Raw genomic sequence first — 470,350 nt, 5'->3', positions numbered from 1 at the left:
CAAAATCACACATCTGACCAATGTGATAGCTCTGTTCCATAGGACTGGGAAACTACTCAGCGGCTTGTCATTGCAAAGGAAAAAGAAATACCTATGTGTTTTCAAGGATGCTGAGATTTGTATATTTGCCTCCAATCTGACCAATCTCATTGCAGCAGACTGAGTGTTTTTTTTTGTTGTGTATTTTTTTTAATGATATAACTAATTTTACAGGCAAATGTTAGACACTAGTTAGGTACATCAGTTAAGGTGGCCATACACGGGCCGACTATAGCTGCCGATATCGGTCCCTTGGACCGATTCGGCAGCTAATCGGCCCGTGTATGGGGAGAGCAGATCGGCCTGGCCGACCGATATCTGGCCTGAAATTGGCCAGATCTCGATCGGCCAGGTTAGAAAATCTGGTCGGATCGGGGACCGCATCGGCTCGTTGATGCGGTCCCCGATCCGACTGCCCCATTGCCGCCCACATAATCCGATCGTCTGGCCCCAGGGCCAAACGATCGGATTATTATTTTTTTTACCTAAATGGTCCCCGATATCGCCCACCCGTAGGTGGGGATATCGGGGGAAGATCCGCTCGCTTGGCGACATCGCCAAGCGAGCGGATCTGCTCGTGTATGGCCACTTTTAGAAACAATGAGAAAACCATAAAATCATTGTGCAATTACACATTGAAATTCTGCCAATATACTTTGCTAGGCAACTGCATAAAACAATCATTTTTCTTCAAATGATAAACCAGCAGATTGGCATGTTCTCCATACACCTCCCCTGCTCATACCATTTTATCCTATTAATGCTCTAATTTCTTAGTTGTAACACCAACACATTCTCCCTTTACTACCTACATGTGAGAAACAGGCTGACTCCCCTCTGACTAATCCAAAAAATTGTAAATGGGCTGCAAAACTGTCAAACACTGTGACACGCAATGATTTCACCACCTAATGCATTGAATGCTAAGGGCCGTGACACACGGGGGGATTAATCTCCATTGTTGCGGGCGACTAATCTCCCCGCAATGCCATCCCAACAGCACAAATATGGCAGCCCTCTCATATAGAAACATGGGAAATAGGTAGTGTAAAAGCATCAGAAAATACTTTGCATGCTATTTTTAATTTTGCCATAAAAGTATCTCTTCAAGCTATCGGGCAGCCTCCCTGCAAGAACTTACAATGTAAAAGGTTTGGAGAATAACTAAAACATAAAATTGTTTTTTGGTGAAGCGTTTTTCATAATGGAATATTTTCTTTGTCAAACTGGCATCTTTGTACAGATGGGTTTTTAGGGAGCACTTAAGCCTCAAAAGACTTTAAGACTTAAAAGAGAATCGCCTATTGAGCCTGAGTTTTGGGGGTTTTTGAAATTAAAGGAGAAAGAAAGGCTAATAAAGAGTTAATCTCAAGCTGCAGGTATACCTTCAGTTCCCTCAATAGTGCCCTTAAGTCTCCCCATATTTCACCTGTTCAGAAGATCAGAAGCCTCATAGGAAAAAAAACGCTGATCTGTGTAAAGAAAGTTCCCATAATGCCTCACTCCTGCACAGACACCCAGACCAGTGTACATGCTCAGTTTGTAAGACTATGAGGAAGATTCCTGCTGATTGGCTCAGATCCACATTACTAAGGGGGGGGGGGGGAGCAGGAGAGGGGAGAGAGCTGCATGTCTCTGGCACAGGAAAACAGACACAAGAAATCTTTTGACAGAGAAGTCAGTGCAGCCTTTCTGTGAGTGCTTATGGCTGTATTTACATAGACCTTTCTGATAAAGCTTACTTAGTTTTACCTTTCCTTCTCCTTTTAATAAGTATCTGACATTAGAGTTCTTGAAATCAAATATTGTGAGTTTTACAGCTAAGCAACTTGAAAAAAAAATCAAATTTGAATGTTGATAAATCACCTCCATAATTGTGCGCCTCTCCTTCTCTCCTGCACTATTTCCACATGTGGAGTCAAAGGAGGAAGAACATGGCTGATCCTCCCCTTTTATAGCAATGATGTCCCATAATTCCACTAGGCCAGTAGAATACATCCCTTACAGGATATTGTTTATTGAATATAGTGATATGTACAGATAAATGTAGGAGCAGGTTGCTTGTGCTTTTCTAAGCGATTGCGCCCCCCGTCTTTTTGTGGCGCCACTCCGAACCCCCCAAGTCTTACAGCTTTGAAGCTACACCCCCCAAACTTGAATAACATAATCATGGGGTCACCCCAAATGAAGCAGCAACATTTGTTGGATGACCCTAAAGTGGGAGGGGCCAACAACAGCCAATCAAATTTTAATCATTGACTTTAATGGGGAAATTGAAACTGCTGCCAATCTTACAGCTTTGAGGCTACACTCCCCAAACTTAAATCACATAGTCATGGGCTCAGCCTGAATGAAAATAGGATGATTATTGGATGCCCAAAAGTGGGCGGAGCTGTGAACCGCCAATCGGATTTTACCTATTGATTTGGCGGAAATTCAACCTCCTGCCATTCTCTAACGTCGGGTCCCCAAACTTTTTACACTTGGTCACTAGGTGACTACACATTCAGGTTTTTTTGTTTTTTTTTTAAAAAAACCTGCAAAGTGGGAGGGGCCAACAACAGCCAATCATATTGTACCCAATGACTTTTATGGGGAAATTGAAACTGCTGCCAATCTTGCAGCTTTGAGGCTACACTCCCCAAACTTGAATCACACAGTCATGGGCTCAGCCTGAATGAAAATATGATGATTGTTGGATGCCCAAAAGTGGGCGGAGATGTGAACAGCCAATAAGATCTTACCTATTGACTTGGCAGAAATCCAACCTGCTGCCATTCTCACAGTAATAACACCGGGGTCCCCAAACTTTGCATGGTTAGGCACCAGGTAACTGTGGTTCAAGGTAAGGAAAAGTGGGCGGAGTCACCAACAGCCAATCAGAGTTTACCTATTGACTTTCAATGGGGAAATCCAACCTGCTGCCATTCTCACAGAATTAACACCGGGGTCCCCAAACTTTTCACAGTTGGTCACTAGGGGACTGCAATTTTAGTTTTGAAAAGTGGGTGGAGCCACCAACAACCAATCAGATTTCACCTATTGATTTTTATTGGTTTGTTGCCAGGCCCAAACTTTGCATAGTCAGTCACTGCAAGACATACTGAAGGTTAGAAAAAGTGGGTGGGGCTGCCAAAAGCCAATCAGATTTCACTTATTGAATTTTATTGGTTTGATGCCAGAGTTCACAAACTTTGCACAGTCAGTCACTGCAAGACGTACTAAAGGTTAGAAAAAGTGGGCGGAGCCGCCAAAAGCCAATCACATTTCTTTAATTGTTTTCAGTGGGAAAATTTTAACTGCTGCCATTCTCACATGTTTAATGTCAGGGTCCCCAAACTTTGCACAGTTTGTCACTAGGTGACTATGTTCCAAGTTTAGAAAAGTGGGTGGGGCCAACAACAACCAATCAGATTTCACCTATATACTTCATATGTTTAAATTTTAACTGCGGCCATGCTTTAACTATTAATACTAAGGTCTCCAAACTTTGTAGAGCTAGTCACCTGGTAACTGCAGTTCAGAGTTAGAAAAAGTGGGTGGAGCCAAAAACAGCCAACATCAGATTTTACCTATTGATTTTCATTGGGGAATTCAACCTGCAGCCATTCTCACAGTATTAACACCAGGGTCACTAGGGAACTGCATTTTTAGGTTTTAAAAAGTGGGTGGAGCCACCAACAGCCAATTAGACTTCACCTATTGATTGTTTTTGGTTTATATTTAAAATGTTGCTTTGCTCACACTATTTATGTCAGGGTTCCCAAACAAGTGGGAGGAGCCACCTACAGCCAATCCATTTCCACCCATTAGATTTCATTGGTTTATATTTAAACTGATGCCATTATTTAAATATTAATTCCAGGGTTGTTAAAGTTTCCAGAGTTAGTCACTGGGTATTTGCCATTCAAAGTTAGAAAAAAGTGGGCAGAGCCACCAACAGCCAATCACATTTCACCTATTTACTTTCAATGGTGAAGTGTAAAATACTGTCAGTCTCACAATGTTTATGCCTGAGTCCCCAAAATTTGCAAAGTTGGTCACTGGGGGACTGCAGTTCAAAAATAGGAAAAGTAGGTTGGGCCACTAACAGCCAATCAGATTTCATCCATTGAATTTTATTGGTTTAAATTTAAAATGCTGTCATTCCCAAACTATTTATGCCAGGGTGCCCACTGTTCGACTCAAGGTTAGAAAAAGTGGGCGGAGCCACCAATCACAATTCACCTATTGACTTTTATTGGTTTAAATTTTAATTGCTGCCGTTCTTTAACTATTAATCCTAGGGTCCCTAAACTTCACAGAGTTAGTCACTGGGTAACTGCAGTTCCAGGTTAGAAAAAGGGGGTGGAGCCACCAACCGCCAATCAGATATCGTTGACTTTCAGTGGGGAAATTTAAGTTCCTGCAATTCAGACACTATTAAAACCAGGGTCCCCAAACTTTGCACAGTGGTTTTTACTGTATAACTGTGGTCCAAGGTTAGAGAAAGTGGGCAGAGCCCATTCAGTGACTTCATGTTTTTCAACCCAACGTGAAGTTTGTTCTCAAATTTAGCCTGTTATCTGTTTCTGAAATGCTGTCTTCTGGGTGAATTCTTTCCCTTGGCAGCCTCCTGGGTTCCATTAGTGTTACAGCTACTGAATTGTAAGCTCTGTCGGGCATAAACCTCCTTCCTCCTGTATTTCTTAGCACATGGCTCTTTTTAGTTTTCAAAATAAAATTGTAAAAAAGATTTAAATAATAACACTGGTATAGCATCTGTTGTCTGAAACACTTGTGGCATGGGGTTTTCCATAATCTGGATGCCCATACCTTAAGTCTGATAAACTTATTTAAACATTAAATAAACCCAATTAGATTGTTTTGCCACCAATATGGATTCCTACACCTGTACTTACAGAATGTAGGAAGATTAATATGGTGGCTACACCCCCCACTAACATACTTCTTGTGTTCTCTCAAAGCTATACACTTGGTTGTAACTTGAAGTACAGATAAATCACGCTGCAGCATTGTGAATCAATGAAAAGGTTTTATTTGTGCCAGAGATCACTTTTTTTTTTTTTTTTTTTAAATAATCAAAATCAAACCCTATTGTATGACATTAAAACCCTCTTCATTACCACCTATGGCTAATTAGTAATAGGTGTTATTTTAAATGGATAGCTAGCTACAATGTAATTGTCTCTTTTGTCTCACAGTGGAAAATGGACATCATAAGGACAAGGCCCTAATGCAGGCTTCACCTCCTGATACTCCCTAACTTGTATGGCTAAATAATGTGCAAGTTAGGGAGCAGGTGGGGGGCTACATGCTTCTACCAGCTGCCTGCCTTGGCTGTCAGGACACCAGAAAAAAACACAGTAATTCCCAAACATCATGGACCAGGCTGACCTATACCCAATTCCTGTCTGCCCCCACTACAGTCCCTCCCCTGACTGTGGCAAAAGAAAGTATAAGGTGTGAATTGGGTGTAAGGGGCTGGTGGTAGGTTTGCAGGTGGGCCTCCCACTCCAGTGTCGATTGTGCCTAGGGAGTCAGTTCCCACTGCCTTAGGCTGTATCGATGTATGTGTGATGCCAGGACCCATTGCTTTTCACTGTTAAGGTCCAATAGTATCTGCTGATATCGTCCCATGCAGCTAATCGGCCCGTGTATGGGCACTTCCGACAGGCCTGCCTGACCGATATCTGGCCTGAAATCGCCCACATCGCCAAGCAAGCGGATCTGCCAGTGTATGGGGAGCTTTAATAAGGTGCCTTGTGTGTCAGACATTTTAAGGTAGGAGGGGACATTTAAAGTGGGCATGACTTGATATTTTAGCAGGCCACATATCACCTTTCCCAAGGCCCCTATACCAAACACCAAGTGCTGCCTATGGCTCCTGATAGGATGGTGCAACAAGGGAAATTGGTGGTACTCATAGCATTACAGTGGCAGAACTCCCTGCAGAAATAGTAACACACCAAGTTTAGACTAAACCTCTCTATCAACAACACCAGTTTTACCCCTGTAGCATTTTGATCACCTCCCAGAAGTATACATAACCCCCATTACACAATTGTTTAGCCACCAGGCAGGCATTGGAGCCCATTCCCCTTTCAATATTCCGTACACAGAAACAGAAAAACACAGAGACATGGTTATGGCTAAATCTGTTGGAATCACAGGATTTATTAAAATAAATAGCTATAAATTAAAGAGGGTTGTACATTCTCTTATGCCAGCTGCGACTCCCAAACATGGCTCAACCAAAGGGCAGGGATTGGGTAGTGCGCCCACGGGAAACCTACCTTCTCCCTCTCCCTGCCCTTTAGTGTGCAAATATGGCTCTAGCCCCGCCCTAGGGGTGAACCGATACCTTCTGGCTAGGCCTGCACGATGGAAGGAGCTGAACTGATGCCGGGAGCAGCAGCTGGCTGGAATGCACAGGGCCCTAAACAAACAATGATCCAGAGAAAGGCAAAAAACCATCCACTGCGGGGCCAATCTGCAGTAAATGGGAAAAATTCCTTTCTGACTCCAAATGGCAATCGGTTTTACACCCTGGATCATTGGTATGTGTAGCAAAGAAACACAAAGAAATATAAAAACACAAGCAATAATTGGGGGTGGGAGACAGGGTGAGGGATCAGGGAGGAGGGTCAGGGAGGAGGGTTAGGGAGGCAGAGGGTTTTAGACATGGGGAAATAAACCTGTAATGGCTCTTCTGGTGGAACGCTGAAAATAAAAGAAAAAACTGGTTTAAATATTTAAAAAGAGAATTACAGACATGCATTTATTTTTTTAGGATATTAAAAGCTTAGTCTGGGTCTACAGCTCCTTCCTAGAGGATGGGGCAATGGCACTAAAACTCAGCCCACTTTATAATCCTGTCATTTATTATGGGTGGTAGCACATAATGATATTACTGAGATATTGAAGGAAAACTAATATTTTAGAAAATCCATTTCAAAATTTAGATATCCAATTCACAGAGCTGCTAAAAAGCTAAAGCAGCCCTGTCAGAGTTAATATACCTCTCCCCAAACTGAGCAATTACATCTATAATCTCAGTTTGGGCAGAACTCTGTTCTAAGCCAGCAACCTCATACAACCTTATGCCAGCAAGCAGCAAGCCAATGTCAGCAAGTAGTGTGCCTAGTGCCAAACTTCTTTCCTGGTGCCTGCCCTGTTATGTCACAGGAGCGTCAAACTTAGCGCCTTTTATTACATAAGGGGGTTAGTCTTCATGATTATTCAATCCTGAGGGGATCACTTGGTATAATTAAGGTTGTCTAAAAGGTAATATCTTTAAATAGATCCTTTACCCAAATCCTGTTGAAATTCTTGGCTATGGCTTTCATAAGCCTCCTCCTGGTGCTGAGCCTGGGCACCTCCACCACAGGGGGTTCTTCTGTTTCCTCTTCTTTGATTCTGATAAAAAATCAGCAAGTGTTTTATTCTGTTTCAAAAGGTTTCATAATAAAAACATTATTAATGATGGCATTATATAATTTTAGCCATTCAGCACGATACTACTATTATACCTGCAACAAAACTGTGTCCACTGTGCAAAGGTGGGTAACTACTGAGCTGAATTTGCTATAAGTTACAAGCTCTGCTGTAGGGAAATTTTAAAACTCCAGTTACAGGGTTGTTCTATTACTGCCTACTTCAGAATTCTGGCCACAAAGATGACAATTTTATTGCAATACAGGTGGTTAGCAAAAAGCAGGACTAAGTAAATGTCACATGTATAATACTTACTTAGCAGCTTCTTCCAGCTCCTTCTGCCTTGCCACGATGCTATTGTGCAAGGCTTCGAGCTTTGGTCCCAAAACCTGTAAGCAGGAAAAAAAAGGGGGAAAGAAAAATACAGCATTACATAATGCATGCATACTGTATGTGGTGAGGTTCCTGCATTACCTTGCAATGAACAGTATTGGGGAAATTGGTATACAGTATATGCCTACATTATAATTTACCTTTTGAAAATTTTTGGCAGGCTGAGGGCCAAAAAACACCCCAGGTACTTGATGCCCATCAGCTTTGATAACATTAAGTACCAGGTACCGTCTTATTGGTCCATAAGTTATAAGCTTTCTGGATAACAGGTATCAGATAACTGAACCCATACCAGTATGCAAAACTGGACTGGAATGGAGTGTTTGTCCATAATATGTAATTAGCAGTTTGTTATGGCACTACCCTTATCTACAATATTCCCCTGCGTAGAAGTACAAAATGCCCATTTTTTAACACAAAATACTACACAGTGGTCCCTATAGCCTGAGTGTGCCCTGCAGAGTTCAGCAACAATCACCTAGGAAAATCTTTTGGGACAGTAACAGTGATTAAGGAACTTACTCTTCGAGCTTGCTGCGTCTTCTCGTATTGGAAGAGGATATGGTCCACCTCGTGCTCCTCCTGTGGCAGAAGAGACTCTATATTAAACAAGGGCCTGAATTGTACCAATTTCATTAATGTGCCCCTGTGGGCAAAACTGCTAACAAGAGACATGTAATTTAGAGACCCATATATAATGGCAGTTGTTTGGGATATGGTGAGTAATAGATCTCCAAAATAATAATAATAAGGGAAAAGGTGATACAGTATATAATAACCTCACTAATAATAGTATAGATAACAATAAAAACACTTACTTCCGATAAAGCCAGGACTTTGTGGATGCTGTATAGGGTAGTCTCCAGTTCTTCAAGTTGTTTCTGTAACATAAAGGAATGTGCCAATGTAAGAAAAGAATCTAATAATCAGAGATTATCACACAGACCCATGTAGTTTATAGATCCTGACTGGTTGGCCAGAGGAAAAGGAAAGTTGCAGTAGCAGGAATATGACACAATGCCACTCTGAAATTTCTATTCTGCTTCACTTATTTGCAGATTTTATTTGTAGGGGGCCTTCTGCACTTTATTGCTATTCCAGGGCACAGAAGCCAAAACTCATGTATGTTCCCCTTTTATTGGTTTCTGCCTACACATATTAGCTTTACATACACTGACACATGGGTCTAGTTAACCGCATTATTATTTAAACTGGATAATGGGAACAGTTTTAGTTGTATTCAGTGCAGCTCTGGGTGTACTTATCTAATACAATTTCTTAAGCCTTTTGCCATTTCATCATATGGACAAAGATGCACATTTACAGGTGCCAGAGCTGGCAATCTGAAATGCTTTTCTCTATTCCTTACCCGATAGGCATCCATAACAATGAAGTGGGCCATGTTCCGCAGATGCTCCACATCGTTGTCAATATAGTATTGACTGATGAAGTCTTCCCTAAAAAGTAAAATCCCAATGAAGCATTAATGGCACTTACTATCCACTATATTTCTACTGTACAATATGGGCAAGCATAAAATGTCCCACAAAGCATTGGGGGGGCGGTTCTGGAGCAAAATATTATATTTGGCTCCCTGTTTGGGTGTTGATTATTGTTTTTAATCCACACTCACCAGCACACCCTGGCCACAATAGTTAGAGAGGTGTAACCCTGAAATGTTATACAGTTTGCAACTAATAAAATAGCAGGGTTTATTCTGCTTAGATAAGCCCTGTTGTGCCAATATTTTTGCGCATTTTGAATTATTGTTTTTAACCAGGTTTGAATAATCCAAATATAAATCATCTAAGAAGAATTCATTTTTTTAGAAAATAATATTTTTATAAGTAGCTAAAGAAGGAATATTCGGCTAGAATAGGACAATTTGCTTGTGCTGAGCTTCCCAAACTTCTTACAATCTAATGAGGGAAATTGATAAGATGATTTTCATGATACTTACATTTCGTCGGTGGCTTCTCGTTTCCAGATGTAGTGATGTTCTGCAAGGAAAATACATTGCCATTAAACAATAAGCAAACAGAGGGAAACTATTCACATATAATTTTCTCTAAAGAAAAATGCCCCAAAGACAACAGATCACAAGTATATAGCAGTTAGTATCACTTCCAGACATAATCCATCAGTACTAAGACATCATTTACTTCTGCTTTAATTCTGTTATCCAATAAAAAACATAGCAGCATTCTGTAGATAAAGAGCCCCCCTCCATCCTCTGGTAATTACACCATTATATCCCCTGCCCCAGCCATCCCGCCATTTGCCTGAAAGTTCTGAACAGCATAAAGCTCATTGAAATGTTTGTGGGGTTAATACACTTCATGGGTGTGGCTAGGTGCAATGGAGTGTTACTAGAAGCCAAATTATTTACCATAGTAGTTGAGAATGGCCTCGTCGAACGTTGTCTCCTTAACGTAGTCCTCCAGGACAGCGAATAGCACCTGTAAGTGAATGGAAAGAGCATTAAGGACTGAATTCTAGGCACATCTGAATGCTGCCGGGCAGAGACTGTACCTGTGGGTTAGTGTGTATAGTATAGCATAAGGGTGTTACGGAAGGGGCTGAATCTGTGGCATAATGTGCATTATAAATGAATGATTGCATGAGGAAAAGCAGTGTAACCCAAAACCTGGAGTAGTGTTAGTACTGTATGTACATAAACACAATCAGTGCCTGCAATGAACTCATGGTTGTATTGTATGGGAATAACAAGGATTATGCTGTACTGGGTATTGAGGGAAATACTGGCAGATGAAGTAAATTGTTTGACAAATTTAAAGACAAACTTCTTTAAAGCAGCTTGAAAATGGTGCAGTTTGTCTACCTGAAATGGTTTCTGTGAGGTACAGAGTATCACAAGGCAAGATGGTGTCAGGCAAATGGGTTGTAACTGTGGCATAATAAGTCAAAATGCTATAAAGGAGAGAGTTGTGCATAATAAGGTATGATGGCTAGGGGTAGTTAACTGTGGAACAGTGGGTATAATAAGGCAAGTTGATGCCAGGGGAAGGGACTGCACCAAGTATAGAATAAATCATCAGGTAAAATTTGTCAGGGAAAAAAGATGCATCATTAGTATAGTTTGTATAATAAGCAATGATGTTCTTAAAGGAAGGTTTACCTGTGGCATAGGGTGTAAAGTAAGGCAAGAGAGTTTGGGATGAGGTGTCTGTACTGAGATAGAAAGTAAGGCAAGTGTGGTAAAGTGTTTAAAGTAAGGCAAGAAAATGTCAGGGGAAGGAAAGTAGGATGGTGTGTATAGTAAGAAGAAAGTGATTCCTTACCTTAACGTCTAGCATTCTGCTGTCGCTAAGTACAGCCACCTAAAGGCAAGAGATACAAAGGGGCATTATATTGGCAGAACAGACACAGGTAGACTCAACAATACAATGTGTGTGTTTATAGCTTTCTATTCTCAGTCACATTTTGCATCTTTTTTCTTATGTATGTAAGTATATTTTTATTGATTATGTGCTACCTATGTATGCAGCACTTTACAGCAGAATACAATATCAATTAATATATATAATAATAGAGTAACAGAACAAACAGGGGTCAATACAATTATAAATACTAATAAATACTAGGTACAGTTACATAACAAGTGCTAACTGTAAGGAGGCAAGAGAAAGGAGATCCCTGCCTCATAGTGCTTACAGTATATCAACATACCAGCAGCACTGTTGCACCCAGAGATATATGCCCCTTATTCTTGAAGGACCATGAAATGTAAGATTACTCAGAGGTACCAATATACTCGGCACCCCAGGTAACTGTAATCTTTAGCCTTCTACCCCAGGCTATCAGCAGAGCTGGAGGAACTGGGCCCAATTTGCAAGCCTCCCCTTTTGAATGTGGGGTAGATTTGATAATAAAAGCCCCCATAATATCAGGAAGATTACCTCTTAAAAGAAGTGAGCTAGACGGTGCTGTTGGAACCAGAAGTGCCAGATGGTAAATTCTTCTGGTTCGGGTATTGAGGGGTTCCTCACACTTGAGGGCCGGCACAAGGCCGGGGAACCCAAGGGAGACCCTCAGTAGATAGTGGCTTTCCCCAAGCTCAGATCAGAATGGAAAAGATTGAACTTAAGGGGAAGCCAGAAAATCGCTCACAAATCGCTTGTAAAAGCACTCAGTAGCACAGACCGCAATAGGTTCAGCAGGAACAGCACTATAGCAATCTGTAAATAGAGACAAAAGAATATAAGGGGAAAGAAAACTTCAGAGACAGTGCATTTAGTACATAAATATATAGAATACTGAGTAGAGACCTGGCTATTTTCCCTTATTGAATTGTATGAGGCCTATTAAATATAAGAAACAAGAATACTAAAAGTTTTAATTTACTTAAAGGTCACAGGTTAAAGCATCCCCCCTTTGTGAGGTGCAGTTCAGAGCCCCAACTATAACAGGCTTACTGATATATTCATTACATCAAAGCTTGAGCCATTCTGGGCCTGGATTTATAAACATAGGTGCTAAATTAAACGGATGGATCAGAGCTGGGCAGCAATTTGGGGGTACAGGGAGTCCAACCCTAAGGGGCCCATCATTTCTAAAAACAATTAAAACAGTCTAGTATACTATATATAAATATATATATTTAGCATATTTTGTATTTTATGGAGAAAAAAGTGTGTTTTTGATGGCAGCCCTGCCTAACTGCCAAATACCTGTGTCTCTCAGTCAGTGCCAGCATTAAAGTCATCTCCAAAGCCTATTTTTAGAAAAAAATGCCCTAATAAACTAAAAGCCAGTTCCTGCTAGTCTTAGGGGTACAGCAGTATCACAATTTCCCCCATTTTTTAAATAAAATAAGGATTACAATGCCAACCAACTGTGTAGTAAGTGTAGTAAGTTGGAGACAGGCAAAAAAGGGGAAAATACACTCTGGGCCTGGATTTATAAACATAGGTGCTAAATTAAACGATCACAGTTACCTATAGCAATCAATTAGATCTTTGCTTTTATTTTATTGTATTGCTGTGTAACCATAAGGAGAAGCAGTATTTTCTGTCACTTCAACAATTTTATTCAGTACAGCTCCCAACATGCACGCTACAGCCCCCCCCCCCCCCCCCCCACTGCGCCCAAGGCAATTTTGTACAATATTAATAAACAGGGCTATGGCTAAATAAGTGTAATTCTGTTGGAAATAATATCCAATTTAGATTACTGCCTTAATATTACTTTGCTTTAGGAAACCATTAATGGATCAGAGCTGGGCAGCCATTTGGGGGTACAGGGAGTCCAACCCTAATGGGCCCATCATTTGTAAAAACAATAATTAAATACAGTCTAGTATACTATATATAAATATATATATATTTAGCATATTTTGTATTTTACGGAGAAAAAAGTGTGTTTTCAGTTGCAGCCCTGCCTAACTGCCAAATACCTGTGTCTCTCAGTCAGAGCCAGTATTAAAGTCATCTTCAAGGCACATTTTTAGAAAAAAATGCCCTAAAGAACTAAAAGCCAGTTCCTGCTAGTCTTAGGGGTACAGCAGTATCACAATTCCCCCCATGTTTTAAATAAAATAAGGATTACAATGCCAACCAACTGTGTAGTAAGTGTAGTAAGTTGGAGAGAGGCAAAAAAGGAGAAAATACACTCTGAGCCTGGATTTATAAACTAAATTGGTCAGTTTTCTTCTAGCAAGGGTGCCGGTGGGGGTAGGAACAGTGCAGCTCATTGATTATTCTGACCAGGCCGCTTCATAGTTGGTCATTAAACTACTCAGAAAGTATAAACTATTGCATCTTGGGAAACAGGAAGTGTTTCTGCATCCAGAGAGATGTGTCAGTAACATAATATGTCACACATTTTACAGAACTCCATAAAAAATATAATACCTTTGACACACACACGTATATAAATAGCAAAGGAACTGCCCATTGGGCACTCAATGGATTTTGTCAGTTTTAATTTATAAATAACCTGTGTGGATCAATGATTGCCCTGGGGACACTACCTGGGGATAACTACTGCTAGTATGTATTGTACTGTATGTTTATGCACACTAATCTATAAAATAATATATATATATATATATATATATATATATATATATATATATATATATATATATATATATATATATACTGTATATATAAAGCAGGGCACTCACAGGATTTAAAAGTGTGGTGAAAAAGAAATTTGTTACAAATAAAGTTTTTTTTTTCCACCATACTTTTGAGTCCTGTGGTTGCCCTGCTTTATATGACGTAGTAAATGCAGCTATTTTTTTGCATTTGTGCAATAACATTTTTAAATAAAATAAGGATTACAATGCCAACCAACTGTGTAGTAAGTGTAGTAAGTTGAAGAGAGGCAAAAAAGGAGAAAATACACTCTGGACCTGGATTTATAAACATAGGTGCTAAATTAAACGATCACAGTTACCTATAGCAATCAATTAGATTTGCTTTGCTTTCATCTTATTGTATTGCTGTGTAACCATAAGGAGAAGCAGTTTTTTCTGTCACTTCAACAATTGTATTCAGTACAGCTCCCAACATGTACGCTACAGCCCCCCCCCCCCCCCCCCCCCCACTGCACCCAAGGCAATTTTGTACAATATTTTAATGTAATATAATAACAGTGTATTAAACAGGGCTATGGCTAAATAAGTGTAATTCATAATAAATATATAATAAATAATATACAATTTAGATTACTGCCTTAATATTACTTTGCTTTAGAAACCGTCATCACAGTTACCTATAGCAATCAATTTGATCTTTGCTTTCATCTTATTGTACTTTTGTTACTAAATGATTGCTTTTCCCAACTGCCCTTGTAAAATTTAGCACCTATACTTTTAATCAACCCTTTCAGCATCAGAAAAGGGGGTAAAGAAACAGCCACAAACCCCAAATCTAATTAATTTTAGGAGAAAATATGTGGGTAGTTGATGGCAGCCCTGCCCAACTGTCAAAGATCTGTGTCTCTCAGATGAGGCCAGCATTAAAGTCATCTCCAAAGCCCATTTTAGCAGAAAATTGCCTCACTGAGCTAAAAACCAGTTCCTGCTAGTCTCAGGGGTACAGCACTATCACTATAGCCTCTCTTTTTTTAATAAAATAAGTTTTATTTGGCAAATAATCTCTCTGAAGGGAAGATCACTTACCTCTCACCACAATGCTCACCAACTGAATAACTGTCACAGCGCTTTGGCAGTTATTCAGTTGGTGAGCAGTGATGTCAGAGAGTGAAATGTACCCTGTTCATGAGTGAGGTTTATATGCCATTAGTTTGCCCTTATATGTGCAGAACCTACACAGCTTATTGTATGCACAGAACATTGGAACAATACTTTGTATGTGTGACCGTTTGAGTCACTACATTTACTGTTCTGTTGGAAGGATCCATTAATTCATCAGCCATGGGTTATCTACCTGCTGCTGCTAAATCTGGTGTAACCAGGGCTCCTTAGCATGAATAGTGGGCAAAGATGGGGGTTATACTCAGGAGTAGAAAGGGGTTTGGCCTCAGATAATGAAATCTTATATACAAGTTATGTATGGGGGGGTCAGTTTTCTTCTAGCAAGGGTGCCGGTGGGGGTAGGAACAGTGCAGCTCATTGATTATTCTGACCAGGCCGCTTCATAGTTGGTCATTAAACTACTCAGAAAGTATAAACTATTGCATCTTGGGAAACAGGAAGTGTTTCTGCATCCAGAGAGATGTGTCAGTAACATAATATGTCACACATTTTACAGAGCTCCATAAAAAATATAATACCTTTGACACACACACGTATATAAATAGCAAAGGAACTGCCCATTGGGCACTCAATGGATTTTGTCAGTTTTAATTTATAAATAACCTGTGTGGATCAATGATTGTCCTGGGGACACTACCTGGGGACAACTACTGCTAGTATGTATTGTACTGTATGTTTATGCACACTAATCTATAAAATAATATATATATATATATATATATATATATATATATAAATAAATATATATATATATATATATATATATATATATATATATATACTGTATATATAAAGCAGGGCACTCACAGGATTTAAAAGTGTGGTGAAAAAGAAATTTGTTAACAAATAAAGTTTTTTTTTTCCACCATACTTTTGAGTCCTGTGGTTGCCCTGCTTTATATGACAGTCTATATTTATTCTCTCTAATAAGTAAATGCAGCTATTTTTTTGCATTTGTGCAATAACATTTTTAAATAAAATAAGGATTACAATGCCAACCAACTGTGTAGTAAGTGTAGTAAGTTGGAGAGAGGCAAAAAAGGAGAAAATACACTCTGGACCTGGATTTATAAACATAGGTGCTAAATTAAACGATCACAGTTACCTATAGCAATCAATTAGATTTGCTTTGCTTTCATCTTATTGTTTTGCTGTGTAACCATAAGGAGAAGCAGTTTTTTCTGTCACTTCAACAATTGTATTCAGTACAGCTCCCAACATGTACGCTACAGCCCCCCCCCACTGCACCCAAGGCAATTTTGTACAATATTTTAATGTAATATAATAACAGTGTATTAAACAGGGCTATGGCTAAATAAGTGTAATTCATAATAAATATATAATAAATAATATCCAATTTAGATTACTGCCTTAATATTACTTTGCTTTAGGAAACCGTTAATGGATCAGAGCTGGGCAGCCATTTGGGGGTACAGGGAGTCCAAGCCTAATGGGCCCATCATTTCTAAAAACAATAATTAAATACAGTCTAGTATACTATATATAAATATATATATATATATATATAGTAGACCAAAAAATGGATCGCATCACTCAGGACTTATGATAAAAATATTTAGTGATTTATTGGGTGTAAAATACAAGAACTGACGTTTCGGCCACAACAGTAGCCTTTCTCAAATATATATATAATATATTTAGCATATTTTGTATTTTACGGAGAAAAAAGTGTGTTTTCGATGGCAGCCCTGTCTAACTGCCAAATACCTGTGTCTCTCAGTCAGAGCCAGTCATCTCCAAAGCACATTTTTAGAAAAAAAATTATTTTCATAATACAATATCTACAGAAGATTCGATTCCTATATATTATGAGGCCAGGCCTATGGCAGGGTTTTGTACAAACTGAACAAGGGCTTACTCCAGGGAACAACACCACCTTTCCAATTACAGAAAGTTGAAGGTTCTAGTTCATCTACATTATCCAGATTCACTGCACACCCCACTATTCATATCTAGAGCTCCCCTGTTTGTCTTAAATAAGCCCTGCTATGTATAATTGCATTTTCCTGCATCTGCTAGGTGTCTGTGTATTTGTACTATGCATATTGTTATGTTGGGTTGAAAACCCCAACATACTGTTCTTCGACTTTGGCTTCTTCTTCCACTTCTTCTTCTTCTTAGCGCCCCCCCATTTTCTAAACGCTACTCCTCCTACAGTTTTATGGGTACAACACCCAAACACTTCTTCGCCCTATAGCGGACCAGGTTGCTTGTGCTTTTCTAAGCGATCCCGCCCCCCGTCTTTTTGTGGCGCCGCTCCGAACCCCCCAATTTTTCCATTGACTTTGACAGGGAAGATTTTCAAACTGCTGCCGCACGTGCAGCTTTCAAACTACACCCCCCAAACTTGAATAACATAATAATGGGGTCACCCCGAATGAAATAGCAACATTTGTTGGATGGCCAACTACAGCCAATCAAATTTCACCCATTGACTTTTATAGGGAAATTGAAACTGCTGCCAATCTTACAGCTATGAGGCCACACCCCCCAAACTTGAATCACATAGTTATGGGGTCAGCCTGAATGAAAATATGATGATTGTTGGATGCCCAAAAGTGGGCGGAGCTGTGAACAGCCAATCAGTTTTTTCCTATTGATTTGACGGAAATCCAACCTGCTGCCATTCTCACAGAATTAACACCAGGGTCCCCAAACTTTTTACACTTGGTCACTAGGGGACTGCAGTTTTAGTTTTGAAAAGTGGGCGGAGCCACCAACAGCCAGTCAAATTTCACCTATTGCTTTTTATTGGTTTGATGCCAGGGTTTCCAAACTTTGCATAGTCAGTCACTGGGTGACTACACATTCAAGTTTTTTTTTAAAAAAACCACAAAGTGGGAGGGGCCAACAACAGTCAATCAAATTTTACCCAATGACTTTCATGGGAAAATTGGATCTGCTGCTAATCTTGCAGCTTTGAGGCTACACCCCCCAAACTTGAATCACACAGTCATGAGCTCAGCCTGAATGAAAATATGATGATTGTTGGATGCCTAAAAGTGGGCGGAGCTGTGAACAGCCAATAAGATCTTACCTATTGACTTGGTGGAAATCCAACCTGCTGCCATTCTCACAGTAATAATGCCGGGGTCCCCAAACTTTGCATGGTTAGGCACCAGGTAACTGTGGTACAAGGTAAGAAAAAGTGGGTGGAGCCACCAACAGCCAATCAGAGTTTACCTATTGACTTTCAATGGGGAAATTCAATCAGCTGCCATTCTGAAAGTATTAACACCGGGGTCCCCAAACTTTTCACAGTTGGTCACTAGGGGACTGCAGCTTTAGTTTTGAAAAGTGGGCGGAGCCACCAACAACCAATCATATTTTGCCTATTGACTCTAAATGGGGAAATTCAACCTGCTGCCATTCTCACAGTATTAACACTAGGGTCCCCAAACTTTTCACAGTTGGTCACTAGGGAACTGCAGTTTTAGTTTTGAAAAAGTGGGCGGGGCCACCAACAGCCAATCAGATTTCACCTATTGAATTTTATTGGTTTGATGCTAGGGTTCGCAAAATTTCCACAGTCACTGCGTGACTTCGTACTCAAGGTTAGAAAAAGTGGGCAGGGCCGCCAAAAGCCAATCACATTTCTTTAATTGTTATCAGTGGGGAAATTTTAACTGCTGCCATTCTCACATGTTTAATGTCAGGGTCCCCAAACTTTGCACAGTTTGTCACTGGGTGACTATGTTTCAAGTTTAGAAAAGTGGGCAGGGCCAACAACAACCAATCAGATTTCACCTATATACTTCATATGTTTAAATTTAAACTGCTGCCATTCTTTAAATATTAATACTAAGGTCTCCAAACTTTGCAGAGCTAGTCACCAGGTAACTGCAGTTCAGAATAAGAAAAAGTGAGTGGAGCCACCAACAGCCAATCAGATTTTAACTATTGATTTTCAATGGGGAAATTCAACCTGCTGCCATTCTCACAGTATTAACACCAGGGTCACTAGGGAACTGCATTTTTAGGTTTTAAAAAGTGGGTGGAGCCACCAACAGCTAATCAATAGAATTGACACATGATCCTCAATCTTAATACTGAATTTTGTAATTTGGTTTATGGTATCTATTAAATCAGTCCAGTACTGACGTAATGCTGAGCATGTAAGCCAAATATGTGTATGGGTTCCTTCGAGATTGTTGCATCTCCAGCATTTATTGGAACTGTTCTGTCCCATGCTTTGTCAGATATACTGGTATTAAGTTCTCATTCCCATGCTAAGCAAAATGATCTAGGTTGGTGCTGTTCAACTTCTGTGGTAGCGACCAGACTTTTTCTGGCCTAAATGGAGGAGGGCACAATAAGACCTATGGAACCAAAAAGGACCAAATATATGGGGTCAAATTTGAACACATTAGGCCTGCTTATTGGCTGCTCTGAGATACTAGACAAATCGCAAATAAAGTTTAGACAGTTTATTGCATTCAATAAATTCAAGCCTTCAAAATGACTGAGGGTTATGAAAAAAGGAGAGAGGCACCCTAACAGAACTCAGCCATATGAATTATTTATTTATAGAATGTTTTTCCATTCGACAGACAGAGGAGAAACTCAATAATGTTTTCAGTCACGTTTGTAAATTTGTTACCAGAAAAAGTTGCCCACTAAGGAATACAGTTTCTCCACATATGGTTAAGGAGCAGCATTTGAATTTCCCTACCTGCCTGTCACATACAGGAACCTTGGAGTGCAGAGATAAGCAGTGTGTGTGGTACTGTCCTATTTATGTATGGGTGATACTTTTGTTCCATCTGATACAAAAAAATCATATCAGATCGCACATACATTAACTGTTATACAAGAAATGGCGTGTGATTACGTGTGTAAAGTACAATGCTCAATATGTAGGACAGAACTCAAGGAAATTAAGGTATAAATCCGTGAACATATATCAGATAGCAATATACATTAGGAAACTAGTGTTCTAGACACTTTCATTCATGTGCATTAGGGAACCTTAAATATTTCACAGAGCAGGGTATTGAGAGAGTCACAAAACATCTCTAACATTAGGTCTATCCCCCCTTGCCTTTTTTAAATGCTTCATGTAGAATTTTAGAGACGAACTGCTCCATAGCAGCACAGCGAAAAGGCAACTGGTGCTTGAATTCCTGTGTGCACTGACCCGGAAGTTGTCTCCGTGTTGGAGGACCTTCGGAACATAAGCTTTTTATTAGCATATGCAGTTTAAATTTATGTTTCTATTTCTTCAGAAGTTTGGGGGGTAATGTTGCGATCATAAATTTAAACTACATAAGCTGATAAAAAGCATTTTTTGCTGTTCGTGTTTAATACATTACCCCAATAGGTTTAACAGGTATGAAGCTATATCTTAGAGATATGCTGCTAGTCCAAATGAACCACTTACAGCACTCTGTCCATACTGAGCTTGCCGAGATGCTGCAACTCGTCTTTTAGTCTTCCCCCACCCAGGTACTCCATTACAAAGAAGGCATGCTGCTGGTTAGACAGATATATAAACTTAAAGGAGAATGCAAGTCAAACTTTAAAAAGCATACTGCCCAATAGTCCTCCTATTGTTTAGTAAAAACGCCACACTTTTGGCTCACCTAATCAAATATTTACTCAGTCACACTAACTTCACATTTTCTAGAACAGGCAGCCATCTCTAAAAAGGTATTCTCCCTTCCTTTCCCTCCTTGCTTCATACTGCACATGTGTTTCATTCCCTCCCCCCCTCCCCTCTGCCAGATCCGCTTCTGATTGGCTGGTGGGCATGTGTAGCTCAGAACAGCAGACAGGATCAAGTTACACACATGCTCAGAGAATAGGAAGGCTGCCGCTGGCAGCTACAGGGAGGGGACAGAGATTTCAGTGATGTCACTGTAGGCTTCACACTGCTGTAGGCTGCCAGCACCATATCTTAGAGAAGCAAGCAGGGATCTGGGAATTTAGATATGCAGTAAGTACTTAAAAAGAATGCCTTTAGACTTACTTTTAATTTATATTAACCTTTCATTGTCCTTTAATGAGCATTTTATCAATCACAGTATTATTAATATTATTATTATTATTATTAACATTTATTTATAAAGCGCCAACATATTCCGCAGCGCTGTACAATAAGTGGGTTTCATACATTGAACATACAGAGTAACATATAAAGCAATCAATAACCGATACAAGAGGTAAAGAGAGCCCGGCCCAAAAGAGCTTACTATCTACAAAGATGGTGCAAAAATACATAAAATCAAATAGAGAAAGGAATTCTCTATCTATGTCAGGAATACCTACTGCTGTAAGTGTTGCACAAAAAGAATAACATATATAATGTGAATATATGCCATCAGCTCATTAATATTGTTGGCAGTTCATGGTTCATGCATATTATTAATCCATGCAGGTAGAATGCAGTACTGGGTACAGTATATGAATCTAGGGAGTACAATGCAAGTAGGCCTTATATATATATATATATATATATATATATATATATATATATATAGTGGATAATGTAGCCCCTACTGTAATTTAAAGAGATACTAGAAATCACTGAGCAGTTATGTGATCAAATAAAAGAAAAAGGATGCAGGAATAGTGCTTTTATACAGCTCATGTGATGCTGATATAATTCATAATATCTTTAAGTCCTAGTATGGGGTACATTATTAATTATAATCTACAGCCAAACTTAGTTAAATGTCTCTCTTTCCCAAAACTCCACTCTCCTATCTGTACCTCTTCCTTCCCCACAACTGTTCACCTCAGTTCTGGTCCCTCCCACCCATCTATCATTTTCTATTCTGCTCCCTCCTTCCATCCATTTTCCTCTTCTATCTCCCTGCTTTTCCTGTCTACTTTATCCTTTATAGAAACTCTTCTTGTTTCCTGTCATTTTGCCCACCCATAGCTGCTATAGCAGATCAGAAAATGATAGGCAATGATAGAGAGCAACTTTAGGTAAGGGTGTTCAGTGGGAGACAAGAGAGGATGGAGACAGTGGCAAACAGTTGTGCTAGGGGGATTGCCGTGGGAAGATAGGTGGGTAGGCTCACTCTCACAACAATTTGGTATACACAATGATAAATGTTATAGGTGATATGTAGCCCTATGGTGACATTATGGATTAATTAATATTGATGGGAAATATCCTTGAGGCTGTGAAACACTGGGCAATCCTCTGGTACTTTGGCAGGTTGGTCCAACACTGCATCTATGGGACTAAATGGCAATACTGAGCCAAAATTATACCTGAGTTTGAAAATCGGCAGTGCCTTGCCAAAGGGATGGGCACCTAATGGAGAACCTCAGCACTTGTGCCTCGGTGTTAATGTGCTCGTAGCTGGTCTTCCGAGTTTTCTTAATAGATTTTATCGCCACAAATAGCACTGTGCCTCCAAGTTTGGTGAGCATTACCTGAGAAAGGCAAGAAAAGAGTCAATATATATTATTATGGAGCAGATTTATTAGAGTTTAGAGCTTAATACATAAAAACTCACACATTCTATTAATTTCTATAAGATTTTTAGAAGCATATTTATCAAATAGTGAACTCTAACTTTCACCATTGATAAATACACTTCTAAAAATCCCACAGGAATGAACAGAACATGAGTGAGTTTTTGTTTTAAACTCTAAAGTCACATTTTGCTAAAACTGCCCCTATGTGTTTAGAGCACTATGATGGAAAACACATTGATATATAGTTGGAAATTCAGATTTGGATTGCGTTTCTTTTGCATAGTTAGGATTTAAACCCTACACAAACAGCTGCACCTAATGGGAAACAATCACTTACTTTGCCAAATCCTCCTTTTCCCAGCACAGAAAAGATGGAGTAATTGGAGATGCTGAGTGGGTCAGGCCTTGAAGATTGAGCTGCTGGTCTCTCCGTATCAGCTTCTCATAGTGGGGAAAACAGATTTTATTTATAGTTTATGCAATAATAATAGTTGATTTAGAATTCTTTAGACACAGCTTGTAACATTATACTGTATATTATATTTGCTTCTGCTATATACTGCACTTCAAATACCTAAAACAAATGTATCCACCCTTTAACATAATTATATAAGAGAACCTCAGCATTATAGGCATTTCCACGGCAGTACAGAACAAAAGCAAACAACCAATTGGTTGTTCGGAGTTACTGCATCTGGGCAACATTAGTTGTGCTTATTATATATGTGGGGATAAGCTGACATACACTGAGAGAGTTCCCTTACAGTTGGTATAAGTTTGTGCCTATGCAGGGTCCGGATTTGTAATCCGGGTGCCCCGAGGCCGACCCCTGTCCTTCGCCCCTGCGCGCACATGCGTGATTGCAAATGCTGGGGAGCTTTACACTCTTGGCTTTCAGTTGATGTACACTGTTCCATGTTGCTTGCTAATTGGTTGCTTTTGATTTTTTGGTGCAATTTAGCACCTTTGTTGGTGCAATTTAGCACCTTTGTTGGGAACAGAGCCAAATACAGTGATTGCACCAGTAAATTAGTGGCAGTTGAGAATAATGCTGCTCCTTTTTGCATTTTAGTAAAATATGTAGTCTATACAGGAAGGTTCCCTAAATGTAACAGGGAGGAGAGAAAGCAGAGACTCCTTATGGCTTGGGGGTTTATATATAAACATATAGGGGCACATTCATTAAAGTACAATTGGGTCCGATTACAAAAAAAAGGCACTGGCACTCACAGCTGCAAATGGGAAATCTTTATTGCGGAGGTGCTTGATCAAGCATGGGGTCACTTTGCCCTGAAACGTTGCATCTCCGCAAAAAAGTTTTCTAAAGGGCTTTTTTTAGCGTCAAATTTTAAGGGTGTGTGAGGAAGATACCATTGCAGCACAGAGCCAGGTACATATCTCAACCTGGGCACATACTGGCCATACTCTGCCTGCCCTACCCTGTCTGTGTGTGCCATACTCTGCCTGCCCTACCTTGTCTGTGTGTGCCATACTCTGCCTGCCCTACCTTGTCTGTGTGTGCCATACTCTGCCTGCCCTACCTTGTCTGTGTGTGCCATACTCTGCCTGCCCTACCCTGTCTGTGTGTGCCATACTCTGCCTGCCCTACCTTGTCTGTGTGTGCCATACTCTGCCTGCCCTACCTTGTCTGTGTGTGCCATACTCTGCCTGCCCTACCTTGTCTGTGTGTGCCATACTCTGCCTGCCCTACCTTGTCTGTGTGTGCCATACTCTGCCTGCCCTACCCTGTCTGTGTGTGCCATACTCTGCCTGCCCTACCTTGTCTGTGTGTGCCATACTCTGCCTGCCCTACCTTGTCTGTGTGTGCCATACATGTTTAAACAATAAAAGGGTTTACAGCGTGAAATTGAGATGTGAAGCATGCAGGGGGCCAGTTAATCTCAGTACTGATACCATTTAAAGCTTACACAAAGGTAAGCAGTCACAGCAGCCAGACAGGTGGAAGGCCACGCAGAGGGGGGCAGCACTGATCTAGGTGATGGGGACAGCACTGATCTAGGTGATGGAGGTATTGCACTTAACAAGAGTTTATATGCTTTGGAGAGTGGTTTGTCTATCTTTCACAATCCCGTCATTATTCGCTCCCACGGATTTAATGGTCTATTGCTTAGATTTGTTGGCTAATAATTCAGATTTTGAAAAATAATGTCCTATTTCTTTGTAATAATAAAACAGTACCTTATACTTGATCCCTGCTAAGATATAATAGGGTTGATTCACGAAAGTGCAATAAGCGGTATCTACCGGTATCTACTTGGGGCAGGCAGAAAATTGTGGTTCGTTAGCTTTTGGCAACACAATATGGACTTTGCAGTGGGATTTTTTCAAGTATGTGTTGGCCTAGAGTGATGTAGCCTCCAGTTTGCAGGGAAATAGTCATTTGCAGAAAAGTAGTTTTTTACGAAAGTAATGATTACATGTGTTAAATCACACGCAACTATAGCAATCGGCGAAATAAATTGCGCGCAGCGGGAATTAACGCGTTCGTGAAAAACAACGCAAGAAAAACGCTCATCGCCACTTAAATAACGCAAGCAACATCGCTTATTAATTAACACAAGTATCCTATAGTGAATCATGTGTTAAGTCGCAAAAAATAAGAAACGATAAAATTTTTACCGCATGCTATCAATAGCGCTCGTTTTAACGCACTTTAGTGAATCAACCCTAATGAATCATTATTGGGGGCAAACAATCCTACTGGGTTTATTTAATGGTTAAAAGAATTTTTTTAGTGGACTGAAGGCATGGTGAACAGCTCCCAGAAAACCCCCAGATCCCAAACATTCTGAATAACAGGTTCCATGGCTGTTTAACCAAGAATCTCATTTTATAGTAATTATATTTTTTTAAAAAAAAGTATTTCTAAATAATTGGAAATCTTTTATTAATGTATTTGGCTTAGAATTGCATTTACTTTTGATATGCAAAAAAGGACTAATCCCCCCTCACCCTTACAACATGAGTAAGGGGGAAATTGCAGTGATGCTATTTGTTCAGCTATGCTGTATGCTAATTAAGAAATCTGCATTACTGCTCGTTGTGTTTTTATCTGCGTTGGGAAGACTGTTCTGCTTTACTCCTCCGTCAGAAAGCAATAACTGTAATAAATAGGTCCCTTGAAATTTGGTAACTAATCCATTAGCTTTCTGAGGTCTGCTCACTTACATAACACCCCCGAGGCCTGTTTGTATGTTGCTCTCTGTTAATAATGAAATTGTGGAATGGAACATATTCCTCATATGAAGTCAATGAATATTCATAGAGTGCACGGCCAGATCCACTACAAGCAGGGCTTACATTAATTAAGGGATGTTACTAGACCCCCATTAAGTAAAAAACATAGAGCACTGAAACTGTCAGACATTGCATGAGATACTACCCACATGGGATCAACTAGTTCCATCAGTGGATTCTTCCTTAGTTTGGCAGTATGCAATGGAACGCCTACTGATCTATTAACATTCATTGTGTGTATCTTGCCAGAACATACCTATTCTGAGAGACTGAACATATAGACTGAGAGACTGAATATATATATATATAGACATGAGAGACTGAATATATATATATATATACAGTATATTTTTTATTTTTGCTTGATTCAACCATTTTATTTTTTCAAACAAAATTCTTTTGTATTCACTAGACATATAATTATTTTCCCCACAATTCTAGGTAATTGCGGCCTTGAGGGAGCAATGTGCCTGATGCATTAAAATTTGCGTACTTGCTTCAGTGCATATTGGACACAATTGCACTGAAGATTTTCAGAATGATGTGTGTGCCTGAGTTAAAGGGGTTCTTTACCTTTGAGTAAACTTTTAGGGCTCTGACACACGGGGAGATTAGTCACCCGCGACAAATCTCCCGTGTCTCGGGCGACTAATCTCCCCAAATGCCATCCCACCGGCGAAAATGTAAATCGCCGGTGGGATGGTAAACACGGCGCAATTTAACTGAAATTGCGCCGACGCGTATGCCATCCCACCAGCGATTTACATTTTCGCCGCGAGATTAGTCGCCCGCGAACAGGAAGTTTTGTCGCGGGGGACTAATCTCCCCGCGTGCCAGAGCCCTTAGTATAACAGAGCAACATTCTAAGACAATTTGCAACTGTCTTCATTTTTTATTATTTGTGTTCTTTTTAATTTATTAATTTATTTCACTTTTTCTATACCAACTCTCCAGTTTGGAATGTCAGCAGCTCTCTGCTTGCTAGGGTCCAAATTGCCTTATCAGCCAGGGAGTCATTAGGAGAGGATGTAAATAGAAAGTAAGTAATAAAAAGTAACAATTACAATAAAATTGCAGCCTCACAGAGCAATAGTTTTTATGGCTGCTGGGGTCAGTGACCCCCATTTGAAAATTGTAGAGCTTCAGAAGAAGAAGGTACATAATTTAAAAACTATAAAAAATAAATAATGAAGACCAAATGAAAAGTTACTTAGAAAACTATAAAAAATAAATAATGAAGACCAATTGAAAAGTTACTTAGAAGGGAATATTCTATATAACATATTAAAAGTTAACTTAAAGGTTATTTACCCCTTTTATTGACGCAACCGATTTCGGAACCCTGGAGCTACTTCGGATGTAAGAACCTTCAGTGAATAGAAGTTTTCACACAAATATTGCAGCAAACTTTTATTGCTTTTGCCCCTTTAGGACAGGGATACACACGGAGATTAGTCGCGCCGCAGATGACCAATCTCCCCGCAATGCCATCCCACCGGCTAGAATGCAAATCGCCAAAGTTTCCTCTCAAGGCAACTTCGGTGACTTTGGCAAAACGCGGCGCCACTTATGCCATCCCACTGGCGATTTACATTCTAGCCGGTGGGATGGCATTGCGGGGAGATTAGTTGCCCGCGGCAACAGAGATTTGTCACGGTGCAACTAATCTCCCCATGTACCCCTGCCCTTAAAGGACATGTAAAATCTATTTCACTGGAAGGTGCCAAAATGTTAGGCACCCCCCCATCCCCCAGTGAAATAGTGAATAGCCCCTGCGTGTTTATTCAAAATATAGCAGCAACATTGCAAAACTATGAAAAAAAAGTGAATCTATTTCACTGGGGGGTGCCTAATATTTTGCCACTCCCCAGTGAAGTGCATTTTACATGTCCACTAAAGGTATCTTACAATAGTCACAGTACTCTTTCTCACACCCATATAGCCTAGTAATTCCAGGATTAGGGTCCATCAGTAATATTGTGTACATTTAAATACTACTTTCACTTGCTTCAGTGCATGTTCCTCTATATTTGTGCCTTGTGCCAAAATGCTGGTTTGTAGAACAAAGGGCAGGTTGCAAAATACAGGGATGCAGGGGGTCCTGGCATTAATACCTTGTTACTTGAGCTCCCTCTCTATTTTGTACCTACACATGCAACTGAATTACATGCAGTTCCTGGCGATGGGTATTGGTGTGCCAGAAATACATAGTAACATAGTAAGTTGGGTTGAAAAAAGACATACGTCCATCACGTTTAACCATAATGCCTATATATAACCTGCATTATTTCTATTTGATCCAGAGGAAGGCAAAAAAAAACCCATCTGAAGCCTCTCTAATTTGCTGCAGAGGGGAAAAAATTCCTTCCTGGCTCCAAGATGGCAATCGGACCAGTCCCTGGATCAACTTGTACTAAGAGCTATCTCCCATAACCCTGTATTCCCTCACTTGTACTAAGAGCTATCTCCCATAACCCTGTATTCCCTCACTTGCTAAGAAGCCTTCCAGCCCCTTCTTAAAGCTATATAATGTATCAGCCAGCACGACTGATTCGGGAAGGGAATTCCACAACTTCACAGTTAATTAGCATGCCCATTAGAAAATGGCATGTTGCAGCATTTGCTATTTTGTGTGTACCCATTATTGCACTAGAATTCTGGGGAAAAAACTGTGTTCTGGAAAAATAAATGGCAATTTCAATTGGATTAGTAAATGAGTCCTGGAAAGGGAAAATATACTCTCTCTTTCTCGTTTGCTTGTGTATTCCTGTGGGAGCTGTGTATGTCCAGACTCATCATCTGACCTAGCTGCAAATGTGAGATAAGGTTGCACTATTCAGCAACTTTGGCCCAGTCTAATCAGTTATGTGAGAAACTGTGTGCCCATTGATTTAAATAGAGTCTCAAAGAAATCACAGAGCAAAAACTTGTGAACAAAGCCAGTTCCATGCTTGTAAGTATTACTTGATAGGAAAAGATTATTTTAATAAGAAAGTTTCCCCATGGAGTGGCAAATATGACTGGCTGCAAATGGGCAGATCTGAGGTTTGGAGACTTCAAGAATATTACTGATTAGAATAGTTTTCAACTTTTATCTATTTCATATAAGTCTGTATTAAAATATATTACATAAAACTGACCATATTTAAACCATTGTTTCCTATAATTAGCACATTTCCATGAAAAAATATATTTTCACTGATAGTGATATGTACCACTTAATAATTTTGGCATTTTAATTCTGAACCTCTACCTCATATGTGGCTCTGTGCTGTCACACAAACCAGAATCATACAGTACATATATACTAGGCTACATCAGCCAATAAATGGAAATAGCTAAGTCATGCACTCATTCACTTGTAAAAACTGCAGATTTGTCCTGTCATGTTATCAGTGGCATACTGAGACACAAAGACAATTACAAAATGGTGGCACCTGGTAAAAGGGAAATATTTATTAATATGCATTTGTCAGCTTGTATGAGTCAAGCTGAGGTGTAATATTTAGAGATCATCATCATTTGGGTGTTATTCTTAAGGCACAAGTGTGCTGCACGTATAGACACAACCTCTGCTGGGGAACATGGAATTACTGTTGCACAATGGCACTTGGTGAAAATATGCACCTGCAAGAAGCATGCTTAGGCACAAGTACCTTTAATAAATAGCCTTAATACATATATATATATATAATATATTATTTTTTCTTTTTCTTTTTTAAACTCTTTTATACACAGTGCTAGGTATCTTCTCAGTCAGTCTGACATTGGGGTTCTTACAGCAGTACAGTCACACAGCTTTTTAGTTCAGGAGCAGCTTGAGAATCACATGTACGTTCCCGATTTAAAACATTTTTATCCTCAGATTTGGGAACCAGGTTTACGCAGTTTTATCTTCCCCCATTAATATTCCAACACACATGGTGCAATTGGCCTAATTTCAGGAAACTTACCTCTGTTTTATAATGCAATGGTGTTTCAGTAGCCCAATGAATCATTGGCACAATTTTTTTGTATTCGGACCTATCATACTTTGATGAATGTGCCCCCTAGATTTACTCTACATTATGCCTGCACCTGAATGAATGGAATACGCTCGGGTGCAGGCACGTGTAGCAGATATCCGCCAAAAAACGTATCTTTGGCAGATATCGGCTACATGTGCCTGCACCCGAGCGTATTTCATTCATTCGGGTGCAGGCAGAATAATGTACAGTGCAACCTATGACACAATTTTAAGAAATTTCATAAAACCCACAAAGTTAAGCAAAGCTTCCCAGTTTGGTAGTTTGGAGTAGAAAGATAAATGTACTCAACTTGAATTCATGTGTACTTTCCAAAAAAATATGGTGTTCTGGGGTTAAATGACCAAGTCAGTGTGTTGTTCTTGTATTTATGGCAATTATGAAAATTCTTAGGCACTAATTTTTTTTGGGGGGGGTTCTCTACATGCAAGCAGTGCGCTTGATTTGCAACAGGCAGTGAGTGTCAGAGAAAATGTGTAGGGACTGCCTTCATTTTAGGACCTCTACATATAGAGTTACCACCAGGGACAAATTTATATATAGGCAGTTGAGTGCCTGTGCCTAGGGCAACAGCTTTAAGAAAGTTGCCCTCAGGTGACTACCTAATAGATTAAACAAAAATAAAAAAAAACTCCCCAGCTGCCACCAGACACTATCTGCATAAATCTGATGGTGGAGCTGGGAGGGGGGTGAGGGGTTGGGGAGTGAGGGGTCCACGGGTAATCTTTGGCGGATATGACATCATCGTTGTGGAAATGACATCACACACAGGCATACTGGTGAAGTCACTTTCGCAGTCTGAGGGGCACAGTCAGTCCTGGTGCTTAGGGTGGCATCAGACCTAAATACAGCTCTGGTTGGCACCTTTTTTGGAAAAAAATACCAACATCACTGCATCAAGCACCATTTTTACTGGCCAATCTGGTAACATACTGGCCAGGTGGCACCCCTAGTTACTTACTACATATGAATATAAGACATCAAATTGCTCAGAAGTCATATGGTATATACAGTATAAGCATAGCAGTTTAGAAGAAAGGCATATTTATCCAATATGTGAACTTTCCAAAAATACCACACAGTACATGATTTTCTGGGGTCAGCTTTGCTTTAGTAGCATTTTGGCCTTGCAAGCTAAAGTAGCTGTATGACTTGTATTTTCTTATATATTTCCTTCTCTACACATCATTCATATTTGTTGTTACAGGAATTACACGTTTGGGTAGCCCAAAAAATATTATGTAGTTTCACTATTTAAAGTATGACATATAAAACACTATTTTGGAGGAGCTGAACCTTAGGTAAATTTTGGGGTTGTTAGAATTTGACAGCCCGCCAGTCAGCTTCTCCTCCTGTCACACACAGAGCGGGGGGGGGGGGGGGGGGGGGAGAGGGGCGGGTATCGCGATGCTTCTAAGCGCACAGCTCAGATACACAGAGAGGGAGAGAGAGCAGAGGCAGCCCGGAGCAGCCACACAGCCACACAGAGCATCATTGGGACGAGCTGCCACTGCATGAAGAGCTGCAAAGGGGGAGGTGGTTGAAAGGAAGGGGAAATGCAGATCTCACCACAGTCGGTTTAAGCTGAACCCTATCAGCAGATGGTTGTGTGTGTAGGAGCAGAGATCTGGATGTGCTGGCTTGTCACTCGGGCACACACACAGGCAGCTGCACTCGGAACCCCAGCCTACCCCTAGTAGCACCCAGGTGTCCTGTGCAGGAAAGACCCTTATTCAATGAAAGGTGCTGGTTGCACAGTGCGATCTGTTGTTTTGCTGCTGCAGCAGAGAGACTGCTCCTTCCAGCTGAGGATCTGTCTATTCTGTGTGAGGCTGGGTCACTGATATCTGTGGGCAAGGGGATTACCTGCCCTACATCTGACCGGCAGCAGGTCCCTTACTGACACCTCACTGGGATCTCTTACACCCCTGTGGAACTTTTGGGGTGCACTCTTGAAGCCAGAAGTCAACATAAATGGGTGAGTTAACTGGGACACTGTTAGGCACCCACATTTTCTTGCTATTAAAATTGTTGTTTATATTTATCACCTAGTGACTGGCGGGGAAATATCACAGCAATACAGCGAAGCCTCAATTACACAAACCCTGATTTTAAACTTTCCTTTATTTTACACCATTTTTTGGGGGCCCCCAATATATAATACATAATTAATTTCCCCAATTTTACATTTTGCCCGATTTTACACCATTTTTCTGGTCTTCTGTAAAATGTGGGTTTTATATATATATATATATATATATATATATATATATACACACACATATATATATTTAACTGAAACTTCTAGTTGCTTTTAGTGCCCTGCAGCTGTTGTTCACACCACACTTTGGCTGTTGGGGATGCTCATATTCTATTGGAGTTGAACAAAAGCTTGTAGGGCCTCAGGTTGGATGTACTCTGAGTATTTATTTTGATACAGTCACACTAGCTGCAGTGTGATGGTACTGCTGCCTCACTCAGGTTTTCTATTGTTTGTTGTCTGCACCACGACGGAATGCAATATATGTCTGTAGGCACCACTCCATTACAGGGCTTCAATTGGTCTTTCAGATTGCAAGCTTCTTGTGCCAGCCTGTTCATTACAGAGTTGCATTTGTCTTCAAACCTTATGTTTCAATCCCCTCTCCTTTTAGATTGTAAGCTCTTTTAGGCAGGGCCCCATTTACCTCTTGTATCAGTTATTGGTTGCTTTGTATGTAATTCTGTATGTTCAGTGTATACACCCATTTATTGTACAGCACTGCAGAATATGTTGGTACTTCACAAAAACATGTTGTTAATAATAATAATAATAATAACTGAATAGACTGTTATATTGTATTATACTAATTATCCACTGGTGACATATATACTGGCAGTGAATGTATGTGATGCTAAGGGTCTGTCAACTGGCCATTACATTGCAGGGCACTGCATTTCTATGGCACACCAAAGGTTAAAGCCCCTCCCTTCAGTGAGAGGGTTAATATATAATCTAGTTGTACATTAAGTCTATTAATAAAGCATGGAACAGTATTGCTGTGATGCTCTCATTGTTTGTGTCATCATGGGCACAGCAGCATTACAACATGGTTCCTGGAATGTGCTTGAATGAGGGCAGCTAGCAGAATATGAATCTAGCAGCTAAATCATGGTGCCAAGCCACAGCTGCCTCTCTGTGTTAAATGTTGAGTAAAACATGCAGTTTGCCTACTGCCTATGTTAATGCCTGAACTGTATTTGTCTTCTGGTGTTTGTGTCATGCTCTCCTTGCCAAGCAGTGAATTTATAGGAAACTGTAATGTCAACACAACATGCTCAGCTGCAAATGGGGAAAATAAATCGACTAAAGTTATAGTAAAAACCTGTACAGGTATGATATTTGTTTGGGACCTTGGGTTTTCCAGATAAAGGATCACCCCATAATATGGAGTACCATGCCTTTAAAACATTTATAAGATTTGTTTTCCATGTATGGATTTAGATTGTACGCTCCACTGTGCAGGGACTTATGTGAAAGATGTATAATGTCAAAAAACCCTGCAAAATATGTTGGCACTGTATAAATAGAGAATAATAATAATAATAATGGATGCTTAGTTATATCATGCAAGGTAGCCTGATTTTATATTAAAAAATGAAGAATCACCCATTTCAGAAGGACACTATGTGAAATGGATAGATACTTTTTGGAACAATCTGGATACTGGGTCTCTAGATAATACACCCTATACCGGTATATGATTAGTTTAGATGGCATAACTAGTGGCCACCGTGTTAAATGGGTAGTATAAGAATAAAAAAAGAGAAAGGTTGACTGATCAATGCCACTTGTGCAATAATGCTATACAGGTATAGGATCTATTATCTGGAACCCAGTATCCAGAAAGCTCTTAATTATTAGAAGGCCCTCTTAAATAGACTCCATTTTTATCAAATAATTAAATTTTTTTAAATTGATCCTTTTTCTCTGTAACAGTAATTGATCCCAATTAATTTGTAGATTGTAATCTCTTTTGGGCAGGGCTCTCTTGATTGCTTTATATGTTACTCTGTATGTCCAATGTATGAAACCCACTTATTGAACAGCGCTGCGGAATATGTTGGCGCTTTATAAATAAATGTTAATAAATAATAATATATATATATGTATATCTTTATTTATTAAACGCTACTTATGTACGCAGCGCTGTACAGTAATAATAATAATAATAATAAGATATAATTAATTCTTATTGGTGGCACAAAAATCCTATTGGGTTTAATTAAAGGAGAAGGAAAGGCTAAACCACTTGGGGTGCCAAAATGTTAGGCATGCCCAAGTGACTTTAATGGCTTACCTTTTACCCAGCGCTGGTGCCCCTGTTAGGAGATAACCGCACCAGCCTGGGGTTGCTGTGAGCGTCTCCTCTTCCTTCTTCTGTCTTTGCGCGCTTGCGCAGTAGAGTGAAAAGCCGAAATGTAACAAAAAAGTCAGCTTTTTAACTCTTCTGCGCATGTGCTGGCCCTGGGATTCCGAAGACAGAAGAAATAAGGAAGAGGAAACACCCACTGCAGCTACCCCGGGATACAAGGTAAGCAGTTAAAGTCACTTGGGGGTGCCCCCAAGTGACTTAGCCTTTCCTTCTCCTTTAACGTTTGAATTATTTTTTAGCTGACTTAAGGTATGGAGATTCTAATTACGGAAAGACCCCTTATCTGAAAAACCCTGAGCATTCTGCATAACAATTCCAATACCTTTAATACATTGGAATCCCCAGATGCACACATCTTTATGAAATGTGGCTATCTGAAAATATGTCTGTGAAAAATACAGCTTTTATGATCACTAATGTTTGTTTCTTTTTTTCTTGTATATTTTTTAATGAGATACATTTGGAAAAGGCAGTGGGGTTTCTAATGAAACACCGGATATGCTAATATAGGAAACATTATGCCTGCCTCAGCAGTTTCCTACACTAATCAGTAAGGATATTTTTTATATGCTGTAAAGCTGTAAATTAGGCTATTCACATGTAATTTTCCATTGCCATCTTTAGGGAGATTAGCTAAAATTCTGATGGGGAATAAATTAACATATTCCTGTCACAGCCTAGTTTGAGAGTATTTAAACTATGCAGATTGTCTTTTTGTGCTCCCTTCTTCTGGTTCTGAGCATGACCTAGGTAAGGCATCAGGAAATGAAATGGGGTCATAGACAAGTACTTCCTGCACATTTCTGTCCAGCGTTGTTAAGTTGTTTTATATCAGTATACATATAGGTATGGGACCTGTCATCCAGAATGCTTGGGACATTGGTTTACCATAAGAGGATCTTTCTGTTCTTTGGATCACCATACCTTAAATCTGCTAAAAAATAATTTAACAACATCAAATAAACCTAATAGGATTGTTTTGCCTCCAATAAGGATTAATTATATCTTAGTCAGGATCAAGTATAAGGTTCTGTTTTATTACAGAGACAATGGAAATCATTTTAAAAGATTTTAATTATTTGATTAAAATGAAGTCTATCGCCTTCCCTTAATTCATAACTTCTGGATAACAGATCCTGTACGTATGTAAATCTTTGTCTGTTGCAGCTCTAGTGAAGAGCAGTTGTGATAATATTGTACCCTTATGAACAGGGTTGAACTGGGCCCTGCATTCCCCAAGGTGCCCCTTCCGGCCGCATCACCCGCACCCACCGCAGGGCCCCTGCCGCCCCCCCCCACCCTCTGCAGGGGACCCCACCCGTCCGACATCCTCCCCTGAGCGTGCGCAAGTGAAATGTCGGGGAAGCAGCAACAGGGATCGGGTCTGGACCACCGGGGCCCACTGTGTTTTTTCCCACTTTTTTCTCCACTTTTTTCCATTTGGGCCTTGGCCCCATATACTGACACGACATGAAGGATTGTGCCTAGGCTTCAGCTGACATAAGTGAGGGCTGCCATGTATTATCTCCTTCAGTGCTTCAGTGTATGGGGATACAAATACAAGACAAACAGTTCACCATAACTGCACAGGTACAACTGCATATTGTTAGGATACAGTAAGGCGAGGGCCCTGCTCAGAGAGTTTACAATCCAGTATAACAGAGGTATAAACCTATGTAAGCAGCAAAGACAGGTAGTGGGTTTTATAACTTCTCTAAAAACTTAACTTCATAACTCCACTAAAAGCTATTTTTGCATAATGAAATTAATTATATTTCTAAGCAACTTTCCAGTATACATTAATTACTGTTATTTGTAAATTGAACTGAAAGTGTTATTTATTTATTCCTTTCTGTTCTGTAGTCCTGTGGTTACCTAGCTGCTATGTCAATTAAGGAGTCATAACCAGAATCGGAGAGAATATGGATAGCCAGACAGGTGCTGCTTTCAATAGCAATTCATTTGTAAATACCTCTAAAACCTCTGAAAAATGGATAATTCCTGTATTTGGCAAAGGTGCTTAGGATGACATTAAAAAACCCAAACTATCTTCAGTCAGGAAGACTTTGGCTTGTTGCCTTCTCCATCATTCTGACCACTGTGTGTTTCAGTAATTTATGATGAAGGCAAATGTTTATGTAGGGTGCTGCATTGGTACAAATATTATAATATTATAATATATACATGTTACTATGGGCTCATTTATAAACAGTGGCCAAATTTGCACCTAGGCAGTAACTCATAGCAACCAGTCAGCGAATATTTTTTTTTTAGCCAGCTGCAGGTTGAACACTGAAAGCAATCATCTGACTGGTTTCCACTGGTTACTGCCCAGGTGCAAATTTGGGCAGTGTTTATAAATGACCTCTGACGTGTCTTTTTGTGACGGTGTACTACCCCTTTATATCACATTTAGTTAGAACAGAGAGTCCTGCTAGCTGTGACCACCCATGGGTCATGCTTCCTGCTTAATCTGGTCTCATGGCTGTGAATTGGCCAATTGCCTAGGTGCGGTCTAACTGTTCAGTGACCAAAATGATCAGATATCTCTGGAAACTGGGCTATGAGTAAGCAAGTGTATTTAAGTAACAAAAAAGTATCAGTTTAATCAATGTAACACTGGCCTAAGAAGTGGAATGTAGACCCAACGACTGTGGGGGAGACCTGGGAGGAGAGGGGGTGACTCGGCATAGGGGTCATGGGTGTGCACATGGGGGTGCAGGGTTGCTACTTGTGCCAAGTTCATGCTGTGGGTGGAGGAGGGCCTAACATTTTTCATTTTGCTGAAGGGGCCAGAGCCAGGAAGTTAAGTTCAGGAATTTAGGTCCTAAATTTAGATGACCAGGATCGTTCATACCTCGTTCTTGGTTTGCAGGCCTGAAGAAAACTATTGAAGGGGCCTCCCATAGAACTTTGTAGAGCTGGTTAAAGGCTTTATAATAGGCCAAATGTGCTGGTCCGCATATTGCAGCAGTAACAATAATAATAATTAACATAGTGGCAGTCAAATACGAGAGGTAATAGGCTTTTGCTTCTCAACTCTTCTCTCCCACAAACTAACTGCTCGTCACCTATTCACAGTATAATCTCCTAATTATAATTTTCTCTAGGTGACTTATATAACACGTGTTTAAATAAAGCTACCAAGGATCAAATCCTTTGCTACCAAGGATTGATCCACCTGCAATTTGTAAATCCGTTTCACTCATTTTTACTGGTGCCTCTTAAGGCTATAATTGCATCTTCTTATAATGTTTTGCCATAGTGTTTGCCTAACAGTCTGAGGGTTGGAATGTCACAATGATTGATAGTTTGTGCTAGTGTGTGACCTGTTGTGGGGGACATACAGGAGCCCATTCAGACAGTCTGCAGCTTATCTGCCTGTGAATGGTGCTCTGATTGGCCTGCCTGACTAATATCTGGGTAAAAATTGGCCATATATCGATTGGGCAGTTTTAAAATATTGTCTGGGTGTGCTGCACATCGGCTCATTGATACAGTCCTTGCTCTGACAGCCTGCATTCCAGTGGCTTTAATCCAATTGTTTGGTCTGACATTGCCCTCCACAAGGTGTCTATATTGAGGAAAGGCGTGAGGCGTGGTGCCATTTCACAATAGATAAATGAAAAAATAATATGTATGAACTTGCACTTCAGCCTGTTATCTATACTTACTGGCTTGCAGGCAGACTGATTGGATCTGAGCAGTTGAGCTATTTAATGTATGACCAGATTTTACAAACATCCAACCAATCTACCTAGACGACTGACTGATAAAACCAAAAGTGAACCCAAGTGTAGATATTTCTACAGCAGATGAAAGGATAAAGCATAAGGAATGTAAAGGCTTTGTGTAGGCTTCCTCTAAAATCCCTGTTTATTATCCAATGAAACAGACACGCTTTACTTGCAGAATGGTCACAAGTTTTTAATCTTTATTTAACATTTTAACAGGTTATAAAAAAACTTGCAACAAATATATATTAATGTAACACTGACGTCAGAAAGCAGAAGTGGAAAGAGAAAGAGAGAGGGGAAGAAAAAGGGGACAAGAGAGGAGAGGAATGAAAGCACAGTGACAGAGCCGTTGGGCTGTAATGTGGTTTCCTTTCCATATCTCAGTCATGCTTCACAGCTACAAAATGACTTGTGAAAAATAGTGTGTCTGAGCTAACAGCAGGCAGGGCTTCCAGGTCTGTGGGCTTCTCGAGGGGCCTCCTGACTCAATTGTCATATGCATTCCTGCATGCCTCCCATTGTATGAACCTGTACAATAAAACCAATTTTTATGTTGTTTGCTCTGTGCATTTAATGTTTTCTTTTTAAATTATATTGCTCTGTGCCATGAGTTTCCAGCCTTTCATGGTAGATATTAAAGGTAAAAACTAAGTAAGGTCTATGTAAATACAACCATAGGCACTCACAGAAATGCTGCACTGACTTCTCTGTCAAAAGATTAGTTGTGTCTGTAATTCCTGTGCCAGAGACACGCAGCTTTCTGCTCTCTCCTGCTCCCCCCGCCCTCAAGAATGATAAGAACTCATTCCCCCCCCTTAGGAATGTGGATCTGAGCCAATCAGCAGGAAGCTGACGCATAGGGGCTGATTTACTAACCCACGAATCCGACCCGAATTGGAAAAGTTCCGACTTGAAAACGAACATTTTGCGACTTTTTCGTATGTTTTGCGATTTTTTCGGATTCTGTACGAATTTTTCGTTACCAATACGATTTTTGCGTAAAAACGCGAGTTTTTCGTATCCATTACGAAAGTTGCGTAAAAAGATGCGCATTTTTCGTAGCGTTAAAACTTACGCGAAAAATGCGCAACTTTTCGCGTAAGTTTTAACGCTACGAAAAATGCGCAACTTTTTACGCAACTTTCGTAATGGATAGGAAAACTCGCGTTTTTACGCAAAAATCGTATTGGTAACGAAAAATTCGTAAAGAATCCGAAAAATCGCAAAACATACGAAAAAATCGCAAAATACCGATCATTACGAAAAAAACGCAATCGGACTCCATTCGACCCGTTCGTGGGTAAGTAAATCAGCCCCATAGTCTTACACACTGAGCATGTACACTTGGTCTGGGTGTCGCGCAGGAGTGAGGCATTATGGGGACTTTCTTTACACAGCTCAGCATTTTTTCTTCCTGTTTGTTTCTGATTATTTGAACAGATCAAATATGGGGAGACTGAAAGAACTGAAGGTATGCCTGCAGCTTGAGATTAACTCTTTATTAGCCTTTCTTTCTCCTTTAATGTAATGGTAACACCAAATTTTTTTTTATCCCATTTTAGTAAGGTATTTAAAAGGTATTAACACTTAGAGGCCCATTTATCAACATTCTCATTTTTGTAGTTTTAAAGCCCATTTTCACAACAATCATGAATGCCAAGTGATCTAATTAAACAGCCTTTAAAAAAAGGACAGAAAAAACACGGAAAAGTTAAAAAAAACCATACATTTTCTGCATTTTTTTCAACTAACGGAGCATCTGTAAAATCCCCAAACCTTCTAATACAACAAAGCAAAGAAAGATATTTCAGTTGGAATCAAGGACCTGGCCTAATTGAAGGTTCCCTGCCGCACTGCCACTTGCTGTGTTAAATTTTTCCCAGCTGTTATAAAGGTATTTTGGGATAATTTCACTTAATATGGGTTGAATAAAATGATATTAACATTGTAGCAACTTGTTCAATGAGTCACACATAGCATAGAGTTAGCACTTTGCCCACTGTTTTTCACTCTATATTAAAATAACTTTACCTTGAAATGCATTTTACTTCTTTTGTTAAGTGTAAGATTCAGAGAACAATTTAATGAGCTTTTGTTATGGAATAATTAACACAAATTTGTGTTTTTATTTCCTTGTAGCAAGCACAACAGCATCATTGTGTCTGTCCTTGGCTTTTAGGAGACTGAAGTGGCTTTTTGCACTGACAAATTATTATTTATTATAGACATTATGTGCCTGCCCTTATCAGAAAGAGCTAAAAATTTGTTATCACAAAGACAGACATTCTTTGTGTTTGGCAGAGAATGCTGGATAGAATGGGGTTGCTGTTCCTGCATATATGAACATGTTTTTCACCCCACAGATCTGCATTTTCCTGACTATTGCATTTGTACTTGCAGAGCTGTCCTTTATGCTGGCTGGGTTCAGTGCTATGTGGAGCCCCATTAATCATGGTAATGTAACTTGCAGCCTTACAGCTGGTGTTAAACTACCACTCCCATCATTCGCCAACAGATCTAGCATTGTAACAATTAATTAGAAGATTATATAAGAATATTTATAATTACCCACGCATGATTATTCCTGATGGTAAGTAATGAGGCATGGTGTCATTAATTGGACTGTACCCTCCTATTTTGTTTAAATGTAATTATAACAATTAGTCGCCATATTGATTGACCATGATACCCCTAGACAACAATGACAGCGTAATCTATATGTGACATCTAGGGGTGAATACGGTAAATACCAAAACGGCTTTGCTTTAAAGTGGTTGAAACCAGAGTGTTGGTAAGAATGGCTTATTATAATAGTGGGAGTGGCCTATAATGTAAGATGGAGCTTACTTTTGGCACACTGTGCTACGTGCAGGGCACATAACATCCCACCTCTTTTCTCAACCCAATTCAAGCAGTGAGAAGGAGGGTTGGTCAAGGTGCATGCATATTAAGGTGGGGAGTGGAGGCTTCACAAGGCATTATATACTGTGGCCCTGGATAGAGTGGTGCAAAAGTGCTCCCCTTAGTGCTCATTCAAAGAAGATTTCCGCCAGCCCAAAACCTTGGTTTGAGCCGACACTTGCACAGTATTGATGGGTTCATTCAGATTGGGCTCTTCCTTCTGCCCTCCCCACCTGTGACCTGCCTCTGGTAGCCTCTATTTATAGGTGCTCTTTGGTCAGATTGGGCTCGGATTGGGAACGGGCTAGTTTGGGTGGGGTGCAGGTCGACATTTTGTCAACCTGCACATCACTACTGGGCTGTATATGTATGTTAAGACGGGGTGTGTTTCTTCTCCAACTTGCAGTAGAATAAAGGCAATTTATAGCTTGCATATATATATATATATATAAGTTCCAAAAGATTTCAGCACTCCCACAAATCCTCAATCAAATAACCCGGGTGCTACCCACTAAGCATAGACAAAATCCCACATAGGCAGGTGCACACCGGGAACGTTTACAAAAAAATTACTTTTATTGTACCATAAAACTAGGTCGACGTTTTGGTCTTTTTCTAAGACCTTTTTCAAGACCAGAATACTAGCAATACAAACACTTCTATATATAAATCACTAACCCAAATCAGACCCAATGAGTTGTAACAATAGAACCATGTGAGTGAATCGTGATAAACCCCAACCATGCATCAATCAGAGAATATAATATCTCAAAATTACATAGCATAAAATATATTATACAAACATTTGCAAATATACCCAAATTAGTGAAAGTGAAGTCAACAAGTATAGTAATATACTGATGCAATAAAACTTTTTTTTATCAGGTATGAGAGCATAGAATATACTATATACACATTTAGCAATATACCCAAACTAGTGAAGGTGAAGTCAACCAGTGTAATACTATACCAGTGTAATAAAAACTTTTTTTGTCAGGCATAAAACCCAACACATGTTGCAATAAAAACATGAAACATATGTATAAAATATATATATCCAAGGCAGTGGACTGAGGTAACACCAAAAATCTAGCGTTGGTTTTATGCTTCCTTAACTAACGCTAGATTTTTGGTGTTACCTCAGATTTTTGGTGTTACCCTGTGTGCACCTGCCTATGTGGGATTTTATATATATATATATATATATATATATATATATGCAATTACTTATTATTATAAAATATGTTTAAAAATGTTGGGTGTCTCCACTGGCTGAAATACATTGGCAGAAAAATATTACATTTGCCATCAGCATTTTATAGCCAGGTAGGCTGTTTGGGTCAGCTCAGACTTATTGCAGCTTGCTTTCTGTAGAACAATTTATTAACCCTGTAAGTGCCAGTAAGCCTGCAGGGTATTGCTGATAAGACTCTGTACCAGGTTATGTCTGTTGTGCTGAAAAAATGTCAATTTAGGCTAATGGCACACAGGGAGTTTATACAGGGTACACTACCTTGCATCAGAATTTAAAATGAGGTTTTATGATTTCCGTTACCTTGGATATTCCTAATCCTTATAGCTACCTTCTTCAATGAACTTCCTACATATTTTAGCAACTATCTTCAATGAATTTACAAAAGTTCAGCAGCGGTAACGAATGCGGAATCCACTGAGCCTCCTGCTGGCACAAAAAGCTATTAATTGAGCTGTTTATTGCTAGGCCAGTGAATTGTTTTGTCCTGGCAGATTAGCAGACAATGTGGAAAGTACCCTGCGTAGGTTGTAACCTTTGACAGATTGAAACGTCCATGCTGAGATCATGAATCCATTACTTAGCAGTAAGCATTGGTCTGGCCTGTCATTTTTATATAAAACCTGTTATCCTGGCAGCTTGTTATTTTTCAGAGTAACATTTTGACTGGCAGAGAATGGAGCTCAATCTAATTACATTGTCATTTCCATCACAATTCCGCAGTTCCGAGTTTTTGGTCTTATGTATTCATATCCAGGCAATAAACATCTTAAATGCATAAATATAAATTGGAACCGCATCTGACCGCAGATTTTCATTTGCATGATATTTCACTGTCTTCTTCTTGAGGAAACAGGCCAAACAGCACAGTCAGGCTAAAGCACTTTCAGTTTAGTTGCCCATTGTGGCCCTATTTGTTCCTGTTTAAATAGCAATTAGACTAAAGCTAAACAAACAATTAAATAAATTCACCAAAGGAGCAGATCTTTCCCCCATATACCCATCTTGAAGAGGGTGATGGTAAATGCAGGGCGCGCATTGACAGTTGCACCAACTAGCTTATCCTATGAGGATTTTTTTTAAATCTGCTGGATCAATATCTGGCCTATATTTGGTCAGATGACAATTGGGCAGGCCCATAAGAGGACCCATACATGGACCAATAAGGTGCTGTCCGTATAGTACTGTATATTCATTAAACATTGAGTCCCTAGACACAGCCCTCTGCCTGGATTGTTCCTCATGCACCCTGCTGGTCAGTCTGTGTCTAGCTGCAGGTTGGAGGGGCATTTTTTTTAAAGTGTTTTTTTTTTCTATTTAGCTGCCACACTAAAGTTGTTGCCCAAGGCACAGGCCTTTGGGTACCTATGTTGAAAATATGGTCCTGCCAATCACCTGCAGTAACAGCCCAGCCCAGCCCAGTCTCCCACTCTCTGTGACTTGCACATAAATTTACTTTAACCACCGCTTCGAAAGCAGGGAATAGCAGCGCTGAACAGAGCAGGGAGCACAGTTGGGGTGTGTGGCCAGAGGTGTAACGTATGTTACTAGGAGGGTATTGATCATGGTCTGATTATGGTAAAGATGAGTAAAGTATAAATTATCTAGGTTGGCATATCTGACTTGACTCAATCACTGTGGTTGCTTGTGTGTAAGTAGTATCATTTCATAGTTTGGCTTTTTTACTCTACTGCATATGTGCTAAGTCCGAAGGAGGAAGAGGAGCACTTGCTTGTGCACACCACATCTGGTGCAGTTTTCTCCTAACAGGAGAACTGGCTGGGGTTTCAGGTAAGTGATTGGGGGGTACCTAACATTTTTGCACCCCCAGTGATTGTAACTTTCCTTCACCTTTAAGACCATTCCTGGAAACATAACTTTTATTTAGATTGTATTCTTTGCCCCCCCTGCCCATTTCACACCAGGGTTGTATTCGGGTACCCCTGCTACCTGGCTGTGGCACTGAGAATAATGTTTAGACAGTGCTTCAGTCTGTCTGCTGTATGAGTTGCCCGAGAGCCTGGCTGTGATTACTTTAAGATGAACATTGCCAGGAATGTTTTTTAAAGTGATATTGAAATGTATTCATGTGACTAATTTTATAAGGGTAAATGTTTCAAGGATTTAAGAGGTTGCCAGTCAGGAATATTATTGCCAATAAAGTTGCTACACAGGGACAGTATGTTTTATGAAGGATTATTTGTATATATTTGATTAGCTTCTATGAGTTGGTAAGTAGCAAAACTCAGGGTGCTCATACTTAAGCTTTAATGTACAGCACTTCCTGTGCAAGCAGCACCCATATATAAATAAATGTACATACAATCACAGAGCTAATAATTGTGTTCTGCAACCAAATGGATGCTTATAAGTAGGGCATTAATCTAACTAAAAAAACAAGTATTGCAAACAATTAAAGAGAGAAGGGAAGAGTGAGAAAGAAAAGACAAGGAAAAGAACTAAAGTGAGGCAAGTGCACTTTGTATATTTAGGCAGAAGGATTTCCATACACTCAAGTATTCTGTATGTTCAACCATGCCCCATAGAGTGTCAAATTTTTCTGGACAGCCTCTCGCAAAATATTTACGTATATATCGACTTGGGAGTGAGTCATCTACTAGTTTTCAGCAAAATTGTATCAAGGGGGATCAAGAGATTTCCAGTGCTTCAAAATAGCCTTTTTGACATAATATAGCAACTGTAGCTAGCGTATCCTAGGACTGGAGCTGTAGTCATCGCTCCAGAATCTTTGAATTTTAAGGCAAGACCAAAAAACATGAAACAAGGTCCCTATATCTTCCCTACAATTAGGACACTGGTCTGAAACCCCTTCATATATTTTTGCTAGACGATGAGGAGTTAGATATGCCCTATTTAAAAATTTTATTTTTACATATCTGTCTCTCATAAATATGGACAGTTCTGGAACTAATTTAAGAGCATCAGACCACATTTCTTCATCCAGTTCATGGATATCTCTTTGTCATTTGTTCCTGGTCTTCTCTAGGGGTGTATAGTGTATAACCAAGATAAAGGTTTAGTCAAGTCTTGTCTGCGTAAGTAGACCTCTAGGGTTGTTTCAGTTAAAGCGATTGGCCTGGTGGGAAATTGCACCTCAAAGGCATGTTGCAGCTGCAGATACCTAAACATCATAACTGATGAGGGGTGCACCATTTGCCTTATTATGTCATAGCTTTTACATTCCCCGCCAGAGACTATATCACCTAAAGTTTCAACTCCCAGCAGTAATGCATAGCAACCAATCAAAAGGTAGCATTCACTGGTCACCTGTTTATAAGCAAACATGGTTGTTATGGGTTACTGCTCCTGGGCAAACTTAGTGCCTTTTATTAAATATGGGGGTTAGTTTATTATTAATACAGCTCTTACTATCACTCAGCTTATTGGGTTGGTTTTTTCCCCACTCAAGAAAATTAAAGTGATAAATAATATTTGAGAGCCAAATATAGGTGTGGCAAGAAAATCCAAAAGAATTTAAAATTTTGAAGGACAAAAAAAAGTTAATTTGCTGGTGGTGGACAGTATGTTAAGCTTCTTTTTAAGGTTCTTTTTGGAAAAAATTTATTGGTACAAGGAAAAACAAAAGTTTTACACATATACAGGTATGGAATCTGTTATACAGAAACCCGTAATCCAGAAAGCTCAGAATTACGGAAAGCCTGTCCCCATAGAATCCATTGTAATCAAATAATTCAGATTTTTTAAATCGATTTTCTTTTTCTACATAATAATGAAAACAGTACCTTGTATTTGATCCCAACTAAGATAATTAATCCTTAATGGATGCAAAACAATTCTATTTGGTTTATTAATGTTTTACTGATTTTCTAGTAGACTTAATGTATGGAGATCTCCCTTATCCGATATACCTTTGGTCCTGAACATTCTGAACCACCATTGAAAAGCAGGGAATAGCAGCGCTGAACAGAGCAGGGAGCACGATTGGGGTGTGTGACCAGAGGTGTCACGTATGTTACTAGGAGGGTATTGATCATGGTCTGATTGTGGTAAAGATGAGTAAAGTATAAATTATCTAGGTTGGCATATCTGCCTTGGCTCAATCACTGTGGTTGCTTGTGTGTAAGTAGTATCATTTCATAGTTTGGCTTTTTTACTCAACCGCGAATGTGCTAAGTCCAAAGAGGAAGAGGAATGCCTGGCTGTGGCACTGAGGATAATGCGTAGACAGTGCTTGTTGCCCCAGAGCCTGGCTGTGATTACTTTAAGATGAACATTGCCAGGAATGTTTTTTAAAGTGATATTGAAATATATTCATGTGACTTCAATTTTATTAGGGTAAATGTTTCTAAGATTTAAGAGGTTGCTGGTCATTAATATTATTGCCAATGAAGTTATTACACAGGGACAGTATGTTTTATGAAGGATTACTTGTTACTTATTTGATTAGGTAAGTAGTAAAACTCAGGGTGCTCATACTTAACCTTTAATGTACAGCACTTCCTGTGCAAGTAGTGTCCATATATAAATAAATGTACATACAGTCATAGCACTAAAAAGTTTGTTCTGCAAACAAATGGATGCTTATAAGTAGGGCATTAATCTGGCTATAAAAAAAAATGTGCATTATATTTGATGTTTGTGAAATTACGAAAAAAAAAATACAAAACATTCGGTACAATACTTTCTGAAAAAATACTATTCAAATTACACCATATTTTAATAGACTGAGATTAAAATGCTATGGTGGTCCTTTTTGGAAAAAAATGCATCGATTGTGGAAAAAAAACTTGCAATTAAGCATGATTAAGTTTTTTCATGATCTCAAATTTTCTTCATTACCAGCTTAGAAAATTATATATATATATATATACATATATATATATGTAGGCAAACGAAACGATTGCTGTATTGCTCTGGCACCCAGGTAGTATCCCTAACTTTTGGTGTGCAGCTTAAGAACTGTTTGTACTTATATATATGTAGATATACATATAGACAGTCGGTAAGCAGCTCACCATCAGGAATTTGTACACAAAGTAATAAGGTGAAAATAAAAAATTGAGGTTTATTCAGTCCAACGTTTCAATTCCTATTTGGAACTTTTATCAGGAAATGAAACGTTGGATTTTCACCTTATTACTTTGTGTGCAAATTCCTGTGAGTGCTGTCACAATTAACAAAGGGACTAAAATGTCTTACCTGCAACTTACTTGCTTTCAAGGTTAAAATAGTTGCCCTTTTATGGCTCCTCTGGGATCACCTGACTGTAGCTGGGAAGGGCGGGAACTACAACATGGAGCTGCCCACTGCTCCTGTATAAACTATAGTGATGAAGGGAAAGTTGTGCTCACGAAAGGTACAGAATCACTCAACTGAGATCAAACATATGAGGCTTATTCAATGCAGTCTCTGGGCATCTGAACAGTTATCCATGAAGACAGTGACTCACTAAATGCATGTGCTTACAATCTTTGGCTTGTATTGAGCAATATAATGTTATGCAGTTCACAGATTTACTGCCTGAAGCACAGAGCAGTGTTATTGTTTGAGATCATAATGAATTTGCCCTGTCATGGAAAAGGTCCATGCATGAACAAACCTGTATTTGCTGCCTACTGTACCTTTGCTGACCAAGTCATTAGCTTATGGTCATAGTTTGTGGGTAGACCAGCTGTCTGCCTTAGTGATATCTCACCAAGGATTGGCCAGATGTTAACCGTTGCAGCTTAAAAAGGACCACATTGCTCCGACAGTCCAGCATTGACCGTAATATGATGAGCCCCATTTGGTTGGTTAGCCAAATTTGGCAAAGATCAGCTCATTTTAGTGATTTTGCTGTTTTCTCTGCCAAAATGTAAAGTATGTGGTTGCATAAAACATTTCTATATATATTTAGATAAACCTTTAAAAGTGAAAGAGAGAGATAAAGTAATGCTATGTAAATATTGTTTTTCTTTTAGGCATCCCTCACTTAAAGGAGAAATATACCCCCGGCCTTTAAAAGCCCCTTTAACTAGCACTGCCTTGACCCCCTCACTTCTCCCTTATTGCATAGTTTCTAACTTTTTAAACTGTCCCTATCACTAACCCCAACCTTAAAGAGGAGAGTAGCACAGCTGTGTACGTGGACGACGTCTTCCCTGCAAGCGAACAGTGAGTCTTTCTGTCGATGCAGACCCTGCTTGTGCATGCACAGTTGGTGGTAGCAGGAAATCTGGGGGGATAAATGTTTGCAATTTCCTTATTGTGTGACCAAGAGTTATATAATTTTAAGGATTTGGTTCAGCCAGGCACTTAAATTTGGCTGAATTCTGCTGAAAAAGGAATCCAGGATTTGGTGCATCACTGCTTTTTGTATTTGGGTGTTGTATATTGGGTGTAGCTGACTGCTACCCAAGAAAGGCAAACATGCAACTTGCAGGGCACAAAGGGAGCAGGCTTACAGAGGAGTGGACAGAGTTTGGTTGGATTGTGGGCAGGGGTTTGTCATACTGGACGTGATTGGGTCAGTTTAGCGCAGTGACCAGTAAGCTAATAATTGGGACCCCCCTTTAGGAAGAAGGCCCTTTTATTGTAGTAGATGACATATAATTGGCTAAAATAAGAATATGATATGTTGGACAAATTGAGGTGAACACTGGTAAACTTAGACAAGAGAAAAATGCACACTTTAGTAAATATACCTCAATATGTTTGACCAAGGAACATGCAGATGATTTTACACATTCCTGACAGTCAAGAAAGTGTTAATAAATAAGGAAAATTTCAAACTGCTGGGAAACCCTCAGGAGTTCCCAATTCAGTATTTCATATATCTTCATATATTTCATATATCTTCCCCCCCTGTACATTTTCAGCTCTCTAGGGATGCTTGGTTCCCTTTAATATCCTCAGCAGAAAAGATGGAGTTCAAGCTCATAAATCACCACACATACACACAGTGCTGACACATGAAATTGTAGATTAAGCACCAGACTGATTTTTCTGAGGTCAGGTTATTTCATTGTTAAATTGCCCCTTTGATTTTATAATGATCTCAGTATTGTTAGTTCTCTGCTGCTTTTCTGCTTTTTAGGGGATACAGTAAAAGAGATACGAAACATCTGGGAGACCAAATCTGTTTGCACTAATTCTGTTTAATGCTAAATAAAACAAGATTATTAAAAAAGGAAACAGTACCAATTTATGACACAGACAGGCACTTATATTTTGTGATCTTATTTAGAACAATTATATATATAACAATTCATTTATTTTTGAGATACTTGTATTTAGAAACCATGATATGCCTTGCAAAATATATATTTTTTAAATGCATGATGTCATCACTTTAAATTGGTGCTGTGAAGTCACATCGCATTACTCTTAGAAATGCGAATGTTATAAGAAATAATATCCCCTTATTTTAGTGGCACACCTTATGCATTTTGCCCCCACAGGGGTTAGTAGCTCCATTGGCAGAATTGGCTAATATACCCTTAACCTTACTATTAAAGATAAGACTATTATAAATAAAACTGGCCATACATTAAAAGACGTCAACGAACAAGCAGATCTGTCCTTGATATACCCACCTTGAGGTGAACGATATCAGCCCTAGGGCCAAATGATTGGATCAATATGACGAGGATACAGGCCATCAGACCGAATCAGTGAGCTTAGACGATGATCTCTCTCCGATGAGATTTTTAAACCTGTTATGTGTTACTGTTATATGTTATATGTCTCAAATACAGGTATAGGACCCGTTATCCAAAATGCTCGGGACCAAGGGTATTCCGGATAAGGGGTCTTTCCGTAATTTGGATCTCCATACATTAAGTCTACTAAAAAATTAATAAAACAGTAATTAAACCCAATAAGATTGTTTTGCTTCCAATAAGGATTAATTATATCTTAGTTGGGATCAATTACAAGGTACTGTTTTTATACTGCAGAGTAAAGGAAATCAGTTTTAATATTCTGAATTATTTGAGTAAAATGGAGTCTATGGGAGACAGGCTTTCCGTAATTCGGAGCTTTCTGGATAACAGGTTTCCGGATAAGGGATCCCATACCTGTATATCCCAAACCTGTACATATTTTTTGTTGTTTTGCAGGTGGGGTGAATTATTCCTTATTTACTCGCTTCCATTACCATTTTAATGCACAACTGTACAGGTACTAGAATACTGTAGAAATTGTTAATGTTATTGCAGCCAGCATGTTAATTCTGTTTGGGTTTAGAGTGCTTTTCCTCTTTGCAGAATTAATGGTTGTGCATAGCTCTTCACTTGGTTGACGGTGGGAATAAGGGTGGAAGGGAGTGAAAGGCTTAGTTTGTACCAAAAATAAGCCTGATTTAGGTGTTTTGTTTCAGTTTAACAGATCTGGCACAGGCTACCTTGTCACTTTCCATAATAAAATGTTCATCTGTAATAAATACAGCACAAGAATTGCTTGTAGCCGACCCCAGTGGCTTCAGTGTGTGCTATAGGGAAGTCTATACTTCTGTACATTGGTATATTGACATATTTGTTACCATATAACTGCATGTGTTGTTTAGCCCTATATTTGCATGTGGTACAGTTTCCTGTGAATCTCAATTTCCGAGGAGGAAGTTATGGTTCTTTATTCTATTTTGCTGTGTAACTGCGAGCTGTGTGTTACCATCCTCCATGGACACTGCAAAAACCTATCTGTGCATTTTGTGTATTGCAAACAGCATGTCAGTTTGTAGAGAGGTTATGAGAGATTTTCCGTCTCTCCTGTGATAAATGGAAATAACGCAAAGAAATAGAGCAGTCTGTGTTTGCTCAAAAAATGGATAAACAAAGATATTTTGCATAATAGATAGCCTATTGAACAGGCACTGGCTGAATTTGAAAAGATTAGCTTAGCCCCTGTCTTAAAGGAGAATGCAAGTCAAAATTTAAAAAGCATACTGCCCAATAGTCCTCCTATTGTTTAGTAAAAACGCCACATTTTTGGCTCACCTAATCAAATATTTACTCAGTCTCACTTACTTCACATTTTCTAGAACAGGCAGCCATCTCTAAAAAGGTATTCTCCCTTCCTTTCCCTCCTTGCTTCATACTGCACATGTGTTTCATTCCCTCCCCCTCCCCTCTGCCAGATCCGCTTCTGATTGGCTGGTGGGCATGTATAGCTCAGAACAGCAGACAGGATCAAGTTACACACATGCTCAGAGAATAGGAAGGCTGCCGCTGGCACCTACAGGAAGGGGAGAGAGATTTCAGTGATGCCACTGTAGTCTTCACACTGCTGTAGGCTGCCAGCACCATATCTCAGAGAAGCAAGCAGGGATCTGGGAATTTAGATATGCAGTAAGTACTTAAAAAGAATGTCTTTAGACTTACTTTTGATTTATATTAACCTTTCATTGTCCTTTAAAGGAGGAGGAAAGGCTAAGTTACTTGGGGGTGCCTAATATTTTGGCACCCCCAAGTGACTTAGCCTTTCCTTCTCCTTTAATGTACCATAATATATAATATCCATAATATATGGAATATTACATCTCCATTCCAAAGGCTAAGTCACATGTGGAGATTTGAAGCTTCTGTTTGTAGTTAACAGCTCATTATAAGGTTCATCCAAAGTTTTTTTTAAAAAATTCTAATATAAAAAACTTGAAAATCAATTAAATAAAAAGTATCAAAATATATTTAAATTAAAATTATCAAATTAAACCGCGAAAACAATTTGAATGCATCAAATTCTTATTCTATCTATCATTTTTACTTGGTCTAGAAACTGAAAAAAATTTAGAAAACTTGAATGTTAACACTGCATACATTTTGCCTAGAACAACTCCCATTGACTTATACTTGTACTTGCAAGCTTTTAGATGCTGACATTTTAAATTTATGGGTTTTTTTTTGCACTTAATAAAAATCAAACATTTGTGTTTTGGAAACGATAATTTGAATTTGGGAGTTTTTGCACAAAAAAAATCCAATTCTGGAAAAAAAACTGAATGTAAACATTAATAAATCCCCCCCTTAGTGAAGTTGTAAATTCAGCTTTTGAACTTTAACTTGTAGTATGTTATAGAATGTTTAATTCTTAGCAACCTTCCAAATGGTCATGATTTTTATTTTTAAATGATTTTGCCTTTCTCTTTTGGGTTTTTTAAAGCATTAAAATGGGGGACCAAAAACCTGGGAGTTACTTACCTTTGTATTACTTACCTTTGTATCTTTCTGTTTAAGTCCTGTTGTATTCATATTTCAGACTGGTTAAAATCAACTGCATGGTAAACTGGACCCCTTGTAAACCGCTAACTGGAGAAAAAGCTAAATAATAAAAAAAAAACATAGGGATTAAGTGAATCTGGCATTTGGTTTGGGATTCAGCCAAATCCAAGTGCCTAGCTGAACTGGACGCTAATTTGCTGATAAGGATTTGGTGCATCCTTAAAAAACACAAAAAATAAAATTTGAAGCCCAGCTATGAAATGTCTCAGACTGTTACTGTCTACATCATACTAAAAGTTAATTTAAAGATGAACTACCCCTTTTGGTATTACACTGCCAATTGTAATTAAATATTCATTGCATTACAGCGGGGTTGCTGTGATCTTTTGTTTGCCATGTCAAAATTTTCTGAGCTGTCCTACAAGAAAATCAATACACAGCACATTCATTTAATATTTACAGTATCAAGCATTCTTTTTAATTTTTAATGCACAACAAACTATTCTAAGTGGTGCACACGCTCTTATCCTTGGTATGGCAGTACCAATCCCAGCATTCCTTCTGGACAGACCCACAGATATAAAAAAATGGGGAACACGGGAAACACATACAGGACTGAAGCTGTGCAACAACCACAGCACTCATTTAGAACAGTGCATTTAGAAATCCATTGGAACTCATTAATCGACACTGGGCAAATGTGCACCATGGCAGTAACCCATAGCAACCAATTAAACGCTAGCTTTTATTGCCCTACCTAAAGCTGGCCCACTCTGAAATAATTATCGCCAAATTGGAGCGCAGAGACCAACAACAACTCGTAAAAAGCAGAAGGCAGTCTTAAAAGTGTGAAAAATTAGTTGATTTGAACTTTTGTTTGAACTTTGCATATTGCGTTCTGTTACTTACATGTATCCTACTGTCACATTATTACTTGAAAGTGACACTTAGGGAGAGGGCAGATGAAGCGTTATTCCGCTTCTCTCAGCCCTGCGCTTTTCTGCCTGGCTAAGAGAAGCGGATCCGCTTCGGTATGCCGGGGGGGGGGGGGGGGGGGCTGTTTGTAAGACCCCATCCTGTTATCTCTTTGTCACTTAACTCTGTGGAATAGTTAATGCAACTGTTCTTTTTATTAAATGGGTTGTTCACCTTTAAATTAACGTTTGTATGATGCTGAGAAAATTTGCAATTGGTCTTCGTTTTTTATTATGATTTAAAAGCTGTCAGAAGAAAAATAATTCAAAAATAAATTCACGTAAAAAATGTAAACCTATTGGAAAGTTGCCAAGAATTATCCAACATGAAACTTAACTTGAAAGTGAACTGCCCCTTGGATTTGTTTTCATTATTACCGGTAGGTTTTGTATTCAATTATCTATTATTGTAATGAAAATTGCTTATTTATTTATTGTTCTGCTGTACAGTGCTGTGTAGACTATATAAATGAAAATATACATACATACATACTTGAAATGTCAGGGCCCATTTTGAATCCCAGTCCCCAGATTAAGCATTTGTAGAGCCGCAGTGAAGTACATTCACAGCCAAGTCTCTCGTTGTGTGGGTATGGCCTGGTGCCATCAGTATAAGATTATAATGAACAGCAGTGACCAGTAGGGGGTGTATTTATTAAAATTGGAGACAAACATCACTGGTGATGTTGCACATAGAAACCAATCAGATTTTTCCGTTTGTATTAATCTTCAGAGAAGGTGGCAACCCTAGCAATATACCTTCTAAGCTTTGTTATTGTGGGTACAATAAATGGTGTGAGAATGTTGTATGATTACCTAATTTTTTTGCGCTTATGGGCAAAATAGTAAGAAAGAACACTGACGGTGGGTATCATGTTTCCAGTTTATGGGGAGCTATAATGAACACCTGGCACTACAGGGGTTCCCTGCCTCTTTTTCATTGGGTCTCTGTGGTTTTGCGTACCAGCACGGGGCCAGTAAGGCTGTAAGCAAGCTTGCCAGTCAATAGGATCATTTGAAATGCCCCTCCATGTGAGACAGGTTGATTAAACTTGTTAGCAATGAGATTCAGAAATCTAAAAATATGCTATGGCTATTGCTAAGGCTGAATGAGTCTCTAAAGCAACAGGGCTCAGATTAATTGGCCAGTCAAGAGAAGATAAATTAACCTCTGTATTGTGCTTTGTACAGACAGCTTCATTGCTCCTCTTTCAGCACTGCTGCCAGACACTATGTAACACCCACAGACCAATGAAAATATCTTTCAGGCTCCTCATTATTCTCCTTCTAAAGGAAAAGCAGCGGATGAGGAATAGTAAGTGTACGTAGGATTTAGTGTCTCATAGCCGCAGTACATCAAGCTAGCACTGCATTCATAAACATTTTATTTCAAGACCATTAATGGCATGCACTCTTTCTTTGTATGAAATATCTCTGTGTAATTAATTGGAAAAAATATATAAAAAGCTTTGCCTGAGCATAAAAACTACCTGTATCTTGAACTCAAATTAAAAATATTCATCTACTACAACCAGTGGCATAACATCCATACATCGGGGCCAGACCATAGTTTCCCCCCAAGGCCCTTCCGCTGGATTATCTTTGCCACCCGCTGTGAATGATCAAGCAGGTGGGTGGCCAAGTGGGCAATGGGGGTGAGGAGGGGCTGCACGAAGATTTTATTGCAAGGGGCTCTGCCTTTTGAAGTCAGGCCACTAACTACAGGTATAGGAAGGAAAACTATACCCCCAGAATGAATACTTACCAACCCAAACTGGAATATACTGTATATATATCAGTAAATGTTGCCCTTTTACATCCTTTCCCGTGATCCACTGTTGACCAGAAAAAAGACAGAACTCTGTCCATTAATTGGCTGATGTGGCCTAGCATGTATGTGTGCGTTGGCTTGTTTGTGTGCACTGTGAATCCTATGATCCCAGAAGGCAGCCCTTAATTCTTAAAATGGCAATTTTCTATTTAGGATTACCCAAATAGCACATACTACTAAAAAAGTATATTTTTATGAAAATGGTGTATTTTATTTAGGTTTTACATATGAGCTTGTTTATGTAAAATATTTTTATAGAGACTTACATTGTTTGGGGGTATAGTTTTTCTTTAAACATTAAATAAACCGAATAGGATTGTTTTCCTTCAATAAGGATTAATTATATCTTTGTTAGAATCAATTACTTCTAAAAATGGGAATTATATTATTATAGTGGCATCTGTGCTTTCTGAATAAAGGGTTTCTGGATAACAAATCCTCTACCTGTACAACAATACCTGTGCCTATCTGCTTACATTTATACAGTAGCTTGGCTGAAAATAACAATTACTCACATACCAAAAGCATGTATGTCTTGGGTGCAAATGGCCAGTCCCTACAGGTGGGCTGTGACCTGGTCATTTTGTTCAGAACTATTTGGATCATTTCAAACAAAACATTTATTGACACAAGTGCAAGAGCACTAAAGGGCACAACCCCCCCCCCCCCCCAAAAAAAAGCAATTGTGGGTAAAAACCATGATGCGGCTCACAATTTTCAGATACAAATTGCTGCAGGACTGTCAGGAGATAAAGAAGGCACTGTTTAGTAGAGATTATCAACTAAAAGGAGAAGGGGTTATGAGAAACAAGGTACAAGAGAACAAGTGAGATATTAAAAATGTATAAATGCTGTAATTTACACTTTATAGAACTCTATAAACTCTACAGACAGGAGTTCAAGTTGCGTTCTACCTGTGTGTTTCCCAGCAGTGCAGTGACTACATACCCATCAGAAAAATGGACTGCGTTAAGAGCCACCGCAGGGGAACATAGAAGAGCTAATTGTCTTTTTAGCATGAAAATTTGTATACAGTACACCCGAAGGGGGCTGAGGAACATAGGGCCTGGACTGGTGAGGGGTCTGCTGTATGGTGATCTATTTCCAGCCCCTTCCCCCACCTGAATGCTGTGAGCAAAACATGTATGTTACAACAATCTCTTTTTATGCCAGAATTTACACTTGACTTGAAAACAATCAGTGGCATAACTAGAGGTCACTGGACCCCACAATAAAGTCATTTTAGGGACCCCCCTAAACTTTGAGAATAAGAAATTTTTCATAAACATCTATTAAAACAGCCAGTTTTCCACTGGACCCCCTATACCTCCTGGACCCCCAAAACAGTAGCTCTGTTTGTATCCTCTGTAGTTATGGCCGTGCATACAATCATTACACAGCTTTAGAAACACTACCTGTAATTGGTGCAATTCAGCACTGTTTTATAAATAGGTTTATAAATTTGTCTCTCATCATGGACCTGTCACTGCACTGCTAGGCAACTGAATACCACACTGGTTTTAATGGAGACATAGGATAAACAAAAAAAAAATTATTGCAGACAATTATGAATAATATATGGTGCTGGTTTTACTTTTAAAAAATTAATCCTATCTGTAAAAATGGCCCCTTTATTGGAGCTCCCTAGGGATCCTCTCAGGTTCCTGTCTGTGTTTCAAATGAGGGGTGGGTGAGTCCTAATGGTCCCTGGCAGAAGTACATTAGGAGGGGGGATAGCCAATCACAGACCTGCAGTCACACAAGCAAAGACTGGTTTCAGTTCCCTATCAGGTCAGCCTAACTGCTGATTGGTTCCTACCCTACAGTGCAGTGTACTGAGTGCTGCTGCCTCCCCTGCACAGCCTGGGAAAGGAGGCAGCAGGAAGTGAAACAGATGGGCGGGACTGGGGTATTTGGAGATGTTTTCAATAAATCAACCCAAAACACTACTTTTTAAAGTACATTCCTTCTGTATATAGAGGTGTACAATTCATTGGCACAATATTGTTTTCCACACAATATGTCCCCTTTAATGTTGCTTTCAAATCAGGGCTTTGTATTTAGATCATTTTGCAGAGATTTAGCCAGATCCTCCAAAATATTACAAAGTTGGTGCATGTGCAGCGCTGCCTATACAGCAGTGCCATATAAATAACATATATATAACATATATACAAACTTCCCGATATTTGGTGGCAGAGATTGTTCAGTTTTAGCATGAGATTGAGTACCTTTGTAATCAGCAAGTCCCGTGCCAAATTCTGCAGATTTGTTTAGCAAAGAGAAGCTGAAGTTTTAGTAGTCTAGCCGACTTGCTGTGGAGTTGGCAGCCACAACAGGCAATAGCTTAGTGTCTGGAGCTTCTTATTAAATCTGGGTTCATTGCCAGACAGAGAGAGAGAACTCCTTGGAGCAGCTGCTCAGCTGAAGCATTTACAATGGATTTAGAGTATGCAGGGTTGGAGCTGTGCACAGCTTGTTTTCAAGTATGGCTTCTTTTCTTATTAGTGATAAAACTAATATTGTTTGGATGAGTATTATAGTACATGATAAGTACATTATACTGAACATGGTCTGTACAAAAGATAATATTTACACCTATAAAGGCAAGTGTAGAGACTCTCCAGGTCTCCTCTCCATATAGTGTAGCAGTTCCAATACAATAATTACCAGCAAAGGGGCTATCTCATTTGTGCTTTCCTTTTACTATGTCTTTTTTCTTGTAATTCCTTGCCATGTTTCTCACCTTTTTAAAGGACATGTAAACCCCACACACAAAAATGTAATCAGTGAACAGCCTCTTTGGAATCTTTCAATACCTGCCACACTGGTTGTCCAGAGGTTAATAGTAAGGCTGCAACATCTCCTAAATGACTAGATTTCCTTCTCCTCCTTAAACCCACTCGGCCCCCTCCCTCAGGAATTTGCTTTGACTTCTGGCTTGTGGGCATGCTCAGTTGTTCTAAGCTCAGATTACTAAACACGCCCCCAGTCTAGCAGCCAATGAAGAGATGACATTGCTGGTTCCCACAGAAACTCAGCTCTAACTGTCTGCTTCAATTTTTTTCTCCTGTGCTCAACTTAACCATCAAACAAAGCAGAACTTTTATCAAAGACAGTTGTGCCTGTGTGAGCCTGTATTCTTGATGAAATGTATGCTGAATAAGGGTCTGTGTGTGTATGCTGTTTGCAGATTTAAATGTATCTGATTATGTGTCAGAGGAAAAATGGCCACTGGGTCAAAGCGGAGGGGATATATGCAGTACAAACGGTGCCATTTGGGTGGGGGAGACGTGCCCAACTGATATACACTGTAGGCAAATGTAGGCTTTACATGTCCTTTAAGGCAATTGGCTTGGCATTAACAGAAAATCATTGCTTAGTAAAGACTCATATATGATGTACAGTGGCTTAACCAGAGCTGCTGCATGGGGGATTCTGATATCACTTTACAATAAACTAAGTCTGGAATTGGGAAAAGATAAACTACTAGCCCTATGCATTCTTTTTGGCATAGGATATAATATACAGAATGTTTGGGACTTGGAGTTTTTGGACTAAACTCCATGGAAAATTTTGTAGGATCGTGTCAGATCGACCAAATGGATCCTACAAGTCGGATGTAGTGGCATGGGTCAAAATATAATGGAACTGATGGAAAAATCTGATGTGTAAACTACATTAAGGGCTCTGGCACACGGGGAGATTAGTCGCCCGCGACAATTCTCCCTGTTCGAGGGCGACTAATCTCCCCGAAATGCCATCCCACCAGCGAAAATGTAAATCGCCGGTGGGATGGCATACGCAGTGGCACGATTTCCCTGAAATCGCAGATGTTGCCTCGAGAGGAAAGAGATTTCGGGGGCGACTAATCTCCCCGTGTGCCAGAGCCCTAAAGGATTGCTATCCAACACAACACGCCTGTCGGAAGGGAACACTGCATGCTGGGTTTGCATCCAGCGAGATTAAATTTGATGGTGTCTGATGGACTTTTTTTTCTAATTGAAATACATTGACTGTCAGATGTAGATCATACAACGAGATCAGATTTGTAGGATCCTACAAAATCTTGTGCTGTTGCATGGTGTTGCGTGCTGTTGCATGACAAGATCAGATAAAATCTGACCCACAAAATCTGATCAAGATCTCCCTTGGAGTTTAACCCTCTGTGGATATGGGATATTCCAGTTATTCACCTTATATCTGCTTAAATATTAAAATATGAAATATTAAGTAAACCCAACAGGATTGTTTTGTCTCTAATAAGGATTCATGCAGGATTTATTTATAATGTATATGAATCCATGCCAAGTATAAAGCTGGGACCCCTTAAGCCATCCACTGATCCATCGACCGCACCATATTACAGTTAGTCTATAACACAGTCTGCTCCTAAACCAGCCCACTCTTATGTGTTCCACATCCTTTTAGGTCAGTGGGAGATATGTGTGTGCCGGCGCGGTGTTTACTTGGATAAGGAAAATCAGATAATTTGTATGCAGTTCTAACTTTTTCAACATGTTTTGTATGCATTGACATGGATTGGGTATAGCAGTTTCCCTGATAACCAGAATGTGAAAGTAGTGATGAAACTGTGCAGAGAGGTTGTTTTGAGGTTGACCACCAGAATGGTTCAGGTTGTGCTCTAAAAAGAACATAATGGTATGTTCTAAATTCATGATAACAAATACAAATAATTAAATCCAAAAATATATAACTGGGGAAATGTAATAAAAGACACCAAGTTTGTACCAGGTCAGGACTTTGAGGAAACGTTGACCTTCTTATTACATGACCCTCCCGGGTGTTGTCATAATAGTGTGTTTTAATTATTAGTATATCTCATATAAAGGCATTTAAAGATATAGCTTAGGCGGGTTATGTCACATAGGACAACTAAGGCACTTTGGCCACTTTATTTTAAGAAACCCAAAATACCAAAGTGCCCCTAAAGCACTTGACTTCTGTATGAAATGCCCATAGGCACTTGTGCAACTGCTTGTCAGGCTATTGTTGCCTGCCAAGCTTTTACAGAGGTGCTTGCATGTGATTCAGATAAAGGCAAGTAGTTGGGGCTTGGGGCATTTTGGTGCCCTGTGTTTGGGCCACTTAAACATGTATAATTCAAAGGGGGTTATGTAATAAATGGGACTATATGTACCCAGGAACAGTACCCCATAGCAGCCAATCAGCAGGTAGCATTTACTGGTCACCAATCAACATCTTATTGGTTGCTATGAGTTACTGCACCTTGGTATACTTAGTGCCTTTTATTACATGGGAAAGTGTCCAAAACTACCCAGTGTGCCATAGACGTGACAGAATAGTTGATGATTTCTCTAAGGCTTCATTATACATCCCCAAAATCCAGCGAGATGTTGCTTTGTACAATGCATCTGTATCAATTTCCTTTTGTCCCGTGTGTTTTGCCCTCTTTTGTTGCTATTGAAAGGTAAAAAAATGATGACAATACATTTTAAATTTAAAATTCCATATTATTAATAGGACTTATTCAAAATGATATTTACTATAACAAACTAGATTGGTTTACTGAAAAAACCCCAAACATTTACTTTCTTATTGCCCACAAAGCTTCATTAAATAAACATGAGATGTAGTCTTTTTTGTTTGCCTGTTGTTATTGTTCTGTTGTAATGCAATCTGCTTTTACCTTGGAAAGAGACATTATGGATGAAGTGCTTTGGCTTTCAATAATGCACTCGTAATAGTAGTTGACTGCATGCTTTCTAATGAAAATCAATGCGCCTACTTTATGTCACTGGGTATCATGTGTGGCTGAACTCAGGTGAACCCTCAGTGAAAGTATATAACAGGTATGGGACCTGTTATCCAGAATGCTGGGGACCTGGCGTTTTCCAGATAAGGGGTCTTTCTATTTAGATTCCCATACCTATGATTTTAACATTAAATAACCCCAAAAAGTGTGTTTTGCCTCCAATCAGTATTAATTATATCTTAGTTGTATTTAAGTACAAGGTACTGTTTTATTATTACAGACAAACAGGAAATCATTTTTAAAATTTTGAATTATTTAATTTAAAAAAGTCTATGGGAGAAGGCCTTCCTGTTATAAGGAGCTTGGCAAATAACAGGTTTCTGGATAACACACCAGTATGAAATGTGCCTTCCTGATGTGCCTTGATGCAACTGTAGGTATGGGAAAGCTCCAAATTACAGGAAGGCCATCTCCTATAGATTTTTTCTTAATCAAATAATTAAAAAATTTAAAGGAGAAGGAAAGTCATTTTGGCATTTTACTGCCAATAGATTTGCCACTTTAGTGCCGCCTAGAATGCTGTATTTATTCTGCAGAAAGCTTTATCATACCTGAGTAAAGAGCCCTAGAAGCTCTTGTTTAAGATCGCAGCTGCCATTTTAGCTTGGTCTTCATAGCTTCCTGCTTGCGTCTTAGACATTATACTGTAGCTCAGATTACTCCTAATTATTCCTAAGGGTGGGGGTTTTATCAGTTCTTATGGGAGGGGGAGCAGGAGAGAGGAGAGAACTGTGCAGACTTCTTTTGATAGAGGGCTCAGTGCAGCGTTACTGTAAGTGCTTATGGCTGCATTTACATGGACCTTTCTGATAAAGCTTACTTCGTTTTTACCTTTCCTTCTCCTTTAAAATCATTTCCTTTTAATCTGTAATAATAAAACACTACCTTGTAATTGATCCCAACTGAGATATAATTAATTGGAGGCAAAACAATTTTAGTCAAATAACTACAATTTTTAAAAATAATTTCCTTTTTCTCTGTAATAATAAAACTTGATCCCAACTAAGATATAATTAATCCTTATTGGAGGCAAAACATTTAGCATTTACGTTATTTTTTTAGGATACTTAAAGCATGGAGATCCAAATAATGGAAAGAAAACCCCAGGCCCAGAGCATTCTGGATAACAGATCCTGTACCTGCACTTTATACAATATTATGGGAAAAAGCGTGGCATGGCAGTTTGTGCCCTTTTTTCACTTTGCAACCTGCCCTGAACTGTGTAATTGTAATGTATATACTGTGTTTGCATTTACGAAGAAACACTTCACTACAGACACATCTTTTAGAATTTAAAGCAAAACAGTAGAGCCTGGCAATACATTTCAGGATAAAAGAATGATAAGTAAATAATACAATATAGAATAATGTAATAAAAAGCATAGACACATTTTTGCAAATCCAAATGATGTGATATTTTGTGAACAAAGCCTCTGGGCATGAGCTATTTGATTTACTGTTGCAGGATTCCTTTACCCACCCACATATCTATGTAGGTACATAAAGCTGAGATGAAAGAAGGGAAAGTAAAAATACTCTGGGTCATAACATTGATTTGTTTGCTAGTCAAAGACTTATTGATCTGCCTGCATGCTTTTATCTGTCTGGCACAAGCTAGCTGTGGGAGAGTTGCTTGCTTAATGCATGTTTTTGTTACTTCTTCCTTCGTATTGCTCATTAGATATTTGTGCATCTAGATTTCTAAATAAGGGCGAAACATCAGTTCAGGGATAAGGGGATGGAGGAGCTGGGAAATAACTGAGATTTGTACTATTTAAAGGTATCATAGACCCTATGGACACTTTGAGAATCACATATCTCCTTTAGATCTTTAAATAATGTAGAACAGTAATCTCTAACCTCTGGCTATCCAGCTGTTGTTGTACTAGAACTCCCAGCCTAGAGAAGAACATTGCTGCAGGCCCCTGTGTTAGGGGGCTATCTGAGCTAGGCATCTCTCAGAATTGCATTTTTAACTTCCTTTTTTGGTCCCTTGATCTGATGTCTACACAGTAACATACTCATTGGAAGCTATTCTCAACTTGATGATGTGCTTGGTCTGCAATCGTAGCCAAAAAAAACACGAAATTGGGTATGACACAGCCAAACATGGCAGGTGGTAACCCCAATGTGCAGCTCTGCTTTTGTTTTGGAAATCCTTTAGAAATATGAAGATCCATTAAACATTCTGGATAACAGGTACCAGTGCCCTGTGCCTATACTGTATGCCAGCTGTGTCTGGTTTGCAGAATAGGCTGCTAGGCTCAGCATAACATGGTGCAAGAGTGCCCTGCACTTTACATCTGTCCTGAGAAGGCACTAATTCCAGAGTGCCCTTTGCTCCAATTGTTGCACCTAATGACATGCAATCATTGACTGGCAACATAGGCGTTGATAGGTATGCCTCCACTGGTGAGAAAAAGGCCATCAAGTAAAACGCCTGGTGATCCATGAATGTTAGTACTGTTCCTGCATAAAAAAAAGATTTGACAGCGGCAGCCCTGTTTTATGTGAATATTTTTCTTCTTCCGCTAGAAATGCCCTTATTTATATTAATAGTATTGGAACTTTAAGCAATTCAAGTATGTTTGAATTTAATATATACAATGTTCTTTCTATTTAGTGTTTGTTGCTCTATAAATATTTCCACAAATAACTGGTTTTAATTTGCTCTGAATTTCTACAGACTAAGGAGACAACACAGCACTAAAATAAGCACGGCTCATTTACCAATTGAATTGCTGATTTACAGAGACAAGGGATATAGTTCAGTCTCAATCTTTATTGCTCTCTGAGCACCATTCAGCGTTCTGAACAATGGAATTGCCATTATACTCGGCAGTTGTGGCTTCTGAATGCATAGCCTAATTTGTGTGACTTTTCAGGCTGAGCAAAACAAAGGTATATATCCATGTTTTGTGTAGTTTATTGACTGGCAAGCAAGCATTGTGCCATTTTCTGGCCACAAAGGGTGGTATTATTAGCTATAATATTGGCATGACAAAATGCCAGACTGAATCCCCTATTTCCCATACAGGTATGGGATCAGTTATCCAGAAATCCATTATCCAGGATGCTCAGAATACATGATGGCAATCTACCATAGACTCCATTTTAATCAAATAATTAAAATGTTTTAAAATTATCTCCCTTTTCTCTGTAATAACAATAAAACAGTACATTTCACTTGATCCCAACTAAGATAAAATCAATCCTTATTGGAGGAAAAACAATCCCGTTGGGTTAAATGAATGTTTAAATTATTTTTGGTCCCGAGCATTCTGGATAATAGGTCCCATACCTGTATATATACAGCACAATGTATTCCCTTCATTTTTAACACAGGTTTCATACCCACAAAGAATCCCTCTTTTTTAATGTCTTTATGTTGGAAATATAACAATCAAGGAAATCTGCAAAAGTATATATAATAGCTCTAGTAGAAGCACATTGGTTTGAAACTTACATGTTCCAGATAGTTCCAAATTATTATTTTTTTATATATAATTTTTTGCAGAAGAACAAACCAATTCAGCTATCTGTCTAATTTAACATGACAGAATGAGCACAAATATCCATACTATAAATAGTGATACAGGAAGGTAGATCACTAAAATAATTCTTCATGTGGGATTCAAGCTGTTAAACATAACTCGTAAAGCTAATATTAAGCTCCTGGAGGCTGAGGTGTAAATAAACAGGATATTCTTTGCTAAGCCTTCCATTGACTAGTACCCAACACCTTTATTTCTTTGGGATGAAATAACATTGAAAACATTATGCTTTCCCTCATCTTACTAAAACTTTAAAAGTAAAGTCACATTCTACTTCCTGTTTGTAGGAACACAAACAAAACAAATCAGTAGCCACAAAAAGTCCTCTGTATAATGAGCTGCTCCTTATCTAAAAAGCCTAATGAAGACTTCAGCTTAAAGGTGGTCATACACCAGTTATCGCCAACCATTGGCTCGTTAGCAACATGTTGCTCACCAACTCCTGGAGACAAACGATATCCAATGCGTTTGTGATGCTGGTTGCCTCGTCAATCCACCATACACGCAACAAATATTAGGGTTGATTCACTAAAGGTTGATAAGTCTTATCTCACGTTTTTTTGAGTTAAAATTGACGCGAAAAAAACGTGCGATTTGCTAAAGTATTAACGCATGCGTTAAGTTGCATATCACGTGCGTTAAATTTTGTGCAACCGCATACGTTAATTTGCGCGCTGAAATAATACTAACGCATGATTCACAAACACTTAGATGCGCTAAATATCGCATTTGTCTGTGCGAAAATGAACACCTACTTGAGGCAGGCAGTAATTATAGAAAAGTACAGTTAATGAGCTTTTGGCAATAAAATATGGACTTTGCAGTGGGATTTATTCAAGTCTGTGTTGGCCCTAGAGTGATGCAGCCTCCAGTTTGCAGGGAAATAGTCATTTTCATAAAAGTAGTTTTACGAAAGTAATGGCATGCATGGCTAATATGGCGTGCGTTTTTCGCATGTCGCGACTATTTGTGCGCGACGCATTGATTAGCGTGCGTTCCGTCAAATACCTCATGAAAATAGTCTTTGCAACTTAAATAACGCATGCAGCATCACGTCTAAATTAATGCTTTTAGTGAATCGTGTGTTTGCAAATAACATTGCATGCTATAAATAGCACACGTTTTAAGCGCACTTTAGTGAATCAACCCTCTTGTTTCTTGTGATAATATTGGTGCGTATATGGCCAGCTTAAGGAAGGGATGGGTTTGTTAACACAGAAGATTTCTCAATGGATTGCTGATTTATTTTGCTTGTGCTTGTTTATGCACAAACTCTCTGACCAGGGTTGATCTCCCTGTCTTTCTTTTTCTATGTCATTTGTACTCTACATATCAAGTTAAAGTGCAAAAATTAAAAAAAGAGTTTCTCAGTGGTTTTAAAGCTATTAATAAGTGTAAAAAAATGAAGTTCTGGGAATTCTTCAGATTTCCCCAGCCCAAATGGTAGTAAATTTTGAGAAGTTTTTCGAATGAAGCTGTAATTTATATGTATATCTTTTTCACTCAGATGTTTGTTGCCTTAAATTTCTTTGAACAATGAACTTACATTGTAACACATTTGCCCCCAGTAATGTGTGAATTGTGCTTTAGCAACTTATACAGCATCAATGCAACTGAGGTTGTGTGGAACACACTATTAAACACTAACTTGCAGCAAAGCCCTGCATTGTCAGGTGCCCTCCATTATCTTATATGATGTATGTATGTATGTATATCTTTATTTATAAAGCGCTACTTATGTACGCAGCGCTGTACAGTAGAATGATGTCTACATTTAATATATAATTAGTGCTACAGCAGGAGCACAGGAGTGATACCCTGCCTGAAGGAGGTAGCTGAACTGGAATACTGGATTTGGAAGGATTTTGATATCAACGCAACTGAATTAATATGGTTCTGTACTAGAAAAGTGTTAATATTTTAGGAATATTTCCCAGCTGTTTGTAGCGATGTTCAAGGAGATTATTGAAGAACTTCCAGGCCAAATTGTTCCCTTGGATGCAGAAAAACTATCCTTCCACCAGATTGAAGCTAAATTGAATGATTTTAAGGGAGAAGTGCAATTTACCCAGAATACATTTTAACAAATCAAGTTATTTTCATCTAAACCAAGACCAGGCAGACCTAAAGTGAACCTATCTGTGTATGTGGGTTTACGTGCTTTGTGGGCACGGGCATGGTCAAAGGCAAATCATCATTGCTTACACCCATGTTGTTGCACCACAGCAATGCAGAGGGTTTATAAGCGTGACATTTGTCTGGTGTTTAATTATTATTATTATCCTGTATTTATAAAGCACCAACATATTCCACATTGCTGTACAATATTTTAGGCTTGTTTTTTCATAATATGAGTCTCCATTTCTTCCTTTTAATTGCTGTTGCTCTACAATTTGTAATATATTTCTCTTACTGTTCTTGGGCCAATGGCACATATGGTGTTTTAATCATCACAGAACTCTCAGAAGAGTAGTGGGCACGGGCCAACCCGAAAACCCGCTGGTTGCATTGCCTCTCCGGTGACAACAGAGGTTGGGTGGATTGGATGTGGGTATATAAGTAATTGTGAGGCGTTGGACTGGGTGAAGCTTGGGTTGGGAGAGGGTGGCTTATAGTTGGCGCTGGTTGACCCATTGTCTTGTATATTATAACAGTGCCACCAAAGGCTACTATGAAAGGTGACACCCAACTTCTAGTTGTTCCTTGAATAATAACCAGCATGGCAGCATTTAAAGAAAACTTTATTTAAGTGTTTGATGAGCTACGATGCTGAAGTAGATCTCTTTCTCATGTTTCTTAGGTGTGAGAATACAGTAACAGTGTTATCGCAACTGGAAATCCTTGTGTAGATGATCAGATTTCAGTTATTGGAAAATGTTGAACATATTAGTCATAATAAATATTCAAACATAGGGAAGTGTTGGATCCAAGGGTAGACGACACAGTGAATTTCCTCCATGTATTTTTGCCAGGCTAGGGACATACTAATCAAAATGGAGCATTGCACATCATGCCAAAAGTTTCTGCCACCATTTCAATAAACTGACATGGCTAGTGGTACTGGCTAGTGATACATGTTATCATTCCCCACCCCCCAGGGCTATAAGATGACAAACCCAGGTGTCCCTAGTGGCAATGTTGGGGGCTTCTGTGTTTTTGCATATATTTTTTTTCTCACTGTGTGCTTCTGGTGCAACTTATTATTATTGCTAAGGAATTGCTTTGTAACAGCTACTTATAGTGTAATGTGTCATATAATTTTAAATGTATTTGAAAGCAACTACTGTACATATCAGATTGTCCTCCCTAGTATTTTTGATTACTCTTTGGTATTCTTTTAAACAACATTAACAGCTACTTAACTAAATATAAAAATGAACTACCTTTGATCTAAAGCTCAGTTCCCTTTAATTTCATCACTGACACAATATTTTAAGAGCAAGTTTTTGTTGTTGATTCTTGTTTCTCTCTCTCTTTTGCGCCTAGTGGATGCGATAGTGGAGTTTGACTACAAAGCTCAACATGAGGACGAGCTGACTATAACAGCTGGTGACATCATCACCAAAATCAAGAAGGAAGATGGCGGTTGGTGGGAAGGGGAGCTGAAGGGAAGAAGAGGTCTGTTTCCTGACAACTTTGTAAGAGTGAGTACAATCTGTCATTTTGTGTTAATCTATATATAACAGCAGTGTCTTCTGTATCGACTAGCAGAGACCTTCTTCTTCAAGCATCATTAAAATATATTTTGATCTGAAGAAAAAATAAAGTGGTTTTGAATCTTCCTTTTATGATTATAAATTCTACTTGAGACAACGAATGTATGGGCCTACAGTACTTTACTGCATGAAAGGACTTTTTAGTGAGAAGATATAAAAGGGTTCTGTTACCATATATAATTTTAGGCGGTGCTACCTTTATGCTGTCTCATTTGGGTACATTTAGTGGGATCTTAAAAAGGAGCTATGACCAAAGCAATACTTTAGAAACCCAACTTACCAGTGAGAGGGCTTAACAGAGTTAAAAAGTACATGTAAGGGTGAAGACACAGAACTACGTGTAGCAGCTACTTGTCACAGCTACAAAACTGGATAGTGCTGATCATTTACTATGTATGTTTTAACAGAGGCAGTTCTCAGTACTGTCTATAGCAGGGTATTTTCTGGTGTTTAGTAGCTGTGACAAGTAGCTCTATGTGTCTTCACCCTTACAGCTAAAATGTTTTTCATTGGACACAGCACATTAAAAATTACCAGGTTGTTCAGATACTCCCAGCTGTGTCATACCATGCACAATTTACCTTGCTTTAACCCATCAGGCCACCTCTATGTGAAGTTACAGGACCCCCAACAAGGTCAAATAACCTACAGGGTGTACAGGGCATTGGGGGACCTGTCCCTAGTGACATTCAAAAGTGCCTATAATAATGGTTGTCCATTCTACCTGCAGGGGCGGAGCATTGGGAAGAAGTTATTGACTCCTGTGATGATTGCCTAAAATCTCTTTCAAATGTAGTTTAAATTCACTAATAAAATATGCAGGACAGGAATCCTTATGTGGAATCAAGGAAATTCTTTCCTACATAGACTGGTCAAATACCAGCCGAGTGGCAACCCTAGATCTGGATCTGTCCACAAATTACTGGAATGGGGTAGTTAATTATCTGTTGCCTTTTATTCGCCTGCTCCCCCGAAGTATACCTCCTGGGGTGGGTCAACAACATTTTACTACTGAACAAGATCAAGTTGCTCATTAGGTCACTCTATGGCATATAGTTGGTTGTAATCAGGTGGATGGGACAGATGACTTCTAACATTCCAGCATGGAAAGCCCTAATTAAATGAACATATACAGACCATGGCTGAGCAAACAAGTTTGCTAAAATATGGGGCCCTTGTGTTGATATCTCCTCAGCTGCTGAGCTGGGAACTAGCAAATGTGGGTTACAATTTAAGATCCTGGCCTACTCATCTTCATCATTTTGTACCATGTGCTTTTGCTTTACTCCCAGTGTTAAATGTATGAGAGACACAAACTTTCCCTAGCAGCTGCACGTAAATGCTAGATTTTGTTAAACATGGAATGAACAATATATATTATATAATATTTATATATATATTGAGCATTTTAAAGAAGTTAAAGGGCAAAATGCCTCATTAATTTATGTATTGCTCCATTAATATTAACAACATCTCTAAAGCAGAGACATGAAACTATTTCTAAGACCTTGAGAGCATTAAAATGCAGTGGGGCTATAATACCCTAGTTTCAGTTCTGTGTTCCACGAGCTGTCAGTTTTCTGGAATCAGTGCTCGCATTGTTTACTTCTTTTTCTTCCATTAATATTTCTGAAACTGATTTTAAAGATATTTACATTTTTGCAGTGGTTTAATTTAGGAAGTCAAGGGGGGTAATGTACTTACCACTGGGTTTGCTGGTCTCAGCAGTGGGAGCCAGATCAAAAATCCAGTGCTCGGTGCTTAGAGCAGATTCAGGAGGCACAGCTAGCCCCATACTTACTGTTTCTTTGGGCAGGCAGAAAGGCCAGGGCCCGGATGCAGGCTATCCCACATAACACTCTCCTGCACATCTGTACGTTAGGGGGCAGGTGGGGCAAGCCTATGTATCTAATGCAGGCATCACTTGATTCAAGGCACCTTTGCCCATTATTCACATGCCCGACAGTGCAAAAGTGCAAAAAATGGCTGATTGCAGCCTCTAAACTGCAATTTAAAATATTAATGGATTTACCCTGGACCCCAACGGAAAAATTCAGACTACTTATTAAACTATGTTTACTACCTGTATCTCATCATAATGCTTTGGTACACTATGATATTGTAACTATGCTTGTATATACGGTGATATTTGGAAAGTAGCCTGTATGTCTTTTGCTTTTTCAAATAAAAAATATATTGAAATAAAATATTAATGGATTTAATGTTTTTTAAAGGGGTAGTTTAATTTAAGGTAACTTTAATACATTTTATAAAATGTCTTATTTTTTGCAACTTTTTATTTCATCTTAATTTTTTTTGTAGTATTTTAATTATTTGCCTTTTCCTCTTTTGATTTCTCCAGCTTTCAGATAGGGGAACTGCCCCTGACAGCCAAAGCTATAGCTATGTGAGGCTATGATTTTATTGTTACTTTTTATGCCTTATCTTTTAATTGCAGCCCTTTCCTATTCGTCTTCCAGCCTCTTATTCAAGCCACTGCCTGTTTGCTTGGTTATATTGCACCCTGTAACCATATAGCTGCTAAAATTCTACTAAATAGCTGCTGAACAAAATGCTAAATAACAAAACAAAAAAATGGGGCAAAATATTCAAAAAGCTTGTTTTTCCCCATGTGAAGCAGTAGATGCCTTATGATTTATATACATGACTTTTATAAAAAAAGGTATGTCGTGTTGGTGTGCTGCAGTTTCTGTGCGTGTTAGTTACACAAGCAGTACTCTCAGCAAGCCTTACTGAGTTTGAGGTTTTACACTTGGCTTGCTCTATGCCATGCCAGAAGCAAGAACAATAAACGATTAGCTATTAAATGAGGTTAGTGATGTCATTTCAGTCACATGACTCACTGGAACTTGTGTACTACAATAAATAATGCACCTCTTAATATAAAATATTAGTATATTAGAAGTTGCCTTGGAGTTTCATCACCTCTATAAAAGCCCTTGGCTGTGCTAACTTATAACAGCCTCATATTTTACAATAGAGGTACATTATTCACTATATAATATGCCTGTTAATTATATCCTTATATATATTATGAGAATAAAGTACAAGTGATGGCACTCACAGGATTTTTCAACTTTTGGCTTTTGGTGAAGTTTGGTCTTTCGCAAGGACCTTTTGTCAGATCAATAAACCTTTGGTTTTTTTTTTTTGCTTTACCAAATTGGGTTGAAAAATCCTGTGAGTGCTGTCACGTGTACATTATTTTGTATGGTTTCCTGCTCGGGCTTCCAGGTTACAGGTTACAGGAATGCAGCCTACACGAACTACTACTATATACTATATATATATATATATATATAAAAGCTAAAAAAGTAACCCCTGTTAACAATATGAGGATATTAGAAGTTACCTTAGAGTTCCATGATCTGTGTAATAGGTGTATGGTCATGGAACATGGAACATTTACCATAAAACATAAAGTAAAAAATAACAAACATGCAACAAAGTTCAGAAATAAGTCTATTTTAGCATATTACCAATGTTATACTATTATGGTGCCAGTGATAGTCTGTATATATAGCCAACAGGCTATGAAGGAAGATTGGGCTGTGGATGTTAGCTTAGAGAGACTCTGGATTGTATCCCACAGTTAAGTCCTTTCCTGCACGTTTAGCTTAATGTCCCACCATACTTGGTGCACCCACTGTGACTGCCTGGATTTCTCTAAGAGTATGTTAAGCCATAACAATCCATAACAAGGAGAAAAACATTGTATAAATATTTCTATACCTTATCATTAGCACTACAAAGGTAACTTACCTTATTTTGTCAACTGATTTAAGCAGAATTGAGTCATGTGATTTGAAATTGACTTTCAAATAGGAAGATGGTCTAGTAAACCATATAACACTTTATATTGTTTTCCTTTTTTTTGTAAAGTCATCGATCTGATTCTGATGTCGGAAAATGTATTTTTTTCTTAAAAACAGTAAGCACAATTTTTATACAGTGTAGTTATTGGAAAAGAAACTTAAACTGCCAAATGATTGTCACTTTTGGTGCTTGTGTGGATTTCTAATATAGTTAAGAATTGCAGGATAATTGAAAAAAACAACCCCCAAATCTCAATTTATGTTTGTCGCTACATGAGCAATTAATGCTGGCCAATGCTTTGGCCCCGGTACCAATGACCAAATCATATTTGGGACCTATGGAGACCCATCAGGAGATGTATGTACTGCCTGGCCTATGCTGTCTGTGTATAGGCACCCACAGGCAGAGAGGACAGGCAGAGTATGGCACACATAGGCAGCATAGGACAGGCAGAGTGCTGCCTGCGTGTGCCACATTCTGCCTACCCTATGCTGCCTGTGGGAGGTGAACCTGGCAGGGGTTTGTTCTGGGAGTTTGTTAGCAGTTGGAAATAGCCATTAAATGGTCCCTAAGGTATAATTATATGCTGGGGGTTGCTGTGCTATCCACAGGGAAGGAGGAGGAGGCATATGGATTTAAGGGTGTGTCTTGATATGACATAATATAATTCTTTCACATATGAATGATGGTTAATATCCCTGAAGCGACCATTGTGATAAAATGGGTGTGGTTTAAAATGAGGGAGTGGCCAAAACTGGCTTCCATTAGTGGCCCTCCACCATGTATGCGAGAGAAATTCCAGCCCTCGGCACCGCATGTTCTCAAATGAATGGAGATGTGGGTAACTGGTTGCACAGCTGGGGTGGTGTGAATTGGTTGCACTGTCAGTGTCAGGCTAACAGCGGGGGGCTCTGTCATGCAGGAGAGTGAGTGACAGGCTCCACTGGGTTACTTACTGTGTTTTACATTTTTTAATTCTGCTGTAAAAGCAAAACTGAGGGCATTGCTCATATCAGGTTGTGAAAAGCTTCTGCTCAAAACAGAAAGAACCAAAACAGATAATTTTATGTTCCCAGAGGACAGTATTAGAATGCAGCAAGTTAAATGAATGTTATTTGTTTACAATTTTAGGGGGTTTAAATTAAAGGTCAGCCTTCCAAACTTCTAAAAATGAGCATAAACTAATGACAGGAGTGACTGCTCTTTGGCTCATAAGATGTGCTAATATTTTTTCTGGTGTTTGTGTAGCTAGACTATGGGGGTTGAGGCAGGGTGCAGAAGTGCTGGTGCAATGGCGGCCAGTGAGGGCAGGGCTTACCCACACCCACCAACTCAGGGCTCTGCATCTCGTGCCAAGTTTTCTGAAATAGTTAGCGTTAGAGTTCAGCACTGATTGCTAACACCCTAGCTTTGGGAAAGTTATTATTTTACAGAATGTGCACTGCTGCATTGCTATGAACTCGAAGTACCCCTAAAAATGATTGTAAATCAGTCCAATAACATTGATACAGTGTACAACCCATTTGATCATTTCTTTTTTACAGTTCTTATGTTTCCCTAAAACAGTGGCTTTTGGGAAATGTGGATTTTTCCAGAAAAACTCTCTCCCCAAAACATCATATGTCCATTTATATTGCCTAAACTGCTAGTTCTGACTTCTGAAAACAATGCATCATAGCTTCTGCTACACTATATTAGTAGACAGAGCTAGCATATCAGGCAGTATAAATAGATAGATGCTGCTTTCAGTAACAATTATTTACAAATAATTTAAAACCATTGAAAATTGGTAATACATGTACAGTATATTGTAAAATTGCTTAGAATTATATTTTCATTAAACAAAAATAGTTTTTGACCTTTCCCTTTAAGCATAAATATAGAAATAGCCTCTTTCCAAACTCTTTTCCACATTGGAACGATTCAGCCATTTGCTGTTTACTGGAACATAACTGGATTAGCGTGGTTCAGCCATGTCAGTAACTAATATATGCAGTCAGTCAATGCAGAAGGTTTATATACTGTATAAAGAACAGGATATATCAGGATAACAACTATAAATTAAATATTTATGAGGAGCAATAAGCAATTTCAGACTCCCACTGAGATACTTGTTTTTCCTGAGGAAAGTTTACCTTAAAGTATACAAACATATTCAGAACTCCAAGAACACTCAGTAAATAGAAATCTGGCCTGAATGATTATGTTGATCTTAAAGGGATTCTGTCATGATTTGTAGTGTAGATTTAATTACTAAATTAAACTGTGTACATTGCAAATAATTCACTCTACCATTTAAAATTGTGTACTTGAACCAATAAATGTATTTTTTTTTTAGTTGTAGTAACGGTGTGTCTCAGTGCATTATGCCTGATCCTGAGCTTTCAGAAAGAGCCAGCACTTTACAATGCAACTGCTTTCAGATAACCTATTGTTTCTCCTACTCAATGTCATGGCCAGACTTAGATTTTTACTATTGAGTGCTATATTCATATCTACCACTATGGAGCATTTTTAGCAATGCAAGTGTCAGGGAGCTGTTATCTTTTACCCATAGGAGTCATTTGCATGTCCCCTTGGAATAAGGGCAGGAGCAGTAAGGGACACAAGTGGATGCCGCTTAGTGCTAATCTGTGGAGAACTTGTGCCCAGGGGTGTGCTGCTCTTTGCACACATCAAATATCTGCGTAAGGAGCAGCGTTTTTTTTAAACTTTGCACACTGTGTGGAGCATTGCGAATGGGCAGACTATCTTTTTATTTCTCTTTTCTCTCTCCTGCCAGACTGTCTCTTCTGCTAAGAGACAGGTGCAGACTCAGACCCAATATAGGCCCCAATATAGATATTGCTCTTCTTTTACCCTTTTATAAATTATCCCATATAAATGAACAGAGAGCTGGAGAACTCTATCATTAGTTTTGGATATATATGCCCCAGTCTCTCTTTTTCTGTCCCTTCATCAGACAAGCAATGCTGTACAAATAGGGTTGCGTGAGAGTTGTTGTAAAAAGTTGCTGGAGGGCCCATGTTGGGATAGGGAACCAATTCATTGGCTGTTGCTATTATACAGTCATATAAATGCAATGATCGTTTGTATTTGTGCATTCATTCTCTTGGCAACTTTCAGTCTAGTTTTTTAGCTACTAACTGACAGTAAGTGCAATGGCAACACAGTATGGATTTTTTCTCTCTGCTACAAAGAGAAGTTAAGCTGTGGCAGGAAACACTTCTTTGTCACAGGAAGGCAGTTGGGCAAACCGTGCAGTGTGGTACGTTGCAGGCAACATAGTCTGCAGTTAAACAATTAAGACAGATTTGTTATCAGGAATGCTACCCACCTAGGGTTTTTTGCACAAAGGGCCATTCTCTAATGTGAGGTGCTTATGTAAACATTAAAAAACCCAATAGAATTGCTTTGGCTTCAACATGGATTTATGCTAGCATAGGGATTTACTACATTATTTTTATTACATTATATTAGCAGCTTTCCCTATCTATGAAAATAAATACCATCTACTCTTATTACAGTAACACAAAACGTTTTATTGCCCTGTATATTTGGTTGCGTACTGCAAAACCCAAACATGCTTTAGGGCAGATGGGCATTTGAAATCATTGATTTATGCTGGAATTGGCATTTTAAACCTTCACAAATCACTAATGGGGTTAGAGTATGTAATAAAAGGCACTGATGACATGAGCAGCAGCAGGCTGACATTGTGACGTCACAACATCGTGAAACACATTCAAAATTAAACAAGTTTCAAGGACCCGGGTCCACTTCCAAACTGTAGTTCCTGAGCATGCTGTTATTCTACAATTCTATTGAATTGCTGACCCTCCAGCCTCTAGACTTTCTTGATCACTACCTCACATTCTATTTGAATTGTGTTTCTGCCTCTTCTTCAGTGTCAACACCCTTTTTTAACTGTAAAGGCTGATTTTCTGAAAAAAAAAACCACAGTTGCAAAAAAAGAAAGAAAAAACTACTAAAACACGTGTACAACTTTTTTCTGTAGTTGTGTATTTTTCCCTTGATTGTTAACACATATAAGGAAATACATATACTGGTAAAATGTTATCTGCCACATACTGTAGTTTTGCCAGGTGCAGCTACCCACACCAACCAAGCAGATAGGTTTTGATGGGTTACTGAACCAGGGCAGATTGAGTACATTTCTTACACAGCAGCCAAAGAGGTTTCCAAAACAATATTTTGATTGGTTACTGTGGCTTATTAGTCCTGGTGCAAACTTTACATTTTTATCACAGTGACCCCTTTTGCAGCTTGGCTGAGTTGTTTGCATTAGGATTACTAAAAAAGCAAATGATGATCAGTGACCATCTAGCTAAACATTTATGGTTTACATTGATACCATTTTGATCTGCCCAGGGTACACCACACTCCCCACACCACCACAAGCCATTCTTACTTTTTACCATGTCAGCAATTCATCCAGCATGTGGTAATGGCACACATATTGCTTTGTTGCCTGCTGCCTTCGGTGTCAGTTTCCCTTGTTTATGCCAGGTTGCCACATGTAAATGGTTTTACATTCAGTGATCCCCATTCTCCATGTAGAGGTATTTTCTGGTATGGCAGTGTGTGCCATTGCCCTTATAGTGGGCCAAACTAACTTATGTACGCAATGACCTTGTGAGTGACTCATAGATCTACTCTGTGATATTAAACCATGTAGCTGGCAGTGGATTAACCACAAGATCTTAAAAAAGAAAAGCAAAACATATTAAAAATGCCTAAGTCATGACTGCATAGGTTTTCATGCACTTTTTAAGAGATTATTAATTCCCGTATCTAGGTAACCCTAATGAGTGGTTATTGGGTCATGATAGACTGATCATGTTCTGGGAAGACCTTGGCACGCTGATTCACTGTTGTGTGACTCTTTTGACTTTTGTACTCCTAGTTAATGTTATTTACCAGTGTACCAGTTGATGGTAATTTATCATGCTATTCACACCTTAGCTACCATTGTGGCACATCAGTAAGCTGAGGAGTCTGTATCTCTAAGGCACGTGTTGAACCCAGCCCCAATAGTTTTTCCTTTCTAAAAGCAGAGAGTTAACTAGAGTGGATGTAGGCTGGTAACTTCCCATGGCCAAGGCCCAATCCCACATGTAGGCGGTTAGGGACAATGGGTGGTTAGAGGAGGTTAAGAAAATTGGACAGTAAGGAATATACTTATCATGCTGTGTAAAAAATGGAGTAAAACATTACTGGTGATGTTGTTTATAGTAACAAATCACAGATGCTTTGCTTTGATTTTCTAACTGTTGATTCTAATTGCTGATTAGTTGCCCTGGGCAATGCTTTACATCACTTTTTACACAGCATGATAAATATACCCCTTAGAATATGATTTTTGTTGTTGCACCACTGCCACAAGATCGGCCTCTAGCCTGGCTCCCCTAAACTGGCAAGAAAATGCCTGGGTACCACCACAACAAAATGTAATTGCTATACTGTTTAATTGCTAAACAGAAGCCAGCACTCAAAGCACTTAGATATGCTACAAAAAGGAACACTGTGTTGTTAACACTATTATAACACTAATGTTTGTTTCATGACAGCATTCATACATTCCGAGAGCCTGCATATATTTGGTTTTACAGAAATAGAAAAGTTCCCCATTTAAAGTAGCTTATTCACAGTAGGTCAGCAAATTGTGTGATGCTATGTTTAGTTAGTACTTCCGTGTTTTGTTTTTTTTCCCTTGGTCATTTTGCTCTGAAGTCTAAAATGTTTCTTGTGGAAGAAATAATGTTCCCTGTTCTATAAATGTTGTGTGTTTGAAATGCCCAAATACAGCAGTGCAACAAAGTTTTAAGGAGCACATAATAATCTTCTTTGCTTTGGTTTTGAATGACACATAAAGGCTCATTTATGATCCCAGTACAGTGTGCAAAGCAGGCCTGTGGAGTCAGTACATAAATCCTTCGACTCTTCAGTTCATGGTACCTCCAACTCTGACTTTGACTCCCACTCCACTGTATTTAATACACTAATACATTAACACAACATACAAGCCATTTCATAACTGCCAAAGCTCAGCAATTTTATGGCTATATGAGGATGATGTCTTCTTTTGGGAACAAACCATTACTGGCTAGGAAGCTGACACACTACCCTATTGTCCATCCAAGGTTGTATTGCCAACATGAATCCTAATTTATATCGGCAGTGACAGACTTGGGTGGCCAATAGGATACTGTTCAAGTTTAGGTCTAAATCTATAACTAAGCCTATGTCATTGTGGATTTTTTTTTTATTAAAGGACAGTGAAAGGTTATTATAAATTAAACGTAAGTATGATCCTGATCCATGATCCTGTCTCCTGTTCTGAGCTACACATGCCTACCAGCCAATCAGAAGCGGATCTGGCAGGGGGGGGGGAGGGAATGAAACGCATGTGCAGTATGAAGCAAGGAGGGAAAGGAAGGGAGAATACCTTTTTTAGAGATGGCTGCCTGTTCTAGAAAATGTGAAGTAAGTGTGACTGAGTAAATATTTGATTAGGTGAGCCAAAAGTGTGGCGTTTTTACTAAACAATAGGAGGACTATTGGGCAGTATGCTTTTTAAATTTTGAAAAAAGATATTCTCCCTTCCTTTCCCTCCTTGCTTCATACTGCACAAGTGTTTCATTCCCTCCCCCCCTCCCCTCTGCCAGATCCGCTTCTGATTGGCTGGTGGGCATGTGTAGCTCAGAACAGGAGACAGGATCAAGTTACACACATGCTCAGAGAATAGGAAGGCTGCCGCTGGCACCTACAGGAAGGGAAGAGAGATTTCAGTGATGTCACTGTAGTCTTCACACTGCTGTAGGCTGCCAGCACCATATCTCAGAGAAGCAAGCAGGGATCTGGGAATTTAGATATGCAGTAAGTACTTAAAAAGAATGCCTTTAGACTTACTTTTAATTTATATTAACGTTTCATTGTCCTTTAACTTTACAGAGATCCCTGATGCCAAAAATTTTGCAAAAAAAAGGCAAGTCAAATGAGACTGCAGTGTGTCAGTATAACACAGAAATAGAGGAAGAGGCAAAATGGCATGTCAGTCAAAATATGTGATAAAAACGTGAAATTAAAGGGAAGTAAAGACTCCCTGACTCTACCGTATATACTCGAGTATAAGCCGAGTTTTTTAGCACTGAAAACGTGCTGAAAAAGGAACCCTCGGCTTATACTCGAGTAATCCGGCATTCGTCTCGCAACCCCCCCCCCCCCCCGTGCATGAGCACATACGTCTAGCATCCCCCCCCCCCCGTGCATATACACGGACACATATGCGCACGTACGGGAATTCACACATGCGGTGTGGTGGATGCTGGATTCGCTGCATGATGTGTGTGCGCCGGATGCGCTGCTGCTATTGACTCGGGGCCTCATTCTACTCGGGTAATTACGACCGCACTGTCGTGGATTCCGGATGCGCTGCCGGATGTGCGGTGCTGATGCGCTGCTGCTACTGCTAGTGCGCACGTACGGGAACTGATTCGCTGCCTGATGTCAGTGTGCGGGTGCCGGATGTGCTGCTGCTATTGCCTGGCTTGGGGGCTCTGTCTAACTAACTGACATGGCCCCCGCCCTGTTGCTGGGTCATAAGTGAATGGGGTGAGTAGTTGATGGCCACCTTAACACAGGGCTTTAGTTATAGCCAAATTTCTTTGTTTATCATTTAATGTGCATAAAAAATCAAAGATGATTCGTTGCTTCTGTCCTACAGACTGCCTTGCTGCCATAAACATTAAACAAATCCCTGGATAATGGATAATGAAACAAAACCCATCCCATACCTCTGGTAAAAGGATTACATTGCAAGGAAACACAAACCTTCACACAGCCACAATCTCATGTTCATATTGTCACAAGCGAGTACTGCGTATGGCTTATGTCACAAAACCGTATTTGCGAGGGAAATTTACTTATTGTCTGGTCAATGCAGGGCCACCCTTTGCCAGAGCATGTTGCACCCTGATGTTTGTTGCTGGTGTATAAGGGTATATATACGGTATCCTTCAGTTTATTCTTATCAGTTCTCAAGCAATATCGTGTTACCAGTGACTTTCGAGTATATGGTAACAACTGGGTCATCTCCATTTAAGTGTGGACTTTGTTAAAACTCGGGTATATAGGCAGCAGCAATAGGTTAATGTCAGTATGCTTTCTGCTGAGAATGGGGGGATCTATGTCAGTTCTATTATCAGTTCTCAAGCAATATCGTGTAACAAGATTATCCTGCTGTACTTCTTGTGCTTCGTGTGCTGGCTTGCTCGCACCAGCCCTACTGGTGACACCCTAGGCTTATACTTGAGTCAATAGTTTTTTCCAGTTTTCTTAGGTAAAATGAGGTACCTCGGCTTATATTCGGATCGGCTTATACTCGAGTATATACAGTATTTATAGTTTAGCACCATTACACTAGCTTTCATTCCCCCTCCTTAACCCACCGACAAATGCAATTAGTACTCCAGCCTGTTAAAGGATTGTGCCATAGTGATGTGCAATTATATTCATTATCTGCAGGTTGGGCTCAGGTCACAAAGTGGGTTTGTGTTTTCAGGTTCAGACAGGTCCGGCTTTAGGAATTGCCAGACCAGCCACCTTGAGCCTAAGTGCTTAACCTCCCAGTGAGGCCTCCCTGTTGGTGATGTCAGAGGCTGGCACCTTCCCCTCCATGATGTCATTGATTAGCTTAAGTTCAGTTTAACATAAGATTCGGACAGGTGCAGTTTTCCTAGGGGCGGGATTAGGGGCCAGGGTTACCATCAGAAACTTACAGATAATTTATATACCACTATGGCTGCATAAATTAAAAGTGCCTAACAAGTTCATGGTAATATTGTTAATTTGAAAAATGAAATTTTTAGGAACTTTATCTTGACTAATTTCTTGGGGTGGAATCAGGACATTTAAGAGGACATAGCAATGCCACGCCGTGCATGCCACTAGCCTAATTAGCACACAGCATCGGTTTCCTTACTTTTTCCCCTCTTTAGTTTCATGTTGCAGTTCCCTGGTTACTAGAGCATGCAGTGCACAAAATCATGGGCGTCCACAGAAAATTTTCCAAGGGGGGGCAAGTAAGCTAGTATCATCCTGCAACAGACAAATATATATATATATATAAATATATATATTTTTTTTGCAGGATGATACTAGGGGAGGCTAAAGATGGCCCATACACAGACTGACCTACAGCTAATGTGACACTTAGTGGATTCGCTGCTGGCGTAAAAAGTTAACCTCCCAACTACCTCTTGCCGTTCCCACTGACTCCCAGGGATACTGTACAAAAGTGCGGGGGGGGGCTTTTTTTTTTTTACCCTAAAATGTTTAGTATGTTAAAGTATTTATACGCGCATTTCTGTGAGGGGATCTGCAAACATTTGTGTTTGTGATCAGGGCTAGTTCGCATTCAAATTCACTTTTATTTTTAATGGTTTTTCAGTTATTTAGCTTTTTGTTCAGCAGCTCTCCATTTGGTATTTCAGCAGCTATCTGGTTGCTAGGGTCTTATTTACCCTAGCAACCAGGTAGTGGTTTAAACAAGAGATGGGAATATGAATAGTTAAGGGGCCTACTTGGAAAAATAAGTAATACAAAATTATAATAATAATAAAATTGTAGCCTCACAGAGCAATATTTTTGGCCCCCATTTGAAATCTGTATAGAGGCAGAACAGAGGCCTGTGTATAGTACCTGTGTATAGTGCCTGTGTATAGTACCTGTTTATAGTGCCTGTGTATAGTACCTGGGTATAGTACCTGTGTATAGTGCCTGTGTATAGTACCTGGGTATAGTACCTGTTTATAGTGCCTGCGTATAGTGCCTGGGTATAGTGCCTGGGTATAGTACCTGTGTATAGTACCTGGGTATAGTACCTGGGTATAGTACCTGTGTATAGTACCTGGGTATAGTGCCTGGGTATAGTGCCTGCGTATAGTGCCTGGGTATAGTGCCTGCGTATAGTGCCTGGGTATAGTGCCTGCGTATAGTGCCTGCGTATAGTGCCTGCGTATAGTGCCTGGGTATAGTGCCTGGGTATAGTGCCTGGGTATAGTGCCTGGGTATAGTACCTGGGTATAGTACCTGGGTATAGTACCTGTGTATAGTGCCTGTGTATAGTACCTGGGTATAGTGCCTGGGTATAGTGCCTGGGTATAGTACCTGCGTATAGTACCTGCGTATAGTGCCTGGGTATAGTGCCTGGGTATAGTGCCTGGGTATAGTGCCTGCGTATAGTGCCTGGGTATAGTGCCTGGGTATAGTGCCTGCGTATAGTGCCTGCGTATAGTGCCTGGGTATAGTGCCTGGGTATAGTGCCTGGGTATAGTGCCTGGGTATAGTACCTGGGTATAGTACCTGTGTATAGTGCCTGTGTATAGTGCCTGTGTATAGTACCTGTGTATAGTGCCTGTGTATAGTGCCTGTGTATAGTACCTGTGGGATGAAATCTGCAGCAAAAGTTGAGAGTTGGTTCTCAGGTAAAGTTACAGCTGCAGATTCTTCTTTTCAGTCTTCATTTGTTTCCAGTTTGCAAAATCTCCCGATCCCTGTGTGCATCTGTGCTCTGATTGGTCAATTTTACTGTCTGTCAAGGAAGCTGTGCTCTGATTGGAGAATCCACAAGAAGAAAGATCCAATCGGAGCACAGCAAAAACGGGCTTGAGGAGACAGTGCAGAAAGTAAGGTTTTTTTTGCTACTTTTCCAGGGGGGGGCAAGTGCCCCCTCTTGCCCCCTTCTGTGGACGCCCATGCACAAAATGTAAGTGTTCTTGCAGAGCCTGTTCCTTAGCTATTATCTCTAAATAACTCCAAATACTATAATATGTCTGTCAAAGAAATAAAGGGAAATTGTTGAAATTGGCATAGTGTAAATCTCTCTCTTTTACGAGCTGAAACATTACAACCCGGTCATTTTCTTTCTAAGATTTTCCAGTATTTTATGTAAATATTGCCAAGGGGAATAGGAAAATACAGCTGTTAAACATGTCACGGGATTTGACTCCACATACAGAAGGCAGAGGTTACCTGGCACAGATACAGCTGCACAAAAAAAGAGGGGAAAGTATCATTTCCAAGCATTAGTAACCAACTCTCATTGGAATAGAAATGCCACATGCGAGAACTGTATTGTGTGAAATATTATCTCTATTTATCTGGCATTTTACATCTCTATAGACTGATTTCAAGGCACAGCAACCTTTTTTTCAAGTTATCTTTCCTTTGTATTTGGACTAATGACTTTATTAATTATATTTTTCTGGTCCAGGGAACTATAATATTTATGGTAGTTTTATTGCAATGTTTTAGAGTGAAGGCACACACACTTTTAAAAAAGTCGCAGCAACTAATCTGTGCAGCAAATCCGCGTGGGTGATTAGTCATCTCTTTATGTATGTAGAGGGTAACTTGCGGTTTTCCCCTTGCACCTTAAACCACTTTCATTAAAGGTGCTGGTGTAATGTGAAATAACGCTCTATTTCTACTTGATCCCCACCACCCCTTTAAGGTTGTGTTAAAGGAAATAGATAAATCATTTTAATAAAGTTCAGCCTTAAGGTTAATGCCACATGGAGCGGATTATGGTGCAGAATGCAGGCTTGGACTGGGATTCAAAATAGGCCCTGGCATTTCAAGTACACAGAGGCCCAAACAGCCCCCACCAGCCCAATAAAGAGTGACTGTCTGTGGCATCTTACAGCAGCCCCACTGGCATTTGACAGAATCCATATATTGCCAGTCTGGGCCTGGCCCTGGCGGAATGCATACTTGTGCATTTCTGCTCTGAAATCCTCTCTATGTGCCTGTACCCTAGCGTATGCCAGCGTAGGGGCTGATCCTTGGCCTGTGTTTATCCTCAGGCCACCAATATGCCCCATGTGGAATTAGCCTAAATATTTGGAGCAACTATACTGTATAAAGATGGTCTAAAAGGAGACAGAAAACACTCAAACTGGAATGGAACATCTGGTTTAATAATTTGCATTGCTTATGCAGTGATTGTTCATTGTGGCAGGGGCCCACTGCAGGATGTGGCAGGTACTGAAAAACGGCTTTAGATTCCAATAATTATATTATCCTATACTTATTGGAAGAATAAACAGACAACAGTTCAACATAAGCCACACTCATTGGATATTCTTGCTGATATAAATTTTGTTTTGCTCCCAGATGGAAGAATTCTAATGCCATAATTCATTATATGAGTCCGCAGACACCACTATGCATCTGTGCTTTTGGAATGCTCCCTACTGCCTCCTCTTCTTTCTAAAGATTCCGGTTTTCTTTTCCAGAGTAATGTCTTTCTCAGGCTTCTGTATCCTGCAGCGGCTAGATAGATGCATGCTGTGATCAAGAAATGACGCAGAGTTTATCATACAAATCAACACAAGGGACTTGTGAGCCTCAAACACTTGCTAGCAGCTGGCTCGTCAGCGGTGTGTTGGAAAAATGGCAAAAGTCCATGTTTGTGCAATTTCAAAAAACAGCCTTTTTAAAGTTTAGAAAAGAAGAAGTCTCATGGGAGAATGTAAAAAGGCCATTAATAGAAAAAACAAGCACAATGCAAACAATTTCTTCTCTGTGCATGAGTTTTGCAAATCCTTAGTCCCTCATCTGCTCTATGCATACTAACATATACTAACATTTGCTATATATCCCCCACCTTGTGTCTCATACTTTCTGCCCTTTTAGATTGCACAAGCTCTCTTTCCCTCTTGTTTCAATCAGTTTTTTGTATATAAGTTGTATGTTTGATATATAAGCTGGCCAACTATGTCAAAGTCATGCCCTCTGGCCAGTCCTACACTCACTTTTATCTGTTTAATTAAGAATTCTACTGCTTTGTTATATGTATTTTTTTCCAGGGGATTGAATATTACCTACAACTTTATTGCCTTCAAGGTTACAACTCACAAATGGTTGCACTTTTATTGGCTCCACTAGGATCACCTGACTCTAGCTGGGAAGGATGAAAGCTACAGTATGGAGCCGGCCATTGCTCCTGTATAAACTATAGCAAAAAAATATTGTATAGTGCTGCAAAATATTTTTGTGTGTCATTAATTATTTAAACCTGTTCTTAAGAAAGATAAATAATAAGAAGCAACAATAATAAAATATTGTACGCTCACAGAGCAATAGTGTTTTAGCTATCTGGGTCAGGGATCCCCATTTGAAAGCTTCTCAACGGACTGCTGATTTGTTTTAAATGTGCTTGTACCATTGAATGCCCTGTTAAGTGCAAGTCACCCCATTATAAACATGTAATGTAGTATTGTGAAGCATGCCTTATAATTTGTCAGAGGCGTCTTCTTCCTGATATGGAAGAATCCAAACAGACCTCACCCACACAAAGGCCTGTGATGCAGGACTCTCCTGGGGGATTCTGGACCACTGGGAGGCTTGCTAATAAAGGAACTTATCTGTACGAATAGTACAGTTTTATTATATGAAATTCAGGCTATTGTAAAGTGCAGTTAAGGATGGTGATTGATCCAGATAATAACGCTAGCACACGTTCAGGTCAGTGAATATGTCAGACACAGATGAAGTCACAATGTGCAGGTTATAATATCCGACACCCCCAAGGACAAATCCTTTCATTATGAGACTGTTGTATTGGGTCTGTGTAAGCCTCGAGTTTTTTAGTAGACAGAATGAAAAAGCATTCTGGTCTGAATTATGGCTGATATAACATTAGTACATTTGGCTGCTTTCCACCAAGCTCATCTTAGCATATGGTATATTGTCAGGGAACATTTTTCATAAAAGCAAAAGGGAAATGTACAGCATTGTATGCACTTAGGGCTGAATTGGGAAGGAGTAGATGATTAAACATGGTGCTAAAAAGCAGGGAAATACAATGTAAGACTGACTGTAGGCTCTTTTAAGCAAATCACACTTGAGTATTCTGTAGTGACATATGCAAACTACGCCATTGTTCAGTAACCCATATCAACCTGGTAGCATTGGTCAGTCTGATACTGGTTGGATCGATAAATGCAAAAGTCTTTTTGGTTGTTTTTGCTTTCTGGCCTTTGGAAAATTCTGACCATGTCTATTATATATCCACACTGTCAACTAAACTTTACTAAAGCAGTATATGTATAGGGCCTGTTATCCAGAATACTCAGAACCTGAGGTTTTATGATAAGTGGTCTTTCTGTAATTTCGATCTCCATAACTTAATTCTACTAAAAAAATCATTTAAACACAAATTAAACTCAAAAGAGTTGTTTTGCCTCCAATAAGGGTTATTTATAGCTTAGTTAGGATTAAATACAAAGTTCTGTTTTATTATTACAGAGAAAGAGGAAATTGTATTTTACATTTTTAATTATTTGATTAAAATGGAGTCTATGGGGTCTTCCTGTATTTCTGAGTTTTCTGGATAACAGGTTTCTGGATAACAGATCCTATAAACCTGTACAGTTTGTACTGACAGCCTTATTCAGTTATCCATTGTTACAAAATTACATAGTTAAAGGAAAAGGAAAGGTACAAACTAAGTAAGCGTTATCAGAAAGGTCTATATTAATACAGCCATAAGCACTCACACAAATGCTGCACTGAGATTTGTTGTGTCTGTTTTCCTCTGCCAGAGACATGTAGCTCTCTCCTTTCTCCCCTCTCCTGCTCACCCCTCCCTCAAGAATGCTAAGAACGCCCTCCCCCCCTTAGGAATGTGGATCTGAGCCAATCAGCAAGAAGCTGACTCATAGTCTTACAAACTGAGCATGTTCACTTGGTCTGGGTGTCTGTGCAGGAGTGAGGCATTATGGGAACTTTCTTTACACAGCTCAGCGTTTTTTTCTTTGGCTTCTGATCATCTGAACAGATGAAATATGTGGAGACTTAAGGGCACTATTGAGACAACTGAAGGTATGCCTCTAGCTTGAGATTAACTCTTTATTAGCCTTTCCTTCTCCTTTAATTTGGGTTTAAAAAAGACAAAAGCCCTTTGTGCATCTTAGTGCACAATACACATACAGACCTATCTATACACTCACATATATAACTATATATTCCCATACTTATACTAACTGTAGACCTTAATATCACAATAGCCTTGGGTATTCTGATTGTTCTGATTGCGGTAAGTAATCACCGAAGTCCCTCTGCCATCAAAATATCACCTGGCAGGGATTTTCCACGACCTCACTGCCCTCAATGTGAAGAAGAACCACCTACGCTGCTTTAAATGAAAATTCTGTTACTGAAATCTAAAAGAAGGTGGCCTCTCCTGTGTTAATCTTTTCTATGGGAAAAAATATCCCCCGCTATATGTCTATAACGTCCTCTTACACGTAAAGAGTAGTCTTGTCCCCGCAACTGCAGCACGATAGTCTTTCCTCATAGTTTACATCTTCCACCCCTTTTACCAGTTTAGCTGCACATCATAATGTTAATGTTCGGCTGTACAGCACTGCGTACGCAAATAGTGCTTTATAAATTACAATATTCATACATACATATTTTTTGTCCTCTGAAAGAGGCAGCACATCAAACTGCAGCATATGTCGCAGTCAGCAAAATGGAAAGCTAGGGCTGGAAGGGCACTATTTTCCCTGAGGTTCTCCCTGTGAGGAACATGACAATTAAAACACCAAGGACATATTAATAAAGAAAAAGTTGTAAAATATATAGCATATTTAGAAAGCCATGGATTTTGATAAGAGAAATAATCCATTACAAAGAAATAATTGACTTATGAGGGTTTTTTTTTTTTACACTAAACTTAATGATACCATTATTGTATAACTAGAAAAAATGTGGTGTGAAAAGTGGTTAAATGTATTGTATGTAACAAGCCAGTTTTTACTCAGCTTCTTTTAAGCAAACAACTCTTTTTATTCCACAATTTGCCCTTGGCTACATGAAGTTGTTTGGTTTTTTTACATACCTTTATCAATATGGCCCTAAAGCTGATGCCAGACGTGGCGTAGGGCTGATATTTTCGGCAAGAGGAAAAACGCTTGGCAAAAATACAGCCCTACGCCTGCTACTTCTGCCTGCACCCGAATGAATGAGATACGCTCGGGTGCAGGCACATGTAGCCGATATACGCATGAAAACGCAAGCCCTACGCCACGTCTGGCATCAGCCTTAGTGTGCTCACTTACATAGCACTTGCGGCCCAGGGGTTGCTGCCCTTCCCCTACCCAAAGCCGCAAGTCTCTGTTCTCTAAAATGAGCACATAGGCCTGTGGCGATTTCCAAAAAAATAAAATAAAATAATGTAACATAGTAACATAGTCACATAGTAAGTTGGGTTGAAAAAAGACATACGTCCATCATGTTCAACCATAATGCCTATATATAACCTGCCTAACTTCTAGTTGATCCAGAGGAAGGCAAAAAAACCCCATCTGAAGCCTCTCTAATTTGCCGCAGAGGGGAAAAAATTCCTTCCTGACTCCAAGATGGCAATCGGACCAGTCCCTGGATCAACTTGTACTTAGAGCTATCTCCCATAACCCTGTATTCCCTCACTTGTACTGAGAGCTATCTCCCATAACCCTGTATTCCCTCACTTGTACTAAGAGCTATCTCCCATAACCCTGTATTCCCTCACTTGTACTAAGAGCTATCTCCCATACCCCTGTATTCCTTCACTTGGTAAATAGCCATCCAGCCCCTTCTTAAAGCTATATAATGTATCAGCCAGCACGACTGATTCGGGGAGGGAATTCCACAACTTCACAGCTCTCACAGTAAAAAAATCCTTTCCGAATATTTAAATGGAACCTCCCTTCTTCTAAACGGAGTGGGTGCCCTCGTGTCCGTTGGAAGGACCTACTGGTAAATAAAGCATTAGAGAGGTTAATAAATGATCCCCTTATATACTTATACATAGTTCTTCTCCAGTGTAAACAGACCCAACTTGGCCAGTCTTTCCCCATAACTGAGACTTTCCATACCCTTTACCAGCTTAGTTGCCCTTCTCTGGACCCTCTTACTTACCTCATCAATGTGACCATTGGAGGGCTGTATTCTTTTCAGTTTATATTCAGGTATAAAATATGCTATCCAAAAACGCATTTTTCAGAAAACTCCAAATTACAGCAAGTCCATCTCCTTCAAAAATGATTTCTTTTTTCTCTGTAATAAAAAAGTAACGCCTTGTATTTGATGGTAACTAAGCTTCATGAATCCATATTGGGTTTATTTAATGATTAAATGATCTTTAGTAGATGTACAAAGATCCAAAGAAAGATCTTTTATCTGTCTGGAAAACCCATGTCCCAAACCTGGATAACAGGTCATATACCTGTATATGGTTACTTCTTCAGAAGACTCATAGCTTATTTGACTATGATGAAGAGCACATGAAGTAAATGTGTGAATTCCCCTGGGACCTGTGGCTTTCCCCCTTAGGTCAGGTGGGTTAGGGTTGAAATTTGGGTGACCATTGTAAGTTCGGGTTGGGTGCAGGTCAGACTAGGAAGGTACACTCTTCCTCTGCTCCCGAAGTTTCCCTGTCTTGGACCCTAAGCCGTGCACATTAGTAGTGTACAGAGTGGGTGCAACAGATTTGGTGCAAAGGTTGGGTGTGGTTCTACAATGGCAGCATTTTGCGGGTTAGGGCTGGGTGGAGGTTAAGGGTTAAGGTTTTGTGCGTTAGGGCCAGGTGCAGGTTAAGGTTTTGCGGGTTAGGGCCGGGTGCGGGTTCAGGTTTTGCGGGTTAGGGCCGGGTGCAGGTTAAGGTTTTGCTGGTTAGGGTTAAGTGTGGGTTAAGGTTTTGCGGGTTAGGGTTGGGTGTGAGTTTTTCCTGACCCGCACATCATTGCCGTACAGATAAATTTGCCTCCCTGTGTTGAATAACATCTGAAAATATTGTTTCTGAACATTGATAGGATGATTGGAAATTAGAATCCAACTTATTAGCAGGAGGAATTATCAGAAACACAAGTTACTGAGGCTGCAGTAGTATGGTGGGGACAGAGGAGGGTCTGAATGGCAGTGGAAGTGTGACAGGCAATTAAAGGAACAGTAACACCAAAAAATGAAAGAGCTTTAAAGTAATAAAAATATAATGGACTGTTGCCCTGCACTGGTAAAACTGGTGTATTTGCTACAGTAACACTCCTATAATTTATATAATAAGCTGCTGTGTAGCCACGGGGGCAGCCATTCAAGCTGGAAAAAAGGAGAAAAGGCACAGGTTACATAGCAGATAACAGATAAGTTCTGTAGAATACAATAGTGTTTTATCTGTTATCTGCTATGTGCCTGTGCCTTTTCTCCTTTGAATGGCTGCCCCCATGGCTACATAGCAGCTTATTTATATAAATTATAGTAGACTTTCTGAAGTAAACACACAACTTTTACCAGTGCAGGGCAGCAGCACATTATATTTTAGTTACTTGTATACACTTTCATTTTTTGGTGTTACTGTTCCTTTAATATGGGATAAAATATGGATACCTAACTGGAGGACCCTGAGGTCTCAGAAATATCTCCAAAATGTCTTCAAATATCTTTGAATATGTTTTCACAATTGCTAGATCATTTTCTGAATGCACTTTTGTGTAGTTTTGGACAAATCCAGAGCACAGGATATTTATTAATAAATGAGTTTCATTTTTCATTTTCTTTGCAGCATGCTAGTCTGTATCCTTGGGCTTTCTTATGGCTCTCTAGAGTCAGATGAGGTATATTATATCAGGGGCATTCAGCCTTTGGCCAGTAGTGGTTATTAAACTACACCTTCTTGTACCCCTGGGCTTGGCTGCATACATTGTTAGTTACAACTGGAAAACTTCTGGATAGATATCATTTTTTACACTGCTATATGTTCAACTGTGGATATAAATTCCATTTAATACATGTTTAACACCTAGGTTTGACTTTGTCAGAAGAAGATAGGGGTTATACTTTAGCAACACCTGGCACTTGGACACAGGGTAAGACTGGGCCACCGGGGAAAAACCCGGTGAGCCCCGGCAGCCCAGACCTGACCACTGTCGGCGCTCCCCTGACGCGTTTCATTTACACGCAATCAGGGGAGGATATCGGGCAGTGGCCCCTCTTTGGGCGGGTTAGGGGGCGCGGCGGGGGATGCTGCTGGCGGGGGAACATTGGGGGGTGCGGGGCCCCTTGAGTGGTAGCCCCTGTAGACCCTTCACCCCCCAGTCCGACCCTGCTCGGACACCCTGTTTGTATACCAGTGTACATTTCTAAGTATATTAATACTCATTATACATAAATTATATTATAACTCTGTTTAAGGCTAAAGATGCAGGGATTTATAATTCAGCAACACCTGATAGACTGCTGGTTAAGCATTCCCTGTCATCTTATAAATTACAGTTGTGGCACTGTTTACTTGTACAGATATAGGAAATATTATCCAAAATGCTTGGGACCTTGATAGGGGATCCTTCTGTAATTTGGATCTCCATACTGTAAAGGGCAAGGAAAGGCTAAGTCACTTGGGGGTGCCAAAATGTTAGGCACCCCCAAGTGACTTTAATCGCTTACCTTGTACCCCGGGCTGGTGTCCCTGTTAGGAGAAAACAGCACCAGCCCGGGGTACCTGGGGCAATGCGCTTCCTCCTTCCTGCTTTGTTTCGCTGTGACTGCACGATAGGCGCATGCGCAGTAGAGTGAAAAGCCAACTTCTCTGTTAAAGGTTCACTATTCACTCTACTGCGCATGCACGCGCTCGTGAAGACGGAAGAAGGAAGCGCTGCAGGTACCCTGGGCTGGTGCTGTTCTCTCCTAACAGGGGCACCAGCCCGGGGGAAAAGGTAGGCGATTCAAGTCACTTGGGGGTGCCTAACAATTTGGAACCCCCAAGTGACTTTGCCTTTCTTTCTCCTTTAAGTCTGCCAAAAATCATTTAAACATGAAAAAACCCAATATGAATTTTTACCACCAATATGGATTCATTCCTCTCTCTTCTAAGCTCTTTTGGGCAGGCTCAAGCTTTTCCTCTTGCATCAGCTATTGGTCTTAGGGCAAGTCATTATTGTTGTTCCTTTACTGTTGGGGCCCCACATCTTTGGAAATGCTCAGAACATGAAATGATTTTTGGCAATGTAATTTTGGACCAGTTCATATTTCTTGCAACATCCAAAATCAAATATGTCCTACTTGCACTGGTAATTGGGTGCTGGGAGACAGGAAAAATATTGCAGCAGGCAGGCAGTGACTCAGAAACAGTTATGGGGATTTATCCAAATCTGTGAGGAGGAAACATGCTGTGATGATGAAGATTTACCCATTAGCACAGTCAGGTACAACAAAGTGAAGGGAATGAGAGTCGCATGACTGATATTTTCTCATATCTCATATCTTACAGATTAACAGTATTGCCAGTGCTTTTACAGAAAAGTACTATAGCCAGAAAGCAATGATTTTTAATGTCAAAAATAACATTGGAGTCAAAGCCTGAAACATAGAGTTTCAGAAGAGGTAAAATACAGGTATTGGTATACAGGTTGTAGGATATATTTTGGTATCTTTATACAATTAAAGGTCAAGTAAAGCCCCAAGAAAATAGTTTATTTTATTAATATTAGGACATAAAATTAGAGTGCATTTCCCTTAGTCTGCATCACTATACATTTTAAATTATAGCCTCAAACCAACCATTCCATTATTATTGTTATTATTATCATGTGTTTATAAATCACCAACATATTGTAGTGCTGTACACACACTTCATCTAACACCCCTTCTCCTTTTAGATTTTAACCTCTTTTGAGCAGGTCTGTAATTCAAAAGGCTTAGGGTTGCCGCTAAGGTAAAAATGGCGCATGAGGCCAATGATATTAATAGAGAAAAAAGGCAAAAATAGTGATATGCTGTTATTTTTTCCAGCATTGAAGCACTATGCCTTTGTTTAAGCTGATATTAACAAGGTACTTTAATTGCTTACTGTTACTATATGGAGCATTGGCACCTCACAGGAAGTCAGAATGCATAACTGGGGCAGTATACCCTCTTTATCAACATCAATATATTTAGTTTAATGAATAGGGCTTGTGCCAAATATACTTGTTGCCTATTGTTTTATGTAAGACACATGAGGGTTAATTTTAACGCATGCGTTAATTTGCATGCAGAAATGAATACTAACGCATGATTCACAAACACTTAGACGCGCTAAATATTGCATTAGTCTATGCAAAAATTAACACCTACTTGAGGCAGGCGGTAATTATAGAAAAGTACAGTTAATGAGCTTTTGGCAACACAATATGGACTTTGCAGTAGGATTTATTCAAGTCTGTGTTGGCCCTAGAGTGATGCAGCTGCCAGTTTGCAGGGAAATGGTCATTTTCAGTACAGTAATTTTCCGAAAGTATTGGCATGTATGGCTAACATGGCGTGCGTTTTTTCGCACACGGCAACTGTTTATACGCGGTGTGTTGATTAGTGCTTGTTCTGTCAAATACCGCATGAAAATAGTCTTCGTGACTAAAATAACGCAAGCAGTATCGCACGTAAATGAACACAAATATCCTTTTAGTGATTCATGCATTAAGACGCGAAAAATTAGACGCGATAAAAATTTTAACGCATGCTATAAATAACGCACGTTTTAACGCACTTTAGTGAATCAGCCCTAGATTTTTTTTGTTATTTCTTGCACCAAACAGGGCAAAATCTAAAAATTGAAAGGAAAGCAAAGTATTCTAAATTTGGTTATACACGTAACAATTTTTCCTACTGTAAAGACAGATTTCAGTGCGATCTGACACAGCCGTCAAATTATCGCAAGGTTAGTGGGCACCGAACGATCCTACATCAAGTGATATTTCATCCAATATAGGTCAGAAAACGGATCAGCAGGTTTATACATTTTTGTCGTTAACAATAAAATTTGCCCTTTGTCCAATTGTTTGCAGGACCAAACAGGTAGTTTTCCTAGCTTCAACTTGATTACTTCGCTTGAAATGGTCGTATTCGGCAAAAGGATAGGTTTCAGGATAACGTATGACCAGCTTTAGACTAAAATTACATGTCATTCCAAACTGTCTCTTCAAGTAATGTCTCGCAAGAACTGCTTGTGTGAGCATTGGGTTTTCATGGGTAATCAGAGGCAAACAAACCTAACACCACCATGCACAATGGCAGGCATTGGCTAGAGTGGTGTGAATGTTACACCATCACGTTCCTTAGAGTGATGCCTGGCATATCACAATCAGTCTCTGGCAATCAGTCTATCACACACAGTCTCTGGCAGTTTGGGTTTGACAGATGCCAGACTGTCTGAAGGCATATTCCAGACTGGAGAAGGGATAATTGGACAATAAACCTCCTTGCACAAAACAAGGTCTATACAGAACGTACTTGGTTAGAATTTAACTGACCCGCGCGGAACCATGACCTTAAGGGCTGTGACACACTGGGGAAATCTTCCTTGTCGTGGGGGAATAATCTCCCCGAAATGCCATCCCACCGGTGAGAATGTAAATCGCCGGTGGGATGGCATACGCAGAGCGGCAATTTGCCAAGATTGCCTTGAGAGGAAACTTCGGCGATTTCAGCTCTGCGTATGCCATCCCACAATGTCGATTTACATTCTCTCGGGTGGGATGGCATTTCGGGGAGATTAGTTGCCCGCAACAAAGGAGATTTGTCGCAAGGCGACTAATCTTCCCGTCTGTCACAGCCCTAAAGGAGAAGGAAAGTCATTTTGGCATTTTACTGCCAGTAGATTTGCCACATTAGTGCCATCTAGAAAGCTATATTTATTCTACAGAAAGCTTTACTATACCAGAGTAAAGAGCCATAGAAGCTCCCTCTGATAGCAGCTGCCATTGTAGCTTGGCCTTGGTAGCTTTCTGCTGCAGTTATAGCCATTGGAAGCTCAGATCACACATTCCTAAGGGTGGGGGAAGTGAGTTCTTATGCATTCTTATGGGTGGGGGGAGCAGGAGAAGTGAGGGTGGAGAGGCAGAGAGGAGAGAACTGAGCAGACTTGTGCCCCAAACCTGAAGGAGCCCTAAAAGAGAGGAAGTCTGATACATGAACATGTTCCCAAAAAAAGAGACGAGAAATCCTGTGTTTCTTTTGATAGAGGACTCAGTGCAGCTTTTCTGTGAGTGCTTATGGCTGTATTTACATAGACCTTTCTGATAAAGCTTACTTCGTTTTTACCTTTCCTTCTCCTTTAACCCAACTGAACATCTTTTGGATGAATTGGAATGCCAACTGTGAGCAAGGCTTCATTTCCAGCATCAGTTGCAAAATTTAAACAAATCCTATTCCACAGAAGCTGTATAACAACAAAGGGAGGACCAACTTCATATTGCTACCCCTGGTTTAGGAATGAGGTGTCGGAAAGGCAGGTGTACTGATACTTTTGTCCATATTGCACTTTAACTGCAAGTAAAGATAAATAAAGAGTCTACTGTTTATAGTATGATGCTGTAATAAAAATGGGGCGAAACCATTTTATGTTAATATTGTTATCTGTCTTGCCGTCACTGCTTTTGTCCCCAAACTCCCATGGGCATATCTCCCAGCTGTATGCGGTGTTATCCATGGGCTTATTAGGTACAGGGGCTTTGCCTTTACATTGACAATAAAATGGTTGTAGGCTCACACTAGTGCCAGGGATTTTGGCAATCATGGCAGCACTATATGAGCCCAAAAATGCTGTTATGGTGCTTAAGTAAATGAGCACCACTGCATCTCATTATATGATAACAAATTACCAAGCAGAGGAATACAGCCATGCCTATTAGCTAATGATAGAACTTCTGATTCACTACTCAGTTTTAATGGGTTTCTCGTTTGTGAGCCCAGGAGCAAGATGAAAAGAACATCTTTTTTTTTAAACTTCATTTCTGAGATCATAATAAAGACTCCTTTTATATCTATAATTTATACTGATCGCCTGTCTTACATTGGAGTTGTAAATGGTCTTTTCCATTACACTATTATTGAATAACTGACTGGATTAAGTGTTTAAGATTTGAGTAAAAAAACTGAAATAGAGTTTTTATTCAATAGATAATTAAGTTGATCAGTTATGGAAATTGGGAAAACTGCATGTTTTGGAGAAATTTATTTTTTCATAAAAGAAAGGTTCCTCGTGGATTCTGATGCTTTGTTCCAATGAATCCCAAGCAGCATTATACCATAATCTCTTTCCCTGTCTGCAGTTGTTTCCCATTTATATACCGTATATATTCGAGTATAAGCCGGGTTTTCCAGCTCACCAAATGTGCTTAAAAAGGAACCCTCGGCTTATACTCGAGTCAAGTAGGGAAGGCAGCGACATGACGCGCTTGCGTACGCGACAAATGCCCGGTACGTGCCCGATGGCTGTAGAGAGGTAATACGGGCTGCCTTTGCATGGGGGGGGGGTGGTGCGCGACGGATAATACAACAGGTACCTCTAAATGATTTTTAATAAAGCCAGCATAATGCAATCATTACTAATAATCTAATTGATTGGCAAAATATAGCACAGCATCATGCCACTGATCCTATTATGAGAGACAGGACATCATATAAATTTGATAACAACTTGTAGGTATCCAGGTAATACGGCGTTGCATTCATGAAAGGATTCAGTATTTTTAGTGGTATTTTATCTCTGTATTTAAAGGGGTGTTACAAATAAGGAAGACTTTTATAAAGTCTTAACATGAATAAGTAAAGTATTAGTAATCCGGCAGTCTTTACATGAATAAGTAAAGTATAAGTAATCCGGCAGTTTCTTTTAACTGAATAATAAGGGTTCAGCCCCATCAGGTTTTTCAAAATTAAAATGATAACATTTAGATGGTTGGCCGATTGGACAAGTAATCCAGGGCTGCCCTTACTACATTGCCCTTACTACTCGGACACAAGCTAGTGTGCAGGTGTGTTAAAAGAAATGGATGCCTAGGCTTATATTTGAGTCAATAAGTTTTTCCAGTTTTCTTAGGTAAAATTAGGTAACTCGGCTTATATTCGGATCGACTTATACTTGAGTATATACAGTAAATAGAGTTAACTCAAGAACATTCACTTCAGCACCTGCAGGACTTCTGTAGGCAGAGCATTTGCCATGCTTTTGATTAGAAGTGATTGCTTGCATGAAAGGGTCTTTCGACCCCTGTGGTTCTCCCCCATGTTTTGTGCCTCTACCAGCTTCACTGGTGACAGATCAGTCCTTATGGCCAGACTTTGCTGGAGCTTCGTCCTCATTTCTTCTATTTTCGAGAAAATGGCCAGCCTTGGATAGCTCCTAGTACTGGTTTTGGCGATGTCCCTTGCAAGCTGAGGTGCCAAAGTGGAAGGAGTGGTCGACTAGGGGGACCACGGAGAGAATGGCAAATGGTGGTTATTACTCACTGCTCTCCTGCTCTCTTTATATAGTGGGAGCTTTATCTACACTCACTAATGACGAAAGCCTGCAAAAGGTATTTTATGAAGAATTTACTCCTGCAATTTCCTCATTCTATTTTACAATGAAGCTGTAATTAGCATTTCTGATTAAAGACTTACACAGAATTATTATATTGCACCTGAGAAATTAAATAAATAACCATAAAAGACACCAGAGATTGTAGCATGCCTTTGGGCTAAGATTTTTTTTGTGTTAATACATCCTTACATTTCTAGGAGAAGGATGAGCAGAATATCAATGAGATATAAAATAAAAGTGCTCTTGAATAAAATAATCGCTTATGAGTCACATTCTGATGTAGCAGAATGTGCTTTAAAGTTGCAATTGAGCTTTCACCTTTTTGTGTAGCTCTTTTTTGCTTCATTGAATGCTCTTCCATTAATGCACATGATGGTAATAGGCCTTGGCCTATTACTAATTACAGATGTCCTTCTTGTTGCTCTGTCTCCTTAAATTTCACAACAGCTTTTGGAACAAGAGCATTCATAGTCGACTGTCCTTGTTGTTACACTGAGCTTTTTACAGGCTTTCTGAGGTTTTTATGTTCGTTGTTAGACTTACGTGGGGCTTGGAATTTTCCAGACATGCCAAGCTTACTACATTAGATTTCACTCCTTCAGGCCACTGAGAGCAACAAATTCTTCTGGGTGTATAGGTTTCTGCTTCTTCATTGTCCACTTGAGGAAAACCTCTACATCAGACTGAGTACTGTCTGTCTTTGTTCAGTTGTCAGGTTCTTCATCAGGATGTTTGGCCAAAGGACTGAGGGGGAATTTCGGTTGTCCATAATTTAATATTGTCAGCCGACATGTCTGTCTGAGTTATGTCAATTATATTTCCTTTTCAATAAAAACCCTACAAGGTTCCCATAGGTTCTCTGAGTATATCCTGTAATGTGAATTACAGCAGGACTATAATATGCTAGATCTGTGAGGGAGAAACCCATGTGCTTCTTCTCAGGAGCAGCAGTAGAAATATCTAAAGAGCCAGTAGTTTTAAAGATCCAGACAGAAACCACCAACCTGGATACCAAAGAGTTGGTGCACCGAAGGCTCTCATATGACCCACAGTTTTATATTTACTTTTCTAAATATGAAGTTTTAATATTCAGACATTATTGAAGCTATAATTACAGACTTAAGCTTTTAAAGGGGACCTGTCACCCCGACATAAAAATATAATAAGTCCCTTGAAACCCCAATTCTATTTTTTAATCCTATTTTTTATTAAACCAAACATACCTGTAAAAAAAACGTATTAAAAATCTAGGCTGACAATAATACATATATATATGATATAACCGACGTTTCGGTTATACATGCAATACACTTGAGATTGTTTTGAACTAAAATACCCTTGGTGCTGGCTGCGTTTTATTTTGTATTTTGTATTCCGTGCACATGGGTGGCTATTTATTAGCATTTTGGAGTGAGGTGCTGTTGTGAGGATATATACAGTGGCTTGCAAAAGTATTCGGCCCCCTTGAACTTTTCCACATTTTGTCCCATTACAGCCACACACATGAATCAATTTTATTGGAATTCCACGTGAAAGACCAATACAAAGTGGTGTACACGTGAGAAGTGGAATGAAAATCATACATGATTCCAAACATTTTTTACAAATAAATAACTGCAAAGTGGGGTGTGCGTAAATATTTAGCCCCCTGAGTCAATACTTTGTAGAACCACCTTTTGCTGCAATTCCAGCTGCCAGGCTTTTAGGGTATGTCTCTACCAGCTTTGCACATCTACAGACTGAAATCCTTGCCCATTCTTCTTTGCAAAACAGCTCCAGCTCAGTCAGATTAGATGGACAGCGTTTGTGAACAGCAGTTTTCAGATCTTGCCACAGATTCTCCATTGGATTTAGATCTGGACTTTGACTGGGCCATTCTAACACATGGATATGCTTTGTTTTAAACCATTCCATTGTTGCCCTGGCTTTATGTTTAGGGTCGTTGTCCTGCTGGAAGGTGAACCTCCGCCCCAGTCTCAAGTCTTTTGCAGACTCCAAAAGGTTTTCTTCCAAGATTGCCCTGTATTTGGCTCCATCCATCTTCCCATCAACTCTGAGCAGCTTCCCTGTCCCTGCTGAAGAGAAGCACCCCCAGAGCATGATGCTGCCACCACCATATTTGACAGTGGGGATGGTGTGTTCAGAGTGATGTGCAGTGTTAGTTTTCCGCCACACATAGCGTTTTGCATTTTGGCCAAAAAGTTCCATTTTGGTCTCATCTGACCAGAGCACCTTCTTCCACATGTTTGCTGTGTCCCCCACATGGCTTGTGGCAAACTGCAAATGGGACTTCTTATGGTTTTCTGTTAACAATGGCTTTCTTCTTGCCACTCTTCCATAAAGGCCAACTTTGTGCAGTGCACGACTAATAGTTGTCCTATGGACAGATTCCCCCACCTGAGCTGTAGATCTCTGCAGCTCGTCCAGAGTCACCATGGGCCTCTTGGCTGCATTTCTGATCAGCGCTCTCCTTGTTCGGCCTGTGAGTTTAGGTGGACGGCCTTGTCTTGGTAGGTTTACAGTTGTGCCATACTCCTTCCATTTCTGAATGATCGCTTGAACAGTGCTCCGTGGGATGTTCAAGGCTTTGGAAATCTTTTTGTAGCCTAAGCCTGCTTTAAATTTCTCAATAACTTTATCCCTGACCTGTCTGGTGTGTTCTTTGGACTTCATGGTGTTGTTGCTCCCAATATTCTCTTAGACAACCTCTGAGGCCGTCACAGAGCAGCTGTATTTGTACTGACATTAGATTACACACAGGTGCACTCTATTTAGTCATTAGCACTCATCAGGCAATGTCTATGGGCAACTGACTGCACTCAGACCAAAGGGGGCTGAATAATTACGCACACCCCACTTTGCAGTTATTTATTTGTAAAAAATGTTTGGAATCATGTATGATTTTCGTTCCACTTTGTATTGGTCTTTCACGTGGAATTCCAATTCATGTTTGTGGCTGTAATGTGAGAAAATGTGGAAAAGTTCAAGGGGGCCGAATACTTTTGCAAGCCACTGTATATATATTGCCTGCCCCCCCCCCATGCCCAAGTCATAGAGGTGGGGCAGGCAATACAGATTTTTAATTACAATTACTTTCAATTCTATTCAACACTTCGTAGATGTCACCTAAATGATACATACACAAGATGTTGGGGTAATGCACAACTTGCCTTGTGCCCACAAAATGGCACCTGCCTGCTTACTGTGCTTGTGAATTCCAAGACTGAAGGCAACAGAATTTAAATAATTTATATTGTGTAAGAAAAGTTTATTTTGCTCAACTAACAGGATAGATAAGGGTTTGGAATAATTTCTGCATGACAGGTTCCCTTTAAGAACAGAATAGTTCTGGAAAAGTCTGGAAAAACCGTTGCTTATAAATGGTTGGAGAATGTGTGTGCGGATAATCAATAATGCTTTCTGTATGCAGTGCGTTCAGTGAGAGCTCTGAGGGTCATGAATTTCATCTTTAGTTTTTATAACAGTAATTCAGTAATTGATGGCTGGTTCATTTACTATTTAGTTGTTTATCAATGACAGATTCTGTTTGTTTTATAGCGCCATTTATTGTTTTCACTTATATGTATATTATATAGCTACTACAGTAGTAACTTTTATATATGGTTTGAGATACACAGTGGCACTGATTATAGGATTGTTAGTGGTATCAGTGCACGCATTTCTTCATATATTAAGTGCACCTAGGGCGTGACCATGTAGGGTTTATGGAGATGTTTTATGTTTTAATGTAGCTTTGAATAAAGTCTTTTTTACTTTTAAACTTTGTGACCAGTGTCGAGATTCCTGAGTGCCTATATGCCCATAGTGGTTGCTGCTTTTGCTTTATGCACCCCGTGTTTAGGGTCTAGGGCTGGTGCACCTGGACTACCCCTTCTACTTGGTGATTGACTTTTTACTATTGGTCATTTTGTGCCTTCAGTTTTGGTTAAAGGGGGTGGACACTTGCAGAAAAAAACTGGAATTGGCTATTCATATCCAATTAACAATTGAAAAAACATCTTCATAAACCATATTTTGTTACTTACATGGACTTCTATCGCTTTTTTGCGATAATTAGCGCGCTATTCACCATTGTATTATCGCATGCGTTAAGTCGCCATATCGCATGCATTATTTTTCGCGCGACCGCATGCGCTAGTTTTAACGCACTGAAAAGAATACGATCACATGATTCACAATCACTTAGGCGCGCTAAATATCACATTAGGCTATGCGAAAATTACCACCTATTTCAGGCAGGCGATAATTATAGAAAAGTACAGTAAATGAGCTTTTGGCAATAAAATATGGACTTTGCAGTGCTATTTATTCAAGTATGTGTTTCCCCTAGAGTGACGCAGGCGCCAGTTTGCAGGGAAATGGTCATTTTTAATACAGTAATTTTCCGCAAGTATTGGCGTGTATGGCTAACATGGCGTGCGTTTATTCGCATGACTATTTATATGCGGCTGCTGCAAATTTTTGTGGATTTGCTGCAAATTTTTGGATGTGTGACGAATTTTTCCACAGCTAATTTTTTCATGCGTTTTGTAAAACAATCTACCAATGGCAAAACGCATGAAAAAATTCGCCACGCAAAAATTCACCGCATGTCCGAAAATTGATACAGGCGTCAAAAAATAATAGTCGCGGGCAAAAATTTTTTTGCCCGCACAACATTTTTGCCGTTTCGTGGATCTTTCGAAAGATTTGCAAATTTTTCACCAAAGATACCTAGAACACATTTGCTCATCACTAGTGGCTACTATTTATAAACATCTACTATTTATATGCTACCATTTATATGCTACTATTTATATGCTACCATTTATATGCGGCGACAATTTATATACACTATTTATAAGCTACTATTCATATGCGGCGACTATTCGCGTGCGTTATTTAGCGCATGTACCGTCAAATACCGCTTGAAAATAGTCAGTTAAATAACTCATGCAATATCGTGCGTAAAATAGTGCAAGTATGCTTATAGTGAATCGTGCGAAAAGTTGCGAAAATTAAGACGCTATAAATAGCGCACGTTTTATCGCACTTTAGTGAATCAGCCCCCTGGTATCTTACATGTCCCTTCATCTATATTCTAATAATACTGGCCAGCCAACTTTTTGAACAACCATGTCTTCATAAGTGCAGCTCTCAATTTCTCTACACCAGTGATCCCCAACCAGTGGCTTGGGAGCAACAAGTTGCTCACCATCCCCTTAATTTTACCCCAGTGGCCTAAAAGTTGGTGCCCATTTTTATATTTCTGGCTTGGAGGCAAGTTTTGGAAGCACAAAGACACAACTGTACTCCAAGCAGAGCCACCTGCAGGCCAGCCGTCTTTATGGGTCTAACAAATAGCCCATTACAGCCCTTATTTGGCACCCCCAATGAACTTTTTTCATGCTTGTGTTGCTCACCAACACTTTTAATGGTGTTAAGTGTGGCTCACGAGTAAAAAAGTTTGAGGGTCCATGCTCTACACCCTTGCTTTTGCTATATGGTCTGTGTATGCCACCAACACTACCAGACATGTGATGGGACCATGTTGGGGGTAGGAATAAAGTGAAACCCTTGCTTTAGGTGCCAAAGCTACTTGGCCATACTCTGCAAATAGAAGGCTCCATCTAGCACATCTAGGCAAGTTATCTTAAGAATTCAGAATATGAGTCCTTTCCTTCATATAATGAATGTAACTAATGTGATCAAATGACAGCTGCTATTCTCCTGGGTCACAGTGCTATGTATAATTTGTGGTTGGTTCGTGACACCATTTCTGGGTTTTCTTACCATCTTTTCGCTAGGCAGAATGAGGCATAGGCAATGGTGCCGCTAGGGACATTTCCTTAAAACAGCTGTTCCCAATACAACTTACACAAAGATGCAGGTGCCGCATTTGCTATTTAAAGAGTGTTTTTTGTCCTCTTGGGAGGAAAATGCTTTTTGCAAATGCTAATGCCTGTAAATTACCTGAAAGGTAAAGGATTCAGATATGTTCCAACGCAATGTAGGCTCAGTGCAAATGAAAAGTTGTTTCATTAACAAACATGAGGATAAGAAGTGGAAGTGTAATTTAGCCCCTTGCGAAGATTCAAATGATGGGAATATAGTAACTGGTAGCCACAAACAGGTTACCCAGTGTATATTTTATATCTTACTGCAAGAAACCTGTGTTATCACTTCTGCTTAATTTCTGTTTCCAGTTTGCCTTCCCTTACACTAATCATTCCTATTCATACCAATACTCTCTTCTGTGTTTCTTACTGTTCTGGAACCACAGAGGCATGTGATAAGTTAATGGCGTATATTTATGCATAAAGACACAAACCTGACTGGTTTTCCCAAACAGATTCAAATGTGCGCACAGTAGGAGTAGTTGTTAATTTGAGCTTAGCTTTACCTTTTTATTCAAGATTGAAAATGCTGCCTATCAGCACTATGCCATTCATCATGCTGTTAAATTAAAACCAGTGTTCAGTTTTGGAACGCAAATATTACACTGCAGTAGAGTAATGACGAGTAAAGCTGTTTTGATGTTCAGTGCTAAAAAACATATGTTTTAGGCTCCTTGCCTTTTATTTTAAGCCACAGTTTGACTTGTGAAATAAACCCTCCCTTTGTCAGGAATAATTACACACAATATTGGTGACAACTTTATGAGCACAAACCCCTCCCCTTAATTTAGATGAAGGCTTCTCAGTGTGATCAGGTGACAGCAGGCCTGGATCTGTAGATTCTGGCAAGTGGCAAAGAGACGGCTGTTTAAAGCCATAGACAGTCACTTTTTAATGGACTGATGGAGGGCTGTTCTGGCCACTGTGTACTTAAAATGCTAGCTGTGACAGAGCTGGGGGATGAGGGGGGTAGGGGGTTGTGGACTTGACGGGGGACTTGACGCGGACTTGGGGGAAGTGAAGTCACTCGCATGATGTAGGGGCGTATTTAGGTTCGGTGCCTAGGGCAGCACTGGACCTAAATATGCCCCTGGACCTAGGTGAAAGACCTAGTTTTTTTAAAGTGAAAAAGTCTCTTAAAGTCCATATCTGTGTGAACTACAAATCCCATGTTGCTTTGTGAACCAGGATTAGAATATTACTTCCAAAGTTCTTTAACCATTACATTTTTCCCTTCCATAGTGAATCTTTGGTATTGTTTACATAGTACATTTGAATCTATTGAAACAGGGTAAGGGCTACATTTACCAAAATCACCCAACACAACAAAGGATAGTTGAATAAAAAGGTTATAAGTAAAAACAACTTCAACAAATATCTTTACCTAACACATGTCAGAAATGAAACATCCCTTTTATTCTATTTATTTTTGTTTTCCAACAATGCAATATATGTAAGAAACAAATAATATTAAAAGAAGCATTTGAGACTCCAATAGGAATAGATAACAAGAAGGTTCTGTTGCAAAAAGAAGCAACTGGATCTTGTGTTTAGATTCTAAACTGCCAAATAGTCTCAACTTCAATGAGATTTGGAGTTTCAACTGCTCACTGTATTAGTTGTTTCTTACAGATATTGAGTTGTAAAACAGAAAAAAAATAAAGTAAAGGCTTAAGAAAAACAGAGAAAAATGTAGCTGAAATGTAATATATTCCCAACTAATTAAGTTCCATATTTCATTTTTGGCTTGCGTTAGGTGAAGATATATGTTGAAGTTGCTTTTATTTATCTTTGTCTTGTCTCCTTGGGAATATCTGGGTAATGCTAATTTGTTAAAAATAGTGAATTAGATGTGTTAAAGATCCGGTTACATTAATGTGTGATTAAAGGAGAACTAAAGCCCAAAAAAGATTCTAGCTATAGATGCTGCATTTTATATGCGGATCTTACTGTACCATTAGAGGTTCAGCCGCCTATAAAAGAATGACCCATGCCTTCAAAATTGTCCACAGCAAGTCTTACATTTTTTGATCATGTGAGGCTATCCTTTGAGAATCAGATAGACAGGACACATGCTCAGTGTGCTCTGGGCTGCTCTTACAATTATCAAGCCATATGCAGAAAATGAGGTTATGTCTAATGATACAGGGCTGATTGTTAATCATCTCCAGTGCATAACTGATTCTATGCTGCCATGTAATCTGAATCCTAATTACTAATCAGCTTTCTATCAAGAATTGTATATTGTATTTATACAGTAAGTCAGCCCTAACCTAAGGTAACGGCCAGCAGCCCAGAGCATGGGTATATATATAGTTTATATATGTGAGTGTTATAGATAGTCAGTATAAATCTATACAAGTGCACTGGGCTTCGCTTGGAAGGATTGAACTTGATGGACTTTGGTCTTTTTTTTCAAGCCAACTAAATTATGTACTATGTGCAGTGAATCAGTAGAAAAGAAGATGGGAACTTACTGGGGGCATGATCAGATGCACAGATCTTAACTGATACAGGGCTATGTGGAATTTGAGTTGGAACAGAAGCACAAAATAATAAGAGGTAAGCTTTGGTTGTCCTTTAATAATTAAATCGATGTACTGTTCAGATGGTGTAGGGAGAAACACTGACACATTATTGTTGCTTTTGTTTTAACACTGACTTTAAGTTGCTGCTTTGTGCACACAAATATTCATTGGAATCCACACTTACTTGGTGCAATGCAAACTGCTAATTAACAATCATTTGTGGTGATTGCCTTTTATTGAGCTACAACCATAATCATTCTTTGTTTATAATGAATGGAGACATATCAGCTCCCTTGTATTTTTCAGGAGTCTCACAAATCTAGGCTCCTCTCCTGCGGTCTGCCACAATAACTGGTCCATCTCATGATCTCAGTATTTTCCCCTAAAACCTAACTTACCCTTTCCATTGAAATGTCCTCCTATATCGTCCAAAGTAGTGCTGCAGGGAGCACGGGAGGTGGGACAGGGGCAGAACAGGGGCACCACAGGACCAAAACTTAAGTAGGGCCAGGGATATTACAGGCACATCCAAGATGCCCCTGTATTGCTTCAGATCAGGCTGCCATCTATGCAAAACATTTTCTACAGGCAAGCAGGAAACAACTACAAACTACAAAAAAATACTGCAAGATAACCTATTTCATTCAACTAAAAAAATAAACTAACTTGCCCTTGATGTCCAGATGAGAACCTTTGGCACTAGTTGAGGTTTACTAATTGAAGTGCACAAGCTCAGTTGGACTAAACTAGACAGTGGTCCTAGTTAAGGTTGGACAGTCCCAAAAAGCAGACCCCAAAAGAGATTGGTCTTTATGGAAAGTGGAAGAAGGCGGTATTGATCAATACACATTCTCTGGCCCCACGTTTTATTAGTAATTCACTATTGTGCACGTGCATACATTTTCAAACACAGGGGTTTTTAGTTACAAGTTTATGATTATGAATCTGCTTAACTAGGTTTGTTGCACTTCTATTATACTTTGATTAGCCTTAGATTTTTCCCACATCCCTTGTGTACTGTAGCATGGACAAACTTTCCTGTGGTTGCATGTGGGTATTGGTCTTCGATATTGCTCCCTTATAAAAGCTACGGCAGGCGAGAATCCATCTGTGGGGCCAATGCTTTGGTTAAAAGACACTTTTACTAAGAAACAGAACCATGAAGCCATGAAACCCCCCTGCACCCAACATTCTATTAGGCTTCTAGAGACTTTAGATTAGAATTAATCTAATCATTATTCCTTTTTCATAATAATTTGACCATTACAAGGAAGATATTTCATGTACCTTGTCCATGTAAGTTGTAATAACCCTCTCCCACTCAAATGTATAAATGGTATTTGACGCAACGCGCGCTAATTAATTGGTGTTAATTTTTACACAGACTAATGCGATATTTAGCGCGTCTAAGTGTTTGTGAATCATGTGTTAGTATTATATCTGCGCCGAGAATTAACGCAATGCATTAAAATTAACGGCTTGCGATCATGCGTTATTTAGCGCATGCGATATATGACTTAAGGCACGCAATAATACGTTAGCGAATCGCACGTTTTTTCGCGTCAATTTTAACGCAAAAAAGCATAACTCTTATCGCACTTTAGTGAATCAACCCTTTTGAGTTTTACTGAGGGGCTAAGGACTTCTGGACAAAGCAGTTGTATCCTGATGGAGAGAAATATATAGAGACGGTGACTGTTACAGGATAAATAATTATTTTATATGCTTGATGCTTGCATGTTGTAAGGGCAAGCTTTAAGATTACTTTTATTAGTGCCGATATTATTTATGATGGAGTGTGCTTTTTTGTGCTTACTATTTTCCAAATATTCCGTAAGCCTGTTCTATAGGTATTTCCAGCACAATTGCACTGGAAAATGGGAATGATATAGAGGCCCTTTAATGCATATAAATTCTGCCCCCAATACCAGTAGTACGGCATGAAATAAAATGATTTCATTTAATTGAATCAGTTAAATATTTTCCTTGAAGGGAATTAATTGAGCAAATACACACTATGTATTCATTTTCTGTGCTATTTAGCAATGTAGTGTTAGAGAAACCATTATTTTCCTAGCAGAAGAGGTGGCACCAGAGAATACACAGTACTGTAAGGGCTGCATTAATGGCACAAAAAGAAAGCTTGTTAAAATGAAGTGTGGGAGGCAGCCCAGGTAGGACTTGGGAGCAGAACGAGGCAGGAAGCAGAACAGTCACTTTCCAAGCACAGTAGAATTGAATAATTCTGTTAAAATAGATTCTGGGGAACTTCCGTAAACAATTTCAGCTCATTTGGAAGGGATGCTGAATGTAAGGTGATTTAGGCATGGTCTGGACTGAATATGATTCTTCTATTAATGTATAAATGCCTTTTAAAGGGATAGAAAAATATTAAGGTTCCTGTATGCCATATGCATTTATATATCTATGTACAATGACATCTGCAATGTTTTAAGAAAAGATTTGATCTTGAGAAGCTTCACACCCAAGATTTTCCTCTGAAAATGCAGTTTGTTCAGGTGGCAGTTACAGACCATTGGTAATTGGTGAACTCACTGTGGTCAACAGGACCAGATATGAGGCAGTCTTATTTATTTCCTGTTATTTATATAGTACCGACACATTTCCGCAGCTGCTAACAGAAATTGAACATCATTTACCTTGTCTTCCGCCATTCTGATCATGGCACTCAAAATGCCATAGTCCTACAGAGTTATGGATGTTACAATTTTAGAGATCATAGGAGTAGATGGAAAGGTGAACTAATTTGTTTTTAAAATCTACATATTGAAGAAAAGGTAAAACATGAAAAATGAGAGGCAAGTGAAAAAGGAACTATTTGTGGTAATTTGATAGTTGAACTGCCCCTTGAATCTAGTCTTAAAACCAATGTTGTGTTATCCTGAAGAACAAAGTACCTAATCAATATACAGTATTAAGTGTTATCCCTCTGGTTTCCTCCCACACCCCCAAAACATGCAGGCAAGCAGTTGTGTAACTAGAATGTAGTGGGCCCCAGAGTAAATTCAATGTAGGGCCCCAAGATATTGGTAAATTGACTTTTTTCTATGATATTTTGAAATTGCTAATTAATTAGGGCCTCACTGGGCTCTCTACACTTATGGATCTCCCTTCAACCACAGGGTCTGCTTCCTTTGCTTACACCCTTGCAGGCAAGTTAGTTGGTTCCTGATAAAACTTGCAATAGAATGTGATAGGGACATTAGATTCTAATGTTCAGTAGGCAGTGGCTGATGTGAATGATTTAAAATTAGGTATAATTTAGTAAAGGGCTACAGAATATGTCAGCGCTTTATAATAGAAGAATAAAATCTCACAGAAATACTATGAAAACCCAACTAATACAATACAGATATGAGATCTGTTATCTAGAAACCAGTTATAGGGGAAAGCTCCAAATTACGGGAAGACTATCTCCCATAGCCTCCATTTTAAATTTGAAATGCATTTCAGTAGACTTAAGCCATGGTGATCCAAATTACAGGAAGCCCCCTTTTGTATATATGTATGTATAAAATTTTTTTTTTTTTTTTTTTTTAAATCGCTACAAGGATACGCAGTGATGTACAGACTTACAGTATACACAATTACACACAGGGAGGACAAGTGTTATAATAAATACAATAAATACATATAAATACACATTTCAATACAGATTTGGTGCCATGTGGTATGAGACACAGGAAGGCGATCCCTGCCCGTAGAGCTTACAATCTAAGTGGTTGGGTAACATACAGGCACAAATTGGAAGGAAAAAGTGCACAAGGTATGGGCATTGGCTCTTAAAGGCTGGACTAAATAAAATAATGTTTTAGTGCTCCAGAAGGTAGCATCTGAGTTTTTTTTCATAAAAAGAATGAATGAGTGTTCCCTATGGAGGAATTCATTGATAGAGTTTGAGAGGTAAGGAGCAGCGAAAAGACGAGAGAGAGCAGTGGGTGTAGATGGTGTAAAAAGCCGAACAGAAACGTGCAGGGAGACCAGTGAAGAAATGTAGTGAGGAACAGAGGAGCTTTGATGTTAGCAGGAGTGTATACGCTATCCTTTGCTTAACTGGCAGCCATGCTAGAGAGATTACTTGGGGCTCCTCACTTAGGAGAGAGCAGGAGGATCCTGGCAGCAGAGTTCAAGACTGATTGCAGGGGAGAGAGGTGGGAGTCTGGGAGGTCGGTTAATAGGATATTGGGATAATGTAAGCGGGAAAGGATAAGGGCATGGATTATTGTTTCATCAGTAACATGTGAAAGAAAGGGGTTATCTTGGCAATATTGCGGAGAAAAAAACGGCAGGTTTTGGCAGTGTTATTAATATGGTTAGAGAGGGACTGGTCAAATATAACCCCAAGGCAGCGTGGAGAATTAACAGGGTTGATGGTCATGCCATCAATAGTAATGGTGAAAGGAGGTTTGAGCAGGAAGACCATGAGCTCTGTTTTAGCTAGGTTAAAGGAACAGTAACACTAAAAAATAAAAATGTTTTAAAATAATTAAAATATAATGTACTGTTGCCCTGCACTGGTAAAAGCTGTGTGTTTGCTTCAGAAAGACTACTGTAGTTAATAGAAATAGCTGTTGTGTAGCCATGGGGGCAGCCATTTAAATTGAAAAAAGTAGAAAAGGCACAGGTTACATAAGAAGATAACAGATAACTGTGTAGAATACAATGGGAATCTGCTACTTATCTGTTATCTGCTTAGTAACCTGTGCCTTTTCTCCTTTTTTCAATTTAAATGGCTGCCCCCATGGCTACACAACAGGGTATTTATATAAACTGCAGTAGTGTCTATGAAGCAAACACACAACTTTTACCAGTGCAGGGCAATAGTACATAGTATATTAATTATTTTTATACACTTTAATTTTTTGGTGTTACTGTTCCTTTAAGTTTGAGGTGGCGTTGGTTCATTCAGGAGGGGATAGCCAGGAGGCAGTGAGCAATCTGGGTTTGAACATCAGTGATTAGTGAAGGGGTGTCTAAATAAGTGATATTTAAGACCAAACAGAGAGATAAGGTCGCCTAAAGAGAGAGTGCACAGGGAGAACAGCAAAGGACCAAGTACCCTGAGGTACTCCCACACTAAGCTGGAAATTCCTGAGCATTCTGGAGCTGTACAAAGATATATCTCTTGTCCATGTATTAAAGAAAAAGTGCAGTCACAGGTCTTATCTTGGTTAAAAAGATGATATTAATGTAAAAACCCACATTTCTGCTGTTTCACCAGCATTTCTCAAGATGCAGTGCTTCTGATACACTTTTTATACACATTTGTGTATTAAAAATCTTTGTGTATTAGTTAGGGTTTCTTTTGTATTTGAGCAGTGATCCCCAACCAGGGGCTCATGAGTAACATGTTGCTCCCCACCCCTTTGACTTTGCTCCCAGTGGCCTCAGAGCAAGTTACCATTTTTACATTTCTGGCTTGGGGGCAAGTTTGGAAGCACAGAGACACAGTTTTACTCCAAGCAGAGCCTCCTGCAGGCCAGCAGTCACCATGGGGCTACCCAATAGCTATGCACAGCCCTTATTTGGCATCCCTAAAGAACTTTTCTCAGGCTGTGTTGCTTGCTAACACTTTTTACATCTCACAATTAAAAATCGGTTGGGGATCACTGCAATAGAGCAAAAATGGCTCAGCAGAAATATTAGTGCTTTAGTACTTTTCCCTGGTCACATTTAATACTGGGACCCATTATCCGGAAACCCATTATCCAGAAAGTTCCGAATTACGGGAAGTCCATCTCCCATAGACTCCATTATAATGAAATAATTCACATTTTTAAAAACGGTTTCCTTTTTCTCTCTAATAAACAGTACCTTGTTCTTAATCACAACTTAGATATACTTGATCTTTGTTGGAAGCAAAACAATCATATTGGGTTTATTTAATGTTTAAATTATTTTTTACTAGATTTAAACTATAAAGTTCCAAATTATGGAAATATCCCTTATCCAGGAAACCCCAGGTCCCAAGCATTTCGGATAATAGGTCCCATACTTATATTGAAAACCTAAAAAGTTAATTTTAAGTGATTTCTTTCTTTTTTCCAAGGTACCAGTATATCTTTCCTTTCTTCTAGATTCTTTGAAACCGCCCCCTGATATTGCTTCTCTTTCATGTGAGTCATTCTCAGAAAGAAAAAGAAAAGTAAAATATTGTATGTAGGAGGTGTAAATTAGATCTTTCTTTTGTATCAGGAGAAATATTATATAAAAAGTGATTGGGTTAAATCAAGAGAACCATAGCAGGGCACTGCTGGCTTAGTCAGTGCTGAGTCATAATGTGTCTTACTTCTTTTCTGATGATTCCTCTAAAGCTGGGCAGACACGTTCAGATTTTAGCCTTCTTCTGATGAATGTCCGGGTATTGATCGTACGTATAAAGGCAACAATCTAAAACTAACATTCAGATTAAAACTGTAGGATAAAATCCTAAAAAAAAAAAACAAATCGGAGGAACATAACAGTTCTGAACATAAAATAATTGTCAACCAAAAATGCATTGTAGGTCCCCCATGGATATCATCAGATACACAAAACATGCATACATTTTATTGTTATCCAAACAAAATTGTTAACCTGACTGATTGCCATGGTTCGAAAAATTATAATTCAGAGCCTGCATGCAGTCCGAAACTGGTACGAACTACATTTTGTACAATTATTATATTGGTACGTGCATGGCCAGCTTAACTTTAGGCTTTAGGTCAGCCAAACAGATATGTGATATGGATGGAAAGCAGCTATGGTATCTAAAAAATATATATGTATATAAATTGGCAAAGGTGTCTGCACTCTATCCAAGTTCTTATTCAGGTTCACAGTCAATAATATGTATAGTTTTGCAAATAGGAATAGCACTCTCATGCCACATACCATTTGTGGATACAAATTTTATGTAAATAATTAAATTTTTTTTAAACAGAAGGGAACCTTATGGTTTGGCACCGCCCATTGAATTATGTAGCCTTTACTTCTCTGCTCTCAAACTTTTGTATGAAATAGGTTGTCAGAATGTCTTACATCAAATACTATAATATTTTTTAACACTATAGGGCAGGGGTCCCCAACCTTTCTTACTCGTTTGCCGCAGTCAAATGTAAAAAGACTTGAAGAGCAACACAAGCAGCATAAAAGTTCATGGAGGTGCCAAATAAGGGCTAAGATTGGCTATGCAGTAGCCTCTATGCACACATCAGCTTACAGGAGGCTTTATTTGGTAGTAAACCTTGTTTTTATTCAAACAGAATTTACCACCAGGTCAGGAGTTCAAAAATACTTGGTTTGGGGGCACTGAGATCAACATCCGAAGGGTTGGCTGAGCCACTGGTTGGGGATCACTGCTATAGGGTAATGCAATACCAGGTGTAAAGTTTACTCCTGTTCTACTAACCTATGGCAAAAAATAAGACGGTAGCATTGGCTGTTATGCTGTGTGATCTGGTTAGTTACCTGGTCCGCACTGGCAATCTGTGTATTCTGGCCAATGCCAGAGGGGCTGCTGTAAGATGCTATAGACAGCCACTATTTAGTGGTCTGCTGGGGGGACTGCTTGGTCCTTTGTTTACTTGAAATGCCAGGGCCAATTTTAAATCCCAGTCTGGGTCTTTGGGTTACTATGAGTTATTTGACCTGGAGCAAAACATTGCACCCGTTGTTACAATAAATGGGGTAATTTAGGTTTCCATAGACAGCACAAGACCACTAAGGGGTGCTTATTCAGACAAAATTTCTACCCAGGGCAATAAGTGTGGTGGATGTTGCACCAGATAAAAATCTGTCACAAGGTGCACAGGCTAGCCCTTGCCTCCTCTTGCCATTAAGCAGGTGACATGGACAGGGCCCCATTGCCCCTATGGTCTCTGCCACTCTTTAAAGGAGAACGAAACAGCCTAAGAAAAAAAAAAGACAGCAATAATTTTGCACAATCAATATGTCAAGAGAATTTATAAAATTAGCAATGGAATAAGGATGAGGTAGCTGAATTACTGTACGAATTTATTACTGAATCACCCTGTGATTTGTTAGAAACATGACGCATTATTTAAAAGTGCAGCCTTTTCAACATGAATTATTTTCATCAACTGTTTATGGGGAAATGTTCATTGGGAAATGTCATTTGAAATACAATTATACAGACATGCGATGACCAAATTGTCTTAGTAATGGTTTGTAATTCCTACTTCTGAATTACTTAGCATAATGAAGAGCACTTGACATTCGATTCTGCCATTTATTATAATCGAGTCACCTTTGGTTCGCTCCTGTGCCTGAATGTCTGCCTCATTACATTGTTTCAAATTAAAGAGGAATATTAATGTGTCTGATGTGAGATCCATATTACTCTCTGAAAGACATGTCCATCTAGTACAATCCTTGCAAACTGTTTTTTTAATTGATCCAGTGTAAGGAAAATAAAAAAAACCCAGGAGATGGCAATTTAAGTTACAGTCACACTTGAGTGAGTCACCCAAACTCTTCTGTTGGTTGTCTGTGTACATTCTCTGCACTCCAGGCTCTGATTCCTGAATCAGTGTAGCAGAAGCCAGCTGATTAACAGACCTAGGGCAAGAGCTGACTCCTGTTTCATTGTTTTGGCTAAAGCTCATGCCACACCATGCGTATGGCATATATTTTCGGCAAGCCAAAAAACGCTTGCCAAAAATACGCACTATACTCTCCTACCTGTGCCTGCACCTGAATGAATTGAATACGGTCAGGTGCAGGCACATGTAGCCGATATCCGCATAAAAACAAGAGAAAATGCGACGTCTCACGTTTTTATGGGGATTTGGGCTACATGTGCCTGCACCCGACCATATTCCATTCATTCGGGTGCAGGCACAGGTAGGAGTATATGGCACGTATTCTCTGCAATCGTTTTTCTGCGGTGGAGGCAGGAGAAAGCCACTACAGGGGAGTGCAGATAAAAATGGTCATCAGTAGGAGCCCTTAGTCTTCTCCTAACAGGCGAAAACATGAAGCATTTGTCTGCAACACGGTACTAAATACTTGTCCCTCTGCTTTACTATTTAAGAACTGTGTTTGAAGGTCAAAAAGTTTTCCCAGTGTTAAAAAAAAAAAAAAAAACTGACAAAAATGTGGAAGGAATTAAATACTCATCAGTATTTCAATTACTGCCAGGGAGATTTGGAAAGCCTTGCAGCTGTGCCTCCAAATGAAGGAATTATTCCTTAATTAATTGCGCTTTTCTGCTCATTCAGCAAACAGAAGATTTACATTCTTGTGGGAAAAGTTTAACTTACTGCAGATCTAGTATCTCTACCATGTAAGAATAGTGGGGTGATACTCATATGATACATACTTATGTTTGTACTTCCATGGTTGTGTTCATGTGTACATATATATATATATATATTTAGTATGTGTTGGGTGTGTACACATACATATAAATATATTTATTAAACCCACTTGGTACTTACCAAACCTTTATACAATTCTCCCTTTGTGTGTTATCCATCCATGTAGATTGTAAACTGTACAGGGCAGAGTCCTCCTTCCTTCTTTGTCTTTTAGCACGTGGCACTTAATCTCTGTATATTTGTACTTTTTCTGTCCACCAAGAGACTGTCTACTTCCTGCTACAACTGCCACATCTAAGTTCCAGTTTGGCATGTACATTTGTGGCATCCATTCATGGGCACTAATGGCATCACTAGCATTACAAAGCCTCTTGCAGTTACTTTGGTCATGATCATGGTCATATTCTGTAAAGAAAAGCATAAAACATGTTAGTGTGTTATTGTGGCCTTGGGTTTGGAATCATTGCCCTGCTACAAGATCGCCTTTCTCCAAAGATTCAGGTTTGTAACAGACTGTATTTTTTCTTCTCTTTTGATAAGATGCCCAGACCGTGCTAATGAAAAGCCATATGTATGATGCGCCATCAGGCCAAGCTGGCATTCTTTAGATTCTGGCAGATGACAGAGGGACTGCTGTAGGAAGCCATAGACTGCCATTATTTATTAAGCTTATGGGGGGTCTGTGTTGGCCTCTGTGTACTTTAAACACCAGGGTTTAATTTTATTTTTAATTCATACATGTGCTCCACCACTGTACTTTACAGGGTCAGTCATATGAGGAGCTCTGCAATGGTGATGTGCGGGTCAGGAAAAACTCAACCCGCACCCAACCCTAACCCGAAGAATGTGTTTGGAGCAACATACAACCCTTACTTGCGTCTTTTTACTCTGTACACAATCTTTAGGAGCTCTATGACCTGCACCCAACCTGGGCCCCCAGTGGTCACCCAAATTTCAACTTTAACCCACCTAACTAAAGAGTAAACCCCTGGTTTAACCCGAACATCACTCTGCATATCTGTAGACTGTATGGGAAGGTGGCACAAAAGAAGCCACTACTGAGAAAGCAACAAATGAAATAAACCCTGAAGTTTGCAAAAAAAACTGTGTTACCCAGTTGCATTATGAAACAAGGTTTTGTGGTCAGATAAGACCAAAAGAAAGTTTTATGTCTAGAATTTTAAAGAATATATTTGACAAAGACCTAACACTGCTGACACCTCATACTTACAGTGAAGTATGGTGGTATGTCAGTACAAAAAAGCTATTCCGGGAATATATTGTCTTTCCCCTCTTGTTTCACAATATTTATTTTCGTTCATCGTGTAACTCCGAATTACTGTCAAAGTGCTATTTGTACTTGAGAGATTTGTCTACTGTTAATCAAGTACAGATGCTTTATAGTGTGACAGTATTGAAAATTGGATAACTTTTATGAAGCACAATGCCCAGTATTTTATGCACTTTTTAACTATAAAAGCGTGTGTATTTTTGTTTTGTAGGTTTAAAGAGGTTGTTTACCTTAAGGGCTATGCTACACTGGGCTGATTATTGACAAGTGGAAAAATACTTGCCGAGTTTTTTTCTGCTTGTTGATAATCAGCCCAGTGTGGCATAGTTTTTGAATCAACTTTTAGTATGATGTACACCTTCATATTCTATGACAATCTATATGGGACGGTAACTTACAGACACAAATAGGCAAATGCAGTATAAGTGCTGTAGGTCACAGTGGGTGACACTACAATATAAGTGCTGATTCCCAGATCAGGTGCTGTGTAAGTGCTCCAAAAGGTAGTCTTTAAGTTTAGTTTTAAAAAGACTGGGGGAGGATTCTCTCCGGAGGAAATCAGGGAGGGCATTCCAAATGTATGGGGCAGCAAGGCAGAAAGGTTTAAGGCGGGAAACCGCAGTAGTAGTGGGGGGCGCAACCAAACGATTGCTCTGCGAGGAACGAAGGAGTCGACCAGGAACGTACAGAGACACAAGGGAAGAGATGTAGTGAGGAGCAGAGGAATGGAGGGCTTTGAAGGTTAAGAAAAGGACACAAAGTTAACCTAAATGCAAACAACCCCTTTAATACGGAGCGTATTGTTTTGTCAGCCTCTTCACTTTAAAATCGTGTTCTGATGGTTATAATTGTACTTTGGATCGAGTCCATACAGACAGCTGCATCCCCAGCAGGCTACCCCTTTGAGCTCAGAAAATACTATAGTTCGTTTACAGAAAAGAAAACGGATTTTTTATTATTTGGAGAAAGATTCAACTGAATACTATTTTTTTTAAATTTATTGGTTATTTGCTATATGGAACAGTGTAAATGTCTGCATTCATTTTACATTTCCTCCTACCACTGGGATTCTTAGAGGAAAACTATACCCCCAAACAATGTAGGTCTCTATAAAAATATATTGCATAAACAAGCTCATATGTAAAACCCTGATTTATCTAAATAAACAATTTTCATAACAATATACTATTTAAGTAGTATGTGCTATTGGTTAATCCAAAATAGAAAACTGCAATTTTAAGCATTATGGTAAGGTCCCATGGAGCGGTCCAGTCTCCCCCGATAGATCTCTGCTATTGTGGGCAACTGACTGCCCACTGGCGACTCCTTTTGTTGCCCTTTGCATCACTTCAGTTATCCAAAGTCGCATGAAGTTACCTCCTGCAAGCAACTTTACGTGACTTTGGAAAGAGATGCAAAGGGCTTTCCAGTCACCAGAGCTCTATCACGGGTGACTGAACCGCTCTGTGGGTTCTTACCCTGAAGACACACCGAGTTACTAGTAGCAGCTACTTGTCACCGCTACAAAAAATGGACAAAGCTGATCTTTCATTCATAATTGCCTCTACATGTGTTTTAGCAGAGGACACTCTCAGTATTGTTTAAGGCAGGGTATTTTCTGGCGTTTAGTAGCCGCAGAGGTGTCAACCCTAAAATTTCGGGAGTATGCCGATTTCCCACCGACCCCTCTCAGGTCTCCCCCAATTGGGCACTACATGTGTGCAGCTAACACTAGTGACATCATTTGGTGGAAAAAATCTCCCGGGGTTTACAACTTTGTAGCCATGTTAGCTGCTACTAAGTAGCTCCAAGTGTGTTCACCCTAATACCTGGTTCTTTTCAACAAGTGTTTGGTGCTTAGCATTCTACATTTGTCCCTACAGGAACTGAAAAAGGATACCAAAAAGGAGCAAAACAGTAAACCTCCAGACAGGCCTACCCAGGGAATATCCAACGGGAATGCACTGCTCTCGAGTGAAGCTGTTATCCGGAGTGCTGGCAGAGGTAATATGTGTTTCAGTGCCTTTTTCTTCCCACCCCCACCTACCATTAAAATTGAAATTGCAATTTACCTGTTGTTACTGATTTACCTGTAGAATGTAATGCTTTTAGGCTGTCTTACTGTCAGTTTCCTGACTTGAAAATTGGTAGAGTTTACCAGAAAGCTAATGGGGGTGGGGGGGTTGGCTGCTGGATTAGGGGGGTTAGCTGGGTTTATATAAATTGTACCCTCAAGCAGTTTATTAGTCTCTAATGCCTATCTTTTACATTGTAATATCCATGTTCAGCAAAACTCAGCACAAAGGTGCAGTGCTTAGCCCTGGTGTTTTGCAGCACTGGGGTCCAGGCACTACCTGAAAGGAGATTATATGTTCCTCCATGCTTGTCTGGGGACTCTGGTTTACTCATCCACTACAAAAATATATGGTCAGGTTAGTTTGCTCCTGATAAATTTGACCCTATGTGTGTGAATATGATAGAACCCTTAGTTTATAGGCTCCAGTGGGCAAGGGCAGATGTGAATGAACCTGTAAAGATCTGCAAAATATGATGGCGTTATATAAATAGAGAATAATAAAATAAATGCAATGTTTGCCCTTTATTGCTGCATTTAATGCAATTTTCAATTTTTACTCAAGGTCTATTAGCCCTTGGCAACAAAGAATATATTTTATTTTAAACATGGGACCAATAACAATTGATTGGTTGCCATCAGTTACCAAACCTGATGCCAAGTTCCCCACTAAATCTTTGTTAAAGGCCCTACTACAGTCCTTTGGCCTTAGCCATAGCTGCAGCCATTTCAGATCACAACTCTGGTTTACTTGGAGCAGATAGCAATCCATCCTGATTCTACATCTTCCTACAAATGGAAGTTGTGGCTGTTCTGTGCTAAGTTGGACAGCTGGCAAGCATACCCCATCTACCCTTCCCCTTTAGCTTAACCCTTTCACTGCCAGCCAATTTGGTCACTTGAGGAGCTTTTATTGCCAGACAGTTTTTGAACATTTTGAGCTCTTTCACTTTAGGGGCCTTTCCTTGAGGGGACTTTTAGTTTACCCAGGAAAACAATATATAGTTTATACACAGGACAACCTAAGCTTTCAAAATATCCTAGAATTTTTGTGTAATTTCACTTCTGTAACAAGATATAGGCTTCTAAATGCCTCCTGAATGCGCCAATGCCAAATAGATACAGTTTTATGGAGATTTCTCACTTGTATAGGTCATGAATGCCCAGCAGTACACTACCAAATTTCCAAAGCACTGCTCCAGAAAGCTGCAGAAAGCTGCATACTTTAGATTTCAAGGCCAAAAATACCTTAGAAAACGATACCTTAAAATCTATACATTTTTGGAAAGAACAGACTATCCAGAACAGGTAAAACTGCCTGTCTACCCCAAAATGCCAAGTTGCAATGCTTTCCTAAAATTATCTGTTTTTACAAAAATGTGTGAAATTGTAGAAAAATAGCTTCAGCCCTTCCAGTCTACAGCATCTTATCTAACCAGATAAATACCCTAAAAACAGTTTGATGCCCAATATGTATAGGTTTAGCTAAGTATGTGGCATATAGGGGCCCCAATGGGAACATACCCCCATATGATGTATCATTTCAGCTCCTGCAAAATCACACATTTACATAATTTTATGTGGGGTAAACAGGGCTGCCATCAGAAATTACGGTGCCCGTACAACAAAATGATTAGTGCCCCCTGGAGGTGTAATGGTTAAAAAACAAACTATGCATTGATGACCCTAATGATCTCAGGCTTTGTATTAAAAAAGAAACCTGTTTCCAATATACATTAAAAAACCCCTACCATTTTAATGCTTTTGCTTGACTGCAATTCCCCCCTTTGCTCCTTTGATTACTGGTCACATAAACCCTAAGGCGGCTGATATGAAATTTTCAATAAATGTTTATTGAGGTGTTTTGGGATTTTATTGGTAAATCCTCATGGGGATTGGATAGGCTGCTCTAGCCTATCCAATCCCTATGCGGAGAGGCATTAGGTGAGCCAGCAACTGGAGGTTCAGAAATGTGAAAATCACATTTGGGCATTTGGGGTTAGGTAAGGTAAAGCATTTGGGGTTAGTTAAAGCAGCCCTACAAATTAAGAAAGTTTCTTAATGGTCTTTAGTCCATTAAAAGGGAAAAGCTATACTACTTTTTAAAACGTTTCTTGCTTCTATTTCTCCTGAAAGTGTATTTATATATAATATTATGAGAACAGAACACTCCTTTATGGGAGGTTACTTCAGGTTCACATGAGAAAAACCACAACAAGGTTAATATATTAATAATAAGAATTTTTAAAGGAGAAGGAAAGGTAAAAAACTAAGAAAGCTTTATCTGAAAGGTGTATGTAAATACAGCCATAAGCACTCACAGAAACGCTGAGAAATCACTGAGTTCTCTATCAAAAGAAACACAGGATTTCTTGTCTCCTTTTTTGTAAACATGTCTATCCTGGGGCCAGAGTCTGCACAGCTCCCTCCACTCTCCTTTCTCCTGCTCCCCCCTCCCATAAGAATTCATAAAACTCACTTCCCCCACCCTTAGGAATGTGTAATCTGAGCTACCAACTGCTAGAGCTGCAGCAGGAAGCTAGGAAGACCAAGCTAAAATGGCAGCTGCAATCTTAAATGAACAGAGGGAGCTTCTAGGGCTCTTTACTCAGATATGATAAAGCTTTCTGCAGAATAAAAATAGCATTTTATGTGGCACTTATGTGGCTAATCTATTGGCAATAAAATGCCAACATAACTTTCCTTCTACTTTAATTAAATATGCTGAACTAAACACTGAAATTGCTGTTTTAATCCAGATTTTCTCCATTTTACTAATTTTCCTTCACTTCTGCTCCATTAAATAAACTGTGACATAATAATGCCACATCATGGTACCATACCTCAACCAGTGCACAAGGAATGCACACATTAACCATAAATCTAGAGTAGTAATGACTTCTTATGCCGCTGTCTTACTTACCATTATTTTCAATACAGCTATAAAATCTTTAGTTAACTTTCAGTTGTTATTGCTTTAATTAATATTTTCAATAAATTGAGTTTTAAAGAATTAAACTCACAAATATTTGCAGGTGTGTTTTTTCATCACAGTTTTTCTTCTCTCTGAAAAAAATCCCACTAACAACCAATGGCAGTAGTATATATATTTTAGATACATTTCATGCAGACTTCATCGGCCCGGATGTTTATTAACATTTGTCAGACTGTATGGATGCATAAATGACTTGGCCTTGTTGCCACATGATGGGGAGTATATTGTCTTTGCTCACGCCAGAGCATTTAGTTTGCATTAAAGGGCAGTTAGATTCAAACTGAGCTCTGGCTTGCATTATGGCAACATATTGATATATAATGACATTTACATGCTAGGGCTGCAGGCTACATTGCTTATGTGTCAGGGTAAAGCAGAGAGTGTAAAATTTATTGGCGCATTCCACCGTGACCCTACAAACCAATGGCATTTCTGTGTGATCAGCAGCAAATATGTAGCACTGTTCTAATTAGTAGCGAGCGTGTCTTCTGTGACTTTTCTTTATCCAGTGAGTGGGTAGCTGGAGTGTGATTCTATTGCTGGGTAAAAACATAGATGGTAAATTTAAATTATAATGCCATTTATCTAATTAATCGTTTTATATTGTTCCAATTAAATGGCCACAACAGAAATGAATGATGTAAGGCTTTAATTTGAAATTTGCTAATTAGTATTGCCACCTCTGCCGGCTTCTTTCTCCGGGCGGGGGGGTTGTGACTTCACAGGGGGTGGGAAGGGGTGGTTAGTGATGTCATGGGAATGGGTGAAATTTTTTATGTATTATGAAAGCCCTAAATAAACAATAAAAAAAACCAATATGTTGACACTAGTCTTACTGGAAAATATATGTTCTAAAAGAAATTCTGAATTGGTTCTTCAAATTATGAAAAAATTAACTACTACAAAGATTTGGGAAACTGAGCAATTTTTATAAATGTTTGCTGTTCACAACATCTTAGGGATGATTTACATATGGTCGCCTATCTTGAGTCCTAAAGACATAGGAGAGCCACAGGTGAGTATAGAGGGCCCATGTGAAAAACCAGGTGAAAAGTTACCAGCACCCAAGGCAAGGGCATCTGATGATCTGCTCATTTCCCCTGCTCACCAACACCCCACGCAATACTGCATTACATGCTGTGTGCTGAGGGCCAGAGTAATAGAAGAGGCATATGCCTAGGACACTATCATCCCCTACATTCGCCATTTGCGCCCTAGGCACTTGCCTCTTCTGCCTACCCCTAGTTCTGGCCTTGTCACCATGTAAACCAATATGGTGGGGCAATGATGGTTGGGTGGATTCACATACAAGAACAACAGCAGACACATGTCTATTGTATTCAGGGCCGGAACTAGGGGTAGGCAGAAGAGGCAGCTGCCTAGGGCGCAACGATTGTCATTGCCTCCGCCACTTGTCATTAGCGGTGGAGGCAATGACCGATCTAATTGCACCGCCCCCCCCCTGCACCGCCGCTTTGCTGCGCGTGCGCCGTTCGGGGGGGCGGGGAGGTGGGCGGAGTTGGCCGACCGGGTTGCCTAGGGCGCCCGGTAGGCTTGGCCCGCCCCTGATTGTATTGGACCCATAAAGTGATCACACCCTAGCGTTCTGTGCAGGGAAATGCGTGGGGAGAAGAGGAAGTCTTTAAAAGACTTAACTCCCCAACCTGACCTGTACAGCAAAATTCTACCATTTGTGGAAGTTAAGAAGTTAAAACCCAGCAAAAATGATTTTAGTACACAATCAGTATCAGCTAGCAGACCCATTCCTAAAGCTTTTTAATACCTAGACTAGTACATATTAGGATATCTGAAGGTGTACGGCAAATACAATAAAATCAATACAAAGCAATTCAAAAACAGTACTCTCTCTAGCATGAAGTGCAAGCCATCAGTGGGATCTACAGTGTAACAAGACACAAAACAAACTCAACCAAGTGTGTTTATTTACATAATATGTAAAACAAAGCACAGCATCCACTCACAGCAGTAATGAGAGCTTGGCGTGTTACTGTCACATAAGCACATTAGACTGATTGCACACGGGTAGTATACATGTAACAGTACTATTACAGGTGCTGTACAGAACAAATTACTCATAGAGTATTTTCAGGCCATAAAATGACAGTACAAGATAAATAATTACTCAGTGCACAGCTTTTTGAAGTCAAAGAAACAAATAGTATGTTAATATATAATGCTCTTTATATAGCAGGTATAGATATAGAAGATATAGAGGAAAAACAAGAGTATACACACCAATATACCCTTGACAAAGGACCTGTTTTTGAAACTTAAGGGTGTTCTTATTCCACACGTGCCTGTTTTCTCTATATCTGCTTTGTTGTGTCAAGATTTAATTGCTGGTATTTATACTATGCACTGAATTGTAAAACTCTTGTTTGTTAATTCTTTTTTTTTTTAACCATTGAGGTTGTTTGTTAATTCTTACCTGCTATATAAAGAGCATTATATGTTAACATACCATTCGTTTCCTTGACTTCTTGCTTCCAATAGGTGTGCACTGAGTAATTATTTATCTTTTATCTATATTCTGTGTGCCCCTATTTGGGCTGTGGAAAACAGATTCTCATTTGCACCCATTTCTTTTAAATGATATTACCTTGTGTCTGTATGTGGTGTGCCCTCTGAAAATATATTGTTCAAAATGCCAGTACCACTGGTGTTAAATGTTTAGGAGCTTTTTTGGGGTGATGTATGCTGGCGGAGAGTAGTATTATGTGCCGTAACCCTTAGCTGGTTGGCCCAAACTTTACTTCTTACTACATCTTATATCCCATACTTTGATTAAAGTTCTCTTTACTAACAGCTAGCAGGGGGTGTAACTGTGGTCCAATAGGTGTGGTCTGGAACTAGTTCATATATTACTGGAGTTCAACAGGCTAGACAGAACAGGCTTTCAGAAGGTCATATGACACATTTAGTACATATACCTAACATTTTTAAAAGATTTTTTAGGGGCAGAATTATCAGTGCTCAAATTTGCATTTTTACTGTGATTTTTTTGGAATTGTATTTACTTAAACTCATCAACTCTAATTATAGTTTCCAAAACTCAAATGTTTGAGCTTTATTATGTGCAAATGTGAAAATTCCACTGGAGAGTTCACATATAAGTCAATGGGAGTTGTCCCAACCAAAAGAGATTCTTTTCATTTGAGCTTTTTGGAAAGTTGGTTGACTAATTGAAAATGATAAGTAGAATGCGATTTCACTGCATTCAAGTTTCATTTTCATGTTTTTAATCGATAGAGTTTTTGGGATTCAAGTTTTTTAATAAATACATACACATTTGATTCTGATAAGTTTTTAAGCTTTTTCAAATAAAAAAAAAAATTCATATTTCATCAAGCAATGTGTTTATTAAAGGGCACAATACATTTTAGACAAGCTGGTTCCTGGTTGGCTTTCTAATTGTAACAGGCAAGCAGGCAGCATTTTTAATGTCAGGTGGAATAGGATGGCAAAAAAATAACTCTAGTGTTGCTCAGAAGATGTTCATCTACCACATTCTGTTATTTTAAAGGGGAACCTGTACCTGAACCTGTAACATTGTTCCTATAGCTCAGATCACACATTTTTAAGGGAGGGAGTTCTTAGCATTCTTGTGGTAGGGGTAGCAGGAGACAGGAGAGAACTCTGCAGACTCTGGACCTGGGAATGAAGTATTTTTCTCAGAGAAGAAGTGAGATACCCAAAGAACATGTTTACAAAAAAGGAGACAAGCAATCTTGTGTTTCTTTGGAGCACTCACAGCATTTCTGTGAGTGCTTATGGCTGTATTTACATCCTTCTGATAAAGCTTAGTTTTTACCTTTTCTTCTCCTTTAAAGGAGAAGGAAAGGCAAAGTCACTTGGGGGTGCCAAAATGTTAGGTACCCCGGGCTGGGGTATTCTATCATACCCTGCATTTTTGCAAACTCAATAAGCACCATTAGCACTGAGATAACAAGTATAACAATGGTCATATATTTTACTGCACAGGAACACTGTAAGATTTGCAGTTTGGGTGATTTAGAAGCCCTTTAAAGGAGAAAGAAAGACAAAGTCACTCGGGGGTGCCAAAATGTTAGGTACCCCCAAGTGACTTAAATCGCCTACGTTTTACCCAGGGAAAAATGCAGGGTATGATAGAATAAAGGGCACAGGTGGAAACATAGACAGCCCGAAAACAGTAAGAATAAAATGAATCTCTACTTGACCTTATTCTCTTTTGTACCCTTAAGTAAATGTATCGCTGGTCTGTAGATCACAGGAGCTTAAAATGTTCTGCTTCTTCAGAACACCTGGGAACTGAGTAGGCAGCCATCGAGGGGACAGATGGTACAGCTGCAGGAGGCCCCTTCATTGTTATGGCCCTGAAAAGCTATATTTTTATGGTTTTTATGTGAGAGGAGGCTGAAAATGTTACACCTGGTCTCTGGATTAAAAAGTGGGATTCTGGTGACAAGTGAGTAGATTTTAAAAAAGACAAAAAAATGCAATGGTTAGTGATACGATAATAGAATATGCCTTCCAGTAGCTGTAATTCATACATATCTCATATCAATGGTGGATGTAGGATTTCCTTACTATTTGGTTCAATGCAAAATTGAAATTGCCCATAAGCTGATGGGAAATGTAGGTTTATTTAAAGGGACAGTATACCCCCTTGTTCAACATGAGTACAGTGAATAGGGCTTGTGCTAAACATACTTTTTGCTTATTGTTTTAATTAAGATGTATATTTGGGTTTATAATTTCTTGCCAGGCAAACTGTAAAAATCAAACAGAAGCCATGTTCTACTTCCTGGTCCCAATGAGCAAAGTCAAACAAACTTGCAGCCCCCTGAAAAGCCTTTGCATAAGGACCTGCACTTTATCTAAAGGCTGTAGCTGGGGAAAGGAGGGGTTTATATATACAGAGGCTTCTCAGTGGGCGCTGATCTGTTTAACTTTGCTCATTGGGTCCAGGAAGTAGAATGTGACTTTACTTTCATTTTCAAATTTTGCCCTGTTTAGTGCAATAAGATAACAAAATAGATATTTCGAAATTAAAACAACAAGCAAAAAGGTATGTTCAGTCCTATCTATTAAATCAGAGTTGAAAAGGGAGGTCCCTTTAAGCTTGAGAGGTCTAAAATAGTTGTGATATTTATTAGCAAGGTAACCTGATTAGGAAAGATGCTGTTCTTCAGAACTATATTTATAATACTTAAGCTGCCGCCCCCAGTTGCAACTTATTGATCAGCCACAGCAAAAATCATTTGCAATGAAACATAATAAATGCACAAGTCAGATTCAGCCTTTCCTTTCAGTGCTGGATTTCTGCTGTCTGCCACAGATAATAATGTCAGTCTTTTTATTTGAATCCTGATCTCTCAGCAGGCAATAACAGGAATTTTCTCTCTGGGGATATCATTCACAAATCCTTCATTGTCACTAAAATATTAATATTTGACTTGTCTCTAGACCAGAACAGGTATCAGATATTAGATTTGTGTTCTATTAAAGTTTTTAGACATGGTGGATATTGAAATCCATCTGCGGTTATGGGGTAATGTAGTAACAAAAGGAAAGCTTGCTCTAGTTCTAGTAGCCCATAGCAACCAATCAGAGAATGTGTAAATACTACTGGTTAATTGGTTATTAGAACTGAATGATGCTCAAAGTCTTTGCAGCAATGCCATATTCCAAGTGTTTTAGCAGATGTTTTTGCTTCTGTTGGCTTTCACTGCTTGCACCACCTTGTAGCAAAATGTGTAATACATGAATGATTTTAAAGTTACGAGTTGCATTCAAACAGTATAAAGAAACATATCATATCTGTCAAAAATTCCTAAAACCGATAATATCCCATTAAGTAATCTCCTCTTAATCTCATGTTAGAGAGCCCTGGTTTGGTTCCTTTTTGAAACGTTACCACCCTGAATGGTATCCATTATCCGGAAACCCTTTATCCAGAAGGCTCCAGATTACAAAAAAGCCCGTCTCCAATAGACTTCATTTTAATCAAATAATTTAGATTGATTGATTACCTTTTTATCTGTAGTAATAAAACAGTACAGGTATGGCACCTGTTATCCAGAATGTTCGGGACCTGGGGTTTTCCAAATAAGGGATCTTTCTGTAATTTAGATCTCTATAACTTAAGTCTGCTAAAAATCATTAAAACATTAAATAAACCCAATAGGCTTGTTTGCCACCAATAAGGATTAATTATATCTTAGTTGGAATCAAGTACAAGGTACTGTTTTATTATTACAGAGAAAAAGGAAATTATTTTTAAAAATTAGCATTATTTGCTTATAATGGAGTCTATGAGAGATGGCCTTTTCGTAATTCGGAACTTTCTGTCTAATGAGTTTCCAGATAAGGGGTCCGAACCTGTACCTTGTATTTGATCTCAACTAAGATATAATTAATCCTTATTGCAGGCAAAACAATTCTGTTGGGTTTAATTAATGTTTTTTGTTAGACTTAAGGTATGGAGATCCAAACCTGGATAATGGGTCCTATACCTGTACAGGTATAATGGAAAATAGTAATTTTATAAAGATGATACTTATGTGTAACATGTTACAAAGGTTGTTGAACAGCAGAAACCCTACAAACACTTAATTAGTGAGAAATAGTTTGAGAGAACATAGATAGCACAAGAGGGAGGTCAATTCTGACACACAGCAGTAAACAGCACATACTTTATTAATAGCTTCATAGGATTATACTAACATATATATTTTTAAATAGCTCAAATAAATAATTTTCTTTAAGGAGAAGGAAAGGCTAATAAAGAGTTAATCTCAAGCTGCAGGCATACCTTCAGTTCTCTCAATAGTGCCCTTAAGTCTCCCCATATTTCTCCCGTTCAGATGATCAGAAGCCTCATAGCGAAAAAAAACGCAGAGCTCTGTAAAGAAAGATCCCAAAATGCCTCACTCCTGCACCAAGACCAAGACCCATGTACATGCTCAGTTTGTAAGACTATGAGGAAGCTTCCTGCTGATTGGCTCAGATCCACATTCCTAAGGGGGGGAGGGAGTTCTTAGCATTTTTGAGGGAGGGGGGAGCAGGAGAGGGGAGAGAGCTGTGTGTCTCAGACACAGGAAAACAAACAGACAAGATATCCTGTATCTTTTGATAGAGAAGCCAGTGCAGTGTTTCTGTGAGTGCTTATGGCTGTATTTACATAGACCTTTCTGATAAAGCTTACTTAGTTTTTACCTTTCCTTCTCCTTTAAATAATCCTTAATAGTAATATACAAATATATATGTCTTAAATAGTTCAATGATGCATATTTCCAATAGATTTATTGTATAAAAGCTGTCATTTGTGGGGGTGGCAGTAAAAAAAAATCCAATTAAAAGTATTGAAGCTTATTTATATAAACTTAGCATGATATCATATCACTCCCACGCAGGACATTAGGGCTTGTATGTTGCATAATTAATGGCAGAAGTTGGGGGTGTCCATCTTTTATATCTCCATTGATCGCTGAACAGAAAGATTAATTCTTGTTTAGCAACTGCTGAAGGCTGCAGTCATCAGAATAAAATAGGACTGGAAAATTATAGTGTAATAATAATAGGGTGCCATTATCATGAGGTAGGCACCAGACACAAAGGACCTCTTTATTTAGACTTTATTTCCGACTGCTTGTTGCACCTATAGATGTTGTACTTACTGGGTGTCCGAATTCTTGGCCTTACTTGGTAGATGCAACTTCTTTGCACAAGTGACTTATTTTCTGTGAATGTGTCTAGCTTTATGGCTGGGATTCTAAAAGCAAGTGATTCGTAAAAACACAGGACATTTAGGACTCTTGTACGTTTTCCAGTTTGTCAGATCTGTCAATATATGGGGCTCTCTAGCAAGTGATTGGAGCATCCACCACCCAACTGCAGGCCTCAGACACACTGTCAGGTGATGTTATGACCTAGGGAAGTGCTGTCCAACTGGCGGCCTGCGACCCCCCCTCTGTGTGGCCCCCCACCTGTCTGGCTGCTTTGATGGTTTACCTTTGTGTAAGATTTAAATGGTATCAGTACTGAGATTAATTGGCCCCCTGTATTGCTTAAACATGTAATCCCCTGTGTTTTTCACACCTTTTAGTTTCTGCATTGTTCACCCCTTGCAGTGTTCACCTCAGGCTCAGGCTGTAATCACCCATATTGTTCACCTGTTCACACCTCAGACATTGTATGTACTGCCTGGACTATGCCGCCTGTGTATATGGCACACACAGACAGCATAGGGTAGGCATAGTATGGCACATAGGCAGCATAGGGCAGGGAGGGTATGGAACACACAGGCAGCATAGGGCAGGGAGGGTATGGAACACACAGGCAGCATAGGGTAGGCAGAGTATGGCACACACAGGCAGCTAAGGGCAGGCAGAGTATAGCACACACAGGCAGCTAAGGGCAGGCAGAGTATGGCACACACAGGTAGGGCAGGCAGAGTATGGCACACACAGGCAGCATAGGGCAGGCAGAGTATGGCACACATAGGCAGCTAAGGGCAGGCAGAGTATGGCACACACAGGTAGGGCAGGCAGAGTATGGCACACACAGGCAGCATAGGGCAGGCAGAGTATGGCACACACAGGCAGCATAGGGAAGGCAGAGTATGGCACACACAGGCAGCATAGGGAAGGCAGAGTATGGCACACACAGGCAGCATAGGGCAGGCAGAGTATGGCACACACAGGCAGCATAGGGAAGGCAGAGTATGGCACACACAGGCAGCATAGGGAAGGCAGAGTATGGCACACACAGGCAGCATAGGGCAGGCAGAGTATGGCACACAGACAGCATAGGGCAGGCAGAGTATGGCACACACAGGCAGCATAGGGCAGGCAGAGTATGGCACACACAGGCAGCATAAGGGAGGCAGTGAGAGGTGAACCTGGCAGGGGTTTGTTGTGGGAGTTTGTTAGCAGTTGGAAATAGCCATTAAATGGTCCCTAAGGTGTGTAATTATATGCTGGGGGTTGCTGTGCTATCCACAGGGGAGAAGGAGGCATATGGATTTAAGGGTGTGTCTTAATATGACATAATATAATTCTTTCATATATGAATAACTGTTGATATCCCCACAGTGAGGACCAAGCATTTGGGTTTTTGCTGCACTACCATCATTGTGATAAAATGGGTGTGGTTAAAAAAGGGGGAGTGGTCAAAACTAGCTTCTATTAGTGGCCCTCCACCATGTATGCTAGAGAAATTCCGGCCCTCGGCACCGCAGAAGTTGGACAGCACTGACCTAGGGCACTTCTGGACCTATACTTCCATGCTTACTCCCAGTGCATGAACCAGGACGAAGCAGGAATGGATCAGCAGTGCAGACAGCATTAATATGCTCTATTCACTAACAAAATATTTTTTTCAATTAAAAAGAGAAATTGGTTGCCCTTGGCAGAAATGGAACGGGTTATGATGGCATAGAAACGGAAAGGCGCAGCACTTCCCTTCACAGGTCCTGTGAAATGTGATGATTTAGGCTGTGGGTTGGTTTCATTTCACACCCAGACAGCTGTCTCATATTGGAATTGATCTGTACCTGCCTATTCTTACAAGCCTCCTTTTCTCTATTTCTGCCCTTGTGTCTGATTTTATTCTGATTTTTATCTATGCATTTATTTTATCCAGCATTTATCTATGCTAACTCTTATACACGTGTTCTAGGAAGTTGTAGCAGTTAAAGTGCATATAATAAATATAATAATAAATAATATAATAATAAATATAAATAAATATAAATGCGTGCATGGTGCTGCGGGGAATTTAGATTTAGGGCAGGGGGTAGAAACTGCTTTGGGAGGCGGAATATAATCCATGAAGTTCTGTGCAGTATGTTGGTTCTAAATCAGTTAAAGATTAACTATAAATTATGTGAAAATACATGAAGCCTTTCTTGAGCTACATCTACCCAAGTGCTTTTTGTGTTTTTTATGAACCATTAAAAATGTCAAAGGCCTCCTACAATGTGTGCGCTCTTTATGAATTCGGCACTGCTCTCAAGTACTTCCCCAGACAGTATTGCAGCTGCGCTATAGCTTTACATAATGAGGCACAGGACGAGTGAAAAGGCTGACTGCGTGGTTACAGGATCCTTTTCAGCTGTCTTGGAAATGCTACAAATACATAAGAATTGACTAATGCAAATCCCTGATTTCCGCCCCCATATTCCATACAAAGGATATCATAGGTGAATTGTTGAGTGCAGCAGAGCAGAGGTCTGAATATTTATACAGACTGAAGGGAATTCACCAAACTAGAATCAGTTCTACATTGGAGAAGAAATGCGTAGCAACCAATGAAAAATTTAATTTGATTCGTTTTTGTGCAGTTTGCTGACCAGAGCTGTCTGATGACTGTGGTTATATGGATTGTAGTTTATACAGTGTTTAATTTGTAATTATCCTGGCCTTAAAGCCACAAGCAGTTCTTCCCTTTACATTTTTTTTCACAATATATGTTTATTACTTCCCTCCAAACCTCCCCCCATTTTTCTCATTACTCCTAAATACAGCTTTCCTCCAGTACCATCTATATACAATGCCCAGGCACATTATGAAGGAACAAGAACATGCTACCTGTCTCGTGCCACAGTGCCATGCCTGTAGCTTATATATATGTTCCAAATTCTTACTTTTCTTTATCATCATTCAACATTACCCTAGCGGTTTTCAGACTGTTCGCGTTCAAGCCCCACATTTTGTCTGGCACTTCTAAGTTCATAACAGGGACACAAGTAAAAAAAAAATATTTTTGTAGCAGTCATCCAACTATTGTGTCAGGGATATTAGTAACTAACCATGAATCTCACACATATCCCTAACTAGCCATACGTTGAGTGTCTCCCCTTGTGATTTGCTATTTATGTATGGACCTGTCCCTGTAGACTCATCTTTATACAGATGGTGAAGTCATGTATCTCACAACATTGTTCAGCTATAAATTTGGGCAATATTTCATTACATATGTCAAAGCATTTTTGGACAATGGCCATACCTCAGATCAACTTGAATTTATGGTATTAGCCACTACTGTATATCCCCTCTGAAAGAGGAGGAGATAGGGAATTAAAACTTGAAAGAAGTGAGGTATGGTGGATTAATAAACTTAAATCATTGCAGTGTCTGGGTCTGAACAAAGGATATTCTTATTTATTTAATATTTTTTGCTATGTTTTGTGTATTATTGTAAGATCTTTGTTTATTAATCAGTATGGGTTATCTTTATGCTAATTGTGTTAGGTCACTTCCTGCATACTTCTTTCAATCCAATGTGTGTATTACTGTGTTGCATATGGCTTGATAGGCACACAGCTTGTGCAAAACACCACTTATTATGTGTGCTCCTTCATTCTTTGATTTGTGTATATATACCTGTATATACACATGCTCATAACAGAGTTACACCTAATGTTTCTTTGTACCTATCTATTTTTTCTGTTTTTAATTTGATCTTTGTTCCTACCCACCAGTGTTTTGTTTCTAGAATTAAACTTTCATTTCAGTGTCAGTACAAATGCAGCAAGGGAGAAATTTACAAATGGCCATTCTTGGTACATTGACATCATTAATATAAAACTCAGTTTGCTACATCCTGGAATGTTTTTTTTCTTACTTATAAATAGAATGCCAGGTAAAGAATCCCTTGATTTGCCTTGTGCTTGTTGTTAAAACACATTTGGCACGGTACCTCAGTCATATAACATGAATGATTTCTTATCGACAGGAAGGAAGTAGATAAAATCACCTGACTCCCATGAATTTAGATTCTGCATTTAGGCCGAATCAATCACAGGAAGTGAAGAGAGATATAATCATAAACCTTTATTGTTCACTTTGTGCCACTGACAATATCGACCCCATAAAAGTCCATAATAAAAAGAATGGCTATAAACAAAGCAACGGGACATATCTTATCTCTAGTAAAACTCATATAACTTCCTGACATCATCAAACCCTTGCAAGTTACACATTAAAGCTGCATTTAAGGAAGCAGTCCCAGTATGATGTAACAATGCAACTGCTAGAATTTTCTATAAGCTTAGAATACAGTTTATATAAAGGAGGAAATCACAACTCCTGATTTATACAATGCACAGTAATAGTATTCAGTTCATATTTTCCTGTTTAAAAGGCAGCAATGTAGTACGTTTCATTATCCACCCAAAAAGAAAAATCAAGACATGTATCATGGATCATTCTGCTTTTCAGCATATGTCAATAAATGGCAGATAACCAACCTTATCTTTGAAATATTCACACAATATCACTCATTCACTCATTCATTCTTTTCTCAAGGACATTTACGTTATAAGAATAAAGCAGACCATACACGTTAAGATTTCTCTCTCCCTAATGACCAATCTCTGTGCGACCTGACAAATCTGTCAAATTACCATGATATTAGTGGTCTCCGAACTATTGTACATCTTGTGATGTTTCATCTGACATTGGCCAGAAAATCGATCAGGAGGTTTAAAAATGTTGTTGTTAACATTGACATTTATCCATTATCCAATTGTTTGCAGATAGCTACCCACGGTTTTTCTAGCTTCAACTAGAAGATATCACTTGAAATGGTTGTTTTCGATGGGCAAAACATACTTTTAAACAACCGTTTCAGGATAAGCTTGGTCCTACGATAACAAAAAAATCTTGTGTATGGCTTTATTCCCTGACAGGCTGACAGCTTTTATTGGCATTACTGGTGATATTTCTATCCTTCAGCTGCACGTCATGATCTTTATTGGGAGCCTTTGGCAGTTTACAGGTCTACCATCATTCTAGTAGGTTACCGAGAATTATGGGGCTTTACCCTTGCCTACCTACTACACAATTCTATCATAGGTTTTGGATACTAATACAATAGAAGGCCAGAAGTCTACAATCATGCCAGGGTGACCAAAGATAATGGGGGATTCACCATCTTCAACAAACCTGTCCACTAAGCCAGTTGTATGTTCGGGGGATCAACACAAGAGCACATGGTGCATACCTTCCAATTATCCCTATTTATAAATGATTTCCCGATGCTGGGGTCTAGAACAAGTCTAAGCTTTACATAAAATCATTTAGGTTTAGGGTGGATCAGGGCTGTGGTTGGACAGAACTCGGCTCAGCTGAGCAGTTTTGGTCATCAAGACCTGTGTGCTTTACTTCCAGTTATTAACCACTAATTTCTTTCTCATAAGTGCTAAAAATAAAGCATTTTATTTCTTTGTTGCAAAGCAACAACTTATTTCCCTTAATTAAGTGGATATTGAAACTGTGTTTAAAAACAAAAACAGCACTAGACTTATTCATTCGAGTGTGAAAAACATGTTAATTATTTGCACATTTCCTCTGAAATAAATAGTAGTTTTCTGGTTTATTGTGCTGTTGTTTTTTAATATATTGCCCAATAAGGCAATGAATAAAGGGTTGGTTAACTGAAAGCAGGTTTGAATTTAAGATTGAGAGGGATTGTACTTCACATAAATTATTACACATTTTTTAAATATTTTTTATTTAAGTTATTAAAACTCTGGAGTTTTAATAAAACCAAATGTAGAATGTGGCAACATAAAATTCTCATGGGAGAATGGGGATTTTTAAATGAAAAAAAAAAAAACTTTGCGTAAATGAGAAAAAAATGTTCTTTATTTATAACTAAAATTGTAAAACTTTCAAAATTTGAAATGTTTTATTAGACTGCTTTTGCATTGCTTATAATAATAAGCACACCACATTTGTTCAGATTTGCTAAAATGGGGCTTAAATGTTGGTTTGCAATTAAAAATAACAAATATATATATATATAGAAAATAATTATCTGTGGCCAGCACACCCTTCAATGTTTCATCAAAAACATTTTTATTGTAGATATATTGTTAAAACCAACGTCAATTTTTGACCACGTCAATTTTTGTGACCACACCCCCCCTAAATACCAGTCCCATTTTACAAAATTTGGCAGGTTATTCAAAGTTTAAACACAATTCTAGGGGTTTGGGGCTTTTATGTGTTATTACAGTTTTGCTAAAAAGGTGCAAATCTCAGTTCCCCCTAGAGACCTGTTAAGCTTATTAGTCACAATTGTATCTAAGTGCAGGTGTAGCTTTTTGAGTTTCTGGTAGCCAAAAGCTACTTTTTAAATTAAGTTTGTGAACCATTGTATCTTTTTTTTAGCACAAGCTCAAAGGGAAATTAGGGACTTTTTTAGTAAGAATCCAGGACTGCAGTCTGAGCTGTGAAAATCTGAACTGTCAAGCAAAAATCAGGACAGTTAGGAGGTATGTGTTGCTGGAGAGCCTGGAGCATAAGGCCCCAGTGAAGATGAGTGCCCTAAGGAAACCAACCCCTTAGAGAAAGTCAGCGAAAAAAGAGGCCAAGTAAGTGAATAGGCAAAGGCTATTGTGATAAGGTAAAGGTATAAGGAATCGTCATAGTGCATAAACTATATTAAATAAATAATGATTGTACGTCTGAAAAATGTTCCATTTTGCTTTTAGTGCCCCTTTAAAGCAGCAGTTATATATTTATACTCTACCTTAGGAGCATTAAGTCAACAAAGAATCCCTGTAGCTCTTCAATTCACTCATTGGACCCAAGAGATTCACTAACATTTTAAACACAGACCTTTATTGTTTAAGGTCACTAACTGGGCTTGTAAAATCTTTGCAATGTAAGGAATGACCTATCTTTTGAGTTTCAAAAATAAAAGGCATACACAATATTTTCTTAAGTAAACCTATGTGCTCCATATATACATAGTGAACAAACAAATGGGAACTAAACAGATCTTATGATAGAATAATCAATCAACAAAGTATTCAGTGAAATAAACAACCATTTAATTGACTCAAAATTGAACAAACAATTTAAAAAAAACCAAACATACTATAACCTCCTCTGATAAAGCACCCAATCCTGTCAGGAGAGTGGGTACCATGAGGCACTGGGATGCACCTATCCATTGTTTGGTATTGTATGTTTGCTTTTTTTTTTTTAATTGTTTGTTTAATTTTGAGCCAATAAATGGTTGTTTATTTCACTGAATACTTTGTTGATTGATTATATATTCAGGACCTATCAGTGGGATATAACTTACAGATTCTCTTTCTTAATCTATCATTAATATTAATTGTACTTATGATAGGATATCCCATCTGTGTTTTGATCCAGAGAGACAGTATGTGCTTTCTGAGTTACAAGGAAGACCCCTCCTGCTCTTTTTTTACTGCATTTAGTATTAGTGACCCTTTTGAGTTTGTCATCTATTTGAGCAAATACTGATTCTGGATTGATAATTAATAATCAGATCTCATGCCCTGTAATATACACAATTCATAATCCAGCAAAGCTGTAGGTTTAAAGTGAAAAACCATAAACAACCCTCAGTGCTAAATTCACTCTTACCTTCCAATTTGTGCCTGTACGTTACCCAACCACTTAGATTGTAAGCTCTATGGGGCAGGGACCTCTTTCCTACTGTGTCTCATACCACATGGCAGTTACTCCCTGTGTATTTATACATATATATATATATATATATATATATATATATATATATATATTGTATTTATTTATTATAACACTTGTCCTCCCTGTGTGTAATTTTGTAAGATTGTACACCGCTGCGTACCCTTGTGGCGCTTTATAAATAAAGTTATATATATATATATATATACATTTCCAAAGGACCCACACTCCAATTTGCAGTTAAACAAATAATTTTTATTTAGTGCAGTGATGCATAAGCTCAGTTAATTCGCAGCAGCAATAGCACACTGAACTTGCAATATCCCTGGGCAATAAAGAAAGATGGGATGCAACTGGGGAGACATTTGAAGGCAAGATGATAAGTTATTGCTTTCATTTAAAGGACAACTAAAGCCTAAAAGTACTATGGCTTTAAAATAATAGGGGTCACTTTTTTTTTATTGTTTTGTTGCATGTAAAATACTGTACTTTCAAATCAACTTTAACTATGACAGTGTTGACAGTAGGGCACAATGGTTATACAGAATGTACTGTATGTATGACTATATCTAGAATTACAATGTAAGATAATAGTTGAGCACATTATTGCTTGTTTAGGAAGTGCTGACCCTTCCTGTCTACTGTTAACAGTAAACATAATTAGCAAATAAACTTCCTATTTTTTACTTGTGAAATTATTGTTCACCATTGGTACTCTTCTTGCCGTGGGATGGGGGGGTTGTTAAGGGGACAGGGAAGGGAAAAGGGGGGGGGGGTTCAATGTCTGGGGTGTCAGTGTCAGAAGAGTTTAGCTTCAGGAAGGTGCTCTTGAAGCTGGGGGGACCATACAATTTTCTAGGCAGCCTCTTTGCAGATATGTTTGTCTGTACACGGGGACATTACAATTAACTGTGTTTTTCCACTGATGGTGATTGGGGGTAAGTCTTATTTCCATGCCATAGCAATAGTAATACCAGTAGAGCTTGCTCTGCTTTAAGGGACCATCAGGGAATATGGTGATGATAACAATAAGGGTAATTTCTAAAGACTCATTCAAACGATTATTCATGAAGCACCAGTGTCCAGAGTCTTTCTGTACTCCGCATTTTTGAGATTAATTATCAAGCACAATATGTAGAGCACAGCATTGGGGGGCAAAAGGCAGTCCTGATGTTTCCTGCAACATGCTAGCACTTACTAATTTGTGAATCACTTGTGAATGCAGGCAAACTTGAGAAATACACGTCCTTGGGCTCCATTTTGAAGCCTTTGGCCACTCACTGCTGGACATGGTGCAAAAAAGACGGTGCTTTGCAACTATTTAGCATTTTGCAAACATCCCTATGGGTAGTAAATTAGCCCTACTATGATTTATATACTGACCTCAATGTCCTAGCCCATAGGCTCAGCAACTTTATAATAGTAATGATTCATACCCTCAAAGCTGTCCACAGCAGCTTCCCATTTCCCAATCTCGTTAGGCCATCGTTTGGGTGCCACTGACACTGCACATGAGAGCTGTGGACAACTGTTGAAACCTAAAGAAGTATGGTCATGTTTGTCGCAAAAGCTGGTTTCTATGCTGCTATATAATGTGAATCTGAATACAGCCATATATTGTCAATGTTAATATACTGGGCATGACAACATTTGTGTTGTGGATTAAGTTATAATTATATATGAATATATAGTTGGTGGACTTTTGGTAAGAATAAACATCCCTTTATTGGCATTACAGCAGCCCCTCTGGCATTTGTCAGAATCCACAGATTGCCAGTTTGGGCATGGGTTCTACTGCTATCTTGGTCTATAGGGTCTCATTTTTATTGCCTCTTATTTCAGTAAAGGAACTGCAACTGAGATATCTAAATATGATAAATCTAATAACATATTCCATCCATCACCGGCCACCCACTATACAATTCTTCCAAAGCAGGGAGTACTGTATTCAGAGCAAGGCTCAACTGTAAAACAGGCAGCTTTGCATGTTGCCCCTGATTTTGTAAGTGAGGCCTTAGCTAGCTAAGAACAACATCTGATCTGGGGAATGTAAAATTTATCAAAGGCCTTTAGTCTATTCTTTAAATATTTATAAGTATTTTTCCCCTTGATTTCATATGACAAGTGAAATAGCATAGTCATTTCATTTTGCTGAAATACTTTTATAAATCCACTTTACAAATAAAAAAAAAAAAGTTTTTCCCAACATCATCCTAATTCTGCGGCAATAAGTGCTAGAGCTATTTTATGCTTTACACGTCATTTATCTGAGCTGTTTTTCCTCACTTTAACAGTGAACTGAAATATATTTCTCTTAGCGTAAATCTTTCTAATGCCGTAGCCATCTATAAGTAATGAGGCTGAAGTGGATATTGTGATCATGTAAATGCTACAGAGCTGAATGAAACTAAGCATTATGCTTGTAAGAGCCTGAATATTCTAAAATTACTGATGATCTATAAAATGTTAATGGGAAAAGGCCTATGTGTATCCACAGTCCACAATAAATTCCTGTCCTGTGGTTTATTGGCATTTCAGGTGAAAGGACGAGGCGGCGGAGATGTCAGGTCGCCTTTAGTTACCTGCCCCAGAATGAGGATGAACTTGAACTTAAAGTTGGAGAAATCATTGAAGTTCTTGGTGAAGTAAGTATCTTCTTAAAGGAACAGTATAACATTCTTTTGCCTGTGGGAAAAATTGGGTCTTATCTTATGGTTCATCTTATTAAAATGAAATATGTAAAAGTTTTGCAGTGGCACTTTAATTATCTACTTCATTGCTATCTGACTTTAATAATTTTAAAGGTGTTCACTCAACAGGCAGTCAATGCTGAAGGCCTCCAGTTGACAGCACTGAGCTACAAAGCACTGGTTCATTTTAAGGGAGAAACTTCTTAAGTTTTTATACAACCAGTGGTCTGTGAGGGCTGGGTTTAGTATGGGTAGAACAGTGTGTGGTCTGGGTAAAAATATTGCCCAGATTTATATTAAATGAGGTTTATATTTCTGCAGCAGCAGCTGTAGAAGTATGTTCACCCTCTAAGGAGGGGAAAAACACAAGGGCTTATTTAAAATGCCCCACACATGGTATAAAGTACAAAAGGCACAATTTTTTTGTTGCAGATTGCCCACTGCTTGGTGCATCGTGTGAATAGCGTTAGGCTGCAATAGATTCAGGGAGGTGGGGAGAGGCCCTACTGCCCCCCCCTACATTGCATGTCAATCTGAGGGCAAGGAAGTATGCACAGCCTGCACGCGCATCCTGATGTAGCACACTTCAGTAGGTGCTGGGGTGCTCTTACACCCCTTAGTGCACTTGCACTCGTGACCCTATAAGCTGCATTCTCCCAGTTTGGCCCAAAGCCCACCTATATCCTTTTTCTTCTAATGAGGATTGTCCTGCCTAAATAGGGTCAATTGTGAGCCATGCCATACAGGGGGTTAGATGCACGAACAGAAATCAATATTTCCTTGGAAGCAGCTGCATAGTCCATGTGCTTGTTCCCTAAAACAATACAGTCTGTTTTACCATACTAGTAGTATAATCTAAGACAGCCTGATAATACAGTGATGGAACGTTCTGCTCACTGCAGCCTCCTGTCTTAAAGAACTTGTCTACTGGTGTCAGCTTCTTTTTTTCTCTGACAAATAAACAGCATAGAATCCATCTTATTTACAGCACAAAGCCAGTGGCACAAAATAATTTAATGTTAAGATTATGTGAAAAAACACAACCGTATTTTATCCTGTAATATACACTGGATAAGTTGCAATTTCATTATGTTTGTAGTTAATATTTTGACAGCAATTTGGCACTAATTGCAAAACTTGGCTTGCAACTTTGCAGCAGTCTCAGAAGTTTCTGCTATTATTTAGTTTTGTAATGATAATTATGCACAGTGGGAGTACACAACTCTCAGGGTGAAACAATTTCTATTTTTAATGCTGAAGTAACATTGGTGTAGGAGATCACACAGCGTTACTGTGTTGAGTGGGCTTCCTATCACTCACGCAGAGACCTTTAATGCCCAGGATTATTTTTTGCCAAATGACTTGCATTCTGAACTTATGCAATAATATGACACATAAACAGAGCAAGGCGTTTCTGTCCCATTATACTCCCTCACACTGCATTTATCCCTAAATGACTCAATTTTCAATTACCCCTGATGTAAAGACCTACCAGTGGTTTAAAACACAACCACGCCAATAGCATAAAACCAGTCTCACCTTTATTTTGACTCCAGCACATTGGAAGTGGTTCCACAAGAAGCCATTATGATTGAGGGGGGCCCTCGCCTCATATGTGTGTAAAACAACGAAAATCACAATAGGGAAATTACCGTAAGTTTAATTTCAGAGATCTCCATTTACATGAAATATTCTGTAGGCCAAATCTCACCCCAAAAACCAATAGGGAGGGCTTCAGCCTAAAGGGTATTCTATGAAAATGAAGAAAGTCATTCTTTCCAAGGATTCTTGCTGTTTGTATACAATTGACTAGAAGGTCTTCTCAGTCCCAGTGTGCTGCCTGTGTAAATAACGAATGTACATGTAAAAATCATAAAATACAATAGAAATTCCTCAAAATAGTCATTATAACTCCTGTAAACTTCTGTCTGAGTCTCTATTGTTTGTATATATTCTGTGGCTGACTACGAACAGGCAGCCACACATTTAGATCGTCACTAAGTTTAGCTAAACACAGATTTAAACTGGCCATTAGAGGCCCAGATCTTTCAGCAGTTCCATGACAAAAAGGATTGAAGCATTAAGTCCATTTGGTTGATGATTATTGATACATTCTGATGTGATTATTGGCCTGATGAGATTTGCCAGCATGTCTGGTTAGGGTCATTCTTGGTTCCAAGAAAATGACTATTTGAAAGTCAGTACCTTTTGAGGCCAACACACAGGCAGATGAAGAGCAGTTTGAGTGTACTTGGCCCAGCTGGATGACTGTCCATGTTCAAAGACATGCAGCTTGGTACAGTTATTACTCAGTGGCATTAGTAATATCTCTTTATATTCCTGGCACTTACAGCTGAAGAGAAGGTGCTGACTGCTTACAGGCTAGAAATCATGCAGGCACCAAAACACTCTATGTCCCATTACCCTAACAAAGAATTTAGTAGGATGTCTATCTGCCACCCCCTGCCTGTCTCTCACCAATACAGCACAGTCAGCTCTGCATTCATAGAATGGCAATTCCTAATGATCAGAATTCAGTGTGCAAAAGCATAAAAATGGCAACTTGCCCCCTATTATGTTTTATTATGAGTACTAACACCCACTGAAAGCAGTAATGCAAATCCCATGCAGGGATTATTTGTTGGAGAATTTTATTTTTATTAGCGAAAAAACTGATTAATAATATACCACATACCTCCCAACTGTCCCGATTTTCGTGGGGCAGTCCCTCTTTTGACAGCTCAACCCCCAGTCCCGGATTCATACTGAAAATTCCCTAATTTCCCTTTGATCTCCTGCACTTATGCTAAAAAAGATACAAATTTAATTAAAAGAGCCCAGAAATCTTATCGAGCGTCACCTGCACTTAGATACATTGTTTCTTGCTTTTAATTAAATAAGTAGCTTTTAGCAGAGAGCCCAAAAAGATAAAAAGCCCCCCTGCACTGAGATACAATTGTAACTAATAAGCTAAACAGGTGTCTTGGGGGAACTGAGATTCGCAGCTTAAAGGGCAATTTCACCTTTTTCAGCAAAACTGTAATAACACATAAAACAAGACCCCAAAACCCCCAGAAATTTGTTCAAACTTTAAATAACCTGCCAAATTTAGTCAAATGGGAGTGGTATTTAGGGGTTGTGGCTGCAAAAATGGGCCCCGTCAAAAAAAAAATTGCTGCACTGCGCCCGCCATTTGTCTTTGTCCCTCTTTCCGGTTTCAAAATGTTGGGAGGTATGATACCAGACCCTTAAATGGCACCCACGCCTAAAAAGCTGTTTAATAAAAGTGGTTTGCAAATTAAACATGATGCCCAAATTATTTTTTTTTATTAAAAAATCCATACCTGAATAATGTATTGAAAAATCTCAGCTAATCTGAGCTAATCTCAGGTAATTACTTTGAGCCATTCAGCACTTCCTAGAAGTCACTGCACTCCAGCATCTAATTGTGTAGCCAGTGCATGGGCATCAGGTCCCCTATTCTGGCACAGGATTTGGGGTTGTTATTAGTTGCACTCTATACATTTGTACATTAGTCTGATTACAAGAAGATATAACAAGAAAATCTGTTGTCCTGATTATTGACTATCTGTATTTTTAGGCACAAACAGCTGTGCATGTAGCTACATTGCCAAGTTGTACAAATTCTTCCTCTGAATGACAGCTGTCAAGGTTTTGTGTCAGTTTTATAGCTGGTTGCCTCAAGTCTTGGGCCTTTGTTTTCCTGGTTGGCAAATATTGCACTAATAAGATGCACTGTTCAGTGGTCATGGCTCTTTGCTCTGACAAACATTCTAATTTAGTTCATTCCACTACTCTCTCTCACACTCTCTGCCTCCCCTGTGAAGCATGTTGATTTCATTACAGCCTAGAATATCTGAGCCATTCATTGAAAGGGTATCACATTGAGTGAAGGGAGGCTGTGAGGGGATGTGGCCTGACTGGTTAAAAGGGGGAGGCACAGGCAGAGTGTGGGCTGATAGGGAGACAGAGGGGGAGGCAGAGATGGGATGGAGACAGCAGTCTTGCTTTTTCCAAGAATTTCTAAAAGCAAAAAGAAAACTGCAGTCCAGCAACTATAGAGGCAGATTCTTAAAGCAACACTGCACAATAAAACCTTTTTGAGAGTCTTCCAGGGGCCAGAGGCTTAATCGATACAAGAGCCTCGGCCAGTGAGAATCCTTGGACTTTTTGGATTCATGCTATCATTGCTGAAGTCAATTACCCTTTTTTCTAGCTCTTACACAGCACTATACGGGTATGGGATCCCTTATCTGGAAACCTGTTATTCAGAAAGCTCAAAATTACAGGATGCCCATCTCCCATTCAATTTTGAAAAAATAATTAAAATACTTAATTTTAATATTATAATATTCATTTTAATCATTTTATTATTATTTGCTTTTTCTCTGTAATAATAAAACAGTACCTTGTACTTGATCCCAACTAAGATATAATTACCCCTTATTGGAGCCAAAACAATCCTATTGGGTTTATTTAATGTTTAAATGTTTTTTGTAGACTTGTGTTCAAATTACAGAAATCTCTCTTATCTGGAATACTCTGTCTAGGTGCCAAGCATTCTGCATAATAGATCCCATACCTGTATCTGCTCTTGTGCAACTTGATTACAGAGAATTATTGGCACAGGTATGGGACCTGTTATCCAGAATGCTCGGGACCTAGGGTTTTTCCGGATAAGGGATCTTTCCGTAATTTGGATCTCCATAACTTAAATCTGCTAAAAATTATTTAAATATTGATAAAACCAATAGGCTTGTTTTGCCTCCAATAAGGATTAATTATATCTTAGTTGGAATCAAGTACAAGGTAAATTATGGAATTTTAATAAACTAAGCAATTAAGCTCTTTTGGGCAGGGCCCTCTTCACCTCTTGTATCGGTTATTGATTGCTTTATATGTTACTCTGTATGTCCAATGTATGTAACCCACTTATTGTACAGCGCTGCGGAATATGTTGGCGCTTTATAAATAAATGTTAATGTAATGTAATTCAGTTTTATTAAAAGATTAAAACCGCAAATCACTGACATTATTGTTTGAACAATAATAAGAAATCTATTCTTCTATTAATCAGTTTCAGGCAAAGGCACAGTAGCAAAATTTGGGCAGGTTGGTTTTCTTTTAGTATCCCAGAAGGCAGTGGCAGAATTGCCCTCCATTGTCCTCTATGAGAATTACTTAATAGGAAAGGTAAAAATTACCTGAAACGTATGTTATACTATATCAGGCTCTGGGTAACCTCTTGGGTGGACAAAACTTCTCAGTGTTCCTTTGCTCTTATACTTTGTGGATAAAGGCAGAACATTTTAGGAATGTATTTTCACATAAGCATATCCATTAACTCTTAATTAGAGTGTACATCCTAGAACATTTTTGTCCATATTTTATATATTAAAAGGGTGGTTCACCATTAAGTTAACGTTTAGCATGTTATAGAATGGCCAGTTCTAACCAACTTTTCTATTGCTCTTTATTATTTATAGTTTTTGAATTGTTTGCCTTCTTTTTCTGACTCTTGCAAGGTTTCAAATGGGGGGCACAGACCTCATCAGCCATAAAAACTATTACTTATCTTGCTATTTAGACCCTCTCCTATTGACTTCCTGGTTGGTAAGGCCCTAGCAACCTGAAATCCAAGCTGCTGAAATTCCAAACTTGAGAAAAAGTGAAATAATTTATAGACCTATTGCAAATTTTCTCAGGATATTACTCTCTACATCATACTAACAGTTAACTCAAAGGTGAACATGCACCTTTAACTTTAGATTAATGCCCTTTCGGCTCTAGAACAAGGGCATTTTCACACCTGGACAGTGGATTAGACTTCCTTTCTATTTCATTGACCTGTTATCTCTCCCCATGTGCAGGTGGAGGAGGGCTGGTGGGAAGGTGTCCTTAATGGGAAGACCGGCATGTTTCCTTCCAATTTCATCAGGGAGATTGTAACTGAAACAGAAATCGGTAATTTTGAGCAACAGATAAAAACAGGTAAGGAAAATTGCTTATTAGAACTTCTATTTTTGCAGCATGATGAATATTATGGAACCAATATCACTTATAAGTATGTCCTTAATATTTAGGAGAACTAAAACCTAAATAAAGAAGTTGGTTAGAAATGTTGTACATTAGGTTTTAGGCTTCTGTATCAGCCCAAGGCAACCACAGCCCTTTAGCAGGGAAGATCTGTGCCTCCAAAGATGTATGTATAGAATATAAATGTCACAATATAAGGCTGATTAGTAATTAATACAGATAATGACTACATGGCAGCTCAAAAACCAGTGCAATTAACATCAGAATATAATAATCAGCCCTGTAACATTAGTTTATATGACAGGCCAATCCCTTTTTTTTTGCTTAATAATTTGAGAGAACCCCTAAGCTTAGCTTCTCGGCAGCTCCTCAGAGTGCACTGAGCACGACACTTTCCAAAATGGTGACCTCCTGTGGCAAGTTGGAAGTCCTGGATCATTGGCGCTATTAAGCTGAAATTCATTTTTAATCATTTTTAGAGCTACAATCATGATATAACAACCTCTATTTCCTAATACCATTTTTATTGTATTGGCTTGTTCCTGTAACTATTTACCTTGTTGAAAGTTGAAAGCACAGGATGTGTGTATTTGTATAATAGTGTAAAGATGTGTGTGGCTGGAAAACAATGGAAAGCTCTCACGTCTGCCAAATCCCTAAAATAAGGCTGACGTCTCTGTGCCCCATACTCAATATTATCTAATCTGATATATCACAATCATGTACCAATAATTTTTCAGCATTCGTGAGGGCCATTAATCCAGCAAGGAATTGAAGCAAACATGAATGAAGACCAAGGAGCTTTCTGGTCTTCATGATTGTTCTTAAACAGAGCAAAAAACATCTGGCAATAGTGACCTGCGCACAAGAAGTTTTTTCTTTTTAAAACACAAAATGAAAGTGTTGCAAGAAAACTTGTTTCAGCAAACTGTTAATGAATATAATGAATGCTGAAAGAGAAAAAAGACAATCACTAATAAAGCTTTTTAACTGTATCTTAATTCCAGGCCAAACTGTAGATTTAGCGAAAAAATATGGATTATGAACCCCCCAAATGCCCAATTATGATCTCAAACTGAAGTGGAAACAAATCCTATTTCTAAGCAGGTTCTCATATTGCTATAAGATTGCTGTATAAAGTACAGGTTTTGAATGTTAGTTCTTGCTTAGTATAAGCGTCCATATGGATACTATATAATGAGTAACAAGAAACACTCATAGACTTTGTGACGTTACAGTGCCCTCTAGTGGCTGATGTAATATAGCACTCAGGAGGAAACTTGGTAGACTACACTGGTTGGAAACATCAACAGGGCAACACATGTAGCTGCAGTAGCTACAGAGCCTGTTTCATTTCTGGTGATTATAAAGGCAAAAACAAAAAAAAGTTTTTCTTTGTGTGGTGTTATTTGTTCTTGGGCAAATAAGTTCGTGCAAGACAGCTATACAGACTGGTTATACAGACTGGAGAGGAATGCCTCTATTCTTTTCACTCTGTCTGTACAAACAAGTGCTGCTGTGAACTGAGCCCTCAGTATAACCCTCTTATAGTCATAAATCATAACCCTCTGACATTACATTGGTAGCTTTCTTTTAGCAGGACATGTGCCCCTTTATTTCCTTTATTGTTTATATCCTTAAGGGTGATATTCAAGCCGTATATACCTTTAGATTCACATGTTGTCTATTAATGCCAATTGAAAGAAAATGCTTTATCTGTCCCTTTAGATTTTGTTTTCCAAGCATGAAAATAATTGCACAGGGACATATAATAAATGGGTTCTACCCATGAAGCTGGATATGGTTTCATAATGGGTGTTGGGCACATTGGGTGAGATAGAGACAACAGTCACCTATTAAGAAAACCATTGCCTGAACAGAGCAATGGCATGGGGGCATGGGGGCAGCAGGCTTTTCCAATTAATTCAAGTTGCTGAACTGTACAGAAATGGGTTGTTCCTTTTATAATTAAGTTTTAGCATGATGCAGAAAGTGATATTCTGAGACAATTTGCAATTGGTCTTCATATTGCATCATTTATAGTTTTTGAATTATTTACCTTTTGTTCGGCAGCTCTCTAGTTTGGGATTTAAGCCGTTATCTGGTTGCTAGGGTCCAAATTACCCTCGCAACCAGGCAGTTTAAATGAGGGCCTACAATATGAATAGGAGAGGGACTGAATAGAAAGATATACAAAAAGTAACAACATTTTAGCCTCCCAGGGCAATGGTCTTTTGGCTGCTGGGGTCAATGACCCCCATGTGAAAGCTAAAAAGAGTCAGAAAAAAAGGCAAATCATTTAAAAAATGAAGACCAATTGAAAATTCACTGAACTGGTCATTCTGTAACATACTAAAAGTTAACTTAAAGGTGAACAACTCCTTTAACTATAACAAGGGCAACCATTTTTAGAGATTGAAAGAGACCCATTGCCAGGATAATATGACACTTGAGAACGGATATTGAATGCAAAGGTTCAAAACCTTCCCAAATTAAACAAGATGAGAATGTTCTTCTCTTCCTCCTCTCTCCCTCTTTCTGTTTCTGTTTCCTACTTTACATTTCTAACTTTCTTTTCTTTACTTTACTATGGGGTTTTGTTTTATTATTGTTTTGAAAATGATAAATAAAAGCAATTTAAAAAATATATATAGTGCAGCCTTTCTAGCTTTCTAGAACTGTCCCTGATATTTCATCTGCAGAACGGTGCAAAATAAAAAAACAAAACGTATCTTTGCTTGCATAAGACATGTGCTGTACTTGTGTGTACACATGTGGGGTGTATATGCATTTGTGTATGAAATAATAAATTAAATCCCTGGTTTTCCTCCTTTTCAATTCAATGTGTTTTGATATGTCTTTTCTTTTTATTACAAATTCTTTTGCATGAAAAGCCAGGTTGTCACAGAAATGCATTTCTCTTCCCATCAGCATTTAAAGATACTACTGGCTCAGAAAGTGATGGCGGTGATTCCAAGTTAGAAGGAACCAATGGAACAAGTGGGGGGGAAACCCAGTCGAAAAGGATCAGGGGATTCGGCTTTGGGGATATTTTCAAAGATAAACCAATTAAACTCAGACCAAGGTCAATAGAAATGGAAAGTGAAATTGTGCCAATAGAAAAGGTAAATAAATATGTTTATGTTTTTGCCAAAGACTTGACTGTATTAATCCTATGTAGGATTTCTGCTTCCGCCTTTTCCCTGGGTATAAGAAGATTTAGTTAGATAATGCTTCTTGGTAAATTGATTGTTGCCTTTTTCTTTCTTTTTTCTAAGTGTTCCAAATATAATGTATAGCACATAGAAAAACAATTACTTTATTGATTGACATTTTCGTTACTTGGATATCTTAATCAATATGATGGATGAGTCCTAGATCTAGGGGCACAATAGAATATGTGACCTTGAGGTGGGGGCTGGAATGTCATTATTCTATTAGAAAGCAATGTGCCATCCCTTATTGAAAAAGATGCCAATCTGTGTCCCGGGTCGCTCCTTCTCTGCTTTTAAATAAGTGTTATCCAGCCCTATAATGAATGTTCATATCGCAAAGGTCTTAAAGTGAACATATTTACAATTCTGGCAGATGCATGTTGCCTGTGTAAAGTGCAATAGGGCACAGACAGACATTTTTCATGGGAGACACAGTCACAGACTGCACAATGCACATGATAACATTATCCTGTGGTGCATATAAATGGGTATTTTGGGGTACAGGTATGAAACCTATTATCCAGAATGCTCCGGACCTGGGGTTTTCCAGATAAGGGGTCTTTCCATAATTTGGATCACCATACCTTAAGACTGCTAAATATCTTTGAAACATTAAATAAACCTAAGAGGATTGTTTTGCCTTCAATAAACATTCATTATATCTTAATAGGAATCAAGCACAAGGTACTGTTTTTTTTATTACAGAGAATAAGGAAATAATTTTTGACAGTTTGAATTATTTGATTCTAATGGAGTCTATGGGAGAGGGCCTTCTCGTCATTCAGAGCTTTCTGCATAACAGGTTTCCAGATAACTGATCCCATATCTGTAGCATAAGATAGCTGGAGAAATGGATGCAAGGTATTCACTTCTGCCATCATTCTTAATGCAAATAACATAGGGAGAGCCAAAACTGTTACCACAGTAGTGAAATCTCTGCCTTTCATGTTTGGGGATCAGGGCATTGCCAGTGTAAACCAGGGGCATGCCCAGTATTACTATATCAGTATCCCAGCATAATGTGGGTTCTGTATGTCTGCCAGGTTATTTACTTTCAATATTGGAGTGTTTAAAAGAAATGCATTTTACTTTTAAAGAAAGTAGTATTTATTTATTCATTGATGCAAAGCAGCATTAGCACAGTTACTGAAGCGATGCCAACAAGTGAGCAAGGTGGCATTTATACATTGGTTTAATTCTTTCATAACTTCTGTCTGTGTCATAATAAAAGGTAAACAGTAATTAAATGTCCCTTTCCAAATCAGAAAGCAGGATTATGCAAATGCTGCATTTCTCAAAGTCTGTCTTGTGATCAAGGTTCAGGCCAAAGCAGATATCATAGGGCCACGTTATTGGTATATTTCAACATGAGGCCCTAAAGAGCTTGCAATCTAAGGTCCCTATCACTTTCACACACACACTGTGTTCAGTTTTATTAGGAAATGGAAGTGTTTCACCTGCAGAAGAGGGAAACACCAAAAGCTACTTCTGAAAATCTGCAACAATAAATGATTTAAACGCAATTGCTGGTGTGCGTCTTCCCATCACGAACTGTAGCTCAGTTTTTTCAGGAACCAGCTGACCTGCCTGGGGGTTCTAGGGGGCTCAGTATTTCCCAGTGGAATCCCATGCAGACATGGAAAGAAAAAATAGAAACCCATACTATTGATTGGCAGGGAAAACATTATCTGCAACACACAACAGTGCTTGTGTATGATTTCCCCGCTACTTGGGGGTCTGTGCTCCTAACAGTTACCCCTGCAGTCTACACATCATATTAAGAATCAGAATTAAGCCCACTACTGCCATGTCTAGTGGCACCCGGTACTTACCACCAGGTCTGGACTCAATCAAAAGTGGCCCTGGCATCTCAAGTACACAGAGGCCCAAACAGGCCCACTAAATAGTGACTGTCTATGGCATCTCAGAGCACCCCTCTGGCATTTGCCAGAATCCACAGATTGCCAGTCCAGGCCTGCTTACCATGTGCCTAAGTAAAGGGTTCTCCTGCCCCTTCCTTGCATGCCCTAATTATTGATAGCCTAATCATCTAAATAGTACAAAGGTAAGAAGGCGTTCCAGTGGTAGTCAACCTGGTAACTTGGCTAACCCACAAACTAACCCTGCCAAAGGCCATGGGCTGTGTGTTCTAGAAGCGCAAAATGCAGCTCCTCAGGGCACTACTGGCAGGGCAAGGTGCTAAAAAAAGCTTTGGGTCCATTTTTTGAACATTACCTCAGACATGGTAAATGAGCCATAATGCCATAAATATTTAAAATGTCCTTTCTTTAAGTGATTCCGTGAAGTGTGATTTACTGTCTTAAATATACCCACCTTTCTTGTTCTAGATGATCGTTGTTCTAATTTTGTGTTCTGCTAATTGCTGTATGAGCAAATGAATCAACCTCTTGGCATTAATGATGAATACCTTGACTTTATGGTGTAATAAAGCTTGTTGCTATGGTAGAGCTGTTTGCTTTACATGACAGGATTATAGATTTGTAAACTGGAGATGTGTGGGGAGAACTGGAACTGTAAGTTGAAGGCAAACATATAGGAAGATGTAAAATGTAATTCATGTCTTTATTTCCCCTTAGTAAATAATGGTGATACAATGGTAAAATGAGTTAAAATCTCTTTAAATCCCAGTTCCTGTTATTGTATGAGCAGAGATGGAATGAATGTAGATATGTAATAAGAGTAATAGTATTATCTATGGGAATCATATGGCTTATATGGACATATAGGCTTCTACATAAAAGATTAATTAGGTAAAAGATTAAAAGATTAATTTGTTGCATTTTTGGTTGCACTTTGTGAAACTGGAAAAATAATATCTGTGTGCCAGCATTCCATGGAAGTACTGCTATACTGAGATACTAAGAAAATGATTTGCCTATGGTAAGAATGAGATGGTAATGGTATTTATTTTGAATTCAGTGGCCATTATCAGCCCCCTCCTTGGGTTGTTTTGGCTGCCCTCTAGTGGTGCATATAAAACTTATTAAGGTCCCTGTATTAGAACTGCTCCCTGTTCGTTCATTGATGGTGTAAATATATATAGCACTGATGCAGAACAGCAAGCCAGCATTCAACTGCTACTTAGGCCACTTTGTGCTACTGATGTAATCACATATTAAGGGCTAAACTACAACTCACAGAATCTCCTTTCTACTCAGTTTTCTATATTTTAGAACATAGGGCAAGGTATATTTTTAATTTGTGGTTTAATAAAGTGGTTTTTATGTGCTCGTACACATTTCAGGGAATAGGTGTATATTGTATAAATATCAAACCAAGCCACATGACACCATGTCAGCTGCTGAGCTACAGTTCTAGCCTCTCCCAGTCAGCTGAGTTGCACAGGGGGATTGAGACTTTTCGGGATCAGGTGTAGTGTCGAAAGTTGCATATCCCAAAGCATTTACAGTGGGTCTAAAAAACAAGTAAAATTGTAGACATGTTACAAAGCAGCACTTAACAGTAAAATATAGTGCATTATGCTTATAACAAGTGGGCCTCACATCAAAATTATTTAAATTGACAGCACCATAAAAGTAGTGACCCATGCAACTCAATGGTGATTCTCCTTCACAAGCTACACAATGAGTGTGCCTACTTACTAAACAATAATTCAAATGTAAGCTTATCAATAACCTCCAATGATAAAGGGGTTCTCCAGTGCTTTGGTAAATACCTGATAGGGAGGGAATGCTTCAGTGCTCCATTAAATGCTCCCATGCCAATCATATAAGAGATACAATCCAATATAGTGTAACAAGTTTATTTAAAAGGTAATTTACTGACAAACAGAATACTTACAAGCACCCAGTGAGTTCAGCGCATTCAGAAATGTAAAAGTTCTAAAAGTTAAAAACCAGAACTGCTTGACTGGCAGAGCATAAGGACTCCTATGGAGCTGAAAGCTGTTTATTTCTTTGTATAGCCGTCCAGCTAATTTGAGAAGGAAGTTACTAAGTGTGGCCCAATGGACCTGTAACCTTGTAACAATTAAAGCCGCTTTCAGCCCTGATTCCATAATTCACCTGAAAATAGAATGAATGGGGAAGTAACGTCAGGATTATAATTTGTCAGCCTACACATCTCCGCTTTCTGGAACAAACAATAATACGCTCTCTGTGCAGTTACTATTTTTGTTTGTAAAGCAGTTTTAATTGTGCATAGAAGTTAATGGGTACGCTCTGTTCTCTACCCACTTTAGCAACTGAAGCACAAGAATCAAACCCAGTCCTCCCAGAATACATTGACTTAATATCGGAACCCTCATATTGATCATTGATTAACTGGCCACAAAAATAGCAAATTGTGTTGCCCCCTTTTCTACAAAAAAAAACTGACCTTCCTATATTTTTATTCTTATTAATAACATCGGTAGCAAGTATCATTTTTACCTTCCCAGTCAGTAAAATACTAACCAGATGGCAACCCTAGTAGAAAATGTAGGTAATATTACCTACCAGAACCTTATCTTATATAAGATTTAGAGATAAGGTAGTTTAGTTTTATTGTAAGTCAAAAATACAGAGTCTTGGGAAGCATTCAGCCACACAGAATAACATCTGTGTAACAATTGTATAACAATTACATGAGATGCACAAAGTCACTAGTAAGAATCCTATAGGTTAATGCTAACCCACCCAAAGAATCCCATTGCCAAGTCTAGTCCATCCAAAGAAGTTCTGCATAGACAGCATTTACACCATGGCCTACTACCTACTAAAACTGCAGGGTAGCGATAAGGGGAATTAAGCTAAGTCATCTTTTTGTTCTGTACAGCTTTTGGTTTCTGATGAAACTGGCCTGAATCTGTCACTATGAGTATTGTGATACAGGGCTGATATTAATGATTAAACACTGACTGTAGTACTAGGTAATATGTATTTGTTTTTAAATAACTGGGTACTAATTAAATTGAAGCAGAACTAGCAAAGCCATTAAGCAGAACATAGGGGTGTATTTGCTTAGGATGGCTATGCATGTGTAACAATTATTGTTTATCATATATAAATCTTTCATCCCAGACAGCTGGAGTGCATTCTTGGCACAAAATACCTGCTACTAACAGAGGAAACGGCAAGCAACACGCACATTTCTCCACCACTTTCCCAAGTTGTGCCTGTAGTTAAATTGTGAGCAAATTTTACCCATGATGATATGGGTGTGATACATGAAGACTTTGAGTGTTTATTTATACATGCTTCAACTTACTGTTATTTATGGAAGGCCCAAAAAAATAATAATGCTTTATGGGCAAAGTCCCACATGGCAGATCATTCCGCGTTCCTCGGCAGCTACGTGTAACAGCACTGACAGGCCCTGGGTAGGCATGAGTGCAGATACATGGAGCAGAGATCAGCCCCAAAAATGAAAAAGCAGGCATTTTCAGGCCAGTATCTGCTCTGTGTAACTGCACTCATGCCGACTCAGCCATGGCATACTAAAGTCACTAGTGGTCAAACCATGTAGTTAGGGCCCAGCATTGCCTTCTCCTGAAAGGCTTAGGTCTATGGCACACATAACATTTTTCTGATGCAGTATGTCAGCTGGAGGAGAAACACCTGATACCTGTCCTTGCTGCTTGTAATTCAAAGGAATGGCTGTAGGACCAAAATATCACATCTCATATGTTTGGCCGAAACCTGCCTGTCGCTAGCACCGAAACCTCAGTGTTGGAATACTACAATGTGCCATTATCCTTATAAAGGTGCTGACACATTTTCATTGTGTTTTCGAGTCTGTTCAGCCAATAGACTCCTGTTATGTTGTTGAACTGAACAACAGTGCTTTCACAGTAAAGATGCTGAAAGCTGGAGACAGTCCAGAGGATACAACACAACTCTGCTCAGTGTTCCCTTGGGGGCATATTAACTGAACCAAGGTTCTGTTAGAAACTGGAATTTATAATAAATAAATAATAATAAGTCCTAATTTTATCTTAATTTATACAGTCAGGACCGCATTTTTCAGGCAGACTTTTGTAATTATTTGCATTATTGATAGAGAAGTAAATGCAAGCAACATAAATGAAAGCCTCATGAGACACTGGGGAAACATGTTTAGGAAGGACTCAGCTGGGACTTTGGCTAGAGAAATAAAAATGAGACCCATTTTGGAGGAGGGAAATGATCTGTAGCTAACATGGCAAGTAGTAACAAGTCAGTTTCTGCATGTGCAAGAGAAATAAAGAGAAAAAATCAAAAAAGAAGATAGGTTGACCCTCTAATGAGTAAATTGTTTTTATAGACAGAAGATGTACTGTTCATAAAATATCTGATCACCCCTATGCTCAAGCTTTGATTCACTGTGATCTAGTGCTTAATGCTGAGTACAGGTATGGGATCTGTTATCCAGAATGCTTGGGACCTGGCATTTTCCGGATAAGGGATCTTTCCGTAATCTGGATCTCCATAACTTAAATCTGCTAAATATAATTTAAATATTGAATAAACCCAATAGGATTGTTTTGCCTCCAATAAGGATTAATTATATCTTAGTCTGGGTAAACTACAAGGTAATGTTTTATTATTAGAGAGAAAAAGGAAATAATTTTAAAAAATTAGAATTATTTGCTTATAATGGAGTCTATGGGAGATGGTCTTTCCATAATTCAGAACTTTCAGTTGCTTGGGGCCTGGGAGGGAAAGCAGTAAAGAGAAGACATAAAACCAATGAAGAGGAAATAGGAATTTCATTTTGCGTATACGTAGTGTGCATAGAAATGCATACCTCATCCCAAAATATTTGTACCAACCCAATAAAACTAAAATAGCAATTGATTTGCCATTTGATGCTCCATGGAAAAAAACAAAGGCAACGATGCTAAATTTACATTAATTCATTAATAAATGTTTACGCATAAGCTCATTTGACCTAGATGGAAACTCCCATAAGCACGTGGCTTTGGCTTTGTCATTTTATGAGGCAATGATACCATTTGTGCTTATAGGCAACAGAAATAAAGTGTGGCATTAGCAGTGAGTTGTGACGGAGGCATCACTCAGCATGTTCCTACCTGGAGGAGCTTAAGTGATTTCACTTGAAGGAAATTTCTTGGCTGCATTTAATGTATAAAGCTAATGAGCAATGTATGTTTTGTTATCAATGTTCTTCAGTCTTTTCCTGTAAGCTGCTATATGGATTATTGTTAAGCCTCAGACATAGCTAATGTGACAGCCTACTCCAAAGTAGTCCTGTGGCGTCTTATTTGTGTGAAATGTGCTGTACATTCCTGCCATCTGTTGCTGAACTTCTACTCCAAGCATCTCTTTGATGACTAAAGAACACAGAAGGTGGTAGCCCGTTGCTTCCTACATTACAGCACTGCACTTATTGAAAGTAAAAGAATGTCCTCTTTATTGTAATTAATCATTTGTGTAATTGACTAATAAAAATATTAATCATTATTAATATATATATATATATATATTAATAAATAATACAGATATTTAGAATTAAACACATGAGTGGGAACTACCAGGTTTCTTAGTTGGTGAGTTTCCAGTCTGTATCTCAGTTGAAGACAGAGGCACTTCCTCATATGTATAAATAAATAATAATATAATAATATTAAATTTAGACATTTAGAGAAAATTTAGTTTTATGCTGTTATATGTAATATAAACCTTAAAGTCAGGCAACTATTTTCAGGATACCATTGCGGCCTGTATTGGCCTTGGCAGTGCTCTGTAGGGGAAGAAGCAGGACAGGCAAGGGTTGCATTGGGGAGACACTGCCTATGATTGCAGTTCATGTAAGTAACTGAAAATGATTTGGCGTATCAGTGATCTAAATATAAGCTTCTTCTATACCTCAGGTATAGTGCTAGTAATTATTGTTAAAAAAAGAAGAGCAGAATGAAACGTGTTGTACCTGACAGATACACTCTTGCCAAATATTCCAGTGGCAGAGAAGATGATAATAACAGGTGCTGAGAGATAAACTATAGATTCCCAGTGTAACTGTATTCGCAGATTGTTTGCTGTTATAAGGCTGTTATATCATAGTGAGAAGATATACTGTATAACAACAAATCTCTCATTGTAATACACTCTGTCTTTATAGGAAAGATGCAGAGGGTCACATAAATATTTGTTCATATTTGTAAAATCTTTTTACGTGTCCTTTAATCCGGGGGAAAGCATATAAGCCTCTAGCTTTTGCCAAAAGAGCAGAAACATCCTTTCCGGCTTTTACAGAGGTTGCTTAGAAATAATTATATAGAAGTAATAACCCTAAAGACTGCTTCTAGCAACCTATATCTTTGTTTATGTAGGGATTAGCAAAAATCCTACTGTAAAACATAAGGATATTAAAAATCAGTGAGTAGTTTCATGATTATATAAAAACCACAAGGCCCTACAGACTGAGTACATTCGTACAGGTGTTAGTTATGTACACTGCACATTCAGTTCCCAGAGGAGCATTGAAGGATCATTCTGCATCAATAGGGCCACTCGTTCAGTAGGACTTGTAAAAAGTTTCCAGTTCTTGCTGGACTACATCCCCCATCATCCTATTATTAACCCTTGATAAGATGCTGGAGAATGCTGGCAGTTAGAATTCAGCATCATGTGGGTGCAGCAACATTGTTGTTTATGTCCTCTTTTAGCAATATATATGTAATGCTCTCAGGTATTAGCCATTTCCATGTAGTCCTGTCTTTCCAACTTATGTGCAGGTTTGCCAACACAGGGAGGGGAAAGGAACGAAAACCTAAATAATAGCAGGAACATTGGCAGCTGTAAAACCAACATTGCAGGTTGCCCCATACCCCAAACTATAAGTGCAATGACAAAGGAAACAGTATTGCATGGTTCTCTACCAATGGATCTTATTCTGTTGCACTTCAGCCTTAGATGGCTTATGTTCACAGATATCACAAAAACTTTATTTTGATGTAAGTGTGTCATTTAAGGGAAACCAAATTTGGCTAAGATACAGGAGGTTAATGATATCCTACAAGAATACAGAAATATACTCATGTGTACTGCGCTTAAGATCCTTTGGTTATTACTATTATTAATGTGATACTGACACCAAAAAATTTCTTTTAAAAATATTAACCTACTTCCAAACCTACCTATAGGTCATGTTGACTGTTTTTTCCTAAAAGTCCTGTTTCTAAGGGCTCTCCCTCCCCCCCCCATTACACATAGACAATGGACCTGAGCTTGTCACACACCGGCTGAAAGCAGAAGGGGCGTTGCAGGTTTGTGATTGGGCATATTTATTCACTTGGGACCCACCTGCTCCGTGGGTCTGTAATTCGTGCTACCATAATTATGAAGCGAAAAAACTTTGCACGTTTAGTTTATAAGGAATTTAAAGTTGATACAAATTAAAACACAACAGCAGGTGTAAAAAAAATTAATTGGCTGTCAGTATCACTTTAAATATGATTTGTAATGTACTATTTCCACACTGAGGGCAGTGTGAGGAGAAAGCAGAAGTTTGTGCAGATAGGGTTGGGAGTGCCCATAAATGCTCTCCTCTGTGCTGATTAGCTCTTTGCCTTCATTGTCTAAAAGGTTTTTCTACTTCCATATTCCTGCCTCAAAATCTGTGCCTGGTTCATTCTACCACCAAGCTAAGATTTGGTGGGTTTGGATGGGTAACCCATTACTGCTGGGTAGGAAGAAACCCTTAAGGCCCCGGTCATATTCTTTATATTATTATTTCACCCCAAAACTCAAGGGCTTATTTAAGTTGGTACCTATGGTTAAACCTTGCAAACTATTTCTTAATGCAAACCAGGATGGAGTAGTAGGTCCAGACTGACAAGCTGTAAATTCTAGCAAAAACCAGTGCCTGCTGTGAAATGCCATAGGCGGTCACTATGTACTGGGCTGGTGGGGGGCTGTTTGGGCCTCTGTGTACTGGAATTGTTAAGGTCTATTTTAAACCTCAGTACAGACCTGTGGAGTATTGTGACCTGAATAAGCACAGCTTTAAGCTTTCTAATAGTAATGAAGTGTGGTGGGAGTGGATTATGCTTTCAGGGACACAGTAAGAATTTGTATTGTCACTGGGCTGTATGCAGCGGTATGCCATTTCCATCCATCCATGGTGTAAGGGACTTTTTTAGATACAAGATTTTCTGAGAGTATGAACACGCATATGGACATTATATCTTATTAATATAAAAATAAGCCTGTTGAAAAGTGTCCGAAAGAAACTGCAGTTTTGGTTCTGATAATTAATATTGGCAGGGATAGATCTAAATATTTATATGTTTTGCTTTTTTTTTACTGTTATATTTCTCCTATATTATTATTTGTGTAAGAAGCGCTTTAGTCTGCTTTTATACAGGTAGGGTTGCCACCTTCTTTTGAAACTATACTGACCAGGGTGGGGCCATGACCATGGAGGGGGGTATTGTGACATTAATGGGCAGGCCAGTGATATTGCTAAGTATTCTAGCTAGGAATGGGAGAAAGGGCAGGGTTAGTGGTGGGCAGGGGCAGATTTACTTGTTATTACAAATTTATTTTAAAGAGCAACCCGTGTGGTAATCCTATATGCTGGCTCTCCACCCAAACATTTTTCTTTGTTCTAATCAACTTTCCAATATGCATTCATCAAACACTTTCACTGGGTTTTTTTTCCAAGTACAGGTACTTTGCAAATGGTAATTGTGCTGAGTTCTCCGCACTGCTGGTCCTGACTTCTGTAACAATGTAGCAGAAGCCAGCTAAATAACAGGCCTGGCAGAGAACTGATGTCTTGCATTTTTACCAGTGCCTTACCCAGAGAACAGAAGGGGATGAAGTGATGCTGCTTTCATATGGAATTACATTTACAAATACATTTAAAGGAGACATATTGGATAAATGGGGAGCAACGCTAATTTTGTAGGCAATTATGAATAATATCCGGTGCTGGTTTCACTTTGTGCTAAAAATAAATTCTCTCTGTAAAAATGGCCCCTTTATTGGAGCTCCCTATAGATCCTCTCACTTCTCCCTCCAGTGTGAAATGGAGAGTGGGCGTGTCCTAACGGTCCCTGCCAGAAGCACAGTAGGAGGGGGAGAGCCAATCACAGCCCTGCACTCACACAAGCACAGACAGGCTTCAGTTCCCTATCAGGTCAGCCTAGCTGCTGATTGGTTCCTATCCTACAGTGCAGGGTACGGAGGGCCGCCGGCTCCCCAGCTCATCCAGAGAATTCAGCCAGCAGGAAGTGGCACAGATGGGCGGGGCTAGTGGGGGTTTTGTGGAATTTCTCAAAAAATCAGTCAGAAACACAACTTTTTAAGCACAATCCTTCTATATCTAGAGGAGTATAATTCCCTGGTACATTCATCATTTTTATAGGATATGTCTCCTTTAAAACCAGCGGAATGTTTCAATCCACGTTTTATAAAAAGCTGCTTAGAATTTCACACGCTACTTAAATACAGATTTCTGTGTCGCTTTAAGACCCATAAACACAAATGACCTTTTTAACATTCTTCCCCTTATGGCCCTCTATAAACATAGAAGTCATTCAAAACCAGTAAAACACGTGAACAGCATGCTTATGGGGAGAAGCCCACCGGCAGCATGTAATAGCTTAAAGCATCTTTATCTGCATCCCTGCTGCCAGTTAGTAGTATTTAACTGCCTTCTGGGAGGAGAGGAAAAAGTGGAAGCGTCCAACATAAAGTCTCCAAACTGGTGAACAGCTCCAAGCTTCCTGTGTAATAAACAAATGCAATCTTTGTTTTTCCTGCATGCTCATTTGGCCCTAAGCGTGACTCAGTATTAGGCTGTGTCTGTCAGGCTTTGTGTATTTAGCTGCTTAAAGGAAGTGGGTGGATTTTGGGTGCTGACTTCTTGGACATTTTAGACTGCAGACACTTTTCACAATGGGAGAAGAGGTATTTCAATCTACATTTTCTTCCTTTTTCCTCCTTTCTAGGCTTCTTTTTTAACGCTTGCAGCCGTGATGTGGCAGAGTTAGCAACTGTGCCGGCTTTCCTAAACTAAACCATACACATAAAAGCTTCATTGAAACGACTAGAGGGGACTAGAGGCAGTCAGCTTCTATGACTGTGCAGCTTTATTTTTTGAACGACAGCTCCCGGAATTCCTAAACTGGCTGCTGTGGATGCTGGGAAATGTAGTTAAGCAACAGCTGATACTGACCTCAGGCGTTCTTGTTTTAGGGAGCTTGTGTGTAAATGCAAATGCGGTCGATATGTATATATTCTTGGTTTGGTTGTTTCAGCCGTTACATTTACAGATGTTCTTCATCTTGAACTCATTTACTTTTCCATGAGCCTTTTCCCTGCAGGACAGAATGAGGGATGAGCAGTTGCAGTTACCACATAAGCATTTTAGGAGCTCTCTGCAGATAGGGGTTATACTCACACAGGCATCTATTGGCCGGGTTTATATTTTGTTTTTTTATAATGCTAAAATGTACTTAAATCCAAACCATATGCTGAGTCCCACTTTAAACATTGGCGAAGATGCTTAATGCATTGAATCCAACCTATTAGGCTGTATTGTATGTTTATACCCACACTGAATTAATATAGCAGGATCAGAAACTGATGTAGAATATAATACCACAGTGTTCAGGAAGAACAAATTTACTGGCACATACAACTCTGCAACGCGAAGATCTCCCATTCACTAGGTATAGGGTCACATCTCTGAAATGTTGTTTGTGACTGAATAAACACAGGAGAGAACCACACATTGCAGATTTGTGTGCAATCCGTGGATCCTGAGGGGCTGCTGTAAGATGCCATAGACAGTCACTATTTATTGGGCTGGTGGGGCTGTTTGGGCCTCTGTGCACTTGAAATGCCAGGGCCTATTTGTATCCCAGTTCTGCACTTTTTCGTGTGTGCTGGTCAATTTGTGCTTCTTAGTTGGTGGAATGCGGATCCCCATAGACTGAGCACCAGACCATATCAGTTGGTGTGTAAGGTTGCATCCTTGTATATTGTAGTGATGTGAGGCATCATGGCAAACTGCACATGTCTCTAACAGCCAATGTTCCCTCCCGTCTTGTAGTAATGTGTGGGTCAAGAAATCCTCAGGTGCAGACCTGTCCCTAACCTGCCCGCTCTCAACCTTAACCCGACCCAGCTTCCTCCCTCTATTTTTAGACCTGCTCCCGCCCCGCAATGATGTCATAAAAGGGGCGTAGCATGCTGGGCGCAGGCCTATAAATTAGAAAGCCGGAAGAGGAAGCCAGTAGTGTAAGGTTGCGGGTGTGGAGGGTGAGTGGAAGAGCTCAACCCCAAACCGCTCCCGCAATTGATGTGCTGAGGTCGGCCCGAACCCACCCGACCCACAGGTCCCACGGGTATTGGGCCAACACTCACATCACTACTGTCTTGCATATGTAATAATACATTTTAATACTATTATAAGAGTTTCATAAAAATGTGTAGAAAATCACTTTTACACACATGCCAAAAATGTTTTGTAAAAGTGATTTTGTACACAAAACTAAGGTGGCTGATGTTGGGCTAATTTGTTCATTTGGCTCTAGGGCAAAACAATCAGATTACAATGACAGGTACAGGATCCATCGGGGCAAGGAATGTATCAATGAGCTGATGCTCAGCCTGCCTAGATTTCATACATGGGCAGATTAGCTGCCAAATTGGTCTCAAGGACCCAAATCAGCAGCTTAAATCTGCCCATGTATGGCCACCTTAACAGTGCAAATAAGCAGTTTTCATTGTGTTTAGGTCATGTTGTGTTCCTGTGACACTTTTAACCTGTACTCAGTAGTGTTTCTGCTATTTTAATATAGGCCCAGTAGCCACTAATTGCATATATATAGATCTGGATAACTCTGTATCTTCAATAGATTCATTTTGCTGTATGGTCTTTGGCCAGGTATAGATACCAGATCCTGTTGCAGCTTTTCATTAGCCATTTTAGGCCCTATAAGCACATGGTAAAAAGTACCATAGGCACTAAATACCTTTGTTGAGGCCATTACCCTGCTATATGATGTGGTGTTGATCCGATCAGCCTATATACTGTCTGCTCCAGAATGTAAGTCCGTGGGGCCGTTTCTCTGTATGATGCAAGCATTGCTGTACAGATTTCCTCCAACTGATTTTGCTGACGGCTTATTTGCCAATTGCATTTGTGCTGAGTGCTGTGCATTCTGTGGATTTGAAATTAAAAACTGCACGTGTCACATTCTCTGTAGATGAAAAGTTATGTAAGTTTCTATAGAAGCAAACCCTCTGGTTCACTTCCTCTCTTTATTCTTGATTCCTCTATTTAAATGTAGAGAACTAACACTGGATTGTGTTCTTTGTAAATTTCCTTGTTGGTTTCTGTAAATGAATGGCATTTGGGATTGAAATATCATATTCAAATGTTATTAGGCCTCTGGCACATTTGTTAAAATAAAAAATGCTTTCACTGACACCTGGCCACCGAGATACTGTGAGACATAGTCCAACAAAAGCTTGTGGCTGTAGGGTGTTACTTAGCATATTTTACATTTTGTGGGAAAAGAGTTTAATAGAGACTTTCTAGGTTGTGAATGCCACTAGTTAGTACAGCTATGGAACGTGTTATTCAGAATGGTCGGGACCTGGGGTTTTCTGGATAAGGGATATTTCTGTAATTTGGATCTAAGTCTACTCAAAAATCACCTAAACATAAATGAAACCTGTGAGGAATGTTTTTCCTCCGATAAGGATTTATAATACAAAGTACTGTTTTATTACTACAGGGAAAAAAATTGTAATTATTTTATTAAAGTGGACAGTGTCAGACTGGGGCACATGAGGCCCACCAGAGAACTAACACCAGGGGCCCACCCACCAATTTAACCATTTCCCCTACTACCTTTCTTTGTACATCCTGTTTCAAGTATATCTCAACAAAATATGGGGCCTTAGGGGTAAAAGTGAAACTTTGAGGTCCAAATATGCACTGAGCAACATTTTTTGCCCTTTGCCACACACTTTAGCCATAGTTACCCAGATATACAATAAGGATCACTGCAGAAAGTAATTTATAATCTTATTAACTCTAGACCTGCAGAAATGGATAATTTACATATTTACTTTACACATGCCAGCAAAATGAATGCAGCAAGTAGATATCAGCACATTTACCCCAGGCATGTCATTGGGGTCTGCAAAAATGTATAATGAACATATTAACCCCAGATATACCATTACTATCACTGCAGAAAATAGATTATGAGAACATTAACCCTAAACTTGCCACTGAGATTAGTACATAAAATGTACAATAACACATTAACCCCAAGCATGCCAGTAAGATTACTGTTTAAAATAAACAAACATAGACATGCCCACCCTGCAAAGCAGAATACCATACCTTTCTTTTTTATGCTTCCATTCTGCTCGCCCTGTTCTGTCAAAGACATTTATGTCTGTCCCTCTATTGTTCTATTCTTTAGATCTATTCTTCATTCCCAGCACCACGCTGAAAGTTTTGCCTGCATAAAAATTTAAAGATAGCTGTGTGTTCCACTGTGGAACGCAGGGCATTTTTAACTTAAACTCCCTTTTGACGTCAAAATGCTTTTGTTCTGGGACATGGTTGTCAGGCCAGGTGGGGCCTAGCAGGGTGAAGGATAGGAGAGCAAGTGTCTAGGGCCTATCACAGAGGCATGAATTCACCAAGGCCCAGCAGGGTGCTGGGCAGGTGTGGGCCAGAAAGGAGAGAGGTGGGCTGCCAGCAGGGTCTAGTGGGGCAGATAGTGGGGCCCACTGGTATCCCGGTGGGCCAGTCCGACCCTAAAAGTGGAGAATATGAGCAATGCCCTTTCCTTAATTCGGAGCTTTCCACATAATGGATACCATACTTGAATTGAACTAGGACCCTACCTGTAAAGATACATTTTGCTAGGCAGGTTTTTCTAGTGGGGCAACTTACCCACAGCCAACTGACCCTTATATATAGGACCCAATCGACATTGACATCCAGACTAAGGGGCAGATTTATGATTTCTTGAGCCTTTCAGCTTTAGCAATAATAATGGAAACCCAGTGTAAGTTAACGACATTAAGGGGAAAACAAACCAAAAACCCTATGTGAGTTCCTTAACTCAAGCGGGATTTCCTTATGATTGCTTGAGCCAAAAGGCTTGAGTATTCATAAATCTTTTTTTTAGAGAAGCATCTTCTCTGATGTGTTATGGATACATGCATGAAAATGTAACCAAATTTATACGTTAAGAACAAGTCACAAAGGGGCATTATAAGCTCCTGCCATGAACTGCCTTCTATTTGTATCCAAAAAGGTTCCAGCCCCAACATTGATCTGTAAATGAAGCATTGTAGCTAATGCACCCGTGGTGTAGGGAGAAACCCACGCTGCTTACGCCAAAGCGGATGGAAGTAGCTCTTACTTACCTACACTCCAGGGCTTTCCAGAAACAAACTTTGAGGCAAGTCATAAAAATAGCAACCTATATGCTAAACACAAACTATTGTGATTCACACACTGCGGGCTAGTGACTTCACTGGCCACTGGCCAAAACCCTCCCCTGGAATGAGCTCAGTGCATCAGAACTCGGCTACGAGTCTCAGCAATAACAAAGACATCAGTTCACTGCTTGGCAGGGAGACAGTGCTGGTACCCTGAAGGTAAGTGCAGCTGCTCAGGGTGTATATATTATTTGGCATAACTCAAGGGTTTAGTTCCCCTGAAATCCAGACAATGTGAGACAGATCAGAGTGCACTGGTTATAGTTCATCCTGTAGTTTGCTTCTCAAATACTAATTACCATTTAGAACATTGATTAGTACGTGTTCAGTTTTAAAAGGATGGCAGCTCCAAACTAGGGCCCCCCTGTAAATCTTCTTAGAACTCCAAACAATGGGGAAGACATAGTTAATTGTCCCCCAGCAGCCTCTGGGTCTGTTGTTATGCCTCTTCAGTTGTCTAAGTGATTTAAATCTAGTTAGTACCACAGAGATCCACAGTGTGAAAATGTTAGAAATGGGCCACAAATAGTGCTGGAAAAGCTTATAGCAATTGTCTGCACTGCCGAGTGTTTCTGTGCCCATGTGATTGGTCTACATTAATGGCCACAGGGACTAGGGGATGCTGCTTGGCCAGTCACTCACCTATCTGGTTACAGCATGGATGAAAGCATTTGGGGAATAGCGCTGGGGTATTTAAGAGACTTTCTAGCCTCCGATTTAGATGGATGGGATGGTCTCGCTGGCTATTGCATTTTTGTGTCCCAATATCCCAGAAGATCAACCATAAAATCTCAAGTCATTACATCTTGTTCTTGGAAAGAATCCCTGCTTATCAGGAGTAAACATTTTGTGAGAAAACATTATGCTTTTTTTTAATAAAATGTATTCTTCATTCACTCAACATAGCACATTATATTTATGGACAAATAAAAATTGTGTTTGTATAACTTGTTTTGTAAATGAACATTTTCTTCCCATTTGGTCCATAAAAACACTTTAATCTCCTTGTGATGTGGTTGTTTGTGATATGTGCTGTATTAATGGAGATCACCACTATCATTTCTCTTTGGGGCTGTGATTATTTGATGGTAAAAGTGGAATTGATGGGCCAAGCTGAAACAGCACAAGTAAGCAAAGCCTGGCCCCATGTAGCAGGAGGTGGCAGCCTTCCAAAGCCTCACTCTGCACTATTTCCAGATGAGAACCAAATGACAACTCCAGTTCTCAGGAACTGTTGCCAGAAGAGGTTCTATTTGAAAAATCCCTAATTTCTAATGATCATGCCTCATGTCCTCTGCTTCTTAGTGCTTCTTTTATAAATGTAGGGGAAGCCCCTACCAGTGCCGAATACAGATTCTGCATTCCAAAAACCTTAAGGGTTGCCTTGCCGAAGTGCGAGGCAACTTCGTCGATTTGCCGTAATCGCCTGCGCAGCGTGTGCCATCCCACCAACGACTTACATTTTTGCCGGTGGGATGGTAGTTCGGGGAGATTAGTCGCCTGTGACAAGGGAGATTTGTCACGGCAACTAATCTTCCCGTGTGCCAGAGCCCTAACAAAAAATACATAGAATTAATATTTACCACAAGCTAATTCATTGGCCCTATGTTGAAAGCAGTGTGTATTGCCTCTTTAAAATGCACACAAAAAAAACCCAACTAAAAATAATGCCAATTATACTAGGTGTGTCCCCAGTCATGGGACTCTCTGTCCTAGTAGGAAAATATCCTGCATAGCTCTCCCTGTGGCAATGGTTAATAATCTCAGTTTAATGTACTCCCTTCTAAATGACATAGCTGGTAGCTTGGTGATATGTCATAACATCTTGATGGAAAATATATCCTTTTTATAGGGATTTGCTTCCATTTATTTTCCCTTGACAGTGAAGAATGAAGATTTTTTTTGCATGAAAATAGAAAATTGTGTGTGTGCGTGTGTGTGTGTGTATATATATAAATATATACATGATCTATTATATCACCTTCTGCTGAAGCATTAGCATAGAGGTAAATAAGAATGGATAACAAATGGCACTAATGTTGTTTCAAGCTATACAGTTTCCTTTAATGTATAAGTAAATCCCCAAGTACCAATATGCTTTGTAAAATGAGGGCAGTGCTGCACGGTGCCACTATCCGTGGGCTGCATTGACTCGCACATCACTTCACCACATCCGGGGGCACCACACTGTGAATACATTACACACTGAGATTAGAGGAGGAGGGTAACCTTGGGGGACACTGTTGGGGGAGCATTAGTTAAGTGGGGGTTTTTACACCAGCCTTCCTGTATTGATTGTGTCCCTCTCCTATGAGTACTGTACTGCAATGTGCGTTGGTGCCACAAATCATATATGAAATGTAAACAATTGTGAATGACATGAATTTTGTTTTTGCTGAAGATCACTTGATCGACCTGTTAGTATCACTCGGCATAAGTGCATTTCTGTAGTCTCTTAGAATGCCTGCCCAATTTACTGTTCTCTTTCTCATCATCTGTGGTGTTTTTTATTTCTGAGGGAGGTTGTCTAAATCCTTGGTATTTATTGGACAGTAGTGGGAGTGAGCCTTTGAGAATTACTTCCCATGTGTCAGTCATGATTGGTCTGATTGGAGTGAGGTATCAGGTTAATGATACAATGCCAATGTCATACTTAATGACTTAGAGGGTTGAGAGGAGCCTGTCTGCCAAAAAAATGCATTATTCAGTTGTTTCCCATTATCCTTTTGTCCCTCTGTCCCTTCAGGACACTGTGCTTGGGCTGCAGCTCTAAAAGTCCTTCCTATAATCCACTGATCTAGTTTGGTTTCTCTGAATACAAGGCATTGATAGCTCCATTTGCCACTTTTACTCCCCTGGATATTACAAGCATTACACGGCCTGATCTGTTGGATGCTGTGCTTTTACTCAATGCAATGACCTTTCAGTGTTTGCTCCTCCTTCTCTCTTCTCTTCTCACTTTGTGCTTAAGCAGATTTCCCATTCCCTTCATTTGGGAATTTGTTAATCCTTTTACAGCAACATCTCTTTTTTTGGCCTTCCATTCTCCAGCCTAATAGCATAATATCCTGTCCAAAAATCTGTAGGGAAAGGTAATTGGCTGCAGCTAGCCTGTCGACACTGTGTTAAAGGCTGTTGGTTTAGAAACTGTATAGAGGCCCCCTTAGTTTAGCAGTAAACTCATCTTCTTTTCATTAATCCAAGCAGAACAAAAGACCAGTTAAAGGAACGCTAATAGAATAGCAACACACATTTCCTGGGGATATAACTTGCTACACAAATATGCCTTGTGTGATATCTGAGAAGAGAAAATGTAGTTATTGCTTATTGGTTTTCAGAAAGCTGGATATTCTGCATTAGGAAGAAGGTTACCCACAGAACCACTTAAAAGAGTTAATTACCAGGACACTAAATAGGACTCTAATGCATTGCCCATGCTTTTAAATTGGCATGATAACTGTAAAATGAATGTAGGATAATTACACCAGTCTCAATTGATTATAGCCATTCAGAATAGAAAAAAATGAATCGTTTTAGTTAATTGGCTGCAGAGAAATGCCAGTGATAACTCTGTGCTTCTATTTCTTTTCCAGTATGAGACTAGATATTATTCATAGTGGGAACTGATCCTGTTTGCAAAAGATTTTCTCACTACTGTATGAATAAGGAACGTTCTGTTTGCTGCTTTCCTTGGCTCATATTTTCATAGCAAATGTCTTCTCTGATTGGAACCGTCGTCTGTGTATCTCAGTAGGCACTCAAATTAGCGAAGGCCAATTAGACTTTCCAAGAAAAACACTATTATGAATAAAAGATGGGAAAGCCTAAATAATTTTAGGTTAATTGCAAACTAAATCAGAGCTTTAAAGAAAATTACATTGAAAAAGTCCCATGAACACTCTAAAACACCAAAATGATGCTTTGACTTGTAGCAGCTGAAGAAGTTCCAGTAGTTAGATTCATTTATTGAAAGAAGCTTTTTGGTCAGTTAACTGATTAAATCATATTCATCATACTGTATAGGTGCAACATTAATCAAAGAAAGGCAGTAAAGCCCAGCTGATGGTAAATGTACATTTTTTTTTGTGTGTGCAGTATTATTCAATATAGCTGTGCTCTGTTTATTTATTGTATGATCTGATCACTGAATAAAAGTACCCAGGAACATGATTTCTTATGGAAATAATATAATGGATTTGGTCTGTTTTAATTATTGCAGGCAATGGGAAAGAAAATGCCACCCACTGTGACTTCACAGGAGCCGATGAAAATAGAGACAGAGAGCAAAACAAAACGTAAGTTGATTTACTGTAGTATGGTTTATCCTGTAGGCTGAATATCAGTTCAATGTTTAAATTGACAACGTCTCACATAGGGATCTTAAAGGGCAAGTTCTCTTTGGATAGAACATGGGCCTATTTGTGTTAGCCCCACTGGGAAGCAACTACCATGTAACAGAATCCATTCCCCCTGCAGTACATACCCGGTCAGAGAGCTCTTGCTCCTGGGCTTCTTTCTTTCCCATTCCCCCAAGGGTGGGGGAGGAGCTGGAACCTAAGTGATAGGAATCATAGGGGTGCTTTAAACACCTTTTATCTCTATGGGACAGGAAATCACATTACACTGATTAGGTTTGTCTATTACTGGTATAACTAGAGGCCTGTAAGCTCTGGTGCCTGGACCCCCTTGTTACCCCCAACTTCCATGCTTCCAGTCCCATGCTTCCACAATTCTTAATTCTTAACCTATCCATTTCCATCCATTAATATTCAAACAAGCAAATAATTTTCACCTTGGGACCCAAAAGAGATTCTTCGGTCCCAGAGCAATTGCAACCCTTGCACCCAAAGGCACTTATTTTCATTTCTCAAGTATAAAGCTGTGTTACTGCCCCAGATACAATGAGCAGCTGCTGCATTATGTCACAGTGCCACCAAATACAGACTATAGGCCCCTCTGTAAGGGTTAATCTTTTTAACTCCGTATGTGCTTCTCTGCACTATATCTAAGCAGTCACGAACCGGTTCGATTTAATCTGTGCGTCGGCGAAACATCTGATATCATCTGCGCATGTGCGCTGATCAGGGAACTTGTATAAACGATACAACCAGTATGTGTATTGCAAACAAGTACGCCTTTATTTTGTTTTGATATTACTTATATAGTAGATAGAAAAACACATCCCATTATGCTTACGTATCATGGGTGGGTACATTGCAATTATTAGTAGAAATACAGAAATTATTTAATTAGCTGCTGAAGCTTTATTATGATCTCTTAGCCTTGAATATTAGCTGAGATAATCAAGGCCAAAAGCAACTTGGACAAAGACAAGATAGTGAGGATAATCATAACACTTGAAGTAACACATTCACAGGCCTTCATGATTGAAAACAAAATTGTGTAAATTCAGCATTAAGCTATTTAAACCCTATCAATCCCCCTATTAGTCACCAAAGTGACTACATATGTGAAGCATAAATAAGCTTAAGTTGTTCAGACTGAGCATGTGAAATCATTTTTTGAATACGTTTACGAAAAATACATGAGAGATATAAATTGAAAAATACAAGTAAAACAAACATAGTAATAACAGCAAAAAGTGAATAAAAAGACTTTGCATAATAGCAGAACCTGTTGGAGACCAGCCAGTGAAGGCATCATACCAATGGGGTTGCAGATCATCTTGTATTTTAGAGCCCAGAGAGAGCAATTTGTTCTTGGGAGCAATGTCATGCAATTGGGTATCATGCTTACGATAAGCAGCAATCATGTTAGTGTTATGGATAATAAGTGATTGATGTACAGTATTGGGAATCTGATCCTACAGGTAAGGTAGGTGGGAAATACAGAAAGGAACGATGGACAGTGGGGATAGGAGAAAAATAATAGGTATAATTATACCAACGTAAAAGGGTGACGTTAGTGAGGCAACCACTGAAAGGTAGTGAGGGATCTATAGCAGGAATTAATTTGAGTTGTTCTAGTTGGGAAATGGAAATCATCTTTTGTATGTGTTTGCAAAAGGTACATGACAAATACAAGTTGAACAAAAAATAAGCAAAACAAATATAACTACAACAATGATAAACAGATAGAAGAAGCTTTGAACAATAGAATAGCCAATGTGTGACCAACCTGAGAATATATCATACCAATGATGCTGTAAATTGTCCTGTATTTGAGATCCTAGGGATATTAACTTGTTCTAAGTTGCTACTGTTTTAATAGCTGTGTCATACAGTTATTGGTCATGTGACAAGCGGCTATAGCATTAGTATTATCAGTGATTAAGGAACAGTACACTGATAAAGGGATCCTATACTGATCTAAGGTAAAGCAGATGGGAAATACATGAATGACTTATGAACAGTAGGAAATGGGAGAAAAATAGTAAGTACAATTGCAACATCGTAGCAGAGTGACATTTGGCAAAGCAGCCACTAAAAGGTAGAGAAGAATCAACAGCATAAGCACCGACAGGAAAGTCTGTAGCTAGGCAAACATACTGTGGGACAACTGTAATCATTACAGAATAGTCAGATAAACATTCTAATGAATGTAGTACATTCAAATCTTTGTGTAAAAAATAAGGTTCAGCTGTGGTTTACTTGGTATTCAGCCTTGAGCATTTTAACCTTGATGGCATTGGCAAAAAGAAAAACAAAAAACAGCTTGTCCAATAACAGGATGGCTAAGATTATTTTAGAAGGACAGAGACAAAAAAAAAAAAAAACATGTATACAGATTTTTATACACATAGAATAACTATGTGTTAAGGTGTATCAAGATGGACACACTTGATGTTAAAAATAAACTATGTGCGGTTAGTGATAGGAGTATAATTAATAAAAACTAACGCAAGGTCTACAGGAAGAGAAAAATTAGTGACATAAGTCCAGATATAAGTAGTGGACACAATGTTATTCAAAAAGGTTAAATCATAAACAACAGAAAAGTAAAGAATAATAGATTGGAATGCAGTGATATTAGATATGGAACAGTTACAGGTGGTGTTAGAAAACATAAAATAACCTTTACCAGATCTGGAACCTTATAGATAGAGAAAGTTGCAGACATATTCCATATAGTACAGTGATTATTAGCAAAGCAAGTTAAATTATCTTTAAGTGTAAATAGTAATAGCATTGAATCAACCTCATTGCATTATCCTAATTCCATTAAAACCTTTAAACAAAGAAACTAATAAGGTAAGGTGATTAAACTTCATGTTTAACCCTAGATACTATAGATAAATTGGTTGTAGAAATAGAAAAAATGTCATTAATGGGAGGCTTATAACAGAGACTGAAGAGTTTCTGCAAATGAAGAAGAGTAGATGCAGTTAAGTAATATTCACAATGGGATAAATATCAAAAGGAAAATAAGAGGCTGCACCAAAGTGCATATTTTGTCTATTTCCTGTTCATTACAGGTAGTTATCAGTTCTTGAGTTTCTCTCTGATCATCCTCCTGGTCATCCTGGTCATTCTGTCTGTCCTGATGTCTTGGGGCGGTGTTATCAGGCAAGAAGAGGTCATCTTTGGTAGTGTTATAATCTTTAGAAGGTACTGGTGGTGGTAGCAACTCGGGCAAATTTCACTCTTGAAGCGTGAATCCACTGGTCACTGGAGTCTGCTAGAATGGAGGTTGGTGTGATGGCAATAACTGTGGCTTTGGGTCCAAATGGAAATCCCCCATTTCGATAACGATGCATCTGTAGAACAACAAGAGAGTCTTCAGGGCAGAAGGTATATGTAGGTTCCTGTGTGGGTAAACAAAAAGATAACATCACCATAGTTGCCATTCAAAGTAATGATAAAGTTATGTACATATTCTTATTTGAATAGTTCTAAATCACTGGGAATAATAAGTGGACTTCTAACCCAAGGAGTTAATAGTTAATGGACCTGACTAAATGACTATATCAGGGAGTTGCACAACTGCGTAGTCTGCCTGGTACTCGTGATCTGAGGTCCTGGTACAAGAACTCTCAACGAAAATGTTAATAGTATTCTCTAAGGGATATCCTATAAATCCCCTCTTGGTGTAGTACTATTATGAATTTCAGTAACACACAGAGCTTGTAACAATGGATTGCTATCAGGATTAGAAAAATTTAATAATGCATTGAAAACTGCTGCGGGACTTTGTGTTGTAGAAGCATATTCAATAGTTAAAATTTTGCGTGTCAAGTAAGACGTCTCATATATAGAGATACATCTTGGCATTAAAAATAAAATACATCAATACATAAATACATGAAAAATATAATCAGAAATATATTATACAATTTGAAACCCTAGAGTGAATATGGGTCTAAAGATTCACAAAAGGAGAAATATAGATAATCGAGGGATATGGTCTTTAATAAAATTACAAATAGTAAGTTCAATATAATAGGGTAACTATACCAATATCCTAATCCATAATAAGGGAATAAAAATTGACTGCTAAAATATCTAGTCACCGGATGCAGTAATTAAAAGATATAAATAACCCCCATAGGGAACTAGCTCCCAAGAATACCACCCAATAGGTAGGAGAAGCCAGAAAGGATAGTAGTAGTAACAGTACTGAGGATAAGTGTTCTAATAAATAACCAGACTCCTGGTGTATGGAGTAATAAATAGCATTACCAATTGCTATATATTTTACATGCAGACACCACTTGCGAGCTGGTATATAATAGGTAAGGAGAAAATCCCCCACGCTTAGAAATAAACAAAGTGACACCCTCTGTCCCGGCCGGGAACTTACTCAGGTCACAGTGAGTTACAAGCCTTCCGGAGGATCGCGCTCCTACACGCGGCGCAACGCCGTTGCGCTCCTGATGATGACGTCACTACTGTGAGCCAAGAATCGTCACTACAGTGAGCCAGGAATCGAGCTACGGGTCCTCCTAGGTTACAAAATCCGACGCGTTTCGCGCACTTGCGCTTAATCATGGATTAGTCAATCACGGGGATCACCATTCATTTATATACCCCTCAGTATTACATAGACCTACCCCCTTCCCCTGCTGCAAATGTTAACCCTTAGGTGGTAATCCTAAAATCTAATAACCATAAACCCTACAAGTTGTCCTATAAACTTAAAAATACTGGCTAAATAAAATGATACAGTCACACAGGGTTAAATGATCTACCTTCCAAGAAAATAATATCAACAACAATATCTAAAATAAATATCAAAATAAATCATAATAATTATCTGGTATCTGTATCTGGTAAATGTATTGCTATATCATATAGAGACATATACAATAATCTTTAACAACGCCTAATATTAAAGTTTAATTGCAGATTAAACTTTGGGAACCCGTTTTGCGCCTAGTTATGCGAATCTTTACCTTGGAGATTGGGAAGATAGTTTTATTTGGGGTCCGAATCGATCACCAGCCCTAAAGATGTATCGTCGCTATATAGATGATCTATTGCTTATTTGGGATACGAAAATAGCCTCTTTAGAGGATTACTTTATGACTTTGAATGCTAATGATCATGGCTTGAAATTTTCCTTTAAGTGCAGCGATGAAAGCATTGATTTCTTAGACCTAGAGATATATGTCCAAGATGGTAAGCTATGTACTAAAACTTTTTTTAAAGAAGTGGATAGAAATACATATATACTTAAAAGTAGCCACCACAAGGATACCTGGCTCAGAAATATTCCTAGAAGTCAGTTTACTAGAATACGTAGGAATTGCACTAATGATTATGATTTTATGGAACAGAGCATATTCCTTTTTAAGAGATTTTTAGAGAAAATGTATGATAAGGAACATCTTGTTAAAGAGTTTATGAAGGTAGCTGGTGACAATTTCGCGGTTTTTCTCCCTGAAGTAGGTGAAGTAGTTAGAGCAGATCAGATAGGAACCATCTCATCAGCCAAATTGGAAAATGTACAGACTAGAAACAAAAATAATCTGGATTGTTTTTTGGAGAATAGGGATAATCTGGAAAGGTACGTTAGACACCAGCCAAACACAAAAGGCAATAAGTTAGGATATCATAAATTCAATCGGGAAAAGACGGGGAGGGAGATAGGATCTGGAATAATATCTCGGGAGAAGGAAGGGAGGTTTAAACGGAAAAAGTTTTTTATTAATAAAATAGACTGTGTAGATGTGATACAAACCACTGTCAATGAGTCGTCCGTTGAGCATGGCGAGTTGGCCTTGGTGGTCCAGTATCACTATAAATTGCCCGAAATACTTTCTGTACTTGAGAAATTCTGGCCTATCCTTACACATGATCCTTTTCTAAAAAAAATTTACCAAAACATTTACCTGTAATATGTAAGAAAAATAAGACTTTAAGAGATATCCTAACGCCCACTGTATTAAAACTACATAGAAAAAACTCTACGTTTGAAGGAGAATCTATTCTAAATTATTTTTCCAGTATCTTGAAGGGAATAGATAGGACAAACAACATGACCTCTAGGGGATGGCATAGATGTGGCAACTGCTCCCAATGTAATTATTGTCCGAAGAAGATTGTAAGCATTAATTACTATAATTCAGAGAAAAAATATCCGATTAAGGGCCATATTTCTTGTTGGTCTCAGTATGTGGTCTATGTAATAGAATGTAGTTGTAACAGAAAATATGTGGGACGCACTATAAGATCTTTTCGCACTAGACTGTATGAACACATTCGGAAAATCAGACTAGGATCTACAGAAATACCACTATATAGGCACTTTAGAGATGTACATACATCAGATGCTAGACACCTTAAGGCCTGGGCGATTGAACATATAGAAGTGGATTATCGAGGGGGAGATAGACTTATGGCCCTAGATAGAAGGGAATCTTTTTGGATGTTCTCATTGAACACTTTCGAACCGATAGGTTTTAATGAAAATTGGAACGTAAAATCCTTTTTAAGTTAACCACTAGATGGCAGCATCACTGGGGGACTAGTGAGGTAACCCCTGGGGATAGCTATGAGAACCGCTTTTAAAATTTTAAAACTTTAATATTAGGTGTCATAAAGATTATTGTATATGTTTCTATATGTTATAGCAATATACTTATCAGATACAGTTTGGTACCTTGGTTTAGGTAGTCTCATTATTGGGGGGATTAGTGAGATAACCCCTGGGGATAACTATGGGAACCGCTTTTAAAGAGACAACCCCTGGGGATAACTATGGGAACCGCTTTTAAACTTTAATATTAGGCGTTGTTAAAGATTATTGTATATGTCTCTATATGATATAGCAATACATTTACCAGATACAGATACCAGATAATTATTATGATTTATTTTGATATTTATTTTAGATATTGTTGTTGATATTATTTTCTTGGAAGGTAGATCATTTAACCCTGTGTGACTGTATCATTTTATTTAGCCAGTATTTTTAAGTTTATAGGACAACTTGTAGGGTTTATGGTTATTAGATTTTAGGATTACCACCTAAGGGTTAACATTTGCAGCAGGGGAAGGGGGTAGGTCTATGTAATACTGAGGGGTATATAAATGAATGGTGATCCCCGTGATTGACTAATCCATGATTAAGCGCAAGTGCGCGAAACGCGTCGGATTTTGTAACCTAGTAGCTCGATTCCTGGCTCACTGTAGTGACGATTCTTGGCTCACAGTAGTGACGTCATCATCAGGAGCGCAACGGCGTTGCGCCGCGTGTAGGAGCGCGATCCTCCGGAAGGCTTGTAACTCACTGTGACCTGAGTAAGTTCCCGGCCGGGACAGAGGGTGTCACTTTGTTTATTTCTAAGCGTGGGGGATTTTCTCCTTACCTATTATATACCAGCTCGCAAGTGGTGTCTGCATGTAAAATATATAGCAATTGGTAATGCTATTTATTACTCCATACACCAGGAGTCTGGTTATTTATTAGAACACTTATCCTCAGTACTGTTACTACTACTATCCTTTCTGGCTTCTCCTACCTATTGGGTGGTATTCTTGGGAGCTAGTTCCCTATGGGGGTTATTTATATCTTTTAATTACTGCATCCGGTGACTAGATATTTTAGCAGTCAATTTTTATTCCCTTATTATGGATTAGGATATTGGTATAGTTACCCTATTATATTGAACTTACTATTTGTAATTTTATTAAAGACCATATCCCTCGATTATCTATATTTCTCCTTTTGTGAATCTTTAGACCCATATTCACTCTAGGGTTTCAAATTGTATAATATATTTCTGATTATATTTTTCATGTATTTATGTATTGATGTATTTTATTTTTAATGCCAAGATGTATCTCTATATATGAATGTTTTTTATTTTAATTAACTAATAAATAATCATTGATTTAATTTATCACATTTATTTGATTTGAGCGCCGCCTCTGTGTTTAAACTGTTGAATTTACTATTGGGGATTAGTTTGGAGGAAGGCAGCTATTCACTTTGTTGTAATTCACATTTTTGGTGTGGGGACACTTTAGTTAAGTATTTTTCATTGAAAAAAAAAAAAAAAAAAATTTTTCACTAGCGCGGATAAGGTTTAATATATAAGTAAGACGTCTCCACTAAGGCGTTGGGAAGTCTTATGTTGGGTGGTAATGTTTTATAGCAAATGTGTGACTTGGTGTGAAGTATGCAAGATAGTATTGTGACCATTCGTGACTGACTATGACATTTCTACAGCCATAGCACTAGCTGCTAAAGCTTTGAGACACGCCGGCATCCCCTGTACCGGAACAAGCATTACTTTGGAAAAAAGGGCTATCGGACGCAAATTGCCTCCAGACTCCTGAGCACAGACTGCAGTCATGGTTTTACAGGTGTCCTTAACATACAAAAGAAAAGGTTTACAATAATTTGGTAGTCCCAAAGCAGGGGCTTGAACCAGAGATTTATTAAGCTGATAAAACACATTTTGCATAGCTGGTGACCATATAATTAACACATATTGATCTTTCTTTGTGCACTGCCCAAGAATATTGTATTAGTATTCAACAGACTCAGCCCCCATCTGAGTTTTGTGTTTAGCAATTTTGTGACCTTCAAGTGCAAGGTGTTGTAAAAAACAAACCATGTGAGCAACATTAGCAGCCTGATTAGGACTACACAACAGTAGGTCATTGACGTACTGAAGCAGGACGGAACCATGGCTAGGAGTCCATGACTTCAAGGAATTTTGGAGCATCAGGGAATGGCCACTGATGAAATCCAATAACCTTAGGGATGATGGGTCTAGGTATATTAGGTCCCATCAAAAATAAAAGCCAATAGTAACTGTGTCTCAAGGTCAACTGGGACCGAGGAAAAAACATTACTTTAAATCAAAACTGTGAATACAGACACATCACAGGGTATAGATGTAAGTAGAACTGTCACATCAGGAATAATGAACACAATAAGTGTAATTAAAGTGTTAATGGCCCTTAGGTCTTGGATTAAACAATATTCAGACCCTTTTTTTTAAATTTTTTTTTTTTATGCACTGGGTTGACTGGTGTGTTGTAAGGGGAGAACAATCAGGCGTGAAATGCCTTGCTGTAGGAAGGAGTTAACAAGGGGACAAATACCATTTACTGATAGGATACTGTTTGAGAAAACAGGGTGAGAATGCAGGTGTATAGAAACTTTGTATGGTGTACAGTCAACAAGTTATGTTTGAAATCTACTGATATCCCGTTTCTCTTTCTTTGTACTCTCAAAACAACATGCTGCTTTTTTCTCTAACACTTTCTTATCTTTCTTACAAAAATAGCAGTGAGGCTAGGCCATTCAGAAATTAACTAAAACAAGTTTATAACTTTAATTGTGCCATATGTCCTCTAACATTCTCTGAAACCTTTTGTTTACAGGCTAAAGGTGGCCATACACGCACCGATATTATCGTACGAAACCTCGTTTCGTACGATAATCGGTGCGTGTATGGCATGTCGGCGAGTCGACCGATATCGCAGGAAGCTGCCGATATCGGACGACTCGCCGATCGGACAAGTTTGAAAATTTTGATCGGGCGCCATAGAACAATCCTATTGTTTCTACCTCCTTACCTGCCGATTCAGCCCTGAATGGTGTGTGGCGGATCTTACAATGTTTTGTGCGACCGATGGTCGTACGAAACATCGTCGGATCGCCACGTGTATGGCCACCTTTAGGCAACTGCCATAGACTATCAGTCCATAATCTTTCCATTTCTACATGCATTGACCCTGATACATACATACAAGATAGATAAGGCAGGCACCAGGATTTTTCTAGGATCTGGAGCATTTATTAAAATGTTCCTAAAATCTGAAGGAGTTAGGGGTTTCATAATTAATGAATCTCCTACAGTGAGAAAGGGCATAGCTTTGTTAGGCTGTGCATTAAAGGAGTTGTACTAGAACTACGTAACCCCATTTTTCTATCTAATTGCTACCTCTTGGGCTAGTAAGATGTTTGTAAACACACAGAAAAGCTCTTTTAGGCAGAGCCCTCCTCACCTCTTGTATCGGTTATTGATTGCTTTATAAATAAATGTTAACAAGAATAATAATAATATAAAAGGATATAAGTTATCTTTGCACGGATGTAAGTGTTCCTTCCAGGGCTGGGGTCTTTTTGCAGTGGGAGGTGTAGTTCCAAACAGATTTCTTTAGCATCACTTAGTCCTCGGGCTGCAGTTCCCTCAGTGAAGATGGGATCTGTTACAAAAGAGAACACCTGGCCATGCACTTTAGTTAGTTCATAAGTTAATTGAGATACAAAATTATTTTTTATTATATTAGACAAGTACAATAATCATTGGGAAACAAACAATCCCAAACGGGATTAATAAGGTACATAAGTAGATCAATACAATGAGCAATTCAAACAATTTTACAAGTGACTATAGATGAAAAGGTAATGGCAGAAAAACATGGATTATTGTGATACAATTGGATAAGATTAATACTACATTAAACAATTCTTATTGATACAATTAAACAGGCTAGTAGAGTTTGGAAATATTCATGGAACTATGGATAGTAAGGAGATGAGTCCAAATGAGAACTATCATTGGGAGAAAGGGTATGCATGAGGAATCTCCATTTAGATAAGAATCTTGTGCGGTTTTTTGTATTACTAAATTTGAAAGCAATGGCTTCATTTGTACAGAGAATTTGTAAAATAATCCTCTTTGCTGCTGCCAAAATAAGGTTCAGGTAATTTATGGAGTAGGAAATGTTCCCAAATTTAGGCTGAATTAGGTGAGACACTTGTATAATGTCTTCTGAAAAATTTTAATAAGGCAGATTTTGGAGTCAGATTATGTTTAAAGTCCAATATAGATTTTAAATGGCTCTCAATGACTTGCCAAAAACTTTTAATATGAGGGCAATCCCAAAGTAGATGAATAATGTTTGGAAGCGGTGTATTACATTTGGGACAATTTTTTAAGGAAATTTTTTTTTTTTTCAATCAAAGTTAAAACCTTTATAGGCTAGATGGATTAGTCTAAAGTTTTGCTCCCTCCAGATTTCTGTATGGATGAGTTTATCAAAATGCTTTATGCAATTTGTTAAGGTTTCTGGGGAAATTTCTGTATGTAGATAGATGGACCATTTTTAGAGATACAAAATTAGTGAAAGCATCAGAGTGTAATTGTAACTGTTGGGAAAACAAACATTCAGCGCTGCGGAATATGTTGGCGCTTTATAAATAAATGTTAATAATAATAATAGTAACACCTTAATCTGGGAACCGACCCAAACAAAATTTTAAAGAAAAACAGTTTACAATTTCTTTCTTTCCTTTTTATCTGATATTCCTTCCCCTCTCTGACTGCCATCAGCTCACATACTGAGATCCCTTCCTCCACCATACTATTGGTTTGATCCCTGGAACCCAGTAGAAAGAGATATCCAGGGTCCTAAATTTCTAACTCAGTTTTGCTCATTTTATTCACACTCTAACATCCCTTCTGTAATACCAAAGAAAAGTTCAAATACACAATTTTGACACAACATAGCTTTCCCGCACACTGTACTAGGTTAACCCACCAAAGCTATGACACCCCACACACACACAATCGCAGTGACTATCCCCTTTCCAACATGTACACCTCTCAGCTGGAATGTAACCATTAACCCCTCTTATCCCTGCACATAAGAATCCTCCTGCTACTGAACTTCATAGACACAACCTTAGACTGTTAACAGAGACCAATTATAGGGAGGCAAAAGAAAACATAGAAAAACAGAATACATCAGGCAATAAATACCATGTGCAGGTTCCGTTAAAATGAGCTGCAAGCCTGAGAAACCTGTCTTTGCTGGCTGCCAAGAAGCCACTGCGAAATTACAGACTAATTCACAATAGGATATGGGGATGACACGGTAAAGAAACTAAAACCTAGGTTCTTATCGTGTCCCGGAGGTGATCAGTCTCCGTCCCATTCCGTGTAAACTATCTGGAATTCTTATATATTTGGCTTAAAGACAGACAAAACCTGCAGTCTCACATTGGGCTCAAATTGTTAAAGACATAATCAGTCCTCACGGTATTTATTCCTGTCCAAATTAGTTCAACAAAGCGTGTGGGTGCGCACCGAAAGAATCATACTGACACCAGGTTCAGTATTCCTTGCAAGTTTATCACGAATGAGTAATAGTAATTTCTTAGCATTTTTATTTCCTTTATTTTCAATTTCGTATAATGAAAATTAATTGCAACAATTCCAAAAAAGCAAACAGGCTGTACTGGGATCAAGGTCCCTAAAAAACCTTATTAGCTCAGTCAGAGGTATTCCTTAATGTTGTAATAAATTTTAGATGACCAGTTTAAAAATATAAGTGTTACGATATTAAAAACATTTACTTCTAAAGAAAATAACAAAGACACAACACAGGCAAACAGTAATTCATCCAACAGTACCTTTGATTTTCTCTCGCGATCAAATCTTAATACCATAAATTTCCAAAATTGAAAATATAAACACATTTGGCAAAACAAAGTCATTAGGGCTGAACTGAGATCAAGGTCCCAACAAGACCCACAATGACTTGCGATCACTCTTAATACCAGGTGTGCTTATATGAGCAGATACATAAAATACAGTTACAGGTACATATAACAAAGACAGGACAACACAGGAATACACATGCAGAGACGAATCAGTCAGTAAATAATGTTTCCCACACACGTCCTGAGAATCCCTAATTCTCTTATTATCTCTGTATCTCTGTATCTCTGTATCTCTTTTTATCTCTGTATCTCTGTATCTCTTTTTATCTCTGTATCTTTGTATCTCTTTTTATCTCTGTATCTCTGTATCTCTGTTTCTCTATTAGACTGCTAACTGTACTCTTTTTAGATCGGCCTGTAGGGAAGAGCCAGAGGTAAGAGGAAAACCATCAATTAAGATGTAAATTCTACTTACCGCTGGATTCTCCCGCCGACCCCACTTCTTGACACCAAAACTGTAAGGGTTAATCTTTTTAACTCCGTATGTGCTTCTCTGCACTATATCTAAGCAGTCACGAACCGGTTCGATTTAATCTGTGCGTCGGCGAAACATCTGATATCATCTGCGCATGTGCGCTGATCAGGGAACTTGTATAAACGATACAACCAGTATGTGTATTGCAAACAAGTACGCCTTTATTTTGTTTTGATATTACTTGTATAGTAGATAGAAAAACACATCCCATTATGCTTACGTATCATGGGTGGGTACATTGCAATTATTTAAACCCTATCACCCTCTAAAGCAAATTCACAGTTGCCCCTAATTTTCCAATTTTTTGCCCCACACAGCTGCCTCTAATTTCTACAGACTATATCTGCTTTTGACTCTACTCCTGGAAATGACCCTGGTTATTAAGAATGTCTGACTGCACTAAATAATTCCAGTTATCTTATGAACCAGGAATTGTTACAAAAGCAAATGGCCTTGGTATAACAATGGCTGCCAAATATGTTATTTGTGGTACCTAGTTCCATTCTCATGGGGTCAAAGACACTTAAGAATTATTCCTAGATTATTCTTAGATTTTGGCATCTATGTAAACCCTATCCTTACTGCCCCTTAACCAGTGCACCACCACCAGCTTCTATAGCTGTAAACCAAAATACTTCCACTGATGCTGCACTCTGTCTGGGTGTGGTTGAAATATCTCTGATTGGAGGTTTATGTTTAAAACCCAGTTTTTAAAAGAGTGAATTTCAGATTTGCAATATATGCTGGTAGTTGTAGTTTACAAAGCCAAAGGATTGCAAGTTTGACAGACTTGGGAAATGTTGTGGGTCCTTTACACTTCTTTGTGTTCTGAGAAAATCATATAAAAAGTGGTAATTTACAGCTGGAAGTGCGGTTGTGGTCCCACAAATTTCCGTGCAGTTAGCATAAAAAACACTTTCTTTAAAGGTAATTGTGTCAAAATGTGCTCCTTGCACTACCTTATTGTTGCACTTGGTGCTACTATGTCCTTCCTGCCTTGCGTTTTGAATTGAGTACTGCTGTACCTATTGACAAAGGGAAACCCTGGGGCTAACACCACCTTCTGACCAGTTGGCAGCGCCAGGGTTCCTTTTGCACACTTCCGCCTGAAGCATCTGGAGCAGGCTTAACTCACACCCTGAACACTGGAAATGATTCAAGACTGACTTCCACATAATAGTGTCTGATTTGCAACGAAATGTGCATGCGATTACGTTCATTTTGACGAATTGGCTGTGATAGGGTGAGGCACAGCATGATTGCATTAGGTTGCGGTATTGCACTTTGCTCACTACACTTGCAGGCATAAATGAGCCCTAAAGTATCCACTAGCTTTTATCCTGATTCTGTGTGTTTATGCTTTGTGGGGCAGTTTTTAGAGACTGAGAAGCCCCTGATAATGAGCTGCTTAAAAGCTGCCACTTAGGCAAGGGAAGGGTTTGTTTGTGTAACAGTAGATAAGAAAGCTATGAACAAATTGCCCTCTTTATAAAAAAAAAGGGGAGGTGAGTGAGTTCAGTGAACATAGTCCAACTTTCAAAGTATGCTTTATAATGGCAGCCAAATAGGAAAATATGGATTTTTTGAAATTAAAACAATAGTCACAAGTCCTATTTATTGTGATTACTTTTAATGATAATTGGTATTTTTAACAGAAAGTGCTGACTAAATCGTCAAGACACAACAATAAGAGGAAAGGTTTAGACTAAAATATATTACTGTATACATCCTCTTCTTTACATTTGCTGAACATGAACATTGCCTCTTATAAAACCCATTTCCTACTTTCTGTACAATAAGGGACACATTTATAAAGCTGTGTAACATATATCAAGACAAAGGGCACAGTGTAACAGTTAATAAAATGGCATATTCAGAAAGCTCTCATGAAGTCCCTATGTATGAATTAACACCATGAATAGCAATTGCAGAAATAGGCCATTACAACAGCTAATTGTTATATTTATAAGGGGGAGTATTTTACTGAACACCAGATTGATATTTTTAAAAAATGACATTGTTTTACACCACCAGCAGCAGCACCAAGCCTACCCTGAGGTCCAGGAACTGTGAGCTGGGTTTATAGGGGTTAAGAGGCATCTCAGGGAGGCCCAGCTTTAACGCATGCAGTACCCAGCACGTCTCTGAATGCAAGATGGCTGCAAGCATGCATTTTTCACACACCTGGAGAGAGTTGGATGGGAATGTAAGACCTTGCCCAGCAGAAGATCCCCTGTGATCTTGAACTCTCCTAGAGCACAGACAATCTCAAGGGCCTGCAATGCCAACCATACTGGCATATATTTGAGTATACAACTAAACTCCTGTGAACGGCCAGTTGGTTAGCACCCATCAGGCCTAGAGTTGCCACCCTGAACCTGGTTACATACTAACTCTTTTGATGGGCAATTGGTATTTGTACAAAGACGGTAAGATCCCTGGAACCCTATATAGGGACTCTAAACTTTAGACTCACCCATGTTTGTAGGGTGGGATGGGGTTTGTTATGTTTGCTATATTTCTTTAAGTCAACAAAATCTGTACTCTTCCTCATTAGCAAAACCGACTATATACTGCCTGCAAGGGGAAGGCCACACCCACTCGCGTGGCACACATACACCAGATATGGCTAAATGATCAGTTACATCATGAAGCATATTTGCAGTATACTTTATTTAGAAAATCTGTCCTGTTTCTTTCAAATAAACAAACATGCAGCTTCCAGAGGGAGAAGAGACGAACAGTTAACTGAGCTGCACAAGATCGCTTATTTATAGAAACAGTACAGATTTTCTAACTAAAGTATACTCCAAATATGCCTCTTTTTAGGTGGAGAAGCAGTAGATGCAATATATATTTTTTGCCTTTACATCCCCTTTAAAACAGTTTAGTGCTTTGGTGTTCTTGTACTTTAAGTAGTTGACAACTATTACATTTACTAAGCTTCATTGAGACTCTCTGGTGCTTTTCTACAGTTTGCCCGTGGTTTGAAATGTAAATACTGTGCATTGTATATTGGTGGATACGTTTATATGGTTCACAGTTTTACTGCAAAATTAGAAGTACAGGTATGGGATCCCTTATCCAGAAACCTGTTATCAATCAATCAAGTTTCAAATAGGCCTCCCATAGACTCCACTGTAAGCAAATAATTGTAATTTTTAAAATTGATTTCCTTTTCTTTTTTCTCTGTAATAATAAAACAGTACCTTGTACTTGATCCCAACTAAGATATAATTAATCCTTATTGAAGGCAAAACAATCCTATTGGGTTTATTTAACGTTTAAATGATTTATTAGTAAACTTAAGATATGGAGATCCAAATTACAGAACATAATAATATCCCTTATTAAGAAAAACCCAGTTCCAAAGTATTCTGGATACCAGGTCCCATACCTGTATATCTATTTTAAATCATATTCTATCCAGAAAAAGGTTTTGCCTTCTATACCTAGGATCCTACATCATATTTAAAAAAAGAAAACTGTTTTAGCCACACTAAGGGGTATATTTATCATGCTGTGTATAAAGTGGAGTAAAACATCACCGGTGATGTTGTTTATAGCAGCCAATCAGATGCGTTGCTTTGGTTTTCTAACTGGGCAACATCGCTGGTAATGCTTCACTCCACTTTTTACACAGTATGATAAATATACCCCTAAATGTATTTTTTCCAGGCAGTAGTATGTAATTATACTCACTGCCTAAGTTCTGTGTTATCTTCCTAAAAAAACCTGGCTATTCTAGATATTCTGCCTTGGACAGGACACATCTATTCTTAATTATTATACTACACTGCTGTTTAAGATCCCTTGTATGGAACATTAAACAAGATGAATATAGAATGGAAATCACTGCCTAAAGTGGTTGTATCCTCGTAACTTTCCTTATTTCCGACCATTAATCATTAAAACTGATTTCTTATTATACAGACAGCTACCGTGGAAAAATGATTCTATATTTTCAAAAGATTTTTAAAAGTCATTTTTTAATACTAAGCTAAAACATTACGCAGTATTTTCAGATGTAAATATCATCTCATTTTTCAGATGGTAGTTCAGAACTGTAGCTAAACTAACACTGACAGCACTTAATGAGGGGCTTCAGTTGCCCTTTAATGTATTATTTGGCATTATGAGTGTCATCGCTCCTTCCTCATTAAGCTTTTTTTCCTTGTCTTGCAGCCAGGGAGTACTGTAAGGTCCTATTCCCATATGAAGCTATGAATGAAGATGAACTGACAATCAGAGACGGTGATATTGTTACTGTATTAAGCAAGGTAAATATTTTTATTTTTAAACTGCTTGAGAAAGGATTTAATGCTGTAATAACTGAATATCGAGACGAAGAAACTCTCAGAATAATTCCCCATTAAATGGGCTCTCAGATGAACACTAGGGGGCACATTTACTAACCCACGAACGGGCCGAATGCGTCCGATTGCGTTTTTTCCGTAATGATCGGTATTTTGCGATTTTTTCGGAAAATTGTCGCGACTTTTTCGTTACTAATACGATTTGTGCGAAAAAACGCGAGTTTTTTGTAGCCATTCCGAAAGTTGCGCAAAATCTGGCGATTTTTCGTAGCGTTAAAACCTAAGCGAAACATCGCACCTTTTAAGTTTTAACGCTACGAAAAAGGCGCAACTTTTCGCGCAAGTTTTAACGCTACGAAAAAATCACCAGATTTTGCACAACTTTCGGAATTGCTACGAAAAACTCGCGTTTTTTCGCGCAAGTTTTAACGCTACGAAAAAATCACCAGATTTTGCACAACTTTCGGAATTGCTACGAAAAACTCGCGTTTTTTCGCGCAAATCGTATTGGTAACAAATAAGTCCCGACAATTTCCGAAAAGTCGTAAAGACCCTGAAAAAATCGCAAAAAATACGAAAAAGTCGCAAAATGTTTGTTTTCAAATCGGAATTTTTCCAATTCGGTTCAGATTCGTGTCTTAGTAAATGTGCCCCTAGCTGTTAGATTAATAGCTGAGCTGCTTGCAGTACTGCTTCTTACCTGTTTTGACAGGAGGCACTTTTTTCCATAGGGCACAAGGGGATAGCTGTACTGTCCATAAAATAAAGTGTTGAATTAAAACATGATCAGAAATGGTAGCCCCTGCTACAACATAAGCTTTTTCATGTCATTTGGTATACCTCTATTTGTCTGGTATCATTTATTGCTGTTCCCAAGTTTTCATGCTAAGTGCATTTCAAAAGCCTGACAAATTCATTTTAAATTGAGTCATTTTGTTTTGTATCCATCCTCTTATAAGGATGTTGTCAGTAAATAAACACTGGGTTGAATATGGCAGCCAAAACAATTTAGTAAGCACTTTTGGTCTGATTCTGCAGCCAGAATATAGCAGGAATGTGTTTGATTCAGCATTCTGACAAGTGTGGGCAAATTTTGGAATGGGAAAAGAGAATCCTCATATTATGAGCAAAACATTTGTTAAAAGCTAATATGTTGGTTAGTGCTCTCTGCCGCTTGTCAGCAATATGCCATTCCTGCATGTGTCTGTCTTTCCTAGTGCCGATTGCAGTTCAACACGTAGCATTCCGTAGCCATGATTTTATGGTATAGATATCATTAGTATAATACACTGTTCACATAGCAAATAATTGATTATATCATTTACATTTTTATTTTTAAACCAACAAATTTATTTTTTAAGTTGTAATATTGGTGTGTAGGCGCCATCTCAGTGCATTGTGCCTGAGTCTGAGCTTTCAGAAGGAGCCAGCGCTACACATTAGAACTGCTTTCAGGTAACCTATTGTTTCTCCTGTTCAGTGTAACTTGGGTACCTAGTACAATTCAGTACAAAAGGCAACTAGGCTTTTTGAGTTTTCTTCACTCATCCAAGTGGCTTTTTCAGTTCAACTGAGTGGTAGAGAGAATGCCCTGGCATTTAAACCCTTATGGCAGTGGCAGACAGGGAAATTATTCGGCCCACGACAAATCTTCGTTGCCAATCTCCCCACAATGCCATCCCACTGGCAAGAATGTAAATTGCCGGTGGGATGGCATACGCGTCGCTAAGAAGACACACTGGGCTACTAGTAGCAGCTACTTTTTCAAGGCTACTAAACGCCAGAAAATACCCTGCCATAGACAATACTGAGAATTGCCTCTACTAAAACACACATAGACATAGTTATCAGTAAAAGATCAGCATTGTCTGTTTCAGTAGCCACAACAAGTAGCTGCTACTAGTAGCTCTGTGTGTCTTCACCCTTAAGGATTTTATTTGAGAGGAATTCCCTGCCACTCATTTAAACTAAAGAAGCAACTTCGACAAGTGGCAAAACATTTTCAGGAAAACTCCAGTTGCTTTAGACTTAATTCGACTAGGTACTGTATATCTTGACTTGAATGAATGAGAATTTTCATAGACATGTAACTGGAGGAGTAATAAGCCTGATTTGGATTTTTATTATTGAGTGCTATTCTGATATCTACCACTATGTGGGGCATGGGAGCTGTTAGCTTGCTACCTTTCCGTTGTTCTGATATCACTGATATCACTCTAACTTGTAATATATATTACAAACATATTTAGAATTCTTCCAAATCGATACACACGTTGAGCATGTTGCCGCCACGCAGTAAAGCTTCTGGCATCCAAACATGCTCCTTGCCCTTTCCGTATAGTTTCACTGAGTTCCATTTTGTTTTCCACTTCTGCTGTATCATGCACGTGTCTGTTGGCGCTGGGGAATCATGCACCCAATTTGCTTACACCCACAGGTGCGATTGAGTTTATTTTGACACATAGGGTGCAATGGCAGCTTATCTGAGTACAAGAGAACATTTTATTAAACGCTCTCTCCTTACTGGTCTTTTTTCAATCTCAAGAAATTCATCAAGTTATCCTTCTGACATATCAAGAAGAAAATGCCTTCATTTACATGGAGTTCACAGTTATGTCTACCTGCTACTTGTACATCCCCCAGCAGGATGCTCTAGGGGACATAGGGTTAAAAGGGCAGGTTTTCAGTAAAACTATGAATAGAACATTAGGGTATTTTAAAGTACCCGATTTTTCTCTGACAAATCAATTTCCTGCAACGTTCCCAAATAAGCGACGCCTGTAATTAGAAATGGGATGATGTCAGGATCGAACTGACCACAGGAGAAACCACAGGTTTAACTGAAATAGCATTCTAGTAAGCAAGACACTTTTTATACATTAGTATATGCCATCTGTCTTATATCATTGCCATATCCCAGCATGTGCAAATGGATGTGGGCTACAGGTACAGACTGCACATACTCTTCTACAAATAAAGCTCCAGCACAGCATCTACCTTGTGCATCTGGATCAGTGCTTTGCTTCAAAATGAAGATAATTAGTATGTTGTACATGCTTCCAAACTGAGCATAGACTTGCTGTTATCAGGGCCACGCACAGTCTTTTAATATCCTGCCTTTGGGAGCAAGAGAAGTACTGCATCATTGTGTGCCCAGTATACAGCTCTGCCCATTCTGTGACTCAGGGAATAAGCCTTTGCCTTTCCTATCTGTGAATAAAGGGGGGCTGATACTAAGGCAGACACAGAGTGAGGACACTGGGTTACCCATTGCTCACATGCAAGAATCTGACATTCTGGATCCTAAAAGCAGCTTTTAAGGATGCGCCACATGGTTATCTTTGCCTCCACTTGCAGAACTGGGATTTTTCCATAATGGATGCCCATATTTCTCTAATTACTTAGCATTTAATGTATTTAGATGCTTTTAACAGGAAGAAACAAACTATAACACAATTTTGTGTTGGTGAAAATGTCATTCTTATTTTCACTATGCAGTTAGCATATGGCATCAACCTTGTGGCACCTATTGAGATAAAGTAAATCTGCCTGCAAATGCATTTTGAGTGCCAGCATTAATTTGCTGAGAATAAAAGAATGTTTTGCTGCTTGAATAAGCCATAATAGCTGCTATTGTAAATGAAGTAAGAAAAGAAACAGAGGCATGGGTATAAAGTAGCCCAACTATGTCGCCCTGTACAGTTCCTGCTGTAGAAGATCCTTTCTGGGATATATTTATCAAATGGTGAAAATAGAGCTTGCCACATTTCATATTTCACAACTCTCTATTCATTTGTATATGTTGTTTAGTGGTGGGAGGCTCTATTTTTAAAAGGCAAACTTTCACTTTTGTCTCTTGTCAAAAATGCACCAAACAATCCTATAGTGCAGGGTTGCCAACCTTTTTTACCCAGGAGCTACGTTCAAATATTAAAAAAGTTGGGGAGCAACACAAGCATAAAAATGTACCTGTGGGTGTCAAATAAGGGCTGTGATGTGGACTGACAGCCTACAGAAGGTTCTATTTGGCAGTACGTCTGGTTTTTATACAACCAACCTCTAAGCCAGGGATTCAAAAATAAGCACCTGCTTTGAGGCCACTGGGAGCAACATCCAAGGGGTTGGGGAGCAACATGTTGCTTATGGGCCACTGGTTGGTGATCACTGCTATAGTGAATAGACAGCTGTAACATTTCCCCCGGCAAGCTCTGTTTTCACCCTTGGATAAATATATCCATAAATCTAAAGTTCTGATATAATGTTGCGCACACACGGATTATTTTATACCTACTGAAAAACTATAATAGTTTAATGGTATTTTCTTTTAAAGGATGAGTTATGAGTCCTTTACACTTTTGTAAAGCATACAAAATCTACTATACTATATATAAACTGTACTTTTTCCATTGATCTAGGAATGTGTTGATGCCGGCTGGTGGGAAGGAGAACTTAATGGGAAAAAGGGTGTTTTTCCAGACAACTTTGTCAAGCTCCTCCCTTCTGACTTTGAAAAGGAACTCCATGTAAGTACCTACAGAGTATTCCCTTTCCTTATTGCTATGTGTCAGAGATGATGCTAAGAGTATTGGGGCCTCTGGGCCCAACTATCAGATCACCTGATTGGTCCCAGAATATATGTGACCAAATCAGGGCAAGATTTGCTTGTTTGTTGACCTCACTAAGCAAACAGAATAGCTTGAATATCTTATTGCTGCTGGACGGGTTGTGATATTGCCCCCCAGTCAGGGCCGGATTTCAAAACTCACCGCCCCCAGGCCGCCCCCGGTCCCATGCCGCCCCCCCCCCCAGTTCGCATGCGTGCGTCGTGCCTGACCACAAATCCGGGCCTGCCCCCAGTGCCCTAGCACTTGACCCCAGGGCAGTGATAACAGAGCCCTACTAAGAGTTAATTTCAACCCTTTAACTGCTTTCTAAATAGAAACCATTGATTCTCAAGCATTTACAGAGCTGCAGCTCCCAGTTGACACAGCTTGGCAGTTTCCTAGAACAGAAATCTCCTATCCCAAGCATAGGCCATGATACCAGAGGAAATGAGGCTAAGTACAGCTGGGCATATAAAGGCAGCCATATGCCAGCACTTACCTTTATTTACTATCAGCTGCTCTTGTATTCTCTTAAAATAGCAGAAGCCTCTTGGACATGTTTTTAAATCTATTTGGTTGTAGTTGTACATGTGTCTGTATAACATCTTTGCACCACATAGACCACCTGGTTTCCCTGCCTGACCTAGATGTTTGCTGACCATGTTTCTAATAAATCTTTCCAGGACTTTGCTTCTTTTTTTCCACATTCCCAGCTCATTGCTTGTAGTGCAGAACCCTGGATGTATATTTCTGTATGATAATGCATATTTTTTAATAACAAAGATGATCATGAGCTATTGTATCATTATTGCAATGTATTGTTCTATTTCGTATTATGTTTCTATTCAATATATAAATCCAAAGCAAGCATTGAATGCAGACTGGTAGAAATGAAATGATTGTTCTCAATGTAAGTCCCAGTAGAAGAGTGGCGCTCTCAGTAAGTGGCTGAAAAGCTCTGTGGGATTTCTCAGCAGTCGATGCATTAGGGAAGGTAAATGACACAGTAGGGCCGGGCTGGTGCACTGAACATTGGCATTTCTGTAAAGATGATCAAAACTTGACTTTATAAATACTGTTCTACTCCATAGCAAAAACAGGTTTATTTGGGGAACTTACTTTGAAAGCTTCAGTCATAACTTTCAATTCACCTCGAAAACCTTCCCTTAGAGCTTACTGCTGCAACAATACAAAAGGGCATAGCCCAGAGCTAGTACTACAAGAGAAGAATGTATAATAATACTCATGTGGAAGGGCTTTATGTGGTCAGATAGGCAGCTTTTTCGCTGAGTTGCTGCAAGAAAATTGCAGAAAAGAATAAGTAGGGCCCCTGTTGTCTGGTTATACCAGTGACTGTCAACTGAGATATTGGAGACTAAGACCCTCAACCAGGCATGAGCCGAGCAGCAAGCCTTATTGAAATGGTAATAAGGGGTCAGTATGTAGGTAAAAGATGAGCTCCCTAATCTCTCATTTGTAACAACTGAAGCGCATTCCCTGCTTACCCCCAGCCACCATAACGATGTGTTGCCAAGTCTAGTTTCCCCTATTGTATAGCAAGCACATAAAATTTGGTCAAATTATTATACAGGTATAGGACCCATTATCCAGAATGCTTGGGACCAAGGGTATTCCAGATAAGGGGTCTTTCCATAATTTGGATCCTCATACCTTAAGTCTACTAAAAATCAATAAAACATTAATTAAACCCAATAGGATTGTTTTGCATCCAGTGAGGATTAAGTATATCTTAGTTGGGATCAAATACAAAGCACTGTTTAATTTTTACAGAGAAAAAGGAAATTAATTTTTAAAAATCTAAATTATTTGATTAAAATGGAGTCTATGGGAGACAGGCTTTCCGTAATTCGGAGCTTTCTGGATATCGGGTTTCTGGATAACAGATCCCATACCTGTATACATATTATATAATGAAAAATGTACCCCCTATTGCAAAATATGAGGATATTATAAGTCACCGAGGAGTCTCATTATCAAATAAAAGCACAAGGCCAAAGGCTTTTATAAAGGTCATAAAGCTTAAAGGTGATCTTGAATTTCCTCATATTTTACAACAGGGGGTACATTATTTATTACTAAACACAAGTTCCTGTGAGTCATATGATATAACTACATCACTTAGCAGCGATTATAACTGATTACATTGCTTAGCTCCAATTATAAATGATGACAGATTTATGAATATCCTGTAAATGATATCATATATCATTATATGAGCATATACAAGGTACATGGGTTTCCAAGCCTCTCCATAGTTCTTAGCCAGAATACAAGCCCACTGGAGTTCAACATCATAGTAAAGCAATGGCATAACTAGATGTTACCAAATTAATTTTAAGGTCCCCAAAACTTACAGAAGTTGACCTGTTATATCTGTTATACCAGTGTATAGTGAAATTTCAACTAGGTTCTCTTTTCTGGTGGACCTACTATAATAAATTGGCATCTGCCGTAATGACCCATTTACTTACTCGCTATAAGTCACATGAATGGCTAATTGTCAGTGACCTGAAGCAGTTTTCTGAGGACTGGGGGACATGATGTAGGTGCATAGTAAGTGAGGCTGAAACACATCAAGTTCATCTCCTCCAGAACCCCACACAGGCCAATCTATAAAAAAAAAAATCTCACAAATAGTTCTTCTGTTTGGTGAAACCATATGCACATATTTTAGAAAAATGGAGGCGGTGTTGTTTTGTCTGTGGTGGGGGAGCATCAGCAGACCTTTTTGCCCATAATTTGAGTAACCTATGGCAATTTACATTCAGGACAATAGCAAGGTATTTTTGTCCGTCTTGTTGCCCATGGGGAACACAATTTGCCCATGGGCAACAAAGCAAACCTTGTTGCATTGTCCTGTGACACTCACACTAACAGGAATGTGGCAGCCAGGTATTCTCTCAGCAACAACCAACTACATCCAGTGCATTTTATTCCCTTTATTTTATAATTGTATTTAATCAGGCAGAGGCAGAGGCAGAGGCTTTAATGGATTTCCTATTTACATTTGATTAAATAATGTACATGCAGTAATTATGACTCTTACGAATTAGCTCCAAGTACACTCAGGTAATTATTTATTGTGTAAATGGACATATTTATTGAAAAAACACAAACCTTTGCGTTCTTGCTCCTCAGAGACCGAAGAAGCCTCCTCCTCCATCAGCTCCTGTCACCAAATCAGGCACAAGTGGTGAGTAGTAGACATGGGGAGGGTTCTGCTCAACAAGCCTGTGCTCCTTCGTACCCCCCAGCAATACCCAGAGACCTTTGCCTTCTCTCCAGATGCAGGCCAATATGTATTCATACCAACGGTCTCAGCAAAATCATCTACATGCATTAAAACTATATGGAGTGCAGCACAGACATCTGTACTCTTCATTACCTACATACTAGTATGATGCTTGAGATGTTCTTCTCACCACTACAAATATTTATTATTATTATTGTTATCATTATTTAGTGGGGGTGCAGACAAGGCATAACCATATATTACATTATATTTCTAGGAGGTGGAGAAAGTAATCAGATTACCAGTACACATAAAACCCCCTGGCATAAAGGAGTCCTGCTTATCTGTAAGATAGAGACAAACGGTTTGTTTATACAGAGCTCTTTATGTCTTGATTACAGGGCATGGGATGTAGTGAAGTGCAACAACAAAACAATTATTAGTGCTTTGTCAGTTAAAAAAAATATGCATTTTTTAAATGTAAAAAAGTATAATGAATACATTTTCAGGATACTTTAACTTCTGTTTCTTTTACTTGTGGGGCAATAAATGCATGTAGGTGTATATTTTCCCTTTAACAAAGGGTTCTGCCCTACAGTTGCATATTAATAGTGGGCATATGCCATCTAGTGGTCATTTAACATTTTGAGTTAAAGACAAATGAACAGGTTTTCAGACACTGCAGATTTATCCTGAACCTATGTATTATTATTCAGCCCTGCTGCTTTAGCCAGAAGCTGTGCTTTATATGCTTTTATCTGACTTCATCTTTAGCCTGGATCTATGGTTTGCTACTTATGGTTCTGCAATTTTAATCTAAGTGCTTACAAAACAATGTACTTGTATAAAACTGGGACATTTTTAATCCACGCAGATCTGTTGGCATAAGCAGGTAAAAGGTTACAGATGGTAAACTCACAGTTCCCACAGTTCCTTTGCTACAAGTGTTAGAGCTGGGTCTTGCTTTGAATACTCTATCAACTTGCAAGGATAGTCTTTTTTTTGTTTTTGTTTTGTTTTTCCAAGAATATCCATGACCCCCAGAGGCCATCATAGGCCTTTCCTTAAGCTACAGATACAAGCCAAATGTATAGATTAAACAACAGTGCCATCTACTGGTATGGTAACAATACAAAAGCAAAATAGCAAAAGCAGACACAGACCCCCGGTATTACAGCACATCTAAATATACAGCGGTGATTAAAAGTTCATGAACCCTTTTGAATTATAAATACGTCTAAATAAATATGACCTCCAATATGGTCTGTTTTTCACACAAGTCTTTAAAGTAGATGAGAACTAGTCAAGAACTGAACTGAATCACTAAATGAACTGCTCGTTTTTGGAGCTGTATATCCAGCCACCTAACGGGTCATTATAAAGAAAGGGAGTTGCATAGTTACTGTTTTTGAGGGAAAGCATAAGTGACAGTGTAGGGTTTGTGACAGGGAGCCAACACATGTTACTAAGGGAGTCACAATAGAACAGCGATACATTATTTTGTGCCAGTATGTGGATTTAGCCATTTCCCCATATGAGAATGAATGAAGAGAAAAGGGGCTAGGGTGATGGTGGAAAGACCAGGTCTAGCGCAGATATATCAACTCACTTTTTTGTGTCTCTTTTTTGAACCCCACATGGTTATCTGAAGTAACAGTCCAGTCTCTACTGCCTGTAATTTGTACTCAAATTGATTTTAACCCCTGCCATATAAAATTATTGAAAACTCACCATGATAACCATGTGGGTTCCAACCATTGGCCTGATGTCTCTAGTAGCAATACATGACAAGAAGAAAGTTTTTGTGTCTTTATATTTGTCTTGGTGAAAGTGCTGTGTTAGTAGTTTCTTTTTGATTCTTTCATACCAGGTGGGATTAAATCCCAGTTTGGGAGGAAAGGAGATAAACTCAGCCTCAGGCAGCAAAAAATAATAATGCCATCCCTGAAGAAGCAATGAATTGTGTGCATCTTATTAGAGCTCTTTTGAATTGTCAGCAAGCTGCATGTTAAGTAGCTTATCTCATCTACAAGAAGGTGTCCTGGCTAAGCTCTTTCTGTTCCACTGCCTCTGCCATTCTGTAATTCCAAGGTCGTCTGCACAGCTTTGCTTTATCTCACTCCCCTCACCCAGTAATATATATCGGCAAAGGTGCCCTGTAGGTAACTTCATGTGTCCCTGCCCTGTCTCAGGTACCTCAGAGAGAAAACAGGACATCAGGAAGATCCCCCCAGAGAGACCAGACACCCTGCCGCAGAGGCCAGATGAGAAGGGTAAGGAAACCGCTTGGGGGGTTCTTGTTGCATTTTTATTCTGACAGTTTGATAAATACAGACTGATAGCTCATAATGGGGGAGATGCACAAATACATGTTCACATTTGCACAAATGCAGAAACTCATAATAACCAGTTACCAAGATTATTTCCATTAGTCTCTACTTGACTCTGTTAGTACCCATTAGGGTTATGCACACTGAGCGTTTTGGCACTAAGGCTACCTGTCCATTCCCTAGGTCCAAGTATAGGATCTGCTGTCCAGAAACCTGTCTTCTAGAAAGCTCTGAATTACAGGAAGGCCATATCCCATAGACATTTAATCAAATAATTCACATTGTAAAAAAGTTTCTTTTCTCTGTAATAATAGAACATTACCTTGTACTTGATCCCAAATAAGATATCATTAATCCTTATTGGAAGCAAAACAATCCTATTGAGTTTATTTAATGTTTACATGATTATTTAGTAGACTAGTATTGATATCCAAATGATAGAAAACCCAAGGTCTTGAGCATTCTGGGTAGCATGTCCCTTATTGTATTAGGAGCAGTGATGGGCAGACAGCAGTTTATTATACAAGCTTGTGAGATTACTTGGGCTTCTTTGACAGATATAATACTGAACAGTTCTATAACTGATGAACACCTGAGCAAGATATTGTTCCCAGTCAGCAAACACACAAAGCTGTATGGCACTGCTGCTATCATCTAATCTCTACTCTGCTGTGTTATTACAGAAAGGAGTGATAGAGACCACAAAGTGTCAGACTCACTGAAGCACTCAGTACCCGCTATACCTCCAAAGAAGCCTCGTCCTCCTAAGACAAACTCTTTAAGTAGACCTGGGACACTGCCTCCTCGAAGACCAGAAAGACCAGTAGGGCCTGTAACGCACGGAAGGTAAGTTGCATTTATAGGCTTGAATAGCCAACTGTAGTTAGTCTATGTCTTTCAATAAGTTTTTTGTGATTTCTTGACCATAGAACTTATTTACGTGAGCAACCACATTGGGCAGCTTAGACTTTTTCCCACAGTGATTTGCACCTTTTAATTATTATGAAAGAAACCAGTCTTGTGATAAATTATGGTGGAAGCTTACCCTTTAAATCGGTGGGTCCAGGTGCTCAAGCCCCAGACCTTTAGCTGAGGGAGTCAGTGCAAAATATCTTAGAAAAAGCAGCTGGCACAAATCCGGATCACCACTCAAATGAAGTTGAAGATATTTAATTTTCGTATTAAAAGCATTCCATTTGTTTATTTTTACACAACAATACATGAAAGCCAGCTGCCTTTGATTAAGTGCCCCTGTGTGGCACAAAACGCATAAGGCTTTTATGTAAATCCTTAAAACATTTTGGTAAAACATTTTGATGGTATTGATCCGGCCCCACATTGATAATGGCAATTTGGTCCAGTGGGGTAGGATGTGCGCAAGATTAGCAAGGACTGGGTCCAAGTTAAGCATTATATATATTTTGTTAAATCAGCATGGATTGTAATGCCAAGGTACTTAAAGTGATTTGCCCACACAAGAGGGGTCTTGGATGGTAAATGCTGGGGTTGGTCAGGGTCAATAGGAAACAGATTTCTCCCAGTTGATCTGGAGGCCCGAGAAAAGCCCCAACTGGTTAACCAGATTAGGCAAGGCTGTTAGAGAGTCATTGGGGTTGGCTAGATATATCGACAGAAAGTCTGCAAAAAGGGATGTTTTCTCTTGTATAGTGGCATGGGTTAAACCCTTAATTTGGTGCATTGTCTGATTAGAATAGCCAAGGGTTCAATAGCTAGGGCAAATAGCATGGGGGACAGAGTCTTGTATTGTCCCTATGGTCAAAGGCATTTGCTGAATCCAGTAAGGCCATGACTCTAGTTTCTGTATCCACATGGGTAATTTGAGGATTGGTTAAGAGTCTGTGGAGGTTAATATTGGTTGACTGTCCAGGCATTATTTCTGATTGGTCTGGGTGTATAATGTCTGGGACCACCTGTAGGAGGCAAGGATCCTGGTCAAGATCTTGGTATATGTGTTAAGGAGCCATATAAGGTGGGATGACTACTATCAGTACCTCTGTAAAAGGGTTTCTAAAAGCTTGGGGGTGAGTTGCTCTGACAGAGTTTTATATAAATCTGGGGGTAGCCCATCCAGACCTGCTGTCTTATTGGCAGGTAGGGATCCTGTAGCATTGGCAATTTCTTGGGTGTTTAAGGGGACATTCCAAAATAAAAGGGTGGTGATGGGAATATTGTTCAAGAATTGAAGTAACTGGGTAGGGTTTAAAGTGAGTTTTGGTGGAGGTAAACAGATTCTTGTAAAAGGTGGCAAATTCCTGTGCTATGACTCCATATCCCTGTTATTAAGGCTGCCTCATGACTGCCTCGGAGGTATCTCATAAAATCACTGGGGAGGCAGAGTCAGTGTTATGTGCCCATATTGTATGTATGTATAACTTTATTTATAAAGCACCACAAGCGTACGCAGCGCTGTACAATCTTACAATAAACAAAATTACACACAGGGAGGACAAGTGTTATAATAAATACAATAAATAAATATAAATACACAAGGAATAAGTGCCATGTGGCAAAGAATAGGTAAGAATTGAAGCGGAGCACTGGGTTATCTCTCCACTTGGCATGTTGCCATGAAACACGTTAAGCTGTGCTCTCTGTTATGATTTTAAAAATGGAAATAAAGAAGCGTTTTTATTGAGAGATTACCCAGTGCTCTACTTCATTTCTTACCTATTCTTTACTGCAAATTCATCTGGATTGGGGGCGCTTGGAGGCGTGGAAGCACGGGTGAATAACATATGGGTTGCTATCCTGGTGAGTGCTCCCCGTTGTCTGTTTAATGCTATAAGTGCCATGTGGTATGAGACACAGTAGGAAGGAGGTCCCTGCCCCGTAGAGCTTACAGTCTAAGTGGTTGGGTAACATACAGGCACAAATTGAAGGTAAGACTGCACCAGGTATGGGCATTTGCCCTTAAGCACAGGACTGGGAAAAATAATGTTTTAGTGCTCCAGAAAGTAACAGCTGAACTTTTTCTTAAAGAGAGTTAGTGAGTGTTCCCTACGGAGGGATTTAGGGATAGAGTTCCAGAGGTTTTAAGACGTTTTAAGACGAGAGAGCGCAGTGGGTGTGGATGGTGTAAAAAGACGGAGGCTCTGAGAGGAGCGGAGGAGATGACCAGGAACATGCAGAGAGACCAGTGAAGAAATGTAGTGAGGAGCAGAGGAGTGAAGGGCTTTGACTGTTAGTAGAAGGATTTTGTAAGCTATCCTTTGCTTAACAGGCAGCCATGCCAGAGGCTGAACAGGTTCCCTCTTAGGAGAGAGCAGGAGGATCCTGGCAGCAGAGTTTAAGAGTCTGGGAGGCTGGTTAGTAGGAGATTGCAGTAATCTAAGCGGGAAAGGATAAGGGCATGGATTAGTGTTTTAGCTATTACTTGTACTTGTATATTCTTTATAAGCCTGGGTTTAAAGAAGCTACCATATCATTTTTGAGCCAGAGGGGGATATGGCACCACAGTCTGTCTCTGGCTTCAGGGCTCCATTGGAGAGTGATCTGGAGGGGAGAGTAGTCTAAGAGAGTCTGGGGTAAGTAAAGGAAGCAAAGCCTGGGAGGCAAGTGCCAAATCTGTGCTTGAAAAGTATTTGTATGTGAGGGAATGGCAGAAGTAGGCCTTTTGGAGTGGGTTTTTCGATATCCATATGGGCCTTTGCCCATTGCTTCGTGAAAGGGTCTGAACTGAGCTTATCCAGAGATGAGTTGAATCAGCAATTGAAATCTCCCATAAGGCAGAGGCGACTTGGGGGAAATTCTGATAACTTTACCAGTTTACTTGCATGGGGTATACTAGCTTGTGGCATCATAGTGTTAAGATCCATAAAGGAGATTACTTGTAGTACCATTGTGTACCGAAGTAATGGCATCAACAGTGGTGGAAACCCTCCTTTCTAGGTCTGTAGTGCACTCTCTTACTTTCTGAATATCCTGATGTAGCAGGTACACGTTGATGCGGATTTCCTCCAGTTGGGCTGTGGCAGACACGTGGCTTTCCATGATCACACTAGGCAAGTCTCTCATGGTGGGTTCGGTGGTGCTGCTTGGGGGTGTGCTGCGACAGCTGCTGGTGAGGAGATAGTGGGCCCGGGCTGACGATGCTGGCAGGGTGGATCACACACAAAGCAATGCAATATTCTTTAACAGAAATACAGTGTAACTGCACCCACTATAGATGGCACAGAAACTTGCACACGCCAGTCCATTGTGCAGATTTGGGTGCAGGGTTCAGCCTAATGGTGCCTGTAGGTGCAGCATGCAAAGGGAGACATGTGCGTAGATCAAGGCAAGTGTTAAGCTGGCCACGCAATCAGATTTTAGTCTTCTTCTGATGAACACTCCAATATTGGTCATACGTTTAAATGCAACGATCTGAAACTAACATTCAGACTGAAATTGTAGGATAAAGTCCTTAAAATCCAAATCGGAGGATGTTCTGAACATGAAATAGTTGGCAAACACCAATTGTACAAAAGTGACTTCCATTGTAGGCCCCCCAAGGATATTGTCAGATACACAATACATGCGCAGATTTTATCGTTATCCGACCAAAATTTTGTAACCTGCCCGATCAACAACATTACCGATTGCCATGGTACAAACATTATCGGGATGATAATTCGGAGCCCACATATGGGCTGAAAATCACACAAAACTAGGTTTTGTACAGCTTTATCGGTACGTGTAGGGCCAGCTCTACAGGGCTCCCTTGCACCTGAGTGTATGCTGTTTCACTGGCCATAATTCTGCACTATTGAGAGAACTGAAGGTATGTCTGCAGCTTGAGATTAACTCTTTATTAGCCTTTCCTTCTCCTTTAATTTCAATCATTTTGCAAAACTAATGTAATTTAATTACATTACACATTATTTTATAGAGTTGTGTCCCTTTTTATCTGAAAAACAATCTATTCTTCATAAAGCAGCTTTACTAGGTGCCCTATATGATGATATGGCAAGCACTAATCCATGAATGCCTAGTTAGGAGAATAAATATTGGGCTAGCTCTATAAAAATAAGACACAGACAAGACATGAAGGCACCCAAGGAACATTCTGCTTGTTTGTCCTTCCCCACTTTGGCCTGTGTGCCAGTTCTCAGATTAAGTTGAGCTGAGGGTACAGTATGTACTGAGGAGCACTGGAAACTTCCTACAGACAAGTCATGAAAAAACAGAGAAAATATCAGCAAACTCTTTGTCCCAAAAGTAATGCCACATGGGTCTGAGTTTCAACCTGTATTTAAGTTTTGGCCAAGAATCAGCCAATCAGCTGGCATCTACTTTCTCCTTTCTGCACACCCTGCATCACCCTGGGTGCAGACATACAGAATGGTATGGCAGGTTTGAAAATTGTATCTGGTGCGTTGATGTAGGCCTCCCCTCCTGCATAGGAACCTGTTATGATCCAATCACTGGCCAAATGATTGGTTCAGCCTGATTTGGCCCAGCATGTAGGTACGGATCTTAATATGTATGGCCAGACAGGGTGATTAGTTGTTCATTTTTTTAAAAACCCAGTTGCAGCAACTTAAATCCCCAGTCAGAGCAACTTATTGTGGCGACTAACCTCTGTACATAAACATACAAGTCGCTGCACCCGTGCGGGACAAGTTGCTTTACATTTACCGGTGGCGTGACTGGGTTTGAAAATCGCAGCAACTATTAGCTTCGTCTGTCTCTGTGCTAAGTTTAAAGGGAAAGTCTCAGATTGCTTAGCATAATCCTTGAGAGGCAATTTCGGGTGACTTTTGGAAATCGTAATGAAGTGTATGCCATCCCACCGGCGATTTACATTGTTGCCAGTAGGATGGCATTGTGGGGAGATTAGTTGCCCTGCGTGCCACTGCCCTTTGGCCTTGCTCAGGGCACGTTGGGGCAGCTAATACTATGCTTTCTGACACACTGAATTCAGCTTATATGTTAATTAAGATAAAATTATTAGGATGTGGTGGAACTGACACTGAAAGCCTGTTTGCAGCCATCTCCTTTCCATGACCTTGTGGCAGTGGTGTAATGTTAGCCTTGCTGGTAATTATAACAACTTGTACAATGACTTAAAATTCCTTTCTGTAATCTTTTTTTACACTTGTGCATCAATTACAGGGCTTGCCACAGCCAAGATGTCTAGAATTATCATTTGCTTACTGTGCAACTAGCAAAATTCCTTTTATATGGGAGGAGCTTCCTAAAGACACGCTTTTTTGTGAGCAGAGATTTAACCGCAGGCGACTAAGCTTTCCAAAATGCCTTTCCACCGGCAATAATGTGAATCAACAGTGGGAAGACATACGCAGCGCTAAGTTGCCAGAAGTTTCTATAGCGTTATGCCAGTAGTGCACTACATTAAAATCCGCAATAAATGTAACTGTGCTGTAGCAACAATTGTGGCTTATTTGTTATGTTTTTGCCCACAGGAGTGAAAGTCCAAAGTCAGAGGTGGGAATCAATACAGTGTCCAGTACGCCTGAACGAGACCCCTCCGATAAAAGCAATGACATCGGTAAGTCTTGGAAATGTGCCTGTCAAGTTATAAATAACAACGGTGCCTCTGCTCATGACATATTGATGGACTCACATGTTGCCTAAAGTGATTCTAGCATGATTTTCATAGTGTAGTTTTTATAACTAAATCACACCGTGTACATTGCAAATAATTCCCTCTACTATTTAACATTTTATTCTTGAACCAATAAATGTATTTTTTATGGTTGTAATATTGGCGTGTAGGTGCTATTTCAGTGCATTGTGCCTGAGTCTGTGCCATGGAAATAGTCTGCACTCAATACAATACAATTGCTTTCAGATAGCTATTGTTTCTCCAATCCAGTGTTATCTGGGGGAGTCTTGAAGTTATTATAAATAAATTACTGGGAGGGTGCAAGTGCTGGCACAAGAAGGAGCAAAAATAAAGCTCTTAAGCTGGCCATACAAGCACCGTTAATATTGTACGAAACCTCGTTTCGTAGGATATTCGGTGCGTTTGGCAAGTCGGTGAGTCGACCGAAATCGCAGGAGGCTGCTGATAACGGTCGACTCGCCGATCACCCAGGTTAAAAGATTCGGGCGCCATAGAAGGCGTCTGAGCAAAATCTGCCATCAGGGCTGAATCGGCAGAAGGAGGTAGAAATCCTATTGTTTCTACCTCCTTATCTGCCATTTCAGCCCTGAAGGTTAGTGGCGGCACGTGTGTGGCCACCTTTAGTCTGACTTAATCCCCGTTCAGACTGTGGGCCAAATTCAGATGATGCAATCATTTACTTCTCTATCACATCACAATAGAGGCCTATGCAGACCTGATCCACAAAAGATTTTCAAACCTGTCCCATGGGTATCTAGCTGATTTCTGACAAGGTGTCTATTGGGCAGTTCATCATTTGACTCCGCACACTGGACAACAAGAAGCTTGATCTGAAGTGGCCAAGTCTGCGGCAAAAGTCAGCCGCTCCAAGGCTCACTTATCTTGGCGCAGCACCTGCAGACAAACAGCATTCTGGAATTTTTAAAGTGTAGATATTTATGATAATTTGTGCACTGGGCCATCTCATAACATGACCCTTATGCCCCTAGAAAATTGCTTTTGCTTTGAAGTTTGAAGGGCCTGCGAGCTTTCAGAATTTGACACTGAAAACAGTACAAAATAAGCCTTTTCTGCGTAACTTAATTAATTTCCATATAAAAAAGGCTATTGTGTAAAAGAAGTTATTTACGACTGTGGGAAAGCTAATATTGTGCAGCAATATCTGTTGGTATGTACATACTGTATGTACCAATCAGAGCATTGGAATGTTTACATGTTTGAAATGGAGGTCTAGGCGAGCCTCGGGCTGAGTTGCACTGAGCGTGTCTGAGTTCTTCAGTGTAAACAAATCAGCTGAGATTTGCCATTTGTCTCCTCGCTAATGTCATCTGCTCAAGTCAGTCAGCTGAGCAACAGCCGCTCCGTTCCCGGGGAGTTACGAGTGGCAGCTCATTTCTTCCCTTCCTGCCAGGTAAGCTTTTATACCATTGTATTGACTGAGTGCTAAATGTCTGTAAAGCGGCAACTTCAGCTGCGCACCCTCGCTCATACTAGCTGTGTCTCATGTACTAGGAACAGGGCAAGGAATCAGCCTACCCAGCTGCACAAACAGCTGCCCTGTGTATTGCTGCCCATAACTGCCTGCTTATAGTGTTTGTTGAGATGAGAAATACATATGCAGTTTCAACAAGCTATGGGGACCTCCATTATAGGTTGTATTTTTTGCATAAAATTACTATTTCTGTAATTTCGAGTAAGACAAATGTTTATCGCTGTTGATGAAATGTTCTTTGCAATTAGTAACTGTAAAATTAAATCTGCATATTTGTTTTTATTTGATTATGGACTAGTTATTTGCCAGTGAATTCAGTTTAGGGGAGTGGATGTAGCTGAAGTATAACAAAGTAACAGTGGCTGTCCACTCAAGTGTTTCTTCAGTTTTAATAGAAAATAAGTACTAAATTTAGCACCAACAAGTCCCATAGTACATGAGGTAGTGTCAGTGGGAACAAGGGACAGAGACAAGGTCACAGTACTGCAACGGCTGCTCTGCTTCTGTTTCATCTAAACAAGTAGTCATTGGTAGCAATAGCAATGGTAGTGCTGCTGACTGCTGCTTTTCAGTAAATGGGTATACTTTAGGAAAGGATACTTTACACCCTATGGTCATTTTTTTTGTCAAGTGCCAGTTAACCTTCTCAAATGTTTGTAAAAGGAAACCACACAGAGCTTAGAAGAGAAGAACATACAAACACTTTTCAGATAGAGCCACCATGGCTGGAATCAAACCCAAGACCCCAGCACCACTAAGCAGCAGGGTCATACTGGGGTGTGCGAGGCCCACCAGCGCTGCTACGCTAGGGGCCCTCCACACCACCTCTGGGGCTCCAACCCTCTCCCCTACCGCCAACCCCTCCACCTGTGCACCTTATACTTACTTTTGCCACAACTGAGGGAGCAGGGCAGTGGGGGAGCAATGAGGTAATTGGGTCTGGGTCAGCGGGGCCCATGAGGGCCGGGGCCATCACATTTTTTCCCAGTGTCCTGCCAGCCCCGTCTAACCCTGTAAGGCAGCAGTGCCAACCATTGCACCTCTTGCTGACGTTCTTGAAAAGCAGACTCTCAAAAAGCTTCTTCATAGCAAGTTGTTCATTAAGCAAAAATGTAAAGAGCAAAGCAGTGCAGATTATTTACAGGTACTCACTCCATACAGGCTCCTTTATACTTGCACCAAGACACTGGTTGCTTCTCTGCATAAGGTGCAAGGTACAAAGAAGAGGGTGCAGATGCAAGGCAACCCTGGAATTAGCCCTTACCTTCATGAGATGTTACTTCCAGGGCTTCCCCTGCTCCCCATTTCTTTATAAGGAAACATTATGGTTCTATTTGCACCCCCACTGACAAAAGCTAAGCACGTATGCAATGTGTGTGCTGTATAATAAAGGGAATATAATTGGCAGAGAACACTGCTTAGTAGATGCCCACAATTCTTTTGCAAAAGACCATTGCATTGTGGGCAGTCAGTATGGCAATAAAATTGTGGACTGCATTGATGTTGATACTCTCTAACAAAACTGATGGTTCATTGCAGAATGGGCTAATAAACATTTTTTAAGTGCTTGCACTTTAGAAATGACTTAGTAAATCATATACACTGGCTATATTATATGCTATTTTCTGTGGTTTAATGTTTATACAGTCTTCTATTACATAACCTTGGACTCGGGTAAATCAGGTAGTATGGAAGTAAGAGGTGTGTCATTGCTTAAGTGGCAATCTGGGGATTCTGGCAAGTGCCAGAGAGGCTGCTGTAAGATGCCATAGGCAGTCACTACTTAGAATGCCAGGGCCTATTTGGAATCCAGACCTGTTGCTGTACTGTACTGTAGTTGAGCAGGGGCCTGTGGCACACAGTGTATGATGCACAAAAGAAAGTTACCCATCCCTGATCAAGATAAATATTTGTACTTTAACTGTGCTAAGACATTCAGATGATATACTGCATTATAGGTAGCTATTGCTGCAAATATTAATATTAATTCATTTCACCTGACAGGTCTGATTTGTGTTTATGGCTTTAGGGTCTATGGTTTTAGGCCTGTGAGGACTGTTTCTGGGAAGGTCTTCATATAAGCTGTGCAAGGTATTGTTTGATAGCTATAAAGAGAATACATTCACTATTTATAAGTAGGGTATACTTTCTCTTGATATACTTTCTCTTCAGATCTAATGGTTTAAAGCTATAGGCATGGGCCATTCTGCACAAGGAAATGGGTGTGGAATCTGCAGTACCAGTTGCTCCAGTTGTTTGGCCGCTCCCTACAGGTCGGCAGAGTTTTATTGTTCCCTGACTGCAGTTAGATAATAGACTAGACAGCCAAGCTGAAATGCTTGTGAAACAAGTCGAAAAGCTACATAAGTGTAATGGTATTTGTGAACTGTGCTTATTCTGGTGATGAAGCAAATCCTTCATCTGTTTCTACACAGTTGTGGCCCTGAACAATGGCTGGACTTACGTGAGAGTGCTTGGTGTGACTGGGCATGGTCTGGGTACATCAGGCCTAAAATATCTTGTTATTCTATATCATAATAATACTGTATATAAATACGTTCAAATCTAGGTGTATTTAAGCATCACTGGTGGTGCCATGCAAAACATTTAAATAAAATGATGGATTCAGCCACCCACTCACATATCCCTGTTCAGTATTAGGTCATGCAAGTTACTATCCCCACTAGTAGGAAAATCCCCACAATTTGCTTTGCAGATCTTGTGTTTTCTTGTTCTTTTCCAAGGTTCTTTTTTTGTAATTGCAAGTTTACAGTAGTTATTTTCCCATGGTTGCACAACTACATCCCACCACAGTGTAGATCCACAAGCTGTTTCATGCTGTTATCTCTCTCTCTCTCTTTATAGTGCCATGACTGAGGTACCATTTTAAGTGACACTTTTCTATTCATTTCCCCATCAAGCTTTCCTCACTTAAATCTCTTTACCATGGGTAACTACTCTTCTTCATTTGATGAGGGTAAGGCATTTCTGCTCCAGCCTTAGGTCTTAAATGCATGTATATAATGCCAAGTGTCCATCCCCACACTCAGTGCTTGTCCCCTGGGCACTGCAGCCAACATCACATGTGCCATTCGGGGTGACAGCACCTACGTGTGCCTAGGCATTGAAGCGTGCCAGAATAAACCAGCAAAGTGCAGGAATAACTAATACTACAGGGATTTCTGATTAGCGTTGAGTAAAATAAAGCGATATTTTAGGGTGGGATTTTAATCTGACTTCATGAAACACATGGGGAACCCATAATGTGAGGCTTGGGGGTGGTATACACTGCACATTTTACATTAGCAGTCCTTTCAGAATGAGGACATACCAGAGCAGAATTCTTCTGACCAATAGGTGCCCCAGATGATCTGTAAAACATATTTAAATGGCACATCACAATTAAGTGGTGTGGAAGGAATAGTACTGCACTTTGTGGGGGGATTGCTGGCTTTATTGTGAATGGTCTGTAGAGGTCAGTGTTCTGGAGCATGATCGAATCTGTAACAAAACTAATAATCAAAGGCCTCTGCACCTAATACATTGTCGTCCTGTTTATTTTCTAACTTTGTTGGAGTTTGCATGTAGTGATGCTAGTAATAAAATAAATAAATAAAATAAAAGCACTCAAATAATCTCTTCCTTACTACAGACTTTGCCTACTAGACTAATTGTACCTGCCCTGCACAACACAGAAACCCCTAATACCTATCACTGTTAACCTTCCGAAAGTCTGAATAAATACAATATCGATATGCTGAAATCCACCTGCAAAACAGTTCCTCTCTTGCTGCATCATTTGAAATCTTGGCAGGGGAAGAGGGACTAAAACATTGATGTTACAAATTGTAATAACATCTACACAGCTTACAGACATATGGGAACTGCATAACCCTCAATGCACTGTGATGCTCTTTTCCTTATTGACATCATGTGTGCAGGGAATTGTGGGATTTGGAAGATGCAGGCTGAAGGCAGGCCAAGGACTGTTGACTACTGTTATTTGAGTCTCAAAGTCCTCCTGATCAGCAGGAGAACAGGGGGCGGGGCTTAGGTAGCTGTTCCAACCCATATTATTACATTAAAAGCATGAAAAGGCTGCATATTTTTTGAATTATGTATATTGATGTAAGTTGCTTGAAATTATGTTTACTTTTCAACAAGCTTAAGTTGTGTTTGGGTGGAGTTCCCCTTTAACATGTATCTATTATAACAGGAGCTCTTTATGTGAAAGGATTTCAAACCTTTTTAATCTCTTTGTGGTCCAACATTTTCTCAGAATACAGCTGTATTTATATATAAAGTGGGAATTCACCCAATGGCAGAAGTGGTCTTACCTTTTTCACAGAAAGAGACAGCGACACAAAGTGTAACTTTAAGCAGGTCTGTGCCAGGTTTTTATTCACAGCAGGGTTTCCTTAAAAAACAGGCACTTTTCCGTTTCCCATGCAACATATGTAAGTAGATTAAAGTTCATTCTTCTGAAACCAGATTGATCCACAGACACATTGAATGTCTAGGATATGTTCTGTTTGTGCCTCGGCCGCTAGCGGCACAACACTATCCAGTAATGTAACACCTGTTCTGGTGCACAAAGCACTTCTTTTTCTTGACATTTGTTTTGCCTCACTGAGCATTCTGGGAAAAATAGACATATATATGCATATATGGTTGTAAGAACACCCTGATACAGTCCCAGTAATATTAGAATTGACAAAGAAACTTTCCCCTTAAACCTAACTAGGCTTCAGGCTGGGCCCAACCCCTCCTATACAGTAGCTCTCCCCTAGGGAAGCCAGCAACAGACTGTGTGACCAGGAATTGTGAACAAGTTAACACTAAAACCTCTAAATCTGAATAAGGTAAATTAAAGGGGAAGTAAACTTGAAGAAAAGCCTAGACAATGTCCAGAGCCCCCCCCCATCCCTTCCAAACTGCACCACTGGGGACTCACTTAATATGCCGAATAGGGCAGCAGGGTTGGACGGCACCATCTCACACTGCAAAACAAATCTGACCCTAGTGAAGGTAATAGGGACCTTAGCCAGAAACTCCACCGGGCAGGGACTGACGTACAATCTCTGTAAGGAACTGGGCAATATGTTGGCACTATATAAAGGATAATAATAATCCTTGCTTTTCAAGAACCAACCCAGTGTTATTATTGTATGCTGCCAGTAATCTGACATAATGTGTTAGTGCAAGGTATCGCTTCCTGTGCAGTGGCTAACACCGTACAACTGTGCTGTACAACAGACTGGCAGAGAGAGGTTCAGCTGAAGCATTCAAAACGCTGTGCTGGGCTTGGGGTCGTTGTTGTGCCCTTTTAGAGCCCAGCAAACTAAAGTGACAGTTGTGGAATGTCAGGGATAAATGGCAGATATGTCTCTGTCTTTATTTTAAGGCCCTTTTTCATCCCCTTTAATATGTGAAATTATAGGGGTTTTGCACTGTAGGGAGGCACTTACTGCAGTATTCCTTGGTGCAAGCCCATGGACGACAAACAAAAAATCCTACTGTAGGCGATATTGTAGAATTGGGGAAGAAATGCACTCCCATTAGCAGTTCCTTGAGGCGTGAGGGCTCATTTGCAATGCAGGACACAGCCTGTAAAGTGCAAACAAAAAAGTCTCAATTGGCCATTTTTGTGCAGGTTGTGTCCTGTATTGTATAAGTAGCAACCAGAATGGAGACCTGCAAATGACTGCATTAGAGATGTATTAGTGAGGGGTGGGCAGAGGGAGCCACGTTGTCTTCCAATAGAAACCTTCTAAGGAGCCACGATATGTCTGGGGGAAAAGACCGAGTGCCAACTCCATGAGTGCAAGTCAGCACTAAGAAAGAACTTTCAATCAACTTTAAGTATGATCTAAAGCTTGATATTATGAGACATTATTATTTGCAGTTAGTCTTCACTTTTTATTTTCTGTGGTTTTTGAATTACTAAGCTTTTTGTTCCGCAGCTCTCCGGTTTGGAGTTTTAGCAGCTATCAGGTTGCTAGGGTTCAGATTACCCTAGCAACCAGACTGGTTTAAATAAAAAACTGAAATATTAAAGGAGAGGGAATGAATAGAAAGAGAAGTAATAAAAATTAGCAATTGCAATAAAATTGCAGCCTCGCAGAGCAATAGCTTTTTGGTTGATGGGGTCAATGACTCTCATTTAAAAGCTGGAAAAAGTCAAAAGAAAAAGAAAAATAATTCAAAAAGCACAAGAAATAAAAAATGAAGACCAATTGAAAAGTTGCTAAGAATTAGCATTACTATAACATACTAAAATGTAACTTAAAGGTAAACCACCCCTTTAACGATTCTGCTCTTGTGCTGCGGGATACAAGTGCAACAACAAACCACAAATTGTGTTCCTTGCTAAAGCTTCTAGTTCAGCACACCATAGCTTGGTACTAGAGTCCCTATACATCTGACTGGCTTGCCAGGGAATCTGGCCCCCACTGTAGGAATAGTCCCATCAACTTTTATTTACTGCATATAACCATGTGACCCCCCGTACAAATGTCAAACAATTCGGAAGTTTCCATCCTTCTGTAAGGATTAATTATTTACTGACAATTGGAACTCCACTTTGTTTAAGCCAATAACCAGTCGGAAAAACCCAGAGCCACTGTGCCTGACCTACGCTGATGGGTTATGAAGGGGGATCTTTATCATGCCCTATTTCAGCCTTCAGGTATTTGTGTCGGGGACATAATTCCAAGGTGAATCCTACAATTCTATTTTTCAGTAGAAAAAGCACTTTTATATGAGTCAATGAAACATAAACAAGTAATGAATGGCCGTGCTTTCATAGAACATTCACTGTGAAGTCTGAGGTGTGCTTTTACATTGCTTGCCCATCCTCAGTTCTAATGCCATGGTATTGTGTAAAATAACTGGTAAGTATATTTTTCTGTTCATGTTAAGAATATTAAACCTGTGGCGTTCCAGCAGCTACAGTACAACCCAGAGTATCTCACCAACAGCCACACAAGGGCATTTCTACCTGTGAGGCTTCCGCATTACTTGGCTTGGCTAAAAAAAATCACCTCATTGGTCAAAATGAGAGGGATATGTTTGGGTATGTGCCTATTGCAGGGTTTGGAAACTGCTCTATTTATATTGTGCAAATCAAAATATACAGTGAATGAATGTTCTGAACAGAACACAAATTAGAAACCATGTATCACCCATACTCTATTGGGGGTTCTGCATTTAAGGGAGAATTACTTCTTACGTTAAAAAAATGACGGGGCTATTTACAGTTAGCCATTTTTGTTTTCCCTTTCACATTTCCCAGAATGCTTGATGAATACTGCTCATAATAAAGCCATGTATTTCCTCTCTGTGTGCTTAGTATACAGCAATGGCAAATGTGACCATGGCCCTTTGTTTTATCTTGCAGATGTAGAAGGTTTTGATTCAGTTGTGACAGTGGGAGAAAAACTAAGTCATCCGACTGCATCAAGACCTAAATCCAGTGGGCGACGTCCTCCATCCCAGTCACTGACATCGGTATGTCTTTCCCTCTGTTAACTAATTGTTCTTCTGTATTCTAGCTCAGCAACCCAACTCTTACTGAATAGTCATGTTCTTTCTGTATAGTTTATGACAGTGCTGTCCAACTTCTGCGGTGCCGAGGGACGGAATTTCTCTCGCATACATGGTGGAGGGCCGCTAATGGAAGCCAGTTTTGACCACTCCCCATTTAAACCACACCCACTTCAAACCACACCCATTTAATCACTATGGTGGTAGTGCAGCAAAAACCCAAATGCTTCGTCCTCACTCACACCATCATTCATATGTGAAAGAATTATATTATATCATATTAAGACGTACTCTTAAATCCATATGCCTCCTCCTCCCCTGTGGATAGCACAGCAACCCCCAGCATATAATTACACACCTTAGGGACCATTTCATCGCTATTTCCATTTCATTCGCTATTGTGTGTGCCATACTCTGCCCTATGCTGCCTGTCTGTGCCATACTAAGCCCTACCCTTTCTGTGTGTGCCATGCTCTGCCAGCCCTATGCTGCCTGTGTGTGCCATGCTCTGCCTGCCCTACCCTGCCTGTGTGTGCCATAGCTTCCCTGCCCTATGCTGCCTATGTGCCATACTCTGCCTGCCCTATGCTGCCTGTGTGTGCCATACCCTCCCTGCCCTATGCTGCCTATGTGCCATACTCTGCCTACCCTATGCTGCCTACACACAGGCAGCATAGACTAGGCAGTACATACAATGTCTGAGGTGTGAACAGGAGAACAATGTGGGTGATTGCAGCCTGAGCCTGAGGTGTGAACACTTAAGGGGGTGAACAATGCAGAGATTAAAAGGTGTGAACACCACAGGGGATTAAATTTTTAAACAATACAGGGGGATTACAGCCTGAATCTGAGGTGAGAACCATGCAGGGGGCCAGTTAATCTCAGTACTGATACCATTTAAAGCTTACACAAAGGTAAGCCATCAAAGCAGCCAGACAGGTGGGCGTCCCGTGGGCTGCCAGTTGGACAGCACTAGTCTATGACTATGAGATAAGTATGCAGAGCCTCACTGAAGACACCTCCTGCTTATTCAGCTAACCCTGCAGCCCCTAGCTTAGCAACTCTGAGCTTCTGATGCAACAGCCAAATATTAGCAATATAAAACTGCCATAATCTAGAACGGCTAATAAATTGCAAAAGTTCTGAGAAAAGCACTCTGGCAAGGTTTTTTGGACTTAAGATGCTCTTTCAGTTCCAAATGATGGGTTCAACATGGTTTAGTTTTTATGTTTAACATGGCTGAATTTGCAGAATATTTAGCCATGTTAAACATATGAGCGGCATGACACACCACATGCATTGGGGCACTGTTTTGGAGCGCAAAGGCCTGCAGCTATTAGTTCACACCCAGGCACAGTGTGCAAAGTGCAAAAAAGTGCACAATGTGCCTGTGCAAATGAGCCCTATATTCTCATGCAGTTCCCCTACAAGTTGGATGGGGCAGTTATCAAGCTATGATGGAAACATTATTCTGTGGATATGTCAGTCGGATTCACTATTCCTTCCAAATCTTATGCAGTAGCAAACTTGCCAACCTACACCTTTACTTACAGTAAAACTTCTACAATGCAGCCCTGTATTGGCAGCCCTCTGTATTATCTATTATTCAATATTCTCAGCATTTACTGTGTCAAATAAAAAGCAGAGGGGTGGGTGTAGATATATACTTTAAATGAGGATGATATATTTGCAATATCATTTTTTCTGCATTTTGCAGTCTTCCCTATCTAGTCCAGATTTCTTTGATTCCCCAAGCCCAGAGGAAGAGAAGGATGAGCTTACAGCCTTGGCACAGAGAGCAATAGAGGCTTCCAAGAAAACAGCAAGATCTGCTGCACCATCACAAGTAAGTGAAACTCTACCCGCTGCACCCTCGCTTTATATGGTGCCAGCCTTCCTCTGCTGAAATAGGTACCAGCCTTCCCAGAGGGAAACTGTTTTCATAGGACTGTTCTAGATGTAAGGTATACTTTAAATCACATTCTGGGAACCCCTGCTCCCCCAACACACACTTATCATCTTCCCCTCAGTAGGGCTGACGTTATATGCATAGTTACATTCCATTAATGGCAACATTTTTTTATTTTGGCATATGGTGTATATGGTGTACAGAGTTACAAACATAATTTGGGCTAAAAAAGACAAATGCAATAACACGGGTTCCCCAACCTTTTTTACCTGTGAGCCACATTTAAACATAAAAAGTTGGAGAGCAACACAAGTATGCTAAATACTTCTGGGGTACCAACCAAATAAGGGCTGTGATTGTGTGGTAGCCCCTATATATACTGGCAGCCTACAGAAGCCCCTTTTCGGCAGTACACCTGGTATTTATGCAACCAAAACTTGCCTTCAAGTCAGGAATTCGAAAAATAAGCACCTGTTTTGAGGCCACTGGGAGCAACATCCAAGGGGTTGCTGAAAAACATGTTGCTCCGGAGCCGCTGGTTGGGGATCACTGCTGTAATATAATCTATTACCAATTTGTGTATATTTAAAGATATACTGTACCTATTTATACACACGCATATATATTTATACATACAAACATACATTAACTAAGCGAACAATATGTATAAATGCATTCACACCCATTTCATTCAAGCATTACATGCTGATTTATGCACAAATACAAACTTAGTGCTGAGATATTAAAATCATCTGTAAATACACTGGATTTCTGGGGGAAATGTTGCATAATGGGTAAAAAAAACGTTGCAAATTGCATCTGGATTGCATTTTTTTTTTACAATTTTAAATATTTAGCAAAAGGGCAGAACTAAAGGAAAACACATCCTTCTCTCACAGATGCCAGATAACAGAACTGTTTTACCGCCCAAGCCGGGAGGCTTGATCTCCAACGTGAGCTTCTCTCATGGGGCATCTGGAGCACCATCAGCATTCCACACCGTTGCCGCTGGCAGCCACAGGTCGAACTCTCCATCCTTCTCGAGCGCAGAAACAAGACAGAAGGCTGATCATAGTCAGTCGCCCTTAGAAGAGTTACAGTCACAGGTCAAGGAGCTGAGATCTATCGTTGAAACAATGAAAGACCAACAGAAGTAAATTCCTCTTTTTACTTATTATCTTACTTAGCGTTCAGTTGGCTGTGGTTGGGCAGGGTCCAATGTAATGGCAAGGATCACGGTTACACCTTAGTCTTCATTTTTGTGCTCATTCTGAACTCACCCCCTGCATGGGGTTTCCTTCTGTTAAGCTGCAGTCTCAGTACCATTTCATGCATCCCTCTACTATTACTATTGACCCTCACATTTAAAGCAGTCCATAACTCTGCCCCACCCTACATCTCTGAACTCATCTCTAGGTACCATCCAACCCGCTTGTTACGCTCCTCTACTGACCTGCTCCTCAACTCCTCTCTCATTCCCTCCTCACACGCTCGCATTCAAGCCTTTGCAAGGGCTGCCCCCCTTCTCTGGAATTCGCTCCCACAAACTGTCAGACTTTCTCCCAATCTCTCTGCCTTCAAGAGATCTCTAAAAACACATTTATTTAGAGAAGCTTACCCTAATCTAGTTTAGCAATACCCTGTGCCACAACTCTCACAACTCTGGTCATGCCCATTCCCACACCTTGTGTCTCAACCCTTTCTCCTTGTAGATTGTAAGCTCTTTTGGGCAGGGCCCTCTTCACCTCTTGTATCGGTTACTGATTGCTTTATATGTTACTCTGTATGTCCAATGTATGTAACCCACATATTGTACAGCGCTGCGGAATATGTTGGCGCTTTATAAATAAATGTTAATGTAATGTAATGTAATAATGTAATCCCATGCTCTCTCCTTGGCACTAATAGGAACCTGGTCACTCTCCGTTTCACTTTGTGTTGCAGAGACCATGTGACTTATTATATTTGTGCTATTTATGTTACAGGAAGGAGATCAAACAATTACTTTCTGAACTAGACGAAGAGAAAAAGATACGATTAAGATTACAGGTGAGTTATTATAGGAAACCTAATGAATGTATTTTAGAGGATCTCAATACCGTGGTTACCGTGCTTGTTGTCGCCAACTGAATCTGCTAAGTCCGCTTGGTCACAAATTACCTGAAGTGCCTGAGAGCGGATGAGGTTATAGCACAGGAAATCGGAATCTAATCAAGACTACCAAGTGAAACTATATTGTAGCACTTTATCAGACCTATCAGCATGGCCCCATTCCCCTGTAGTAGTAGCGTATATTGATCTATTGATATTGAAGGAATTTAGGAACCTACAGTATATTGTTGATGCTGTTTTCGAACAGGTGTTGTCACTCTTGTACTTTTGCTCCTTTAAAGACTAAAGAGGATCATATACTGAGACCCTGGATGGAAGGGGGCACAAAATGGCACCCCGTATTGCTCAATAAAAATGAACTTCACCTGGGGTCTAGTTTCACTCTGCACTTTGCAAAAGTAGCCAGTGCTTTATCCATGGGGCAAATGCAAGTTGCTGCACTCCCTGTTAGAGCTCAGAGACCTCTGGGAATTCTCTTATGTGTAAGGAAGGGCACATAGTGCAAAATACATGGCAGATCACACCCGATCTTTAAACTTTGCCCTGCACGTAGATTTCAGGGCATATTTATGAAGGAGTGAAACTAGAACTCACCACAGTCTGCCAGAGTGCAATTCTGATGCTCTCTATTCATTTCTATGCGATTTTTGAAGGCTTATTAATTAAAGGTAAACTATACCCCCCAAACAATGTAGGTCTCTATAAAAATATATTGCATAAACAAGCTCATATGTAAAACCCTGCTTCATCTAAATAAACCATTTTCATAAAAATATACTTTTTTTAGTAGTATGTGCTATTGGGTATTGCTAAATAGAAAACGGCTATGTTAGGTACTAAGGGCCGCCTCCTGGGATCATAGGAGTCACAGTGCGCACAAACAAGCCAAGGCACACATACATGTTAGGACCCATCAGCCAATGAATGGACAGAGTTCTGCCTTTTGCTCCCACACTACTTCCTGTTACAGTTAGAGCTGCATTATTTCCTGTCAGGTGATCTCTGAGGGTGCACACAGACCATCACTAAATGGCGGCTCAAGGGAAAGGATGTAAAAGGGCAAAATTTACTGATTTACTTTAATAGGTCACTTAATATAATATAAACTATCTGCTGGCCAAATATTCATTTTGGGGGTATAGTTTTCCTTTAAGGACAGAGAGAGAGAATGTTAAACCCTTCCCGCACCACCCACTGAATCAGTTAATGCTGATTTTGCTGGTTTTGTTTACATTTTAATTGAGATTTTGAGATTCATTTGCACATTCTTTAATAAATATGCCCCTGTGTGTTAATTGTCAGGATGTGGCACAAAAGAGGGTTAATAGGTCCCATTAGAAAGGTTTTTTGCGTTTTTTTTTTAACCAAACAAGTCCATTTCTTCTCCTATGTAACCGCAAAACTCAAACAGAAGTGAAATTCTATCAGACTGTAAACTGAAGCTAATGTGTACGCAAACAGTTGACATATAGTGAGTAAAGTACAGGTATGGGATCCTTTATCCAGAAACCTGTTATCCAGAAAGCTCTAACTTATTGAAGGCCATCTCCCATAGACTCCATTTTACTCCTAATATTCATATTTTTAAAATTGATTTGCTTTTTCTTTGTAATAAAACAGTACCTTGTATTGATCCCAACTAAGATATCATTAATCCTTATTGGAGGCAAAACAATCCTATTGGGTTTGTTTAATGTTTAAATTATTTTGTAGTAGACTTAAGGTATGGAGATCCAAATTACAGAAATATCCCTTATCCAGAAAACCTGAGGTCACAAGCATTATGGATAACAGGCCCCATACCTGTACCCCATATTGTAAAATATAAGGCTATTATAGGTCCCCAAGGAGTCACATGAGCATATAAAGGCACAAGGCCAAAGCAGAGTGCTTACCTACAGGTCATAGAACTCTGAGGTGACTTTTAATATCCTCATATTTTACAACAGGGGGTGCATCATTTATTATAATACAAAAGGCTCAGTGAGTCATGTGACAGAAATTACATCACCAAGCATCAATTCTAACTGATGACATCACTAAGGGCTGTTTATAATGATATAATTAACAGGATATTGATGGCTGTTATGTATTACAATGATATGACTCTGGCTGTTTGATCAAACTGTTTAAACATCTAGTTGCACTGTAGGGTTTCCACCTCAGACCATAGCCTATAAACGCTTTGTGCTGCAGGTCAGATAAGCAATAAGCTTTGTTGCACTGACATGTACACCAGCCTCGGATTGCGCTGTAATTACTAATATTCCCTTGCAGCGTTGGCAGTTCTGTCCCTCACTGACACTCAGGCCTGACTCTCAGCATGTTCATTAACCATCACAACATGCTCTTTCCCCACCTCTGTAGCTGGACGTCAACGAAATCAAGAAAGCTCTACAATCCAAATAAGGCAAAGAACAAAGAGAAGGTGTCATGGAATCCGCTGCAAGTCCTCGAATGACCGAACACTTCCGACCCCATCAGCCAACAGAACCTGGTGCCAAATGAATTCAGATTTGCCTCAAACAAGCGGAAAGCACAACAGCAGCTCCACCTATCAGAGACTCCTTTGTGATATTTATAATGTGGCACATGTGACAAGTTGACGTTATTTCCAGCTCGTGCTGAAGTGCTCCTACTTAGCCGCCGCTGCTCGGGTGCCAGAGGGAACTACATGGTATTGCTCCTCGCCTCTCTGGCGCTCCGGGGAGACAGAAAACTGCAAATGAATAAACTCAGGCAGTGCACTTCAGAGTGGTACTTTTTACTGATGATATTTTTTCCATGAATAAAATGTATTTCAGATTGTCTGTTTACAAGCTTTATAATTTCTATGTTTCTGGTGTACGTCTTTTATCCCCCTGCCCTCAAGATCCTTCCACCTGTTTGTACAAACTGTAGTCATGTGGGTTTTGTTGTTTTTTTGCTCTAGTATGTACCGGCTAGGGATTCTGGGTTTCTTATTATTATAGTATACATATGCAAAGTGCAGCCCATGGGAAAATGCTGAAAGCGCTTCTGAAATGTATTTAACTGTGTGTAAAAGACTGGAATGGTCCTTAAACATGCTTTGTGCCTTTCTATTTGCCTAACGCAGAGTTGCAAAAAAATGTATTTATGGTTTATTGTAAAAGAGCGTATAGTGTTGAGCACGCCAGTGGGTGGTGGAAAGGCTCCTCCCCAGCAGTATTATGTGGGTACGCCAGTCATGTGAGTGTGGCCCCCTGATTCCCTTTCAGGCCAGAAGGGCCTTTGTAGCAAATGGTCATAGCAATAGTCCAAATAGCCAAATTTCATAATGAATGCAATAAAAAACATTTGATCTTGTCAATCTGTCATTCCTAGCATTTCTAATCATGGACCTCAGTGTTACTTCATCCAAATTCAGCATTCACTTTATCCTGTACCGGTTGCAGTGGGCTGAACAACTGAGCTGAACAACTGGGCTACTGTCCGGCCCTGAATTACACACTGGCTGCTCAGAGTTTGCTGTGGAGGCCTGTGACATTAGCTAAGTTGTGGGGCGTATTTAGGTCCCATCCTACTGATCAGATATTTTCCATTTATGCAGACCTGTCGACTCTCCCAAATTTTTCTAGAGTCAACAATATTTATACCCCAATGTAGGAAGGGGTGCGGTGGAGCAAAGGGCATAGTCAGGGTGGTATATGCTGTGGGCAAGGCCAAAATTCTCCCAGATTCAGGTTGATGTCCTGGGGATCAGAGCTGCCAACTCTGGGGCTTTCCACCCTAGTCGTGAGGTCCACCCAACACTGCAACCCCTCCCCCCACCCATACCTTGTGTTCTCCCTTGTATTCTCCCTTGTGGCTGGCATCAGGGGGGAGCGTCCAGAGTGTCAGGTCGGGAGCGGGTCTGGGTCAGCGGGGCCCATCTGTGTCCTGTCGGCTCAATCCGGCCCTGTTGATGTCTCTGTCAGAGCTTTTCCAAAATGTTCTAAACATTCTTAGCCAGACCCTAAGGGCAGATGGGACATTTAGGGGAGTATTTATTATGCTGTGTAAAACTAATTTGCCGAAAAAACGGAGTAAAAAGTTGTGTAAAATAAATGGAAAAGATCGCCATCTGAATGCCGGATATTACGCCGGATATTACGCCATTATTTTCCATAAGTTCTGGTGGTATAAATAAACGCATAAAACAATTACGCCGTTTTTACGTCATTTCTCGCCGTTTTTTACACAGCATAATAAATATGCCCCATAGTTGACCGGCATTAATGTAAATCTCCAGGTGTAAAAAATACACCCGAAGTAGCCGAAGTTGCAACTTTTATTTCAAATGACCAGAAAAACTTCCTAAAAACTAAAATTCCCAACCTTTTATAGGTCACCCACTGTGGTTTTGCATTTGTTTCCCAATGCTGTCCCGTAATATCATGGATACCTGCAATTGGATTGAATCGTGAGGCGCCAAATCTTCTGAGGTTCCACATGGGTAATTACTGGGCTCAGTTTTCTCCAAGCCCCTCCGGCCCACTGCGCAGCCACCATGGCTTGGGAGCATCGGCTGTTCCTGCACATTTCACCCCCACAAGCAAAAGGACATTCATTATCAGAAGCTTGGGCACAAATGGCCTGTAAAGTGATCAGTGTTCTGATTTTTTTTCTATTAAATTGATTTTACTTTTATTGTGATTTAAGAGATAATATAATATATATGTTCAGCCTTTGGGTGCATGTTGGACCTCTGGCACCCAGAAGTGTAATACATTAGAGAGGGCATGACTTTTTTTAAATAAAATGTTTTTAATAAAATTCCACATTTTTACATTCTTTTTTTGTGTGAAAACTTTAATAATGGATGTTTTTCTTCTGTCAAAATAGTATCAAAGGTTCTTACCCCTCCCTGATTGGTGCCTCTGCCTCTGGATTTAGCCACAAATATTCAGCAGCAGGATGGAATGACTTTGTTATATATATATATACAGTATATAAGAGGAGAGAGAGATATTTATCTATGTACTGTATGTAACATTCAAAAAGGACCAGCAAAACAGGGATTTTTATGTGAAACAAAAAAAATTTGTGTGCAGGGTTGTTTCTGGCTATGGTTAGCCCTACTGACAAACACATGAAACAACCCTGCTGTCTGCAATGCAAAGCTTCACTCATTGTTTCATATTATCATGTCTGTACCAAACTCTGTGGCTTCCTAGATGGCTCGCTCTCTCACTGCCTTAAATTATGGGCTGCTATGGGGAATGCTAGGGGCTTCCAGGAGCTACTGTTTATGTATTTAGCGCTGTTGGAATAAAGACAAACGATGGGGTGTTAGTATTATAACTGCAGTACATACTGTATAGACAACAACAAGAGGTCCTCTGCACTCACCCATTATTATTATAACATAATTATTATAGACAAACCATTAAGCAGTAAAACAGGAAAAAAATGGAGACTCTAGTAATCCAAAAACAGGCCATTCCAAAAATTAAAAAGAAAAAACTTTATTATACACTTATCTCAAAAAAGCCTGATGTGTTTTGTGTCCATCTGACACTTAATCATAGGCTTAAATGTGCATAAATGAAGACATGTATAAATGCACTCAGGAGAGGAGCAAATAGATGCACCCAGAAGAGAAGACGTTATGTACATCACTATGTTGGTATCAATATGGAGGAATAACAGTTTAATGCTAATAACAAGAAACATCAAAATCAGAATTCATTCCTCTTGGTAATCTAGTATGAAGGGTGATTAGCCAAAAAACTTCTTGTTTTAATAACTTCTTGTTAAATCCCCACCCCTCCGAGATGGAAAAACTCTATCCCTTGAACCTGAAAAAAGTCTAAATTCCCCATAGTACAGGACAAAAAATGTCTAGATACATTTGTCTCCTTTCTTATTCGAATGTCACAAATGTGTTCCCGAATGCATTCTTTAAAACTCCGCAAAGTTTGTCCAACATATTGCATGTTGCATTTCTGCCGTAATCAAATATATGACATTTTTGGTATTGCAGTTAATTACAATTTAAAAAAACACAATTTTCTATGTATGCCACATAATAATATAAACAGGTTTTCAGCTGGTTTTAATTTAATCAACTGTTATTAAATCAATGACCTAAAGTACATTCACTGAATTGCAAGTTACCCTAATTATAGTATGTTCCTGCACAGTGGCGTAACAGAGGAAGCAGAACCCCTGGCCGTGGGGCCCACAAGTGACCAGTGACACACAAAATTGAGGTTCACTTGCAATTTTTTGCCCAATTTTTTTGTGGGGCCCCCAAAGTTATGTCACTGTCCCCACAGTTTGTGTGTAAGATAGGGAGGAGAGTTATTTCTGCAGTCAGAAACATAAGGGCACCTGCGCAACGCTACGAGCTTTAGATGTTTATGTGCTAAAATGGCATCGGATATTCTCATATGGCAACATTAGAGCTGTTCATGAATTCTCATCTCAGTGCTCTGACATTGATACCTGTGCATTTGCCTAGTATATTGTGTGTAGCAAAGGGGATGTGAGCAAATACTTTGAACAAAATGAAATTGCTGCCAGAGATTTCCAATGCAATGAGCAGGAGGATTTCATTGTAATCACTCAAAGCAAAATATTATTTGGGGTTAAATAATTTTAATCATGTTATTTAATAAGATAGTTATAAACTGATGATTTCCAGTTACTCCGTAATGATTTCTGGATTTATAAATGTAACCAATGCCATCAAACACTTTGGACACTGAAAGAATTGTTCTAAATCAATCTTATTCTGATTGAATAGGTGGGAAAATTAAAATTCAGTCGTATGTACAGGGAAAATAAGCTTCGCCCATAGCTTTATATAGGTACCTTAGCCTAGACTAGTCATTTGTTTGACAATCTTCAGTGAATCCCTAAATACTTGAACCTGTTTCTCAGAGCCTGGCCTGCTGGCCAACCTCATCCTCCCCAAGATGCTTGCAAACTTTACTCCCAGTGATTAAGCTTGAATGTACCCAGTGCACACTGATTCCTACCCTGACTTCACCCCTCCCACTCGCTGTCCCCCACTTCCCAGCGGGGTCTGCGGGTCAGTCGCTTGTTCATAACTGTGTCCCCTCCCCATTTGCACCCTTATAGCTGCCTCTGCTGCCAACCCCTAGTTCCTATGCTGCTGTTACTATGTTACCACAGTGACTATTAGATGAGCACCAAACTCATGTTCATCTCTGTTTAGGCATTAGACTAAGTTATGTTTTATGCAGGGCCGGTCTTCCCAAGTGCGGGGTCCTATTGGAACAATTTTGCCGGGGCCCCCTAGATGGAGTTTTGCTATCTGGCACAGGGTTTCAGGGCTGGGTAGGTGAAAATGCCTGTTTTTGCCTGGGGGGGCCTGGGAATAACCTCTGCGCGTGCTGCTAGTCTGGCCATGCCCACTATTGTAGGCCATGCCCTTAAACCCTCAACCACCCTAAAGTTTACTTTCACAAGGTTTTAAGGAGAACCATAGCAATAGTAGCAATAGTCTTATAACCCAGAGCAACAGTATATTAAGATTACTTTGCAGTAAACCAATAGTTGGCTGGTTTCTATATAGATTTATGCAGTGAGGAGAGGACACTGGAACCTCAAGCACATTATATAGTGAGAAGGCATTATGGACACTTTATATATATATGTATATATATACAGGTCCTTTTCAAAAAATTAGCATATTGTGATAAAGTTCATTATTTTCTGTAATGTACTGATAAACATTAGACTTTCATATATTTTAGATTCATTACACACAACTGAAGTAGTTCAAGCCTTTTCTTGTTTTAATATTGATGATTGTGGCATACAGCTCATGAAAACCCAAAATTCCTATCTCAAAAAATTAGCATATCATGAAAAGGTTCTCTAAACGAGCTATTAACCTAATCATCTGAATCAACAAATTAACTCTAAAAACCTGCAAAAGATTCCTGAGGCTTTTAAAAACTCCCAGCCTGGTTCATTACTCAAAACCGCAATCATGGGTAAGACTGCCGACCTGACTGCTGTACCAGAAGGCCATCATTGACACCCTCAAGCAAGAGGGTAAGACACAAAAAGAAATTTCTGAACAAATAGGCTGTTCCCAGAGTGCTGTATCAAGGCACCTCAGTGGGAAGTCTGTGGGAAGGAAAAAGTGTGGCAGAAAACGCTGCACAACGAGAAGAGGTGACTGGGCCCTGAGGAAGATTGTGGAGAAGGACCGATTCCTGACCTTGGGGGACCTGCGGAAGCAGTGGACTGAGTCTGGAGTAGAAACATCCAGAGCCACCGTGTACAGGCGCGTGCAGGAAATGGGCTACAGGTGCTGCATTCCCCAGGTCAAGCCACTTTTGAACCAGAAACAGCGGCAGAAGCGCCTGACCTGGGCTACAGAGAAGCAGCACTGGACTGTTGCTCAGTGGTCCAAAGTATGTCATTCGGAAATCAAGGTGCCAGAGTCTGGAGGAAGACTGGGGAGAGGGAAATGCCAAAATGCCTGAAGTCCAGTGTCAAGTACCCACAGTCAGTGATGGTCTGGGGTGCCATGTCAGCTGCTGGTGTTGGTCCACTGTGTTTTATCAAGGGCAGGGTCAATGCAGCTAGCTATCAGGAGATTTTGGAGCACTTCATGCTTCCATCTGCTGAAAAGCTTTATGGAGATGAAGATTTCATTTTTCAGCACGACCTGACACCTGCTCACAGTGCCAAAACCACTGGTAAATGGTTTACTGACCATGGTATTACTGTGCTCAATTGGCCTGCCAACTTTCCTGACCTGAACCCCATAGAGAATCTGTGGGATATTGTGAAGAGAAAGTTGAGAGACACAAGACCCAACACTCTGGATGAGCTTAAGGCCGCTATCGAAGCATCCTGGGCCTCCATAACACCTCAGCAGTGCCACAGGCTGATTGCCTCCATGCCACGCCACATTGAAGCAGTCATTTCTGCAAAAGGATTCCCGACCAAGTATTGAGTGCATAACTGAACATAATTATTTGAAGGTTGACTTTTTTTGTATTAAAAACACTTTTCTTTTATTGGGCGGATGAAATATGCTAATTTTTTGAGATAGGAATTTTGGGTTTTCATGAGCTGTATGCCACAATCATCAATATTAAAACAAGAAAAGGCTTGAACTACTTCAGTTGTGTGTAATGAATCTAAAATATATGAAAGTTTAATGTTTATCAGTACATTACAGAAAATAATGAACTTTATCACAATATGCTAATTTTTTGAAAAGGACCTGTATATATGTACATTTTATATTGAGCTCAATAATAGGCAGTGGGTACTGGTACCCCAATCAGATTATACAATAGGAAGCAGTGGGGGTGTCACCCCAAGCACAGTATATAGTGAATGCAGAGATTAAAGAAAGTATGGTATTTGGGCGAGTGAGGATTTATATCCCACAAACATTTGCTTACTGACTAAGGAGAATTCTGGCACGTCTTATGGCACCTTACACTGCTTTCTCTACAAGGCCCCCTTTTCTCCTGATCATAAATTTAGATCTATAACCTCCTTATTCTTGCCCAGGGAACATTGCTATTGCCCTTCTGGGTGACTTAAATCAGTGCTAATGAATTAGTGCTATGCTATCCTTTCTATGCTGGTCTGTATTAAAAATGTTAATATGTCATACTGAGTATTTATTTAGATCCTAAATCATTCAGGGAATTTAATTTCAAATGTAATAACTTAATCCTATTTCTTTAATAACCTTTATGCTTTAGATATTTAATTGATACTTAATATTTGGCAAGTAAAATGTATGCCAAACATCCCTTGTTATTGCCTCTAGCTCATTAGATATTTCTGACACCAGCGATTTCAGGATGGCTGCACTCCAGCCCTTGCACTGGTTGTAACACTTGTTTTATACAAAGCAAATTAAAGGGGCACGTAGCTTTTTAAAAACTGAGTTTTGGGCCAGCTGAGAAACAGACCAGCTAATTACTGTGACATCTAGTAGTCTACATGATGAGTATTTGTTTTACTGAATTTTCTAGGACCAGCATCCAGTATATTAATGATAAAAGAGACCATAAAAAGATTGAAGGCCAAAAAACAAGTACAGTGACATTTCAGACACAATTGGCATGTTTATTACTAACCAGGGGGAGTGGTGCCTGATGAGATTGAGACCAATGCACTGGAAAGCCTGCCGCTCTGCCTCCTTCATTGGTATCTCCAGGGTTCCCTTTATCAACAGACACAGCTACAGGAGGCAGCGGCACTGAGCATCTTTATACAGAACTGAAAGGAGCGCATAGTGATGTCATGACTTCCAATCAGTGCTTAGTTATGTCACTAAAACTTATTGTAATAAACAATGCACCCCTTATGTAAAATATGGGTTATGGAATTCTTCAGTCCCTTATGATATCCTTATATTATACAGCAGATTATTCACTATATGTTTTATATATGGTGATGCCAAACAAGTAATGCTGAGAGCAGTGGCGTAACTACTCTGCGCTAGGCCCCTTCTTTAAAAAAATTATTTAGAGCAGTGTTTTTCAACCTTTTTTGGGCAAAGGCACACTTGTTTAATGAAAAAAATCACGAGGCACACCACCATTAGAAAATGTTAAAAAATTTAACTCTGTGCCCAGCAGCAGTGCCCCCCTAGTACATTGGTGCCAAGAGCAGTGCCCCCCTAGTACATTGGTGCCCAGCAGCAGTGCCCCCCTAGTACATTGGTGCCCAGCAGCAGTGCCCCCCTAGTACATTGGTGCCAAGAGCAGTGCCCCCCTAGTACATTGGTGCCCAGCAGCAGTGCCCCCCTAGTACATTGGTGCCCAGCAGCAGTGCCCCCCTACTACATTGGTGCCCAGCAGCAGTGCCCCCCTAGTACATTGGTGCCAAGAGCAGTGCCCCCCTAGTACATTGGTGCCCAGCAGCAGTGCCCCCCTAGTACATTGGTGCCAAGAGCAGTGCCCCCCTAGTACATTGGTGCCCTGCCTACGGCACACCAGGCAACATCTCGCGGAACAGTGGTTGAAAAACGCTGATTTAGAGGGGCCTGGCACAGAGGGACAAACTCCCTGCCCTGATGCATCCTCCCTCCACACTGACGCGTTCCCTGCCCACTCACCTCTCCTACCTGGAAGCCAACGTGGAGCCGGCATTTACATGCAAAATGGAGGAAGCAGAGCCCACAGTCCACTGCTTATTTTGGTTTCCTCTAGGGCCCTCATAGACATGAATAGCTTAGGCCCTGAAATGATACATTTGTGCCCAGTTCTGGTGCTGCGGTCACTTGGGTACTAATGCCACCAAGGTGGAGCTTCGCCATTCAGCTTTCTTAGAAAACTCCATAGCAATTACTAAAAGCTCACAATAAAATGTTTTAAATAGAAATTTTTAATGGAACGGTTTATTTTGGATCTTATATGGTTGGCACGTGACATTTCAGCCCTACTGTATCCCCAGTGTACTGTGTGTGAAACAAATCATGCTCATTTTTATCAGTGTAATTGTATAGTATGCCTTTACCTTCTTCTACCATTTCTAGATGTATAGACATCCATGGGGAGCCCCCTTGAGAATATATGTAATGCAGCCCTGGACCTTAAGCCCAATATGCTGACCTGAACCACTCTAAGAAAATCTTATTGCCTCATAGTATGTATTTGACTACCATCAACATAATTTAACCTTGTCATTCTATACCATCCATCCTCCATTAAAGAAGAATGATCATCAAAATTTCTCGGTGCTTCTGAGGATACTACCACCAAGAATTGCCTGTCACGGCACTGTAGCTCTTACAACCAGCTTCCATTGTTGGCCTGCATGATTCATCTTATCCCTATCCCTCACCAACAGCCTCTGTTTCTGTCCCTCACCACTCTGCTGCAAACTTTTGTCCCATAACATTCACCCCTCTCTGTGGCCCTTACCATCAGCCCCCATCTCTGGCTTTCTCCATTGACTCCCAACTTTGGCCCTCTCTGTTACTGAGGTCCTTATGTCCATGCCTTTATCTCTGGCCCTTAGCCTTGGTCCCATCAATGACCATCATCACTAGCCTCTATTTCTGCTCTTACCACAGGTGCCAGAATATGAATAAGCTTTCTCATTGGTATTAATACGCATGACACATTATTCATACAGTGAAAATTCCAGTTGCCATATTGGAGTGAGGAAGGATTTTTCCCTATGTGAGCCAATATTGGAGACAGATGGGCATTTGCCTTCCTCTGGGTCAGTTAATAAGATCTGTATGAGGGAACAGTCGAACCCTTTTTTCAACCTTACCAACAGCGCTACTATATATTGTAAAATACAAGGGGGTGAAAGATTTATTAAATCAATAAGATTGCATTCCTCTAACAATAGTAAGTAGATCAGTGTAGAACTGACAGAGTTAAGCACAACAGGATGTAATAATTAGGATAGTAGGCTAGGGTCCTGCTCATAGAGATATCCTTATGCTTTAAAATGTGCTACTGTATGCCTAACTTGGGAAAAACTTAATCTGTACTTAATATGTAGAAAACTTATTTACCTCTCCACATTTGGTGTAACAGGGAAACTGAAGAGAAATGGATAATATAGATATTTTGTATTGCACCAACATAACCCCCTTGCTATGGAAGGGTTAAGCATGTAGCTGTACTGGAACTACACCTTAATTCCAGGGAGCCCTTTTAAAGTTGCCTTAACTGAGAGTCTAGTGGATAAGCAAGCAGAATGTGTTGGGAACGGCGCATGAGAAGGGGTGCAATCTTTTATGTTACAACATTAATGTGCATTACCAAAAGTTTACGGATAGCTACTGGTCCAGCATCTTCTTTCAGAACCACAGGTATTTATTAATAATGAATTAATATGTTCGTCCTCCTTTTACTGCTAAAACAGTCTCTACTCCTACTACTTTGTAGAAGTCTCTACTCCTACTACTTTGTAGAAGACTTCACTAGATGTTGGAGGACTTTGCTTTCATTCAAGTCATTGATGAAGTTGGTCACAAAACTGGTTGCAGGTTATCCCACAGGCATTCAGTTAGGGTGAGGTCAGCCCAATATGTAGGCCAGTCAAGTTCTTCCATTCCCATCTCAGCAAACCAACTTTGTGCAGACTTTATTTAGTGTATGGAGGGGGAATAATTGTGCTCAGACAGGACATGGCTTTCCCCATCTATTATATGAACTTTGCTGTAGGGATAAGGTTTAATTACACTGGAACCAGGGGTCCAAAAAACAACCGCAGCCTGATGGCAGTGATCTTTACACCCCTCACACATTTTGCAATGCAAGTGGTCATATTAGGCTTGTGTAATGTCTTGTATTTTGTTTTACACCTGAACACAACATGTAATGTGTAGGAGACAAGTGTAACAAATTTGTTATACAAAAATGTTTGATACGGTTCTAGTTGTATAAGGGAATACATTTGATTATACCTGTACTTTCTACCAGTTATAGTATCAGTAGAGCAGAATCAGTGGTGTTACTTAAATAATGAATGTTTGTGTTACAACCTTCTGCCGTAGTGATAAGAAGCAGAACAAAACTGGAAACATCAACAGGCTGTGATGTAATATAACTCAGTGATTTCGGATCACTGACTGACTGACCACTGACCATGTTATATATGAAATGTTATGTCGCCCTCTAGCTGCTGCTGGGTGCCAGCTCCCAGTATCCCCAAAGTCTTTAGAAGAACTCAGATCTGCAGCATTATGGGTTGCAGGCCACTGGTTTATACTGTATTGTTTGCAGTGACATACATATTTTATTTTAGAGAAAGTGGAATTGTAAATAAGCATTAGTACATGAATAATCCACAGAACTGTGTATTAAGTGCTTACAGCTGTGCAATACATTGAAAAAGAAAACTTTGGCAAAGAGAACTTTAAAAACATCTACACAAATTATGACTTTCACAGAAAAGAGATTCTATACAGGGATGTACAAAAGTTAAATAATTTAAAAGTTGGAATGTTTCTTTCTTCCACGTGAGACCATTCACATTCGTGGTGCGCCAGATGCATTGTTTCGTTAATTGTCAACATCAGCTAGAATGTTAGTCTTTCTGTATTTGGTTATGGCTTTCCAGATCCGACAGAGCTCTCCTCCCCTAAGGTGCAGAGAACAGAAGGGAAGAGGTTAATGAGCGCATAACACATGAAAGGGATTGGAAATTCTACACAGGAAAATAAGAAAAACCTATGTATCCTTTAAAGAACAAGGAAAGTATTATTCATGGGGCTGAGCCAAAATGCTACTCCTCCACCAATGAAATCAGTTTCTAAGTTTTATCCCCAGGTCAGGGTTTCTTTTCAGAAAATGATGCACTGGCTGGGGAACATATATACAGAGGTCTGTTCTACCATTTTGCCTTATTTTCAGGTGTCTCGGGAGCTTGGGCTTGGTCATGCTCAGTGAGTAAGGAAAGGTAATATGTGCAGATTCTTCACTACTGCGCATATGTAAGTGTGGGTCAGTGCTAGGGATGCCTAGAAAATGGCAGCGTGGCACGAAAGCTTTAAAAGCTGTGAAAGGATTCAATGACCCCAACCAGCAGAGGAAAAATGTTTGTCAATGCTATTTTTATACAAAAAGCCCCCTTTAGCACAAGATATATATGCCTTCTGGTATGGCACTAGGGTGTCTATGAAAATGAAGAGTATGAAAGAGAATATCAGAAAGCCACCTTTAAGAAGGGTCTTAACACATCTGCTATAAAATGTATTCACTGTCTGTGTGAGAGTTTTGTAAGGCAATGCACACCCCACCATACTGACTGCATATTATTGTTCTGTGGCTCTTTCCTGTCAGGAACAAGCTGTGAGTGCATCACAAGAGTTGGTGCATCAATTTCTTCACTGACTGGATGCTCAGCTAAAGTTTTTCCCTGAGTATACATGAACATTACTGGGCTCAAATACCATACATGAGATGTACCTAAATACTGATAGTGACACAAAGGGTGCAATTCTGCCATTCAGCCAAAGAACTCATAAATCAGGAAGGGGTCATTATATGCCAGTCTCTCAAGAGTCCCACATTTGAAGGAGTTGTGTCACATTTGGCTTAAATGGGAAGTTACTAGGTCCCTGGCTCTCTAACAGCCATTGCCGACTAAGAGCATGTGCTCTAAAAGCAAAGAATGGAACAGTTCCCAGAGCACATGCTCTTGTTTGGCAATTAGCCCCACTGTGGGGGTAAGTTTGGTGTGGATGGGGAGATGTAATTTATGTGTTTACCTCTTCTTTAAAGGGTTGAAATTAAATCAGCAGAATAAGCATATGCCAACACATGGGGTCTGAACACAGCACAAAACCCAATGGTATATGTGCCCTTTGGTTCATATATGGCTATAACATCACTGTCCTGCAGCCTCAAACTAGACTTTCCTTTCAGCCACTGATGTTTGGCTTCTGTCAGTCCGTTATTATTATGGGAACTCTATTGTTCTTTGGAGAACTTGCGGCAGAAATAAAAGCAACTGGCCCCTGGCTCTGAGAGAAACTGCTGTATAGTCATTTTCCCTCCCCAGACTCAAGTTGTGCTTTGCAAAACAGAGACCTTTTCCGCACACCCTTTGGCTCTCCAAAATAATTAAGCATCTGGTGCACACTGCTGGAGGGATCGGCACACTCCCAAAACCAAACCAGCAACAAACGCAAATGGCACTCAGAGCTGCAAATAAGGGAGCAAGCCCTTAACAAAAACTTTATTGTGCACTAAACTTTACTCCGCAATAAAGTTTTTTAAGGGCTTGCTCCCTTATTTGCAGCTCTGAGTGCCATTTGCATTTGTTGCTGGTCAAGTTGTGCTTTGGCAATTCATTTGTTATCATCCTACATACCTGAGTCTCAGTGATTTCAGATCATCTTTGGTGATATCATGCAGTACATTATACAGGGTGTATTCTTCTTCAACAAACTGTGAAGCCAATTAACAAATGAATATCATTAGTGAATTTCATGTAATCCTTTAATATGAATTACATGCAGGGATGAGTACATATCTGAGAGTAATGTCATAACCAAGTTTGCAATGTTTCTAGGGGACTAGTTTTAACCAGCTATTCTGTGGATTATTACATTCATTATGCATGTTAACCAGGAACATGAGAGCTGCTTTTCCAATACACCAATCTTGGGAAACCCACAACCATAGTTATTACCTGGTTTACTACATCATCATCAGCGCCAAGTTCCCTTAACCAGTTAACAAGCTCTTGGTCTGTGGGTCTTTCATGGGACACATAAGGTACAGGCGTTGATGGAATATCTAAGGGAAGAAATACAGAATGATCAGGCCAGATTTAGAGAGCAACATAAGCTTTATGCAGATAGAATACATAGTCTGAGCTCAACAGGTGTACACTGCACAACTGTTGGGGCAATGATAAAGATAAAATCACAATACTTGCCCACCTCCTCTACATCCCCAAATTTTTGTGACATTAAATAAGGTCACATGATGTGCCAAAGTGTCCACAGTCTAAGCCATTGTTTGGCAAGCACATTGTTAGCACTTAATATCCTGACAAACTCCAAACCTAGGTAGCCAATTGGGTACAGTAGATCAAGATGAAGGGGGCCCCATCATTGTTGTAGCCATAAAATATATATAGTCTTGTGGGATGGAGGCAAACGTAGCATATGCCCATCAGCCCTGGTAAAGACATTATCCTGGCAGTTCTCCAAAGTCAGGGAGAATAATCAGGGGTAGGAGTTTCTCCTATGCACTGCCTACCCTAAGTGTTACAAGGAAATGCTTGATTCCCACAGAAATGCATCTGAGAACTAAGCTCAACCCACATGCAGTACACAAAAAAAGAAAGCCCCGTCCCTGCCTGGCATGGTAGGAATGAGCTTAAGAAAGAGGATATCAATTCTATGATGAACTAAAAATTAATAACCTTAAAGGGGTAATTGTTCTGTTTGCAAAAATCTAGCTATAAGTTGACTTTTGAGGGGTCAGTGTTACTAAACCAGCAAATGTACTATAAGCCACAATATTTATGAAGTAAATCATGTAACTGATTATATGATTGTTAAAATATTGGAAAAGCATTATTACCAATTGGACTCGATTTGATTTGAAGAAGATGTAAGTCATGATTCCTCTGCTCCAAACACTGTTTTAAAATCAGCTGGTATTCCCTTTCCTTTAACACCAGCTCTTCCATCAACCTTTAAAAAGAAAAGGGATTTTGTAATCAGGTAAACAAAACTCTAATGACAAGAATGCGAGGCCTTTAAATGGCTTGGGGTAAAGTACTAGGCCCCTGGGTCCCCGTGAGCTCCTTAGTGCTGGACTGTACCACCTGCTGAGCCAACTGCTCCTGATATGCTCATGGACAGTTTGCTGTGTTTGGTTATGTGTAAATTATTATCTTGAAAAAATATTCCAGTGCTCCACAGGTTGGACATATCCAAGCTGTATATAGTGTCGCAGATTTTATTAAGTAAGTAAAACACTAAAAATTTGCTTCTTACAGAACATCCAATATAGGTATAGCAGGGACACAAATAGGTTCAATTCAAGTTATATGCCACACTTCCTCAGGGACAAGATTGAATCCAGGGACAGGACTGAAGGAGTATTACTTTGATTCCACAATCTGTATTAACTTACTACACTATATAGTTTTTCTTTAATGTGCGCTTCCTTGTAGTTCTACTACTTTTATTTCAGATTTTGGACTTCTGTACAGAAGGGATGATTCAGGAAGCAGCAATTTACTGGATGTTTTAGAGCTGAGCATTTTTTTAACTGGCATCCATTACTGGTGAGGACTTTTGAGCATAGATTTGTTTCAGTATTTGTCACTGTCTGAAAGAAATCCTCTGAATCAGCAATACATGATCCAACCATTACCGCACTGTCCTTAGCCACATACATTTCCCTAAAAAAATGTATATTACCATTGCTAGAGACTGGTGTTTCAGGCCTGCTTCACTCACATTTTGCCAAGAAAACATTAACACTATAGCAAAGCTAATCTGGAAGCCTTTATACTTCTGAGTATATACTGACTGATGCTTATAATCATGCCCAATGCTAGCCAAACAAAGTATTACATTTGTTATCAGTCTACAAGCCAGAGTTCTTTTCTTCATAATGAAGTTGAGAATTAATGACCCTGATACTGAACATAAATATGTCATCTCCTGTTTTAGTGATAGGACTATAGCATTTCTGCATTCCCAGTTTATGTGCTGTGGAGTTGTACATTTTTGCTTTATGCTTATTACCTGTTTGTTTCTTGCCGCAGTTTGCCCAGCTGCAGGTTGGTTTGCTGGCCTTGTGTTTCATGGGAAACTACTGAGCTGAGGGTGCTGACACCAGATGTTATCACCACCTCCTCTGTGCCGTTTTGCACCACTGGTTGGTAATCTTCATCCTCCACTTCTTTGTCCACTCCTTCACTCTCTGAGGCAGGACCCAAATGAGCTCGAAGCTCTGTAAAATAGAATTCAATGGATTACCTCGAAAGAACAGATTATGGGGCCATGAGCCCTTATGTCAAACACATGGCCAGACATACACCATGTACATGCTAGTCATAATAAACAGCTTCAATTTTAGCTTTCCTTTTAGAATGTCACTTCAAGAAACTTCAGTTACAGATTCACATGAAAATGTCTGAAATTATCATAAACACATCTATCCAGAAACTGGGAGACATTTGCTACAGAGGACCCTTCTCATGTTTAACATAGGTGTGTGTGTTGGTCCCTATTCAGTCACTGCTCTGGCATTTTATGTTCGCTTAATATTTCTAAAAAAAAAAAAGGGGGGTCCAAAGGCACCAAATACCACAGCTGTAGCTCCCCTTAAATATTAATTGTTTTAGTTTTGCATTGTGTCCTTAAAAATGAATGCACTGTGGGCCAGAACAACGTACCAGGAATGAGGATGGTAACTGCTGCCTGCACTGCACGGCGTATGATATTGTCCATAGCAAACATCCAATGTGGCCGAATTAGGTGATTCCGTAACACCTTGTTGATCTACAAGAATAATGTTGTTGGTATTATACACTTTCCAGCTGAAATGCATGCATATTTAAAAAGTACTTTCCCACACTCAAAACTGCATTTTCACTCCTTTTGAATCAACATTCCCAATGTAAATGTAGAACCCACTAGCACCGGTATTTATTTGTATTGTATATTTATCTGTGACATACATGCAAAGATCTATTGATTAGTTGCTAACATTCTGAGTGACTTACCGCATCTTGAAAGCCAAACAGAACGAGCTGAATCTGGTTAATGGATGTGCTATCAAAATCTAAATCCACTTTGAGTTTTGAAATAGTAGAAGCCATGACTCTATGCTCTGGAGAGCGGATAAACTCCCTTAGGATGCTGATTATTTGCTTGATATGGGTGACTGAGAGCTGCACGTCTTCTGAACTCTGCAAATAAAAGCAGTATTTTCCATCGTTAGTTTTAGTAATCAGCAGCTGGAATAAAAACCTCTCAGAATAGAATTAAATTGCTTTAGGTTCTTTTAAGTCTCAAAAAAACTTTATTATTTTCATCTGAATTGAAGTCAAGCGACATTTACACGATGGACAACTAAAAACACCAATCTCAACAAAGCATCCATTTTATAAATTGTTTTCAAGCAAGTTCTGAACATTTAAACAGAGTTTGGATTCACTGAATCGTTGGAGGAGTATTTCTTTTGATTCCTATCTCCAAAAAAATATAATGTTGTTTTCACTGCACTCTACACAAGGTTTAACAGTCCCAATAACTATATAACTCGTCCCTATAAAGCAAGAAACAGATTACAAATACACTTTGAATAAACATCATTCTATTTCCAACTCCTGCTTTCAAACTATTAGGATTTCTGCATTCAGTGGACTGATTTTAACTGTTTTCACCTTTCTTACCTGCATAAGACATTCCTGAAGGTGCGAGGACACTTTATTCTCTTCTTCATTTAGGATCTTGTAGAGAATTGCCCGTCGCTCACTGTCTTTCCGCAGCAGGAACAAGCCAGAGTCTCTTTCCTCTGGTGAAGGAGGATTACTTCGATCCTCTGATACAGAACTGTCATCTGGAACACTAGGCACAAGACACAGATAGGTACAACTATAACAACACATTGACCAGCCATATAATTAATACATTCCCTCAAGTTCCCCCAAATGTACACGGCTTTATACAACATGACCTATCGGTTCAGACAGCATTGTAAATCTGATCTCACTAAGAGACAGCAATTCTATTTACATATGCAAATGAAATGGTATTTACAGTGTAAAAAGACAATTAGGGCTGCACCAAATCCATAATTTTTAAATGGCCAAATACCAAATCCTCAACAAAAGATTCAGAGGTATTATAAAATAAATCCGAACTCTACTTTCCAAATTCAAAATTGAAAAGAATTAAAAATTAGTAAAGAACTATATAAACCAAAAATATATATGATATTGTTAATAATTATGTATTCATTATATAATATTTGTCACATTACATTGTCCAGATTTCTATGTAACTTGATTTTTAAGGCTCAAGGTTAAATTACTGGGGGTGCCAAATGTTAGACAAGCCCAATGAATGTAATCACTTACCTGATACCCTGCACTGGTGCTCCTACTGGCGATTATTGTACCGGCACCCCACCCACCAGTGATTTCATCTTTCTTTCTCCCTTTATGATTTATCTGTTGGGATTCTATTTGAATTCCAAATCAAATCTGGATTCAGTGCAACTCTGCAAACAATATGGAAGCCCATCCATTGTGAGGTTTAAGTACACTGACATGGGCCACTTGCTGTTGTTTACCTTAAAAAGTTGGAATTTGAACCTTTGTTGATGGGAAAATCTGAATTTGACCTCTTGGTCTTTTCGAAAAACAGTTCTTGCTTTGCATCAGAGTCGGGGGACACGGATCCATGCTCACTACTGCTGCTGCCAGCAAGCTCCCCTGGAACTGGGATAGGCAGTGATGTGCTGCGGTTATAATCTACAATATGAACAATCCTTAATTGCACAATAAAACAATCCAAGCAACAGGTTCCATTGCATCACTGGCTTCAGATTTCTAAAATAAATATATTATATCTATACCAGATCTAGGCTGCTGGCCCATTTATAAGGTTCAACTTAATACCTGTACCATGGGAAACAGGCTTTAATACACTGATTTGCATTATTGTTCATTAACACAAGGTATTTCATTATTTTAGGCTTAGCAGGACTAAACCTTAGATCTGACAGGAACAGACTCTGCTTTTGCTCCAACACAGAACTGAGTTTTAATTTCACTGAATAGTTCAGCAAAGTGTGAAAGTGTGCCACATTGTTAAGGGCACAATTGCCTGGGGGAAAGAAGATATCCTCTAATTCTGACTGCATAGCACAATGCTTATAAACCCAACTATTGTATGATTTATGCCCTGGACATCAGGCCTCTGGGGGAGGCAGAAATTGTGCTTGGTGATAGTACACATTACATACTGTACTGTAATGATAATCACAATACTGAATATAATAAATGTAATATTATTTAAAACAGCAATGTCCAACTATATGGGACAGGCAATACCATGACTGCAAACAAGAAATTCTCATTCAATAACCTGCAGTAACTGGAAACATGTGCTTAAAAGCACAGCTGCATTGCAATAACAGCATATCATACTGTGTATATGTCAGGTGGCACATTATGGATTGTCACTGTAAACAGTAGCACCCATGCTTGAAAGCGCCAGACAAATGAGAAACTATCAGCTACGATAAATCTGTGCAAGACTGCTATAAATTAATATATTGCTATATATTATGGGAGCACATGGTGCATGTATGCAGTAGTGAGTAAAATTTTAAAAATCCTAATCACACATAAAAAGTAATTAATGCTGCGCTAAGCATTCACAAACATGAAGAGAAAACTTTAATCTCCAAAATCCATAAAATGTCTACTATATTTCACTTATGGTACAACCATATACCATCCGACCATATCCTTCTTTTTTATAGTTATCACTGCAGTATCCTCCCTGGGTAAAAGTACAGCAGGCAGTTATAATAGTATATACCTCAGTGCATCACAGGAGTAAGGTACCCAAATCACCAACATTAGATACTTTTACAACCCCTATACCAACTAAGTTGGTAAGAAAGTTCTATTAAATATTACCCCTCTTATATCTAGCCTTGCAATATTGCAAAATTCCATTTTAAGTATTAATACTGATTGCCTGTATAACAATATTATGCAGCCAGTGGAAGTGTTTCTGTGCTCTGCCCAGTGCATTTAGTCACTGTGGAACTGCAGGTATCTTGGCAACTAAGTGCATTTCAAACATCAAGCCAGAAGGGGGAGCTGAGTTATAAAATGGTGATCCTTACCTGAAGGTTTGAAAGCAATTTTACTCTTCTTGCCTTTATTTGATTGCTTAAGGAAAAAATCTCTTAGCAGGTCAGTTACAGTAGCACGCTTCGCGGGATCAGGCTCAAAACAGAGCAGGATGAAAGCTCTGGCTTCTGCTGATAGGGATTCAGGGATTTCTGGATGGATTTTAAACATACCAACCTGAAAAAATGAAATGGGTTTATGGGTGTCCAGTAATATGGTCAGATCTAAAAGCCATTTCATTCTCTCCCCTGCAGATATCTTACACTGCGTCTACGTCTTTTGCCTTTAACATGTAGCACTACTAAATTATTATTATTATTAACATTTATTTATAAAGCGCCAACATATTCCGCAGCGCTGTACAATAAGTGGGTTTCATACATTGGACATACAGAGTAACATATAAAGCAATCAATAACCGATACAAGAGGTGAAGAGGGCCCTGCCCAAAAGAGCTTACAATCTACAAAATGGTTTGTGCTTTCTAATAAATGAATAAGAATAGTAAATAGATATTTCCTATTTAATCATAATTCCAAATATGCTAAAGGCCCATTCTTGGAGAAAAAGTTGTTGTTACCTTAAACATTGCAGCCTGGGGTTCCCCCAGTTCATGGAAAGGAGGCCTGCCAGTTGCCATTTCAATGATTGTACAACCAAGAGACCAGATATCAGCAGGAGCACCATATCCTCTGGGCCCTTTATCAATGATCTCTGGAGCCATGTATTGTAAAGTTCCTGAAACAGAGGCCGAACGGAATAAGAAACACATGCACAAAACACAGGGCCAAGATCTTGGCTTTATGCCTACTGCTTATCTCATTAACTTGCTGGCACTTACAACTGACTGGGGATTATGGGTTTCAAAGTTATTTAAATGTCTCACAGCACAGTGGTAACATATTAAGCATGTGGAGACAGAATGTTGCATTTTTCCTTAGCTTAAATAGGTACATGATTTTCTTAAGCTGGCATGAAACAGCTAATTTGAGACTGCCAGAGATAGATAGATCGATGGACAGACAGACAGAAAGATATATTTCTCACCAATTTTGTGGATGAGGCCCACTTTTTGGCCATTTAAATGCTTTTTTAAGCTCTAATGCTTAACAACAAAATCAACAAATCAATACACTGATGTAATCTTATCTGCAGATTAAAGTGCTAATTTCAACCCTCCATAACTGGTGTGCAGCGGGGTATGGAGAATAACATGCACAGGGGTGTGGGCACTCAACTACCCAACGCAGGTGTAAAGGAGGAGGTATAAAATTGTAGAGATATAGCCTTACTCCTGTATCTTATGTAAGCAAGTGATAACCCTGGGGGAAGAGAGGGCATGCTATTGACCAACCCAACGTCCCATCCATAATTATGGGTAGTAATAAAAATATTTATAAACTATTTATTGGGGTCTATTAGGGTGTAAATTAGCACTGTCCAACTCTTTTCATAGTTAGCTGCCCTACTAAAAGTTTGTGGGCCATATTACGCCAAAATAATGATGTCCTACAAAGCAGTCTATGAAGCAGGGCTGTGGAGTCGGTAGATTAATTTTCCGACTCCAACTCCGACTCCTCAGTTTCTGATACTTCCGACTCTGACTCCATGACTCAGGGCTCTGGCACACGGGGAGATTAGTCGCCCGCGGCAAAACTCCCTGTTCGCGGGCGACTAATCTCCCCGAGTTGCCTACCCCTGCCATCCCACCGGCGAACATGTAAGTCGCCGGCGGGATGGCAGACACGGCGGGGCGATTTCGCGCAAATTGCCAAAAAAGACTCGCAAGTCTTTTTCGGCGATTTCCTGAAATCGCCCCGCCGCGTCTGCCATCCCTCCGGCGACTTACATGTTCGCCGGTGGGATGGCAGGGGTAGGCAACTCGGGGAGATTAGTCGCCCGCGAACAGGGAGTTTTGCTACGGGCGACTAATCTCCCCGTGTGCCAGAGCCCTCAGACTCCTCTGTTTTTAATATGCTAATGTATTTTATACATCCAGGAAGGGGAAGGGGCACTTAAAACACAACTGAACTGATAATAAACTGATAGACAATTTTATCTATACTCCTACTCCTAATGATTTCCCTAGAATCCCATAGTCATGTTTAAAGTTTAAAGGAACAGTAACACCAAAAAATGAAAGTGTATAAAAGTAACTAAAATATAATGTACTGCTGCCCTGCACTGGTAAAAGTTGTGTGTTTGGTACAGAAACCCTACTATAATTTATATAAATAAGCTGCTATGTAGCCATGGGGGCAGCCATTCAAAGGAGAAAAGGCATAGGCACATAGCAGATAACAGATAAAACACTATTGTATTCTACAGAGCTTATTTTTCCAGCTTGAATGGCTGCCCCCGTGGCTACACAGCAGCTTATTTATATAAACTATAGTAGTGTTACTGTAGCAAACACACCAGTTTTACCAGTGCAGGGCAACAGTGCATTATATTTTTATTACTTTACAGCTATTTCATTTTTTGGAGTTACTGTTCCTTTAAGATAACATTACAGCTGAATTACAGCAGTTTTTCAAATGTTTTAAAGCTTCAGTCTTAAAGAAATAGTAACACCAAAAAATAAAAGAGCTTTAAAGTAATAAAAATATAATGCACTGTTGCCCTGCACTGGTAAAACTGGTGTGTTTGCTACAGTAAAACTACTATAATTTATATAATAAGCTGCTGTGTAGCCACGGGGGCAGCCATTCAAGCTGGAAAAAAGGAGAAAAGGCACAGATTACATAGCAGATAACAGATAAGTTCTGTAGAATACAATAGTGTTTTATCTCTTATCTGCCATGTGCCTGTGCCTTTTCTCCTTTGAATGGCTGCCCCCATGGCTACATAGCAGCTTATTTATATAAACTAGTAGTAGGGTTTCTGTAGCAAACACCCCAGCTGTACCAGTGAAGGAATGGCTGCCCCCGGGGCTACACAGCGGGGTATTTATATAAACTATAGTAGGGTTTCTGTAGCAAACACCCCAGCTGTACCAGTGCAGGAATGGCTGCCCCCGGGGCTACACAGCGGGGTATTTATATAAACTATAGTAGGGTTTCTGTAGCAAACACCCCAGCTGTACCGGTGCAGGAATGGCTGCCCCCGGGGCTACACAGCGGGGTATTTATATAAACTATAGTAGGGTTTCTGTAGCAAACACCCCAGCTGTACCAGTGAAGGAATGGCTGCCCCCGGGGCTACACAGCGGGGTATTTATAAAAACTATAGTAGGGTTTCTGTAGCAAACACCCCAGCTGTACCAGTGCAGGAATGGCTGCCCCCGGGGCTACACAGCGGGGTATTTATATAAACTATAGTAGGGTTTCTGTAGCAAACACCCCAGCTGTACCAGTGAAGGAATGGCTGCCCCCGGGGCTACACAGGGAGGTATTTATATAAACTATAGTAGGGTTTCTGTAGCAAACACCCCAGCTGTACCAGTGCAGGAATGGCTGCCCCCGGGGCTACACAGGGAGGTATTTATATAAACTATAGTAGGGTTTCTGTAGCAAACACCCCAGCTGTACCAGTGCAGGAATGGCTGCCCCCATACTACACAGCAGCTTATTTATATAAATTATAGTAGATTTTCTGAAGTAAACACACAGTGCAGGGCAGCAGCACATTATATTTTAGTTACTTTTATACACTTTCATTTTTTGGTGTTACTGTTCCTTTAAACTATTGACTATCCATTCCCTTCACGTATACAAGTATTTTTAGTCCTGCAAATTTTATTTACTTAATTAGTTATCAGTGAGAGTTAGGCTAGGTTCCCAGTGGGCATTGGGTTCCCAGTAACAGAGGAACATGACGCAGTGGAGCTGCCGCACCTTAACTGTGCGTTACGTCCCATTTAGTGAAGCATACAGTCAATGAAAAGCATGCTTCATGGTCGCTCAACGTGTTTGTTTCTGCACTGCGTGCATTGGGCTTTATTCTTATAGCAGAGAAGTAATTAATTATGACTGTTTGTGGATTGGGACATTTAAACTTGCTTTATTTATTTATTTATTTTTCCCATTTAAATTTAGTAGGAGTCGGAATCGGTTAATTTTTTGTCGACTCCGACTCCAGGTACCCAAAATTGCCTCCGACTCCGACTCCACAGCCCTGCTATGAAGCCCATAGGTAAGAAAGGGGCCAGAAAAAGCCATATCATATAAAGACATCGTGCCCTAAACTTGCTTATTGAACAAAATAGGCATAAAATATCTTATCTACATAAGTAGATATTGTTCTTGACCCTTAATAACAGAAATAGATTAAGGTGGATAGGGTTTTTTTCTGTAATTTAGATAATTATACTTTAAGTCTACTAAAAAAAATAATTTAAACATTAATTAAAACATTAAACCCAATAGGATTGTTTTACCTCCAGTAAGGATTGTTTTAATATTACAACAGAGAAAAATTGTTTTTAAAAACTAGATTTGATTAAATCGGAGTCTATGGGTGATGACCTCTCCGTAATTCTGGATAATATGTTTCTGGATAACAGATCCCATACATGTATATATGAATTAGTGAGAGCTGTCCTAATGTTTGCCTAAAACCTCTCTATACAGAGTAATCACAAAAGCACTAGTTATTGGAAAGAGACAATATGATAGCATCACATGATTTGTATAAATGCATACAAACAGAATATACTATAAAAGGGGAGATTATACAAAAGAGAGCTTGGAAAGGTTTAGCAGAATGGAGAGAACAACCATAAGACAATGAACTCTTTAAGCACTTATACAGTTAAACTATACAGTTCTCACCAGTAAATGTTTCAGTGCATGGATTCACTCCAGCCAGGCGCTTGGAAGTCCCAAAATCAGATATCTTCAATACTCCACTGTATGTGTTCACTAGAACATTATCCCCCTAAAGAACGAATATTGGAAGCAAATACAGTTTAGGTCACTAAAAACGAAAACACATAAAACTCAGCAGTACAATCATATCCTGCTCCAGTTCATTTTGATACTTTGTACTGAGAGATAAAGTTTGGCCATAGGACTGAGACACTAGCATTCTTCTGAAATTTACCACTTAAATATTCCAATTATGACCCCTGCATAGGTGCCAAAAGTGCCCTTAATATACCATGATTCATCTTATATTGATTAGAATGTGCTGCATTTAGAAGAGATGGAACTGGCTTGGGGAAGGAAATGTGCTTTATGGCAAGCTACTTGCAGTTAACTTGCCACTTGTGAGCTTATTTGGTATCATCAACCCATGCCCAACAAATTAGACTCTACATCAACAATCTGGAGAAGTGTTTACAGCAGAATTCTCATGTGTCTCTGGTAGTTCTCTACTGTGTGTCAGCGCCTTAGAAAGCCAGGGATACAGATACCTCTATAGAAAAACCTCTGAAAAGCAAGGAAAACCCCAGCAATAGGAAAAATGTAAGCCATTCTTTGCTGTAATGCCACCATTGTTGAATGGTATAACAGCAGTGGAATGTTTCTGCATAGAGAGGGCAAATTAGCAAACTGTATTAAAAAAATGAATTTCCTGTAGGTGACTGGGGTAAAAGGGTTAAGAAATCTTTAACGAAAGAAAGAAAAGTATTATTTAAGTACTTACCTTTATGTCTCTATGCACAATCTGGTTTTCATGAAGATATTTCAGTCCTTCCAAGATTTGTTTGGTATAAAATTTGATGGTGGGTTCCTTCAAAGGTCCCCATTTTGAACGCAATAGAACGGACAAACTACCTGGTTAAATGGAATTTCAATATATAAATATTTTGGGGAAAGATACCATCCTAGTAGAAGCAAATGTTATTTAACCAGGTTTCATGAGAATCCTAAGAGACAAGCCAAACCTCCTGGAACTTGCTCCATGAATATCTTGATATATCCATCCTCTGAAATGGATCCGAGATACTGCACGATATTGCGATGCTTCAGATATTTATGTAGAGCTATCTCCTCATGTAGAGGTTGGGAATATCTGCAACATGATAACAACAAGTCACTTTCTGAGCCAAATAAAAGACAATTTCAAGCTGCATAATTAAAAGGACTGTAATGAATTAGTATAGGATGATGCTACATGTGAAGATCTGGAGCTGAAGCATGCCACTGGCTGCAAATACCTTTTGATGTGACCAGCCTCACGGGCAAAATACCTGCAAAGCAAAACAGCTACATGCCTTCCAACAACAGCATTTTGTTCCTGAGAAGGATGTAAAAGAAATCAACGTAGCAAACATCAAACAATTAGATATCAGCAGAGTCTTATACACCTATGTACCATGAAAGTTACACTGTTTTCCCTTGTGCTTAAAAATGATCAGTATAATAAATTTCAATTAACAAATTGTTGCTGCCTAAATACATGCTAAGTAAGTAAAAAGAAAAGGAAATCCCAGCTGTTATCAATATATCATACCCATAAATAATATAAATCAGTTTGCAGGTACCTGCTATCCTTTTCTGGTATCTCCTTGATGGCAATCCGGACTTGGTTACTGAGGTCCCTACCAGCGTACACGACTCCGTAAGTTCCTCTTCCTAAAACGACTCGATCGCCATTTTCATCATAGTCATATTCATACTGTGAGCATAAAGTGTTATTTATTCTGTTAGTCTTTTCACCATATGTTGGTTCCCTCTCCAACCTCACAATGAGATGAAGCAGAACAAGCAGGATTGACATGCACAAAAATGAAAGCTTGCTCTGCCTACAGCAGGGCTCACTCACCAACATTCTTTACCTGTGAGCCACATTCAAATTTAAGAAGAGTTGAAAAACAACACAAACACAAAAAAGATTCCTGGGGACTGCCAATAAAGGGCTGTGACTGGCTATTTGGTAGCTTCTATATGGAATGGCAGCCTACATGAGGCTCAGTTCGGCAGTACACCTGGATTTTATGCATCCAAGGCTTGCCTCCAAACCAGGAATTCATAAATAAGCACCTGCTTTGACACCACTGGGAGCAACATCCAAGGGGTTGGTAAGCAACATGTTGTTCACAAGCCACTGGTTAGGGATCACTAGGTGGTTGGCCCACTGGTCCCAGGGGAAGAGATCTCAATAAATTAAATTTGTCTGCTGTCCAGTTCAGAAGAGGGAAGAGATTGGACTCATAGTAAGATTGTACTGGTAGTACAATTTCAACCCCTAGGTAAGTAAATTTCGGAGACATGGGTAGTAGACAGCCTGTCAAGTCATCTGCTTCACCCAGGGGGTCTACCAGGAGGAGCACTGGTTTAGATGGGCTTATTTGTAAGCCAGAGACTAGACCAAATTAATTTGTCAATGGCACCAGAACCTTTAAAGAGGGGCCCCTGTTACCCAGATACATGAGGGTATTATACACATATAGCTGGATTTTATCCACTCTTCTCTGTGAAAGAAGATGCTGGAAACTGAATTTGCATAACTTCTACCTCCACATTGGAATATTTGTAGAGCCTGCTTTTGCACCGATAACATATATATATATATAGCGAACCCAGGGTGGCACTCTGCTTCAGCTCTTACCTCAGGTGCAAGGTAAATGATTTAATATGTAGGGATAACATGAATATATATATATATATATATATATATATATATATATATATATATATCCAAAAAAAGACCAGAAACACTGAGTTATATTCCAAAAAGATAATACACAATTGATCTTTGTGGAATATAACTCAGTGTTGCTGGTCTTTTTTTGTATATATATATATATATATATTCATGTTATCCCTACAGCACTTCTCCCATACAAATGATGCTGAATAATCATAATCAAACCACCACTGCACATTTCTGTATGGAAATACTATAAAGAGCAATCTGCACTGTGTACAAGGACAAACACTCTGTCCATTATCTGCTCACATGCAAGTTTTCAAAGGACATTCTCCCTTCTCCAGGTTTTTGCTGCTTCATAAAAAGCCATTTTAAGTCAATTTTCCAGCTGGTTTCCTAATCAACCATTAATACATAAACTCCCAAGAGATTTCAGAAGCATCAGCACAATAAAAAGAAGCCATATTTATTATAGCTTTCCTTTTTCACAAGTTTACAAGTAGAGGACAGGCAAATATTGGAGCATAAAGAGCACACACTATAAAGTTAAAGACGATAGACTGAAAAAGATCAAACACATTAAATGGAAATGTTTGTTCCGAAATGCAAACAAATACATGAGATAAGAGGACCTGATACATGCAGGGATGTTCCTCATACATGGCATACACTACCTCCAATGTATCTCCATCTGCCTCCCCCTCCAGCTCCACAGTGTTGCCGACCACATCAGTTATGATCTCTTTCACAAGAGTACAAAACCTAGGGACAAGCACAGACTGTAAGGCCAGAGAAAAAGCTGCCCTAATAGGATGACTGAAGAAACTGGTTCCCTACCACCTTCTTACCTGTTGCACTGGTCTTCTGTAGAAAAGTAGATTTGAAAATCATCTGAATTGTCATGAACATACAGAAAGCAGCACCTCTCATCAAACTTAGATATGCTGGAGGTATTCAGAAAGGAAAAGCATTAATCAGACTATATAGTGCATCAGGAATATTAAAAACCATTTTCAAGGCAAGGAGACATACAAGCCTCATATCCTTCCTAAACAGAGGTGGGGGTGTTGTGATTGTACAAGGCACTGACTAGGCTAATCGGCAGTGCAATTGTATCTGGAAAAAATTAAATAATGGGTGTGGGGGTGGCACTGTATCAAGTCACCAGTTTAACCAGCGAATGGAAGGGTTCACTTGTACCAAGGCACTATGCTTTTCTTCTCATGGGGAAATTAGATCTGTGATCCAAGAATGGATTTCGATTGAATAATGCATCTCATGGTAATCTCTACTGTAGGAAGAAATGTCACCATAATAAAAGCGAATCATGTTGTCCACCTTAAATAGTAATGGGGCCTACAGGTTAAGAAATACAGTGCTAGTCTAGCCAGAGAATGCAAGGTCGCAGTTGTTCCAAGGTAATATGCTAAGGGGGGGGGGGGGGGGGGGGGCAGCAGCCCCATGGCACAAGGCAAGTGGTACAATCTGCACATCTAGCCTTGTTTATATTCATGTTTGTATTTATTAATATGAGCAGGAGATTATTAGTGTAAAAGCAGCATAGTTTTCTATAGATGAAGCAGTGCCACACACTTATATTACTGGACTACAAGAAAGGGTAAAATGCACCTTGAAGTATCTTTTAGGGTCGCAGGAAGCAACCCTGCAAATATTTCAAGTTAGAAATAGATTAAAAAAAAAAAAAAAAAAAAAGGATTATGGAAGACTGAAAAGTTGCATTTGCTTCAGGCAAAACCATTTCTTCTGATAAACACATTTTAAGATATTCTTGCAGTTACTGGAGCTGTACAGCTGAATATTCTGAACTGAAACTGATGAAAAATAGCATGGTACTGGTAACTTATTAATCATTCTGATATAGACGAGTGCTGGTTGCTAAATTTGCATTTGGTGTAATCCTGTTTTACTAAGCAAAATAAGTCATACATAACCCTTATCACATGTTAAGCATATTTTGCAAATAACCTGCTAGATCCATGACTCTTCCTACCAGGTATTATGTCTAATACAGTAATTATTATCATTTATTTATATGCTGCAAACACATTCACACAGTGTTTTATAAAGATTATAGGTCTTTTAAATCTGACCCTGCCCCAGTGGAGCTTACAATCTGAAGTTCCTCCCACAATGACACAGGGGAAATTTCATAAGGAGCCCAATAACCTGCATTTTTGGTTATGGAATGCGGCAGGTAACTGGAGTTCCCACAGGAAACCCATGCATTGAGTAAACATACAAACTCTGTGCAAGGCAGTAGTGTCAACTAAATAGCTACAGTGGTGTGAAAAACTATTTGCCCCCTTCCTGATTTCTTATTCTTTTGCATGTTTGTCACACAAAATGTTTCTGATCATCAAACACATTTAACTATTAGTCAAAGATAACACAAGTAAACACAAAATGCAGTTTTTAAATGAGGGTTTTTATTATTTAGGGAGAAAAAAAATCCAAACCTACATGGCCCTGTGTGAAAAAGTAATTGCCCCCTGAACCTAATAACTGGTTGGGCCACCCTTAGCAGCAATAACTGCAATCAAGCGTTTGCGATAACTTGCAACGAGTCTTTTACAGCGCTCTGGAGGAATTTTGGCCCACTCATCTTTGCAGAATTGTTGTAATTCAGCTTTATTTTAGGGTTTTCTAGCATGAACCGCCTTTTTAAGGTCATGCCACAACATCTCAATAGGATACAGGTCAGGACTTTGACTAGGCCACTCCAAAGTCTTCATTTTGTTTTTCTTCAGCCATTCAGAGGTGGATTTGCCGGTGTGTTTTGGGTCATTGTCCTGCTGCAGCACCCAAGATCGCTTCAGCTTGAGTTGATGAACAGATGGCAGGACATTCTCCTTCAGGATTTTTTGGTAGACAGTAGAATTCATGGTTCCATCTATCACAGCAAGCCTTCCAGGTCCTGAAGCAGCAAAACAACCCCAGACCATCACACTACCACCACCATATTTTACTGTTGGTATGATGTTCTTTTTCTGAAATGCTGTGTTACTTTTACACCAGATGTAACGGGACACGCACCTTCCAAAAAGTTCAACTTTTGTCTCGTCGGTCCACAAGATATTTTCCCAAAAGTCTTGGCAATCATTGAGATGTTTTTTAGCAAAATTGAGACGAGCCATAATGTTCTTTTTGCTTAAAAGTGGTTTGCGCCTTGGAAATCTGCCATGCAGGCCGTTTTTGCCCAGTCTCTTTCTTATGGTGGAGTCGTGAACACTGACCTTAATTGAGGCAAGTGAGGCCTGCAGTTCTTTAGATGTTGTCCTGGGGTCTTTTGTGGCCTCTCGGATGAGTTGTCTCTGCGCTCTTGGGGTAATTTTGGTCGGCCGGCCTGTTCCATGTTTTTGCCATTTGTGGATAATGGCTCTCACTGTGGTTCGCTGGAGTCCCAAAGCTTTAGAAATGGCTTTATAACCTTTACCAGACTGATAGATCTCAATTACTTTTGTTCTCATTAGTTCCTCAATTTCTTTGGATCTTGGCATGATGTCTAGCTTTTGAGGTGCTTTTGGTCTACTTCTCTGTGTCAGGTAGCTCCTATTTAAGGGATTTCTTGATTGAAACAGGTGTGGCAGTAATCAGGCCTGGGGGTGACTACAGAAATTGATATTGAAATTGAAAATTGAAATTGATAAACCACAGTTAAGTTATTTTTTAACAAGGGGGGCAATCACTTTTTCACACAGGGCCATGTAGATTTGGAGTTTTTTTTCTCCCTTAATAACGTAAACCTTCATTTAAAAACTGCATTTTGTGTTCAATTATGTTATCTTTGACTAATAGTTAACGGTTTTTGATGAGCAGAAACATTTAAGTGTGACAAACATGCAAAAGAATAAGAAATCAGGAAGGGGGCAAATAGTTTTTCACACCACTGTATATTATAGTCACAATTACAGAAATACACATAGCCTTAAATGCAGGATCCTAAAACTCATACAATATACTACTCAGCTGGCACAGATACCTGCAGTTAAGGGTAGTCTGGTGGTTTGGTAATGTCCCTATCCACCTTGTGACTGCTTCTCTAGGCTGTTAAACATAACCCTTCCACACTCACTCACTAACAAGCAAGAGGACAAGTAGTCTGGCTTGGACCCTCTGCAGACTGCTTGTCTCATGGGCTTACCATCTCTTATTACAAGTTTTTGGGAAGTAGAATAGCACACCACTGATAACAAAAGAGGAGCCTCTGAACAAGGACAGATGCTGTGTGTCCTGCCATAATCTAGAACACTGTAATCATTAATATTAAAGCCATGTTTTAGCACAATATAGTAATTTATAACTATAAATGCCAAGTTCTGGCACTTTGCACAATAATTATGCTCAGATGAACAGTGCAGCCTGTCACAGTAGAGAGAAGGGAAGCTGCTACTTTAATTACAAGCTGTGACCTTTATCAAATGACAGAATTCAGGGCATGTGGAACAGGACATAGCAGAAGGACATATTAAGTTTATGCTGCACGGGTGAGGCATAAGGTTATAAACAGAAAAAACAGTTATAAAATAATTATAACTTGTAAAAGAATCAGGAAAAACAGATGGTGAGCTTTGTGGTCAAAAATAAAACAAACTGAATTGTCAGTAAGGGGTTATTCTTATTTAAACACACAGGAATAAGTTGTTCAGCGATGAGTGCCATTTATAAATATATATTTGCATATAAATATAAATTTATATATATCTATTTATAAATATTTTTCAATGACTATTGTTTTGGTAAGCGATCAGTATATTAGGAAGGAATTTCATACAATTCCTGATGTTTTTCTGCAGCTATTTGTTTCTTGGGAAAACTTCAGTAACAGTGCAACTACCTGTGTATCTGATAAAAGCCTTCAACTGGGAAAGGCCAGTATTCATACAGAAGAAAGCGAATTCTGCACATATTCACTATGTGACTTTAGCATACCACTGGCTATAAAGGGGAAGACAGGCAGACCTGTACAGCAGCAGAATTAGAGATGCAGATTTTGTTCCAGCAAAAATGGCTCCACCTTTAACTTAAATGTAGCCCAATATAGATGTTGGTCATAAAATTGCCATTCTCCCTCCTACTCTTCCATGAATTGTTTTACACCAAAAGGAGTACTATTACTTCTTTAGGATTTCCTGTTATTGTGTACTGACTATGACATTTTTTACTTGAAAAAAAAAAAACAATTTTAGATTAATTTTGTAAGATATACTTTCTAAAAGATGTGGCTTTAAGATAACAACAAAAAAATATCAAAAGCATTGTTAAAAGCATTACATTCACATACCTTATGCCTCTGATTGAGGAAGCAGTGAAGTTCCATTCATGAATGCCTTTCTGTCATATCCAGCCCAAAAACAGACAAAGAAGGTTGTTTAGTACACAAACACTAACTTTAAGCATGTTCTAATATGTTAAATATTTATTTTCAGAATTTAATGCTAAATTTCAAGGGGACTCCAATGTTGTATATCCCAAATCAGCTTCTGTAGGAGATCTACCATCCCAAAGAGAAGAGGAAAGAGGAAGAGTAGGAGTATGTAAATCGCATTCTGGGGATTATTTACTGTTATCAGGCTGTGGTACCTTCAGGTTAGTACCTCACCACATGAAACAGCTACTTTCAACAGGATAAAGATCTAATTAGTGATTTTGTCTTGTTTTAAGGACAAATATGGAATATTAATTCTAATAATACAAACATAAGGCATTTCACAGTTAAAGGAACAGTAACACCAACAAATTAAAGAGATTTAAAGTAAAAGAAATATAATGCACTGTTGCCCTGCACTGGTAAAAGTTGTGTGTTTGCTACAGTAACTCTACTATAGTTTATAAAAATAAGCTGCTGTGTAGCCCTGGGGGCAGCCATTCAAGCTGGAAAAAAGGAGAAAAGGCACAGGTTACATAGCAGATAACGGATAAGCTCTGTAGAATACAATAGTGTTTTATCTGTTATCTGCTAAGTGCCTGTGCTTTTTCTCCTTTGAATGGCTCCTCCCATGGCTACACAGCTGCATTCTTTAGTAGTGTTTCTGAGGCAAACACCCCAGTTGTACCACTGCAGAGCAGCAGTACATTATATTGGAATTTCTTTTATACACTTGAATTTTTTGGTGTTACTGTTCCTTTAAGAAGGGCACAGATAATGATATCCAACAATGTATAGAGATCTGAGAATGCAAGCGTGCATCTTATTGCCATTTGAGAGATTGGAACATTATACAAAATGGTTAATTTGCACACTGGTTTTGCTTACCATTTCCACAGGAGATACATGCCAAAGGGAGACGGTTCTCTCATCAGCTTCCTTGTTTATTGAAACATAAGATGGTTGATAAACCTTTGTAGGCTCCAAGACAAGAACCTAACAAAACAAAATAAAAGAAACATTATAAGGTAAACAATATATTTTAATGTGAAATTGCTAATGGGACAGAAGAAAAAAATGATCAAATGTTGAAATTATACAGTTTTTCCAAAATTTCACTAGACTGCTTCAGCCTGTTGCCCCTTGTGTGCTGAACTAGAATTCACATTTGGGTTTGTTGAGGAAGTTGTGGGGGGAAAAAGTTGAAAGCAAGAGATTAACCCTAACCATTAAGGTAAAACCAATATTGTTTAATCAAAAATACTGTAGCTATTTCACATGAATACAACAGGATACCTTCCATGCTCATAATAATGAATAAAACTAAAGGAGGAAAGTTAGAAATACAAAAGTGTACTATGAATATCAGCAGGTAATCTGCCAATGAAATGAAAAGTAACTGCAGCTCATCTTCACTTCCTGTTCCTTATTAGAAAAGGATGCCATACCATGTATTGCCGCTCGGATATTATCCATTAAATTGGATACTGTACTAGTTCTGCCCATGTATGGCCACCTTAATAGCTATCTCGGACTTGTAATGATCTAGTCCAGGGGTCTCAAACTCGCGGCCCACGGGCCATTTGCGGCCCTCGGTACAATATTTTGTGGCCCGCACCAACGCCTTCTCAAAAGCAATGAATGGATCGCGATTTTTATTGCGATTCAAGGGATAATGCAAGGCACGGCGGGCGGGAGCTGCTGATTGCGGAAATGACGTTATGCCATCATAACAGTTATTATGGGAAGACGTTCTGTGTGCACTATTAGCTGCTAAGGAGCTAATTGTGCACACAGAACATCTTCCCATAATAACTGTTATGATGGCATAACGTCATTTCCGCAATCAGCAGCTCCCGCCCGCCGTGCCTTGCATTATCCCTTGAAAGCCAATTTTTTGTGAAATCCCTTATGCGGCCCAGCCTCATCCTGACTTTGCCTCCTGTGGCCCCCAGGTAAATTGAGCCCCCTGATCTAGTCATACAACATATTGTAAACCCTTACTGGAAATCTTAAGCCGTTTGTGGACTCTTTTGTCGCCTCGACAATTATATCCATCCAAAAATTAAATCTTTCTTGTCTTGGAGAATGTTCAGTGTTGAGCTTCCTGAATCGCTGAATTAAGAGCAAATTTTGTACTGCTGACCTCAGGTACCTAGGAAATAACACAAAGATTACACTTAACTTCTTAACTACTAACTCTCCTGTAATACAATAAAAATGCAACAGGGATTTAACATGAACATATTAGAACTCAGGACTCATGTCCTAGAAGATTACTCCAAGTGACTGTTGTCATTGCTCTGATCTGAATTCCATAAATTGCACATATGCTTATAGAACTGCTTACCTTAAATCTGCAAAAAATCGTTTAAACATTAAATAAACCCAATACGATAGTTTTGTATTAAATTGTTAATTAAATCAAGTGCAAGGCCCTGTTTTTTATTATTACAGAAAAAAGTAATCAATTTTAAAAATTTTAATGATTTGATTAAAGTGGAGTCTAAAGAGGATCCTCCTAGTTTGCTACCTTATTTTATTGTTGATGGTTTTAGTGGTCTTTGGTGTCTTCACTAATAAAAAATGTTTTGATTTTATTGTTCACAACCATTATGTGGTTACAGCCCAGCAAGGAATTAGTCTTTTAAAGTACAATGTGGGTCTCTTAAACTAGTCCGAGACAAAACAACAGTTTTGGTCATACAGGTATGTGATCAGTTATCCAGAAAAGCCAAAAAAGCTTGGAATTACGGTAAGGCTAGCTGCTTTCGCTCACATAAAAAGGTTTGGGTGCATTTTGTCAGAACAGTATTACTATCTAGATATAGCTAATTATAATTTATACAGAAGTAATGTATGCATTTGCATTTATATTATGTTTATTTAATTTATTATACAGGAGAATGTGGATTTCCTAAACCATGCCAACTTACCAAACTGGAGGCTTGAGTTTAAAGAGGCGCTCAGATGCTTGCACTGCTTTCCCGATATCACCAGCCAGCATGCTTACAATAAAGAACTGACCCACATCCCAGTAATTGTTCATTTTCTCCAAGCTTCCTTTTCTTCCCAGAAGGCTATTCAGTCGCACACCTTAAATATATTGCAACAACAAACACTTTTGACTGAGGGGAGTTTGGCACCATGAACAGCATCTACATATTCTTCTACTGGTAAAAGACATGGTAATTTGTTGAATGGATGCCCATGTATAGTATATTCATAGGCCCCAGTAAGCCATCATACCCTAGAGACCCATCTGACTCTAAAGTCGGGGAACAGGGACTCTGTGAATGAGGAATAGCTAGAATAGGAGCACTTTCTGGGAAAGTGAGACAGTTAGATCAGATAGAAAGAGCAGTTTCTGGTTCCAACCAGGAAAGGTTAGCTGGATGTACTCTTCCTTACAGGCATTGTTGCCTTAGTGCAGGACCACGGTTAAGACTCAGGAATCAGGTAAGTTCCTATCCCTGATCCACAGTTGGCTGTTTGGGATCCTTAACAGCTAAGGTATACTCCTGAGGATACTTGTCCAGTCTACTTTCCATAGTGGTGCCATGCTGTTTGGCTGTCTTTACCCTGCCCAGACTCTGTAGAGGTGGGATAAACCGGTGGACACCATCTCTTTCTGAGCTTTTGACTGCTATCTCTTCTGTGTTTGTTGGCATGTCCTGGCAAAATGTGTTGTGCCTGTAAGCTGGCACAGCAGCCCATTGCTTTAGTATTAGAGGGGTAAGAGAAGGCATTATCTGCAATAACCCTGTGTTACATGATTTGTAACCACAAGATAAAATAAATATTGGCAAATATTTTCACACGTGCAAATTAAAACTTGGTGCTTATGGAACAGATGATGACCTGAGTACTGTATCATGGTAACTGTGAGCCTCCTCAGTGTCCCTCTACATAACATCACATGACAGTACAATGCTAGATTCCACAGCCAGGAGTGCAGAGACCTGCAGGCCAAATAAGCTCTCAAATTGCATGAAATGACTTTCCCACAACCCTAAAAAATTAGCAGCCCACAAAGTAAAACTCCATACAGTCAGGCCAATAAGGACAGAAACCTCCCAAAAAATTCACCCACCTTAAAGGGGATTTAAATAAAAAAACTGAATTGATGCTTCTCTTATTTCTTTTTTAATTTTTAGGGGGTTCAGAGATATTGGCATTTTTAGACAGGCTTTTAACTCAGCATCCCTTTGGTTAACCAAGTACAAAAATGCATAGAGTGCAAAGATAGGAGGCATTCATGCATTTTTATTGGATTTAGATCCCCTTTATATGCTATTTTTTGCTCAAATTGGGTCATGTTAAATTGTTGTGACTTTCTTTTTATTCACTCACAACGTTGTATTTTGGCTGTGGGAAGGTTTTTGTCTGTTTTCCTCCTTCCTTTGTGCCTTCTCTTACCCCTCTAATACTAAAGCAATGGGCTGCTGTGTCAGCTTACAGGCACAACACATTTTGCCAGGACATGCCAACAAACAAGCTTCTTATGAAACTGTACAGTTTCCTATATGACCACCAAGGGGAAATCGAGCAGTCACACTATACTGCAGCACAGTTTCTTAAAGAAGAAGGAAAGACAAAAACTAAGAAAGCTTTATCAGAAAGTTCTATGTAAATACAGCCATAAGCACTCACACAAACACTGACTGTGATCTGTGCTACAAGCTGCTAAAGCTGCAGCAGGAAGCTATTAGAGACCAAGCTAAAATGACAGCTGCAATCTTAAACAAACAGAGGGAGCTTCCAGGGTGTTTACTTAGGTATGGTAAAACTTTCTGCAGACTAAATACAGCATTCTAGGTGGCACTAATGTGGCAAATCTAATGGCAGTAGAATGCCAAAATGACTTTCCATCTCCTTTAATACAGAAATGCAGAATAAACGTGACACAAGTCTGCACATGTATGTGGTCACTGTCCAACCTAAAACATTATGGCGGAGCATCTCTGCATACTGATCACATGCCAATTTTGTGACAAAACTATACAAATATCCAACTGGTCAAGCAGTTTGAGTTAAAAAAAAAAAGGCCCATGAGCAGTTCTTGACCAGGGTAATGCATGCATGTACAAATCTCTTGGGATCTAAAGGAATTATTCACTCACAGTAAATATAGTATTGGGCAAAATTAGAGTATGCTCCCAAGGGCAAGACTTTTTTTTTGCTTGTTTCACCAATTTTTATTCTGTTTACCATACTAATTGTGTTTGCCCTGATCCTTGTACAGCTCTGCAGAATATGCTGGTGCTTTATAAACTATCATGTAATTATAGATAATGATTTATAATGCAATAATATTCTGTGTTATAAATGCCTCAGACTGCAGGAAATTTGGTTTACTACTGTAGGCCTGCCTGATTAGCTTCTGTTTGCTATTCCTACATGACATCCTATACAAAAAAAAAAAGAAGACTAAGGGCTAGATTTACTAAAGGCTGAACAAATATGGGATGTTTACTTTCTCAGTTCCTCAGCTGAGCTACATTCAAACAACGAGTTTTCATGCTCTATCGAATATGTTACAGTGAGACAGTTAAGTAAAATGACTTTCAGGCTTTCCAGTTTAATATATTTTTAGGTTTCCCCGCTCAGCTATACTGAAACATAATATATAAACTTCCCCAATATGGGAGAGCTGATAGGCCTGTGGTCCTTAAAGGAGAAGGAAAGACTAGTAAAGAGTTTATCTCAAGTCGCAGGCATACCTTCAGTTGTCTCAATAGTGCCCTTAAGTCTCCCCATATTTCACCTGTTCAGAAGATCAGAAGCCAAACAGGAAAAAAAAACGCTTAGCTGTGTAGAGAAGATTCCCATAATGCAACGCTCCTGCACTGACAATTTGACCAGATCCATAGCATGCACATGCGCACACAGCAGGAGCGTCTGGTTGCCATGGTGACACAGAAGACACAGCTGGCAGGAGGAGAAGCGAGGCGGCAGGTGCGGGGAGCATGGAGGGCGAATGGTTGTGGCAGGAGAGGGAGACACATGCAGGCAAAAATATGAAGGCAGATCAGGGTGCAATGCAAAAGTCCATTTGTGAGCTGGCAGGCAGGTGCGATCAGAGGGGGGGGGTTGTGGCATTAGTGGTTGTGAGCCGGGGCAGGTGCGATCGGAGGGGTGGGGTTTCCATGGCGACGCAGAAGACACAGCCGGCAGGAGGACAAGCAAGGTGGGAGGTGCGATCGTAGCGCGCGGGGGGGGGCGGTGGTGTTGATTGTGAGCCGGGGCAGGCGCGATCGTAGTGGGGGGGTTGTGGCATTTGTGGTTGTGAGCCGGGGAAGGTACGATCGGAGGGGGGGTTGTGGCATTTGTGGTTGTGAGCCGGGGCAGGTGCGATCGGAGGGGGACTGTATATCCCGTAGAGACATGCTGGACAAGATGGCGGCATCGTTCACTGAAACAAATATGTAGTTTCTAGTATGTGTATCTCTGTAAACCTTTCATTAGGTAAACCAGAAATATAGCATTTTTACACAGCAATAGTAGTACTATTTAACAGTGTGCTTAATAGATTTTGACTTTCCTTGTCCTTTAAATTAAATTACAGTTATAGAAAATAGCTTCTAGTAGTGATCTGTTATCTCTAGAGGAGACTTCATCCTGGAGATAACCTATTTATTACCACCTTTCTTGGTAGAGAACCCCATAACTTCACTTTCTTCACAAATATGTTAGGGTTTAATACAGAGATATCGCTAAGGATTGCTTGCCCTATAGTAAAGTGACAAGAACAATAGAATAATTCTGTCTCCGGAAAGTCAAGTTCTACCAGGAGTAAAGCTGGCCATATACGTTCAGATTTTAGTCTTCTTCCAACTAATGTTCAGATATAGTTTGTACGTTTAAATGCAACGATTGTCATGATACCTAAAGTAGTAAACTGAGGCCCACACACCAATGACAGATTAAGGGGTAGTTCACCTTCAATTTTACATCTAGTATAATGTAGACAGTGGTATTCTGAGACAATGTGTCCACTGGTATTTATTTTTTATGGCTTTTTAATTATTTAGTCCTTAGCAGCTCTGCAGAATGTACTTTTACAAGCTATTCAGTTGCAAGGGACCAAACATTCAGTGGTTCAAGGGGGAGCCTTAAATATTATAAGCAGAGGGCCTGAATAGTAAAATGAATTATATAAGTAACAATAGAATTGTAGCATTACACAGCAATACCATCTTGGCTTCTGGAATGAAGTAAAAGGGGAAGGCAAGTAATTAAAGACACCATAAAACATGAAAAATGAAGACCAACTGAAAAGTTGCTAAGAATAGCACATTCTTTAACATGGAGACATATGGAGCTACTTAGTAGCAGCTATTCGTCATGGCTACTAAATGGCAGTAATTAGCCAACTATATAGACCAGTGATCCCCAACCAGTGGCTCGGGGGCAACATGTTGCTCCCCAACCCCTTGGGTGTTGCTCTCAGTGCCCCCAAACCAGGGAGTTATTTTTGAATTCCTGACTTGGGAGCAAGTTTTGGTTGCATAAAAAAAAAGTATACTGCCAAACAGAGCCTTCTGTCGACTGTCAGTCCACATAGGGGCTATTAAATAGCCAATTATAGCTCTTATTAAGGAATCTTTTTCATGCTTGTGTTGCTCCCCAACACTTTTTCCATTTAAATGTGGCTCACGGGTATAAAAGGTTGGGGATCCCTGATATAGACCATACTGAGAATTGCCTCTGCTAAAATACACATAGTGGCAAATATCAGTAATTGATAGGCATTGTCTATTTCTTTAGCCACTACTAGTAGCTCCATGTGTCCTTACTCTTAAGAAAATTAGGGATTTCAGAATTCAGAATTCAGTTTAGGATCCCAATAAGATTTGGATTTCCCATGATTTCTTGACAAATTTTCTCAGAGGCTTGGTGCTGAATAACTTACATTACTAGTTGTGTGGTATTTCAGATACACACTATGATATTTACCTATTTTTCTCAGTTCCATGGAGCTTTCAAACTGCTGCCCAGCAACAATAAGTAAAACAGCCAGATTGATTCCAGAATATAATGATGGCTGGAGCTCAAAGCCTTTGCGATACCTAAATGAAATTGTTCTAGGTTAGTGGGTCCATTATGAGAACGTTTAATTGAACAGACAGGGCTATGCTTGTGTAATACTTGTAATACTTAAGTATTCGCTACACACAGTTTAACTTTTCAAAATATCTCACAGTAAGTGTAAAATATACTAGATAATAGGCTTCATTTACAATGCACCACTCAGTGCGCAAAGTGCAAAAAAAGACTGCAATCTGCATTTTTTTTGCACTTGGCGCACTGGGTGGTGCTATTAAAAAACAGCCACATACCTCCGTTCTCAATTTCAGAGCACAGAGATCTGTACCTTCCCAGTATAGTGCTAACTGCATTAGTCAATGCATCATTCAGATGAGCAAGTCATGGAGTAGCAGGAGGCTTAGCCCGAATCAGTGCCCTGTCCTTACCATTTGCCTATAAGGCTAGCTGCAGGCCTGGATTTGTGGCAAGGCCACAAAGGCCTGTGCCTAGGGCGGTATAAATTTAGAGGCGGCATGCCGGCCAGCCGCACATAAAATTTGCTCACATACGGAGCACTGGGGACGGGACATGCAAAAAACTTCAGCCTGCCCTGTCCCCAGTGCTCCCTATATGAGCTACAAGGAGGCACATGTGCGATCTTGTGGGGGAGGCGGAAAATGGGGGTGTGGCCTCTGGGCACCCTAAACAGAACTCCGGCGCTGGCTAGCTGCACTTCATGCCGCTGTGCTCTCCCTGTGCTCTCCCTGTGCTAGACTGAGTGCCACCTACCCAGGGCACAAGTGCTTCTAAAATGAGCATTAAGGGGCACTCTAGCACTTTCACCCTGTTGTAACATACATGGCCCCTAATGCCTTCAGTTGGCACAGTTTTTTTGTTTCGGCCAATTAACTGTGAATATTTGCCACAGTTTTTATTAAATTGCTCAGTGGGTGGGGCCACAAAGCAACTGATCCCAAGACCACTGCAGCTTGATCAAACAGTGAGCCATTATGGGTGACCGTGCAGACACCATTAAAAAAAAAAAAGAGGGCAATCTATAAAACAGACCAAACTGAAACTAAAGCTGGCCATACACGCACCGATAATATCGTACGAAACCTCGTTTCGTATGATATTCGATGCGTGTATGGCAAGTCGACCGATATCGTAGGAGGCTGCTGATATCGGTCGACTCGCCGATCGGCCAGGTTAAAAGATTTTAATAGGGCGCCATAGAAGGCACCTGAGCAAAATCTGTCTTCAAGGCTGAATCGGCAGAAGGAGGTAGAAATCCTATTGTTTCTACCTCCTTATCTGCCGTTTCAGTCCTGAACGGTTAGTGGCAGATTGTAAGATCTAAAATCGCCACGTGTGTGGCCACCTTAAATAGGTAACTGGTTTCCCTTAAACCTGTTTAAGTTTGCTTTTCTCTGAAATCTGAATTGAAATGAAGAGGGGTTTTAACAATGCAAAAGACTTTTTTTAACCAAATAATAAAAAGCATGTTAAGGATCATAATATTCTCAAATGGATTTGCAGCTACTGCATGAATGACATCTGAACCCATAAAGCGCAACTTAGTAGCAAATGACAGATAAAGGTTTTTAACCGATCTAGCCAATCAAGGCAAAACAAACATCTTTACAAGTGCAGAACTTCTGGTGAGACTGGTCAGCTATACAATAGTAAAATAAAAGTGCAATATTGCAATTATACTCTTTTGCCGTTTTCCTTATTGAGAGCTTCTTTAAAGAAGAAATAAAGCCTTTAATAGAAGTAGGGTAGAAATGCTGCCAATATCAGCCAAGGCTGGGGCCAGTATTAGAAATTTACCGGCAATGTACTTGCTGGTAAATCTGTAATAACTATGCAATTCTTCCCCAGCCCATCGCCAAACCTCCCCTTTGTCCCCTCCTAGCTTTCATACTTACCAAATCTCCAGATTGACAACACAACTCATCCCTCTCTACGTCATGACCCCCTTGATGTCATGACATCACTGCCCTCTTATAGAACCACCCCTAACCCTGGCCGGTAAAGAAATTCTGAACAGGTGGAAATCCAAATCCCTTACCTGTGCTTAGGGACCAGCTCACAATATACTGTATATATAGAATATAAAAGTCACAATATAAGGCTAACTAGTAATTAATTCATATTTTTTTTTTTTTTTTTTAAAACATGGCAGCTCTGAAACCAGCAAAATTTTTAACAAAATTTAATAACCAGCCCTGCAGCATCAGCTTATATAACAGACAGACCTCATTTTCTGCGTAATTTACAATGACCCCTGCTTCTCAGCCCATAGCACATGGAGAATGTCAGAGCCACTGATGCTTCAAGACCCAAGATGGGAAGGGCCCATGTAATGACTTTAAAGGCCTGGATCATTACTGATAACAAGAGCTGAACATTTAGGCTGGTGCAGTTAAATACATAAAATATGGCATGTCTAGCCATATTGAATTTTAGGTTTTAGTACCCCCTTTTCTTTTTAAAGGTTTTTATTTTTGCATTAATACATAACAATAGAGTTTGGTAGAAAGGAACAGGTAAGGTACATTTGTCAGATGGCATTACAGAATTACAGAATATACAGCAGTACATTTAATTAGAGGTGATAGCTGATGAATCAATCAATGGTCCCCAAATTTTGTTATACTTATCTGGAACTCCTCTTGTGATATATGTTAATTTATAAAGTTCTAGTTGCTTATTTACTAAGGCTTTCCAGTTGCATATAGTTGGGAGCGTGGGACCCATCCATGTCATAGCTACCACTTTCTTTGCATAGAACATGAGTAAAAACAATAAGGTGTGTGAATGCGTATTGGGCAGTAAATTGTGGACTACATGTAGGATACAGACTTTGGGGCACATTATGTTCGGCATTGACAATTCATCTGAAAGGAAACGTAGGACTGCTTGCCAGTACTTATGAGGTTTTAGTACCCCTTGAACCACAAACTTATAAAAACAAGTATGCTGTTTTATGCAAGTCCTAGAGTTAGTCTGTATGGGTCAGGCGATCCCCCTCAAGTAAAACTGCAACTATGCAGTATTTCAATTAAGAAGAGGATGTGTCATCCCTTAGTCTTTCCCTTTTGTACTTCTATCTCTTAATATTTATTAGTAATGCTAAGATTTTACATAAAAAAATTATGCAGTGTGTTTGGCCATTGCTTATAAATGAATAAATATTATCCTTACTATACCATTCAATGGCACTATCCCGGCTTTTGGTATCCTTGTAATCAGAATCAAGGAACATGTCTTTGTAAATTCTTCCACACAAACAGAACATGTCCGGTGCCGGATGGTCACAAGCCTGCAGCACCTGAAGCATAACATGCAGAGCTTTTTCACGATCCCCTGTATTATTCCTCCTAAAAGTGAAACAGAAGCAATAGTATCGAAATCACTAACCCAGTGCTGCTCAGCCTTTTCCACTTACTGGCTCAAAAATACTAGAATACCAATTTTCAGGGAATGTACAGCATGAAAAATGGTGAAATCATACAAAACAAGTTTACAGAGCACTTGAAGGTCTAAAGTCACAAACATTCTTCCATTTGGAAATTTAAAAAAGGGGTATTAGCTGTATTGAAAAATGCAACATCCAATTTTGTTCGTTTATTAAACCTTATTAACCTTGCATTGCAAAACTGTAGATTAGTGGCTTTTTAATAGCTATTATAGAAAGGTACAAGGAAGCACAAGCACATGGTGTAATACATTTCCTAAGAAGCAATTTTGCCATGTTTAGTGATCATAATGAATCACTATAAAAGGTTTATGTGTTGTTAACTAAAAGGTTGATTTCCCTTCTTTGGTTCTTCTTTGGTATATTTAAACAAACAGTATTCTTAGCTTGTGGAGTCATATTAGGCTGATTTCCACACGGGGTTGATTTTGGGCCTGCAGAAAAATGCCTGTCTGCTGGCATCAGCCTTTTACCTTGCCTGCTCCTGGCCCAGGTGGCAGATATCGGCTCTGAAATGTTTCTTTGTGGATGAGGAGGCTGATGCCAGCGGAGGGGCTGATTCTCAGCCTGCGGTTTTCCACAGGCTCAGAATCAGCACCGTGTGACTTCAGCCTTAAGTTTAACACTCACCAGTTATTGCGTGCCCATACCCCGAACCATTTGCTTAAAACATGTTAGTGTTCCATTCAGGTTTTAAATTATTCACTGCTCTCTATTGATGGTTCGGGTGCTGCACCCCCAACCTGTAGCAGGGGAAGAGAGTCCAGTATATCAACACAATGTGTACATGCATTTTGAAGACTCCTTGACTGGTAAAATCAAAAGTACTTTTTATATGTGAAATAAAGTACTTTTGATTTTGCCACAATTAAAGGAGAAGGAAAGTCATTTTGGCATTTTATTGCCAATAGATTCACCACATTAGTGCCACCTAGAACAATATATTTATTCTGCAGAAAGCATTACCATAACGGAATAAACAGTTCTAGAAGCTTTCTTTGTTTGCTTAAGACAGCAGCTGCCATTTTAAGTAGCTTCCTGCTCGCAGCTAGCCATTGGTAGCTCAGAGCTCACATTCCTCACAAAGGAGGGGGAAGGGAGTTCTTAGCATTCTTGTGGGAGGGGAGAGAGAAGAGAACTACACAGACTCTGGCCCAGGGAATGAAGGATCTTTCTGAGAGAGGAAGTCAGTTACCTGAAGAACATGTTTACAAAAAAGGAAACAAAAAATCCTTTGTTTCTTTTGCTAGAGTACTCAGTGCAGCATTTCTGTGAGTGCTTATGGCTGTATATGCATAGACCTTTCTGATAAAGCTTTCTTAGTTTTTACCTTTCCTTCTCCTTTAAGGATTCTGTGAAATGCATGTCAACATTGTGTTTATCTAGTGATCATAATGAGCCTAATCACTGGCTCAGAGGATGAAGAGACAAGAGAAGAAGCTGCTTGGCTGTGGTGCATGGAAGCAAACAAAGGAATATGATGGGCTGACATTAAAGCCCTGGAAAGAGCTCCTTATGGTTCTGTCACTATGGTTCTGTCATTCAGGTAATGTGTCCAAGCTGAAGGCATTTGTCATTTTGTTCTCCTTCTCACAATTGGTTCTGGTGTTAGTTGTTGTTAATGGATTTAAATGGTGTGCTTTTTCAGAAAAAGCAAAAACAAAAAAGCTGACTCAGGTGGATGCACACTGTAATTGCTTGTATTTCTTTCACACCCAAATGATTATTTTTATCAACAAACAGTATTGTTACAGTATTAGGGGTGGGGCTGGTGGTTTTGTTATAAACACTCTATCCTCTTTTGCTTGAACTGAAATGACATCTAAAATACTATTTATTTGGCAAGCAAAGCATTCCTTCCAAATAAATGCACACTTATTGCTTTATGATAGGATAATAATATAGGACCTACTGTGTCAACAGTAGCATTCTTAGATATTATGCCATTAGTCTTAATTTTTTATTTTTCAGATTTGTTTTACGGATGAAAATCTTTTGTATCACAGTTCTCTAGCATGGAATGTAAACTGGTATCTGGTTGCTAGGGTTTAATTACACGTCCTCACTTTACAATCCAGATTGAAAGATAACCAAAAAAATAGACTGATTAAACTTTGCAGCCTCACAATTTAGTTTTTTTTTAGTTAAAGGTCAGTGACTCCAACAACCAGAGAGCATTTTTAGTTAGAAAAGGGCAAAAAGGGAAAGGTGATAAGTTAAATACCATAGTGAATGAATTCAAGCTATAAAAGTTGCTAAAAGCAAGTCTATTACACACTAAAGAAAATAAAGCTTAATAAATGAAAACTCACCCATGTTCTATTCATTTCCTTTGGGATTTTTAGAAGTGTATTCATCAATGGGTGAAACTTAGAACTCACTATGTGATAAATGAATGAATAGAACATGGGTGAGTTTTTTTTTTTATTAAGCTCTATTTTCTTTATTAAAGCTCACATTTTGATAAATCTGCCACACTAAAAGTTAATATAAAGGTCAACTTCCCTTTTAAGAAATTTCACAGAACAGACACGTATTATCTGTTGTTGCCAAGGTGGCTCTGCAATGATATCCAGGACTAGATAAAATAGAAATTTAGCTCATAGTTTGCACTAATAAAATTTCCTTTTACCGTTCACATAGGTCATCCAATAATGAATGGTGGAAAATGCATTTGTAAGTGAAAAGCAAACACATCTCCTGTGCTTAAAAGTCAGTCCAAGTTGCACAGGAAAAGGTATCTGGAACATTTAGTGCTAAGTATTCACAGTAGCTTATGATTTTTTGTACCCGGTAATAAGCCAAAGTATGTTGAATTGCTGTATTTACCCTCTGCAAGCAATGTTGTAGCCAGTTCATTCCAGTAATTTCAGCAATATTTAAAGCTCTAAATGTGATATTATTTGGTATAACTGGGGGATTTCTAGCTGTATCTATAAAATAATGCAATATTAAAACAGTGGTATTCTAAGGCTAAATGCATTTAGGCTAATGGCAATTTTTTTTTTTTTTTTTAAATGTTCCTTTCCATCTGTCACCACTTCCAATAGCGATTACACATGAAACGCACTTCCTAAAGCAGACGTAGTTGAAAACATTAGCAGTGAAAATGCCCCTATCTGCCTGTATGGGGGAAAACTCCATTGAGTAGTAGACTGCCCATTATAACCATAGGGCTCATTTACATCAGCAGACACAGTGGGCAACCTGCACATTATTCCTGCAGTGAGTTGTGTCTAAAACCATTTTCATTAAAGGTACTTGCGGTCAGTTCTGTATAATTGTACTCAGTACCAAATCAGTCCTTCCAGCTTGCTCTTTGGAATTTAGCACTGTGTGGCTATTGGCTATTAAGTCTAAAACTGCACTTTTCTCACTGCATCTGGGTAAGTAAATGTGCCCTGATGCCTTCTTTAGATAGCATATTTCTTGAAAACCTGTATGGAAAGCAGCGAAAAGTGTGTAGGGACACACTGACTATTTCCTCCTGAGACCAATGATGTTCAAACTACCATTTGCCATAGATCGTATTCTTCATTTTAATGGTTTGTGGCTTTTTTTTTCTTATTACCAGAAAATCAGTTCTCACTTGTCAATCTTGTAAGTCCTGCCCTAAACAAACTGTCTTTCCGTCTTCAAAATGTACCATATGCATTAACATGTTTCGAACTGTAAGCAGTGGGTTACAGCTGACCAGTGGCTGCTAGGGCGTTAAATGCTTTAAGACATTAGAACTTAATATTATATATATAGGCATGATGCTTTGATCCACTTTGCTTGACTTCTAGCAAGTTCTAGAAGCCAGTGATACTTTATTATGCAAGCAGATTTCCATTACGGTTTAGCCAGAGAATAAAACAAAAGAATGCTGATCTAGCAGGTGCGTGCCAGGCTCTTTGTTAGATCAGTGTATTTTACACCATCAGCTGCTGATAAAAGGATTCAAGAGAGCTTAGATAAAACAAATTAAATTAGATCATATTACTAAAGGGGGAAAAAAAGATATATGCACCCTCTTTAGCATCTCATATTTTTGGAACCTGACTTCAGATTCTAATCAGTCTAATGACAAGTTAAACTAATCACTACCCTCAATTTTCTTAGATCTGATAGCACTAGTACATTAGTGAACTCTATTTTTATTGGTGTGTGGCAAATGTCCTTTTCTTGTATAGGCTGCTGAAAACATGGGGTATAAACCTATACTTTAGCAGCCATGTCCTCAGAAGCCATTAGCAAGCTACTATTTTTTAGTTTTTGGGTTGGCTTCTGTAATGTCTCCCCTATACAATCACACAAAACACGTTGCTGAACTACCTATGGGCAAAAGATCAAGTGTGACCTGGTCTGGTATACCACAGCAGGCAATAATGAAAGTGCACACAGGACTGGTTACAAGACATTGCAAACATTACCTCTGCGTACACATGGTTTAAAACATGGGAAGAGATGCAGTTTAAAGGTGATGGGCAGAGACGCAGTGTTTTTGAGACAAGCAGAGATGAAGTCTGAAGATGGACTGGAGGTTTACTATAACACTGACAAATATTCACTATTGCATTGAACTGAACAAACCCTATTTTATATTAACGTCTGAAACGGTGAATCTGAACAATGTGGGTACCCTGGAACATGGTTTTGTACCAATAAACTAGCGTTGAGCTGAGTTGTGCAATTACTGCTGCTTAGTGCTGTTAATATAGAACAGGTATCTGTTAACTGAAATAAGCTCACATTACATTTTTTAAGCAAATAAGGCCCTTGTTTGAAACCAACTCGCTGGATTTGTATGCATCACAGCTGCACCCAAAACTTCAACCCAAATTTTTGGATCAACCTTCAACCTTTATGAGGGGGTGGAAGGAAGAGGGGGAAGCACTTCAACTAGAAAATCTTTGCCTTTTTTTGTCTGACTCACTGATAGGGTAAGTTATTGTTTGTACAGTGCCCACATTGTTTACATTACTTGAGAATTTGGAAAATAATTGAAAAATAAGTTAAGGTTTTTTTTTGTTCACTTTAACCAACATAGCATTCAAATATTTATTTCACTGGGAAGAATCTGGACAGTCAAATACATTTATATAAATACAAACTGTTATGATCATTATTTGACCATTTTTGTTATGCAGCTGCTCCCCTGTCAATGTCAGGGACACAGCTTCATTTGCTAGACCGTTGTAGGTACATCTTGTTTACCCACAGGCCTTTATCTCTGCAAAGAGCTTCTCTGTGCTTTTGTGCATTACTTTATTAATGCTGTTACCCAGCTGCTCCCTTGCCAGTGTCAGAAATTCAGCCTCTCTTGCTGAGCCACTTACTCGGTTCAAGTCTTGTCGAACAGGCTTCCACCTCTGCAGAAAGTTCTTTGTTATGTGCTTTGAGTTCAACTATTTACTAAAATAACAACAACTTACTGAATCCCTCATTATTTTTATTACTTTGTATATTTCAAAAGCAGAAGCAGATTTGTGTAGCTTACACTCAAGGTCCCTAGGGTCCACACACAGTGGTGCATTTAATGCATTTTCGTGCTAATATCCGCTCCATGTAGCTGCACTTAGGCCGGCGCCATGCCTGTCAGCAGATTTACACTCGTAGATAGCAAATTAAATTCTCTTCGCCTGTGTGCAAAACGCAGGCAGAGAGAAGCAGACCATACATGCATTGTGCCCTTGGCCTTACACCTAGGTCTTCCCCTTATTGCATATGGCTGTGGGTGGTGTGGTGATCTTTAACTCTCTATGATAATGTTACTTACCTATTTAGAGCAAAAGCATAATGGAACTTGATATTATGCTGATCCGCTAAGTCACAAGTTGGCAGCATTTCTAGCGTTTCCACCAACCGAACCATGGCATCATAGTCCTAAAAATGAAACACAATAAATACTATATTAGAATCAGGCAAAACTATATTGCATGTAAGGCAAATAAGGAACATGCACACACACTTTCTAAAAAAAAGCTAATAGTCTTTTATTAAGCCACACATCAGTTGCTTATAGTAACAGGCTCAGAGCACACATTCCTAATTTTTTTATTTTAACTTCTACAGAGATGTCAAGCCAAGTATCCAGGGAAAAGTAAACACCACCACTGAAGCAATTAACTATGTGTGTGGCAGTTACAGCCATGTCTAGCTACCTGTATATTCCCTGCCAAAAATACTGCATGACATTCCCTGAAGAGTCTCTAAATCAGTGATCTCCAACCTTTGGTTCATGAACAACATGCTGCTCACCAACCCCTTGGATTTAGCTACCAGTAGCCTCAAAGCAGGTGCTTATTTTTGAATTTCTGGCTTGGAGGCAAGTTTGGCTGTATAAAAACCTAGTGTAATGCCTTCTGTAGGCCTCCAGTCCACACAGGGGCTACTAAATAGCCAATAACAGCCTTTATTTGGCACCCACGGGTACTTTTTTATGCTTTTGTTGCTCCCCAGCTGTATTTACATTTGAATGTGGCTCATGGGTACCTCTGCTCTAGATGATTTGCTAGTCTTACATACAAATGACAGTGGATCATTTCTATCATGGCTGGCCTTTGAGGTGTGCAGCCGGAGTTGCCTTTATAAACACTAGAAACAAATACAGTAAAACTGAGGGTTAAGCTCAGACCCAATTATGCTTTGAAAATAAAGTATTGTAGTCAAGTCTGGCCAGTGTTTTAAGAAGTGTTTGGCCTGTGTTTTAAGGACATTTAAACATTTTATTTTAAAAAGTATTAGATAACTATAGTATTCTATCTTTCACTATGTCTATAAGTGAAATGAATAATCCACATTTAGATGGAAATTACCCCAAAGCACAAGCAAACTTGTTTCAGACAGCATTTGTGAATACAGGTATGATATCTGGAATGCTTGAGACCAGGGGGTTTCCTTTAATTTGGACCCCCATACCTTAAGGGCAGGGATACACGGGGAGATTAGTCGAAATTAAAGAAATTGATTACAATAAAAAGCATAAAAATACCATAACAAAAAAATGAAATTCACGTTACTTTATTATAATGAGTTTAGTCATAATGATACAGTCATGTTATTAAGGTTTTGAAAGCTATAGTTCTTACTTGAATGTCTCTGTATGACAGCAGCAGGTTAATTACTATATCTGGAGTAAGGACTTCTGTGTTGTCCATGCGTAATTTTAGACGGGCCAGTTCCTTGGCGAGTTCATCCCCTTGGTACTTTTCTCTTGCCTTTCTGATGTCACTAAGTAGGGTCTCCTTGTTGTAGGCACTAAGAGTGGAATAAAAGACCTCCATTATCTTTCCTAATAAGCTGATCACTACTGCAATACAGTAGTTCAAAGGCCTCCCTCAAGGTGCCACATCTCATGGTTTGTTGCGCTGACACTGCCAAAGCATTCTCAGATTTGAATGTTCTGTATCTCCATTCAAATGATAAAACTTCTGAGGGCAGTAGCACACAGGGAGATTAGTCGCCCGCAATAGTAAAGATTTATCACGGGCGACATACCATCCCACCGGCAAGAATGTAAATTTCCGTTGAGATGGTATAAGCATTGCTTCAGTCGCCCAAAGTTGACTCGGGTGACTTGGGAAAAAAAAGACTGAACTAATCTGCTTAAATCAAGTTTTTTTTTTAGTTTGCTCTGTTTATTAAAAACTATAATACAGATGAAAATAAAATGCAACTTAATGACAAGGTCGTTCTATTGCTGAAATCTTGTATTTCCTGTATTTATTTAAGTCTCATAATTAGGCAGCTAAGCAGATAGAGTTTTCCTTGATCTCTCTGATCTCCATGATAAAATGTATGCTAGATCTTCAGAGCAAATTAATCCCAAAATTAAAAATCTGTTGTTAATGACGTGCTTGACCCTTGCTTTAATTTGTTACACTGCTTACTACATCAATTTGTGTGATTTGCCATATGGTAGTTCTGAGCAACTCAGTTATATTTAATAATCCAGAACACACTGACTTTATGATAAAAGCATCATATATACACATATCATACAAGGTCCACGACTGGAAAATCATGAGGCAAGGTATTTCAAATGTACATATTTCCATACAATAGGGGGCCTGCTTTATTTTTTTAATACTCAACAGCATTAAACTAGAAACTGAGCATGAAAAGAGAACAAGTTTTGTAAGGGAAGCTACGTAGCCACTCTAACTTCTAAATATAAATATGCAGAAAAGGAACACAACACTGTGTATTTAAATGGTCACTATTTATTCTAGCCCATTGACGTGGAAGAAGATCTTTCCATTAGCCATTTACATTGAGCTCTGTTCCATCAAATGATACAAGCAAATTATTTCTGGAAAATCTCAGGGAGCTCTCTCATTTCACGTTTCTAAGGCATGCTTGAAATAAGTTGCTGCAGAGTGCCCTCGGATGATAATACTAATCAACTACCTTTAGGTTGGACCCTACCAAGAGACTCAAGGCACCAATGTAAAGGTCTCTTAAAGTGCCCTGCAGCGTTCCTCAAACCAAAAGAATGAGTGGTGTCCTCAGAAAGGATGGTGTCATTAAAGACACTTGCTGGGTAAAACTATCACCTGTCTGGCCCTTGCCTTAATCCTATAGCTCTACATTTTAATAGGTATGCCACATAGTGTTTCTCAAAAGGTATGCCACAAAGTATTTCCCAACACTTTATTTATACTAGCAATATTAATATACCTTCAAGGCCTGTGATGAATTTCTGTTTATTACTTCCAAAATACCCTAATAAATAACTAATTAAAAACTGATACTTTTCAGAGGAAAACAAAAGGAAAATGTTATGGTATATTGTATCTAGAAGAATTAAGTCTAAAACAACTGGACTTTTTTTGAGTTTTTCTTGAAAACGCTTCAGGAACTGAAGAAGCCACTGGATGAATGAGAATCTTCATAGACGTTATGGTATATTGAGTGCCTACTCCAAAAATCTGCTGATCCAGAGTTATGTAACACATAAGATATGTGATCTGTGGGTCATACTAACTTTTTTTTTTTTTAACCCTTGAGTCCCATTGGAATAAACATTGAGAGATGTTTTTAATAAAAGTGTGCAGTGTTTTGGTCTAAAGAAGTGCTAACCTAGGGCGTTGTATTGTATATGTTGGTATGTAAGGAAGGTTTTCCGTAATACTGGGTACAACTGCTACACATCAAGGGGTTGTTCGCTTCTGAGTTAACTTTTAGTATGATGTAGAAAGTAATATTCTTAGACAATTTGCAATTGATCTTCATTTTTTATTATTTGTAGTTTTTTTTTTTTTTTTTATTATTTTAGTTTTTGTTCAGCATCTCTCCAATTTGGTGTTTCAGCAACTTTCTGGTTGCTATGGTCGAAATTACCAACTTATATATAAATAGTTTTTTTGGACGTGGGGTCAGTTACCCCCATTTGAAAGCTGCAAACAGTTAAAAGCAGGATGCAAATAATTAAAAAACTACAAAAAAAAAATAATCACGACCAATTAAAAGCTGCTTTGAATTAGCCTTTCTATACCATACTAAAAATTAAACTTAAAATCATTATATATTATATCTTTATAATCAGTTTTTAGTGCAGGTTTAGGGTTTGTAAACCCACTCACCACCCTAGGAAAAAGACACAAAAGAATATTTCATGGATGTATATTCTAATAGTGCAACAATTTACCATGATGTTACATGGATATCCTTCAGTAGGCTTATGAACTTGTCCACTAGAGGAACACACAGAGGTCCCAGGAGGTTGTCCCAGTTTGGTTGCATGTACTCGGAGGCTCGCCGCTGGGCATCAGTTTCACAACAAAAATAATCCCCACATGGCGTCAAAATGTATGAGATAAAGTAATAGTTACCACTAGAGGCCTGCAATGAAACAATTGACAAAAGCTTAATAACAAATTTTCACGGTGACAAAAGACACAATTATAATGAATAAAATGACACACACCATATTGACTGGGGGACACAAGCACACATACATTATTTCGTGCAAAGCGATAAACACCTCCAGAGTAGCTGCTTATCTTTGTGTAAGCTTTAAAATAGTATTAGTACTGAGATTAACTGGTCCCTGCATTGTTCACACCTTGTTGTCATCTGTAATCCCCTGCAATGTTCACATATTTAAAACCCTGCATTGTCCACACCTTTAAAACCTTGTTCTCACTGGTAAAACCTTGTTCACACCTGTAAGACTTAGACTGTAGGCTCCCACATTGTGACATCTTCAGTGACGTCATGGTACCGCAAAAGAAACACTTGGAATACAGCAATGATGAGAGATTCTGAAGGTGGTGTTATGGGGCCTAATAAGTGCATTGAGCACAGTGAAAACAGACTGTTACAGTGTTTGTTTTTATGGTTGTGAATAAGCAATCATAGGTAGAACCCTCATTATAAAAAAAAAAGGAAAACATACAAAAGGAATGCAAAGTTTTCTATAAATACATTTGTAACCTGTGCCTGAAACACAGCTAATGAGAAGATGAAAATTCTATCCAGCACTTTGCTTGCCTTTTCTAGTCCAATTATGCACATGGCAACAGTTAGGTAACTTTCAGTAAAGAAAGGGCTACTTTGCACAGACATTGCCATGTGGCTCCTGCCCAGAAATACCTGACTAATAATAGCCACCACTTACTGCTGAATGGTGTTTGGTCCTTCCAGGATTAAGATGCTTTTGGTATGCCCATTTATGCAGAATGAACAGTCATGAAGTAGAGAGAAAATAAAGAATGATAATAGAAATAAAGAATAATGGTATACTTAAGGATGTTCAGCCATTTGGAAATTTTACGTGAGGTACTAGAAACCCCAATTATGATACTGTATTGCCAATTCCAGTACCTTCTAGAATTAATCTTTCAACTGAAGTCTTTTTCTCAGTTAACATGTTCCTGACTTCCTAGCATTCCTAGAAGCTGCACAGTGGTGTAACTAGATGTTACTGGGCCCCACAGCACATTCATTTTAGGACCCCTAATATAGCTAACTTGACCAAATCTACCAAGACCTATCGAAATTGCTCATTTATTGGGGCCTTACTAGGCCCCTTTGCAAATGCAGGGTCTGCTTTTCTTTGTAGTTCCACCTCAGGAGCTGCATCTTACCAATGGAGTTCATTACCATTGCCATGCACGTATGGATCACTACTCCATTGTTGAGCACTGGGGATTATGCTGCTGCTTTGTAAATACAATGTCATATTAAAACCTGATGAAATGCACAGCAATCAAGTGAAGTATTTCTAGCCCCATGGTGCATTAGAGGATTTACTTAACCAATTTCAGGTACAACAAAGCATCCTAATTACACTTTGTCGCGGATCTGACAAAATTGTGCCGAAAGTTGTCCAAGTCCACTCAATGTCATTTACAGTGTGAGGGTGACAGGTATGCCCATTCCTTTAGACGCAACTGCACTGTACCTATTGATGTACGGCATGAAGCAAACCTGGGAACTGGAACCAAGGTGGTAGCTCCATTGTTCCCCTGCTGCCTGCATCAATAGGTGCAGTGCTTGATTTGAAGCAGGAAGGTGTGGCACTAAGCACAACTATAAGAAAGTGCATCGAGTTTGTGAATACTAAATTTGCTACCTTGATGTTTTTTGCTACCAAGCTAAAAATAATGTGTCAACCAAAGCAAAATGTATGTTTTAGTTAATTATTAACATTTATTTATAATTATAATACGACAACATATTCCGCAGCGCTGTACAATACGTGATGTTTGCTGCCCACCACTGAGAGTCACTGAATCACCACCTACAGTGTAAAGGTCAGGGAAAACATATAATATAACGGCTAACCCAGGACCCCAGGTCAGTGAAAAACACATTGACTTATGGTTATTTTTTCTCTGAGTACTGCCATATTCAGAGCTCCAAGGAGTACCCTGCAGCTGTCTGTGTGTAACCATTCACATAAACAGTAGAGTAACATTGCAAGTTGGTTCAAGCGCAGTATAGGAACATAATAGATTATACTATAGTCCGCAAGTAATGCTTGTTTTTCATCAAAGACGGGCGCAAGTCCAGAGACCAAGGTTAGTGATTACATGTACTGGGGTGCTTAACAAAATAGCACAATTCAGTGAATAGCACTTTCCATTAAGTTACAGGGCTCCCATTGCTCACAACGTCCATCTGAAGTCACTCCGTTACAACACAAAGCTTGTTGCTCTTCAGCAAAGTGGGTGATGATTGGATGCATGCACTGCCATTAAATTCCCTGCATGCCAAAGAAACAGCGTTGCACTAGAGATGTAAATAAAATGCTCTATAAACCTGGGGTTGTTCTTTTGTTTCGATGTTTTGTTTGGTCATTGTCACTTTGGTTTGCTTTTAGTAGACCATTCTTTATAGGGACAATAGTCAATCCAAGCAAACTTGACCACTATGACATGCCCCCATGTTTTTGTTTTTTTAAAATGTCTCTGCTATTTTTCCTTCTCCTTGCTATTTCTCTAAATTTTACCCCAATTCAGTCTTCTTTGACATATTTCTCTAATACAGAAATCTTAGTACAGTGCCTTTCCCACCAGGGTGGCAATATATATATCTATCATTTCCCCCCTAACATGACAACCTATGAGAGATTGTATTTATTTGCCACATTCCCACAATACAACAATCTCTACCACATTCCCATTAGCCATTTTCTCCCATCACAGGCATCTCAGTGAGGATCTAGCATGGAAGTGTTCCCAACAATCTGCAATTTTGGCTTCCCAAGCCCAATCTCTGCCACTACCCCTGTATGCAACAATCACTGGCATTTTAAATTGTGGTTATTGTGCTTGCTGCTTAGACTTTGTGTCCTAAAAGAACTAGGCTTTTTGATAAAGAATGTGGGCAAAAAATAAGTGGGGCATTCATTTTCATTTTTATGCAGAGGCATCTAAACTCAAACCATCAACTGCTTGCTGAGACTGATGGGAAGTAGTAAAACTCTGCTTACATTGCACTAGCACCTGGATATTGCAGGTTTTCTAAGCAATATGGCTGCTCTCTGGGCATGCAGTATAAGAAATGGCTTAAAAATCCAGTTTTTACAGGACAGCGCATGTTTATTTTCACTGTGGGAACATAGGGCAACTAATTAAAATTCTGTGACATGCTCGGCTGCTTGCAGTCTTCCTCATCATGGGAAGAAAACTCCCAGTATTTAGAAAAAAAAAAAAACCTTGCTCAAATAAAGCACTGACTGGGGGCTAACAAATTAAATGAAGAATGTTATTACTTTGTTTGGAGGAGGCTAATGACCTGTGCAACTATCACTCCCTTCATGCATAAATACGTCAAATGATAACCTCATGATCATGTCATAGAGATCACAGCATGATTTGTTGCTTCCTTTCCCCATCTAATTGCACATCGCAGAGAGCCCAGCTCCTGCTTCATTTTTTATTAGTTATAGTATTCGTTCTCCCTCTCACTGACCATCACAAATGATTACATTAAATTACACCAAATTATACCAATTCATAAAGGCTGAGATAACCATAGCAGAACCTGAGCAAACTGCAGTGTTCCAGATCTTGCACATGTAGCATAGGGTTCAGAGTTAATGGGACATATTGTTGTCCACCATAATCAGGCTAGTAAAGACAGCAGAAACTAGCCAGGAAAAAAAAAATATAGCGAGTTACCCTTCAAAGAAAATACCAGGCTTCTGAAAAGTTATTCTGCAAGCTCTTTGCCTCCTGGATAACAATTCAAGAATAAGGGTAAGAACCCAAGGATCGGTTCAGTCACCCACGATAGATCTCCGCTGGGCAACAAACCATTTTGGCTGGTGGAAAGCCCTTTGCATCAGTTTGGTAATCTGAAGCAGACAACTTTGTGCATCATTGGAAAACGAAGCCATGCAAAGGGCAATGTTGCCGGTGGAAAGCCTTTTCAGAGCCTTTTCAATAGCTGAGATCTATCGGGGGATCACTGAACCGCTCCGTGGGTTATTACCCCAAATGGGTGGTTTATGTCTTGTCATAGGCCTGCACCAAAATTTATGTGGGGAAGACACTGCACACAGGGTAAATAGACATTCTAAACAACTTTTCAATTGGTCTTATTTATTTGTTTTGGTTTTAGTTTTTGAATTATTTGCCTTTTTCTAGCTTTTAGCCAAACTATTTCTCTGTGTGGCTACAATTTTGTTACTGTTAGGTTTTATTACTTACCTTGTATTTATTACTTACTTATTACTCACCTTGTATTCATATTTCAGTCTCTTATTCAAATCACTGCCTGTTTGCTAGGGTAATCTGGACCCTATCAACCATATAGCTGCTGAAATTCTAAACTGGAGAGCTGCTACATTTAATTCTAAATATTTCAAAAACTACAAATAATAAAAAATGATAACCAATTGCAAATTGTCTTCGAATATCACTCTCTACATTATACTAAAAGTTCATTTAAAGGTGAACCCCTTCAAGTTATCTTTTAGTATGTTATAGAACGACAAATTCTAAGCAACTTTCCAATTGGTTTTTATTATTTATTTTTTTTTACAGTTTTTTAATCATTTGCCTTTCTCTTCTGACTCTTTCAAAAAGGGGTCACTGATCCCTGCAGCCAAGAACTCTGTTGCTCTGTTAGGCAACAATTTTATTTTTTATTACTTATATTTCTAGTCAGAACATATCCTATTCATATTCCTGGTTCTCCTGGTAAATACCCTAGCAACCAAATAGCTGCTAAAGTACCAAACCGGAAAGCTGCTAAAGGAAAAGCTAAAGAACTGAAAAAAGATAAATTATAAATGAAGACCAACTGCAAATTGCCTCAGAATATCAATGTCTACATCATACTAAAAGTTAATTCAAAGGTAAAAAACCACTTTAATTACATGAGCTTTCCTTACATTCAGGTTGTAGGGTTGGAGGCAGTAACAGTGGGAGAACAAGGAGGAGATCCTGACCAGGTGCTATGATAATTTAAACCATGGTGGAATTTTAAATTATAAATCTTCGCCCCATAAGGCTAATGTCAGACGCAGCGTTTGGCGTATATTTTCGGCAAGCTGAAAATCGCTTGCCGAAAATAATGCCATACGCTCATTCCTGTGCCTGCACCGATATCCACCAAAAAACGCGAGACTTCATATCTTCGGCATTCGCTTGGGTGTAGGTACAGGTAGGAGCGTATGGTAGAAGTGATTTTCGGCTTGCTGAAAATATACGCCAAACACCACGTGTGACATTAGCCTAAGAATTAATAAGGAATACATGATGGTGCATGTGCAGTGTAAAACCTTCCATATCCCAAAAACCCAGATAAGACTTGTAATGGTTCAAATATTAAATATTGGAATCCATTGGATTAATGCTGCCTTTAATATCAGATACCAATAAAGACATACTTACTGTGTTTTTCTGGGACACCATGTCCTAAAATAGAGAAAAAGAACAAAAAAAAAAGGCTCAACACTCACTGAAATTTATTGCTAATGAGATCTGATTACAATAAAAATAGAGGACATATTTTAACTTCTTTATATACACTGTTTTATGGTAGCTATGCACATCCTGTTCTCTAGTTCCCAGAAATTCTAGGCCAGAGTTAGACAAAAACCCTGGAAAATACACAAATCAGATATCCCCCAACCTGTTGCTGAACTACAATTCCCAGAATTCCACTGACATCCATCAGTGTTTACTGTTCTGTGGGAACTGAGTTCCAACTAACAGCCGGAGGGCTGCAGAGGCTGGCTATCTCTGATGTATCCATTAAAAATATCTAATCTAATATCTGAGCCAATCATTTTCTAGGAAAGCAAGGATTATGCTCTTTCTACTCTCCCTAAACAATGACCCAGGATAAGACAGCGAGAACATTAACTCTAACCCCTTAAGTTTATGTGCCCTTTAAGGGGCCTGATGAAGAAAGGCAGCTATAAAGCACATTCACACATGACTCCAGTCAATGGTATATATTCATATAGCATATTGGCAGAACTTTTGCACTGATATAGAGAAACCAATTAGGCCCCTGTATGACAAAGCATATTGGTTGCTATAGGTTATTGCACTTTTGCAAATTACACCTATGTTAGTACATGAGGGTCAGGGTATGTCTCTGCTACTGTCAAAATGTTTGTATTTGCATACCGTTTAATACACATTTTTATCAGCAATATTGGATACACACCAAAAACAGCGTTCATGAGACATTTACCTTTAGAGAGAGAGAGGTATCAGGGTCAGTATCATGATAAATGATAACATTATTTGCCATGTCAAAGCTTTCTCGCACTCCAAGGTGGTAGAAAAGAGAAGGCTGCCTTCCCACATCACTCATATCCACAACAGCAACATCTGCAAGGAAGGAAAAGAAAGATTTAAAATAATAATGCATAGGAAAGCTTTTGTGGTAATCATTAAAGCAAAGATGCCATGCCTAGTTCAGTAGAAATTGATTCCTACCACAGAAAAAAAAAATTAATGCAGCTTTTTTGCTGTTACTACCCATAGTTATAGTTGAAGGAATTATGATAATCCCACAGCCCATGTTATGTCTTAAAATACACAAAATTTGTGTATTCTGGAGAACATGATGGCCGGTGTTCATTTTAAAAGGGGAGTTCACCTTTAGATTAACTTTAGTTTTTGTTCAGCAGCTCTCCTGTTTAGAATTTCAGCAGCTATCTGGTTGCTAGGGTCCAATTTACCTTAGCAACCAGGCAGTAGTCTGAAGAAAAGACTGGAATGCAAACAGAAGAGAGGTTGAACAGAAAGTAATAACAATTGTTTCTTGGCTTCTGTTGAAAGCTGGGAAGGACAGAAGAAGGCAAATAATTTAAAAACAACAAAGAAAGAAAAAAAAAAAGTGAAGACCAGCTGAAAAGTTGCTAAGAATAACAATTAATAATAAAGATGTGTATAATGATGAATGAAGAAAATAAGTCCCTCAAAGCAAAATTCCTTCAAGTATATAATAGCATATACTTGTTTCCCCTTCTTTTTCACAGCCTTTATATAAGTAGAAGCAGAGAGAAACTGTTATCTGATAAATCTCCTGAAATCAACAGATGACCAGTTTTTCTCTCCCACGCTACAGGGGCATGAGAAAAATCCAGAGACTTGGAGCTGTCGAACTCAATGCATTTATTTACTAAAACTGAGAAAAATTGCCTTACAGAAATAATCCATAGAAACCTATCAAAAATTTGTTTTCATTACTTAGTCAGTGATGTACTGATTAAAAGAGATTTACTGATTTGTTGAGTAAGCAAATGAAGCCCCCATCCATTACCATTACCAGAAGCAGATATCTAAAAACATTGCTAACACAAAGCCCCATTAACTATTTAGCATCACATGGAAGGTTGCCACCTTTAAGGTGGCCATACACTATAAGATCCAGTAATGTCAAAAAAATTGGCCTGAAGGACTTGAATCGGCAGCTTAAATCTACCCATGTATGGCCACCTTTAGGCTGGTGTCCAACGGAGAAGTTCAGTCGCCGGTGGAAAAGTCATTGCATCCCTTCGGCATGCCAGTGTCTCTCAAAGAGATCTATTGCGGGCAACTAAGCCTTACCTGGGGCACTTCATCTTTATCTATGGGCCAGGCTAAGTGTATGAATCAGAAGTAAACAGCATTTTTATGGTCAACATATGTATTTTATTCAAGATAAATGTTTTTTAAAGCACAGAGTACAACAGTATATCGTGCAGCTGCTGGGAGCCTTGGACTATACGGGATAGGGCCCCCATAAAGGGATTTACCAGGAATGGCTATTTTTTGGGACTTCTACCTGTGTCATTTATTTCCATTTTACATTGTGGGTATATGTAACAAAGTGCTTTACAAATACTGTTTCTTTATTCACATTCATCCTTGCTACAGTGCAAAGGTTTGAGGTCCCTGTCTGCTGGCACACATGGGCCAGTTACATTAGGAACCAATTAACCTGACTGTATGTTTTTGGAAACATGCAAAAAATATGTTCATCACCCTATTCACTGTACTCACTTTGAACAAAGAGGCACACTGCCCCATACTGCCTGTCTGTTAGTGCTGTGTAAACTGAAACCCACAGGATTCTGCACTCGGCTAAGCTCTATCCTCAGTCCCACTGCACACATGAGGACAGCACACCTTCCTTCCTTCTGACAGCCATTGTTTATATATACATGCTTACCCTGGCCCTTCCACTGAGTAGGTGGGCATGGGTATATAAGTAGTGAAAGTGTTCTGTGTCAGGTTGGTTTCAGGTTGAGAAAGAGCACATTAGGGACTAATATCTATCTATGTTGCAGTGATGTTCTGTTACTGTGTATCATCATATGCCGGCCTTTTGCAAAGCAAAGAACTTGGGACTGCCAGTAAGTAACGTGTGTGTGTGTTTCTGTGTGTATCCTGATAGTTCTACCCCTTTGGCTCCAGTCAGTCTCCCATTATCAAAGAGGTATAGGTCATACCAAATCCCATGAATATTTGTATTGGCCAGATTGGGCCTATTACCTGGTGACCAAACAAGTCACTCTTTCCATGCAAATACAGTTTTACGGTTTTAGAGTGCAAAGACCTGCAGAAACACAGCAACAAAGAAAAGGGAAAGGCATTGTGAGCAAATAAAAAATAAGAAAATGGCACTCCTTTAAGAAGGATTTCCCCTGCGCATCATAATCACATCATAATTGTGCAAGGGGACTGTTCCCTTTGATGCTGACTGTGTGCATGCCTGGGAAGTTTAAGAATGTTAAGAAAAAATAAATTATTTTCAGTGATACAGCTGCTTGTAATTTCTAGCGTGGGCTTGAGTTGGACACTCCCAGGGCCCAGTGTTGTGCTGAAAATCTCAGAAGGCTCTACTGATTTAACAATAAGGGGTATGAGGGATACAAAAGACCCCAAGAATCCAACAAATGCCAAAATCTGCTTCACAACATGGGCAACTTAAGTCACATTCTTTTCTGCAATATTCCACACTTCTTTCCAGCCACCCTTGTCATTACTGAACAACTTGGCAGAAAGAAATTTATTGTTGCTGAAACAATTTTAGTTGAATGAAAACTCCCTCTCCCACACCCAATTCCTTTCAAAAGAAACAAAGTTCATGATAATATTGCAGAGGAGCTGATCAGAGACACAAGCAGGAAAAGCATTAGTTTGGTAGTCCTGTTCCTGTTGCCCTAAAGCAGTTACTTAGGGGCAGACAACAACAGCACACCGTATTGGCCATAGAGCAGTCTGGGATTGCTGAGCACTAGCATCTAACATAAGTGATGCACTAAAGGTAATAAGTGTTCAGAAATTAAATTCTGTAGTTTGTAGCAGAGTATTATTATAAAACATTGATTTCATCTTGGCCATGCTGAGGGCCCCCTAAGCTCTATTATTATGCCTCAATTGTCCAATGGCATGCGGGGGGAATTTTTATTAAAGCTGCTGCCCTAGGCACAGGCCACATTACCAGAAGATATATTTGGCTAAAGACAGCTTTTACCAGAAGAACCTACTACCAATCATAAAAGCATGGTGGAGGAAAAGTTATAATTTGGGTCTGCTGTGCAAAACCAGGGCCACAGCAGCTCACCGTCACAGAATACAATATGAATTTTTTATTGTTCCCGAATGTGCTTGAGGATAATGTGAGACCTGTCAAACGGACTGAAAGTGAACATGCAACTTGGAATGGCCAAGTGATTGCTCGGATCTAAAACCTAATGTCTGTGGGGGGGATCTGAACTAGACTGTGCATGCATAAAAGCCCTCATACATCTACAGTAAAGTGCAAACGTAAGTACACTATGCATGTAAGTACATGTAAGTACACCTATGCAAAGTTCACTTTTTTTTTTAATTTTATTCCAGTATTTGTGGGTGCATGCTAATGGTGTGTGATGGACCAATACAGATGCAAACTGTGTCCATTCTTGTAATTCCTGCAGTGCAGACTTTGCCCTGTGCATTTGGGTTCGAACGGTGTCACTTCTCCTACACGGCACTAATAACAGCATTGGCACCCCATTTACAGACTGATGGTAATTCTTGGGTTCCCTTGTGTCAGTATCTGCACTTATGTGTAATTCATCTATCTTATCAGACTAAAGAGTCGCACTTGTCTTCCAAAAAAGTAGCAAAAGAAGCATCAGTGCATGCTTAATTTTACATACATTAATGAATAACTTGCACTGTACTGTGGCAGTTGAGACATAAACCCAATAGCAAGTGGTGCTCAACATATTCATGTGCTAAAGGTAAAAGAATGACAGAGCTCCTATGCTGCTGGATATGCTATATCAGGCATGCAATATCATTGGCAAGTAAGCAGAAATCACAACAAATGTTAAATTGCAAGAGTCCAAAGATGATGATTTATTTTTATTATTGTACAATACATTACTTGTATAATAACAAAAAAAATAAAAAATTTTATATATATATATATATATATATATATATATATATATATATATATATATATATATATATATATATATATATATATATATATATATATATATATATATATATATATACAAAAAAGACCAGCAACACCGAGTTATATTCCAAAAACAATCAGACCTTGAGAAAGGTCCCGATGGGGACCGAAACATAACGTTGGCTGTTCATGCGTTTTTAATACACAATTGATTGTTTTTGGTTGCTGGTCTTTTTTTGGATATTTAAATCATTTACCTTGCACCCGAGCTAAGAGCTGAAGCAGAGTGCCACCCTGGGTTCGCTATATATATATATATATATATATACACACACACACACAAGATTCATGGCCTGCATACAGCACTCAAACTCAATGGTGAGTTCAAATTGCCTTTTAAGCTAGTGGCACTCACACAGGGCTGTTCATCTTGTAAGTGCACTGACAGGTACAACATCAGCTTGTGAGCACACACAGTGGGACGGAAATGCACACTTTCACATTTTTGAGCAAAAATCAGTTGTGTCCCCTTACAGGCTGGCACCATGGCTATTATAAAAAGGAGCAGGTGGGGGCACATTTATTTTTTTTTCCATAGAAAAGTTCTTGATCCCAACTAATATATAATTAATCCTTTTTGGTGGCAAAACAATAGTACTGCGTTTAATTAATGTTCAAATGATTTTTTTTTATTAGACGTATGGTATGGAGATCCGAATTACTGAAAGACTCTTTATTCAGAAAGCCCCCAATCCTAAGCATTCTGGAACAGGTTCCATACGTGTACTTAATCCCAACCAAGCTAAAATTAATCCTTGTTGGAGGCAAAACAATCCTGTTGGGTTCAGGGTTGGACTGGCCCAGCAGGGGTCCATCCCCACTGGAGCTCCCCAGGCTGCAGATTTCCCTCCCCGATTTGCTGAAAGGAATTTTGATCTAAGTGCAATTGGGGGAGGGGGTTGGGCAGGTGACGGGGACCCCTGGGGCGGCAGCCTCGGTGGGCCCTGCACCCCCAGTCTGACCTGGTTGGGTTTATTTAACATATAAATTATTCTTTTAGGAAAGATATCTTATTCAGAAAACCCCTGGTCTTGAGCTTTCTGGATAACAGGTCTTTTACTAGCATTAAATATGTGCAAAAGTTTTGTTCAGAGGTGGATTTCTTTCCCATTTACACAATTCATTGCATTCCCCTCCCAAACTAACTAAATAGTTTTTTTTTAAGTATTATACAAGGTATTACCATTAGGGATACACTGAATCCAAGATACCATTCAGTATTTGCCCAAGATTTGGCCGAATCCACGGTTCTGGCTGACCGAATCCTAAAAATCACATGACTTTTTGTCACGTAAACACTACGCGCGCAGCGAAATTTACCCCCTCCTAAATCTAATTAGCATATGCTAATTAGAATTTGGATTTAGTTTGGTATTCAGCCAAATCCTTTACAAAGGATTCAGGGGTTTGACCAAATCCGAAAAAGTGGAGCCTGCTTTCAGGTTTACAATGGAGTAATTGATTAATTTACACAGGAGAGAGGAGTGTTGCGGTAACTTGTATTACGTTTAATGGAGACACAAGCATTTGTGTACCGTATTGTTCTCTATAAACTTAAGCAGCTACATCTGCTTAATAACAGAACCAAATGGATAAACAATTGGTAAACATTTTTGTTTCCACAGAATAGTTACACAAATAGACAAAATTTAATGAAATAAATATGCTGCCTATTTTTATCATTAAACATAACATGGGAAACAGTTACTGCATTTGACTGGATATTTGCGAAATTACAAATTCCAAGCTGCAAATAACTTTGGTATTCATAACATTCCTGCATAAATATATGTTAAAAAGAGAATGTAATACTGTAAACTGCTGGAGCAAATATGTTTTTCAGTGTGTGCCAGAACCATTTTATTCAGAGGCGGAACCTATCTACCCATAGTCCGGAGTATACAAATCAGTGGTTTAAAAGGCTGTCACCATAGGACCCAGGGCAGTGACCAGGGGTCCAGTCAGAATACCATTTAGGGGAAAATCTCTATTTAATCTCCTGAAGACCCAATTTAAAAATCCAATTATGGTGAGATTTGAGTTATTCACTTAATTGTATTTCTTATGACTTTTTCATATATCTGGATCATAATAGGGATGACTGCAAAGGGCCCACTGGTCTGTGATCATGGTTACTCCAATCATCTAGAGCAGTGATCCCCAACCTGTGGCTCGGGAGCAATTTGTTGCTCCCAGTGGCCTCAAGGCAGGTGCTTATTTTTGAATTCCGGGCTTGGAGGCAAATTTTGGTTGCATAAAAACCAGGAGTACTGCCAAACGGAACCTCCTGTAGGTTGCCAATCCACACAGGGGCTGCCAAATAACCAATTATAGCCTATATTTGGTATCCCCAGCTACCAGCTGTCTAGTTACAGATTTGCATCTTTTGGAACTTGATTATTCTTGTCAAAACATTGCTTGATAGTCTATTAATTTTCCTGTGGAGCACTGCAGTCTTCAAATAGGTCATGGCTTAGGCTATGCCACTATTTTGCTTTTCCTTAGCCACTGAAGTTCTGGCAGTCCGTGTCTATGTCTCATTGTTATCATGAAACTTTTTCATGAACTTTTGTACTTATTTTAGATTTCTGGCAGAAGATAGCAGGTTTTTTGCAAGGACTTGTTTTCTCTCCATCATTTTTTCCCTTTAATCCTGACAAGTGTTCAAAGATCAGTCTACAGAATATGATGCTGCTTTTTTGTGCTATAAAGGAGAAGGAAAGGCATTTTGGCATTTTATTGCCAATAGATTATCCACAATAAATATAGCATTCTAGCTTGCAAAAGCTTAACCACACCTGAGTTAAAGAGGTAGTTCGTAAGCAACTTTAAATTGATCTTCATTTTTTATAATTTTTTAATTATTTGCTGTCAACTTCTAACTCATTTTTCAAATGAGGGGTCGCTGACCCCCAGCTGCCAGAAAACTAATGCTCTGTGCTTTGATGCTAAAGTTTTATTGACTTTTTATAACTTAATTTTCCATTCAGGTCCGCACCTATTCATATTCCTGTCTCTCATTCAAACCACTCCCTGGTTGCTTAGGTAATTTGGACCCTAGCAGCCAAACTGGAAAGCTGCTGAATAAAAAACTGAAATAAAAAAAAAACTACCAATAATAAAAAATGAAGACCAATTGCAAACTGTCTGGAATATTACTCTCTACATCAGGGGTCCCCAACCTTTTTTACGCGTGAGCCGCAGTCAAATATAAAAAGACTTGGAGAGCAACACAAACATCATAAAAGTTCATGGAGGTGCCAAATAATTGCTAAGATTGGCTATTAGGCAGCCTCTATGCACACTATCAGCTTACAGGGGGCTTTATTTGGTAGTAAATCTTGTTTTTATTCAACCAAAACCTACCACCAAGTCAGGAATTTAAAAATAACTACATGGTTTGAGGGCACTGAGAGCAATATCCAAGGGGTTGGTGAGCAACATGTTGCTCACGAGTGACTGATTGGGGATCACTGCTCTCCATCATACTAAAAGTTAACTCAAAAGGTAAACAACCCCTTTAACAGCTCAAGAAGCTCCCTCTGTTTGTTTAGGATAGCAGCTGCCATTTTAGGTTGGTCTCAGTAACTTCTGTGCTGCAGGTCAGGCTGCTGGTAGCTCAGATTAAAGCAGAGGTGGTAGGGGGAGAAGGGAAACGGTGAGAGCAGAAGGGAGGGGGGAGGAGAGAGGAGCAAGCTGCGCAGACTCGTGCCGTGCCCTGAAGGAGAGAAGAAAGTCTGATACAAAAAAACATGTTTACACAAAAGAAGAAAATAAATCCTGTGTTTCTTTTGATAGAGGACTCTAGTACAGCATTTCTGTGAGTGCTTAATTACATAGACCTGTCTGATAAAGCTTACTAAGATTTAACCTTTCCTTCTCATTTAAAGGCACAGTACTTCTCTGTATAATGGACCTTGCTAGATATAAACCAGACAAAACTAATTCAAGTAACACCAACATACTATTACTGAACATGGTGTAAATATATCGACTTTAGTGGAGTGATATTAGCCCACAATATCTATTATGGCAAAGTTCTAACTGCAAAATAATGGGTGAAAAACACAATGTTTTTTTTTTCCCCCCACAACGCAGTGTGGTTTCTAGAGTTGCAGAATCAGTTTGACGCAAGTCCGGTAAAAAAAAATGGTGTCCATTGCTAGGCAAAGGATGCTGCAATAGAGGGGAAAACTTGCATCCATTTGTAAATGCATGCACATTGTGTAACAGCACTACTGGGAAAGCCTAAGTCTCACTGTAAAAGGCTCATGTGATTATGTCAGTTAAAGTGGCCATAAAAGAGGCAGTATTAGGGTGAAGAAAAACAGAGCTACTTAGTAGCAGCTACTTGTCATAGCTAATAAACACCAGAAAAAACCCTGCCATAGACAATACTGAGAATTGCCTCTGCCAAAACACAGGTAGAGACCGTTATCAGTAAATGATCAGCAATGTCTGTTTCTGTAGCCATGACAAGTAGCTGCTACTAGTAGCTCTGTGTCTTCACCCTTAGCTGCAGAAAATGTATTGGTTTGAGTGCAAGTCTAAATTGATGTCTTGCAGGATTGGGCAGATATTTTACTAGGCAGGTTTAAACATTTTGTTGGACGAGGACCTCAATGTCCAACTTATGTAGCCCTCTAATGACCCTATTATAATCTAAATGTAAGCCTGACCTCACTAGCAGCAGATTTTTTCACATAGGTCCAGCTTTAAACAGGTGTAAAGACAACCATACTATGAGTTGCCTGCGCAAAAATCAGAAGCCCACTTCTAAAGACCAAAAAGGTCTCAAGCCCTGAAAATTAGTATAAAATACCAATTATATTAGCTGTAAAAGATATCCAACCCTTTTTCACTTGTATTAAAATCACTAACAAAGGTGGGCACAGCTCAGGTAGCACTATCTTGCTTGTCGCTGTTAATAAGCTCCCTCCCCAAGCCATGGACCATCCCTGCAATTCATGCAAACCTAGCAATGCGTCAGTTATTAGACTTTGCTCCTTTTGTTACATTAAACCAAGAGTTCCTCTAATCAGTACTGGAAGAAGATTGGGCCAGGGGTGTTCTTCCTCTATTGGAATATGATAAATGTCAGTCTCAGTAACTTTATGGTTCAGGGAAAGACACATTTGTTCTACTTTTTTATGCATTGACTTTTTTTATGTTGATGTTTCTTGCAACACTTATCTTACAGTTTTTGTGTGGTGGCAATCAGATGTAAAAATGTATTTAAATAATCGCTGCCTCTACCAGGTCATTTATGAAGTGGCAAAATGCCAGAATCATAAATATACTGTAAATCATATTCTTACAAATGGTGCTTAGTGATGTTATCAGTTATATTCAGTGATGTTATTGATCAGTGATTTAATTTTAGTCACATGACTCACTAAAACGTATTATTTTAAATAATGTACACCCTATTATAAATTATATGGATATTATAAGTCACCAGGGAGTTTCATGACAATTGGCTTAAGGCCAAGTGCTTTTAAGGCAGGTCATGGAATTTCATGTAATATCCTCATATTTTATATTTTACAACAGGGTGGGTTTTTTTTTAATAATACACATGTTTTAGTGAGTCTGGGACAGAAACTACATCACTAAAACCTGTAGGTGAGGAATCCTTGCTGGAAGAGGTCATAAGAATGCTCTTCTAAGACTAAAAGTTTACTAATACAGAGAAGTGTATGGCAAAACCCAGGCGGCATACAAAGCAAGTCACCCCAAAGTGATGTAATGATTGGGGGCGGGGGGGCTATGGGGTAGCGAGCAGAGGGGAGTGGTAGCAAGCAGTGGCGATGATGCGCAAAGGTGACTGCGTACTTGGGGTAGATAGGCAGCATTTTAAGAGGCATGGGATAGGCAGAAGTCCTGTTGCACCCTGTCCCAGTTGTGTGGTGGGTTAATCTTTGGTCTCTGTTTAACTGCAATTCCTTCTAGATTTGTTGTGTGTTTGATTTAACCCTTTCACTGCCAGCCATTTTGGTCAAAGCGGAACTTGTATTGCCAGACAGTTTTTTAACATTTTGCACTGTTTCACTTTAGGGGCCTTTCCTCGGGGGGACTTTTAGTTTACCCAGGAAAACAATATATCGCTTTTCTCATGACAACCTAAGCTTTCAAAATATGGTAGAATGTTTGTGTAATTCCAAATCTGTAACAAGATATAGGCTTCTAAATATCTAAAAATGAAAAAAAAAATAATTTCCATAATATAAACACATATACCAGAAACAAAATTTTATGCATGAATCTATAACTGATTTGGAAAGTCCCATGTCTCCTGAACTTGCCAATACCAAATATATTTGGTTTTATGGAGATTTCTCACTTGAATAGGTCAAAAACTCCCAGCAGTACACTTTCACAAATTTCAAAAGCTCTGCTGCAGAAAGCTGCATACTTTAGATTTCAAGGACAAAAATTCCACTAACAGGTTTATCCCAGAAAATTGTACATTTTCGGAAAGAACAGATTCTGTGGAATCCAGAATAGGTAGAACTGTCTGTCTGCTCCAAACTATCAAGTCGGAATGCTTTCCTAAAGTTTTGGTTTTTATCAAAATTTGTGAAATTTTAAAAAAAATCACTTCAAAGCTTCCAGTCTAGAGTATCTTATCTCCTACAGGTCATAAAGTAACCAAATAAAACACCCTAAATTTGAACACCAGGGGTCCACTGAATAGTTTGATACACAATATAGATAAACCTATACAAGTATGTGACATGTAGGGGCCCCAATGTGAACATACCCCCATATGATCTATCATTTCAGCTCCTGCAAAATCAACACATTTACATCATTATATGTGGGATAAAGCTAGTAAAAAGTAAGCTCACCCCAGAAAGTCATATATTTTTGTAAAGTACACATTCCCCCGAATCTAAAATGGGTACCTGTGTTTTTCTACTCCAAAGTACCAAGCCGCAAAGCTTTTCTAAATTTGGCAATTTTGATGACATTTCCAAAAATCCCCTCAAATCTTCCATTTTGCAGCATCTTATCTCCCACATAGTGTTAGCTGCCAAGATAAAACACCCTACCAATGAAAACGTTGAATCTCTTTGGGTAGAAATTTCAGTAGGGCTGAAGGTCACAAAGAAAATGATCATTGGTGTATGCTATAAACCACCCCGTATAGATGAGGGGGATGAGGCCCAGCTATTGTTGCAAATGGAGGAGGCTTCAAAATTGGGTCAAGTTGTTATTATGGGGGACTTTAATTATCCGGACATTGACTGGAGTAATGGGGTGGCTAAGTCAGAAAAAGCTAGTAGGTTTGTAAATATGCTAAATGACTTTTTATTTCAGGCGGTTCAAGAACCCACTAGGAATGACTCTATTTTGGACCTGGTGATATCTAATAATAATGAACTCATCTCTAACATTTGTGTGGGTGAGCATTTGGGGAACAGTGATCACAACATGGTCTCCTTTGAGATAATGCTGCAGAGACAGCTCTATAAGGGAGTAACTAAAACCCTCAATTTTAGACGTGCAGACTTTGCCAGTATAAGGGCAATGTGTCAACTGGGAAAGGCTTTTCATGGGGTTAGACACAGAAGGAAAATGGAACATCTTTAAAACATTGCTTTGCAAGTATACACAACAGTATATTCCCCTTGTAAGCAAGGAGAGGCATCGCAAAGCAAAACCTTTATGGCTGAATAAAAGTGTTATTGTCGAGGTTGGTAAGAAAAAACGTGCTTTTAGGGCATTCAAGTTAGCTGGGACAGCAGAAACTTTCATCAGGTACAAGGAAGCAAATAAAGCATGCAAAAAAGCTATCAAGCAAGCTAAAATAGAAATGGAAAGGGATATTGCAGCTAGGAGTAAAAAGAATCCAAAATTATTTTTTAATTATGTGAATAGTAAAAAAATGAAGCAAGAAGGGGTGGGAACTTTATTATCACGGGGGGTAAGTTGGTTGATGAGAACGGGGAAAAAGCTGAAATTTTGAACTCTTATTTTTCATCTGTCTATACATCTGAGGAGCCAGATAATGAAGGCTTCCCTTGTAATATGCCCAGTTCTAGTAATTTAGCTACTGACGCATGGTTCACTCGGGAGGAAATTCAAAAGAGACTTGAACATGTAAAGGTAAACAAAGGTCCAGGGCCGGATGGGATTCATCCCAGGGTATTAAATGAGCTGAGCGCTGTGATTGCCAAGCCTCTTCACTTAATTTTTCAGGATTCATTGAGGTCTGGCATGGTGCCGAGAGACTGGCGGATTGCTAATGTGGTGCCATTATTTAAAAAGGGATCCCGTTCTCAGCCTGAAAACTATAGGCCTGTTAGTCTGACATCAGTAGTAGGAAAACTTTTGGAAGGGGTAATAAGAGATAGGGTACTTGAATACATTGCAGTTCACAATACTATTAGTTTGTGCCAGCATGGTTTTATGCGTAACAGATCTTGCCAGACTAATTTAGTCGCCTTTTATGAGGAGGTGAGTAGGAACCTTGATGCTGGAATGGCAGTTGATGTCATCTACTTGGACTTTGCTAAAGCGTTTGATACAGTACCTCACAGAAGGTTAATGATCAAATTAAGGAATATTGGCCTAGAACATAATATTTGTAATTGGATAGAGAACTGGCTGAAGGATAGAGTACAAAGAGTGGTTGTAAATGGAACATTTTCTAATTGGACCAGTGTGGTTAGTGGAGTACCGCAGGGGTCAGTCCTTGGGCCTTTGCTTTTTAACTTGTTTATTAATGACCTGGAGGTGGGCATAGACAGTACTGTTTCTATTTTTGCTGATGACACTAAATTGTGCAAAACTATAAGTTCCATGCAGGATGCTGCCGCTTTGCAGAGCGATTTGACAAAATTAGATAACTGGGCAGCAAACTGGAAAATGAGGTTCAATGTTGATAAGTGCAAAGTTATGCACTTTGGTAGAAATAATATAAACGTTAACTATCTACTGAATGGTAGTGTGTTGGGGGTATCCTTAATGGAGAAGGATCTAGGGGTTTTTGTTGATAACAAGTTGTCTAATTCCAGGCAGTGTCATTCTGTGGCTACTAAAGCAAATAAAGTGCTGTCTTGTATAAAAAAGGGTATTTACTCAAGGGATGAGAACATAATTTTGCCCCTTTATAGGTCCCTGGTAAGGCCTCACCTTGAGTATGCAGTGCAGTTTTGGGCTCCAGTCCTTTAGAGGGATATTAATGAGCTGGAGAAAGTGCAGAGACGTGCAACTAAACTGGTTAAGGGGATGGAAGATTTAAGCTATGAGGTGAGACTGTCGAGGTTGAGGTTGTTTTCTCTGGAAAAGAGGCGCTTGCGAGGGGACATGATTACTCTGTACAAGTACATTAGAGGGGATTATAGGCAGTTGGGGGATGTTCTTTTTTCCCATAAAAACAATCAACGCACCAGAGGTCACCCCTTTAGATTAGAGGAAAGGAGCTTCCATTTGAAGCAGCGTAGGGGGTTTTTCACGGTGAGGGCAGTGAGGTTGTGGAATGCCCTTCCTAGTGATGTGGTAATGGCAGATTCTGTTAATGCCTTTAAGAGGGGCCTGGATGAGTTCTTGATCAATCAGAATATCCAAGGCTATTGTGATACTAATATCTACAGTTAGTATTACTGGTTGTATATATAGTTTATGTATGTGAGTGTATAGATTGGTAGGTGTGCGTTAGGTGTGCTGGGTTTACTTGGATGGGTTGAACTTGATGGACACTGGTCTTTTTTCAACCCTATGTAACTATGTAACTATGTAAATTTGAACACCAGGGGTCCACTGAACAGTTTGATACCAAATATGTATAGGTTTACCTATGTATGTGGCATGTAGGGGCCCCAATGGGAACATACCCCCATATGATCTATCATTTCAGCTTCTGCAAAATCAACGCATTTACATTATTTATGTGGGATAATGCTACAAAAAAGTACACTCACTCCAGAAAACCATATATTTTTGGAAAATACACATTCCCCCGAATCTATAATGGGCACCCATGTCTTTCTACTCCAAAGTACCAAGCCATAAAGCTTTCCTAAGTTTGCAGATTTTTATGACATTTCAGAAAATTCCATAAAAATGTTGCACTCTCACACTTTCTTGATAAAGATCAGATAAAGGCAAATCACCCCAAATAGGAACACCTAAGGTCTACTGAACAGTTTGATGCCCAATATGCATAGATATACCAAAGTCTGTGGTATGTACTGACCCCGAAATGAAAATAGCGCATATGGATTTCTCGCCTGCCAACTCAGCTTTTGCATACAGAGCCCCATATCAGCATATTATGTGCCTTAACACCCCCTAACTATACAGAGACCCCCAGAAAACCATATATTTTTGTAAAGTACACATTCTGAAGAATTCAAAATAGGTAAAGTTATTTTTGTACACCAAAGTTACATACAGCAAAGCTATGCTAAAAACAGATTAGGAACACTTATACAGGGATAAAAATGCAATAAAACCATAAAAATTGTGCAAATCAGCGAAACAACAAAATAAGTCACACAACAGTTTAAATAGTGGTCAGAATATCTGATCCAATAGTCACGCTGTCAAAATAAACAGTTTTTAGGGAAAAGAAACTAAAAACAAAGTGCTAAAATGAAGAGAAAAAAGTGTTTGTGTATACATATGTAAAAGTTTGTGTACATATGTAAAAGTTGTGTGACAGTGTGTAAGTGTGTATATGAGTGTATATAAGTGTGCAAAATAAAAAAAATAAATATGCCGCCGCTGCAGAGTAGCCTTTATCTGCCATGACGTATCTCATACGTCTCATTTTGGAATTTTACTGCCAATAGATTCACCACATTAGAGCCACCTGGAACACTATATTTATTCTGCAGAAAGCATTACCATACCTGAGTAAAGAGCCCTAGAAGCTTTCTCTGTTTGTTTAAGATTGCAGCTGCCATTTTAGATTGGTCTTCAAAGCTTCCTGCTTTATAGCTCTAGCCATTATAGCTCAGATTACACATTCCTAAAGGTGGGGGGTGGGAATTCTTAGCATTCTTGAGGAAGGGGGAGCAGGAGAGAGGAGAGAACTGGGCAGACTCTGGCCCCCAAAATTAAGGATTTTTATGAGATAGGAAGTCAGATACCGGAAGAACATGTTTACAAAAAAGGAGACAAGAAATCCTGTGTTTCTTTTAATGTGAGTGCTTATGGCTGTATTTACATAGGCCTTTCTGATAAAGCTTACTTCGTTTTTACCTTTCCTTCTCCTTTAAGGATTCCACAAAAGTGGAATTAGGAATCTAAAGGGCAGACTAAACCTATTTCAGTAATTTAAACTACAGTCACCAAACTTATGATGTGGCAGCTCACATTATCATATAGGATTCTCATATATACAGGGCTGTAAGTGATCCGGAATAATCTTAACATACTCTGATAAGTGATGCAATGTGTACCAATATCTGATGCATAGGCCCAAACAAGCACAGGAAGAGGTCTGACTAACCAAACGGTCACTGTAGCACATTGCTAATTGTACAACATCATAATTCCCAGGCTGCAAATAACTGGAAACAACCTTCCTCCTCTGTGCATTACAGGCAACATTTGTGAATAGGAAAGGCAACTCCTACGATGCCAGTACAGGCTCCTAAAATCAGAGCAGTATGAGAAGTCAAATTCCAGATAAGCAGCTTTAGACTGCTGAGACAGTCACTTCCAAGCACAGAGTCAGGAAATCAGTCCCACAGGCAGGGGAACTGGTTGCAGAGACGATTCATGAATCAGCACATCTGTCTGTTATTACTACAAGGACAGCAAAAATTCCCCGAGATGTGCAAATCCTGCTATGATGTTGAAAATGCAGCAGACGTTTTCATCTGTTCTAAATAGGCAACTGCCTTTCCCATAGCATACAGCACTCCCTCGTTTCCTTCCTTTATTGCCTTTATTGTATAGATTTCTGAGCAGGAACACAGTTGTCTTTGGTCCTATTTACATTAAGCAGCTTGCAGACCCCCTGTTGTTGTTCCACTGCAACCCTCAGAATTCCATTGAAAGTCATAGGAAGTTTCAGGCAGGTAGTTTAACAGCATCTCAAAAAATGAGTATTGTCCATCACAAACATAAAGAATATAGTTTATTGATTTCACTTGCAAGAGGAGTCAAACCGAAAATCAGTAATAACAAATAAAAATTAAAAGAGCCAGAGACACTTAATAAATATTGAAAGGGCTTTATATACATTTATATTTATATATATATATAATGCTACATGTACAGTTAAATGAATATACATTAGGTAGAATAGAATTAAGTGGTGAGCACTACTCCCCCCCCCCTTTTTTTTATACATAGGTAGATCCACTCAAGGTTGCCAATTGAGCAAATCCTTTATGGATTTAGACACCAACACACACACCAACTGAGGAGTGGGGGGTCTTTGAACTGACTGTTAGAGAACCACACTTACAGCCTGATCAGATATCAGCCAGCATAGCAGGAGATTTCATTTTTATTAGAGGAGATTATGGAGACACATCCTACACAATACAGGGAACCCAATTTTGAGTCCCAACCCATAGGTTAAAAATGATTGATATACGATTTAAGCTATATAAAATACAACTGTTTTACAGCATTGAAATGTTTTCATTTTTAAGCAGTGATTACCAGAACTTAGGTGCTTTCTACATTACTATAAGGCAGTGATCCCCAACCAGTGGCTCAGGGGCAACATGTTGCTCACCAACCCCTTGAATGTTGCTCTCAGTGCCCCCAAACCAGGTAGTTATTTTTGGATTCCTGACTTGGGGGCAAGTTCTGGTTAAATAAAAACAAGATTTACTACCAAATAAAGCCTCCTGTAAGCTTATAGTGTGCATAGAGGCTGCCTAATAGCCAATCTTAGCCCTTATTTAGCACCTACATTAACTTTTATGATGTTTGTGTTGCTGTCCAAGTCTTTTTACATTTGACTGTGGCTCACGAGTAAGAAAGGTTAGGGGCACCTGCTATAAAGTAAAAATGTTTGTAAATATTTACCTTGCAGATGTTGGGCATATAGATATAATTGTTAAATGTATATATTAATGTATTAATGATGGTGTCGCTGACCCTTTATAGGAGCACATAATTTATATAGGGCCATAAACTAGAACCTGTCATTTTATGACAAGAAAAAAGCAATTTGTATTTTAGTCCATTTTACTTTGCTGTAATTATTATTATTTATTTAACAATTTATTTATACAAAGCTAACACATTCCACTGTGCCACTGAGATTGTACTTCATCCACACCCAACAGGGTCAATTTTATCAGGAGCCAATAAACCTTCCTGTATGTTTTTGGAGTGTGGGAGGAAACCACAGCCCCTGAACAAACTCATAATCACAAAGGTTACAGTGCAAACACAATTGCAACTCATCACCAACAACGGAAAAATAATGAAGCAACACAAAGCTCTCCCAGTGCCTGTAAGAAAAAAACAGCTTGTGGCAATGTTCAACCACACACTGCACCACAATCCGCAGTGGCTGCAAAGGGCTCAGCTGAGAAAAGGCATGCAGCCTACAAAAAAAAATGAGATAACGAAATATTACTAGAAAGAATTGCTGTGAAACATGCCCTTACTAATTACCCTATGGCAGCCATTAAATTCCCCATATAAAGGTGGAATGAAGGACTTGGAAAAGGAACAATACACATAGACATGAAACACCTGTGTGATGCCCTGTAGCAGCTTCTGTAAACCACATCCCTGATCTTCTCTTACTCCACCAAACTAAATGTATCAAGCCTATCGCATCCTCTGTCTCGATATAGCTCCAGTATGGCAGAAAGTCAATGATTTATTTATGTCTTGTGGCCAGAAAGCCAATGATTTATTGATGACTTGGGGCCTTCCCACTTGATCTCAAACTCCTGAAATAGAATGATGCATCTTTGTAATGTATCCAAATAATGTATATGAATACAAATAAAGATGACATCCTTGCATTCATTATTACTATTATTTATATAGTGCCATCATCTCAGCAAAAAGAAGTCTTACTTAAGTCTGTGTGTAAACACATCATAAGCCAGGAAGCAGAATCGCAATTAAAGCATGCAAATAATGCTATGTACACTAGTAATAAAGTAATAAAAAAAATTACTGTAATAGCTAGGTGTAGTGAAAAACATGGGAGATCTTTACTGAAAAAACAATATCAAAGCCTTGATGGTGCTTAAATAAATTTCCTTCTATCTTCCTCCTTCTATCTTGCACCAAGCTATACTGGCCTAAAGGGCATTTCATTATTTATCAACTTTTATTTCTATAGAGCTGACAAATGTATTCAGCATTATAAAAGACTGTTCATCATTCATTGTGGATCTATAAGGTCCCTACCACATTCACTTTACACAATATCATCATAAGCAGCCAGTTAACCTGTCTGTATGTTTTAGTAGCATGGAAGGAAACCAGATTACCCTGAGAAAACCCACACAAACACAGCAAGAAAATACAGCCTCCTTACAGACACTGCCCAGGCCAGAATTGAACTCAGGATGCCAGCACTGAAAGGGAGCAGTGCAAATTACTGAGCCACTGTACAATTTACAGTTAATCTTGCTTGTAATTTAAACTATCTAGTTAAATTTAACGTTACTGAAGCTCCACAGTCACGGTTTTTGTCTTTGGTGGCAGCAACAAAACAGCCAGATAGAACATCATAGAGCAGAAAGAGGCAATTAAAAAGTTGCTTAGAATAATTCTGTCTATAACATACTAAAATCAAAAGTTAAATATATAAATATAACTGTTAGAAGAAAATAAAAACAATTTGTAAAAAAGATTTTTTTTAACCATTATAATTTAATCATAATAATATACAATATATGCTATTATTATATTGCTAAGGTGGGCGATATCAGGCTAATTTGATCATTTGGCCATAGGGTCCAACAATCAAATTGCAATGGTGGGCATAGGCGTCAGACCACTGCAATGCCCGATCCATCGGAAAATCAAACCTGCCTGATCAAGATCTGGCCAATTTTAGGTTGGGTAGTGCCCATACATGGCAGATAAGCTGCCGAAGAGGTCTGACGGACCAGAACAGGCAGCTGAAATCTGCCCATGTATGGCCACCTTTAAAAAACAAAGCAAAGATCTGATTGGTTGCTATGGGCAACATCAATGGTGAGGTTTGTCTCCAATGTTGATAAATACATCCCTATGTATTATATCATATAATGACACAGGTGTTTTGGTGTCATTGTACAAGGTAAGTTTGGTTAGCGGCTCTGTATTTGTGCATCTCTTCAGGAAGGTTCCCTGTGAGAAACTGAAATGCTGACACAATAATTGCTTCACCTAAGAGTTACTATAAGTTCCTTGACTAATAAATATAAAATAAAACACGTGGCATTAAAGTGGAAAAATGAGAAAGGCCTAAATGCGTTGTAAAATGAATCCCATGTTATATTTTCATATGCTCAAATAATCGGTTTAGCTCACCCTAAATTAATGCACATCTCAGATAACAGTTTCAGCAGCTACAGTGCAATTTGGCAGACAGGGATAGTAACAGCACATAAATTCATTGTCCTTGGCTATACTGGGAGCAGGAGGCCACATTCGCAGGCGAGAAATTTTCCTTGTGAAGTGACCTGTCCTTGTATCCTTTGAAGCTGCTTTGATTGTGTCACTGTAATTGAAGGATGAGGTGCAGTGTCCTTTCAGCCTTCTGCATAGAGCTCAGATTTGGAACAAGAAACAAAATCCTCAGATTTCTACTACTCTACTAACTAAACTGCATAAAAGTGTGAATGCTTTATTATAATGGCACTGTTTATAACTACATATATTGACCAAGGGTTGCTGAAGTTTTTCCCATTGATGTTTGATGCATAAGGGCCCGAAAATATTTAGGAAATATGCCTATAATACATCTGAATACATTCCTGCCCAGTATCTAAGGCCTTGTACCCACTACAGATTTATGGTGCAGAGTTATGTACATACAGAAGTGGTCCGCAACCACAACCTTCCCGTTTCCATGGAACGGGAAAGGGGGCAGTGGATGTGGGTTTGAGGGGCGCACTGCAATTATGGGAGGGCACATTTCAATTAGCAGATCACGCAGACAATCCCTGTATGACATTTATGACACTGCATATGTGCCTTGCTGCGTCATATACAAAGTTAATTATATTTATTAATCCCCATAATCACCTGCACACCTGATGGCAATAGGGGACATTGCAGTTCAATGCAATGTGGGTCTGTAAGCTGTGGAGAAGGTTGTTTCAGTTTGTAACATCAATGGTTTAGTCTCTCCTCCTCTGCCAGGATTTCAAATGATGCAGATAAAGAAGAACTGCAGCTGGATTACAGCTTATAAAATAGTATTTATTGATACTTTTTGAAGAAACAGTGATGAGTATATTAGGAGATTCTGTGTTGTGTCAGGCCCAAAACAAATTTTGGTTCCCCTTCAATTAATCTATATTGAAAAGTCCCCTTTAATCGTTTGATTAAGCGGTTTTTAAACATTATGTGAAATCAGTTTGGGAAGGGACTGATATAAAACCCCCTATGAGTAAAACACTTTTTACAGTTCATGGTATGAGAACAAATAAATCCACAAAGAAAAAATGTATAGAATGTGAAACCTCGAGGTGGATTCAGCAAACAGTAGGACAATCTGTGTGCATAGTTAGTAGAGAAAATCTCACTGATCCTCCAGCTGGAATGAAAGAAATTTTTGGCGCTTGTCTGACATGAATGAGCTTGCCTTGCTATTTAGGATTCCATCAGCACATGTTGAAAACTCCAGTTTGCCAAATTTAAAGATTTACTTCACCTTCAAGTTACCTTTTTGCATGTTACAGAATGCCCAGTTTCTTGCAACGTTTCAATTGGTTCCAATTTTTTTTTATAGTTATTTAATGATTTGCCTTTTTTTCTGCCTCTTTACAGCTTTTAATTTAAAATGCAGTAACTGGTTATTCAGGTCACCGACAGGCAGCCATACAACGATTGCTCTGTGAGGCTACAAATTTTTTTGTTATTTCTAATTATTTATCTTTCTATTCATCTTCCACTCTGTTATTCAATGACTGCCTAGTTGTTCAGGTATTCTGGGCTCTAGAACCTAGATAGCTGCTAAAATTCCAAACCATAGAGTAGAACAAAATGTTAAATAATACAAAAATAGAAATGAGGTACAATAGGCACTATATCATTTTGAATATCATCCTTTATTTTATGGGAATCACTGTGCAGACAGGATATAAGATATATACAGTAGCAAAAGATATAAAGAAATGATGGTTTCTGGATAACATTCATAACCCTCAATTAATAATCATTGCAGTCACATTTGTCCAGCTAACCTCCACATCTATTCTATAGCGAGAAAGGTATAACTGGAGTTCAACATTCCTCAATACAAGAAATTGTTTTAGCTATTTTTTTTTTTACATTTAAAAGCAGTGTTTTTTTCTTAAACTATTGCATGTCCTGCTCCAATGATGCACACAACAGCATCAGTCTCTGCTGATCCTGTCCAAGAAGGGCCCTTGGGATATAGGAAATTTTAAATGCTGCGAGTAATTCCACAAAATGTAAACAATTGTGCCTTAGAGGATCAACACACACAACTGTCAACTGTGACACTTACATGAGACGTTTATTCTTAGGTCTAAAATGCAATCAGTAGGACCGGAACTGCAGCTTGGCATACGAAGAGAACTACAACTACAGATAGCTATAAGGCAGCCTGCCCTACATGACAAAAATAAATATATCTGCATCATATCTATTGATGTCCAAGCCTGTAGCTTTCATTCTCATGTATGGAAATTCATGTAGTTACAGGCTAAAATATTCTGCCCACCAGGCAGATGTCAAGCAATGTTGACAATGAAGAGGAAGAGCGGAAGAGGATGGGAATGTACCTGAGGCTTACATCACAGAATGCAATATGTGGACATCGATACATGTGGCTGTCATGTGAATAAAAGCTATCGGCTTGGATATTCATGTATGTGATTTGTACATATTTATGTTTTGTGCTGCTACAATTATCTGCACTTTTCTTTTCCTTTTTTCCCCTAAGTAACCTGTGCCCTCCCAGTCACTAGCACAGTTCTCATATGACCCTGCTGCTCTCCTCCAGTACTGGCAAATGCACAGAACTTCTTACTGATAGAGTGTCACCATTACTCAGCACTTTTAATGCCGGGAAGATTTTGGGTTTAGGATGACTGTAGCTAAATTAAATTGACTGCTGTGTATCAGAGCTGTCCAGCTACAGGCTCCAGCCTACCCAAGGGTTCCAAACATACAAAATATAGTTCTTTATATAAAATATATATTATATATTGGTTTTACAAATTAAAGGATAAAACATAAATCCTTTGAGTTAGTGACAGTGGTCATCTCTGACCAGCAACATTTACAGTATTTATCAAGTTTAGTCTATCCATTTAGTGTACATTTATACCTAGGGGTAGCTTTATGAGTTTTGGGACTGCTATGGCTTGCTGCTGAATGGGTTTTAATGGAATAGTAACACCAAAAAAATAAAAGTGTTTTAAAGTATAATGTACTGCTGATCTGCACTGGTAAAACTGAACTGTATGTAATAAACTTTTATTAAAGGAAAAAATTCCCAAAAGTACACTGCATATAAAACTTAGTGTTTGTTGCGTTTCTCGCAGAGAGCTGCCATGCTTCCTCTGGAACCAGACACTCCATTCCCCAGGCCTCCATCCAGTGAAACCCTATTGACTGGTATTTTTACATTTATTAAACATTGGTTTCCATTTGTTTTTAAAACTGGATGTAAATGTAATTGCTACTAAAAGCAGTATCTGCCTGGCTGTCTATATAATCTGAAGTACTGGGTCTGACTAGTGAAACAATGTAGCAGAGGCTAGATGATTAACAGACCTGTAGAAGAACTGACCTTCCCACAAGCAGGGGTAGGGGGCTATTGGGGGAAGGATAGAGAAGGTGTCATTTAAAACATAATGCACAGGAGTAGGGATGTTCTAATATTCTTCTCCCCTTTTTCATGCACAATTTTTTTCCATGGTTAAAATGAGATGTAAATCATTTATTGACTCTGGACAACTTTTGAGTGTCTAAGGTTACCAGCATATGTTATGTTGTTACAATGCCTGCGTGGCTTTATGTATTTAACTGAACATCCTCCATAAAAAGTTATTAAAAAGAGATACAACACTCAATGTGTATCTTGATAACAGAACTCATCTAATTGTGACTGCAATGAGTTTTTGAATAATCTGATTTCTCCAGTCACACTGGTCTGCATTTTCAAATATAAGGTTTAATGGTTTATTTTGTGTATACTAGAACAGTGATCCCAAATGAGTGGCTCAGGAGAGGCATGCTGCTCACCAATGCCCTTAGATGTTGCTCTTAGTGCTGCCAAACCCAGTAGTTATTTTTTATTCTTGACTTGGTGGCAAGTTTTGGTTGCATAAAAACCCAATGTTATGCCAAAGAGAGCCTTATGTAGGCTGCCAGTCCAAATAGGGGCTACTGAATAGACGAAGAGCTCTTATTTGGCACCCCCAAAACTTTTTTCATGCTTGTGTTGCTCCCCAACATTTTTAAATGTGTCTCACATGTTTAAAAGGTTGGGGACCCCTGCTGTAGAGCATTTCTGCTCTTCATATTTGTATTTAGACTTTAGAGATGGAGATCCTAGACTCCCTACCTTGTTACTTTTATCAAGAAAGCCCTTAGACTAGGGCCACAGAAGATTTACAGAAGTTTTACCTGGTGTTAGGAGAGCTAAAAAGGCTGGTATTATTTTCCAGATAAGATGGTAGTCCCAGAAAGAACAAAGTAACCCTGCATAGTTCAGTTTTGATGAGCAGTAAGATGCAACATGTAAAGTTGAAGAAAGTCTGCGCAGCAGCACCCCGGGAGGTCACATTCACTACTGTGGCTGCCTGCACTTATAACAGACTTATAAAACATTTATTTAAGCTTTCTCAATAAAACACACCTCAACCGGTCCTTTGATTGTAAGAGATATAAGAAAATGCAATGAAAACAAACACCCACCAAAAAACAGTTAATTTCATAAAAATAGGATACATTAGAGGAACCCGTGTGATGAGTAGGAATGTCAACTGCAAACCAGGCAATACCCCAACAGCAATACTCAATCTCAGTGTGTTTGTGGTTGAAAAGAAGTACAAGTATGGGACTGGTTACCCAGAAGTTGGGCATTTCTTTACATAGAGTCTTTCTGTAATTTGTCTCTCCATACCTGGCACACACATTTTTTCAGAGAAGATTAAAAAGATTATTTCATGCACGTCAGTTCTATATAAGCCTGACAAATTTGCACAGGCTGTATCTATTGCATTACTTTGGCCTCCCAGACCACATCACTGGGAAGTACAAAAAACTTTCAGTGCCCCTTCATCATAGTAATAAATGCAGGTTTACTGGCCCAAGAGAAGGGATTGCTGATGATGCCAGCCCAAACGGAGAATGGAAGTAGTTCAGGCCAGGATTTCAACAGTAAATCACAATACACATCTAAATATAGTGGTTATGGGGGAGGCTTTGTGGTCAATGTTATGGTAGCAAATTTTTTAAAAAATAGGGCTCCTTTAACTGTTCTTATCATCTGCTGTTCTGTATGTAGATTCAGCTGAAGTGCTCCTTCTCTACTACCAATTACAAGCTCGCCAAACGAGCAGATCTCCCGATCTTCTCCCAATATGATAATCTAAGGTGGGCAATATCGGGCTAATTTGACCCTGGAGCCAAACAATCAAATTAAAACAGTGGGTATATGGGCCGTCGGACTGAGGACCACATCAAAGAGCCAGTGTTGTCCCAGATCAGACAGGAAAATGAAACCTGCCCGATTGAGATCTGGCCGATTTTAGATGAGATACTAGTCGGGTAAGTCTGTTGGGGGTGCCTATACACAGGCAGATAAGCTGCCAAATCGGTCTGAAGGACCCGAATCGACAGCTGACCTGTTTGGCCACCTTAACTCACATCCCAAGCCAAATAAAAAAAATTCTGCATGATGCCCAGAACATTATTGTAGGGGACACAGACCAACCCTGTCCTTGCCACAGAGCTGGCAATAAGGAAAGAGTCCCATTGCACCCTATGCCCTCTGCCACTCCCTAACCTGTATGCACAAATTTGGGATCAGGTAGAGAATGGGTAGTGAATGGGATTGGGTTGAGATAAGGCATGCCTCCCCACTCCTGACCCTCAAGAATACAACACAGACAAATACAGGCAGCTTTGTATCAGCTGGGTGGCCGCAGATCTCTGCGCTGTGAAATTGAATGCAGAAAAAATGGCATAGTGCTGACATATTCTGCATCACTTTACAGAGATTGCACATTCAAATCAGCCCCTGCCCCAGTGGCGTTAAGAGGCTAAGAAACCTATCACATTCACACATGCTACAGTCCGTTTTGTCAGGAGCTAATTAACCTGTATGTTTTTGGAGTGTAGGAGGAAACTGGAGTACCCAGTGCAAACCCATGAAAGCACAGGGAGAACATGCAAACTCCTTGCAGATAGTGCCCTGGTTGGAATCAAACCAGAACCCCAGCATTGCAAGGCAGCGGTGCTAACCATAGTGCCACCACCCTTCCCCTTTATTTTTTCATCAGCTATTACCTCCAACAAAATAGCACACATGATTTAGGTGTTAATCCTTGTTTTAATTACATAAAGATGGAATGGGTGAATAGGTGAATGGAGGATCACTTACAAATGTATGTCAGAATTCCCATGCGATATCTGCCTACCATTCGCAGTTTCTGCCACAGGCAGCCTGTTTCCCATTCATATTATCACTCAGCAATGAGCGGACTGACAAGATCTTAAAGGAACATGTGACAGGGATTTTGGCGAATAGTACCTTAAAAGTAATAATAATTATATTGTTATACTATTAAAGTGCAGTTACTTGCAGGCAGTCTTTTTGAGCTATTTCATTATAAATGCTGCTCTAACAGGCTTTGAATAACAGACTGAAAGCACAGAACAGTAAAGGTGATTATAAACTCCATCATATGTATAACCTATATCGCGCTTATAACAATCCTGTCAATCAAATCATATTGGGTTTTTAGAATTAGTGACAAATGGTGGATTGGATGGGGGCAACATAACCAGAACAATAAATTATTTAAAAAAAAACAAAAACAAAAAAACTGCTGCAAATTTACTCACATTTACACCCACAGTATTTGCTACAATATTTCATTTTTACTGGTGCATGACAACCATTGATTTTTAGCCCTCTTTGCATTCAGAGTGTGCAGAAGTCACACACAAGGACAGGAAGGCAAGGGAGATTGGTGATGATGGTGACAAGGGTGTTAGCACATACCTGCATGACAACCAGGAGGATGCCCTGATACTTGTGTTTAAATAGGAATGTCAGCTATTTGGGCAAGTATCCCTACACGCACGCTGCATGATAGATGTTTTACAAATATAAAAATGAGGGTGTGCTCCTTTAAATAAACAACAACAAAAAAATCACCAAGGACCTGGTCATGCCATATGTTTTTATTCTAGGACACTAGGGCTGGCACTCACTAACTTCTATTAACCCTTTCCATGCCGGTCTGTTCTCTGATGAGTCATGCCATGTGTTGCCATGTAAATACCCGCACAACAAAGGTCAAAGACTACAATATGGTTCTGGCACTATGGCCTCTTTTTTATAATGGTCCACAGGATTAAAACAGTTAAAGCCTCATGCAAGTTTCATATATGCCATTCCCCTCACACTACTGAACCTACTGAAGCAAAGTTACAGCACTGTGGATGATTGTTCTGACAACCACACTTTACCCAATCACATAGTCTAAACATGCAGTTTCAAAAAACTGAAATAATGTAATAGAGTATTCAATCATATGCATTCCAGCACTAGACTAATACTCTTGTTAATTTGTGGAAAGAGGCCAACAATACATTCAGGAAAATATAGATCAAGGCCTATTGCTCTTCCCAACGAAAGCCCCAAATGGAAGGGATCATTAGCAGAAGTAGTGCTGGCAGGTCTGACTGCAGTCAGTATAAAAACACTTCTCAGAATGGGCCCCTAAAAAGAATTATTCAAGCTATGTGCCAATTGGCTGCAGTGTTTACAGCACAGGAGTAAATCTGTCTAAGGTTTATACCCACTGAGTACTGCAGTCAAATTACACAGGCAAATAATATGTTAGAGTTTACATGAGAGGTGAATGCAATAGGCATATAAGTGTTCCGCTGTGAATCTGCCATTAAATCCATCACACAGTTAACTCCATGTGCTCCACCACAAAGCCAAAGCACATGGAGCGTGTGGCAGTACTTGTCATATTGTAAATGCACCGCTATGTGTCACAGGAATCGATCTGACCCCTTCTGTGCCTGGACTTTCCAATGTTTCAAAACTCAAAAGCTTATAGTGGCAAGCCTGTGGTGATTACACAATCTTCTCAATAAGCAAGTTTTCTGAATATAAGGAATTACTATTTCTAGCACTAACTGATATTACTTGGCAATTTGGTAATTCACTTACCTGCATCATAGAAGGTGTCCAGAACAGCAGTCTCCCCAAAGTCCAGCTCCCCAAAATTGACACTACTGAGATGCGCCCCTTCTCCTTCACAGGCCCGACGCAGGCAGTGCAGGGCCCCAGATTCCGGGCTGCCCCCCATCGCTGACTTTGGGCTGTCATTGAGTACATACACTACACGCAGAGACCTTTGCTTGCTCAACCACTGGGCACCTTCACATACTGCCCCAGCAGAGGGCTCTGAAACAGGGCAAGTAGGGACTGACCCACCTGGGAGTTCAGCAGCTCCTAACTGCTCCCTACTAAATCCCCCAGATTCACTGGGTGCTTGCACTGTCACATAGGGGTTGATGGTCTCCATGCTGATTGGTGGAATTATGAGATGTCTCTCTTTACATGGGCACAGGAGAGAGCAGGACAGAAAGTACCAACAATTCCCTTCTATGTAAAATAATGGTGAATGGAAAGTTGATGTGAGGCAGGTGGGTGCATCATCTCATGTACCTCTGAGGCACCACAGTGGAAGGAAGCCCCCAGGATCCAGTATATTGCAGTGCAGTAGTAATGGGTCCCTTCAATTGAAGTTGCTGGGAAGTGTGAGGAGGAGTGGAACAGTACCTCTTGTGACAAGTGCCGCTCTCAATGCTGAGATACAGTCCGGGAACAGCAGCAGCAGCCAAGACACAAGTTTGCTGGGAGAGACACCAGTTTGCTGGGAGAGACACAAGTTTGCTGGGAGAGACACAATTGGAGGCAGCTCTTGCACTTCAGAGTTCCCACAGGCAAATAGTTCCGGGCTTCCAGCAGCAGCGGCCGCAGCGCATACTTTGAGGGATGTGTCAGTCAGTTAAATATAGAGCAGCTCGGCACATGCATGTGCACTGGAGAGATAATGGGAGCCAGTCACTTAAAAGCTATTTCCTCTCAAGCATAGCTACGTATTATTGACATTGCTTAAGCTGCGGCAGCACACAGCTCAGCCCATTCCGTGGCCTCTGGGGAAACTTTGCTCTCTCCTCCTCAGACAGCTGCCAGTATCTCCCTGCCCTGCCCCGACACACTATATACTGCCATGCAGGTAATGCCTACAGGTTAGTGGCGCTGGGAGCAGACCCAACTTCCCTCCTACTTGTCATGGTTACGCCTCTTCCAAAGCTGCCAATCCGCACACAGCTTGGGCTTCCTGTAGGGAGTGTGTAAGGTTTCCCCTTTACTTGCCATAACTAATAGGGATTGGGGCAGTCAGGGCGGGGCAGCCAGGGTAGGGTTCCAGTGGCCTCCCTTGACCACAAAAGGTTTAGGGAAATAAGAACAGTCATTTACTATTTAGAAAAAGGGGAACGTGTATTTCCACGAAAACCGGACGCCTACAAAATGACTATACTATGTAGCAATCAGTGTTGGAGGCTGTACACTGCATGTTATATGTACTACAGGGGCTTCTGGGAACTGACAGTAAACACACACTATGCTGACAGAAACAAAACAATGACTGCTTTCCCTATCCATTTATTTTTTGCACTTTGCCCCATCTCATGAAAATAAGTTGTTTTTTTTGCTCCTTTAATAGATCTTATAAAGCTGCATTCAAGGGGCATGTTATGGGCAGAATGTAGGCAATCTCAGGAATGTCTCCTAACTTGCATTCCGTTCAGAGGTGCAAGGGATCCACAGCATTGGTGAGCCAGTACTTACAGGAAGGTGTTAAATGAGACATATATAAAAATTATGAATGTACCAATGCATTATACCCCTCTAAATATAGAAGGATTGTGCTTAAAAAAGCTGTGTTTCGGACTGATTTATTAAGAAATTCCCCCAAAACCCTACTAGTCTGCCCATCTGTTCCACTTCCTGCTGGCTGAATTCTCTGGATGAGCAGAGGAGCCGGCGGCACTCAGTACACTGCGCTGTAGGATAGGAACCATCAGCTGCTAGGCTGACCTGATAGGGAACTAAGGCTGATGCCACACGTGGCGTTTTTACGCTGCATATTTTCTCAGCCTAAAAACGCCGCACAAGCCACACAGCCCCTGGCTATGGCGTTTTTCAGCCCAGTACTGGTGACGTAGCAAATCTCGTTTCCTATGGTGCTAATAGTGTGAAATAGTAAAAAACGCCACGTATTTCCGCTAGGTCTGGCATCTGCCTTTGTGTATACATAGGAATAGGTTGCTGTGCAAATAACGGCGTATTTTGGCAAACGCTTGAAAAATCCGTGGTAAGGCGTTTTCTAGCGTATTTACACATTGTGTGTTTTCCTTCGAGTCTTTTCAAGTTATTTCTATGGATGATGATATTGTGCGTTTTTCAGCTGCCGAGAGAATTAGAAAATACGCAGCGTAAAAACGCCACGTGTGGCATCAGCCTAAAGCCTGTCTTTGCTTCTGTGAGTGCAGTGCTGTGATTGGCTATCCCCCTCCCGTTGTGCTTCTGGCAGGGACTGTTAGGATATGCCAGACAGGGACAGAGAACTGATAGGCTCTATAGCAGTGATCCCCAACCAGTGGCTCAGGGGCAACATGTTGCTCACCAACCCCCTGGATGTTGCTCTCAGTGCCCCCAAACCAGATAGTTATTTTTTTTCCATTTATCCAATATGTCTCCTTTAAATACAGATCTCCATTTGGTCAGTACTGCAGTTTGCATGAATCACTGTAGAGTGTAGTTTACACCATGCAGGAGCACAATGTTTCAGTGACTACACCAAGTTTCCTGCTATTAGGTGTGTGCTGTTCTACTGTCTTATAAAAGAGCAGTATTGCCAGAGTGAGATGAGTGGAAAATAGATTATAAAAAAAAATCTCCATTTATATAGATGCATCTGTGTACATGGCAGAACATTAGTGCCAAGCAATAGAGCTCTAGGGTTATGAAAGGGGGAATTCTAATTGCTGCTTTTTAGTAGTAGCTATTAAAAGAAAAAAACATTAAGATTGTTACAATTTTCTTTCCTAGAGGGCCACCTGCTGGTTAAGTTTCAGGCAAACACAGGCAAAGAAATGCAGATCAACTAAGCGTCCTTAGCCTTACTGAAGACTTTGAAATAATGATGTTCTAGGGCAGGGGTAGGGAACCTATGGCTCGGGAGCCAGATATGGCTCTTTTGATGGCTGCATCTGGCTCTCTGCCAAATCTTTAATAAAAAAATTAACGGGGGGCGTGGCCTGCACTCGGTGGATAGAAGACATGTTCTAAGCCTCAGAATACGTCTTCTATCCGCAGAGCGCAGGCTACGCCCTCCTCCGCATCGCATCCGGGGCACCCACCCTACCTTGCCCCGCAGCCCAACATATTGTATGGCTCTCATGGAATTACATTTTAAAATATGTGGTGTTTATGGCTCTCTCAGCCAAAAAGGTTCCCGACCCCTGTTCTAGGGCTAAACTCCACAGGAGATGTAGGATTGTAGGATGGTATTGGATCGACAAAATGCACCCTCAAGTCGGATGTAGTTGCATGGGTTAAAATATAATGGAACTGACACAAAAATCTGGTATGTAAACTACATGAAAGTATTGCTATCGGGCAGGACACACTTGTCAGAAGGTAACGCTGCATGCTGTGTCTTCATCCAATGAAACAAAATCTGATGGTGTCTGGTTTTCTTATTAAAATACATTGAGTGCCAGATGTAGGTGCAGGAACAAAACACACCATCCAACTTCACCTGATCTGACTACATTACACCCTATGGAGATCAAATTTCATAGGATCCTACAAAATCTTGTGCTGTTGCATGGTGTTGCATGCTGTTACATGACAAGATCAGATAAAATCTGACCCACAAAATTTGATCAAAATATCCCATGAAGTTTAGCCCTTAGTCACATATGAAACATGATCCACACAGTGAATAGGATGAGCACAGACAGTGGTCATCACCCTTTTATTCATTCTGTCTCATAATATTTATTTCATGATAACCCTAGTGCCATCTCAAATAGCACATTTACCACTGTGTTCACACTCAATATGATGGTGTATGCTTATTCTGCTGATTTAATTGTAAACCTTTAAAGGAGGGGTAAACACATACTTTGTGCACAGTAACATCTCGCCATCTGCACCAAACATACCCCACAGTGGGGCTAATTGCCCAACAAGAGCATGTGCGTTGGGAACTGTTCCATTCTTTGCTTTCAGAGCACATGCTCTTAGTCAGCAATCACTGTTAGAGAGCCAGGGACATGAAGTGAAGCAACCAGACATACCAGCCACCAACCCTGCTCTATTTAAGTACAGGGGAGCAGGGCCATCCTGGGGTGTCTGTTTTGTGCAGTGGAGGGGAAGGATGCCTGTGAAGAGGACCTACTAACTTCTCATTAAAGCTAAATGTGACACAACTCCTTCAAATATGGGACTGGCATTTCAAGTACAAAGAGGCCCAAACAGCCCCCCACCAGCCCAATAAATAGTGACCATCTATGGCATCTTACAGCAGCCCCTCTGGCATTTGCCAGAATTCACAGATTGGCAGTTGTGGCCTGGATGTGCTCCATGCTTACAGTTTGTTTCTAACAGGAAAGAGCCATGGAACAATAAATAGGCAGTCAGTGTTACAAAACTCTCACACAGACAATGAATACATTTATAGCACGTGTTAAGAACCTGCTTAAAGGTGGATTTTATATATTCTGTTTCATACTCTCTATTTTCATAGACACCCTAGTTTCATTCAAGAGTGCACATATACTTCTAATTCTTGTGCTTAAGGGGGATTTTTTATATAAAAATATAATTTAAGATATTTTTTCCATTGGAATTGGGGTCACTAAATCCTTTCACAGTTTTTGAAAGTAACAGTGGCACGCTGCCATTATAACTCCATTTTCTAGGCATCCCTAGCTAACCAACACTTACACATCTGCAGTATTGAAAAATCTGCACACTTTGCCTTTTTTTTTTTTTTATTCACTAAGCATGCCCAATTCCTGGGACACATAGAAATAAGGCAGTATGGCAGAGGAGAGCTCTGTTAATTTATCCACCGTCCATTGCAGGAAAGGAAACCTGACCTGGGGATAAAACTAATTAATTAAATTTATTGGGGGGGTGTAACATTTTAGGGCCAGCCCAGTAAATAAGCCTTTCCTTGTCCTTTACAGGAGAAGAAAAGGTAAAAACTAAGTAAGCTTTATCAGAAAGGTCTATGTAAATACAGCCATAAGCACTCACAGAAACGCTGCTCTATCCTCTATCAAAAGAAACACAGGATTTCTTGTCTCTTTTGTAAACATGATATTCCAGTGTCTTCCAGTGACTTCTTCTCTTAGCAACATCCTTAATTCCTGTGGCCAGAGTCTGCGCAGTTCTCTTCTCTCTCCCCTCTCCTGCTCCCCCTCCCACGAGAATGCTAAGTACTCCTTCCCCCCTCCCTTAACAACAGGGCCGGAACTAGGGGTAGGCAGAGTAGGCGCCTGCCTAGGGCGCAATCACTGTGGGGGTGTACATTAAAGGGGAATTTTATTTTTTTTTTGCTTTTATTCTCATTCAAACTGCAGAGACAGAAGCGCTGGCGCGTTGCTTTGTTTGCAGAGTCAGAGTGGAGAACACCTGAGCACTGAGCAGGAGAAAGGAACCTGGGAGTTCTGGCTTCTGGCACAGGAAGGAACAGACTTGGGGGCAATACTTGACTGCTGCTGGCACAGATACATATGATTTGGGGGCAAAATGATAGATTTTTTGGCTGCTACTGCCTGCTGGCACAGATGGGGGGCAATATGAGGGATTGGTTGCTGCTGGCACAGGCATGCAGAGACAATGTTTAGTACCTGTGTCTATGCAGTCTTCACAAAAATAACCCTAAATACCTTCATTATTATAGCACTCTCAGACTTGAAGAAGTGCAGCATGGTGTAAAGCAGGGATCACCAACCTTTTATACCCATGAGCCACAAGCAACACAAGCATGAAAATGGTTCCTGATGGTGCCAATAAACGCAATAATTTGCTATTTAATAGCACCTATGTGGACTGACAGCTTATAGGAGGCTCTATTTGGCATTATACTGGGTTTTTATGCAACCAAAACTTTCCTCCGAGCCAGGAATTCAAAAATGAGCATCTGCTTTGAGGCCACTGGGAGCAACATCCAAGGGGTTGGTGAGCCACTCACGAGCCACTAGTTGGGGTTCACTGGTTTGACGTGACAATTAAGGGAAGGTCCACCTGCTAACATCTAGCCTCTGGAAAGATACACTTAGGGGCAGATTTATCAAAATGTGAGTTTAGAACTTAATACATAAAAACTCACCCACAGTCTATTCATTCCAATGGGATTTTTAGAAGCGTATTCATCAAATGCTGAGTTCTAACTTTCGCCCATTGATAAATACGCTTCTAGAAATCCCATAGGAATGAATAGAATGTGGGTGAGTTTTTATGTATTAAAGAGATACTGACACCAGAAAGTAAATCTTTTTCTTACATCTATCATAACATTGTCTTTGCAAGAACTTTATAATTTTGCCATAAAAATATTTGTCTGGTGCGTTTACATTACCTGTCTGATCCCCCGTGTTCCTCTATGAGGGGGCGGCCATATTCGTCTGTTAGTATTAGAAGCTATAACTGACAGGTTGGGAAGGGACAGTCAGGTTGGCAAAACAGTCAGGTTTAGGAACTTCAAGTAACGATTTCTTACAAAATCAAACCTGTCAGCGAAAACCCGTCAAGTAGTTTTTTCGTGTCAGTATCACTAAGCTCTAAACTCACATTTTGATAAATCTGCCCCTTAGTTAACTGCAATACAGTTCTGTGTAGCTTGGACTCATGGAAATCTCCTCCCAAGGCCCTCTGACTAACGATTGCAATAAAGTTAAAGAGAATCCTGCTAATTAGTAACTGTATTGAATGTAGCCATAGGTTCTTGACCCCTATTACATTTCATAGATTTAACATGGAAACACCCTTGTTTTTAACCACAAATTTATTTATTTTTCACATATTTCACAATCCTCATTAGCAGCCTCCTCCAGTTATACCTCCCAACTGTCCCAATTTTCGAGGGACAGTCCCTCTTTTAACAGCTTAACCCGTAAACCCGGAATCTTACTGAAAAGTCCCTCATTTCCATTTAATCTCCTGCACTGAACGCTAAAAAAGATACAAACTTAATTAAAAAGTAGCTTTTGGCAGAGAGCCCAGAATTCTTAACAAGCCACACCTACAAATACAATTGTAACTTTTACCTTTATTAGCAAAACTCTAATAACACATAAAACAAGACCCCAAAACTCCCAGAAATGTGTTCAAACTTTAAATAACCTGCCAAATTTTGCAGCATTTCTTTTTGTCCCTCTTTCCATTATCTAAATGTTGGGAGGTATGTCCTATGAATTGTCACACAAATAAAACAACGTAAAAAATCCTCTAAAGTTTTGAAGCAAAAGGATGCTCCTGGAAATCCTCCTGGAAATCCAAATTAGAAAAAAAATCCAGTGGTCCCATGGTCTCCACAACAGTGCAATGAGCTCCACAAAAAGTGTTGCCTATGATGAAAATTCCTGTTTCAAAACTATTTTTTAAACATCTAAAACTTTAATTTTGAATGACATAGCCACTTTTCTGCTTGTGTATTTACTAGTACACGTGAGCCTATAAACTCTCTTCCAATTACAAAGTTTAGGTAAGTCTAACTAGAAAAATGGGTCAGTGGTCTGAAAACCATGAGATTTGTTACATACAATAGCAGCCTGTTGATAGAAAAGTACAGGTTTAATCAAATTCCCTTGTACAGCTGGAACCATAGGCCTATTCTCAATAAAGCTAGGGTAGGCTAAGCCTCCCCAAACCTGCTTGGCACCTTAAAAAAAACAAAACCTCGCTCTGTTTTTGCACTGTCCTGGAAATCTTCTCCTGTTCCTGCAAGCTCAGTTTCTGCTGTAATCAGCTGTGCTCTGATTGTATCTTTCTTCTTGGATTCTCCAATCAGAGCACAGCTTTTTTGATAGACAGTAAAATTGACCAATCAAGGCACAGATGCAGACAGGGCTAGAGAGATATTACAAACTGAAGGCAGTGCAGAAATGAAGCCTGAAAAGAAGAATCTGTAAACTTTACCTAAGAACCAACTCTGAAATTTTGCTGAAGATTTCATCCCACTCACACAGGTACTATATAGTTCTAAAGGCTGAATCACTAGCTGAACTTAAATTTTTTTTGTCAGCTGACATCTATGATAACCCTATCCCCTATCCTAACAGATGGATGGTAAGTTAACTCTATCCCCCTGAAAAAGCTCATTGTGCTTTTATATATTTGTTGTTGTTGTTGTTACTACTTGCACTTACTATTTTTTTTTTACTTTTGTCATTGTTTTGTTCATTTCTAAATAGTTACAGTGGGGCCAATGTTGTGTATCAGTGCCAATGTTATAGTGCCAGGGCCTGAATATCTGCCATCAGTACCCACTGCTTCTCACTGTATATAATGTGCTGGTTTTGTAAATACAGATTACATCTCACTGTATCTAATGTGCTGGTTTTGTAAATACAGACTGCATCTGACTGTATATAATGTGCTGGTTTTGTAAATACAGACTGCATCTCACTGTATATAATGTGCTGGTTTTGTAAATACAGATTACATCTCACTGTATATAATGTGCTGGTTTTGTAAATACAGACTGCATCTGACTGTATATAATGTGCTGGTTTTGTAAATACAGACTGCATCTCACTGTATATAATGTGCTGGTTTTGTAAATACAGACTGCATCTCACTGTATATAATGTGCCTGGGATGTCAGTACCGACTGCCTCTCTCTCTATAAAACTAACTTTAACAGATCTAAAGGGGTGGTTCACTTTTAAGTTAACTTTGTTATAGATGTTATATAGATGTATGTTATAGAATGGCCTATTCCTAGCAACTTTGCAATTGTTCTTCCTAATTAACTGTTTTATAGTTCTTGAATAATTTGCCTTTCTCTTCTGCCTCTTTCCAGCTTTCAAATGGGGGGTCACTGACTCCGGCAGCCAAAAACTTTTGCTCTGCAAGGCTACAATTTTATTATTATTGTAATTTTTTATTCCTTATTTTTCCACGCAGGCCCAATTCCAATCTCTTGTTTAAACCACTACCTGGTTGCTAGGGTAAATAAGACCCTATCAACCAGATAGCTGCTGAAATACCAAATAGAGAGCTGCTGAACAAAAAGCTAAATAACATTAAAAATAAAAGAGGACCAGTTTTAAATTGTCTCAGAATATCAATGTCTACAACATATTAAAAGTTAATTTAAAGGTGAACCACCCCTTTAAGCTAACTGATCCCAAACACAAATGGATGGAGAACCCCTCACAGAAGTGCACATGTGGATACTTTTACATCCTAAGCATTTTAGGGTAAATGCCCACCCGCACTTTTGCGCAGTATTCCTGGAAGTCAGTGGGAACCGCGAGGTTATTGGGAGGTTTGATTTTTACGCCAGCAGTGAATCCACTAAGTCTCACATTAGCTTTAGGTCAGTCCGTGTATGGCCCATCTTTAGTCTCCCCAAACCAAAAAAGTCACCCTCCGCCTATGGCTGGAACCATATAATAAATATTTGTATAGCTGACACTGACCACAAAAGCATTACATGTTATGTTTAGGTCTAAAATATGATACAAAACACTGTATTGTAGGTAGGTGTGTAGCCCAGTTGTGCCACAGATGTATGGATGTATGTATATGCAAAAAAAAAAACAAAAAAAACCAGTAGGACACAGATAATTTGCACACTGGTTATTTTCGGCCTCTTTAGCTGTGGCTTTCCTTTCAGGGGCGTTCCAGCCCCTAGTGCCACCCTGAGGCGGCCTATGGGATGATGCTTCTCCGCGCTTAAGTTTTTTTAGTCAAAGGGGCCACATTACTAGTGCAGAGAATGCAATAGCGCTCTTTGCACTAACAGAGCAGGAATCCAGATTTAAAAATTGGAATTTTATATCTTTTTCAGAGCTTTTTGCTGCCCCTGGTAACTTCGGGGGCTCTGCTGTCTGAGACGATTATCTCAGCTCACCTCATGGCAGAACTGGTCCTGTTCTCTGTAACAGTGTGTTTGCATAGGTGGTATTAGTGTCTTCTGCTCCAGCCAAAGGCCATTTCACCAGCTCTTTATGCAGTGGTCACCAACTGATATACATTAACTTTTCCAGTCAGGTGGGAAAGATATTTTTAAATAAATAAAGCCATAAAGCCATGGTCAGGAGGTGGCTGAATATAAAGCCAGAGGAAAGGTATTTTTTTGAGTTTAGTAGCTATGAAAAAGTAGCTGCTACTAGTAGCTCAGTGTGTCTTCACCCTTTCATACGGCCTTTCCCCCTGCATACCCCTGTGGAGGAATGCAGGAGAGATCCACTGCAGGGGGTTGTTAAGGGTAAGTGCAACATTTTGATTTTAAACACACTAAAATACAAATAAGCAGTGTAGAAGTTGTGTACAATGAGGGGCCAGGATGTGGCAAGTGAGCTTACATATTTTGGCCAAGGTGTAGTACAAACATCTAAAATTTATAAAGGCTGAGATAGAGTGCTGTAAATCATTGTCCTTCATTAAGGTGTAGTACTAAGATCTAAAATTTACTGTATAAAGGCTGAGAGTGTACTGGAAATCATTGTCCTTCATTACTGGTACCTCAGCAGAATTTCTTCTTTGCCAGCTGAAAATCTTAGGGGAGAATATGTCTCATGTGCTACAAGCAAAAACTAAAGTCACTGATTCTAGCTGCATTTTACACCTTTTAAGTTAAACCCTTCCAATAGACCCTATGGCAGACAGTAAAGACAGGGCTTTTCTGCCCCTTTCTAACATTGTGCTCTGCTCATTGTGCAAGGCTTTTAAAGCTGGTCTGAGAAGAAGATATCTTCTCTCTCCAGGGTGCTTGTTAGATGAGAGGTGACATCTTGAGCCTAGAGATCAGTAATTTACCCCTTTTAAATTCTACCTGTCTTACAGCCACTGTGCGCTCAAAATGCAAACTTGTCTGGTTGCTAAGCTCCCATAAATGAATTTTAAAAAGCAGCATTTTCAAATGAGTTATTGTGGAAGATGCACAGAACTCAGTGAAGACTTTTTCTTAAAAACAACCATTCAATTCCTCTTAAGCCAGAAAGGCAGTTGAGTTAAGCAAAACTTGCTAGTTTCATGTCACAGAAAAATTTGCAAAAAATTGGAAAACATTCCACAAACATTTTCTGTGAAACGGATTAAAGTCAACTGGAAGGCAGTGCTAATTAATAGTTAAAAAAAAATCAAAAAACAATTAATCAGAACATCTGTTAAAAGATAGCTGAAACTGCTAAGGCTAATGTTATCCACCCGTGATAGATCTCTGCTACCACGAGAGACTAACTGCTCCGAAATGCCTTTCCAGCAGCAACAATAGGAATCACCGGTGGAAAGGCCTACGAATTGCTTCGGCTTTCCAAAGTCTTTTGAGGTTGCCTGTGGGAGGAAACTTCACAGAACTTCGGAAAGCCGAAAGTGAAGGACATTCTACCTATTGTTGCTGGTGCAGAAAGGCATTTTGCAGTGGTCTGTCACCCACAGCAGCAGAGATCGCTAGCAACTAAATCGTTCCATGGGACATTAGGCTAATAAAGGAGTTAATAGAAAAGCCATAAAAAAAAGAGATAATTGAGAAAATATTTTTAAAGGTCCCCACCATTTCCCACTTTAAGAGTAAATATGGAAGTTACCCAACGTTGATTAGATAAGTGCTAATAAAACAATTACATGGATCACTGATTTTTCAGTGATCAGATTAATTTGCAGTTAACCGCACTTACACAAATCACAAAAAAATCCTCCCCCTTTAAAGTTACTGGTCATTAGGATGATCTGTTGGGGAAATTAGAGTGAAGGAGTTTATATGAAAGATAAATACAAAGGGATCATTGTGTTGAGGCCAGTTTTAATGAAACAGACTGAATAATGATTCAGCAAATATATAAATGGCAATTCATAATTAATAGACTTTAAAATAAGGATCCTATAAATATATAACATTTCATTTGAAAAAAAGCAGAACTTGAGTTGAAAGTTAACTTGACTTGAAAGACTTGAAAAAGTTAACATACATTTTAAGAGAACATTTCTCAGCCAGAATCTAAGAGGGAAAACCATGGAAGAAAAGCATAGCTCAAGTTCTTGTGGAGCGCTAGTGAAATGAAATGGATTCAGATTTACTTTCTGTCTGAAAACACAAAGGCATTCCTCCCTTTCCCAAACACATTCCAAGTCCTTATTTTAAAAAAAAAAAAAAAATGTCCAAATGGATGACATTACTGGTGCAACATCAAGAATTGCTGCGAGTCCTCATCCCAGCAGTGAGGAGCAAACATGAGCCAGAACCCATTAAAATGGCCTTAACGTAACAGGCGACATTGACAAGAGGAGGGACTGAAGAGGTTTAGCTAGCTGATTTATATTTGATCCAGAGATTTGCTCCTCTGACATCAAAGGTGGGCTCATTGTTATAAATGTGATTGGCAATTTCTTCTAGTGGAGGTTCTGGGTCAGTTGTAGCAAACTGAGCCGCTTCTTCAATCTCTTTCCGTACTTCCACATCAATTTCCTGGTAAATATTAAGAAAGAGAGAAGATAAAATTATTATGTCTAAATACATTTTATCCTTGTCTTGTAAATGTGTTATCTCTGAATATCTGCCTCATTGTGCAGGTATGGGAGCCGTTATCCAGAATGCTCGGGACCTGGGGTTTTCCGGATAAGGGGCCTTTCCGTAATTCGGATCTTCTACCATAAGTCTACTAAGAAAATTATTTAAACAGTATTTAAATCCAATAGGATTGTTTGGGCTCTAATTATAAGGATTCATTATATCTTAGTTAGGATCAAGTACAAGGTGTTGTTTTATTATTACAGAGAAAAAGGTAATCATTTTTAAAAATGTGAATTATTTGATTAAAAGTCTATGGGAGATGGCCTTTCCGTAATTCGGACCTTTCTGGATAACGGGTTTCCAGATAAGGGGTCCAATACCTGTATCTAGTACAGATAAACACCTATATTATATTTGTGTGTCCATTGCATGCAATAAGGGAATGTTAAAGCAATGGTGGATTTCCTTTTTCTTTGTAATAATAAAACTGTACTGTGTTTTTGATCCCAACTAAGATATAATTAATCCTTATTGGTGGCAAAACAATAATACTGGGTTTAAATTAATGTTTAAATTATTTCTTTATTAGACTTAAGGTACGTTGATCCAAATTACAGAAAGACCCCTTATCCAGAAAACCCCCAGTCTCAAGCATTCTGGATAACAGGTCCCATACCTGTAACATCATTTGACAGTTTGCCTGATGCACTTCCTTTGATTTGAGGCTCAAGTGAGCCCTGTGCATAAGTTTGAGCATTTGTAAGCACAGGGCTGTGTTACATGTTGCACACGCAACTCAGGAAACTATAAAGGGCACATTCATCAAAGTACGACAGGTCCGAATACAAAAAAAATGGTATTGTTTACAACTTTTGCGTATTTTCGGCAATATTTTCTTACTTACTGCCACCCTTTTGTTACTTTGAAAAAGAAAATAAGCACTTAATGGAGTTTGGAGCACTGCATATTATAGAATCTCTGAGCCCCCACTATATTATATATAAAAATAATACTGCTACTATGCCAGTATCCAAAGGGACTGCAACATTCACACAGGCCAACTCTGAGTACCTTTAATTCCTCCACACTAGACAAGTTGTTGTTTAACATTCTGTCCTTAAGAAGGGTGATAGGATCACTTTTACTTCTCACTTCCTGAATTTCTTCTCTGGTACGGTAACTGGAATTAGGAATAAAAAATGACAGGAAAATGTAGGTTAGTGAAAGTATATAAAGATCATGGAATTACAGTACAGGAATTCAGTGTTTCTACCTATATTACTGGACCAAAATGCAAAGAACAAAACCCACAAACATACACTTAAAGGGGCAGAACAGATGGGCCAGTTAGTTCTTTAAACCTTAAAATGTTAGTGCCCATGTGATTCAAATAGGCATGTATTTATACAGGTATGGGATCCCTTAACCGGAAACCCGTTATCCAGAAAGTTCCGAATTATAGAAAGGCCATCTCCCATAGACTCCACTATAAGCAAATAATTCTAATTTTTAAAAATGATTCCCTTTTTCTCTGTAATAATAAAACAGTACCTTGTACTTGATCCCAACTAAGATATAATTAATCCTTATTGGAGGCAAAAAAATCCTATTGGGTTTATTCAATATTTAAATTGTGGAGATCCAAATTACGGTAAGATCCCTTATATCCATGTCCAGAGCATTCTGGATAACAGGCCCCATACCTGTACTTGCTATGGAAAACAGTGAGAGGTGGATTGTTGTGTTCTGACTGGTTCTAATTTTCACTTTATTTCAGCCATGGTCAATGTGCCACTAGCCTAAAAGTTATCTGGCAGTAAAATTCCATTGCAACCTTTTCCTACCTTACACCAGGGTCACTCATACTGTGTCCATGATAACGATAGGTCTGGAGCTCCATTAAAATTGGGCCCTGAAAAATAAAGTATAAGATTTTAAATACCACTAAATAGAAAAAGGAATGTGTCACACTATTCAAGAACATAATTTCCCACCTTTCCAGATCTGCAGTGATCGGCTGCAAACTGTGTGGCTTCTCTAACACATAGAACATCCATGCCATCAACCTATGAAGAGAAGATTCAGTTATGCTTGGTGTCAGAAGACCCAGAACAAAATATGGATCAATAGCATCTGGGGCAATTTGAGCTCAGCTCTTCTATCATTTATATCTTAACAACATGCTATTTTGATGCACACTCTATGTTTGTACCTGCTCACTTAAGATATATGATTGATATATAACAAATAAGAATCAATAACCTTTATTTAAAGGGACAGTACCCTTGTTCAACATGAGTGCTGTAGATAGGGCTTGTTCGGAATATACTTTTACTTATTGTTTTAATCAAAAAGAAATTTATGTTGTCTGATGTTTTCAGATAAACAGGACAAAAGGGGAAATTGAAAACATATGTGGTCCTTGCAGGTGGATAAATTACCAGTATATAACCTCTTGTCCTCAAGCACCAAATGTTGTCTCAAGCTCAAGAAATCACAAAAAAACCCAATTTTTTCATGATTAAAACAACAGGCAAACAATTATGTTCAGATCAAACACTATTTAGTGAACTCATGTTAACCAAGGGGTATGCTGTCCCTTTAAATGGCTCATTAATATTTACCGCCTGCCTCTGATTCAATTAATAACACAAAGTAAACTATTAACACTAAGCTAAATCTGGCTGATCCAATTAATTGGCAGCTGTGTCTAGATTGGATCACATAAGGGACATGTACAGTCCCGACAGTATGCACAGCTGATAAATTCCTTTTTTGGCAGGATTTTAAAGCCAGCTACCTAAAATCTGAAAAAGCCCCAACCAGGTATCAGTCAGGGGGGCTGTTTTTACCCCAAACACAGGTCAAAGACAATAAGCTGGCAACATATTTTGCAGACATCATCAGATCAATAACACAAGAAGTCACATGGTAGGTCCTCTTCCTTTGGTTCAGCCAATGATTCTGACATTATAGCTACTAGTATCACAGTTTTGCAGTGTATTTTGATTAAGAAAGGAATTGGTAAAAGGAAGTACAGCATAATTAATACTTACTCTAAGGCCTGGGATGTAGTCTCCTCGTTTGTAATAGTCTGTGCTGGCTGCTGCTCTCTCCACAGAGGTCCCCATGCCATATCTGTTATTCTCACAAATAAAGATACAGGGCAGCTTCCATAAAGCAGCCATATTATAGGTTTCAAATATCTGTCCCTGAAACACAAAAAAATAAATAGGAGAAAAGCTTAGTAATAAATGCAATGTATAAAATAATTTACCCCAGGTACAGAAGAGCATTTTATAGTCAAAATTTCCAAATGTCATCAAAGGATTTTCTTTTGCCTTTAAAGGAGAAGGAAAGGTAAAAACTAAGCAAGCTTCTTCTTTAAAGGCAATTATTGGTTTTACAACAATTCACAAAGCTCATGTTTATGTATATGTTGCTAGAGTTACCATACGTAGAATCAAAATAATTTAAACAGTAATGATAGATGGAGTGTCTAGTTACACGTGGAAAATTAGGTTTTCCGCAGGCAACAAAGTTCTTGAAAATATCTTCTGATCCAGAATAATGATTGGCCCATGTAAAGCAATTAACATGTGATGATTAGGCAAAATGTCTTCTGCTACCAAAATGAAATCAAGAATGGAAAAAGATTTGCTGAATATCCCATTTGGGCTTAGAAACAGTTGGTAACATCAATCATACCAAGAAGTGGCCTATTAATTTAGAAAAAAAAAGGTAGTGAGCTCATGTACTTGCCAGTCTGGCTCGGCACTTTATTCCATTTTTACCTGGTTAGCAGCACCATCACCATATAACGCCACACAGATCTCATCTTTTCCAAAAAATTTGCAGGCCAGAGCAATGCCTGCTCCAAGGGGAACCTGAGGGTTTCAAAGGAAACACAAAGCATTCCACTAGGAATTCAGTTAAACATAAGCAAAATAAAGAAAATTAAACTCAAATGTACTGACACTGTTCTATGTTGTAAAAAATGTTGCAGTAGGAGTTTTGGTATAGCTAGTCACTATGATTAGTTTTCATACATACACATTTATACCAACACTGATCATTTATATCACTGAAGGAAAGAAAGGGAGCAACAATTTAGTTGATTTTGGAGAAATGCATACCTGAGCTCCCACAATTCCATTTCCTCCATAGAAGTTCTTAGCATACATATGCATAGAGCCTCCTTTACCTTTGGCACAGCCACCTCTTCTTCCTAATATTGAGAGAAGTCATTGAAAAATTGTATGAATGTCCTTTTAGGATAAGGATTGCAGGCATTTGTGACCATCACAAATGTGATGCCAAAAAGTGAATAATGGTCAAATATAAAAAGGAAGGCAGCAAGTATTAAAATAAAAGCAAAAAATATATATATTTTTAGAGTTTAGTCGTGTTTTATTCTCTGTCCCTTGGGCATTCTAACAAAGGAAGGACAACGCTCAAGTGTCCATTAGAAAAGAATCTAAACATATACCAAGGGAGGGAACCAAATACACATCAATCAATGACACTATGCATCGAGAATTTCTTTTAAAATTATGTCAAGGTTCACCACAGGAAGATACATCCTGCAGAAACTCTCTATCATGCACTGGTTCTGTGTGATGTTCCACCTAAGATCTGTCTCTACTGCAAGCAGATATTGCGCAGCACATACCTGTCAGCTCAGCTAGGATTTCCTTCACAGACACTCCCCGTGTGTAGCTATAACCATGTGCTCGATATGCAGTAATCAAGTGATCAGTGGGATTGATAGCAGCCTCGAGACCTACGCAGCAGGCTTCCTGAAAAAGATCATTAACTTGCTATAACTGTTTTGTCAATTGCATTGCCACATTTACATGTCCAGTCCAAACTATTATGGGTCTTAAAAGGGGTTTTAGTATCACACAGACAATGACTTTGTCTATGTCCAGTTTGAAATTTCAGCTACTATCTGGTTGCTAGGGTCTTGTTTATCTAAACAACCAGGCACTGGCTTGAATAAGCGTCTGGAATATGTATAGGAAAGGGACTGAATAGAAAGATAATGAATAAAAATTAACAATAATAATAAAGTTGTAAGCTCGCAGAGCAGTAGTTTTTTTTTTGTATTTTATGCATAACATATGCCATTTGTTGTGAACGTCACCTTTAACATAAAGAACAAGGTACTATATTATCATTATAACAGAGAGAAATTGTATCAAAACTGGAATTAGAAAATTAATATGAAAATGAATATTGTGACATTATGGGAAATGGCTTTGTTTTCCGGGATTATTAATCCTATACTTGCCTGCTGTCTGACTTAAGCACAAGATCAGTAAACACAGTGTATCTATGGCAGTTGCATGATCTTACCTGCCCATCATAAAGGTGGCAGAATCCTCTGATGATCTTTTGCTTGTACAGTTGATCTGATTTCAGCTCCATGCGACGGATTGTCTGCATAGTCCTGTAATACTGGAGCCCCTGTTCCCGAGTTAGAACAGCCTGGGTTGGGGGTCCCTCTTCCAAGCGGTGAACGTCACATTTCTAACCAGAATTTTTAAAAAGCAATAGTTATTATCTCTCAAAAGGTGAAATGCAACACTTGACAACATTTCCTGTATTTCTCCCAAACCCCAGTTACTTGCATAAGTTTACAAAATGTTCTTTTTTTTTTTTTGGAAGATTACATAGAAATTTATCTCTGTAAGTTTATTTTGTAAATGTCAGTGTTGGCATTTAAACTACTATCTGCTTGCTGAGGTCATGATCCAACAGCAACTTAGTGGGGGTTTTAAAGATATGTGTTGGTGACAGGTGACAGTTTTATATGTAACATGAATATCAGGCTGGAACAGTGCAAATAAAGCAGTGGTATTGTTTAGTTGGTTTATGTATGTAATAGCTGTGAATATTAAAGGAATAGTAACATCAAAAAATGAAAGTGTTTTAAAGTAATTAAAATATAATGTGCTGTTGCTCTGCAAAAAACTGGTGTTTTTGCTACAGAAAAGCTACTATATAAATATGCTGCTGTGTAGCCATGGGGGCAGCCATTCAAGCTGGAAAAAAGGAGAAAAGGCACAGGTTACATAGCAGATAACTAGTAGATAAGCCCCATATAATGGGGGTTTATCTGTTATCTGCTAAGTAACCTGTGCCTTTTCTCCTTTGAATGGCTGCCCCCATGGCTACACAGCAGCTTGCTTATATAAACTATAGTAGTCTTTCTGAGGCAAACACACCAGTTGCAGCAATGCAGGGCAACAGTACATTATATTGTTTTTACTTTTATACACTTTCATTTTTTGGTGTTACTGTTCTTTAATGCCTTTTAAATATTCAGGAAAACAAAACTTTTTTTTTTTTGAAGTTCAAATAGGATTTTGTTTTGTTTTACCATACATTGAGTAATACCACAGGTACAGAAAGTCTGACTTATTGTACCCTTTACTGCAGTCCTAGGGTTCCCAAGTGACCCTCTGTTATGCAACTGTTGCCCTAAAGGCCATAAAGCGCAACACAAAGTAATTGTTTTATTTTATTTTATCTGTGGACAATATGCATCACCAAGTACAAATCAACAGTTTATTTCCTAATATCTCCTACCTTAATGTCAAACGTAGCTTCTGATGCAAAGTCTGCATAGTTACGTGACGCCACCATTACACGAACAGCCTTAAAGGAAATGAGAAATATGTGAAAGAAAGCTCTATTCTGCTGTGTTTGAAACTATGGTGACCCTTCAACAGAGTAATTATTTTGTTCACATTATTCCTTTGAGGCAATAGTTCAGGCACGCCAAATGCATGCCCTCTTTTCTATAATGAAAACACAACAATCACAACAATCAGTTTAATGAGTAGCCATTTCACCCCACAAGAAACTAAAATTAAAGGGGTGCTGTTGCAATGTTATTCTTCATTGTGCCTTCTATTGATAACCGCATGTAAAACCAAAAAAGCAATGGACTATACAAACCCACCTATAGACTGTATGCTCTTGCGAGCAGGGCCCTCTTATCCTATTGTTACTCTGTTTACCCTTGTTTGGCAAACTCTTTAAAATCCCTGTTTGTTTAAATTTATTGTGAAGAGCTGTGTAATTTGCGGTCGCTATATAAATAAATGAGGATACCTACCTATTATTTTCTTTTGTTTATGTATTTGTTTTCCTTTATTTTTTTAGGGTTCTGGCACACGGGGAGATTAGTCGCCCGTGACAAGGGAGATTTGTTGCGGCGACTAATCTCCCCGTGTGCCAGAACCCTAAAAAAATAAAGGAAAACAAATACATAAACAAAAAAAATAATAGGTAGGGTATCATCATTTATTCATATAGCGACAGGCGATTTCAGCAAATCGGCGAAATTGCCTCGCGAGGCAACTTCAGCGATTTGCCAAAATCGCCTGCACAGCGTGTGCCATCCCACCGGCGACTTACATTTTAGCCGGTGGGAAGGCAACTTGGGAAGATTAGTTGCGGGCGACTAATCTCCCCGTGTGCCATAGCCCTTAATGGACGATTCTAATCAACTTTCCAATTGGTCTTCATTATATATTTCTTATAGATCTTAAATTATTTGCTTTCTTCTTCTGACTCTTTCCAAATTTCAAATAGGGGACCCCAGCATCTAAAAAACTATTGCTCTGTGAGGCTACAATTGTATTATTATTGTCAGTTTTCATAACTTATTTTTCCTATTTATATACCAGTCTCTCTTTCAAACCTCTGGTTGCTAAGGTAATTTGGACCCTAGCAACCAGATAGCTGCTGAAACTCCAAACGAAAAAGCTGCTGAACAAAAAGTGAATTAACTAAAAAACAAGAAATAAAAATGAAGACTAATTATAAACTGTCTCAAAATATTACTCTCTACATTATACTTAAAATTAACTCAAAAGTGACAAAGCCCTGTCTTACAAACATATAACTTTTGTTGAGGCAGAGGGCAGGCTAGAACCTAACTACTGAATACAGAATATAAAGCAAAGAGGCCCCTCATACTCCCTTTAACCTAAAGTTCTATAACTACTTTTTTCTGATCCACAACCTGGCTAATTACAAAAACCTGGTATTTGGATCCTTTTCAGAGAAGGATATTTTCTTGAAAACTTTTTAGAATGAGGATTTGGTATTATATGTGCTCACAGAGAAAACACCAAGTTGGGCATTAGCCTAAGTACTGAGGGACTGGATTCACTAAATACAGTGTGCAGTAGATTTTGTAAAAGACTTGGGTCTGTCCTTACCTCATTAGCAGCCCCCTAAAGCCATCGCATAGCCAGGATAATAAAAACAGAAAAAAAGGGGAAGAAAATAAAAAAGGACAATATATAAAATGCACACAAAGTATACATTTCTATATTACATGCAATATGCACATATTGGGATCTTGGGAGAATTCTGCGAATACCCAGAAGGTGCACAAGGAGATCTACCCAAACTCACAGGCAATTCCACACAATTCTGGCCTATACATGCGGTTTGGTTTTCCTTTGTGAACACTGTGCAACTGAAAAACTGAGTGCAATGAAAGTAGGTCAAATATTTAGGGCACATCTGAAGACTGTGTAGCACACTGCTGCAGATCCCAATCATTGATTTCCACTGCTCTTCAACAATTGAAGTAACTTGCTCGGCACCAGAAATGGCCTCAGATTACTTCCCATTAAATGACAAGGTGCATACCTTTGTCTAACTACAAGCATTTTGCAATTCTGTTTCTCTCTACTGGCATGACAACCAGTGCAGCCTCTGATATGTGGGGCAGCACAATGTAAACTTATTATCCCTTTCCCTGATAAATAAGCACAAAGTAATATTATGTTACCCTTCATCTTGCTCATTGCCCTAAGGGCAGTCTCTCTACTGCTGCATCTTCCTTGCAGTTTCATTAAAGGGGAGGTTTGTCTTAAAATGAACTTGTTAGTATTTTATAAAATGGCCAATTCTAAGCAACTTTTCAATTGGTCTTCATTATTTATTTGTTATTTGTTTTTTAATTATTTACCTTCATCTTCCAACTCTTTCCAGCATTCAAATGGGGGTCATTGACCCCGGCAGCCAAAAACCTATTGCTCTGTGAGGCTACAGTTTTATTGTTATTGACAGTTTATATTACTTATGTTTCTGTTCAGTCCCTCTCCTATTCATATACCAGTCTCTCATCCAAACCATTCCCTGGTTGCTAAAGTAACTTGGACCCCTAGCAACCAAAAAGCTGCAGAAATGAAAATGAAATAACTAAAAAACTACAAATAAAAAGTGAAGACCAACTGCAAATTGTCTCAGAATATCACATCATACTAAAAAGTTAACTCAAAGGTGAACAACCCCTTTAACTCCATATCCTGTTCCTTGTCTTTTTATGTCTGGAAAGCCCATTCTCTAGAATCATTATTATGCTGTGGGGCAGCTATAGAGTAGGGCAGAGAGGGCTTCACCTTAGGACCACATGGGCTGCCTTACCTTACTTGCCTTAATTACTTGCCTTACTTGACCACTATATCTGGGAAAGACTTTATTATTATTTTGGCATACTAATCAATGTCCTGTTTAATATGTACAAGATACACAATTTAGTGGGAAAAAACACAATGAATGCCTTGTAATTTCACTAAAACACAAAAGTTGCAACATTAAAGACGAAAACAACAAAACACAACCTACATTTATTAACCCTCCTGGTGTTGATCCATTATGGCCACACAAAGGCAATTTGCCCATGTGACCTTCTTTTCAAAACTCAAAAATATATTTGATAGAGATATATATATATATATATATATAATACATATTAGGCCAACTATATGGAATAAGCTGGACAGCTCTGCTCGTGAATATCCAGAAATCTGGACAACCAACTTTCATAAAGTGTATGTGTTTTATGTTGTGTTTTATGTTTAGAGGAACCAACTCTATTTCAGATTTGATATTTACTACTCACTCTCAAACAAAGCAATCATCATTGGAATGAATAGTAATTTACCATCTATCTTTTACTGTATGTGGTCAGTTAAATAACAACACAAGCCTGTGTAATAAACCTAGAAGTAATGCCAAGTGATATTGTGACATCTGGGTTAGAAACATAACAGAGCCTTTAAGGAATGAATACCTCTATAAAACACCCTATAATTAACTTGTACCAATGAAATGAGAAGTTGCATACAGGGCACATAAGATTCTCTTCGGAAGATCCACTTGCACAGTTAGGAACACTGTTTTGGAAGGTTAATGTCTACTACAATAAGAGTTTAATGGGAAAACAAAAACATGATGGGGGGACCATCATGTTTTTGTTTTCCCATTAAACACCCCCCAATTAACAACTGCATTTAATGCACCCCAATACACACCCCATTGGGTCCAGCACCAAGAACCCCAAATCGAATTCCAGTCGCACAATTCTCCAATAGCGCTGTCATACTAAATCCATACATTTGCTTAGGTTTGCCACAGGTATATCGCTTTGTTTACTAGCCACTTCTCGCCTTGCCCATATGCCCTTGCAATGTACTCACAGTGACAGGCTTCTGGGCTGGGCCCTTCAGCACACGGGACAGGAGAGACAACATCTTTTGCATGGGCGGCCGATCAGCAAATGCTAAGGGCTCACTGCGCTAACACACTTTCTACTGTCAACTGACACCTACGACCCTCAAACCTGATCGGCCGCCAATAACCTTCCCAGGAGCCACCGCAGAAACCGACGCGCTCAATAAGCGTCACGGACGCGCCCCTTGTGTTCCATGCTACGTCATAGGGCTGCGTTTTGTGTGGGTGTTTGCAGAGAACAAGTAATACAAGTATACCTTCTGCCAGCTGGGTGTTTAGTGTATTTAGAATAAAGGTACCGCCAGTAGCCATGGTTACAGAGAGTGAAATATAGGCATTCTCAGACACTGTTACACAGGTGGCTCTATGCAGCCGGAGTAGTAATACCTGCATACCTCCCAACATTTTGAAAACGGGAAGAGGGACAAAAATAAATGCAGTGCAGAGATCAGCGATTTTGTTGACCACGCCCACTTTTGTGACCACACCCCCTAAATTCCACCCCAATTTGACTAAATTTGGCAGGTTATTTAAAGTTTGAACACATTTCTGGGGGTTTTGGGGTCCTGTTTTATGTGTTATTACAGTTTTGCTGAAAGGTGAAATTGCCCTTTAAGCTGCAAGCAGGGCCGGAACTAGGGGTAGGCAGAAGAGGCAGCTGCCTAGGGCGCAATGATTGAGGGGCGCCAGGCAGGAGCCTCTCCTGCCTACCCCTAGTGCTACTTTGTCATTGCCTCCGCCGCTTGTCATTAGCGGCGGAGGCAATGACCAATCTAACCTCGGGGAGGTTGCCTAGGGCGCCCGGTCGGCTTGGCCTGCCCCTGGCTGCAAGTCTCAGTTCCCCCAAGAGACCTGTTTAGCTTATTAATTACAATTGTATCTCAGTGCAGGGGGATTTTTACCTTTCTGGGCTCTCTGCCTAAACCTACTTATTTAATTAAAAGTGAGAAACAATGTTTCTAAGTGCAGGTGAATCTCGTTAAGATTTGTGGGCTCTCTGCCAAAAGCTATTGTTAATTAAATTTGTATATTTTTTAGCTTCAGTGCAGGAGATAAAAGGGAAATGAGGGACTTGTCAGTAAGAATCTGGGACTGTGGGTTGACTGCCCCACGAAAATTGGGACCCTTGAGAGGTATGGGTTACCTGGTTACCAGATTACAGACAAATACTGAAAGGGATTTTCAGTACCCCATTCTTGTTGACTAAACATTTACAGGTGTGCTTACTAGCAGTTAAGAAAATTTCAGGGGTCTAAATTTCCTCTAAATTAAACATTTTTCCTGCTAATGAAAAATGAAATGATTTTTAATGCATAATAGCTATATTACTAGAATTGGGTCTATTAAAAGGGAAGTTATTCTATCCAAGGTGTGTACTAAACATATGTAATAAATAAATGAAACAACATGTGTGGTGTGTCTTTATTGCTGTCTTTTATTGTCTGATAATCTGAATGTTTAGCCTAAGGCTGATGCCACACGTGGCGTTTTTACGCTGCGTATTTTCTCAGCCTAAAAATGCAGCACAAGCCACACAGCCCCTGACTATGGCGTTTTTCAGCCTAGTACTGGTGATGTAGCAAATCCCGTTTCCATGGTGCTAGTAGTGCGAAATAGTAAAAAATGCCGCATATTTTCACTAGGTCTGGCAGCTGCCTTTGTGTATACACAGGAATAGCTTGCTGTGCAAATACTGGCGTATTTCGGCAAACGCTTGAAAAATCCGTGGTAAGGCGTTTTCTAGCATATTTACGCATTGTGTGGTTTGCTTCGAGTCTTTTCAAGTTATTTCTGTGGATGATGATATTGTGCGTTTTTCAGCCGCTGAGAGAATTAGAAAATACGCAGCGTAACAAATGGAATCAGCCTAAACTGGGTAACTCCAGAAAAAACAGAGGATGAGGGGGTTTGAAAGCTCTGCCTGTATTTGCATGGATAACATTTGATGTGTGAAAGTACTTGAACTTGTATTTAATGATTTGATGTTGTTCCATCTAAATCAGCACACACTGAAAAATTGTGCAACATTTCCCAATAAAGAGTTATCCTTTTGTTTTAAAGAACCACTGGTAAGTTATTTAAAAGATCTGTTTTGTGGTGGGATAAAGTGTAGTTAACCGTTACTCCAACAGTAAAACCAAGGGCCCACCTGAGAGAAGAGTTGCATGTGACACGTGCCATACCAGGAGTTATGACCAATTTGACTGGATCTGGTGCATACCACCTAGGGTAACTAATCTCTTGGGTACCCCCATGTCCAGAAGCCTTTTACACTAAATCTGGGCTGGTCAGTTAGTTATTCTAGCTTTATAAATCACAAATGAGAGATCAGATTCATTTAAACATCTATGTGTATTAGGCAATAATACACATAGACATAGGCAACATTTAACTTTGTGTTCATTGTATTTCAGCCATTATGATGTACATTTATACACATGTTACATATTTTTATTTAGTTCTCACAAAGAATAAAGATCAATTATTATTAACAGTGTTTGTCTCATTATTACATATGTATCCTTTAACATATTTATGTTTATATGGCCTAGTGGCCAACTATTAGGCAATGTTTCAAACAGATTTATAGATTCAGGCAGGAATCTTATTAAAAAAATAAAAGGTCATTGTTTCCCTGAAATGTCACGTTACCATAGTCTGAGCCCATGTATTGATTAATGAAGACATTAATTAATAACATTTCCTGGAGAGCTGTCCAGATCTGTGCAGTTTAAAGGGATGACTTAAGAAAAGCAGAAAGATTTAAAAGACTCCTGTCTTCTTTCCTTCTAATTTATCCACTATTTACTTATCTACAGGCAGCACTTCTAACAGATGTAAAAATGTACATGCTACCCAGCGGCTACTGTAGTGATAGAAATGAAATAATTTCCTGATTTTCACTTCAAAATGCGTGTGGCAAAAACATATATACTAAGGGGCACATTTAGTAGGGGCACATTTTCTGGGCTTGAAACACGATCATTTCTGTAGTTCTAAAATGTCTCGATAATGGTTTTATCGTTCGTTAAAATATTGCAATTGCATTCTGAAAATCACAAAATTTTTGTGCCGAAAAGTTTGTTAATGCCACGAAAACCTTTCTGCCATTGATGCCTTCCATGTCTGGCTTTGGAAGTCTTCCATAGGACTCAATGGTACTCGACAGATCAAACCTGGTGAAAAGATAGTCCCAATCAAAGTGTAACCAAAGCATCAACGAATTCTGAAATGTTCGTATTCTTTGTGCAAACTACATTTTTTTTGTGGAAATTTAACGAAAACCATGAAAAACTCGTGGAATGAGACTCTGACAGCAGCTGCTCTTGACAACCAGCCACACAAAAATATAGGCAGCACTCACTCAGCTCTTGGCAACCATAAAGAGCCTAAAATCTAGATTGCTATTGTTACCCATTAAAATCTCCTAATTTAGCCCATACATCAGCCCTAAATATATCCTAGTCTTCGCATAAAACACTGGACGTCCTTTTGGGGCCTCAAAACTTTCTGCTGTGGAACTGAGAGAAAACTGACACACTTAGGACAAGAGGAAAAGACTACTTTTGGTCAGTTTCACCCATTGTCTTCTCCTTAATTCGCCCTTGTTCTATTCCAGAATTCTAAAAAAACTGCCCCTTGAATGCACAAAATCACTGGGACCCTACAATGGAACATAAAAAGGGGTCAAAAATTACTTTTACTGAATTTCACCCATTGTATTCTCCTAAATTAGCCAGTTTGAAAAAATCTGGCCCTGGTTAAATAAATACACTGGGACCCTCAAAGGACTTTTTAAAAAACTAAAAAGATTGTTTTCACCCAGTGCTAGTTTGAACAATAACCTGTCCCTCTGGTAGCTCTGATGGCAGCAGGTACTGTTGGCAAGTTTTACTACATGTGGAAACATAAAACATTCTTAACCAGTGATTACAGAAGAAATACATGTACTTTATTAGGATATAGGACAAGGACCTAATGCGTTTTATGCGTAATGAGGAACTTATTTGTAGGATAACAAACTCACTCCTTTTAAAAGGTGCTGTGACCAGTAAGAAAATGTGACATAGCTACAAATCAAATACATGTAACCAAGGGTTTTAACCAATCTAATAGTTTTGTTTTATATTCTCATTGGTCACAACTCCTTTTCAAGTAAAGAAGCAGGTACGAGGAAAGGTAAAACAGGCGAGCACAGCCCTTCTTCCGATTGTACCGCACAGTCCCTACTCCTTTACTCCCACACACGGTACGTGCTGCGTCACTGCGCATACGTGTAGTCGTGACGCCACAATCTCGCGTGATGAGACTTGTGGAGTCGGGATTTTGTGTAAGACAGGAGGCAAGGCGCTTGCAATTAACAGGTTTGGGGGACGTGTAAGTAGCGATCCAGGGCTGCGGGCTGTGTTAGGAAATCGGGAGTGTTCCGCCAATAGCGGCATTGTTGGGCAGTATGGCATGTTTGTAGTTCTCTTTCTCTGCAGTAAGGCCGTTCTGCACAGCTGTGAGATGTATTCTCTGACACCCCAGGTGCTTTGTGGTATATTTTGGGCTGTAAGCTGTTTTGAGCAGGGCCCTTCATTTCTGTTTTTAACACTGAGCGCTACAGTGTGTTCTGTTCTTCCCTAAGATGCCATTGTCTGCATGTGTAAACTGTTATGTTTGTATCCCCTTCCTCTGTAAGGAGACAGTGGCGCTGGGTAAATAGTATTAATTCCCTTTAGAAGCCATAAGAGTATTCACTGTGAACCTGCAGGTGTCATACCTGTTTCGTTGATAGACATTGGACCAGAGGTTCTTACTATGTGTACAGAGCCATCAGAGTCTTATAGCAGTCACTTGGTCTGTGTCATTCTCTCCTTACTGTCAGAGACTAACAGAACACAGACCCAATGAGCCCAGAATCTAAGTGGGTTATCAGTCTATGAGGTTTGCACATCCCCTGATTGTTCCAAGCTCATGCTAGCAGCAACATCCTCCATGGTTTCCTTGGGAATTTTGCCATTGCAGCCTGACCTTAAATTATCACAGTAGTAAAGGGCAACTGTGTTCTGGTTGCATTCAGCAATGGTATTTAAGCTTGTTTTCCTTCCAATTTATGGGCTCTTTCAAAACTCTTGTATCTGAATGCAGTGTAATACAAGAGAATCCACTGCCTGCCAAAGTGCAAGTTAAAGCACCATTGGGTACAGATCCTAAGGGTATAAATGATGGCTTTTGGTGTACTGGATGCTTTGCATTAGTTTCCAGGCGACCCAACTGCTCAGCACCGAGAGAAGTCATTGGAACCATTTTACTAAAGGGAATGGAGACTATTGCTCTCTGGGTACAAAACCAAAGTGCTCACCAGAAGTCTCAATTACAAAAATAAAAACATTTTTTGGCCCCATATGGTATTTATACATGTAAGTGGGCGTAAAATCAAAATATAATCATTTGAAACCATGGCCAGATGCCAATATTGTGCCTGAACATGGAAAATTAAGGGTAATGACAAAAGTCAAAGGGGAACATTGCCTAGTATTGGAATTAACTAAATCAGATGTCTGTATATTGCCCTATTTATGTGTTTTATTCTTTAATAATTCATGGCTTAAACTGTTTCATAGGTAATTCATGGCTGGGGACGTGGAAGGGTACTCTTCCTCACTCCATGACACCAGTGTCTCTGCTGGCTTCAGGGCGCTGTATGAAGAAGGCCTTTTGGTTGATGTCACCCTGGTCATAGAAGATCATCAGTTCCAAGCACACAAGGCTTTGCTGGCGACACAGAGTGACTATTTCCGTATTATGTTCACCGCTGACATGCGTGAGCGTGACCAGGACAAGATTTACCTGAAAGGATTAACTGCAACTGGTTTCAGCCATGTACTTCAATTCATGTATTATGGGAATATTGACCTTAGCATGGCTACAGTTCATGAGATCCTGCAAGCTGCTATGTATGTGCAATTGACTGAAGTAGTGAAATTCTGCTGCTCTTTTCTTATGGCTAAAATCTGTCTGGACAACTGTGCTGAGATCATGAGGCTGCTGGATGATTTCAGTGTCGACGTAGAGGGTGTCAGGGAAAAGTTGGACCTCTTCTTGCTAGAAAACTTTGTGCCACTCATGTCCAGGCCTGACTTCCTGTCTTATTTGAGCTTTGAGAAGCTTAAGAGCTACTTGGATAATGACCGCCTAAGCAGGTTTCCTGAGATAGAGCTATATGAAGCTGTTCAGGCCTGGTTGCGGCATGATAGGAGACGATGGAGGCACACTGATACCATTATTCAGAACATCAGGTTTTGTTTGATGACACCTGCTAATGTCTATGAGAAGGTTGGTGAGTTTGAAAACACTAGCCAGGATTCATCAGTTATCTAGGCCATCCTTAAAAATCCCAAAAAGGCAAAAACTGAAGGAACATATAAACATGCTTAAGAGTTCTTTCACCGGGGTGATTTTTAATTGTGGTTGATGTGCACTGGGTTTTTTGTTTTTATGGGTGCCAAAGCAGTACAAAACAAGTTAATTGTCTTGGCCTCTCTATGGACCTGTACCCAGGGGAGTGAACTTAAAGGAACAGTAATACCAAAAAATGAAAGTGTATAAAAATAATTAATATATTATGTACTGTTGCCCTGCACTGGTAAAAGTTGTGTGTTTGCTTCTTAAACACTACTACAGTTTATATAAATACCCTGCTGTGTAGCCATGGGGGCAGCCATTTAAATTGAAAAAAGGAGAAAAGGCACAGGTTACTAAGCAGATAACAGATAAGTAGCATAGATTCCCATTGTATTCTACACAGTTATCTGTTATCTTCTTATGTAACCTGTGCCTTTTCTCCTTTTTTCAATTTAAATGGCTGCCCCCATGGCTACACAACAGCTATTTCTATTAACTACAGTAGTCTTTCTGAAGCAAACACACAACTTTTACCAGTGCAGGGCAACAGTACATTATATATTAATTATTTTTATACACTTTCATTTTTTGGTGTTACTGTTCCTTTAAACTCTAAAAAAAGCTGCCCATGCTTAAGTTCACTCCTGTAGGTGCAGACTTACAGCAGACACATTAATAACTCTTGCATTGCATTTGGTGGGTTTGTATGTGTTCCAGGCTGTGTGCATAAGCTCTGCGCTGAGAAAAACAAAAGTCTTTACAGTTATTAATAGAACATTTTTATAGATTTTATTAACATGTTATCTGTTCATTGCCTAGAAATATTAATATATGTCTTGTTTCTTAGTAACAGTTTATCATCTTCTGAATTTTGTGGGATAACTTTAATGATGTGTCCTACATGTGACAATAGCTTTCATTTTTCATTAAAGGCAAAAGTATAATGGAATAGCTTATTTGTGATCAAGATGTGCCATATTGTAGCCACAGTAGTGCACTTCTCTTTAGAGCTGCTCATTAATAGTGGTGCACTTTGGAGAATTGTTAATCTCCTACTCTAGCATAAATTTATATAACTGTCTGCACACACTTGACTGTTAAATGGAAACCCCTCCCTACTTCTTAATATTCTTTTAAATATGTAAAATCACATTTGATTTCCAACACTGAACATTTGCTCTGGGCTTTAAAGTATCCCCTCACTTGTTAACCTATATTTCTCTTTCTTTGATGTCTGAGTACAGTATTGCCTTCTATTTTGTTTTCGTTTACCTTTTATGGGTAAAATAGTTATGTAACGCACCACTGTAAGCGCTCCTACCTCCAAAGTTAAACTGTGAGGCCTGGAGCAGTGAAGGGGCTTGGCCTTAAGAGGGAGGTTTGGAGGTAAGAGGGGTATTTATTATTCATGCGACAGTATAGGCTTTCCTGCTCCTGTCCCATAACTGTCCCCTGACTTGCACATCATTCATTGCCATGTGACTGGCAGTAATGAGAACGTTGCCCTGTGCCTACTAGTGGTGAGCCCTGTACATCATGGCAGATTTTTAATTGGTTCCATGATGCAGAGCGCAGCATGACCCTTGAGCAAGTGCTTTTTGAATGAGCACAAAGAGATACAATTTTGCACCCCCTGTAGTTTGTGTCCGGCGTCACAATACATGACCCCTAATGCCTGTTTTCTCTTATAAATGCTTGTTTGCTTTCCTAGATAATCTTGGAACTAAGTAATGTTTTCCTGTATTTGTAAATTTGTTATGAATGCTTGGGCCTTGACTAAAGCCTAGAGCTCAAAGGAGTGCTTCAAAATGTTCCTCATACTCTGCCTAAGGTAGTTTTACATTGGTCTATTTTTTTACATCACTGGAACTTACTGTTCATGATCTACTTGTAGCAGGGGTGGGAGTTTAGGGCCACGCTTTAATTGGTTGAATACAATACTATTTTGGCCAAAAAAAAATGCTCATAAGGAGCTCTATGCTGGCCATACTTGGAGGGAGCTCCCAGTGTGGGCAGCCATTTGGAACTCTAAGAATGTGAATAATGAGCAGAGTCCCATCTCTTTCATCATGTGCATGCTTGTGACCAGGCACGGCTGCCTGTACCGGAAATTGCATCCTTAGGTTTTATTAGCGCTCCAAAACCATTGATATAGGGGATATCCATGTAGCTGTTTCTTAAAAGGAGTGCCGTAAGTGCAGGGGGGGTGGGGTACATGTATGTGCATTGCCCACAGAGATTGATGTAAATGTATTAGTCACCACTGCTGAACTGTTTAGTGAGTTGTGGAATGGCCAGTGAGACGAGACTGCAAACCTCTGCTTCACTTGATCTTCTTAACTGTGTTTAGCTACATGCACAGCTGCAAAGGTCCTTTGTGAATGTGCTTCCTGAGGCACGCTTTAGCAGGTCAGTGGCTAAGGCATGGGAGTAAATATTTGTAAAACCTGTGGTACATGTGGCATTTTTATTTCAGTGACATCAAAATTGTTGCAACAGAATGCTGGTTTGATATGATCACTTTTCATCAGAATTAAGGGAAAGGTCTGAGATATAAAGGAACACCTTCAGATGCCTATGGTGCCCATGTACCATACTCTTACCATATTGTTTACAATAGTGTAATGTAAAAGGGCAGTAATAAAGTTGCCCACATTACTTTTTTCTATAAAGGGCTTTTTTTAATATATAAAATTATATGTTTTTTTGTTAGCCGGTCTTGCTTGTCAGATCATTAAACAGCAATGCTGTCCTGTGGAGGGTGGGCAAGGGTTCATATGTATAGGACTATTGGTGCCTTAAAGGAGGAGAAATGGTAAAATCACTGGGCAGTGCCAATCACTAACTCCGGGCCAGTGCTGCTGTTAACTGAAAAGTGCACCAGGTACTACTTTAGGAGCACCCCATTGCCACCTTCCTCCCTGTTGATTCTTGTATGGCGTCTAGCTAAGTGCACATGTGAAATGCTGGCATTTTTCTTCAAAGTTTGGCTTTTCACTCACAGTGGCCAAAAGCAAGCCCTCAGAGACAGAAGAAGCAATGTGGGACTCCTACAGTTGAACCCCAGGCCAGTGCAGTGTTTGGCCAACAGGAGCACTGGTTCGGGTTCTCGGGTAAGTGATTATAATCACTAACAAATTGGCAACCCCAGTCACAGTGTTCCTTTCCCTCTCCTTTAGGGAGTTGCAGTATTCTATCCAGGCACACCAGGAAGTGAATGCTCCATTCAGATTGTTGTAATCCTTTGGAAATAGATACAAACATAGTTGCATGCAATAAATATGAAATAAAAATGTCTTGCTATGATGTGTCCGTTATTAACATGAAATTTCTGTTAAGATTGCCATACATGTCCAGGCAGTATGCCCAGTTCTGATTATACTGCTGAACCATCTGGTCATGTCTGGCACAGTAGGGTTTCATTTTGACAGACCATCCATTTGTGTTTGGTCTGTCCAAGATTTATATATATATATATATTGTCTGGCAGGGCAACATCTTATCATATGAACAGGGCATGTGAAGTGAAATGAGCAATCGCAATACTTGAGAGATGGAGGGGTGTGCACCTGTGCCAAACGTTTAAAATAGTATTTATTCCACATTTATACCAGATCCAGACAGTTGTATCTGTATAACCAAAACTTAGTGATGACTAGAAAAACATCGGATTGCTTTTCTTACCTCAGTTACCGTCTTACCGCAGACAGTTTCCAAAACGACCAGCATAAATAATTATTATTTATAAATTATAATTAAAGCTTTTTTTTAAAAATTACTAATACTGCCCAGAATAAAATACCTGTCTTCTTGCACTCAGTCTCATTTCATTTGTACAGCACAAGCAGCTCATTTCAGCTACTTCCTTGGCTAGCATGAAGCTCTGTTCCTTTATTTTCTAAGCTCTCCTTTATTGACTGTAAAGATGGTGGAAGAGGTGCCTACTGCACATGCCTGATTGCTTTCCATTGGAGCAGAGGCAGACTGACTTTACAGTCACAGAGAGCGGGAGAGCGCAGAAAAGGGTGTGGTGCTTCACACTAGACTAGAAAGGAGCTGAAAGAGCTGCACTTTAGCTGCTTGTAATTTAAAACCCACATGAGACTGAATTCAGAGAGAAAGGTATGCTATCCTGGGCTCAGTTTAGAGACTTTTTAGGGGATTTTAAAGTAAAAAGCTTACGTATACTTTTAATATAAGCAATATATTTGGAGATCAAATATATCCTTTAATCAGCCATGGCTATCTTGCTTATTGGATTTGTTAGGGCTGGGCTTTAGGTGTCAGATATGCTGTTGTGATACCATTACACTGGCAGTGGTTGTTTGCAAGTGATCACTTTACTAGGGTTAATGTATTAATTACTGAAGTATTTGTGTTCCAGAAGAAGGTCACACTGAGCTGTAATATATTTGTGGAACATCATTATGACACTTAAAGCATCCTGTTCTAACATGAAATAGAAAAAGCCATTAGCAGATGGTCAAGTAAAATGAGAGCAAAAATGTAGATTTTTTTAATTTTGTTTCAGTAAAGGAGCCGCTTTGAAGCTTGTGTCACTGCATCAGTGTAAGAAATGATGAACTGCCTTTGCCAGACTTTGCATTTATCAAAGTTCTTTAACTTTTTTTTTTTAAATAAAGAAATTATGATTTTGACATTCAGTTTCTGTTTTCATTATTCCATCACCCATATCCTGATTTATTGGGTGGTTTCAGTAAGTGATCTCACCCATTCTTTAAATGATCAGTAAGACCAACATTCCGTTTTGTATTTAGTTTGTCATATGACCTATATTTACATTCATTCTTTATTTCAATATAAGTTCATTCCTTGAATTTAATTTTGTTTTTCTTTGTGCTTTTGCTATTGGCTCTGCTGCATTTATCCATCTTCTATCTGTTATATCATAAATAATGCATAATTCATTATTGGTCCATATAGCCCTGCCAGAAAAGCTGCAGATATTTATAAATAAAAACATGATTCCTAGAAATGACTTTTCTAATGAACATTATGTGAAAATTCTTTTTAAGGCATTATTTTCACTGACTGGTCGTGGTGGTTCTTACAATCGGTTTTTACTGTAAAATATTGGGTTTTCTTTATTTTTCCTTCACTGCTTTTACCAAGAGAGAGTCTAGTTAAAGAGGGATGTTTTTCTATTTTTAGTGTAGTGTATAGGGTTTACATACTTACTTTTTGTATTATGACACAGGACTGCCACATTCTTTCCCTTGGACTATCCCATTCATCCCTATAGCTGGTTTCTTTTGGTGCTACTTAAAATCTCCTGAAGCCCTGAAACTCATTATCAGGGGCTTTTCAGTAGACTAGTAATCCGTTTTCGCAGCTCCTTTGAAGTTCTTTTGGACTTGAAGTAAGAAGATGGGCTAACGTGAAACTGGCTTCATATTCTTGTTTAGTGCCAGGAATGACAGAAACCATAGGTATTTCTTAATTAAAACAATAGGCAAAAAAGCATGTTCTGCACAAGTAGCTAATGTTAAAAAGGGTGTATACTGTCCCTTTTAAATGCTCCTTTTATAGTAAATTATGCCTTAGTGCAAATTTAAAAAAGAAAGTAACATTTAAGTTTTTATTCACTTTTAACCCCAGTGCTTTCTGTTGTATTATGCTATAGACTATTTATTAGGCTAGTGGGGGCTGTTTGGGACTCTGTGTACTTGAAATGCCAGGGAATGTTTTGAATCCCAGTCCAGACATGCATCCAGCTTTACGTGTGTGTGTGTGTGTGTGTGTGTGTGTGTGTGTGTATATATATGAGGCTACACAAAAGCCCTGGCTGCATTTGGTGCCTGTAGTAGTGTTTGATTTCCTATGGCATACCCAAAGGCACACAAAAGCCTTCTACATGGGAGTAAAAACTCTTCATTCTGTTCTTCTGTATCCTAGAAACAATACTTTTGAAACCCTTTAATGGATGGCATCGCTGGCATAGGCAACCAAATACATGCTCTTGTTTTCACTTGATAGATGGAAAGAAAGTTGAGGTCAATCTGTGTTGTTGCATTGAGATGCCAGAGAAACTGTATGGTTACGATGTATAAAAATTTAATTTCAGTTCAGGTTCTTTATGGTCCTATTAAGCCTGCAAAGCACCAAAACTGGTGGTCGTAGGCTTGAAAATCTAGGTCTTTTGTGAATCAGCTCTTTGGAATAGGGAGTTTGTTGATCTGTTTATTTGAAAGAAGCCATATACCGTACTTGCTTGTGCTGCACATTTGGTAGTGGTAGAATCTATTAAGTGAGCTCTGTCATTGATGTGGGAATTCAGAGTAAATGTATTATAACACTGGCTGCATGATCGCAGTATCCACATGCACTTATTGCCTGTTGTGTTTTATTATATGTTCATAGTTTGAGTAAATGCCGTAACTTCTCATTAATGTACCATGCCTTTTCATTACTACATAATGGAAATGTCTTAACAAGCTGTGCACTCATGTTTTATTAAGGTGTAGTTTCAATAACTCGGAGTCAGATTAACCTCACTCCAGGAGTTTATATGCAAGTTTGCTTGGGTGTGCTAGTCGCTTTAGATATGTTGACTTAATATTGGCAACAATACGGAGAACATCCCATATACAGCGTGGAAAATATACTGCAACCCCATCTGCATTGTAAAGGTTTCCCTAGGCCACTTGCACATCAGTATTGGGTGTAAAAGCTTCCAGTGTTACCGTAAGGCTGGCAAATGATGGATATGGGTTGGCATTGTGTTAACCTGAAAAGCTACGCAGCATGAATGCAGCATGTTTCCAAAGTCTGCACCTATCCATTGGGTGGACATATCCTACTCTGTAGCAGTCTATTTGAGATTAAAGTAATTGTGTATTAGAAATTTGTGATTTGGTTTTTATTAATGGCAAATACAGCTCTCACAAGAAATGGCACTATGTTAATAGTCTCATAGCATCAGGGTTCTGTGTCACTTACACCCCTATGCCACAGAAGTTACATTCCCTGTGAAGCCTTCCAGGCCCTGACTTATGGCAAGCACTGTGCCATGCCCCCTGTTCTGAAGGACTGTGCCATTAGAGTCTGGATGGTTGGCAGTGGGCTGCAAAGGGAGCTGTAAGTGTGTAGCATAGGGCTTGGCACAGCAACTTTGTCAGAAAGGCTTCTAGTGTTACTTTGGAAAGTTACTGTAATACCAAGAAAATCTCTCACATGAGACACATGTTCTTTTCCTTTAAGGGGCTGTGGATTTTCCTGCAGCACTTGAGCTATATAAGACATTTGTCCATCTAATAAATATATATATATATATATATATATATATATATATATATATATTATATATATAATATTATATATATAATATGCTGTTCTTTGGGGTTTTTTTGTGTTCAGGGTCATAAATGTGTTTCTTGTTTTAAAAAAAAGTGTTATGTAGTCGATTGGATAATGTTTATTTTCAAGCTTTGCCACTGAATTGCTAAATTCACATTATGCACCCTGTTTTTGTCTTTTTCCCTCTAGGTGAAAACATCTGAATTCTACCGGTACTCACGGCAGCTGAGGCACGAAGTTGAGCAAGCCCTGAACTACTTCCATAATGTCAGCGAGCAGCCTCTGATGGAAATGAAATCAAACCACATCCGTTCAGCAAAACCCCAGACTGCAGTATTCCGGGGAATGATTGGGCACAGCATGGTTAATAGCAAGATCCTCCTTCTTCATAAGCCTCGTGTGTGGTGGGAGCTTGAAGGACCCCTGGTTCCACTCCGTCCAGACTGCCTTGCCATCGTCAACAATTTTGTTTTCTTGCTGGGGGGAGAGGAACTCGGGCCGGATGGTGAATTTCATGCATCTTCTAAAGTATTCAGATATGATCCACGACAAAACAGCTGGCTGCGAATGGCAGACATGTCAGTACCGCGGTCGGAATTTGCCGTCGGAGTCATTGGTAGATATATTTATGCTGTGGCTGGAAGGACGCGTGATGAAACCTTTTACTCCACAGAGCGATATGATATCATAGAAAACAAATGGGAGTTTGTGGACCCTTACCCTGTCAACAAATATGGCCACGAGGGGACCGTTCTTAATAATAAATTGTTCATCACAGGTGGCATTACATCCTCTTCAACTTCTAAGCAGGTGTGTGTGTTTGACCCAAGCAAAGTGGGAACAGTGGAACAAAGAACCAGAAGAACACAGGTTCTAACAAACTGCTGGGAAAATAAGTGCAAAATGAATTACGCTAGGTGTTTCCACAAGATGATTTCATACAATGGCAAACTGTACGTCTTTGGCGGAGTCTGCGTTATTTTAAGGGCTTCATTTGAATCGCAGGGCTGCCCATCTACGGAAGTTTATGATCCCGATATGGATCAGTGGACTATATTGGCATCTATGCCAATAGGTAGGAGTGGTCATGGAGTAGCTGTGCTAGACAATCAAATCATAGTGCTTGGTGGCCTCTGTTACAATGGGCATTATAGTGATTCCATCTTAACCTTTGACCCAGAGGAGAACAAATGGAAAGAGGATGAGTATCCCAGAATGCCTTGCAAGCTGGATGGTTTACAAGTATGCAGCCTGCATTTTCCAGAATACGTTTTAGAGCATGTGAAACGTTGCACATAAAAATGATCAACTTTTGTTTTTAGCAATTTTTAAAAAAAAAAAAAAATGTCTTAAGCAACTCAGACCTTGTGCTATTCCCATAGCTAAAGGCAGGTTCTCATGACACTGACTACTTGGTTTTCTTTGTTCTCTGAAAGCATTATATGAATCAGGATGCCCATTGTGGACTTGGCAGGCTTGGGGTGGCCGTGCCCAGTCTGGCTAAGTTTTGTTTTTTATTTAAATACATTTTGTCTGTTTTCCAATCACTTTGTCTTTTTATTCCTCTGCAACAAAATCCACTGTTGGTGTCCTGATATACAGGCTGATCATAAAAAATCAAAAAGAAAATATAACATGGAAATAATTGGGTATGTAATGGATGATGGTTTGTCTATTGTGGCATGGTGGGAAGACTGTGGGTAATTTGCAGTAAATCCTGACTGTTTCCACACACATGCCCATATTTAATGACATGTATTTTTGAGCTCTGCATCTCATGAAATAATTAAAGGAGAAGTAAACCCTAAAAATGAATCTTGAATCTAGAAATGCTGCATCTTATATAATGAGCTTATTGCACCAGCCTAAAGGCTCAGCATCTCTATAGTAGCAATAATTCAGTCCTTCAGAGAGGAGAAGCTAAATTAAGTCTGTCATAGAAGTTGAAATGCTGATAATAATTGCACTGGTTTCTGAGCTGCAATGTAATGAGGATCTGAATTATTTACTAATTGGCCTTGTATTGTATATTTTATAATAGATATATATAATATATATATATATATATATATATGAGAGCGAATAAATTACCCTCTATTGTAAAATATAGGGATATTATAAGTCACCAAGGAGTTCTATGACCATATAAAGGCCCGAGGGCTGAGTGCTTTTAGACAGGTCATGGAACACCAAGGTGACTTGTAATAGAAATTACATCACTAAACTCCGATTATAAGGATATAATTTACAGTTTATTAAGTAAGTGACAGCAGTCCAGAGAAAGAAGATTGGGAGCTACTGGGGCATCTTTGGAAGCACATATCTTCACTGCTAAAGGGTTGTGGCTGCATTGGGCCGGTACAGAAGCCCAAAACATAATACGCTACCCTACTTCTTTTGTTAGGCTTTAGTTCTCCTTTAATCCCAACTAGTTCAGCTAGTTTACTGTGGCATTCTACAATGATACCATTGTAGAATGCCACAGTAAACTAGCTGAACTAGTTGGAAACAGAATGCAGTGCCTACTAATCACCCCAAAGATTCCTGAGAAAGTTTCTAATGCTTTCACTCACTTTTCTGTTATCTTGTTTTACAGTTGTGTCATATCCATTATTTATTACTTATGGTGCTAGGACCCAGTAAATCCTTTTTTATACTTTATCCCCTTTAACTTATTATTATCTATTTTATGTTTGTAGTTGCAATATGACAGTGACCTCTAGTCTTATGTGTCATTTGTGTGTATTTTTAAAGGGGTATTTCACCTTTTAATTAAGTTTTAGTATAGTCTAGGGCCTAGGCAGTGAAATTCTGAGACAGTTTAAATTTGGCCTTTTGTTCAGCAGTTCTCCAGGAATTTCAAAAGCTAATTGGTTGTTAGGTTCCAATTTACCATAGCAACCAGGCTGTCTTTTTAAATAGAGACTGGAATAAGACAGGGTCTGAACAGAAAAATATTTTTTTCAAAGGTTTTACTTATTAGTTTCTTCTTCAACAAACAAAAGCAGTAATATCAGCAATGTATTGATTATTCATATATAAACAACTTCTTAACTCTGTACAGAGTTACCAGGAGAAATCAGTGCTACCAGCAGAAGATCAAATGTTTAGGAAGATAGGAGGAAAAGGGGGAGGCAGGCCATGGGGTATACATTGATACATATAAAGATTTAGGCATTTAATATCCTGTTAGCTATAATCCTGAGGCAGAAAAAAACAATTTAATTTAACAGTAACAATAAAATTGTAGTCCATAGTGTTTTGGCTGCCAGGGACAGTGACCCACATTTAAAAACCGAAAAGAGGCAGAAGAGCAATCAAATAATTTAAAACACTGGGGGAAAAACATGACAAAGTTGCCATTCTATAATATAATCAAAAACTGGTTAAAAGGTGGACTACCCCTGTAATTGCAATAGGAGCAGGTAGGAGCGGTGACAGGCAAATCACAAACAGCTATTAATAGCTTGTATAAATCTGTCTTGTGATAAAATCTGTTGTGTTGCCCCTACCTCTGTGTTTGTGAAGTCACAGCATACTTCTCTAACCTTCTTGTTTTGTGTACCTTGCACCATTGAGCTACTGCTCATATACACTTCCCTACCTCTCATCTCATTTGAATTTTAATTTATATTAAGGCCTCCAAATGTTACCTAAAGAGTGACTTATGTTAAAAGGTGCATAAACATTATTTAAACAGGCAAAATAAATATACATCTTTTCTGAACAGACATGAACAATCAGTTCCTCATCTTAATCAAAGGCAAACTATCATGGTTTCCTTCTAATAGGAACCATTTATTACCACCCCCAGCAAAAGAGGGATTAAATTACACTGTGTGCCTAAAGTGAGAGACCTTAGGAACGCATTGTGATGATTTAATCCCTCTATCATCTTGTTCTATTGTACAGTGATCTAGGACTAGAAATCTCTTGGCTTCACAGAGACTCTCTGTAGCACCCACTCTGAAAAGCAGAAGGGACATCTCTTCACAACCAGTGTTTAAAGCTTTACTTCTTTAAGATAGTGTTTATGTACCTTTTTTGCATAATGCCATCTAAATGAGCTCATATCAAATGGTAATGTTTGCTTTTAAAGGTAAAATATAACATATACATAAGTAAAGGTTTGCTTTCCTTTTTATTTTTCCTATGACTGTTCAGTAAAATAATTGGGCATAGGTTATTTTGAATAGGGAGGCTAATTTATCTGCATATTTATATATATATATATATATATATATTGGGGTATGGGAGCTACCATGCATGATGCTGTGCTGAGGTCAAATGAAATAGCATCCATAGATTCATAATATATTATGCTTTTTAGCTTTACAATCAATACATTTTGAACAAAGCATCTCTGGGACACAGGCTTGCACTCAGTAAGGGATGTCTATCACTTATTAGAATCATATCCTATTGAAAATAGGCAGCAGATAATTGTCGCCATTACTATAGGTGCTCTGGGTACCCTGCTGTAAGGGGGAATGTGCAAAGTAATTTTATAGGATAGAGGTTATTTCTTTTTATCAGACATAACAACTTCATACAGTTTTTTTGTATCATATTAAGGTGTCACTAACTTTGCTGTTAAATATTGTCCAGATTCCAGTGCATGCTAACATACACCAGTTTGACTGGGACACAGAGCAAGCATATCTTTGGCTAACTGACTTGCCCAGGTATTAAGGGTGGGAGAGCGGCTCTTCAAGCCTTTGTTTTTGCTCATCAGCTTATAAACAAAACATATCTATCTGAACTATAGTGGGGTTGCTTCATTGCATCATCTGGATTCTAGAGAATAATCACCACCTACAAGTTTTTATAACTCGTGTTTTCATGGCCAACAACATCTCATGGCAGAGACAACTTATTGTATGTAGGCTGCTTTGTCTTGTGTCATTTGTTGAATTTAAATGTTAAACCTCTTTATCCACGTTTCCATATTTACTTTATGCTTCCCAGGCGGAGGTATTTACCCCAGGGCATTTCAGTGTCTCCATGACAGTATTACAATTTCCTTTATTCTCTGTTTTTAAAAAATGCCTTATCTCCATGTTTGTATAGAAGAAATCTGAATTATAATCTTGTGTTGTGCCTTGTAGACCTCTGTGGCACTCTAAATCTATGTGTCTTGGATTCTGACAAATACCATCTCCAGCGCAAAAGATTCTGCTGAATACTGAACCATATTCCCAGTCATAATTTGCTTATCCAAATGTTTGTGTTTTTTTTTTAAAGTTAACGTTGCATTGCGTTGACCAGAGCTTTAATGAGTCACATGAGTAGGATTTATTTCCAGGGGCAGATTCATTATTGTCAAGGGGGAAAAAAAAAAAAACCTCTAAACTCTGTGACTAAATTTAAAGATGATTCCTTTTTTACCGTGAATAGAGGCACAACCTCGAATATTAATAAATCTTCCCCTTAGCATTCAGCTGAATCCAAATCCTGCAAAAAGTATTGTGATTTGTCTGAATCCTTAATTTATGTTATTTTAAATAGGTTTTATCTCAGGGAAATGCCATCTATTCCCTTTTCAAGGTCAGCCGAATGATCATCTTGATAAATATACACTGATACCCATGTGTGATGTATACTGATTTAACAGAACGGGATAAATTAAACAAGCACTGTAAAATTATATGGATATTTAAAGTCACAAAAGAATTCAGGTACCTAATAAATTAGTCATGGAACTCCAAAGTGACTTGTAATATATTCCTATTGTACAACAGTGGGTTTGTTATATATTAAAATACATAATTGTTAATTAATTATGTGACACTGGTGACATCAGAAAGCACTGATTGTGTAATATGTCACATGAAAGTTTGGGAACCCCTCTTAATTCTTTGGAGTTTTGTTTATCATTGGCTGAGCTTTCAATGTAGCAACTTCCTTTTAATATATAACATGCCTTATGGAAACAGTAGTATTTCAGCAGCGATATAACGTTTATAGGATTAGCAGTAAATATGCATCATAACAATATTAGACAGGTGCATAAATATGGGCACGGCAACAGAGATATTACATCAATACTTAGTTGAGCCTCCTTTTGCAAATGTAACAACATCTAGACACCTCCTATAGCCTTTGATGAGCGTCTGGATGGCAGTATTTTTGACTATTCGGCCATACAAAATCTCTCCAGTTCAGTTAAATTTGATGGCTGCTGAGCATGGACAGCCTGCTTCAAATCTTCCCATGGATTTTCGATGATATTCAAGTCGGGGGGACTGTGACGGCCATTCCACAATATTGTGCTTCTCCTTCTGCATAAATGCCTTTGTAGATTTCCAACTGTGTTTAGGGTCATTGTCTTGTTGGAATATCCAACCCCTGTGTAACTTCAACTTTGTGACTGATGTTTGAACATTATCCTGGAGAATTTGTTGATATTGGGTTGAATTCATCCGATCCTCGACTTTAACAAGGGCCCCAGTCCCTGAACTAGCCACACAGCCCCACAGCATGATGGATCCTCCACCAAATTTGACAGTAGGTAGCAGGTGTTTTTCTTGGAATCCGTTGTTTTTCTTCCGCCATGAAAAGCGATTTTTGTTATGACCAAATAACTCAGTTTTTGTATCATCAGTCCAAAGCACTTTGTTCCAGAATGACTGTGGCTTGTCTAAATGAGCTTTTGCCTACAACAAGCAACTGTGTTTGTGGCATGAGTGCAGGAAAGGCTTTTACTCATCACCCTGCCAGAGAATGATGTACAGACGCACCATCTGCAGCAAGATGTTCTTGCAGGTCTTTGGAGGGGATCTTTGGGTTGTCTGTAACCCTTCTCACAATCCTCCACATATGCCGCTCCTGCATTTTTCTTGGCCTGCCAGTCCTGGGTTTTACAGCAACTGTGCTTGTGACCTTCCATTTCCTGATTACATTCCTTATGGTTGAAACTGATAGTTTAAACCTCTCAGATAACTTTTTGTAGCTTTCCCCTAAACCATGATACAGAACAATCTGTTTTCAGATCTTTTGTTGCTTTGAGTTGCTTTGAGGATCCCAAGCTGTCACTCTTCAGAGGAGAGACAAACAGAAGCACAACTTGCTATTGGCCACCTTAAATACCTCTTCTCATAATTGGACACACCTGCCTTTGAAGTTCAAGGCTTAACAAGCTATTCCAACCAATTTGGTGTTGCCAGTAACTAGTATTGAGCAGTTAAATGCATTCAAATTAGCAAAGTTACAAGGGTACCCAAATTTTTGCACAGCCAGTTTTTCAAATTTGATTTAATTTCATACAACTAAATACTGCTGTTGAAAGGGGAGTAAATTATTATTCAGGCTGAGAGGGATTCCCAAACTTTTTCATATAACTGTGTACAGGTATATATAATATGATATTATAATTCATTGTGGAGATTCCTGACCATATAAAGGCACAAGGCTGAAGGCCGACTGCTTTTATACAGGTCATAGAACTCTGAGGTGACTTCTAATATTTTTAGATTTTGCAACAGGGGTACTTTATTATAATACACACATTTCTGTGTCAAGTGACAAATTACATCACTAAGCACTGATTATAACTGATAACATTATCAAGCACAGTTTATAACGATATAATTTACAGGATGTTCATAACTCCTATGTTTTATAAGGATATATCTGACAGGTTATTTATAACTCTTGGTTGTGACTCCTATACACTTGTACAGTAAGGCAGCAGATAATTAAAGGCCCATAGAGCCTCTGTTGCAAGAGAAAACCTCACCATAAAAAGCTTCAGTTTCCAATAAAATGAATTTCATATTTGTAAACATTCTACTCTAATCTACTTCAATGTTTTCTATATTTGTTACTTTTTGTAAATACCATTGGAAAGAGAAGGCTGGGCTGAAGCAGAGATACGATAGCATGCAGTGACCTGTACTACTATTGTCTGTTTAATAGACATCTATTTATCTCAATGAGGAATAACAGTGACCGTTACACTTGGAAATATCAATGTTCACGTACTAATCTGCATGCTGCATTAGGTAAAAATGTACACCTGGAATCCATTTACTCCCATAATGCACTGTATAACTTATTTAGGTGATAAAGGTTGCAAATGTTACAGAACTATTAGTATGTTATATTAAAAGGGCAAATACTGAACAAATTATTTATTTTAAAGTGACACATTGTATAAAATAAGCCTTGAAGTTTGGGCTGCTGCCTCTAAATGGGCTCTTCCCCTCCCCATTAAGGCTTCACCTAAAGATATAAATACACTGGGTGTAATCTTCCCATTTAGTTTATCAGCCATATGCCCTGTACATGCCTGTTGGGTCCAGCCCATGGTTTGCAGATTAGCATTGTGCAGCTGATGGACTGAATGAGCAGAACAGGTGGGAAGGGGAGGCTCAGTGCCCAATTCATGTGCCGGAGTCACAGCAACAGGACATACTGTGCAGCAGCAGTGAGGGAGCGTGTGTGATGCGCATCTTCCATAGACTCCAATTAAACCAAATAATTCTAAGTTTTAAGTCTTTTTCTATAATAATAAAACAGTACCTTGAACTTGAGAGTAACTAAGCCGCATAAGCCCTTAAGGTATGGAGATCCTTTCCATAATCTACATAGCATTCACCCTTCCTTGCCAGCTGCCTAAAGGGTATACATTATAGACTGGCCTGCTCTTAGGAACTTAGCATGTGGGTTTCCATTTTCCAGCTTTTAAAATGGGGATCATTGACCATGGCAGCTAAAAGCTTATTGCTCTGTGAGGCTACTATTGTATTGTTATTTTCTTTATCTTTCTATGCAGGCCTTCTCCTATTCACATTCCTGTCTCTCGTTCAACCCTCTGCCTGATTGCTAAGGTATATCAGACCCCAGCAACTAGATAACTGCTGAAATACCAAACTGGAAAGCTGCTGAACAAAAAGCTGAATAACTGAAAAACCATAAAAAATGAAGACCAGTTGCAAATGATGTTAGAATGTAAACATCTGCACCATACTAAATGTTCATATTAAGCAAACAACCCCTTTAATGCTCCCTCTTGGCAGCTCAGCTGCAGCTGCTCCTTATGATATACTCCCCACTGATATGATACATACTCCCCACTCTTTTACTTCCTATCCACTGATAGCAGGTTTTCTTGTACTTAGTTTGGCTGTCTTTCTAATTCTTTTAACCATATTAACAGATAAAATTGTTTTTCTGCTATTTATTATACACCAAGAAAGGCAGGAGCTGTATGTTGCTCTGGAAGACAGGAGCTGAAGGGCAGAATACAAACCATTAGCATGAATATTTTATATACAGCATTTTGTTCAGCTGATGGTAAGGTGCAAAGACCTTCAGCAGTGCAAACTATTGAGTTGCCCTTACCCGGGGAAGGGGAGTGTCAGTCCAAAGCCGATTTTGAGGAAGACTCCATGCTCTGCTTAAACTTTTTACCTTTTTTATTTATACAATATAAACACAGTAAGAGAGGAATGTTTTAAGGCATCTCTTATTGTTGAACTATAGATCTAAACCTAAAATAGATTCTATAGCTATGGGCACCTACAGTAACAAATATATATATATATATATACACACCGATGAAGAAAATCTCGTACATCTCAGGACTTTTTTTACTGACATGATTAGTCCTGAGATGTGTGAGATTTTCTTCGGTGTTATATATATCCCTTGACTGCACCCAGGCGAAGTATTCTTCCACCACATGAGTGCCTGGCCTTTATATATATATATATATGTGTGTGTATATTAAGTAATAAATTAGGTTTCAGAAGGGGAATCTAAAAGTTATATCCTACTGATAGATCCTGAATCAGGATATGAATAAACAGCAGAAATTTCAGTGGAATAAAAACATTTATTGGCTCAAATTAACAGAACAAAGAACTAACAAATAAAGCATACTATACCAAACAATGTATAGCTGTATCCCAGTGTCTCATGGTACCCACTCTCCTAACGCGTTTTGCACCATGTGGTGCTTCATCCGAGGTGTATGTGTATAATCTCTCTTTCTTGCTGCTGGGCCTGATTATTTAACTACCAGAGCTTGTCACAAACCAAAATAATGCCATATTGTGCTTTAGTCTTCCACGTTCCTATATTGGTGCATGCAGCATGGCATGGGCAACTATCCAGCTCCAGGGCAGGAGTACTAATAGAATCATTTCTTTGTGCTGAGCTGTGATATATCTGCTCTGGCCCAATCCTATACAGCCATCTGACTGGCCAATCCAAGCAATGTATGTTGTGAATTTGTGTACTTATACCTCATGTTATTTAGTGTGTGTGGCAAGCTTAGTAATGTGAATAGGTCTGAAGTAATACTTCCATAATAAGGCCATATTGGCACTGGCTGCTATTACCACTTAGCTGTCAATATTGGTTATTACATGTGAACAGTGAAATACAGAATTCTGTAAACAAGTAAGATTTTAAAGGGGCATTTTTCCTTTAATTAACTTTAATTAATAAATAAGGATGCACCGAATCCAGGATTCGGTTTGGGATTCAACCTTTTTCAGAAGAACTCGGCCGAATCCAAGTGCCTGGCCGAACCAAATCTGAATCCTAAAAATCACATTACTTATCACGTAAACAGATTTTTTTTTGCCATGCGTGGCACTCTTTAACCCTTCCTTACCCTAATTTACATTTGTAAATTTGAGTTCGGGATTTGGCCGAATCTTTCACAAAAGATTTGGCCAAACCACAAAATAGTGGATTCAGTGCTCCCCTTGTAATAATGCAGGCAGTGCCATTCTAAGACACTTTCGACTTTTACTGAATCCAGGACCCAATACCTAAAATCCTAGCATTTTTCTTTTTTTTGCAGGATTGAGATTCAGACAAATACTTAGGGGCCCATTTACTAATGCACTGGGGAGGGGGCGGCTGACCAAATGTTGATTAAAAATGTGGGTTTTAAAGTCACATGGTAAAAAAACTGTTGGAGGATGCTGGGTTTTGTACTACAGCATCTTGTACATATTCACACCTATTGCTGGAAACACATGCATTTACATTGTGGCGGCAGATAATGAATCTGTATATCCTACGCTACATACATGTTATTTTAAGGAGACCTATACTATATTTAAGAATATATTTTGTAGACAGGTGATTATATTGAAGAGTCTACCTTTTCTGCAAGATGCATCTTTTAAAGGTTATTGCCAATTCACACTGGATATTTAGTTGACAGACCAGATTAAAAGCAGGAGGTATTCTGTTGCAGTTGGTGGAAATGGTACTGCAAGTTACAAAGCTCTCAGTGAAATTATGCCCCTGTGATTTTAAGTGCAACATCTTGTAGCATCCACAGACATTGTAATCAGCTGGAAACGCTTTAAAACAGATCTTATTAATGCAAAAAAGTCATTAGAGGCAATTCTTCATATTTACCAACATGGCACTAGGAAGGTTCTTTATGAGGGCTATTTTCTAAATCAAGTTTAAAAGAAGCAAGAACTTTTAAGTATTTACACTATTTAGACATTTTACAGTTATATATATGTATAACGTGATACAGGTACAACCCCTACAAATTTATCAAGGAAATATAAGGGCGGTGTATGTTTAAATTGTCTGTGTTTATGCCCCAAGCCTCATGTTACTACTCTGTATACAAAAGGCAAAATACTAATAAACAGACCCACGTGTATGAAATGAAAATGAAGTCAGTGCAGCAGGAGAAACAATATCACTTTTTCAATCTGACTGGATACAGTGTTCATACCAAACCCAGTGCAACCATGCCATAGACTTGCTTATCAATACAAACTGAATTCAGAAGTATTTTAGGATATACAGTAAATAGGGCCAAGCCAAAGGATATGCATTCATTAAGTAAAAAGCAAAAATAACTGGGGATTTTGCTAATCACAGAGGCCTGGACTGTTCTGTGCACTGATCTCCCTGTTTGTGGCAGTGCTGCCAAGCATTATTGATGGCGATGGGCTTTGAATAGAAGAAGGATAGGAGAGCCTAGGACCACTTCCCCTGCTAAGGCCCCCGACACCCCTGATTTCCTGTACACATAAGTATTATGCATTAATGATTCCTGTAACTGTCAGAACTGCAGATCCATACTTACCCCTGCTTCTTTTTCATCACTGGTTCTCAGGCGTACTGGGTATTTAATAGGTAGGTGTCTGATGAACTGCAAGAACTCATACACTTTGCACTGCTGAATGCACATTTGCAGTATACAGCATCTCATGAATACAGTTCTGCTTGTTAATCTAAGGTTTCTATATTGCTTCTTATGCCAAGCCATCTTCTCCTCAATCCCAGGGCTATTCCGCACTCTCTACAATATCAGAGGTTGCCTTTTTATGAGTATTGGAAACGTTTTACACTGGTCTCAGTTGTGTCCAATGTCTAAATGCAGATATTTAGAGGACTTTAACTGCTGTTTTTAATGAAACCATGTACATTTGTGTATAAAGACAATTTGTAAATAAAATATTTTTAATCTTTAAGTATGTGTTCTTTTTTTTTGCTTTAAATCTAACCCATATGGATTCTAATGTACCCCTGACCAATTGTATTGTGCCTAAAGTAGCTAGTAAGGAGCAAGAGGAGTGACATACATGAAAAGGGCAGTATAACACCCTTCTTGCAATGGGCTTGTGCTCAACATACTTTATTCCTATTATTTTAATCCCAAAAATCTATGTTTTTTGTTATTTGTTGCGCCAAACAGGGAAAGTGAAGCTACTTTGTGTATGGTCTTTGTGAGGTAGATAATTAAATTCCCAGTGGACACATATATAACCTGTATATAAGCACCTTCCTTCCTTCTTTGTTTTGACTGTTTTGTTAGCAGGAGTCCATTATGCAGGGGGGATATGAGTGCACTGGAAATCCCATTTTTTACCTCACAAAGATCAAACATGGAGTTGCTTCACTTTCCCTGTTTGCCCAGTTTTTCTGAAGAGATCTCTTTGGGTTTGGACTGTTTATCTTTACAATCAATTAACTTTTTGTATGACCAGAGGGGTGCAGTCTATGTGTGTATTTTATATCTATATAATTATAGTTCTACTGTATATGTGTATATATACAAAAAGAAAGAGTATCAAGCTTACAGGGACTTAGTGCAAAAATATTTTTATTGAAAAAATAATAATATATAAATATGTATATATACACAGTCCCAATGACAGCACTTAAGAGGAATTTGCACAAAGAGATACATGAACAAAATTAGCACACTCATATGGGGATTTTCTTCTTGTAGATTCTCCAATCAGAGCACAGTTTTCTTGACAGACAGTAAAATTGACCAATCAAGGCACAGATGCAGACAGGGCTGGGAAGATATTACAAACTGAAGAAATGAAGAATGAAATCAAGAATCAGTAAACTTTACCTAAGAACCAGCTCTGAACTTTTGCTGCAGATTTCATCCCACTCACACAGGTACTATATAGTTCTAAAGGCTGAATCACTAGCTGAACTTAAATTGTTTTCGTCACCTGACATCTGTAATATCCCTATCCCCTATCCTAACAGATGGAGGGTAAGTTAACTCTTCCCCCCTGAAAAAGCTCATTGTGCTTTTATATATTTGTTGTTGTTGTTATTTGCACTTACTATTTTTTTTTTTACTTTTGTCATTGTTTTGTTCATTTCTAAATAGTAATTCTAAATAGGGGGTGGGTGCGTGCGTCGGTGAAGGGGTGGGTGGGTGTGTCTGTAACGGGTCGGGTGGCGGTGCGAGGGGTGGGTGCGTGTTTCAGTGAAGGGGTGGGTGGGTTGCGTGTGTCGGTGGGTGGTTGCGTGTGTCGGTGAGGGGGCGGGTGGGTGGATGCGTGTGTTGGTGGGTGCGTGGGTGTGTCAGTGAGGGGGTGGGTTGATGGGTACGTATGTCGGTGAGGCGGTGGGTGGATTGTGTGTCGGTGAGGGGTGGGTGCGAGTGGCGGTGGGTGCGTGTGTCGGTGAGGGGGTGGGTGCGTGTGTCGGTGGGTGGTTGCGTGTGTCGGTGAGGGGGCGAGTGGGTGGATGCGTGTGGCGGTGTGTGTGTCAGTGAGGGGGTGGGTGTGTTGCGTGTCGGTGAGGGGGTGGGTGGATGGGTACGTGCGTCGGTGAGGGGGTGGGTGTGTGTGTCGTGGAGGGTGGGTGGGTTCGTGTGTCGGTGGGTGGGGTTGTTGCCTGTGTCGGTGAGGGGCGGGTGGGTGGATGCGTGTGTCGGTGGGGGCGTGGGTGGATAGGTGCGTGTGTCGGTGGGGTGGTGGGTGGGTGGTTGCGTGTGTCGGTGAGGCGGTGGGTGGATTGTGTGTTGGGTGTGTTGGGTGTGTCGGTGAGTAGTTGGGTGCGTGTGTCGTTGAGGGGGTGGGTGGTTGGGTGCGTGTGTTGGTGAGTGGGCGGGTTGCGTGTGTCAGTGAAAGGGCGGGGGGGGTGTCTGTGACAGGTCGGGTGGCGGTGTGAGGTGTGGGTGCGTGTGTCGGTAAAGGGGTGGGTGGATGGGTGCGTGTGTCGTGGGGGGCTGGGTGCGTGTGTCGGTGAGGGAATGGGTGGGTGGATGCGTGAGTCGTCGAGGGGGTGGTTGGGTTGCGTGTCAGTGAGGGGGTGGGTGTATGTGTCGGTTAGGAAGTTGGTTGATGTGTGTGTCTGTGTGGGGGTGGGTGCGTCGTGGAGGGTGGGTGGTTGGGTTTGTGTGTCGGTGAGGGGGCGGGTGCGTCGTGGAGGGTGGGTGGTTGGGTGCGTGTGTCGGTGAGGGGGTGGGTGGGCGTGTCGGTGAGGGGGTGGGTGCGTGTATCGGTTGAGGGGGTGGGTGGGTGCGCGTATCGGTTGAGGGGGTGCGTGGGTGCGTGTATCGGTTGGGGGGGTGCGTGTTTCGGTTGAGAGGGTGGGTGTGTCGGTGAGGGGACGGGTGGGTGGATGCGTGTGTCGGTGAGGCGGTGGGTAGGTTGTGTGTCGGTGGGGGGGTGGGTGCATGTGTCGGTGAGGGAATGGGTGGGTGGGTTGCGTGTCAGTGAGGGGGTGGGTGCGTGTGTTGGTTAGGAAGTGGGTTGATGGGTGTGTGTGTTGGTAAGAGGGGGTAGGTTGTGTGTCGGTAGGTGGGTGCGTGTGTCGGTGAGGTTACGTCGGTGAGGGGATAGGTGGGTGGATTCGTGTGTCGGTGAGGGGGTGGGTGCGTGTGTGTGTCGGTGAGGGGGTGGGTGCATGTGTCAGTGAGGGGGTGGGTGGGGGTGTCGGTGAGGGGGCGGGTGGGTGGATGCGTGTGTCGGTCAGGCGGTGGGTAGGTTGTGTGTCGGGGTGGGTGCGTGTGTCAGTGGGGGGGGTGGGCGCGTGTGTCGGTGAGGCGGTGGGTTGCGTGTCGGTTGAGGGGGTGGGTGCGTGTATCGGTTGAGGGGGTGGGTGTATCGGTTGAGGCGGTGGGTGGGTGCGTGTATCGGTTGAGGGGGTGGGTGTGTGTATCGGTTGAGGCGGTGGGTGGGTGCGTGTATCGGTTGAGGGGGTGGGTGTGTGTATCGGTTGAGTGGGTGAGTGGGTGCGTGTGTCGGTGAGGGGGCGGGTGGATGCGTGTGTCGGTGAGGCGGTGGGTAGGTTGTGTGTCGGGGTGGGTGCGTGTGTCAGTGGGGGGGTGGGTTGCGTGTCGGTGAGGGGATGGGTGCATGTATCGGTTGAGGGGGTGGGTGCGTGTATCGGTTGAGGCGGTGGGTGGGTGCGTGTATCGGTTGAGGGGGTGGGTGGGTGGGTGCGTGTATAGGTTGAGGGGGTGGGTGGGTGCGTGTGTCGGTGAGGGGGCGGGTGGGTGGATGCGTGTGTCGGTGAGGCGGTGGGTAGGTTGTGTGTCGGTGAGGGGGTGGGTGCGTATGTCGGTGAGGGAATGGGTGGGTGGATGTGTGTGTCATCGTGGGGGTGGGTGGGTTGCGTGTCAGTGAGGGGGTGGGTGTGTGTGTCGGTTAGGAAGTGGGTTGGTGGGTGTGTTGGTAAGGGGGGGTAGGTTGTGTGTCGGTGAGGGGGTGGGTGAGTGTGTTGGTGAGGTTGCGTCGGTGAGGGGATAGGTGGGTGGATTCGTGTGTCGGTGAGGGGGTGGGTGGGTGCGTGTGTCGGTGAGGGGTGGGTGTGTGTCGGTGAGGGGGTGGGTGGGTGCGTGTCGGTGAGGGGGTGGGTGCGTGTGTCGGTGAGGGGGTGGGTGCGTGTGTCGGTGAGGGGGTGGGTGGATTTGTGCGTGTGTCCGTGAGGGGGTGGGTGGTTGCGTGTGTCGGTGGGTGGATTTGTGCGTGTGTCCGTGAGGGTTGAGGGGGTGGGTGCATGTATCGGTTGAGGGGGTGGGTGGGTGCGTGTGTCGGTTGAGAGGGTGGGTGGGTGCGTGTGTCGGTGAGGGGACGGGTGGGTGGATGCGTGTGTCGGTGAGGTGGTGGGTAGGTTGTGTGTCGGTGAGGGGGTGGGTGCGTGTGTCGGTGGGTGCATGTGTCGGTGAGGGGGTGGGTGGGTTGCGTGTCAGTGAGGGGGTGGGTGCGTGTGTCGGTTAGGAAGTGGGTTGGTGGGTGTGTTGGTAAGAGGGGGTAGGTTGTGTGTCGGTGACGGGGTGGGTGCGTGTGTCGGTGAGGTTACGCCGGTGAGGGGATAGGTGGGTGGATTCGTGTGTCGGTGAGGAGGTGGGTGGGTGCGTGTGTCGGTGAGGGGGTGGGTGCTTGTGTCAGTGAGGGGGTGGGTGGGGGTGTCGGTGAGGGGGTGGGTGTATCGGTTGAGGGGTGGGTGGGTGGGTGTATCGGTTGAGGGGGTGGGGTGGGTGGGTGTATCGGTTGAGGGGGTGGGTGGGTGCGTGTATCGGTTGAGGCGGTGGGTGAATGCGTGTATAGGTTGAGGGGGTGGGTGCGTGTGTCGGTGAGGGGGGCGGGTGGGTGGATGCGTGTGTCGGTGAGGCGGTGGGTAGGTTATGTGTCGGGTGAGGGGGTGGGTGCGTGTGTCGGTGAGGGGGTGGGTGCGTGTGTCGGTGAGGGGGTGCGTGTGTCGGTGAGGGGGTGAGGGCGTGGGTGGGTGGGTGCGTGTGTCGGTGAGGGGGTGGGTGGTTGTGTCGGTGAGGGGGTGGGTGCGTGTGTCGGTGTGGGGGTGGGTGGATTTGTGCGTATCGGTGACGGGGTGCGTGTGTCCAGTGAGGGGGTGGGTGGATTTGTGCGTATCGGTGACGGGGTGCGTGTGTCAGTGAGGGGGTGGGTGGATTTGTGCGTGTCAGTGAGGGGGTGGTTGTTGGGTGTGTCGGTGAGTAGTTGGGTGCGTGTGTCGTTGAGGGGGTGGGTGGTTGGGTGCGTGTGTTGGTGAGTGGGCGGGTTGCGTGTGTCAGTGAAAGGGCGGGGGGGGTGTCTGTGACAGGTCGGGTGGCGGTGTGAGGTGTGGGTGCGTGTGTCGGTAAAGGGGTGGGTGGATGGGTGCGTGTGTCGTGGGGGGCTGGGTGCGTGTGTCGGTGAGGGAATGGGTGGGTGAATGCGTGAGTCGTCGAGGGGGTGGTTGGGTTGCGTGTCAGTGAGGGGGTGGGTGTATGTGTCGGTTAGGAAGTTGGTTGGTGCGTGTGTCTGTGTGGGGGTGGGTGCGTCGTGGAGGGTGGGTGGTTGGGTTTGTGTGTCGGTGAGGGGGCGGGTGCGTCGTGGAGGGTGGGTGGTTGGGTGCGTGTGTCGGTGAGGGGTGGGTGGGCGTGTCGGTGAGGGGGTGGGTGCGTGTATCGGTTGAGGGGGTGGGTGGGTGCGTGTATCGGTTGAGGGGGTGGGTGGGTGCGTGTATCGGTTGAGGGGGTGCGTGGGTGCGTGTATCGGTTGGGGGGTGCGTGTATCGGTTGAGAGGGTGGGTGTGTCGGTGAGGGGACGGGTGGGTGGATGCGTGTGTCGGTGAGGCGGTGGGTAGGTTGTGTGTCGGTGGGGGGGTGGGTGCATGTGTCGGTGAGGGAATGGGTGGGTGGGTTGCGTGTCAGTGAGGGGGTGGGTGCGTGTGTCGGTTAGGAAGTGGGTTGATGGGTGTGTGTGTTGGTAAGAGGGGTAGGTTGTGTGTCGGTGGGTGGGTGCGTGTGTCGGTGAGGTTACGTCGGTGAGGGGATAGGTGGGTGGATTCGTGTGTCGGTGAGGGGGTGGGTGTGTGTGTGTGTCGGTGAGGGGGTGGGTGCATGTGTCAGTGAGGGGGTGGGTGGGGGTGTCGGTGAGGGGGTGGGTGCGTGTATCGGTGGGTGGGTGTATCGGTTGAGGGTGGGTGGGTGCGTGTGTCGGTGAGGGGGTGGGTGGGGGTGTCTGTGAGAGGGTGGGTGCGTGTATCGGTGGGGTGGGTGCGTGTATCGGTGGGTGGGTGCGTGTATCGGTTGAGGGGGTGGGTGAATGCGTGTGTCGTGAGGGGGTGTGTCGGTGAGGGGGTGGGTGTGTCAGTGAGGGGGTGGGTGTGTAGGTGTATCGGTGAGGGGGTGGGTGGGTGCGTACGTCGGTGAGGGGGTGGGTGCTTGTGTCAGTGAGGGGGTGGGTGCGTGTCAGTGAGGGGGTGGGTGTGCGTGTGTCGGTGAGGGGGTGGGTGGATTTGTGCATGTGTCGGTGAGGGGGTGGGTGGGTGGTTGCGTGTGTCGTGGGGGGGGTGGGTGGTTGCGTGTGTCGGTGAGGCGGTGGGTTGCGTGTCGGTGAGGGGGTGGGTGCGTGTATCGGTTGAGGCGGTGGTGGGTGCGTGTATCGGTTGAGGGGGTGGGTGGGTGTATCGGTTGAGGCGGTGGGTGGGTGCGTGTATCAGTTGAGGGGGTGGGTGTGTGTATCTGTTGAGGCGGTGGGTGGGTGCGTGTATCGGTTGAGTGGGTGCGTGTGTCCGGTGAGGGGGCGGGTGGGTTGTGTGTCGGGGTGGGTGCGTGTGTCAGTGGGGGGGTGGGCGCGTGTGTCGGTGAGGCGGTGGGTAGGTTGTGTGCGGGGTGGGTGCGTGTGTCAGTGGGGGGGTGGGCGCGTGTGTCGGTGAGGCGGTGGGTTGCGTGTCGGTTGAGGCGGTGGGTGGGTGCGTGTATCGGTTGAGGGGGTGGGTGTGTGCGTGTATCGTTGAGGGGGTGGGTGCGTGTATCGGTTGAGGCGGTGGGTGGGTGCGTGTATCGGTTGAGGGGGTGGGTGTGTGTATCGGTTGAGGCGGTGGGTGGATGCGTGTATCGGTTGAGGGTGGGTGTGTGTATCGGTTGAGTGGGTGAGTGGGTGCGTGTGTCGGTGAGGGGCGGGTGGGTGGATGCGTGTGTCGGTGAGGCGGTGGGTAGGTTGTGTGTCGGGGTGGGTGCGTGTGTCAGTGGGGGGGTGGGTTGCGTGTCGGTGAGGGGTGGGTGCATGTATCGGTTGAGGGGGTGGGTGCGTGTATCGGTTGAGGCGGTGGGTGGGTGCGTGTATCGGTTGAGGGGGTGGGTGGGTGGGTGCGTGTATAGGTTGAGGGGTGGGTGGGTTCGTGTGTCGGTGAGGGGGCGGGTGGTGGATGCGTGTGTCGGTGAGGCGGTGGGTAGGTTGTGTGTCGGTGAGGGGGTGGGTGCGTATGTCGGTGAGGGAATGGGTGGGTGGATGTGTGTGTCATCGTGGGGTGGGTGGGTTGTGTGTCAGTGAGGGGTGGGTGTGTATGTCGGTTAGGAAGTGGGTTGGTGGGTGTGTTGGTAAGGGGGGTAGGTTGTGTGTCGGTGAGGGGGTGGGTGCGTGTGTTGGGTGAGGTTGCGTCGGTGAGGGGATAGGTGGGTGGATTCGTGTGTCGGTGAGGGGGTGGATGGGTGCGTGTGTCGGTGAGGGGTGGGTGTGTGTCGGTGAGGGGGTGGGTGCGTGTGTCGGTGAGGGGTGGGTGGATTTGTGCGTGTGTCCGTGAGGGGTGGGTGGTTGCGTGTGTCGGTGGGGGGTGGGTGGTTGCGTGTGTCGGTGGGTGGATTTGTGCGTGTGTCCGTGAGGGTTGAGGGGGTGGGTGGGTGCGTGTGTCGGTTGAGAGGGTGGGTGGGTGCGTGTGTCGGTGAGGGGACGGGTGAGGTGGTGGGTAGGTTGTGTGTCGGTGAGGGGTGGGTGCGTGTGTCGGTGGGTGCATGTGTCGGTGAGGGGTGGGTGGGTTGCGTGTCAGTGAGGGGGTGGGTGCGTGTGTCAGTTAGGAAGTGGGTTGGTGGGTGTGTTGGTAAGAGGGGTAGGTTGTGTGTCGGTGACGGGGTGGGTGCGTGTGTCGGGTGAGGTTACGCCGGTGAGGGGATAGGTGGGTGGATTCGTGTGTCGGTGAGGAGGTGGGTGGGTGCGTGTGTCGGTGAGGGGGTGGGTGCTTGTGTCAGTGAGGGGGTGGGTGTATCGGTTGAGGGGTGGGGTGGGTGGTGTATCGGTTGAGGGGGTGGGTGGGTGCGTGTATCGGTTGAGGCGGTGGTTGAATGCGTGTATAGGTTGAGGGGGTGGGTGCGTGTGTCGGTGAGGGGGCGGGTGGGTGCGTGTGTCGATGAGGGGTGGGGTGCTTGTGTCAGTGAGGGGGTGGGTGCGTGTGTCGGTTAGGAAGTGGGTTGGTGGGTGTGTTGGTAAGAGGGGGTAGGTTGTGTGTCGGTGACGGGGTGGGTGCGTGTGTCGGTGAGGTTACGCCGGTGAGGGGATAGGTGGGTGGATTCGTGTGTCGGTGAGGGGGTGGGTGGGTGCGTGTGTCGATGAGGGGGTGGGTGCTTGTGTCAGTGAGGGGGTGGGTGGGGGTGTCGGTGAGGGGGTGGGGTGGGTGGGTGTATCGGTTGAGGGGGTGGGTGGGTGTATCGGTTGAGGGGTGGGTGGGTGCGTGTATCGGTTGAGGGGGGTGGGTGAATGCGTGTGTCGGTGAGGGTGTGGGTGTGGGTGGGTGCGTGTGTCGGTGAGGGGGTGGGTGCGTGTATCGGTGGGTGGGTGTATCGGTTGAGGGGGTGGGTGGGTGGGTGCGTGTATCGGTGAGACGGTGGGTAGGTTGTGTGACGGGGTGGGTGCATGTGTCGGTGAGGGAATGGTGGGTGGGTGTGTCGTCAAGAGGGTGGGTGGGTTGCGTGTCAGTGAGGGGGTGGGTGCGTGTGTCAGTTAGGAAGTGGGTTGGTGGGTGTGTGTGTTGGTAAGGGGGGGGTAGGTTGTGTATCGGTGAGGGGGTGGGTGCGTGTGTCGGTGAGGGGATAGGTGGGTGGATTCATGTGTCGGCGAGGGGGTAGGTGGGTGGATTTGTGTGTCGTCGAGGGGGTGGGTGGGTGTTTGCGAGTGTCGGTGAGGGGGTGGGTGCGTAGGTTGTGTCGGTGAGGGGGTGGATGTGTCGGTGAGGAAGTGGGTAGGTTGTGTGAGGGGGTGGGTGCGTGTGTCGGGTGGGTGCGTGTGTCGGTGAGGGAATGGGTGGGTGGGTGTGTCGTCAAGAGGGTGGGTGGGTTGCGTGTCAGTGAGGGGGTGGGTGTGTCAGTTAGGAAGTGGGTTGGTGGGTGTGTTGGTAAGGGGGGGGTAGGTTGTTGTATCGTTGAGGGGGTGGGTGCGTGTGTCGGTGAGGGGATAGGTGGGTGGATTCATGTGTCGGCGAGGGGGTAGGTGGGTGGATTCGTGTGTCGGTGAGGGGGTGGGTGTGTCGGTGAGGGGGTGGGGGGTGGGTGTGGGTGGGTGCGTGTGGTCGGTGAGGGGTGGGTGCGTGTATCGGTGGGTGTATCGGTTGAGGGGGTGGGTGGGTGCGTGTATCGGTTGAGAGGGTGGGTGGATGCGTGTGTCGGTGAGGGGCGGGTTGGGTGGATGCGTGTGTCGGTGAGGCGGTGGGTAGGTTGTGTGACGGGGTGGGTGCGTGTGTCGGTGGGGGTGGGTGCGTGTGTCGGTGAGGGAATGGGTGGGTGTGTCGTCAAGAGGGTGGGTGGGTTGCGTGTCAGTGAGGGGGTGGGTGCGTGTGTCAGTTAGGAAGTGGGTTGGTGGGTGTGTTGGTAAGGGGGGGTAGGTTGTGTATCGGTGAGGGGGTGGGTGCGTGTGTCCGGTGAGGGGATAGGTGGGTGGATTCATGTGTCGGCGAGGGGGTAGGTGGGTGGATTTGTGTGTCGTCGAGGGGGTGGGTGGGTGTTTGCGTGTGTCGGTGAGGGGGGTGGGTGCGTAGGTGTGTCGGTGAGGGGGGTGGGTAGGTTGTGTGAGGGGGTGGGTGCGTGTGTCGGTGAGGGGGTGGGTAGGTTGTGTGAGGGGGTGGGTGGGTGTGTCGTCGAGGGGGTGGGTGCGTGTGTCAGTTAGGAAGTGGGTTGGTGGGTGTGTGTGTTGGTAAGGGGGGGGGTAGGTTGTGTTGTGCGTGTGTCGGTGAGGGGGTAGGTTGGGTGGATTCGTGTGTCGTGTGTCGTCGAGGGGTGGGTGGGTGTTGCGTGTGTCGGTTGGGTGTGGGTGCATAGGTGTGTCGTGAGGGGGTGGGTGTCGTCAGGTGAGGGGGTGGGTGTGTGGTGAAGGGGTGTGGGCGGGTGTGTGTGTCGGTTGAGGGGGTGGGTGCTTGTGTCAGTGAGGGGTGGGTGCGTGGGTGCGTGTGTCGTGAGGGGGTGGGCGGGGTGGTGTGTCGGTTGAGGGGGTAAAGCGGGTGGGTGTGTCGGTGAGGGTGTGGGTTGTGTCGGTGAGGGGTGGGGGGTGGGTGTGTCTGGTTTGAGGGGGTGGGTGGGGGGGTGGGTGTGTCGGTGGATGGGTGGGGGGGTGGGTGTGTCGGTGAGGGGTGGTGGGGAAGGTGGGTGCTGTCGGTGGGGGTGGGGTCGGTGAGGGGGTGGGTGGGTTGCGGTTCGGTGAGGGGCGTGGGTGGGTGCGTTGTGTCGTTGAGGGGTTGGGTGCGTGATGTAGGTGAGGGGTGGTGTGGTGCGTGTGTCGTGGGGGGGGGGGTGGGTCGTGTGTCGGTGTGAGGGGTGGGTGGGTGGCGGCGTTGTGTCGGTGAGGGGTGGGTGGGTGGCGCGTGTCGGTGAGGGTGTTGGGTGGGTGCGCGTGTCGGTGAGGGGGGGTGGGTGCGCGTGGTCGGTGAGTGGTGGCGGGTGCGCGATCTGTCGGTGAGGGGGGGGTGGGTGGGTGCGCGTGTCGGGTGAGGGGGTGGGTGGTGCGCGTGTCGGTGAGGGTGGGTGGGTTAGCAGGTGTGTCGGTGAGGTGGTAGGATGCGCGTGGGTTGCGTGTGTCGGTGAGGGGTGGATGGGTGGGTCAGTGGGTGGGTGCGTGGGTCGGTGAGTGGGGGGTGGGTGGGTGCGTGTTGTCGCGTGAGGGGGTGGTGGGTGGTCCAGTGGAGTGGGTGCGTGGGGTCTGGTGAGGGGTGGGGGTGGAGTGGGTGCGTGTTGTCGGGTGAGGTGGTGCGTGTTGTCGGTGGGGTGGGTGGTGCGGGTCGTGTGAGGGGTGGGTGCGTGTGTCGGTGAGGGGGTGGTGGGTGCGTGTGTCGTGAGGGGGGGTGATGCGTGTGTCGGGAGGTGGGTGGTGTTTTGCGTGTGTCTGTGAGGGGGTGGGTGGTTGCGGTGTGTCGGGTGAGGCGGGGGTTGCGTGTCGGTCGAGGGGGTGGTGCATGTATCGGTGTGAGGGAGGGTGGGTGCGTTGTTATCGGTTGGAGGCGGTGGCGTGAATGCGGTTGTATAGGTTGGGGGGTGGTGCGTCGTGTCGCGTGATGGGTGGGTGCGTTGTGTCGGGGGGGGTGGGTGCCTGTGGTGTTCGTGAGGGGGTGGGTGCGTGACGTGTGTCGGGAGGGTGGTGGCGTGCGCAATGTGTCGGTGAGGGGTGTGGGTGGATGCGTGTAGTGTCGGTGAGGGGGTGGTGGATTTTTGTCTGTGTGTCTGTGGGGTGGGTGGGTGCGTTGTGTCGTGAGGGGTGGGTGGCGTGCGTGTGTCGGCTGAGGGGGTGGGTGGGTGGGTGCGTGTTGTCGGTTGAGGGGGTGGGTAGGTTGGGTGCGTGTATATGTGTCGGTAGGGGTGGTGTGCCGTGGTGGTCAGTGGGTGGTGTTGCGTGGGTCGTGGGGGGTGGGAGTGGGTGCCGTGGGTCGGTGAGGGGGTGGGTGGGTGCTCGTGTGCGGTGAGGGTGGGTGCGTGTCTGGGGGGGGGGGTGGGTGCGTGTGTCGTGAGGGGGTGGGTGCTGTGTGTCGGTGAGGGGGTGGGTGGTGCGTGTGTCGGGTGAGGGGGTTTGGGTGATTGCGTGTCGGTGAGGGGTGCGTTGGATTTTTGCGTGTTTCTGTGAGGGGTGGGTTGGTTGCGTTGTGTCGGTGAGGCGGGGTTGCGTGTCGGTGAGGGGTGGGTGCATTGTATCGGTTGAGGGTGGGTGGGTGCGTGTATCGGTTTGAGGCGGTAGGGGTGATATGCTGTGTATCAGGTTGAGGGGGGGGTGCGCGTGTGTCGGTGAGGGGGCGGGTGGGTGGATGCTGTTGTGTCGCGGTGAGGCGGTGGGTTAGTAGGTTGTGTTGTCGGTAGGGGTGGAGGTGCGTGCCTGATCGCGTGGGGGGTAGGTGTGTGTCGGTGCAGGGGTGGGTGCGTGTGTCGGTTGATGGGAATGGGTGGGTGGATGTGTGTGACATTCGAGGGGAGTGGGTGGGTTGCGTGGTCAGTGAAGGGGTGCGGTGCATGGGTCGGTGAGGGGGTGGCCGTGCGTTGGGGGGTGCGTGGGTCGTGAGGGGGTGGTGGGTTGTGTTGGTAAGGGGGTTAGGTTGTGTGTCAATGAGGGTGGGTGCGTTGTTCGGCTGGCGTGGGTAGGTTGTTCGTCCGGTGACGGTGGTGCGGTCGTGTGTCGGTGAGGAATGGGTGGGTGGATGTGTGTGTCTGTGACATCGAGGGGTGGGATGGGTTGGCGCTGTCAGTGAAGGGGTGGGTGCATGTGTCGGTAGGAAGTGGGTTGGTGGGTGTGTGTTGTAAGGGGGGCGTAGTTGTGTGTCAGGTGGGGGGGTGGGCGGTGTGTCGGTGAGGAAGGGTGCGGTTGGAGTGTTGTGACATCGAGGGGTGGGTGGGTTGTGTGGTCAGTGAAGGTGGTGTGCATGGGTCGGTTGAGGGGGTGGGTTGCTCGGGTTGGGTGCTGGGGTCGGTGAGGGGTCGTGGGTGGGTGTGTTTGGTAAGGGGTAGGTTGTGTTCGCGCTGAGGGTGGGGTGCGTGTGTCGGTAGGGGGGGTGGGTAGGTTGTGTGTCGGGTAGGTGGTGGTGCGTCGTGTCGGTGAGGGAATGGGTGGGTGGATGGTGACATCGAGGCGGGTAGTGGTGGGTTGCGTCGTCAGTGAAGGGGTGGGTGCATGTGTCGGTTTAGGAAAGTGGGTTGGTGGTGATGTGTTGGTAAGAGGGGGGTAGGTTGTGTGTTCTGGTGGCGGGGGTGGGCGCGTGTGTCGGTGAGGGAATGGGTGGGTGGATGTGTGTGGACATCGAGGGGGTGGGGTGGGTTGTGTTGTGTCAGTGAAGGGTGGTGTGCATGGAGTCGGTGAGGGGTAGGTGCGGCGGTGGGGTGCGTGGGTCGGTGAGGGTGGGTGGTGTGTTGGTAAGGGGTAGGTGTGTCGGCGTGAGGGGAGTGGGTGCGTGTGTCAGTGAGCGTTGCGTCGCGTGAGGGGATAGGTGGGTTGGGGGATTCGTTTTTTTTGTTTTTGTTTTTTTTTTTTTTTTTCCTTGGTGCAGTGAGGGGGGTGGCGGTGCGTGGGTGCGTGTGCGGTGAGGGGGTGGGTGCGGATGTGTTCGGTGAGGGGTGGGGGGTGCGTGTGTCGGTTGAGGGGTGTGGGTGGGTGGTGGTGTGTCGGTGAGGGGGTGGGTGGGTGCGTGTGTCGGTTGAGGCGGGGTGGGGGGTGGGTGCGTGTGTCGGTGGGGGGTGGCGTGGGTTGGGGGTTGGCGTGTGCTCCGGTGAGGGGGTGGTGGGTGCGTGCGTGTGTCGGTGCAGCGGGGTGCGAGTGGGTGGCGTGGGTGGGTGCGTGGGTCGGTGAGGGTGGTGGGTCGGTAGGAAGTGGGTTGGTGGGTGTGTTGGTAAGGGGGGGTTTAGGTTGTGTGCGGTGAGGGGTGGTGCGTGTGTCAGTGAGGTTGCGTCGGTGAGGGGCATAGTGTGGGTGCGATTCGTGTGCGGGAGGGGTGCGGTGTGTCGGTGAGGGGTGGGGGGGGTGGGTGTGTGTGGGTGCGGTTCTATGTTAGTGGTGGTGTCGGTGAGGGGCGGGCGTGCGTGTAGCGCGTGGGGTGGGGTATCGCGTTGAGGGGGTGGCGTGGGTGCGTTGTTATCGGTTGAGAGGCTGGGTGGATGCGGTTTTTATTGTGCGGTGAGGGGGCGGATGTGGGTGGATGCGTGTGTCGGTGAGGGGGGGTGGGCGTGGATGCGTTGTGTTCGGTGAGGCGTTGTGGGTAGTTGTGTGACGGTGGGTGCGTGTGTCGGTGGGGGGGTGGGTGCGTGTGTCGAGTGAGGGAATGGGTGGTGGTGTGTCGTCACAGAGGGTGGGTGGGTTGCGTGGTCAGTTGAGGGTGTGCGGTGACGTTGGTGGTCAGTTAGGAAGGGGTTGGTGCGGTGTGTTGGTAAGGGGGTGGGTAGGTTGTGTATCGGTAGGGGTTGGGTGCCGTTGTGTCGGTGGAGGCGATAGGTGGGTGGCATCATGGTCGGCGAGGGTCGTGGTGGAACGTGTGCGTTTGTATCGGTTGAGGGGAGCTGGGTGAGGATGTGTCGGTGAGGGATAGGTGGGTGGATTCATTGTGTCGGCGGAAGGGGTAGGTGGTGGATCCGTTGTGTCGTCGAGGCGTGTGCTTGGGTTAGTTTTGCGTTGTGTCGGTGAGGGGTGGGTTGCATAGGTGTGTCGGTGGAGGGGGTGGGTGTGTCGGTTGATTGGGGTGGGTGGGTGTGTGTGAGGGGTGGGCGGCGTGTGTCAGGTGAGGGGGTGGCGGGTGTGCATGTGTCGGTGAGGGGGTGGGTGCTTGTGTCAGTTGAGGGGGTGGCGGCGTGGGTCGTGCAGATCTGTGTCGTGAGGGGTGGGCTGCGTGTGTCGGTAGAGGGGTGGCTGGGTGGATGCGTGTAGTCGGTGAGGGGGATGGGTGGTGGCATGCGTGTGTCGCGTGAGGGTGTGGCGTGGGTGGGTGGTGTGTCGGTGAGGGGTGTGAGGTGGGTGGGTGCGTGTGTCGCGTGAGGGGGTGGGTGGGGTGCGTGTGTCGCGTGAGGGTGGCGTGGGGGTGCCGTCGTTGTCGGTGAGGGGAGTGGTCGTGGGTGCGTGGTGATCTGTGAGGGGGTGGGTGGGGGTGCGTGATTGTGTCGTGAGGGGTGGGTGGGTGCGTCTATGTGTCGGTGAGGGGTGGGATGGTCGGGCGTGTGTCGCGTGAGGCGGGTGGGTGGGCTGCGTGTGTCGGTGAGGGGGTGGTGTGGGTGCGTGTGTCGGTGAGGGTGGGTTGGGGCGTGTGTCGCGTGCAGGGGGTGGTGTGGGGCGTCTGTGTGTGTTCGGTGAGGGGTGGGTGTGTCGCGTGATGGGGTGTGGTTGTGTCCGGTGAGGTGTGGTGCGGTGTTGTCGGTGAGGGGTTGGGTGGGTGCGGTGCGTGTGTCCGGTGAGTGGGTGGGTGGGTGCGTATGTGTCCGCGATTGAGGGGTGGGGTGGGTGCCCGTGTGTCGGTCTGAGGGGGTGGGCGGTGCGTGTGTCGGTGAGGCGGGTCGGTGCGGTTCGTGTCGTCGCGTGAGGGGGTGAGTGGGGCGGTGGTTGCGTGTCTATGTGTCGCCGCTGATGGATGGCGTGGGTGGGTGCGTGTGTCGGTTGAGGGGTGGGTGGGTGCGTAGATTGCGGTGAGGGGGTGGGTGGGTGGTGCGTTGTGTCGGTGAGGGGGTGGGTGGGTGGTGCGTGGTCGGTGAGGGGTGGGTGCTGCGTGGCGTCGGTGAGCGGTGGGGTGGCGTGCGTGAGGTCGGTGAAGGGGGTGGCGTGCCAGTGTTGTCGCCGTGAGGGGGTGGGATGGTGCGTATGTGTCGGTGAGGGGGTGGGTGGGTGTGTCGGCTGAGGGGGTGGGTCGGATGTGTCGGTGATGAGGGGGTGGTCGTGGGTGGGTGGGTGTGTCGGTGAGGGGCGTGGGTGGGTGGTGCGTGTGTTCGGTGAGGGGGGGGGTGGGTGGGTGCGTGTGTCGGTGAGGGGTGGTGTGGCGTGCGTGTGGTCGGTGAGGGGTGGGTCGGTGCGTGTGTCGTGGTGAGGGGTCGGTGGGTGCATGTGTCGGTGAGGGGGTGAGTGGGTGGGTGGTTTGCCGTGTGTCGGTGAGGGGTGGGTGGGTGGGTGCGTGTGTCGGGTGAGGGGGCTTGCGGGTGGGTGCGTGTGTCCGGTGAGGGGTGGGTGGGTGGGTGCGTGTGTCGTGTGAGGGGTGGGTGGCGTGCGTGGGTCCGGTGAGGGGGTGTGTGGCGTTGGTGGGTCGGTGAGGGGGTGGGTGCGTGTGTCGGTGAGGGGTGGGTGGGTGCGTGTGTCGGTGAGGGGTGGGTGGATTTGTGCGTGTGTCTGTGAGGGGGTGGGTGGTGCGTGTCGCGTGAGGCGGTGGGTTGCGTGTCGGTGAGGGGGTGGGTGGGTGCGTGTGTCGGTGAGGGGTGGGTGGGTGCGTGTGTCTGTGAGGGGGTGGGTGGTGTGCGTGTATCGGTTGAGGCGTGGGTGAATGCGTGTATAGGTGAGGGGGTGGGTGCGTGTGTCGGTGAGGGGCGGGTGGGTGGATGCGTTGTGTCGGTGAGGCGGTGGGTAGGTGTGTGTCGGTGAGGGGTGGGTGCGTGTGTCGGTGGGGGGTGGGTAGGTTGTGTGTCGTGAGGGGGTGGGTGCGATTGTGTCGGTGAGGGAATGAGTGGGTGGATGTGTGTGACATCGAGGGGTGGGTGGGTTGCGTGTCAGTGAAGGGGTGGGTGCATGTGTCGGTTAGGAAGTGGGTTGGTGGGTGTGTGTGTTGGTAAGGGGGGGTAGGTTGTGTGTCGGTGGGGGGTGGGCGCGTGTGTCGGTGAGGGAATGGGTGGGTGGATGTGTGTGACATCGAGGGGGTGGGTGGGTTGCGTGTCAGTGAAGGGGTGGGTGCATGTGTCGGTTAGGAAGTGGGTTGGTGGGTGTGTTGGTAAGGGGGGGTAGGTTGTGTGTCGGTGAGGGGGTGGGTGCGTGTGTCAGTGAGGTTGCGTCGGTGAGGGGATAGGTGGGTGGATTCGTGTGTCGGTGAGGGGGTGGGTGCGTGTGTCGGTGAGGGGGTGGGTGGGTGCGTGTGTCGGTGAGGGGGTGGGTGGGTGCGTGTGTTGGTGAGGGGGCGGGTAAATCTTCTTCTGTGCTCTTGCCGCACTTTACATTTTGGTCACTTACCTTAGTGGGTAAATCCTCTTGCTGCACTTTACATTTTGGTCACTTACCTTAGTGGGTTAATCCTCTTGCTGCACTTTACATTTTGGTCACTTACCTTAATGGGTTAATCCACTTGCTGCACTTTACATTTTGGTCACTTACCTTAATGGGTTAATCCTCTTGCTGCACTTTACATTTTGGTCACTTACCTTAATGGGTTAATCCTCTTGCTGCACTTTACATTTTGGTCACTTACCTTACTTTTAATATTAATGGCACCTACTGGACACAGAGACGCTTTGCTGCACAGGGAATTATAAATCCTCTCCAGCTCTTCCAGTTGTTCCTGTAACATGAAAACATTAGAACTCAGTTTATACCATACAGGAAGTTGGCTCACAGTTGCCAATCAGAATTGAGTATTGGTACAGCTGAAATGAGGACAGGACATGGGGCCCAACCTATAGTGCATTGGTGCTATTCTCTTAGAAAGAAACCGTTCTCACATTAACAATAATTTGCCAGACAATAAAGCTTACTTTCATGTTGCTAGGACTAATGACTATAGCAACCAGTTAATATTTTATTTATATTTTTATATTTTATATTTATGAACCTCAGACAAAAGTGATGTTGCTAGTAGCAACAAGTCAACACTTAGCTTTGATCACCATTATTTCTTTTCCACTGATTGAGATTCATCTTCTTCAGTAGTAAGAAATAGTAAATTAGGCCCTGTGCCTATAATAAGTATACAAGTGCCTGTTGGAGGCAGAAAGGGAAAATACAGTTGGGCTCATTTATCAACACTGGGCATGATTGCCCCTGGGCAGAAGGTAGAACTATACAAGCATTACTGCCCAGTGTTGGTAATTGCCCCTCTGCATACAAGTATTACTGCCCAGTGTTGGTAATTGCCCCTCTGCATACAAGTATTACTGCCCAGTATTGGTAATTGCCCCTCTGCCATAGGAAACAATTAATGTGGGGCAAGGATATAAAAAAGAGCCCAAAGTATTGGTATTTATTGCGTTACATTCAGTTACAGTTAAGGTTGGTATATAAGGGCAGGACAGGTACCTGGGGACAGAGGGGCACAATTCTATGAAGCCTGTCAGTTCTGGGAAAAATAATAAAGTATTTTATAGAGTGGCAAATGTTATCTTTTTATGGGAAAAAGTCTATATTTGCTGGCAGCCCTGCATACAGTAATGGCCAAATCCTGGGTCTGTGTCTCCCAACCAGATTTAATATCCAGCCCTGCCAACCAGCGCTAACATTAAAGGCATCCCCAAAGCCCAATTTAGGGGAAAATTCTCCAGATTCACTAAAATCAGTAAATTATTTTTTATAGGTAAAATTAGCGCTATTTGGCCAAAAATCTCTCAGAAGGGGTGTGATCTTACCTCTCATCACATGACTGGTGCTGCTATTAAAGGCTAAACCCTGGCTCTGTGTCTCCCAACCAGATTTAATATCCAGCCCTGCCAACCAGCACTAAGATTAAAGGCATCTCCAAAGCCCATTTTAGGGGTAAATTCTCCACATTCACAAAAACCAATAAATGAAACAACATCCGCTAGTCTGGGGGGCAGCATCCAACCATTTACCCCCTTTTTTAAGCTAAAATTAGGGTTATTTGGCCAAAAATCTCTCAGAAGGGGTGTGCTCTTACCTCTCATCACAGTGGCAACCGACGGACTGAACCAACTGTCACACCCCTAGGTATGAAGTCAGCTCTCATCACATGACTGGTGCTGCTATTAAAGTGGATCCTGCACTAAGATTAAAGGCATCTCCAAAGCCCATTTTAGGGGAAAGTTCTCCAAAGTCACTAAAATCAGTAAAATGAACAACATCCCCTAGTCTTGGGGGCAGCATCCAACCATTTACCCCACTTTTTTTAAGCTAAAATTAGGGTTATTTGGCCAAAACTCTCTGAAAGGGTGTGATCTTACCTCTCATCACAGTGTCAACCAACGGACTGAACCAACTGTCACACCCCTAAGTATGAAGTCAGCTCTCATCACATGACTGGTGCTGCTATTAAAGAGCAAGTGCACCCTGATGAGTCAGCTGTATATGGCATTTATTTGGCCTTAGATGTGCAGTACATACATAGCTTATTCTGCACACAGAGCATTGCTGTGTATGTGTGGCCTATTGAGTAAGTGCAGTTACTGTGCTGCCGTATCTCTTGGATCTGCTCATTCATCAGCCATGGTTTCAGTCAATGCTGCTGCTATTGCTAAGTCTGATGTAAACAAGGGGGTCCTTCGCTTGTAGGGTGTCCCTTCCATAGCCTGAATAGTGGGTAGAGATGGGGAAACAGGAAATGATCTTGCATCCACCCTGAGGTCAGTAACACAATATGCCTTACATTTTACAGAAACCCCCATAAATCAGGGCTTTGTTTTTATAGGCATCCACGTGGGAGAAGTAAGGGGTCACTTGCCATCCCCCCGAGTTCTCCCCACAAGGAGAGCACAAACAAGTGCCCCAGTGTCTATAATAGAATAGTGAGTCTCTGCTGCTCTCCTGATACACTGCAGCTACAACTGACAGCTGCTGCACCCCCATACTTGTTTCTTTTTACCTGGGCTGACTCACAGCCCGGTCACATGATGCTGTGTGTGATAGAAGAGTGTTGTACAATATGGCTCTGCCTTAGTGTCGACAAACGGCTTTTTTGCTATTTTAACCCAGTGGCATTGTTACTGGGGATACAGTCAATGCAATTGCACCGGGGCCCGCAGGAGACGTGACTGGGGATCAAAAGAAAATTGGACGCTCTTCTGGAGGGGAGGGGGCCCAGCGTGGCGGCCCACATTCACATTCTCCACCCACTAGTAGTTTCGGTAACAGACTGGAGGAGAAATTGTTTGGATTGGAGGTTTTATTAATACAGGTATTAGTGTTTATTTAAATTATACCACTATTTCCATTATATTTTAAACAAATGCTCAAGGTGGACTGAGAATATGATTGGTCAAGGTCAATGCCTTTAACAAAATAGCAAAAATAGGAGGTATGGGCTGACACCAGGATTACAGCAGGATACGTGGCTAAGACTATATATAGGCGTCATTTATTACAAGGGCCAGAGCAGTGATTGATGTCCCTTTGTCCATGCCTTTTAAGTACCTTATAGTATAATGTAGACATTGATATTTTGAGACAATCTATAATTGGTCTTTATTTAACTTTTTGCTCAGAAGGTTTTCAGTTTGGTATTACAGTAGATGTCTGGTTGCTAGGGTCTTTTTTTACTCTAGCAACCATGCAGTGGTTTGAACAAGAGGCAAGAATATACAACAACAACAACAACAAACATTTTCTCCCGTAGGACCCAAAGCGCATATATATATAATATAAATAGAAGAGGGCTTGCATACAAATATTTATTATTAACATTAATAATAAAATTATAGCCTTACAAAAAACTAGTTTCTGGCAGTCAGAATATAACATTGGACTAAGCAAATTATATCCCTATAAATGTAAATAAATATTTGTGGTTTTCGAATCATTTAGTTTTATATTCAGCAACTCTCCAGTTTGGAATTTTAGCAGCTATATGGTTGCTAGGGTCCAAAATACTTAAGCAGTGGTCTCAAGGCAGTGATCTGAATAAGAGACTGGAATATGAACGGGAGTGGGCTTGAATAGAAAGATAAAAGTTCTTCTTTGAAGAAGCAATCGTGCTTTGGCTGCTGGGGTCAGTGACCCCCTATTGAAAGCTGGAAAGAGACAGAAGAGGAAAGCAAATAATTCCAAAAAGATAAAACATTAAAAAATGAAGACCAATTGAAAAGTTGCTAAGAACTGGCCAATCTATAACATATTAAAAATTAAATTAACTTTTCCAGTTGAAAATAGGTTCTAAAAAAGAACAGGACTGGATTATTATCACCCTAATTACATAGTTGATATCGCCGCAACATATCTCTTTCAAAAAATATTTGGGAGTTTTAGTGACTGAATACCATTGCTTATCCCTTTACCATTGCATGGAAGATCCCACTTCTATGGGAACAACTGCTGTATGAAAAGGGGATTTGCTCTGACACTGCAGATAGATTAAAGTCTCATATATGGCAATGGTAGAAGGGGCGAATATGGTAAAAATCACCTTGTGTTACATTTCTTTGCTTGTGCAGCACCATACCATTGACCTCAAAGACTAATGGAGATTAAAAAAATATTGGTTAACCATTTTATATTTTACACTTTTTGCTCTAATTCATTCTTTTGTTGGAATCATTAAAGGTTTCCTGCTTGAAACAGAAGAATATCTTTTGATTTTCATTGGATTTTCAGCACCCCAAAAGCCTTGTCCTGATCAGCCTGTGCATATGAAAGGAAAAGGAAGGATTGCAGATCTCTAGAGGTGCAGGAATACTCAGGGAGGGGCGCTGTCATATGCTGGGAGGCCTACAAAAAATGTTATTGTTTGTTATGTATATCTTTGAATAAACGGTAAGTGTGTAATTCATCAGGTAGAAATATATTAAATACATTAAAGAGATAATGGAGTCTTGCCAGGTTGCAATGTGCCTTGATCAGAAGGTGGCAAAAGAGATTTGTTGCATGTTTAAAGGTGCCAATTTGTAAGGTACCACCCAGTAATCACTAACCTCCATCTCCCCACCAGTGATTCCCTATGTTAAAATAAGCTGGGGCAGGTAGCCCTTTATTACCCAGCAGTAGTGCAGTCTGGGCAATCTGAACACCCCCGATATTGCAGAGCCTAATAGGAAATACAGAGCAATGCCCATGTGTGATGTCAGTCTACTGATAAATTAATGCTACCTGGTCTGCCAACCTGCAATACAGAGGTTACAAACTGGGACTCAGGGGTGCCTTACCTGGGTCACTAGGGAGGCGGCGGTTGCTTTCAAAGTGCCAACATTTTGGCTTCCTATATCTGCAATGTGCGATTCCCATATTGGCCACAGCAGATGGAAATAAAAAGGTTAAGAACATCAGTCTACTGTATGAGAATCTAAACTGCACAGGTACACTCTCTGGGGTGCTTCTCCGTTAGCTGAAGAACACCAGAAGAGTATTGTGCCATTAATTAAGGAATTAAAGCTGTTTTAAATACAGGTATGGGATCCGTTATCCAGAAATCTCGAAATTATGGGAATGCGGTACTTATGTACACAGTGCTGTACAGTTAAACGATAATTTAATACGACAGGGTTATTCAAATAATAGATAACTACAAAGTATGATAATAAATACAAGGTACGGTTGCAATAAGCTAAGAATCAAAGAGACAAGAGGATAGAGGTCCCTGCCCCATAGAGCTTACAATCTAAATGGGAGGGTAACTTACAGACACAAATGGGAGGATAGTAGTGTTGCAGGTTACAGTGGGTGACACTGTGATATAAGTACCAGTTCCCAGATCATAAGCAAATAATTCTCATTTTTAAAAATGATTTCCTTTTTCTCTCTAATAATAAAACAATACCTTGTACTTGATCCCAACTAAGGTATAAGTAATCCCTATTGGAGACAAAACAATCCTATTGGGTTTATTTAATGTTTAAATGATTTATCTTGCTATTGTGTGACCTTCCCCAGGTCGGATCCAAATAACTGGCACCACTAGAACATGGCAATTATGTATAGGTCTTACACAGACAGGTAAATTTGATACACAACTTGGGCAGGACCTGAATTTACTGAAAAAACTTGGGTTGTTTCCATTCTTCTAACTGCTGATTGGATGCCATGGGTTCCTATACTAGGTCATACCTGTCTTGTATAAAAAAGGGCATTGACTCAAGGGATGAAAACATAATTTTGCCCCTTTATAGGTCCCTGGTAAGGCCTCACCTTGAGTATGTAGTGCAGTTTTGGGCTCCAGTCCTTAAGAAGGATATTAATGAGCTGGAGAAAGTGCAAAGACTGCAACTAAACTGGTAAAGGGGATGGAAGATTTAAACTATGAGGTTAGACTGTCGAGGTTGAGGTTGTTTTCTCTGGAAAAGAGGCGCTTGCGAGGGGACATGATTACTCTGTACAAGTACATTAGAGGGGATTATAGGCAGATGGGGATGTTCTTTTTTCCCATAAAAACAATCAGCGCACCAGAGGTCACCCCTTTAGATTAGAGGAACGGAGCTTCCATTTGAAGCAGTGTAGGGGGTTTTTCACGGTGAGGGCAGTGAGGTTATGGAATGCACTTCCTAGAGATGTGGTAATGGCAGATTCTGTTAATGCCTATAAGAGGGACCTGGATGAGTTCTTGAGCAATCAGAATATTCAAGGCTATTGTGATACTAATATCTACAGTTAGTACTAGTGGTTGTGTTTATAGTTTGTGTATGTGGGTGTATAGGTTGGTGGGTGTGGGTTAGGTGTGCTGGGTTTACTTGGATGGGTTGAACTTGATGGACACTGGTCTTTTTTCAACCCTATGTAACACTATGTACTATACCTTGACATTGTTACCATTTTAGCCTCTGATTAGAATGCCCACCTATTTTAAGAAGTATTCCCAGATATATCAGGGATCAAGCACAATATCCCACACAGAGGCCAAAGTGCAGAAAGAGACTGCAAAAGGCCATTATGTTACACATTGCCGACTGTGTGGGGCATCACGTAAATAGCTGCATCTGTTTCGGAGTGCACAGACATCTGGCTCCCTTCACTAATACAGCATTGACTGCGTTAGTAAGTGCTGCATTACTGAAGGGCAAGCGGGCAGAGTGTCACTTAGGCTTTTTCCCTCCTGCCCCCCCATTCAGACATACAAGGTAAGGAGCAGCAGGACACACAGTGGGCATTGGGTCCCTGTTCTTACCCGGTGCTGCACTTGTACCTGAGAACCAGTTCTTTCATCCAGTGCTCAGTGCAGATTGCAGTGCCAAGGGGAGAACAAGTACTCCTAGAATGCGCTCTAAGGGGTAGGGAAACTATCAGGGATGATTGAAAATTTGCTGAAATTATATATGTTCTGTTTTGTAGGGTAGTGAAGAAAAAAGGTGTCATTTATTTTTTCAAACAAAGATTGCTGCCTGCATTGGGAAGCGCTGTATTAAAGATGGGTGGGCATGTGGGCACCTCCCCCAGTCTGGGGTCATGGGGTCTGCTGTACAGGTAGTTATGCCCCTCCTCCCCACATGTCCCATAAATTGCACAACATTCAGATAGGCAAGTTAGGGAAGGGCAGGAGGCTACAAGGCTCTGTCATTACTGCCTTCACCGTGCCTCCTGATGTGCACTGCCCAGGAGCGCCATTCCCCTTGATGGGGATGTGGGACAGTCGTCCTGGGCCCGGGCAATTTTAACTTTAATCAATTCCGGTCCCTGTCATTGGTGGTCAGCAGATAATTCTATTGGTCACGCCCTGTGCATCCGTGTGATGTCAGTACGCATGGGGCGCAACCGTATAAAAAAGAGCATGCAGTGGGGAGCTGGGGGACATAGCTAAAGGACGCAGCCCAGAAAATTTTGTTGTGAGGGTCCCAGGATTTCTGATGGCGGCCCTGACTGTTTGTTATTCTTAGTGGATTTTGTGAATTTTTGGTTTGTGGAGACTAAAGATGGGCCATACATAGACTGACCTAAAGCTAATGTGAGACTTATTGGATTCACTTCTCGTGATTCCTGCAAAAGTGCGGGTGGGAGAGATTTTTTACCCTAAAATGCTTAGGATGTAAAAGTATTTGTACATGCACTTCTGTGGGGGGTTCTCCATCCATTTGTGTTTGGTATCAGTTAGCTTAAATGTGTTTTAGTTAGAGAGGAAGGCAGTGGGTACTGACATCCCAGGTACACATAGAGTGCTCATTAGGTGCCACTAGATGCCTAGGCAGCCATATGGGGGACATCCGAATGTCCTCTTAGTACAACATGGGGTATATTTATCAGAGAGTTAAGTCAGAGCTTGCCACAGTCCACTATAGTGAAATTATGCCACTCTCCATTGATTATTATGGGATTTTTAAAAGAGTATTTATTAAAGGAGAATATTATTATAGGAGAATTATTCCAAGTCAAAATTTAAAAAGCATACTGCCCAATAGTCCTCCTATTGTTTAGTAAAAATGCCACACTTTTGGCTCACCTAATCAAATATTTACTCAGTCACACTTACTTCACATTTTCTAGAACAGGCAGCCATCTCTAAAAAGGTATTCTCCCTTCCTTTCCCTCCTTGCTTCATACTGCACATGTGTTTCATTCCCTCCCCCTCCCCTCTGCCAGATCCACTTCTGATTGGCTGGTGGGCATGTGTAGCTCAGAACAGGATACAGGATCAAGTTACACACATGCTCAGAGAATAGGAAGGCTGCCGCTGGCACCTACAGGAGGGACAGAGAGATTTCAGTGATGTCACTGTAGTCCTCACACTGCTGCAGGCTGCCAGCACCATATCTCAGAGAAGCAAGCAGGGATCTGGGAATTTAGATATGCAGTAAGTACTTAAAAAGATGCCTTTAGACTTTTAGACTTTTAATTTATATTAACCTTTCATTGTCCTTTAATGAGTGAAAGTGATAGTTCACCCTTATGCCATAGAAATGAATGGAGAGTGATGGAATTTCACTCTACCAGACTGTGGCGAGCTCTAACTTCACTCTTTAATAAATATTCCCCTGTGAGTATAGAGTTGTAGGTTGAGTAAAAGGGTAATAGCAGAGGTGTATCTGCGTCAAAGCACCAGGTCACGTTGCCTAGCAACCCATGACCAAAGTCGCAACTCATGGCAGAGTGGCACTATAATGGCAACAATGAGGGAAAGTTTCTGTGTGGAACTGAAACACTGGTAATAATAAACCTATAATTTTGTTCATTTATCCTTTAGTGCAAATTCCTGTTGAGTGCTGTCATTGGTACTGTGTATATGTTACTTAACTTTACTGCCACCCAGATATTGTTCAAGACTTGTGGTGCGCGGTCCTCCTTCTGGCATATCTATCTATCTATCTATCTATCTATCTATCTATCTATCTATCTATCTATCTATCTATCTAGCCATATTCTAAGTAATCATTGCTTTAATGCAACACCAAAGCAAATCAGAGTACAGTGCAGTGAAGACAGCAGTTTTTGCCTCTCTTATGTCCATGACTGGATGTTTAATGCTTTGACTTGGACATGTAGAAACTGCCTGATCACAGTAGGGACAGCTCACTACATGGTATAATTACGGTGCATAACTAGGGCAGGAATGGGCAATCTATGACTCTCCAAATGCTGTTGCACTACAACTCCTGGTATCCCAGAATATCCCCTTCAGACTCATAAGGCTCATCCTAAAAGTCAGTGCAAACAAGTAAGAATAAATACCAATGTGGTATTCTGTAAATTTTTAACCACCTGTGTTTTTTTTTTTTTTAAAGAGATGTTAAGCATCAACTATTGAAGGAAAACGATAAAAATAATTTTGTAAAAAAATCTCTATATCATAAAACTATAAAATCTAAATAAATCTCTATATCATAAAACTATAAAATCTAAATAAATCTCTATATCATAAAACTATAAAATCTAAATAAATCTCTATTTCATAAAACAGCTCATGTGTAAAACCCTGATTCATCTAGTATGTGCTATTGGCTGCTTCTAAGTAAAAAATTGCCATTTTTAGTATTAAGGGCAAACCAAGGGCACACTTACTTATGTTAGCCAATTAATGGAAAGAGCTCAATTGTTTATTCCTCCTGTTTTAGTTAGAGTTGTATTATTTCCTGTCAGGTGATCTCTGAGGGAGCACACAAACCATCACAATATGGCAATATTTACTGATATATATATATATTCCACTTTTGAAAGATTCTCAATCTGTTGGCTGAGAATTGATTCTGAGGGTATAGTTTTCCTTTAATCTTAATCAACCCTTGATGTCCTGAGTGAAGTAAGATGACTGCATCTCATACAGTCTGACAGGGCAGCACATGAAAGCAATCTGCTCTACAGGAAAACACCCAAATAACTGTTTTTGCTGGTTGTACAGTTAAAATTAGTTTAATGGAGTAAAGGGGATGGTATTGTACTCTCATCCAGAGACAGCCCTTGGCTCCATCTATAAAGTTTCTCTGCCTCTTCATCCCAGTCTTCATCTGAAATGTGCACCTTTTCCCCAGCATTTGTTCTTTCTGAGAACTCCAGCCTGTTCTCTTCTGTAGTGTCATCCATGAGTTCCTTTAGATAACAAAGCACTGCAATTAGCGAATATGACATAAATACTGTGCTAACAATGGCATCATGTTGAAGAGTTAGTTTAAGTCTCTTTTTGTTAGATAAATACTGGAAGTTGGAATTCAGTAACAGCTAAAGAACTAGCTGAATATCATTTAAAAGGGCAACATACAACTTTTTTCAACATGAGCTCAATGAAGAGTACCTATTCTTTGAATTAAGAAATATGGTTTTTGTTTGTTGTTGCATCAAAAATTGAAACCCATTTTATAAGTCCCTGTTACAAAATATAAAACATCCTGGTTCTGAAGAGCAGAGGAGAAGCTGGGACAACAAATTACCAGTCCATGTAGAAATACAGTTAAATATAGTTAGCTGAATCTCTCACTTCTGCTTGCAGTGTGTTTTTTCTTACACCTACCTTTGTTTCATTTCTAATGCTATACAGTCTCTTCATTTTGACTGCCTTTAGACGAGCCTTCTGTGAACGCCGCGCCGAGTGCCACAACAATGGGGGACGCTGAGGTGTTTTGTTGGCAGAGGACACTGGTGATGGTGGAGGGCCAGGAGATCTGGGGAAAATTACCACAGAATATACTTACTTTAAAGACCAATGCACTGTAATACACTTAGACATATTTATTTGAAATAAGTCAAAGCTTAAGATTTATTTATTTTATGTGTTTTTAGTTATATGGTTACTGTACCACCCTATGCATCTTAAGTTACATTCCCTGACCTCCAGTGCCCCATATCTTCTGTGTGTTGGTTTCTTAGTACCCAAGCACAACTTTGGCCAGGCATTTACTCAGTCTTTAAAATCTAAAACAGGGGTGTCGAACTCAATCAGAGAAGGGGCCAAAATCTAAAATCCAGCCTAAATCGCGGGCTGAATGGTTTACTGAACAGTCATAAACTGACAACAGTACCCCCCATAGACAGTAGCCCCCACACAAAGTGCCCCCAATTGCCTCATACACAGTACCCCCCATAGACAGTAGCCCCCACACAAAGTGCCCCCAATTGCCTCATACACAGTACCCCCCATAGACAGTAGCCCCCACACAAAGTGCCCCCAATTGCCTCACAGTACCCCCCATAGACAGTAGCCCCCACACACAGTGCCCCCATACAAAGTACCCCCAATTGCCCCCATAAACAGTGCCCCCAAAAATAAGTATCCCCAATTGCCTCATCATACACTGTACCCCCCATAGACAGTAGCCCCCACACAAAGTGCCCCCAATTGCCTCATACACAGTACCCCCCATAGATAGTAGCCCCCACACACAGTGCCCCCAATTGCCTCATACACAGTACCCCCCATAGACAGTAGCCCCCACACACAGTGCCCCCATACAAAGTACCCCCAATTGCCCCCATAAACAGTGCCCCCAAAAATAAGTACCCCCAATTGCCTCATCATACACAGTACCCCCCATAGACAGTAGCCAGCCCGCACACACAGAGCCCCCACAGAAAGTACCCCCAACAGACCAGTGATGTCGGCGGCTCCTTCTCTCTTATGCCGCGGCAACAGGCACTACTATAAGGTTGCGCCTCGTCGCTGACGTGTGACGTCATACGCACGGGTGCAACCTTATAAAAGGGCCTGTTGCCGCGGCATAAGAGAGAAGGAGCCGCTGGTGCTGACTGGTGCTGGCGAAGACTTGGTATGTTTTTGCGCAGAGTGCGCACTCTGCGTAGGGAGCGGCGGTGCTGGGTGCCCCCCTGGGAGTTGGTGCCCTACGCAGAGTGCGTACTCTGCGTATAGGGAGCGGCGGTACTGCACATCGGATGCCGGACTATAGGTCACGCCTCCTGAATCTCGCGTGACTTGTTATCTATGCGCATGCGTAATAGATAGCAAGTACGGCCGGCGAGATCACAAGCCTCCTATGTCACCGCCACATTGCAAGGCCTGGCGGGCCGGATTTGGCCCGCGGGCCTTGTGTTTGACATGTGTGATCTAAAATATAAATCATTGGGACATTTTAAACAAGTGAGCAACAAGTAAAAAGCTCACACTGGAGGAAATCTTGGAGGGAAAAAGAGCCAACGACAGCATGCTAAAGTAACAGCACTGCAAGACCAGGGAACCTATTATTAGTAGGGGTGTAAAGTGCTTCCTATACACATGCAGAGGTACCCAAGGTCACTGTGGCCACTGCCTCACAACTGGCAGGCTTTGATGCACTGGTACACTGTCAACAAAGTGGCCTTAAAGGACAATGAAAGGTTATATAAATTAAAAGTAAGTCTAAAGGCATTCTTTTTAAGTACTTACTGCATATCTAAATTCCCAGATCCCTGCTTGCTTCTCTGTGATATGGTGCTGGCAGCCTACAGCAGTGTGAAGCCTACAGTGACATCACTGAAATCTCTCTCCCCTTCCTGTAGGTGCCAGCGGCAGCCTTCCTATTCTCTGAGCATGTGTGTAACTTGATCCTGTCTCCTGTTCTGAGCTACACATGCCCACCAGCCAATCAGAAGCGGATCTGGCAGAGGGGAGTGGGGGAGGGAATGAAACACATGTGCAGTATGAAGCAAGGAGGGAAAGGAAGGGAGAATACCTTTTTAGAGATGGCTGCCTGTTCTAGAAAATGTGAAGTAAGTGTGACTGAGTAAATATTTGATTAGGTGAGCCAAAAGTGTGGCGTTTTTACTAAACAATAGGAGGACTATTGGGCAGTATGCTTTTTACATTTTGACTTGCATTCTCCTTTAAGAAACAAGTATTTATATCAACTGATGGCCATCATATACATAAGCAATGACTGCACCACAACACTTGAGGGCTCATTCACATCCACAAGATCAGCTGCACTCCAGCACTTTTCCCCACAGTGAGTTGTGCTTTAAAACCTTTACATTAAAGCAAGGATCCCTAACCTTTCTTATTCATGAGCCACAGTCAAGTGTAAAAAGACTTAGAGAGCAACACAAGCATCATAAAAGTTCATGGAGGTGCCAAATAAGGGCTGTGATTGGCTATTGAATAGCCTCTATGCACACTATAAGCCATTCAAAGGAGAAAAGGCACAGGTTTTTATCAGATAACAGATAAGAACCCATTATAGTCTACAGAGCTTATCTGTTATCTGCTATGTAACCTGTGCCCTTTCTCCTATTTTCCAAATGTAATGGCTGCTCCCATGGTTATACAGCAGTTTTTTTTAATTTAAACTATAGTAGTATTACTGTAGCAAACACACAACTTTTACCAGTGCAGGGCAACAGTACATTATATTTCATTTAATTTAAAAAAACATTCATTTTTTGGTGTTACTGTTCCTTTAAAGGTACTTGTGTCAAAATCTGCTCTTTGCATCTGTATAATTGCACTAGGTGCTGCTCAGCCTTCCATCCAAATTGGATTCTGCTACGCCTACTGACACAGGGTAACCCTGGAGCTACCACCACCAGTAGCTCACAGGTTCCTCAAGAAGCAGCATGTAATGCGTGCTTGCACCTAAGGAATAAGGGGCAGACATCACGCTCACGTCATACACCATGCTGGCCCTAATCTACAAAAACGTGTTGCCTTCTGTTGTTGAAAAACATGTTGAATTCTGTTGTCCTCATCTTTAAAGTGGTGGTTCACCTTTAGGTTAAATTTTCGTATGTTATTGAATGTCCTATTCTTAGCAACTTTTCAATTGATCTTCATTTTTTTATTTTGTTATAGTTTTTAAATTATTTGCCTTCTTCTTTTGAGTCTTTCCAGCTTTTAAATAGGGGTCACCCCAGCAATAATAAAAACTATTGATTTGTGAGCCTATAATTTTATTGTTAGTGTTACTTTTTATTACTTACCTTTCTATTCAGGCCCTTCTCTATTCATATTCCTGTCTCTCTTTCAAATCACTGCCTGGTTGCTAGGACCCTAGCATCCAGACAACTCCGGAAATTTCTCTCTTGTGTTTAATAGATAGAAAAGTGCAACTTGTCATGTGAAAGACCTCAGAATCAATATAGCAAACAATCTAAGAGATGTTTATTTAGACCAGTCAATCTCTTTAAGGGCACACAGTGCAATTTCAGGTGCTTTCTCTGCCAGAAGCCCAGGAGACAAGGCACCCAGGTGCCCTCTGTGTGAATCAGCTAAAAGAGACGTGCTGTGTGTTGGTACTTAAAAACAAAGCAAGGTACCCAAAATCACACTGTGCCATTGCCCATAAAGTGAGTCACCAATATAAATAGGTCAAAAAAGCTCCCAAGTTGCCAGCTTATTGGTCTGTGCATATAACCTTTGAGAGGGCTTGCCTTACTGATATTTGGCAGAAAATTAGAGAAAATTACTAAAAACTTTTCAGGCAGTTTGAAAATACTGTCAGACAATTTGCCAGATTTGGCCTCACAACTGGTTGTCAACATGTATGGACATTTTTACATGACAAGTCTGCCAAACATGAAGTACAGTGTGCACTTGTTTAGCAACTTTAAAGGCTGGATCAAGCAGATGGCCCATTAATCAATTTCCCCAACTTAATAATGTTTGCTTGATGTTCACTATTAACAAAGATTTCACAGAGAAAAGAAGATGTACTAACCTGGACTGTGTGATAGCGCTGAGCTGCCTCACTTGCAGATCTTCAGTACGAGGCACCTGCAAAAGTAATTGCATTTCTCCTTTCAGTCTCTCTGACAGGGCCCCAGACTCAGCATATTCCACTATATCGTACATAATTGTTGTCCTGGGCATATTTTTCAGAGACAGTCTTCTCCAGCAGTTGTCACGGCCTCCAAGATATGCTGGGGTCTCATCAAGGTGACTTTTGTACTACAGTGTGAGTGTGAGAAAGATGGGTTAAATGGCATTGACTCCGATATGTGTCCTACAGCTCTTGTTAATCTACAGCTCTGAACATGACAGATGAAGCTGTATAAATCAGGGTACCCCTATGCCTTCAATATATTTAATTCAAAGGTTATTGGTTGGGAAAACAATCACAATTTTATATTCATTGTTATAATATCTCATTTTTAAAGAAATGCTTTAAAATTATTTTAAATGATAGTTTTTTTACATTGCTTTATTGTCTGGGGTTTATAAGCCTGAAAAACACAGTATTCTGAAAACATTCTGAATTCCATCCCCAAGATATGCAGTCTGGGTGGCACTGCACTATCATGTAGGAATGGCATTTGTTGGTATTAAGCAATTTTAAAAATAAGGAACACTTTGCCTTACACCCACTCAATCATGTTTGGAGGGCTGAATAATGGTGTGCTGCAGAGGGGGGATAGGGATGACCATTTGTCTCTCCAGAAATACAGGTATCGGATCTGTTAATCGAAAACCCGTAATGCAGAAAGTTCTAAGTTACAGGAAAGCCATCTCCCATAGATTCTATATTAATTAAATCATTTTAAACATAATTTCCTTTCTTTGTAATAATAAAACAGAACCTTGTACTTGATCTCAACTAAGATATAATTAATCCTAATTGCTAGCAGAATAATCCTATTGCATTTAAATAACATTTCAATTTTTTTTAGGAGAATTAAGGTATGGAGATCCAAATTACAGAAATATCTGTTACCTGGAAACATGTGCAGCCTGGATAACTGGTATTAGCTATAATAGTGCATTGTTTTGAAGATTGTAAGCTCTTTTGGGCCGGGCTCTCTTCACCTCTTGTATCAGTTATTGATTACTTTATATGTTACTCTGTATGTCCATTGTATGAAACCCACTTATTTTACAGCGCTGCGGAATATGTTGGCGCTTTAGAAATGAATGTTATTAATAATAATAATTGTTCAAATCCATTCTTGCAGTTTGGTGGTAGGGGTGCAGAACATGCAGAATTTCTACTTTCTACATTGAATTATATCGCCCCCGGTCTCTTTTCCCACCATTTCTTGCATCTCTCTAAAACGAGGAGTCTCTCTCTCCTTTCGAGACATAGTTTCGGAACTTATACAGCAGCTCTGTTCCTGGTGCTTACACTCATCCAGATTTTTGTTTGGTATACTGGATAAAGGCATACGTTAATCATCCTTGAGAGAACCAATATCCCAACACTGTGCATATTCCCATGTTTACTGACTAAAAGTTTTGATCACACCCACCCCCACTGTTTTGCCCACCTCTTGTACTTCTTCTAACGTTGACCTATGCCCTTTTTGCATGCATAGTTTTACTTTGGATAGGACTTGGATAGGACAAATAAATTGCACCATTCTCTACAAGCAGAGTACATAACATCACTGGGACTAAGCTGGTTAGTTGTTATGGCTGGTTTAGGCCTTACTATCTAATTACTGCGATAAGTATGGGGCATTGCTTAAGAAGTGGCAGTTCTGATATAGTATCCAGCAGCTATTGCCATACTGTAATTGAGCTTTAAGGAGGCCATACACATTAACAATTTTCTCTCCCTAACAACCAATTTTAATGTGATCCGACAAATCCATCAAATGATCACAAGTTTAGTGGGCACTGAACGATTGTACATCCAGCGATTTTTCATCCAACATCGGTCAGAAAATCAATCGGGCAGGTTTGAATATTTTCGTAATTAACAATGGAATTTATCCATTGTCCAACTGTTTTCAGGGCCAAGCAGAGAGCTACCCACAGTTTTCCCAGCTTCAAGTAGACAATGGTCATTTTTATTGATGGACAAATTGTACTTTTAAACAATCGTTTCAGGATAAGCTTGGTCCTACCATAACAAAAAGATCTTTTCAAAATCTTAACATGTATGGGCACCTTTAGGGAGCATTCTCTGATACTGGGAACTCATCTACATCCCCCTTTTAATGAAAGCCACTTTTTAGCTCATTATTAATAGGAACTGATCAATGCAATCTGTGGGTTTAAATCATACCATACCAAAATACCATATCCAATATCTGGTCACGTTCCAGCAGCATTTTTTTTATATTATACAATAATGGTCATTTTCCTTACTTTAACATAGTCTTTAACAGTAGCCACATCCACTATATCTGTGATTTTATGCTTCTGGTACTCCAGTTCATCATAGATCATTTGATCATAATATGCTCTGTGACCCATCAACTTGCAGGCATCAGCTGCAGCCTGAGAGAGACAGACAGGTAATTACAGCATCAGAGGAAAACTGAAATAATTTTTTAATTTCCCTATATGTTTTACACAATTTCCCAAAATGCTAATAATAGGTCATTTCAAACTAACATTTTAACAATTGTTTAATGCCAAAAAAATAAAATAACAAAGATAATACAACAATAGGCAAATAGAAGCCCCTATTCATTCAGCTTATGTTAAAAACAGGTATATACTGTCCCTTCAGTTCAGTGTACAAATAAAACTGGGTAAATTGGATAGACTGCACAAAATAAAAAATACCTCTGATATAGTTAGTTAGGCAAAAATGTAATCTATAAAGGCTGGAGCGAGCAGATGTCTAATAGAATAGCCAGATCACTACTTCTTGCTTTCAGCTCTCTAACCTCTTAGTTCAGGGATCCCCAACCTTTTATACCTGAGCCGCATTCAAATGGAAAAAGTGTTGGGGAGCAACACAAGCATAAAAAGTTCCTGGAGGTGCCAATGAGAGCTATAATTGGCTATTTGAGAGCCCCTATGTTGACTGGAAGCCTACAGAAGGCTCTGTTTGTCAATTACACTCTGTTTTTATGCAATCAAGGCTTGTCTCCAAACCAGAAATTCAAAAATAAGCACCTGCTTTGAGGCCGCTGATAGAAACATCCAAGGGGTTGGAGAGCAACATGTTGCTCATAAGCCACTGGTTGGGGATCACTGTCTTAGTTAGTCAGTGACTTTAGGGGGGAGCCACACAGGACATAACTGTTTAGATAGTTTATGAGCATGCAAGTCAGATTCAAAAGCAAACTAACTGAACTGTTATGTCTCATATGCCACCCCACCCCCCTCAAGTCACTGATTGGTTACTGATTGTTAAAAGCTTAGAGAGCTGTAAAGTAATGTTCAGACCATTATGTTAGACATCTGTCCACTCCAGCCTTTAAAGCTCACATTTTTGGCTAACTAAAATATTGAAAACATTTTTTATTTTGCACAGTCTCTTTATTTTCCCTAGTTTCATTTTTACACTGGACTGTTCCTTTACACTAAAGCTAATGTAGCTGATATCATTAAGATCCTAATGAAACCTCGATCCACAGCATAAAACTGGAAAGAGCTAACATTAGCCTATAGGCTTGTTAATGAGTAAAAAAAAAGTATAGTTATTGAAAGGGATCAAATGAAGGGATACATCAGTCATTGTAATTTATATGACAGAAAGCATGAAGCACCTCACTGGAAGGATGAAGTATTCTCTTCCCACATATGTATCGGTTCCCAAAGGCACCTGAGCGGTGGAAAATCTTAAAGACAATGAAAGGTGGAAACTCATGACCAGCAAATCTGTAATTGAAAACAAGGCATTTCATTTAAGGTACGACAAAGACACATATTTGTAGAGCCTGGGGCAAAACTTCAGTTTCTCCCTATCCCAAAGCTAGGCTACCTGCTAGGCCAGATTTCTGAAGATGCAGGAATGACCACATCCCCAGCATGAAACCACAGGTGACCCTTGACACATGCAAAGTTATGGTTCACTCAAAATCATGTGTTCCCTGTTTCAATGGGCACCCCTGTGGTCATAGTTATAGATGGAGTCAAAATGGGACCATTCCATCCAAACATACTTCCTGCTGTATGTGTACTTCCTTGCTATAGAGCTGTGAACTGCACTACAATGAATGAACTGAGGTGCCTTAAAGTAGCATGTTAAGTCAGTTTTGTCCTTGTAGGCTGACGGGACTACATGTACCACGCAGAGACAGCTCCAGTCACTCTTTCTTTTACTGAGATTCTGTCATTATGAATTCAGTGGGAAGGCTATTTAGCCATTTATATGGCTAAATTGTACAATTTACCATCATTCTTCACCTGGGCTGATTAACCCCAATATTGTCCACCTCCATGTAACAGCTATTCATTTAGGCAGAATAGGATCTTAATTTGTTTTAAAAGAAAGTTTTGCAACATAAACTAGGTAAAACATGGACTGCCCCAATAGTTTCTTAGAAACTGTAGTCAAATATAAGTTGAAGACCTTAAAGGAGAATGCAAGTCAAAATGTAAAAAGCATACTGCCCAATAGTCCTCCTATTGTTTAGTAAAAACGCCACACTTTTGGCTCACCTAATCAAATATTTACTCAGTCACACTTACTTCACATTTTCTAGAACAGGCAGCCATCTCTAAAAAGGTATTATCCCTTCCTTTCCCTCCTTGCTTCATACTGCACATGTGTTTCATTCCCTCCCCCCCCTCCCCTCTGCCAGATCCGCTTCTAGAAGGAAAAATCCACATGTCACTTTATATTAAAGATACTGATAATAGTTTCAAAGTGGCATGTAAGGTAAGGTTACCAGATCAGTTGAAAATACAGAGATACAGTATGTCTAGAAAATACAACTAGAAGGGCTGCACTGATTGCAGTATAAATTAAAGGCAATCAATGCATCTGCAGCCCTGCAACATGCATTTATTAGAGCTATCCCGAATTTTCAACTAATCAAGTCACCTTAATGTAAGAGATGCCATGAGGATTGCTTCCATTTGCACATCCATTACCTGAATCGAACTTTACACTGCATGCCAGGATCCCTTAATAGTTCTGCTTCCAAAGGACTGATTTTCCTCAAAATACCGTATGATGCGCTTGTTTCCTTTAGGAAACAATACAAATTTATCTTCAACATCATTTATCATTTCATCTTAAATGCATAATGAACATAATGAACAGTACGGAATGTTATAAATGATGACACATTACCTCCACCCATCATAATGTGTATGCCCCAATGATAAAAACATACAATGGGTATAGATAATACAAATCAAAAGAAACCTCTAGCTCAATACAGCCCTTACACATATAGGGGCAGATTTATCAAAATGTGAGTTTAGAGCTTAATACATAAAACTCACCCACATTCTATTCATTCCTAAGGGATTTTTAGAATTGGATTTATCAATGGGTGAAAGTTAGAACTCACCAATTAAAAAATAAGCTTCTAAAAATCCCATAGAAATGAATAGAATGTGGGTGAGTTTTATGTATTAAGCTCTAAACTCACATTTTGATAAATCTGCCCCATGGTGTTCATGGTGGATGCTGGAATTTGCTACTAAGAGCAGCTTCAAGAAACCAAAGCGGTCTTGCAAGGGTCAAGCATGTGTGAATAGGTGACCACTTTGGGACCTGCAAATTACTAGATGAGTAGTAGCTAAACTAGGTTCAGTAAACTAGTAGATTCAATGATGTGCCACATATTTTCAGTCCTGTCAGAGCAGCAGTAAAGTAGCAATGGGTAAAAAAATGGGAAGGGACTGTGGGATATCAGTTATAGTAGGGAGAGATGGTGCCTATAGTAGCAGTGGGGATAATAGCCTCTGGGAAGGGACTGTGGGATAGCAGGTATAGTAGGGAGAGATGGTGCCTATAGTAGCAGTGGGATAATAGCCCCTGGGAAGGGACTGTGGCTGTGGGATAGCAGGTATAGTAGGGAGAGGTGGTGCCTATAGTAGCAGTGGGATAATAGCCTTTGGGAAGGGACTGTGGCTTTGGGATAGCAGGTATAGTAGGGAGAGATGGTGCCTATAGTAGCAGTGGGATAATAGCCTTTGGGAAGGGACAGTGGCTGTGGGATAGCAGGTATAGTAGGGAGAGATGGTGCCTATAGTAGCAGTGGGATAATAGCCTTTGGGAAAGGACTGTGGCTGTGGGATAGCAGGTATAGTAGGGAGAGATGGTGCCTATAGTAGCAGTGGGGATAATAGCCTCTGGGAAGGGACAGGGGCTGTGGGATAGCAGGTATAGTAGGGAGAGGTGGTGCCTATAGTAGCAGTGGGATAATAGCCCACTTGTAAAGGCACTCACCGCCGCCGAGTCTCCATCCAGGCGCGCGGCGAGTGCAGGTGGAACGCATGCGGCATTTGCGTTCCAGCGCACGTGCGCATGCACGGCGCTTGCGTTCTGACACGCAATGACGCCGCGGCTGACGTCATGGCGCTCGCTAGGGCTTTAAAAAGACTTTGCAAATAATCCACAGTGTTCGGTTATCGCTTCTAGTGTGCCCAGCGTTTACTTCTTGTTGAAACTTCCGTTATTTGACCTTCTGCCTGATCTTCCCGCTTGTGAACCTTGCTGCCTGCCTTGACCCGGACCTGTTTTGACAGGCCTTCGCTTACTCCTCGGTACCTCGCTATTTGGCCTTCCAGCCTCTCTCCACTGCTGCGCTTCCTGTCTCACTCTCAGGTTAAGCTTCCAGCCTAGTGTGAGGTGCTTGTGGGTGGCAATCTCGTCGGACTCGCCTGGCTTGACACCACTGCTACTAAGGGACTGTTGCTGTAGGAGGGTAAGTATAGTATGGAAATGGCACATTAATTTCACTAGATAGCAGGAACTATACTTACTGCAGCACGGGCTGTATGTTTCAGAAGTTTAAAAAGCTTTCTGTTATTGTAACACCTCCATGTTCTTTGGATACGAATTGCCGCAACTCCCTTCTCAATTCCACTGGAAAATATGAAAGAAAAACATGCAGATTATTTTGTGCCAAGTGAGAGAGGGCAGCATCCCTGCAGTATAGCACCATCAATAAATATTAGCACTATGACTATATCATCTAAACGTATTGTCTGTGTTTCAGATTTGCCAAGAGGTGGTGACCATATTTTGCTCCAAAGGGAAGCATTTTGGACGTATGAGCAGGAATGCGTAGCTCCTAGAGGCTTTAATAGAATACGAAGAATATGTAATTCTTCTTCTTGCATAGGGTATAGAATTGTTAGGTCCTTAGTAATATTTGGGGGCACAAGCAGTTAAGTTAGCATAAAAATGACTTTGCATTAATTATCCTGCGCAGCACGTTTATGTAGACAAGGATATTATTGATTGTTGTTTTTAATGATTCATATTTTTCATATATATTAATTTTTTGTAACTGATAATTGCTAGCACAATTTTATACACAATATACTATTATACTATGTTATGATGTTATCCTAGGCTTAATGGTTTGTATGGTATGTATTTTGAAGGTTATATTGATCACTTTATATCTGATTACTCAATTTTAGGGATTATCAATTATTATTATTAAACTTTTTTTGCAACAGTCACTTTGCGGCATTAGCTGTTTGCTTTTCTGCAGGAGTCATCCTATGGCATGCCTCCCAACTGTCCTGATTTTCACAGGACAGTCCCTCTTTTGACAGTTCAACCTTCCAATCTTACTGAAAAGTCCCTCATTTCCCTTTGATCTCCTGCACTGAACTCTAAAAACCATACAAACTTAATTAAAAATAGCTTTTGGCAGAGAGCCCAGAAATCTTAACAAGATTCACCTGCACTTAGATACATTGTTTCTCAGACTTTATTAAATAATGAACTTTTGGCAGAGAGCCCAGAAAGTTAACAAGCTTCACCTGCACTGAGATACAATTGTAACTAATAAGCTAAACAGGTCTCTTGGGGAAACTGAGGCTTGCAGCTTAAAGTGCAATTTCACCTTCATTAGAAAAAGTGTAATAACACATAAAATGACCCCAAAACCCCCACAAATGTGTTCAAACATTAACTAACCTGCCAAATTTAGTAAAATGGGAGTGGTATTTAGGGGGTGTGGTCACACAATAGACGTGGTCAAGAAAATGTTCTCCACACTACACGCGCCATTTCTTTTTGTCCATCTTTCCATTTTTCAAATGTTGGGAGGTATGCTTTGGCACTTCACTTTGATGTCACTTCCTGTGTACTTGCTTATTGTGGGTATAAATAAGTGATGGGGCTGCCTTTAGAAAGGTCCCGATGGGGACTGTAACGTAAGGTTGGAAATATATATATATTTTAGTCTGCTAAAAATCATTTGACATTCAACATTAAATGAACCCAGTGAGTTTGTTTTGCCACCAATATGGATTTATAATTTCTGTGTAAGCTGCTATGAGTAGTATTATCTCTTCAGACCAGTTATCTTGTTTGTATGTATTCTAGTGGATATATTCTCTCCAATGTGTTTTACAATTCTTTTTGAAGTTCTAAGTATTTATGAAGCACAACAGAAATAATTTTTATTAACTTTTGTTTTCTATTATTCACTTCTATATTTTCTTTTAGTCTTGTCTGATTTCAGAGTATCAGAATGTTTTTATCTTTTTACTATTTTGGATGACATTTCATATCAAGCCATTTAAGAATTGCATAGATGATATCACTGGTAATATAAAACCATTTACATTGATGGTCCAGGATCATTTAAAATACAAAATGTAACACCTGGCTACCAATGTTTTAAGGGGGCCCTGGCTACCAATGTCTTAGGAGGGCCCTGGCTACCAATGTCTTAGGGGGGCCACTGACAACCAATGTTTTAGGGGCCCCTGGCTACCAATGTCGGTATGTCCTTTGTACTGATGGGACTTCATACAGCTCTGGTGATTTTCTGAGTTTTGAATTGTTTAGAAATGGGTATTAGAGATGCTGAGGGTCAATATGTAGCATTGGATGATTGTGCTACACTGAGTCTGTCATGATATACATGTGCCACAGTGTGTAATGAAATCCTTAGGGCCACAATATGTCATAAAATGATTGGGGCCACCGTGTCTGTCTTCTGGTACACTTTGTGTATGTTATGCTTTTCAGGTGATGTTTTGTAAAATGGGCCTGTTTTGGGGGTGTGGCCATAAAGGGGGTGTGGCCTGATATTCTTGTCCCTCCTTCTGCTTTTCAAATGTTGGGAGGTATGATATGGCACCTCTGAGCTGTGCTGTTAGCTTTTGGTGTGCTGCCTGCCTCAGTACCTGATCCCCCCTTTTTTTAAGGAAAGGAGTGGTCATTTCTATTTTTGTAAAGAGATGACAGAAAGAATGTATAATGTTTACTTTGTATTTACTGTAAATTTTTTGTTAACCATTTACATAAATAAACTGTTGATATCAATAAAAATGGGGGTTTCTTGTATTAATTCCTCTTTGGTCTTAAAAAAGTAGCTATTCTATCTTTCTGCGACAGAACCAAGTGCTCATAAGAATTAACAAGATATATAAAATACAACTGTTTTCACATTATGCAATTTTGTTTTCCTCAATCATTTAACTATTAGAGTTCCCAGATCCCTGCAAAGAATGGGCCCAGACAATAAATAAGTTCCCTTTTCTCTGTAATAATAAAACAGTACCTGTACTTGATCCCAACTAAGATATAATTACCCCTTATTGGGGCAGAACAGCCCTGTTGGGTTTATTTCATGGTTAAATGATTCCCTTTTCTCTGTAATAATAAAACAGTACCTGTACTTGATCCCAACTAAGATATAATTACCCCTTATTGGGGCAGAACAGCCCTATTGGGTTTATTTCATGGTTAAATGATTCCCTTTTCTCTGTAATAATAAAATAGTACCTGTATTTTGTACTGTTTTTTTTTTGTGGTTAGGATGGTTTTGAGAGAGGGCCATTTGTATAACTCAGCCTGCAGCCTTGTGCTTTATATGGGCACAGAACCCCTCAGTGACTTCTAAAATCCTTATCATTTACAGTAGGGGTACATTATCCCTTATAATACATGAGTGATGCTCAGAGTTCCCTATATAACTCAGCCTGCAGCCTTGTACCTTTATATGGGCACAAAACCCCTCAGTGACATCTAATATCCTTATCATTTACAGTAGGGGGTACATTATCCCTTATCATACATGAGTGATACTCAGAGTTCCCTGTATAACTCAGCCTGCAGCCTTGTACCTTTATATGGGCACAAAACCCCTCAGTGACTTCTAATATCCTTATCATTTACAGTAGGGGTACATTATCCCTTATCATACATGAGTGATACTCAGAGATCCTGTATAACTCTGCCTGCAGCCTTGTGCCTTTATATGGTCACAGAGCCCCTCAGTGATTGCTAATATTCTTATCATTTACAGTAGGGGGTACATTATCCCTTATAATATACGAGGCCTGCAGCTTTGTACCTTTATCACAGAATGCCTTCAATATCCCTTTTAATACATAAGAGATTATTACAGCCATGTTTTTCATTTATATTTATTAAAGGAAAAATAAAGTCAAAGTCACTTGGGGGTGCCAAAATGTTAGGCACCCCCAAGTGACTTTGACCGCCTACCTTTTACCCCGGGCTGGTGCCCCTGTGAGGAAGGAACAGCACCAGCCCGGGGTAGCTGCCGGCGCTTCCTTTTCCTGATTCGCTGCGCGCGCATGCGCAGTAGAGTGAAAAGCCGAACTTTAAATGTTAAAGTCGGCTTTTCACTCTACTGCGCATGCGCCCACCGCTGGCACTCAGGAAAAGGAAGCGAGGAAGACGGAAGTGCTGCGCTCCAGGTGCCCCGGGCTGGTGCTGTTTTCTCCTAACAGGGGCACCAGCCCGGGGTACGAGGTAAGCGGTTAAAGTCACTTGGGGGTGCCTAACATTTTGGCACCCCCAAGTGACTTTGACTTTCGTTTCCCTTTAAGGTTAGGGCCACAGGCAGTGATAGCAGCTTTGGACAAGTATAAATGATAAATAAAGCAGACATTATCAATAGTTAAGAAATATATCTTTCCACAACTTGGGACAACCTATCTGTACTGAACCCAGTGAGTTTCTTATGCCCTGTAGGCAACACTGACACCCAACACTGCACCACACCATACCTCCCAACATTTAAAAATTAAAAAGAGGGCCAAAAGTATATGCCGCGCTAAGTGATGCGATATTTTTTGACCACACCCCTCTGACCACACCCACATTACAAAACACCCCCATTTTCCATGGTTGGAAAGGCAGCATCAGACACACCAAGTGCACTAGTGTTTTAACTCTTTTACTGCCAACGACGTATGGCATACGTCGTGGCAGTAAAAGGGCTTAAATGCCAACGACGTGTCCCATACGTCGTTGGCATTTAAGCGCAGCTCTCTGCAGCGGCAGCACTTCTATCCATGACAGCCCCCCTGGGCAACGTGCCAGGGGGGCTGTCATGAGGGTCCTGCAAGACGTTCGCTTGCAGGACCCTCCAGGAAGCAGCAGACGCGATCGCATCTGCTGCTTCCTGCTTCCTCCTTCCCCCCTGCCGGCCGGCCCACTGAAGAGGAGGCGATCTGGTCTTCAGGACAGGTAAGAACTTTTTTTTTTCATTTACACACTTACACACACACTTACATGCATTTATACACACTTACATACATTTACACACACTTACAGCACACATTTTAGCCGTTTTTTTTTTTAATTTTTCGAACTTTTATACACTTATTTACACTCATATACACACTTACACACTATAACAAAACTTTTACACATGTACACACATGTATACACAAACACTTTGGGTTTTTTTTGTTTTGTTTTGCCACTTTGTTTTTAGTTTCTTTTACCCAAAAACTGTTTATTTTGACAGCGTGACTATTGGATCAGATATTCTGACCACTAATTACACTGTCATGTGACTTATTTTGTTGTTTCACTGATTTGCACAATTTTTGTGGTTTTATCGCATTTTATCCCTGTATAAGTGTTCCTAATCTGTTTTTAGCGTAGCTTTGCCAGGTGTAACTTTGGTGTACAAAAATAACTTTGCCTATTTTGAATTCATCAGAATGTGTACTTTCCAAAAATATATGGTTTCCTGGGGCTCTCTGTATAGTTAGGGGGGGGGGGTTACTGCACATAATACGCTGTCAGGGGGCTCTGTGTGCAAAAGCTGAGTTGGCAGGCGAGAAATCCTTATGCGCTATTTTCATTTTGGGGTCAGTACACACCGCAGACTTTGGTATATCTATGCATATTGGGCATCAAACTGTTCAGTAGGCCTCTGTTGTTCCTATTTGGGGTGACTTGCCTTTGTATGCAAGAAATTGTGTGAGATAAATGCGGCAAATTGCAACATTTTTAGGCGATTTTCTGAAATGTCATAAAAACCAATAACTTTAGGAAAGCTTTGCAGATTGGTACTTTGGTGTAGAAAGGACTCTTTACCCTTGTTGGATTTGTCAGAATGTGTACTTTCCAAAAATATATGGTTTTGTGGGGGTCTGTGTATAGTTAGGGGAAGTTTCGGCACATAATACGCTGTCAGGGGGCTCTGTGTGCAAAAGCTGAGCTGGCAGGCGAGAAATCCTTATGCGCTATTTTCATTTCGGGGTCAGTACATACCGCAGACTTTGGTATATCTATGCATATTGGGCATCAAACTGTTCAGTAGGCCTCTGGTGTTCCTATTTGGGGTGATTTGCCTTTATCTGATCTTTATCAAGAAATTGTGAGAGATAAATGCGGCAAATTGCAACATTTTTATGCGATTTTCTAAATGTCATATAAATCTGCAAACTTAGGAAAGCTTTACAGCTTGGTACTTTGGAGCAAAAAGAAATGTTTACCCATTATAGATTCGGGGGGATGTGTACTTTCCAAAAATATATGGCTTTCTGGGGTGAGCGTACTTTTTTTGTAGCATTATCCCACATAAAGGATGTAAATGTGTTGATTTTGCAGGAGCTGAAATGATACATCATATGGGGGTATGTTCCCATTGGGGCCCCTACATGCCACATACTTAGCTAAACCTATACATATTGGGCATCAAACTGTTCAGTGGACCCCTGGCGTTCATATTTAGGGTATTTTAATTGGTTACTTTATGACCTGTAGGAGATAAGATACTATAGACTGGAAGTTTTGAAGCAATTTTTTAAAAAAATCACAAATTTTGATAAAAACCAATAACTTTAGGAAAGCATTGCGACTTGATAGTTTGGAGCAGACAGACAGTTCTGCCTATTCTGTATTCCCCAGAATCTGTTCTTTCCAAAAATGTACAATTTTCTGGGATAAACCTTCTGTTAGTGGAAATTTTGTCCTTGAAATCTAAGGTATGCCGCTTTCTGGAGCAGTGCTTTGGAAATTTGGTAATGTACTGGAAATCTCCATAAAACTATATATATTTGGTATTGGCACGTTCAGGAGACATGGGACTTTCCAAATCAGTTGTATATTCGTGCATAAAATAATTTTTGTTTCTAGTATGTGTTTATATTATGGAAAATTAGATTTTTTTTGCATTTTTAGACATTTAGAAGCCTATATCTTGTTACAGAATTGGAATTACACAAAAATTCTACCATATTTTGAAAGCTTAGGTTGTTCTGAAAAAAACTATATATTGTATTCCTGGGTAAACTAAAAGTCCCCCCGAGGAAAGGCCCCTAAAGTGAAACAGTGCAAAATGTTCAAAAACTGTCTGGCAATACAAGTTCCGCTTTGACCAAAACAGCTGGCAGTAAAAGGGTTAATAGCTGGCATCATAAATCATGTGCTGCCTTTGAAAATACAAAAAGGAGGAGGCCAGGACGCGCCTGTGGCCATCAATGGTCCTTCATAGTTCAATTCCCTTGGTGCGTCTGCCTCTATCAATGGGGCTCAATGCTGATACCATTTCTGATACATGCCCTACCTAAGGCATCAGCTTTGAGACCCAAGGAAGCTCAGCTGCCAGGACGGGACTCGAACTCCAAACCTTACGGGGTAGGAATCGAACTCCAAAGCCAACGGGGCAGGAATCGAACTCCACACCCGGCGATGTAAGGGCGTGCGCTCTACCACTTCGCTATCCTTCCTCCTCCCACTTGTAACATGTTTCTTCGTAATCTTGTCTTTTGCATATTGGCGGTTGGTGTATCCTAACCGACTGACTGAAACACTCAGGGTTAGAGCCTGCTGCTTGCCCCAAGCCCTATATAACTAGGGGGGCTGTTATAGTAGGGGGGAATGAATCCTCCATTTATCAACATTCTCTGGGGGGAAATGAAGTTTTACCCCCGGGGCAAGAGAGGTCCCCAAATTTGCCCCATTGACTTATGATGGGGATTTTGGCAAATAACTAGTTTGTCGTAGACCCATGAATGAGGTGTTAAACTGTGCGGCTAATTCGAGAATGGGGTGCTATGACTTTTCTGAGGGGTGGGCAGTTAATTGCCCCAGCAGGGGGCAATTATCCACCCATAGACTTAACATTGAGACCAACTTTGACTGAGTCCCGCACCATTTGTGGTGGACCCATGAATGAGGTGTCAAACCGTGCGGCTTATTCGGGAATGGGGTGCTATGACTTTCCTGAGGGGTGGGCGGTTAATTGCCCCAGCAGGGGGCAATTATCCGCCCATAGACTTAACATTGAGACCAACTTTGACCGAGTCCCGCACCGTTTGTCGTAGACCCATGAATGAGGTGTCAAACCGTGCGGCTTATTCGGGAGTGGTTTGCTATGACTTTTCTGAGGGGTGGGCGGTTAATTGCCCCACCAGGGGGCAATTATCCGCCCATAGACTTAACATTGAGACCAACTTTGACTGAGTCCCGCACAGTTTTTCGTAGACCCATGAATGAGGTGTCAAACCGTGCGGCTTATTCGGGAATGGGGTGCTATGCCTTTTCTGAGGGGTGGGCGGTTAATTGCCCCAGCAGGGGGCAATTAACCACTGTTTGTCGTAGACCCATGAATGAGGTGTCAAACCGTGCGGCTTATTCGGGAATAGGGTGCTATGACTTTTGTGAGGGGTGGGCGGTTAATTGCCCCAGCAGGGGGCAATTAACCACCGTTTGTCGTAGACCCATGAATGAGGTGTAAAACTGTGCGGCTTATTCGGGAATAGGGTGCTATGACTTTTCCTGAGGGGTGGGCAGTTAATTGCCCCAGCCAGGGGGCAATTAACCACCGTTTGTCGTAGATCCATGAATAAGGTGTCAACTGTGCGGCTTATTCGGGAATGGGGTGCTATGCCTTTTCTGAGGGGTGGGCAGTTAATTGCCCCAGCAGGGAGCATAAACCACCGTTTGTCGTAGACCCATGAATGAGGTGTCAAACCGTGCGGCTTATTTCGGGATAGGGTGCAATGACTTTTGTGAGGGGTGGGCAGTTAATTGCCCCAGCAGGGGGCAATTAACCACCGTTTGTCGTAGATCCATGAATGAGGTGTCAAACTGTGCGGCTTATTCGGGAATGGGGTGCTATGCTTTTCTGAGGGGTGGGCGGTTAATTGCCCCAGCAGGGGGCAATTAACCACGTTTGTCGTAGACCCATGAATGAGGTGTCAAACGTGCAGCTTATTCGGGAATGGGGTGCTATGCTTTTCTGAGGGGTGGGCGGTTAATTGCCCCAGCAGGGGGCAATTATCCGCCCATAGACTTAACATTGAGACCAACTTTGACTGAGTCCCGCACCGTTTCTCGTAGACCCATGAATGAGGTGTCAAACTGTGCGGCTTATTTGGGAATGGGGTGCTATGACTTTTCTGAGGGGTGGGAGGTTAATTGCCCCAGCAGGGGGCAATTAACCACCGTTTGTCATATACCCATGAATGAGGTGTCAAACTGTGCGGCTTATTCGGGAATGGGGTGCTATGACTTTTCTAGGGGGTGGGCGGTTAATTGCCCCAGCAGGAGGCAATTAACCACCGTTTGTCGTAGACCCATGAATGAGGTGTCAAACTGTGCGGCTTATTCGGGAATGGGGTGCTATGACTTTTCTAAGGGGTGGGCGGTTAATTGCCCCAGCAGGGGGCAATTAACCAACGTTTGTCGTAGACCCATGAATGAGGTGTCAAACCGTGCGGCTTATTCGGGAATAGGGTGCTATGCCTTTTGTGAGGGGTGGGCAGTTAATTGCCCCAGCAGGGGGCAATTATCAACCCATAGACTTAACATTGAGACCAACTTTGACTGAGTCCCGCACCGTTTCTCGTAGACCCATGAATGAGGTGTCACACTGTGCGGCTTATTCGGGAATAGGGTGCTATGACTTTTCTGAGGGGTGGGCAGTTAATTGCCCCAGCAGGGGGCAATTATCCGCCCATAGACTTAACATTGAGACCAACTTTGACTGAGTCCCGCACCGTTTTTCGTATACCCATGAATGAGGTGTCAAACCGTGCGGCTTATTCGGGAATGGGGTGATATGACTTTTCTAGGGGGTGGGCGGTTAATTGCCCCAACAGGGGGCAATTAACCTCCGTTTGTCGTAGACCCATGAATGAGGTGTCAAACTGTGCGGCTTATTCGGGAATAGGGTGCTATGACTTTTGTGAGGGGTGGGCAGTTAATTGCCCCAGCAGGGGCACGAGTTTTGCCATGGCAAGCACCACTCACATTTTCTTCAGGAAATGTACCTCTCTAGTTATTATTATTATTAACAATTATTTATAAAGCGCCAACATATCCCGCAGCGCTGTACAATAAGTGGGTTTCATACATTGGACATACAGAGTTACAAATAAAGCAATCAATAACCGATACAAGAGGTGAAGAGGGTTCTGCCCAAAAGAGCTTACAGTCTACAAGGAGAAAGGGTTGAGACACAAGGTGTGGGAATGGGCATGACCAGAGTTGTGAGAAGTATGGCACATATACCAGCAGGGGGTAACAGCGCTCAGAGGATATCTCCTGTATTATATACCAGCTGGGCACTTACTGTCAAACCACCCATAGACTTAACATTAAGACCAACTTTGACTGAGTCCCGCACCGTTTGTCGTAGACCCATGAATGAGGTTTCAAACCATGCAACTTTTTCGGGAATGGGGTGCTATGACTTTTCTGAGGGGTGGGCGGTTAATTGACCCAGCAGGGGCACAAGTTTTGCCACGGCAATAATAATAACTAGATAAGTACATTTCCTGAAGAAAATGTGTGGTGCTTGCCGTGGAAAAACTCGTGCCCCTGCTGGGGCAATTAACCGCCCACCCCTCAGAAAAGTCATAGCACCCTATTCCCGAATAAGCCGCACAGTTTGACACCTCATTCATGGGTCTATGACAAACGGGGGTTAATTGCCCCCTGCTGGGGCAATTAACTGCCCACCACTCAGAAAAGTCATACCACCCTATTCCCGAATAAGCCGCACAGTTTGACACCTCATTCATGGGTCTACGACAAAGAGTGGTTAATTGCTCCCTGCAGGGGCAATTAACTGCTCACCCCCTAGAAAAGTCATAGCACCCCATTCCCGAATAAGCCGCACAGTTTGACACCTCATTCATGGGTCTATGACAAACGGTGGTTAATTGCCCCCTGCTGGGGCAATTAACTGCCCACCCCTCAGAAAAGTCATAGCACTGTATTCCTGAATAAGCCGCACAGTTTTACACCTCATTCATGGGTCTACGACAAACGGTGGTTAATTGCCCCCTGCTGGGGCAATTAACTGCCCACCCTTCAGAAAAGTCATAGCACCCTATTCCTGAATAAGCCACACAGTTTGACACCTCATTCATGGGTCTACGACAAACGGTGGTTAATTGCCCCTGCTGGGGCAATTAACTGCCCACCCCTCACAAAAGTCATAGCACCCTATTCCCGAATAAGCCGCACGGTTTGACACCTCATTCATGGGTCTATGACAAACGGGGGTTAATTGCCCCCTGCTGGGGCAATTAACCGCCCACCCCCTAGAAAAGTCATGGCACCCCATTCCCGAATAAGCCGCACAGTTTGACACCTCATTCATGGGTCTACGACAAACGGTGGTTAATTGCCTCCTGCTGGGGCAATTAACCGCCCACCCCTAGAAAAGTCATAGCACCCCATTCCCGAATAAGCCGCACAGTTTGACACCTCATTCATGGGTATATGACAAACGGTGGTTAATTGCCCCCTGCTGCCCCCTGCTGGGGCAATTAACCTCCCACCCCTCAGAAAAGTCATAGCACCCCATTCCCAAATAAGCCGCACAGTTTGACACCTCATTCATGGGTCTACGAGAAACGGTGCGGGACTCAGTCAAAGTTGGTCTCAATGTTAAGTCTATGGGTGGATAATTGCCCCCTGCTGGGGCAATTAACTGCCCACCCCTCAGATAAGTCATAGCACCCTATTCCCGAATAAGCCGCACAGTTTTACACCTCATTCATGGGTCTACGACAAACGGTGGTTAATTGCCCCCTGCTGGGACAATTAACTGCCCACCCCTCACAAAAGTCATTGCACCCTATTCCCGAATAAGCCGCACGGTTTGACACCTCATTCATGGGTCTACGACAAACGGTGGTTTATTGCTCCCTGCTGGGGCAATTAACTGCCCACCCCTCAGAAAAGGCATAGCACCCCATTCCCAAATAAGCCGCACAGTTTGACACCTCATTCATGGATCTACGACAAACGGTGGTTAATTGCCCCCTGCTGGGGCAATTAACTGCCCACCCCTCACAAAAGTCATAGCACCCTATTCCCGAATAAGCCGCACGGTTTGACACCTCATTCATGGGTCTACGACAAACGGTGGTTAATTGCCCCCTGCTGGGGCAATTAACCGCCCACCCCTCAGAAAAGGCATAGCACCCCATTCCCGAATAAGCCGCACAGTTTGACACCTCATTCATGGATCTACGACAAACGGTGGTTAATTGCCCCCTGCTGGGGCAATTAACTGCCCACCCCTCACAAAAGTCATTGCACCCTATTCCCGAATAAGCCGCACGGTTTGACACCTCATTCATGGGTCTACGACAAACGGTGGTTTATTGCTCCCTGCTGGGGCAATTAACTGCCCACCCCTCAGAAAAGGCATAGCACCCCATTCCCGAATAAGCCGCACAGTTTGACACCTCATTCATGGATCTACGACAAACGGTGGTTAATTGCCCCCTGCTGGGGCAATTAACTGCCCACCCCTCACAAAAGTCATAGCACCCTATTCCCGAATAAGCCGCACGGTTTGACACCTCATTCATGGGTCTACGAAAAACGGTGCGGGACTCAATGGTCTCAATGTTAAGTCTATGGGTGGATAATTGCCCCCTGCTGGGGCAATTAACTGCCCACCCCTCAGAAAAGTCATAGCACCCTATTCCCGAATAAGCCGCACAGTTTTACACCTCATTCATGGGTCTACGACAAACGGTGGTTAATTGCCCCCTGCTGGGGCAATTAACCGCCCACCCCTCACAAAAGTCATAGCACCCTATTCTCGAATAAGCCGCACGGTTTGACACCTCATTCATGGGTCTACGACAAACGGTGGTTAATTGCCCCCTGCTGGGGCAATTAACCGCCCACCCTTCAGAAAAGGCATAGCACCCCATTCCCGAATAAGCTGCACGGTTTGACACCTCATTCATGGGTCTACGAAAAACGGTGCGGGACTCAGTCAAAGTTGGTCTCAATGTTAACTCTATGGGCGGATAATTGCCCCCTGGTGGGGCAATTAACCGCCCACCCCTCAGAAAAGTAATAGCAAACCACTCCCGAATAAGCCGCACGGTTTGACACCTCATTCATGGGTCTACGACAAACGGTGCGGGACTCAGTCAAAGTTGGTCTCAATGTTAAGTCTATGGGTGGATAATTGCCCCCTGCTGGGGCAATTAACTGCCCACCCCTCAGAAAAGTCATAGCACCCCATTCTCGAATTAGCCGCACAGTTTAACACCTCATTCATGGGTCTACGACAAACTAGTTATTTGCCAAAATCCCCATCATAAGTCAATGGGGCAAATTTGGGGACCTCTCTTGCCCCGGGGGTAAAACTTATACCCTTGTATTCATTTCCCCCCAGAGAATGTTGATAAATGGAGGATTCATTCCCCCCTACTATAACAGCCCCCCTAGTTATTTAGGGCTTGGGGCAAGCAGCAGGCTCTAACCCTGAGTGTTTCAGTCAGTCGGTTAGGATACACCAACCGCCAATATGCAGAAGACAAGATTACGAAGAAACATGTTACAAGTGGGAGGAGGAAGGATAGCGAAGTGGTAGAGCGCACGCCCTTACATCGCCAGGTGTGGAGTTCGATTCCTGCCCCGTTGGCTTTGGAGTTCGATTCCTACCCCGTAAGGTTTGGAGTTCGAGTCCCGCCCTGGCAGCTGAGCTTCCTTGGGTCTCAAAGCTGATGCCTTAGGTAGGGCATGTATCAGAAATGGTATCAGCATTGAGCCCCATTGATAGAGGCAGACGCACCAAGGGAATTGAACTATGAAGGACCATTGATGGCCACAGGCGCGTCCTGGCCTCCTCCTTTTTGTATTTTCAAGGGCAGCTCATGATTTATGATGCCAGCTATTAACCCTTTTACTGCCAGCTGTTTTGGTCAAAGCGGAACTTGTATTGCCAGACAGTTTTTGAACATTTTGCACTGTTTCACTTTAGGGGCCTTTCCTCGGGGGGACTTTTAGTTTACCCAGGAATACAATATATCGTTTTTTTCAGAACAACCTAAGCTTTCAAAATATGGTAGAATTTTTGTGTAATTCCAATTCTGTAACAAGATATAGGCTTCTAAATGTCTAAAAATGCAAAAAAAATCTAATTTTCCATAATATAAACACATACTAGAAACAAAAATTATTTTATGCACGAATATACAACTGATTTGGAAAGTCCCATGTCTCCTGAACGTGCCAATACCAAATATATAAAGTTTTATGGAGATTTCCAGTACATTACCAAATTTCCAAAGCACTGCTCCAGAAAGCGGCATACCTTAGATTTCAAGGACAAAATTTCCACTAACAGAAGGTTTATCCCAGAAAATTGTACATTTTTGGAAAGAACAGATTCTGGGGAATACAGAATAGGTAGAACTGTCTGTCTGCTTCAAACTATCAAGTCGCAATGCTTTCCTGAAGTTATTGGTTTTTATCAAAATTTGTGATTTTTTTAAAAAATTGCTTCAAAACTTCCAGTCTATAGTATCTTATCTCCTACAGGTCATAAAGTAACCAAATAAAACACCCTAAATATGAACGCCAGGGGTCCACTGAACAGTTTGATGCCCAATATGTATAGGTTAAGCTAAGTATGTGGCATGTAGGGGCCCCAATGGGAACATACCCCCATATAATGTATCATTTCAGCTCCTGCAAAATCAACACATTTACATCCTTTATGTGGGATAATGCTACAAAAAAAGTACACTCACCCCAGAAAGCCATATATTTTTGGAAAGTACACATCCCCCCGAATCTATAATGGGTAAACATTTCTTTTTGCTCCAAAGTACCAAGCTGTAAAGCTTTCCTAAGTTTGCAGATTTATATGACATTTAGAAAATCGCATAAAAATGTTGCAATTTGCCGCATTTATCTCTCACAATTTCTTGATAAAGATCAGATAAAGGCAAATCACCCCAAATAGGAACACCAGAGGTCTACTGAACAGTTTGATGCCCAATATGCATAGATATACCAAAGTCTGCGGTGTGTACTGACCCCAAAATGAAAATAGCGCATAAGGATTTCTCGCCTGCCAACTCAGCTTTTGCACACAGAGCCCCCTGACAGCGTATTATGTGCAGTAACCCCCCCCCCCCCTAACTATACAGAGAGCCCCAGGAAACCATATATTTTTGGAAAGTACACATTCTGATGAATTCAAAATAGGCAAAGTTATTTTTGTACACCAAAGTTACACCTGGCAAAGCTACGCTAAAAACAGATTAGGAACACTTATACAGGGATAAAATGCGATAAAACCACAAAAATTGTGAAAATCAGTGAAACAACAAAATAAGTCACATGACAGTGTAATTAGTGGTCAGAATATCTGATCCAATAGTCACGCTGTCAAAATAAACAGTTTTTGGGTAAAAGAAACTAAAAACAAAGTGGCAAAATGAAAAAAAAACAAAACAAAACAAAAAAAACCCAAAGTGTTTGTGTATACATGTGTGTACATGTGTAAAAGTTTTGTTATAGTGTGTAAGTGTGTATATGAGTGTAAATAAGTGTATAAAAGTGTGAAAAATGAAAAAAAAACTGCTAAAATGTGTGCTGTAAATGTGTGTAAATGTATGTAAGTGTGTATAAATGTATGTAAGTGTGTGTGTAAGTGTGTAAATGAAAAAAAAAAAAAGTTCTTACCTGTCCTGAAGACCTGATTGCCTCCTCTTCAGTGGGATGGCCAGCAGGGGAGAAGGAGGAAGCAGGAAGCAGCAGACGTGATGCGATCACGTCTGCTGCTTCCTGGAGGGTCCTGCGAGCGATCGTCTTGCAGGACCCTCATGACAGCCCCCCTGGCACGTTGCCCAGGGGGGCTGTCATGGATAGAAGCTCTCTGCAGCGGCGGCACATGCCGCCGCTGCAGAGAGCTGCGCATAAATGCCAACGACGTATGGGACACGTCGTTGGCATTAAGCCTTTTACTGCACGACGTATGCCATACGTCGTTGGCAGTAAAGAGTTAAAACACTAGTGCACTTGGTCTGTCCTGATGCTGCCATTCCAACATGGAAAATGGGGGTGTTGTGTAATGTGGGTGTGGTCAGAGGGGCGTGGTCAAAAATATTGCATCACTTAGCGCGGCATATACTTTTGTCCCTCTTTTAATTTTTAAATGTTGGGAGGCATGGTGTGGTGGCAGTGTTGGGTGTCAGTGTTTGCCTACAGGGCGTAAGAAACTCACTGGGTTCAGTACAGATAGGTTGTCCCAAGTTGTGGAAGATATACTTTCTTAACTATTGATAATGTCTTGCTTTATTTATCATTTATAACTTGCCAAAGCTGCTATCACTGCCTGTGGCCCTAACCTTAATAACTATAAATGATCAAAAAACATGGCTGTAATAATCTCTTATCTATTAAAAGGGATATTGGAGGCATTCTGTGATAAAGGTACAAAGCTGCAGGCCTCATGTATTATAAGGGATAATGTACCCCCTACTGTAAATGATAAGGATTTTAGAAGTCACTGAGGGGTTCTGTGCCCATATAAAGCACAAGGCTGCAGGCTGAGTTATACAAATGGCCCTCTCTCAAAACCATCCTAACCACAAAAAAAACCAGTATAAAATACAGGTACTATTTTATTATTACAGAGAAAAGGGAATCATTTAAGCATGAAATAAACCCAATAGGGATGTTCTACCCCCAATAAGGGGTAATTATATCTTAGTTGGGATCAAGTACAGGTACTGTTTTATTATTACAGAGAAAAGGGAATCATTTAACCATGAAATAAACCCAAAAGGGCTGTTCTGCCCCCAATAAGGGGTAATTATATCTTAGTTGGGATCAATTACAGGTACTGTTTTATTATTACAGAGAAAAGGGAATCATTTAACCATGAAATAAACCCAATAGGGCTGTTCTGCCCCAATAAGGGGTAATTATATCTTAGTTGGGATCAAGTACAGGTACTGTTTTATTATTACAGAGAAAAAGGAATCATTTAACCATGAAATAAACCCAATAGGGCTGTTCTGCCCCCAATAAGGGGTAATTATATCTTAGTTGGGATCAATTACAGGTACTGTTTTATTATTACAGAGAAAAGGGAATCATTAACCATGAAATAAACCCAATAGGGCTGTTCTGCCCCAATAAGGGGTAATTATATCTTAGTTGGGATCAATTACAGGTACTGTTTTATTATTACAGAGAAAAGGGAATCATTTAACCATTAAATAAACCCAATAGGGCTGTTCTGCCCCCAATAAGGGGTAATTATATCTTAGTTGGGATCAATTACAGGTACTGTTTATTATTACAGAGAAAAGGGATCATTTAACCATGAAATAAACCCAATAGGGCTGTTCTGCCCCAATAAGGGGTATTATATCTTAGTTGGGATCAATTACAGGTACTGTTTTATTATTACAGAGAAAAGGGAATCATTTAACCATGAAATAAACCCAATAGGGCTGTTCTGCCCCCAATAAGGGGTAATTATATCTTAGTTGGGATCAATTACAGGTACTGTTTTATTATTACAGAGAAAAGGGAATCATTTAACCATGAAATAAACCCAATAGGGCTGTTCTGCCCCCAATAAGGGGTAATTATATCTTAGTTGGGATCAATTACAGGTACTGTTTTATTATTACAGAGAAAAGGGAATCATTTAACCATGAAATAAACCCAATAGAGCTGTTCTGCCCCAATAAGGGGTAATTATATCTTAGTTGGGATCAATTACAGGTACTGTTTTATTATTACAGAGAAAAGGGAATCATTTAACCATTAAATAAACCCAATAGGGCTGTTCTGTCCCCAATAAGGGGTAATTATAACTTAGTTGGGATCAAGTACAGGTACTGTTTTATTATTACAGAGAAAAGGGAACTTATTTATTGTCTGGGCCCATTCTTTGCAGGGATCTGGGAACTCTAATAGTTAAATGATTGAGGAAAACAAAATTGCATAATGTGAAAAGAGGAGGGAAAAATGCCAAACTACGGTATTAAAAATATATGATTATGCGCCTGATATACGTTGTACCAACTGGATTTGCCCAGAAACAGCCCAGTGTGTAATTACCCACAGGAGAGACTAGTGCTCTATTTGCTTTTACCAGGGGGTAATCTTAATCACTCTTAGCACTTCCCACATTCCAGAAAAAAGATAAGGCTGGAGAAGTCTGGTGTCAAAATGGACCCCCTACTGTGCATGTTTACGTTACTTTCCAGGCACCACCTGCTGTCTGAAAACAGAATAACAGCCTAAGAAGGCTTTTTTTCCCCTGACACAGCAGGGAGATGGCACAAGATAACACAACAGGATAGCCTGTGTTATCTTGTAACTAGTTAAAACCTGCGCTTCATCTTTATATCTGCATTTTCAGCCTTGTGCGCCATTGCTCTTAAAGTGGGTAGTCCAGACTCCAGAGTTCAAACAAGCAGTACATTACAGTCACTAAGGGTTGATTCCAAGGAATCCCAGACTTGATGGCTTAGCTGCCTTTGGTTTAAAATTCTGAACATAGCTGAAATCAGTGATGAGGCAGTTACTCAATAGTGGAGTGGAAATGGTGACTCAGCCCCCCTCATACACTCTGTAATGCACACACAGGCAGCATAGGGCAGACATAGTAAGGCACACACAGGCAGGGTAGGGCAGGGAGAGTATGGCACACACAGGAAGCATAGGGTAAGCAGAATATGGCACATACGGGCAGGATAGGGCAGGTAGAGTATGGCACACACACAGGCAGGATAGGACAGGCAGAGTATGGCACACAAAGACAGCATAGGGCAGGCATAGTATGGCACACACAGGCAGGGTAGGGCAGGGAGAGTATGGCACACACAGGAAGCATAGGGCAGGCAGAGTATGGCACATACAGGCAGGATAGGGCAGGCAGAGTATAGAACACACAGGCAGGGTAGGGCAGGCAGAGTATGGCACACACAGGCAGCATAGGGCAGGCAGAGTATGGCACACACAGGCAGCATAGGGCAGGCAGAGTATGGCACATACAGGCAGGGTAGAGCAGGCAGGAATACTATGATACAGAGCAAAATTTCTTGTCATTATTCCACTGCAGTGTTATATAAATAGGAAGGCTGGCATCTATGTATAAAACATAAAGTTTTGTCCACCTTTCAGTTTAGAGATAGCACTGATGAAAGTGCGGAAGTGTTGAGTATACCAGAGTTCAAACTATCAAATTGGCTAAGGCTTAAACCCAACAAACCACAAAACAGCCAAACTCTATAAAATCTATTTGCTCTTATCACCATCCTTTTTATAATAAGTTTTATACTAAGTTAATTTTAAAAACATTGATTTCAACCTGATGTTTAAACTAGATGGATGCAAATCAGACAAAAAATGTATTTGTGTTGTTGTATTTTCCCTTTTCTTTAGGGTGATGGCAGACAGATCTACCAAAAATACTTTCCCACCAGCAATAATGTATTTTGAAGTTTCCTCATGAGGCAACTTTGGAAAGTGCCACGAATGTTCTCCCTCCAGCAAATTACATCATTGCGGTGGGAGAGCATTTTCGGGGGGCACATTTAACTGTGGGAGACAAATATGTCCTTCACCCTTACAAGTATAAAGATATCGATCTCCTTTGAAGAAAACAACACAATGATTGCATAAATAAGAGGAAACAGTGACAAAAAAACATACGTATGTGGTGCATTCGGCTGCCTGAGCCTAAAATAATCAATTTCTGCCGCTGATTCTCTGGAGGTGGTTCCAGGAAGGCTGATAGATATGGAAGTGCTTGACATCCCAGACAATGCCATACCCCTGCAAAATAAAGAAAATATATTTATAGGAGAAGGAAAGGCTAATAAAGAGTTAATCTCAAGCTGCAGGTATACCTTCAGTTCTCTCAATAGTGCCCTTAAGTCTCCCCATATTTTGCCTGTCCAGATGATCAGAAGCCTCATAGGAAAAAAAACCCACTGAGCTCTGTAAACAAAATTTCCATAATGCCTCGCTCCTGCAGCAAGACCAAGACCCCTGTACATGCACAGTTTGTAAGACTAGGAGGAAGCTTTCTGCTGTATAGCTCAAATCACACAATCCAAAGGGAGGAGGAGGGAGTTTTTAGCATTCTTGTGGGAGGAGGGAGCAGGAGAGAGGAGAGAACTGTGCAGACTCTGGCCCCTGGAATGAAGGATTTTTCTGAGAGAGGAAGTCTAATACCAAAGAACATGTTGACAAAAAAAAGACACAAGAAATCCTGTGTTTCTTTTGATGGAGGACTTAATGCAGCATTTCTGTGAGTGCTTATGGCTGTATTTACATAGACCTTTCTGATAAAGTTTATTTAATTTTTACCTTTCCATTAAGGAGACCATTATATGCAATAAAAACACTGTTGCCAATATTACAGCTTTCTGCTGAAATATCTTATCAAAAAGTCACAAACAATGTCTTTTCACTGTGACAGATATCTATAAAACAGTATCAGGAATTAGTATGTGCTGCAAAACAGCACTGAGTTTTTAATGATGTGACAACATGAAAACATGGCAAAAAGTGAAGAAAAAACTTTTTTTTCCTGAATGATAGTAAATTGGCCCCTTCTCAAGTGCCAGAAACCCACCTTTTCTCAATAGTAAGTTACAAACTGTCCAGTAAAACCTGCACTCCTATAAACGCTCATTGATCCCCCAACCCAATTTTTCTGTTGATCAGCCAATCTACAAGCAAGAGTCTTGCTCGTAGATTGGCCCCACAGCAGAACAAAAATATTGCAAACATTCCAACAGATAGTTAGTAATTTGCAGATGCTATTTCCAGAATTAATAATCCATATATGGGCCTCATTTCTCTAGAGCAGTGCTGTCCAACTTCTGTTGTACCGAGGGCCGGAATTTTTCCGACCTACGTGGTGGAGGGCTGATAATGGAAGGCAGTTTTGACCACTCCCCTTTTTGAAACTGCACCCACTTGAAACCACACCCATGTTATCACATGACCATACCCATATTAATGGTTGTAGTACAGCAAAAACCTGCCATACTCTGCCTGCCCTACCCTGTCTGTGTGTGCCATACTCTGCCTTCCCTACCCTGCCTGTGTGTGCCATACTCTGCCTTCCCTACCCTGCCTGTGTGCCATACTTTCACTGTGTGTGCCATTCTTGGCTGGTTTGTGCCATACTTGGCCTGTGTGTGCCATACTCTGCCTGCCCTACCCTGCCTGTGTGTGCCATACTCTGCCTGTCCTACCCTGCCTGTGTGTGCCATACTCTGCCTTCCCTACCCTGCCTGCATGTGCCATACGTTCACTGTGTGTGCCATTCTTGGCTGGTTTGTGCCATACTTGGCCTGTATGTGCCATACTCTGCCTGCCCTACCCTGCCTGTGTGTGCCATACTCTGCCTTCCCTACCCTGCCTGCGTGTGTCATACTTTCACTGTGTTTGCCATTCTTGGCTGGTTTGTGCCATACTTGGCCTGTGTGTGCCATACTCTGCCTGTGTGTGCCATACTCTGCCTGTGTGTGCCATACTCTGCCTGTGTGTGCCATACTCTGCCTTCCCTACCCTGCCTGTGTGTGCCATACTCTGCTTGCCCTATGATGCCTGTGTGTATGGCACACACAGGCAGCCTACAGTGACACAATGCTGGCACTGCTCCTACAGTATGCACAATAACTATATATTAAAAAACTTTTTAATTGTAGTACCACCTCAGTATATGTTCTTTTTGTTGTGTGCAGGGATTATTTGTGGGTTTCTACTGCTCCTGAGGTGTGAACAGGGGAACAATGGGGGTGATTACAGCCTGAGCCTGAGGTGTGAACACTGCAGGGGGTGAACAATGCAGAGATTAAAAGGTGTGAACAACACAGGGGATTACATGTTTAAACAATACAGAGGGATTACAGCCTGAATCTGAGGTGAGAACCATGCAGGGGGCCAGTTAATCTCAGTACTGATATCATTTAAAGCTTACACAAGAGTAAGCCATCAAAGCAGCCAGACAGGTGGGGGGCCACACAGAGGGGGGTCGCGGGCCGCCAGTTGGACAGCACTGCTCTAGAGCAAGCTTGTGATAAATGCTATGCCCCAGCCCCATGTGAAAACTAGGCAAATTGTTAAAGGAATACCCCCAAAATAATGAAAAAAACTGTAATTCTAAACAACTTTCCAATATACTGTACATGAACAGATTTACATTTAAAATATGTTTTGAAAGTGGAACCTGTCTGTCCCTATCATTTGCTGGTGGTTCTGACTTTTGAAATAATGTAGCAGAAGGCAGCTGATTAACAGACCTATAAAGAATCACAAAAAGCTGACTTCTTTTAAATTATTTTAAAAGAACAGAAAAGTGTTAGTTTGTAACCTATTTGTGGGGCTTAGTTACTCACACAGACTCGCTCTCCGGCCCGCTTCTCTGGGTTCCGGTAACCTAGGCAACCATGGCGGCGCATCTGTAGACTCCACCTACCCCACCCCTGACCAATTGACAATGGTAGCGCTTCACCTCTGAGTGCTTGGGATACTAAATACCCTAGTACTTTTCCCGTGGACAGTGTTTGGGAAGTAATACAACGGGTAGGATTAAATATAGGTTGCCTATAGCTCGGAGTGAAACACTTGTAGGGCCTATGTACTTGTAAAGGCTGATTTTTCCACGGTTGGTACAGATGAGGCGTACTTTTTCGTTTTGTTTGCTTCGTGGTATTTTATGAGCGGTACTTCAGCCGTTTGAACTCTTAAAGTGAATTATTCCCGGAGTGGGTGTCTTGTGAATTCATTGTTTATACACATTTGCTAAGGGGAAAAAACGCCTTTGGAGCAATTTGTTCCAAGCGAGCCCCTGTTGTTCTATGCGGTTCGGCGTTCTGTGTTGCTAAGGGAAACGGGGCCTGCTTGTTCCTGCAGCCTGACCTCCCGTCCGTTGCCATGTTCAAGGTGAGAGATGGTATTCTGTGTGTAAGTGAGGGGCAGGTGTGGGCAGCTAGCCCTTTTCTTGATGAGAGAGTCCCATGAGGTATGGCGTGTACGAAGCGGCTGGTATGCAGAAGGTTTACCTGCTTTGTGTTCTTTATTGCTACTCCTTGCAGCCAGACAGCATGTACCGGCACCTACAGTGTCTGCAGACACTACTACTGGTTTAGCCAGAGATGCCAGTTAGTCTATATGAGCACATTGAATAGTGTAAAGAGAGTATCATTTTCACCCCACTGAGACATAGAATATATTCTGCAAATAAATTACAAAGGGCAGCAAAAGTTTTTAATGGGAATATCAGTGTTCAACTTATCAGGACAGGTACAGTCTGAGCTTTGTCTCATCAGCTAATGCTTGGTGGGTAATAGGTTGGCATTCTAATGTACACGTACCAGTGTGCCTTCAGAGCTAACCATGGCCAAATCACAATGTTGGTTTATTTAGAAATGGACAGACTGAAATGTGTGAGGAAGGAATGCATCTTCTCTCACTTCTGCATTAATAAGGGGCATCAGCAGCTAAAATCTTCCGTTTGGAAAGGCCAAGTGTAATTGTGGAGCACAGTCTGTCAAATTTACCATACGTGCCCAAATGGTCAGGCTGTATGGTCGCCATGGCTGCACGGCCCACAAAAATCTGAGTAGTATCTTCACCTTAATTCAGCTCTAAAACTGTCACATTCACTTAAAGGGGAACTTTCACCAATATAAAAAGCTTTAAAATAAAGTAATTTTTAAATTAAAACACCCATACCTGTTATAAATATATTTAAAAATGTGAGCTGTCAGTCATATTTTGTCTGCCCTGCATCTATGCCTCATCATAGAATCAGGACAGTCAATTACTTTCACTTTACATTTGGCATTTACTAGATGTCATTGCACTCCTCTCCCCCTCCCCCCCTCATCTCCTTATGGTTTATAGTCTTGTAGCCTGTGCATGGGCATCAGGTCCCCCATTCTGATACATACACAAGATTTTGAGATAATACTAAACTTGCCTTAATAACAGTACCCACAAAATGGCACCTGCCACCTGCTTGCTGTAGTTGTGAATTCCAAAACTGAAGGAAACAAGATTTTAATTATTAAGATTGTGTAAGTAAAGTTTATTGTGTTTAGCTAACAAGATAGAAAATGATTTGGAATTCAGTTATTCATTTGTAGGGTGACAGGTCCCCTTTAACTAATACAACCCAAATTTTAAAGAGTTAGAGCCTAAATCTGTGTTTGTTTTCTTAGCTTTGCAGGGCGTACATATTTAAATGTTACACAAACAAACTTCAGTCTATATGAACTAAACCTCTGATTAGCCTATATCTATCAATCAAAGCCATTTAAAAATATTTTTTTTTTATTGTTAACATAAACCAAAATAAAGAAGCAAAAATGGTTAAAAACACACCCTAACCCATTTTTACCCAATTTCTTAAGAAATTTCCATATAGCCTGTGATTCTGAGTGAGGGGCCCCTCCTACACTGCTGCTGATGTTTTTATGGGTTACGGCAGTGATCCCCAACCTGTGGTTCGTGAGCAACATGTTGCTCCCCAACCCCCTGGATGTTGCTCCCAGTGGCCTCAAAGCAGGTGCTTAATTTTGAATTCCTGGCTTGGAGGCAAGTGTTGATTGCATAAAGCCCAGTGTAATGCCAAACAGAGCCTTATATAGGCTGCAAGGTCTACATAAGGGGTAACAAATAGGCAATTATAGCTCTTATTTGCACCCCCAGGAATTTTTTCCATGCTTGTGTTGCTCCCCAACAATTTTTCCATTTGAATGTGGCTCACGGATATAAAAGGTTGGGGATCCCTGGCTTAGGGTGTATTTTTAACCATTTTTGCTTCTTTATTTTGGTTTCTGTTAACAATCATTTTTTTTTCTATTTAAATGGCTTTAATTGATGGATATAGGCTAATTAGGGGTTTAGTTCATATAGACTGAAGTTTGTTTGTGTCCCCTTTAACTACTACACTAAAAGTTGTAAATAAAGGTAAATTAGTAAAAAAGGCCCAGGTATCTTTAATATTCTTGAAGAAAATGTGTAGTACAGAAAACTTTATAAAAAAATAAAATAAACCAGCTATGATATACTAGTATCCTAATTATACGTATAAGTATAGTAAGTAATAAAAAGTACAAAATGCATTTCCAATTGAATGAACTCCCTAGCAGAAACTGCTATCAGGAATCCCTGGGATCTAGGGTTTTCTGGATAAGGAGTTTTTATGTATTTTAGATCCCCATACATTTAGGCTATTAAAAAAATATAAACATTTTATAAAGCCAGTAGGATTGTTCCACCAATATAGATCTTTATTTACATCATTGTAAATGGCTAACTAGATTTGTGTTAATGCTAAAAGACACAAGAGAAAGGGGGTCCCATAGAGCTTACAATGTTAAGGTGGCCATACACGAGCAGATCCGCTCGCTTGGCGATGTCGCCAAGCGAGCGGATCTTCCCCCGATATCCCCACCTACGGGTGGGCGATATCGGGGAGCATTTAGGTAAAAAAAAAAATAATCCGATCGTTTGGCCCTGGGGCCAAACGATCGGATTATGTGGGCGGCAATGGGGCAGTCGGATCGGGGACCGCATCAACGAGCCGATGCGGTCCCCGATCCGACCGGATTTTCTAACCTGCCCGATCGAGATCTGGCCAATTTCAGGCCAGATATCGGTCGGCCAGGCCGCTCTGCTCTCCCCATACACGGGCCGATTAGCTGCCGAATCGGTCCAAGGGACCGATATCGGCAGCTATAGTCGGCCCGTGTATGGGGACCTTAAGTGAATGGGAAATATACAGACAGAAATGGGATAGTATTAAGTGTTGTAATGTTGAACCATTTTTCATTTTTTTAGTGTATTTTGCTCACACTAAAAACTACTCTTCAAAATATTAATGTTCATTTAGACGCAGATTTATCAAAATGTAAGATTAGACTTCAGCACAGAAAAACTCACCCACTTTCTATTCCCTTTTTAAAAAAGAAGCAGCAACCCAGGATGAAAACAGGTTTAATACTTTTAGGGCAATGTCACGTGGGGTGACTTGGGCCCTGCGATTTTTTAGTATCTTGGCTTAAATCATCTTGTGCCATTGGCCATATAATACAGTGGGGTTCATTTATCAATTCTGGACATATTTGCCCATGGGCAGTAACCATAGCAACCAATCAGAAATAGGCTTTTTTTTTTGCAGATAAAAAAATGAATGCAACAACGTGATTGGTTGTCATGGGTTACTGCCCAATGGCAAATTTGCCCAGTGTTGATAAATGACCCCCAGTGTCTCTTTACTGCCTTGTGGTGTTTTTTTTTTTTAGAATGGTGACACTAGAGGGCAGTAAAATGCCATACATGGAATCCGTACAAAGGGAATTGTTGTTCTTTTTGCTGGAAATGTACTGCAGTCACAATATGAGGTTTGTCTCCGTACTTGGTCCTATTAAGGGAATAGTCCTGGGTTCCTCCACACTGTGTTCACATAGGTCTGGCTTTAAAACCTACTTTTACCATTGTGAACTTTTTGAATATAAATATATATTTAATATTATATTTATACAGACACATGCATACACACCCATTGCTGTTGTTATAGTGCAGTCTCTTGTATGTGTGTATGTGTGATCAGAAATCAATGATAAAACATCAAAAATAAAATAAACAGAAGGGAAAGATTTGTGTCTCTAAATATATTCCTGTATCCCTTACAGGAAAATACAACTTTGTATAAGGAGAATAGTCACAAGAGTTTCCATGACCATATAAAGCAGAAAGTCATAAGCCAAGTACTTTTGTTTAGGCCAGTATCTCCCAATGACGTAATATCCTTAGCATTGGGATTACATTATTTCATATAATACACATCTAACATAGTTGTGTGATAAAAATTAGGTTTCTTTCAATGTTCTTAGGTACTGAAAAGCATTTGTTTAGATGAGCCTGAGACTATTGTTTGGATATAGGCTACACGCTAGAGAGAGAGCTGATTGAGGCCCTTTCTGAAGAGAGAAGGAGCAAGAGCATTGCTGTGCTGATCAGTAGGTTGTGCTGCGCCTGGGTAGGAAGGAAAAGGCAGCTGCTGTGGCACTGTTTGTTGTTAATGAGAAATCACATTAACATGCTGAAAATGAGGGAGAGCTGATAACTGGAAGGGTGGGCTCCAGAATAACATTTTTCCATTCCAAGTGAACTTCTGATGCACTTGCTGAAGGACTCCTGCTGATGAATAGACTCAGTGTCCTGTTTCAGACTAACCCAGATCATGTGGCTGTGGCTCATATTTCTGTTTCCTTTCTGGATTCACTGAACTGAAACCATTACTTCTTCACTTGTATAAAGCATCCAAAACTGTTCCTCAATTATTTAGTGACTCTCAGAGCATGCGGTGATTATATAAATTTTGATAGTGGTTTTAAATGGAAGCGTTTGTTTTTAAAGAACAAATCTTCGCTGCCGCGGGCGACAGATCTCCCCACAATGCCACCCTACCGGCAAGAATGTAAATCACCAGTGGGATGGCTAACACGTATACGATTTGTCGTAGTCGTCCGAAGTTTCCTCTCAAGGCGACTTCGACAAATATAAGCCAAGTTACTTGTTACAGTGCCAGTACTGAACGTTTTTGTTCTGTTGTTTTTAGAAATATATTTTTAAGTTGATTTTATTTTAGACTGTTTTCTAAGATTAAACCTTAAAGTTTCATTTATCACCTTTTTGCATCTCTCTGGCACACGGGGGAGATTAGTCGCCCGCGACAAAACTCCCTGTTCGCGGGCGACTAATCTCCCCGAGTTGCCATGACCCGCCATCCCGCCGGCAAACATGTAAGCTTCACGAGTCTTTTTCGGCGATTTCGGGAAATCGCGCTGCCGTGTGTGCCATCCCGCCGGCGACTTACATGTTCGCCGGCGGGATGGCGGGTCATGGCAACTCGGGGAGATTAGTCGCCCGCGAACAGGGAGTTTTTTCGCAGGCAACTAATCTCCCCCGTGTGCCAGAGCCCTAAGGAGCAGCTCAGTACGAAGATGGGTTGCTAACTCTCTAAGGGCAATGACACCAGGAGATACAGTTGCCTATGATAAATCTCTTCTACTACAGGTAACTTATCTTATTTGCTTTCCCACCAGCTTTCCCACCAGCAATAATGTAAATTGGCCAGTTGGGAAAACATTTGCATTTTAGCTGGTGGTAAGCAAACAAGGAACGTTTTGTCGCCCCAAGTTGGCAAGATTTATTGCAGGCGACAAGACGTTCTATGTGTCATTGCTCTAAACTGTTGAAACACAATACATTGGTTGATACATTTAACTTAACCCTACACAACATACTCTTAAGTGTAACTCCTACAACTGATGCATTAGTTTGTTTCTGTGGGCTCAGTACTTAGAGAACGTACAGAAGAGGGCCAGTGATAGCACCTGAGGTTTATAACATTAGGTTTTAGTATGACTTAGATATTGATATTTTGAGACAATTTGCAATTGGTTTCAATTTTTTTGTTCAGCAGCTCTCCAGTTTAGACTTTCAGCAGCTATGTGGTTGCTAGGGTCTTGTTTACCTTAGCAACCACACAGAGGTTTAAATGACAGGCTGGAATACAAATAGGAGAGGGACTTAATAGAAAGATAAAGCATAAAAAGTAACTTTTCATCTGGCAGTAAAGGGAATCGCTGGTGGAAAAGCCTACGCATCACTTTGTTTTTTTGAAGATGCGCAGGGTGTATTAAGATCTGGTGCTGACTTAAAGCTGGCCATACACGAGCAGATCCGCTCGCTTGGGCGATATCGGGGACCATTTAGGTAAAAAAAAATAATAATCCGATCGTTTGGCCCTGGGGCCAGACGATCGGATTATGTGGGCGGCAATGGGGCAGTCGGATCGGGGACCGCATCAACGAGCCGATGCGGTCCCCGATCCGACCAGATTTTCTAACCTGGCCGATCGAGATCTGGCCAATTTCAGGCCAGATATCGGTCGGCCAGGCCGATCTGCTCTCCCCATACACGGGCCGATTAGCTGCCGAATCGGTCCAAGGGACCGATATCGGCAGCTATAGTCGGCCCGTGTATGGCCACCGGCACCGGACCTAAAAGCGCACGTACGGCATATGCAGCATATGTGTGACATCACTTCCACAGAGCGCTGCGACCCCTAACCCTAGGCACAGGCCCTCGGGTGCCTTATTATAAATACACCCCTGCCTGTTCCCGAAACCATTGTGTTGGCCCAGGTGCAGGCACACTAAGAGGATTTTGGTGCTGAAATACGCAAGTATGCATTTAGGAGGAGGCCGAAAATTAGCCCTGTGTGGCATTAACTATAGTATGTTATAGATAGACCTTTTCCAAGCAACTTTTCAGTTGGTGTTTATTATTTTGTAAGCTTTTTTAATTGTTCCTAGTCTACCTATTTTCTGCCTGCAACTACCATCTTGTTGACCTAGGCAAAAAAAACAAAAACAGAACAACTCTGAGACATAAATTTTATTGTTATGTATGTAATTAGTGATCTAGTTTCAGGCTCACTACTACTGATTCTTTTATTCTGGCTTAAAAATTGCTGCCTGTGCGCTAAGGTAATTAACCCCAGATAGAAATCGTTATTTCAAGCATAGGGGTTTCAGAAACAAGAAAAAAAAAATAATTGCAAATTGTCTTAGAGTACTGATAAATACTGATGCCTAAATATAATACAAAAATATGAAGTTATTTTGTGCTCATAGAGGAGCCTTGTCTCACTCTCCAATGTCTTCAGCTTTGTACAATTGCCAGCAGCACCCACACATGCAGCTGGATTTGCAGTTTGTATTTTCAGCTGAGCTTTGGGAAAATTTTCAGTGGAGTAATAGGATCACTTTGCAGTGTTTTTATAAAGGCTAGGCAATCAGCAGAGTTATTTTCATGGATGTTCCATGTGATCTGGTACTGCCAGTAATTTATTTTCCAATCTGATTAAAATAAAATGAATGGAAAGGCAAGGCAAGGCCAGGGCCACACTGGGTAAATTGTAATGCAATACAACTTTCTTTAAAGGAATATGGATTACCGTACTTCCTACTGAAAGTGAATAATCAACCGCTACAAATATGTGGATTTACTATGTATGGCAGATAAGTGGTATATTACAAAGCACCCTTGCTGCAGAAAGCAAAGGTCAGTGCTAGTTTTGTTCTTAGCTGGCAATTATTAGCTAGAGATAACAGACTAGCAACAAATAATTTCTTGTATTGTTACATTTTCTAGCTCTGAGGCTATGTTGCCTTGTGTTTTAGTGCATTGTTTGGTGTATTATTACTGTTTGCTACATGTTTCGCGTACAATAAAGCCTCCATTTTACGTTTTTCAGGGGACAAGGAAAAAAAATGGTATAAAATCCAGGAAAATGTAAAATCAGGAAAATGTATAATTAATCATGTATTGGTGGGACCATAAAAAACAGTGTCAAATGAGGGAAAACTTAAAATTAGGACATGTAAAACTAAGGTTTCAATGTACCTTGTTGCTAAGAAAAGTGCACAGTTTCTGGGTTGGCAAGTAGAAATCAAAATACCAGCACCATCTGTATTCTAAGATGACTATTTTCAAAGTACTGATGTAAAAATACATTTACCATCATTTGAAAATTGGAAGGGCATGCATACTTTTCCTTGCTGGCTGTTGCTGGGCGAAACAGCTACCAACATAATCTGGGGGGGTTGAGTTGGCAGCATGTTATAGAATAGCCTGCTCCGTGCAATGTCGTAACTGTTTTCACTATTTTTTTTTTAATTATTATTTAATAGTTATTTAATTATTTGCCTTTGACTTCAAGTTTTTAATGGGGATCACTGACCCCCTCATCCAAAAAACTATTATTCCCTTGCTTATTCTTATTCTAGTTAATGATTACTGGGGTAAATAAGACTGTAGCAACCAGATAGCTGCTGAAATACAAAACTGGAGATATACTAAACAAAAAGCTAAATAACTGAAAAACCACAAAATAAAAATTGAAGGCCATTAACAGGTCGTTGTAGAATATAAATGTCTTCATCGCACTAGTTAATTTAAAGATTCACAACCCCTCTAATGTGTCATCATTTGGGAAAACACCTGTTGCCAACGGGGTGAAAAAGAGACATTGTTCCTGTAACTCTAAAGGCTTGTTCTTATGGTGTAGGCATCGTAAGAACAAGCCTTTAGAGTTAAAGGAACAATGTCTTTCATAGTACAGGTATAGGACCCATTATCCAGAATGCTCGGGACCAAGGGTATTCCGGATAAGGGGTCTTTTCGTAATTTGGATCTCAATACCTTAAGTCTAATAAAAAATCAATAAAACATTAATTAAACCCAATAGGATTGTTTTGCATCCAATAAGGATTAACTATATCTTCGTTGGAATCAATTACAAGGTTCTGTTTTATTTCTACATAGAAAAAGGAAACCAGTTTTAAAATTCTGAATTATTTGATTAAAATGGAGTCTATGGGAGACGGGCATTCCGTAATTCAGAGCTTTCTGGATAACGGGTTTCCGGATAAGGGGTCCGATACCTGTATAAACATTTGTACATGTGTAATTTTGCTGCATATGTTGGGATGTTATGCTGTGGGCAAGTGGCATACTTGTTTGTGTTATACATTAGAATGATTTTTGTTTGCCGCAACTTTTATCTGGCTATATGATAATTACAATGTACTGAAAATCTGTTGTCTTACCAGGTTGTGAGGCTGGTTTCTGTTCCCGCAAGCCTGGGCTTTGTATCCCTCCACATACATGCTGCCACTGAGGATTCTACAAGCCCCAGAAAGATAATAAAAGTTGAAGAGGTAATCGCAAATTTACTAGATATTGCAAGACATTGACATACCAATAAGAGCTGAAGTATCCTGAAATTCAAGTGTTGTTATTTGGCCTTTTTCATCTTTCAAGGGGTAATATTGCTTACCTTGTTAAGCTTGATATGTTATTGTTGTTAACTCTGGTTAAAATAAGTGCTGTGTAGTTTTTTGTTCAAATGTTCCCTAGAAAAATTCCATTTCAAATCTTTGTGTGCCTCCAGCAAAAATCAGACTCTGCACTGTTATATTATAACACTATGGAAAGAAAATTAGCTGGGTTCCAAATCTAGGAAAAAACATGGGTGACTTAATGGGTGGATGTTTGTGCGACAAACAAGATAGACAAGTGTGCCATCAGGGATGTAATTGGTGAATACTCTGCATTAAAATGCAGGCCTTTTTAATCTTTTAGAATTGAAAGATATTTAATCTTTCCACAAATGTTTACAGATATACTATAGATAAAGTGCATATTGTGTGCTGTGTATTAAAGAATGTCTCAATTCAGTGTATTCTAAAAACTGCATGACCTAAATGACTGACCACATTTTGTGCTGTCCCAATGAATCCACTTGTGCCTCTCAGCCAACTACTAGTCACATACATTTACATATGAATCCCTCTGCATCACTTAGGTCTTGCATTCTTTCCTAGTCTCTTAATTACAGTTTATATTACAGTTTCTGCAAAGATTAAAAAAAAATTGTTGCCCCAAATCAAAAGTGGTAGCCAAAACCATTAGCATGCAGTGTTCTATCCAAGGCAGGGCTTTTTGGATCAAGCTGATATCCAGTATTTGGTCAGGGCTCCTCTTAACAAAGCTACATACATACAATAGTGTTAAAAGTATGGAATCACCCAGAAATGTTCAAGGTAGCATTCATCATCAGTCAGAAATCATACCAGATACATTGAAAATAACATAACATTCTGTTAGTTAAACTTTAAATTCTTTAAATAATCCTCCAATTTGCAATAAAATGTAAGGGAAAATGTACTGTTGATAAAAAAGTGTTGCACAGTAGTTCACGACCAACTAACTACACCTGATATATGAATATTGGCAGAATAAGCAAAAAAAACACTCAATGGTTTAATTGAATAAAGGAGATGACAGAGCAGGAAGTGTTTTATCTCTGATGCCCCTGTTTTTTGTTCTTGGGTTTCCTCTGGGTGTTATTTTTAGTTGCTAATTTTAGAAGACAGTAAAGATCAGCTCAAAACAGTTTATCAGAAAATGGGTCTACAGTCTAGGAAAACATAATGTGCCGACATTTATTTGCTTAATCTCTGTAAATATTTGCAGCTTTCCCTGTATTCGACTCCTGTGCAAGAAGCCAAATATGTTGAAGACAAACAGACACAGCTAGAAGAGGGTGTTTCGTGGGTGAGACAGGCTGTAGCACCATATACAAGCTGGTGCCAGGTAATGTCATACAGACAGGCTGCTACACCATCATGGGATTATTGATTAACCACACTGGGTTTTGGGGGGGGGGGGGGATGTTTGTGTTCTATACTTTCACTCTGTAAAAGTGCACTCTATCCAAGTGAAGAGATAAAGAAATGTCATCAAATAGCACTGTTTGTTGTATAAAAGTATTAGCAGTATCTACAGGCCCTTTCATACCTTGTTAATAGGCCTTTCTTTCCTTACAATTTCCAGTTTCTTCTTTTCTAACTAATGGTATTTATCTGTTTAATCTTCATGGCCCTTAACTACACCACAATTGACTTGTCAGTGTAAATTTCAGATCCTTTCCTTTATCCAAATGCAGAAATTCTCCATTTGTCATTTAGTTGTCTGCAGGTGTTGGATATAGGTCTGTATATCCAATATTCTTTGTCTGCGCTGCGTGTTGTGTATCCTGGCACACAGGTACTAGACTTAAAAGGAATAAAGGAAAGGAAATAAAACCAGTTTGGGTACAGTAACATTGTAAACTTACAATTTACTGACTGTATTACCAAAAATACATGAGTATTTTAAATTATGCTGGCAGTTAATGGCATTGCCAGTAAACAGTATCTAGCCCAGGGATATGATAACTTATAGCTCTTTGACAGGTAGTAACCTATGGGCAAGGGCCTTTACTCTTTTAGTTGTGCCTGCACCCAAAAGCATTGAATCCACCAGATGCAGGCAAAAGCAGCAGATATCCACCAACAAACTCCAAGTCACGTGTGCAGTGCTGCCTCAGGGGTCCTAGCTGCCTAAAGCAGCCAAGTTGATGCCACCCTCCTCCCCACGTATTTAGCTTTTTTGCATCAGAGAGGGGGATGCATCGCTAGTGAAGAGAGTGCAGTCGAAATTCCAATTTAAAAATCAGAATTTCGTCTCTTTAAGTTACCAGGAGCAGCTTTTTGCCGCCCCTGGTAATTTGCTGAGCGCTGCTGCCTAAAGTGAGTTTCTCAACCCGCCTCGCGGCAGCATCGCCCCTACTCCCTTGTGCCTGGCACTTGGGCAGATTCAATGTGTCTGCGTGCAGGTACAACTAGAAGATTTTTCAAGTGTAGGGGTGGATTGTCAGCTTGTGCTTATCCGCAGGCTAACAATCTGCCCGTATTCCCTTGCCCTGTGGCTCTTAGAATGGCTCGGCAGTGGAACCTCAGCTTTAGGTACTAATTAAATAGTGGACTCATATTGTTATGATTTTTTTTCTTTTGCTTTACCAAATAACCATAAAAATAAACATCCCTTTAGGGATGTAAGGGAACATCACAAGCGGTTTAATTGGGGCTGATAGAGGATGCCTCAGCTGAGCCAAGTAATACAGAGTTTTCTGCACATAAAGATAATTTAACATATGGGTAAAAGGCTTATGTGGTTGTGCTTCTTTCACATTGGGACTTGCATTAGTATTTTTCTTTGGCCTTTTGAGCAGGTATTTGTGTCACCTAAATATTTGAAATGTTTAATGAGTAACAGAATTATCTGGGAAAAATAGGTCTATGTAAACATTATGAACAATCTGCAATTGAAAATGTGCCAAACTGAGTTCCTATTAACTGACATTAAAATTATTTTCTTCCCTGTACTCACAGGGCCAGTTTAAGGTTAAAGGAGAAGGAAAGTCATTTTAGCATTTTACTGCCAATATATTTGCCACATTAGTGCCACCTAGAATAATACATTTATTCTGCAGAAACCATGACCGGAAACAGCTTTAGAAGCTTTCTCCATTTGCTTAAGATAGAAGCTGCCATTTTAAGTAGCTTCCTTCCTGCAGTTATAGCTAAGATCATACATTCCTAAGGGAGGGGGGAACAGGAGAGAGGAGAGAACTGTGCAGACTCTGGCCTGGGGAATTTGTTTCTGAGAGAGGAAGTCATACACTGGAACATCATATTTACAAAAAAAGAGACAAGAAATCCTGTGTTTCTTTTAATAGAGGGCTCAGTGCAGCATTACTGTGAGTGCTTATGACTGTATTTACATAGACCTTTCTGATAAAGCTTACTTAGTTTTTACCTTTCCTTCTCCTTTAAGAAGACATTTTCCCTGGGTCTCCATTTTAATAGAGCTCCTCTGGTGAAAAAACTGAAGAGAATATATATGTCGTAATAATAAAAAAAAAAAATATACATATATTATAATTTTAAATTATATTTTTATTGGAGCTAAATAAATGATGTTTAATAATTAAAATTTTCATGAGAGGCGCATTAGCACATTGATACAATCCTAGTCCAGTGACCTACCTCAGGCCCCAGTGTATGATCAGCCAGATTTAGCCCTGTGCATGAGTAGCCAAATCAGGCCCAGATCTGCTTGCTTGGCTAACTTGCAGTGTATAGCCAGCTTTAAGCAATTCATTTTTTTGTTTAGCTTCCCTTTAATTTGTATTGCTTTATAATTAGTTACTGTATAAATTCCTTTTTAGATTTCATTTCTTATTTATCTTATTTGAAAAACAGTGGTGTTATTACAGGTTATATTTAGTGCTTTCAACAAAAACATGTTTATCTTCTGTGTGCAAATCAAGGTTAAACGCCCCACATGCCAACACGTGACAGTTAGAAAGGAATGGAATTTTTACTTCATTTGTTGTGTTTTCCCCCCCACATTTGTTATAGGAAAGTAAATATTTGTAATGCATTGTAAAGATTTTTAAATCTTGTTTTTACATAGTCCTCAGTGATATCATTTTAAATTTCATTCCTAAAATTTATGTTAGAGAACTGGCATACAGCCCATTGGGGGAAATAATGCTGTTCACAGTGGTTCCCTGTTGCAGGGTTTTTCCTAAATAAGCTATTGGGTTTTAAATTAAGTCATATGGGTTAAAATATAATGGGACTGATACAAAAATCTGATGTTTAAACTACACCAAAGGATTGATATCCTACACAACTGCATCTTCATTGGACTAGATCAAATCTGATTGTGCCTGAAATATTTTTTTATCTTATTGAAATACAACTGTTGGATGTAGATGCATGAACAAAACACACCATCTGACTTTATCTGATCTGGAAAACATTGTACAATATTGTCCGATAAAGCAGCTGGAGCAACAAAGCTGGAGAATATCAACTTTAAGAAAAACTAAAGCTTAACCAAAAAGTAGTCTGGAAATACTACACATTATGTTTTGGGCTTCTGTATCAGCCCAAGGAGACTACAGCTATTTATCATTAAAGACCTGTGCCTCTTAAAAATGCCTCACTAACTCCATATATTCTTTTCTGCTTCATGCTCTGCATGAACCTCTGGGTCTGAACTAGCATTTATTTTTAGGTTTTAGTTCTGTAAACTAAAAATCTAAAAAGGGAAGAAAAACAGGCATTGTAAAACCTTGAAACATAGTGTAAAATAGTGTTTACTGAACCCAACAGTTCATTTGAGCCTTTATAATATAAGTTCTTAGCTGCAAGTGTATGTATAGATTATATTATAAAAAAAATACCTGTGTTGTACTGCTACGTATAAATACAAATCATGCATTCTGCACTCCATATAACACAAGTAACTTTTCTCTCATTTTATGTATCTTTAGGATGCCTACATCAAAGCCAAACCCAAATTTGAGACTGCTGTAGAACATTCAAAAGGTAATCACATAAGACTGTGTCTTAAGAGTCATTGGGGGATTATGATATATTTTAGATTGTTTGGGTTGCCTGTCTGAATTTTGTTGATAGCTTGTTCTGTCCCTGCTTTATCTCAGAACTGTGTTTTGTACAACATGTGATAAATTGCTGAACTGTTGTATTGCACTGTTTGTAGGGACATATGAATTTCTAAAAGATGCACCTCCAGGTTTCTACCCAAGGCTGGGCTTGATTGGATTTGCTGGAATTGTTGGCCTGTTCCTCGCTAGAGGTCGGTATGACACAAACTGCCTGGTGTTTTAATACAGGAACGATATGTGTCCTGTGATTAAATCAAATATATTGGTGGGATCACAAAAAATGTGTAAAATGAGGGAAAACTTGAAATCAGGGTATGTAAATTGTGGTTTCACTGATATACAAATTGCAAAATACATTACAAAACTAACCCCCCCCCCCCCTCCACGTGAAATAGATTGCTACATTTTTTTCCCAGGGCTGGTGCCCCACACCAGCCTGAGAAAAAAAAACTAGTGCAATACGTACAAAACTTTCTTTGTGACTAAAACGCTAAAAGATTTTTAGCGTTCTAATTTGGTGCAAAGTGTGCAAATATATAAGGTGAATCGAACAATCAAAAGTGCTTATACATCAGCCCAATGCAGTGTATCACACCCACACGATGTGTCCAAAGTAAATGCTCACCAGATTTGATTGAAATAAGAGCATGTAGAGAAATCAATTCGGCTATTGATTGCAGTGTATCCTTAGTCCTTAGAATGAAGAGGAATCGAAAATAGTATAAAATCTTTAATATGTAAAATAAAGCCCCTGCACAATGCAGGCTACTTACAGGGCATTTTGTTGTGTCTGATATACTGCTTCACACTGTAAGTAGCCTGCATTGTGCAGGGGCTTTATTTTACATATTAAAGATTTTATACTATTTTCGATTCCTCTTCATTCCATATACTCTGAGGACTAAGGAGAGCATTTACTTTGGACACATCGTGTGGGTGTGATACACTGCATTGGGCTGATGTATAAGCACTTTTGATTGTTCGATTCACCTAATATATTTGCACACTTTGCACCAAATTAGAACGCTAAAAATCTTTTAGCGTTTTAGTCACAAAGAAAGTTTTGTACGTATTGCACTAGTTTTGCTTTTGTTTTTCTCTAATTCCATGCGCTTCCATCAACACGATTACACACATCTGAGACCCATCTAAAAAGGGAGGGTTGTTCTTATGAGGAGGCAGCACGCGATCACACAGTTTCTACTATATTGAAGATTTGGTTTCAAAGAACTCCACCAAGAAGCGCTGAGTATTTGGGGGACCACCCTATTAACTGTCACACTGAGAAAAAAAACTGCAGTACCCAGTGGGAGACTGACTAAAACACATATATATCTATATACAGTATGTTTATGAAAACAAAAATTATGGGAGTAGAGACCTAAAACTTGCTGTTGATCCAGTAACTTGTAGTTACACTATTGCTGTAAGCTATTGTTGTACAACAGGGAAAGACCAATGTATGCTATGCATTAGTATGAGCCTTGTTAATACTGTTTACTGAAATTGTGCTTTTTTTAATTGCTAACAGGTTCAAGAGTAAAAAAAGTGATATATCCACTTGGTTTTATGGGTCTTGGAGCCTCGCTTTATTATCCCCAGCAAGCTGTTACTATTGCAAAGGTAATGCAGTGTATCACTGTGTCATACAGTAAAAATGAATGAACAGTCTGACTAAAAGTGAAACTATAATGTATATTAGTGAAGTCATTGTTGCAGCACCCACACACCTGTCCCTTTTAATGGTGGTCTTATGCCTTTAAAGATAGGTTGTCTAGTGTCATCTCTTAGCTATAAAAGCCACAAATGGGGGAGGATTAAGCCTGTGAGACCAAAGCAGTCTCTCTACCCTAAGAAAGCTGGTGGGGTTAGGATGAAGTCTTTGACTGAGACCAGTGTTTTGGTCAGGAGAAAATATTCACAAGAAATGCAACAATTCAGAGAGGTGCTATTCTGTGAAAAGTATTGCCAGAGGTAAATAGTCAGGACCAGGTCCAGACTGAGATAAGCCCTGGCATTCCAAGTACCCACCAGCCCAATGAATAGTGACTTTCTATATGGCATCTTACAGCAGCCCCGCTTGCACTTACCAGAATCTACAGATTGTTTTAACACTTTTATGATCATAACTTTGTAACTTACTGGTTTTGAAATATAGATATACTTTCAATGAAAAAATTACTAGCAATGTGCATTAATCAATCCCCTCTCTTCTGTATGTTGTAGTTCATTTGTATATCTTCTGAAATACTGTTTAGTTACTGGAAAGGTACGTGACAGACTGAGTTACATGCAACACAATGCAGTATTATTAAACAATATTTGCTGCTGTGTATTTAAAAAAAAATTGTTTCCATAGCAAAATAATTAGCACTTTCTTTTTCTGTTGGCTGTAAGGTGTTACATAATGAGTAAATCCTCAGCCATAGCAACAGGGACATTTTAGTATGTCACAAGAGGTGTTTGTAGCAGCCAAGCAGAATTGTTGCTGATATTTACAGTAATTGGTTCCTGGACGATAACCAGATATATTTAGAACGTAAGGGAGTTGATGTACTCTCTTGATAGATAGCTTGTCATGTACCCTGGATTGTCATTAAGTGTGTTTTCAATTCACAATTGAAATACAACATACAGAATGCGCTTACAGTAACACGTGTAATGTCTTGTTTATTTGAAGGAACCCTTAAGGCAGGGAACAAGAGTGGTCAAATACCTCATAAACACAACAGGCTTTTAGAAGGGGAAAAACAGCACAGAAAAAGCCTCTCCCTGCATTCTTGCCTTCAGGGAGGTGAATGTTTTTCATTCTAAGTTGTTTGTGTTTTCATTTACATTTAATATGGGTTTACTTGTAAGGGTTGAACTTGATGGACTTGCATGTACCATTTCTTATCGAAATGATATGTGAGCAGCTAAATCCTTAGCAGGTATTAGTGTCACGTACCTTGTTTGTGTAAGCTCATTTATACGGGTACAATACCGGTGATTGTACATGTAACAGTTTATTGTGTTTTGTGCACATTTACGACAGAAATGGCACAGTGGTGTTATCAGTTCTTCTCATCGGCACCTCCTGGGTGTCCAGCCCTGCTACTTGTTCTTCCAAGCTTCCCTGTTTCTATATCCTCCTTGTTCCTAAACTCCCAATGACTCTCTAGTTTTGACCTCTGCACCAATACCAAAACATTCTTCAGTTTCAATTTTTGGCTCTCCAGTTTTGTGCAACCAAGTGTGTGTTGACTAAATCTCCCTTAGAGGGGATGTTTTGGCCTCTATTGCTGCCATGAGGTGGCCTAGGGGATGGCGCCCCCACCGCACCCCTTTGCAGTTTTTATGTCAGTGGGGGCCACACCACTAGTGCAGTACTTCAAGTTTCTCAACTCGCCTCATGACAGCTTGCTGTGATTGTACCAAGAGTACAGAAAACATGATGTATATAATTTAAATGGTGTAAGTAAAGTTTATTTTGCTTGACTAGCACAATAAAAAAAATTCAGAATTATTTCTTAAGGTGACAGGCCGCCTTTAAGATCTGGCAGCAACTAAACGTTAGACCTGAAAGCAAACATGAAGGGTTTAGGTACAAGATCACGATTGGGTTCTCCATCCAAAGTTTGAGTTGTATTATTAAAACAATGAACTGCCTTAATATTTTATTTGCAAAACAAAATTGTTGTGGCCTGTCTAGTGAAGCAAAAATAGTTCTGTGGACATTTAGTAAATGAGCCTCAGGGGCATATTTATCATAATGTATAAGCCAGAATTACTTGTGGTGTTGCCCATCTTTGTTTTTCTAACTTAATGTTGGCTTATACACTATGATAAATATGCCCCTCAGTGTATTCTGCTTCTTCCAGCTAAAGCTCTGCCTCATATAGTCTGACAATGCGCATCGAATGGTCTGGAAAACAGAATGCATAGTTTAGAAGGGCGGCATAAACTATAAGCAGATACACTTTATGCTGTTATTTAGAAACTATAGGTAACTGCAGAACTGGTTCCAGGGTTACTTGTGATGGTTAACAATCGCATTGATGCTTTTATAGCATTTTGATCACTGCTATAAGTAAAGGACCAGCTGACTTGCTAACTATACTTATATTCTCCTTAAACAAAATAATGCAGATGAAGGCACAGAGCCTATATTCACTGTTTTAATAAAAGATACAGCATTAGAGCAATGAATGCACTCTTTTTTTCCAGCTCCAAGGACTCTTTAAATCCAAGTGAAATAGAATAAAAGGCACTTTGTTGGCAGTATCCCATAACATGCAAAAAGACAAATTGTTTGCCTCACTGGAAGACTGCAGCGTCTGTTCATTCTGGTATTTGGTTCATGCATCACTTAATTGTCAGTCAGTTATACTGAGCTATTGTTGGCAGTAATTTACAGTCAACACAAAAACTTAGTAATATCCTACACAACATTAAATATGTAATTTTAGAACCACTGGACCTGATTCCTGAAACAATGTATCAAAAACACTGACAGATGGGGTGATTAGTCTCATGGTACATGTGGCAACTTGTGTATATTTTAATGGAGATGTCTTTATTTTTGTTAGCTGCTGCGGTTGCAGGTTTTAAAGATCACGGCGACTAATTGTCAGACCTGGAAGAGAACTGTGATGTGCTACATTATTTCAGAACCAGGTGTGAGTGTAGTGAACAAAAATGTATTGGAAAATATAGACGATTGTTAAGGATATCCTCACTCTCCTCCTGGGGAAACCCTCTAAACAATTCTCAAAGTCACCCAAAAACTTATCAGTCAGGTACTTTCAGTTGCCCGCATCTCCATAGCAGCTAAATGGAAGTCGCATGCTATCTCTTCTATTTTGGGAGTAAAACTAAAGATAGTAACATTATGCAATTTGAATATAGACTGGCTTGTATGCAAAATAAATTAAAAGCTGGTCTCCCTGGGAACTTCTTTCCAGCAGGGGCTAACTACAGAACGAGGCAGGGCACATAGACGGAGTTAATATTAGTTAAACCTTCCCCCTCCATTTACCTATCACCTTCTATGACCTTTTATGTACAGCACAATATATGTTTGATGGTGCAACAACAGCATAAGCCGATTTACACTGCCATCACTCTCACTTCGTTGATTTATATAGGATTGCTTGTACAAATCTTCTTTGTACCATTGTTTTCTTTTTGAAAAAAAAATAAAAACTATATGTTTAAAAAAATCCCAAACCATTGAAAAATGTTAGTGTATATTAAAAAGTTTCTTAGAAGCACATTTTCTGTCATTATGCCAAAAAGAAATTATGGGAGGAGATCTGCTTTCAGGCACAAATCCTGCTGTTTATTGCAGTGTCTTTGCTACAGGCTGTGCTGTGTTCAGTCAACTTGTATTTTAACAAAGCTCTATTGTGTTCCATGGAACTTTACATACACTACATATTGACCCCACAAGCCCTACAGGAAAAAACTACAGATTTTCCACATACAGATATTGTGCTTCCTAGAAATGGTGCAGAATTTCTTGGTACAGGAATGATATCTGTTATCTGTAAAAATGTTATGCAGAAAGATCCAAATTACAGGAAGGCCATCTCCCATAGTCCATTTTAGGCAAATAATTTGTAAAAATGATTACCTTGTTCTTTCTCTTTATACTTAACTGTAAAATATAATGACTGCTTATTGTAGGCAAAACAGTCCTATAAGGCTTAAATTATTTTTTAGTAGACTTAAGGTATGGGGATCCCAAATACAGGAAGATCCTTTATCTTAAAACCCCCAGGTCCCGAGCATTCTGGATAACAGGTTCTATATCTATTGCTGGTCCTTCAACACATCGATAGAGTTTAGACATTAACTGCCCCCTTGCACAAAGCTAATTCCCATCTTCTCCATGCCCAGATTGGCAATCTGTGGGTTCTGGTAAATGCCAGAGGGGCTGCTGTAAGATAGCAAAAAAAGGCAAATGGCCCTCAGGGCTGCAAGCAAGGGAACCTGAGTGCCATTTGCCTTTTTTTGCTACATTGGATTTGGGAGGGTGCCGATCCCTCCAGCAGTGTGCACCGGGCGTTCAGCTATTTTGGAGAGCTAGGGTGTGCAGAAAGGTCTCTGTTGGGCTGCTGTAAGATGCCATAGACAGTTGCTGGTTATTAGGCTGGTGGGGGGGGCTCTTTGGGCCTCTTTGAAAAATGCTAGGGCCTATTTTGAATCCCAGGTTGGAACTGGTGAGAAGAAATAGGGAGTGAATATTTTAAATATGTTCATTTGTTTTTAAGAGCTGGCAGTTACACAGAATGTCCTTTAACAAGTATGTACAGTAGATTTGAGAGGGAAAATGTAACTCATGGACACAAACTGAAAGAACATACATAAGGTAGTGTTTCTTATTTATTCCAGCGTATCTGTCACTGAAATGTATGGTATGGTTATATCCTTTTATAAAAATTGTTGCATTGTATGGATCATTAGATCATACCAATATATTTATGGCTAAAACTAAAGTAATGGCACTTCAGTTTTTTTTTATCCTTTCTGCAGGCTTTGCCTTTATGTTATGTCTGTATGCACATCTGACACTTCGTCTGGCTTTAGTTAACACTGCTGTCTCTCCTCCAAGGATACCAGCGCAGTTATGTATGACTGGGGCCTACAAGGGGTTGTAACGTTGGAATCTCTATTTAAAGACAGTGGGAAAAAAAAGAAGGGAAGAAAAGAGGAAAAGGTAAGAATTGTGAAATACAGAATTTAGTTATTGAAATCATAGGTTCTTCACCAGTGTCCTATAAACCCCAACCAGTGCAGTCTTTACAGCTAGTCATGGCTAAAACATCAGTTAGCTAAGCCATCTCTTTATTTAGAAAATGTTTACTGCAGTTTGCAGTAGAAAAAAAATATATTCCAATAGCAATAGGGAAGGATCCATTATTATGATAAATACATAATAAGTGTTCCACAGTCATATTTACTGACACAAATCACTGAGTGATTGATGTCTCCTACAAGCCCATAACTTTGGTAGGAGGGAACTGTTACATTTTTTTAAAATATTTTATTTCTCTTTTCATTATTATTATCTTCTTTATTACCTTTATTAATTATTTTCATTACTTTTACCTTCATTACCTTTTTAATTGTAAAGTAAATGTAGAAATGTATAAAGGACCAAGAAATTCCACTAGAGAAGATTTAATACACACAATTGTGTAAAGCAGCAATACAACCAGATTGCTGATCCTGAGCGTACCTTTCAACAAAGTTCCAAACTAACATATTTTAAAATTCATAGGATAGATGATAACATGTTATCTGATTGGCACATGTGTATCGCTCAGACTACTGAATATGAATACCTGAGGAATGTGGCTAGGTCAAAGGTAAATTATAAACATATGTGAACTTGTACATAGGACTCCTTTCTAGGAAAGCAAAGCGCTGCTAAAATTTTTAACCCTAATAAAACAATGCTCATTTGCAAGATAATCCCTGACAAAGGCAGCAATGCATGTGTCTCAACTTTTGTTTCTCAGCACCTTGCCTGTCTGGGTAGTTTGTAAGGTACACTGGGGCAGGGGCTAATGTGAGTGATGTATAATAGGGGCACTTTTTACAGTTGAAAGCAGTATTACAGCACTCTTGAATTAGTTCTTATAATTGCAGTCAAAATTCTATTTCTACATACTTCAAGGTGCTAACCAAAGCTATAAGCCAGTGGAATGTGCTTAAACAGATAAAGGTTCTAGTCACACTTGTCGACTTGTAGTCTGGGTACTAACTTTCCTTCTGCTAATCAACTTTTATACATGCTGGTTAAAGGACAAGTCAACTTAAATTAACTGGGTCCCAACGAGTTATATACCCCCCAGTAAATGTAATCACTTAACTTAGATCCCAGGTCACCACCTCTATTAGCTGAAAAGTGCACAGGCCCAAGGTTCTACCCCTTCACCTCCACTATCTCTGCCAATGTCTCAGCGATCCATTGTGCTGTCCTAAATAGTGCACATGTGCAGTAGAGTAAGAAACTTAAGCTGGCCATACACGCACCGATAATATCGTGTTTCGTACGATATTCAGTGTGTGTATGGCAAGTCGGTGAGTCGACCGATATCGCAGGAAGCTGCTGATATCGGTCGACTCGCCAATCGGGCCAGTTAAAAGATTTTGAACGAGCGCCATAGAAGGCGCCTGACCAAAATTTGCCTTCAGCACTGAATCGGTAGAAATCCTATTGTTTCTACCTCCTTTTCTGCCGTTTCAGCCCTGAACGGTTTGTGGCTGATTGTACGATCGCAAATCGCCACGTGTGTGGCCACCTTTACTGTAGCAGTACTATTACTGTGCTGCTCATGCGGGCTATCCAGAAAAGTGAGCTCAAGACACATTACCCCAGGCCAGTGCACTTAATAGCAAACAGGAGTGCCAGCTGGGATCTAAATTAAGTGATTCTATTCACTGGGATGTGCCTAGTGCATGGGCACCCCCAGTGAATTTAAGATGACTAGTTCTTTAGAAAGGTCCTCAAATGAAGGCAGCAATATGACATCTCTAATTCAGGTGTATAAATGTAGATGCATCAAAATGCCTGATTAAAATTATCTGTGTACTATTTTCAAGCCTGAAGAGGCATCGGAACCATCATTAAAAAGTGACATAGTCTCAACAAAAGAAACACCTGAAAAGGGAAGCACATCTGAAGGCTCCAGTTAACAAGGTGGGTACATGTGGAGTTGTACTAATGTTTCTTCCATTTTCATACTGATAACATGAATGGGATGGTGACACGTTGCTTTAGTTTGGCTTCCCTTTCTGCAAAAATAAAACCCAGTTTTCTGAGCCAGGCACTTAAATGTAGTCAAGAGCAAGGCAAAATATATCTTTTTTTTTTTTTTTTTTTTTCCAATTTTCCAACATATATTTATATGTTGGAAAATTGAAAAAAATATATATATTTTGCCTTGCTAACACGTTTTACGGTCTGTGACATGGATAATGTTTATGCTACACTGAGGAGCTTATTGTTTTTACATTTCAGTTGAACCTACCATATGGGTTCCACTTACCAGGTAATCTGAAATCTCATCTATAAACAATAATGAATATGTGTCCATCCTCTGCATGCCAGAGATACCATTATTTTAAAAGAAGAAAGACAGTGAGTCGCTGAAACAGAAAGAAATGTATAATTTGTAACTAAATACATATATTATATTGCACAGTAAGAGTAGTGTAACATTGTCAGCATTGTCTTGAGTCACAAGCTAAAATTTCTCTGCAACAATAGGCTCCCTGGGAGGTCAGCCAAAGAAAGGCAAAGAGCTCGGGACCTGGGGTTTTCCGGATAAGGGATCTTTCCGTAATTTTGATCTCCACATTTTAAGTCTGCTAAAAATCATTTAAATATTGAATAAACCCAATGAGATTGTATTACCTCCAATAAGGATTAATTATACCTCATTAAGTACAAAAGTACAAGGTACTGTTTTATCATTACAGAGAAAAAGGAAATCATTTTTAAAAACTAGAATTATTTGCTTATAATGGAGTCTATGGGCGATGGCCTTTCCGTAATTCTGAACTTTCTGGATAACGGGTTTCCCGATAAGGGATCCCATACCTGTATATATTTGAATAAAGGAATTGGCACTAAACAAGCATAATAAAACTATTGTCTCCTGCCAACCTGCAGTTTCCCTTATTTAAAGGAAGTTTATAGAAGAGATAAAGCATAGGTGGTTTTAGTGCTGGGCGGTATACCTTTTAATACCAAATACCGGTGTTTTGTTTTTTTTTAAATTATATTCATTTGGGATATACCCCAATACCGGTGTGTCAGGGTATTCACCCCCGCCCCCTTAGTGCGCATGTGCGCTCCCCTATCCTGATCTCATGCCGACCCGGAACGTTGTATCGGCGCGGCACCTGGAGCTCAGCGCTCAGCAAAATGCCGATGCGATTGCTGAGCGCGAGGAGAGCCCTGAGTACAGTGACCCTTGTGCGGCGTCCCGCCCAGGAGTGCCGCCTGGTATGGAGGTCGTGCTTGGTCAGGAGCTTGGCCACGGGCTCCCAGTTGCTCTCCTCTGGTGAGTTTCTCGCCTGAGCGGCAAGTTGCAACTTTACTTATCCAGTTGTATGCTGTTCGTTCTGCATCTGAGCTTGCTAGGCACGTATGTCATTGCACATAATGTATAACAGATATCTACTGACAGTGCACATACCGCGTCCGCCCTGATTATATGAAAACCAGGGAGCCTTTTGGATGTTACTTGTGTATATGTGTGCTCATGTGTCTTTGTGGCCAGCATAACTTGCTACATGTATTTAATGACTGGCCATGCAGTGTAATTTGGTTCTCTCTGTGCTGTGTCCCGGCTGCATGCAATGCCCCACTGTGCTTGGGATAGGCTGCTTTCTGCATGTATGGTACAGTATCCAGTATAGATGTAATTGTGAGATGATACATTAAATATACTTAAAAAATACCGTCAAATACCGTGACACCGATATAATTTTGAAAAATACCGTGATATAAATTTTTGGTCATACCGCCCAGCTCTAGGTGGTTTGATGACTTCATTAGAATTGTAAGGTACCCTGTAGGCCAATGACAACCCATATTTTTGAAAAAATGTTTTAGCTTTTTTGACAACAAAATATAACAAAAGAAATAAACTGCATTATCTTATGTCTGTATGCATGCTAAAATGGCATTGGAGATGGAGATAAGTCGCCCGCGATAAATCTTCACTAGCACAGAAGGCAAGTAATCTCCCTGAAATAAAAGGCATACATGTTTCTTCAGTTTTCCAAAGTCACCGGAAGTTTTCTTGAGAGGCAACTTTGGGAAATCGAAGCAACATTTATGCCATCCCATCAGCGATTTACATTCTTGCCGGTGGGATGGTATTGCAGTGAGATTAGTCGCCCACAATAGCAAAGATTTATTGCGGGCGACTAATCTCCCGTGTGCCACTGCCTTAATAGCTTGTGTTTAAAGAAAGCACAATATTTTATTTTGACTACTGCTAGACGTTCACCCCCTATACAAGATATATATCTAGTAGGCACATTCTATAGAGTGGGTATAATGATAAAAATTACTTTTTCTGTCCAGAGCGAGTAATTAGCACTGTGTTTGCCTGCGGATAAGAAATTATAGATTGGCAACAATTACAATATGAATGTACTTTATTTTTACTACAGGAGTGAATATGAAGATGAGTACAGTGCAACTCAGGAAAGCAGAACCCACACCGGTGCATTAATGTGATGGCAGATTGTTAATTTATACTCTATCAAAAGCCATTGGTTTGTGTACAGACTGCGTATCACAGTAATAAACACTCATGTGTATAACCAGCATATTGCTTTAAATGTGTTTCAGTTCACTTTCTAATAGTGGGAAATACAGTAGCTCTTGTGATTTGGGTTTTAGAGTGTTTAAAGGGCTCTTACAATGTCTGCTACTGTTTTAGCGTTATTAAATTAAGGAATCCAGTGGATCACATTTGTAGTGCACCAAGGCCAGGGTGACAGAACCTATTGTCATTGCTCAGCAGATCCACAAAGTCCTTGTATACTATCAATAAACATTCATAGGCCAGTGTTATATGCATAGGGTCCCATCAAAGGAGATAGAGATTTGAATCATCTCCCTGTGATTTAATGCATCTGTAAACATGAAAATGTTATTTTGTTTGCTCCTGTTTTCCTTTAGTAATGTCTTGCCTTCCAGTGCATCATGTTTTGATATATTTCTGGTCACAAACACAGCATTTGCATAAATTGCGCCCTGTGTTAAGGTCCCCATACACGGGCCGATAGTAGCTGCCGATATCAGTCCCTTGGACCGATTCGGCAGCTAATCGGCCCGTGTATGAGCACTTCCGACGGGCCTGCCCGACCGATATCTGGCCTGAAATTGGCCAGATCTCGATCGGGCAGGTTAGAAAATCTAGTTGGATCGGGGACCACATCAAACGATCGAATTACCCTGGATTCTCCCGATATCGCCCACCCGTAGGTGGTGGGGGATATCAGGATAAGATCCGCTCGCTTGGTGATCTGCCAGTGTATGGGGACCTTTAGTGTCAGAGTCAAGAAGAGATCTGGCTGATAATTCTACTGAAAAACAGTAAATGTGAAGATTGTGTCTATGTGTGTTTTAGCAGAGGCCATTCTCTATTGTCTATGGCAGGGTATTTTCTGGTGTTTAAACGTGAACTACCCCTAAGTTTCATACAGAAGATGGTCAGTATATATATATACACACACACACACACACAGCTTTTAAAAATAAAAAATGATTGGTGAACTTTGTACAATACTTATGAAAAAAAGCTTTAGTTCCTAGTTGTTGCTCTGTGCTGCAACCAAATACAATTGTAGAAATCCAAAAATAGGAAAAAAGCTTCAGCAGGTTTACTGCAAAACATTTATTGTGGGTAGTGGTAACACCATACACATACAGCTTCCCAACACATACAGCTTCCCCACTCTTTTTCATTTAATCAGGGTTAAGGGGAAATGAAATGCACCAGACAGCTGTTAAAAGCAACTATTTAAAAATGGATTTTCTAATTTTACTTTCTTGGCACATTAACAGCATGCACTTTTTACAGCAAAAGACATTTAGGTCCCTAAAAAAACTTAACCTTACAGTATGTTTCCTAGAACTACACAAAAGTCAGATTTTCCAGCCATAAAGTTGTCTTATTACATAAATATGGAAACATACAGTCAAGTAAGAGATGCTATAAAGTGAGTAACAGAGCCTTCTGTGGGCTGTATTGGAGTTCATGTGAGGTGAAATACTGGGGAATGTCTGACTTCATCTCTAATTGCTTCTTGCGTGTAATGCAAAATGTTACAGTAGAGCAAGACTACATATAAGTATGAAACAAATTAAATGTTTATATGTTGGTATCTCCAAGTGGCTGCTGACACACACACACCTGTATAGAAGTATATATAAAGGTGTTGCTTGCCAGCATAAGAGTTTTTTTAGATTGAGATTTTAAAGCGACAATCCTGGTTTAAGGTGACCATGTACATGCTTGGCCCCTTCAGCCTCAGTCGTTTGCTTATTGGCCTATGTATGCCATGGGCTGCTCCCAAAAGCCTCCTTAACTGATATCTGTCTGCAGATCAGCAGATATATATCAGATGGGTGTCCCTAAGCCCCTATTATGATCTACAGGCAGAATAATCAAATCATCCCATTTTCCCCCATGGGTCGATGGCTACAGAAGGCCAAAGTATAATCAACACTACAGCAGGGGGATTTAATAGTTGTTTAAGTATATAAGATGGAAACCCAAGACTGCAGGTTCATCTTTCTCCTGACTAATCCACTGAGCAGTCTAGATTGCTAATAGAATGGATTGTTTAATTAAAATTTCAATATAGTTCATAATGATATAACCTCACCTTCCCTTTGGGTGACAGAGTTAGATGGACCTGCCTTAGTAACACACTGGGCACAGTTCAGGTTAATTTAATACAACATGAAATTTAGTTTTAAAGGAGAATGCAAGTCAAATTGTAAAAAGCATACTGCCCAATAGTCCTCCTATTGTTTAGTAAAAATGCCACACTTTTGGCTCACCTAATCAAATACTTACTCAGTCACACTTACTTCACATTTTCTAGAACAGGCAGCCATCTCTAAAAAGGTATTCTCCCTTCCTTTCCCTCCTTGCTTCATACTGCACATGTGTTTCATTCCCTCCCCCCCTCCCCTCTGCAAGATCCGCGTCTGATTGGATGGTGGGCATGTGTAGCTCAGAACAGGAGACAGGATCAAGTTACACACATGCTCAGAGAATAGGAAGGCTGCCGCTGGCACCTACAGGAAGGGGAGAGAGGTTTCAGTGATGTCACTGTAGTCCTCACACTGCTGTAGGCTGCCAGCACCATATCTCAGAGAAGCAAGCAGGAATCTGGGAATTTAGATATGCAGTAAGTACTTACTTTTAATTTATATTAACCTTTCATTGTCCTTTAAATACAGTACATACAAAGTATACTGTACAGGTAATTTTGAAACACAATGGTGCATGATATGGAATTATAAATAAATTATTTAATGATATCTGAACTTTTCAGCATAACCCTTCAGAAACTTCAACTTTAGGATTAAAAATGCTCTTTGCCAAAGGAATTGTTGAGTAACAAAAAGGGAGCAGCCTTGTGTAATTCTATAAAAGCAGGGAGATTCAAGTACATCTTATTGCTAGACAGAATCCTCTATTGCCCTCTGAACCTGCCCTGATATGTTGTTTTGTACCTTCTCACTGGTATCTGCAGATTAATGGAGGACAACGCTGGCTTGCTGCAATTCTACAAGTTAATAATTACATTGGAATGTTTTCTGTGCCCCATAAAGCAAAGTCAATAGTGTTACTGTGATCAAGGAAGTGAAATGGATGTGCATCTTTCATTATTAAGGCAATGTAATGCCATAAATATTATTTTCTTCTAGAAAAGCAATGTATAACATTACATAATAACCAGTGACTATGCACTGAGGTGGCAGATAGATTACTTAAGGCTGGTGGTGGTAAGGCCTAATGTAAAATATCAGCACTATTAGAAAAGTGAATGCATATGTGGTATATTTTGCATTACTTAGACCCCTACCTTCATGCAAATCTAATGGTGTGGGCTTGGACCCAGGAAGAAAGAAAACTTTCACTGGGCACCATCTCACACAGACCATGCTCCCCCTATCATTATACAGATATGGGATGTATTATCCAGAATGCATGAGACCTGGAGTTTTCCAGATAAGGGATTTTTTTTTCTCCATAATTTGGATCACCATGCCTACCAAGTCTACTGAAAAACATTTACAAATTATATAAGCAGAATACAGTTGTTTTGCCACCACTACGGATTTGTGGTGCTCTGTTACCATTAAGTACAATGTATTATTATACATAAAAAGGAAAAAGTTTGAAAAAATTTGAATTGTCTAATTGAAATGGATTATATGGCAAATGGCCTTCCTGAAATTCAGAACTTTGGATATTGGGGTTCCAAACAAGGGATCCCATACCTGTACCACTGCACTGCATTTAAATAAATAGAATAATTGCTGCTCAGCTTGCAGGTTTTTATTCCTGATTTTTCAGATGATCTGTTAACCTTAATTTACACTCAACACAAAATGTATATTAACCAACCTATATAAGGGGCTAGACAAAATTTCTGCGCAGGCCCCTCTTTACCTCCTGCATTGTCAGTATTTGTATGTAATTTGCATGCTTGATGTGTACACCTTTCTGTAAAGCACTGAAAAATATATCAGAACTTTAAACCCATACCTTGATAATAAATACAGATTGAGGTGCAACTCAGAACTTGCAGTGTAAAGGGAGAAATAATCGGTTGCTTCTACACACAGTAACCTGTAAATTTCCGTGCAGAATGAAGTAATTCAAATACATTCCTTCCCTAAGGGAGGGACACTAATCATTTCCTGTTTACTAAGATGAAGCTGAAAAAGCTGTAGAGAAAAATACACCTGAAACCTAAAGGTTTCGGTTCCATTTTATGTTTAATAGGTATGGCCTTGGAGAAATAAAATTAAGAAATCCACGAAAATGTGCCCCAAATTATTAATGAACACGCAATCTGACATTTCTTTATTAACTCAGAGTTAATACAACTATCAACCTATTTATCAAGGGCATTTGGTGTGCCCACATCACTTGCAAAATTACAGATTCTCACTTTCTACTTCTCTCCAATTTCCCTGCCATTATAAAATAAAAAAACTGAATTACAAACAATATTACAAACCCCACATTTTAACCTACTAAACGTTACCCTCAGTAGTCATATGCAGACTCTCAATGGAGACTTTCTTCCCGGCTTCTTGGCACTAAGCTATATAATTAACTTAATCTAAGAGATATTCAAATATTTTAGTACATGCAAGAACACCATAAATACTTAAAGCTTTGTTTATGAAAGACATATAGGTTTCTGTGCCAAGCAGGAACAGCTTTTGAATTTGAGCATCTAGCCTTTAGCTGACTGATGGGAAAGACAGAAAAACTCTGCTTTACATATTCCAGTGCCATTGTTCTATAACATTCTGAGTCAGGATTTTTATTGCTATTTTTCATTCCTTAGCTTTCCATTCTATTATTCTTCCAGTCTGTAATTCAAACCACTCTGGTTTCTATGGCAAGTGGGACTCTAACAACCCCAATTTCAAAAGAAAGAACTGCAGACAAAAAAAAAGTTAAAAACTGTCTTTAAATATTTTCTACAGCAAGGTGTGTTGTTTAGAGTGTGTCTCTATGATCTAGATAGATAACTCATTGTAAACCAATGTTTGGGTTGTGAAGGTGATTCCCACTTTATTTTGCCCCCAATTGGTAGGTCATTAGTGCAGAAGGTATGCCAACAGAAAGTAGAATGGAAGGGATGGTGCAAGGGGGAAGGCCATAAGGGCCAAGTTACATTACTGGGGTCCCTTTCAATGTTCCCTCTAAGCTTGCATGCACACAAGTCTGAGGCCAGTGCACACAGCAAATTGTGGTGCATACAAAGAAATCTTACATTTTGCATTCATTTTGACCTGAGCACACCATTTTTAAAAATGTGCATACAACTTTAAAATGTGCACGCAAAATAATTTTTTTGCACACATAGCCGAGAAGGAATTTAAGGGAACATTGGTCCCTTTAGAAACAGGTGTAATAAGCACTGATCTACAGCTTACAAAACCAAATGATTTTATTGTTAACACCTCTTTAATATGAAATAAGGATAGTTATCTGTGCTGCACTCCCTGTAAATGAGCCTAAAGCTAGACACATCTATATAATCATACGAAATGTAGTTTTGTATGATCTTTGGACCAAGTGTGGGCTCCCAATTATAGTCCTGATAATTTTTGTACCATAGCGATCAAGCAGGGTAGGCCCTGTATCCATTACCATTACATGATTGCCCCCCACATAAGCACTGATGTGTACCTAGCACCAAGTACACAGAACTGTGCCATATGCCGCACAAGTTATTATGCATTTCACTACTTAGCAAATCCCAGGCATGTGGATGCAAAACATAAATGCCCTGGTTATGTAACAGCTGTAATGATTTATTTATTTTTTGGTTCTTCAAATGCTTGAGAAGGGCAACTAAGCTGGTAAAGGGTATGGAAAGTCTAATTTATGAAGAAAGACTGGCCAAGTTGGGTCTGTTTACACTGGAGAAGAGGCGCTTAAGAGGTGACATGATAACTATGTATAAATATATAAGGGGATCATATAATAACCTTTCTAATGTTTTATTTACCAGTAGGTCCTTCCAACGGACACGAGAGCACCCACTCCGTTTAGAAGAAGGGAGGTTCCGTTTAAATATTCGGAAAGGATTTTTTACTGTGAGAGCTGTGAAGTTGTGGAATTCCCTCCCCGAATCAGTCGTGCTGGCTGATACATTATATAACTTTAAGAAGGGGCTGGATGGCTTCTTAGCAAGTGAGGGAATACAGGGTTATTGGAGATAGCTCTTAGTACAAGTGAGGGAATACAGGGTTATGGGAGATAGCTCTTAGTACAAGTTGATCCAGGGACTGGTCCGATTGCCATCTTGGAGTCAGGAAGGAATTTTTTCCCCTCTGCGGAAAATTAGAGAGGCTTCAGATGGGGTTTTTTGCCTTTCTCTGGATCAACTAGAAGTTAGGCAGGTTATACATAGTCATTATGGTTGAACGTGATGGACGTATGTCTTTTTTCAACCAAACTTACTATGTTACTATGACCTTGTGCAGAGATGTCAACACAGCCATTTTCTTTTTCAGGTGAATCTTAGCCACGCCCCAGCACACTGCCTAATACTTCCTGTATCTGAGTAAACTTTGTGTGTAGAGACTGAGCTGTTACTGTGAATGATCTGATGAAAGAATGAAAAACAGGGCAACTATAGAGTGCTTTAGAAACTTCTACAACTTCTCACCCCTTTCTTTATGGTGTATTCACCTTTTATGTGCTTTACTTAATTGTATTGTGTCCTGTACTCAGAAAATAAAAATAAATCAAGAAGTGTTGACTTCCCTGTGCCAGTGGAAACCTTTCAGGCATGGTATTTGCATCGCTATGGGGATTAGTTGCCTAGGAGAGGCGTTTCATGATTTAATCAGTGCTAAGAAAATACCGTGCAGAAGTCATTGTGCAGCTGTCTAATAGCCTACACATTCTGACCTGGTTCATATGTAGAGTCTGGCCAAAGATAAGAAACTGAAATCTTATAAACAATATTAAGGTTACAAGAGTTTGTGACTTCACAGGATGGGCAGTGTTGTTATTGTAGGGATTCCACTGTGGAGCTGGACAGGATGGGCAGGGGTATTTTGGTAGGGAAATGGGGGGACAAAATCCTGAACATCGAACAGTGCACTTGACAGGCAATAAATAATTCAGCCTTCAAGGAAGAAACGATGAATAAACAAACATGGATGATCAAAATCCCTAATGATGTGTTGTTAAAGAATAACTACCATTGCCGGGTTTAAATTCCACAGAAATATTGCTCAGCCGTAAAAGTCAAATGGAATCCTTTTATTTTGATCTTGTTAGGAAAAAATTGTATCCTATTTAAAAAAAAGCTTTATTTTGCATTTACCTTCACCTTATTTAAGTATTGAAGTGTGAGAATTTCTGCAGTTGTGTTCAGGGAAATTGTATTCATTGCATTCATATATAGTAAATACACTTTGTGAATACACCTTTCTACATTATTTTGAGCACTTGTGAAACCTATGGAATAGGTGTCCTTAGGGCAAAAGTTTGAATCAGTCAGGGTGTATACGGGGGATTGCATTATTTGGCACCAGAAAATACAAAAAACTGCAACAGGGCCTGTACTTAGCTCCTGGTCGAAGGCAGCTATAAAGCAAAGTATCATTTATAAACTCATAATGGGCTACAAAATGTGTAGCAACATGTGATATCAGTACTTTGTTAGTGAGTGAGCCCCAGGCTGGCATCTCTTGCAAATAGTGTCTTGGCGGGTAGGAACTGGTTTAGGTGAGTAAGAGAAACTGTTAATGTGTTGTCATAGGCACAGTTATTGTTATTCAGCCTCAGAAGGCTAATAAAACTGGGAATGAAACTGATGAAACCACAGAAGTAAGCCTTTAATTGAATGTTTTAATGTAGTTAATATATTTGGCCTGGACTGGGTTCAGAATAGGACCTGGCCCAAACAGCCCCCCACCAGCCCAATAAATTGTGGCTGTCTATGACATTTTACAACAGCCACTCTGACATGTGCCAGAATTCACAGATTGCCAGTCTGGGCCTGAATTCTGTACTACTGCTTCTACAACTGCCCTTTATGCTGAAAATGGTGTCCTTAAAAGCAAACATCCATATCTAAACTACATCCAAGTAGTTCCTTATGAAAGCTTCTGTGTACTTTCCCTGTAGTTTCTCTTATTATCTCTCTCCTTCTATGTGGCCGGGTCACTAATCCATGAGATAGGAGGGGATGCACAGTCTTACAATTCACTCTTCCAACATTCTGGCCAAATATATGGTTCCCATGTACATTCTATTTAGAACAGGTATTGAATCTCTTCCTATAGAATCCACTTTGAGCAAATAATGTTTTAAACATGTTTGCCTTTTTCTTTGTAGTAATAATAATAATAAAACAGTACCTTGTACCTTCTCTTAAAGGGGACAAATAGGATAAATGGGAAAAACCCTCATTTTGTAGTCAATTATGAATAATATACGGTGCTGGTTTTACTTTGTGCTAAAAATTAATCCTATCTGTAAAAATGGCCCCTTTATTGGAGCTCCTTATAGATCCTATCACTTCTCTATCCGAGTTTGAAATGAAGAGTGGGCGTGTCCTAACGATAGGAGGGGGAGAGCCAATCACAGCCCTGCAGTCACACACGCACAGACAGGCTTCAGTTCCCTATCAGGTAAGCCTAGCTGCTGATTGGTTCCTATCCTACAGTGCAGTGTACGGAGGGCCGCCGGCTCCCCTGCACATCCAGAGAATTCAGCCAGCAGGAAGTGGAACAGATGGGCGGGACTAGTAGGGTTTTGGGGGAATTTCTCAATAAATCAGTCTGAAATACAACTTTTTTAAGCACATTGCTTCTATATCTAGAAGATTATAATTCTCTGGTACATTCTTAATTTTTATAGGATATAAACATAAATCCATGTTGGTGGCAAAACAATCATATTGGATTTATTTCATGTTTAAATGTTTTTTTGGTAGCCTTAATGGATAGTGGCCCACAAGAGAGAAAAAAACACCAGGAAAACCCCAGGTCTCAAGCATCCAGATGACAGATGCCAGCCCTCTACAGTAGAAAGCCACACTGTGCTAAAGTTTACCCCTAGGGGCACATTTACTAACCCACGAACGGGCCGAATGCGTCCGATTGCGTTTTTTTCGTAATGATCGGTAATTTTGCGATTTTTTTCGGCGTCTTTACGATTTTTGCGAAAAAACGCGAGTTTTTCGGCGTCTTTACTATTTTTGCGTAAAAACGCGAGTTTTTCGTAGCCATTACGAAAGTTGCGCAAAGTCGCGATTTTTTCGTAGCGTTAAAACTTGCGCGAAACGTCGCACCTTTTAAGTGTTAACGCTACGAAAAAATCGCGACTTTGCGCAACTTTCGTAATGGCTACGAAAAACTCGCGTTTTTACGCAAAAATCGTAAAGACGCCGAAAAAAAATCACAAAAAATACGAAAAAGTCGCAAAATGTTCGTTTCCAATCGGAATTTTTCCAATTCGGATTCGAAATCGTGTCTTAGTAAATCAGCCCCCTAGACTCCCCGACACTTAATAGCAAGGGAACCTGGCTAATCAAACTGGGGCTATTTACATTATGCCAGGAGAGCAACATTTTTTATGTTTATTTCTTCTTAATTTATCTTTCTCTTGCCTTGCATCTTATTTTCTTGGCACCTTTTTAATAACCCTTCTCCCAACCTGTTTAGTAGTGAAGCTGTTGTGTTTACCATTATCTTTGCCTGTGGTCCTTTTAGTGGTTGTGTGAAAGATATAAGGCGAGACCGTGCCTAAAGCTGGCCATACATGCACCGATATAATCGTACAAAACTATGTTTTGTATGATTTTTGGACCATATGTGGGCTTATCGTCCCGATAATTTTCATACCATGGCGAAGGATCATTTAGTCAGTTGGACAGGTCAGAAAATTTTGGTCAGATAGCGATAAAATCTGTGTGTTTATTGTGTATCTGACAATATCCATGGGGGACCTACAATGCATTTCCAGGAGGTCACTTTCGTACGATTGTTGTCTGACAATTATTTTATGTTCAGAACATTCTTCAATTTATTATTTTTAGTACTTTATCCTACAGTTTTTATCTGAATGTTAGTTTTAGATTGTTGCACTTAAACGTTCAATCTATATCCAAACGTTCGTTGGAAGAAGACTAAAATCTGAATATGTATGGCCAGGGACTGTGGCTTTGGCATGTATAGTATGAAGAGATGGTGCCTATAATAGCAGTGGGGGGATAATAGCCTCTGGGAAAGGACTAGGGCTGTGGGATAGCAGGTAAAGTAGGGAGAGATGGTGCCTATAGTAGCAGTGGGGGGATAATAGCCTCTGGGAAGGGACTGGGGCTGTGGGATAGCAGGTAAAGTAGGGAGAGATGGAGCCTATAGTAGCAGTGGGGGGATAATAGCCTCTGGGAAGGGACTGGGGCTGTGGCATAGCAGGTAAAGTAGGGAGAGTTGGTGCCTATAGTAGCAGTGGGATAATAGCCTCTGGGAAGGGACTGAGGCTTTGGCATAGCAGATAAAGTAGGGAGAGATGGTGCCTATAGTAGCAGTGGGGATAATAGCCTCTGGGAAGAGACTGTGGCTGTGGGATAGCAGGTATAGTAGGGAGAGATGTTGCCTATAGTAGCAGTGGGATAATAGCCTCTGGGAAGGGACTGTGGCTGTGGGATAGCAGGTATAGTAGGGAGAGATGGTGCCTATAGTAACAGTGGGATAATAGCCTCTGGGAAGGGACTGTGGCTGTGGCATAGAAGGTATAGTAGGGGGAGATGGTGCCTATAGTAGCAGTGGGATAATAGCCTCTGGGAAGGGACTGTGGCTGTGGGATAGCAGGTATAGTAGGGAGAGATGGTGCCTATAGTAGCAGTGGGATAATAGCCTCTGGGAAGGGACTGTGGCTGTGGGATAGCAGGTATAGTAGGGAGAGATGGTGCCTATAGTAGCAGTGGGGATAACAGCCTCTGGGAAGGGATTGTGGCTGTGGGATAGCAGGTATATTAGGGAGAAATGGTGCCTGTAGTAGCAGTGGGAATAATAGCCTCTGGGAAGGGACTGGGGCAGTGGGATAGCAGGTATAGTAGGGTGAGATGGTGCCTATAGTAGCAGTAGCATAATAGCCTCTATGAAGTGAGATAGCGACAAAAAGTTCTATATCAGTGCTTCCAAACTTGTTGTGGCCTTTCATTTGGTGGCATCCACTATTAATTAAAGGCTGCCTGGGTGATGGTAGAGGTAGTAGTTCGTCCCAGCTAAAGGGTCATTAGTAAAATAGTCCTTCTTTAATAAATATCTGGGTGTAGTGTGACCCTACTGTTCCTCACCGCATGTTGCCTAATGTACATTAGTATTAATAAAACATATTTATAAAGTGCCAACATATCCCCTGGGTGTTAGTTATTTCCTGTGTAGCAATTTAATGTTCACTTGCAATGTTTGCTGCTGTACTCAGTATTACATGGCTGCAAGCAATTCTGCTTTATGCACAGACAGAAGCAAAACAAAAGGATGCTGTAAGCAAGAAACAAGTTAACCTCAGCTCAGTAAAATAGCAACAGCTGTGAGAGGCCCCACGGGTTAAGTATCTGGTTTTGTCAGTTTCTGTCCTCTTCCCCTTAAGGTTTACACGTGTTACTGGAAATGAAGTACTGCCCCGGAAATTCACTCATACAGATGTAGCTAAGAGAAATATGGTATTAAATTGATGGTAAGTAAATCCAAACAGATCTGGTTTTTACTGGGTTGTTCTAGTACAACAGAGCACATTACAATACACCCCCCCTCCTTCCTCTCAGCACTGAAATGCACAAGTACCCTCCCATACAGGAAGCTGTGGTTATATACGCTGCTAGGGCTTGTCAGTCACCAGGCATGCATACCTCATTAGCTCCTGTTCACTGTAAACAAAAGTGTACCATATCTCTAAGGCAGGGATCCCCTACCTTTTATACCCGTGAGCCACAGTCAAATGGAAAAAGTGTTGGGGAGCAACACAAGCATGAAAAAAGTTCCTGGGGTGCCAAATAAGAGCTATAATTGGCTATTTGGTAGTTCCTATGTAGACCTTGCAGCCTATAGAAGGCTCTGTTTGGCTTTACACTGGGTGTTATGCAATCAACACACCTACTTGAGACCGCTGGGAGCAACATGTTGCTCACAAACCACTGGTTGGGGATCACTGCTATAAGGCAACCATGTATCTAAATAATAATAGTATGTTACTGAACAGACTGGATTATTGTATATGCCCATACATCAGTTGCAGTGATTTCCTTCTCCTTGTACACAAGAGTGTTGCACTTTGCACCATGAGCCAGCTGCTTTGCCCAACATGCCAGTAGACAATTAGGGCAAATTGGGGCAAGGTGCTCTTCTGGTGGCCCAAAACGACACACAGGGTCATTCAGTTCTGTATGTTCCTTAAATCTGACAAACTGGTTATTTAGAAACTGAAAGAATGCAATGAAACAATAGACAATACATCAGTGTCACACAATAACGGGAAGGAATAGTGCACGTAGGGCTCCAACTGTAAGTATCAGGTGGTTTGGGCGATAGTTTTCTTTATCAAGACACATGCCAACAGGCTATGTGGCAAAGTCCTGGATCAGGTGTCGTAATAAAGGATGAAACATGATACCACTGTAACAGATAAGTGGCCAAGCCATAAAGGGGTTGTTCACCTTTGAGTTAACTTTTAGTATGGTGTAGAGAGTAATATTCTGAGACAATTTTGGAGTGGAATGCTTGGGACCTGGGTTTTTTCTGGATAGAGAATCTTTCTGTAATTTGTATCTCCATTCCTTCAAGTCAAAAAAAAAAAATTCATTAGGACATTTAATAAACCCAACAGGGTTGTTTTGCCTGTCCCTGCAGCTTAGTTACCATCAAGTACAGGAAAAAAGGAAATAATTTTTAGAAGTTAGAATTACTCATTTAAAACAGACTCCAGGGGATGTGGCCTATCTATAATTTGTAGCTTTCTGGATAATGGATTCCATACGTAGATTAGATTTTTCAGTTAAATATTTAATAAATCAGCCCCAAATATCTTCAAAATGGTAATACTTTTATTTACAGAAGCTCTTAAAACAGGATAATTGACAGTACAGTAAAAAATAACTTCACTTTAATCATCTGATATTGCATCTTATTTAGAAGAGCAGGGAATGCTTACTGCCACTTTTCTGAGCAATTATCAGCTGCCATATGAGGGCACCAGAAGAGTTCAGGCTACTACCATTCATTTTACTGGTTGCCAACATTTTGCCACCAACAAGCTAGAAATCATGCAGGCAGCACCCCCCCCCCCCCCCCCCCCAAATGTACCACTGCCTTTAAATAGCCACGCTTACAGGGAAATAAAACTTCCTTTACTACATAAATAAACATATGGTTTTGCTGACAAGTCTTGAAACCCTGCCTTCCTGTTTTAACATCTGGAAAGTTCTTCTCTCAGTATACATGAACTCATAGCAAGCATTGCTTACACTAGAGACATCCTACACTTCTGGCTCGGGCTCGGTTACGACTGGCAGGATGATAAAAGGGCACTATGGCACTTTATCATTGACATATTGAAACCAGCATGGCAAGTGTATACAAAGTGCTTTGGGACAATTACTGCCGTTTGTGCGACAGGAGCAACTTACACTATTCTATACAATAGCAAGGCTTTGCCTCTACAGAATCAAATGCCAAGTTTTGCATGTGATAGTGACAGGCACAAATAAGGTAGCATGCTGGGAGACAATGGTGAACTGTGGGTAAGAAACACACAGACACATTAAATTTTATACTTCTAGATTTAAAGTTTGTATAAAATATATTCTAAGCGATACATCCCCCATGTGAGCCTGGACTACAACTCAACATAAAAAGGTTACACAGAATGCCCTGAGCCATGACCCAAACTTTCTAGAGCTGTTCCTCTCTTTTCTACTTGGTAACTTTGCAAAAGTAGAAAGACAGACAGATACAACAAGTAGAACAAAAACTGCTCTTTAATTTATAAAAACAGGTTAATTGAATAGTACAAATTGAAACCTACATACCAGTGTGTACATTGTACACAAATGACTTACAACAATGAAGTTACATATAATACAGACAACCGAGAAACTAATGTTTGAAGAACTTGAAGATGCTGCCACAAAAAGTTTCGCTATGAGGATATGGAGACAACCACATTACAATGCCACTGGTAATAAAGCTTTTGCATGAGCTATTCTACAATTACACTATAATAATGACATGCAAACAATCAATGTTATTCTTTTATTGAGATATTTGCTGCCTCTGGGAGAGTTTTCACTCTTCAGCGGCAAGTTTACACAAGTATTCTTTATCGATTTTGAAGAGGCGCCATCCTTCTTCTGTAGAAAGGTCAGCTGCTCCACGTCTCTTGTAGAACTTTATGGACGGCTCATTCCATTCTGCAACCAGGAAGTGCATGCTGCTACAACGGCACTTCATCGCAATCTGAAAAAAGAGGTTAGAATGCATTGAGAGCCCCTAGTAACAGGCAGTTTTATAAATGAGCTGAAAAACCATTACATTCTTTGTTTAATGGGAAAAAGAGCTCTTATTACTCATAATAGTTCACTTTTAAAAGGCAGTCATAGAAACTCTAAAATCAATTTCAGTTCTGACCAGCATAGGTAGGCACCTTTGACCAAAACAAATATTACAAGTTTGCAGTACAGTAGTAAAGCACAACTGTTATTTGCCCTGAACACCATGACTCCAACAGGTTTAAGGATCTGAATAAAGTCAGCTGAAATGTCTTTATAAACACTTACTTGACTCAAGTGCTTGAATATCTCTGATCCCATGCCAAAACCTAAAAAAAACCAAACACATATTAGAAACTTCATGCTTAGCAGTTTAAGTCTGTTTTTGACAATAAGTGCTATGAATCCAGTGTCGGACTGACCCACCAGGATACCAGGAAAACTCCCGGTGGGCCCAGGGGTCAGTGGGCCCTCCTGCTCCTGATCATTTGCCTGTTTCATGGTCATTCCCTATTTCTGAATGGAAAGAAAGAGGAGAAATAGATGGAAGAATAGATGCTAGCATTAAGGAGAATAAAGTGGTTGAGTAAATAAAGGAGGAAAAATTGTTCCGAGAGTGGGCCCATGGTCTAAGGGTTTCTGGTGGCCCCTGGGGTCCCAGTCCGACACTGTGAATCTAAAGTTTCTAAACCAGTTATCCAGAAAGCTTTCAGTTGCAAGGAAGGCCATGCTCCCCAGAGTCCTTTTTAAGCAATTCAAATTACTTGTTGGCAATTATGACACATGAATAAAATATATATATATATATATATGTGGCCAAACAATCTTTTTACATTTAAATATAAGTAGAAGATGCCTTCCATGATCCATTAGAAGGGATACAGAATCTGGACTCAAACCTTACATGAGTACAAAGAGGTTTATTCTGTACATGCTTTCTAAAAGGTTTGTTTCCAAATGGGCACAAACTTTAATGTGAAATTCTAGTTAAAAAAAAAAAAACCACAACCAACCACACACAAGGCCCTATGCATTCCAAATAATAGATTCCATCATTGTACTTTACAGAACAGCTGAATTCGCCAGGGGTTTCAGTATTAGGCACATCTCCCACAAATCAATTAAATCTAAGTTTCTTAAGCAGTGCCAACATCTTACATGTAGTTCCCAGGCACCCCCAAGCACAATTAGGAAAATGTTAGTATACTGTGCAAGTCCATGTCTATTGAGGGATCTCTGGGAACCACAGGTAAGATGGTGGCACAGCACAGCCACTTGTTAACTGCCGATATACAAGAGCCTTTGTACGCACACAATATGCTAGACCTTCAATTTAAAATTATGGAAACACTACTCACATGTATTTTTTTTTTTAAGCTTTGTTTTTATTTTCATATCAAACATTACAACATTTGTAGTGATATTATGTTACATTTATGTATTTTATACTCTACTTACAACATTTGAATTTAACGTATAAAAAAAAAAAAATGTGAACTTTTAGCTCATACCTGTTCGTCCAGGGCCTTGTGCATACATGTATTTTTAAAAATCCATCCACACACTGAGGCCTAATACATATGACCTACCTCTGAACTCATCCATCACAAAGAAGTCTTCAAGATAAAGCAATTTTCCAATCCACGGGTCATAGGTGAAGTAGTACATTGCAAACCCAACAATGGTGTATCCTATAAACAAAGAAGAGATCAAATGAGTCCTGAAATTAAAAAAAAAAAATCGTGTACAAGGAGAAAAAAAACAAAAACACAAAAACAAAAGTAATTACAACCACAAGTCAGGAATATTTCACAGTTGTTTGACTAGAACTCCCAGAATGGTGAGGAGAGTTAGAGTACAACTGTTAGCCGTCCACAGGTTGTTGTACTTGACTGCTTCACATCACAACCTTGAAAGCAAGTTATTTTTCCAGTCTGAGTGCTGCTAAAGCATTGTCATTGCATTTGAGCAAATAGCATGTTCTACTTTTAACCAGCATAGCGGAGCACTTGTATTAACATAATACATTCCTTTTACACGGCAGTTCAGAAGATTATGAAAGCCCCCCCCCCCAGATGTACAAATGGGAACCAGAGATGCAACAGATCAAGCACTATGGTTTTCCCCAATTTGTAGCACATGGAAAACAAGGAATCAATACAGGCAACCCATCATGCTGATCACCGATTCCTCAATACTAAAATACAAAAATAAATCTGTACTAGAAATCACAACAGTTCAATCGCACAAGGAGGGCAGGAGTTACCAAAAACATCAGGTTTAGTATTAGAAATGGTCATAATCAGCCAAGAACTTAACTGGAAAGACACTGTTGGAGAATTTAAGTCCGTATTGCTTGATTTAGGTTTCCAGGGAGGGGTGTGGGGGGAAAAAAAAAAAAAAAAAAAAGTGGGGTAAAATAAAATCCATTGAACAATGGAGAATCTTCCGTGAAGACTCAGTAGCAGAGCATGGATTTCTGATCTACCGTGTTTGCTGCTTTAACGTGTCAGCGATTGCCCGTTTGCCTTACCTCGTTTCATGATCATCTACTTTATTGTGTAACGGATCTTTTAGTTACCTCCCCGCCCACCCATGTACACGGAAGGGCCATCCATGTACATGGCGAAGCTAGAGACTGTAACCTGAAGATTGGGACAAATTAAAGAGAAAATAGGATTTAACAAAGTTTGCATCTGCGCACATTAGGGTCAAAACAAATGCCTCAGATTCTGGGAAATGGGGCAAGAGGGAAAGTAAAAATTACCATCAGCACTCTGGGTCTCCTTAGGCACTTCAGCAACAAGACAGTGGTAAAATGGATGTTCTCCAAATCCATCTTCAAGCAGATCTGTACAGAAGAAAAATCAAATGGTGTAGGAGTGAGTAGGAGACAAAAAAATGCACTCCCCAATGTATGTGTGCTTAGCAGCAAATGCTCATGGGAGCAGCTTGGCAGGCAGCCCAGGACACAGAGCAACACAAACTAAATATCAATTGTTTAGATAAAAGAAATTGTGCTTCCGAGACAAGTTTGGCAGAGATACACACCCTCTACGATTCCACTTACCTTTCTCAGTTAGTACTACTTGGTTCTCCATATCTTCATATTTTGCCAGTTCCTATAAGACAGGAAGATTACATCATTGAGTAAAAAGGGGACATTGTGTAACAGGAGCAGTACAGCAATACAGTTCTACAACTGCCTACAGTAGCAGATTAGCACTCAAAGGGGTACTAAAAAGCAGAACAGAATATTCCCAACATCATACTGAAATCCCATTCCCTCATCTCCTACCTCCCTTGTGGGTAACCACAACCCCCAAGCCAAGTTACAGGTTAAGTTGGGACAAACTAACCCAGCAGTGCCAGAAAGCCACACAAGTGACCGTTACATATAAAGGTCCTAGTTTGAAACTTTAAAGGAGAACTGTACAAATGTAAGTACAACAGTGAATGCTAAAGGCTTTCAGGGAATTCTTGTAGTTCCCTACACCCAGGGTCAAAAGCTCTTGACTCAAAATGAGTGAAAGGGCAGTTTGCTACAGATCTTGTCACCTACAGCAGCCAATCAGCACAATGCATTTACGATTCACCTGTTTAAAAGCAAACTGATTGGTTACTATGGGTTACACCACCTGGTCGAACTTAGTACCTTCCATTACAGGTGAGAAAAATAGCGAAACCTCAAAGTAAAATCGCAGCTACGTTACAGCAATGCACCTTTATGAGTCGCAAGATATCTTTACAGTCCCCGGCATTAGCAGATCGTATGATAAATTTGGCCATTTTCTTCTCTTGCTCTTTTTGCCTTTTCTGACAAGTCCTCTGTATGTGAAGAGTAGTAGGAGGTGTTTCTTCATTCGCTTCCCAGGAGTTTCCTCTCCTTAGTCAGTCTGGGACCCTGACCCGGCAGAGCTCACTCACTGCAGCCACCGTGATAAGAAAACTTCGACGACGAAGTGCAAGCGCGGAACCGAGAGCAGGGTATTTATTATGGGAGGGAGCTCCGCCCTCTCCGCACTTCCGCCAAACAATTACACTTGTATAAGCGGGGCTGAATGGCCACGGCCCATTACGTATGAGGTGATGATTCCCAGAAATGACTCACTAGAAGTTTAGCAGGGTTTTTAGAGTGGAGCTGCCACTTAGTGGCCATTATGTTAAACTACAACAACACAATGTTCGGTGTACTTTTTGGAAAGATTAGTACAGGTATAGGACCCGTTGTCCAGAATACTCTTGACCAGGGCCGCCATCAGAAATCACGGGGCCCCTCACAAAAAAAATTTCTGGGCCCCCCTCCCACAAATACAAAGGACTCACAGATATGAGACATTGGTAGCCAGCAGGCCCCCCCCCCCTAGTACATTGGTAGCCAGCAGGGCCCCCCAGTACATTGGTAGCCAGCAGGGCCCCCCTAGTATATTGGTAGCCAGCAGTGCCCCCCATAGTACATTGGTAGCCAGCAGGGCCCCCCTAGTACATTGGTAGCCAGCAGGGCCCCCCCTAGTACATTGGTAGCCAGCAGGCCCCCCCCTAGTACATTGGTAGCCAGCAGGGTCCCCCTAGTACATTGGTAGCCAGCAGGGCCCCCCTAGTACATTGGTAGCCAGCAGGGCCCCCCTAATACATTGGTAGCCAGCAGGGACCCCCCTAATACATTGGTAGCCAGCAGGGCCCCCCTAATACATTGGTAGCCAGCAGTGCCCCCCAGTACATTGGTAGCCAGCAAACCCCCCTAGTACATTGGTAGCCAGCAGGGCCCCCCCCTAATACATTGGTAGCCAGCAAACCCCGCTAGTACATTGGTAGCCAGCAAACCCCCCTAGTACATTGGTAGCCAGCAAACCCCCCTAGTACATTGGTAGCCAGCACAGCACAATCCTCCGGCGACGGCTCCGGCGACGGCTCCTCCGGCGAGGTCCTTCGTTCCCAACAGCACTGCACTTCTGAGTGCCGAACGACGCCAGGCCCTTTTATAAGGTTGCTCCCCGTGCGTACTGACCACCAATGACAGGGGCCCGGAATAGATTAAAGGGGGCCCCAGCTAAGAAAACTGTAGCAGCGCCGGGCCCCCTTTTAAAGTTAAAATCGTCCGGGCCCGGGACGGCTGTACCCCCTGTACCCCCCTGATGGCGGCCCTGCTCTTGACCAAGGGTATTCTGGATAACGGGTCTTTTCTTAATTTGGATCTCCATACCTTAAGTCTACTTAAAATCAATAAAACATTAATTAAACCCAATAGGATTGTTTTGCCCCCAATAAGGATTATTTCTATCTTAGTTGGGATCAAGTACAAGGTACTGTTTTCTTATTCCAGAGAAAAAGGAAATCAGTTTTAAAATTCTGAATTATTTGATTAAAATTGAGTCTATGGGAGATGTGGTTTCCGTAATTCGGAGCTTTCTGGATAATGGGTTTCCGGATAAGGGATCCCATAACTGTATTACACAACCTACCTCTGCATCTGCACCAGAGCCTCAGGGGGGCCATGGACACAAAATAAGTCATTTCCATTATTTCCATTAGAATAGGTAATGGTATGTGCAATACATAAGTTTCTATTCAATCGCCATACAAATAAGGGCCAAGGCATATGGCATGGAGACTGGGGGTTGCTATAGGGATTTTTGTGTGCAGTACAGTTACTTAAAGGATTGTTCACCTTTAAATTAAAGGGATTTTGTCATAATTTTTATGATGTACTTGTCATTACTAAATTACACTGTGTACATAGCAAATTACAATTTTGTTCTTTCCTTTCAATGGTGGACGTCAAAGGGTTTTCAATTTGTATACAACTTTTATTCTTTTTCAGGCCTTAAGACATGGCCAATGATTCAAAATACCCACAATCCACCTCCCTCAGAAGCTTTCCATTACTAACAGATAAATCATTTTATCCATACAGTTAACAAGAATACATCTACTTTAGCTCCTACTTACCTTGAAACAGTTTGTATCAAATACCCATATTCAAAAGGGCTAATCTCCAATCTGTATAATATATTACTGAGTGCACACTCCAATGACCCAAGCATGGCATAAAGATCTTAATACCATGGTTACCGTTGAAAATTGAACCCAGATATGGCAAACCACAGCCAGCTGTTCTAGAAATACTTCATTACTAGAAACCACATACAAAGTCCTTATGCGCTGGTATATGGTTCCTTCTCGCCCTCAATTTAGCAAAGATTGCTTTAGGGCTGTGGCACACGGGGAGATTAGTCGCCCGCGACAAAACTCCCTGTTCGCGGGCGACTAATCTTCCCGAGTTGTCATGACCCGCCATCCCACCGGCGAACATGTAAGTCGCCGGCAGGATGGCACACGCGGCGGCGCGATTTCCCGAAATCGTCAAAAAAGACTCGCGAGATAATAGATAATATTGTATATTCTAGATCAGTGCTGTCCAACTTCTGTTGTACCGAGGGCCGGAATTTTTCCGTCCTACGTGGTGGAGGGCCGATAATGGAAGCCAGTTTTGACCACTCCCCTTTTTGAAACCGCACCCACTTGAAACCACACCCATGTTATCACATGACCATACCCATATTAATGGTTGTAGTACAGCAAAAACCTGCCATACTCTGCCTGCCCTACCCTGCCTGTGTGCCATACTCTGCCTGCCCTACCCTGCCTTTGTGTGTGCTATACTCTGCCTTCCCTACCCTGCCTGTGTGTGCCATACTCTGCCTGCCCTACCCTGCCTGTGTGCCATACTTTCACTGTGTGTGCCATTCTTGGCTGGTTTGTGCCATACTTGGCCTGTGTGTGCCATACTCTGCCTGCCATACCCTGCCTGTGTGTGCCATACTCTGCCTGCCCTACCCTGCCTGTGTGTGCCATACTCTGCCTGCCCTACCCTGCCTGCGTGTGCCATACTTTCACTGTGTGTGCCATTCTTGGCTGGTTTGTGCCATACTCTGCTTGCCTTACTCTGCCTGTGTGTGCCATACTCTGCCTGCCCTACCCTGCCTGTGTGTGCCATACTCTGCCTGCCCTACCCTGCCTGCGTGTGCCATACTTTCACTGTGTGTGCCATTCTTGGCTGGTTTGTGCCAAACTTGGCCTGTGTGTGCCATACTCTGCCTGCCCTACTCTGCCTGTGTGTGCCATACTCTGCCTTCCCTACCCTGCCTGTGTGTGCCATACTCTGCTTGCCCTATGCTGCCTGTGTGTATGGCACACACAGGCAGCCTACAGTGACACAATGCTGGCACTGCTCCTACAGTCTGCACAATAACTATATATTAAAAAACTTTTTAATTGCAGTACCACCTCAGTATATGTTCTTTTTGTAGTGTGCAGGGATTATTTGTGGGTTTCTACTGCTCCTGAGGTGTGAACAGGGGAACAATGTGGGTGATTACAGCCTGAGCCTGAGGTGTGAACACTGCAGGGGGTGAACAATGCAGAGATTAAAAGGTGTGAACAGTACAGGGGATTACATATTTAAACAATACAGCCTGATTACAGCCTGAATCTGAGGTGAGAACCATGCAGGGGGGGGCAGTTAATCACAGTACTGATACCATTTAAAGCTTACACAAGAGTAAGCCATCAAAGCAGCCAGACAGGTGGGGGGCCACACAGAGGGGGGTCGCGGGCCGCCAGTTGGACAGCACTGTTCTAGACCAATAGGATTGTTTTGCCCCCAATAGGGCGGTGCGATTTCCCGAAATCGCGCTGCCGCGTGTGCCATCCCGCCGGCGACTTACATGTTCGCCAGTGGGATGGCGGGTCATGGCAACTCGGGGAGATTAGTCACCCGCGAACAGGGAGTTTTGTTGCGGGCGACTAATTTCCCCGTGTGCCAGAGCCCTTAGGAGATGTGGTCAAACTGGCTCAATGATGCACTTCTGGTGGGATTGTCCAAATGTTCAAAGGTTCTGGTCTAGAATATACAATATTATCTATTCGGTAACACAAATAGACTTGAACAAAGACCCTCAGAATCGTCCATACTAGATCACTAATAACCTTCATCTTCCTGACAGGCAAAATAACAATTGCTAAATTTTGGAAAACAACCCAAATCCTCATTTCTCACTTCAAAAATAAGTTGAATTGGGTTATGGTTAATGAACGACTAACTAGTGTACTTGCAGATAAATATGATACGTTTATGAAGATTTGGGAACCATGGTATATCTATTCTTTTCCAAATACAAATAATTTATTTTCATTCACATCTTGAACCAAATGACGAAATAACACAATAATCAAGAGGCATATAAATTAAGGGAAAAGTTTATTCTGGTCATATATGAACCACACTCTCATAGACGCTAATCTTTCTTTATCCATTATATGGGACCTCAAAGTAACCATTACTTAAAGATAACTGGATTTAATGATCAAGAAAACCGTCAAACCCATTGTTTTGTTTTTAATTTTATTATGCTGTCTTCTTTCCCTTTCACTCTTTGGCCCCATTGCTTATCAAAATGGGACCTCTTTCTTTCTTTCTTTCTTTCTTTCTTTCTTTCTTTCTTTCTTTCTTTCTTTCTTTCTTTCTTTCTTTCTTTCTTCTCCCTTTCTCTCCCTTTTCCTTCAGGATATAAGTTGTTCAATATAAAAGTTCTGTTCTGATACCCTGTAATCTGTAAAAGTTAAAAAAGCAAATAAAAATTATTGAAATAAAATGTTGTGTTTGAACCAGTAAATGTATTTTTTAAGCTGTAATATTGGGGTGTTGGCAGCCTTCTCAGTGCATTGTGCCTGAGTCTGAGCTTTCAGATGGAGCCATGTAACTGGTCTGAAGCCAGACTTGGATTTCTTACTACTGAGTGCTATTCTCAATATGGAGAATTTTCCCCTAAAATGGGCGTTGGAGATGCCTTTAATCTTAGTGCTGGTTGGCAGGGCTGGATTTTAAATCTGGTTGGGAGACACAGACCCAGGATTTAGCCTTTAATAGCAGCACCAGTCATGTGATGAGAGCTGACTTCATACTTAGGGGTGTGACAGTTGGTTCAGTCCGTTGGTTGGCACTGTGATGAGAGGTAAGAGCACACCCTGTATGAGTAACCCTAATTTTAGCTAAAAAAGGGGGTAAATAGATAGATGCCGCACTTAGACTTGCGAAGGTTCTTCCATTTGCTGATTTTAGTGAATCTGAAGAATTTTCCCCTAAAATGGGCTTTGGAGATGCCTTTAGTCTTAGTGCAGGATCCACTTTAATAGCAGCACCAGTCATGTGATGAGAGCTGACTTCATGCCTAGGGGTGTGATAGTTGGATCAGTCCGTTGGTTGACACTGTGATGAGAGGTAAGAGCAGACCCTGTATGAGTGACTTTTTGGCCAAATAACCCTAATTTTAGCTAAAAAAAAGGGGGGTAAATAATTGGATGCTGCCCCTAGATTAGCAGATGTTGTTTCTTTTTCTGATTTTAGTGAATCTGGAGAATTTTCCCATAAAATGGGCTTTGGAGATGCCTTTAATGTTAGCGCTGGTTGGCAGGGCTGGATATTAAATCTGGTTGGGAGACACAGACCCAGGATTTGGCCATTACTGTATGCAGGGCTGCCAGCAAATATACACTTTTTCCCATAAAAAGATAACATTTGCCACTCTATAAAATACTTTATTTTTGTTCCCAGAACTGACAGGCTTCATAGAATTGTGCCCCTCTGTCCCCAGGTACCTGCCCTGCTCTTAAATACCAACCTTAACTGTAACTGAATGTAACGCAATAAATACCAATACTTTGGGCTCTTTTTTATATCCTTACCCCACATTAATTGTTTCCTATGGCAGAGGGGCAATTACCAACACTGGGCAGTAATGCTTGTATGCAGAGGGGCAATTACCAACACTGGGCAGTAATACTTGTATAGTTCTACCTTCTGTCCAGGGGCAATCATGCCCAGTGTTGATAAATGAGCCCAACTGTATTTTCCCTTTCTGCCTCCAACAGGCACTTGTATACTTATTATAGGCACAGGGCCTAATTTACTATTTCTTACTACTGAAGAAGATGAATCTCAATCAGTATATAAGAAATTGTGGTGGTGCCCCTTAGAGGACTGATCAAAGCTAAGTGTTGATTTGTTGCTTCAAGCAACGTCACTTTTGTCTGTGGTTCATAAATATAAAATATTAACTGGTTGCTATAGTCATTAGCTCCGCCCACATGGAACCAAGCTTTATTGTCTGGCAAATTAATGTTAATGTGAGAACGGTTTCTTCCGAAGAGAATAGCACCAATGCACTATAGGTTGGGCCCCATGTCCTGTCCTCATTTCAGCTGTACCAATACTCAATTCTGATTGGCAACTGTGTGCCAACTTCCTGTATGGTATAAACTGAGTTCTAATGTTTTCATGTTACAGGAACAACTGGAAGAGCTGGAGAGGATTTATAATTCCCTGTGCAGCAAAGCGTCTCTGTGTCCAGTAGGTGCCATTAATATTAAAAGTAAGGTAAGTGACCAAAATGTAAAGTGCAGCAAGAGCACAGAAGATTTACCCACGCACACCCCCTCACCGACACACGCACCCACCCACACCTTCACCGACACACGCACCCACCTACCCACTCACCGATACACGCACCCACCCCCTCACAGACACACGCACCCACCCCCTCACTGATACACGCACCCACCCACCCCTTCACCGACACACGCACCCACCCCTTCACCGACACACGCACCCACCCCTTCATCGAAACACGCAGACACCCACTCACCCCTTCACCGACACACGCAGCCACCCACCCCTTCACCGACACACGCAGCCACCCACCCACCCCTTCACCGACACACCCGCCCCCCGCCCCCTCACCGACACACCCGCCCCCCCGCCCCCTCACCGACACACCCGCCCCCCCGCCCCCTCACCGACACACCCGCCCCCCGCCCCCTCACCGACACACCCGCCCCCTCACCGACACACCCGCCCCCTCACCGACACACCCACCCACCGACACACCCGCCCCCTCACCGACACACCCGCCCACCCGCCCCCTCACCGACACACGCACCCACCGAACCACTGACACACCCACCCACCCCATCACCGACACACACCGCCCCCACAAGGACACAGTCACCCACCCACAGGACACACGCACCCACCCCCATACGGACACACGCACCCCCACACGAACACACGCACCCACCCCCATACGGACACACGCACCCACCCACCCCCACAGGGACACACGCACCCACCCCCACACGGAACACACGCACCCACTCTCCCCCCACAGGGAAACACTCACCCACCCCCACACGGACACACGCACCCACCCACCCCATCACCGACACCCGCCCCCACCCCCTCACCGACACACACACCCACCCCCTCACCGACACACGCCACCCACCCACCGACACACCCACCCACCCCCTCACCGACACACCACCACCCCTCACCGACACACGCACCCACCCGCCCATTCACCCCCTCACCGACACACGCACCCATCCACCCACCCCTTCACCGACACACGCACCACCCACCCCCTCACCGACACACGCACCCACCCCCCTCACCAACACACGCACCCACCCCTTCACCGACACACACCACCCACCCACCCCCTCACCGACACACGCACCCACCCCCCTCACAGACACACGCACCCACCCCCTCACCGACACACGCACCCACCACCCCTTCACCGACACACGCACCCACGCCCTCACCGACACACACACCCACTCCCCCCTCACCGACACACGCACCCACCCACGCCCTTCACCAACACACGCACCCACCCCCTCACCAACACACGCACCCACACCGACACACACACCCACCCACCCCCTCACCGACACACGCACCCACCCACCCCCTCACAGACACACGCACCCACCCCCTCACCGACACACACACTCACCCCCCTCACCGACACACCCACGCACCCACCCAACCCCTCACCGACACACCCACCCCCTCACCGACACACGCACCCACCCTTTCACCGACACACGCACCCACCGACACACGCACCCACCCCCTCACCGACACACACACCCACCCACCCCTTCACCGACACACACCCCCACCCACCCCTTCACCGACACACACACCCACCCACCCCTTCACCGACACACGCTCCCACCCACCCCCTCACCGACACACGCACCCACCCACTGACACACGCTCCTCTCACCGACACACACACCCACCCCCTCACCGACACACGAACCCACCCCCTCACCGACACACGCACCCACCACCTCACCGACACACGCACCCACCCCCTCACCAACACATGCACCCACCCCCTCACCAACACACGCACCCACCCCCTCACCAACACGCGCACCCACCCCCTCACCGACACATCCACCCACTTACCGACACACCCACCAACCCCCTCACCGATACACCCATCCACCCCCTCACCAAACCACCCACCCCCTCACCGCCACACGCACCCATCCACCCCCTAACCACCACACGCACCGGCCCACCCACAACCACATGCACCCGCCCACCCCCTCACCGCCACACGCAACCGCCACACGCGCCCACCCGCCCCCTCACCGACACACCCGCCCCCTCACCGACACACCCGCCGACACACCCGCCC

The 470,350-nt window shown here is 40.6% G+C and overlaps 7 protein-coding genes across 20 annotated transcripts; 3 read left to right on the top strand and 4 right to left on the bottom strand.

The window, feature by feature from the left end:
* Positions 1-31,291: 31,291 nt before the first annotated feature.
* sh3kbp1 (SH3-domain kinase binding protein 1) lies at positions 31,292-220,350 on the top strand. 3 transcript variants are annotated; one of them, XM_002935188.5, is made up of 18 exons: positions 31,292-31,831; positions 67,979-68,136; positions 118,391-118,511; positions 139,591-139,697; positions 145,634-145,754; positions 148,731-148,924; positions 169,685-169,760; positions 187,055-187,149; positions 191,601-191,708; positions 194,949-195,003; positions 197,235-197,315; positions 198,056-198,218; positions 203,798-203,883; positions 212,853-212,962; positions 214,716-214,844; positions 215,807-216,060; positions 216,893-216,956; positions 219,387-220,350. In XM_002935188.5, the coding sequence occupies exons 1-18, from the start codon at positions 31,828-31,830 to the stop codon at positions 219,426-219,428; spliced, it is 1,968 nt and encodes a 655-aa protein (XP_002935234.3). In that variant the 5' UTR covers positions 31,292-31,827; the 3' UTR covers positions 219,429-220,350. The 3 variants fall into 3 exon arrangements, with proteins under 3 accessions (XP_002935234.3, XP_012812929.2, XP_031752595.1); XM_012957475.3 differs by lacking the exons at positions 31,292-31,831; positions 67,979-68,136; positions 118,391-118,511; ... (1 more) ...; positions 145,634-145,754; positions 148,731-148,924 and adding an exon at positions 160,787-160,893; XM_031896735.1 differs by lacking the exons at positions 31,292-31,831; positions 67,979-68,136; positions 118,391-118,511; ... (1 more) ...; positions 145,634-145,754; positions 148,731-148,924 and adding an exon at positions 165,600-165,624.
* Positions 220,351-230,683: 10,333 nt separating this feature from the next.
* Positions 230,684-308,939, bottom strand: map3k15 (mitogen-activated protein kinase kinase kinase 15). 3 transcript variants are annotated; one of them, XM_012956991.3, is made up of 29 exons: positions 307,764-308,939; positions 279,938-280,077; positions 279,127-279,150; positions 273,426-273,619; positions 270,865-271,033; positions 269,553-269,659; positions 263,523-263,693; positions 260,236-260,348; positions 255,213-255,372; positions 254,281-254,431; positions 253,165-253,272; positions 252,193-252,242; positions 247,739-247,834; positions 247,565-247,652; positions 245,782-245,915; positions 245,182-245,309; positions 244,941-245,071; positions 244,124-244,229; positions 239,932-240,089; positions 239,345-239,528; positions 237,776-237,923; positions 236,874-237,048; positions 236,202-236,387; positions 235,872-235,977; positions 235,219-235,426; positions 234,041-234,153; positions 233,139-233,245; positions 232,818-232,894; positions 230,684-231,083 (listed from the first exon to the last, which is right to left on the bottom strand). In XM_012956991.3, the coding sequence occupies exons 1-29, from the start codon at positions 308,119-308,121 to the stop codon at positions 231,005-231,007; spliced, it is 3,969 nt and encodes a 1,322-aa protein (XP_012812445.1). In that variant the 5' UTR covers positions 308,122-308,939; the 3' UTR covers positions 230,684-231,004.
* A 10,700-nt stretch (positions 308,940-319,639) lies between these two features.
* On the bottom strand, positions 319,640-331,095 carry pdha1 (pyruvate dehydrogenase E1 alpha 1 subunit). Of its 3 annotated transcripts, XM_012957027.3 has the most exons (12): positions 330,879-331,095; positions 328,605-328,619; positions 326,962-327,030; positions 325,726-325,899; positions 325,040-325,166; positions 324,504-324,595; positions 324,162-324,254; positions 323,424-323,579; positions 322,362-322,433; positions 322,212-322,279; positions 321,439-321,547; positions 319,640-320,322 (listed from the first exon to the last, which is right to left on the bottom strand). In XM_012957027.3, exons 1-12 carry the CDS (start codon positions 330,939-330,941, stop codon positions 320,158-320,160), a joined length of 1,203 nt encoding a protein of 400 aa, XP_012812481.1. In that variant the 5' UTR covers positions 330,942-331,095; the 3' UTR covers positions 319,640-320,157.
* A 4,008-nt stretch (positions 331,096-335,103) lies between these two features.
* klhl15 (kelch like family member 15) lies at positions 335,104-346,166 on the top strand. Of its 5 annotated transcripts, none has more exons than XM_004911654.4 (3): positions 335,104-335,161; positions 336,522-337,233; positions 344,809-346,166. In XM_004911654.4, the coding sequence occupies exons 2-3, from the start codon at positions 336,529-336,531 to the stop codon at positions 345,916-345,918; spliced, it is 1,815 nt and encodes a 604-aa protein (XP_004911711.1). In that variant the 5' UTR covers positions 335,104-335,161; positions 336,522-336,528; the 3' UTR covers positions 345,919-346,166. The 5 variants fall into 5 exon arrangements, with proteins under 5 accessions (XP_004911711.1, XP_004911708.1, XP_004911710.1 ...); XM_004911651.4 differs by lacking the exon at positions 335,104-335,161 and adding an exon at positions 335,184-335,289; XM_004911653.4 differs by lacking the exon at positions 335,104-335,161 and adding an exon at positions 335,189-335,276.
* A 37,361-nt stretch (positions 346,167-383,527) lies between these two features.
* On the bottom strand, positions 383,528-417,491 carry cxorf58 (chromosome X open reading frame 58; the record flags this gene model as incomplete). The annotated part of the gene is made up of 9 exons (XM_031896201.1): positions 383,528-383,873; positions 384,292-384,442; positions 388,424-388,653; positions 390,793-390,924; positions 392,148-392,259; positions 393,478-393,572; positions 395,323-395,425; positions 414,749-414,871; positions 417,451-417,491. Coding segments are annotated over 9 exons (1,164 nt in total), but the record flags the coding sequence as incomplete, so codon positions are not given.
* On the top strand, positions 417,481-443,339 carry apoo (apolipoprotein O). 4 transcript variants are annotated; one of them, XM_031895629.1, is made up of 9 exons: positions 417,481-417,554; positions 426,748-426,855; positions 428,174-428,293; positions 431,868-431,922; positions 432,098-432,193; positions 433,534-433,625; positions 438,598-438,702; positions 440,595-440,691; positions 443,181-443,339. In XM_031895629.1, the coding sequence occupies exons 1-8, from the start codon at positions 417,552-417,554 to the stop codon at positions 440,685-440,687; spliced, it is 672 nt and encodes a 223-aa protein (XP_031751489.1). In that variant the 5' UTR covers positions 417,481-417,551; the 3' UTR covers positions 440,688-440,691; positions 443,181-443,339.
* Positions 443,340-457,265: 13,926 nt separating this feature from the next.
* On the bottom strand, positions 457,266-461,745 carry sat1 (spermidine/spermine N1-acetyltransferase 1). Its single transcript, NM_001007996.1, has 6 exons — positions 461,517-461,745; positions 460,864-460,915; positions 460,561-460,644; positions 459,383-459,484; positions 458,082-458,122; positions 457,266-457,761 (listed from the first exon to the last, which is right to left on the bottom strand). The coding sequence occupies exons 1-6, from the start codon at positions 461,580-461,582 to the stop codon at positions 457,591-457,593; spliced, it is 516 nt and encodes a 171-aa protein (NP_001007997.1). The 5' UTR covers positions 461,583-461,745; the 3' UTR covers positions 457,266-457,590.
* Between the last annotated feature and the right edge of the window lie 8,605 nt (positions 461,746-470,350).

The sequence above is a fragment of the Xenopus tropicalis genome, chromosome 2 (assembly GCF_000004195.4).
Source record: "Xenopus tropicalis strain Nigerian chromosome 2, UCB_Xtro_10.0, whole genome shotgun sequence".
Taxonomy (NCBI): domain Eukaryota; kingdom Metazoa; phylum Chordata; class Amphibia; order Anura; family Pipidae; genus Xenopus; species Xenopus tropicalis.
This window is presented reverse-complemented; position numbering and strand designations above follow the sequence as displayed.

Excerpts from the sequence above, each read along its gene's own strand:
- sh3kbp1 (XM_002935188.5), top strand. Across the intron at positions 139,698-145,633 it reads TCATTGAAGTTCTTGGTGAA|GTGGAGGAGGGCTGGTGGGA; the intron begins GTAAGTATCTTC and ends CCCCATGTGCAG. Across the intron at positions 195,004-197,234 it reads CACCAAATCAGGCACAAGTG|GTACCTCAGAGAGAAAACAG; the intron begins GTGAGTAGTAGA and ends GCCCTGTCTCAG.
- map3k15 (XM_012956990.3), bottom strand. The coding sequence starts at position 308,121 with ATGGAGACCATCAACCCCTATGTGACAGTGCAAGCACCCAGTGAATCT. Across the intron at positions 255,373-260,235 it reads CATGGAACTGAGAAAAATAG|GTGTGCGACTGAATAGCCTT; the intron begins GTAAATATCATA and ends AATATATTTAAG. Across the intron at positions 237,049-237,775 it reads TCAAATTCCAACTTTTTAAG|TGTTCCAGATGACAGTTCTG; the intron begins GTAAACAACAGC and ends TCTTGTGCCTAG.
- pdha1 (XM_012957027.3), bottom strand. The coding sequence starts at position 330,941 with ATGCAAAAGATGTTGTCTCTCCTGTCCCGTGTGCTGAAGGGCCCAGCC. Across the intron at positions 324,596-325,039 it reads AATCCTAGCTGAGCTGACAG|GAAGAAGAGGTGGCTGTGCC; the intron begins GTATGTGCTGCG and ends TCTCAATATTAG. Across the intron at positions 320,323-321,438 it reads CTAGTGTGGAGGAATTAAAG|GAAATTGATGTGGAAGTACG; the intron begins GTACTCAGAGTT and ends AATATTTACCAG.
- klhl15 (XM_004911654.4), top strand. The coding sequence starts at position 336,529 with ATGGCTGGGGACGTGGAAGGGTACTCTTCCTCACTCCATGACACCAGT. Across the intron at positions 337,234-344,808 it reads CTGCTAATGTCTATGAGAAG|GTGAAAACATCTGAATTCTA; the intron begins GTTGGTGAGTTT and ends TTTTCCCTCTAG.
- apoo (XM_012956316.1), top strand. The coding sequence starts at position 418,079 with ATGGCGTGTACGAAGCGGCTG. Across the intron at positions 426,856-428,173 it reads AGATAATAAAAGTTGAAGAG|CTTTCCCTGTATTCGACTCC; the intron begins GTAATCGCAAAT and ends AAATATTTGCAG. Across the intron at positions 438,703-440,594 it reads AGGGAAGAAAAGAGGAAAAG|CCTGAAGAGGCATCGGAACC; the intron begins GTAAGAATTGTG and ends ACTATTTTCAAG.
- sat1 (NM_001007996.1), bottom strand. The coding sequence starts at position 461,582 with ATGGCCAAATTTATCATACGATCTGCTAATGCCGGGGACTGTAAAGAT. Across the intron at positions 460,645-460,863 it reads AGTAGTACTAACTGAGAAAG|ATCTGCTTGAAGATGGATTT; the intron begins GTAAGTGGAATC and ends TCTTCTGTACAG. Across the intron at positions 457,762-458,081 it reads TATTCAAGCACTTGAGTCAA|ATTGCGATGAAGTGCCGTTG; the intron begins GTAAGTGTTTAT and ends CTCTTTTTTCAG.